Below are 472,661 nucleotides of genomic sequence, written 5' to 3'. Positions count from 1 at the left end.
ATCTCCTTGCAGTCCAAGGGACTCTCAAGAGTCTTTTCCAACACCACAGTTCAAAAGCATCAATTCTTTGGCGCTCAGCTTCACAGTCCAACTCTCACGTCCATACATGACTACTAGAAAAACCATAGCCTTGACTAGACGGACCTTTGTTGGCAAATTAATGTCCCTGCTTAAATGTTTAGGTTGAGGTAATTTAATTTTTATGTAGCTACTTTTTACCAAGTCTATTTTTATTCCTGCTGCTGACTAAAAAAATGCAGTCACAACCTCAAAGGAGGGAGTTGTTTTATTTCGTGGGAATGTTTAGGGCTCCGAGGCTGGGAGGGATCGTCTTAGTTCAGTCAGTTCAGTTCAGTCGCTCAGTCCTGTCGGGCTCTTTGTGATCCCACGGACTGCAGCACGCCAGGCTTCCCTGTCCATCACCATTTCCCGGAGTCCACTGAAACTCATGTTCATTAAGTCGGTGATGCCATCCAAAGAATATAATATAAATCACATCCTCTGTCCTCCCCTTCTCCTCCTGCCTTCAATATTTCCCAGCATCAGGGTCTTTTCTAATGAGTCAGCTCTTCGAATCAGGTAGGAGTTTCAGCTTCAGCATCAGTCCTTCCAATGAATATTCAGGACTGATTTCCTTTAGGATGGACTGGTTGGATCTCCTTGCAGTCTAAGGGACTCTCAAGAGTCTCCAACAGCACAGTTGAAAAGCATCAATTTTTCAACACTCAGGTTTTTTTATGGTTCAACTCTTACATCCATACATGACCATTGGAAAAACCGTAGGTTTGACCAGACGGACCTTTGTTGGCAAAGTAATGTCTCTGAATTTTAATATGCTGTCTAGGTGGGTCATAACTTTTCTTCTCAGTAACTCTGAAAAAACTGCTCCAAGGAGGCAGGGAGGAAATCAGGCTATATACAAGTCTGCAACAAAGGGAGCAGGCGGTCTGAAGGTCAAAGATCAGGTACCAAGTTAAGGAATTTAGCTTTCTATGTGAGGAAAGACGCCAGCCCCTGGGCTCCCTGACTTCCCTCCTTTCTTGTGTACCTCAGCTGTTTGGGGGCTAACCCTGTTTCCTTGTTCACCTTAGGGAGTGGCAGCTGGCTGCTTCTTGCATCCCCCCAGCTCCTCAGCAGTCACCGTGGGGGTGGCAGCGTCTGCTGGATCTCAGTTTTGGGAGCCCTCATTGACATTTGGAAGCCAGAAAACGCTGATGGCTGTGATAGTTCTTGTCGGTTAACATGGCAGGAGATATTTTCATTTCACACTGCCTTCCAGGCAGCTATCCATGTATATTTGTGTATGTGTAAATTTATAGTGTATATTACTCAGATACATACATATATACATAATGAGAAGGCATGGAGTTATATGCCAGTTACGTCTCAAAATTAATTAAAACAAAAAAAGTCCTAGAGAGTTTGTTTTTTGCTCTCTTCTACTACTTTCTAGCTCTAGTTTGGGGAAAACCTGATTTTCTAATGCCTGCCTTTTCTGTAAGTGGTAAGGACCCCAAGTTCTAAAGAGAATATGTTATATGGTGGTGTTTTGTATATTTCTTTCTATCTCTCTTTCTCTTTGTTTTTTACTGTTGTTGTTCAGTCGCTAAATTATGTTCAACCCTGCAACCCCACCCACTGCTACACACCAGGTTTCCCTATCGTTCACTCTCCTGGAGTTGGCTCAGACTCATGTCCATTGAGTCGGTGATGTCATCCAACCATCTTATTCTCTGTCGCCCCTTTCTTCCCCTGACCTCAATCTTTCCCAGCATAAGGGTCTTTTCCAGTGAGGAGGCTTTTCTCGTCAGGTGGCCAGACTATTGGAGATTCAGCTTCAGTATCAGTCCTTCCAGTGAATGTTCAGAGTTGATTTCCTTTAGGATTGACTGGCTTGATCTCCTTGATGTACAAGGGACTCTCAAGAGTGTTTTCCAGCACCACAGTTCGAAAGCATCAATTCTTCGGTGCTCAGCCTTCTTTATGATCCAACTCTCTCATCTGTACATGACTACTGGAAGAACCATAGCTTTGACTATACGGATCTTTATCGGCAAAGTGATGTCTCTGCTTTTGTAAATACACTGTCTAGATTTGTCATAACTTCCCCTTTTTTACTGTGAATGTAGTCAAATAGCCTAAGTCATTTAGTCATTTACTAAAACCCCAAAAGTATACCATATTTTTCTGGCTGGAAAAGTGAAAGTCTCTCAGTCGTGTCCACCTCTTTGGATCCCATGGACTATACAGTCCATGGAATTCTCCAGGCCAGAATACTGGAGTGGGTAGCCTTTCCCTTCTCCAGGGGATCTTCCCAACCCAGGGATCAAAGCCAGATCTCCCACATTTGCTTTTCTCAATGAGACTTCACCTTACACTTTTCATACTTCAAATTTATTTCAAGAATTTGAATGGACCATAAAAACACAACAAGTCTTTAAAAGTTGTAAACCTCTTTAAAAGTTACCAGTTGGGGAACTATAGTACTGTCAAAGCATTTAATAATAGCATTTCTATTGAAGTTCTCAGCTTCAATAGAAAGAATTTATTAGTCAGAGTTTAATTGGATTTTTAAAACTTGGATGGAAACCTCATTTAGTAAAACTATGCCTGATATTCTCAGTCTCTCTTTGCAGAAATATGCAAAGGTTGCATGTGCAGCTTCACTTTGGCCACTGAAGAGAAATACCTTATATAACTGCTTCTCATCAACTGCCTCTTACCTAATCATTGGTATGTTATATAAACCATTCCTGTGATATAGAGATTTTCAATAACCACCATCTTCCCAAAGCAACATTTTGGCTCAAGTATTCATCAATAAATTGAGCTTAAACTCCAAGTCATTTTCCTACGAAACTTAACACACATTCTCCAACATATATTGAACACAATTGAAATTAAAATTAAACCACGGTATTATGAAAGAACACATGGTTCCACCAACATTTCCCTTTGAAAATATTTCAGAGCCTCTGAGAAACTCCACCTTGCCCTGCCCGAATCTCCACTACAAGTTCCCAAGAACCACAGGATCAGGTGTTTTGGTTTAGTTTGAGCCGTAATTCATTTTATTAAGGAAAAGGGCTATTGTTTGAGTAAGCTTATTAACTCTTCATACAGTTTAGCAAACAAAGTCCATGTGGCGAGGAATAACACGCACTCCAAGATGAGTAAGACACAGTCTGGGTTTGAGGAAACTACAGCATAGGAAGGAGGACAAGACAAAAATAACCATAATTATGACAGGCGGTAGATGTGCTAAGTAAATTCAAATAAAAATCATCTTGTAATTGAGAGGAAGAGCAATTCCAAAAATGACTCTATGCTGAGGCAGAAAAGGCATCTGATATCAAGGCAGGGGTTCTCAGCCCCAGCTACACATGACGATCTTTTCAAAACACGCATATCTGGGGACCACCCAGAGCTACTGACACCATCCCCAGCTGGAGAGCTTGCCCTGGCTATGTGTTAAACATACTTCCCAGGTGAATATCATGTGCAGCCAAATATTGATATTGTACCACCCCCACTGTTAGCAGATGTGGAAACTAATGCCTAGAGATTTTAAGTGACTTACCAAAAGCCAGACCATCTAAGTCTAAAATTAGAACATAAAGCTCTTGATTCCCCAGTCAAATCTCCCTTCCATTGCACCACATGCAAGTAAAAAGGATGTCAGCAAAGGCTGCAGACAGCACTGTCACAAAGACAGTGTTTGGCACAGAGATTAAATTATCATTCTCCTTACATATATTTCTGAGAACTATTTCATTTGGGAATTTTAAAAAAATCCTTTTTTTTTTTTGAAGAAAGTTCTTTTTCTTAGAACCTTTTTACTAAAGTGTAGGGAGGGACATTATAGTTTTGCTGACAACTAGCTTGTTTGAAGTTTTATTTCAGGTGTTTTTCAAACTATCTACAGAAGATATGGCTTCCCCGGTGGCTCAGTCAGTGAAGAATCTGCCTGAAGTGCAGAAGACTGGGCTTCCATCCCTGGGTCGGGAAAATCCCCTAGAGAAGGAAATGGCCACCCACTCCAGTGTTCCTGCCTGGGAAATCCCATGGACAGAGGAGCCTGGTGGGCTACAGTCCATGGGGTCACAAGAGTCAGACAGGAATTAGTGACGAAACCACCAGCACAGAAGATAAAATTCTGCTTTACTTTTCCTGTGAAGGACTTGCTGTGAAGATCTTGAATGCCAAACTGTAGCTCTGTACTTAATTCCTTTACTAGTAGAAAGCCATGGAAAGGTTTGGAGCAGGCAGGTGCCAGTTCTTAGACATTAACCTGGAATAGCTGTGAGACCAGCCGATGTAGAACCAGAAACAGGGACACAGAAACCAGTTAAGAGTCAAAGACCTAAAGCCTGTGGGAATGGAAAGGAGGCAGCAGACATAAAATAGGGTGACCGTAGAAGGGTCCACGGAGAAGGCAATGGCACCCCACTCCAGTACTCTCGCCTGGAAGATCCCATGAACGGAGGAGCCTGGTGGGCTGCCGTCCATGGGGTCGCTAGGAGTCCGGCACAACTGAGCAACTTCACTTTCACTTTTTACTTTCATGCATTGGAGAAGGAAATGGCAGCCCACTCCAGTGTTCTTGCCTGGAGAATCCCAGGGATGGGGGGGCCTGGTGGGCTGCCATCTATGGGGTCACACAGAGTCGGACATGACTGAAGCGACTTAGCAGCAGCAGCAGCAGAAGGTTCCAGATTTGCTAGCCTTTGAATCTGGAGTAGACAAAAGAATTGAAAGTCAGGGATAAAACTCAGGAGAGGAACTAGATAAGAGGTGGTAGTGACCGCTGGACCAGGTGTGTTGAGATGCTAGGCTCAGAAGGGAAATGTTGAAAACACGATAGACTGGACCTGGAGATAAACATTAGGGAGTTATCTATGCAGAAGTTACCCCTGAAGCCACAGGAGCAGGGACGAAACAGAGAAACTCCCATAGGAAGAGAAAAAGATGGGTCTGAAAGACAGGCGATGAAGAGTTGTTCTGGAACCCCGGGGGTGGCAAACCTCAAGAACACAAAGACAAACAGCCAGATTCCACAGACTTAGGAGTTAGAACAGAGGAAAGGTCACTGGATTTGACAAACAAGAGCCTCAGTGACCTTCCAGAGAACAATACTCAGTAGGATGGTGGGGATAGAAGCCATTCAAAAGCTACAGACATGTGTGGGCCTTGAAGCAGCGAGTATACACCAGTCTAAAATGTTTGGCAATGAAGGGAAGGCAGGGGATAAAAGAACAGACACAGGGAGGAACAAGAATGACGGAAAGGTTGTTAACTTTTACATTTTTTTTTTTGTTTGTTTCGTTGTTTTGGCCACACTGCATGGCACGTGGGATCTTAGTTCCCCAACCGGGGATTGAGCCCGTACCCGCTTAGGTAGAAGCACAGTGTCCTAACCACTGGACCACAGGGAAGTCCCCTTTTGCTTTTGTTGGTTTCTTGGCCACCTCAAGTTGTCTTACTTGTGGCCCTCAGGCTCAGCAGTTATGATGCTCAGGCCTAGTTGCCCCATGATAGGTTAGATCTTAGTTGCCCAACCCGGGATCAAACCCATGCCCCCTGCATTGCAAGGCAGATTCTTAACCAAGGGACCAACAAGGAAGTCCCACATAATTTTTTTTTAATGAACAAATCTGAGCACTTTTTAAGCATAGGGGACAGAATTGGGGGGTGGGAAGCAGGGGAAGGATGAAAATCCAGGAGGAAGATAACCCAGAGCAGACTGATGTTTCTTAACTAGGAGACAGGGAGGGAGCAATTTTCTTCCCACAAACAAGATAAAAGGAAGATGTGAGATATACAGTTGCAGAGAAATTTGGATGGGAGAACTGGGCAGGGTCACACTTCATACCCTTTCTCCTCCTGGGGAAGGTCACCAGCTGGGGCTGGGCTGGGAGCTGGAGGAGGGACTTTGGGACAATGGTTGTGGGGAAGTAAACCAAGGAGAGAGAAATAGAAAAGCAAAAGGAATCATGTTTTCCAAAATGGTTCAGCTGCCCAGAATCAGGCCTAGAACAGAGGGGTGAGAGGGAAGACAGCAGAGACAACTAGAGGTGGGCCTTTCCAAATGTGGGACATAAAAGGCACTTTGTTGAAGGAGATGATGAGAGGTTCAACTTGCCCAAGGACTGTGGCGGGGGGATGCTGTGCTCTTCTGAAGCAAGTTGTCCAAAATTGGTGAGCTTCCCTCCAAAGAAGTGTTAGAAACTTCAATCTGTTACAAGAACAAAATCTCAGCTGTATTGCAGAAAATGTCAGTTCTATAAACTGCAAACTATCTTCCACTTACTGTACCTGATTATACGTGGTCCCTCAGTGGAAAATCCCTTTTGCAGCAGAAAATGCAAGATCATAATGTTGCCCGATCCATTCTCATGCCATAAATGCCACTGCTTTGTGGAATATACACTCCCCCTGTGACTCCCCCGGATGCCAACCCAACTGCAAACCTGCCTGGGAAAAATCTCTCATGAAACCACAGAGTATGGGTGTTAAGGCATGAGACAGCACACAGCCTGCTTGACTCCTCCTCGTCCTGGCCTGTGCTAGGATGAGTCTGGTCAGATCTGTAGGAATTTATGCTCACAGTAACAAGTTCACCCTACATCTAGATTAAGACATTGTCATAAAACTTCAGCTACTAGATATCCCTATAAAGTGGGCTTCCCAGGTGGCGCTAGTGGTAAAGAACCTGCCAATGCAGGAGCTGCAAGACATGTGAGTTTGATCCCTGGGTTAGGAAGATCCCCTGGAGGTGGGCATGGCAACTCACTCCAGTGTTCTTCCCTGGAGAATCCCATGGACAGAGGAACCTGGCGGGTTACAGTCCTTGGGGTCGCAGAGTGGGACACGAGTGAGCAACTTAGCAGGCATGCACACATCCCTAAAAAGTAGACACTGAATTATTAGAGAATTGTTGAAATTGTATGAAGTCTGTTTAGGAAGTTTGGAGACATCGACTACCTGAAACAACTTCGTCTGTTATTCTCTGGACCCAGACAAGTTTTGTAAGCGGCAACAATATGAGGTTGAAAGAACGTGGACTTTGGAGCCATACAGACCTAAGTTTAAATTCTGCTCAACCTGGAGAGTCCCTTGGACAGCAAGGAGATCAAATCAGTCAATCCTAAAGGAAATCAACCCTGAATATTCATTGGAAGGACCTTTGCTGAAGCTGAAACTCCAGTACTTTGGCCACCTGATATGAAGAGCCAACTCATTGGGAAAGACCCTGAAGTGGAAAGATTGAAGGCAGGAGGAGGAGGTGGCAACTGAGGATGAGGTGGTTGGATGGCATCATCGACTCAGTGGACATGAGTTTGAGCAGACTCTGGGAGATGGTGAAAGACAGGGAAACCTGGGGTGCTGCAGTCCATAGTGTTGCAAAGAGAGGGACATGACTGAGCAACTGAACACAGCTGCCACTTAGCCAGCCTGAGTGCCAGTTTCCTCGTCTGAAAAATATAGGGCAAAATTTCTCTGGAAGTTAACTGAAGATTCACTGAGATAAGAGGGGACTTGTCCTGGCATAATCATAAATGATAAAAAAAATCATATTTTTTTTTTTAGAAAATACGTCTTTATTTCTACTAACCTTTAATTGAAATGTAGCATTAACATCAGTTATCAGCATAGTCAACAAACCACAGAAGTATTAACAGAACTGGTGACTTTGCCAATAATAGAAATCACAGATTTCTTAGGACACATTACAGTCGTTCAGTTCAATTCAATACAGTTCAGTCGCTCGGTCATGTCCAACATTTGGGACCCCATGGACTGCAGCACACCAGGCTTCCCTGTCCATCACCAACTCCCAGAGCTTGCTCAAACTCATGTCCATAGAATCGGTGATGCCATCCAACCATCTCATCCTCTGTCGTCCCCTTCTCCTCCTGCCTTCAGTCTTTCCCAGCATCAGGCTCTTTTCCAATGAGTCAGTTCTTCACATCAGATCGCCAGAGCATTGGACCTTCAGCTTCAACATCAGCCCTTCAAATGAATGTTCAGGACTGATTGACTGGTTTGATCTTCTTGCAGTCCAAGGGACTCTCAAGAGTCTTCTCCAACACCACAGCTCAAAAACATCATTTCATCTGTGCTCAGCTTTCTTTATAGTCCAACTCTCACATCCATCCATGACTCCTGGAAAAACCATAGCTTTCACTAGACGCACCTTGACTAGACGGACCTTTACAGTAGCTATCTCAAAACATGGCTTATCCTCGTCATGATTACAAAAATCATGGTGGCTGCTAGACCTGCCACTAACTTGTTATCTACTGTGTTATTTTGAAAGTAGTTACATGAATATTGTATGTGTGCTCAGTTCTCAGTTGGATTTGCAGATTTTAGAATATTTTGAGGCCTATATTTCAATATAATTGGTCTCCTTATAATCTCATTTATTTTATGCACTTGAAAAATTATTCCAAAGTGACTATCACACACACACACACACACACACACACACACACACACAAGATTGAGACCCTAATTAGCAGAATGTTGCATTTTGTTAATTTCTCAGGACAAAAAGACAAACTTCATGTAAAATAATCTGATTACTAACGTTACAATACAGAGTACAGGGTAGCAAGCAATGCAATTCCCTTGGAAAGGAGGATTGAGAAATACAGGGTGTGTTTTGCAGGTAGATATGATTAGCTGAGCAAGTAGAAAAGAGAAAAAGTGGCAGGAGAAGATGGGAAAGATAGGTGACTCTGCAAGGGATAAGGATGTGTCTCAATTAGGAAACCCTTAAAAAGTGAAAAGCAGATCTGATACCCAGTCAACCTCAAATATGCTTTAAGCCTCATCCCGTGTGAACAACATCAAAGAGGATATTTACTCCATTTATTGTTTCTATAAACAAATTTCTTCCCATTTTTGTGCTGACAAACTGACACGTCCACCACCCCCATCACACACACAGACACAGACACACACACACACACACACAAACTCTCACACACAGGCCAAAAAGCATTCTCATCCAGAGTCTAATCCTTTACTACATGTGTTATTATATCATGATCATGGAATTGAAAATATTCTGCCATTTTGCCAAATGCTAAAATGATAAATCACCTACAAAGTTAGGAATGCCGCCATACTTTTCACTCCTTTCCTTCCAATCATTTCAGAGACCACATAGTCTAAAAATACTTCAAAATATTTGAAAGCACGCATGATGTCATTCAAGTATTTCACAAGTTAATTAGGATGATTCATTCAAATGATTTCATTTGCTTCAAAAACAGTATGTAAATTCAAACTGTGGACCAAAGAGAGTAATCCTTGTGGCAGCTTCAGACCTGAGATGAAAACTATTACATTCACAATATTTTATTACCTACAATGTAGAAGATTTATAGTAGCTATAAATTTAAAATATGCAGGTGAAATGTGAAGAGGGGGCTGATCAGGCAGAAATGTTGTTTTATGGCCAACACCGTGTTATTTGGTTGTTCCATATACGGAGTAAAGCATGAATTATGTAATTAATGAACTCATTGACTGCCAGGATTCATACATTATCTGGAGCTTAAACAGAAGGTATCATCTCTGTATTTTATGTATTTTGACTGTTTGATTCTAATGTATGTAGTAATGGATCCTGAGCACTTCCAATAGCCCTTGGTACCTACAGGTGCTCGAGAACTATGTATTGGATGAATTCACTTTCTTGATTTTTATACTTCAGGATCTTTTCAACCATCATTATTCTCCTTCAATAACCTAACATATGTAAATTTTGTACAAGAACTTAGAATAGTCTGATACTTTTTTTCGTTTCTTTTTCTTTTAGTTTGTAATTTATATATCTTGTGAGGAATTTTAAATGTCAAGTGTTATAAATGAATGCTGATGAAAATCATATCTAACACTTACATTAACTTTTGCATTTAGCAGTCTTTAAAAAGAAAATAAGATGTATCTTCTGAAATTTTTCCAAGACTTGACAGGCTTCGGAACCACGGATACCTTGAAATTATAAGAGAAAATCCTCTGATGTTTTGTACTTTTCTAGAGATATGGTCTAGAGATATGGTCTAGTTGATGGTTTTCATCAACTCTCTAAAGGCATTCCTCACCCACAAAAGGTTAAAGACCACTGTTTTAGACTATACTTTTTAGGCAGCAACAATAATTTGAGTTTTTAGAATTCTCTAATTTTCAAAGCCTTTTACTATCCACTGTCTCATTGTATTCTTATCAATTTTGTCAAGTAAGTATTATCTCCAATGATTGAAGAGAAGACCAGGGGACAAGAAGTTACAGGACTCACTTTTTTGGAAATAAAGCACAGGCTCTCAACATCAATAACCTTTTAACCCAGCCTTTTTCATCTATCTAGCTGGGACCAAGAAAACACACAACTTTCAGATGTTTCTATAAAAGATGTCTGGAGTAAGCCTAAATACCAAGGCCTTCTCTACTCTTAAGATTTTTTTTTCAGAAGTAGTCCTTGATAACAGAATTTATTGGAAGATCACAACTTACTGGCCTCACCACACTTGTGAAATAAGAGTCATCCATCCCAATTATAGGCTTCCCTGGTAGCTCAGCTGGTATAGAATCTACCTGCAATGCAGGAGACCCCAGTTCAATTCCTGCATTGGGAAGATCCGCTGGAGAAGGGAAAGACTACCCACTCCAGTATTCTGGCCTGGAGAATTCCATGGACTGTAGTCCAAGGAGTCCGCAAAGAGCTGGACACAACTGAGCAACTTTCACTTTACATCCCAGTTATGGGGGAAAAGGAAAATAGCATAAGTAACCAACTTGAAGCCAAAGCTGATGGCTTTGGTTTCCGTGATGAACCTGAAAAAAAAGTGTGCTCAAAACAAGTGATTTCTCACCCAACCTTTTAGGACAGATTAGCATCAGCTTCCGAGCACTTTAAGAGCTTTGTCTGTGTTCTCTTGAAGTGTACGCTGGAGGCTGATGGAGTGGGGAAGCAAGCAGGTCAGGCAGTTAGCAGGAGTCCATGCCCCCTGTAGCGCGTGTGGGTACAGGCAAGAAGGTGCTGCCAGGGTTAGGGCACACTCAGTACCACGTTCATCTGACCCTGGGCTACAGTGCTAAGACCACTGCTTGCCACACCTCAGGAAGCTCTAGCAAGATGTCAGCAGCCTGGCTTGAGAGCTGGCTGAATTGTACAACTACCTTGCAGATCGCAAATCCTTCCCCTTTTACATTCTTCGAGAATGTAAACAATTTACAACTCTAGGAGTGAAAAACAGCAAGGGGAGCTTAAAAGGTCCTGAGCCTTTCATCATGAAATTCTATTCATGATGAAAACATTTCCAAAAAGAAGTCAGAGGCAAAATAAGCAGTCTCCCAGTAGAATATGGAGTAGAATAAGCAGTCTCCCAGGCTGTCATAAGAAGACTCGCATGTCGGTGTCCCAGGCAGAAATACATGGCGCACACAAAGGGGAACACTGCAATTCTTCACACAGGTGTGGGCAGAAGAAAACCAACAAGGATGGGAAAGCAACCCTGAGCTGGCAATAATGGGGAGTCATTACCAAATCCTGGAGAGAGAGGAGTTATTGTACGAGGGCCACCTGGCAGGAGCTAGGGAACAAGCCAGAGGGAGTATCCTGACCCCTCCGTCCTCCCTGCAGTCTCTGCCAGGACCTCCCATTGGCCAAACCAAATGGGTGACCATAAGGCGAGGGAGCTGCGGAAGTAGTCCCTACAGGTTGGTCTGCCCCAGGGGCACAGAGCAAGGGAGAACAGTTCTGCAGGGACAAATGGAGGCTCTCCAGCCAACAGAAACTCCAGCAGAACCAAAATAAAAGAATGGACTTCAAAGAATGGAAGCAACAAATGTGCCATCTTGAATCCCTTTGAAAGCAAAGACTATTCCACCCAACGACAATGTATTTTGAGAAAACTTGAATTTTCCTTTTTCTACAGCAGCATGTTTGTATGCCAATAAGAAAGAATTATACTAATCCATTCTGTAGCTGAATTCAGAAAAGATGGATGTCAGAGGTGGTACAGAAACATTCCAGTGAAATAATGAAGCATCATCAAGAAAAGACTCCCTAAAGTGAGAGGAAAGAAGTTTAAGTCCATGAATGGATAGGTTATCTCTCTCACAGTATATCTTTGGAATGAAATGATTTATTACAAAAGGGAAGATTTCTAGACTAGATTTAATGCCGGTCATCCTCATATGTCAAACAATTAAACTATATTTCCACTTATATCCAGCTGGGGGATCTGAGAGACTTCTTTCATGGCTTCGTCATATGGTACAGCTTTGAGTCTGCAGGATTTCCATCACTGAGACCAGGATTAGAGACAAGGAACCTTTTATATTATTAAGCAGGAAAAAATTATGTTAAGCTAGCTCTAATACAGAGATAAGTATATTTTAATAAAGCAGAGAGATTCACAAATGACATGTAGCTTTGTGTTAACACAATATTCCTGAAAGCTTCTCTAATTATAAAGGAAAACCCGTCTCGAATAAAACATTAGCAGTTTAATCCCTAGGTCGCCATGCACAAAGGAAAAACTGACATTGCAGCGGCCTGGAGTTATTGGAACTGAAGCATAACGTTTTTCTTGTGTTGCTGTGCTGGCAGACAATGTCTGTCACTATTAGAAAGAAAGAAAATGAATCTTCAAGAGGAAGATATACTCTCACTCAAGAGCTCAGAAAATAGACCTCCTTTTTTTTTTTTTTTTAAACAAAAACACATTAGCTTTCCATCAGAAAGCCACTCATACTCTATAAAAAACTGCCTGAGTTTATACTGCATTGTGGCATGGGTCAACAATAGAAAGATGCTTTCTTTCCTGGCAATTATTTTCAACAGAAAAAGAAAATTTAAGATGTCCATTTGGAAATGTTTTCTTCAGAGTATAAGACTTAAACTCATACCTTGACAATCAAGGTATTACCAGTACTATTATTTCCATTCTCAAATGAAAGTTTTAAAAAATTATTTTCTGCTATAAAGCACAACAGTGAAATCTTTCATTTGGCTCCTTACCTGTGCAATTCCAAAGCAGTTGAAATGGAAGACTACCGAAATAAACATACCAAAATAATAAAGATGACAGAATCTAATTCCCCATTGGAGCTTTCCATTTGATTTTTTAAAAGTTAGGATGAGAACACCTTGAAATGTAGCTTTTCAAGGCCCTAGGGCTTAGGGCCTTAGTATTGATTTATTTTCCTGAGATTCACAGCCATCATTAACTTCAAAAGAAAACAAAGCTGATGAGTATGGCAGAACATACTAGAAACTCTCCCCAACATCTATTCCTTTGTCCCTCCCAAGGAACAAAATGTCAGTTTCTACCGAAACCGTTACCCAGCTCAAGGCCTTTACTGATTTTCCAAGTCTCCATGATAGGACGATGTGGCCATGTGACTAAGTTTCAGCTCATAATGTAATAATGTTATTTATGTATTTGGTTTTTGTTCAGTCACTCAGTTGTATCTGACTCCTTGCAGCCTTATGGACTGCAGCACGCCAGGCTTCTCTGTCCTTTACCATCTCCTGGAATTTGCTCAGATTCATGTCCATTGAGTCAATGATGCCATTCAACCATCTCATCCTCTGTCACCCCCTTCTCCTCCTGCCCTCAACCTTTACCAGGATCGGGGTCTTTTTCCAGTGAGTCAGGTGGCCAAAGTATTGAAGCTTCAGCTTCAGCATCAGTCCTTTCAGTTCACATTATGTGTGTGTGTGTGTGTTGTGAGGGATTTCATGGAAATTTTCTTAAAAGGTAGGGAATGGGTCATTCTGCTTACCTATCTTCCTTCCTAGGGTATGGATGTGATGGCTGGAGCTCCTGTGGCCGTCCTGAACCATTAGGTGATTTTGAGGATGGTAGAGCAGAAGGTTGGGAGCCTGAAGCCCAGTGATACAGCCTGGAGCCGTTGCACAGGCTATGCATGAACTGGCTTTCCCCAGACACCTTATTCATGGGAAAGATATATCTGTCTTATATAAGCCACTGTTATTTGGGGATTTTCTTTACGTTTTTATTGCCTAACATTCTGCCTTGCTTTTGTGAGAAGAAACCCTATTGAGGAACCAAAAGGATGAAGGGGGAAAGGATCGTTGCAGAAAGTGTTTCATCCTTGGGAGACGCCAAAGATAACTTTCCTGAGTCTCTAAAAATATGACAATCAATGAAGTATCTGCTTCAAAGAAAACTGAATTCATAAACATTACAGGGGAAAAAAAAGTTTCTAACCAGCATATTTTTAATATGACATTTCCAATCTTTAAAATGACTTTTACCAAAATTGAATGTTATGTAGCACAAATTTTGACCGAAAAGATGGTGTAGCACAGTACTCACAAGTCCTGAGGACCTTGATCAGCCCTTAGGTAGTATTTACAAGGAGAATACAGGATAAAGGACAAATGTGTCCCCTCGTCTCTCCCCCAACTCAGGCAAGGTGACCTGCTCAAATGTCACTCTCCCAAACCTCAGCTTCTAAAATTCTAACTCACCCACCCCCTGTCAGTGCCAGCTCCACTGGCACACTCTCTCTCTCTTTAATTTCTCTTCTTACCACCTACTACTATCTAACAAGCCACATACATATGTATATATATTTTTAAATTTATGTATCTTATTAGTTGCCTATTTCCTGTGCCGGAATATAAGCTCCATGAAGGCAGGGATCTTTTTCTGTATTTGTAACCCTTACATGTGGGTGTCCCTGGTGGCTCAGTGGTACAGAATCCACTTGCCATGTAGGAGATGAGGGTTTGATCCCTGGGTTAGGATTAAATCCCCTAGAGAAGAAAATGGCAACCCACCCCTGTATTCTTGCCTGGGAAATCCCATGGACAGAGGAACCTGGCAGGCTACGATCCATGGGTTCACCAGAGTCAGACAGGATTCTAAACCACCAGCAACTCTTATATGTAATAGAGTGCCTGGCCCACAGCATTTACTCAATGAATTTACTCAATAAATATACAATGTGCTGTAAAAGGAAGACTGTGAGAATGAAGCTTCTCTCTGACTGGATTGTGAGTGGACTGTAACCCCTGGGGTGGGCAGGACATCTGGGTTCATATGGCTCCAGCCTAGGGAGGCTTCGGCTGCAGAGACCTTGTGGCCGGTGCGTCTTGTCCCAGAGTAAGCTTCGGGGTGTGTAGCGAAGGCAATCCCCCGGCCATGCACTCAGGAGACCCCATAATGGGGCTCCAGTGTCCCATGGCCACTTGCTGTCTTGAATTATTTCTTATTAATTTTATCTTTGAACTTGTGTTTTGTAAGTGACAGTTCATGGGTCAGTGGAGTATGCATCAGGGAATCAGAGCCTGGGTTCATTCAGCTGCCCACTCCCCTGCTGCAATGCCGTGACCACACCTGCCTTCACTCCGGGAGGGGTCCCGGGCACAGGCATCCAGGTGGGTCACACACACCCTGCGTGCCAAGTCACCAGGCAAGACCCCTGGCAACACTGGGATATTGCATTCACCCCACAAATAACCCCACGACCCAGAGAAAAAGTGAAATTTGCTCAGTCGTGTCCAACTCTTTGCAACCCCAAGGACTATACTGTCCATGGAATTCTCCAGGCCAGAATACTGGAGTGGGTAGCCCCTCCCTTCTCCAGGGGGATCTTCCCAATGCAGGGATTGAACCCAGGTCTCCCGCATTGCAGGCGGATTCTTTACCAGCTGAACCACAAGGGAAGCCTGAGAATACTAGATTGGGTAGCTTACCCCTTCTCCAGTGGATCTTCATGACCCAGGAATTGAACCAGGGTCTCCTGCATTGAAGGTGGATTCTTTACCAACTGAGCTATGAGGCAAGCCCATGACCCAGAGAACATGACATTAAATAGCAAACAAAGAACACCATGACTGATGAAGAAATTTCAGGTGAAGAAAGAAAAGGCTTTTTTTTCTTCCATGTTTGAACAAGGATCCCCATATTTTCATATTACACTGGGCCCCACAAATGATACAGCAAGCCACACTGGGCACAGATGTGAGACGGGCCAAGGAAAAGACTCTGCTCCAGGACAGTCCACGTGTCCTGAGTCCAGGTCCACCTATCCTCGCCACAGGAGCGCCGAGCTTTCCCAGACGCCCTGGAGGCACTGCCCACCCTACCCCACCAATGTCCACCGGGGGATGCTGAGCGCTGGAAACGGAGCCACTAAGCCCTTTCCCAGCCCAGTGTCAAGTCAAGGGGCCCATCCATGCCTCAGGCTTACCTCGATGCTTTTTGAACTAGTCTATGTTGCTGTTCAGTCTGTCAATTGTGTCCGACTCTTTGCGACCCCATGGACTGCAGAACGCCAGGCTTCCCTGTCCATCACCAACTCCCGGAGTTTGCTCAAACTCATGTCCATTGAGTCAATGATGCCGTCCCACCATCTCATCCTCTGTCACCCCTTTCTCCTCCTGCCCTCAGTCTTTCCTATCCTCAGGGTGTTTTCCAGTGAGTAGGCTCTTCATATCAGGTGGCCAAAGTATTGGAAATTCAGCTTCAGCAGCAGTCCTTCCAATGAATAGTCAGGGTTGATTTCCTTCAGAATTGACAAGGCTATGTATGGATATAAATGCTTGGAGGCAGGAGTATGCAGCTAAGTGTAACCAGCTCTCTGGGGATGGGTGCCCTGATTTGTAGTGTTTGCTGATTGTCAGGCTATAAATATTCCCTCCAGGGCCAATTCTGAGCTACCAATATTTGGTAACTAGTTGGCAAAATTCTAGAAAATGAAACAATTGTCTCTCATAAGCAGACAAAAGCAGGCTGCCGCACATTACTGCTTGGAGGGAAGCAGAAAGAGACATCACTGCGATTCCATCCATAATCTGGACCAATAGGAAAAACATCATTCACAGGAAAAACCCCCAAGAGCCTGAAAATGCGAAAAATATGCACCAAGTGATGAGAATAATAAAAATGAAAGCAAAGAGGAGATACACCACTTTTTAAAAATCAGATTGATAAAAATGTTAATTCTTGGAGCTTCCCTGGGGGCTCAGTGGTATAGAATCCGCCTGCCAATGCAAGAGACACGGGTCAGTCCCTGGTCTGGGAAGACCCCCCCATGTCATGGAGCAACTAAGCCTGTGAGCCACAACTGCTGGGCCTGGGCTCCAGAGCCTGGGGGCCCCAACTGCTGAGCCCACCTACCCGAGGGCCCGTGCTCTGAAACAGGAGAAGCCACCGCTCGAGAAGCCCGAGCATGGCAACTGGGGAGTAGCCCCTGCTCGCCACAACTAGAGAAAAATTTTGAGCAGCAATGAAGACCCAGACAGCTAAAAATAAATAAAATTTAAAAAGAAAGATATCAAGTTCCAAAAAAGAAAAAGAGGATGTAATTGCTTTTAAAAAATGTTAATTCTTAAGCTTTGGTGAGAAAATGAAGACCCAGCACAGCCAAAAATAAATAAATTTTAAAATTTTTAAAAAGAAAGATATCAAGTTTCTAAAAAAAAAAAAAAAAGAGGATGTAGTCTCTTTTTTAAAATGTTAATTCTTAAACTTTGGTGAGAAAATGAAGACCCAGCACAGCCAAAAATAAATAAATTTTTAAAAAGAAAGAGACAAGCTTCTAAAAAAAAAAGAGGATGTAACCTCTTTTTTTAAAAAAAATGTTTATTCTTAAGTTTTGGTGAGACTGGCAGAAATGTCATTTTGTTCAGACACTTTGGAGAGCACTTGGATAGTGTTCAGTAAAATTGTAAATGTATGTAAGCCCAGCAGTTCCTCTCAGGGGTAGCTGAGGGCAGTTCCCATGTGGGTACAAGGATGTTCCCCTATAGGATTCTGATCATGAGCTCCAGGATCTGTCCTCCAGCATCAACTGTTAGCACCTCCTGGCTGGCCTTCTTTCAATTTTATCCCTACCTGCTTCTCTACTTCATTTATGGCAATAGAGCAGTAAATCCCAGGCATCATATTATTTCATTCATGAATATTTATATTATCTCTGAAACTTAAAAAACAAAACGAAGAAGAAACCTGAAGTAGGCTTTTGTTGGGTATAGAGAATAACCAAGAAAGGGCAGATAAAAAGGCAAGGGTACTTTTATGAGCCCTCTGGAGTCTGGTTAGTTTAAATGTAATGTTTCAAGCACGTTCCCTGAGGAAATCGTCCCTGTTCCTTACCAGAAGCAGCAGGCTGAAGGGACAGCCTTCTGGGGCTTAGCAGATTTTTGAGGTCAAAAGGAATCTGTACTAGTTAATCAGCTTACTGGATAAAAAAACTAAGGACTCAGATCCACATCGTCCTTACAAACCTCTTCGGACTTCCCTGGTGGCTCAGACGGTAAAGTGTCTGTCTACAATGCAGGAGACCTGGGTTTGATCCCTGGGTCTGGAAGATCCCCTGGAGAAGGAAATGGCAATCCACTCCTGTACTATTGCCTGGAAAATCCCATGGACAGAAGAGTCTGGTAGGCTACAGTCCATGGGGTTGCAAACAGTCAGACACTGAGTGACTTCACTTTCCTTTCCTTTACAAACCTCTAATGCAGGGATCATCAAAAAAGCAAGAGAGTTCCAGAAAAACATCTATTTCTGCTTTATTGACTATGCCAAAGCCTTTGACTGTGTGGATCACAATAAACTGTGGAAAATTCTGAAAGAGATGGGAATACCAGACCACCTGACCTGCCTCTTGAGAAACCTATATTCAGGTCAGGAAGCAACAGTTAGAACTGGACATGGAACAACAGACTGGTTCCAAATAGGAAAAGGAGTATGTCAAGGCTGTACGTTGTCACCCTGCTTATTTAACTTATATGCAGAGTACATCATGAGAAACGCTGGACTGGAGGAAACACAAGCTGGAATCAAGATTGCTGGGAGAAATATCAATAACCTCAGATATGCAGATAACACCACCCTTATGGCAGAAAGTGAAGAGGAACTAAAAAGCCTCTTGATGAAAGTGAAAAAGGAGAGTGAAAAAGTTGGCTTAAAGCTCAACATTTAGAAAACGAAGATCATGGCATCTGGTCCCATCACTTCATGGGAAATAGATGGGGAACAGTGGAAACAGTGTCAAACTTTATTTTGGGGGGCTCCAAAATCACTGCAGATGGTGATTGCAGCCATGAAATTAAAAGACGCTTACTCCTTGGAAGAAAAGTTATGACCAACCTAGATAGCATATTGCAAAGCAGAGACTTTACTTTGCCAACAAAGGTCCATCTAGTCAAGGCTATGGTTTTTCCAGTGGTCATGTATGGATGTGAGAGTTGGACTGTGAAGAAAGCCGAGCACCAAAGAATTGATGCTTTTGAACTGTGGTGTTGGAGAAGACTCTTGAGAGTCTCTTGGACTGCAAGGAGATCCAACCAGTCCATCTTGGAGATCAGCCCTGGGATTTCTTTGGAGGGAATGATGCTGAAGCTGAAACTCCAGTACTTTGGCCCCTCATGCGAGGAGTTGACTCATTGGAAAAGACTCTGATGCTGGGAGGGATTGAGGGCAGGAGGAGAAGGGGACGACAGAGGATGAGATGGCTGGATGGCATCACCGATTCGAGGGACGTGAGTCTGAGTGCGGGAGTTGGTGGTGGACAGGGAGGCCTGGCATGCTGCAATTCATGGGATTGCAGAGTAGGACACGACTGAGTGACTGAACTGAACTGAATGCAGGGAGGGGGTGGTTCGTATCGCTACAGTGGCTCCCTCGAACATTCACTTTATCATCATTATTTAAAAATACGTACCTCACCGCTATATTTAAAATGGATAAACAACAAGGGACTACTGAATAGCACAGGGAACTCTGTTCAATGTTATGTGGCAGCCTGGACTGGAGAAGAGTTTGAGGGAGAGTGGATAGATATGTATATACGGCTGAGTCCCTTCGCTGTTCACCTGAAGCTATCACAGCATTGTTAATCGGCTATACCCAGTACAAAATAAAAAGGTTTTTAAAAAAATATAAATTTACTTTTTTTCTAAAAAAGAAAGTGTCTGATACCCAGTAAATAAAAATAGCAAATGTGTAATTAACCACCTGAGAGATCTTTAAAATGACAGTGGTCTTGCTAAATTCACTCCTAGCTATAAAATTTTGTCTCAATGCAATATTTCATATTGAAAAAACGTCATGCTAGTAGCAACGATTTTTCCAGGTTGTTTACAAACATTAATCAAAATAATTCCCCTTTCCAGTTTGCTGCTTTGGTTTGTGTTTTGTGGAAGGCCTTTCAGAACTTTGTTTTAATCTGAAAATAAATGGACCAGAGATTGAAAACTAGAAAAGGATAAAATATGAAGCACTCTCACATTTTAAGAGACACTGCATGTAACTCTTAGTAAAATGCTCTATATTTATTTTCAGTTAAGTACTGGAAAATTTCCAGAATACAAAAGAGAATATTTTCTCCACGTAGAAGACGGCTTTCTAATTCCTCCACACTACAGGTAATTTCCCTAAACTATTCCCTTACTTACTTTCACTCAGTAAGAATCATTACTCATTAGATTGAAGACTCCCTAGATTTCAAGCAGTAAGCAGCTGGTGGGGAGAGCAGAGCAAAGAAAGTGCAAAAGAACACTGTGATTGTTTTGTTTTGTTTTGTTTTGTCTGATTAGGACATTCTGAAAGCACAGAGATCTGGTTAGCTTTTCAGTTCAGTTCAGTTCAGTTGCTCAGTCGTGTCCGACTCTTCGCGACCCCATGAATCGCAGCACGCCAGGCCTCCCTGTCCATCACCAACTCCCAGAGTTCACTCAGACTCACATCCATCGAGTCAGTGATGCCATCCAGCCAAATCCTCCTCTGTCGTCCCCTTCTCCTCCTGCCTCCAATCCCTCCCAGCATCAGAGTCTTTTCCACTCTGTGCTCTGTGGCAACATACAGGAGTGGGATGGGGTCGGAGGGAGGTTCAAAAGGAGGGGATGTACGCATACCTATGGTTGATTCACGTTCATGTATAGCAGAAACCAACACAACATTGTAAAGCAATTATCCTCCAATTAAAAATAAATTTTTAAAAAAATGCACATTTTTTTCACATCTAATGTTTTTGAATTTAGGATACATGTGTCTTAGCCCTGTGTACTAAGCAAGGTGAGAGTCCCCCAAATTCACGTCCATCCGGAAACTCAGAATGTGACCTTGTTTGGAAATAAAATCTTTGTAGATGCAATCAGTTACAATGAGGTCATCCTGTTTCAGGATGGCCTTAAAGCCCACGTGCCTGCATCCTTACAAGGAGAAGAGAGGACACATCAAAGACAGGGGTGACACAGGGAAGGCCACGTGACAACGGAGGCAGAGATTACAGTGATGTTTACACGCCAAGGAACACCGAGGACTCCCGGCAACCGCTAAAAGCTAGGAAGAGGCGAGAAGGGATCTGCCTATAGAGTTCCTTGCAGCAAGCATGGTCCTGCCAGCGCCTTAGCTTCTATCAGCCTCCAGGACTGCGAGAGAAGACATGCCTGCTGTGCCCAGCCACTCAGAGCGTGGCCATTTGTTTCCAACGCTTAAGGAAACTAATATACCTGCAAAGTCTGCATACTTAGTGCGTGTAAGTACTCGTGCACACACACGACACTCACATAGGTTTGCTTGCTCTTCATTTCTCTTTCTTCATTTATACGGGAAGGAGGGAAGAAAGCAACAGCCTCTGAGCTGCCGGGCGGTGTTGAGAGCCGGCCTCCTGGAACTCCCGCAGCTCCTGGCTGTCGGCACGCATGTGCATGGGGTGGGGGTGGGGGGGCACTACTGGCCTGACCACTCTGCGAAGCTGGCACAGAGAAAGTCCCCTATCGCAGAATGAAAGGACCTACTAGGCAATCATAACATCAGTCTTCACCTACAAGACAAATGGTTGGTGTCCCGGGAAGTTTTCTTAACTTAATTTGTTATCTGCTCTGAACTTGTCAGCGACGGATAAACCTTAGCCTTCCCTGCCCCAGCCGTCTATCAATATATGGCTATCTAGCTTCCACCCCCTTGACTGGGGCAAAAAACTAGAAAAAATAGTTGAATATGTTAAGTATTCTTGGATAAGGGAAGACCTTTCTATGTATGATTTCAAAGCAAGAAAACCACAAAGAAGATTGAGTGCTTTTAGAAAATAAAAATGTTAAATGTATGGGGGAGAAAACCATCAACTAAAGGTCAGATAAACTACGAAGGGGCCAGAGAAGCCAGAGGAGGGGCCACGAGGGTGCCCATAGAGTGTCCATAGCAAGTATGTTGATGACAAGTGGTTGTCCAGTTGGCTTAGGGGTGAAAGGTCAGAGCAGCAGGATTTGGTCCTCAAGTACTTCTTTCTTGGGGCATTCAGATGCCCCCTGACTGAAGGGGAGTGTGCTGAGCAGGCGTGACGGCAGGGTCAAGAAGCTGTAGCTGGAGGAGGAGAAGGAAGTGGGAACACTTCCTTGAAGATTGACAGTCACCAGCCCCAAGTCTAGAGGGACTTCTCTGCTGACGCCTCAGTGTCAGCAGACTTTGTAAACACAGTGAAAGACCAGGTCAGAAAAGGGCATCATCCATCAACTTAAAATTTAGTATCCTTTTAACAAACGAGTTATTTAGCTGTTTTAATGATTGTGGACCTCCCTGGTGGTCCAGTGGTTAAGACTCCACACTTCCACTGCAGGGGATGCGGCTTGGATCCCCAATCGGGGAACTAAGATCCCTCATGCCACACGCCATGGTCAAACACACACACACACATACACACACACGCGCGCGCGCGCGCACACAGATTTATGGTAACTCACTCAGTAGACAAAGTCAAGAGGGTGATCCGCTGAAGCTGATGCAAACCACCAAATCACAACCCTTGTCACTGAGCAGCTTAATCTACACGTAACAGATCATCCTGTCTCTGCGAAATTGCAGGATTTCAGCATTTACAAGCTAGTTCTGACTCCATGGCAACCCATATTACATAGCACAGGGCAGCATCTGGAGATTCTAAACCCTGAGCCTGCGGCCTAAAAGAAAAAGAAGTCTCTGCAGTATTTCAGTGACAGGCTCATTCACTAAAGGAATGAAAATTAAGAATTTAAGTCACAAAGCCTTGATAAATTACCGACTCGACAGCTTTCTTCCATGGTGGCCTAGTGGTAAAGAATCCGCCAGCTAAGGGAGGAGACATGAGTTTAATCTGTGGGTTGGGAAGATCCCCTGGAGCAGGAAATGGCAACCCACTCCAATTTTCTTGCCTGAGAAATCCCATGGACAGAGGAGCCTGGCAGGCAACAGTCCATGAGGTCGCAAAAGAGTCAGACACGACATAGCGACTAAACAACAAGAAATTCTAGAAAAAAGGAGACAAAAGGGAACTGACTCTGCCTTTGGTCTTCATGTTAACCCACAGGAGGGTCTAACCAGTGGTAGAGAAGACGCATCATGACAAGAGTCCCCTGCAGGCTGGTCAACGAACCCAAGTCAGGACCCAGAGGTGTGTCCTGGACCCTTAAGAGAGAAGCTTTCAAAAGGTGTAGAGAAAAGGTGCATGTATCTTCCAGGGTCTGGAAAATTCTGACTGCTCCTACATCAATCTCCTAAAGCATGGTGGGGTCCAGCAGGAACAAGGCCACACTGTGACTTGCAGATGAGAGCTGCTGTCAGGAGGAGGGGGACGGAGGAGGTCAGAGGGGTTTTCTGTGGCCCCACGAGGCTGGGCGCATCCGTCCTCCGTCCTCCACAGGGCAGAGGGAAACCGCAGCAGTCTGACTCCGAGCTGCCAGCTGAAGTTTCTCTACATCGTCTCTCATCCTCTGCCCTGGTTGGCTCCTGCCTTTCCCCTGCAGCCGCTGTTGCTGCCCTCCCACTCTCTGCCATGACTGGATGACTTTGAACTCATGCTTCCCGGATTCCTCCAGGCTGTGGCTGTTGGCTCTTTGAGGCTCCAGCTCCTCTGTTATCACCATTGCGGGTCCAGAGGTCATAGAAGGATTTGCCAAGACTATTACACCTGGCCCCGTATACAGTGGCAGGCAGAGGAGACCGGCGTGCCGAGAGAGAGATGTATATTGCAAAGGTGGCCCACTACCGTGACTGTGTTTTCTGAAGTGTCTGTGACTGTAGAGTTTATCCCCATGGGACTGGCACACTCATCACTCCAGTCCTGTCCATACGTGTGGCTCTGGCTTTCTCAAAAAAGCCCGGCAGCTTCCCTTTTGTCTGCCCAGGGCCCCAACCTTTGGACTTCATCCGGCTCTCTGGATCTGCCCTGATTGTCTCTTGCTAGCTCTCCCAGCTGATGACAAGTTGGGAAGATTGGCTTTCTGCTGTGACATTTCCCCACCATCCTGCCTTTCAGATTGCCTTCCAGGGGACTTCCCTGGTCATCCAGTGGCTAAGACTCTGCACTCCCAATGCAGGAGGCCTGGGTTCTATCCAGTCAGCGAACTAGATTCCACATACCCCAGCTGAGATCTAGCACAGCCAAATAAATAAATAAATACTAAAAAGAAAAGATTGCCTTCCAGGGTTCAGGTGAGCAGCCCACTCAGCCTTGGCTTCTCCAGGAGTACCCCAGCTTCTCTAGGGGGAGAAAATCAAACAAAGCTAATGTTTATTTCTTATAGAAGACCTGGAAAGTACAGAAAGGAATAAAGAAGAATATTAAAATTACCCATATGCACCCAGCCAAGAGAGTTAATCACAGATAACATTTTAAAGAATTTCCAGAAATATGTAATTTAAATTTACCATTATTGAAGTTGTGTATGTGTGTGTACATGTTTAAGTGCATTAAGTGTACATATATATTTACTCACATTTATCTTTTCCCTACATGATTATATATGTGTATACATATGGGTGAACATAACATGCAAATTCTTAGAAAATGTTTTATTAAATAACTATATAAGTTTCTGTTTTATGAATATTCCATAAGTTAGCAATTCACTTCCCTCCTGGACTTTTACGTTGTCTCTGAATGTTGCTACTTGTAGGAAGAAAGAACATCTATGCCCTCTACTGTGTTCTTTTTTTTTTAATATTTTTTAAAAAATGTCAGTGGCTGGAGACTTTATTTCTTTCTATTTATTTTGGCCATGCCGTGGGACCTGTGAGACCTTAGCTTCCCCACCAGGGATTGAACCTGTGTCCCTAGCATCGCTCTCCCATGTCCTTGCCTCAACAACAGAGGGCGCCTCCCTAGAGGTGTCCCTCCTCCCCTAGAACCTCTGCAGGGAGACAGAGCTGCTAGTCCCACTGCCGGGGTTTGACCTTAACCTGGATCAGTGTTTAACTAACGGTCAGGATTATGGAGCCTTCAAAGTGGTCAATTCCTCTCTCACAGCCTGGGTCAAACGTAGGGGGTCATCTTGTCTGGGCTGCCTCACCCCACCCCCTGATGGAAAGACACCAGTAACTGACATTGGTGTAGCAGTTGGGAGAGGGGACATCATGTTGGTTCTACCCTATCTGTCTTCATATTGCACCTGAGCATGCAGAACCCTGCTCTTGGATTTGACAAAGTGAGAAGGAAGAGGCCTTCTTTGCCACAGGTCTAGACAAGGTATTAGCAGAAAGCACTGCTTTGGGGTTATGGGCTAATTGCCTAGAGTAGTTATTTAACAAAATGTGAAATGTATGGAGAGACACACAAGACCCACGAGGCCCCAGGCTGGCAACCCTTCCCAGCCTATCCTTACTCTGGGGTTGGGGAGACTGGGGTGGCGGCAGAGGGAGTCTGCAGAACCAGTTTGGCTCTCTTTGTCATTGCTGTGATGCATCCCATTCCTTCCTCTAGGATGTGGGGACACTTGTCACTCACCAACCTCTCTTCATAGACAGAAAAATCTACACAAGCAAACAAGTGTTGAGCTCTGCTTCAGTTGTGTCTGACTCTTTGCAACCCTATGGACTGTAGTCCACCAGGCTCCTTTGTCCACAGGATTCTCCAGGCAAGAACACTGGAGTGGGTTGCCATGCCCTCCTCCAAGGGATCTTCCCAACCCAGGGATGGAACTTGCGTCTCTTACGTCCCCTGCCTTGGCTGGTGGGTTCTTTACCACTAGCACCACCTGGAAGGCCCCACACAAGCAGATAAGACTACTCATCAATCAACAGCTGAGACTCACTGGACAGAATTTGTCCTAGAAAGGGACTTTGTTTTGATGTCATTGTTGAGGTTGTTTTAATAGCTGGATCAATAAAACACAGAGGAAAGTGCCCTGAAGTGGAGATTCCACGTAATTTTCTGATTACGTGGTCAAGATTGAAGGCAGGAGGAGAAGGGGACGACAGAGGATGAGATGGTTGGATGGCATCACCGACTCAATGGACGTGAGTTTGAGTAACTCCAGGAGTTGGTGATGGACAAGGAGGCCTAGCATGCTGCAGTCCATGGGGTCACAGAGTCAGACATGACTGAGCGACTGAACTGAACTGAGCCCCAGAATTCTGTTCTCAGCAGCAAGATAGTGGAAGTAGCCAAGTGGGCAGAGCTGAGCAGGAGGCCTGGCTCTCAGGTTCAGCTGGACGGAGAGGGCTGGCTGGAAGTGACCAGGAAGCTTTGGGCCAGGACTTCCTGAGCAGGGGCTGTGATGAGTCCCTGTGGCCTTGCCCCAGGACTGAGGCAGCAGGTGAAAGGGTTCTCTCTGTGCTTAAGCCTCATTGAACACTTCTGGGTCCGGTCTGGTACACAGCACATGCTCAAGAATTCTTTCAGTCCCACATTAACTATTCAGACAAGAGAAATTTCTGTACTATGTGTTATTTCCAAGACATTTCATGCAATTTCTATGAGGACTAAGAAAAACGTTTTTTCAATACTGAATGTGAATTTTGAAGCAAGAACATTAAAAATTCTTGGGATAATAGTATTTTTACAACTCAGGGGGCAAACTTCATGTTTTAAAACTCTGCTAGAGGGCGCTCCTGGTGGTTCAGAAGTGAAGAATCTCCCCATGCCGGAGACATGGGTTCGATCCCTGGGTCAGGAAGATCTCACATGCTGTGGCGCAACTAAGTCTGTGTGCCGCAACTATTGAGCTTGTGGTCTGGAGCCCAGGAGCTGTAACTACTAAGCCCACGTGCCCCAGAGCCCATGCTTGGCAAAAAGAGAAGCCTGCAATGAAGGGACCACATGCTGCAATGACAGAGCAGCCTGCACTCACCACAACTAGAGAAAAAGTCCAGGCAGCAACAAAAACCCAGAACAGCAAAAATAAAATAAACATACAATCAGATTATAAGATTCTGGTAGATTTGCCACTTAGGAATGGAGGAAGAATCAGGACATTATTTTATTTAATTCTTCATTAAACAAGCCAAAGATACTGGGAGGACTTCCGGGTTGAAATAGTGGATTGAACACGTGCATCTCACTTCGCTCCCTCCTGAAATCTACAGGGACGAGGTTAAACAAACAAAGACAAAAATAGAAATCCGCAAGGACAGAGAGAACACCAAGCACGGAGAGGAAGACATCAAGCACATTTTGGAAACTGGAAACGAAATGAGCTGGTGGCGACTGATTAGGAGACCCAAGAAAGTCAGGTCCTACGTCAGCGGTGAGGAAAGCTGAAGGCACTGGTCTACAGTGCAGAAACTTGAAAAGACACAGGAGCTGGCAATACCCAGGGCTCCCTTGCACACTCAGGCACAAAACTACTGGTCACCATGAATGAATAGAGTGTGGTACATCAACAATGGAATCGTATTCAGCACTGAAAAGAAACGATCTATCAAGCTGTGAAAAGACACTGAGGAAACTTAAAAGCATATTACTAAGTGGAAGAGGTCAGTCTGACAAGGCCACATACTGTATGGTTCCAACTAATGTGACATCCTGAAAAAAGTGAAACTATGGGAACATTAAAAAGATCACTGGTTGCCCAGCATTGTGGGAGAGGGTAGAAATGAAAATGGGGTACACAGGAGATTGTTATGGCGGTGGAACTACTCTGAATGAGACTATAATGGTGGACATGTGTCTTTTATACATTTGTCCCAATCCATAGAATGCACAGCCCTACCATAAACTATGAACTTTAGTCAATAATAATGTGTCCGTGTTGGTTCATTGATTGTAATAAATGAACCATACAGAGGCAGGGATATTGGTGGGCAGGGGGAGTGTGGATGAGAGGTTTATAGGAAACTGTACTTTTCTTCTCCAATTTTCTAAGAACCCAAGAATGTTCTATACAATAAAAAATGCCATAATGTGTTCTATTTAGGAAATCCATGCCCCACTTGGAATGTTCTCTTCCAATATTTTTATGATTTTAATATTTACATCATAACCCCTCAGGAATTTATTTTGGTTACTAGAAATCAGAATTCAGAGAAGGAAATGGCAACCTACTCCAGTACTCTAGCCTGGAGAATCCCATGGACAGACGAGCCTGGTGGGCTGCAGTCCGTGGGGTTGCTAAGACTTGGACATGACTGAGCGACTTCACTTGCACTTTTCACTTTCATGCATTGGAGAAGGAAATGGCAACCCACTCCAGTGTTCTTGCCTGGAGGATCCCAGGGACAGGGGAGCCTGGTGGCCTACCCTCTATGGAGTCACACAGAGTCGGACATGACTGAAGCAACTTAGCAGCAGCAGCAGAAATCAGAATAGTGATTGCATAAGGGATTCTGTAAGGGAGAGGTGAGGGGGCAGGAAATGAGCTAGAAATGGGCAGGAAGAATTTACTAGGATGATGGTTATATATATACATATAAAATAAATATATATTATATTATATATGATATAAATATATATTATATCATATATAATATAAATATCATAATTTATATTATATTGTATATATTATTAATATATTAAATATATCATAGAATATTATATGAATATGTTATATATGAAATCACATATATATATTATTAAATATATATTATATTATATATTGTATTAAATATATAGACATATATGTTTTTTATACATATTATATATTATACACATAATACATACATATTATAATATATTATATATAATATATGTTATATATAATTATATATTTAATATAATAAAGTATAAATTATATAATATAATATATATTATATTGATATAATATAAAATATATTATATTGATATAATATAAATATAAATGTATATTTAATATATATAATATATTTATATATAAGATATAATATACATAAGATATATAATATATTTATATATGTACAAATATATATAAATATACAATATATTTACATATAAATATATTGTGTTTATATATAATATTTATAAAATATAATAAATATAAAATATGAATTTATGAATATATTTATAAATATATAATATATATTATATATATATTATATATATTTATACATATATATATATCTTACAGGGTGGTGGATATACACCTTTATAAAAGTCTATGAATCTGTACCTTTAAAATCAGTGCATTTTATTTTACATAAATTGTACTTTAAAAATTACATTAAAAAGTTTAACAGGTTTAGAAGATAACACTGAAGAAATTTTCTAGAAAGTCATCAAGTAAAGACACTAAGAAAAAATAGGTCAGAGGACCAGTCCAGGAGGCACCCATCATTACAAATAGTACGAGTTCCTCCAGAAAAAGGAGAACCAAGAAGATAAAGGGGATGGAATTACCAAATAAATAATTTAAGAAAAATTTCTGAAAAGTAGCCTATATATGCATTTCAAATCTTAACTTTCCACTTAACCTCCCTGCTTGAGGATCACCCCTAATGTCAGTACTCAGAAATCTGCCTTATTATAAGTACCACATGGTGCTCCCCTATTGGAGCGCTCATAATTACCTAACAGTCTTCTAAATACTGACATTTCTGCAGCTTCCAATCTTTTGATATTATAAGCAATGTTGCTAATACCACGTGGCTCAGCGGGTAAAGAATCTGCCTGCAATGCAGGAGATACGGGTTCCATCCCTGGGTGGGAAAGATCCCCTAGAGGAGATGGCAGTCTACTCCAGTATCCTTGCCTGAAAAATCCCATGGACAGAGGAGCCTGGTGGGCTAGAGTCCAGAGGTTTGCAGAGGGTCGGGCACGACTGAACAATTAAGAACATACACCTTCATAGTTTCCTACATAGGAGAATATCTCTAGAAAAATTTCTGGAAGTTAATTTGCTCAGTCTAAGGATATACGCACTTTAATTCTAATTGGTTTTGCTAGACTGCCCTGCATAGAGATGGTACAGTCTACAATTCCACCTTGATATGAGTGCCATTTCCCTTAATCCCTTTAATATGCTGTATCAGTGGGCTTTTTCATCTTAGTCTAATGGGAAAAAGCACTACATCCCATTGTATTTTAATTTTCATTTCCCAAATTGAAGCTTTTGAAACATGTTTTTGTGTTTAATATTTGGGAACAACGTGAGCAATAAACTAGGTAATAATGGATCATGATTAAAAGACTGAAATAGCCATGAGTCCATATTGATAAAAATGATTAACTGAATAAGGGGAAGAGAGGTGACAACTCTTCCTTACAGAAGAATCTCAATCAATAAATGTTGAAGGAATGGGAAACTGATAATAGGTGATCACCACTGAAATATCACAACGGGCTTTCCTGGCAGGCCAGTGGGTAAGACTCCATGCTACCAATGCAGGGGGCCTGGGTTTGACCCCTGGTCAGGAAACTAGATCCCACATGCCACAATTAAGAGTTTGCATGCCACAACTAACAGTTAGCATGCTGAAACAAAGATCCGAAGCAGCCAAACAAATAATTAAAAAAAACCAACATCACAGTAATAACTGCTACAGGTAAAATTCACTGATTGATGTTAAAATTAGTGGGTAAAAGTTTAAGAGCAAATAGAATATTTACATAATCTCAAAAATATCTCACTCAAAATAATAACTTCAGAAGGGAAAATCGTAACTTTACAGTGATAAAACAGCAGATACCTCTTCAGCCAAACATTCAAGGTTAATACATTAACACCATGGAGTCCTGATGTTGCACCGAGAAGGTACCTCACTCCTCAGTCTAATCAGGGGAAAATACCAGACAAACCCAAACGGAGGGACATTCTACAAAATATCTAGTCAGTACTCTTTTAAAAGTGTCCAGTTCAGTTCAGATCAGTCACTCAGTCGGGTCCGACTCTTTGCGACCTCATGAATCGCAGCACGCCAGGCCTCCCTGTCCGTCACCAACTCCCAGAGTTTACTCAAACTCATGTCCACTGAGTCGGTAATGCCATCCAACCATCTCATCCTCTGTCGTCCCCTTCTCTTCCCGCCTTCAATCTTTCCCAGCATCAGGGTCTTTTCAAATGAGTCAGTTCTACGCATCAGGTGGCCAAAGTATTGAAGTTTCAGCTTCAACATTAGTCCTTCCAATGAATATTCAGGACTGATTTCCTTTAGGATGGTACTGGTTGGATCTCCTTGTAGTCCAAGCGACTCTCAAGAGTCTTCTCCAACACCGCAGCTCAAAAGCCTCAATTCTTCGGTGCTCAGCTTTCTTTATGGCCCAGCTCTCACATCCATACATGCCCAGGGCATGGAAGACAAGGGAAAGACTGAAGAACTGTCACAGATGGGAAGAAACTAAAGAGACATGACAACTAAACGCAAAGAGGGGTCCTGAATTGGATAAAAAAAAAAAAAGACATTAGTGGAAAAAGTAGTGAAATACAAATAAACTCTGTATTCAGTTAGTACAGAGTACAGTATTGTACTGTACAGGTATGGTATTGTACCAAAGTTAGCTCTTAGTTTTGATAATTGTACTATGGTTATATAAGATGTTAATGTTAGAGAAATCTGGGTGAAGAGTACATGGAAACTGTATTATCTTTTCAACTCTTCTGCAAGACTACAATTATCTCAAAATAAGACTCTGTACTTTTCTAATTAATTTTCTTTCGCCACGCACGCAGCATGTGGGATTTTACTTTCCCTAGGGATTGAACCTGTGTCCCCTACAAAACACAGATCCTTAACCACTGGACTGCCAGGGAATTCTTGAGTTTGTTTTAAAAAGATATTTTTATTCTCTTTACTGTAAACTTTCTGCTCATGTATTGTACATTGATTTTTTAAATTGAATTTTTGTCTGTTACATAAAGATTTGCAGGAATTCTTTCACACATTAGAGGAAATGGACTTTTGTCATACATGCTACAAATGCTTTTTTTCTGTCTTTTGTCTCTGATTTTTGTTTCTGGTAAGTTTTAAGGCCAAAAAATTGTTTCATTTTTACATGGATGCATTGATTAGCTTTTCCTTTATGATTTCTATGTCATATCTAGAAAGATTTTCTCCCCTTGAAAAATGTTCTAATATTTTTATAGTTTTATTTTTTGACATTTAAAATCTTTTCCCTTCTGGAATTTTTTTTTGGCTACCTAATTTTTGCAATATTTTTTACTAAACTCTCCACCTTTTTCTCATTGATTAAAACCCTACCTATATTATGCACATAATCATTCTATATGCTAATTTTTTTTAAGTTCCACAAACTGCTTCTGAGGCTTCTATAAATAAACGTTCAAGAATAGTCTGGAAAATTCAGAGAAGGAAGTATTAGGAGGGCAGAACTAACCTAATCAGGTATTAAACGTATTACAAAACTAGTAATTCTAATAATTTGTTTACCAGGCTGTGAGCTCATTGACTGAAGAGCTGATTCATCTCTGTGCACAGTGCCATCCTGGTGAGAACAGGGACTCTATAAATGTTTGTTGAATGACTAACTGAATGAATGAATGAATGAATGAGAGACATGATTAGGAGAGATGGAAGAAATGATGTTGTCAAGAGCCTCCTCTGTCTCAGGCGCTTTACATGTGTTCTCCTTTTATCTCCCTTTTTTTTTTTTTTTTTTTTGCTGCCAGTCTACTCCTGAGCAAATAGGCTCAGAATTGTTGGGCCAGGATACTCAGCTGGTAATGAAGGGTGAAGCTAAGATTTGGGCTTGATTGATTGCCCACCAAGCTCCCCAGAGCCTTGGAGAGGCCTCACCGGTGGCTTCTGCTAGCCTGGCCCAGGCCTAACGAAAGCCAGGGCCTTAGTTTTGTTTGCGGCTGGGTCCACACCTCTAGGGTCTTCCTCGATGGTTCAATAGTAAAGAATCTGCCTGCAATGCAGGAGACACGGGGGATTTCAGTTCAGCCCCTGCTGGGTGGGGATGATCCCCTGGAGGAGGAAATGGCAACCCACTCCAGTATTCTTGCCTGGAGAATCCCTTGGATGGAGGAGCCTGGCGGGCTACAGTCCATGGGGTCGCACAGAGTCAGACAGGACTGAGCAGGCATGAAGGCAAGCAGGCCCCACCTCCAAAGCTGCTGCCTACTTTGCTGCAGAGTGTGACTTGGGCAAACAGTGCTGACAGGGACCGGATCCTCACCCAGGAGCCTGAGGTCCCAGCTGTCAAGGGGAGTAGCGGCCATGCCCCGGGTGTGTGTGCATGCCAAGTCACTTCAGTCATCTCCAGCTCTTTGCAACACTATGGACTATAGCCCGCCAGGCTCCTCTGTCCATGGGATTCTCCAGGCAAGAATCCTGGAGAGGGTTGCCATGCCCTCCTCCAGGGGATCTTCCCGCCCGGGGGATTGTACCCACATCCCTTACGTCTTTGGCAGGCAGGTTCACTACCACTAGCACCACCTGGGAAGCTCCATGCCCCAAGGGGACCCAGGAATTTCTGTGGCTGCATAGAAACCTCATGGGTCAGTTCTGGGAGTCACAAGACACCAGGTCTCACATGGGCATGGACTGGGGCTCGGCAGGTGGGGTTCTAACCCAAGCCCAACTGCTGTGCACCTCGAGCAAGCCTTTACCCTCTCTGAGCCTCATCTACACTGTGGGGATGTTTTCCTTTATTGAGGTAAAACTTGCAAACTGTTGAGACTTAGAAAACTTATGGTTAGACTTAGAACTTATGGTTACTGGCTGGGGGGCCCTGGGGGGAAGGGATAGTTGGGGAGTTTGGGAGCAACATATACACACTGGTACATTTAAAATGGATAACCAACTAGGATTACGGTATAGCACAGGGAACTCTGCTCAATGTTACATGGCAGCCTGGATGGGAAGGGCGTTTTGAGAAGAATGGATTAGTGTATATATATGGCTGAGTCCCTTTGCTGTCTACCTGAAACTATCACAACATGGTTAATCGGCTATACTCCAATACAAAACAAGAAGTTAAAAAATTTTTACAAACTAGGAAATGCACAGACTTTTCAGCACAGTTCAATGAATTTTGATAAAGTAGAACCAAAACCTGAATCAAGATACAGGACATTTCCATCACTGCAGAGATTTTCTCAGTCAGTTCCTTGACGCTCAACCCCCTAGTGCCTTCTTGGACTTCTTATTAATGGAATCATGTAACATGTACTCTTTTGTGTCTGGATTCTTTCAGCATAACACATTTTCCAGTTTCATCCACGTTGCATGCATCAGCCCTATCGTGAGAACATATCACCCATATACACCCATCTGCCCAACTGTGGACCCCTGCGTTGTTTCTCGGTGGTGATTATGTTGAAGTTTGGGAGGATACATATTTCCTTTTTTGTTGCGTAAACACTCAGGTGATGCAGAAACATGCTGCTCATCCCTCCTGTGAGAGAATACGCTGCTGGGGGCCCAGACAGCCAGACAGATCCCAGCGCTGCCCCTCTGAACCCACCTCCCCAAGCTGCTCCCAGCCAGCAACCAAGCCCAGAAGGAGAGGGGTGATTCGTGTCTGCCCATTCCTGCAGGATGTGGGGCTTCCCCAGGCCCTGGGGTTCAGGGCCTCCCCTTCAGCCTGGCCCAGCCTCTTCTAAAGCTGCACTAAAGTCCGAGGCTTTTCTGAGCTCTTATGGGCTTCACTGTGTCCCCTCAAATCCGTACATTGGAGTCCTGACCCTTGTAACCCAGAATGTGACTGTATTTGGCGACGGGGCCTTTCAAGAGGTGATTAAGTTAAAATAAGGTTATTAACCTGGACTCTAATCCGATCTGCCTGGTACCTTCATAAGAAGAGGAGACTAGGACACAGATGTACACGCACACAGGAAAAACCTGTGCTGCTGCTGCTGCTGCTGTCGCTTCAGTCGTGTCCAACTCTTAGGACAGAGCAAAAAGGGGCCACCTGCAAGCCAAGGAGAAGGGACTCAGAAGGAACCCAGACTGCCAACACACTGAGCGTGGACTTGTAGCCTCCAGAACTGGGAGCAGAGATCTGCTGTTGAGTCCCGGTCTGTGGCATTTGGTCTGGGCAGCCCGAGCGACCAAGATGCCGCCCAACCTTCCTCCTGGCCCCTCTCCGTGCTCAAGGCGGCAGGCTTCCTCCCCCTCATTCTTGCAATAAATTTCTGCAGGTCTGACCCTGCCCTGGGTCTGCTTCTGACACAACCTGCTGGAAGCACCACCCACTTCTGGGGGAGGTCGAGGAGTGAGGCAGAGCCTGGCACAGAGCGGGTCCTTGGCCTGGCAGGGTCAGTGAGGTTCTGGAGCAGCAGGGCTGGGAGGTGGTCCCTGATGCTCCCTTGGAGACTGGAGATGAGGCCAGATCCCTCCTCTGGGGCTGAGGCAGTGCGCCCTGGGGAGGGGAGGAAGGCCCTGATTGGGAGGGGGGGTCTCCTCCCCTCAGCCCAGGATTTGCCCTGGCAGCCAACCAAGAGAAGCAATTCCAGACCGGGGAGGGGCCTTCGGGGGTAGTCTCTGAAACCTGGGGAAACTGAGGCCAGGGTGGTGGCTCTGTGATCTAGGTCGTCAAGCACAGGGGTGCCCCCCCCCATGGGATTCACTGGGCCCAGCCTTGGCTGACATGCGGTCAGAAAGAACACCCCCAGTGGCACTGCCAGCTTGAGTCTGAGGTGGCCTCGTCGGTGTGCTCAGCTCCATGCTCAGCCTCACCCACCGGCCTGGACTCTGAAGGCTGGGGGCCGGGGAGCTTGTCCCCAGGCAGGAAGGGGAGATGGTGGGTGGGTGCCGACCAGCGGGCTCTGCGGGGCTGGCGAGAAAGGGGTAGAAGAAGCTGCCGCCCCTAATGGGGTCCTCAGGGGCCTCGCTCTCAGGGAGGACCAGGCAGGCAGGAGGGGTGAGGTCTGGGGGGCTTCGTGGGAGAGAGGAAGGAAGGGGGAAGGAGGGGAGGGAGGGAGAGGAAAGCTACAGGCTGTAAACCGCTTTCCCACACCTTCGCTTTTTGATCTCCCAGCTGCCCAGTGAAGAAGACAGATAATCATCTCTGGGATGTGTGGTCACAGGGCGTCCCCTCAGGCTGTCAGGCCCCAGCCTCCATCTGGCCTGCTTCCGACCTGGCCTCCATCACACGCACCCCGCCCCCGCCCCCACGTGGGCTCTGTGCACCCCTGTGGGCTTGTGGGGAGCCCCCAGTCCCTACGGCCCACGTTTATCAGCTGGGCTTTGCAACCCTGGGGTCCCGGGCCAGCCCCAGCTTGACAGAGGAGCCCGGAACAACAAGGGCACTGAGACATTTCTGAGCTGGTTTGCCCCCAGCATCCTGCAGCAGCTCCGGGGGACCGTGGTTTCCAGGGCTGTGGCCCAGCGTCCCGCCCCGGCCCCTGGTTCAATCACCCCTCTTGAGTCCCCACTACGTACCACGAGTTCTGCTGGGCCCTAGGAGCCTGTGGAGACCAAGACCTGGGTCCCGCCCACATGGCTCCCCCTATTGGGCAGTTCTATCCAGACAGACTGCCCTGGTTGACCCTTTGAACAACACGGGTTTGAACAGCAAGAGTCCACTTACGTGCAGATTCTTTTCAATAAATAAATTGGCAACTTTTCTGGAGCTGTGCGACTATTTGAAAGAAACGTAGACAAACAGCCTGGCCTAGAAATATTAAAAAATTTAAGATAAAGCTAGGTCATGAATGCATAACATATATGTAGATACTAGTCTATCCTTACATAGGCAGAAGGTAAGTGATAGTTAATAGAAGATCAATACTGTGTTAGTTTTCTTATTATTTTATAGCTTGACTTTTCAAGAATTACCTTCTCCTGCAATGCGCCCCTCTCGTAATTGGAGAAACTGTTTACCAGCCTGTTGTCTCAGACAAGTGGTTTTTTAAAACGCATGTAACAATGTTTCCAATATTATACTACGAGTGTCACTGTCATACTGCATGCTCTAAAAATTCCATAAGTCATTCCTCAGTGTATAGTCGAGGCTACTGCGGACCAATCATATTGCTGTATTTTCATTATCATGCAGGAACTGTTGTACCTCTAAATAAATCTGAATTTCTTTTTCATAGTATCTTTTCATTTTTGATGTCTAGTATTAGTAACATGTGGAATGTCTACCTTGTTTTGTGCATCATAGAAGACAGTTTTGACGTAGGTACTGATCCAGCTTGTAAACAGATGACATAAACTTACAGTGTCAATAAATATACTACAGTGCTGCAAGTGTATTTTCTTTCATGATTTTCTCCATATTTACTTTTCTCTAGCTTACTTTATTGTAAGAATACAATATATAATCCATTGATGGCAGCGGGCATGCATGCTCATTCATGTCTAACTCTTTGAGACCCCATGGACTGTAACCTTTCAGATTCCCTTGTCCATAGAATTTTCTAGAATACTGGAATGCGTTGTCATTTCCTACTCCAGGGGGTCTTTGAGACCCAGGCATCAAATCCAAGTCTCTTGTTTCTCCTGCATTGGCAGGTAGATGCTTTACGATTGCCCCATCTGGGAAGCCCATATAATCCATACAACATACAAAATATATGTTAATTGGCTGTTTATCTTATCAGTAAGATTTCTGATCAGTAGCAGGCTATTAGTTAAATTTGGAAGGAGTCCAAATTTATATGTGGGCTTCCCCGATGGCTCAGCTGGTAAAGCAGGTAAAGAATTGCCTGCAATGCAGGAGACACAGGAGAGGTGGGTTCGATACCTGGGTCAGAAGATCCTCTGGAGAAGGAAATGGCAACCTACTCCAATATTCTTGCCAGAAAAATCCCATGGAGAGAAGCCTGGTGGGCAACAGTCCAAAGGGTCGCAAAGAGTCGGACACGACCGAGCAACTAAGCACAGACAAACACAGTTACATGCGGACTTTTGACTGCGGGGGTGGGAAGGGTCAGTGCCCCTAACACCTGCATTTTTCCAGAGTCGACTGTATTTTAACAGATACTGTCACTGCCTTGAGACAAAGGACCGAGCAGGCTTAGAGCCCCAAGCAGGTGGGAAGGGAACGTTCTGAGGGACGGAATCTTGCAGCCTGTTCCAAGTCCTGCCACCTAGGAGCACTTCTGCAGACAGAAGAGAGGCGCCAGAGGTAGGGACCGGACCTGTCCTCGCCCGCCCTCCTAACCAAGGTTAATAGCAGTCATGTGGCGATGCTGACACCGAGGGTTCCTAAATCTAGAATTAAGGACTAAGAGGAAATGCACGAGCCTATTAAGGGTGTTTGTATTTGGGAAGAATCTAGAAGTGATTTCTATTTCTTCGAATTTTTCTAATTTAATGCATGTGTATTTCTTTTATCATGAAAAAGCTTAAAGCTATACAGTCTCTTAGGTATATGACATTAGAAACATGATTTTCCAACTTTTCTTCTTTTATCTCTATATTCTACCAATGTTTAGCTGATGTAGTTTTTAACCAACTAGTCATACCACATTTGTTTCATTTACTAATATTCTTCAGGAAGTGTTCTTAAACTCCTCGTCTTTTATTTGGCAATCTTTAAAAGCTCCATTTATCAAAATGACACATGTTTATTATTTTAAAAAATAAAGAAACATTCCAAGAAGAATGTGGGAATTGCTCCCAAATTCCAGAGATAACCTCAATGATCATTTTGGCAAATATCTTCGGTTTGAATAAACCCAGTATTTTTAAATTGATTTTATTATTTTTTAGTGACTTATTTTTTAATTGGTTATATAGTCACAAGGTTCAAAACCAAATTTCAAAATATGCAAAAGAAGGTAGGTGTGAAACATAAAAGGTATATCTTTGTTAACAATAGATCTTCCAGAGGGATGGTATGGGGAGGGAGGTGGGAGGGGGGTTCAGGATGGGGAGCACGTGTATACCCGTGGCAGATTCATGTTGATGTATGGCAAAACCAATACAATATTGTAAAGTAATTAGCCTCCAATTCAAATAAATAAATTTATATTAAAAAAACAATAGATCTTGTTACATTTCAGTAAGTAAGTGGATATTTCTGGTTCTTTAGAAAGGTGGGACCATATTCCCCAGCGCGGAATTACCATAATTTATTGAATGCATCCTGACTGAAGGTCATTTTGCTGAAATAGTTTTACCACTCTCTGTGAAAGCCCACAGCAGAAGAAGGGCTCTCTGAAGTAGGCCTTGAAGACTTTGCTTTTATTTTTCTATTTTTTGACTGCACCATGGGGCTTGTGGGATCCCAGTTCCCAGATCAGGAATTGAACCCGTGTTCCCTGCTGTCAAAGTGCAGTGGCCTAACCACTGGATCACCAGGGAAGTCCCAGAGGGTTTTGCTTTTAAACTGACCTGAATGGGAACCTCTCTCAGTCCAATTCAGCCCCCACTTTGCTTCATCAAGTCTGGCCTCCTGCATTTTAATGAAATGCTATCTTTTATAGGACCTTGATATCTGTTTTCCAATGTTTGAGAAATAAGTTGGCAAGAAAGAAAAAGTTCAGGGTCTACACACATCAAAGGTCTTTTCCTCTCCCAATGCCTTGCCTCCCCATGAGGTCATGGCCCTTACCCTGTAAGACCCAGTGATCAGCCCCTCTCACTGGCCTTGCAGACGGTAAGGGACACTTGCATCTTGCAAGTTCATGACAAATGAGATGGGGGAAGAAATCGAGTTGGGCCTGTGTGTGCCTGAAATCATTCAGACATCTAGCACGTTAGTAATGACCTTCCTTGGAACGCTGGCTCCTCTTTTTCAAAAGAGGAATCGTTGGCATGTGATGTCGTAGTTTTGCCCTTTCTTTACCACCACCCACTCCCGGAAGTAGCAATCTCAAGCCTGTTTCCTTGGCTAAATATTTCTTCCTTTCTTCATCAAGGGCACATGTTACCACACACATTTGTATTCGGGGGCTACTCCCATGCCGGGGCTGGATGGATTGCGGTTTGTTGTTGTTGTTCAGTTGCTAAGTTGCGTCTAACTCTTTGCAATCCCGTGGACTGCAGCACACCAGGCTTCCCTGTCCACTATCTCCCCGAGTTTGCTCAAACTCGTGTCCATTGAGTCTGTGATTCCATCTAACCATCTCATCCTCTGTCACCCCCTTCTCGTCCTGCCCTCAATCTTTCCCAGCATCAGGATCTTTTCCAGTGAGGCACCTCTTCAAATCAGGTGGCCAGAGTATTGGAGCTTTAGCTTCAGCATCAGTCCTTCCAATGAATATACAGGATTGATTTCCTTGAGGATTGACTGGTTTGATCTTGCTGTCCAAGGGACTCTCAAGAGTCTTCTCTAACACCACAGTTCAAAAGCATCAATTCTTTGGCACTCAGCCTTCTTTATTATCCAACTCTCACATCCGTACATGACTACCGGAAAAACCATAGCTTTGACTAGACAGACCTTTGTCGGTAAAGTGATGTTTCTGCTTTTTAATATGCTGTCTAGGTCTGTCAGAGCTCTTCTTCCAAGGAGCAAGTGTCTTTTAATTTCATGTCTGCAGTCACCCTTCACAGTGATTTTGGAGCCCAAGGAAATGAAATCTGCCACTATCTCCGTTTCCACCCCCATCATTTTGCCCTGAAGTGATGGGACCGGACTGGGGTTCGGAAAGAGCCAATGAGAACATAAGAATGATGATGTGCACAAAAACTCCTTGAACTTTCTGGAGCTGATAGAAGCACTGAAGGGGCCTTGGATGCCAGACAAGCTCTCTCATGAGGCTGGCAGGGGAGGGGTGCCCTCAAGTCCATGGGCAGGACCAAGGGCAGGGATACAGCTCAGCAACAAGGGCCCGGCCACGGGATAGGAGGCAGCAGCCACACATCCACGCTGCCGACACCAGCGATGTACTCATGACCCCATCATTCACACTTCCCATCCAGGCAGCAGGCGTTTTTCAGAACAGTCTCCTTCAGAGGCGCAAGGAGAAGGACAGTGCGTGGGAGATCCACCCATTTAAGAAGGAACTGGATGCTCAGGGCACACCTTTTAGGAAGGCAGTGAAACAGGACTTGGGGGACACCTGGCCTGGGGAGGGGACAGTGTGCTGCTCTGGGGAAGGTCATTTCCCAGCTTGGATCACCTTGTGTTTCTCAGGGCGGCCCCATGATTTGGACTGAACAACAACAGAGTGGTTAATGACACAGGCTTAGAGCCAAGCTGTCAAGTTCAAGTCCTGACTCCACCCTCCACTTAGAAGTCCTGTAGCCTGAATTCATACCAGTTACCCAATCTCTCAGTTTCCTTAGCTGTACAGAGAGCTAAAGATGGTCTTCCCAGGTGGCTCAGTGGTAAAGAACCCGCCTGCCAATGCAGGAGATGCCAGCAATGCAAGTTTGATCCCTGGGTTGGGAAAAGCCCCTGGAGGAGGGCATGGCAACCCACTCGTTTTCTTGCTTGGGAAATCCCATGGACAGAGGAGCCTGGCAGGCTACAGTCCATGGGACCGAACACACACACACAAAGCCAATAATAGTAGTTGCTGCTTCGGCTGTTCCGAGGGTTAAGTGAGAAAGCCACGTGCAGCCCCCATGCAACTCTTCATAAGGGCTTAACAGATGTTAGCTGTGGTTATCATCCGGAGCACGCACCCGGGACTGGCCAGACCTGTCATCATTACAGCATGGCAGGCTCTGAAGGGGGCACAGATCTCAGGTCAGAGTGCTTTGCAGCCCAGAGTGCCTCACTGTCCCTCCAGATGCAGGATGTCGGAGCTAGAGGGCCTTGGCGGTCAACTGGCCGGGAGATCAGACGAGACTGAAGAGCTTAAAAGGCCAACAGGCCCACATGCTCCCCAGGTGCTCCTGATGGGTGGCCAGGCTCGTGGATTACAAATGCAATCCCCTCCCTTCACAGCCGGGGGACCAAGGAGGCAGGGCAGGGCAGCGGCCGGCCAGTGGCCAGGCTGGGGCTGCGATCCTGTCCTCAGAGTCCCTAGGTCTCTCCTTTCCCGCGAGGGCTCCCAGCAGCCATGAGGCCACATGGGAAAACCAACAGAGAAAGCCTCATGTCTTTGAAGCCTGTTTTTTAAGCCCAGAAGATAGACTAGTGCATTTCCTGTCAATATATTTAAACACAGTATATTGAAAGCGAGGATTTCCCTGGCAGTCCAGTTAAGACTCCATGCTTCCACTGCGGGGGGCATGGGTTCAGTCCTCGGTTGGGCAGGTCCTGCATGCCATATGGTGCCGCCAAATAAAAGATTAAAAGAAAGCAAACTTCACGATGTTCAGTGTACCTGAATCTGAGTGGGAGCCTTCACCTGACTCAGGGAGTGAGGCCCCACTGGTCAGTGGGCTGCATAGAGAACTGTTTAATTTAGAGGACCCTTTCTCTGCTAATCAGAAGGATGTGTGTTCAGCCATCTGTTTAAGAATTCACTCTTTTCAGAGGATAAATATCAGTCTGTCGTTTTGAAAGGGAACATATGGGCGTCAAATGACCACCATTTTCTTTTAATGGCAGACATGTGTTCATGAATATGTAAACGTCCAGAGGTGAGGCTGCAAAACTCCGCTCTCACTGGGCAGGATTTTGCAGAAATAGTTTTTGCAGGAGGACCAGATGGCGTTTGGGCTTCCAGAGACTGAGGGTCAGAGGGGCAGCCTTCACTCCCCTCTCCTCACCCTCCAAGGGCAGCCCAGGGGAGGGGCCTCACTGTCTGACTTCTGTGCTCGCAGGTCTCCCCAGGAGGAGGGCCCAGGGAGACTCACGCAGGCCTCGGTGTGGGCATGTTCCTCACCCATGTTGTTGGTAAGTCACTAAGTCGTGTCTGACTCTTTGCAACCCCATGGACAGCAGCACGTCAGGCTTCCCTGCCCATCACTACTAGCTCCTGGAGTTTGCTTAAATTCATGTCCATTGAGTCAATGATGTCATCCAACCATCTCATCCTCTGTCGTCCCCTTCTTCTCCTGCCCTCAATCTTCCCCAGCATCAGGGTCATTTCCGACGAGTCAGCTCTTGGCGTCAGGCGGCCAAAGTACTGGAGCTTCAGCTCAGCCACATGGGCCTCACTGTCATCACCACGGAGTGTAGATGATGCCACTGGTGAGACATGGATAAAGTGCCCAGACCCTGGCAGACGCTGAGCATGCCATGGGTGACGGTGGCTGTGGGCACCCAGCCCGGACTCCACCCACCATCCTGACCTGGTTTGGGTAGAGATACTGGCTCACTGCCACGCTGTGCTCTGCAGAGGAAATGCAGGGTCGGGCCACACCGCAGAATGGCCAGGGCGCCCTGTCTACCACCCCATCATTACCCACCCAGGAGTTCCCTCCCCTGAGCCTGGACCAAGGTGCCCTGGGCCACTGCGGCCTCAGTGGGCTGCACACATGGGCTGCTTGCTACGAACACCAGGTCTGCTCCTTAGCTCTGCCAGTGGCCCTAGCCCCACTCCGGACCAGTTGGATGAGAGCCCTGGCAGTGGGGCCTGGGTATTACTGATACCCCCCAGGAGATTATACAGTGCCACCAGGGTGGAGAAGCGCTGATACAGTTGATGTGGAAACATATGCTAAGATCATGGCATCTGGTCCCATCACTTGATGGCAAATAGATGGGGAAAAAATGGAAACAGGACAGATTTTATTTCCTTGGGCTCCAAAATCACTGGGGACAGTGACTGCAGCCATGAAATTAAAAGATACTTGCTCCTTGGAAGAAAAGCTATGACAAACCTAGACAGTGTTTTAAAAAGCACAGACATCACTTTGCTGACAAAGGTCTGCAAGGAGTCGGACATGACTGAGTGACTGAACAACAAATATGTAAAACAGATAGCAGTGGGAATTTGCTGTATGACTCAGGGAGCTCAAACAGGGGCTCTGTGACAACCTAGAGGATGGAGTGGAGGTGGGAGGGAGGTGCAAGAGGGAGGGGACATACATATATCTATGGCTGATTCATGTAGATGTACGGCAGAAATCGACTCAATGTTGTAAAACTATTATCTTTCAATTAAAAACAAATATTAAAAAAAAAGTTGATAGTCTGGACTCACAAGTTCAAGGCCAATGGAGTTTAGGTGTGAATTCAGCAGAGCTGTGCCAGCTAGCCCCGTTGCTGCCACAGGGCCAAGTTACCGGCTGTTACACGAAGGTGGGACTTCAAAGCTCAGACCGGCACCGCTACCTGGAGTGGATGAGGTGGGACACTGGCCCAGGTGCCTGTTGGGGTCAGAGGTCGTGCGTAGCCTGGGCTGTGATCCTGGTGTGATCCTGGCACAGGCCCACAGGCTGCCTCTGAAAGGATCTTGGTCCAACAGCACACCCACCCATGGCCCGGGAAGGGCATCCCGCTGGGGGATGGGACCAGCCTCTTTCTGGCAGCGGGAGACCAGCCAGGCAGCAGCCTCACCCTTTCTAGGTCCTTGGCGGTCTGTGAAATGCTAAGGACTGAGGTTTGGTCATTTGAGTAATAACAACAATAGCAACTTCATTACCATCCATTTCCCGAGGGCTGCCTCAGGGTCTGGCTCACCCTACCCACTTCACATGCATTGTGGATGCTCAGTTCTGCAGTCCCGTCCAGCTCTTTGCAGCCCCGTGGACTGTAGCCCGCCAGGCTCCTCTGTCCGGGGAATTCTCCAGGCAAGAATACTGGAGTGGGTTGCCATGCCCTCCTCCAGGGGATCTTCCCAACCCAGGGATCGAACCCTCGTGTTCTGCATTACAAGCAGATTCTTTACCACTGAGCCAGCAGGGAAGCCCATCCCTATTTCATAGATAGAGAAATAAACTTGGTAACTAGCTCGAGGTCTAACCAAGAGTAAGCTTGCTGAGATAGAATTCACACCCTAGTCTGATGGACCCAATTGCCCTCGATCCTTCTGCCAAACCCCCTGCCCCCTGCTCCCCAGGGGGAGCTGAGACTTCCGGGTAGACAAGCCCACTGCCCAGACTTGCGTTTTGGCAGTACGGGTGAAGCTGGGCTTCAGGCTCTTCACATTTCATTCATTCAGTCACTTGAGCAAAGCTCAGTTTGAGAGACTGATAGAGAATTCTGCTTCCAGCCACAAGGCAGGAGCGTTTTCTGCACTGAAAAGAACTAGAAAAACTGGTAAATCTCTTTCTCTTTCTCTCTCCCTCCCTCCTCCCTTCTCTCTCTCCAGGTACATATTCTTCACCAGAGAATTCTCTCAAACAATTTAGGAAAAAGTAACTCCAGTCCTACAAAAAACAAAACACAGCACTCTTTCAGAGAATAGAAATAAATGGAACACTGCCTGACTCATTTGCAGAGCCAACACGACCTTGATTTCAAAACCGGATGAGGACATGACAAGATAGGAAAATTACCAGAGAGTCTCTTTCATGAACGCTGATGCCAAAATCCCTTAGCAAACTAAATCCACTTATATATGAAAAGGATAAGACCTGACAACAATGTTTGCTCTATAAATGATTGTTTTACCATTCAAAAAAAATCAAGATATTTTACTACAGTCTACTAAGCAAGGGGTAAAATCATTTACTTTTGATAATATCTAATAGTCATTCATAGTAATAATAAACTCTTGGAAGACTAGAAAAGAAGGTTATAGAAAGGTCAGAAAACTTCCTCAATCTGATAGAATATCTGCAAAAGAACCTCTTCCTAAATGTGAAATATTGAAAGCCTTCTCCTTTAGATCAGGAATAAGACAGGATGTACTCTATGACTGCTTGTATTTAACATTATATCATTATACTGAGGTACCGGCAAGAGCAAAACATCAAAAGAGGAGTAATTGGTGTGAAGAATGGAAAGGAGGAAATAAGACTGTCATTATTTACAGAAAACATGATTGTATTCATAGAAAGTCAAAGTAACATATAGATAAACTCTTAGAATGAATAAGTGATTAAGGCAGATTGCTGAGCACAAGGTCTGTACGAACAAACACTGGGTTTCGATACACTAATGACAAACCAGTAAAAAGGAAATTTATAAATATTACTATTTGTAATATTATATGTGTTCTTGCACACACCTCTCTACATGTACACACAACACACATTAAATACCTTGGAATCAAACTAAGTGAAAGATATGAGAGATCTCTACACAGAACACAAAGTTTTGAAGGAAATAAATTAAGCCTTAAATAAATGGACAGCCGTAACTGGCTTATGGATTAGAAGACTCAATATTGTTAAGATGTCAGTTCTTCCCAACTGATCTATGGCTGCAACGCAATCAAAACCTCAGGAAGACTATTTGGAGAACGTGGAAACTGACAACCTGATTCTAAAGTCTGTATGGAAATGCGCAGAACCAAGAACGGCCACTCGCAAAACCCAGGGAGTCACACTGCCAGATATCAGCAGTTATAGCAAACCTTTGTCACAAAAAATTGGCCACTAGAACAAAAGAGAATTCAGAAACAGCCCTGGGCTCCATTTATGACAAATGTGGCAATGGGATGCTATGGGGAAAAGGATCATCTTTAATAGCTGGTGCTGAGCCAACTGGATATTCATAGAAAAGAGACAGATTTTGATCCTTAGGTCATAGAACATACAAAAATTTTGACAGTTTATTTATACCATATGCAAAAATAAAAATATGAAATGTAAAATAATAAATCTGCTAGAGAAAAACTCAGCAGAAACTTTTCATGACATTGTAATAGGGAAAGACTTCTTGGGACTTCCCTGGCATCCCAGTGGTTAGGACTCCATGCTTTAATTGCCAAGGGCTTGGTTTTAATCCCTGATCTGAGAACTAAGATTCCATACATCAAATGGTTTCTGACCAAAAAAGAAAAAAAAAAAAAGATTTCTTAAACCAAATGCAAAAACCATAAAGGAAAACAATTGGTAAGTTAGATTAAAATTTTAAATTTCTGTTCAGCCAAAAAACACCTTTAAGAGAGTAAAAAGATAAGTCTTTGAGCTGGGAAAAGAATATCTGTTGGTTACGCATATATGTGTGCGTGCATGCATTTAATACAGACCTCCCAGGTGGCTCAGAGGTAAAGAATCTGCCTGTCAAGCAGGAGACACAGATTCAGTCTCTGGGTGGGGAAGATCTCCTGGAGAAAGAAATGGCAACCCACTCCAGAATTCCTGCCTGGGAAATCCCATGGACACAGGAAACTGGCAGGCTACAGTCATGGGCTCACAAAGAGTCGGATACAACTTAGCAACTAAACAGCAACACATAGCATCCATGCAACATACATACATGTGTATGTACACACACACACACACACACATATTTCAGCACTATGTGAAATCCCTGGAGAAAAAAATGGTAACTCACTCCAGTATTCTTGTCTGGAAAATCCCATAGACAGAGGAGCCTCGCAGGCTATAGTCCATGGGGTCATGAAGACTTGGACACGACTGAGCGACTAAACCACCACTGTGTGGGATACATATGAACCCTTAGACAAATCAAAGAGAAAAAGGCAGACAACATAACAGAAAAATGGGCTCAAACAAGAGCTTCACAAAAGAAATTATTCCAATGGCCAAAAAACAAAGAAAGGTGCTCAACATCACTAATTTGCAGGCAAGTGAGACTTCAGTTAGAAATAATCTCGCCTTGGATAAACCTCATTGACTACGACACTGCTGCTGCTAAGTCGCTTCAGTCATGTCCAACTCTGTGCAACCCCATAGATGGCAGCCCACCAAGCTCTGCCGTCCCTGAGATTCTCTAGGCAAGAACACTGGAGTAGGCTGCCATTTCCTTCTCCAATGCATGAAACTGAAAAGTGAAAGTGAAGTCCCTCAGTTGTGTCCGACTCTTTGCGACCCCATGGACTACAGCCTACCAGACTCCGCCGTCCATGGGATTTTCCAGGCAAGAGTGCCAGAGTAGGGTGCCATTGCCTTCTCCAGACTATGACACTGCCACTGTGCAAAGCTTAGGGACTTTGAACCACAGTGATTGCCACTCACACTAACCACAATGGCTAAGACATTTTAAACTGACCGTTCCAGCCCAGGTGCCTGTTGGGGTCAGAAGCCAGTGGCAGGAGGTGGGTGAGGATGAAGCCCCTGAATTCTCATACCTGCCTGTTGGGAGGTGACAACATGGGGAAAGTGTTGGCTCTATCTACCAAAGCTGAACAATTATGCACCCTATGGCCAGCAATTCACTCAGACCCGTACCCAAAAGAGATATGGACGTAGGTTCACCAAAGCACATGATGAGAATATTCCAACCTGCATCTTTTGCTGCCCCACCCCCAGAAAAGCCTCAAACACTTATCCACAGTCAGACAATCATTTTTGCTGCCCTCAACAACATAGATGACTCACAAACATAATGCTGAGTGAAAAAAGCAGACTCATTTATAAACAGAAAAAATGAATTTATGGTGTGTGTCTTGGCTTGGGCTGCTATACAGAACACCATAGGCTACATGGTCTATAAACAACAGAAGTATATTCTTCATAGTTCTGGAAGCTTATGTCTGAGATCCTCTTCCTGAATGGCAATCTCTTGTGTCTCCTTTTCGAAGGACCCTAATTCCATCATGAAGGTTCCCCCTTATGACCTAAGCTAACCCTGATCACTTCTTAAAGGCCCCACCTCTAAATACCATCCCACTGGGGGTAAGAGTTTCAACATATAAATTCTGAGAGGACATAAACATTCAGTCCATAACAGTAAGTCAGGACCGTTAAGAGTAACACGGCCAGGGGACTTGAAGGGGCATTCTAAGGCATGTTTCTTAAATTGAGGTGTAATTGATCTATCACACTATATGAGTTTCAACTGTTCACCATCATGATTCACTATGTATACATACTGGGAAATGATCACCCCAATATGAGTATTTCTTGACCTTTGTGTTGATTTCACAGTACATTTGCTTTGTGATAATTCAACAACCACACGTTTATAATAGTGTCCTTATTTGTGTATATGTTGTTGTTCAGTTGCTTAGTCGTGTCTGACTCTTTAAGACTCCATGAACTGCAGCACGCCAAGTTTCCCTGTCCTTCAGCATCTCCTGGAGCTTGCTCAAACTCATGTCCATTGAGTGTGTGATACCATCCAACCATTTCATCCTCTGTTGTCCCCTTTGGTTAAAAATGTAGTCAAACAATAGGGAAGGGAAGGGGAAAGAGGGAGGGGGTGGAGAATAGAGAACAAGAGACAGAGGGAGGAGAGAAGAGGCCACAGCCCTCCCCCAAGGAGATGGGGCTGACAATTGGTCCCACCAGGTCTCCAGGAGCCTAGAGCACAATTTCCCAGCATCGGTTGTGGCAAAGCACACTCAGGCTGGATCTGGTGGGGAACAGATGGTGCAAGAAATGTGCCAACGATCTTGCACCATCCCCCTTCTCCTGGGGGCTTGGATGTCACTCAGCCTCACTTGTCACTCTGTGCCCACTCTCCCTGGGTGGGTGGAGAGTTGAGTGCCAAACGCCGGATAAAGAACAGAGATTAATTTGATCCTCCACCTGGGCACCTCTGAGTCGGCAGGCCTAGGGTACTGGCAAATGGGGTGTGTGCCTGAGCTCCAGAGATGTGGCTGGCTGACCTCCACACCTTGATCCAACCTTCCAGTCTGAGCTGGGGCAGGGGAGGGGAGCGTGAGGATCAAGAAAGGGCCGCTGGGATGGCAGCTGCCCGGGAGATGTCCCCGGACCCCTGCCTGGCTTTGACTGGGACACCACAAAGGGCACTGCAGGCTGAGCTGAGGACAGCCAAGCTTCCTGAGCTGGGTGCCAAGCCCCACGGGGGCTCCAGAGTGAATGCTCGTCTGTTCTTTGTTTCCTTCAATCTGGGACAAACCTTGCCCGAGATCATCTCTTCTGGCTGACATTCTGAGTCCGTGAAGGTCTGGGGCAGACGCGGCTGAAGGAGGAGGCAGGAGTCCTGGGCTCTGGTTCTTTCAGGGGCTTTGTGGCTGGGGGCAGGTCACAGGGCCGCCCTTGCCTCAGTTCCCTCTCCATAAGGGCTGAGCGTCCAGTGCTGCCCAGTGTGGTAGCTGCTGATCACGCAGCATGTGGCTGTTTAAATCTAGACTTATATTAGTTAAACTTGAATAAGCTTTAAAACTCAGTCCTTTTATTGTGCCAGCCCACAATGTGGCAAGTGGCTGCCGTATTGAACAGTGGGGGTGTAGAACATTTTCATCATCACAGAAAGTTCTATTGGACAGGGTTGGGTGAGATTGAAGAACCCGCCTGCAATGCAGGAGACTCAGATTTAACCCCCAAGTTGGGAAAATCCCCTGGAGGAGGACATGGCAACCCACTCCAGAATTCTTGCCTGGAGAATCCCCATGGACAGAGGAGCCTTGCGGGCTGCATTCCACAGGGTCACAAAGAGCTGGACCCGGCTGAAGTGACTGAGCACGCTCGGGTGGGGCCAGTGTGTGGCTTCACAACCATTTTTATTACCCAAAGATCACTCTGAAAGTGAAACTTGCTCAGTCGTGTCCGACTCTGCGACCCTGTGGACTTCTCCGTGGAATTCTCCAGGCCAGAATACTGGAGTGGGTAGCCTTTCCTTTCTCCCACCCACGGGATCTTCCCAACCCCGGGATCGAACCCATGTCTCCACATTGCAGGCGGATTCTTTACCAACTGAGCCACCAACGGATAAACTGAGGAAGAGGAAATCAGAGGCTCTCGAGGTTCTTCATATCCCACAGTGGTTCCCAGCCTCTTCCATGGGGCCCATCTGTGCAAAAGCACCCAGCACCAGGGTCTGTAAACCTGTGTGTCAGGTACTGCTATATTTTAAATGGATCACCAACAAGGCCCTACTGTATAACATAGGGAACTCAGCCTAACATTATGTGGCAGGCTGGTTGGGAGGGGAGTTTGGGGGAGAATGGGTTCAGATATATGTATGGTGGAGTCCCTCCATTGTTCACTTGAAGCTATCACAACATTGTTAACCACCTGTTGTTGTTTAGTTGCTAAGTCATGATGGACCCTTTGTGAGCCCATGGACTACAGCCCGCCAGACTCCTCTGTCCATTGGATTTCCCAGACAAGAATACTGGAGTGGGTTGCCCTTTCCTTCTCCAGGGGATCTTCCCAACCCAGGGATCCAACCCGAATCTCCTGCACTGGCAGGCGGTTTCTTTACCACTGGGCCACCAGGGAAGCCTCGTTAATTGGCTATATCCCAATACAAACTAAAAAGTTAAAAAAATAAATAACTGCATGTCTGGGATGAAGCTGTAGTTTGAGACAGGAGCTGCCACAAGGTTATCAGTATTTGCTGCTTCCCAGACTTTGTTCTCTTCACGTCGTATATTCTACCTCACTATCTTCCCCAAAACGCTATGAAAAGGTATTACCATTCATCTCCTTCTACAGTGAGGCTCAGAGAGGTGGAGTAACTCGCCCTAGAGCACATGCTTAAGGAAAACAAATGCCAGGTGATTCCGATTCCAAAGACCACCTCGTAGCGCTGTTTTCAGCTGCCTTCCAGGCCTCGGAGAGGTGGGTAGAAAGCCCCTGAGTTCACGGCAGTGGGTGGGGAGGTGGGATGGGGGTGGTAGTGGAGGTCCCTCCATGGGGGGCTGGGGGCCCCTCCATCACCACCGGGCAGGGAGCGAGTCTGTGCCAAAAGCCTCAGTGCTTCCCTGGGACAGCTGGTGTGCTGAGGGAGGGGGCTCAGGAGAAAAGCCAGGACTGAATGGACGGGGAGTCCTTCCAGCTGGACCAGTGCTGACGGCCTGGACAGGTGGTGGGGAAGCGGGGAGCAAGGGTGCAGTGCAGAGATAGAATCTCTGCTCTGAAAGGGACGGGAAGGTGGGGGCCACGCTGGAAGAGCACCCCTCGGCAGGCGAGGAGGTCCTGGTTACCTGGAGGACCCCATGGGTGTGAGGCACCCCACAGAGGCCAGGCCTGGTCTGTTCACCTTTCTCTCACCCACCCCCAGTGCCTGCCTCACCTTTGGTTTTTCTTTAGCCTGAGGTCACTTTTCATCCAGACATGCTCGTTTCTTCTCATCTATACAGCCTACACGTGAATACATTCAATGCGGAGTTTTTACAAGCCCAGGGTGCAAACAGGCTTTGCCAATTTCCCCCAGCAGGATCACACTGTTAAAGTCAGTGGGGAAAATCACTAGGGATTTGTAGGGCTTGGTGATCCTACAAAGTCTTTAAAATGTCATTTGGATCCTCGAGTTCAGTTTAGAAACTAGGGAACTAGATCCTGCATGCTGCAACTAAGACCTGGCACAGCCAAACAAATAAATATTTAAAAAAGAATAAACAAAAAACTTAAATCTACCAAAATACAAAAGTGTCATTTTGGAAAATTTATAAATGAAGGCAGTAACATTGTAATCATTGTTGATGACCTTCCATATCTTATATATAGAAATATCTTGATAGTTTACCTCAAAGTGAAATCTAAGATTTCAGTGATATTAAATGGCTTTCCTTGCTTCCTGGAACAATATTTGAAGATCAGATTGAGCTTTAGTTTTTGTGCTCAAGAAAAATTATTCTGCTGAGAAGACTTTACAAGTGAACATGATTGATTTTGTGTGGATGGTGTCCATGTAATGCTAGTTAAGAAGATCTAAAATTCTGGCCAAAGATTAGAAGATTTTCTGGATGGCTTAATTTGATACTTACTGGATATATTCAGTTATACTGTGAATTATGCAATAAAAGATGTGAATCAAGTAAATAAACTTTAAATCTCTTTAGAAAGCGTCCTATTTACTACCACATCAAATATATACCAGAAAATGAAGTAATATATCTTAGGAGCTGAGAACATAAAAATTGAAAATCAGAAGAATGTTTGGATCTCAATGAGGTGCTGGAGCTACAAGAGTAGTCTGGAAATTGAATTGAGCCTTCAATATTATCTTTATTAGAAATTATAAAATAGTAGCAGTTAACATTTGGAAACTGAAAATACTTAAAGGGATTTCAGCAAATGATATTTTAACAGAGGTGTGAATACTTTAGTTCTGCAAGAAAGACATATTTTGGTTCTTGAAGCTGATTAAGTATTTGAACATATAAAACTGATAATGGAAACCATGAAAAGCAGCCGAAAGTATCAGAAAAACAAAGAAATATGACATATCTTATGAAACAACAAAGTGGCAATTCCTAGAAAAACCTATTATATTATCTAATGAATTATATGAGAACACATTTGCTGTTCTATGATAAAAGTAAACAAACAGAATGGACTTTGATGTCTTCTATTTGATCCTGAAATTGGGCCAACTGACATTTGCAAAGCTCTGTGGATTCTTGTTTTTTGTTTTTTTAAGCTCTGTGGACTTTAAGTAAACAATAATTAATAAAATTCAGCCACCTTACATCACACTCTAACAAAAAATTTTCAAGACAGTTGATAATAGAGAAACTGGCTATCTAAAAACGTTCCTACCATAAAAGCTAGAAAAATTCCAAATGTAGATGCTTTGGGTTTAGCTGAGAGATATTCCAGTGTGCAGACTGAGTTGTTGATGATAGAAGTGATTCTCTATCCAGACCGTGTATCACTCAACGCTACTGATTTTATGAGAAACCCACTGGAAAAGAAATTTGATGTAATTTCTAAGTCAGACTGTGGCCCAGACAGGGGCGCCGTTTAGCTAGTGATGGCTGTGCTCAACAAAAGATCACACTGAAACTTTCTAAAGATCAAAAAATAATTTGGAAATTATTAGAATAAAGGGGTGAATTATATAAAGGACAACACATACCCTCCCATTTTATATATATGAAATAGCTGTATATTTTAGGTTTTTTTCAAGAATAAAAGAAAATACAGCAATTTTTTATTTCTATATTCATTTTTTTCCATATCAGCCATTGAATATTTTTAATATTCTGCCTGTGAAAGAGTGAAGTAGGAGTTATCATCAGCCCTGTTTTATTTTTATTTCCTCCCAGCTTTTATATTATGTGAACTTTCAGACACACAGAAGAGTAGAAAGAATAGTACAAGGAACACTCATATACTCATCCCCTAGATTCAGCAATTGTTACCCTTTGCCATATTGTCTTTCTCTGTGTATGTGGGTTTTGAGCTCATTTGGGGCTCCCTAGCCTCTTCAGATGGAGAAGGAAATGGCACCCCACTCCAGTACTCTTGCCTGGGAAATCCCATGGATGGAGGAGCCTGGTGGGCTGCAGTCCACGGGGTCACAAAGAGTTGGACACGACTGAGCAACTTCACTTTCACTTTTCACTTTCATGCATTGGAGAAGGTAATGGCAACCCATTCCAGTGTTCTTGCCTGGAGAATCCCTGGGACGGGGGAGCCTGGTGGGCTGCCATCTATGGGGTCGCACAGAGTCAGACACGACTGAAGTGACTTAGCAGCAGCAGTGGCTCAGAAGGTAAAGAATCCGCCTGCAATCCAGGAGACCCAGGTGCAATCCCTTGGTCAGGAAGATCCCCTGAGGAAGGGAATGGCAACCCACTCCAATGTTCCTGCCTGGAGAATTCCATGGACAGAGGAGCCTGGCGGGTTACAATCCACGGGGTCAAAGAGAGTCGGACACAACTGAGCAACTAACACTTTCACTTGAGACATTTGCTTGTGAGCTGCAGACATCATGATTTTTCACCTGTAAACATACAGACTGAATTTCCTAAAACCCAGGAGATTCTCTTACATGACTGTGATATTATTAATGTGTCTAAGAAAACCCACAATAATTTTGTAATATCACCTAACTTAGTCCCTATTTAAATTTCTCCTAATGTATAGTTTTTTGATTTTTTATTTTATATTGGAGTATAGTTGATTTACAATGTTGTGTTAGGAAACTGTCCATCAGTAAATTCTTCATAACAACAGCAGCTGGAAGTTTTACTAGTAACCTCTCCAGAGAATAATCTCTGTCTTCCTGTCTAATTCTTCAGGAACTGGTATATCTATGGGCAGTTTTATTTGGGTCCCTCTCTTTTCATTCAACATTCCAGCGACAAATAGTTATTGACCACCACTCTTTGGCATCATCGACTCAATGGACATAAGGGTGAGCAAACTCCAGAAGAAAGTGAAGGACAGGGAAGGACACTCAATCGCACAATTTAGTGATTGGACAACTCTTTGCCAAGCTCTTCTGGTGCCAGGAATTCTGAGATGCCTCAGTCCTTTTCCTGCCTCTCAGGGCCTCACATCCTACTGGAGAGTCAGACACATGACTTATAACACCATACAATGGGCTGAGTGCTATCCCCAAACATGTGCAAGGCAGTGAACAGAAGTGTGAACAAGGTACTCAGGTTGCACAATCCTCCCAGCTAGGTCCGAAAGGTTTCCTAAAGGTGGCAACATTTGAGCTGGGCCTTAAGCAGTGAGTAGGATTTTGATAGACTGAGAAGATGCAGAACTTTTTAAGGATTCACATTGCACAAAGTTGGTCTCCACTTTCCATCTCACATAAGCCAGGGATGATCCTTGGAGTCACTAGTCATCCCTCAGTACCTGCAGGGGATGTCTTGGTGTCTCCCACCACCCCCCCATACACACCTACACCTGAGGATGCTCAAGTCTCTTATATAAAATGGAGGAGGTGGGTATTTGTACATAACCTACATACATCTTCTCCTGTACTTCAAATCATGACAATATTCCAGTTGAGCTATTTAAAATCCTATAAGATACTGCAATTAAAATGCTGCACTCAACATGTCAGCAAATTTGGAAAACTCAGCAGTGGCCACTGGACTGGAAAAAGCCAGTTTTCATTCCAATCCCAAAGAAGGGCAATGCCAAAGAATGTTCAAACTACAGTTGCGCTCATTTCACATGCTAGGAGGTAATGCTCAAAACCCTTCAAGCTAGGCTTCATTAGTATGTGAACTGAGAAATTCCAGATGTACAAGCTGGGTTTTGAAGAGGCAGAGGAACTAGGGGTCAAATTGCCAACATTCATTGGATCATGGAGAAAACAAGCGGATTCCAGAAAAACATCTACTTCTGTTTCATTGACTATGCCAAAGCCTTTGACTGTGTGGATCTCAAAAAACTGTGGAAAATTCTTCAAGAAATGGGACTTGCCTCCTGAGAAATCTGTATGCAGGTCAAGAAGCAGCACTTAGAACTGGACATGAACGATGGACTGGTTCAAAATTGGGGAAGGAGTACAAAAAGGCTGTATATTGTCATCCCGTTTATTTCACTTACATATAGAGTACATCATGTGAAGTGCCAGGCAGGATGAATTACAAGCTGGACTCAAGATTGCCGAGAGAAATATCAACAACCTTAGATACACAATGATACCACTCTAATGGCTGAAAGTGAAGAGGAATTAGAGTCTCTTAATGAGGTTGAAAGCAGAGTGAAAAAGGCTGACTTTAAATTCAACACTCAAAAATCCAAGATCATGGCATGCAGTGCCATCACTTCAAGGCATATAGAAGGGAAAACAGTGGAAGCGGTGACAAATTTTATTTTCTTGGGCTCCAAAATCATTGTGGATGGTGACAGACAAAAAAAGTTATGACGAATGTAGACAGCATATTAAAAAGCAGAAACATCACCTTGCCGACAAAAGCCTGTATAGTCAAAGCTATAGTTTATCCAGTAGTCATGGGCACATGTGAGAGTTGGATCATAAAGAAGGCTGAGTGCCGAAGAATTGGTGCTTTCGAACTGTGGTTCTGGAGAAGACTCTTGAGAGTCCCTTTAACAGCAAGGAGATCAAACCAGTCAATCCTAAAGGAATTCAACCCTGAATATTCATTGGAAGGACTGTTGCTGAAGTTCCAATACTTTGGCCACTTGATGCAAAGAGCCGACTCCTTGGAAAAAACCTTGATGCTGGGAAAGACTGAAGGCAATAGGAGAAAGGGGCGGCAGAGGATGAGATGGTTAGATAGCATCACCACCTCAATGGACATGAGTTTGAGCAAACTCCGGGAGACAGTGAAGGACAGAGGGGCCTGGTGTACTACAGTCCATGAAGATGTGAAGAGCGGGACATGACTTAGTGACTGAGCAAAAAGTTTACTCACGATACCTAATGCAACGTAAAGATGATGTAAACGGCTGCCAGTGCATGGCAAATTCAAGTGTGGTCTCCTACAGCTTTCTAACAATTGTTTCTCTGATGATTTTCAATCTGAATTTGGTTGAATCCAGAGATGCAAAACCCATAGATATGGAGGGCTGACAGTACTTCTAGAGACTGGTTACTTCTTGTCCCCAAATTTCTCCAACACTCCCTCTGAAACTGTCTGAAAGGTACTGTGGATGATTCACATCTTGGTACAAACAAACCACATCTGTTTATAATCAGTCAAGAAAAATGACTAATGCCCCTGAGCTCTATAAAGCAGTGCCCACAGCTGGTCAGCCACAGCTAATGTCCCAAGCAAGCACATGTTTGCTTTGGAATCAAACACCTCTCAGTCTTGTCTGTATGTGAATTGACTATCAAGCGTCTATACCTTCTAACAGGTAACACAATCTAAGGCTCCCAGCGCAGGTAGCGCACCATACTAAAGAATAACCACAAGCAGGACACATGAACCCTGCAGAGTTTCCTGCAAGATCAAGGAAATCATTCTTACATACGAAGACTCCAAAAATCCACTCTGTAGTGAGCACTTAAGCCTTAGACGAATATTATTAGTAAGTGCTCTAGTTTTGAGTCAGTTTCAATCTCAGAAAGCATTTCTTAAATGCTTCTTGGGTCTCTGGGAAATGGGTTCTGAGCTAAGACAAGTGGAATTGGCTCTGGATTTATTAGGGAAAAAAATCACTGTCAATGCAAAACAAATCATAAATACAGGATTTCACCTGGAAATAAAAGTTGAATGCAGGTAAGTTGGCAGCATCAAGAAGGCTGACCTTACATTGGCCACAAATCTAAAAAAAAAATGAAGTGTGGTGGTGAAGAGTCAAGAATGTCTCCAGAATCACCTCTTGGGTGGCGTGCATGACATAATTCATGTAGCCAATAACCCCACATTTCTGAAGTCTTTTATTAAACCCTTAATGCAGAAATATTAGAAAATGCAGCAAGTGAAGGATGGAAGGCCTGCCATGATCTATGGTCAACACTTGTACTACTTTGGACTATCCTTCTAGATTATTTTCTATCAATAGGAGTATTGCATAAAAACCTTTCCCCCACAAAAACCAGATCATACCTTCAGTACTATTTGGAAACCTGACTTTCTGCATTTATCTAGAAACATTTCCAAGTCAAGAAATCTTTTTGATTTCTACTTTTAGTAGCGGTAGACTATTTCTTCTGTGGGTATACCAAAACTTAACTGTTCCACTATCATTAGCATTAATTTCCAGTTTTTTGCTATTGAAAATGCTGCCATGAACTACCTTTTGCTAAATCTGCATGAACAGAAGGCTACTTCCAAGCACTGCATTCTGGACCATGTGTAGCATATGGCATCCAAGGCACATCTCCCTGTTGATGTACCAAGGCTAGAGGGGCCCCTCCCCCAACCTCCAGGGGTCAGAGCAAGCCCAGAATAGCCCACTGGATGGACACTATGGCCTGACTCTTCTGCCTGACTTAAGACGTCACAAAAATCACTGTAAAAAGAGAAGGCAGCTAAGCTAAATCCCAGGACTTGTCCCAAGTCTGTTTGTCATCAAGTTGAAAAGTAAACATCTTCCATTATTTATTAGCACCACATTTGCAGAAAGTTACCTCAGGCTCCATGTCTAGTGGAATTAAGGTTTGCCGTGGGAAACGATGAAGCAGAACCTTGTTAACAGAGTGAAGATCTTTCAGCGACTGGAGTGAAACCTACAGTCAGGGCAAATCAGACCCAGAACACAGTTAATAACCATCACTTCTTTCTATTGTATCTTAATTTTATATTCCCCAACTCTTTTAACTTCCTTAAAATACAGATTCACAAGAGGGACCATTTAAATGTTTTTATTAAAGCAGTTATAGTTACTGCCCCACTGTGTCTAGAATTTTAAAATATATATCCTTAGGGTTTGAATGTTTGGGGATGAGATTTGTTTTTAAGTTTTGATCTTTCTCCACAAAAGCCAATTACAGCATGTTATTAAGCATTTCCAGACTTCCAAGCAAGTTAAAAGAATCCAGTCTTCTTTTCTCTAAATTAGTTGGAGGAGACTAAAAGGTTACAAGCTACATTCTAAAATCCTACTGAAAACAGACTGTCACCTTGGATGCTGGAATAGATAGTAGCACTAAACTGGAATGGCCCCCACAGAATCCAGAACACACTTGTTAGCCAGCAGACGTTCATTCTAGGTGATTCTGTAATTCCAATGACACTCTAGGAGCCCCAAATCCTACAGCATCTCAGTCGTTAGGTGACTTGGCTGAGGTGCCTCTTTAAACAAGATCAACTGTGTGAAAGATGTCTTTCGGGAACTCAGGTTCAATTTTCTACTCAACTGTTACTCAGTTCTCTTAACTTGATATTCAACACATTCTTAAAATCAACAGAAACCTTTTAGTAAATTGTATTTTTGGATTTCCCCTGAAACCAGCCTGATCAAAAAAAAAAACAACAACAAAACCAAAAGTATGGAGATGAGTTTTCATGCCTTTGAAAAAGACTATATGAAGTCAACTAAGAACGGCCAGAATGAGTAAACTGAGGCAAGACCTTGCCGAGTGTTGAGACAAACATTAAAACAATGGTATACCATGATTAAATAAGTTTTTATTGTCACATTTAACTGCTTTGTCAGATATACATTGTAGGTTTCAGTATGACATAAAAAATAAAAATATTTTCCTGAATGTCAAAATCTGAACAGAGATGGTGATGGCACTTAAAAAAAATAAATTCACACTGGTGCTAAAGCTGCTTAGAAGATAGCTGATAAACACTGGAACACATTTGCAGATAAAGCGGTCTGCAACATTTCAAATCAAATGGCAGTGGTATAAGGCCAACAAAACTGGACAGCAGGAAAATACAGACCCCGTTGAGTAGCTATCTGAAGGATGGCAGTTTGAACGTTTAATTTCCATTCAGACTAAACTTCTTTCCTACAAAATGAAACTACTTTTTCAGAACCTGGATTTTAAGCTTCCTTAACAACTTCCTTAGTCTTACAGGTTGTAACGAGTCCAAAGAAAGGCAGTTATAATCCACGGCATTAGCTTTGTGAGCTGACCCTGCCGTAAATGGGGTAGGGGTGGGGGTCTTGTCATTTCCAAACCAGGAGCCTGTCATGCTCATGAACGTCTGTAGTGGTTTCACACATTCTGGGCAAAACTAGAAAACAAGCAGTAATTAAATAAAAATGTTAAGTGCATCCCCAAGGAAAGTCTCTACATATTCCACAGCTATATGCTGAACGGTTAACTTAAAAAAAAGTATGGTTATTTTGATTGGAAATGAATCTCTATTCAATAACCAAGCTTCCCAAACAGTTTATTAAATGTCTTTCTTCCACAAATAAAACTAACACTAGGATTTGTCAGAAGATCTACACGAATTATCTCCCTTACGTACGAACTTGGCTAAATCCGCTGTGTCTGGAGTCTGTTCCTCATAAAACTCAGGTCTGGAACATAACTCCTTTCTGTTATACTGCTGTGTGTCCTTCATTTAAGACTCCAGAACAGAGACCATAAATGTGGCTAGTGCAACATAGCAGTCACTGGAATTCCCCGAAAGAAAAATAAGTAATTTATTTTATGACGTACTTATTTGGATGATTACTTACTGGTAATTAGTATTTCTACATTTTTTTTTTTAAAAGGCAACCATTTTAAGTGACAATACATATCAGGCTAGTAGAAAAAAGTGGAAACAAAGCCCTCTCTTTTGATCTCACAAAGTCATGCAGACAAAAGAAGGTACAACTGATTTGTTCCAATCTTGTAAATTATCAAAATTTCTTTTCTGGCAAAGATGAATTTGGCTCATCATAGAAAGAAGGTTCTTTGAAGGCTGCTGCTAAACTAGTTTCCCTTTGAAAAAGTAAATTTCAAGGCATGATAGTGCAAGAGGTAAGGTTTTGATTTATAGAACATTTATAGACTAATTGTGCTTAGTCTCTAATTTCCAAATTATTTTAAAGAACAGAAACTACGTTGATAAGTTTATCTTTGCCTAAATTTACCAGTACATCCATGAATCGCACCAGAATTCGGACAATTTGATTATCTTAATGACTCTGTTGTGAGCCCTGCACACTGCGTCCGCAGGTGAGGACCCCCTGCATGCGAGGCTCCTCCAAGGTCTGGGCCCAAAAACTCTTGTCTTGGGGAGTCCAGGGGCCTGAGAAAGCAGTTCTCCCTGCCAGAGGAAGTCCTCAAAAACTCTCTCAATGAGCGATTAAGAAAAACAGTGCTAACTGGAGAGTTTCTTGCGTTCAGTTAAATCTGGGAGGTCTGAGTGTTCCTGGAACCCCCATCAGGGTGTGTCATGGGTCGAGAATCCCTTGAACGTGAGTATTCGCTATTAGGGGGCTCTGTAGGGTCAATCAAATTTTCATAATCACTGTCGTCTGATTCCTCAGCACTGTCTCCAGCTGCTCTGTGGGAAGGAGGGGCGTCTGCTCCACTTCCAGGATATTTCAGTCCAGCACTGGTGGAGGCATAACTGGAGGAGCCCACAGCTTGAGGTCGAGGCATAAAGACGCTGCTTTCCACGCGAGAATGGCTCAGAGTACTTTCTTGATTATTTGGGTGAAGATCAGAATAAGGCGGAGGCGGGTCTGAGGCCTCTGCGTCTCCAAGAGTACTTCGACCTTCCGCTGTGAACCCTGGATAGGGCAGCCGAGGGCTGAAGGGGGGGTCCACATTCTCAGATGGCACCTGCCGGCTTACCATTGCCTGCTGCAGTCCTGGGTGGAGAGAGGAAGGAAACTGTAAGACACCCGTATTGTCACAGCTTTGCATGTTGACCTGATTGTTCTGAAAACGGCAGCAAAGCACTGCAATTGATTATTAGTGTGAATTACTGTACATTTGCACAGTATTTCATCATTTTCAAAAGCCTCAGAACAGCTCTCTCAAGTACTACCGTCATCATTAATATTACCGTCTGTTATGCAGGCAAAGGACCAGAGGTCAGAAAGATCAGGTGACTTCACCAAGAGGACAGCAAGAAGTGGGGGCTCTGATACCCAAACACAGGTCTCTTAACTCCAGATCCAGTGCCACGACCCTCACCTGCTGCTCATTGTGCTCGGAGACCATGGGGACAGAGGATAAAATTGATAGTTGTCCCCACCCTTGGCGGTCATCTGAATGTGAGTTTTTCCTTAATAGACCTCACATCAAAAAACAAAAAAAAAAACTTCTCGACAACTACTTGTCACAATATTCTTAAACATCTCTTTCTCCTTTAAAGTTCAAAGCCCTGGGACTTCCCTGGTGGTCTAGAGGCCAAGATGCTGCGCTCCCAACGCTGGGGGCCGGAGTCCAATCCCTGGTCCGGGAACTAGATCCCACATGCTGCAACTGCGAGTCTGCATGTCACACTGAAGACTGCAGCTCCTGCATGCCACAACAAAGACACAGCCCAACCAAAGAAACAAATGTGGAGAAAAAAAAAAGTTCAGAAAACAATACAACGTTGTAAAAATATTTTTTTAACTAAATTAAAAAAATAGGGACTTCAAAGTCCTGTGTTAGGTACTAGGCCATAACTTTACTGCATTTTTATGGTGGTAAAACTGAAACAGCCACACATCTAAGAGTCCATGGCATTTAAATTGTTTTTAAGTACCTTTAAAAATATTACAAAAATGATTTTTACAAAGTTTAGAAAAGAAAAAAAATGAAAATCACCCACAATTCTATCACCCAGATAAAACTGTTAAAATTTTGATGAAAGCATAAGATTTGGGTTAAAAGACACACACCTTAGGTGTCAGGCACCCCAACTCCTCCAAATTCCAGCTCTATCATCCAGCTTTGTGTGTGTCTTTGTGTGTCCATGTATTTTATCTTATTTATTTCGCTACACTGGGTAGCAGGCAGGCCCTTAGTTCCCCAACCAGGGATGGAATCTGTGCCCCCTGCAAGGGGAAGAGCCAAAGTCTTAACCACTAGTTAAATCTAGTGCATTTCATAAAAAAGAATGAAATAATGCCATTTCCAGCAACATGGATGGATCTACAGATTGTCATACCAAGTGAAGTCAGACAGAGATAAATACCACTGATATTACTTACACATGGAATAAAACAAACAAACAAACAAACAAAACGGTACAAATGACCTTACTCACAAAACAGAAACAGGCTCACAGTCATAGAAAACAAATATGGTTACCAAAGGGTTGGTTGGGAGGATAAATCAGGAGTCTGAAATTACACTACTGTACGTAAGACCAATAAACCACAAGTCCTACTGGATGGCACAGTGAGCTATATTCAACATCTTGTAATAACCTATAATGGAAAAGAATCTGAAAAATAATATATATATACACACACACATCTGAATTACTATGCTGTACTGAAACTAACATGACATTGTAAATCAATTGTATTTCAATAAAAATACTATTTTTAAAAATCTGGTGGTACTACAGCACATATGTCTGTTACCATGCTGGAGTTAATAGATTCTTGGGCCTAATTCTCATTTAACCAGCTGGTTCCTTAGCGTAATGGTATCTGGCCACCCACTGCTATCAAAAACTAGACATTTAAAGTCTTTGCCGAGACCCTGCCCCATGCATCAAATATGATGTTAACAGAATTTTAGGGAGCTCTTTTATGAGGCTCCAGTGAACACAGGACACAGCTCCTATGTCCTAGGCATGCCAGGGTTAACTTGGTAAGAAACATCACATCTACTGTACACAGATCATATCACTTCTTGGGAATTACTCTAACTTGCTTCGGCCTTTCTACCTTTGGTCTTTTTTCTTCCAGTATCAGAGACTTGAGAAGGACACCACAAAAAACAGTACTGCACTTCTGGAAAAGCCTAAGACAAGGGAATGCCCTGTCCAAAGCAGTGTAACTTGGGGCCTGATGAGTGTAGAAGAATGGATGTAATTTATCATATAATTTGAAGTTTAAAACCAGATATTTCCCTGATACTCAGGGGTAAAATGAATAGGAAGCTCACGTCTTTCTTGTTCCTTTTCATTCTTCCTCTGAGTGATCTGTCTTCTTAATTTGTTCACTTCTGCCTGACAAGATTCAACAACTCGCTCACTCTTTTCCACGTCTGCACACACTGCCTGAGGGAAAAATGACAACAAGAACAATTAGTTTCAAATCCAAGCATGAGGCATTTCATAAAGACAGCATCGATTATGACCCTAGGAAAAATCTGTATACTTTATTACGTTAAAAAGCAGACATTTCCCTGAGGTATAGAACAAAATCATGAAGGCCCAAGAGACCAGTATTGCTGTTATTCACTGAACTGCTTTCTTAGTTATGTTAAGACGATTATGCTACTTAGCTTATACATTCTTGAATAGGAATCTTTCCCTTGCTTATTCATCTTTATTTATATGAAAAGGGAAGTTTTAATATCAGTCTAGCATAGGGTTTCCCAGGTGGTGTTACTGGTAAAGGACCTGTCTGCCAATGCAGAAGACCTAAGAGACTCGGGTTCAATCTCTGGTTGGAAAGATCCCCTGGAGGAGGGCACGGCAACCCACTGCAGCATTCCTGCCTGGAGAATCCTATGGACAGAGGAGCCTGGTGGGCTCTAGTCCACAGGGTTACAGAGTCGGATACGACTGAAGCGACTTGGCACAGCACAGTCTAGCATAGGAGGATGAACAAAAGAAAGGACTGAGATGCCTTCAACTTTTATTTATAGCCAACAATTAAGCCTCAGATCACACACAGATTTATTTAGTAAAAATCACCACTAGGAAAAGTTGAAAAACGACTTTGAAACTTATTTTCTTTTTCAACTTTCCCTAGTCAATGTTCTTTAACCATTCACATCAGGGCATGGACGCGATTCGGTGTTTGCAGGGCGGGCCTTAACCAACAGGCAATGAAGTGTCTACTACATGTTACTTTGAAGTCTGTGAGACAGCACCGACAGTCTGCAAAAAACATGGTCATGAATTCAGGACAAAAAGTTGCTTTTCACTGCACGTTCCTTCCATAGCAGAAATACCAGAAATCGCCGGAAAGTGGGCCAGTCACCAGTGAGTGAGGCTGGATTAAGTTCCCTGTGCTGCTCTGGGGACCGTGACCCTGATATGGAGCCTCACACTGGGATCTGCCCACTGCCTGCCTTCCCCTTTGCCCCAGGCTGAACGCAGACTGCTCTCCTCTTTCTCAGTAGCTGCCTGTGCTCTTTCATTCCCTGGACCCTTCCTCCAGGCCTGGGACAGCCTCTTTAGCCCGACCCCTCTTCTTCCTGTCCTCCAAGGCACTTTTGTTCTTAGGGTTTCAGAGCGAATTACCCCTAAGAACACTCTGGGGCTGATGACAAGAACGTGGGAAAGTACTGCTAGCACCTAGCTCAGGATCTGGCTTGCAGGAGATGTTTCCATAGCTATTTGTTGCATGAATGCCTAGGAATGAACAGGCCCCACTGCACCCTCCCACTCAGTGGAGGCGGCTGTGGGCAGAGGAGTGAACTCAAATCAGGAGGCCAAGCTGTCCTGAGTTAACACGGGTGCCTCCGGGTGCGGTCTCTACTTAGAGGCCAAGTGACACGACAGCTGCGTTCTTAGCGACCCTTCCTTAAACTGGGAATACATTTCTCTAGGGAAAACGCTGTCATTAGGAGGTCACAAGTATTTAAAAGAGTGATATTAAAACTGTACTTCAGAGTCTCCATGGCAGGCACATAGTGAGTGAGACAGGCTTTCGTAGACTGGCATGAGTAACTACTCCACACACCTGATATCATTTGGGGACTGATTTTTGGACCACAATTCATTCGTTGGTTGGGAGATTATTAAAAATTAAAGTAGAATTTAAAAAGCACTTGGGCAATATAAATACTGAAAACTAGTAAGTGAATCAGTTACCTGCACTTTTTCCTGAAGCGCATTATAAACCTGATAAATCGCCCTGATGTCTTTCATTACTCCGTCCTTGTCAAAAAAGTCAGTACTAGAAGACAGACAGAAACAAGATTCACAAAGTGATTAGAACTACAGTGAACTGGAAGGCACTTTCCCGTCATTTCTACCTTAATCTATTAATTACTTAAATGCTGCAACCCCAGGGTAACAATGTTTCAGCAACAATGCCCATGTTCCTAGAGTTACAGAAGAGAAAGAAGAGAGAACCCCTGTTGCCAAGACCACTGAAAAATAGTAGTTATTTTTTCCCTCACCCTATACATTTTTCAGAGACCACAGTTAGCTTTCAGAACCTCAGATATACACATAATCTACTCACATTTTTGCATCAGTTGCAAAAAAAGAAAAAAAAATTGTGGCAAGTGATTAAAAAAAATTGATAAAAGTAAATTTTCTTTTCAATAAGCGTTCTGATTTTGATATACAGTAGTGGTAGTCTTGAGAAAGAGAATTGCCTTACTGGATTTTTCAGTGTTAATCATATCAAATGACATCACATTTCTCCAGAAGCACAGTTAGCAAAAGAAAGGAAAAACATTCATTTTACCTTTCAACTTACCCATGTTCTTTAATAACTTTGGCATAACTCTGAGAAGTATTTGGCACTGAAGACACTTTATACTCTTGCTGGCTAGTATTGCCTAGATTGGGAATAGCAAGGGATATCCTTTGATTATACCTGTGGGGGATTGAGAGAGAGACAGAGATCATGTTGAAAGCACTCCTCTACTTAAAGAATGGGTCTTGCCAACAGGAGCTCGAAGTCTCTGCATTGGGAACTAACAGAAGGTCTCACAGAGAACCCGCTTCCACAGACAACCCAGGGTTATGTTAATTAGAAAATTTTTCACTTCCCTTAAAGTAGAATTCAACTGTAAACTCCTGAAGGCAGAGGTTAGGTCTTCTGCATTTCCACAGCAACTGACAAGAGTGCTGAGGTGGTTTTCGGTGCTCAAAAACCTACTGATTAACTGATGAAATCTTAGGAGTGGCTATTTAACAACTAATAATTATTTTTCACCAATGTTGATTTAATTTATTCTACTATAAATGAACTTCTGTATGAACCCTTTCTGTTGTTTACCGACATACCATGATCATATGATCTTTCTTTTTGCTTTAGCAAGTTCCTAATGCAAAACCCACATTAGCCAGTAGGTGGATCAATTTTACAATTTTGTCCTTGAAATCTATGTTTCAAAATTATAATCAGACTTACAGCACAACAGAACTGTATTTGTATATAATGGATTACGCAGAAGCAAATGATGATTTCCAGCTGTTTATTTTTGTAAGAACTGATGCATAATGAATGTCTTGCTAATGCTACTTGACTCAAAAACTATTTTAATTTATATAATTAACTGACAGGAAAATACCTTCTCTATCACAAAGAAAACCAGCTACAGGACAGTTATAAACACTCTTCTTCTTTAAAGATGCTATAAAATGCTTATTTTCAAAGCCACAAATCTCAAGTACTTGTATCAACATCTTTCCTATTTATGTGTGGCTGGTGGGAATGCTTGCTTTACCTTCGATTTGGTCTAAAGAGAACATATTCTAAAGCATGAGTGGAATTGTTGGCGGTGGAGATGAAGCTGAAGAGGAGGAAGACGAGGTCGGGCACCCCGAGGATGCGGGTGAGCTGCTTGTGGATCACCTGCTCTCTGTACGACATCTGCTGCTGTGTGTTTCGCCGGAATCGGTACCACCCGATCACTTTCTGCAACAGACACGGAAGAAAGAAGTGTAAAAGCTGCATGAAATCCCACAAATTTCATTCTGAATGCACCCACACACACACTCATACCAAATTTACGTGCAGTAGCGCGACACTGAAAGCCACGCAACTGCCCCACCAACAGGTGAGTGGATAAATAAAAACGTGGTGTGTGCACACGCTGGACTTCTACTCAGTGACACAAAGGAAGAAACACCGGCATACACAACACACATGAATCCCAAGTGATTCGCTGAGTGAGAGGAGCCAGAACAATAACAACAAAAATTATCATCATCATAATAGCAAAGGCTACAGGATTCTTTTTTTGGGGGGGGCGGGTGGAGCACACCGCACGGCTTGTAGGATCTTAGTGCCCCAACCAGGACCGAACCTGGGCCACAGCGGTAAAAGCACCAAGTCCTAATCACTGGACTGCCAGGGAATTCTCAATCTACGATTCGATGGCATGTAAAATTCTAGGAAACGAAAATGACATAAAGCAGATGAGTGGATGACTGAGGCAGAGGTGAGAAGGAGGGATCAGAAAAGACCATGAGGAGACTTTGGCATGGACAGATATGTTCAGTATCTTATTCTGATGGTGGTTTCATGCATGTATACACATATCAAAACTTATCAAAGTATATGCTTTAAATATATGCTGTTTACTACATGTTAATTATACTTTAATACAACAATTTTAAAAGGTTAGCTTTGTCAGTGCTGACTATACCAGAACTTAAATTGGTATGTGATTTAAACTGACAGGCTCTTTGGAAGAACATTTTCACAATGTGATCTGCTGGATGTATGGAAGATGGAAGGCCTAAGAGACACCTGGGAGCTTGCTGGGCCCAATCCAAACCTGCAGAGCTTCTAAGGGTACAGTCAGAAATCTGAATTTAAGATAAATTCTCAAGTTTTTTCTTATGTATAACTGAAGTTTGAAAACCTCTGTTGTGGAGACACTTTAATTCTTTATAGGAGGAACAATCTTCCGTAGCTTCTTTCTTTAAAACAAACTCTTTGAGTGAAAATCCTGTTTTAAGAAATGAAAGTAATTTAAAGTTGTTACTGTCATATTAAAATTAATGGTAAATTTAGATTATGTTTTGGAAACTTTCACAAAGGAAGGAAGTCAATCAACCTTTACTGTTACAATTATTTTCACTAATTATTACAACAACCCTGAGAGGTGAGTAATGTTTTCTGCACAGAGTTCATATCACATGCAAGGAACTACAGGGAGCAAAGTAACACTGCCTGCTCTTAAGAAGTACTATTGAAAATAAAGCATAATTCTAATTATATTGAAGCAATTAATTCTGGTATACTTTAAATATAAAGAAAACCCAAACACTTCTGTCAATATAAATCTTAGAGTGAAAAGTAGTTTTCCTTTAAAAAAATAAAAACAAAAAGTAAAAAAAAATTATCAACCAGCTAGAGCTACCAGTATCAAAGAACATGGCATATTTTACTCTGAGTCTTGGCACTCTGAATTTAACTTGGGATTAGCTCCTCTGCAGGACTGGGTTACGAGCAGCGGTGAGCACACGGCCGTTCTCATGAAATACCTGCTGATTGAAAAATCAAGCAAGTAGTGACTGGATGGATACTAACACTTTTCATTTACACTGACTCACTTGTTTGATTCCATTTGTACTTTCTGAGAAGCAGGAAGCCTTGTAAATTTATTGTGGATATCAATTTATTCATTTGATATTTGCTAAAAAGATAACCCTCTTCATTCTGATCAATGAGAGATAAGATGCCAAAATAATTCACACTGGTGACAGGTACAATTGTACCTTTTAGAGCTAATAAGCTGGTGGCAAGGCTATCGAGAACCGAGGTTACTGATGCAGAAGAGCACATTTTTGACAGCTATTTTTGGGCCATGATGAAAAACTATGAATGTCTTTCCCTAAAACCTTCTCTCTGCTGAAGCTTCAGACAATATTTCACAAAGACTCTCCTCTCTACTCTCCATGCTAGACATTCACTTACATTTTCTGGAGCCAAAGCAATTATCCCCAATACTGAGCACATTTGTCATCTTTAACTTGTGTTCTTTTTGGCCTTATGATAATATTAAGATGGCAGTTATGTTTATCATTATCTGTTTCAGAGCAGATGCTTTCAGGAAGGCAGAAATCCTCCTCTCACTTGCTTTTTTTGGCCTGAGCCCAAAACCTGAGGGTGGTCAAAACTTTGTAAACATAATATGGCTTCTGCCAGGGCAGTAATTGAGCAGGCAACCAGGTTGCACCTACAGGGGAATTTCTCATATGAGAAAACATTAGCCTCTATCTTAAATCCAACTTTTTTTTTTTTTAATTTAGCAATGTTGTGGAGTTCCTATATTTGAGAGCCACATGTTTTTAGTAAACATTTTTCTATATATTAATGGGTACTGTGACAAAAATCTTTATTAGGTTGTGTATTCTAATGGATTATTTTAGGACTCAAGAAACTTTAAAAATTACTACATACTTATATTATGAGTTCAAATCATTGAACTTTCCTTTGTAGGATTTTTCTTTTTTTTTTTCAGTGGGGGAGCTCCCCTGCTCCACTTCCAGGATTTTAGTTCCTGCACCAGGGACTGAACTCCGGCAGCCCTCAGGGCCCTTGGCAGTGAGAGCACAGAGTCCCAACCACTGGACCACCAAGGAACTCTCAGTTCAGTTTAGTCGCTCAGTCATGTCCAACTCTTTGCAACCCCATGGACTGCAGCACGCCAGGGTTCCCTGTCTATCACCAACTCCCGGAGCTGGCTTAAACTCATGCCCATCGAGTTGGTGATGCTATAAAAATATCACCTCCTCTGTCATCCCCTTCTCCTGTCTCCAATCTTTCCTAGCATTAGGGTCTTTTCCAATAAGTGAGTTTTTCGCATCAGGTGGCCAAAGCACTGGAGCTTTATTTAGCTTCAGCATCAGTCCTTCCAAAGAATATTCAGGACTGATTTCCTTTAGGATTGACTGGTTGGATCTCCTTGCAGTCCAGGGGACTCTCAAGAGTCTTCTCTAACACCACAGTTCAAAAGCACCAATTCTTTGGTGCTCAGCTTGCTTTATGGTCCAGCTCTCACATCCATATACGACTAGGGGAAAAACCACAGCTTTGACTAGATGGACCTTTGTTGCCAAAGTGATGTCTCTGCTTTTAATATGCTGTCAAGGTTCTTCCAAGGAGCAAGCATCTTTTAATTTCATGACTGCAGTCACCATCTGCAGTGATTTTGGAGCTCAAGAAAATATAGTCTGTCACTGTTTCCCCATCTATTTGCCATAAAGGGATAGGACCAGATGCCATGATCTTAGTTTTCTGAATGTTGAGTTTTAGGCCAGCTTTTTTTTACTATACTTTCACTTTCATCACGAGGCTCTTTAGTTTCTCTTCACTTTCTGCCATAAGGGTGGTGTTATCTGCATACGTGAGGTTATTGAGATTTCTCCCGGCAGTCTTGATTCCAGCTTGTGCTTCATCCAGGCCAGCATTTCACATGACGTACTCTGCATATAAGTTAAATAAGCAGGGTGACAATATGCAGCCTTGACATACTCCTTTCCCAATTTGGAACCAGTCTGTTGTTCCATGTCAAGTTCTAACTGCTGCTTCTTGATCTTCATACAGATTTCTCAGGAAGCAAGTAAGGTGGTCTGTTTTTCCCGTCTCGGAGAATTTTTACAGTTTGTTGTGATCCACACAGTCAAAGGCTTTGGTGTAGTCAATAAAGGGGAAGTAGATGTTTTTCTGGAATTCTCTTGCTTTTTCGATGATCCAAAGGATGTTGGCAATTTGATTTCTCGTTCCTCTGCCTTTTCTAAATCCAGCTTGAACATCTGGAAGTTCTTGGCTTACGTACTGTTGAAGCCTAGCTTGGAGAATCTTGAGTATTACTTTGCTAGCATATGAGATGAGTGCAATTGTGCGGTGGTTTGAACATTCTGTGGCATTGCCCTTCTTTGGGATTGGAATGAAAACTGATCTTTTCCAGTCTTGTGGCCATTGCTGAGTTTTCCATATTTGCTGGCATACTCAGTGCAGCACTTTCACAGCATCATCTTTTAGGATTTGAAATAGCTCAACTGGAATTCCATCACCTCCACTAGCTTTGTTTGTAGTGATGCTTCCTAAGGCCCACTTGACTTCGGACTCCAGGATGTCTGGTCTAGGTGAGTGATCACACCATTGTGGTTATCTGGGTCATGAAGATCTTTTTTTGTATAGTTCTGTGTATTCTTGCTACTTTCTTAGTATCTTTTGCTTCTGTTAGGTCCATACTGTTTCTGTCCATACTTTATTGTGTCTATCTTTGTATGAATTGTTCCCTTGGTATCTCTAATTTTCTTGAAGAGATTTCTAGTTTTTCCCATTCTGTTGTTTTCCTCTATCTTTTTGGAAGGCTTTCTTATTTCTCCTTGCTATTCTTTTGAACTCTGCATTCAAATAGGTGTATCTTTTCTTTTCTCCTTTACCTTTAGCTTCCCTTCTTTTCTCAGCTATTTGTAAGACCTTCTCAGACAACCATTTTGCCTTTTTGCATTTCTTTTTCTTGGGGATGGTCTTGATCTCTGCCTCCTGTACAATGTCACGAACCTCTGTCCATAGTTCTTCAGGCACTCTATCAGATCTAATCCCTTGAATCTATTTGTCACTTCCACTGTATAGTCGTAAGGGATTTGATTTAGGTCATACCTGAATGGTGTAGTGGTTTTCCCTACTTTCTTCAATTTAAGTCTGAATTTGGCAATAAGGAGTTCATGATCTGAGCCACAGTCCGTTCCTGGTCTTGTTTTTGCTGACTGTATAGAGCTTCTCCATCTTTGGGTGCAAAGAATATAATCAATCTGATTTCGGTGTTGACTGTCTGGTGATGTCCATGTGTAGAGTCATTTCTTGTGTTGTTGGAAGAGGGTGTTTGCTATGACCAGTGTGTTCTCTTGGTAAAACTCTATTAGCCTTTGCCCTGCTTCATTCTGTACTCCAAGGCCAAGCTTGCCTGTTACTCTAGGTATCTCTTGACTTCCTACTTTTGGATCCCAGTCCCCTATAATGAAAAGGATATCTTTTTTTGGTGTTAGTTCTAGAAGGTCTTATAGGCCATCATAGAACTGCTCAACTTCAGCTTCTTTGGCATAGACTTGGATTACTGTGATATAGAATGGTTTGCCTTGGAAATGAACAGAGATCATTCTGTCATTTTTGAGACTACATCCAAGTATTGCATTTTGGACTCTTTTGTTGACTATGATGGCTACTTCATTTCTTCTAAAGGATTCTTGCCCACAATAGTAGATATAATGGTTATCTGAGTTAAATTCACCCATTCCAGTCCATTTTAGTTCACTGATTTCTTAAATGTTGATGTTTGCCATCTCCTGACCACTTCCAATTTGCCTTGATTTATGGACATAACATTTCAGGTTCCTATGCAATATTGTTCTTTAGAGCTTCAGAGTTTACTTTGATCACCAGTCACATCCACAACTGGGCATTGTTTTTGCTTTGGCTCTGTCTCTTCACTCTTTGGAGTTAGTTCTCCACTGATCTCCAGTGGCATATTGGGCACCTACCAAGCTGGGGAGTTCATCTTTCAGTGTCCTATCTCTTTACCTTTTTATACTTTTCATGGGGTTCTCAAGCCAAGAATACTGAAGTGGTTTGCCTTTCCCTTTTCCAGTGGACCACATTTTGTTAGACCTCTCTGTCAAGGAACCCCCAGGGCTTTTCAATTAAACATTAGTTTTGAAGCCTGCCTAGCAGAGAATCAATTTTTGAAACGTTTCCATTAGCACTTTCTTGAAGAGTTTATGTTAATTAAAAATAATTTTTTATATCATATACTGTTTAAAGTACATATGTATTTTTAAGCCGAACATTTTAAATTTAACTTTGTAGGTACTATTATAACCCCTTTGAGGTGAAGATGTAACTTTGTTCCATTTCTGGGGAAAAATCCCCATACTAGAGTCAACTATATAGCTTTTCAGTCTAAATATTAAGTATCATCTTTTGTTTGGGGGCTAGAAATTTGGATTCTTGAAAAAAAACCTCAAAGAGTTTATATTATGTATAAGGTGTCATAGGAAATACAATGAACATAAAATACAGTCCCTGCCTTTAACAAATTGCATGGGAAATAAAACCTAATTTCCAAGTAAATTGAAGAAACAAATTCCTGTCTTTTAATTGCAAAAGAAAATATAATCGTTAGTTTTAGCACAAAGCTTTAGAAAATCAAAACTGAAGATCAGGTTTTGAGATCTGGGCCCCAGGAAAAGCAAAGATAACTCCAGTTAACAATCTATATTGGTCTTCTGTGCCTCAAAAGACCAAATCTGATTTTATTATTTTTTAAAATACGATATGACTATATTTTAATACATAATTGAAATACAAAATATCATAGTAAATTAGCAAATCCAATTTAAACTCTCCAAATTAATTAGAAAAGTGTCTCTATTTACTACTGAAAATGCTACATGGTAGAGTTCATTTCTTTTTTCCAATTAATTTCAATATAAAATAGAATGTAAAAAACCTTATTATATAAAGTTTCCCCTCCTCAGCAACATCTCTGCTCCCTTTACTCAGAGTAACCACTTCTAGAGGTGGCTGGCTTTCTTCTGGATCTCTTTATACACTCAGACTCTTGTTTTCATAAAAAGCAGGCTCAAATTATTTCACTTAACTTCAAGAACTTTCTAAGTCATTCATGAGAACCTCCCTTATCTTTTTAACGGCTGCTTCATATCCTATGGGCTTCCCCAGTGGTGCAGTAGTAAGGAATCCACCTGCCAATGCAGGAGACACAAGAGGCATGGGTTCAATCCCTGGATCAGGAAGATGCCCTGGAGGAGGAAACGGCAACCCACTCTAATATTCTTGCCTGGCAAATTCCATGGAGAGAAGAACCTGGCAGGCTATAGTCCAGGGGGTGGTCAAGAGTCGGACGTTACTGAGCATGCACAAACTGTCATATTCCATAGTATGGAGGCACCAACATAATTTACTTAATCATTCCTCACTGGTGGACATTTAGATTGCTTTCAAAATTCTCATTATTAAGCAAGGATGCAAGAAACATCTTTGTATGCTGCATTAAAAGGCCAGACTGCTGGGTTTAAATCTTGGCACCAAAATTTGGGCTTATAACCTTAACCAAGATATTTATCCTTAGTTGTCTCAACTGTAAAATGGGGGTGATGATAACAGCCTTATGGGGTGGGTGCAAGGATTAAATGTGTCAGTACCTGGAAAGCGCTTAGTATATGGTCTGGCACAGAGCCAAAGGGTTCAATAACACAAGTTTTCACACCTTTGTGCCTGTTTGTCTGTTTTCTTGGGCCAGATTCCTCGAGATCAAACTCTATATTTAAAATTCTGTTATTGCAAAACTCTCTCCCTAAATGTCTATATCAACTTACATTCCCACCAGCTACAGCTTCCCCACTTCCCACAACATTGCCAACACTGGATATTAGCAATCCTTTTATACTTTTGCCAACTGGATGGAAAACAATAAAAACAACAACAGTATTGTGTGTTCCAATTTGCATTTCCTGATGAGAATGAACATTTTTTCCATTTACTTCTTGACCGTTGGTAGATTTCTTTTTTCTTTTGTAATTTCCTGTTCATATGCTTTCTTTCTTTTTTCCACTTCAAATATTTTTCCTCTATTGAAAAAAAAATGTCCTGGTAATTTAATATATAGAGACTGTTCTAGATAAGTGCTTCAGTAAGAATCTTCATGAAATAAATTTTAGTTTTAGAGAGTATATAGAGCTTCATTTTTTAGAATGTGAAAATAAATGGAATGAAGAGGTAAGGTGGTGGCTGGAGAATGAAGATGCTCCAGATGCCAGAATGTGCGCTTCAGGAAAATCACTGAGAATGGGGGAGTGGGACTGGGACCCCTGGGCTGTGCTCATCCACTTCCCCAAACCCGGGCAGGTGACCGTGTTAAGACTCTCTGCCGACACCATGCCCTTCCTGAGCCTGTCATCATCCACAAAACACTGTCCTTCCCCCAGACCTCCCCCACACTTTCTATGTTTCCTTTCACCTTACCTGCTTCTCTTTCTGCCTGTGCACCAGACAGTGGTTCTGAGAGGGCCCTACACTGGAAAGGCTGCCCACCTACTCTAGCTGCTTCTAAGGCCCTTCTTCGAACACCTGAGATGTCCCACACTGATTATTTTACGCACAGGTAATCTTTTAAAGGCTTTTTTATAATACATGCTTCTAAAAGAATAGCATTTTGTTTTCTCTTTAACAAGCTTTCACTTTCATTGCTACTTTTCCTCCTCACGTGATGTTTTAGTGACTCATCTATTTTTTAGGAATCAATATACCAAGGTAAAAAAGTAAACCCCACACATGGTACAACAGAGTAAATTATGAATGAGACCATCACCCAGACTGCAGCAATAAAACCTTGGCTCATTTTCAATTCTATTCAGACTTGTTTACCATATATATACACAAGCAGAGCATCATATGCATATGTTTACAGAAACAATAAATATATGACCTTTAGGGAAAACATTTATGTTCAATGTGAACAGAACTTGAAAGAGCAACACATCAAAAGATGTTTGACTGTAATCTACATTTTTTAGAGGTATTTTCCCTCATTATAAAATTAATGCATGTGTAGTAAATGTTGGCAAAATTATTTTTTAAATTACCAAATAGGAAAATTAGAACCACCCAAAAGCAACTACTGTCAACTTTCTGGATTATAGTTCATGTTCTTTTTTCTCCTTCTGACTTTTACATAATGGAATCATACTCTAAATATCTAAATTTTGTTTTACGTACTGTAAACATTGTATCATATCTACAGTTTACCTTTAAAATCTACTTAACAGAATTCTTACGTATTAATAACAAATCTCACTGTTTCATTTTACATTCCTTTCTGGTTTTAAGTCTGGGTGGTAAAGACTGATTTCCAAATCAGACTGGGTGACAAACAGAACATACCTTTCTCCGATCTTTAAGAATCCTGTCCAAGCTCTCTTCATTAACTTTGCTTGCATAGTCATAAAAACTGTTTAAGAGGAAAAATATTTTATTAAAATTATCAGTATTTTGACAAAAATATGCTTAGCAACTTGTGTTTATGTGTCACCTAATCCTAAAAGTTGGCAATAAAGCTACAACTGCTTATCTGCAATAAGTATATAATGGCACAGTGGCAAAGAACCCGCCTGTCTACGCAGAAGGTGCAAGAGACGCAGGTTCGATCCCTTGGTCAGGAAGATCCCCTGCAAGAGGAAATAGCAACTCACTCCAGTATTCTTGCCTGGAGAATTCCATGGACAGAGAAGCCTGGCAGGCTACAGTCCATGGAGTTGCAAAGAGTCGGACACGACTGAATGACTGAGCACACACACAATAAGTATATAAAGAAAAAACAACCTAAATGTTTTGCTGATATGAGGTATCTTTTGCATCAAAGATTACTCAAGAGACTGCTACATTCAAAAGGTATTACTTCCATAAGTGGAAATGCTGATACCAAGTAATTACAAAATGTGTGGTTTCAAATGACCGTGACATCTTTTCTTTGTCTCTAAGTGTCAATTATCTATGGGGGAAAAAAGAACAGAGAAGCGCATATTCTGAGAAATGAAGAAGGGAAGTGAATATTTGCTGAATCCTTAATAAGACACTCAGCTGCATGCTTCCTCATGTTAATTCATTTCATTTCTGTCTCACTGCTGGGAGGTAAGTACTAGTTCAGCCCAACAAGTCAACACTTTTTTCCCTCCGTTTTTGTAAATAAAGATACTGAGGTTAGGTGACTTGCCCCAAATTATAGAACTGGTGGATGGAAGAGCTGGAATTTGGATGTAGGTCTGGCCAGCTTCAAACTGAAGGCACTCACCTTTAAAAGAGACCCATCTGACCAGGACCCTGTGAAGGGCATTTCGGGCATAATGATGTGTGACCTTTTCTATCACTGGTCCTGGTTTCGGGAATGCCACACCCCTCCTCCCACCACAAGCCCAGGCCTCACAGGCAGGAAGGAGTTCAAGTTACAGCAAAAACACTGAACTGCAGGTCAGGAGATACCGGCTCCAGCTCTGCGCTGCTCCCTCTGTATGATCGTGGGCAAGTCACTTGAACCTTACTGGCCTCCACTTCTTCTTCTTCTTTTTTTTTGCAAAATAAACAGTTTGGAGCAGACATATGGTTTCCATGGTTTCTTTTTGTCCTAAGAATGATGAGTCTATGGCTTCAGTTATGAGTCTATGGGTCCATGTTCTGGGTATTACTTTACTAACAGTGGTTTAAGGAGCTTCTCAGAAAGACAAGGCAGGGCACACCTAGCAAAGTCTTAGACGGTCAGGGCCAAACAGCAGGACCCTTTCCGATCCAGACCGCGGCTGTGAGGGGACCAGGGCCTGAATCACTCATTGACTGCTGAATCATCAGCAATTGATCTCACTGCTCTGAGATTCTTTTCAGATGAACTGCTGATTCCTTGTTTGCTTCCTGCTCCTCTTCAGTTACATCTAAGTCTAACAGTGAGGTTCTCAGCTATTGTGGGGCTTTGTTCACAGGTAACAATCCTCCGAAATAAGGGGTAAGTGTGTGTGGGACGGGTGGGGATAAGATGCGTGGTGAACACAGTGGAAGTCTCCAGGGGTTCCTGGGTGCAGGGCTGCTGGGGGTTTAGGTCAACTGAGGATGGGAGTGGAGTCAGGGTGAAAGCTGACGTGAACACACGGCAGGAACAACCAGGCACAAGGGGCTGGCAGCATCAAGGCAGGAAGTGCTGGCCCAGAACGCTGAATTGAACTGGAATGGGCAGTAGTGCAAAGAAAGGACTGGCCTAGCTTTTCACAAAGTAGAAGAACAGGGCCTCGGGGAGGTTTAAGAAACACAAGAGTGAAGGTCATCATATCTGTCAACAGGTGGGAGGGTTGGGGGCTCCAGAAGGAGGCAGAGGCCTGGCCTGCAGTTTGGGGAGTAGAAGGCCGGTGGAGGCGGCGTGCTGCTCACTTTCTGCCTCACCTTTGCCTCCATGGGCGTCTCTGTCACTGTCTCCCTTTGAATGTCTCTCCTCCTGTTTCTTTCTTTCTGTCCTTCAGCTGGTCATAACATGCAACTGGTATATATTAACTTAAACCCAAAAAAGTAAGCTTTATGTTCCCTTTCCTTACATTTTAAAGTTGTACATGGAACACTTTTATGCCTCTTACAATATGCTTTTATCTCTATGTGACCCCTGATGAACTGCTTTCTGTATGGTTGTCGAGCCCATGCTAGGAAGGCTGGCAGGAAGGCTTCCATTTCAAACCACGGAGGCCAAGGTTTATATGCCCGCCATTCTCCTTTCCCTAACTTAACACAGTGCCACACACGTGCATCTGGCACCCAGTAAATCAGCGGACTTGGACCCCCTCAGTTACACTTGAAAACACTAAGCCATAGTCATATACAAGTTTGAGTTCATTAGTTTTCAACCAATCAATCTTTTAGTAAGTACGAAAAGCTACAGAGAAGGATGTGGCTTACCTAAAAAGTTTTGAACACGGCTGATGGTTATGGATTTCTGTAATCAGAAAGAGGAAATACATCTCAGTTAATCATGTAAGATACAGACAACTATAAAGTAGCTCAGGATGAAAAAAAAACTTTAAACCAAAATCTCAGACAATAAAGAGTTTTCCTCTCCCAAAGAGTGTGTACACTGGTGAAGGCAGTGTCTCCTTAACACTTAAACTCAGGGACACCCTCTCAGGACAAAGTAAAATGGCAGATGACAGTTCTGGGTCCATCTGTTGGAGTGCGATAAGCACACACCTGAAAGCTTTTATTCAGATCACACAGGTATTGTGTGCTCTTGGTCAATCTTACATTTTTCCAAGAGGAAAAAGGAACCAATGACTGGAAGCATTTAATCGAGGTGGATAAAAGCTGTGAGGATAGCTTGAGGAAAGGAGGGCCTTAACCATTCTGCCATCAGTTAACTCACTAACAATGCAGGACAACTGGGCCAGGTGTTTTGAAGGGGAAGAGTGAAAACTCTGGAAGTTTATTAGCCCTTTCAAAGCTTTTCAGCACAAGGGAAATAGCCATTTATAAGGCAGAGGCAAACAACTTCTGAAAAGATTGCTGTGATTACTGTAGCGAACCATTTCTTCAAGTGCATCAGGGGGCGTGGGGTCTAAGTTGACATACAAGACCATGGGACTAATTAACCACTCAGTTCTATTAACAACATTCTCCTGGCCAGCGACTCATCACCTGCTGCTTATAAAGCCACAGCCACAGAGTTCCAGGCTGCAATTTTAACTCAATCAGAATGAAACCACAAGCCTGAAGGACACTGGCCTGTGCCATTAGCTTTTGTACCAATGTGAGTGCTGCCAAAACTCACAGAAATACCAGTGCTTCCACGGGGAAGAAAAGATTATTTGCCAAGTGCAACTGTCGACACAGTGATGCAAACAGGAAAACCTCATCTAGAAATCCTCTCTTTTTATCACCAAAATGATACAGTATACCATCAGAAGTTATTTCAGAGCTACTGTCAATAAAGTAATTACACTGCAGAACATCTGTAGTAAAAATGTTAACTAGAGTTCAAGGGAAGGGAAAAAAAAAGTCCTCATCTTCTACTTTAAAGGAAAGAATATTTTGTTTAAGAAAATCCCTAGAGTAAATTCTGAACTCTGAAGACACACTCCTGTCATCAATCCAGCCCAACAGACTTCCTTCATGATTTACAACCTGGGTGAGAAGGATCGTGAAGATATGCTCTAGACACCACACTGTTTTTCTACAGGGTCAAAGCTTTCTCCTACAAGATTCTGCAATGCCTAACTAAGCACTCCGTGGAGAAAACAGGGTGATGCTTTCAAACACGATTACGCTGCAGACTGGCATGACGCTGGCACCCGTGACAGCTGCGAGGCAGACTTCTGGAAGCAGGGGAGCCAGGGCAGTCTGGCCTGGGATTCCAGAGTTCTGGAAGCCTCCAGAGCTCATCCGCCTGGTGGCTGCTGCTGCTGCTGCTGCTAAGTTGCCTCAGTCGTGTCCGACTCTGTGCGACCCCATAGATGGCAGCTCACCAGGCTCCCCGGTCCCTGGGATTCTCCAGGCAAGAACACTGGAGTGGGCTGCTATTTCCTTCTCCAATGCGGGAGAGTGAAAAGTGAAAGTGAAGTTGCTCAGTCCTGTCTGACTCTTAGCGACCTCATGGACTGCAGCCCACCAGGCTCCTCCGTCCATGGGATTTTCCAGGCAAGAGTACTGGAGTGGGGTGCCATTGCCTTCTGCGTCAAGTGTGTGAGCACTGCTTTAAAAATGAATGTGTTTAAGATGGGTGCTCCCTCACAGTGTGCCATTTCATATCAAGTCCTCCTTATTGTTCAGTGTCAGGGAAAGGTGTCCGTGCGTGGATTCAGGCATTTTCAACAAATATGAAATTGGGTCAATTTATTATTTTAAAACATGCTGGAGGTTAAACTATCCAGAAAATTTCTTTGTGCTAGTGGTATGGAATACTTCTCCTGGTGCGTTCGTTATCTAATGCTTGGCCCTTTAATCCAGGTTTTTAGGGTCCTGGTTTACATTTTCTAATATTGTTATGTATTTACTTTTAAATGAAAAATACCACCAAAAAAAAAAAAAGAGAGAAGACTACAATGATAACATACATTTAATACTAGCAAATACTGTTTATGAGACCCATGATTGTTTCAACAATAAATTGAATGTAGCTAATAAATTAAACATTGTACAGCAAAAGAGGGTCGTCATCATGGCCCTGTATTACCTGGGGCTCTCTATCTGTTGGCACGTCTCCATATCTGCAATACCATGGGAACTGGTATTTATGAATCAAAGATAAGAGTACACGATGCTGGAGAATTTAAATTACTTTACTATTCTGTTTCCTCAAAGATAAACAGCCAGAGCACTCACGAGAAATGCTACTTTTGTGAGCACGCCAGGCTAGCGCTCTTTCTTGCATGGTGTGCCGTCAGGTCTTCCTGGCAAACCCTCACACACCACATTAGTTTTGAAAACCCAAGTGCAAACAATGAATAATTGCACAGATGGCCAATGAAACCGAATTCTCTATTTTAGGAGTTTTAAAGAGTTAAGCAAGACAAAACACAGAAATCAAACCTCCGTGAAAGAGCATCTACACCACACCATGTCAAATATCAAGTATTCATTTACCAAGTCAATATTGTGGGGAGTGGGTTTCATAGTTTTGGTTCTTTAGGAGACAGCTGTCTCTTGTCTTCCCCAACCCTCACCACCTCAGTCCTCACCCTGGCCCCAGCCCAGGTACTAATGGCAACAAGAACAGGCCAAAATCAATGCTTTGGCCTCAGCATAACCTAACCTTCCAGCAGTATTTTAAACCACAAACCACTCACGTTCACACAGTCTGTATTCTAGATACCCAGAAACAGGCCAGGCTCTCTGCACGTTTTATGCACTCCCTGCCCCGGGATGCCCTGAACAAACCACTTACTGGCCCTAAGTTCACCTCCCTCACGGTGTCATTACTGATTTAACCCAAGAGCAGTGTTTTTTTTTTTTTTTTCCAACTCATGAGACTGTCTTTGTTCCTTTCTGACAGCACTCAGCCTGCATGCTCTGGTATTTCTGTAAACTTGTCTTCCTCTTCTCACAGTACTGGGAGGCAGAGGGGCACTGGACATCCCTCTCACTGCCCAGCACACATCTCCGGCACGTTTTTCAATGATGATTGGCTGCATAAATGCATAAAACAGCCCTTGCTCTGTTTTCAGTATCAGGATACGCTGTTTGGTGATGCGCACCAGGTGCAGTTGAAAATCAGTATGATCCTTATTTATCAAAAGGAGACCGAGCCAGAGAGCCGTGCACCTATAAAACACCTTCATTTTCCCCAGTAAGCGCCCCCAAATAGGCTGTTTGGCTTACTCCTCAGAAAGCTTTGCAGGTCTGACAAATATCTTCTGTAAACAAGTGTAAACATCTTTGCCGGATCCCTCTAGGGAGGACCAGCACAGCACATGCTTTCATTATAGTATGAGGCGATGCTGACCATGGGCACAGCCCAAAGCACACACTCGGGGTTCACCATGGCTGTGAAGAGACATGTGTGCAATTCTACACAGCCATTCACAGGTCAGACCACTTGGGTCAGGGACAGCTTCACAAAATACCTGAACTTACAGACTCGCACTGTGGGTTTACGCTGACTTACAAAGACATTTCATATCATTCCTAGTGAAAATAATTGGCATTGGGATCTGAGTGGCTTTCTATGTACTCTTTAAGTCTATTGTTAGGTTACAATCAGTCAAAGGCCAAAGAACAAAAGAGGGAGCATGTATACAAGAAGAGTATTTCTCAGGCCCGTGACAAGCTCACTTACCGATTACTTGCAGAAACTCTGTGCTGCTGATTTGGGAGTCACTGATGCTGAAGGTTTCCTCTTGCCTTACCTCTCCCAGCAAAAATCCTTCCTGAAAGCAATGGGGGAAGAGAGTTGCAGCTAAAAATAAAAATGATTTTTACTGGAATTAAGAGGAATTGAGAACATTACAGTTTTATAAAAATTTTAACAATAATCCAAATAAACTTGTCACGTAAACTACCATTCCACAAACCAACAGGTATACGACTAAAGTACTTTGTGACACAGCTATTAACTGAATCGTTTGAATAAAGGATTCCATGACAAGATGAGATATTATTTTAATCCCTTCCCCTAAAACCCTGTTTTTCTGAAGTGAAAATAAGTAGAGTGAATTTATCACCTAAATCCCACAAAGTGTAACAAGCAACATCAAAAAAGCTCAGGAAGCAGAAATATTCTAGACTGCTTTCTTGAAACAGCACGTAATTTATTTCATTGTTTTAAAAACTCTGCTAATGACAATAGGGTAAAGAAAGAAGTTAATACAATGCACAACTAACTGCTCCTGTATGGGCTGGCAGGAGAAATTAGGATTCCAGCAAATAAGTTTTTCACTAGGTCAAAGTTTTTCCTTAATAAATGCTGAGATAAATTGATTTCCTCCTTTGAGAACATACACTGTCATCAACGATTCTGGATTACTCAGCACATAACCTACTGCTTGAGCATTTGCTATAGAGTTCAGCACAAGCACCTCTGGAGCATGTTCACTCTAAATGTCAAATACCATCCCTGCAAGTGGTGAACTAACAGGCTATCCCAGACATCCCCTCCCTAGGCATCTAACACGGCTTACTCCTTCCCTCCATTTGGCTCTTCACTCAAACGGCATCTTATCAAAGAGGCCTTCCCTGGAGAGTGGAACAGAATCAAGTCTGCCACACGCTGCTCCCTTTACCCTGCATCCTTTCTCTTCTCATGGTTTTCTTGTGTTTCATATTTACACGTACTAACGAATGCTGCTCCGACTAAAATACGAGCTCCGGTCGAGCCAGGATTCTCTGTTCACCGTGTACTTCAGCACCTCGCTCAGTGCCAAGCACACGAGAGCTGCTCAGCAAAGAGTGGCTGAATACATTTGGTGAAACAATGTCCTTTCTATTGTAGGTTGACTCTTCGAATAAATTTCCTAGTTTAAAAAGTCCCAGTTGGAATCTGTGGGGGTGAGGATGGAGAGATAGAGGCTTTTCAGCATAGCTGAATACACACATAACTCAATACAAAATATTGACTTAGAGGAGTGGAATGTCATAAACATCCCAAATCAGGCTTCGCTGGTGGCTCAGTGGTAAAGAATCCGCCTGCCAATGCAGGAGATGTGGATTCAATCCCTGGTCTAGAAAGATCCCATGTACTGTGGAGCAAGTAAGCCTGTGCGCCATAACCACTGAGCCCGTGCTCCAGAGCCTGGGAGCTGCAACTCCTGAGACCATGGGTCGCAACTACTGAGGCCCAATCACCTAGAGCCCGTGCTCTGCAACGAGAGAAGCCGCTGCAATGAGAAGCCTGTGCACCTCGACTAGAGAGCAGCCCTCGCTCACCACAACTGCAGAAAAGCCTGTGCAGCAATGAAAACACAGTCCAAAAAAAAAAAATATATATATATATATATATATGTGTGTGTGTGTGTACCAGAGAATCCATGACTGCTAGTCTGGAAAGCATGGGCTAAAGAAGCTTGTTTTATCCTCTGAAAGTCTTTCATTATGAGTTCTTACTACAAAACACAAGCTGTGCCTTTGTAACAGATTAGAAAATTTTCTCTTCAATTAAAGTGGAAAATACAACTGAAGATTCCTACACAACTTTAGACTTTAATATCTACAGATTCCTAGTGTTCTATAGCCCAAGGTTGCCAAATTTAGCAAATAAAAATGCAGGATACCCAGTTAACTTTGAATTTCAGATAAATGATGGATAATTTTAATGTAAGAAATGGGATATATTTATACTAAAAAATTATTTACTGTTTATTTAAAATTCAGATTTAACTGGGTGCCCTGTATATTATCTGGCAGGCCTTAGTTTGAAAAAGTCGACAGTGACATCAAAACATTCTAAAGCCAAGCATAACACGGATGTTTATTTATCTATTGGTCTGGATTATCTGAACCACTGTTACTTTATAATAGTAGGCAAACTATAGTGTGTGGGCTAAATCCAGCCTAATGGCAGTTACTGTATGGCCTATAAGCTTAGAATAAGTTTCTACACTTTTAAATTGCTGAAATGAAAGAGAGAATGGGAGCAATATTTCATGATGTGTAAAAAATTATATAAAATTCAGCTTTATGTCCACAAGTAAAGCTTTATTGGAAGCAGTCATTCTAATTTATTTATTGTCTATGGCTCCTTTCTCCCTACCAACCACAGGGCTGAGTAGTTGCTACAGAGGCCACAAGGCTCAGGAAGCCTAAAATAATTACTGTCTGGCCCTTCACAGAAAAAGTTTGCTAACTCCGGCGCTACAGAATGATGAGTGGCTTTAAACTAATTTGCCAGGACAAAACAATATACTACAAAAACAAATTCTTGGTTCTTCAACTTTAAAATATGTCAAACTGAAATTACTTTAAAGTATTCTACATATGTAACTGTGGCAAGGTTAATATAAAAGGTATCCTTGTAGAGTATAAGATACACGTTGCAAACTATTGCCATTGGTAAAAATTTCTATGAAGCCTGGCACCATGCCTAGCATAGTGCAGATACTAAAGAGATATCTCTTGAATCAAGTTAGGAACAATCTAGGTAACATGGCCATCTCACTGTAGACTAAAAAAACCTAAAACTATCCACTTTTCAACAGGTTGCTTACAGTAATTTTGCTTTATACATAAACTGTGATATTACTAGGCACTCCAAGAACTAGAGAGGTTAAGAGACAGGACTGAAACCATATTTAACACTTCCATGGGATACTAGCAGGATCACAAACTACCCGTACAAGGAACTGCATTACATTATTAAAGAGCTGGCTGCAGTAGCAAGGGCCTTAGTGTCTAGAGATAGGAGCTGCCTCTGGAAAAACCCATGTTGTGTATATTTCTGTAGTTGATCTCTACCACTGAACTGAAGCAATGAACAGTACAACACTTAATCCCATCCAATTTACTAATAAAATCACCTCTCTACGAAATCAGTTTTACTGATGGAAGCTAGGATCGCAGACATCAAACCAAACCCAGTTCCCTCTTCTGCAGGGTTCTGCAGTTTTGCTTTGTAATGACAACACCCTCCCTCCCATTACATTTATTTAGTGAACTTAAATAATTCACTACTCAAATCATTTTAACACAATCTCTCAACTTGGTGGGCAAATATGTAAAGACAAAAATTATTTAATGTCATAAAAGAATTTCCATCCAGAAGCCAGGGACATTAAAAATGCACTTCCGATCACTCATACGTAAAGGCCTGTCACTTCCCTATTTTCACTGAGACTAGTTCCCGGGTCTTAGAACATTTGCCAGGGAACTAAACATGCAACAGCAAGGCCAAAGTAGACCCTACGCCGAACACTCCTGGTGACATCTGCATTTTTCATCGAGGCGAAGAAAACACACGCTCGCATCTAACAAGTTAAGACCAGTGACAGCCACGGTTACCCTCGTCGCTCCCCACAACAACCTGTCAGACCAGAGGGCGCGGCTGGGAGTTTCCGCTCCTAGACTAAAGCGGGGGGTCTCTCGGTTCCTTCCCGACCCCGGACACCCCTCATTAGCCTCGAAGCCTGACTCGGGGAAGGGCAGGCGCTGGGTTTCCAGGACTAAGCGACTCCTGCCACTGTCGGCGGCCGGCCGGGAAAGCCCTCCCCACCGGGAGACGGCTGTCCTGGGACGGCGATGCCAGTGGAAGGCACCAAGTGAGGGGACGCCCATCTCGGGGCGGGGGGCGAAGGAGACCCGGGCAGCAAGAGTTCGCCGGCGGCGGGAGCCTCCCGGGTCATCAGTTCCTTCGGCCAACATAGGGGGCGAGGGGCAAAGGATCCCGGCTTCTCCACAGGCGTCGGCCTGAGACCGAGGCCGGAAGCCCTAGCAGCCGCGGCGGGTTGCGGGGAGTGGTGGGGGGCCCAACACCTACGTGGTCCGCGTTGCTGTTGGCGCTGTGGAAACACACAGCGCTGAAGGTGTAGCCCGAAATGGAAGCCGCCATGATGGAAAGCTCCAACTCCCCCATCATGCCCCGCGGCGGGCACGGAGCCTTCCGGCCGGCCAGCCCTTTGGCATGCTGGGAAATGAAGTCTTCGACAGGTGAGGCCAAGGCGCCCGAGAGCCCCGGGAGCAAGGGGCGAGAGGTGCAAGGTTTGCCGGCTTCATCACCGATTCCAGCATTGCATCCTCCGCGTGCAGTCTCGCGCTCTGCGCATCCCAGACACGGCGCCTTCTGTTACAGGTCTTGGTCGTTCCCCAAACAGATTTTTCTCTTTGCACGCGAAAGTTTTTAGCATTAAAAGCCAGCATTTGCCCTGCTCAAGGATAAAGGAGGGAGTTGATTTAGGCACTTGTTCGGTTTGAGTTTGATGCAGAAGTAACATGATGTGACTTCAGTTTCCACCCCTCTGGCTGCAATGTCCAGGACATAGTGGCTCGGGAAGGGCGCCGTCACAGTAGTCCAGACGCTGGGTGCCAGTGGTTTGGGGGTGGTTAGAAGTGAGATGCTGGTGGCAGTGGAGGTGTTAAGAAGCAATTGGGTTCTGGGTACGAAAGAAGACAAATGTAATGAAAAATCCATGGGAAGAAGATAAAATCAGCATAAATAATAAATAACAGTGAAAATGAACTACAACTAACCTCAGGGAAGGAACTAAACTTTCTAATCATTCTTCTTCAATTTGTTCAGTCTTGCGGGTTCAAAACCGAGATTGTAATCTCTCACAGAGCTCCTCCCAGCACTCTTCTTCCAAACTCAGCAAACTGAACTGTTTTCTGACAGCTGCACAGGCCAACAACCTTGGAACATTCTTGATGCTCCCCTTTGATCAGTCAGCACAGTTTTCAAAAACATATCGAGAATCCTACAACTTGCCACCAGCATACCCATCACAGTGGTCCAAGCTATCCCAGATCACTGTAACAGCCTCTGACTCAAAGGGTCTGAACTGGAGGCAGTTTTGCTCCATGGGATAGCAGGCAAAAATGAGACAGTTTTGGATTTTACAACAGATGGGGGCGGTGGGGGGGAGGGAGCCGGGGGTGCCACCTGCATTTAGTGGTGAGAGGTCAAGGAGGCCACTCAATATCCTACAACGCATAGGACAGACCCTCACAACAATTATCCCACCCGAATGTCCACTGTATGAGGATGAAAAAGGCAGCGTGCTCCCACTTCTGCCTTTAACCCTTTCCTGGCCAAGTCTGTTTTCAGTGTATCAGCCAAGACTGTCACACCAAAACTTAAATCTTGTTGCTTCTTGGTTAAATCCCAAACCTTACGATGATCTGGCTCCTTCATTTCTTGCCGCTGTCCCCTTTGTTCACTCTGCTACAGCTACACTAGACTTATTTCTGCTTCCTGGATAACCCTGTCTCATTCTGCCTCGGGGGCTTGGCCCTCACTGTTCTGTTCACCTGGAATGCTCTTCTCCCAGAAAGCTGCAAGTTTACTCCATACTCTCTGCTCTAGATGTGGTGATGTGTGACCCACACATCCCCTTGTAAGACTGATTGAATTATTCTTCCAGGTGCTGACAGCCCTTTCTTGGATTTATCCTTCTTGGAATTCTCATCGTCCAAGGTCAATCCTCTTTTTCTGGGCAAAAAAGCATTCGAGATCTGGTCAGTGTATCCACAGATGAATAAAGGCCCACATCCTTCAATCCAACCTGAAAATTCCAAAGGATCATCCCAGCTTCACAGTGTCCTGTCAGGGGAGAGGGTGTTAGCTGAGGCTCCGTTGTGATGGTACCCCAGCCTGGCTACTTCCTCTGTCCAACCCTGCCTGATTCTCTCTCTTCCCCAATAGGTGGTGATCTTGAGAGCAGTTCCTAATAAATTTCTTCCATGTTCATCTCTGTCTTACAGTCTGCTTCCTTGGAGACACAGCCTGTGGCAAACTCTTTTAGCTTTTCACTCAGTGCTACCCTCTCAGAGAATCCATCCCTTCTGACCCAAACCAAGATCACCTAGAATCTGGCAGTTGTTTTGCCAGTTGGGGAGCATTTGAGAACTCCTGAAAGCACAGTTTCAGAGAAGCTGTAGGTAAGCAGGGTTCCAGCTGCAGGGACTGGCAGAGTCAGAGGGACATAGGCAACCCAAAGTATACTCAGGGCCTCCCTCCTGTCTTGTGTAACTAGCACCTGGCAGGAGGGACTGTGTTCCTTGGCACATTCCAGTTTCTCCCTGGTGATGGGCAGCTCTGCTCTGATCCAGCTTCTCCATCCCCCCACCAAGAACGTTGTCCTGGGAGATCAGAGGTGGTGCCCCACTCAGGACTAAACACGCAGAGTAATCCTGGAGCCAGAGAAGGAACTCTGAATAAATCATGTTTTTTTCCAGGGCTCCATACCAACAACTGTTTATAGCATCCATCACACAGAGCAATCTTAAGTGTTGGCAAGACATCAGATTGAAGAGAGCCTTATCTTTCATGGGCGCTTCTTAATTAGAACCTAAAACCTTTTAAGACCCACTCAATCACATTCAAGCTCACTCTCTCCAGCACTGAGCATCAAGTCTAGAAAAGATCAAAACAACCATTCACTCAGGGCAGCCCTAATTGACTGTGGCATCTGGTAGTTTTATTACTCTGTAATAAGGTTACTTATGCACTTTCTTGAGTTCTTTAATCACTATACACATAGATCCCATCTGTTTTTTTTTTACCGTATTCTACCACCAGCACTTGCCTGAAGATCTTGGAACGTCTTGCGTCACAGGACATGCACATGTGGTCCTAACTGGGATTTCTGTGAGCTGGAAAGGCAACTATTGATGCCGCTCACCTCCAGGGACTTGTTAACGGGCTTCTGTCTGCCAGGTCAACAGAAACGTGGCCTAGGAAACAGGCGTTTTCCTTGGAAGGCAGCCTTGCTAGGAGCCTTTGGGATTCTTGCCAAGGATATAGGACCAGCAGTATTTCATGGCTACTACAGGTGTGCCTCCAGACCTTTGACCCACAGGATCTCTGGCATTATGCTGCAAAATCCCAGCGTCGGTCCCACCAGGAGGTGGCTGAATCTCAGATTCACTGGTTGGGAGCAGTCTCTCCCCAGTGAGGTGCTCCTGCGGAAGCGGAAGCACACAGAGGTTAGGGGTCTTGGAAAGGGCCAGGTGCCTGGTTAGCGGCTGCGCGGCATCCTGAACTTCACTTAGAGCTTTCTTCTCACTTAGCTCTCCTGATACCCGTGGTTGGCCTACTTGGGCGGGCGGGAAGGGGTGGGGGTGGGGGACCCTAGGGCATTCATTTCACCTGGCATAGTCCTTCCTCCACCAGTCAGAAGAGGCCAGAATGCTAATTTTCAAGGCAGGGTGCCAGCCACAAATGGAATTAGCCTTGGGCAGGAAAGCCAAATACTGCGATGGTCCGTCCCACCCATTTCTCAGATCTGCCCACGACGTGGAGAGATGAGGTGATCTGTACACGTGGGTCGCTGAATGGTGTCAGCTTAGTTATCTGGTGTGGCTTCCCCACCGCCGGACTTTTTCCAAAATGCAATGGCTTGAATAGTCTCTCACAAACAGCCGTCCCTATACCTAAGGTGCGCAAACGCTGGGCACCCCGAAGCAGTGGGTGCGTCTGACGCTGGCTGGAGAGAGGGGGGACAGAGGCGAGGCCTAGCCCCCGTGCAGTCTTGGGTTAGGGTCCGAGGCGGCGCCGGTAGGAGAGCAAGACAGCCGACCCCGCGGGGGCCCGGAGCAGTAGAGAGGGTGGCCTCCCGCCTCCTAGAGGCGCCAGCCAGCTCGTCCGCTCTGCCCGCTCCGCGTCTCTATGGCGGCCCCAACGGCCGTCCGGGGCGCCGAGCGCGATGAACGAGGGCGCGGACGACGGCGGCGGCGCCGGAGGCGCGGCGCGGTCCCCAGGGTGCGGCCCCGAAGGGGATGGGTTTGTCCCGTCTGCGCTGGGAACCCGAGAGCAGTGAGTGTGGCGCGGGGCAGGGGAGGGTGAGCGTGGCTGTCTGGCCCGGGCTCCGGGAGGCGGGACGGAGGCATGGAACCCTGACGTGGTGATGGTGGTGGTGGGGGTCCCGGAAGATGGGGAGAGCCTGAGGAGGGCGGGATCGGTGGAAGCCGCAAGGGCCACGTTGGAAGAGAGTCAGGGGGACCTTAGGGACGGACTCCGGAGGGCCGCATGTTGAACAGGCCTTTCAAAGACTTTGACGTCTAAGGGGCCCGTGGGGTGCGGGGCGGGCCTTAGAGGTCCTGGGTGGGCGGTTTTAGGGAGTCTTAAGCTTTTGGGGGTAGGCTTGAGGAGAGGGTGGTGGTGGAGAAGACTGTTGAGAGCCCATTGGACTGCAAGGAGATCCAACCAGTACATCCTGAAGGAGATCAGTCCTGGGTGTTCATTGGAAAGGCTGATGCTGAAGCTGAAACTCCATTACTTTGGCCACCTGATGAGAATAACTGACTCACTGGAAAAGACCCTGATGCTGGGAAAGATTGAAGGCGGGAGGAGAAGGGGACGACAGAGGATGAGATGGTTGGATGGCATCACCGACTGGATGGACATGAGTTTGAGCCACCCCCGGGAATTGGTGATGGACAGGGAGGCCTGGCCTGCTGAGGTTCATGGGGTTGCAAAGAGTCGGACACGACTGAGCGACTGAACTGAACTGAGAAAAGGGAAAGAGCGTGGGTCTGACAAGTAGGGCTGGTGGGCAAGGGCAGGAGGCCGGGCGACAATTGCCTGGCTTAGGGACCTGAGAAGGTTCAGTGGAAGAGGGCAGGGACTTGGAAACTAGGAGGGGTGGGAGTCGGGGATGGTCTAAGGAGGGAGCGAGGAGACACTGGGCATCTTGGGGTAGGAGAAAGCGATCTGACCTAAGCAGACGCTCAGGAACCATTTAGTGGGTTAGTAGATGAATGAATGAGTGACCGTGGGGAAAGGTAAGGATGAGAGGTAACTGGGAGGTAGACCAGGGATTCTAGAGACAGGAGGTAGGAAGAGGCGGCCAACGATGGGGGAGGCGTCCTTAAAAGGACTAAGAGTAAGTTTTAAACTTGAAGCTAACTTTTAAGCGGAGCTTATCTTCAATGAATTCCATTGTGAGTAATCACCTCACTGGTAGAAAATACTCCCATCTCTACATTTGAGACTGAAATGTACTGTAATGACACTGCCTGTACAGTTTTGGACTTGTGTTTGGAACTTAGGGATCCTTGGATGGATACTCCTTTGTATTTTTTAAGCTAAAACATACACCATTTTTATTGTTAGGCATTGTTGTGAGTGCTTTGCATGTATACATTTACTCTCATTCTTTTAACAAGAGGATATTAAGAGATTGAGCTATGTGTACTTATCAACACTAATAATGTTTTAAATTTCTGTCATAACTATCCCGGTAATGTATGAGAAATATACATTGAATTCATAATACAGTTTAATTCAATAATTTGGTTTGCATTTGATTATTTATATAGTTGGGATGCTGTCTATAAGAGAGAACTGCAAACTTTCCAAGAATACGGAGATACAGGAGAAATCTGGTGAGTTAGAGAAAACAGTGGGATTATGATCCAGAAGGTTATGTAGGTGTGTGTGTGTGTGTATCTTTTAAGTGCTTATCCCAGAGAAAGTAAAAATCTTGGGAACCTTGGACTGAGTCTGGCTTAAATGGGTAGATTTAAAGAATCACACTCTTTTCTTTTTTAATGGCCTAGGTATAAATTTGATGACAGTCTTAGGAAATAACCCTGATTCTGTAATTGTCTGTTTTCAATAAGCAATGCAGTTTTGAGCCAGCAACATGTACAAATGTTAATGCTGATGTAGAGAAATGTTGATAAGTAACATATCAACCTTATCCATTCTGTTCTATTCTTGGGGGTGTTTCCTCCTTAATAATAGAGATGAAGACTAAGTTTACAGATAGTATTTCTTACTTTCAAAAAAACCCTTAATTGAGCGTATTGAATAAGCTGTGTAGGTGGGGTATAGCTGTAACCTTTGTTCTCTAGCCCTTGGTAGTTTGACTGGCTGATTCTCTGTTTCTAATAGGTTTGGAGAAGAGAGTATGACTCGACTAATAAGGTGGATGCAGAAACACAAGATTCCATTGGATGCTTCAGTGCTTGATATTGGAACCGGAAATGGTGTTTTCCTGGTTGAACTTGTTGGTACTATTAATATTCATGTGTTAGAGCCAAATTTAAAAATGAAATTAGGAAAAAAAACCTTGCAATTAGGGATGCTCTAATCTAACAGTCTAATCCAGCAGTCTAAAGTAGTAAAGCTGTCATGCCACTTAGTTTGAGAGTCACGTAGCATGAAAGGAGACTGTATGGGTTGTGAGAAAGCACTAAATGAGAAAAACAGGGGATCTGAGTTCTAGTCTTGATCCTTCTTGCTATAGTCTTGACCTTGAACAAGCTCTTTTTTCTTTTCTCAGCTTTAGTTCTTTCTTAAAGATTTTACCTAGGTGATCTCTATGGGTTTCTTCTAGCTCAAAACTCTGGAAATCTGTATGTATTGCAATATAAAAGGAAGATGATTTTTTGCACTTCCAGTAGAACATATCCCTCTTCTCAGGTGAGCACATGGTTTGAAGGGTGTTTTGCGTATGGTTTGCAAAGAGCATTTTGTCCATGGAACTAAGTTTTGGTGCAGGGTCTGCTCCTAGCTAAACTGTCACTGTTATATGCCTGTAGTGCCAAGTGCTATGGACGAAGTGTAAGACAGGCTTCATCTTTGATAGTTTTACTGTTTTAGTTTGTAAGGATATATACATAACAGTCAGATGTATTAAGTGACTGCTACCTGCCAAGCCTTGTGCTGGGCACTGGAAATATGAAAATTTAGACCTTGGTGCTTGAGTTATTCACAGTACAGTATAGACTGACATAGACATAAATAACTGATGCTATAGCTTGATCTGTACAGTAATATATATGCTGAGTGTGGGGAAGGGAGTGATTCAAGGGAGTGATTTGGGGAAGAGGGAAGAGAAAGGGTCTTAGAGGAGCTAATATCCGAGATTGGTGGAAATTGTGTTGAGTGTGAGTAGAGTATAAAGAGGGCGAGAATTTTAAGAAGTGGAAACAGTATTTAAAGGTATGAAGGTTTGAAACAGCATAACATGTTCTGGCCCTCTAAATTTGGTAAATTAGATAATAAAGTGTGTTGTGGGATAGACAGAACAGAGGATTAGATTAAAAGTAGGAGCCATATCATATGCCATGCATAAGAGCTTAGATTTTGCTTTTAGGCTATAGGGAGCCATTCAGATGTTTGAAGCCATGAAATGATTAGAAAAAAATTGTAGTAATTTTTTTTGAAATGTTTGGGTGTCACATATGTACGTTAAAGTGTGCAAACCAAACGAGTATGACTCAGTGCATTATCACAGTGAACAGACCTATCACTCTAATCAAGATGTAGGATATTACAGACCCTAGAAACCCCCCCTGAATTCCCTACTGATCCTCTCAGAGTTATTCCTCCTTCCTCTCTAAAGGTTATCACAGGGGTTTTAACATCATAGATTAATTTGCCTGTTTTGGATATATAAATGCAAGCCTCCAGTGTGTTCTTTCCAGGGTCTTTTGCTCAGCATTCTGTGAGAGTCACTCAGCTTGTTGCTCGTAGCAGTTGATTCATTTTTGCTGCTGTATGTGATTCTTTGTACGATTATATCACAGTGTTACTTATTCATTCTATTGTTTACCTGTAGATTCTTTTGGATTTTAGTAGCTTACATGTAGAGGCTAATGATTTATCCTTTGAGACTGATAGTTTAACTATGGGTTCTTTTACAGACTGAAAGACTAACACATACACACATAGAATTATGCAAACTGTAAATAATGGTAGTTTTAATCTTTCCTTTCCAATCCTTTGTAATTTGCACCCCCCCCCCCCCTTGTTACACTGTTGGGATCTTTGGGAGAATGTTAAAAATTAGTGGTGACAGAAGACACCCTTGTCTTTTTTTGCCCTTTTCAGAGAAAACATTTGGTGTTTCACTGTTAGGTATGATGTATCTTATAAGCTAGTTTTGTAGATAACTCTGTTATCAGACCAAAGTTTCCTCCTATTTCTCCTTTGCTAAGTATGTGTGTGTGTTGTTATTGATTAAATGTTTTTCCTGTATCTATTGAGATAATCATGTGAATTTTTTCCTGTATTCTGTTCATGTTAAATGCGTTTCGAGAATAAACCCAACTGATATATAATAGATCAGTTTGAGAAGGATTTACATCTTTATAATGTTGAGTCTCTGAATCCGTGGACATGATGAATTCGTCCATTTATTTAGTTCTTAATTTTCTCTCAGTAGTACTTTGTTGTTTTTTCTGTAGAGATCTTATATATTTTTCTTTGACTGACTCCTAGTTTTTTTGTTGTTGTAATTGCTATTGTTATGCTTTTAAAATTTCATTTTCTAATAGTTTATTGCTATTATGTATAAGTACAAGAGATTTTTATATTGATCTTGTATCCAGTGATTCACAAACTATTCATTCTAATAGTTTATTGATTCTTTTTTAAAATTAAAAAAATTTAAACTTTTTATTTTATATTGGAGTAAAGTTTCAGGTGTACAGCAAAGTGATTCAGTTATACATATACATGTATGTATTCTTTTTCAAATTCTTTTCGCATTTAGCCTGTTACATATTGAGTAGAGTTCCCATAGGGATACAGTAGGTCCTATAGATTCTTGTGGATTTTCTATAAAGACTGTAATGTCATGTGTAAATAATAGTGGTATTTCTTCTGTTCCATTCTTAATATTTTATTTATTAAAATGCTGTGTACTCTTCAGGTCAGTGTTGAATAGAAATTATGAAGGCAGATGGCCCTCTAACACTGCCTGTTGTAAGAGGAAAGCTTCTAATATTCCACTGTTAAATATGATATTAGCACTAGGCCTTTCTAGATATTCATTGAACTTGATGATGTTCCTTTATATTCTAGATTGTTGAGAGTTTTTAATCTTAATGGAGAGTGTACTTGATCTTTTGTCTTTGATATTCATTGATGTGATCAGATGATTTTTCTTCTTGATTTTGTCTGAATTGAATTGATTGATTTTGGTGGAGGCTCCTCAGTTTTTTTTAAATTGACAATTTTATTGAGATAATTTTAGTGGTTGATTGATTTTAAAACAAACTTCCATTCCTGAAGTAAACCATGTTTGGTCATGGTGTATTATCCTTTCATATAATGTTGGATTTGATTTGGTAGTATTTTACTTAGGAATTATATAGTGTCCTGTTCGTCACTCAGTCATGTCCGACTCTTTGCAACCCCATGGACTGCAGCCCACCAGGCTCCTCTGTACATAGGATTTTCCAGGCAAGGATACAGGAGTGGTTTGCCATTTCCTTCTCCAGCAGATCTTCCCGAGCTAGGGATTGAACCCAGATCTCTTGCACTGCAGGAAGATTGTATATAGCTTTATAAGAGAGATTAACCAGTAATTTTTCTTATTTGGAATTTTAATGTAAGGTTTTTTTTTAATCAAGGTTATGCTCCTCTAAAAAAATGAGATGAGAATTGTCTTTATTTTTTTCAGACGACTTTTGTAAGATTGGCTTTGTTTCTTAGATGTTTGAAAGAATTCATGGTGACATACTGTGGATGCTATCTTGACTAATGTAGCTTTTCAGTGAATCTTAAAGTTGGATAGTGTGATTCTTTCAACTGTATTCTTTTTCAAATGTTGTTTTGTCTGTTCTTGTTCCTTTACATTTCCAAATGAATTTAAGAATTAATTTGTAAACATCTACAAAAGAATCCATGCTGAAAATTTGGTTTAAATTGAGCTGAATCTATTATTTGAGGAGACTCGACATCTTGGAGAAGGAAATGGCAACCCACTCCAGTATTCTTGCCTGGAGAATTCCATGCACAGGGTAGCCTGGTGGGCTACAGTCCATGGGGTTGCAAAGAGTTGGACACAACTGACCAACTAACACACACGACACCTTTATTATCTTGAGTCTTCCAATTCATGAACATGGTATGTCTTTTCATTTATTAGATCTTCCTTGATTTCTTTAATCAGCATTGTTTAGTTTTCAGCATACAGATCTGTACATATTTTTTAGACTTATACCTGTGTATTTGTGTATGTTTGTGTGTGTGTGGAGTATTTAAAATGGTATTGGTTTTTGAAATTCAGTTTCCAGTTGTTTATTGCTAGAAATATGATTGATTTTTGTTTGTTTCCCTTGTGTCCTTTAATCTTGCATTTTATTGGTTCTAGAAGTTTTTTGGTGGATTTTCTGAGATTTTCTATATAGACAGTCATGTTAATTTTGAATAGGGTAAGTTTATTTCATTCTTTGCAATGTGTATGCCTTCTTTTTTTCCTGCCTGCTGACACTACATAGGTCTTCCAGTACACATATAGCCTAAGACTGGTGATGGTGCATTTCTGCCTTGTTCCCATCCTAGGTGGAATGTCTTCTGTTTTCCACCATTAAGTATGTATGTTAGCTGCAGGGTCTTATTAGATACATACTCTTTATCATATTGAAGAAGTTCCTTTGTGTTTCTAGGATGACTGTTGAATTTTGTAAAAAAAAGTAGAATGAAATAATTTTTCTGCATCAATGAATATAATCACGAGGTTTATTTTTTCTTTAGACTATTAATACAGTGGATTGTATTGACTTTCATATATTGAACCAGTGCTGAACTTGTGCAGTATGCTTCATTTGGTCATAATATATAATTCTGTTTCTGTGTTGCTAGACTCAGTTTGTTAACATTGTGTTGAGAACTTTTGCGTCTGCATTCTTGAGGGATATTTGTCTGTAGTTTCCCTCCGTCCTGAAGTGCCCTTATCTGGTTTTTGCTTCAGGGTATCCCTGGCCTTATGAAAAGAACAGAACGCATTGTCTTCTTTTTGAATTGTTACCTCCTGCAAAGAGTTGACTCTTGGGAAAAGACTTTGATGTTGGGAGGGATTGGGGGCAGGAGAAGAAGGGGACAACTGAGGATGAGATGGCTGGATGGCATCACTGACTCGATGGATGCGAGTCTGAGTGAACTCTGGGAGTTGGTGATGGACAGGGAGGCCTGGCGTGCTGTGATTCATGGGGTCACAAAGAGTCGGACACGACTGAGCGACTGAACTGAACTGAACTGAAGATACTGTGAAGCACTTGTGTCTCTTCTTGAGTGTTTGGTAGAATTCACAGTTAAACCATTTAACCTGGAGATTGCTTTACTAAAGGTTTAAAGTATGGATTAAATTTAATAGTCACAGTCCTATTTAGGTTATTTTATTTCATTTGAGAGAGTTTGCATGGTTTGCAGTTTTTGAGGAATTAGTCCGTTTTGAATTTGTGTGTATAGAGTTCTGCATTGTATTCTCATTATCCTTTTAATATCTGTGGGATATATATTGATAGGGCTTTGTTCATTCCTAATATCAGTTACTCTGTCTTCTCTTTTTTCTGTGATGATGGTGCTAGAAATTCATTTTTTCCTGTCTGTTATAAAACTTGGCTTTTTTTCATTGACCTTGTTTTTATGTTTTCAGTTTCAATGAGTTTTGCTATTAATTTTATTATTCTTTCATTCTTTTTGCTTTCAATTTATTCTTGCTTTTTTCTAGCTTCTTAAAGTAGAAGCTTTACATTTTTGATATTAGATTTTCCTTTTCTGATATAAACATTTAATGATATAAATGCTAAAAATTTTCCTATAGGCGCTCCTGCACCCTTCAGACTTTGATATGCTTTATTTTTCTTTTCTTTTCTTTTTCTGGCTGTGCCATGTGTCTTGTGGGATTTTTGTTCCTTGACCAGGGATTGAACCCAAGCCCCTGGCAATAAAAGCACAGAGTCCCTAACCACTGGACCACCAGGGAATTCTCTAATTTCCTCTTTGATCCATGGGTTATTTAGAACTTTGTTCTTTAATTTCCAGTTGTTGGGGATTTTTCTTTTTGTTCAGTCAGTTAAGTTGCTCAGTCGTGTCCGACTCTTTGCGACCTCATGAATCGCAGCACGCCAGGCCTCCCTGTCCATCACCAACTCCCGGAGTTCACTCAAACTCATGTCCATCGAGTCGGTGATGCCATCCAGCCATCTCATCCTCTGTTGTTCCCTTCTCGTCCTGTCCCCAATCCCTCCCAGCATCAGAGTCTTTTCCAATGAGTCAGCTGTTCACATGAGGTGGCCAAAGTGCTGGAGTTTCAGCTTTAGCATCATTCCTTCCAATGAACACCCAGGACTGATCTCCTTTAGGATGGGCTGGTTGGACCTCCTTGCAGTCCAAGGGACTCTCAAGAGTCTTCTCCAACACCACAGTTCAAAAGCATCAATTCTTTGGCGCTCAGCTTTCTTCACAGTCCAACTCTCACATCCATACATGACTACTGGAAAAACCATAGCCTTGACTAGATGGACCTTTGCTGGCAAAGTAATAGCTCTGCTTTTTAATATGTTATCTAGGTTGGTCATCGGATAAGGCAATGGCACCCCACTCCAGTACTCTTGCCTGGAAAATCCCATGGATGGAGGAGCCTGGTGGGCTGCAGTCCATGGGGTTGCTGAGGGTCGGGCACGACTGAGCAACTTCACTTTCACTTTTCACTTTCATGCATTGGAGAAGGAAATGGCAACCCACTCCAGTGTTCTTGCCTGGAGAATCCCAGGGATGGGGGAGCCTGGTGGGCTGCCGTCTATGGGGTCGCACAGAATCAGACACGACCGAAGTGACTTAGCAGCAGCAACAGCGGGTTGGTCATAACTTTGCTTCCAAGGAGTAAGAGTCTTTTAATTTCATGGCTGCAGTCACCATCAGCAGTGATTTTGGAGCCCCCCAAAATAAAGTCTGACACTGTTCCCACTGTTTCCCCATCTATTTCCCATGAACTGATGTGACCAGATGCCATGATCTTCGTTTTCTGAATGTTGAGCTTTAAGCCAACTTTTTCGCTCTCCTCTTTCACTTTCATCAAGAGGCTCTTTAGTTCTTCTTCACTTTCTGCCATAAGGGTGGTGTCATCTGCATATCTGAGGCTATTGATATTTCTCCCAGCAGTCTTGATTCTAGCTTGTGTTTCTTCCAGTCCAGCGTTTCTCATGATGTACTCTGCATAGAAGTTAAATAAGCAGGGTGACAATATACAGCCTTGACGTACTCCTTTTCCTATTTATTAGATTATGTCAGTGAACATACTTTGTATGATTTAAGTTCTTTTAAATGTGTTTTATTATCCAGGATATAATCCATCTTGGTATATGTTTCATATGCACTTGAAAAAAAAATGTATGTTCTGCTGTTACCTGATATAGTGTGTTGACTAGATTTATGGTGTTTGATGGTGGTGGTATTCAATTCTATACCTTTACTGATTTTCTATTATTTCTATTAATTATAGATATAGTAATGTTGAAGTGTCTGTCTGACCAAACTGGTAAATTTGTCTGTGTTAATTTTTATTTCTGTCATTTTTTGCTACATGTGTTTTCAAACTCTGTTCAGAGCATACACACTTAGGATTGTATGTGTGTTTTGATTAATTGACCTGTTTATTACTATATAATGTTCCTCTTTAACATTGGTAGTTTTTACTTTGAATTTTAGTTTTAATGCTAATAATAAAGCTTTTTTCAGCTTAAAAAAAATTGAGATATAATCTGCATACCATAAAATCTACCCCTTTAAAGTGGTTTTCAATATATTCACAAATTTGTGCAACCATCACCACTGTTTTAATTCCTGAAGATTTTCATCACCCCAAGGAGAAGCCCTGTATTCATTATCATTCACTCCTTATTGCCCACTCCTTTTAGTCCTTGGCAACCACTGATCTACATTTTGTCCCTGTGGATTTGTCTGTTCTGGACATTTCGTGTAAATGGAGCCATCAGTCTGTGGTCTTTTGTGTCTGGCTTCTTTCATTTAACATACTATTCTCAAAGTTCATCCATATGGTAGCATGTATCAATACTATATTCCTCTTCTTGCCCAATTAATAGTCTGTTGTATGAATTTACCACATTTTATTTATCTACTTGCCAATTCATGGACACTTAAGTTGCTTCTGTTTTTTTTGGCTATTATGAAAAATGCTGCTGTGAAAATTTGTTTATGTTTTTGTGTGGACATACGTTTTAATTTCTCCTGGGTATATAACCAGGTCCATATGGTTACTCTATATTTAACCTTTTGAGAAATTGCTTGACTGTTTCCACAGTGGCTATATCTTTATACATTTCCACAAGCACTGTATGTGAGTTCTATTTTTTCCATATTCTCACCAGAACTTTTTAGTATGTGTCCTTTTGATTATAGCCATGCTTGTGGGTGTGAAGTTCAACATTTTTATATTAGTTTTTGCGTGATATATCTTTTCCTATTCTTTCGTCTTAACCAGCCTGTGTCATTATATTTGAAGTGAGTTTCTTGTAGCCAGCATATAGTTGGGTCATTTTTTTAAAAATCTTTTCTGAATTTCTGTCCTTTGACTGGTGTATTTGGAACATTTACATTTAGATTTAGGTCTGCCATTTTTATTATTTTTTTCTGTGTTACCTCTGTTTTTCATTCTTCCTTTCTGCTTTCCTGCTTATTTTGGTTAATTTGACCATTTTTTAGTATTCCATTTTAATTAGATATATCTATATAAATGTCTTTGTATAGTTTCTTTAGTGGTTGCTCTAAGGATTTGACTATATCTCTGGCTTTTTTAGTGGTTGCTGTGGGTCGGGAAGATCCCCTGGGGAAAGAAATGGCAACCCATGCCAGTATTCTTGCCTGGGAAGTCCCATGGACAGAGAAGCCTGGCAGGCTACAGTCCATGGGATTGTGAAAGAGTTAGACACGACTTAGTGACTAAACAATATTTAATGTGTTTGGAGCTTTTTTAGTACAGATTATAATATACATTATTTATACAATCTTCTTAGAATCAATGCTTTACCACTTCAAGTGGAATGTAGAAAACCTTACAACATTTGAGTTTTTTAATCTTCCCTCCTTTATGTTGTAGTTTTCTTAAATATTATCGTTATATATGTTGAAAATCCTGTTGGATAATCTTGTAATTATCCTTTGTATTCTCCTTTCAAAGGAGAATAATAGTTAATAGTAGTTGTTAAGTAAGTAAAGATACTTTTGCAGTTTTTTCTTCATTCCTGATCTTCTGAGTGTGTCTGTTTGTTCTGGAATTAATATTGTTTACTTTCTGTCTAAAGAACTTTCTTCAGGGATGATTTTTAGAGTAGCTTTGCTGGCTAGAAGTTTTCTTAGTGTTCCTTCATCTGAGAATATCATTTCACCTTCATTCTTGAGGGATGTTTTTGCTTAATATAGAATTCTGAATTAATTGTTCTTTCCGCACTTAAAAAATGTTGTGTCACTTTTTTCTGACCTCCGTAGCTTGTTTTTTGTTTTTTGTTTTTTTTGACTATTATTAAATTTATTTGGCTGTACTGGGTCTTCGTTGTGGCCCACAGGATCTTTGATCTTCCTTGTGGCGTGCAGGATCTTTCGTTGCTGTGTGTGGGATCTAGTTTCCTGACCAGGGAGATGGAACCCAGGCCTCCTGCATTGGGAGCATGTAGTGTTAGCCACTGGACTACCAGGGAGGTCCCCGAACCTCCACGGTTTTTTATGAAGAATCTGCAGTTGTCTGAATTGTTATGTTGTTGTAAGTAATGCATCATTTTTCTGAATGCTTTCAAGATTTTTTCCATTCTCTTATAGTTTTTAGCAGTTTAATTATGATGTACCATGGCTTAGATTTCTTTCTGCTTATCCTATTTGGAGTTCACTGAGCTTTTTGAATCTAAGAACTTATGTCTTTTGTTAAATTTGGGATATTTTCAGGCTCTATGTGTTCAAAATTTTTTTCCCCTCAATAACATTCTTTCCTTTTGAGAGTCTGTAACTATCAGTTAGGCCGCTTTGTATTTATTGTCCCACAGGTCCCTGAAGCACTGTTCATTTTTTTCCAATTAGTTTTCTGTCTGTGGATGAGATTTGATAACTAGCATTGATGTGTCTTCAAGTTCATTGACTTTTCTTCTGTTATTTCCATTCTGCTGTTGAGTCCACATTTTGCAGTTGGTTGATAGTCTTTAAGGCTCTTTTAAATTCTCTGTGTATTGTTTGTTTATTTAACTTGGTGATTTATTTATTGTAGAAGGTAGTTTATTAATCCCAATGATTTTCCATGGTGTGGACTTTCTAATTGCATCTTTATAGTACCATTTAAACATATTTTCTGTCCCCTGTGTTTTCTGTAGGTTGGGAGTTAGATCCAGAATAAGGGTCAGCAAACTATATAGTTTGAGTCAAATCTAGGATTCCCTGTTTCTATAAGGATTTCTTGGAATACAGCTATATTCATTTATTTACATATTATCTATAGTTGTTTATGTGCTACAGTAGTAGAGTTGAGTAGGTGTGACAGGGACTGTGTGAGTGGCCAAGCCTCAAGTATTTATGCTCTGTTCCTTTAAAGAAAAGGTTTGTTTACCCCTGATCCACAGATTTTTATCAAATTCAGTTTTTAAACAAGTAAATTTAATAGGTGGTTCTGTAATGTTTGGTTTCCTGTATTTTTGTGATGTTAACAGTCATTGCTCACATTTGGTGCTCTTTTCAGTGATTGCCTGCCTGTCTGATGGAGATGTATACGTGTGTGTGTAACACACGCGGTTTTTGCTGGGTGTGTTATTTTGGGTTGGCGTTTCCTTTCACTGTTTCCTGGCTTTCCTTGTTTGGCTTTTGTCAGCTATCGGTCTTACTGTTAGTCTTCAGAAGGTGATCTGTCGTACTGTATCTCCCACCCCACTCCCTACAGGATTTTGAGATTTTTCTGTTTTCTTTCATGAGATATATTATACTATTTGTATATAATATAAATTATATATTGTGTCAGATATATATGATTCTGTATTATCTTTGTTTTTTATCATGCCTTGAGTTTATAGTGCTTCTTGAATCTGTGGCTTCAGATACGTTGTCAGAATTAGGAAATTCTCAGTCATATGTCATTTTCTCTTCTGCCCTATTTTCATTTCCTCCTTTTCTAAGACTATTATATATATTTAGATCTTAACACTCTGTGCCATATCATATCTTTTATTTTCTTTCCTATTGTTAATTTTCCATCCTTCTGTCATTCTGTGCTTAACAGTGGTATTTTCTTCTGACCTTTCTTCCACTTCAGTATTTTTTGTGTTTGTGTCCAGTGTGCCATCAAGCCCACCCTTAAATTTCTTAATTTAATTATTTCATTTAAAAATTTTCTTATTTGTATTGGTTCTTTGTTATAGGTTTCAGTTCTGTTACAGTTCCCGGGATTGTCATTTATTTCAGTGTTTTAAGGATTTGTTTCATTCTTTTTTGTTTTTTGCTTTTGATTGTGGCATGCGGGATCTTAGTTCCCCTACCAGGGCTTCCCCCTGCAGTGGATGTGCAGAGTCTTAACCACTGTACTGATAGGGAAGTTGCATTAAGTATCTGTTTCTGATCATTCTTTTATTTGAGTCTCCTTTGGGCCTTTTCCTAATATAAGTTTTTCCCTCTTAGTCTTTGGTCATTTATTATTCCCTTGAATGTCTGTTTATTTCTCACTGAGTGCCAGAAACTGAATGTGAAAAATGTTGGCGATAGTTTGAGAATGAATGTTCTAGGAACTTAAAATGTCTGTGTATGCTTCTTATACAGTTTAAGGGAAGAGTAAACAAGTGTGGAGAAGCAGGAACTAGTTAGAGTCAATTGACAGAATCATCCTGCATTCTAGGTCTGATAGAGAAGGAAATGAGGGAAACGGGGAGAAAACGAAGCTGTTACACAATGTGGATTGAGATCACTAAAAGGATAGGAGGTTGGCATCAAAGAAGGGATATTAGATTATTTTTTTGATATTAGATCTTAAGACTGAAAATAAAAGTGATCAAAGAGAAAAAAAGTGCTCTGTGGAAAATAATTGTTGGGTTGAGTTTAGACTAGGAATCAGTCACTTAGGGTTGAAAAGTCTAGGTAAGTCTTAAATGACTGGTAAAGAGCAGGAAGAGAATTTCAGGCTACACTTGACTTTGCAACTTCTTTTCTTCTTCAGATTTCCTTTGAAATTGCCTTTAGCCTGAATGGTCTGACAATGTTCAGCACAGTTAGGGCTGAAGACCAGAGGCCATCATGCTTCTGCTCTTAGGCTCCTCACGTTCACACCCTTACATGGGTTAGTGTGGATCGCAGGCTTCGTTTCAAAACTCTTGAGTTCACTGAGCTTTCTTTACCTCTTTGGGGGTATTAATACCTGCCCAGTATACCACAGGTTTTTTGCAAAGGTCTCCTGGAATGTGTGAACTTTTTAAAAAATGAAAAATACTGTACAAATGGAAGGTGGTTAATAATCCCATGGTTGGTGGAGAATTATGTGATTTATAATTGCACTCAAGGAAAAATTTTAAAAGAAAGGACTTATTACATATGTATTTAATTTATTCATGCAACTTAATTGTGTTAAGAAAAATTTATGACAGATTTATGTGTGAATTGGAGCATATCAGCATTGGAAATTAATACTACCTTTTTCTGTTTAGGACAGAAATACACATATATTCTCATTGTCTTTGAGAAAATGAATTTCTTATGAAAAAGAAATAAAATATTATAAAAGCAAATAAATTGTCACATTATATGAATTTAAACTTTTAGTTTCTATTTAGATTCTATAATAAAATTTAAACATGTTATACTATTAGAGGGTATATGTCATTTGATATATTAATGAAACAGTCTGGGTCCTAACAGAACAGTATAACTCATAGGTAAAACAATATTTAAAATTTTAGAAAACTAAAGTATAAAATTATCTGTCTCCAGGCAAAATTTGGTTTCTCTGATGTTACTGGAATTGATTATTCTCCGTCTGCAATACAGCTTTCTCAAAATATTATAGAAAAAGAAGGTTTATCTAACATTAAGTTGAAGGTAACTATTATTTATATTGCTGTCATTGTTATTTTTATTTATAATAAGTTATAAAGTTTAAATGTTTCTGATGTGTATTAATTTGCTGACATCCTTAAACTCATAAATTAAGGATCAATCATAAATAATCCAAAATGATAACTTTTTAAAGTAACAGTATTAAAATTTTCAGTCTAGTCAGTTTGGGGAAGTTATTTTCGCCTCTTCCTCTTGTGTTCAAGTATGTTTATTTTGCCTTTCTGTCTCTCTTTTTTTGCAAATACACATGAATAATAGCTAACTTTGGATTAACCAGATCAAAAATTTGTAAATGCATAAAGTGGTATAATGCCCCAAAGATTACTTATTTTGCCCTCTGATCTGTGAGGAGATGATGACACTTGAATTTACATTTTTATCCGGGCTTCTCTGAACTCCAGAATTATAGAAACGCTGCATATTCTATAGTTCCACTTAGATAGCTAATAGCCTATTAATTAGTCCAAAATGAAACTCTTGGTTTCTCCCTTAGCCTTCTCACTCACTCCCATCCCCATCCCACTCTTTCCTTTTTATTCAATAACCAGGAATTCCCTGGTGGTCCAGTGGTTAGGACTTAATGCTCTCCTGGTTCAGTCGCTGATTGGGAAACTAAGATCTCAAAAGCTGTGAGGTGCTGCTGAAAAAATAATCCTAGAAACAATTTTGTTTCTTTTACCTTTAGAATATTTGAGAAAATGTGTCATTTCTTGATATTTCCACTGTTGCCTCCTAGATCCAAGCCACCGTCAGTTGGCCTCTTAGCCTTCCCATTTCCACTCTTGCCACTGTTGTCCATTACCACAGGGCAGCCAGAGTTATTTTATATATATATATATATATAATTAAATTTATTTTTAATTGAAGGATAATTGCTTTACAATATTGTGTTGGCTTCAGCCAGACATCAGCATGAATCAGCCCTAGGTATACATATGTTCATTGCCTCTTGAACCTCCCTCCCACCTCCCTCCCCATCCCACCACTCTAGGTTGTTACAGAGCCCCAGTTCTGAGTTATTTTTTTAAAATGTAAATCAGCCTCCAAGCACTTGCCCATTGCATTTAGAATGGAATCTGAACCCCTACCCAGCCTTACAGAGCCCCTTGGTTTTTACCCCTTTGCTTCTTTATCACCAGCACTCTAGTCATCCTGACTTACTTTCTGCTCCTGATATGCTTCAGCCTTGTTTTTCTCCAATCTATATTCCTGCTGCTCTCTGCCTAGAATGTTCTTGCCCCAGATCTTAGTTTGTTTGGCTCATTCTCATCATTCTGATCTCTTCTCAAATATCACCTTCTTAAAGAGGTCTTGCCTGACTACTTTTCCAAAACATTTCTCTTCCTAATAACTCACTGTCTTTATTTTTCTCTTCATAGCACTTTATCTGAAATAATTTGGTTATTTATTGTTTGCCTCCTTTTAGAGAATATGAGATATATTCTCATACAGAGATCTTTTGTTTTGTTTGCAGCTATAGTCCCAGGGCCTGAAATGTTCCTACATGTCATAGGTGTCTATGAACTATCTGTTGTATACATGAATACTTTTATACAGGCATTTAGGATAGAAACTTCTCCAGACTTGACTCTTATGAGTGGTAGTCATTATTTTGCCTCAGGTGTAATGATGTGGGATGGGAGTGGGAAAACTATGTTTGAGTGTATGAAAACATACAATACACATTTTAAGATCAAACAATAATGAAGTTTTAGATAATATACCATTTATAATTATTTTGTTTATATAAATAATCAAACTGCTTAATTTTTCAAAGTAGCTTTTCAGAATTAATTTTGTTGGCAAATTATTTTGAATATTTTATGAAGTTGAGGCAGATCACTATTCTAGATGCTTCTGAAGTATCAGTAAGTTATTGAAAATGAATGAGATGAATGATACATGACTTTCAAAATCTGAAATGCATGGTATTTGAAAAGTTAGGTAATTGCAGTTTAAACCATCCTTTAATTTCTTAGGCTTTATACTATTTGTTGTAGTTGCTTTGTAAGCTGCTGAGTCAAGGCAATACAACTTTTGATTTACCATGTTTACTTTAGGTCAGACAACTAGTAATATCAGCTAAAAATCATCACATTTCCAGTGACCTATTTGAATTCCAGATTTTTTTTTGTCGTTTAAAAAAGTATGTCAAATATTCTGCTTTTCAACAGAAATAACTCTTTCATAAACTGGGCTTGTGAGCTCCATTGTGTGCTGGTGTTATTAGGCAGTACACCTGGCTTTGATTTGTTTCCAAATTTGTAGAGATTTGGAATGTCCAGGAAACACTGTCAGTCTTGCTTACTAATCTTAGCTTTAATGATCTTGGAATGAAGCACATAAAAGTTAGCTGTAAAGTTGAAAATATGTTTATTATATGTAAAATGCCATTGTAATTAATTGCTCCTTTTATCTATCACTTTTTACAGATTGTTACTTAAATTCAGTAAAGATTGTGTGTGGATTGTTTCACATAGATGTTGATTTTTAATATAGGTAGAAGACTTTTTGGACCCTTCCACAAAGTTGTCTGGATTTCATATTTGTATTGACAAAGGGACTTTTGATGCCATAAGCCTTAATCCTGACAATGCAATTGAGAAGCGGAAACAGTATGTGGAATCTCTCTCCAGAGTGTTGAAAGTGAAAGGCTTTTTTCTAATAACCTCTTGTAATTGGACCAAGGAAGAGTTGCTGGATGAATTCAGTGAAGGTACATGGCTGTGTGTTGTTTAACTGTGTTCTTGCCTCGTGTTGAATGCACTCAAATAGGTTTTTTTCTTGGTGTTACAGTGTTTTACTTTTGTGTTTGTGGGAGTTGCCTGCTTTTCTTCTTTGTTAATAACCATGGCAGTGCTTTTAACTGTTTATTCAAAGAACAAAGAAGTAATATTGGTTGAGATCCAGAGTCCTTTGTAAAATTTTCCAAGAAATTCTGGCAGTTAAGTACTAAAATTTATGAGCCTGTAAAAATTAAGTTCTTTATTTAAGCTGTATAATCTCTTGTTTAGAGAATCAAAACAAAAACAGCACATATATTGTGCTTCTGAATTCAGTGCACTGATATACCAGTAATTAGTAATAATGGTAATAATGCAGATGGTATTAGTGCTTTTTAAAGTCTTATATGGTGAGAGTTTTAATTCTGTGGATACTAGTGCTCATTTAGGTGTTTAGGATTTCTCTTCTTGTTTCAGTGTATATTCTTTTTTTTTGACATTGCATAGAAGCAAAACATAGGAATTTAGAAGAATTACTGCGTATTAATTCTTGAGGAAATCTCTACTTTTTTGCAAGATTTTGGTGCCAAGACAGGAATGTTTTTTTTCTTCCCCCTCCCGATTAGCAAAGTATAATTAGTACTGTATCTACTAAATGGGAATCTTGTGAGAATCTTTAATCCATACGCAAGTACTTTGAGCTTTGGCAGACTGTTCCTTGCATGGTTGAAGGATTATTTCACCTGTCACTTACTCATGCAGTACACAGGCCTTTCTGGAAAGTACCTTGAGACTCTATAGCTAGATGTTTGCTTGGTTTTTCCTTACACTCCATTTCAGGTTAGTGTTAAGGGTTTTTTTTTAAGGAATGGGAAGAATTTTCAGGATGGAGTATTAATAAGTGACGTGGTTCAGTTTTGAACTTCAGTTGTCGCAAGCTAACCGGAAATGGATCCATAACTATGTCGCATGCGCTTCATCTCAGAGTTTGTTTTCCGTTTGGTAGCGAGGGAATAGGCAGTAGGAGGGAGAACGTGGAACACACGTCCTTCTGTGTGCACTCGATGGCTGGGCAGGTTATATAATGGAAAACTCGATGTGTCTGAAGCTTGAAATGTGAGCTTGAGGCTTCATTACCGCTGCCTCTGGAAAACAAGAATGATGTGATTTATTGTCTTTTATTTCATGTCATTAATTTTATTATCTTCTATGTTAGATTTGTTTCCTTTAGAACTGTTGAGGCCCTGTACCAATAGTCTTTTTTCCTGAAGCTTGACAGTTTTAATAAATGCTCAGCGTTACACTGTGTAGGGCAAGTTCCTTTCCTGGTTTTTAAATACAGGTGTTCTCTTTTACCCTTGAAACCACCAGACAAAAACATATTTGTCTGTCTTTGATAATGAGGAACAGACTTTAGCCTGGTAAAGAGTGCTTAAAAATCTGTCTTTGAGAACCACTAAGTAAATTGTTTAGCTTATGTTCAGTTTCAGAACTTAATGCGGAATTTAAATAAGTGAAATGTTGCCACAGGAAATGTTAAAGAAATAATTATATACACTGGAAACATTTTTCTTCTCTTAGAAAATGGTTTTGGAGTTAGACATAGGGCACTGCCACGCGTCACTGCTGAGGGGCTTCTCACTGGGGTTTAAGATTGGCTTCTGTGCTCCCTTTTGCACAGAATCAAGCTTGCTTCGCTAATTTTTTCAGGTTCTCTGCTTCTTTCCTAATTTGAAATGTAAATGTTCGTAAATCTGTTGAAATGAATTTTTCCTTTATAGCCCTATTATATAAATATTTGGTGGTGGTATTTGTCTTGGTTAAGATTGCTTAATCATTTGCCAGACACTGATATTCTAATTTGATGTCCAAGGAACTTGACTTTCTTACAACTAGGGAATTAAAAAAACCTCGGAAACCTGTCTTACAACAAAAGTAACCCAGATTCATTATGAAAAAATTTGAAAATATCAGTAACCCCAACACATAGGTATATAGATTAAAACAATTAAAATTCATTATCTCTGGTATACAACCACTTTTAACACTTTGATGTATTATCTACTGAAATATAACAGCTTAAATTCTATAGTGTTAGTCCAGGAAGTTAAAAGATTAGTTCTGGAAAATTTACACAGACGGCTCCATTTTCTTTTGAAAATTTTTATTATGAAGTATTTGAAACACAGAATTTCAGAAAACAGATAGGGGCGTGTCCACATGTTTCCACCACAGTGGCTCCATTTTTTAGCATTAAAATGTATTATTTAAAAGGCCTGACCTTCTTTGGGAAAGTTTTCTTATGGTTAGTTGTTTTTTTTTACAGTTAGTTATTAATTAGCATTTTAATATCTAGTTATTTATTAAGATTTGGTGAACTTTGGTTAAGAATATGAACTATGAAGAAAAGTATAAAAAACCAATTAATACAATAGTGTATATCCTTTTAAGCATCTTTTTCTGTTTACAAGAGTTATTTGAACCTTAGCTCAGGCATGGAATGGAAACTTAGAAAATATAGGCATCTCCTTCCCCAAAAGAAAAAAAAGATTCTCCCAAACTGCTACTCCTATCATGAGAGAAAACCATGGTAAACTGCCACCCACTCTTATTTGTCTTATTTTTTTAAAAAAGAATAATAACATTAAATTTCCATTTTGTTTTATAGTTTAGGAGAACACCACATTATCTTATTTTGATCTTCACAAAATCACTGACAGTTAGGTAGGGCAGTGATACCTGTAACCTCCTTGTGTAGAAATTGAGGATTCTGGGTGAGGTAGATTGACCTTAACCTAATAACCTGCCCTCTGGTAAGTGGTGGAGGTGGGACTTGAACCAGAATGTTTGAATCCACGATAAGTGGGGAAAAAAAAGAGTCACCCTGCACTGCTTTGGCAGTTACTATGTCCTTGTCTTCCTAAGTTGGGTTCAGTTTGGGTCTGGATCCTGGGTTCCGAACCGTTTTTTTACTGTTGTAAACTATATCTGACATAGAGTTTGCCACTCAGCCTTTTTCAGCTTGCAGCTCTGTGGCCCTAAGTGCATGCTCATTGTTGTGCAGGCATCACCCCGTCACCCCCATCCCTCTCCAGAACTTTGTCATTTTTATTTCCTCATTATTTAACTTTTCTATGTTAAAGTGCTTTTATATATCTGATATGGATTAATTGAATTATATGTAGAAAGCACTCAAAACAGTGCTTGATGCATGCTAAGACCTCAACACATGATAAGCTGCCTACAACTGGATGGTAAAGGAGGCTGATGGAGCTGCAGGGTTTGCGTGCTTCATGATAATGGTGCATGTGTGCTTAGCCACTCGGTTGTGTTAAAATCTTTGTGACCCCATGGACTGTACCCACCAGGCTTCTCTGTCTGTGAGATTTCCTAGCCAAGAATACTGGAGCGAGTTGCCATTGCCTCCTTCAGGGGATCTTCCCAATCCAGGGATTGAACCCTGGTCTCCTGTATCTCCTGCATTGCAAGCAGATTCTTTACCTGCTGAGCCATTGAGGAAAGCTCTATGCATGAAGGGATGATGAAAAGGAAGTGGAGGAAATGAGGGATGGGTGGAAAGCTTCTTTTCTGCAGTTTAATTTTGTCTGTTGCTTGTTGATTTCAGTGTTTTGGAGTGTATATACATATACACATAGAGTAGAATTGAAAATCATAAAGTGAGCTTTAGTTACAATTCAGTTTGGAATCATGTAGTTTTATGAAAGGTTTGAAGGTACTTTGTTAATACAAACATCCCTTCACTGTGGGAGTCAGTCCCTAATGAAAGTGTTTTAACTTTGGCAGGATTTGAACTTTTCGAAGAGCTGCCCACACCCAAGTTCAGCTTTGGAGGCCGATCTGGAAACAGTGTAGCTGCGTTGGTTTTCCAAAAAACATGAGGCTTTTCACTGGACAGACTCAGTGTCTTTTTAAGAAGCTCTACATCAAAGTAAACCTGACACAGAAATTGCAAGTGCAAGTAAATGTTTAGTAAGTACACAGGATGCACATTTTAAGGAGAAATAATGGGTTGATTAAAAAAAAAATCATGAGCATGTAAGTGGTTGGGTTTTAGAGATCAACCAAGACTAATTTAAAATTTTTCTTTTGTATTTGAGATATAAATATTTCTCTTTCAGATTAAAAAAATAATTCCTGTAACTGCTGAACAGCTAAAACTTTAAAGCAGTAAATGAATTTACGGAAAGCTTGTATCCTTGATTTTTGTACCTCGGTAAAGGTGAATTGAATATAGTTATTTATGAAGATTTGATCAAGCTATTCCAGGGTCAGAATAATAAGCCAAATGACTTTCTTACTTTTTTATTGGACTGTTATAAAACATAGTGTGATATTTTGGGTTGAATGGTGATTTTTTTAAAATGCTTTAATATCTGAGAAAATGTCTCAGCCCTTACATGTGTAATTAAAATCAGATAAATGTATCAGTTGATCAAGAAATACTTACTGAACTTTTTTTTTTGGCTGATGGTTTTTTGTACACTGTGATGGACAAACAGTCGGAGGAAAGACAACTGAGAGACACGGTTAGCTGCTGGCACTGTGTTTGGCTGCATTATCTTACTGAGTCGTTGAATTCCCTCAGTATTTTCTACAGGCACGCATTTCTTATTCCTATTTCTACACATCAGACAGCTAGTACAGGATGGAGCCAGGGCTCCTGTCTGGGTCTGCCTCTAACACCTGTCTCTAGTAGTGTGGTTCCCAGGTCTAAGTCTCTGCTGTTACGGCCTTTACAGTTCATTAGGGGAACCAGGGCTGGTACACGGAAAATTCTGTCAGAGAAGTTGGGCAGTTATTTTTAGTGGCTCTGCAGCTCCTTGTTAGTGACTGTTGGTGGACTGTGAGAATAGTGATTCATCCGTCATTAATTTTCACTGACTCCCTACTTGTCTTACAAGACTTGCTAATCAAGAACTGAATTATGTCATTCTTCTGTCAAAGGTGGTGTAAGTTTTATGTATATATATATATATAAATATATATATATATATATACACACACACACACACACACACATACATACATATCCTCAGGGCTCTAGGGACAAGATGTTCTAGTTAGGCACTGATCAGCAAGAGAAACAGTTTATTTGTGATCGTTTTTTAAAAAATGAGTTTTATTAATCCTCACTGCCATTTTGTCTGTGGGCTGATGTTTTAATATTGGAGTCATAATACATGGTTCTTAAAAAATGATAATAGTTTTTATGATTTGCAGCTTTTGGGTCCTGCTGGGTTATAAAACAAACAGAATTTTTGTTTGTTTAGCAAATGCTTTTCCAGTACTGAACAAGTCTAGCATTACACCCTTTTTCTTTTCATTTTTGTCTGGAGGGAGACAAGGGGAGGAGAAGAGTAGTTTGGTTTAGATCAACATTAATCAATCATTAAGATAACTATCTGCCTTGCACCAGATAACTGAAGACATTTCCATAAACTTTCAACACAAATAACACTTTTGGAAAAGCTTTAATTTTTAACATGAAAAAGTGAGAAATAAAATTTTGTTATTAAAAGTTAAATTTTAATTTTTAAAATATATGTGAAATTAAAATTTAAAATTTTTAATTAGAAAAATTAAGATATATGTGATTTAAACATATAAAATTAATTGTGTTGATGTTATAAACTAGACTCAGGATCTTAAACCATAGAAACAGTGTTATATAATTTATTGAGGTGATCGTCTTTGTTGTTTTCTAGGTTAATATTTCTTGATTTTAAATACCATATTAGTGTGTAGGTACTGTTTTAGAATTCTGAGTTAAGTTTATGCTACTGTGAAGCATCAGTGGAGCAAAACAGGCTTTCTATGAAAACCAGACTAAAGACATTGAGTTTGATTCACTGATAGTTGGAGAGTGCCTTTGTTGAAAAGCTCCTTGAGTCACTATTGTGGGGGTATGTGTGTTCCGTTTGCAGAGATGTAGGACTTTTGGCAGGAGAATCATGGGACTGTTGATAAGGTTAGGAAAGGGGAGTTGTCATCTCTTCTTAGCAGTTTAATCCTGCTGGAAACCAGCCTCTCAGAGATTGAAATCAGGACAAATGGAAGGTCCAAAGATGCTAACAATAAATTATTAATATTTTCAAATAATACCACACTTTCAAAACCAGGCCAGTAAATATCCCCAAGTTATTGAAACAAGTCATAAACACATTATTATCAAACTTAGTTTTGATACGTCATATGGATTTGTGGGTAACTGTGAAGGAAATCATTTCGTTCTAAAAGGGAGCAGTAGGTTATGTAGTGAATGCTGTTTTATCTGGACAAGAAGTTGGAATTGTAATTTTATTTCATCAAAAGACACCCTTATTTTGAGAAAACTTGTTTGAAATGCAAACGAGGTTTCTCTGTGGAGCCTGCACAGAATTGTTGCTTTTCATGATGATGTTATTGCCGCATAACAGTCCACTTCTGTGTGTAGGAAGTGTGTGTGCAAGTCCAAAGGGATTGGAGGCCTCGGTGGGTGAGTTACACCAATTAACAAAAGGAAAGTTTTCAGAACATTTTGTTTTAAGCCAGGTGCACAACTTAGAGTTGCTTTTTGGGCCTAGTGTTTATGTATCTGAGAATCAAACCTGACACTACTCTTGGCAGTTAGACTAAAGCCATTTTAAAATAAGTACAAACTGTCCTTGAATGATTTTTTTCCCTTTATAGTGGCAGTGAGTTTGCCTTTTCTTCATCTGTGATATGTGTGCATTTTTCTGTTTATTTTGGGGGAAGGAGAGAGGTAAACATACATGAAAGACTTTTAGTCTTTATATGAGTAATGTGTTTCAATTCATTTATTTTTAAATTTTCTTGATACTGTAACACATTACCTATATGTTGACTTTCATTCACATTCATCCAGAGTATAATAGAAACCTTAATTTTAAAGAACCCAGATGAGTAATTAGGTTTTATTTGGCTTTGAGATAATTTTTCTTAAACTGATATGCAAAGAAATAGAGTATCCCTGCCAATGTGAATAGGCTTTGATTTATGTTCTCTCAAATAATTTTTATTTATTTATTTGTGTGTGTGTGTGTGTGTGTGTGTGTGTCTGGAAGCCTACAATGAAAAGGTATATATGATTGTGAAAAATGAGTTACTCTCTAGGTCAGCATTCTGCCCCTATGGGGACACTTGGGTTTGATTCCCTGTTGCTAGCACTGTGAGCTGGATAGAAGGCATGTGCTCCAGAGACAGCCTTCTGCTCTGGAGCAAGAGACCAAGCATCTTATGTCCCACTGTAGTAACCTCTGTAGCTAATTGTTGTATGTGGAGGAGGAGGGGTGCCGAGGGTGTTGCTGGGGTCTGAAAGGAGTCTTGTCTAGTGCACTTCACAGGAATGAGGCTGCCTGTGACCTGGAGTCTTGATTGTGGGAGGTGAGGAGTGTGGTAGGTTGAAGGACAGTTGCATCGTGGGGAAAAAATTAGGAAACCCTGTCATTTCTCTTGGCTAGGCAGAAAACAGAGATGTCCTTAAAGAAGGGGGGAACACATGAGCATGTTTTATTAACAGTTAATAGAAGAAAATTAATGCTAATTTATTCTTCATACATACCATGCAATTTGTTAGAAAAGTAAAAGAATAGTTTGCAATTCTTTGGTCAATTGATGGATTCCTATGTTAGGAGCATAGAAATGAAACTCAACATTAAGCAGACAAATACCCAAGCCCACAGGCTACATAAATGCTGAATAAAACCAGCTCTACAATGGAACTCTGAAAAGCGAGGGGTAAGAAGCCTAATGAATGATTGAATATGACCTTAGCAAAATCCCTGGAGTGTTGTTGAAAGATCATTCATTTCCAGCTTAGATGTCAAGATGGGCTCCAGTAACCAGGAAAAAAAAAAAAAAAGAGTTTGAGTCGGTACTTACTGAGTTATAAAAATCTTTACAACACAGTGCATTAGACTAATCATTAAAAGGACTTCTCTAAACTGGATTTTAAGCTGTCACTGTATGGACCTGTGGTTTAGGCCCAGGGAAACCAAATTAAAAAGATAGGAATAATTCTCAAGACTTGAATGTATCACTGTCCTGCTTTTATGGAGTAGAACTTCAAAAACTGGGGCATAGAGGCGGGCAGAATGCACTTTTGTCATGCTGATACCATTGTAAGAAAGACTTTCGACCAAGAGATCAATTGTGCCTTAAAGTATTTCCCAGTTACTTGCCTAGTTTATTGGAGGAAGATATAAAAAAAGAACCTACTTTTTTCATTTTTTAATTCACTTTTTTCATTTTTAAGTGATCCTTCCCAAAGAAGTCATAAATTCTTATATTTATAAATATGTATTTTTATTACTGCATCAGGAAATGGTAAGTATGTTAGCGAGTGAGCTTCATTGTGCATGCTATCCAGAAGCTTTTTAAGAAAAGTGAATCTGACAATATATTTGTTTTCCCAAATACCTAAAAATTTTCACATGAGCCAGCAATTAGCATACTCTGGATATTATCTGAGGAGCTTAGAAATATGAAATGCTCTGGTTGAGTAAGGGGACCAGGAAGTATATTTATCACTCTTCATTAACAGAGATGAAGCAGTGTATCATGATGTGATTGTAGCGGAATGGAAGCGCTGTTGGGGTGGCTGGTGGCTCCCCTGCTCTTGCGTTTCTTGCTGCTTCAGAGTTGAGGGAATAGTCAGGACGAAGAGGCTAAATGTAGAAGAGAGTGGGTGCTGCAAGTTCACATTTTTCTCCCAGCCCCTCCTCTAATATGAAAATGTCAGTCCTTTGTTCCCATCTAATTTTAGTACATCCTGGCTAAAAAAAAAATGTTAGGATGATTTCCAACCGTGGAACTTGGAGGGGCGGGGTGAGAGAGGGGCAGAGTGGAGGAAAGAGCCGTTTACATTCCACATCCCTCTGCCGTTCTGTGACAGCATCTTGCCCCTACTCTGTGGATTTTCGTGATGAAATAAATTTACATGCACTGGAGCAGCACTAATTAGGTTTTCCTTCCATGTCCTCAACAAGAAGTCTCATTGGAGTCTGAATGGGGAAAATCCTAATATGGTATTTAATAAAACATACTGGGTTGAATTAAAGAGCTGTTTGCAAATTTTGGAAGACAGGCCTGAAATTGTGAGTGAAAACTACATGTTGTGTGATTTATAAATAGAGCCTTCGTGAGTCCGTGAAACTGCTTGTATGCTATTTTTTGAATGAGAATAATATTTGTTGATTTTTGAGAATCAGTCATAAGCAAGTCAGAGTTATTTATTCTCTCTGGATTATACTCCACGGTAGATTTCATATATTGAAACTCACATTGGAATAAGCCTGACCTTTCCAAAAGTTTGCTCATTTAGTGAGCTAAGGTTTCCTTGTGAAATCTTTGTATGGTGAGGACGCTACATAGCCAGAATTGAGAGATCATTTTGTTAAGTTGGTTTGATTAATGACTTAATTTGCAAAAAATGCAGTAATCACATTGATTTTTGAACTTGAAATTTGTTTTTGTTTTCATTTTACAATAGCATATAATTTGTCTTTAAAATCTATTAACTAGTAGAATAAATATCAGAAATGAGATTTTTAAAATACTAAATTTTGGGGAGGAAAATGATTGGAACCTAGGCAACTCACTTTCCTTTTCTGGGCTTCAGTTTTTCTTTTTGTGAAAGGGGTATTCAGTACGTGATACTTAAAGTTCCTCTCTACCTCTGTAATAGCTGGGATTGCCATGGACTGGGTGGCTCAAACAACAGAAATGTATTTTTCATAGTCTGAAGACTGGAAATTCCCACATCAAGGTGCCGACAAGGTAGGTTTCATTCTGAGGTCTCTTCTCTTGACTTGTACGCAGCTGCCATCTCCCTGTTATGTTCATGTGTTCTCTTTATGTGTGCTTGTGGGGAGAGAGTGTGTGCAGTGTGCAAACTCCCTGGTGGTTCTTATGAAGCTCTTGAGTGTTTCATCTTGTAAGTGCACTGATCCCAAGGTGAGAGCCCCACCCTCATAACTTCATGCCAGCCGTAATTACTTCCCAAAGGCCCCGCCTCCACATACTGTTCCTTTGGGTGTTAGAGCTTCAGCATAAATTTCTGGGGGACACAAACATTCAGTCCATAATAACTTCTGAAATTGATCTGAGGTTTAGAGAAAACTTAACAAAATAGATTTCCGCTATGTATGGAGAGTTTAAATACTCCATTAGCTAAATACCAGTTTTTAGGTCACTTTATGATTCTTTTAAATCAAAATAGCTATTCATGTATCTGAAAAAATACATGTACATATAATAAAACAGTTGAAGCCATCACATGATTGTTTTTCAGTCTAAAAATGTCTTTATACATTCATTGGTAAACTTAAGATTTCAGTATTGATTGCCCCTGATACATATTTGATAATTCAGTTTGTATTCATTTGACACAGAGATGTTTTATATGAGAAACTCAAAAATTTACATCTAATTTTGTCCTCCTACCTTAATTTTATTATTTTTTAAAACTTTTTTAATTTTTAAAAGTTTAGGCTGTGCTGGGTCTTTGTTGCTTCAAGTGGGCTCTCTTTAGCTGTGGTGAAAGGGCTTCTCATTGCAGATGGTTTCTTTTGTTGCTGAGCATGGCCTCTCGAGTGCAAGGGCTTTGGTAGGTGTGGCCCCTGGGCCCAGTGGTTGCAGCCCTCAGGTTCTAGAGCTCCTTGTGGTGTGCTTAGTCGCTCAGTCGTGTCAGACTCTGCGACCCCATGGACTGTAGCTCACCAGGCTCCTCTTGGATTCTCCAGGCAAGAATACTGGAGTGGGTGGCCACGCCCTCCTCCAGGGGGTCTTTCTAACCCAGGGATCGAGCCTGGGTCTCCCACACTGCAGGCAGATTCTTTTCCTTCTGAGCCACCAGGGAAGCCCCTAGAGCTTGAAGGCTCAGTATTTAATAGTTGTGATATGAGGGCTTAGTTGCCCTGGGGCATGTGGAATCTTCCCAGACCAAGGATTCAACCCCTGCATTGGCAGGCAGACTCCTAACAACTGGACCACCAGGAAATTTCCCCACCTTAATTTTGATAAAGTGATAGATAAATTGATAAAATTATGATAATCTGAAGAATCTCCCTCATTTCATTCTTCCCTATTTCAAACACACACACTGCACACTCAGAGATGACTTTATTTACCACTTGAAAGCCCTGGATTTTTGAGGTTTCTACATTCTCATGCTATACAGAGTGTAGTACATGGGTCTGCCCTTCTATACCTTGTACCTCTTTGAGGTACTGTCAGTCTGTTCTATAACTGCTTATCCCTCTCAGTGAAACTGAACTATTTTAAAAGTACTGGCAAAGTGCCTAGTATATAGTAGATACTTATTTCAAGTTGGTTACCCTTCAGTACATTTGTTTGAAGCAGTTTGATATAGTGGAGAGAGAAGCAGTTGTGTAGACTGTACATAATAGGGTAGTGAATATTAAGTGAGAAAAATGTAAATCATCTTAGCATGATTCCTAGCACACACCAAGGCCAAATAAATATTCTTTTCTCCAAAGAAACCTTCTTCCCATTGGAGCTAATATATTGAATGGTTCAGGATTTTAACTCTCAGTGCCACTGAGTTAATGTATTCAGATCCATCCTAAGGCATTTATATTCCAGGAGTGATGAGATGAGTGAGGAGAGGAGGATAAGAGGTAGACAAGTAAGAGGGAAAGGCTGGAATAGATGGGGGCCTTTCCAGAGTATCTTAAATCATTACTGCATAGCTCCTCCTTCTTCAGTCTCTAGATGGGGCTGGTGCTAAAAGCACCTTTTTATTTAGTAAGAAATGGAGACTGGATATCATAATGCTGGATTTTCATGAAATGCCCTTCATGATGTGTTTCAGCAGATTCTAGGAATTCCCCTCAGGTTTCTGATCATTATCTGTTTCAGAGGTCAGGAGGTAGTAATAAGTATAGGTGTTGTGGGGAAAAGGTTACTGTGGATGCTTCTGAATTGAAAACAAATGGCCACGGATATGGTACATTGTCCTCAGGTTTGAACTCCAAGGCTTTGTTTCCAGTGACCACTAATGCGGGACCAGACCAAGATCCCCCATGTGACCGTGTGTGTGTGTGTGTGTCTGTGTGTACGCGTGTGAGTCTCTCAGTCGCGTCCGGGCTCCTCTGTCCATGGAGTTTCTCCCAGGCAAGAATACTGGAGTGGGTTGCCATTTGCCTCTGCAGGAGATCTTTCCAACCCAACCAGGCCACCTGGAAAGCGGGACTAAGATTTTTATCATTGATTTCCACCTTCCATAATCTAGGTTTGATTTCTTTGATCACTGAATCGTGTTTCTTTGCTGTAAGTTAGCAGACATTCACAATGGCATTTTAAAGTTTGATGTTGGGCAGTACTTTAAGCAGTTTATATGATTTGACCTTGGTTTATATTAGAACTGACAGTATAGTTAGTGAAGTACAGTGAATCAGTTGTTTACGCTAGTGTAGAAAATGCTTCGTTTGCGGATTTATTTACTTAACCTTTTTATTAGTGGTTAAATGAATACCTTAATGCTTAGAGTGCTTAATATTACTATAGAAATGCTGGCCAGAGGAGTGTCACTTTCTCTAGGTAACTAACCTCCCAGAGTTTAAGTCTGAACCGTTTTAGAAGCTCTACAGAGATGAGGTCAATACAATATGATGTATATCATCAGGAGAGAACATAATCAGAGTTTCACTACTTTCAAGTAGGTAAACATCATAGTGGTTGAATATCTTGGTTTGATCAAGGTGTTTTTTGTTTTGTTTCTATGTGAAAATTAAAAGGAGATGTAAAGTAGTATTTAAAATTGCAAGCCAGCTTCTCATTCATATCAGTTCTGTTTCAGGTCAGCTGCAGGGCATGCTAGGACAAAATAGGCAAGGCTGGCTGGCCCTCTTACAACAGTAATGGATAGGGTAAAACAAAACGTCTCTGCTCTCCGTTAATAGAGAAGACTGAGAGCGCTGAGTGAGGAAATTCACAGGCTGGTAGAATACGTGGGGCCAATGTTCTTTTCATACTGTTCCCAGGGATGTTCTTCCATTGGAGCCAGAGACCAAATTTTTTTTTTTCTTGATATTTTAACTCCAAAGGATTCAGTCTTAAGATTGGGTATTTAAACTCTATGAAATCACAAGCTGTATCTTTCAGTTTCCTATATACCTAATGAAAATGAAATTCACTCATTTCATTTTCATGGGTAATAGGCAGGATAGTGGTAGCTTTGGGCATATCACTAGGGATGAGTTAAAAATAGATTTTTCTTGAGGCAGTGACTTATATGACGGGTAGTTGATAGAAAAATTAAGTTAAATTTTGGGCTGAATATCTCATACTAAATCTGAATTCCACTACAGAATATTTGAAGCAAAAAATTGAAATGATTTTCATTTGAAGATGACATAAACATTGAGTGTGCTGTTGAAATGTTTTCTAGATTAAATTCAATGTGTAGCAATATGAAAATACTATAACTTATTTTTAGCTATGATTTTGGTAGAGTGTATTGAGGTAGACTAGGTTATAGGTGACTTAGTGATACTAGTTAGTGTCTGTTTCAGCTAACTTCATAAACAGATCAGAGGAAGGCCAGGAGTTGATTATGCTTTTGAATCTCAGTATTAAAATAGTTTAAGTAGGTTTGGTAAGATTTACATATGTCAGTAACTTTGAATGTAGATTTACTTTGCTATATTTTTACTTATTTACCATGCATAAACTTTTCAGTGTCTGTTTTTTCATGCTTGAGTTTTCTTTTAGCACATAATACTTACAGGTACTATTAATTTTGCAAGGAAAAAGTAATATTAAAATAAGTTTTAACTGTTGCTCTGTTCTTTTTAGCTTCCTTTACTCAGAGCCCTTCCATGCAGTGAGTTGCAAGCGTGACATTTGCTGTGTTTTCAGCACCTGCCAACTTGGAAACCAGGGTTTGTGCTCAGGACTTAGGCTTACAACCCACACTTTGTGGTGCACAATGCCGTCCCAGCTGGCATGCTTCGTGCCTCAATGGTGCTAGACACTCAGTTACAAAGCTGTGCGGATTCACATGCGCTGATTTCAATAGGCAGTCTCCTTCAAGCTGCTTTCAACTCTCATTTTGTATCAAAAGAGTTAGATTGGTATCATTAAATTCACTGCTGTGCTTATTTTTCAATGAAAATAAATTCATTTTATTTAGCTCCTGAATCAAAAAATGACTGTCTTCGAGAACCAAAGTTCCTCTTAAAAAAAGGTGGATGTCTACAGATATGGGAGATAGATTTATGTATCTGCATGAGATTCCAGCCAGGGTTATAACTCATTTTCATCAGTTTTGAAAAGGTTTTAGAACAAAAGATAAAAAGAAGAGAAAGTAAAGAACAGACGGATTAGTGTGTTGTAACATGCTTATGTAGGTAGGGCTGTTAATTGAAGCTGGATCATAGGTATGGGGACGATTATAGAACTTATTTTTCTGAATAAGCTCTAAATAAGAAAATTGCCCCCATAGTAGGCTCAGATTTTTGGCTTCCACTGACAACCAAAAACTTCCCATCATTTTTAAAGCAGTGTATTTTGCTAATAACTTGCTTTCAGTAGCCAGTCTCTGAAAATGTTTCAGGTGGACTTGGTGATGTCTATCTTCCCGTCATCTATTACAAGCGATTTTAAAAGGTTCTGCTTTTATAAAGTTCTTTTCAAGTGTAGAAAAGACAGTGTGAAATGTGAATGACTGGCTTTTAATACAGCACTTGTGACAAAGAAGCTGTGGCTTTGGGAAGCTGAATAAAGGGGTTAATACACATGCATCTGCATACTGCTGTTGGTTCCAACGTATAACATGTCTGATGTCTGTTTCACTCCCATTATTAGTCTAAAAAGAATGTTATTCTCAGAGACAAACCTGTTTACCATCTTTCAGTGGTCACCACTCTTTTTACAATCATAGGTACAGATAAATTTAATGGGAAAAACTGAACAGTATTGACTGCTACTTGCTGAAATGTCAAAAGCTTAGCTCCCTGTTGTTTGAATATCATATTTATCTGGCTCTAAAGACACAAACATAGAACACCCACTAACTATCAAGGACATTTCTGAGTACTTAATCAGAACCCAATCTTTACCCTCCTCTGCACAAATGTGCTTAGGTGAATAATTTTATTAGCTTGTTGATACAAGTTATAGTTGGTTACACCCTTTCTTAGTAAAATACACCCTTATTGTCTCCTGTTGCTTAAGAGCTTTAAACTTGGAAGGGGAGAACCGTCTAGTATAGAAAGCCACTCAGTTTCTATCTCCCCAGCAGTGCTGAGTGGACATGTCATGCATACCACACACACAGGCGTTCCTTCATTTGCAAGTTCTGCTTTGAGGGGAGCCAGGAGAGCCAGTATTGACTGTACTTTTTCCCTGGGCTTCATATGTTGGTCTTGGAGTGAGACTGCATGTAATCCCTACAGCTTATATTTCCCAGCGTGTTCTGTGCCTTAACCAGGTTAGTGTTGGTTGGTGATAATGGAAAAGTTGCAAGTGATCATTTTTGGATTATTTTATGGATTTATTCCTAAATTGGCCCATGAATTTGCATTTAGGTTTCTGGTTGTATTCTAAATCGGGTTTTGATTTGGTTTTGACCTTTAAGGACTGAACAGAGGTAGACAGCTTAGCCCTCCTACCCCCTTCCCCTGACTGCAGCTCACATTGTTTTAAAGCCAGTTTGACTGAGTTTATGTTTACTTCTTTGAATTAAGCAACTCTAATATACAAACTTTTGGGTAGGACTTTTTATAATAAAGGACTGTGTAGTATGGCCCTAAAAAGAGGGGCGTCATATATCTATGTTATAGGACTTTATTACATGATGTGGGAAGGCCCATAGTATGGAAGACTAGTGACACAGGCCTTAATGTATGTATTTTCAGTCCTTAGACATTCAAATTAAGTAAATGAGAAATAGCTATTCATTGGTTAGTAGCACAACCCCTGAAGCAGATAGTTTTTAGTTCTCTACACTTTTAAGAAAGCCTAAAAACCAGAAAAACAGGCTGCTTTAGGTCGGAAAGGAGGCGTTACGGCGAAGGAGCTTGCCATAACCACAATCCTTGGAGTTTTGTGAGACTAAAATCATCCTGAAAGCAACAAGAATAATGGTTGCAGTAATTGTTTCCAGGCTCAGGACCCCTGAATTTTGTTTTTTAAGTTGACCCCATGAACTAGTAATTGCAGGAATAAACTGAATGTTTGCCAGCAGGAGTCACTCTAGGCCTCCTAATAAAAAGTAAATTAAACTATATCCGTAAGGCTCTCAAAGGCTGAGGTGTTTGACACTGCATGCATAAGATGGCATGAGGGCAGTGTCGCAGCATTCTCAAATTATCCCTGTACCTTTCTTTGTTCAATCTAGGAAGACTTGGTTTTTGCTTCTTTCAAAATTGGCCCTTGATAACTTTTCTTAAAGCAGAGTTTATAGGTAAGGATATCGGTACCATAGTCTCCTACATATTAGCTTGGTTTGGCTTTACTGGATGAATTGATTGTATCCCACATCATGTACTTGAATGAATACTCACATCCTTCTCCTGGTTGTGCCTCTCAGTCTTGCAGCAGAAGTCACTGGCGTGAACTGTAGTTGGTGTGAAAGGAGATGTTAACTCGTGGTTTTCTGCAAAAGAATGGGTCCAGTGTGATGGGAAACTGAAATATGTTAGCAATAGCTGTGAAATATAATAGTTTCCCAAGTGCACACAAGCTCAAGAAGTTAATTGTTCATTTATGTTTGATACTGGGATTGAAACATTGGATTAAAACCAATTAAATGTTCCTAGAAGCAACAGAAAAAGTTTCCTGATTTATGAATAGAACCATTGAAATGGCGCAGACACAATCCATGTAAAGTAATGAGGTGTTTTGTTTTTTTGGCAAAGGAGAACACAAAACAGGCATAGGGAGTTCTTTTAAAAAACCTTCTCTTTAAAAACATCTCTTTTTGGACAAGGTCAATAAAATAACATACACCAGTAGGAAGGCCTAATGGGAAATCTAGGGCTTCACTTCACAAGGAAAACAATCCCCCTCCCCCAGGTGAGCGGCACAATGAAAATACTCTGCTTATTCTATCAGGGTTACATTCCTGAACTTAAGTCAACATCCTAAGTTACAGAACTAAACATGCTCTGCTTCTGCTTAGCAACCACAAATCCTTCCTTCACCAGTTGCATATATTTTGGATGTGGCTACCGAAGTACACATTCCTTTATTTCGGTCAGCGCCCCGAGTTAGGAAAGGAGCGCTTTATTTTCCAAAAGCGCGACAGACAACATTCACACGGCTCCCCCCGTCCCCTGCCGCCCAGCACGCCACTGAAGCGATGGTTTCTTTAAAACCTCAAAACACACACACACACACACAACCAAAACACCCCAACAACCCGGAAGCTGGACGTCTGAAGTCCACGCGGCCGGGGTTTTCGTCCAGGCTCGTGCGGGGGCCGGCCCCGGGGTCTCTGGCTCGGGGCCCGGGCGGTGGCAGCGCGGCCGGGGCCCGGGGCCACTTCCCGCGTTCCGGGGCCTCCCAGGCGCGAGCGCGGCGAGCGGCGCGCGGCTCGGCTCGCAGGACGCCCTCTAGCCCCGCCGGCGGCGCGCCGCGACCCCCCCGCCCCACTCCCCGCCCACCGGCGGCTGCGCGCACTGCACCCTCGCCCGCCGCTGCTGCTGCTGCTGCTGCCGCCGCCGCCGCCGCCGCCGCACGCCGCCCGGCTCCTGCACGCCGCCGCCGCGCCGAGCGCCCGGGCCCGCGACGCCGCCGGCAGAGCGCTGGACCCAGCGAAGAGCAGCCGCGGTCGGGCGGCCCCGCGGCGGCGGCGGGCACGGGCGGGCGCGGGCGGCCTGGCCAGGGCCGGTTAAAGGGACGAGTTGCAAACAGTTCAGGAAGTGACAAGTCGATTTCCTCCTCCCCGGGAGCAGCTCCGTACAAAGCGCTCGGCGCCGGCAGGAGAGCGTGCGCGCGGCGGCCGCGCGGCGGGCAGCCCGGACGACTCGGCGAGCGCCGGCGGCGACTGCGCGGGGGCCCGCGGCCGGAGCGTCCCGCCGCGCACAGTAAGCGATCCCGGGCCGGGCGGCGGCGGCGGCGGCGACCGGGAGGCCGGTCCCGAGCGGAGGTCCTGGCTAGTGCGCCCCGGCCGCCGGCGGTAGGGAGCCTGGCTCGCGGGATGCACTGGCCTTAGCACCCCCCCCGCCCCCGCCGCTTTTTTCAGTATTTGTGTGGCTGATTTCCTTTTGGTCCGCCTGCCTGGTTTCGTGTGGGGCCGGGCGGTTTCTCGGGGCGCTGAGTGCCGCCGCTGGTGCATGCGTGAGACTTGTCAGAGCGCAGCCAGGGGAGCGAGCCAGCACGGCCCCTGCGGAAAAGTCTGCGCTTCCCCGGGGCGGGCGCGGGCACTGCTGCGCCCTGGGGTGTTCCCCCGTCTCCACGTCTCAACTTGAGCCCCGGCGAAGGCGCCGGGGATCCGGGCGTCCCCGCGCACCCCGAAGTTCCTGCATCGTTTTGCAGACAACTCTTTTGTTCGTGGAAGTTTGCGTCCGCCACCCCCGGGATGCGAGCGCGCAGCGGCGGGCTTCGCGGCGGCGGGACCGACCGGAGAGGTCACGCTGGGGGTGGGAGAGTACCCTGTCCGCGGTGGGGAAAAGCCCCCGCGGAGGCCGCGGCCGCGGGGACTTGCGGAATGGGGTGGGGGTGGAGGGCCGTGCCGGCGTGGCTTTTGCACATGGCGAGAAGGGCCGTCCGGCACAGGGCACCCTGGCCGAGTCCCATCTTTGCCAGTCCTTGATTTGCAAGCCTGTGGGAGTCGGCTTCCCCGCTCGGGCTTTCTCTTGGTGGGGTGGGCACGAAGAAGGGGAGGGCACCCAGAGTCCGGGGAGGGCCCTGGGTTTGCATTGCCCAAAGTGCCTTCTTGGCCACCGCCGCCCCCCGCCAGCTCCCCATCCCCTCCCGCAGACTTGAGGAACAATACTCGTGGCTCGATACCGGGTGGCGGAGCCCTGGCGACTGTCGAGAGCCGGGTCCCTCGCTCCCGGACGCCCCCTGAAGCCAGGCTCCGTGCATCCGAACGCAGGGCTTCATTCACACGTACTGTACTTCGTACGACGGTGAACAAAGAACAGCTCTTTGCAGCATTTGATGAATGGGATTCTGCCTCCTATAGGCCACACTCCCGAGTCTTCCATACGTTACAGCCTCCGGACTCGGGGGGCGGGGGGTGGGTGTTGGGCGAGTGGCCCCCCGCGCTGGGCTGCGCCCCGGGCTCGGGGACCTGGGCCGGGCGTTTGTGCCGTCGCCTCCGCCAGCTCGCCTTGCCGGAGCCGGTGCAGATGGAGCCAGGCTGACGGTTGTTCAACAGGAACAAATGTTTGTTGAATTGTTGGATGGTGGAGACAAGGGGCTGTTTTCTATTGACTGCTGCAGGAGTTGGAATGGCATTGTTTATTGGCCTGGGAAGCCAGGCAAGCGTCTTGTGCAGCTTACAACATATTAGCAGACTTCCAAATGACATGCTAGCATATGTGTTCCCAGCAGTTCCCACCGGCTGGAGGGAGATCCTTCCTTGATCCAGAATCCTGGACTCTGGGTGATTACAGTAGGACGCTACCAGGTTTGAGGACTTGGAAGGGAATGGAGTTAGTAGACTGGGTGAAACTCACTGTTTCTGCAGTTGGCTAGGTTTTGGTTTCATTTTAATTTATTCACTTAACAGTAACTTGTCTCAGTTACAGTTTTGATACTGAATTGCCGATCTGTAGTTCTTTTTTTCCCTTCCCTCCCATTTTTCTCAGCTAGGGACAGCTAGATAAACTGAAAACAGCTGCTTGTCCCAGTTGATAGGCCCATGTTAGTGGGAGAAGGTTTGGGTCTTAAGTTCAGGCTTGGTAACCCTTGACCCAGTGTCTGTGCTTGGCAAGTGCCGGGATCCTGCCAGCCATGGTCCAGACCGAGGAGCCAGCTCACAGGGTGCTGCTGCAGCCCAGAAAATGAAAGAAAGGCATGGGGCAGGCCTGCTGCTTTCTCCAAATGCTCCCCTCCAGATAACAAGGCAGTTTGATGACCTGTTCCAATAATTCTACCCAAGGACTTCTTTTCCCCTGAGAAGTGATTATTGCAATGCAGTCATTTTAACATAGAAAGCAAGTTTTAAATAAAAGCTTGCAGTATAGCTGCTGCAGAAGTGGGCTTGAACGTCCTCAGGCTAGTGGGACAAGTAGAGCATTCCACTGTTTTGATTGATGATGATGTTTTTAGTCAGTTTCTCCCTCCTATTTTCAGTTCAGGGTAAGTCGCATGTAGCAGTAGTGTTTTTGGAAGTTCATAAAATTCTTGGAGGAAACAGAGCTTTAAGATACCGTATTGTAATCATGGCTGCTGCACTTAATTGGCGTTTTATGGGAGAAAGCCCTGTGGTTACCTCTTAGGCTGTTTCCCACCACGCCTTTTCGCCTTTATTCCCCAGTTGATTTCTTTTCACTTTCGCCCAGCCCCTCCATCTCCCCTGTTCTCTGGGAGCCTAGTGGGCTGGGTGTCCTTTAAATGGGTCCAGGGAGCAGGCGCCTGACCCGTGATGGAAGCTCAGGAAAGGCCAGCCAGCTTTCCTCCCCCTGCGGGAGGCTGGAGAGAAAAGAGCCTTGCGTAAACTCTGGGAGCTGACGGCAGAGGACGCTCCGGAGCAACTTGGTGTACCTTTGCATCACTCTTTGAGAAAGCACACCCTTCTTTACCCACTGCTGGATGCAGCGGGCACTGGAGACTGTGCTTCGGACCCACTGTTGGATTGTTGCGTTGATATTTTACCCAGGCAGTGTGACTTTCTTTTGGATTGCATAAAGTGTGTGGAAAACTTTGTTCTTGTCCTTAAAAAAAAAAAAAAGACTGAAATAAGCAAATACTCAGATCAGCACAACTCCCATCATTACCACCACCACACACCTCTCTGATGTGTAATAAAAGAAACTGCGGGCATAATTTGTTATGCAATACGCTGATAATACAAATTTCGGTTTTCAATGGAAACCAGATGTGGAGGGGCTCTCATTAATTGATCCAGCAAGAGGGACACTTTAATAGATTCACTAGCCCTTGAAAACCCCAGAGGTGATTTTTTTTTTTGGGGGGGGGGTGCGACTTGAGAGGAGAATCCCAAACCCGGGACTTTTTCGAGGTTTTTGCCTCTCAGCTTCTCATCTTGCTGCAGCTGTCCTTTTTGTCAGACTCTTCCTCTCTTGAAAGAACCGGTTTGTTGCCAGCATGAAGCACATGGCTGGGTCTGGCAGGGCTCTGCTTGGCTTAACTCTGCTGGGCTCCACTCTCCTCCTTGCCTGGCCCAGCTGCCGGCCTGCCCTCTACCCTCCACAGCAGAGCCGGGCCGGGGGACTTGGGTGCTGTGAGGAATGCTGACTGGTTTCCCCCAGCTCTTTTCTACAACGTCTGATCATCCAGGGAGAGTTGCTGTTTAAACTTGCCCAACGAACAAACTTTCCGAAATCTCGACTCTCCTTCTCTGATTAATTTCTGTGTTTGTTTCCTGCCTAACTTTATGAGGGTTCTTTCTACACGACTGAGTCACCTTTATTATGGCCCAAGGTCGGGGACTGCACTGTAATAGCTGACCCCATTAACAGTAGTTTCATTGCGTGCCGGGGATGTGAACTTTGGAAACAAACCCAGAGGCTTAGATACGCTGATGTGCCCAGAGACTCGCTCAGAGAATTTTTGTTTTAGCTCAGTTTACATTAACATGATTAATGACCCCAGCCACTGAAAAGTCTATATTCAAAAGCAATTTTACCGTTCCCGAGGGTTCTTCTTACTGCGAAGTAATTTTCTTGGCCAAACAACTTTGTTGTAAGGTAACTTCTTCTTTGATGTTTAATCCAAACCTCCTGTGCACACGGTTTTGGATCAAGGTTTGGGCTTCGAAAATTGCGGGTTGTGGTTTTGGTGGTGCCGGTCTTAACCCTCCCGAACTCTGGTCAGGAGGCACCCGGGTTCTTGTCTCGGGAAAGTTCTCTGAGATCTGGAGCATCAGCAGAGAGGGGAGGAAACCTTCCAGAGGAAACTTGGCTTCGGGGTGTCCTGGAGGAGGGATACAGGAGGCTGGAGCGGAGGACAAGCTTTTTCTTTTTCTTTTCCCCTTTGCAGAGATTGAAGATACTTGAGCGTTTTCAAAAAACAGAGACGTCTTCACTGCAGCTGCCTCCTGCTCCTCCTCCTGCTGCTTTTTCCTCATCTTCTTCTTCTTCCTTTTTTTTTTTTTTTTTGTTAAGTGTGGGTTGATTGAGAGGGGAAATGCTGATGGGTGGGTCTGAAAGCAGCCTTAGGAACCCAAGAAAATAAAAACACATTTGAAGGACTCTGGAAGATTTTGCATTTCAAAGGGTCTACCTTGTAGAATTTCACATCACGTCAGGGAGAAGTGTGACGGGCACCCCGCTTCTTTATGGTTCTCCTCTCCTGCTGCGGGGTGGCGGGGGAGGGGGGGGTTTGATGCACAGGATGCTGCTTTTTGCAGGGGGGAGGGGGACAGCCTGGCCAGACTGTGCAGGAATATCTCACAGCCTCCCCGCCACCCATAGGCAGCTGTAGTCCCTGGAGGGACTTTTTCTACCCAGCTCCCCGCTAAGGAGGTGAAAGCAAATCATGTTGGTAAAAAGCCCCTTTGACCCCAGAACGCAGGAGCAGCCAACTCCTGGCTGTTCTGACTCTCCCACAAAACAAAGAAACAGATTTTCCTCCTGCGATGATATAATGGGGCTCCCAAGATGCAGGCCTGTACAAAACTTGGGTGCAGCGGGATTTAGCTGAAATGGGGGTGGGCTATTTTAGAAATAATAGCAGTGCCCACTGGTTGTGGAGGCTCACCCTTGCCCAGGGGCTTTGCATCCACTGTCTCTCGACTCTCAAAGCAGTCCTGCGGTTACAGCTGAAGAAACTGAGGCTGAGGGAGGCGCCGGGACGCAGCAGCTGGAAGACTGAGCGTCTGGGGACTCTGTTCCATTCTCTCTGGCTCCACAAGCCTGCCCGCTCTCCATACACCATGTTCATAAGATGCGGAGGCACCGAGTTCTGTTTTATCTCAAAGCATAAATTTTGTTTAGTCTTGTTAACACCACAGGGAAACTTAGAAATTTTAACTGCCTCTTTCCATTGCCCCTGTGTTTTCCGCAGTCTTTTTTTTTTTTCTTCCCCCTTTAAAGAAATGATTGAATTCTATTGCTGTATCTGCCATAGGACCAAAGGCAGTGCCTCAGTTGGGAAGACTGAAACGTTTCGCTTTGTCTTTACAAAAGACAGATTCACAGGAAAATATGATTATTCCTAGTGACCTTCTGGGGGAAATGGGAAATAAATCTGGCAGCCCATTAGAAGCATCACCATGTATACAGATCCCATTTTCCCTTCAAAGAGATTGTTTAAAGGATTTCCAGCATTTATCTCCTTTTTTTTTTTTTTTTTTGTTAGCTGAGTGAGATGTTTCAGAGTAAATCATTTTGTGGTACTTGCCACCCCAGGTTTGCACAACATCACGTTCTGTTTACATGCCCAAAGTAATCAAATAACTGAACACAATTGTCCATCCTCCAGCGTGTGGGCACTTGGTATGCCCCAGCTAGGGCTGGGCAGAGGCCCTGTGTTCTGTCTCAGACAGATGGCTCTTTGCAGGTTGATCCTGGTTTGTGTGTGGGAGTGGAGGCGGGGGACGGTGGGGAGGCAGAGTGAGACCCATCTCCAGCAAGGGCTGCCTGGCTGGGTCTTCTGGCCTTTCTGCTCCTCAGGGGTTTGTGGGAGAGGCCTGGGATCTCCATTGACTAAGTGTTTAGCGTCCACAGAGGTGGTCCTCAACCTTGGCTGCATGTTAGAATCACCTGGGGAGGTTTAAAAAAAAAAAAAAAAGTCTGGATGCCCAGACAGCATCTCGGACCAGTTACATCAGAATCTTGGAGAGAAGGGGTGGGACCCAGCGTTGGTATTTTTAAAGCTTCTGAGTTGATTCTGTTGTGCATCTAAGACTGAGGCATGAGGACTAGAATAGACCCTGCGTATGTATACCTCCCTCTCCTTCGTAGGGGATTAGGGGCCTTCCTGTTCAGGAGTGGAATAAACCTATTGGAATTTTCCACTGCTGCCGCCATGTCTCAGCGAAGGAGAATCTGAGAGGTACCCACCCCTGGGCCCAGTGCCTGCTGCAGGCATCATCCAGGTAGTTCCTGTTTCGGCCCAGCCAGGTGTTCGCTGCCCCTCACAGGATTTGGTACAGCCCCTCTGAGCCACCTCCTTTCTGGAGTGAAGAGGGCAGGTTTTATTCAGTCTGTGGTCACGTAGGTCCCGCATTCCTTCTGGAGGTTGGGCACATGTTGTCTGTGTGGGGCTCAGGGGCGGGAGGAAGCAGTTTTGTCCATCGGTGATTCTGAGAGCCGCTGGTCCTTTTCATCTTGGTTTGCAGTGAGTATCATACTGACAGCCACCTAAGGGTACCTGACTGCCGGGAACCTGTCCTTCTACATACTTGAGATCACGTTTTTCGTAGAGTTCCATGTCGGGTGACCAGGGGCTGGGAGAGCAGGAGCTGCCGTGGCCTGCTGATGGAATCTTACAGAAGGTGAATCCCACCGCGAGAGATGCGGTGACTTTTCGCCCAGTCACGTGGGCCGGTGCACAGAGAGACCAGAACCTGTGTCCCCACCCTCCCCCCGCCCCCAGGTCCCCTACTCGAGTGCTGCCTCCTCTCCGGTGAGACTTCGGGACACCGTCTTGCTCGTGAGACAGTGTGCTGTGCAGTCCAGACCCGCAGGCAGCGTGGTCCTCGTCCAGTGATCTTTAGCCTGGTGAAACATGCCCTCCGACACCCTCAGTCGGCTTGGACCGTCCATCCCAGATTTCACTTCCTCCCCGATGTGGGGGCAGCAGGCCTCCCTTCAGTCGTTGAGAGTGCAGGGTTACTAAGTCCGCCACTGTCCACCGGGAAAACTGAGACCCGAGGGGAAGTGCTGAAACCTCAGGCTTGATCAAAAGGCCTTTGGTCGCTTTGGCAAAGGTTTGTCCATCTGCTCTTCTGGGCGCCAGTGGTGGCGCATAAATAAGGGCTCTTTCTCCTTCACGAGGAGTTGGGTTCGGGCCTAATGAGGTGATCGGGCATGGGGGGGTTCTTCCTGCCTTCATTTAGCAGACACTGATTGGACACCTGCCGGGCGTCCCTTGCAGTGCTGGCCGCTTTTCTTCATTCGTTCACCGAGTCCTCAGCACAGCCTGTGGCTGAGGGACTCGCTCCGTCGCTTGCTGAAAATGCCGCTGCTTAGAGAAATGACTTGGCCTCGGGTTTGAAGGACGGTGACCTCCCAGCTCTTCGTGATGGCCTCCATCCTGTCCCCGCCACCAGGCTCCCTCTTGGCCCAGTGGCTGCCCCCGGGGCAGCAGAGATGCGCTTCCTGCCATAAGCAGGGGGCATCGTCTGGGGAGATGGCCCCTGGCGATTAGAGATTGGGCACTGAGCTGCCACCTCTAGGAGGGGCCCAGGTGGCCATGTGCCAGGGCCTGCCGCGGGGCCCAGGGAGCAGGGTCTGTCTAGGCCTGTGTCCCTGCGGTTGGAGCAGTTCCCCCGGGGGGAGGCGGTGGCTCGCCCTGAGAGGCCACCCTCCTTCCTGCCGCCCTCTGGCTCAAGTGCTCTGACGGCCCTGTTGGGAGAGGCCTGCACCTCGCCTGGAATTCCCCTTGCTCTGGCCTTCACATTGGCTTGGAGCCTGGGAGTGCAGGGAGGTCCCGGGTGCCGCCTGCAAGCTGCCTCTCTGCCAGTTTGGAGGTGGAAGGACACAGGTCTCCACGGCCAATCGCCTCTGCACTCAGGATGAGAGGGCGGCGCTGGGGCTGGGGTCGGTGGTTCTGAGACTCCAGGCAGAGTCTGGGATGCAGGGGGCCCTCTGTGGCATGGTCCTGGGGGCCCCTTCCCCCCGAAAGCCCAGGGGCAGTCAGATGATGGGATTCCCCGGGGGAGGGTAGCGGGCCCTCGATGGCTCACTTGCTGGACCTGGTTGGCTTTGTGACCCCTGTGGCCTCGTGTCTCTCCTCTCGCCCGCCCTGCCTCCTAGTGCTTTCAGGGTTGGGTGGGGGCCTGTCCAGGAAGCCCCCCGGTGAAGGGTGTGGTTCTGCCCGTCGGACGTGAGCTGGACTGGGTGGGCAGAAGTTCTGCCAGCCAGAGGACTACAGAGGAACTTGGGCAGGGAGGAAGGGAAACCCAAGGGCAGTTTTCAGCTCTGGCGTCAGTGCCCGGGGTTTGAATCCCAGGTGTGCCCTCTGCTCACTGGTCGCTCTTAGGCAGGACTGCCTTTGCTGCCTGGGTTCCCTCGTCTGGAGTGTGGCCAGGCCAATGGCACCCAGCCCCTGGGTTGGGGGGAAACCTAGGGAAACCACGGTTGGGGGCACTCAGAGCCCAACGGACGTCGTGGTGCAGCTCGTGGCAGGCATGTGCCTCTGGCAGGACCGATGAGGGGAAGGACTGGGGTGACTGTCCCTATGGCCAGTGGGTGACTGAACAAGGGACAGGGCAGTGGGGACTACCTTGGAGCTGGCCCTGGCTGGCCAGGTGAGGCCAGGTCAGGCAGAGCGCCTTTCTCTACGCACAGTCTCCCGTGGTGGGTGTCTTGTGATTTAGGGGGAAGAAAGGTTGAAAGCCCATGTTACGATCTGGTTTGCAGTGTGTCTCTCAGTTAAGATGGGTAAAATCTTTTAAGCTTTTTTGCTTGGGAAACAAAGTCTCCTGTTTACCAAAGGTGATTGAATTTGGTCCTGAGCATGGAACACTGGATGCGTGTCATGGTGTGGCCCCGTTATCTTGGCTCCGCCCTCACCACAGTCTGGGAAGGAATTCTGTGGCCACTTCCTGGCCGCATCCCCCTGAGGACTGAGGGTGGCAGGTCCTTCACTGTCTTTAAGGTTCTTCACAGACTCGCCACCTCTGATGTCTTTATTTTGCCCCCTCCCTTCAACTTGCTGAGCTGCCTTTCATAACTGCCCGTGTCCTCTCGGGTCAGGTTATGTGGCTGGAGCTGGGGCGTTTGCTGGGGCACGTTTCACCGACTCCTGGGGTGTGAGTCCAGTGCCTCCAGAGCCCCTCTATCTTGCCCCTGATGCAGCGGCAATTTCTCCAGCAGCAAGAGCTCAGCTAAGCTCATCAGAGCTTTTCAAATGAGTCCTTGACTGGGATGATGGAAGGGAGTGCGTCCCCTCCCCAGGGATTGGGTAGGCCAGTGGTCCCTGGCGGTCTCCATTCCCCAAGTCTTCTTATTTTCATGTTCATCTTTCTGTTTTTTCGGCCATGCTGAACAGCCTGCGGGATCTTCGTTTCCCGCCCAGGGATTGAACCTGCGATGCCCACAGTGGAAGCATGGCGTCTTAACCCCTGGACTGCCAGGGAAGTCCTCCTGGTGTCTCCCGAGTGTCCCCTCGTCAGCCCCAGCCTGGCTGTCCTGTGGGGCAAGCAGGGTGGATAGTCTTGGCCTGAGAGACTGGTGCTCTGCTTAGGACAGCTTTGGGGAGACCCTTTCCTGGGGAGACCTTCCTGGGGAGACCCTCTCCTTTGGGGAGCTTTGGGGAGACCCATTCCTGCAGGGGTGTGCAGACTATTCACTGAGTCTGGGTAGGTGCCCTGACTCCGGGCTGTTGCTGTTCCTGCCCTCAGTCTGGCTTGGGTGGCTGGGGCCGGCTTTAGAGAGCTCTCCCCGTAGAGGACCCACTAAGGTGGCCGGCCTCAGGTGGCCTCGACACAGACCCTTTTCCTGGACCTCACAAAGCTCAGTGACCGAAGGGCAGTGTGAGGGGGGTGACCAGGACATCCGGGCTGCCTCCGCCCTTGCTGGACGCGACAGAGCCCGTCATCCTGGCCCCGTGTGCCTCTTTGGCTGTATGGCCGCTTCTCTGCTAACCACAGAACACTCTGCGTGCTGGTTCCTCCCTGCCCCCGGCCCCCCTTCCCGGCGCAGTCCCATTCAGTCAGTGGCTAGGAAGCACCTACGGTATGTGTCAGCATCTCTGAAGAATCCCGAGATGAGTGACCCGAATCCCTGCCTTGAGGAACTTGTGGACTTGAGCTGCAGACCATCAGACTGCACTTGTGTTCATGTACTTCCCACCATGCGCCTGGGGCAGTGTAGTGGACGTGTGGGTCCACGGGGCACTGGTGAGCCCCAGTCCCGTGGGAGTCACAGGGGGGTCATTTAAACCGAGCCCAAGGGAGCAGGGCTGAGCAGGAGGCTTGAGGAAGGAGGGGTTTGGGTGGGGGTGGGGAAGGAGGCATTCCAGAGCAGGGAGCACGGAGGCCTGGTGGCTGGAGACCACCCCGTCGTGGTGGAGGACGACCTAGGCTCGAGGGTGGGAAGCATACTGCTGGGCCCACAGCTCAGCCGTGAGTCAGGATGGTGCGGGTGCTGGACGGAGGAGTCCGAACTTTATCCTGGTGGGCTGGGAGCTGGGGGCACTTGCTGATGCTTCTCTCTCTGGGAGGCTTGGTGCTTGGGGAGCAGCACTGTGGAGTGGGGTTGGAGCAGACACCCGGGAGACCACAGAGTGACCCAGGAGAGAAGGCAGGGATGAGGGTCCAAAGAGGTAGCGGTTGGTTAGTCGGACACTCGCTGGAAGCTGGCAAGGAGGCAGCTGGGAGGAGGAGATGGGAACAGCCTGCTCCTTACCAGGGGCCCCCTTCTGGGAAGACTGCTCAGGGGCCCCATCCTTTTGACCTCTGAGTGACCTCCTGGGAGAGCCCAAGACTAGCCCCCTACACAGGGAATTATCACCAAGTGGCACCTACTTGGCTGGAGGCATGTGGTTTGTGTTGATTTTAGTTGCCACTCTTGCTTTCAGTGGGGGCACTTGGGATCCCCAAGACCTTCCAGAGTTCCTTGCCTGCACCTGACTGGAACTAAAGGAATCAAAATGAACAAAGCCTTTTGGCATTGCATGAGCTGGAAAAGTCTGATTCAGGGTACACCTGCTTTTTCTTTTCTTTTCCCCTTAAAGGAGAAGAAAGTAACCACGTTGGTGTGATGGAAAAAAGGAGTGTGGCTGCCCTTTGGGTTCTGCTGTAGCGTGTTCTCGCTGGTGATCTCAAAGGGTGGGGAGTTGCTGACACAAACACGCGAGAATGTTCTGCATGGGTCACCTGGCGCCTGGGACTCCACACCCTCAGATGCCAGCCAGGATTCCAGGCCCTGGTGGCTGTGTGGCACGTGACTTAGGCCCAGAGGACAATAACGAAGGAGAATAGTGAATCTCCAAGGCTGGGCCCTTCAGCAGCCCATCTCGGCTTTCAGGGTGTGTTTTCCAAGCCCTGTGGGAGGTTTTGTACATCAGCATTTAGTCTCGAGGAGAGAAGTTAAGTAAGCTGGCTGCTCTTGTTCATCTGATTGCCAGGGCAGTTAGCAAACTGCCCTCACCTGTTAGAAAAGTAAGAGAGGGGTCAGGCCTGTTGGAGGCTGAAAGGGACCCAGAAGGTGAGCTGCAGAGCAGAGGGGAAGTACCATGCCCATCAGGCACCTGGGCTGCTGGCTGAGGCACGTAGAAGGTGGCCTTTCCGCAGGTGATTGGGTTCTAATTTGCTTAAACGGAAAGTATCAGATTTTTGAACCTTTTGTAAGATTCAGGCATGTTCTCAAGGGGTGCAGAAAAGACCCCAGGACATCTCTGCTCTAGGTCGTGACCCGGGGCGCTCGCCTCAGCCTCGGAAGGGCAGGGCCAGCCTGGCACAGGCTCTGGGTTGGCCCGAAGGCCCCTGGCCTGCTGGTACCCTCCTTGGCTTTGAAATGCGGATGCCCGGCCAGCCCTTTGCCTGCACCTGCTAGAGAAAGAGCAGGCTGGCCGCTTCTGCCTGGGGTCTGGGTGGATCTGTGGACAGACCAGGTGAGGTCATGGGAGGCGGTGGGGTAGACCGTATGGTCTGCAGAGCTCAAGAGGTTTACAGAAAAAAAACAATGAGCTGACCCACCGCCTGTACGGATGGGTCTGTATACCAAACCTGTGCTGTTCAGCTGGTAGCCGCTAGCCATGGGTAGCTGCTTAAAGTTTTTTCCAGCTTTATTGAGGGATAATTGACACAATTATGATTGTTTAAATTTAAAACAGTGGAGTTAAGAAATCAGTTCTTCACCTGCAGTAACCACTCATCACGTGCTCAGTAGCTATGTGCGGTTCCTCACTGTCATGTTGGAAGGTGCATATATAAAACTTAGCCCAGCGGCACAGAACGTTCTGGGGGCAGAAGTGCGCTAGGCCTAGTCTCCCGTGCGTGTGTTAAATTGTGTCTGACTCTTGCAACCCCATGGACTGTATCCTGCCAGGCTCTTCTGTCCATGGGATTCTCCAGGCAAGAATACTGGAGTGGGGTTGCCATTTCCTTCTCCAGGGGATCTTCCCGACCCAGGGATCGAACCTGAGTCTCCCGCGTCTCCTGTGTTGGGAGGTGGATTCTTTACCCCCTTGCCACCCGGGAAGCCCAGACCGTCTCCCAGTGTGTGAGGGAACCGGAAGTATGGAGGAGGCACTCCAGGGAAAGAAGGGACACAGAGTGCAGAGTGAGTTCCTTGACTCGGAGGTGATGGGGAAATGTGTGATGTGACAGGGGGGCCTCGGCCTGGAATGGAGAAGCTGCCCCAAGACCTTCCTTCTCTGTGACTGTGGGCAAGCCCCTTACTGTGCAGACCACAGTGCCCAACTCCAAGTGACCAGTGGCTATGCGAGGACCCCCTCAGCCCTGCCGCTCCAGCCTGTGACCCCAGCTCCTCTACCCCTGGCTCCTGGCTCACCTGGGCCGGTGGCTACATCAGCTCTGCTGTGCCCAGCACTTCCCCCCGCTGGTGTGTGTGTGTGCACACGCCGGTGTACACACACGCTGGGCTGTGTGGAAGTCCACAGAAATCCTCCCTTGCCTGTGCTCCAATCACACTCCGCTCCAGACCACCTGGACCCGGTGGGTCGTATCACTGTTCCTCCTGCGAGGGGCACATTTTTGTTTTGATAGGATGGCCGTGTTTTCCATGGGCAACAGATAAGGAACTACTCTGTTCATTTAGAATGGTGGCCTCTGTGTAGCATGAGGAAGGAAGAGACGTTCCAGGCCCCGCCACTAGCCAGCATCACGTGGCTTTCTCATTACAGTGCCATCAGCTGCAGCGCTGGGGCAGTCTGTTGACTAGCTGTGAGCTGGGCTGAACTGTAACTCTCGTCTTGCTTGGTTCCCACATTCGCTGACTCCCAGTCCCTTTGGAAGCTAGTTAGGGGTAGAGTCCTTCTGAGGTGGGACAGCAAATGTGGGGAGCGTGGATGTGAGCTCTGTATGTGGGGCCCGACTGTGAATGCATTGCTGCTGGAACCGCTTCCCCGCGTTGCTGGACGCTGGTGGACTCTGAAAGTTGAGAGACTCTGCGGGGTTGTTCTCCGCTGAGCTGTCCCGGTCTGGGGTTCACTGCCTTCACGAGATGCTGCATTTTGCCAGGAGTCCGGTCCACTGGTGCCCTTGGGAATGGCTGGGCCTGTCCACGTTGGGTTTCCATGAGTCTAGTCTGCTCGCGTCACCCAGCTTAGTGCCCACTCCCTTTGCGTCAGGATGAAAACATCTCCAAGACGCAAGCCTAAGATATCAGGGGGAGCTTCCCGGACTTTGGGCAAGGGTGCAAAAGGGAGGACACCAGATAAGCCTGGTGAATTCAGCCGCAGAAGAGTTGCATGAAAGAAGTGCTTGGTGAGGAGGAAGTTGGGGTTACGAGGAGATGGAGCAAGAGCTCTGGAAGCCCAGGCCTGATTGCGTCCCCTCCTCTGACGCTCGGCCTCTAGCCAGCCCCTGAGGATGGCCTCCTGGGCCTGCCCTCTAAGGCTGGTGGGGGCCTGAGAGCATTGGCAGATTGGGCCATGCCCGGGATTGCGCACCGCTGGTCTCACCACCCAGAAAGGGGCAGTGTATGTGTCCCCCAGGAACCCTGGTACAGCGCCTGCACCGTGGAAGTGGCTCGTTACTTAGGGAGCTGGTGCTGCGTGAGCACCTGCTGCGTGCCGGCCCTGCACCTGTCTTTTGTCTGATGGTCACCCAGGCAGTTGGCTGTTGGCTAATGAGCCCCACTCCACAGGAGGGGACTGAGCTGCGGGTATGTCCGAGCGCAGGCCCATCCTCACAGGCCAGACCCCAGTTCTCCTGTTCCGAAGCCCATTTCTGCTTCACACCCGGTGCCATCCCCCGTTGGCGACCGTGCCACCATCTGCAAGAGGAGTCTCTTCCTTCTCTGGACAGCACCCCCGCGACCCCCGCCACCACCACTGTCTTATCACGGCCTGTGGGAAGAGGAGTAGGTTGCTCTGTGGGTTGACATTTAAGAAAGCCTGCTTGATGGAGCTGTCCCTCTGAATGTGTGGTTGTGGTACACGAAGGCTTCATTTGTCCCAGGCTGTTTTGAAATCAGAGGCAGGAAACCCCCGTCTCATTTCTGTATCTTGCATAGAGGTCATCAAAACAGGATCCTGTGTTCTGTGCGGGAGTCGTGATCGAGGAAACCAGCCACGTGTAGGCATTGGGGCTCCAGAACCATCTCTTCTATCTGCTGGGTTTACTTGGATTTGTTTAAAGAACTTGGCGTGGAAGCACCCCTTCCCTGATACCCCACTGTGGCAGAGGCTGGAAGGGAGCCCTCCCGGTGACGGTGGGGCAGACCCCGGCCGTCCTCTGCTCCCAGTAAGGCCGCAGCTCACGCACCTCTCTGATCATGTGGGTGGGAAGGCAGGCCTCTGCCGTTAGGGATTGCAAGCGTCATGGTGCTGCCGTGGTGTGCTCTGAATTTCAGACAGTCTGTGCTTTCTAGTCCTTTTTAGGGCTTCCTCTAACTCAGAACCAGCCAGGAGTGATACAGATGGATATGCGTGACGGTGGGGTGCTCAGGGCAAAGCCACTGGGCTTTTCAAACTGAGATGAAGTGCAGTTGTCTGAATGGCCTCGGAGCTTGAGTAAGCGTCCTTTAGAGCAGAGACTGCGCGCCCATGTTCTGGGGGCCAGATGTGGTCCCCTGGCAAAGTTTGTTTGGCTCCCAGGGTGCTCTAGGCACTTCTGCATTTCTTGACAACATTTAAAAACCAAGATTGTACAGAGAAATCTAGATGGTCAGCTTTTTCTGACACATCAGAAGACCTTTAATATAGTATTATCCTTGGTCCTCTTTCCCCCGCCCACAGCCGGGCAAGGGTAGCCAGCCATCCAGCCTCCCGGGGGCTTCCTGCTCAGCATCACAGTTTCTCCCCATCAGGCTTCACCTGTTTCTATTCCCTGCTTGGCTCTGGAAGATGTTTGAGATCGCTGGAGTGGACATGCCGTTCAGAAGGCAGATTTAGGTTTTCTGGTCCCCCGGATTGTATGGTTCAAGGTGCACGGTGGTGGAAATGCCCAAGTGCACAGTCATTCCCTCCGTTACCTGGCTGCTTGTGCCACCTGCAAGGAAACCGACAGAGATGAGCCGGGAAAGTACTCTGTTCATCTCCGTGAGGCTTCCCTCTGGCTGCTCCCATTGAAACTGCCCGCACGACCCCCAGTCAGCTCCGTGAAAAATGACCCTTGACTCTTGGAAGCCAGTCTGCAGCGTGGGGTTCCCTCCAGTTGCCCTGCAGATCGTTTCTGTCCCCCTCCAAACCCCCTACAGTCACACTCAGTTGCTTCACCCAGTTTAATCTTCTTAGTTCAAAAGTGCTCCCATGATTTTAATAGATGATGCAGGATTTTCTTTTTTTAAACAAAGATTTAATCTCTAAATTATCTTGACAGGCAGTCTAGCTGCCATGTATCAAGTAGATAACTTCTGCTGGTGGTCGAGAGAGAAAAACTTTCTCAGGGTAAATGAAAACACGCTTCTCAGAGTCTCTCAGCTTATTCTTTTCGACAGAGACTCAATGAACCAAGTGGAAGCGAAGAGCCTCCAAATGGCAATTTTTTTTTTTCCCCCTAGGAATTGAATTTTTCTTCTCGTATTCCTCCAGGTATTTAGTATCAGTCTCTCCTTTCACTTACTCTTTTTTCTTCAACCCCATTTTTTTTCCTCCTCTTGTGGCAAATATTCTGCCTCCCCATCTGTCTCCTCCTCCCCGCCCAGCCAATCCATTCCATGCCTGTGGGCTTTGTCCAGCCCCTGACCCCCCCAGGGCTGAGACTCCTGAGAAGGACCCCAAAGGCCCTGCCCCCACTGGTGTTCTTGAGAGCATTCTAGGGGCTGCTAGGAGTTCCTTAAGGACAAGCACGCATTGGGTCATCTTCATCTAAGTCCCCAGGTCCTGGCCCAGATGAAGTGCTGGTGGTGGGACCGAGACCTTCCACCCCTTTCTGACCTCATGGACATTTGCATGAGACTCAAACCAGTCCATCCTAAAGGAAATCGACCCTGGATATTCATTGCGAGGACTGATGCTGAAGCTCCAATACTTTGGCCTCTTGATGAGCTACCTCATTGGAAAAGACCCTGATGCTGGGAAAGATTGAAGGCAGGAGGAGAAGGGGATGACAGAGGATGAGATGGTTGGATGGCATCATCGACTCAATGGACATGAGTTTGAGTAAACTCTGAGAGATAGTGAATTTCCCAAGTGATGCTAGTGGTAAAGAATCTACCCCCAATGCAGGAGACCTAAGAGACGTGGGTTCAATCCCTGGGTCAGGAAGATCCCCTGGAGGAGGGCATGGCAACCCACTCCAGTATTCTTGCCTGGAGAATCTGAAGGATGGAGGAGCCTGGCAGGCTACAGACCATAGGGTCACCAGGAGTCTGACATGACCGAAGCGACCTAGCATGCACGCCGGGAGATAGTGAAGGATAGGGAAGCCTGGCGTGCTGCAGTCTTTTAGTGAAGGATAGGGAAGCCTGGCGTGCTGCAGTCTTTGGAGTCAGAGTCAGACATGACTTAGGGACTGAACAACAACTTTGATGGACCCCATTTTTTTCATCTGCAGAAATGTCCTCCCCTCCCAAGTATCCGGGTTCTAAGGAACGAATCAAGTAGAACATTGGTTTTCAAACATTCAAGGAGCATCAGACTCACCTGGAGGGCTTGTTAAAGCCCTGATTGCTGGCCTCTGCTCAGAGAGTCTCTGATTCACTCTGGGTGGGGTGGGGAGTGAAACTTGGCGTTTCTAACAAGTTCCCAGGTGAAGCAACTTGCTGCTTGTCCCGGGACCACGACTTTGAGAACCACTGCACTGGTAACCACGTTGTTGAAAGAGGCTCCAGTGTTCACCCCAGCAAGGGTGTGGTTCCCAGCCAGTGACTCTGATGCCTGCCCTGCTTGCAATTCGGATCCCCTTTTTACTTTGCTGTTCTTTGACGTACACACAAAGCTTTGCATCTTTTTTTTAAAAAAAATTTATCGATTTATTTGGTGGCCAGGTCTTAGTTATGGTGCATGGGGTCTTTTGAGTTTTGGTTTCCCAGGTAGGTTTATTTTACCCTGTCTCATGAAGGAACAGCTGCGCTTGGGCTGAGTTAACATCTGCACGGAGATGCTGGGTAACCTGCCTCATGGGCAGCTCGTTCCCCTCACAACGCGTGTGCTCTGCGCCTGCTTCCCATGACTTTCCAGGCATCAGTCTTGAGGCCGAGGCGCCCTCTGACTCAGGTGTCCTGATATCAGTGTTGTTGTCGGTGGCGGCTGCCTGCCTGTGAAGATGAATTTCACCTCATTTTTGGTTTTCAGTTTTCCTGTGTGAATCTGAAATCACTGCCTGTCTCCCGTCCGTCTTTAGCCTCGGATGGAGTAGCTGGACGCGATGGCAGTCACCAGTCTTGCCTCACTTTGCAGTTTTCCGTGCAGTTTTGTTTTGTAAAGGACTGTCCACTTCCCCCACCTCCCCGCCCCCACTTCCCTTCAAAAACTGGGGGGGACAGTAAAGCAGTCATGGTTTTGAATGAAGTGTCTCTGTGCTGTGTCTGGGACTCACTTCTCACTCCCCCGTCCTCTGCTGTCCCCGGACCCAGTCCCAGCAGCTGAAGCACACGGGCCCTTGTGCTTTTGTGCTTTCATAGGCACGCAAACACGTGGTGAGCGCGTGCTCGGCACATGCCTTGATCACATATTTGTGACTCGGGAGTCCGGGACGGTCGAAACATTCTCACGTGGGGCAGGACGTGGCCGCTCCCCCTCCCCTGGGAGCGAGCACAATTGCCGTATTGTCTGTGGGCGGCTGAGGTAGCCGCGTGGGTCGGAGGCGGGCTGCTGGCGCGCCGGGAGAGCAGAGTAGCTGTTTCACCCTGGGTACCTTCCTGCTGCCATTTTATGGAAGGGGGTGGCGTGGGACGCCCATTCAGGATGCTCTGGCCCTGCTCGGCGGGTGCCCCTCGAGGTTCAGCTGCTGGCCTGGTGTTCCCACCTGCCGAGAGCTGGAGAGGTGGAGCCAGGCAAGGGGTGGGGAGGCCAGTGCGGCTGAGGCCGCCCCTGGATGGCAGAGCCCCCACCCTCCAGGGGCTTGAGAGGGCTGCGGGCTTCAGCCGGACATGTGCCCATTTGGGCAGCATGGGGCTCCTTCTGCTGAAGCGGGAAGGGCCTCACCTGCCCCCAGCTCCTGGAGTCCTGGGTGCGTCAGCAGTCGGCTGCTTCTGGACAGGGCCTCGCCCTGTCTCCGTGAAGCCCGACATTCCTGTCGCCTCTAGGACACCTGCCCAGACCTGGACCTCCCTGTCTGGGGCCGCAGCTCGCTCCTGCCCTGCAGCACGCATCTGCCCTGGCACTCAGTGTTGTCGCTGTTGTTCAGTCGCTAAGTCGTGTCCAACTCTTTGCGAACCTGTGGACTGCAGCACGCCACGCTTTCCTGTCCTTCACCATCTCCCGGAGCCTGCTCAAACTCGTGTCCATTGAGTCAGTAATGCCATCCAACCATCTCATCCTCTGTCGTCCCCTTCTCCTCCAGCCTTCAGTCTTTCCCAGCATCAGGGGCTTTTCCAATGAGTCAGCTCTTGGCATCAGTTGGCCAGAGTATTGTAGCTTCAGCTTCATCATCAGTTCTTCCAATGAATATTCAGGGTTTATTTCCTTTAGGATTGACTGGTTTGATCTTGCAGTCCACGGGACTCTTAGAAGTCTTCTCTAGCACCACAGTTGGAAAGTATCAGTTCTTCGGCACTTAGCCTTCTTTATGGTCCAACTCTCACAACCATACATGACTCCTGGAAAAAAACGTAGCTTTGACTATACGGATCTTTGCCAACAAAGGGATGTCTCCGCTTTTCAGTACACAGTACAGGTTTGTTGTGGCTTCTTCCAAGGTGTGCCTTGTGGTATAACTCTGTGAGCAACGGGTGGTGTGTGAGGGCTTGGCTGGGTCCCTCCGCTTTCCTTTCTCAGACCCTGGCACGGCCAGCCTGGGCAGTGTGGGACAGGGGACGCAGCCCCTGTACCAGGAGGAGGAGGCAGAGTGTGTGTAGGACCTGCCTGTTGAATCAGAGCTCCTCAGAAGCTGCCCTTTGTTCAGGAGCACAGCGTCACGTGCGCATCTGACTTCTCCCCGGCGGTCCTGCCCCTTGGCCCTCCTTGCTCACTGTGCTGGCTGCTGGCCTTCAGGCCTCCAGCTTCTCAGGGGACGCCAGCATTTGGGGGTGCTGCCTCCCCGCCAGCCCTGAGTGCAGTCAGGTGCTTTCTCCTAAAAGCTAAACTTGGGGGGAAAAAAAAACCACAGGGAAGGACCCTGGGCTGAGGTTTTCCTGGGATTGGGTGTGTGAAGGGCTGCCTGCCAACCTGCCGGCTTGCCCAGGGAGCCTCCTGATGGGTATTTGCAAGTTTCCAGGAGGTGAGTGGTATCAGAGAGAGAGATTTTGTTCCGACCACATGCTCTGCTCCTGCTCTGCTGCCGTGGAACAGCTTTGAGCCCAGCCTCTCCATGGACCAAGAGAGCATTCGTGCAATGCTTCGACTTAGTGCCAACAGCCCAATTTTGATAGCTGTGGAGAAACCCCACAAACAAGAGAGGTTTCAATAGCTTTTGGCATCAGGAAAGTCGAGACCCGACTTAATGGAGTGAATGTGGTTTTTGGGTTCAGCAAACATTTCCCTGAGCAGTTGTCCATGCAAGGTCCTGCGACTTGGGACTGTGGTGGGTTCTCACCCTCCTGAGGTTCACAGCCTGTGGGGGAGATGGACACGCTGCCCGTTCATTTCATGCTCCTTTGATCCTCCGTCTGCGGGGTGGGCAAGGCCTTCCTGGAGGGGGAGACACCTGAACTGCGTCTTAAGAGCCGAGGGTCGTGAGCTCAGCTGGAGATGGACAAGGCTAAGAGACGAGCAACCAGAGAGCTCAGCGTGAGCAAAGCTCGGGACACGTGGAACCGTGGGGGTTATTTGGGCAACTACTGGCAGCTGTGTGTGTGTGTGTGTGTGTGATTTTTAAGAACAGACAATATATACACTTGGTCAGACTCAGCTGTGGAAAGGAGCTCTCCCTGCCTCCCTCCCTGTCTCCCTGGAAGAGTTCTTGTTGCCTTCTTGTTTATTCTCCCAGAGATATTCCATGGATGTGCAACCATATATAAATATATACAGACTTTTGATTTTAAACATTTATGTTTTTTTGCATAGGACACACCTTCAAAGTTCAAAACATGCAAAATGGTATTCCTTGAAGAGCCTCCTCCCCACTCTGTTATCAGCCACCCTCTTCCTCTCCCAATGATCCCTCATATTGGTTTTTTTGCATCCTTCTGTATTATGATTACATTTATTTAGTTTTACCCAAATAGGAGCTTGCTGTGTCCACTGTCTTTGCTTTTTCTCTCAGCACTGGACTGGAAAATGGTTTCCTCTTGGTACCTATCAAGTTTTTTGAAAAGCTGCATATTGTCCCTTGCATGGATGTCTGGGCAGCTGTTTATCCTGTCGTTACTGTTAGTTATCTTATCTTCCGTCTTATCTATGGTGAAGATGCATATTTTTTGCACCCGAGCAGGACTAATCTGTAGGGCAGATTAATTTGCCGTCTGAGGCTCAAAGGGGAAGGCTGCCTGGTTGACGGTAGCATGGCACAGACCATGTTTCCCCAAGTTATGTTTTTGCTTTTGTTCCGCTTTGTGGGAGGCAGGTGACTTTTAAATTGGGTTGGGCTGAAAGTTTGGGGGAGAAACTGTTTTATTCTGTTGGTGCCTCCCATATCTGACCCCTCTGAGAAGTGGGACCCACTGTGGGCTTGTGAGTGCCACTGACTCCCAGGTGTGGCCAGACCTGGGGCCCACAGGGCGACTTTGCCAGCCTTGGCTACTGGGGCCTGGTGGGCATGAATGCCACGTCTGGGCATGCTGTGGGCTTTGAGCTTCATGAGCGTCATGGCTCAAGCGAGTGTTCTGTTGGTTTATTAATAACTGATGTGAACGAGAATCTGCTCAGGAAGAAAACCCTTCCCGAAGGGTAAGGCGGGGAGACTCCAGCACGGCTTTGCATGCACCCCATAAAGGTGGTGATGCCCAGGTTTGCACTCCAGAAGGCCCAGTTTCGTGAGTGGGGAGACCCCAGAACAGCTTTGCATGCACCCCATAAAGGTGATGATGCCCAGGTTTGCACTCCGCAAGGCCCAGTTATGTTATCATGTCTTAAGGGTGAGAGGGGGGAAACCCCAGCACGGCTTTGCATGCACCCCATAAAGGTGGTGATGCCCAGGTTTGCACTCCGGAAAGGCCCAGTTATGTTATCATGTCTTAGGGTTGAAGGGGGGAGACCCCAGCACGGCTTTGCATGCACCCCGTAAAGGTGGTGATGCCCAGGTTTGAATGCACCCAGGTATGTTATCATGTCATTTGTCTTTTAAAATGTTCTCCGTCTCTTAGTGCATTTTACTTTCTATTTCACTCATACATCAGTTAATAATATTTACTTCTCTGGACGGAGGGCCTGTGGCTTACATGTGTTTTTGTCTTCAACGCCTGCAGACACCAAGCAGCCACTGGACAAGGGCTTGTAGAGTGAGTGAGCACAGCCCCGTCCCACCCGGCTTCCCGGGAGGACGGCCTGCTGTTAACCGTTCACCCAGCACACCTGAAGCTTGGTTTTGGTGTCAAACGATGACCTCTGTCCAAGGACCTGTTAAATTTCATCCAGTCTCATCTTGTCCTCTCACTCAGTCTGACAACTTCTTTTTTTTCTAAGAAAAAAAAAAAGCTTTATAACTCTGAGCACATTGATAATTTACACTCACCTCCTCGGGGCTTCCTCCTGGCCAAGGAGGCGGGCATTGCCCCTTCCTGCTCTTGGCTGCTTGGCATCTCCTCCAGAGGAGGCTCCTGAGCAGGGCGAGGCCCCTTCTACGTGGGGCGAAGGCCAGCCCGCCCGCTGGTGGGTTTGGGAGGTGCTCCAATGCCTGGCTGTAGAGCTTAGCTGCTGACTTAGTGAAATGCACTTCCTGAGGGTCGGACAAGCCTGCACCACAACCTGGTTCCTCTGGCCCTGATAGGGGACGATGACAGTAACGTGACAATGACAGCAGCCGCGGGCACATCTGCGGGTTTTCAGGAATATTGGGGCATGTCGTGGGCAAATGTGGAACGAACCTGCGTTTCTTCCGGGGCCCGAGCCATTTCTGACAAAGGAGGTGGTCTTCTCACCTCCCGAGGTTGGGTTAAGTCTGTCATGGAGTCGCCCTTAGAGCTGTCTGGATACCCTGGAGGCCCTGCAAGGGTTCCGCAGGGTTTCGGGAATTGGGTTGGCCCCGTTGTTTCCCCTTCAACCCCCTGGAGGGCTGTGCTCGTGAGGCTGGTTGTCACATCCACCCTGGCGCTTAGAGGAAGTGGAGATGGGTTTGCAAATGAGGTGCCCCTCCCTTCCCCTGCCCCACGCCCTGCCGGAAGGTGAAGCAGGAGCCAAGACCCTGAGCTGCTGCTCCTTGCCTTCTGCTCCTGAACCATTCTAAATCATTCAGAACCGAGTCTCTGGGCTTTGCTGTGAGTTCGGACCTCAGCCCTTCTCCCGCCTCCTCTAGAGTCTGGTGTTGCCTGTGCGGACAGGTGGCTGTTGTTTACAGAGTGCCTCTCTCTGCCTCGCGCTGATGTCAGCGTCATCTAGGTGGAGTTGGGCCCACCCTTTGGAAGCCCCCTGGGAGGCACCAGAGGCACGGCTTGGAGAATGTTGACTGTGAGGTGCCCCAAAGTTCAAGGGTACTTGTCGTGACGACGGACCCGGAAGAGTTTCGTCTTGGCCGCCCACGGCGTTCTCGAACGTGCAGTGGCGCCTGCAGCGCGAGGGGCAGAGGGGAGGGCGGAAGCCTCAGGGTAGATCAGTTAGCCTGGCTGATTCATTTCTGCACTAGACCCTGTAACACTGGTGGGTTCAGGAGGGTGAGGCCCCTGGTCCGCAAGATGAGGTCAGGGTGTGACCTCCTGAGCGAGCGGCAGATGGGAGGCCTGGTTCTCATGTCCCTAGCAGTCCTTTACCGTTGCGTCACCTCCCATGTACCGGGGTGACACTTGTGATACTGCGGGGGCCCCTGAGATAGAGAGGGGCTGCCTCCCAGCTGTGGCCCCAGTGCCGGCTGCTGTGGGGGGACTCCGTGCACTCTGCTCGGCGACCAGGCGTTCTGTGAGGGCAAGGCTGGTGTGGCTGGAGCGGGTCAGGACCGCCTCTCCCTGCCCGAGCCGTGCTGGCTTGGAGGTGTGCCTGCAGCCTGGCTGGGGACGGGTCCTCCAGCCCACCAAAAATCCGTAAATATTTTGCCGAGGAAGAGGATATTCCTTTGCAGAAGGTAGGAGACCAAGGTGTGAAAACTGGTGAGTGACTCAACTTCCTGGCCTGCCAAGAAACTTCCTTCATCCCCGAACGTTGTTAATGTCACTGAAAGACACCAGGCGCCCCTGCTGTGCTTAAGGACCAAGCTTGGGAAATGTGCTTGTGCAGGCACCCTGGTTTGCACCCATAGATCCGGAAGGGTGGGGCCAACCCCTCGCCCCAGAACCCAGGCGTCACCGGCCCCCCAGGGAGTATCAGGGTGGCTTCCTGCTCCCCACTCAGCTGTACAGAAGGTCACGGCTCAGGCTTGCGGCGGCAGCGAGTGAGAATTCGGCCTTTGCTGTTGTCCGGGTTTCCCGGGATCTTGAACGCTGGAGGTCGGGTCCGAGCAGGACGGGAAAGGCTGGCCAAGGCCTGGCCGCCAGAGCGTGACTGCAGGGCAGGCATCAGCCCTTCCCGCCCGCCCCCAGCTCATAACACACCTTCAGCTTCCACTCCCCCGGGCTCCCGTTTTCATGATGCAGGGGAGGAAACAGGCTCAGAGAGGCCGCAGGACCTGGTTGAACCACCCAGCTGGGGCTCACTGAGCAGACACGGAGCCCGCGTGGCCCAGGCTTCCAGGCGAGGGAACCAAGACCACGCGGGGGAAGTGAGTTGGCAAATGGGGCTGGGCTAGAGGCCGGGCCAGAGCCCCGGCTCCTGAGCCCCGCCGCCTTCAGGAAGAGGCCACACTGCTTGGGCTCCTCTGTTCTTGTTCCATTTTTTTCTCTTTCTTTTTTTTAACCCCTCCGCTCTTTTGTTTCCTTAACCGTGGTTTGATTACATTCACTGTGCTTGTAAATAGGTCTGAGCGAAGAACAGGTCATGGTCGTCTTAGGCTAAGTGGCTTAACATGCAGTAGCTTATCTCGGGGGCTCCGGCTCTGTCTCCCTGTCCTCTGTTCTCTGCCTCGCCCTGGTCTGGAGGAGAAGGCGGTGTCTAGTCTGTGCTCCCTCAGTAAGTGCTAGTCCTCCCGCCCCTCAGCCTCCCCGCCCAGCCTTCCTTTCCTTCCTTTTGAGTTCGCTCCTCGGACTCTAGTCCATAGGACGCGCTTGCTTGCTCGCTCGCTCTCTCTCTGTCTGTCTGTCTGTCTGTCTGTCTCTCTCTCTCTCTCTCTCGGGTTTGGCGGGTTAGAATGACTCCAGCGGTAGCGAGGATCACGGGAATGCTTATAGGAGACTGGCCTGTCAGTTATTTCTCATGATGAATGAGCTCTTGACAGGTCATGCATGCAGCTGGCTTCAGTTTCAAGAAGCAGCTCAGGCTGTCTCGTTCCCATGTTCAGATTTGTTTTGGCTCCGGGTCTCAACACTTTCATGTCCCTGAATAATGTCCTTCCTCCCCTTCCTCTTGAAATGCTATTTGCTTAAAAAAAAAAAACAAAACAAAAAAACAGCAGATCCCTTTAGCGCTTGTGAGAGTGACTGTGTAAAGTCCCAGAGAACAGAGTCCCAGTTTGGTTCAACAGCTCATTGAACCAAAGCAAGGGTTTCGCTTGCCCTCCATCAAGACAGCCTCATGAGGGAGCCTGGGCCGCTTTGCTCAGCGCAGGGCACCAGGTAGGTCCCTCTCCTGCTGGGTGGCGTGGCCGCTCAACCTTCCCCCAAGACTGGGCCTTTGGCGGCTTTTGACTATCTGGAGGTCTAGCCCAGGGAATGGCAATCACCCTAGTTACTGCAGAAAATACCCCCAAGGACACACCTTACTCTGGGATGAGGGATCAGAGATGGGGTGAGCATGCTATCTCTAAGGACAGCAGATGCTTTATTCTCACAGCTCAGCCCCCCAAGAATCCCGGGCAGCCATGAGTCGGCTGTGTGGTGTAGCCAGGCCGGGCTGCCTCTCTGAGCCGAGTTTCCTCACCTGCCACAGGTGGATGGGAGCCCCCATGAGACTCAGTCATGGATTCAATTATCTGGCCACTGCACCTCCCAGCGAGGTGAGCCTGTTCTATGACCTGGTAGCCAGTTCCCACGAGCTGGAGGAGGGCCCCCTCTGTGCTTGAACTGCGCTCACCTGGGGACCTCAGTCCCCCGGGCCCCTCGTCAGGGGCCCCACTGTGCAGACCTTTCCTTCCTTAACTTCCCACTCAAGGGGGCTGACTTCTTACGGATCACAAAGCTTAGCAAAGTCATAATGTGCGTCCAAGGTGCCACAGCCTGCCCGGGACTAAACCTGGAGTGATTCTGGACCTTGCATCCAGTGCTCGTCCCCCAGCGTGTTACTGACTCCGCGAACAGACACGGATCAGGTTCCTCCTGTCAGAGCCTCTGTTGAGGCCAGAGGAGGCCCACACCCGGACGATATGCCTGGAGGGGAGAGCTCGCCAGAGCGCCCTGGAAATGGACTTGGAGAGAAGGGCAGGGTGGGCTGTGGGAGCCCAGAGAGATGGGGGCCGACGGACTCAGAATCTGATGTAGCGAGGAGCGGCAGCACTGCCCCAGGCCTGGGGGCGCCCTGGCTTCCCTGGAAGGCCCTTCACCTCCTCCTGGCGCCCGGTGTGGCTGCACCTCCCTGCGTTTGGGATGGGGAAGCAGTACCCGTATGCTCTCACCCCCACCTTCCCACCTCCCCACTCCCTGCCTCGGTGGGACCCCTAGTGCCAGTTCCATCGTTAAGCCCAGAAGGTTGAGGTGTGGCCTGGAGCACCTTGGGAAGAGCTTATAGAGAAGGGGTGTCTTGCAAACCCAGCGTCTGTGCTTTGGTATCTGGTCCGTTTGAGAGAGCAAATATTTGTGGGATAATTATGATAAATGTTAACAGATCCTGGAGTTGAAGCCTCGGTGGTTAAGACAGAGACTTTGGAATCCATCAGACGTGGTTGAATCCTTGCTTCACCCTTCACAGCTTGGTGACCCTGGGCCTCAGCTTGTCCCGCTGTAAAATGGGAAAACAGCAGTGCCCGCTTGGAGGGCTGCTCTGAGGACGTGGTAAGCCTGGGGGCCTGACTGCTCTCGTGGCTCAGACAGTAAAAGACTGTCTGCAGTGCGGGAGACGTGGGTCTTCCCTGGGTCAGGAAGATTCCCTGGATGCGGGCATGGCAACCCACTCCAGCATTCTTGCCCGAGGAATCCTACAGAGGAGCCTGGAGGGCTACAGTCCTCGGGGTCGCAAAGAGTCAGGCACGACTGAGTGATTAACATTTTATTCATGGTCTGTTAAAGGTAGACCCCATGTCACCTGTTAATTTCCATAAACACAGACCAGGAAGCTCCTGGGAAGATGGTGGATAAAAGGTTATTTCTTTGCTGTCTGTTGCCTCTGCTGTGGAGTTGCCTTAAATCAGTGGTATTTGGTGTCGAGCGTGTCCTTGGTGTTTAAGTATTGACGTAAGAGGTCTCATCTGTCTCTGTTTTTCTGTCAGCGCATTGCAGGTGGTAAAGGCCTCGCTCTTTGATCGGTCATTTTTCAGTAGGATCTGAAGACTTGGGAACCTAGGCCAAGGGAGTTAGTTTAAGCGTTCCACCAGCGTCTGGGAAACACATTCTCCGGGCATGTCCTCTTATTGAAACTGCAGACTCTTTCCAGTATCAGCTCAGTGTGGGAAAGTATGGGCTCTTGATAAAAGTTCCTAGGCAGCTTTTAAGTTTTTATCCTTAAACTCAGGCGCCTTCGCTTCACAAGCCGCAAGCAAAAGGCCTCCCCAGGCAGATTTAATTCCCTTCTCTTGGCAGAGGTGGACCCTGACTGCGACCACAGGATTCAGTTTCTCCTCTCCACCCTTCCAGGAGTTTGTCACGGGATCTGGCAAAAGGCCGCATGGCCCCCTGAAAGATGCGCTTCCTCAAACGTTCATAAATTAGCTTCCAGAGCCTGCCCACAGATTGCTTCTGTCACACCAGCAGCTGAGAAGTCACCGAAGCTGAGAAGTGCACACAGCCTTCTCCAGGACCTTGCAGAACTGCTGTTTCTCTCCCATTTCCTGTGGCTAACGGGAGGGGGAGGGACACGGAGGCTGAGGGGGAATGACTTGCTCAGGCCATCAGGAAAATCACTGTCAGCGGCCAAGGTTATGTTTAGGTTTTGCTCCGAGTCCTGTGTTTGGGGTGGTGAGATATTCTCCTGCTATAAAACTAAGTTGCACAAGTAGTAAACACAGGATAAGGATATTAAAAGAAGGAAACATTTAATTGGGCGAGTTCCAGTGTGGTCAGTTTCTTTTCAAAGGGTAGCTCTTCAAAACGCATTACAGAAGCGTTTGGTAAACTCCTGTAATCTTCTGAAGAGTCATATAGAATTTGAGAGTTTACAGAACTTTTTGCGTATATAAAGGAATTTGGTGTGCACCGGGCAGGGTTCCCACTCCCCAGAAGCTGAGCGTCTCCAACCACAGTGACATCAGACAGCTGGGCTCCGGGGCTTGCAGAAGGCACATTGCAGGTTGCAAAGCAAAACCAAGAGAGCTGCTTGTTAGGAAAGGCTCGTGTGACAAAGCCAAGTCAGCCCCTGTCTGTGAAGCGTCCTGAGGAGGCAGACCTGGATTCATATCTCGCCATCACCCCTTCTAGGCTGCAGGATCTTGGGCAAATGCTTGATTTATTTTCCTGGAGCCTTAGTCTTCTCATCTGGAAAATGGGAGTCCTGTTAGCAGCAACAGCTGTTCATGGGAATTAGATGAAATGAGTGAGCCTGTCGTTGGTGCCCGGGAAGCTGGAGGCTGGAAGCACAGCTGTGAAGGGGTAGGTCGAGGAGGACCTGGAGCCAGGCTGCCACAGGGCTGGGTCGAGGCCTCTTGTAGACTCCGGGCAGTGTCACTTCGTGCCCGTTGGCCATCGTGGGTGCCCTGGGCAGTGGGCACCACTGTCTGGGGCCTTCTCTGTGCTGCGCTGTTACGTGCTTTTGCTTAACCTAATTCTCCCGGCAGCCCGCAGAGCAAAGGTGTTCTCACTTTGGTTTTAAAGATGAGGAAACTAGTCAGGTGACTTGCAGGGCGATGGCGAGACTTGCCCAGTCCCTTAGCACGGGTCCTTGCCCCACCCTGCACACGTCCTGTATAGGCAGTGGCAGCCATGTGGGCCCCTTAAAAAAAAAATTTTTTTTTTTCATATATCTGTGCAGTGTAATTCACTCATTGGTGTTTGGTGTTATGAGTTTTGATGAATGCGTCGATGGAGTGGGCTTTTTCCATTTAAAAGAGGGACACCAGTGGTTGTCCTGTGGTTGAGGCTTTGCCTTCCCATGCAGGGGTTATGGATTTGATGCCTGGTCGGGGAACAAAGGTCCCATGTGCTTCATGGCCAAAAAAACCCAAAACAGAAGCAATATTACAGCAGATTCAATAAAGGCTTAAAAAAATGGTCCACATCACAAAACAAAGTCGAAATAAAATTTTGACACAAGAAAACATTGCTTTTTCTTGCTTCTTTGATTTTGTATCTCTACGAGATGATGGATGTGTTCACCAAACTTGTGGTCATCATTTTATGATGTATGTAGGTCAGACCGTAATGCTGTACACCTGAAATGTACACAGTGCCGTGTATCAATTTATATCAATAAAATTGGAAGGAAACGTTTTAGTTTGAGATCATTGTAAATGCACATGTAGCTGTAAGAAATCGTAGAAAATGCTGTGTATCATTCACTCAGCTTCCCGCAGCAGTTAACACATTGCAAAACGATAGTGCAAATCACAAACAGGAAGTCGACACGGATGCAGTCGAGATGCAGAACATTTTCATCACCTCGAGGGTCCCCGCCCTTTGCATAAGTGCTTCCTCCTCCCTCTCCCACCTGCCTTCCCTAGCGCCCATCCAGACCCCCAGCAGCAACTAAAGCTAGTCTTCCATTCTGTCTCTTTGTCATTTCAAGACTGTTACATAAATAAGAGTCGGGCAGTAATTAACCTTTGGGGGATTGGGATTGTTCACACAGCATAATTCCCTGGAGATTCATCCAAGTAGGTATCAAAGGTTCGTCCCTTTCCAGTGCCGAGGGGCATCCCACAGCGTGTCTGTCCCGTAGTCTGTTCAGCCAGTCACCCGTTGAAGGACATCTGGGTTGTTTCCTGGTTTTGGCTGTTTTGAATAAAGCTGTTATGAGCATTCATGTGCAGGGCTTTGTGTGAACATAAGCTTTCATTTTTCTGAGTTACGTGCCAAGGAGTGCGCTTGCTAGGTTGTATGGGAGTTGCTCGATGGGGCTTTGAAGGATGCATTTGGGATGGAGAGGCAGGTCAGGTGGGGCTTTGCTGCAGGTGGGCTCCGGTGGGCAGCACAGGCTCGGGAGCTCACCCCTGAATCCCTGGTGGGTTACTTCATCTGTCTGTAAACTGTTATTAGTTACATCTGTCGTGTAACTAGTGAATATAAAGCACCTGGTACACGGTCGGTGCTCAGTAGATAGAAGCCGTTCTCAGTCAGAAGCTGTTCTTAATACGGGCTCAGAGAAGACCGAACAGGCCAGGGTAGGATCTGTGCCCCACAGATGAGCTCAGCAGGTCTTTCCCTTGTCACTTGTGGACTCCGGGGTACTTCCTTCTTACCTCGGGTAGAGCTGGGCACATAGTTGTCCCTTAAAGGTCAAGTTCCTGGCTTCTGCCTGAGAAGTCCCTGGCCCCGTTCTCAGGCTGGGCTCTGAGTCCCTGGACAGGCATTGGCATTCCCCAGTGAGCTTGGCCAGGCCCATGCCACGGATCAAAGGAATCCCAGGGAATTCCACATGGTGCCAGGCTCTGCCGGTCTGGATTTGCCTCACAGGGTCTGAGAATGTGCCCAGATTATTTCAAAAGTTGCTACGATTCAGCCTGGTTCCAAAAACGTGTGAAGCTTTTGGTGTAGTCAAGACACCCTGCTAGGTGTTGCAAAGGAAACAAACAACATGACCGTTTCAACTGATCAACCCCACCAACTCCAGCTCCTTGGGGGCCCTCCCGTGGCTGCGAGATGGAGCCTGGCATCAGCGCCTTTGGTCTGGTGTGACTCTTGTCTTTCCAGACCCTTGTCCCGCTGCTGCCCTTCTCCACATACCCTGTGTGCCTGCCACCGGTGGGCTGACGGCCCCCGCCCCCACCACATGCAGGCCAGGCTGCCTGGCTTCGCTCATGCTTCCCTCTTCCCAGTTGCCTCCTCCCTTCCTCTTGAAGTCTTACCTATTTTCTTTGTGATCAAAAAGGTGTTAATATGCTTACAAGCACTGGATGAAATACACAAACCACGTGCGTGTGCGTGTGTAAGGCTGTACACTCAAAGTATGCCTTCTCCCACTCCAGGACCACGTGGTTGTGGGACCACCCCGTTCTCCTCCCCTTGCTGTTCTCATTTACAGTGAATCTTGGAGAGTGTGTCATGTCGGCACCACTAGAATCACCTCATTAAAACTGCGGTGCAGGTGACGGGGCGTTATTCATTTACACAGTGGCCCTGTGATTTCTCTTACCGGTTGCCTGCTGGTGGCCGTCTGGGTTGTCCCCACTCCCAGCCTCTTCCAGCAGTGCTGTGCGTCACTGGCCCCTGTGCAGAGGTGTCTGTTTAGGACTCAGCCCGGGTCCCCCGCTTCCTCCTGTCTGCCTCTGGTAGCTGTGGTGCCTGTGTTTCCAGCACTGTCTTTCCACAACTCCTGAGGACAGGGCTTGTGCAGGACCTCTCTCCTTCCAGTGCCTGCCGTGCTTACTGACTGCCCTGCTGCTGCTGCTAAGTCGCTTCAGTCGTGTCCAACTCTGTGCGACCCTGTAGATAGCAGCCCATCGGGCTCCCCGTCCCTGGGATTCTCCAGGCAAGAACACTGGAGTGGGTTGCCATTTCCTTCTCCAATGCATGAAAGTGAAAAGTGAAAGTGAAGTTGCTCAGTTGTGTCCGACTCTTAGCGACCCCATGGGCTTCAGCCCACCAGGCTCCTCCGTCCATGGGATTTTCCAGGCAAGGGTACTGGAGTGGGTTGCCATTGCCTTCTCCGACTAACTTCCCTAGTTTCCAGGAGTACATGGTCCTTAGTATTCACCGATCTTGCTGCCCCTGTGTGTTCCAGCCTTCTGTAGGGCTCTGCTGGGAGCAGAGACACGAGAGCCGAGACGCCTGCACCACCACCTCTGTCCGGCTTTGTGCTTGGTACACAGCGGCGGCATCAGATGGGGTAGCTTGTTTCCATGGTGATAAGACTTCCACAGCATCTTTCTTACTGTTTTCACCGCAGGGATCAACCATAATATAGCCAGTCCTCTCTAGATGGAACATTAGCTTTGAAAAGTTTTAGCTTTAAAATTCTGCCTTTTAAAATTTTTTTTGAGAGGACAGATGGTTTGGTGTCCATTGCTGAGAAAAGATCAGGACTCAGCCTCCGCCATGAAACTAGTGGCTGTGGCTACTGTTTAACGAGCAGTTCTTCAAACGAGCTAGGGCTTCTCACCGTGCAAACGGCTTGAATTTGTATTTTCTCATGATGCAGCCATCTTCTGAGGCAATCTGGTGGCAGTCTTCTATGGCAAGAGGAAATCAAGGCTCAGAAAGGAAGTAACTTGGCAAAGGGCACTCAGCACATTTCAAGAGGTGGGATTCTGGCTCAGGTGTGCTCGGCTCAGGACTTGAGCTTATAACCAGTGAACCCTCCTGCCTTGCTAGGAGGAAAGGCCTGGGGAGGGCGGGTCACCCTGGGCCTGGGGTGATGGTTGGCGGCCCCAGAGCTGAATTGATGTTGCACCCGGAGAGAAGTTGGCCGGAGAGAAGTTGGCCGCCATCAGGCCTGGTCTCCGACTCTGAGCTGCACAAAGGGTCCCTTTGAAGGGGGAGTCCAGGGCACCCCTCTGGGCGCTCTCCTGCACACATGCCCCGCCGCCCCTGCTCCCAAGCCAAGTGTCCTGGGGGCTGGCGGGCATTTCTGGCTCAGCTTCCTGGCCAGACTCGGACAAGTGATCTGAAATTCTTTGCTGGGCCAGATGATACCTGGTCAGAACGTGTGTCACTTCTAGATGGATGTGGCTTTGAAACAGGTCTCCCGGTGTGACTTGGGGACCCCGCCGGGCTTCCCTCCTGAACAGTCAACCCTTTGAAAATGTATTGATTTCCCTTCTCCCCTTCCCTGCTTTTGCACTTTGGATGAACCTTGTTTTCGAAGAACAGTAGAAGGTAATTTTCCCATGCTTGCCAGCTGGCCTGTAATTGAGCAATGTCAATAACACCCACTGTAAAGTCTAATCGAAGTAAACAGGAAAATATGATTTATGATCTGGACAGCAAGTAAATACCACGGTGCAATTAATTTTTACACAGAGCAGCAGATTCTAAAACATTTTCCTGCGCTGACCAGTTTGTTTTTAATTACAGATTAGAAGCTACTTTTTATGTATTTATTTTACGATTTTTATTTTTATTTTTTTTAACTTTTTGATGGTGATCTTCAGATTCCGTGGATCTCTGTGACTTTCTCTGAAGGTGTAACCTTCAGAGGGGTGGGATGGAGATAGGATCAGAGGGATTAATTTGCAAGGAGCGATTCTCCCAACGTGGGCTGCAGGCTGTACCTTTTGGGCGTTTGCTTGATGGGAGATGACATTGGGTTGGGGAGATACTCCGGGCTGTGTAGAATGATGATGAGAGAGGGTCCGGAACTGCTGGGAGCTCAGAGGTGTGTGTGCAGGCCTTCCCCCGCCCTCCACCCAGGGATGTGGTGTGTTTTGGCTCTTTCTGAGGAAGGAGACAGGTATGGAGGCGCCTCTGCTGCCCATGTGTTACTGTGGAAATGTGATGCTTCCAAGGACAGGAAGCAACACGTGCCCTCGTAGTTCTTCCAGTAGCTTCTGTCCAGACCTGGGTGGAAAACAGGAGTTACTGCTGGTTGCCCAAGGGCCAGTGGCATGGGCTTCAACTGTGGGCTGGGTGAGCGCCCGACATCAGCTGACCTCGGGCTGTCTGTAGGGTCAGGTCTGCCTAGGAGGTCACAGGGCTTGAGCACACTTTGGGGGTGCAGGCCTGTGACCAGCCAGACCCCGAGATCTGTCTTAAAAAGGTGCCACAGCTGAGCTGAGAGACGCTGCTTTGCCCACCAGGGTGTTGGCTTTAGGGACGCTCCAGGGCCGGCACGGGGACTCCTAGGAAGGCGATTCTGGCCTTCATGTCCCTCCACCCACCCCCACCCCCACCCCCAGAAAGCATCTCAGTTCAGTGGTGAGGCAGTCCCGTTCCCCAGCAGGGTCCCACCTGGAGGGGAGGGGCTGTGTTTCTCAGGCCCCCCGTCTTCCATGGTCCTGAGTCCCTCTGCCTTTGTTTTATCTTTTCAGAGAGCCGACCTCACTCCCCTGTTTCCTGGAGGAGCCCCACCCCAATGGGGAGCAGCCTCTCCTGACGTCATCGCCCGGGAGACGCCCCAGGAAGTCACCTCTGCCCCCCCGTCTGCCCACCTGAAGATGGCTCGTGCCCACCCTGGGCTGGTGCCCAGCGCCTGAGGCCCTTACCATGGTGATGATCCTGAGTCAAAGCCTCGACAAGCAGGGAGCCGACCCCGTGGCCTGCAGGACCTTCAACCCTGAGCCGGTAAGGACCTGGTAGCCTCGTTTGGAGGCCCGATGTCCTGGTGGGGCTATGGGCTGAACAGGCAGGCTTAGCAGACTGAGTCCAGAGGGCCCGCGAGCAGAGCTCTGGGAGATGTGGCTGCAGGGGTGGCGGGCTGTCACCCAGAGCCTGGCTTTGTAGCTGGCCCAGGTGGAGTCCTCTGGAGAGCGGTGAGGGGAGGCCACCCCCTCGACCCTCCTGGTGAATAGTACCAAGCTGCCGCCCCTGCCAGGCCAAGACCCACATCCCTCCTGGCCTCTACCCAGTAAGGTAGGTGGTTTCCAGAAGGTGGGGGGTGGCATCAAAGGGCGGTTGGAATAAGAGCTGCCATCTCAGAGATGTCAGGAGCGGGAGCCAGTGGAGAAGGAGGGTGTGGTTGGGGGCCCGGGTGGTGGGCCCGGGTGGTGGGCCCAGTGCTGGCGGCCCTGCACAAGGTTCTTCTCTGACCAAGAGGGCTGATGAGCTCGAGCAGAGAGGCAGGGAGCCCGGCCTTGTTAGACCAGGAATGGAACGGCCTCCTGGTCCTCCTTCCAGCCCTCCTTCCTCAGAAGCGGGTGGGCTGCCCCTTGCTGAGGAAGCACGAAGCAGTCCCACTTGGGCATGAACACTCTTGCAGTGGTGGGCTTTGCAGGTGGTCCGTCCCCAGGACTCTCTGCCGCTTCTGTGGACAGGGCTTGGGGGCACCCCTCCTGGCACCTTCATAGCCCCCTGTGAGACCCCATGTTAGCACCTCTCGTAGGCTTCCTCCCCTGATACCTCCCCAGCACCCACGCCGAGAGCGGGCAGGTGGGTCTCAGGTCCTTGCAGGAGCTTGTGAAAGTCACCAAGACCCGCGTCCACCCCGCAGGGCTTCACTGGGAACCGTGGGCCGGAGGAACTCCGCAGGATGAGCCGGTGTCTGTCCGTCACCCCTTCCTTTTCCAGTTTGCTTTGGATGTGTCTCTCCGTAGACTTGCTCCCATCATTCCTGCTGCTTCCCCTCTGGTCCCGCCTGCGTCCTCTCTTGCCCGGACTCTCATGGGAACTGGCCCCTGCTTCTGGCTCCTGCAGCCTCTTCCCCAGCAGCAGCAGCTGCAGGAGATGCAGGTCAGAGCGGTCCTCCTCTGCTCAGAGCCTTCCACCAGCTATCCCCAGCTCAGGCTGAGCAACACGCCAGACCCTCACTTGGATGGATGGGGGCTGGCGTACCCTGACCCCCGTGACCACTGGATGCTCTCCGCCACTTTCCCCCGCCTCAGTCTGCACACGCCTCGCTGGCCTACGTGCCTCGGGGCCCGTGCGCTTCCTCTGTGGCCTGGAACACCCACCGTGAGCAGGGTTCCCTCCCTTCTTCCCTCCTTTTCTTGGGCCACTACCCCGCTCCCTTCCCACACGCCCTCTGTCCCCTTTCCCTGGTCTTTTCCCTTCCCGGGCACCACCAGCCTTCCTCACGTTTTGATCTTGTTCCCTGAGTTGACTCCTGCCCCAGAATGTGAGCTTCGCCAGGCAGGGACTTTTGTCTCTTTGGCTTCTTGCTGACCACCCCAGTGCCTGACCCTGGGCACAGTCCGTGGTAGGTGCTCAGGGGACCTTGGCAGAGGAAGGGGACCTTGTTGAGTCCCTTCTCCGGTACTCAGCTTCCTCGCTCAGGGGGTGCAGGTATGAGTTGATTCGTTTTCTGCTCTGGGCACGTGTTTTCCTGGTGAAATGAAAGCACCTCATGTGGAGTAGCTCTGACCAAGATGAGACGGCTCTCAGGGTGCAGGCCTCCTCGAGGTCCCAGGGGACCCCCCATTCCCTCCTCCCTTCCCTCCCCACTCCCCCAGTCTGGTTCCAGCTGTGCTGTTGCTTCAGTCGCTGCTGAACTTGGTTCCATCTGGAGGTGGGCCGGCCTGGGCTTGGCCGTGGAGCTGGTTCCGGGGCCCATGGGCCTGTGGTCAGCTGGGCTGCTCTTCCAAGAGACAGGGCCCGAGCCCCCGCCAAGAAGGAGGGCGGCCTCCCAGCCCCAGCCGGGGAAGGAAAAAAAACTTCTCAGAAAAAGAAAAAGGAGCGACAAGCCAAGGGGAGCAAATGGCCACTGAAGGGGGCCCGGCAGTCGCTTTTGGAGAGGGGCCTCTCCTGTGTCAGCCTGTGGGCGCGTCATGGGCCTGGCCGGTTTCTGCCCTCATGGTGGGGTGGAGGCACAGTGAAGGCGAGGGAGCCAGGGCCTGCGGGGGGGTCTGCCAAGGTGCCCTGCCTCCACGTCCCCGACTAACAGGAAACGGGGCCCAGGGGCAGGAGGGCACAGACGAGCAGGACGCAGGCTTCAGGTGCAGGCCCCGCCCACCACCAAGGCCTTCACACCAACCCCGGCCTGTCTCCTGAGCTGCCACCGGCCTGGACTTCCTTGGGAAGAAGCACGGGCCATAAACAACCAAAGAAAGAACGCCCCCACCCCAGATAAGACCAGCCAAGTAATGACAGCCCCAGAACGTGAGATCAACTGATTAGAATCCGCTCTGCACAGCCAGCCAGGGTGAGAGGAAGATGGGGGGGTTTTAGCTTCAGCTGCTTAAACCGGTCGCATCATCTTTGGGTAAATACCATCAAGATAATGACAGGAAAGAGGGAAAAGCTGTCCTCTTTTGTTTTCTCATCAGACTAAGAAGATACCAGAAGTTGGGGTTTCAGATTTTAAAAAAAAAAGGAATGGTGAATCACCCCCAGGCAGCTTCAGAATTAGGGAAGCGAGAGGCCCTGCAGTGAGGTCAGAGCCTAAAAAAGCTGCAGGTGAACGTGCCCTGGGGGCTTGGAGATGGTGGGAGGGGAGAGACTTGGGCACCTCCCCCCCACCGTAGCCAGGCCCCGACCTGCTTGCTTAGAGGGTCCCCGACGCAGTTTCCTAGTTCTCCTTTTTCTATAAACTAAAACGCTGGTGACAACGTGACCGCCCTACTCCCCAGGGAGGTGAGAAGACAGCAAAGGGACTGAGAGCCCCGGTCTCGCCTACCCCCGCCCCTGGGGTGGGGGGCAGTGCAATGACTCGGTTCCCCTTTCCCCCACTCTGCCCGGTCGCCTTCCTTTCCCCCGTGAGTGGCCCTTCCTCTGAGTGTGCTAACATTAGCTGCTGCCGCTGGAAGGCCGCCCAGACATCTGACCTTGGGGCCAACGTTCCCTGAGCTCCTTCCCGCCCGCCCACGCTCCTGCCGAGGGCCCATGGTCCCTCCTCCCCAGGCAAGCCTCCCGGCCCCCCTCTCTGGAAGCTGGAGACCGGAGGGAGCTTGGGGTGCCCTGCTCCCTGGAGGATGGGGCTGGGGAGCAGTGGGGTTGGGGGTGGACAGAGGCCGGAGGCGGGGGCTCCAGGCCACCTCACTTTCCTCAGCCTGGAGGTATTTCCGGCCACAATAGATACTCGATGTTTTTGGAGCAGGTCCTTGCTTCCACGCTTGTCAGATGAGGACGCCGAGGGCCTTGCCCAGCAGGAGAGTTCAGGGGCCATGTCAGCTGCCCCAGGCACCCAGGCTCTTCCCCTGTCTTGCTCACCCGGAGTCAGCATCAGGCTCGACGGGGCCCCAGCCAGGATCCCAGGCTGGAATCCCAAAGTGCGCGGAGCCTGAGGCTGTCCCAGTCTGCACCCCCACCATCCTGGGCAGCAGAGACCACCCCCCACCCCCATGGCTGACCTGCAGCCTGGGAAGCCGGGGCTCCGCCCTGTGTCCATCAGCCTCCACCCCGGGGCGCCTCTGCCTTCTCAGCTTCTCTTCTTGGCCTGCCTCTGCCTCCCGCTTTCTGCCGCCCAGGGTTTCACCCTGTTCCCTTCCAGAGGCCGGAGCACTGCTCTTGTTAGCCCCCCAACGTGTGAGCGTGGGCCCATCTGCGTTGCTCCAAGGCGGCATCAGCAGAAGGAAGAGTGATGTCATTGCCCTGGTCTGCAGAAGGAAGCCACGAAGACGCGTGGTGATGCCCAGAGAGGAGCTCGGCCGTTTTCTGTCTGAGCTGGCTCCTCATTAAATGATGACCTGAATTGAGTCTTATTTAAGTCAGGGCTTCTCAGTCAGATAGACGGCCCCTGGAACCTCTGTTTGGTCTCCAACTTCTTTCTTTTCTATGGAAGATGTAATTCCAAGCCTTCTCTGCTGATGTAAGGAGTCTTCCAGACACCAGACTGTGCCCTGGTCAGGGCGGGGGTGCTCAGGAACAAAGGTTTTGGAGTAGCAGGAGCAGCCCCAGGAGCAGAGCTCATCGTCCTGGGGACACAGCAAGGGCCCCGGGCGCACACTCGTGTGTGAACCCCGAGTGTCTTGTGAAACCTCAGATGGTGAGAGCTTACCCCCCGCCCCACCCTGGGGGGCCATTCGGGCCTCACCACATCGTTGTCCACAGAGCAATGGGCTCATCAGCATTCGCACAGTGGGTGCAGAGGGCTTCGAGGGGTCGGGGAGGCTGGCTGCAGAACAGCACAAAGCAGTGGGGATAGGCCGGCCCTGGATAACCTGGAGTCCAGGGGGAGCCTCGGTGCTGGGCCCAGGGAGCGTGGCCAGCGGTCGGCGTATGCACGGGGCCCTGGGAAGCGGTGGGTTATGTGATGTCCTGGCCTGCCCACTGCCAGCCCAACCTTGTGGACGGGGTTCAGAAAGCGAGTTGGGGGCCCTGATCTTTCTTTCTTTCTTTCTTTCTTTACTCCAACAGGAGGCAGAAGCCCCAGGGGGAAGTAGTTAGCTCAGGACTTTCAGCCCTTTTCTGACCTTAAAGTTGCCAGCGTCCCGTCAGTCAACGTTTCTCTACTGCTACTTTGATGGGATTTGTCTCCATACAAAACCAGTTTGAAACGAGCATCACATGAGGATGAAGGAAAAGAAAGAGGGGAGAGCTGCATTTTTAGGTGGGACGGGAGGGCAGGGAAACGCCGTTGCCCTCTACATATTTTGGCCAGTTTCCTTGTATCTTTTTAGTGAAGCAGGTTTCACTGACAAAGTATGCTTCCTCGTGGTACTGGAAGCCTCTGCCCAAACACTGCTTTGAGAGGCTGCATGATATCCCTTCAAGTGGTCGAGCCTACTTCCCCCGTTATCCTTCTTGAAGACCCCCATGAGATTGGCCAGGGTTCCTCGGATGTAAGCAGCTGGGGCCACCTCCCGCTGATACAGCAGAAGAGAATCCACTGGCGCGATCGAGAGAGAAACAGGAGAACTGGTGACGAGTCCCCGGAAAGGGCAGGGACAGGCCCGCTGGGAGGATGGTGGAGGCGGGCAGGGGGCTCCCCACCAGGTGGACTGGCCCAGCACCCCTTCGGTCGGGGAGGGCGGGGGACAGAGCCCCGGAGCAGGCATGTCCGGTCAGCCAGGCCTGCCCTGTGCCGTGCAGGGGGCTGGGGTGGGGGTGGGGGTGACATCCCACCAGGACACTGCCCAGTGGGGAGGGGAGGAGTCCCAGTGCAAAATTGGGGTGCTGTCAGCAAAAGAAGGGCGCACGCCACCTGCCATGCCATTTCACACTCAGCGCTGTGGGGGTTGTGCCAGGATGGGACACGGAGCAGGTGTCCCTTGTCAGCTCTCCGTGCGTACGATGGCCAATCCCCCTCACCCAGGGCGCAGAGTCAGAGGCTGTGTGTGGGGGGGTTGTCCCCGACTTTATCTAGCTGATGCTGTCCCCCTCCCCTGCTGAGTTGTGACTTGGCAGGAGGCCAGTGATTTGGGAGGGCAGCGGGTTGCATCCAGGGAGAGTCTGTTTCCATCGGCCCTGCGTTTGCCAGGCACGTGGTAGCAAGGGCAGGCTCGGGCTGACGGCCGGCTGCAGTGGCGGTGTGGCAGAGAAGCTCCGGGGAGCCCGCTGCAGGGTGGGGATGCTGTGGACCGGACCACGGCCTCAGGGAGGCTCAATCTCAGGGGCGAGTGGAGTGTGAGCCCAGAAACAAAGCAAACTGGTGCGCACGGGGTGGCGGAGGGGCAGCTTTTAGCAAGGTCCCGTGGAGAAGAGCGCGGGTGGGCAGGGCGCGTTTCAGCCAGGGAAGGCCGCCAGGGAGGCCACGTGACAGGAACCAGCCGCAGAGCCAAAGGCCCGGGCTGCAGCGAGCCGGACCATCCCCGAGCAGCGTGAGTGAGGCCGGGGTGGACGCGGGCTTGGCTCATGGGTGCCCGGTGGGCAGCAGGGAGCGGGGCACAGCCAGGTTTTATCCAGGTTGTTGTGAGCAGGGCGGCCACGGGGGCTGGGCCCCCTGGTTCTGCGTGGAGGACGGATGGTGCAGGATGAGCCCAGGACCAGGTCAGGGGCTCACCTGGTCCCTTGGTGGACGATGGTGGAGCTCGAGCCGGGCGGCATGGGGAGCCAGAAGCGGTCGTATCACTAGTGCGTGCCCCCCTAGCCTGGCAAGCAGGTCCTCGCTGGGTGAGTGAATGAATGACTGAATGAATGAATTTCGAGGGCCAGGGGCACCCTGCGTGCTAACCCAGTGGCTCCTCTCTGCGGGCCCAGACCCCAGCCTCTCTGGTGCCCACTCGTGGGCCACGTTCCCGGGGGAGGGGAGCCAGGTGCCCCACTTCCTGAAACACGCCTGCTGAGCGAGAGGTCGGTCGGTGGGCAGCCCACCCATGACGGTCCGCGGGCAGCACACCCCTGACTGTCTGTGGGCAGTGTGCCTCCCTCTGCATCCGTAAACCTGGGCCCCTGGTGGCCCCTGCGTGTGCCAGGGTGGTGACACGCGGCTCCCGCCTCTTTGTGCCCTCCAGCTCTCCCTGGCCTGCCCTGCTTCGGGTTTCTGTGGGCCTCCAGCCTGCGCTAGGGCCCTCATCCCTGCCCTTCATGGGGATAACGCTGAGGTGGGGTGGGGCTGTGGTTTCCAGTGGGTGTTGGCTCTGTGATATAAAGGCTCCTGCAGCATCGGGGGCCATCCCCCTCAGCTGGCCAGGCCTGTGGCCTCGGCCAGGCCAGCTTCTCTCTCCCCTGAACCTTCCCTGGGCGCAGGGCCTGTCTGGCTTCCACAAGCCGCGCTGCCCGGAGTCAGGGCTCTGAATGTCGGTCACACCTGCTTTCCACGCAGTGACTCTGGGGTGAGCTGGGCGGGAGGCAGAGGCAGCCCATCTTTAACTTTTTCCAGGTATTTCCCCAGAGGGCTGTCGATTGGGTGGACCCTGGGAGGGATACCTATCCTGAAACCTAAGGATTGTCTTCAATCCAAGGTGGGAGACTGGAGGAGGACAGCCCAGCCTCCCTTTGCACCCCCCACCCCATAAGTTCCTTCAGGACCATCTCTGTTTCCCACAGGAAGCCCGCCCTGACCTTCAGCTCCCAGCGCCCATGGCCTGGCCCAGCTGCCTCCAGTCCTGCTCTCTGTCTGGACTGGTTGTGTGACCTCTAGAAAAACGTGAGCTTCTTTGGGGCCGAGGCCGCGTCCTTCACCTCTGTGTTCCGGGCTGGTCAGGACAGACCCTTGATAACCTGATCAGCGAACGCATTGCTGACCAAGGGCAAAGGTCCCCAGCTCGGGCAAGCTGAGGACAGGGGTGGGGAGCCCCTGCCAGATGCCAGCTCCCCTCTTATCTGGGGGGGCCAGGTGTTTCTCGGCAGCCACACCCTCCCTCCCCATCCAGGCTTGAAAAGAGCCAGGGCCTGCGTCCCCCCCACCCCCGCTCCCCGCTCCTGGGACCAACAGCCAGGCACGCGTCCCTGTCACTTGGGGCTCCACTCAGAAGTGAGAGCCCCTTGTGACCGCTGACCCCTCCAGAGCTGAGAGCTGCTTTCACCGTCGTGCGCTCCACCCCAGCACAAGCCTGCACGTGACTCGTCGCTGGTACATGTTTGCTGAGTGAGTGGATGAGTGAGTGAGTGAAGGAAGGGATGAGAGAGGCCCTTCTTCCTGGGGCCCCGACAGGCATGGACGGTCTCCTCCTCATTGGAGGTCAGACCGGCCTCTTGACCTGGGTCTCAGCTAGCGCACGAAGCCCTGGAACGTTCCAGGCTCAGGTTACTGCGGCGCCGCGAGTGAGTGCCTGGGTGTGGGGTTATTCTGGGGCCCCCCACCCTGGCCTTTCACCCCGTGACCACAGTGAGGCGAGGTGTGGGGTGAGAGGGCAGAGGTGCAGTGTTTACAGGGGACAGGGAAACCCCTGTAGAAATGTGGCACCGGGGAGTTCAGAGGCCGTCGCCGTGTGTTGAGACCAGACGCAACCCGAGTTTCTGTTTCAGTTCTCGAGGGTGTCTCGACGGGCGGCGGGGGGGCGGGGCCCTCCTGGCTGCGAAACAGCTTCTGAGCCAGGGCCACCCTCTCGAGCTTCTTCACAGAGACGGGGAGCTGCTCTCCTTGCGTCCAGGAGGGAGGCCTGGCAGGTGGCAGGTGGGCCTCTGCCCTTTGCTGGAGGCTCGTCCTGTCCCCTAGGGACAGGAAGCGGTCGCCTGCCCTACTCCCCGCCCCGAGCTGCGGGGAGGCTGCTCTCCAGCCCCTCCCGCACCCTGACTCTGCATCACTCACGTGGACGAGTCCCCTAGTGTCAGGAGTCACGGGGCTCCCTTGTGTGTTTTTAAAGCCCGTTAACTTGATGGACTCCATAGCTCACCCGAGGCTCCGGACAAGAGCCCAGACCTAATTATGGGCAGATGTCTCTTTTAGTACTTTTTTTTTTTTCCCCCTCCTTTCCCTGATCTGACATTTCCCACCCCACCCCCGCCCCACGCCACCCCCCCTCCTTTAATTGTGACTTTAGCAAGGGAATCAGTGCAGGGTCATGTGCAGACGTGCTTCTTATGACTTGAAGAGTGATAGCTTTTCTGGTTGTTTGCAGCACACGCCAAAGAAGATGAGTCAAGGACCGACACTTTTCTCTTGTGGAATCATGGGTGAGTAACCAGGTGGCTGCGAACAGTCCTCCTCGAGCGCCTTCCCCCAGGGCCCGAGTCCTCCAGGGGGAGACGCTAGAAGCTCTTTCTGGACGCAGGCACAAGGAGCGGCCTTGGGGACTCTCTTCTGTGTTGTTGGAACTGTCTCGGTCTCAGTGGTGCTGGAGCAGGGCAGGGGCTATGGGGGCTGAGTGAGGGGCTGGGCGCTGGTGCGTGGTTTACAGACGTTATTTCCAGCAGTGGAACTGCGAGTTTGTGTCTGATCATTAAAGTGATCACGTTCATTTCTTTCTTTCTTTTTTTTTTAATTCAGAAAAATGCACCATTAGTGTAAAGTACAAAATAACAGTCTCACACAGCCCCAGCACCCAGCTATAACTACTGTTAATACTTTGGTGTAACTTCTGTCCTTTGCAGTTTTTACATAGCCAAGTCCATGATGAATGTATGATTATTCAAAATTATTTATCAAAACTTGTTTTTGCTTTTTTTTCTGCATACTAATAGTGACCCATCATTTCCCTGCAGCATGAAAACTGCCCATCCCATGCGTTAGAATGAGTCTATAGTATTGTCTTTTAAGGAGGTAGCTCGTTTCTCGGTTGTTGGGTAGGACTGTTCTGTTGATGGTGACTCAGTGTCTGAATCTCGCTCTGCCTTTCGGATTATTCCTTCAGGTGGTTCCCAGGAGTGGAGTAGAAAGGCCAGGGGGGCAGGCACATTTTCATTTTTAAGGCTCTTGCTTTGTGTTTCTGATATGCTTTCCAGAAAGGTTGCCCTGGTGCCCTGTTCCCACGCAAGCGTTAATTACCGTTTTCCATGAGGGGGCCGAAAGGATGACTGTATTGACTGTGTTGATCCCTCTCTGCTCCCGGTGATCGGGCTGCTTCTCCTTGCGCCCTCTCCCCTGGACTCCTGCCCGCTTCCGGGACGTGGCTCCTGATGAGTTTCTATAAGCCGGGCTTCCGTGGCGGGTCCCCTCTTTGGGGTTTCAGGTTTGCCTCCCCAGGACTGCGTTCCGTGTCCGTGGCCTTTTGTCTTGGCCCTTTTCCCTCAGGCACAGCGTTTTCTTCTGCAGGCTCAGTCCCCATAGGTGGGAGGTGGAGGTGGTCCTGGGGGGCCCTCATCACGTGTCGCAGTGAGCGTGGTGCCGTGCCGGGCACCTGAAGTGCAGGGCCCCTCTGGACTCCACAGCTGCTCTAGGTGCCAGGCAGGGGCGCTCCGCTCACTTCTGGGGTGGCACTCCAAGGCCCCTCAGTGGGCAGAGCTGGACCCCGGGGCGGGGGAATGACTGTTTGCTTCTCACTCTCAAGCCACAGCTGTGTGGTAGAGCCCTGGGCCGCCTCCTTGGTGCTTGCCCCCTGGGGAAATGGAACCAGGGAGCTCACCTGGCCTTGGTTTACCCGTGTGACACACTTCTGAGGCCTGTCCCCACCGGAGGCTTGGCTGCATACCTTGGTTGCGGTTAACGGCTCTCAGCAAACCCTCCGCACCCCATCCACGTGGCCCAGAAGCCCGCCTCCTCACCCTCTTCCTGGGCCAGACCGACAGTCGGGCTGCAGCTGGGCTGTCTTCCTCTGTCGTGTCTGGGAAGGGGAGTGAGCGGGGCTCCTGGGCATACCCACCCCTCTGCTGCCCCGCCTCAGGTAGCTCAGAATTGGGCTGGACTGGTGACCCAGATGGTGGAACCCTTGGTCTTTATTTCAAGACCTTAACTGTCAGGCTTCCTCGGCCTTTGCTGTAAGTGCATTGCAATAAGGTAGAGCTCTCGAGGGTTCATGATGGTGGTGCTGGCCCTCACACAATCACTGTGAACTGTTTACCTTTTCCAAGCCTCAGTTTCCTCATCTGTGAAATGGGTGTTGGGACAACACCTGCCTTGCTATGAGGTCTCCGAGACTCTCGGAAGGAGCTTGGCGCAGCGTGAGCGCCGTACTTGACAGGTGGAGAAGGCTGAGCTTAGGTTGAGAATCCTGCTCCTGTGAGAGGCCTCCACACCCCCAGGGACTACCTTGGTTACCTTGGTGGGCGTTGGGTGGGGGGTGGTGCAGGTGCGAGTCACCCTTGTGGGGAAGGTGCTCAGGCCCAGGGAGCAAGGCAGAGGCAAGCAGGGGAGGTCTCTTCCTAGAGTTCCAGCAGAGTCCGTCTGAGCCTGCCGAACCCAGCAGTCTGCCTTCTGCCCGGGGGCCCCGAGGCTACAGGACGACTGGGCTGCTGCCCCTCGAGGCTCTGGTGCGCAGGGCAGCCCCTCAGGAAGGGCTCCCTGGTCCGTGGGCTCTTCACCTCCACAAGGTCTGTGCCCTCCTGCTCTGCCGGCTGGCGCCAGGGCCCTTCCAGGCAGTGAAGGACCATGGGGTCCATGCAGTCACCCCCCCCCACTTCCGTGACTTCTCTCTCTCCCATCTCTTCATCTTTCTGTTGTCCTAAGCCCTTCCTTGATTCGGGAGATCCTGACCCACCTGACAGCACGTGCTACCAGAGCTTTTAGAAAAGTCGGCCCCAGTTCGGTTCAGGGTGCCTTGTTCCGGTCGGTATTTATTGAGTCCCTGCTCCGTGCCAGCGAGTCAGCCCCTGCCCTCGAGGGGGCTTCTGTCTAGTGGAGGAGCAAGGCCAGGGAGCGTGGATTTCCCCTGGATCCGTGTGAAGGGGCCCCTCGGCGTTGTCCTCCTGGGCCTCCCTCTGCAGCCTGCACCTTGTGGGGTCTGTGGGATTTAAGGAGGCGCCAGCTAGCACCCCACCTCCGTCCCTTCCCTGCACTTGCTGCCGTGGGTGTCAGGGGTCCGAGGCCCTCCCGAGGCTGTGTGCTTGTGGAGGCTTCGGCCCGGGACTCACTGTGCGGCCGCGCGCTGTGACACGCACGAGCAGCAGCCGCAAGACTTTATCTCTCCGTATCTGGTTTTCATAGCAAAGAAGACCGCCGGGGGCGGTGGGTTGGGGGAGCGGCCCTCAGTAAAGATGAAGCCTCACAGCGTTATAATCACCAAACCCCCTGCCTGTCTCTCGAGACAGAGGACTCTGGTTCTGGCCCTGATTAGTGGAATTCTCCCATGAGAGCTGGGGACAGCGTGGACCTGGGACTCAGGGCATTTCCCTCTCAAGCCCCCATGCAGGGTTCCTCGCTGGACACGAGGGTGAGCTGGAGGGTTTCGCGAGTGTTCATAAGAAAACCCAGGCAAGTGTGTTTGGTGGGAAGGGCCCGTTGGCTTCCTCTGGAGAAGCTGCCCTTGCCGGGAGCTCAGCCTCCCCTGCACCCACGGAGATAAAATGTGTTACTAATATCAGCGCTCACAACCGTGTTTTGGCTTTTAAATACTTCAGGCTTAGTTATCCTGAACTGGATTGCAGGGCCCTCCCCGCGGGTCTTGTCCCCTCCCTCAAGTTTGGGAGCTTGATACAAAGAAGTAGTTTTGTCCTTTTCCAGCGTGGGGGTGGGGAGACAAAGGCAGCGTGACTGTGGACGGGAGAAGCAGGGTGGAGGGGAGCCAGGCCACGGCTGGCCTGCCCTGCCAGGGCTGAGTGCCTGGCTAGCCTGGGCACCATAGGGCTCCTTCTATAGCAGAGGCGATGGCGTGCCTCTGGGTTTCTCTCCTCACCTCCCAGACCATCCTCAGCATGCCTCCTGGGCTGAACCAGAACTGCTTCTGCAAACAGCTTCTCTGGGGAGAGCCGTGTCTGCCTGGGGAATTGTGTTCCTGACACAGGAAACCTTGGTCAGGTGGCAGCTTCAGGGATGTGGTCCGCCTACCAGTCAGCTGGCCCGACAGGTGAGCCAGCCCCATTCGTGGCTGTGATTGCTCGTGGGTGCACACGGGGGCCTGGCTGCGCCCAAGAGGACCTCCCCGAGCCAGGCTGGGGTGGGACAGTCGCCAGGGAATCCTCGGCCCGTGGCTCCCTCCCCGTGGCTCCTCCACGGTTGGGCCTGGGAGGTGCTTCATCACGCTGACCCAGGGTCATGTGTGGATGGGTCAGATCTCTTTTGGTGAAACAGGGCAAGCAGGTGAGAGGGGCCTCCATTCACCACCCTGGGCTTGGCTCCTTGCACCCCGTTGAGCGAGTTCCGTGTTGCAAGGACTCTGGCCTCTGCCCACTGCTCTCTCTTCAGCCGTCGGATGAGCCAGAGACCGGGAAATCAAGCAACGTGAGCGAGCACGTGCAACCCCGGTTACTTCCGAAAGGCCACTAGAAGGCATGTAAATACAAGTCCATGGATGGGGAACAAAACAATTCAGATGCTTAAAAAAGAAAAAAAAAAAATTGGGTGGAAACCCATAATTACTTTAGGAGTTATGGTAATAAATTATTTATTAATGTAAATTATCTCACAGGCAAAGAACATAGAGGAAACTTGAGCAGAAGGATCATACATTATGTATAAAAAGGAATTGTAAAAATATTATAGCAGCCCTCCTTGTGCCACTGTGGTTCAGGTTTGTCAGCATTTTAATTATAAGCCCTTACTTTCCAAGTTTAATTACTCGCTGTTAAAGTCTGCTCTGTACACAGAAGGCTTGCTCCCAGGGGCACCCCCGTATCAGTTTCTACAGAGTACCCCAGTCGGCTGTGCTGAGCCGTGCGGGAGGAAGAGACTGCACTTTGAGGTCGGGTAGCTTTTGGTCTTTTCACCCTCCTGCCGTTTGTTGCTGAAAGTGGGCTGTGATTGCAGCAAGCGAGGGGAAAAGCCAGCATTTGGAGGTTGAGCATTTCAGGTTTCCAAGAGCACCCGAACACAAGACTGAAACGAAACGAGCCGCAGTGATAATGAAGCCAGAATTTCTGGTCTCTGCCACTTTTTCAGTCTCTCCGAGATAGCCACACTGCACATCATCCTTGGACCCAGGGCCTCCTATAAGAACTGATTATTAGCCCAAATAGGCTAGTACAAAAGTCCATAAAAAGTGCCTAGGACTGACTTTTCAGAACTTAGCTTTTAAGGACGACTCTTATTGACTGTAGGCATTGGTGGGGTTTGCCCATCTCTAAAACGGTGTAAGGTTTGTCCATGCGGAGTGCTTTCAGTCTTTCCTTTCACCACCTACTGGTTTCAGACGTTTCTGATACAAGGTACAGGATGGGATGTAGGTACAAAGTGTAGTTGGCACCTGATGCCCATTGACGGTTGAAAAGGGAGCCTCCCTGGCTGCCTTCTCACCCAGGCTGGCCTGACGTGGTGGGCACGGGCAAGAGAGTCCCAGAGGTGCCAGAGGGCGGGGAACGGCAGCTGCCAGACTGGCCGTGGGCACCCCCCACCCCTACCCAGGCATGGTGCCTCTCCAAGCCGCTTCCACGTGGAGAGACAGTCGTTAGGACATAGCCTGGCCCCGCCGCAGGAGCACGGCCTCAGGACTGCAGACTGCTGAATTGGCGAGTGGCGTGTCCCTAGGCAAGACGCGAGGCCATCCTGTCCTGGAGTTGGTCTCCCCAGCCGTCAGGTGGGGGAGCACTCTGCTGCCCTGCAGGATAAGAGTTGTGCTTAGGGTATGCACTGAGGCTTTCCCTCAACTTCAGCAAGGATCCCACTGAGCCGGGGTGGGGGGGGGGGCGGTGCGGGGGGGCGGTTAGCTAATTAACAATTAATGCGGCTATATTGACAGTTTCCTGAAAAGCTCTTTCAGTGGCCAGTTTCCTGCTCTGTGTCACAGTGCCCAGCTTTGCTGCACATGTGGGTTTGGAGTTGAGTCCCTGGCTGCTGCCCATGGCCCATGCCGTGTGCAAACACACAGCCAGGGTGGGAATCTGAAGGCGATGGATGGAACAGACCGCTCTGTTGATTCGGAGTTTTCGTGGCCCTCATCTTTTTCTCTTTGTTTCATCTTTGGCCCACGCTGTGCGGCATGTGTGGGATCTCGGTTCCCCAAGCAGGAATGGAGCTCTATCTATGACCCCTGCAGGGGAAGCACAAGAGTCTCAACCACTGGGCTGCCCAGGGGACATCCCGCCATGTGAATACCAGCTTTTCCCTACAGATTTCTGGAGGTTGGGGCACAGCAGGAGGTCCATTCAAGGCAGGAAGGGCTGTCACAGGGCCCCAGCCCATGCTTCCGCCTACAGATGGGAGACCAGCCCACGCTCCCAGTGCCCAGTCTGGAGGGGTTTATACCTCTTCACTGCCTGGGGATCCCCACTGGCCCTCTTTCTGTAAGAGAAAGAACCCCCCCACAAGCAGTGGCCACTGTCACGGGCCACCTGCACCTGGCTGGTGACGGCAGGACCCCAGGAACCCCCTGTACCCCCCAGCCTGTCAGACATCTCCCCAGTGCCCTTCCAGCCCGCCTTCCCTGGGTGGGGCCAGGGAGCTTTGTCTCCAGCCATCCTGGCCCCTCGTTCTCCGGCCCTGGGCTGAGGTGCTGGGCATCCTGTGCTGTCCCTGAACCTAAGATGCATGGGCATTCTCTGATTTATTGCAGGTGAAGGTGGGCATTGCCCCAGGCTGAGGCTTGTGCAGGCAAAGCCCAGGAGTCTTTTCCTCCTCGCCCAGCTCTGTGCTGGGTCTCCATCCTGGTGACTCAGGGAAAGAGGTGCTCCCGTAGGCCAGGGGCTCCTGAGTTCATTTAAAAGCACTCGGTGCCTCTGTGGGCTAGCTCATGCCATTGTCCTGTGTGTGTGTTTCCACCTGTGCTCTTTTCATAAGACTGATGCAATAAAGCGGGCTCCAGAAAGACACTGAGTTTCCCACTGAAAGGGTTGATGAGCTTCTCCCCTGCCCTAGATCGGGCAGAGTGCTTGCAGCCCGGAGGCCAAGTTAACACAGCCCCAGCCCCCAGGGCAGGGGAAGGGAGGCTGGTGTCAGCACAAGCAGACAGGTGTGAAATCCGAGAATGAGTCAGCCGGCCCCGATCTGCGCTCTGCCCGAGCGGCTGCAAGAACCTTCCGTATCTTCAGTCTGTGCTTCAGGTGTCTAACCTCTTCTAGAAACCACATTCTGTTGTGGTTATGTCACCATAGAGCGGCCTCCAAACGCGGCATGAAGATACCCAAGGCCGTCTTGTGAACATAATATGAAGGCTTGTAGTCCACTAAGAATCTGGGCGCCCTGGGAATTTCCCTCCAAGTTTAAGGGCAGAAATGGAAACAAGAACATTTGAGGTCACATGCTATTTGTGTTCCTCTGGGTGTTTTCTTCCTCTGAGCTTGGAGATCCGTGCACCCAGCAGCCTCTGCCCTGCCCAGTCAAGGGATTTCGAGACCAAAGCCTGTGAGTGTGTGTGTGCGTTGCTGGGAGCGGGGAGAATCTGAGTTCCTGTCCCCCAGGTGTGGGCGTCAACTTCTTCTGTGCTTCCCAGAAACTTCAGGCTCAGTGGGGGAGCCTCAGCTTGGGAAGGTCCCTTGGAGGTCATTTGGTCAAGTCCGTCTGTGAGGGAGCTAGATGGCTTGTGTGATTTGTGTCTTTGCGTGGTTGGCCCCCACCCTCTGTAGAAAAAGCCCCAGGCGTGTGTATCCTGCACACACACCCACACCCACTCCCGTGTATAAACCTTAAACTTGGGAAGATTGGCCCAGCAGGGAGATGGAGAAACCTGAGCTGCCCCTGAGGGTTGCAAGTCATGGGCCACCGAGAACTTAAGCAGCCGGGGCCACTGTCCTGGGCCCGTACCATGTCCGCTGGGGGCTTGGTGCTCGGACCTTCCCTGAGAAGCCGCAGGCCACGGCATGTCTTGGGGGGGTGGGGGGCCTCCCACTAGTGCCATCACGTGAACAGTCAGCCTCTCAGGCCTTTCCCACTGGCTCTCCATCCAGAACACGCTGTGTAACTCGGGGTCCCCACCCCTGTCCTATGAAAACGGGACCTCAACGTACTCTAAGGGCAAAGTCATCCTTCTCCATAATTCTGCTTTCTGTCGTTGCCCCAAACAAAGCCAGCGTTCAGTGATGTTCTGAACGCAGGCTTGTAGAGACCAGCATGGTCCACCCTGCAGGAGCTTCCTGGTGTGTCTGGATGGTCTGACTGGGCCTCCATGGAGGTGTCTGAGAGACACCCAGGCCCCTGTGCAGCCTGCAGTCTCGAACAGTGGTTCTCAACCACTTCATGTGAAAATAACCCAAGGAGTCTATTAAAAGCAGGTTCCTGCCCCTAGAGATTCTGTGTATCACGGCAGGGACTGGGCCTAGGAATCTGCATTTTAACATCCCCAGCAGATACCCCTCTGGTGCTCCCGAAAGCCCTCTTTGATTACACCCAAGTCCCCGTTCCAGACACACCCCAAGCAGGAGGGCTGGGGCTCAACCACCCGAGTCGCCTCCAGTGTTGTCATCACGGTTGCGCTGCTGTCTCGTGAGCCCGACCTGTACTCACAGGCCCTGTGCGAGGCGGTGGTTCAGTTCTCAGGGTGGCTCTGTGCAGAGGTTACAGTCAGTCTTCTCATTCTGTGGATGAAGAAGCCGAGACTCGGAGGGGTGAAGTCACTTGCAGAGCTGGGGCTCGAACCCAGGTCCACAGCCTTCCCACCACACCGAGTCCTCCAGCTCAGCGGACTCCCCGTGGCCACGGCCATCGTCACTGTTGAAAGAGTTATGGTTGTTTGTGCAGAGACGGTGTTGAATGGAGGGGCGGGGGCGTCTGGCGTCCTCCCCTTGGAGCCTTACCGAGGCCTTCTGTACAACGTGACAGTGTGCCCAGCCCTCAGGGCGGTTTGCCATTAAAAATTAGCTTCTATTCCTGTTTCTTTTGTTTGGTGACCTGACCCAGCAAATCGCCTTCTGTTCCCTGAGCAAAGGGGGAAAACACACGGGCTAAACATAGCCTCGATTGTTTTTACTTTTCTTTATGTTGTACTTCTTGAAGTGATAAAGATAGAAACAACTAAAATATTATCTGCTCCGCAGACAGAACAAGTAGCCACCTGGCTGGTGTTGACATGCAGTAGCAAGAGCTCAGAATTGGGCAGGGTTTTGTGTTTTCACAGGGCCATGGCCACTGCCGGGCCAGCCAGTGTCCCAGTCAGTTCCATACACGACCATCCCTGGCCCCAGTGGGTTGGGGAATTCATGGTACAGCCCAGGTTGGACCTGCTTGGCCAAGGGCAAGGGATACACAGACCACGGTGTGCTGTGTAGCCTTTATCTGCTCTGTATCACCCTTCCCTCCCTCCACCCCGCACCGGCTGAGGTCTGCTGTGTGCCAAGCCCTGTGCTGGGTGCTGGAACGTCAGGCCGGGACCGCCCTCTGGAACTTGTAGGTCAGCAGACGAAACAGACACGTAAACAGATAACGAAGGTTCAGTTACTGCGAGACACGTGACTGAAAGTCTAGGCAAGGCGCTGCAGGTGCCCATAGGCTTGTGTGGGAAGGGGTGGATCTGCAGAGAAGGCGATGTTTGAGTTGGCTCTTCCATGGGGAGTAAGAGGCTGGTGGGAGGATACAGGCAGGAGAATAACATCCCGGGTCGCCTCCCCCTTGGAGGAGGAGCTGCAGATCCATGGTGGTCACGTTGCACCCGCATTTAACCAGTGCACTGAGTTGAGAACGGATTCTGTGAATCCTCCCTACAAGAGACATTGTATGTGTTAAGGTCCTGTAGATAGCATATTAACAAGCAGAGACATTACTTTGCCGACTAAGGTCCGTCTAGTCAAGGCCATGGTTTTTCCTGTGGTCATGTATGGATGTGAGAGTTGGACTGTGAAGAAGGCTGAGCGCCAAAGAATTGATGCTTTTGAACTGTGGTGTTGTAGAAGACTCTTGAGAGTCCCTTGGACTGCAAGGAGATCCAGCCAGTCCATTCTGAAGATCAGCCCTGGGATTTCTTTGGAAGGAATGATGTTAAAGCTGAAACTCTAGTACTTTGGCCACCTGATGCGAAGAGTTGACTCACTGGAAAAGACTCTGATGCTGGGAGGGATTGAGGGCAGGAGGAGAAGGGGACGACAGAGGATGAGATGGCTGGATGGCATCACGGACTCGATGGACGTGAGTCTGAGTGAACTCCGGGAGATGGTGATGGACAGGGAGGCCTGGCGTGCTGCGATTCATGGGGTCGCAAAGAGTCGGACACGACTGAGCGACTGAACTGAACTGAACTGAGAGACTTCCTCTTTAACACAGGAGTAGTTCCTATAGGGGGGTAGGAACGCATTCGAGTTAGCCACCCAACCCCAGTTCCCACTGGGGATTTGAGAGTTAACCTCAAACAAATCACATGGGGGACTTACCTGGTGGTCCAGTGGTTAAGAACCCGCCTTCCAATGCAGGGGACATGGGTTCGATCCCTGGTCGGGGAACTAAGATCCCACGTGCCGTGGGGCAGCTGAGCCCCACGCGCCACGATTGCTGAGCCCGCCCACCACAGTGAAGACCCAGCACTGCCAAAAATAAATAACAAAACAGCAACAACCACAAAAATTGTGTGCACACCCCTCTGTACGTAGATATTAGTCGTGCTCATTCCTGCAGTCGCTCGATTAAGCTGTAGTTTTATGGGCTCTTCAGGGCTGTGGACGTGAAACCAAGAGCCCTCGAGGGCTGTTTCAAGGATTTTCAAGGAATGCCTTGGTATCCCTGATTCCTGTCTGACTTGTGCCGTGACGGGAGGTTTAGCATCTGCAGCATGGGCCTCCTGGGGAGACCACACGCAGACGGAGCCTGGACACCAGGCTGGAGTGTTTGCCACGGGAAGCTGCTGCAAGGGACAGACTGTGAACACGTGGGGGCCTCCGAAAGTTCTCTGGAGAGAGAGAGAGAGAGAGAGAGAGAGAGGGAGGAGATCGGACTGGACTAGGGAGCCCCGAGGAGTCCAGTCAGGAAGCAGCGAGATCACAGGTGGCCACTGCAGAGCCAAGGGCCCTGCTGAGTGAGAGAGACAGAATGTCCATCCCTAACTGGCTCCTCTGCCCTCCCCTTTTCTCATGGTTTCCCAGAGATGGGAAAGTTCCAGGGCGGTGAGGTAAAAAGGGAGCAGAAAGTGGTGTCTTCTGAGGACAGAATCCCTCTCCTTGACTTCCCTGGTCTCCCAGGGCCTGCGAGAGAGACCATTTCTCGCGGGCTCCCGGCTCCTCAAGTCGGGGTTGTGGTGGCGCCGTCTTGGAGCCTTCACCGCCCTTGGTCAGCTCCTTGGTTCCTTGCTTAGCCAGCCACTGGCCCACTGGGCACCTCAGGGCCTTGTCCCGAAAGAGCAGTCCATGGCAAGCATTGTTCGGCAAGGACTTCCTAAAAGACCGAAGGAGCGAACCCAGAGGAGGATGGGGCCCTAGGCCCCAGCCCTCCACATATTTGTCCTTACCAATAACGTAGAAACCCCAAGAAACGAAAAGGAGAAAAATCAACTAGCTCTCTGCCAATTGACTGTGAACATGTGGGCTTGTTTTCCTTTTTATCTTCCCATATAACATGCATGTTTTACTAAAGAGGAGTCACGCTATCTCTATGGTTTTATGTCCTCTTTCTTTATGTCTAGTGTTACATCATTAACATTTCCCCACATCATTAATATTCTTTGAAACCGCTTTTTTCATGTTCCATGTTATTCCTTGATGCTTTATTTAACCACCCCTCTCCCCCATAGGACCTTTTTAGTTGTGTTTATCATTTTGCTATCACTCATGTCATTTTGTGGAGAAGGCGATGGCGCCCCACGCCAGTACTCTTGCCTGGACGATCCCATGGACAGAGGAGCCTGGGGTCGCTACGAGTCAGACGCGACTTCACTTTCACTTTCACGCATTGGAGGAGGAAATGGCAACCCACTCCAGTGTTCTTGCCTGGAGAATCCCAGGGACAGGGGGGCCTGGTGGGCTGCCGTCTGTGGGGTCACACAGAGTCGGACACGACTGATGCGACTTAGCAGCAGCAGCAGCAGCATGTCATTTTGAAGAACATCATCATGTGTAAATCTCCACTTTTTTTTGGAGAATAAGTTTTCTTCTTCTCAATCAGAGATGGTCGTGACTAAGTCATTGTTAGTTTGTATTTGTTTTTTAATTTTACTATTAGTTTACTGAACTTTCAACTGCTGATAAATGTCATATTGAACCTCTTTTGAAAGAATGGTGACTCCTTGAGGAATAGTGTATAATGAAGACCTATTTTGAGCAATGCATGCATCTAAGTCGCTTCAGTTGTGTCCAACTCTTTGTGACCCTGTGGACTACAGCCCTCCAGGCTCCTTTGTCCAGGGACTTCTCCAGGCAAGAATACTGGAGTGAGTTACCATTTCCTTCTCCAGGGGATCTTTCTGACCCAGGGATCGAACCTACTTCTCTTTATGTCTCCTGCATGGGCATGCGGGTTACCACTAGCACCACCTGGGAAGCCCATTTGGAACGAAGTAAATGCTATTTGCAAAAAGGTAAATTTTGGTAAAGCTCTGTCAGGTTGGTTTAAAGAAACACGTATCAAGAGTGGCCACGCACCAGGGCCCAGGCAGATTTCAGAGGTGAGATGAATTGGACAGTTAGCATCAGTCCTGCTTTGTTCCTGGCTGGCCTGACGAGGCAGGTCTCTCTCCTGCATCTCCAACTTCTAAGGACCATGGCCCCCCCCCCCCCCCCGACACATGGGAGCAGCCTCTGGACAACTTATGCATGTCCCCTGCCCCGGGTCCCAGCCCCTCAGGCTCCGAGTCCCATGGCTGCGTAAGGGGCCCTCAAGGAAAGAGCACACGTTGAACCCCTCTGGCTTTCCCTCTGGCTCGTGACGCTCCCCCCACAAGTAGCTGCTGGCCATGACATTTACCATGGGCTCAGTCCCTGCCTCGGGTGTGTCTCTCGGGCCCTTTGAGGAGTGGCCCCTGGTAAAGGAGACGGTCCTCCAGTCCTTGCTGCACTCCCATAGGTGATGTCACAGGTTTCTGAGCGATGGCCCATCTTGTATGACTGGTAGACTCTTTGAGGGCAGGGCCGAGGTGAGATTCCCCTGCGGCTGCCTTAGTGCCACTGTGTAGTGAAGAGAGCAGAGGGCTTTGGGTCGGGCCGGCCTGAGCTTGCATCTCTTCACCTGTTAGCTGTGGCTTTGGGGCCACTACCCCACCTCCCCAAGCCTGGGTCTCCGCATCTGGGCAGCGATGGTAGCCATGCAGGGCACACCGCAGGTCACACCCACCACCCGCGGGGGTTGCATAGTAGTTGACTGCGGTGCTGAGAACCAGCGTGCGTGAAATACCTGCTGACTGTTATTTCAGGTTTTTCTTCTACTGACTGACTGACTCAAACCATACTTTTCTCTGTGTTCACATTTGCAGAGTTTATGAAGATGTGGAGATTAGAGAAAACCAGAAGCATGCTAACATGTTGATTCCCAGCAGCACAGCGTATTTCTTAACTCTACTTTTGTATTATTAACAATGTCAGATTTGTCTTTGAACTCCTCAGATTCTAAGCACAGGGCCTGATTCCATAGCAGAAAAACAACACATAGTTCCTAGCAGGGTTGGCTTGTTTGTCCGTGAGTTCAAAGAGATACCCCTATATGTAGGTTTAAATTGTACGCTTAGGTCTCTTTGCAGCCCAAAACTTGATTCTATGGACTTTAGCAACCTTGTCCTAGATTTTAGCAAGTGAACACAAGCAAAGTCCTCAGTGATTGGCAGCTGTTGTTGTGGTTGGCTGTGGAGCATTTTGGTGGAGGGGATGTAAATCAATAAAATATCCCGTTTCTATTGTCTGCCTTCGTTTTAAAGAGGGAACTCAGGTCAGCTAACCTGGCAGCGCCACCAGTCACTCTGGGGGTCCCGACAAACTAACCTTTGGTCATGGTCTTCCCCCAGGCCGTCGAGTCCCAGCCCCAGAGCAGAGAGCCCTGAGATGGGACGTAGCAGACGCGTTATCCCTGCTCTGCTGCCGGCCAGGGCAGAGGCCGGGCAAGTCAGTTTCGCTTCTAGAGGATGAGAGGCCTTTGGGGTGAACAGTAGTGCTTCAAACTGTCCTGGGCGGCTAGAGCTTCCGCAGTGGCTCAGTGGTGTAGAATCCACCCGCAGTGCAGGAGCCGCAGGAGACATGGGTTCCATCCCTGGATCGGAAAGACCCCTGGAGGAGGGCATGGCAGTGGTCCTCCATATTCTTGCCTGGAGAATCCCAGGGACAGAGGAGCCTGGTGGGCTACAGGTCCATGGAGTCGGATGTGACTGAAGTGACTTAGCACGGGAGGCTGTGCAGTATGTTGGAAAGAAAACCGTGTCAGGAGTCGTGGGGCTGCCCTGCATCTGACTCAGCACCTCGGGACTCACGTCCGTCCCTCTGAGCCTCAGTTTCTCATTTGTAAAGCGAGGCCAGACTGGATGGCTTTTTTAAGGGCCTTTCTGTCTCTAACCTCCTGTTTAAAACGGGTTCTTGGTGAGGCGAGAGAGGACCGGCACGAAGGCCCTTCTCAAAACCCCGTTTCTCTCTTTTTTTGTCATTTCCAAACCAGAAAATGACAGATGGCGAGACCTGGACAGGAAGTGCCCCCTTCAGATCGACCAGCCGAGCGCCAGCATCTGGGAGTGCCTGCCGGACAAGTGCCAGGATGGCGCCCTGTGGCACCGGGAGGCGGCCACCGCCTGCGCGGTCACCAACCTGATCAAAGACCTCAGCCTCAGCGACCACAACGGGCACCCGTCCGCGCCCCCCAGCAAGCGCCAGTGCCGGTCGCTGTCCTTCTCGGATGAGATGGCCAGCTGCCGGACGTCGTGGAGGCCCTTGGGGTCCAAAGTCTGGACGCCGGTGGAGAAGAGACGCTGCTACAGTGGGGGCAGCGTGCAGCGCTACTCCAACGGGTTCAGCACCATGCAGCGGAGTTCCAGCTTCAGCCTCCCATCCCGCGCCAACGCGCTCTCCTCGCCCTACGACTCGGTGGGACTCCACCCGCGGCCCGGTGGCCCGCCCGGCCCGGGGGCGCCGGCCCCGGCCACCTGCGGACAGGCGGACGACCTCTGGGGCCCCGCGGCAAGCCCCGTGGGCGGCGGCCGTCTGGACATGCAGCGCTCCCTGTCCTGCTCGCATGAGCAGTTCTCCTTTGCGGAGTACTGCCCGCCCTCCGCCAGCAGCACCCCTGCCTCGACGCCGGAGCCGGCCAGGCGCTCGGGTGGGCTGGCCCGCAGCCGCTCCCAGCCCTGCGTCCTTAATGACAAGAAGGTGGGCATCAAGCGGCGGCGCCCCGAGGAGGCACAGGAGCAGAGGCCCTCCCTGGATCTTGCCAAGATGGCACAGGTAAGAGCCCCCTCCCTGCCCCGCCCCAAGGAGGCACTGCAGAAGCCAGCAGGGGCGTCTCTGAGCCTCCCCGGCCCCCGGTCCAGCCTGGGCAAGGGCAGGGTGCCCACGTTGAAGAGGCCCAGGAAGCTGGTTCATTCCCTCGTTCTTAAAATCTGATACGGTGAAAAATGAAATCAAGCCCCCCACCCCCCACCCTTAAAGCCATTGCCATTTCAAAGCAGAAGCGCTCTCTCCCGGCGCTAGCAGTGCTGACTGTGAGGAGTAGATAGCCAGGAAGAGGCAGGCGCAGCCTCACAGACGCTGGGGGCCCCCTTCTCAGGGGCCTCCCCCAGGAGCCCCCGTCCCCGCAGCTGCTGTAGGAACCACTCACACAGGCGGGGTTCAGCATTACTCAGATCATGCTGATCCCGAGATCATGGCAGTGAGTGACGGTTTCAGAGGATGAGAGAACAGGGGCAGGGTAGGGGGGTAAGGCACGCACTCTTGTGAGTGAGCTGCCAAAAGCGTGCGTCCAGCAAGAAATGGCGCTCATCCTCGCTCTCCCTGGAGGTACAGCCTCTGGCCATGCTTCCTGTCACTCGCGCATCATCCTCTGTGTCTCAGGGCCCTGGCCGCCCTCCCTCGTGCTTGGCCTCGGGTGTTGGTTTGAGTGAGCTGAACTTGGAGTTAATGTACCATCATCAGAATGGTCTCCAAGCCGGAGAGCTGCCTGCGTTGGTTCTCACTGGGGAGTCCCGAGGGTCAGAGCCCCAGGAGCAGGGCTGGCCCCTTGAGGACAGACGCGCACGGTGGGTTCTGGGTCCAGGGTGTCCTCGGGTGCTCAGGGCCATCTTTTCTAGTCTTATTATCTGAGCTTCAGTGGCGGCTGGGCTTGAGGGAACGGAGACCAGCTTGGCGGTGAGAGATTGGCCTTGCTTATGAGCATGTGGCCACGTCCAAACAGGCAGGCTTGACGTGTCCACTCCTTTCCAGGCGGGCCTCACTGCCTTCCTTCGGTGGCCAGCGCTGCCTTTTCGTCAGGCCTCCTTTCAGCTGAGAATGAAAAATACAGCTTCTGTTGATGGCATTTTCTCCTCTCTCCCTTAGTCCTCCATCCCAACCTACAGATCCCCACCCCCAAAAAGAAGAGAGGCAGGTGTCTGTGGTCCAGAGCCCCCGCCTGGCCCCCAGGTCCGCTCTTTCTGGCCACCTTTGTCCGAGAGCCCAGGCCCTGGCTCTGGACCAGCACGTGGTGCCTGCCTTTCTCTGTGCCCATGGGGTTCACCTGGGGAGGATCCAAAGGGAGGACCCAGCGGGACCCCCGCCCCCAGCCCTCCGATCACCGCTTTCCCTTCCTCCCCATCGCTGCTCCAGGTGAGTCCGAGCTGGTCAGCGATCTAACACGTTCATTCAGGCTGGACAGGCAAGTGGAATTTTCCTTCCTGGAGAAATGTAAATAGGTAAAAATGCTGGAAAGGTGACAGATTCGGGCAAAGAAAATCTTCTGAAGAAAATCCAGAGCCACGAGTTCTGGGTGCGATAAAACGGCTTCAGTTAAATTTTTAATGCTGAGCTTATTTTATTAGCTAATAAGCTAGATAGGTAATAAAAATAAGGTACACGTGTTATTATATTTTACTGGCCACAAGTTGGAATAACACCACGGGCATTGTTGGAGATATTTCCTGCCCTTACTTAGGAGAAACCATTTAAAAATACATTGTTTGGTGGGGCCATGCCCAGATGTATAGATTGCTTCATCGGTTCCAGACAGGCCTCCAAGATCCTGAGGAGGCTGCCCTCTGTCCGCCTGTCTTTCCCCAGCCAAGGCCTGGGGAGGGCAGAGTCCAGGGAAAGCAGAGAAGGGGCCCCTGGGAGGCAGGTGGGCCTGAGGGCTGCAGCCAGAGGCCTGGAGACAGATGGGCCCGAGCTGCTCCCCCACCGAGCCTCTGGACCCAGCCTGCCCTCTTCCCGTGGGGTGGCGCCTGCTTCAACTCCCGCGCTGGATGACTCATGGCCCTGGAAAGTGGGCCTTGCTCCTCCGGGAACCTCAAAAAGCCAGGCCCAGGGCCACGTCTGTGCATCTGAAGAGCCCTTAATGCAGTCTGGAGCATGTAGGACCCCTGTGCCTGATACCCTGTGAGCCGGTGTCACTGGCGCGGGACTTCCTGCCCCCAGACCCTGTCCTCTGTGTGGGGTCCCCGCATCAGTAGCCACCGGGGCGGGCATCCTGTGCCAAGGGTCAGCCCTGCTCCTCACGTCCTGCTCTCATTCCCTCTGCTGGACCTCAGACCCTCTCGTGGGTCTTTGGATCTTGGTTTGTACGTTTGTCTAGCTGGCGGGAGGGGTTCCAGGTGAGCTTCGTCCTCCAGGAGCCCCTGGGACTCGGTCTGCAGGTGCAAAGCGAATGTGCTTTGGTTGGAACTCTGGGATGACGGGCAGCTCTGAGAAGCTGTGGCCCGCCCCCAACCCAGTGGTGCTGACTGGGGCTGAGACCTTCCCCAGGGTCCATGTGTAAGCCCCCAGGGGCACCTCAGAGCCTCTCTAGATTGTCGGTGGAAAAAGGACCAGCGAGAGACCCCGAGAGAGGCAGGCGGGCGGAGAGACCAAATGCTGTGAGGTCCTGGCTTGCCTCATGCCCACAAGGAGCCAGGAAGCCGTGGGTGGGCCCTGCTCTGAGGGGCAGGCTCTCAGCTGGAAGCCTGGGGTGTGAGGGTAGGTGTGTTCTCGGGCCTGGGCACCCCTTCTGGAGTGCAATGTTCCCCTTTAGGTCCTCACTTGGCTGGGCAGGGAACATTGATAAATCAGACAGCCTCAGAGATGGGGCAGAAGGCTGGTGGCCCCAGGAAAAGTGCTTCACATCTCTGTATAGCAGATAAATACCGTGCTGACCCCGCCATCAACGTAGGACTGCTGGGAGGAACAGGAAATCACCTGTGTGCACATGTGTACGTGTGTCGAGCAGATGTGTCCTTGTGCCTGTGTCCGGGTATATGTATGTGTGTAGCTTATGTATGGAGGTCTGCGTATAAGGGTCTCTGTGTGTCTGATTATCTGTTGACGCACCTGTGTGACTCTGTCTACATGTACATCACCCGTGCTCTGGCCCTCCCCGCCCAGGGAGCTGACGGATGCTGACCGTCGTCATGGCAGGGGTCCCAGGGCTCGCTCTGGGCATCTCCAGGGGCAGAAACCGGCCCCGAGGGCGATGTTCTGCAGACTCCCCTCTTCATTCGTCCATCTCTTTCCTTCTGTTTTCGGCACCACCCCCCGCCCACCTCTTCTGTCCTGGCCACTCACTTCTTGTCGATTCCTCTTCTTGCCTCATCCTTGGCTTCTGGAAATGGGAAGGAGGCCTGGCCTGCGTCTGCGTTCTGCTTGCAGTGGGCTCTGCGAGGAGGGCCGGGGGTTGTGAGATGGGGGCGGAATCTGAATCGCCACCTGCCCGAGGAGGCGGGTCGGTGCAAGCATCCTTGTCTCGTGTCTGTCACCCGGGGAACCAGGATGTAGGGGACTGTGGGAGCCCACCGGGCACCCCTGCCCACCCAGCCGGGGTGCGGGCACAGCGGTCCAGCTGGCGGCAATGGTGGCTTGGCTCCCACAGCAGTGGGGTGGGGGTGGGGGCAGGGTGGTTAGCAATTGCTTTCAGATTGTCTTTGCTGCTTCTTTTTTTTTTTACTCTGAATAATTTTTTAACTTTTTATTTTACGTTGGAGTCTTGCGATTAACAGCGTTGTGTTCGTCTCCTGTGCACGGCAAGGTGACTCAGCCATACATATCCACGTGTCTCTGCTGCTTAAAACCTGCATGCCCTGCTCTCAGGCGGGGGAGCTGGTCTCTAGTGGGGGAGGGTGACTGTGGGGAGGAGGCCCTAGGGGGTGGATGATGCAAGGACCTGGCCCCGAAAGGCCGTCTCTCCCTGGAACTGCAACTGCAGCTGCTCCGTCCACAGAGCAAGAGGCTCGGAGGTGGCCGTGTCAGATCTGACCCTTTCCTTGACCTCCCCGAGCCGCTTTCCTCGGGCCCCTGCCGCCTGATGTTGTATATGAAGCCTCAGCCTCCCTTTTGCAAAATGGCAGCGTGTGCCAAGGAGGGCAGGGCCCAGCCTGAACATGTGAGTTGTTTATTAGCGGGACTTTCACTGACAGGATTATTAGCTCCTGCTTTTTTTGAAACCTAGTCTGACCGCCCAGCATTGGTTGACTCCCAGCAAGCCCTGGGCTGCACGTGGCCACTCAGACCTGGATCAGGTATGTGAGTGTGCTCAGTCGTGTCCGACTCTCTGCGACTCCATGGACTGTGGCGTGCCAGGCTCCTCTGTCCATGGGATTCTCCAGGCAAGAATCCGGGAGCGGGGCTGCCATTTAAAAGCAACAGTTAAAGATGAGCCACCAAACGCCGTGCCCTGGGTGGGTGTCACAGGCCCTGCCATGTTTTTTAAGTCCAAGCTGGTCATCTTGAAAGAGCAACAAGTTGTATTTCCCACAGTGCCTCCAACAGAAGGGAGATGCTTGCAAGGAGGGGTCCGAGGGTTGGAACAGAGGTTTGATTGATCGCAGCGGCCCACACACTATGGGCCCACACCTCCCAGCACAGGCCGCTGAACAGGCAGCAACTGTTGTGTTAGCAGATGTTGGAGGGGCCTGTGAAAGCTGGCCAGGGGGCAGTTTGGGGTAAGAAAGAAGCCTGAATTGGAAGCTATGCTGAGAGCCGGGGCCTGCAGACGGGTACAGGGCTGCGTGGGCTCTGACGGGGGAGGGCTTGATGCGTGAAGTCGCTGGAAGGGTCATCTCAGAGGCTCGTCAATAGCTCATGCCGCTCTGCCGGCAGGGTCTCTGGGCGAGGTGGCTGGCCCCCTGCCCCTCTTCTGTGTGCGGTGGGACCGCCTTTCCCGAGGGGTGGCCCTCACCCCACCTGCCGCACTCCCTTCTTGCTCGGGCAGCCTGGCAGCTGCAGGCCAGCTGGGCTTTCTCTTGGCAGGGTCCCTGGGCTCAGGCCGGGTTGCCCAGGCCTTTATGGCCCTCTGTCCCCCTCTGCCAGGGGCGGCCACCTCCTCGGCTCCAGCTTCCTGCCACGTTGCACCCTCAGCACCCTTCCTGACAGCCTGGGGAACCCTGCAGACGGCAGGCAGAGGAATTCAGAGGTGGGTCGCTCTCTACAATGCAGAATGCGGATGGGTGTGAAGATCTTAGAGGAACAGTCATGGGAAGCCCTGGAGTTCCAACTGAGATGAAATGAATGCTAAATAAGAGGAAAGGCCTGGGAATTCCCTGGCAGTCCGGTGGTTAGGACTTGGTGCTTTCTCTGCCGTGGCCCAGGTTCAATCCCTGGTCAGGAAGCTAAGATCCTGCCAGCCGCGTGGCATGGCCAAAATTTTTTTTAAAAAGCCAAGCCAAAACCCACTGTGGATGCATAGGAATGGTTGCTTCTGATGAGGGAACAGGCTGGGTCTGAACAGAGGAAGAGGGCCCTTGAGACCCGGGCTGTCAGAATGACGGATGCCCAGGGTGGCAGCTCCTGCTGTGCCCAGGACAGGCACTCCGGTTGAACTCACAGGCCGTCTAGAATCTCCCCTGCAGCGGTCTTCACAGCCGCTGCTAGTTGATACGCCACCTCTGCCCTTGTCCACCCCTCGCTTGAGAGTCAGGAGAGAGTTGGTGAGTTGCCCAAAGCCACGTGGCTCCCTGGAGGAGGCTGGGAAAGCCGGCTTTGGGGCTCTTCCTGTGGCTCAGTCCACCCCCAGGCGCCCTTCCCCGGTGGCTCACGCTCAAGGGACACAGAGGCCATGGAGGTGAAGCATGAGCTCTGGGGTCGGGGGGGCTTGGCTCCCCATTCCTTCCCTTGTTTGAGCTCTTGGTGCCCTTGGGCAGGTCACCTCTGTAAGCCTCCGTTTTGGTGTCTGGAAAGCGTGGGAATGACCGTTCCGTTTCCCACGGGTTTGGACGGGACTCTGGTGGTGTGGGTCCAGCCAGGGTGATGCTGTAACAGCGGAGCCGCTCCCCGCAGCCTGCCTCCTGGCTCCAGATGAGAGCCGGGCTCGCCACCCCTGGTGCAGGGGTGCTGTGACCCTGCAGCCTAGAACAGGGTGAGGCCAGGGCGGGCGACCAGTTTCAGCTCTCTCTAGTCCTTCTTTCTTCTCCGAAACACCGCAGTCCTTCTTTTCTCTCCAAAAAAACCCAAAAGGGGTTCTCAGAATTTGAGGAAATCCCCTGGATCCCTCCTGTGTCCCCAGGCACAGCCACCAGGTTGCATAAGCAATCTGCTTAAGGTCACTCGGATCAGGGCCGAGTGTTGACACAATAGCTTTGATCTCCCAGGAAAAAGAAAAATAGAAGGAGTTCAACTGGGGACGTGCCAGGGAGGCAGCTTCTAACGCCACTTGGTGATTTTCCATGCTTTAATCAAGAGCCTCGCTGAGCCGAAGGGTGTTGGAGGTGACAAAGCTCTGGGGGGTTCACAGGAGTTGGGGGGAGCCCGCTGCATAAGCCAGGGGCCCAGATGAGCCAGATGAGCTCGGGGTGCCCTCGCCTCACTGGGCCCCACTCTGGTGCCAGGTGCTGAGTTGGCTGCCCCCCCCTCAGGAGGCCAGAGCCTGTGGGCAGGTGGAAAGCACGTTGGAGGACATCTCCCCATCCCGCTTGGTGAGAAACGTCTAGAAAACGTCTCACATGTGGTGCCGGGCGTTTCCCAGGGAGGCTCCTACGTATGGCGGTCCCTGCTCAGTGGCCCGAACCCTGTGTCGGGCAGCAAGTGAACAACCAGGAGCCTGGCGCGGCGTGGCGTCTGCACCCTGTCCAGGTTACTGCACGCGCTGGACCATATCTGGGGCGTTTAAAGGGGCCAGGCTTCTGGGGTGTCCTCTCAGTACCTTGGAATCACATGAGCAGGGCCATAAGCCGTGAGGCAGCCATGCCAGTATGCACACAGGGGCTACTAGCAGAAGTGCGTGTGCAAAGGTTGGAGTCAGGAGGGGGTGGGGAGGAGCCCAGTGCGCCCAGAGCAGGGCCAGGCGGAGCAGGAGGAGCCCAGTGTGCCCGGGGCAGGACTAGGCGGCAGGGGCCCTGAGCACGGGGGACCTTCTTGGCAGGCCCTCTGAAGACGCTTGCCTTTTATTCTGAGTGCAGTGGGGGGAGCCTTAGAGAGTTTTAAGCAGGGGAGTAACAGCCCCCCTCCAGCAGCGTGGACTTAGGGGTGGGGCCGGCTGTTGGCAGGCACGCTAGTATGGACCAATGTGGGCACACACCTCCTTGTAAGGGGCGCAAACATCCCAGAGGTACGGCCAGCAGGCCCAGCCAGGGGGTCGATCTTGCACTAGCGTCCACGTCACCGTGGTCACAGACCTCACTCACAGGGCTGAGCATCCATCACCCTAATCCCCAACGATAACGTTCCTTAAGCTGCTGCGTTCAGAGTTGGCTGGCGGTAAGGCCCTCGTGTTATCCCACCTCGCTTTGCCTGTGATCTTCCCTCAGTACCAGTGATGGGTAGCTGATCCCCGTGATTCACTTTGTTTCCACACGTGTCCTTGGAGCCATCCTGCCCCCGATCCTTTGCGCATCAGGCTCCCTCTGCCATCCCCGGGAGCTCTGTTCCTACCCTTCCCGTCACCCCTGCCTCCAGCCTCCATCTCCTTTGCTGAAGCGTCCCTGCTCTTGTCCACTTGAATCTGGGTCTTCTCTCCTGGACTCGGCTGGGGACTCAGGGCCACAGGAGGTCTTGCCCGCAGCCCTGCAGGCTTGTCCTGCTGGGCCACATCTCAGGGGTGCTGCGTTGGGTCTGTTTACGTTGCCTGGGGCGGCATCTCTGGAAAATGAGAACCTACCCACACAGCCCAGGGAGCCCCGCGCAGCTGGGAAGGATGCAGGGGAAGGGGCCGCTTGACAGAAACCCCGGAAGCAGTCCAGTGTTCCCGTCCTATTCCTGCCTCATCGGGGATGTTGGGGTCACAACCCCCGGGAGGGCGCTCCACGCCCTCGGTGAGCCAGTGGGCCAGCCCCTGGGAGGCCCAGAGACCGGGAAGCAGGGAGCCGTGTCTCTGAGACGGACGTGATTAATTACCAGCCGACGTGCCTGCCGCCTGCCCGTGCCTTCCTCCTGTACAGGCTGCTGGCTTACGTGCGGACTCGGGTCGTATGAAGTTAGGCCCTTTGGTAACACAGTCCTCGGTTGTCCTCAAGCATGGCAGCGACCTAGACTCCCTCAAACATTTTTGTGGAATCAGCTGTCCTGAGTTCCTGCCCTCTTCTTGCAGCCTCAGGCCCCCGTTGAGAACTTCAGAAAGCGAATGCCACGCAAGAGGGCCAGTCCTGCGCTGTGTCCCAGAGCTGGCAGGAACTGGGTTTTGCCTGGACTCGGGAGTGGGTGTTAATTGCCTATTTATGGCGAGAAGATTAACAATGCCTCCTTTGAAAGTTAGGCATAGTAGAACTCTTGGATAATTCCTGCTGGGGAGGGAGAAGGGTGGCTTTTTTTTTCCCCTGCCTTGGAAAACAAAAGGAATAGTTGGTTCCAAAATATAACGAATCACCACGAGCTTCATCTGTGAGCAGCAGCAGTGAGCTCACATCGTCATATGTCACTGAAGGCCACCAGGCCCAGCCCCCTTCCCTGAAACAGTGCAGGGGCCTGTCCTGCGTTTAATCTCTGTTGACTGGGTGGTGGCTCTGGCGGGGGTGGGGGGTGGGGAACGCTGCAGCTGTTTCCTTTCCAGAGCCCTGTGCCTGGGGAATGTGCCAGGCTGCCTGGATTAGCTGGGACCCTCTGCAGGGGACGGAAACCACCCCGTGGGTTGGAGAGTTCAGTGTGGACGATGGTTAGGCAGGTTCCTGAAGACCGAGAAAGGGAGATGCTCCCACGGTGAGGGCCACAGCGGGAGGGGTTGCCCTTGGGAGGGTGGGGCTCGGCAGTGTGGGGTCTGCAGGCCCACCAGGGCTGAGGACAGGGAGGGCCGTGAAGTGGGCTCCGTGAATGTTGGAAAAGCTACAAATTGGAAGCAAGTGCTGTGTGTGGACCAGACGCTCTCGAGGGGTGAGGAGCAGAGGCGGCCGCAGGAAGCAGGCAAAGTGATGCGCCTCCTCCAGCCTCAAGGGCTCTCCCAGCCCGTCCGTGGGCACAGCCTCTGGCGGGGAGGCACAGATGGCAGAGCCCCACCCCCGGTGCAGAGTGCAGAATGGGAGAGGGCCTGGAGCTGACGCTTGGTGCAGGGCGGAGGGGCTCGTCATCCTAGGGCCTGGCCGTGGGCTGACTGTGCAGACCCGGGCAAGCCCTTTGCCCTCGGTACCATCCGGCGTCCTCGGCCAGGGGAGCTAGGGGCCTGCCCCGTTCTCTTTTTCACTCCGCATCACCCTCGTCTGCACTCATAGATGCTTCCCTGGGGAACTGCTGGGCACCTGGCACTCGGGATGAGGTCCAGGGGCGTTTTCTGCAAGACACACACCACTGTCACTTTCGTATCAGCTACTGTCAAGAAAGGGGATGGATAAGACGCAAGCAACTTAGCACAGACTCCCTGGACATGAGTTTGAGCAAACTCCGGGAGACGGTGGAGGACAGAGGAGGCTGATGTGCCACAGTCCGTGGGGTTGCAAAGAGTTGGACGTGACTGAGCGACAACAATAAGCCAGCCCAGAAAAGGCAGGATAATTTCCGATGGCAATGTGTGCTGCCAAGAAACTCGAGCAGGCTGGTGTGGTTTGGAACGCCAGGTGGGAGAGAGGAGGTAGAAGGGGCCACCTCCGGTTGGAGGGATGGGGAGGCCCCCCACCCCGAGGAGGTGACCGGATAGGAGGACACCTTCAGCTCCCTCATCTTCGCCCACCAGCCTGGCTGAGGCCCTGGGGGGCCAGGGCCGCAGTCCTCATCAGACTGGCCTGCATCCATAGCAGGAGTAGGAGGGAGTTCGTCGTTCTGACCCTCCACCACTGCCACCCACCCCCTCCCGGGGTGTGGTCCTTTATCCTCCCAGGAGGCTTCCTCTCCTTCCTCTTCAGGGAAGAAAATTGAGTGTGGGCTGCCTGCTCACTGCCAAGTTGGGAGACCCCTGAGGGGCGCCCTTCAGCCCCCGTGACCCGTGGGCAAGACCTCCCCAAAGGGCCCCTGCCAAGGGTGGGTCCTGCCAGCCCTTGCCAGCCAGGGGCCTGGGTGAGGCTGGGACCCAGGCTAGGCTTTGGGTTCCCTGCAGGTGGGGTGGCCCAGGGCCTCAGGACTTTCTCAGGAAGCATGGCTGTTCCTTGTCTAATCCACTAGGTTCACACGTGGATGGAGGAACCTCGATGTTCTGATGTCATCCCATCTCAACAGACTCATCCTCCCAGCCCTTGGGCAGACAGGCTTTGCATTTCTTTCTTTCTTTTTTTACTTTTGCCCGTACCATGCAGCCAAAAGGGGCAAACTCTCGGAGTTTGCTCCAACTCACGTCTGTCGAGTTGGTGGTAAGTCACTTGCATATTATCCACCCTCTTTCTCGACAGTAGCTGATACGAAAGTGACAGTGGTGTGTGTGGGATCTTAGTTCCCCAACCAGGGATCGAACCCTCGTCCCCTGCATTGGAAACGCAGAGTCTTAACCACTGGACCACCAGGAACGTCCCAGCTTTGCCTTTCTCGAGTTGTGAGTTTTTGGGCTGGAAAACCAGGGCACCGAGGTTTCAGCACCAGGGCCTCCCTTGGAGGCTGTTTCCGCTCTGCCTGATGACTGCAGCGCAGCTGTCACGATCCTTATTGGGATCCAGATCCTTCCTCGGTGCGGGGCTGGAGCACACAGGAGACAGACCCTCTGTTTGCCTCTGCCATGCCCAGGGGAGGTCCATGAGGTCCTCTGACTGTCCATGAGGTACTGCAGGTGGACACATCCCCAGTCTGAAAGTGTCCTCTTAGCGCCCAAAGCAGAGCCTTCGTTACCCGTTCCTGAGATTTGCTGGGGGATCTCTAAGCCCTTGGCCATCGCCACCCCCTCGTCCCCAGAGTGACTCGTCTCCTGGGAGGGGCGGGTGTGGTGGCCAGTCCTGCACTTGCCCCAGCCCCAGGCCTGGCCGGCCTGCCCTCTGACCCCCAGCCAGGCTGTCCTGGACACAGGCCCCTGGTCACTCCTCTCCCGTCCCTCCTGGAGTCTCACTCACCCTCTGAAACGGTGAGCAGGCCTGACGTGGGGAGAAGGGGCCTGAGAAATGGGCCTTCTGTGTCCTGGAAGGGAGGTTCCTGGCAAACCCCTTCCTGAAATGACTTGGCGAACAAGGTGCAAGGTGACCTTGAGGGCTTGCTGTGCTGACGGCCCAGCCAGGCCGGGGCTGTGCTCACACTCATGTGAGGGGCTCTTCTCTCCCCATCACCCCGATCCCTTGTCTGCCCCTTTCTCATGTGGGCATCCCGGGAAGATTCCGAGCCCAGGGCAGGGCCCTCGTGGGCCGCCTGGGTCTTCTCCCGTCACATGTCCCCTCTGGAAGGACAGGTCCCCACTGGGACCCAGGGCCGTGGTCCAGTCTTGCAGACGCTGGGTCCACCTCTGGGCCCGCACACCTTCCCACAACCCCTTGGTAGTTGGGACCAGCTTTAAACAGGCCTAATCCACCTGTAGAAGTTCCATCTCACGTTAATCTGGAATAATCTTGAACAATGGAAGTTTCCAAGAATTGATGGCAGATAGAAATAGGAACAAGTATGCAGGCTGGGGAGCCAGCAACAGAGAAGCCCCTTTTTTGTTGGGTTTAGAACCAGCCCGGGCAGGTGTGGCACAGCGCAGCATGTTGGGGGTAAGCATTTCAGCAGAGGTAGGCTGATTATGCAGCATTAACTGTTTGGTGAGAGGAGGGACATGGCTTCTGAAACGATGTGAGGTTGATTGTGTCACTCAGCAGAGACACCAGAACTTCAGAATGACACATGCAGGGAGCCCGTGAGCAAATACTGTGCCCATGTCCCCCCCAACACCTAGGCCAGTGGGCGGTGGAAGGGTGGGTTCTGGACCTGCAGGGGCATGGCGGGGTAACTCTTGCCAGCTGGGGGGCCCTGGGCATGTCACTGTCCCTCTCTGGGCCTCTGTGACCTCTGCTGTGTACTGTGGGCTTTGAAATTCTGGGGGCACCTGGAGCCGGCCGGGTGCACAGACACCCTCCGGAGGTGTTGGCCCCTGATCAGTGTGGTCACCCCTGTCATCACTGGTATGTCTTTGACTTGTTACTGCTTGTGACCTTGAAGTTTCAACATTAGCTTGATGGGCAGCCCAGAGAAGGAAGCAGCAGGCCGCCAGGAGGCCCGAGAGCGGCCGGGAGTCTGGAGCAGAGGGTGGGGAGGGCAGGTGCTTGTGAGTTACCTGCTGACTCTGGGCAGGTGAGGTAGGAGCAGGTTTGCAGGAGAAACCCACCCATCGAATGTTCTCAAGACAGCCCCGTGAGATCGACACATCTTATCCATTTTAGAGGCTGTAAATGAGTCTCAGCTCCATGCAGTGGAAACAGAATATGAGCCGTTGTTTTAAATTTTTTAATTATTTTAAATTTTAAAATTTCTGATTATTTTAAATTTTCTGGTTATTGTTGTTCAGTCCCTCAGTCGTGTCTGACTCTCTGCCACCCCACGAACTGCAGCACGCCAGGCTTCCCGTCCTTTACCGTCTCCCAGAGTTTGCTCAAGCTCATGTCCTTTGAGTCAGTGATACCATCCAACCATCTCATCCCCTGTTGTCCCCTTCTCCTCCTGCCCTCAGTCTTTCCCAACATCAGGGTCTTTTCCAGTGAATCAGCTCTTCTCATTGGGTGGTCAAAGTATTGGAGCTTCAGCTTCAGCTTCAGCATCAGTCCTTCCAATGAATATTAAGGACTGATTTCCTTTAGGATGGACTGGTTGGATCTCCTTGCAGTCCAAGGGACTCTCAAGAGTCTCCTCCAGCACCACAGTTTGAAAGTATAAATTCTTTGGCACTCAGCCTTCTTTATGATCCAGGTCTCAACTTGCTAGTAGCCGCAGTTAAAAAGAAAAAAAGAATAGGTGAAATTAATAGCATCTTTTATTTAACTCAGTGGATCCAAACAGTGTCATTTCAACATGCAGTCAGTAGAGATCAGTCGTTGGTAGAGATGTGTGCTCGTTTTCAATATATCGAGTTTCCATGTACAGGACGTGTGTTACGGTTACTACACATCCCAGCGGGACTGGCCACACGTCCAATGCCCGGTGGCTCCTCTCATGTGCACTTGGAAGTGGGCCCCCTGGCCCCCCAGCACTCAGGCCGTGGGGTGCGAGAGCAGGTGTGGACCGGCCCAGGGGCAGAGTGTGGTTCCTGAGCAGTCCTGTCCCTGGAGCTTGGCCGCTTCCTGACCACATTCTTCCTAGGAAATTGCATGTATGGTTCTAGTTTGTGCCCCGCTGTGCAGGGCAGACTTATAGGAAGGTGGGGCCTAGGCTTCAGCAGCCTGGGAACATCAGACAGGGCCCCGCCCACCATGGGAACCTTCTGGGCCCTCAGGCTCCAGGTAGCAACAGCCCTGTGAGCTGATTCCAATCGGCATGCATTGACTGGGTGCCATTTCTGTGCAAGGGCCTGGAGCAGGGGCTTAGGGGCTCAGCACGCATAAGACCCCGGCTGCACCTTTAAGGAGCCTGCAGGCTACAGAAGGTTTGGGTGGGAGCAACTCTATCTAGGCAGCCACCTGCAAGCTGGTGAGGTAGTTGTGTCCTCTGGGGGTTTGGGTTCAAGTTCTGGACTCATCTCTTCATTCAGCCACTGCTGACCAAGCTCCTGCTGTGTGTTGGGCCCCTGGAGGCTCCAGGGCTGCAGCAGGAGACGGGGACCCTCCGCCTCAGCCTTCTGGAAGTCATAGCATCAACACTTGATCACGTAGAAACATGGAGACTTTGACTGGCGCTCGTAGCTCTGCCCTCTGTGAAAGTGAAAGTCGCTCAGTCGTGTCTGACTCTTTGTGACCCCATGGACTGTATGGGATTCTCCAGGCCAGGATACTGGAGTGGGTAGCCTTTCCCTTCTCCAGGGGATCTTCCCAACCCAGGGATTGAACCCAGGTCTCCTGCATTGCAGGTGGATTCTTTACCAGCTGAGCCACAAGGGAAGTCCAAGAATACTGGAGTGCGTAGCCCATCCCTTCTCCAGCAGATCTTCCTGACCCAGGAATCGAACCGGGGTCTCCTGCATTGCAGGTGGATTCTTTACCAGCTGAGCTGTGAGGGAAGCCCAGCCCTCTGTGCCTTTGTCTTTTTTTCTGGTTAAATAGGATCCATAGTGGCTGTTATTGGGCTTAAAATGGGACGATGACCACTGTAAGGACCCTACATGGCACCTGATGCACCCTGGAGTGTTCCAGGAATCCAGCAGTCAGGACCAGGGACGCCTGGTGGGTTTGCCGTGATGTGTGCAGGGCTCTCCACTTCTTTGCAGGGGAGCCACGATGCTCCCTGGTGGGCTTAGGCCTGGTACCCAAGCCCCTCCTCAGACCACACCTCTGCTGGAAGGCAGAGCAGAGACAGGGCCCCAATATGTTCCCTTGACCGGAAACTGACTCGTGTGGCTGGAGCTGTGGTTGGGATGGTGCATGGAGCATTGGGACTTTGTTCTGCATGCCGTCAGGAGCCAAGGACAGTTCTGAACAGGACAGTGGCGTTTTGGAGCTGTGTCTGGCTGGGGGTGGGTTTGCAGGGAGCCCCCAGGGCAGACAGAGAAGGATGGTGCCTGTGTATTTAGTGGCCCTCATGGAGATGGGGGCCTGTTGGAGTCCCAGTCATGCAATGTGAACTGCTTTGGGCCTAGGGCCTTTCAGGGAATTCCTTGTCTGGTTCCTCTAGGTCTGAGTGTCCAGGGCCTGGAGGAGACGGGGGAGCCGCTGGCTGAGTTGACCTCTGCAAGGCCACCCTATGAGCGCTTCCTCCTCTTCATTAGGGAAAAAGGAGGGTGACCTAGTGTGTCCTTCAGGAAGCGAACTGAGCCAGAAAGGCCTTCCTTGTCCTCTCAGGAGCTGAGGAGGCCGGAAGCGACCCTCCTGAGCAGTGAGATGATGGGACCTCCTGCCTCAGTTTGGGTCACCTGTCTGGTCAGACTGCTGCCACGCCGTCCCTTCGTGTTGAGACCCGTTTGCCGGAGCCCTGCACCTGTGTGGCCTGAGCCGTACCCTTTGAAGCTTGGGTCCACACGCGAGGATAAGACACACTGCTGACTCTTGCCATGTGCAACAGTGTGTGCACCCTGCCTGTGTTCCCGCGCTCCACGGACCAGCAGGGGGCTTGTGTTCATGTAGTCACGTGGTGTCGTGATTACAGTCCCCAAAAGTGAAGATTGCTGTTTTCATTTTGCAGAATGAAAAACCAACATTCAGAGTGGCAGCCAAGCTCACAAGGTTAGGCGTGGCGGGGCTGTGCGGTCCAGGTTCTCGCACTTATCAGGGAGTCAAGGCAGGGCTCGGGGTGCCAGGCCCATTCCATCATCTCAGGTGTCTGTGGCGAGGTCAGGGCCAGAGACTGGAGCTCGGTGTGAGTCTTCCCTCCTCGGCTGTGAAGGGCCTGTGGCGGGACAGCCTGGCCCTGGGTGCTCCGGTCTCTGCTTGAGGACAGTGCAGTGGCCCAGACTCAGGGGTCAGGCAGGGCCCAGTCTTGGGGCGGCAGCTGGGATCTCACATGACATCTTGAGGGAAGCCTGACCTGGTCCCTGCTGTGCCAGCTGTTAGAGCTGTCTAGACGGTCTAAGGTGACAGTTGTCACCATCCTAGAAGTAGGCTAAAATTGGAATATCACGGAAATCTGAAACTTCAGGTCAAAGTCATGACACTGAGCAAGTGCCTAAGTGGGGACACTATTGGTGGCCTTGATGAAGCCCATGGACCTGCACGAGGAGCCCCAGGCTTTTTTTTCTTTTTGGCTGCACTGCCTGGCATGTGGGATCTTAGTTCCCTGGCCAGGGATCGAACCTGCATCCTCTGCATTGGAAGTGTGATGTGCTAACCACAGGGAAGTCCCAGCCCTAGGCTTCTGAAGAAGTACCTAAGGCTTAGTATGAGAGGCTGGTGTGGGGGAAAAAGACAGCCCCCCCCTCCCTGGACCTTCCCGACTGCCAGGGCCCTCGAGCTACCCTGCAGTGCAGGCTGGTGCCTGTGAGACTCATCCAAAGCCAGCCAGTGGGGAGGAGGGAAGACGCGGGTGGAGTCGGTCCTTGCCCCGCGTCTCAGGATTCTCTGCGGGGCCCCTGTGGAGGCTGGGCCTTCAGGGTAGGGGACCTCCCCTTTGTCCCCAGTCTGCCCGGGTTTCTCTTCTTCCTTGTGGTTACGGATGGGACAGAGGGCGGTTGTGAGCCCCTCTCCGCCTGGGCCTCCCTGACCCTCAGTCTTTGACCCTATGCCAGGGGGTTCTGCAGGGACCACCCTTGTCCCAGAGTGGAACCTCAGGGGATCGGAGGCCCAGTGTCTGTTGAGTCCTGTGTGGGATGTGACTTAATGGTTTATAATAATAGATTTGCTATTCTAACTAGCACTCCGCAGAGAGCACCCCTGGGATGCTGAGGGTTCAGTGGTGCCCCGCAGTTAACGGCCAGTGCTTCCAGGAGTGCTAGCAGCCGTCATCTCCAACCGTGTAGACTCGGGTCAGCAAACTCCTGTTACCCACTTTTGCAAATTGAGTTTGAACGGTGCACAGCCATGCCCGTGGCCTGTGGCTGCTTTCATGTCACAAAAGAGACCACGTGGTTCTCAAAGCCAGCAGGATTCACTGTGTGTCTCTCGCAGAGACTATGAGCAGCCCCTAACGGAGATGACCCCATGCCTCAGTTTCCCCATTTGGAAAGCTCGACCGGCATTTCTTTGGCAGCTTCTCATGAGAGTGGGTTCCCCAGGAGGGCCTGGTGCCGTGATCGCGGCTGTCAGGAATGTGAGGGGTGATGTCAGGCGGTCCGCCCCGACTGTCTCAGGCCCTGCCGGCTACAGACTTGGCCCCTCCACTGGGGATCCCCTGCTGGCCCAGCAGTTAGGACTCTGCACTTCTACTGCTAGAGTCCAGGTTCCATCCCTTGATGGAGAGCTAAGATCCCAAAAGCCACACATGGCTGAAAACACACACACACAACAAAAAACAAGGAGGTGCTTGCAAGGGAGCTGGTTGCTCCTGGCTCACCAGGGCTCTGGTGTCAGGATGAGCCATTCAGTATCTCAGTGCACAAAAGCGTGATACCTTTTTAAGAAAATGAAAAACCGCCTCCTGTCAGCAGCGGCCTGGCTCTGGAGGCGCTGGCTGGGTTGCTGGTCCAGGCCCCCGTGCTCCCATCTCCTCTCCTCCAGGCCACCCTCCTGTCTCTGCCGCCACTCTTGCTTGGAGAGCCTGCGGCCGCGGGGAGGCTGGTTCACTTCCTCCTGCTTTCATCCCCTCCCCCGGCTCTATTCTCATCATCCCTCGAAGAATTTTGGGTGAGGCCGTTCTGCCCAGGCTGGTAGGACGCAACTCAAGATGCAAGGGGTTTTCGTCACTCAGGACAAACCCCTGGAATGTTTGCACTGGCTGGGGACGCAGCAGCCTCCCCGCTGCCAGAGGTGTCCTGTCCCTGAGGCAGATAACCAGCTGGGAAGTTGCTAAAGGATATTAGCTCTGTGGCGACAGAACTTGGCCCAGCGAGGTGGGTCTGGAACAGCATTGTGAAAATAAGGGCGGGAAGGCTGGCTCTGACATTTAAGGGCCTCAGATGGCCGCGGTTTCCATCCTCCTGCCCCCTCCCCCCCCCCCCCCCCCCACAAGCTCAGTCAACAGAGGCCGGCCTGTCCCAGGGCCGCCCCGCGCCTGAGAAATCTGAAGGCGGCCCTCGGAGCCAAGAGGCTGCGGCCGGGGCTGGAGCGCCTTCGGGGACCGGGAATGTGGTCGGAAAGTTCTTAGCACGACCAAGAGCCACTTCCACCACCGCGGCGGCTGGCGTCGGCCCTGCTGTGAAGCCAGCCGGCCGCGAGCAGATGGGGAGAGGGTTTCGGCGTAGGCGCGTGTCTCCCTGAAGAAGCCGCTCCCTGCAGGTCCCCTCATCCCCCAGTTTGTCTGCAGAGGGTACCGTGCAGTTTGCAGTCCGCCGTATCTATGATCGAGAAGCAAGAAGACTGGGGTCGGGGTGGAGTGGGGCTCACGGTTTTTCCCAGGAATTGAGCTTCCCAGACTACAAATTCTGTGAACCTCAGCCCCCTGAGCTGAGCTGCTACTGCATCCGGGATGCTGGGGCACGGTATGTGTGTGGCCAGCAAGTGTAGCCCCCGCCCGGGAGAGACAGACACGTCCGCAGTTAGCCGGCACAAGGCATCTGCTAAACTGAGGTCCCAGGAGCATCCCAGGCTCCTCCTGGGAAGCGCTGGGTGGCAGTAAAGAAATGACTCCATCAGCCTCGCTGTGGGCTGGGCGCCACTCTGGATGCTATGTAAGAGCTCCCTCCCTGCTCATGCCAGCCCGGGATGCTCTTAGCATCACGTCCGGTACTGCCAGGGACCCAGGAGCAGAGACCCGAGGAGTGACTTGCCCCAGGCCACGGAGCCAGCCCCCGCCCTCGGCAGGTGTGGGGTTTGAACCCAGGTGGTTTTGTGGAGAGCGTGTGCTGCTAGTGTGCAGCCCAACTCGGGAGGTGCAGGGAGGGGTCCAAAGGCTGGAGGTTTTCTAGTCAGAGCCAAGCAGCGGGGCGTGGAAGGGGAGGAATGCAGCTCTGGAGTCCTGCCACAGGCGGCCCGTGCCCTCGCCTCCCTGCCCCGCAGCCTCCCAGGAGCGCATGCAAGCACCTTCGTGCTCGTCTCCTGGGTGGGCCCAAGTGGTCTCTTGTCCTGCCAGGCTTGTGCAGGAGGTTTTCTGAGGTCCAGCACTGTTGAACAGGTCTCAGGACTGGGAGCTTCTTCCATCCTGAGCTTGTATCTCCAGGAGGTAGAGGAAGCAGTCGTGTGGAGCCAACCCCTGTGGCCTTGAGAAGCACCATTACTGTGTGATCAGGGCTGGACACAAGGCAGTGGGCAGGAGGGGACCCGCTGACATCTCCTCTGGGGTCAGTGCTCTGGGACCCTAGCAGAGTGACCCTTGGTTCTGGTCCTGAGCCTTCCTGGGGTGGCACATTGTCAGGCAGCACAGAAGATGACCAGGCCTCCCTGCTGGCCCAGTAGGAACCGCCATCTCCAAATATAGTGTTTTCTCTTGCCGACCTGCCCGTCTCCCTTGCCCTCTCTGTGGGTGAGGGTGGTCACTGACCTGGTTCTTCTCAGGCACCTCCAGAGTGCCCACCTAGTCCTGTGGTCTTGAGATTAGTGATTAGAACAGTAGCTGCTTTCAGTGGCCAGGCAGAAAAAGGGGCAGGTGGGAAAGAGCCCTAAAGTCTGCCAGAGAGCCGTGGAGCAGGCTGGCTGTGAGCGAGGCCTTTGGAAGCAGACAGAGCTGGGTGTGGGTCTGGCTGTGGGACCCTGAGCCTCGGTCTCCTCGTCTGTGAAATGGGTGTGGTAACAGGAAGCTCAACGAGATGATGTCTGTCTTGCACTGAGGACGCAGTGGCGCGAAACACTCAGTTCATGTCAGTTAGCAATGTTCCTGTTGGAACGGGGGCAAACAGTTGTATATCCACCCAAGTAATTTTTCCAGATTCGTTATTGTTTCTTCTGGCTACAGAGTTGATGCGTGTATATATGTATGCCGAGTCATGTCAGTCGTGTCCGACGCTGTGCAACCCTACAGACTGTAGCCCACCAGGCTCCCCCATCCATGGGATTCTCCAGGCAAGAATACTGGAGTGGATTGCCATGCCCCCTCCTCCAGAAGATCTTCCCAACCCAGGGATCAAACCCGCGTCTCTAGTTAATATATACATGTAAAAAAAAATTTGCAAGTTGAGAAGGTAAAAAAAAAATTACAGTTTAGAAATGTAAACATACAGAAAGTGAAATTCCTCCAACATCTACATGCAGAGATACGATCTTTGAGTGTCGGGTGTAGATCCTTGCAGCCCTTTTTCTAAACAGCCGTAACACTGAGTGGAGACCCACGAGGCCCCTTCCGGTCCAGGTGTCCATTGATTCCACTGGTTCGCACATTCTGCATGTGCCGTGATGACACGAAGTGAAAATGTGTTCCTTTAAAAGAGAAGTGAAAGGAATAGTACTTACTGAAACAAAATCCACGCGCCTAGTACTGGTTTTTTACTCTATCCAGTAAAAAGCAGACATGGTTTCAAAAGGAAAACTGACCACAAAGTTCTTGGCCCTGGGCAAAACAGAACTGAATTCTTCCTAGGGCTGTGTGATCCAAGCCCTGTGACCAGCGTGTTGATTGTCTCGTACCACACGTCAGTGGTGATGCTGTTCTCCATCTAACATTGCTGAACGCTCTCCACGCTCTCAGACACCATGCCTCGTGTGATTTAATCAGCTCCGTTGTCCATTCCGGGGGCCCACTGTCTTGGCTGCCCTGAGTGCAGCGTGGCCAGCTGGTTTCCAGCCTGTCCAAGCCCAGGAGTCGCTTCCAACGTCAGCCCCGCACCACGGACTTGGAGCCGGCCTGCCGACGGGGCAGGGCCCTGCTGTTGTTTTGGTCTTGCTCCTCGTGAATAGTTTGCACATGAGCCCAGGGAGCTGGTTTGGCTGTGTAACGTCATCTAAGTGAACCATTCCATTCTGGGGCTGCGGTGCCCAGGAACGCCCGTGCCGCAGCCGTGCTCCCGGGACCCCCCGCACCGCCACGCTCGTTTGGGACACACTTCGTGGGGCCTCTGGTGCACCTTCCATGCCGGCCCTGCAAGGTCGGGGCGTGCATTTGATGTGTGAAAACCCCAAAGCGCCGCCTCCCTCGTGTCTGTGTCTCCCCACCCTCGCCTCCACCCAGGGCAGAAGGTGGCCCCCTCCTCCTGGGTTGGTTTTGCTCCCCGTGTAGGACCCACATTCAAGGGGATCTCTGTCACCATCTGTCGGTCCAACTCCTCTCTCTGGGGACCTGCTGTGTTCAGGGCACTGTGCCGGTGCTGCGGAGCTGGAGAAGCAGAAGCAGGACCCCCGTTCCCTTCAGACGGATCCCATGCATTCTGGGCCTGCTGCTGTGTGCTGTGCACCTACTGTGCGCCGGCACTGCTTATGTGGGCAGATGGTCAGCAGGAGCAGAGAGACCACGTCAGAGCCAGTGCTCAAGCCCGGAAGCCTGGGTAGCAGGGCAGAGAGGGCTGGGCAGAGAAGCAGGACGTTGCGGGGTTGGGGGTGGCACGAGTGACCGCCCCCCTTCCCGAGGCTCGCTGTGCTGGCAGGAGCTGTGGGGGGGTGGAGCCCAGGGGCAGGGGCAGGCACTCACGCCTGGCCCAGCCCCAGCTCTGCCAACCAGGCAGTGCCCTAGAGGGTGGTGGCTCATCTCCTGGAGTGGCTGTCTCCCCGAATCCCCTGCTAGGCTTCTCGCCACTCCCCTTTCCCCAGCACCTCTGTCCTGTACGGGCCTCGAAGTGCCCGGGGATAGAATGTCTCGGTGGGGAAAGCTGTCCAGTTTTCCTAAAAAGCTACCCCTGGTTTTCCTATAGACGTCCAAGGCGGGCTGTGACTCTGGGGTTCCTTAGCAGCCCAGCCAGTCTTGGCACAAACCCTGAACTCACATGGAAACACCCTGCTTCAGAATGGGCTGCCTACTGTGTGGGAGGGGGGCGTCGCCTGGGGTGGTCCTGGCTTGTGGCTGGGAGATGGGGGCTGAATGTGTCCTTGAGCTGCTCCTAGCCCTGCCAACCTACACGTGGCAGGACACGGGGACCGGTCTGGCTGGGAGTGTCATACGTGGCGGTGAAGTTATGAATGGGCCACTGGACCAAGGGCTGGGGAAGCAGTCCCGGGCCCCAGAGCTCATCTTCTGTGTCACCGTCAGCGACCAAAAGCCTTCCCAAAAAGCTGAGACTGCTGTGCATCTTGGGCTTCTGTAACCTGGGCATCTGGGGACCTGTGGCTCGTGTCAGCCTTGACTGTTGTCAGACACATCTCTGTGCCCCTTCCTGTCTGTCTGACTTTTAAGAGCAGCCAGGATGACCCTGGTGTGAATCCACTCGCAGGGCTCCTCAGGACAAACATGGGTAGGTGGGTGGGCACAGCGGGCTGCCCTCTGGAGCGGCTGGCCAGCAGACCCAGAATTCAGAGTGGACAGCAGCATGTCAGAGCCGCAGGGAGACTGAGTCACCTGTGGCCCCAGCCACAATGCATGCTCCGCCGGCCCTGACCCTGCCGGTAACCGGGGGCCGCGGGTTCTTGCCGCCCTTTGCAGGCTGGAAAGGAGACCGCTCCTGCACATGGCAGGACGTGGGCTTTCTCCCCCAGCACGTGCGTCACTTGGGGCGGAAGGGGCTCTCGGGGCAGATGAATCAGAGTCTGCCTTCCAGTAACTCACTACTGTTTGTTCTGCTCCAAGTGGAAAATGCGCTCTCACCGCTGCGTTGCCCTGGCCGCCATCCCCACGCCCTTCCCCAGGGACCAGGAGCCTGTCTGTGGGAGCGCCCCTTCCTTCCCACCAATCCCTGCAAGGCCGCGGACCAGACACGCCCCTTTCTCCTCGGAGACCCAGCACCCCTGCGGTCCTTTGGTGGTTCCGCTGTGGAGAGCACATCACTGCCAAGACCCAGGGCTTGGGAGGGCCGGGTACACCAAGGCCTCAGGTCCCTTCCTTCCAAGATCTTTCTCTGAGCACCTTAGCACTGGGTGCTAGGCACAGTGTCTAGCTCCGAGCGTGTTTTTATCTTTGAATGCTTCGTAAATATTTCCTTTGGTCATGATAATGAGCCTTTTGCTTTAGGATCCACACCCCAGAGTTTCCCTTCTTTCCAAATAAGGGAGATGTGGCTAGTGCCTGGGGTCCCAGGGGTTCTTTAGTGGCTCTGAGCACCCATCTCTCCCGAGTCCACAAGGTGACCCAGCAGGCTTCGCTCTGGGATGGGTATTGACGGGAACAGTTAGGAGAGCCTGCCAGGTGGAACCCAGCCCCTGCGGTTCACCAGCCGAGCCTCAGGCCCCACTGCTGGTCAGTGCCAAAAACGCAAGCCGGAGGATCCACCCGGCACCGGCCCTGACCAGATGACGGGTGTTCCAGACCTGCCTGCTGTGATCCCCTCCCTCCCGCCCAGCCCTTGAGAGCCAGACCGCACCTTCCTACGTGTCTCGCCTGTTTCTTCCCCGTGGGTCCCTCTGCGGTGGGCTCTGCTTGTCCCGCTGAGGGGTAGGGAAAGTGAGGCTCGGGTGGTGGGCCTACCCACGGCCACATGGGGGGAGGGGGTGCCCAGGTCCCCTTGGCTGCCGTCTGATGCTGCCACCCCAGTGTCCCCTGACCTAAAACCCATCCCCACCTTGGCTATTGGCTGAGCCGCTCGCGAGTAGACCACTGCTGTGGCTCAGATGGTAAAAGAATCCACCTGCAAGGCAGGAGACCTGGGTTCGATCCCTGGGTGGGGAAGATCCCCTGGAGAAGGGAATGGCAACCCACTCCAGTATTCTTGCCTGGAGAATCCCACAGACAGAGGAGCCTGGTGGGCTACAGTCATGGGGTCGCACCGAGCCGGATACGACTGAGCGACCAGCACCTGAAAGTAGAGGGCAGGGAGGGAGGCCTGGCTGTGGCGATCCTGGCAGCGCCCAGCCGGTTTCGGCTCCATTGATGCCCCTGTTCAGTCGGCCTCGGGGCCTTCTTGCAGCCCCAGCCTTCCTGGCATAGAGGAAGCCCGCCTTCCCAGCTATAGGCCTGCTCTTCCTGAAATCTGGAAGACATCCCTTCCTAGCCTTGAGCATGGGTCTTCATCAGAGAAACTCATCAAAACCTGTGTGAGCCGGAAGAGGCCTCTGCTCCCAAAGCGGGCATAGCAATCATCAACCTAGGTAGTTTCTAGGAGCAAAACAGGACAGCGTGCGTGGGGTATTTGAGGTGCAGACAGGCAGCCCCTGAGGCTCTTTCTAGCTGAGTTCTCTGCAGGGCCCCAGTGGAAGCAGTTGGAAAGTGCCATCCTGGCCTCATTCGCGGGCCTGTGGCAGCGGGTCCCCCCAGGAAGGACGAGCCCTGTCATCCACAGTCCCTTGGAAGCACCGGGCTGGGGGAGCCCATGCTCACCCAGGGCATCCATGCCTGTGTGTGGGCCTTTGAGGGCTGGAAGGAGATGGGAGGGGCCCGGGGATTCGCCCCACGAGTCTCAGCTGGGAAGGGCATGACTCCTTTCAGAGCTGCAACCCTGCCAGACTCCCGCTGTTCCCCGCACGGAAGGACTCGGGTCCCCAAGTTGGGAACCAGAGGGGCCAGGGAGATGCTGCTGCTTCAGCCCTGCACCCTGGTCCTTCCTCGTGGCCGCGTGGACACACAGCACTCTTCCCCACAGCCCCGGACTCCTGGACCCCAGACCTCACCCCCACCTTCAATCCCGTGACTCTGTGGGCAAAGCCACTGAGGCCCCGGGGAGGGGAGCGACTGTTGCCACGGTCACCCAGCAGCTCATCACCAGGGCTGAGAGGCTGGGACCGGAGCCCACGGCAGAGAGGCACCCTGGGATGTGCCCTCTGTCGCCCTGGGCAGGATATGGATGTGCCGTGCCAGTGGCACACCCCCAAGTCCATGTCGTGGCTCAGACCTGCTGAGTAGAAACATCTTGGGAAACTGACGCTCTCCCCCTCTGCAGGGACAAACTGAGCAAGTCTCGGGACCTCGGTGGAAGAGAGGGTTGCAAGTGAAGAACTTAGAGAAAAATTGTTCAACCTTATAAAGAGTTCTCGGAGAAAGCAATGGCACCCCACTCCAGTCCTCTTGCCTGGAAAATCCCATGGACAGAGGAGCCTGGTAGGCAGTGGTCCATGGTGTTGCTAAGAGTTGGACATGACTGAGCGACTTCACTTTCACTTTTCACTTTCATGCATTGGAGAAGGAAATGGCAGCCCACTCCAGTGTTCTTGCCTGGAGAATCCCAGGGACAGAAGAGCCTGGTGGGCTGCCGTCTATGGGGTCTCACAGAGTTGGACACGACTGATGCGACTTAGCAGCAGCAGCAGAAAGAATTCTCATTCTTGCTGTACTTTGAGTCCAGATTGTGCTGGGTTTGAATTCCCTTGGGAGAGGGATCCTGGCGGGGTCGGGCGGGGACCTGCCTTGCCGGGCCTTCAGTCCCTGGAGCTCAGGACAGCACCTGACACATGGTGGGTGCTTCACAGATAAGGAGGAAGAAAGGAACCGGTGAGTGAAGGCCCCCTGGGTTGAGGAATGTTCCCCAGGCTCAGGTCATCCTGATGCAGGGGCTGGCGCAAATGTTCCAGGCTCAGTCGCCAGGGACCGCGTGAGAGTCCAGCGTTGGGGAAGCCAGGGTGCCGTCTGCCAACCTGGGGCCGGAGACCCATGTCCACGTCAGGGCTCACCAGGGTCTCTGTGGCCTCAATTCTCCAGAGCGGTCGGGCCCCGGGGCAGGAAGTCAGCTGAGTGTCTGCACTGCACTGCCCTGCAGAGGAAGCAAAGGGACTGCTGGCCTGGGATGTCCGCCTGGGAGGCCGGCCGAGGAGGCGGTGAAAAAGTGGGGTCTGGGCCCTGGAGCCCGTCGGGGGGCCTGTGGGTCAGGAGCAAGGCTGGGGTGCAGGCAGAAATACCCCTGCACCTCTGCCTGTGGCTATCCTCCTCAGCTCCAGCCCTGCCTGTCCTGCGCGGCTTGGAGGCCAAAGGAGACCCAGAAGGACCCCAGGCCCAACTGTCAGCGCCAGAGGAAATGGAACTCGGGGCTGTGAGCTGGGCTCAGACCTTGACTCCGGGTTGCAGGGTGACCGAGGGCATCAGAGGCTCCTGGCGTGGACTGAAGGCTGGCCTTGATGCCTCTTCCTGTAGTGCAGATGCAGAGCCAGGCCAACAGGGACAAAGGCTTTGCTCGACCTCTCTGCCTCCTTTGCCGCGGCGTTGGCTTTGGGGTTGTTTGAGGCGGGGGTTGGGGGGAGCCCTCGGGGAAGGGAGGGGCGTGCCCCCCAGTGCTCCCAGCCCCCAGAAGGCTCCACAGCCCTTCCTTTCCTGGTGCGCTCACTGCCGAGGGTGGGAGAGGGCTTGGGGTCTGGAGCACATAAGATCCCCTCTGGGACGAGTCCACTCCTTTCAGATAAGCCTCCCCCTCTGAAGACACATGCCAGCGGCTAAGGGAGGTTGGCTTGATAGGGAGATGGGGGACTTTTATTCTGGGGAGAGAGGCTGGAAACTGTTCATCAGCAGAGGAAATGGTTTCTCATCTGGACTCCATCCCTCGGGGAGGGATGAGGCAGACGAGGCGCCGTGCCTGTGGAGGTCCGTGGGTGAGTCCTGGCCTCACCGCTCTCTAGCAAGGTGGCCCCTCTGAGCCTTGGATTCTTCAGTTGGCAAAGAGGGTGCATCACTCACCTCATAGGGTTGGTGTGAGGATATCACGCAAGCCGCAGGGTGTAGAGCATCTCACGCATCCAGCTGCACTGTGGACACTCGGGGGACGGTAGGGGCCGTCGGCAGCATCACCATCCTCGTCGTTCCCTTCGTCACCGCTGGTGTCTCCACCATCCGTATCAGCACCACGGCCACCATCCCCTTCATCACCACTCCCGTATCACTGCGGTCATCATCAGCATAGTCTTCATCATCACCGCCTGTCACCTTCTTGTCACCGCCTCTTCACCACCATCCCTGTCTCCATCACCACCTTCAGCATCACCACCATTGCCTTATCACCACCATCATCACTTTCTTCCTCACCGTCTAGCAGGCAGAGTCCAATCAGAGCCCTTAGAAGATTCAGCCTCGTGCCTGGCTCTCTGAATCGTAGTGGAATGTGCTTTTCTTCATCTCTTGGGTACTGCAGTGACCCAGGCTTCTCTCCCTCTTCAAGATGGCTCTTTCACCTTTGGCCCCTTCCCACTGGGAGAAAGTTCTTCCTTGTCGGGAGAGGTTCCAGGGTTAGTTGCTGTCTTCGTAGGACTTACTCTGGGAGCAGGGCAGAGCCTACAGTATCTTAAAATTATCCTGTACTTAATTATATTACTCAGAATAAGATATTCTGGCTCTATTAGGGAGAAAAGTCGTCTGGTGGATAATTATATCATCTGTGCATGTCACCAAGGCATCGTGTTATGACTTGAGCTCTTAATACTGTAAACACCTCATGTGACTAGAGCTCTCCGTGCACATGGAGGGGCAACTAGGCCAGGAGGAGGGGTCTGGGGGTCAGCCCCACCTCTGTCCTTCACTAGGTGCAGAATTCTGCACAAGCAACTTTTTTGAGCCACAGGGGTATTTTGGTTTTGTTTGGGTTTGTTTTTCCTGAAAAACGGGGCTAACACTAGTGTGCTTTGTGGAGGCATTGTGAGGACCAGAGATGTGCGGCATCGTCTGTGGGACAATTATGCCTCCAGTCCCTGATTGCTCCTTTGGAGCCTGAAGGACTAGGAGGGGTGGGGTGCACACTTCCCAGCACGTGTCAGGACGCACACGGCACCGTGAGACTGTGCTCTGGGGGGCAGCTCCCTGGCGCCCAGTCCTGCCACCTTGCAGCTGGGCGCCTCGTGTGCAGGCGTCCTTCACACACTGGAGCACACACAGACTCGGGGTTGCTCGGGGAGTTTGTTTAGAACTGGCTTTGTCCACATCTGTGCAGTTGTTGGGAGTTTGGCAAGACCGCCTGCTGTGCAGTGGAGAAAAAAGTCGGCTGACTCACACGGAGGCGGGGCCACTTGCGGGCTGCCTCCTGCTTCCTGCCTCAGCCTCTGTGCCTGGGCCCATGTGCCTGGGCCCACATGCCGGGCAGCACCCTCTCCACCCACCCCCTGACTTGGTTGGTCAGGCGGAGGGTCCAAGGGTGCCGAGCCGGTCCCAGAAACAACTCGCAGGCCTCTGTCCAGGTCGGTGTGCTGGAGTCCACTGAGACAACAGCATCTTCCTCTAGGAAAATGGCATGCAGACTTCTAGTCCCCAGGACTGGTTTCTCTGCTCCCAGCTTTGAGGATGAAGAGATGCAGGCGGTGCTAGTTGGCACCCATAATCCTCTGAGCCTGAAGGGACCTCCGTCTAATCGTGTCTGTGCATCTGGGGGTAAAAGGAGGCCCCAGGGAGGCGAGGCCCTTTGCCCAGGGTCACACAGTGAGCCGGCTGCCCCTCCCCGGATTCTGTCACCAGCCCTGGCCCTTCCCCCCCTTGGCACCTTCCCCAGCAGGCCTGCAGCTGCTCCTGCACGTTGGCAGGACGGAGCTCTCCTCTCCCGCTGGCTTCCTCCTGCCTCCCTGGCGCCTCCCCGTGCCTCTCCTGTTGTGGCAGGCGCTTCCCACTGCCTCCAGTGACGCGGCACATTCCTCCAGGGCCTGGGGTGCTGTGCTCTCTTCCCAGGGGAGCTTCCCACGATTGCTAATCCCGGCCAGGCCCTCTGAGCGGCCAGAGGAGCCCCAAGCAGGCCAGGCGGGCGCTTGCACCCGCGTTCTGGTGGCGGGACTGCAGGCAAGCTGCTGAGCCTGTCTCTTGAGTCCGCTTGCTCATCTGCTCAGTGAAGGCAAGAAGGACATCTCAGGACTTGTTGCTGCAGGGGGGTGTAGGTGCGGCCTCTGCTGCTGCTGTTTCCGTGGGTCCTCCCCTCCCGAGCCTCAGGAAGGCCATCATTCTTGAGGTCTCATGGTCATCCTGCCAGGCGAGCTGACCGGAGACACGTGATTGCCATTTCACAGACAGGGCGATGGAGGCTCTGGGGAGAGAAGGTGATGGGGATGGCTTTATGGCAGGCTAGGTATACAGCTCAGCCAGAACCCAGCAGCCTGGCACTCACCCACCCTCCCCCAGGTACCAGCCCTGCTCCCCGCCTTCCTCTCCTCAGAGACTGTGGGCTCATGGCTTCTGGGCATGCAGGTCTGAGGGCAGCCATGCTCATCCATCCCTCTTATACTTGGGGGGTTCCTGCAGAGGCTTCCAGAGCCTTCTGTATTTTTGCTTCTTGGAAGCTTCGGTGCCCCCAGAAAGAGGGCCTTCTCAGGAGGCAGGAAGAGTGCACCGTTTGGCCCGGCAGAGGCAAGCAGTTTTTCAGTATCCGAAGGAGAACCAAGAAGGCAGGAGTCCAGGGGAGGCAGCTGCTCATGGGCACGTTCCGCGAGTTTTCCTGTTGACGCTGCTTTACCCACACCCACTTCCTCTCCAGCCCTCTCCCCGCCCCGATACCCTGCCAGCTGACTGGTGGCCGAGTCCAGCTACCAGCGTGCTCCGTTATTGGTCTCTCTGGTGGTCTGGGCGCTGGTGGGGAACCCTGATCCCAGCACAGTGCCTTCGGAGTCTGAAAGCTCCTCCTCCATGTCTTTCTAGAAGCCTGAGACCCACGCTTCCTTGACTCATCCCAAGTCTGCCCCTCGATGCCCGCAGCCAGGTGCCCAGGTTCTGCTGTGCCCCGCCTGGGACACTGGGCAGGTACCCTCGGTCCACTGCCATGTGTCCGGGCACACACTCATCCTCTTGTAGCTGGCTCAGGACTCAGAACTCAGGACTCAGTCCCTGGTGGGCTCTCAGCTGGCCACTTTCCCTTCCTTCTCTGGCCTGTTCACCCGAAGGGGTACTCACCCTGTTGACCACCCCCGGCCTCAAAATTGACAAATCGGCCTCCAGCTTGAGACTCTGAGGCACTGGGTTGTCAGGGGTGGGGTTAGGATCAGGAGAAATGGCCAAGGCCCAGGGGTGCTGGGGCAGCTGCGTGGAGGGGGCAGCCAGCTGTGGCTTTCCGCCAGCCATTCATTCCCGTTACCAGGGCTCCGAGTCCCCATTTAAAATAATAAAGTCTAGTCTCTCGGGGAAATGGACATTAAATGAGATGGTATTTCAAAGGTGCTTGGTAGAGCGCCCGGGCCCAGCCAGGTGCTCAGCAAACGCTGGCCCGAGGCCTGGCCCCTTCGTCCCTTGCCAGCCTTGGCCTGTCCCAGCTGATTCCTCAGAGGCCAGGCTGGTCTCCTGCTCTGGTGGGGCCTGATGCTGGCCAGGAGATAGACTGTGTCACCCTGTCACAGTCCCTGGGGCTGGTTCCCAGGGCCCAGGGCACCTTGGAGCCCACGGACGGAGCCGCACCTTAGACCCGGAGAGAACCGTGTCTGCGCCTTGGCTCTTTGGATCAGTGCTCATCAGAGGCCCCTCTCCCGTGGTGGGGAAGAGACGTGAGCCGTTCTCCCCAGTACCTGCTTTCAGCCTCCCTGTAACCATAGGAGTCCCCGCTATGACGATTCAGAAAGAAGTCAGGTTCACTTGAGGGGAGTGGGCGCAGACTGGTCTCCCTGAAGCAGGAGGGGGACGTAGGGGAAAGGGATGCAGAGAGTGACTGTGGCCCACCCAGGCTGGAGGGCAGGGGTGTGAGTCCCCGTAAACTCCTGTGTCCACGGTGAGCCCAACCTTGTGCCTTCAGCCCTGAGCCCGGCGTCCCAAAGGCCCCGGGCCTATAGCGGAAGGACCGAGGGAGGAGATGGAGGTGGTGGCATGTCAGTGGGAGAGCCCTGGGCTGGGGCAGCTGTGAGTCCTCGGAGTCCTCCTCCGTGTGGCTGGAGGACCTGTGTGCTTCCTCGCCTCTCCCATCAGGCACTGAAGATCTGGGGATGATGTTTGAACCCTGTTTTGGGGGCCAGAGCAGATTTAGGTCATCTGCCTGGAAGCCGAAGTGGGACTCATTCTTTAAGGCGCCGAGCGGATGCCTCAGAGTAAGAAAGCCAAGCGTCCAAAACAGGGAGAGGTGCCGTGCTTCCCTAGCGCGGCGTGTCCCAGCTCCGGCTGCGTCATCTCTGGGACTGGATGGTTCTCTCGTGGAGGGAAGGGGCTGTCCTGCGCTGGAGAAGCTCTGTCTCTGCCCCACAGGTGCCCGCGGTCTCCCCCCTTCCCTCCGCTCCAGTTGTGACAGTCACCTGGAGGTGACATTGTTCAGGTGAGGCTGCCGACCGCAGTGAAAGAAAAGACCTTGACCTCCCAGGTGGCTGCAGCCCTGGGGGCCCTGGTACACGTTCTAGCTGTGGCCGGGAAATCTGATCCTCTGAACTGGGCAGCGGCAGAGGAGAGGTGCCTTCCCGGTGCCCACTCAGCTCAGGTGCCCTGCAGGGCGGGTGCGGCTGGGTGGCGGGCGTCTAGTTACCGGAAGACACAGGCAGCGCAGGCCTACCCTCCCCGCCGCCCCTGCCCCCAGGATGGGCTTGTCCATTTGTTTTCTCTGTCCCCGGGGAGATGGCCCAGGAGCTGCGAAGGACAGTGACCCTGTCTGATGGCTTCTTGGCCCACGTCTCCTGCTGGCTCCTGGGCGATGCCGGGGTCTCTCCACTCCCCCCCCCGCCCCCCAATCCCCTCCAGGGAGGCCAGGCAAACGGGCACTTGGCCAGACAGCCGCCCGCAGTGTGCGTCGCTGCTTTTCATCAGAAAAGGCGCCTGAGTCCCCTGCCAAAACCTGAGCCATTTTGCCCATTAATCAGGATTTCAAAATTCTCGGGGAGATCTTAGCAACTGCCTGGCACAAGCCCGACTCGATTTACCATCACCTGTCTGCCCTCGGAGCTGGCCCCGTCCACTGCCGCTCCACTGCCGCACCAGGGCCACCCCTGGCCCCAAGCCTTTGGGTTAGAATTAATGTTACTTTTATGCTAATTAACAGTGTACCTTTTTTTTTTTAACTTGAAAGAGAAAAAGGAAGCCAACTGGTGTCCCAGATATCCCCAGATATCTCCAGGTTGAGGCCTGGAGAGGTGAGGCCACCCAGTCCATGTGCGTGGAGGCCTCCGGGAGCCCGGGGCTGGCCCAGCCGCCTCCTCCTGCACTGAGGGCTCCGCTTGGCTCCTTGCAAGGCCACCCTAGGGCTTCCCTGGTGAGACCGGGCCTCCTCCTTGTTCTGGGACTGTCCCCGAGGGCTGACTTCTGCACGCAGATCCCTGCCGCCCCCCACAGCTCCTCTCCTTTTCATTCAGGCAAGAGTGTGAGGGGCCGGCCCCGTGGGTTCTGGAAACGGTGGGAGCCACCCTCGCCCTTCTGGGGACGGATGCTCCGGGCGTGTTGGGTCCTCAGCTGAGGGGCTGCACACTGCATGCCCTCTGTCTCCCAGCCCCTCAACCAGAGGCAGCTCTGGCTAGAAAGGCCGGCCAGACTGCCCTCCTCAGCGCACTCCCCCACCCCCCGCCACCATTCCCATCACCGCTGCTTGCCCTCTTAGGTCACCTTCTCAGGCCTTAGGGGTCTCTCCAGGTGCCCCCTCCCACCCCCACCCCCATCTGGGAAACTGCACCTCCTCCGAGTATCCCTGGGAGGTCGCCCCTGGCCTCCGTCTGTGCCAAAAACCTCTGAGCGGGGCCTCGCTGAGACGTTCCTGGCGGGGAGGACCTCACTCAGCCGCCCGGATACCCGGGTAATTTGGAGAAGGGTTGCTGAATGCCACGCAGGTCAGCTGGAATTAACGCGCATTTCGTTGAGCGAACAGACTTGCCACCCACATCTTCCTCCACTGCTGGGCTGGGAGCTGTCCTGGAACTCTCAAGGGCACTGGAAAGGGAGGGAGGGGAGCAGGGAGGACCCCCTGCCCTACTTCTGGGGGTTCTGATCTTGCTCTCGTGGAGCCAGAGCTCCCTGGTTTGCTGGCGGAACTTCCGAGGGGGTGGTGGTGGGCACTTGGTCGTGTGTGGTTAGTGGTCACAGGGCTGGCTGTCCCCAGGGGCCCCCCGCTGTGCTAGCCCCGAAGTTCTGCAGGGTGGCCTTCATTGTCACTGCTTTCAGCTGAAACAGGCCCAGGGGCAGAGAGGCCAGGCCTCAGATAAACAGCTAGAAGGTGACTAAACCCGGGTCCCTTCTTCCCCTGACGATAGCTGTCTCCATGTCAGTGATCCCAGGCCGGCCAGCTTGCAGGCATCGGGCGTGAATTTACCCCCGAGCAGAGCTGTGCAAGCTGTAGGCCAGCTCAGTCCCACCCACACCAGGTTCGACCCGTCTTCCTGAGCAGATTGGGGCTGGGGGGTTGGGGGTGGTCTCCGGTACATATAGGGAATGCTGGAATGTTCCACAGACCCCAGGGGCCAGGCTCTTCTGGGGGCTGGTGTCCAGGTGGGCCCTACTCCTTCCAGAGGCCCTCTGCCCCTGAGGATGGGGTGATGGTCTGAAGGGGACCCGTCGTCGCAGACTGCCAGCCGCGCCCGGAAGAGTCCAGCATTCACAGTTAGGCCTTGTCTTCCGAGGCCTCACTCCGCCCCAGGAGCAGCCTGGGAGGGACTCTGCTTTTAATTAGCCTAGTTTGGGAATGGCAGCTCTCAAGCCCTGGGAGGCGAATGCAGCCGCCTCGCTTTTGGAACCTGCTGCCAGTGGACACAGTTGTAGCTACAGGAATGAAAACGAGGAAGAGAAAGGCCCATGGGCTTGCGTTTTTAATTGGCACCCCCCTTCACGGCCCCGCGACTGCTCGCCAGCCCCTCCTGGGGCTGTTTGGGCGGCCTGGCCTGGCCTTCGAGTGATGGAGCCTTTCACAGCTTCAGACTGGTTTAAGTGGGCCCGTGTGGGTTCCTGCAGCCCTCGCTGAAAGAGCATGGCACGATCGCCACACTGATAAACCCTGGGAAATTGATCGGCCACCTGCAAGCAGTGAATAGTGATCACCACCGGGAGCCCCGCAAGGCGGCCAGGCCGCCTATGGCCCCAGGGTCCTGCTGGAGAGAAAGGATATTTCTAAAGCTGCAATTATTATTTCCCCCTCCCCCCCCCCAATCACTTGGAAGTTGCTCTCCTGTTTTGAGCTGGGAGAGCGGGGCGCTGGGTTCTGTGCTTCTCGAGCGCTTGACTGCTGGTGGCTCCTCTCCCTCTCGAGGAAGCACAGCTTTCTTTCTCATCAGCCATCAAGGAAGGGACTTTTTTGTGTTTTGTGTGTGTCTTTCTGTCGTTTTTCTTTCTCTGAGATCATCTCAAGCTAACAGTGAGGGGAAAAAAAGGCATATGTGAGCGATTCCGCCTCTGCAGGACCCACAATACCTTCAGGAATGTCCATTTTTCTTGCTTTCACAAAAACACTATGAGGTCTCACTTCGAGGGGACAATGGTGGAGATTAAAGCGGGAGGCAGCGGGAGGGCAAAGGGAAAAGTAAAAAGGCAGTTGGGCCGCCGCTAGGGGACTTTGTGCTGCAGTTGAGGAGGTTTATTCTGGATCCCCCGCACCCTGCTGGGACAGTTTGGAGGGGAGGGGGCAGAATTCTTAGCTCTTATTTAGTTTTGCAGTGAGGCCCCTGTTTTAAGCGCAAAAGAGAAAGAAGGCCGCCCTGGTCCCAGGTTTTCTGTGAGCATACGTTGTGTGTGTGTCTGTGGGGCTGCTGATCTACAGAGCTTCGGGGCCCATGTCCCCTTGCGGGCTTGGTAACCACAGGGCATTGGCCTGGTGGCCGTTATGCAGTGGGGGAGGCCCACGAGCCTCTGTTGGGCTGCCAGGGGGGCCCCCACCCCAGGCCAGTTCTCCTACAGAGAGGACGTGCCAGGCTTTAGGAGGTGGCATCTAGGGCCGTCTGGGCTCTGCCGGGCAGCCCTTCTGTCAAGGCAGAATCTTTTTGGCCCCTCCAGCCCCCCTCAAAGCTGGCCTGCTTTTGCCTCAATGGCCAGGAGTGGCGTTGGCATGAGTGGGGACCCGTCCCCATGTGTTCCCACATATGCAGTTCTGACTCTCACTCCTTCTCATCTGGAGCGCCCCGGCCTGCTTGCCTGGCAGATTGTGAATGAGCCCAGGCAGGGTCAGTGTCCTCAAGACGGAGAAGAATGACCGCTCTGTGCCCTGAGCCCACCCAGCACTACCCCCGGCTGCAGCTGTCATGACCTACTGGTAGGGCCCCCCGAGGTCGTTTTCCCTCCTGGTGTGCAGGGCGCTGTGTGTATGCACTTGAGCACATTGCACACACGTGTGCAGCCTGCACATGCCTATGCCGTTTTGTCGAGAGAGCAGCCTGAGGCTCCCCATCACTGGGTGACCTCAGCAGGCTTCTCAGGCCTCAGTTTCTTCCTCTGTGGCCTGGGAGCCCTGACACTTGCCTGCTGGGGGTTCTGGCAAAACAAGGCAGGTGCCCAGGTCAGGAGTATATGTTATCAGCTGTCGTTTAGGTAATATGTATTCCAGGTGGCGCTCGTGTTGAAGAATCCACCTGCCAGTGCAGGAAACCAAGGAGATGCATGTTCAATCCCTGGGTCAGGACGATCCCCTGGAGAAGGAAATGGCAACCCACTCCTGTATTCTGGCCTGGAAAATCCCATGGACACAGGAGCCTGGTGGGCTACAGTCCATGGGGTCTCAAAGAGTCAGACACACACTTTGCTAATAAGACCCGCCCATCTGCTTGAAAGACAGAGGGTGGAGAAGGGGCCCTCTTCCTGGGTCCACAGGGCAGGGATTCAGCCTGCCGGTGGCCAGCCAGCCCCAGGGCTGCTTTTCTTTGAAGGGCCTGGGGACGTCTCCTGTGGGGATTTGAGAACTTCCTCTCCCAAGGCTCCCCTTTCTGAGAGAACTCAGGCTTCAGTTGATGACCCACAGCGTCTGGCAGCTCCTTTTGGCAGTAGCCACTTGCAGATGGAAAGTTAGGGACTTCCCCATGGGTTCTGTGCTTTTTCCAAGTCATCAGACACTTTTACAAGAGAGAAGTAGGCTCATTTCCTGACTTGGGCTCAGCCGGTGGTGATCTTAAGCTCGAGGCTGGGGCCCAGACCCGGAAGCTGAGGTCTCCTTTGCCCCTCTCTCCCATCTGGCTCTGGGCCTGGCCCCACGTGGGGTCAGCCTGGGCATACCCTCCCTCTCGCCCCTGGCAGGTACTTGGAGGGCACCTCACCTCCCATCGGGGCTCCGTCACAGCTCACTTCAGCTGTCTGGACCAGGACAGACGCAGAGAGGTTCGAGTCGCATTGACTCCGTGATCATCAGTCATTGTTGGCATTGTAGCAGCTTGGAGTGATTGCAAGACGGCGGAGCTGTGTGTGTCTGTGTGTGCGGTGTGCGCACACATGCAGGCGCACGAATTTATATCTAAAGGGGAGAAGCGAGCGAGGGCCAAGCTGGGACCCTCGAAAGATGCCAGGTGCTGTGTGCACCCAGGCGTTGTCTCGGCACTGACTGGTTCCCCCTGTTTCGTCCTCCTTGGTGCTGCCAGCATTTCCCCTGACGCGTCATTCATCACCAGGGCTGACTCCAGGGAAGAGTAACATGCTCACGGCCTTTGCCCTCTCTCCCATCTGGCTCTGGGCCTGGCCCCACGTGGGGTCAGCCTGGGCATACCCTGCCTCTCCCCACTGGCGGGGCTGCTGCCCCGATGGCGTCTGCCCCGTGGAGACCCCAGTCCCTTTCCTGCTGTCTCCTTCCTGCACTCAGGCCTGTGGCCCCAGAGTCAGATGCCGGGGGTTCAGATCCTCCCCACTTGCTCCCTGGGTGGCCTTGGCAATTCCCAAGCCTCCAGGAACAATCGAACCCCCATCTGCATGTCGGGGTTCATGCAGTGGGACAGCCCAGAGAAGCTCAGGGAACAGGCTTAGTGGACATTCGTCCTGTATCCGTCAGAGGCTACACAGCTGCTCGGACATGAGAATGCACCCCCAGAGATGCCCTGACTCTGTTGCTGGGACAAGGCAGTATTCCAGGGACGACGGGTGGAATTTACGGTAGCTCAGCCTTGTGGGTTGACTTTCTTTATGTGAAGGAACGCCTGGATTGGAGAGTGATTTAGGGCTGCTCCAAACCTTGCACATTCCTCGGGGGGCCATCCCGGAGCCCTCGTGGTCATAAGGGTCTTCGGCTGTCGTGGTTGGGAATCTTTACCAAGACTTGCCGGGGGTGCCTGTGGGGTAGAAATCGGGGTGTGTTTCCACTGCCGATTCAGGTATTTCTGGCGGCCGTGAGGTGCAGGGGTGATGGGTAAGGGTGCAGACAGAGCTGGGGCTGAACCTGGCCCAGCATGGGTCCCCTGGATCTCTCCACTTGTGCATGGAGGCGCTGGCCGAGCCGCCTCTTGGGGTTAGATGCTGAGACGATGGAGGGAGAGGTTTGCCCTGTGGGGCCAGGGCGTTCCCCTCAGGTGTGTTCGCTTGGACATCTAGGGCTTCGAGATGCTTTGAAATGCCTGTGCTGAGTTTGCATGTCCCGTCCAACAATGAAACACTGATTAACAAAAGGGAAAAAATAGAAAAGGAAGAAAATAAGCCCGTGGGGAAATTCACAGTTATATTGAGGTGTGTCCCTGGGAAAAGCAAAGAGACAGGGACTCGCCCTGGCCAGCCCTTCCCTAGCCTACGGTCTGGCCTCTAAGGGGGGAGTGTGTTCTGTGGGTTCACCGAGGCCCCGAGCTGGGTCTTCCGCACAGTTGGCGTTGGGCTCCCAAGGGGGTGAGACTGCAGCTCAGCCTGGGGCACTGGGCGGAGCTGGGACTCCAGGGCTTCTGGCTGTGTGCTGGGCTCCCATCCTGGTGCCCAGGCCCCCCCGACACGCCCTGCCCTGCTGCAGTGACGGATATGACTGGAGAGACGTGGCTTACACGGGTGAGAGGACAGGCCATCCCAGGAAAAGTGCCTGGTGGGCAAGAGCCCAGGGTGAGTCTTCCCGTGACCCTTCCCGTAACTAAGTGTCCTGTCTGCCTGTGAGACAAAACCCCCAGGACAGGTGGTCCTCTAGCGGGGCCTCCAGGGGCTCGGGAGCACCAGGGGCCCACACAGCGTCCCTGCCACTCAGCCTGGGCTCTGCGGGAAGGGGCGGCCGGGCCCACAGAGGCGGAATGTGCCCAGGAATGTCCTGCCGTGCCTGCCGCCAGCAGGCATGTCCATGGCCACCTGCCCTGTGCCGGGCACGCTGGGACATGCTGGCCGAGCCCTGCCGGCCACCGCCGGCCCTCTCCCCCGTGGGGCCCCGGTATCCAGGTCGGGCCAGCGTGGCCTCGCGTTTCCCAGCACGCCTGGGAGCTCTGCACTCCCAGATCACTTCCAGGCGGGATGGAGGCGGGTGAACGGCTATCCGTCTGCCATCCCTGCCCAAACCCTGGGGCCAGGGCCAGCCCTCTGCCCCACCCCTGTCCTGGTGCGCCTGGGCACTGCGAAGAGGTGTGGCGGGGGGGTCCTGCTGAGCCAGGCCCTGTGGTGATCTCACTTGAGCCCCATCACTGCCCCACACGGGCAGCTGTATTTCTCCATTTTGCAAACTGGGAAGAGCAACTCAGGTTGCACAAGGAGGACCCCGGGGAATGGCAGTCATCGTGGCCGAGGCGGGAATCTGCCGCACGTGGGTGACCCTTCTGAGCCCTCCACTCAGCCTCCACCCTCGGTCCCTGGCAGGCATCAGGGACCCAGTGAGCAGGCTTGTTCCCTGGCCGAGCACCCCCAGAATGCTGCCCGCCAGCCTGTGGGTGGGGGCAGGGCGGCTCCACTTGGGCTTGGGTGGGGGGGAGGGTGTGTTAGCTGGGAGATGAGGGGGGAGAGAGGTTTCTCCAGCAGAGTGATCCTGAGGTGGGGGGCACCCCCCGGGAGAGCTTAGTGCATCCAGTTGGCCTAAATGGGCAGGGCAGGGACAGCCAGGTTCATGTAAGACCAACGCCGCCCTCGTTGTGGACATGGGCCAAGGACCTCCCCAGGACACGCCCGGTGTGCGACAGGCTGGAGCCAGGGGTCCACACCCTTCGGGGGCATCCTGGACGCCACATAGCCTTTGGGGCTTGCCCGTCGTCTCCTGCCTTCTCCAGGCTGGCGCTGCACCCAGAGCCTGTGTTTGATGCCCCATGTGGGGCTCAGCATCCCTCATAGGCACGGTGCCTCCAGGGGTGGAGGGGAGCCATTGCCCTTGAACCTTGACCTTAGACCTGGTCACAGAGCAAGGGAGTGGGCCTTGTGGCTTGTGACATGGCCAGCTCTGTGGCCCGTGAGGTGGCCCTCTGGATTTGGCCAGGGAACCCCCACCTGATGCCGTTAGAAGTGAAAGTAATCAGACACTGTCTCCTGGCCTTCTGGGACCTCTTCCCAGCAGCCCTGCTGTGCCCGGCTCAGCGACGTGGGCAGGCCAGGGTGCCGAGTGGGCGGGCCGGTCAGCGGGGACAAACCCCCTCCCTGGGGGCCTGCAGCCACCCCATTCCCCGAGCCTGCCCTCGCAGCCTGTTGACATCCATGGGTGCTGAGTTCGCAGCAAATGAATGGTGGTGTCTGGGACCAGCCGGGGTCCTAGCTTCCTGGAGCTGAGGGGTGCTGGGACGACCGTTAGGTGGTCAGCGTAGGCTCTCCTGGCCTCAGGTTTGCCTGGAGTTCAGCCCGACGGTAGCAGGTTTGTTTGGATTTTCCAACATTTGGCCTCAGGAGATGGCCAAGGGAACAGACAGCAGACACAGGGCGTGCGTTTCACTTTCCTCCGTGGCCCTCTGGCCTGGGCCCATCAGCTGGGAGTCAGTGCTGTGCGGCTGTTGCCGTGAAGTCCAGCCTTCCTCCAGGGCCGTTGGTGTCAGTGCAGACACTGCCGGAGCCCGTGATGTGGGGTGGATCCTGCCTATGCAGGTGGCCTCTGCGCCCTGCTCGGACACTGACCTTCTTAAAGTCGGGGGCCAGGGGCCTGGAGCTGCAGAGCTTGGAAGGGGGGCGGAACCACACCAGAGAGGGTGGGAGTGTGAGCCCAGGGAATCCTCTAGGGGTCCTTCCAGCGGGAGGGGTGCGCTTGGTCCAGTCTGTAGAGGGCATGGGGGCGGCTCACTTCTGGAGTTTTCCACGCCGAGGCCTGTTGGAGCAGATAAACCGGCCAGTTGTGTTTCTGCAGGGTTTGCCTGCCTTTCTTTATGATTTATGTTTTATCGTTGAGGAGGAGATCTCAAAGAGCGCCTCCCCTCTCCCCCACCAAACAGAAAGGAAATCCAGCCGAATCAGACACTTTGAACTTAATCTGTGCTTCTCATCTCTTTGCCAGGTGTGGATATACGGTGACAGGTGGCGGCAGGGCGGGGGGTTCCATGTTCACACGCTCCGCAGCTCCGGACCCCTGGCCCACACATCCATCCTCGGCGTGTCTCCTAACCCTCCCTGGGGACCCAGGCTCTCGCAGACCCTGGGGGGCTGCTGCCCTCGGACCACTTCTGGTAGACAAGCAGCTTCTTTCCTGCCCCGGGCGGGGCCGGGCAGCTGCTCTGAATGGCCAGCACTGGCCCACTTGGACAAGGCTGGCACAGGCTAAGACATGGGCCTTGTCCAGGGAAAGCTGGGTTTGGGGCACAAAGCTGCCCCAGCCGCGGCCTGGGGTCACCCACAAAGCCGGGCAGTGTTCTCCCACAGAGCGAGAGGAGCCCCCCAGGCCAGCCCCACTCCAGGCGGGCAGGGAGCCCTAGAAACCTCTAGAACAACGAGATATTTTCCAAGGGGTTCCCCCGGCCTGCGTCTGAGAGCATGCCTACCAGCCCCGGGCAAAGGCCCGCACGGTTGACTGACCACGTGCAGATGGCTGGCACATGTGTGGGCCCTTTGCCACTCAAGGGGCGGCCTTCCTGATGTGTTCCCGCCTTGTGCTTGTGAGAGACTCGGATTTAATTTGGTGATTATTAAGTGTAGGAACCCTGTATGGGGTTTTTTGTTTTTGTTTTTTTTTCCGTCTGCACAAAGTACTGTTTTTTGATAATGCATAAGCCTCATTCCTGCCAATAAGGGAGAAGGAAAGTCAAAAAGAACTTTGGTAGAGAAACATTAAAATGATTTAAGATGGAGATTGTTGCAGCCGTGGGGAGGGTCTTTAAAAAAAAAAAAAAAATCAGAGTGACCGTTTCAGTAAGATTTATTTTGGCCTGTGAGTCATCCTTTTTCTTCATTCCTAATTTAGAGTGTCCCTTCCTCTATAATATAAGCACGCACATATTTTATTTTTTGATGGTATTTTCACATGTTCAGAAATTAAAACAATACACAAGGGAAGTCTTGCTCCCATCCCCCGTGGCCTCAGGTTAACTCCTTGTTTCTTGTGATCTTTCCAGAATTCCTTTATGTAAGTACCAGCAAATAATAACGTTCTTGTTTCATTCTCCTTTCTTGTACGGAAGACAGCAGGCTAACATCTAGCCTTCCGCACCTCGCTGTCTTACATCATAGACCCTGGAAGTGTTTCTGAGTCACAGCCCAGCTGTTGGCTGCCTTTTTCCAGCACAGGAGGGTCTGTTGTGTGGCCCTGCCCCACTTTCTTTTTCCCAGACCCCGGCTGCGGACCCCCGGGGCCGCAAGCAGTCTTCTCAGCATTGCTTGGGCCCTTTCAGGCGTGTGCAGGTGTATCCTCTGTGGGTGCATCCCGCATGCACACTCCTCATCCGGGAGCCTGTTGCCCAGGTGACGCCAAGGCGGCAACGCTCCCCAGGTGGTCCATTTCCCCACCTCGCCCCAACAGATCCTGCTCACACGTGGGTTTTGCCAACCAGAGACGTGAAAAAGTGGTTTCTCCATGTCATTTTAGTTTGCATTCTTCTAGTCAGTCGAACATCTTATAGTTAAAGGTCACTCGTGTGTCCTCCACTGTATTCACGTGCCCTTAAAAGAAAATGGAGGTGTTGCTCTGTTTCTTGATGTACAGTAGTGTGTTATTCGCTTCAGTCATGTCTGACTCTTGGCAAGCCCAGGGACTGTAGCCCACCAGGCTCCTCTGTCCATGGGATTCTCTAGGCAGGAATACTGGAGTGGGTTGCCATTTCCTTCTCCAGGGATCGAACCTGGGTTTCCTGCATTGCAGGCAGATTCTTTCCCATCTGAGCCGCCAGGGAAGCCCCAGTTGTCCATTAGAGTTTGGTTTTTCATGTGCTGCTGCTGCTGCTGCTGCTAAGTTGCTTCAGTCGTGTCCGACTCTGTGCGACCCCATAGGCAGACAGCCCACCAGGCTCCCCCGTCCCTGGGATTCTCCAGGCAAGAACACTGGAGTGGGTTGCCATTTCCTTCTCCAATGCATGAAAGTGAAAAGTGAAAGTGAAGTCGCTGAGTCGTGTCCTATTCTCAGCGACCCCATGGGCTGCAGCCCCCCAGGCTCCTCCATCCGTGGGATTTTCCAGGCAAGAGCACTGGAGTGGGGTGCCATCGCCTTCTCCGTTTGCGTGTGCTGTGAACTGCAAATGTTTGTTTCTGATTTGTTCTTTGTCTTTTGACGTTCTTTAACAGCTTTATTGGGATATAATTCACATTATTCAGTTCACCCATTTAAAGCAAACGATCTTGGTCGTTTTTTGCGTGCTCACAGAACTGTGCAGCCCTCACCACAGTCAGTGTTAGAACAGCTTCCTCACTCCCCGCAAAGAAGCCTCACACCCACTGGCAGTCGCTGTTCACCCTCAGCCACCCACTAATCTGCTTTCTGCTCTTCCTGGATCTGCCTGTTCTGGGTCTTTCATATAAATGGGATCATACAATAACACACCTCTCGTTGACCGGCTTCTTTCCCCGAGCAACGTGGTGACTTCAAAGTTGGTCCCTGCTGCAGCGTGTGTCTGTGCTTTGTTCCTTTTTATAGCCAAAAAATACTCCTACCACATTTTATTTATCCAGCTGCTAATTGATGGGACATTGGGGCGGTTTCCTCTTTTTGGATATTATGAGTAACACCGCTGTGAACATTGATGTGCGCGTTTTTGTACGGGCATATGTTTTCATTTCTCTTGGCTATATACCTGGGGTGCAATTGCTGTGTCCTGTAACTCTGTGTTTTAACATTTTGAGAAGCTGCCAGTCTCTGTTCCAAAGCGAGTACACAATCTTACATTCCCACCAGCGCTTTTGGCTTTTTTTTGACATGTATACTTTTTAAATCAAATTTATTATTTCTTTTATGGCTCCGAAGTTTGGATTTTAGAAAGGCCTTTCTCTCCCAAGACTATAAAAGAATTCTCCTGTATTTCCTTTTAGTGTTTTTATGGTTTTATATTGCAATATTAGGTCTATGTGGAGTTCATCCTGTATATAGTCTGAATATGGAGCCAACCTTTTTTTCTTTTTTAATATGTCTACCCATTGGTCTCAATACCCACTATTGAAAATTCCATCTTTTCCTCTCTGCTTTGAGAGTCCATCTTTAGGACATGCTAACCTGGGGCTATTTCAGAACATTCTCTATTTCATGAGTCTCTGTGTGTCCTCACGAAGTAATATACTCGTAATTATTGAGGCTCTGCAGTACGCTTTAGCATCTGGTAGGACTAGTCTCAGGGTTTTCCTGATAGCTCAGCTGGTAAAGAATCCACCTGCAATGCAGGAGAGGCCTCGGTTGAGTCCCTGGGTCAGCAAGATCCCCCAGAGAAGGGAATGGCAGCCCACTCCAGGATTCTGGCCTGGAGAATCCCATGGACAGAGAAGCCTGGTGAACTACAGTCCATGGGGTTGCAAAGAGTAGGGACACCACTGAGCAGCTAAGCACGGCACAGGATTAGGCTCTCCTAATGCTTCTTCACAGAAGCTTCCTGCTCGTTCTCACCCATTTATTTTTCAGTTAAAAACTTCGAGAATCTGCTTCCTCTGAGATTGGAGACGGGGGTTGAGGACTGCTGTGACGTTGCAGGTGGAGATTGTGTTAGATTTATGAAATAACTTGGGGAGAATTCACACCTTTTTGAGGTCGAGTCTTCCTGTCCACGAGACAGGATGGTACATTTGTTCAAGCCCACTGTTAGGTTCTGTGAAGTTTTCTTCCTATTTCTCTTGCCAATTCTTGCTTTTTTATTCTAGGGATTCATATTTATTCTCACATTTTTATTCCTAGGGATTTTTACCTTTTGTGTAACTGGCAGGTCTTCTTCCAGAATTCTGAAAGCAAGTTTTGGTTAAAAAGGGCAGTGGGTTTGACCATCTGTATTATAGATTCTGTTTCCAAAGCCGAGCCCCCTGACCCCTTGGCCATGCAGTGCTGACCCCTGACCCCTTGGCCATGCAGTGCTGTCCACAGAGAGCCACGCCCCCCTCCCTCAGCCTGAACACAGCGCGGTGGGCGGAGAAGGGACGGGGGAGATCAAGGTTTGCCAAGCGCCTCCTTGGCTTCCTATGTGGTCTCAATGTAATTACCCCTCCAGACAGTTCTGTGACTGTTGTCTTCTGTGCCATCTGGGGCACGTCTCTTCGCTTCTCCCAGCTTCAGTCCACCTAATCTGCAGGTGGGGCTGCTAGGCTGATTGGTAATCTGCTCATTTTCCCAGAAAGCCTCGCCTTTCTCTGGAAGCCACTATCGGAACTGGTGGGACTGCTGCTGCTGCTGCTGCTAAGTCGCGTCAGTTGTGTCCGACTCTGTGCGACCCCATAGATGGCAGCCCACCAGGCTTCCCTGTCCCTGGGACTCTCCAGGCAAGAACACTGGAGTGGGGTGCCATTTCCTTCACCAATGCATGAAAGTGAAAAGTGAAAGTGAAGTCGCTCAGTCGTGTCCAACCCTCAGCGACCCCATGGACTGCAGCCCCCCAGGCTCCTCTGTCCATGGGATTTTCCAGGCAAGAGCACTGGAGTGGGGTGCCATTGCCTTCTCCGACTGGTGGGACTGGTCTCGCTTAATTGTTGTTCACTGCAGCTTCCTGATTATTCTCACCTGCTTTGATTTTCCATTTAAAAACTTGAGAACCAGCCTCTCTTGAGATGAGCGGGGGCGGACGTGGAGCTCCTGGAGCGGGGCTGAGCCGGCCCCAGCGCTCCACGCTCCGGTCGCCCTGTGTGTTGGTGTGGCCACAGGGGGCGCCCAGCAGCTGCAGACAACCCGGGGGCCCACCATCTCCTCTGGGCTCTGGCCCCACCTTCCATGCCCCCGCGTCCCGGGCGGAGGCCGCCCCTGGAGTCCCCACACGTCCCCGCCGCACATTGGCCTCGGGCCCCCCGCCAGTGTCCTGTGTGCTTTGGAAAGATCTCTTGACTTTTGTCAGGCGAAGAATCCTCTCCACACCAAGCTGAGAGCAAGGTGGTTTCACAAGTCCTGTCCTGAGTGTGTGCTGGCCGGAACACACACCGCAGAAACAGAATGTTTCATTTCCCAGTTGTGAGCTGCTTGGCATCAGCATCCACACCTCTGTGCACAGGCAGGCCATCTGCCCCCCGACCCCCACCTCAGGGACCTGGTGTAGAAACAGCCTTTACCACAGTGTGGCGCGAGTGTGGGGGTGCTCCTGTGTGGGCTCCAGACCCTATAGGGCCGGCCACTGCTCAGAGGACACGACCTCTGGTTTGCGCAGACGCACAAGCTGAGCTCCTGGGGGCCAACCCCATGGGGTCCTTCTTCCTATCCCACTAGGCTGCACTCGCACCTTCCGTGACCTGGCCCCCAAGCCAGGCGGTAGGGTGCAGATCAGGGCCATGGGGGCCCAGCAGGGTCCACCAGGTTCAGCCTGGCTCTTGTAGGGACGACACAGACTGGGCTCTAGCGGACGAAGAGGAGCCTGCAGGGCTTGGGTGCTCAGGAGATGTTTTGTGACCTCCGCAGAGAGGAGCCCAGGAAATGACCCAGGAAGGCAGGGCTTCCCAGTAACTGCACCCTCACAGATAGTCCCTGCCCACCCCCGACTGCCTGATTCTAGAGCCCGTGGTCTGGGAAGAACTTTTGAGTGTCCAGGGCTGAATCCACGGTGCTCCCTGGGGCCTCCCTCTCTGGGCTGCATGGCCGGCGTATTCCCGAGGGCAGGAGAGCAGTCCGGGCTCGAGAAGGCTGCCTCTCGTGGGGGTCCCATAGGTGAGCATGACAGGGACAGACTGGGCCCGATTTGCAGGAAGTGGTGCTGGGCTCTGCGTCCTGAGCCTGGAGATGAGATGCTGGGAGCGAGGGGCCGGCCGCGGCCACCACCCTCGGCCACCTCCAGCCAGACCTACCACTTGACCCGTCTTTGAGCTCCCGGGCTTCCTGTAAGTGACAGTCCAGCCTTCATGCAAAATTCAGATTTACCAAAGATGGATTAAAGATAGGCCCCAAGTAAGCCAGTGCCTTTTTTTTTTCTCTCTCTTATCTGAGATAATTTAAAAAACAAAACAAAAACGAAAAACAGCACCACCCCAGGAAACCGCATGCCTCGCCGCCGCCTTGGTCGTCGCTATGCCAGCCTCCAGCGTAAACGAGACCTAGAACATTTCCAGGCCGCTAGCCATCCTCACGGCCTGGTGTTTTCCCAACACTTGGAGATTCTGCTCTGGAGAAGGCGTCTGTTTGGGGAGGAAATGCCCGGACTCTGCCAGCGCCTGAGCCCAGCAGCTCCAGCAGAGGGGCCCCCAAAGCTCCAGGAACCCCAGCCAGGCGGGGACCTGGTCTGGCCAAACTGACCGGCTGGTCGGGCTTGTTGGGATGCCCCCGTTTTCGAGGCGGTTCCCCCAAAATCAGTCACACAAAGCGATCTAGGAAATTAGATGACCAGGAGACACTGACATCAGGAAAAAGCAAACGTGCCAGGCTGGAAGGCCGGTGCGGAAGAGGGAAGTCGGGTGCTGTCACCCTGCTGTCTGAGCAGGGGGAAGGGCCCATGTGCCTTGAGGGACCCAGGTCCTGTCCCAGCACATCACAGAGGATGTTTCACCCTGGCCTGGGGGTGAGGACGCAGGCTGACCCAAGGACAGGGCCCCTCCCCGCGGCTGCTCCTCCCCGGCAGTCCTGACCCATGGGCCTCACGGGCCGCTTTCACGCATCCCTGTTGGGAAGGAACAGCGTTGCGGGTGAGCCGTGGAGAGCAGAGTGCTTTCTTCACCTCCCGTCTGAGGTTGGTTCCATGGAAGCAGGGCTGGAGCACAGAATCTTGTCCCGGAGACCCTGCGGCTCCTGGGAGGAACCTGTAGGAAGTGCAGGAAGCGGCCAGGCCGGCCCCAGCCCAACCCCGAGGAGCACCGTCTTGTGAAGAGCACCTGGGGTTGGACTACCCACTCCCCCCAGCCCGGGGCTGCTCTAGGACCCGCATCAGCCCGTCACTGGCCGGGGGGCTGCCTCGAGAGGATGGGCCCCCGGGGGCTGTGCCAGCCATCACATCGGCACTAGGGAGCGGGCTTCCATAGTCAGGGGGATGCCAGGAGCCCCTCTTCGCATCCCTTTTCTGGTAGGATCCTTGTGATGGCCCAGCGGTCAGGCCGTCAAGGACTGTTCCGTTTCTGAAGCAAACAAGGCGACTCCAGCCTTGGGTCCGGGTTCTCTGACCCCATCCGCTGCTCCTCCCTGGGCCCACGTGTACCATACTCTTGAGGCCTTCCCAGCTCCAGGGGTCCAAGGGCAGGTTGGGGCCCAGAAAACAGGAGTGAGGAAAACAGCCGGTCCTGCTCAGGGCACTGTCTGCTTCAGGCCGCGGCGCCCCCGCGGCCCACCTTGCCCTTGGGCCTGCGCTGCTGCAGGCTGACACAGGGAGCCCCGCCCCTGGGGACAGGATGGAGCTCACGGCCTGAGGCTAGGCAGGGCAGGGGGCAGGAGGCATGCGCAGGGAGAGTCTGTTGAGTTTGGGTGTGTCTCCCAAGGCGGGGTTTGGTTTTCAGCTGGTAGCTCAAGGTGGAGTTTCCTTGAGCTGATGAGGGGCTATTAGCTCTTTGCCCTTTGGCAGGGTGGGCACTTGGGGCTGGGTATGGCTGCAAGTGCCTCGGGGTGCTCTCCCCCACCCAGATCTGGTGGGCCTCTGCCTGAAGTGAGGGCTGCCTGGACTTCCCAGGGGGATACCAGCAAAGATCCGCACAGGAGAAGGGGGCCCTTGCTCCTGACTGCAGAACCTTTGAGAGACCGGCTGGGTGTGTGGGCTGCAAAACGGTTGGATAGACCCTGCAATAGAGCAGATCTGATGGAAGCAGCTGGACTTTCAGGGCCCTACTCCAGAGTCACTCCAGACTCTCGGACTGGGGTGCTGACGAGTGTCTCCAGCCTCTAGCCTGAGGCCACATGGATGGTCCTCTCTGAGTTCTGTTACCTGGGCAGGCCTGTGCCCAAGTAGGCGGCCCAGCCCTGGGGCTAGGGCTGGGCTTCAAGAGAACAGAGCTTGGCGTAAGGGGACTGTCTGTCCCCGAGCAACCACTTCACGCTGGAATGATGTGTTCACACGGTGCTTTGAACTTGTCCTCAGCTTTGCCGCTTTCCCCAGAGGGGCGCCCAGGCCTCCGGCAGGCCCGTGCAACATTCTTCCGTGGGTACTGAGATCTCGGGGAGTGTGAGCTGCCAGGAGAGGCGGGGTGGGACCCGGCCCCCAGAGCCTGGCAGGCGCAGCGCCACGCCCTGGATGTTGGCATAGGACAGGCTCTGCTGGCTTGGAACCTGGGCGGGACACACAACTGCCCCATTGTGACGGCCACATTCCTCCCCGGCAGGTGGGCCATGCCACCGGCTGGGACGCTCGGCAGAGGGGTCTTGGTTTTCACCGTGGCTGCAACAGCTGAGTTTTGAGTCAACAGTGTTTTCAAGGTGACACTGGCTTTGTGGCCAAGGAGGTGCCTTTGAGGACTTTCAGAGGGTGAGGTCAGGGGCATCCTGGGGTTTGCTGTGACAACAGTCACCAACCAAACCTTGTAGCTTCTTGTCCTGCCTCAAAGCAGAAAGGACTCAGTTATTCCAGACAGCCAGAACAGGGGTGGGGGAGGGAGGGTGGTGCCCTCGGCCTACCCCTTGTTGACTGGGGGGGCCATGGCCCAGAGGTTGGAGGGTCTTGTCTGAAGTCGTCAGGCCTGTGTGTGGCAGAACCTAGGACTGTAACAGCAGTCTCTCTGACCTCAGTCCTCTCCCGGGCACACTGGAGGCCGAAGCCACGTCTCAGAAAGGCCCCAGCAAACCGGGGTCCCCAGCACCTTGCTGCTGGCGTAGCCGCTGTGTAACATGATTCGTGCCCAGACGCGCTGTCACAGCTGCTGTGAAGGCAGGCACTCGCTGCCCCCCACCCCCCCACCCCGCACCTTCGTCAGCACCTGGGGTCAGGCTGCTTGGCAGGCAGGATACTCGGGAGGAGTTCCGGAAGACCCCACTCTCATGGTACAGCTCCCAGGAAGCAGGGAGGCCCACTCAGGTCCTGCACACAGAGGGGAGCATCGTGGCCGTTCCCCCAGGGCTGCGAGCCCCAGGGTCTCAGCCTCACCTGGGGCCCATTCGCAGCACACCGGGCTCACACTGGACACCACTGTCTGTAACTGGACTCACACGGCCACTCACCAGCACTCCTTCCACTCCGCCGCATCTGTGGGGCGAGAGACCGTCGCCATGCTGGGGTTTAGATTGGGCTCCCCAGGGCCTCCCTCCTAGGCCTCCCTGCTGAGTCTGGGGTTTGATGCCCCTGCCTGGGCTGGGCCGTCTTTCCTCCCTTCTGTCTCCTACCCAGTTCTCCTCTTGTCCCGGCTCAGGTCTAGGCCCCTCCAGAGGGTGGCCGGGAGGTGGAGAGGCCTCAGGGGCCTCCCAGCTGGGGCTTCTCCCCACCCGGGTTTGTGTTCTGACCCTGGGGACATGAAGGATCTCGGGGGCCATTTTGCACGAGGAGCTGTCTCCCAGCAGCAGAGCAAACGTGCCCAGTGAGGACTTGGGCCCTCCGCGCCCCTAGGCTGGCTCCTGCCGGGGTCAGGGCCAGCATCGCAGGTCTGATGGGGAGCCTGGCTCTTCTCTCCTCGATCCCCCCAGCACCCCCCGACCCCCAGCCTGCCTTCCTCAGTTAATCAAAAGATTCCAGGACAAGCAGGCCCACGAGAATGGGTTCCTCCACAGCACGGGCAGGAACAAGGAGAGTGCGCATGGCAGGCCCCGCCACCTCCCTCCAGAAAGAGTACCTTTTCTGTCCCATTTGCCCAGTCTGCTTCAACAGCTTGTTCACCGTGACAGCCATTGGTTGTCTTTATTTCAAGTGAAAGTGTAGCTCAGTCGTGTCCGACTCTTTGCTACCCCGTGGACTGTAGCCTACCAGGCTCCTTCCTCCATGGGATTCTCCAGGCAAGAATACTGGAGTGGGTTGCTATTTCCTTCTCCAGGGGATCTTTCCGACCCAGGGATCGAACTGGGGTCTCCCACATTGCGGGCAGACGCTTTAACCTCTGTGCCACCAGGGAAGCAGCAACACACAGACACTGCCGTCTGCGAATGGACCAGGGCCCTCGGGGACGGGCAGGCGGTGCTCCCCGCGTTCCCACCTCCCAAAGCCCGGTTCCCCCGCCGCTGCTGCCTCCGATGTCCCTCCCTTTCTGTCTCGTCCCTGGGAAGGGGCTGGGCTGCCTCTGGTCATGTCCGGGCTTCATGCTCAGCCGTGAAAGCAGGCATGTAGCTGGACCCACTTGTGCACAGTACTGGCTGCCCCCTCTTGTGAGCGTGTGGGGTCGTGTCCAAGATGTGGCTGCCACCGGCGGGCCCTAGGCTGCCTCCTCCGGGCCGCCACACGCACAGAGGCAGGGCTTGGCGGGTGCAGAGCTCTTGGCTCTTGCTGGGGCCTCAGATGGCCCTGCGGGACAGGTAGGGACCTCCTCTCACAGAGGAGGCTGCCGAGGCCTAAGCGTGGCTGGGGGCGGGGGGAGGGGGGGGTCTGCCTGCGGCCCCCAGCTGTGAGCCCGGCCCCGCCCCCAGCGGGGCTGAGACACCCACCACCCGAGGGCCTGGGAGTCCAGGGCCCCGTGTGGAACCATGCACCACGTGAACGTCAGCCCCACCCCCCGGCCCATGTTCGTCCCCGCTGCAGCGAGAGGGTGGCATGGCCCCCCGCCGCGTCCCCTCTGCGTGCCAGTGCAGCCTGGCGGCATCTCCCTCTGCGTCAGTGGGCCCACTCCTGCCATGTTCTTCCAACAGCTCAAGAGCCTCCCTCAGCCCGAAAAGACATGCTTTACGGAACCAGCATCACAGGGAATGATGCTGGGTCACTCCCTTCTTTCCACTGCAACGGTGTGACGAGGCACATTTGTGTCGCTGCGTCCAAACTGTTTTCTTGCAACAAAAATCCTAGAGGTGAACCTGCCACTCGGGGTTTGCAGGAAGGCTGTGCGTGAAGGCCTCTGAGCCTGCCCCACACCCTCCCTACTGCACCACCACCACCCCCAGTCCCCCCAGAACTGGATGTTAGGCACTTTGTGCTCTTTGCCCATTTGTAGACAAATAACTGCATTTTGAGACGTCGCTGGTGGCTCAGACGGTAAAGCGTTTGCCTACAATGCAGGAGACCTGGGTTCAATCCCTAGGTTGGGGAGATCCCCTGAGGAAGCCGATGGCACTCCACTCCAGTACTCTTGCCTGGAGAATCCCATGGACGGAGGAGCCTGGTGGGCTACAGCGCATGGGGCCGCAAAGAGTCGGACACAACTGAGCAGCTTCAGTCCCTCACTCAACTACGTTTTGTGTCTCTTGATTAACATGGTGTTCACTGACCAGGGGCAGTTCTTCATGAGCTCACGAACAGCCCCTCTGTCCTTGCCCATATTGGGGAGGGTGTTCCATCACCTGGTGGGTCCACCACCAGGTAGCTCCCCAGGGGTCTTGGCCGGGCTGGGTGGGTCGTTCAGTCCTTGGATTCCACGGGACTGTGACCCTTTGTGACCTGTGTCTGTCTTCCCCACAGAACTGTCAGACCTTCAGCAGTCTCAGCTGCCTGAACACGGGGACAGAGGACCGGAGCGCCCACAGCCCCTTCGCCGTGCACACTGGCACCACCAGGTCCTGGGCCGCCCTGTTCTCGGCCCCCAGCACAGGGGGCAGGACGCCCGCCGGGACCCCGGTCCCCGAGCCTCTGCCCTCCTCCCTGGATGACCCACTGGCCTGCCGGGAGGAGCCGTGCTGCGAGGAGCCAGGCACAGCCTGGCGGGACCGCGGGGCCCGCAGCAGCCCCTGCTCCCTGGATGGCGAGCTGGACATCGAGCAAATAGAGAACAACTGAGGGGCCGCGGGCCCTGGCCGGGGGCGGGGGGTGGGATAGTGCATTCGAATTGAGGGGCCTCCTCCTGCCTACCCCCCCAGGTGCGGCGGCAGGCCCTCCTGGGAGCCCCACCCCTGGGCCTGATCCGAGCTTCCTGGGAGGCGGGTGTCAGGGCCCAGGAGCGAGCCCACCGCCTCCCCAAGATGCTGTCCCGCCCGCAGGGGTCTGGGCTGCCCCCCACTCCCCGCCCTGCAGTACAGCATCTCAGCCTTTCACCAGCGTGGCAGCCACGGTCCACAGAACCGCGGGGGCCGGGATGGAAGCTTCTCGGTCTCGGGCTCTTGCCCCCTTTCACTTGCGGCACATCGATGGGCACAGCACCCCAGCCTTGCCCACTGGGCAGTCTCTCGGCATCTGCGCGGGGCTGTGGTCTCCACCCCCAACTGGGGTTTCCGCCTGAGGTCCGCACGCTGGCGTCACAGGCCTGCCCGCCCTCCTGCTCTCAGGTTTGGGTCGGGGGGGCCAGCCCTGCAGCGCCCTCCTCCCCTCGAGTGTGTATTCCGTGCCTTCTCTCCCAGGTCTCCCGCTCAGGCTCGGGAAGGCAGGGGAGGCTTCCTCGGTCAGTCGTTAACACCAGAACCGTTCGGCCTTAATTCTGGGTGCGGGCGATGGGGCCCTGTGTGCCAGGTGGACTCCCGGGGTCCAGGGAACACCTCGGGGTTGGGGGGGTGCTTGTTAGAGGCCCGTCCAGTTGGTAGACATCTGGGGGCTCCATTGGCCGAGAAGGCGGAGGCGTGAGCCCCTCCCATGGTGTGGAGGTCCCAGCCCCGGGCCCTTTGCTGCTCCAGGGCTGGGGGCTGAAGTCGGCAGGGTCGGCAGCTGGCAGCCGCTGTCCACGACTGCCCTGCCACTGAGCAATGAGCTCAGTAGGCACGGGCGAGTGGAGAGACATCCCCAGAGGAGGGCGGCCTTTTGAAAACATCTTCAGGGACAAGGGCCCTGTGCAGGTGCGCAGACCCAGGCCCTGGGCATGTTCCAGGGCTAGAGGGTGCCTGCCAGCCATTCTGGGCCTGGCCACCTACCAAGCACAGCCTCGTTGGTTGGGGGGATTTAGGGGGGTGCCACCTCCCTGCTACCGCCCCAACCACAAGCACAGAGTGGGGTGCCCACACCCCCTTCCTGGCTCCTGGTGCCCCAGCAGAGACACCCCCCCACCCCGGTCCACAAGGAGCCCCAACCCCTTGAGGCTTCTCTCCCAGACCACTCCTCCCCAGCCCCACTTTGCAGACACGCCCCACGGGGCTCTGGTTCCCCTGGAATCCAGCTTTCGGCGCTCGGCATCTTCTGCAGACAGCAGCAGTGAGGGTCAGCTTATAAGCAGAGTGGCTCCTTTTCCCACAAGGCTAGTCCATCCACGTGTCCCCTGCAGTGCGCTGCCACGCGACAGAGGCACTCCGGGGATCCCTTTGGTCCCACTCACCTTCTGCTGACGGCAGAGCCCTCGGTGCTTGCAGGGGCTGAGGGCACATGGTTCTTTCTCTTTCTGCTGGAGAGAGACCAGGTTTGAGAAAATGTGACTTAAACCTTTACTTTTGGACATTCGAAGTGTGGTGGCTCAAGTTCTCACTTAGAGTTGGCTCTTTGTAAAAATCAGCTGTTTAAGATGCTTGCAGAAAACCCCAATTCCATGACCCGCCACCCCACCCCCCGAGATGATGTCAGAAGCCGCAGGTTACAGAGCATCGCGGGCGTTTGGGCGCTGGACAGGTCCCGCCAAAGGGCACAGCTCCCCTGGGAAGCCAGACCAGGCAGCTCGTTGTCTTTGAGCTGATCCATGGGACCCCGGGGCGTCCAGCAGCAGGTGGATGGACAGGAGAGGACGTTCTGGCACCTCCTAGCCTCAGGGAGCCTGGGTGGGAGGCATGATACCTGACCCACACCGAGAGTGGCCACAGCGGGCGCGCACCCCGGACAGCAGTCCTTCCCCTGGACGCCCTTCCTCCGGGCCAGGAAGGGAGGCACGCAGTGGTGGGTGTCACAGGGCTGTAGTGCGCGTGGCCCCCTCGGACCCTGCCAGCCACCCCCCACCCCTTCTCAGGCCTGGTGGCAGGGAAGGATGAGCTGTGGCCCCACCTGCCCCGTCTCCCTGCAGGCTGCTCCCGGGACCCGTGTGGCAGAAGGGCTCGCAGCCCAGGGCAGGGTTTGGCCCTTCCCAGCCTCCTCAGGCCTCGCTTGGCTGTTCCTGCTCCCAGAGAAGCTCCCCGCCCAAGCCCACGACAGCAGCAAGGAGGGGAGAGGATGACCAGTGACCCCTCAGAGAAAGAGGCAGCTGTGGGGTGGCTTCATGTCCGTCTTCCCATCAAAGAGAGCAGCCCATCTGTCTATAGGAGGTGCCACCTGAGGCCTGTCTCTGCTCTGCTCCCCTGGCACCAGGGCCCCTGGTCTTGAAGGGAGACTCTCTCTGACCACGCCGGGGTGGAGGGGGGCAGGGTGTCCCTAGGGGGGGCAGCAGGCCAGCTGGTGCCTCTCCCCAGCCCTGAACCTCACTTCTGCTGGGACCCTGCCTCATGCAGCCCATGAACTCCTGCCTGTAAGGGGGAACTGAGGAAGTTCAGAGCCAGGAGGGAGGGCTGTGCCAGGCTGTCCACCTGCCCCAGGGGCCAGGAAGGACAAGAGCAGGGTCATGCATTTGAAGGGTGGGGGGCTTCCTGTTGGGGCACCCCCACTAAAGCCGCCAGACTAACAGAGGCCGCTGCCCATGGGGGCTGGGCCGGGCATCAGAGCGGCAGCCTCAGCGTTTACATTACTGCAAACCCTCTTGCCTTACTCGCGGTGGAGGCCAGGGCCAGTGCAGGGCCCACGGGCAGACACGACTCCCAGGCCCCTGGAGAGCTCGTGAGGATTTTCTCTCAGAAAGCCTTACTTTTCAACAAAATTTTTGTAGCAGGAAAAGTTTTTGTGAATTTGTATACGCCGAAAGAAATTTTAAAATGCAAAGTCCACCTCAGAAAGGAAACAAACCCATCATCCACAGGGGGCCCCAGAGCAAGGTCGGGGAGGGGTGGCCTGTGCGTTCCACACTCCAACTGGTGCTGCCCGAGCCTCCAGCCCACGCCCTGGACAGACGCCCCACCACGGGCTCAAGTCTCATGTGCCCTGGCCTGGAGGCGGAGATGACCGTGTCAGATCCCACGGCCTGGGGTGCAAGTGGTCCCCACGCCCCAGCTCTGGGGGCAGCAACCGGCCAGGCCAGCACCTCCATGTAAGCAATGGTTGCTGCCGCTTGCCGCAGCCTCACGGGTGGCCAGACTCCTCCCGCTGGCACTTCTTTAAAGAGAAAAGAAGAGAAAAAGATTTAATTAAAAAAAAAAAATCCCAGACTACAGCAGAGATCTTATACCTAGCTAGAATAGCCCAATCTTCTAGCATAGTCTCCTTGGCAAAGAAATTGTGTCCCAGTGTGGGGGCCCACGTCCCGGGCGCAGGTGCCTGCGGCTCGGCTGTCTCCGGGGTCACGTGCGCTTTCCCAGCAGCACCCGTTGGTGCCCTGGAGCTTCAGGAAGCGTGGTGGCCGGGAAACAGGCCGCATCAGGCCCGGCCCCTGCCCGGGCGAAGCGCTGTGCAGGGACGGCGCTGGGTCTGCCCACCGCCACCCGCCGCAGCCTGCCCTCCACGCAGGCCACGACTGTCTTGCACTAGGGCCGCTCTAGTCTCTCAGGAATCTGCTTGTTACTTTTACTGTGTAAATAAAGCTTCCTGGTTCAGTACCCAGCTGCTGCGCGCTTTCTGTTGGGGGATGGGGGGTGACGGATCAGAGGGTCGTGCCTCTGCTCTGGGCTGGCACAGGCAGAACCTGGGGCCTTTTTGTCCCCTCCAAGCCCCAGGGTCAGATCTGTAAAGTTGGGGGAGAGCTGATGTCTCAGTGCTCTCAAAAGCTTCTGGTGCAGGAGGCTGTGAACAACTGTGATGGGAGGGCTGGCCACGGTCACAGCTGTGATCCGGGGGGCCCCCAGCTCCGGGGCAGTCATTAGAGTGCATGTGTGTTTCGGGCGGAGGACCCCTGTTCCTCACTCCATCCAGGAGCCAGGGACCCCCCCGCCGTAATCCCCAAGTCAGGAGCACCGAGGGACCTGCTTGTCACAGAGCCGTCGTGAGCATGTCAGCTCAGCCCCAGTGGCACCCAGGCCAGGCTGCACAGCCCTGATGCTATAGAGGGCCTGGCCTGAAAGTCCTGCTGGGTGCGGGGCCACCTGCCCACCAGGGTAGCTTGGGAGGCGACACAGGCTGGGCCCTCCCTGCCCCACAGAAGATGCACAGCTCAGATCTGCACCGCTCGTGCTGAGGGGTCAGCAGTGCACACAGCTCAGCCCAGAGTGGGCTCCTGTGCCTGACCCCCAAGTCACAGACCGTTTGCTCACCAAGCTCAGGAGACCACGATGTTTGCAGCCTTGACAAATTTACAGAGGCTTCTGTAATTTCTAAGAAGCCAGGGTTGGCCCACGTCCTCTGACCACAGAGGCTATACCTAGAGATCTATTAGGTCCTAAGGAAGCCCCCCCCCGACCCTGGGAATGAGCCACCAGAACACCCCACCCAGACTGTCCTTGTCTTCTGTTTAGCCGCTCTTCCTTTTTCAAACAGGCCCATGAATGTGCAGTTCATGAAGCAGGTGAGGCGAGGCTGAGGCTGGGGGTGGGAGGAGCCTCATGCCCTCCCCGGCAGCCTTGTTAGTCCCAAGGCCAGGGGCCCAGAGACCCTGCCTCATGCTCCCCATGACTGGCAGAGCAGGCTCCCCTAGAGTGGACCTGGATGGACCTACGATCCTAATAGCTCCTTACCCGCCCACCTCAGGCCACATCCGTGGCAGGGCTCGGGTCTGGTTACAGCACATCCCAGCTCAGCATCCCCTGTGGTGCCTCCCCAGGGGCGGGGGCGGCGGGGGACACCACCTCGAGCACAAGCTCTGGGCCTACTGTTGGGTCCGGCCCCCCCGAGGGCCACCCACGGCCAACAGGGGAGCCATCCGTGGGCCACCAGAACATAGGCTGCCTCTGAGCAGCCTCCTCATGTGCAAACAGGGCTCGTAACATTCCTGGGGCTTAAGTGAGAGAATCAACACCCAAAAAACCCCAGGACCACCCTCCACGTACGGTGCGATCCCAACTGTTCAAACATTTATCTTCACGTGGAGTGGGGTGGAAGGAAACACACCCAAATGTTAACAGCAGTTGGGCTCCGAGAGGCTCTGGTTCCTGTCTGAACTTTTCTGTTGATGTTCCTATAATGACACGTTGCTTTTATTATCTTACGTGTTAATTGCTCAGTTATATCTGACTGTCTGCGACCCCATGGACTGTAGCCCACCAGGCTCCTCTGTCCATGGGATTTCCCATACTGCAGTGGGTTGCCATTTCTGACTCCAGGGGATCTTCCTGACCCAGGGATGGAACTTGGGTCTCCCACATTGCAGGCAGATTCTTTACTGTCTGTTCAGTTCAGTCGCTCAGTCATGTCTGACTCTTTGTGACCCCATGGACTGCAGCACGCCAGGCTTCCCTGTCCATCACCAACTCCCAGAGCTTACTCAAACTCACGTCCATTGAGTCGGTGATGCCATCCAACCATCTCGTCCTCTGTCGTCCCCTTCTCCTCCTGCCCTCAATCTTTCCCAGCATCAGGGTCTTGGACTTCCCTGGTGGCTCAGCTGGTAAAGAATCTGCCCGCAATGCGGGAGACCTGGGTTCAATCCCTGGGTCAGGAAGATCCTCTGGAGAAGGGAATGGCAACCCACTCCAGTATTCTTGCCTGGAGAATCCCATGGACAGAGGAGCCTGGGGTTGCAAAGTCCAGGGGTTGCAAAGAGTTGGGCGGCACTACTGAGTGAGCAACAGCACACACAGAAAGTGGCTGAGGCTCAGGCGGTATATGGCGCCCCCAGAGTAGGGCTGGACCTCAATCCTGAAAGACACTACATCTCCAGGGGGAGGACGCCAGGGTGCCCCTCGCCTGGAAAGTCACAGCCACCGGGTCCACCACAGGCCACCCCCCGTGGAGGGACTGTGGAATGGGCCAGAAAGGGCCTGGGATGCAGAGTCAGACTTTGATTCGAACACCTCAGTTTCCTTACCTGTAAAAGGGGGAGGTGACAGTGTCCACTTCACTGAACCCACAGCTCAGGGCGGGAGGTGGTATGTTCTCTGCCCAAAGCAGGGGTCTGCACCTGCTGTTCCTCTGACACCCTGTGTCCCACTCCTGGGCAGCAGCTTGCAAAGCGGGAACCACCAGTCGCCTTCCTCCAGAGCCCCATTAACCCTGGCTGCAGGCCCCTGCCGAGGACAGCGGGCAAGGGTGGCCCACGAAAAGGGCAAGATGAAAAAAGGGAACAAGCCGAACGGGAGGCTGCCAGCCTGCTCCCTCACAGTCACCCACCGAGCGCCGGTGAATCGCAGCCACCTCGTGCCTGCCTATAGCACCCAGCTCGTTGCCTAAAGAGCTGGGATTAGGGGACCCCCTCCAGGGGCAGGGCATCTGCCTATTTCCCAGCTGATAGGCCACATGCCCTGCCTCCCTCGCAAGCCAACACCACCAGCCTGACCAGTGACCTCTCATTTCCATGAGAAGACCCAGCACCATCTCTCTAACCCTGATTTAACAGGCCAGGGGACTCGGATTCAGGCAGAGCGTTTTATCATCACCTGCCTTTGTCTCATGGGAGTCCTGTCCTGGAGGACTCATGAGCTCTTTTATGAGAAGTCTCCCAAGATCTGTCAGTGGCTTCTGGACGGATTTGGGGAGAAACAGAGCAATCAAGTTATCCGTCCTGCTGACTGATTCTGAAACCTGAAACCTGAGCAGTGGTGAATTCAGAAAGCCTGCAGCTCACCACCCTGAGCGGAGGCCCATGCTTGCCCATCCACTTGGTCCCCATGGGGCCTCAGTGTCCCCCCTCTGCTGAATGAAGGGCTTGAGGCAGGTGAGGTGTCTCGGGGCGCAGGCCCTCTGATGTGTAGGGGTTCAAGTCCAGGGTGGGATCAGGGACAGTCCTCCCAGCCCCCGAGCAGTTAGAGCCTGAGTTACTGCAGGTCATGGCAGAGTTTATTTCACCATTAATTTCCTGGGGGTGACAAGTCTACAGAGTTAAGGCTCCAGCAGGTACCCTCCACCCACAACCTGGCGTCCAGAGGTTCGAGTTCTCACGCTGAAGCACGGCAGAGTGGCCCTGGGAGCCACTGTTTTGGCTCCAGAGGGGATGGGATGGGGAGAGGGGCTGCATGGTTTGGGAGGTGCATGGGTAGTGCTGAGTGCCCACTCTGACACTGGGTGGGGGCTGGAGCCGCCGGGCAGTCCTGAGGAGCCTGGCTCAGCTCTGCCTGCAAGGACAGTGCCCGGGAGACCCCTGCTTCCTCCAGGCGCCTCCCTAAAGCACAGGGACTGTTCACTCAAAGACAGTGGCCAAACGCCTGACTGGACTCAGGCGTTTAAAGGACATGGTGTGAATGGAGAGAGGGTGGGTGTGGGCATTCAACAAGTCTGCCCACCTCTCGACTTCCAGAGGGACAAATAGATGGGATGGGCCATCAGCGGGGATCAAACTCCCCCCAGGAGGCTGGGAGATGTGTCTGGGGAGGGTGAGGGGAGGAGGGGGTCAGTAGAGGGAGACAGAGGAGGAGCTGGTGGCTCAGGGGCCCAGAACTGCCTGGCTGGCACCCTCTTGCCTGCCTGTCCAGGGCCGGGGGCAGCACCCTGGTGGTCTGGGCCCGGGGCAGGGTGGCAGGAGGCGGGGCCCTCCCAGAAGGCCTGTCACTTGTTTGCGTGCTGCAGCAGCAGGTCCACGGCCTCCGCGAGGTTGTCCACGTATCCATCAGCCTTGACTTCCGGATGGTGCTCGTCGCTGGGCCTGGAGGGCAGGATGGTGGGTTAGCCAGTCAGTAATCCCTAGGTGGCCCTCTGAGGTCACTGCCTTCCCAGCTTCCAGCACAGGCCCGACCTCGCCCTCGGGAGAGTTCCAGGCCCTTCTGCGTCCCATCAGGCTGGGCTGGCCTTGGCCGGTGCAGTCCCTGTCCTCCCCATGCCGGAGTCCCGGCCACCCCAACTCAGAAGCACTCAGGCCTCGCTCTGCCCGGACTCTTCCCTGAGCCCCTCCTGCGGGAGCCCCGCGGCAGAGTGGCCGCTGGCACCTGCTCCGTCCATGCCGCCAGCAGAAGCAGCATGCCCCGGACAGCGGGGCCCCGTCCTGCTCCAAGTTCCCCACCCAGACCCTGGGGTGGGTGGGGGGCCCATGTACCCCCCAGAGGCTGCACCACCCAGCAGAGGAAGGCTCCTTGCAAAGATGCTCTCCAGCTGAGATCTGGGGGGCGAGGACGCCCAAACCCTGCATCTGCGCCCTCCTCTATTCCCCGAGGCCCCGCTGGACGCGGAGAACAAGGGCAGTGAGGCCACACGATGAGGGCGGGTGTCCATGGGGCCCCCACACCTCATGCGGGGGCTGCAGGCTGAGCCAGGTTCCCAGCAGAAGTGGGATGGAGAGGGGAACTAACAGGACTGCAGCCTTAGTCCCAGGATGGGGCAGGGGCTCGGGGTGGGCTCCTGGGGACGACTCCCGGAGCCTTGACAGTTGCGGGAGCGGCCTAGAGGGCGAGCTATCACCTGGAGTGTGGGGCCCTGGGGACAGGAAGGCACCCCCCCCCAACACTGCTTGTGGGCTGGAGATTGGAGGCAGGGGCAGGGCGGGGGGCCACCCCGGTGCAGCATCCCACGCGGAGGGGCTGCTGCTGGCATCACCCGAAGGTCTGAGCCAAGCACCCTGGACAAGCACGAGAGCACACCCACCCAGTAGTGGGGCTGCCACCTCGGACGCCCCCTGGGAAGAAATGGCTGAAGTGGGTTCTGACAACATCCTAAAAGTCAGGTTGCCCCTTTGGAAAGTTTTGATAGTGAAAAAGCACTTGACCCTAAAACGGCCATCCTGAGCAAAGGCCATGGAATTAAAAGATGCTTGCTCCTTGGAAGGAAAGTTATGACTAACCTAGACAGCACATTAAAAAGCAGAGACATTACTTTGTCAACAAAGGTCCGTCTAGTCAAAGCTATGGTTTTTCCGGTAGTCATGAATAGATGTGGGAGTTGGACCATAGAGAAAGCTGAGCACCAAAGAATTGATGCTTTTGAACTGTGGTGTTGGAGAAGACTCTTGAAAGTCCCTTGGACTGCAAGGAGATCCAACCAGTCCATCCTAAAGGATGGATATTCTTTGGAAGGAATATTCTGAATATTCTTTGGAAGGACTGACGTTGAAGCTGAAACTCCAATCCTTTGGCCACCTGACGTGAAGAACTGACTCATTGGAAAAGACCTTGATGCTGGGAAAGACTGAAGGCAGGAGGAGAAGGGGAGGACAGAGGATGAGACAGTTGGATGGCATCACCAACTCAATGGACATGAGTTTGAGCAAACTCTGGGAATTGGTAATGGACAGGGAGGCCTGGCATGCTGCAGTCCATGGGGTCACAAAGAGTCAGACACCACTGAGCACCTGAACTGAACTGAGCAAAGGCACCTTTTGCGGGGGCTGGAGGGGGGTGAGTTTGCCACGTGGCTTGTGGGATCCTAGCCTCCCTGACCAGGGATCGAACCTGTGCCCCCTACAGTGGCATCGTGGAGTCCTAACCTCTGGACCGTCAGGGGCGTCCCAAGCACATTCTCTTTCAGCCCGGTGGCCTGGAGGCCTTCTGCCCAGGGCTGCTGAGCCCTGAGAGGGGCAGGGATGTGGGAGCGGGAAGTGTGGATGCTCCTTACGACCGAGGAGGCCCGCCTTTGACTCTGCCCTGTCCCCCTCCCCAGGGCCTCTGCTCACTTGCCCACCCTCTTGTATGGGCTGAGGCCACTTCTCTGCCTGCTGCAGCCCTGCCCCCAGGCACAGCCCTACCCATCCCCCATCCTCTTCTCCTTCCGTCCCCGGGGTGGAAGCAGGTGACAAAACGGGGGATCAGAGAGGCTCAGAGACTTGCTCGAGGTCACACAGCAGGGAGGGCAGACCCAGATCTGACCTGGCTTTTCTGACTCCCGGCCTGATTCTGGGTGCCGGAGCCTCCAGGCGTGTGAGTACACATGTTCCTACCCCTCCAGGAAGGCCCCCGTGGGCAGCGCCTCGTCCAAGCAGAGGCCACCTGCAGGTGCCAAGGCCGGCAGGCATGGGCATCGCTCCTGGTCTTCTCAAGTGTGACAAGCACACAACGACCCTCGCCCTTGCCCGCAGATCAGCAACTCTTTCGTCAGTGGAGGTATTTAAAGGATTATTATTTCGCTCTTGCCAGATCCAAACATCTAGTGAACACGGGAATTTAAGACCCAAATTACCCGGTGTTGGTGCTGAAATCCGTGCTTGTTAACTCAAAAAGTACGTGGCACACACTCTGGACAACGGTGTTGGCACCTATTTGTGAGCCACGAGTCCACTCTAGGCAGGCAACACAACAAAAGGGCATCGGCATGTTCACCAAGAACACGTGCTAGAATGTTCCCGGCGTCTTCGGTCATAATAGAAAAAAAGGTGGAAACTGCCCAAATGTCCATCAACAGGGTAGCACGTGCACACGTCCAAGGGCCCAGGACACCACCACCACCCACAGTGAGCCCCCCTCCCCGGCTGCCAGGCTGCCCCCACAGACATCGTGACGGGTGCAAGAAGCTGGGCTCAAGGAACCCAGGCTTGAGTTGGTTCCCTGTTCGTGTCAAGTTCCGGAGTGGGTAATGCCAGTCTCCTGGGCAGAGGCCAGAAGACGGTTTCCTCTTGGGGGATGGGGTGGCAGTGTTCTAGATCCTGACCCAGGTGGTGATTATGGGGGTGGCTCATGGCAGAAAGAGCATCGTACTGTTCACGTTCCGTGCAGTTGACACGCATGTAAAACACATGTAGGGTCACGCTTGAGGTATTTTTACCTTGAAAGTTTAACTAAAAAGTCGCATATAAACTCACATATTCCATGTGTGCATGCTCAGTTGCTTCAGCCGTGTCCTGACTCTGCGACCCCGTGGACTGTGGCCCGCCAGGCTCCTCTGTCCACGGGGATTCTCCAGGCAAGAATCCTGGAGTGGGCTGTCATTTCCTCCTCCAGGGGATCCTCCCGACCCGGGGATCGAACCCGCGTCTCCTGCACCTCCTGTGCTGGCAGGTGGATTCTCGATCACCTGGGAAGCCCAAACTCACATGTAGAGGCGTCTGTTTCCCATCGTGGCGGTTGTTCTCTATGGCCCATGGATCAAACCGTACCAGCAGTCTGTTTTTGTACAGCACTAGAGCTAAGAATGGTTTCCACATATTTAAAAGTTTGTGAAAAGAAGAGAACGCAGAGCACACGGCCCACAAGCCTCGAGCCGCTGCCACTTGGGCCTCCCCAGCAAAGGCTCGTGGGCCCCCGGCTCTGGCCGTCCGCCCTCCAGGGCCCCTCCCTTCCCATTCCCCCAGGGAGGGGAACTCATGGCCTCCCAGTGGGTCTGGGGTCTCTGCAGACAGCCCTTCCTGCAGGAGGGTCTTCCTCCTTGGAACTCAGGGCTCTCCGCCCAGGCCCTCCTAGGGTGCAGACAACCCCTCCCCTGAACATACTGAGGGATGCCCCCCTTGCTCAGGTCTTTTCGAAGCAGGCGGGTGAGGGACTCCTCTCTGGGCAGCTCCCCCTGAGATGGGAGCGGCCTGGCCCAGGGCGCAGCAAGCTGGGCCCTGAGAGATGGAGACGGAGCTCCTGAACGGGCAGCAGACCCACTGCGACAAACCGCCCCTCTGCCTCGGTTTCCTCATTGGTGGGCTGAGCATAGCACAGCTCTACCCCTCACCCACCTGGTGACCACCAGTGAGCTGGCACACCTCCGAGCGTGGAGTCCCTAGCCTCTGGATGGGGGGTGCTCCCGGGAGGCATGCAGAGACACACATGGCTGGAGGGGGCAGGCCCAGAGGCAGATTCGGCACCAAGATCACGGCCAGTGAGGACTCGGCCAGCTGCTGGCAGCAGGCCAGGCAGGGAGACTGGTGGGGGGCAGACAGATGGCACGAACGGATGGAGACCCATCGGCGTGCGAGGTACAGGGAAGACAGTGAGCTGGGTGAGGGGGGGCAGCATTGCAGGGGGTGCCAGGGGGTGGGGCTGGCAGGGAGGCAGGACCCGAGGGGACATCCCGTCACATGCTCAGCCTGTGTGCGCGAGGCTGCGGCTCTACACCGCGCAGAGGGCAGCCCTGAGGCCCAGCTCACTAATGTGTGGGGGTGCCCAGCCCCCACTCAGGAGGAGGCTGTCAGGGAGGGGGATGTCTTCAGGCCATGCCCGCTCAGGTGCTGACACCCGCTGTGCCCTCTCTGTGTGCCCCTCAAAGTCAGATCCCTGACCTTTCTCTCCAACACGATGGGGTGGGGGTGGCGGGCAGAGCGTCCTCAAAGCAGAGTGCAACCTCTTCCAGCAAACACCCCCCCCCACCGAGTCTTCATCTCCCATCCTCACCGGGGTGGCTGGCCCCAGGACTGCTCACCTCGGACCTTCTCCAGCCCCCAGGCCAGGTTCACTGTCCAGTCGAACCAACTCCACCCCGAGGGGGAACAGATGCCTCCTAATGAGATCCTAGGCAGCCCCACGTGGCATGCAGTACAAGCCGAGATGGGTACGCGGCTAATTATGCTTAATTACATATAATTTGAATTCAAGAATCCATTAAAAGAAAGGATTGCATTAGCAGCCAGCCACTGTTTGCCAACACAGAGAGGAAATCGTGGACTTTCATGTCGTAATTACGTGACGCTGCCGTGGGCCGCGGCTGGCTCTCCCGGGGGCCCCAGTCCAGGCCCGCCCGCCCTGAGGCCCCCGACGCTGCTACGCCTGGCCGAACTGGTGGGGAGAAGACTACAGGCTATGCCCGCTGGTGATCTGTGACCCTTGGGGCCTCAAAGAGGTCACACTACAGAAGCTGAACCAAGAAGCCCAGCAGAGACATGCCCTTTGGCAGTGGGAACAGAAGCAGAGGGTGACGGTCAAAGGGGCTGAGAGACACCCCTGGCCTTTGAGCAGGCCCTGCTCAGGCAGCACTGGATGTGCTGGGGAGGAAGGGGGGAGGTGGGAGGACTGAGAGGGGGGAAGACTAAGGGGGTGAGGACTGAGAGGGGGAGGACTGGGGGAGCTGGGGGGAGGACTGAGAGGGGAGGATTGCGAGGCGGGAGGACTGTGACGGGGAGGACTTCAAGGGCTGAGGACTGGGAGGGGGAGGACTTAGAGGCAGGAGGACTGCGAGGCAGGAGGACTGAGAGGGGGAGGACTGGGAGGTGGAAGGACTGAGGGGTGAGGACTGGGAGGAGGAGGACTTGGAGGGGGAGGACTAGGAGGGGGAGGACTGAGAGGTGGAAGGACTGAGAGGCAGGAGGACTGTGAGGGGGAGGACTTGGAGGGGTGAGGACTGGGAGGGGGAGGACTTGGAGGGGTGAGGACTGGGAGGGGGAGGACTGAGAGGTAGGAGGACTGAGAGACAGGAGGGTTGAGAGGGGAGGACTGGGAGGCAGGAGGACTGGGAGGCGGGAGGACTGGGAGGCAGGAGAACTGAGAGGGGGAGGACTGGGAGGCAGGAGGACTGAGGGGGGAGGACTGGGAGGCAGGAGGACTGAAAGGGGGAGGATTGGGAGGCGGGAGGACTGAGAGGGGGAGGACTAGGAGGCAGGAGGACTGGGAGGTGGGAGGACTGAGGGGGGAGGACTGAGAGGCGGGAGGACTGAGAGGCGGGAGGACTGAGAGGCGGGAGGAGTGAGATAGGAGTAGAGAAGAGACCGACGGGCAGACAGGGACACACGCACCCGGGAAAAGAGGACGAGGAGGGAGGAGAGAGAAAGCGAGTCAGACAGAGAGAAAGAAAACAGAGGGAAAAGGGGGGAGACAGCAGGGGGCAGAGAGACCCTCGGGTGGGGAGCAGAGAGGGACAGGTGGAGGGAGGAAGGTAAGAAAGAGAAACGGAACACGGAAGCGTGGTGGAGCAGACACCAGAGTCCCCGAGTCCCTCTCCCCCCTGGGGGTTTAGGAGAGGCCCCTCTCTGTACCCTGAGGCTCGGCTGGGGCCCCCACGGGGGTCGCAACTGCAGCAGCCCTCCACCTCAACGACCTCCTCCCAAGTGGGGCCGCCCCAGGCCCACGGAGGGCGGGCTCCCTGCTCTCTTCCCAGCCGGCGTCTCTTCACTTCCTGTGGCCTCGGTTTCCTCATCTGTAAGGTGGGCGTGTGGTCCGGCGCATGGGGTCACTGAGAATGAAGCACCTGGCACCTCGCCTGCACCCAGGGGCCCCTTGAGGGGAGGCTGGCTTCAGCAGCTCAGCCTTTGCCCTCTGCCCTCCCCGAGCCCACGGTCCAGTCCCACATTCAAAGTCGTGACCAGGGCTGAGAACGGAAGGACAGGGTGTGGGGTCTGAGGGAATTTGGGAGGGGATATGTAATCCGCCTGGCAATGCAGGAGACGTAAGAGACACGGGTTTGATCCCTGGATCAGGAATATCCCCTAGAGGAGGGCATGGCGACTCATTGCAATATTCTTGCCTGGAGAATCCCATAGACAGAGGAGCCCAGCGGGCTACAGTCTATAGGGTCTCACAGTCGGACACGACTGAAGCGACAGCGTGGCACTGAATGTGGGGATCAAGGAAGCTTCTAGAAGAAGGGGCATTAGGCTAGATCCCGGTCCCTGCCATCCATGTGAGCATGGCCCTCAGGTCATTCTCCGAAGTTGGAAGCAGAGGCAGGTTCCCTGGGTGGCTGTGGGCTGAGGGGAAGTGGGTGCCTCTGCCCTCCCAGGCTCCTGTGTGTGGGCGGTGTCCAGGAGTCTCCGGTTGAGTCCCTCCGGTCCCCCAGCTGGGGACCATGCAGATCCTCTCTCCTCCCCAGCTCCCACCTCTCTCTGGGTAAACTCCCTATTGCCCACATCACAGCCCAGCTCCTCAGCAGAGCAGACAAGTCTGTCCTAACGGGGTGTCCTCTCAGTCGCCCTAAGTCCAGAGCCCACCCCTCTTCAGACAGTCCATGCTCTCCCACACCTCTGTCCACACTATGTCCCAGAAAGGCACGATCGCCAGGTCCTGCTCCACCTGCAAACTCCTACTCATCCTTCAAAGCCTCACCCACCGGCTCCCGTCTCCAACTCTATGCTCCGTAGCAAGCTGCTCTCTTTTCTGAGCACCCAGAACTTGCCCCCCTGCCCCCAACTCTCATACCATGCTGGCTGAGCACCAGCTGACCTGAGCTGCCTAGAAGGAGGGGCCGGGCTTCCTGCCCCGGTGACCACCCACATGGGCCACACAGGCACCCAGGGAGGATCTGCCAACCAGTAAACGAACAAGGCCCCCACCCAGACGGGCACCCCGCCTTCTAGTTATTCCGCCCCTCACGCCCCGTGAGCGAGAGGAGGAGGCAACGGCAGAGGCAGAGAACAAGGCTAATCTGTGTCGGCCTGGACAGCTTCACAGGGCCCATCTTTGTACCGGCCCACCAAACATGGCGGCTGGCCGCCCAGCAGAGGAGCCCAGCAGGCACAGTCGCCACGCCCGCCTCCTCCTCCCTGGTTCCGCTGACCAAGGGGACCTCCCTGTGACATTCTCAAGGACACAGGGCCACCCGCCCCCACCCTCCCCCACCCCCCAGCCCGGTCTGCTCCAGGACAGGGCTGGGCAGAGACCAGAGGCCATGGTGCTGCCCGTACTGGGCGTGGCGTGCGTCCTTGTCTGGATGGTTTTGGAAGCACTGGCCGCACCCCGGGTGGCCAAGGGCTGGGCGCTAGGGCAGGCTGGCCGGTCACGTGGATTCGAGGAACCGGGCCCTGGCTCCAGGGCGAGTGACCCAGCCGAGGCTGACGCCAACTCCGGGCTGTGCTGACGGAGTTGGAAGAAAAGGGCAGAGAGGGCCTTGATTTGTGGGCCGGAGGTGACAAGGCGGAGCCAAGGGTGTCTTTCCAGCTGAGCCGCTGGAGTCCAAGACCCCGGGGGCCTGAACGCCTGTTCCTAAGATGGTACAGGCCAGCGCGTGGCCTCCTGTAGACGCCAGGGGGTGCATGCCGGGACCTGCTTCCAGCTGCCCTCGCCCACTTTCTTCTGAGGGCAGGTGATGAGATCCCCATCACCGGCCATGGTCCAAAGATGGATGGGGCTTCTCGCAGTCCACCTGCTGGCCCAGGATGCTCGCCGTCCAGAGAGCAGTTTGCTAGGACCCAGAGGGGCAAGCCAGTGATCCCCGGCCTGCGCCGGCTGCTGGCAGGTGTGACCTCACGGTGGGGCGGCCCGGGAGGGTGCTCCTGGCCACAGATCTCAGAGGTGGGGTGGGGTGAGCCCAGACCCAGGCTGACACCCCAGGCACCCGGTTTAGTCCTGCTGTGGATGGAGAAACTGAGGCAGGAGCTGGTCTCTGCAGAGCCTGAGCCTGGAGCCTGCCAAGAGCCGCCGAGCCCTCCTTCACATCAGGACTCCGACTCTCCCTGCTTGCAAGGAAGGCACCTCGGAGACGAGGACCCCCGCCCTCCGTCATCCTGCCTGGACGGCTTGTGGGCTCCAGGCGTGGATCCCTGACCTCACTCAGAAACCAGCCCGGGCCTCAGGCGTGTGTGTCAGAGCCCCACCCGCCACACCCTTGGCTTCCCCGGCCTCTGGGTCCCCCACTGCCCGCCCTCCGTCTCCCCTGTTTGGGCCCAGCCTCGGTGGAGCAGAGCAGCCTGGAGCCCCCCTCGCCCCTCCTCCAGCCCCTCGGTCACCCAACCCGCTCATGCAGACGGTGGAGGGGCCCCCTCTGGACACCTTAAAATCACATGGTGGGTAATATACTGAAATAAAAACCCAGGCTTAGACAGTCCTGGCCTCAGGCCCCTCTGAGGACCTCCCGGGGCTCCCTGGCCTGAAGGCAGATGGCGACACACTTCTACTGACTGAGCCTCCCCGAGGTCAGAGCTCTGCTGGAGGGTGGGGGTGGAGGAATGCCCCAGGGGCCTTCTTTCCTGGCAGGTGCCTGGGCCTCCCCTGTCCGTCTGGCTGTCTGCTCCTCTGTAAGGGGCAATGGGGTGGGGTGGGGAGGAAAAGCTTCCCCCAGAGTATCCCCTCCCCATGGAGGCTTTGTGTAAATGACAAAGAGGTGCACCCAGGTGAGCCAGGCCCCTTGGGGACCCAACTGTGGAGCCTGGAGCTGACATCACAGGGGGATGGGCAGGGGCACAGCGGGTTGGCTGCCTCCCCTGACCCTCCCTGCAGCCTCTGCTTGTAGGAGGATCTAAAGATGGGGGAGGGTCCCGGGCCCACCAGCTGGAAGACATCGGCTGTGCGTGTGCACATGTGGGCTGGGGCGGGAGAGGGGCGCGCAGGGGTGCCCCCCAGAGAGAAGAGAGGGTCACACCTGTGTTGAGCACCTTGCAGCCTCGGCCATTTCCCGGACGCCCCCTCTCCTTCAGGCATGTGGCGCCCCAGGGCCCAGAACCCCACTCAGGATGGCTGAGCCCTTCTCCCACTGGGAAGGACCAGGAGTCTCTCCCACCAGGAGGAGGCATTGCTGGACCTGGTGTGTGAACTGAGGCTGCAGAGGAACCTGCCACTGACTCGAGGGCCCACCTCGCCCGCAGGCAGGTTCCAGGATGCAGGCAAAGCTCCCCAGGCTGGGGGCATGAGTGAGCCACAGACACTGCACCACAAGGCCAGGGGGATAGCTGGGCACCGGACCCGCGGCTGCTTTGGGCGGGCTTCGAGGAGCACCTCCCATGTTCCCTGCACGACGGCCCATGATTGGGGGTTGGGGTGGGGGAGCCTGCCCACAGTCACTGGCAGGGAATGGCAGCACTGGGACCTCAATCCTGTGTGTCCGGATTTAAACACAGGCTCTCACTCTAGTGATTCTGCCCTTGGCACACGGGACAGACTGTGCGTCTGGGAATCGCTGATGTGCCGGCTGATCTCCGGCCAGGCCAAGAGGCCCGTGGGCAGGGGTGCACCCCGGCCTCTGGGTTAGCCCCCGGCCGGAGGTGGGCCCCAGGAAGGGTCTGCTACCTTTGACTAACGCCCAGAGGACAGCAGGGTGTTTGTGAGACACCAATGAGGGAAAGAATGGCACGGTCCACCCTGGAGCTGCAGAGCACCACCCTGCCCCCCACCCCTCATGGCAGACCCCAGAACTCCTGAGCTGGGCCTGCGGCGCCCAGTGCCCAGGCCAGGCCTGTTTCACCCAGGAGGAACCAGGCAGAAGGCAGTGGGGGTCCGAGCCGTGGACCCTGGCATCCGCCCTGGGGCCCCTCTGCCCGCAGGAAGGAAATGGGCCTGTTTATGGGTGTTTCAGCCTGGTGGTACCTTTTCAACCAGAACTGACCCGATGCGCTAGCTGTTTCCTGTGAGGTTCTCCCTGCCCAGTGGCTGTGGGCACCTGGCGTGCTGAGAACCGAGTTGGGGCGTGCAGACGTGAGTGGGTGGTGCCGCATGGCCGCCCGCTGGCCCGTTCGCAGACTCGAGAGGCTTCCTCATGCTGACAAACGAGGTCCCCTGACCTCCAACCCTGGCCGGAGCCCCTGCCTCAGCCTTTGCCCGATGCATAAGCACAGCGAGGCCAGAGTCACAAACCGGGGACCCCTGGATGTGTCCGGGTGGGGCCCACGTAAGAGTGTTTCAAGAACAGGAGCTGGCAACTTGACTTCGGTTGAAAATCTGAAAGACTCCTAACCCTGGGCTGGGGATTCCATAGGCAAGGCCAGCGGATACCGCGTGGCAGCCGCTCCCTAGAGTGGGCGAGCGGCTTCTGGTTCACCACACTCCCCACCACTCCCTATCGTCTCCCCATTTTTAGACCAGGCCCAGTCCCCTCCACCACATTTCCTCCCTGCCCGCGGGAGTCTCTGAATTTGCTGCCCTGCCCCAGCATCGCTGGCTTTCCGGGACTCATTTCTCAAGGAACAAGCCACCTCCTCCAGGAAGCCTTCCCTGAAGCCTTGCCCCCGGCCCTCGTCTCAGTTAGGTGCCCCTTCTGTGCTCTGTGGTCAACCTGTGTTGACCCCACTGGAGCACTGGTTACATTCTGCTGCAGTGTCTGGTTGCCTGGGTGACGCTCCCTCCAAATCCTGAGCTCCCTGAGGTCAGGGGCATCCCTATGGTGGCTGTCTGCTGGGAGCTGGCAGAAACAGGAACAATCAGCCAACTGCCTGAGCAGACAAGCAAGGGGCCTCCTTCCTTCTGACCATTGGGAGCTGCATGTCCTCGCCAGGCATCTGGCTCCCTGTGAGCCTGAACTGCCTAGAAACCTGGGCGTGGGGGCCAGTCCGTCCCCAAGGCCATGAGGCAGGAAGGCAGGTGTCTGAGGCTCCGGGCCCGGGAGTCCCGCCCGGCCTCACTGTCCCGCCCCTTCCGTGGGGCACACGCAATCTGGATCCTCACCTTCGTGGGGAGGCTCACTGCCCAGCCCCCGAGCGCCAGGCCATGGAGAGCTCCCTTCTGGAGAAGCGTTCACCAGAATGAACCCTCTCCCACAAACCCAGGCTCTCAGAGGCATAAACGTGTCACCATGAACGCGACACTGCTAGCGGCCAGTGTCACTGAACCCGAAGTGGCAAGCCCCCTGCGCCCACCCAGGCCTGCAGAGCTCTGCGTCTTCACACTAAGCAGGCTCCGACACCCGAGGGCAGGGACCATGCTGCAGGCGTGGGTGCTGGACGCAGAGGCTCACAGAAGCTGGGGGCTGCACTAGTAACCACGAGGGGTCCGAGGTGTCGGGCAGGCGCCCGCCCTGTGCTTCCCCACTCCCGGCAAGCCTAAATCCAGTCTCCTTCACGTGGCCCACGAGGTTGCCCCAGAGCCCACCAGCGACACCTTCCTATAACCCCCCAGCTCGGTGTCCACACACTCACGTTCCCCAGCTGTCCATGTCACTGCCTAGAACATGCTCTCGTGCTCCCTCCTTTTTGTAAAGTCTGACTCAGAAAGAACCGTGCCCCCCCCCCCCGCCACCAAGGTCTCTGGGACCCATCCTACCCCCTTGATGAGTGAATGAACACCCACTCAGCCTCGGAGACACGGGGAATCCACTTGGGACCTTTGAGAGTCATGGGAAGCGCACCCCAAAGAGGGTGGCTCTGTCAACGGAGCAGGCAGAGCTCCTTGGCACGCAGGGAACCCCCAGGGCACCCCAAGTCAGGCTTGAGCAGTTAGCCATCACACACACCCCCTGTGACTCCCACACGTTGTCAAGCAGCGAGTGTGGTTTCTCTCTCCTTTCCTCTTTTCCGGTCCCAGAAGACACATCTCAGGTCTGACCCTAGAGGCCCCCAATTACAACCACACCTGGGCCAGGGCAAGGGAGAGCCGGAGGGTGCCTGCTGGGCTGGTCAGAGGGTGCCTAACCCCGGCTCTGGACTAGGCTGGCCCTGACTGCTGTGTGGCCTTGAGGAAACACTCGGAGCCCCGCATCTCTCGTGAGTGGATCTGGAAAGACCCCCTCCCAGGGCTGTGGGGGAGAGGCAGAGGGAAGATGCTTGGAGGGCAGGGACGGCGGACGCGTGGTCTGGGGGGGTGGCTGGCCAGCAGGCGCTGGATGGGGAGGGTGAAGAGCCCTTGCAGGCTGCTCTAACCCAAGGGGAGGGGCAGAGCCCACAAGGTGGGCGTGAGATGCTCACATCGGGCTTGGTGTCTGGAGAGCCGCAGCCACCTGCGGAGAATGTCCCAAGGACCACGGATCCTGGGGGGGACCCTCCCCAGGGTGCGGCCAGGCCGCAGGGGACAAGCGCCACGTTCCTGCTCGGTGGGGCCGAGGCAGCGCTTGCAGAGACGCTGGGTGACTGTGCCTGGGCACCCTAGGACTCCTTGGGGAGGGAAGGGGGAGCCCCTGGGGGAGGCTGAACCAGCCAGTGCCCCGAAGCCTGCCCTTGGGGCCCTTGTCTCCAAGCTGACAGGATGCTCCGTTCATAATATTGTTCATAATAGTGACAGTCACTGAGGCCCTCTCCCCTGGGGGACTCACACGGGAACGTACGGTGCTGCAGCTGCTGTGGTCTGTGCAGCAACCCAGGAGATAGGCGCTACTGCCCCTATCTTACAGCTGACAAAGTGGAGGCTCAGAGAAGGCAAGTGGCCTGCCTGGGGTCACACAGCAGTGCTGAGAGGGCCCCTCTGCCTTCCTTCCCAACCTGCCGGAAGCACTGTCCGAGCCCCACCAGGAGCCAGGGGGCTGGGCTAGCAGGTGGTGGACAGGGGGCCCACCCTCCGGCAGACGAGACCCTGGCAGCTGTTCAGAGTGTTTTGATAAAAACATGGGGAACACCTGGTGTGTGTTTAGATTAAAACCAGCTGGCCCAGCCCCTATGATGGGCTCTCCGATGGCTGGATCTCCCGGGAGGTCACTCCCTGCCTCCCCAACACATGCCACCCGTCTCCTCCTCTGGAGGCTAGACCGGGCCAGGGAGTCCCCGTGGCCAGCACAGCTGGCCCTCAGCCTGCACCCCCCAGGCCCTGGTTCTCATGAGGCGGTCCTTGATGGAGGGCACCCATACCCCACTCCCCTTGAAAGGTGAGGAAATCGAGATTTGGGATGGGTGAGGAGGAACTTGCCCAGAGCTCATGGAGGAGCAGGGCTCGAACCCAGAAGCCCTGTCCTGTCCGTTAGCTCAGGAGGGAAGTCTCCAAAGGTGATGGGCCAGGCTGAGCCTCCCGGCTGCTGCTCAGGGACCAGCGTGCGGAGCTCTCATTCCATAGAGCGTGCAGTTTCATCAGCTCCATGCCCCACCCCGGGGGCTCACGTGGGACACTTCACCTACTTTGTTGAGTGTGTGCCACTTCAAAGGGTTAAGACTGGAACCTCACAAACCAGGAGGTCCAGCAGCCAAAGGCAGCTCGAGGTGCTCACGAGCATCAGAGCCAGCAGGCTTAGGTGAAATCAGAGCAGGACACCCTGCACGCCCAGAACAGCCAGAGGGGCAGCAGGGAGGGCTGGCAGCACACGAGCAGGGGGCTTCTCTCACCAGCAAGGGACGTGTGAATGGCTGCGGCATCCAGAAAACACTCGGCAGACACAGCATTTCCTAACGCTAAACACACGAATGGGGTGACCCTGGGATTCCACCGTGGGTGCGTGCCTGAGAGAAACGGTCCCGTGGCCACCAAGAGACGTGGACAGGAACGTTCCATCGGCCCTGTGCAGAGCGACCCCGAGCAAGAAACAACCCATGTCCATCAATCGCAGAATGAAGAACTGTGGGCCAATCATACAATGAAACAACATACATCAGTGAGAAAGGCTCCCAAAACGCAGGACAACATGTATGAAACAAAGGGTTGAGTTTTTGGTGTTTTGTTTTTTTTTTTCAATTGTCCCAGGTAGACTAGAAAGACACACAGTGACGTTTAGGACAGTGTCAGAAACTTGAGTTTGAACCAAACAATGTCGGGACTTCCCGGGTGGTCCAGAGGCGAAGATGCCATGCTCCCAATGCAAGGGGCCCAGGTTCAAAACCTGGTCAAGGAACCAGATCCCACATGCTGCAACTATGAGTTCACAAGCCACGCTAAAGATCACGCGTGCCACCAAGTAGGACCGGTGCGGCCATATAAATAGGTAATTTTTAAAAAAAGTACCCTTATCCTCAATGGTGAAAAATTGAAAGCATTTCCCCTAAAGTCAGGAACAAGACAAGGGTGTCCACTTTTACCACTACTATTCAACATAGTTCTGGAAGTTTTGGCCACAGCAATCAGAGCAGAAAAAGAAATAAAAGGAATCCAAATTGGAAAAGAAGAAGTAAAACTCTCACTGTTTGCAGATGACATGATCCTCTACATGGAAAACCCTAAAGACTCCACCAGAAAATTACTAGAGCTAATCAATGAATATAGTAAAGTTGCAGGATATAAAATCAACACACAGAAATCCCTTGCATTCCTATACACGAATAATGAGAAAGTAGAAAAAGAAATTAAGGAAACAATTCCATTCACCATTGCAACGAAAAGAATAAAATACTTAGGAATATATCTACCTAAAGAAACTAAAGACCTATATATAGAAAACTCTAAAACACTGATGAAAGAAATCAAAGAGGACACTAATAGATGGAGAAATATACCATGTTCATGGATTGGAAGAATCAATAAAGTGAAAATGAGTATACTACCCAAAGCAATTTACAAATTCAATGCAATCCCTATCAAGCTACCAGCCATATTTTTCACAGAACTAGAACAAATAATTTCAAGATTTGTATGGAAATACAAAAAACCTCGAATTGCCAAAGCAATCTTGAGAAAGAAGAATGGAACTGGAGGAATCAACTTGCCTGACTTCAGGCTCTACTACAAAGCCACAGTCATCAAAACAGTATGGTACTGGCACAAAGACAGACATATAGATCAATGGAACAAAATAGAAAGCCCAGAGATAAATCCACACACATATGGACACCTTATCTTTGACAAAGGAGGCAAGAATATACAATGGAGTAAAGGCAATCTCTTAAACAAGTGGTGCTGGGAAAACTGGTCAACCACTTGTAAAAGAATGAAACTAGATCACTTTCTAACACCGCACACAAAAATAAACTCAAAATGGATTAAAGATCTAAATGTAAGACCAGAAACTATAAAACTCCTAGATAGAGAACATAGGCAAAACACTCTCAGACATAAATCACAGCAGGATCCTCTATGATCCACCTCCCAGAATTCTGGAAATAGAAGCAAAAATAAACAAATGGGACCTAATTAAAATTAAAAGCTTCTGCACAACAAAGGAAAATATAAGCAAGGTGAAAAGATAGCCTTCTGAATGGGAGACAATAATAGCAAATGAAGCAACTGACAAACAACTAATCTCAAAAATATACAAGCAACTTATGCAGCTCAATTCCAGAAAAATAAACGACCCAATCAAAAAATGGGCCAAAGAACTAAATAGACATTTCTCCAAAGAAGACATATGGATGGCTAACAAACACATGAAAAGATACTCAACATCCCTCATTATTAGAGAAATGCAAATCAAAACCACAATGAGGTACCACTTCACACCAGTCAGAATGGCTGTGATCCAAAAATCTGCAAGCAATAAATGCTGGAGAGGGTGTGGAGAAAAGGGAACCCTCCTACACTGTTGGTGGGAATGCAAACTAGTACAGCCACTATGGAGAACAGTGTGGAGATTCCTTAAAAAATTGCAAATAGAACTACCGTATGACCCAGCAATCCCACTGCTGGGCATACACACCGAGGAAACCAGAATTGAAAGAGACACATGTACCCCAATGTTCATCGCAGCACTGTTTATAATAGCCAGGACATGGAAACAACCTAGATGTCCATCAGCAGATGAATGGATAAGAAAGCTGTGGTACAGATACACAATGGAGTATTACTCAGCCATTAAAAAGAATTCATTTGAATCAGTTCTGATGAGATAGATGAAGCTGGAGCCAATTATACAGAGTGAAGTAAGCCAGAAAGAAAAACACCAATACAGTATACTAACACATATATATGGAATTTAGAAAGATGGCAATGACGACCCTGTATGCAAGACAGGAAAAAAGACACAGATGTGTATAACGGACTTTTGGACTCAGAGGGAGAGGGAGAGGGTGGGATGATTTGGGAGAATGGCATTCTAACATGTATACTATCATGTAAGAATTGAATCGCCAGTCTATGTCTGACGCAGGATACAGCATGCTTGGGGCTGGTGCATGGGGATGACCCACAGATATGTTATGGGGAGGGAGGTGGGAGGGGGGTTCATGTTTGGGAACGCATGTAAGAATTAAAGATTTTAAAATAAAAAAAATAAAAAACTAAAAAAAAAAAAACAAAAACGTACCCTTGAGTTCCCAGGCAGCCAAGGCAAAGAGGGAAATCGAGTTTGCAGAGAAGCAGACGACTGTTCATGAGAGACAACCATTCCAGCAGCAGAGACCAGGAGGGTCTTGGCCCTGCCCATGTGGGGGCTTGCGTGGCCTCAAGCACAGCAGGGACCCAGCAGTGGGTGGGGAGGTGGGGGTCTGCAGGAGCTGAGAAAGGCCTTCTTCCCGGATGAGCGGACCTCTAGCCACCTCCCTCCAAGTGGCTGTTGTGTGGCTCCAAGACTGGCTCAACCTGGTCCCCTGACTTCCCAATGTCCTGTTCAGTAGGTCGCTGGCTTGTTCAGCCAAGGGTTTCCCAAACTAGTCCCACTTGCTCCCGAGTTCCCGCCTGGACACCCCGAGTTCAGAGAAGTCCCTTCTCCTCTTTGGACTTTGGATTCTCCGCTCATAAAACCTGGGGGTTTCAGCTGACCCTCCTGGCTCTCTAGCTCCTTTCTCCCACATGGGGGTGGACAGCCCACCTTAGGGGCTGACAGGCGACCGAGGCAGATGCTGACCTGGGACAGATGAGGTGGGGGGTGGGGGTGAGCAGGCTGGTGCAGCACAGGCAGCTGGGGGCGGTCCCAGGAGCCAAGCGGAGCTTTAGAGCCTGGGGTTCTTCACGGGGCTTCCCTGGTGGCTCTGACGGTAAAGCGTCTGCTTGCTGTGCAGGAGACCCGGGTTCGATCCCTGGGTTGGGAAGACCCCCTGGAGAAGGAAATGCCAACCCATTCTAGTGTTCTTGCCTGGAGAATCCCATGGATGGAGGAGCCCGGTGGGCTACAGTCCATGGGGTCGAAAAGAATCAGACACGACTGAGCGACTTCACTTTCCCTTTTTGCTTTATTAACGAGCTCCATGCATGGATTTTCCTGCTCAGTTCCAACCGTGCACATCGCGGGTCTCGCAGGGCACCTGCAGGGTGGGGTGGCAGTCGCTCCCTCCCTGGGCAGCCTGCTGCGTGCCCTCCCCGTTCACTCGGCCTGCCCGGGGTCCCTGCATGCACGGGATGCCCCTCCAAGCTGGCTAAGGGGGACCCCAGGCCTCACATGCAGGGGACTCGCTCCATCGTGAGGGGACAGCTGGCCCTGTTAAATGAGACCGCAAATGAAACACGGGATGCCGGGTGCCGAGCGCTCATGTGCTGTGCTCTGAGGGCCCCCCGAGTCAATCACCTGTCACCTTCTAACCACAATCAGGAGCCTCCAGCACAAACAGGGCGGAAGAAGGCAAGACTTGCCTCCAGCTCGCTCGGGACCTGCTCCCGGGGTCAGCTGCCCAACCCGTGCCACGGCCTGGTCTCCCCCCGCCCCTGAGCTCGGAGCATGGGCTGCTCTTGTGAAAAGTCGGGGGAAGGAGACCCTCCCGGTCCCAAGGCCGGCAGGGGCCACGGTGGGGAGCACTCCTGTGTGTGCTCCTGGAGGGAGCACTTCGCACAGGGGCCCTGCGTGAGGGTCCACATCTACCGGGGCAGGTGACTTCACCTTGTCCCTGCGAGACCCAGACAGGACACTGCATGCTGGGAGTGGAAGTCAGCGTGGGCTTGGGGTGACGAGGCGGGGTGACGGCCACCACGGACAGACGCCAGGGGCACCAAAAGGGCCAAACCATCCCAGGCAATCATCACGAAACGCTTCCAGGGGCTGCTCGCTGAGATGCACGCACATGTTCACAACAGCTGTCCCCCGTAGAGGGCGGGGAGGTGCCCATGGACGGCAGCCCTGCCTCTGGGACAGGCCCCCGTCCCCCTGTCCCCCTGCATGTGGCAGGCGTGCGGTCTCTCCATTTGTCCTGACGCATCCTTCCTGAGGCACAGACTACGCTACTTAGCCGCCCTCCTCCCCGGGGACGCAAGCGGACAGCCCTCTGTTGGAGGTCACGTGGCTGAAGATGTTAAGATCCATAAAAAGGATTAACGGCTTCAGTCCTGTTCCTGGAAACCTTCCCTAAGAACTTCATCCTTTCCTAAGAACTTCTTCCCCAAGGAACCTCTTACAGAGTCTGGCACGAGGACGGTTTTCAGAAAAAGTGAGCTGAATCGAAGGACAAAAGCTACAGGTACAAGAGGAACCAGTCCAAACCAGTCAAACCGCAGGGGGAGCACTTAAGTCTAGTATGTTCGATCTGCTCCGTAAAATAAGATGCTGCTGTGGACATCGGTCAGGGGAGGGGAGAGGGACGCACACACGTGACCACGGCTACCAAGGGGGCTGGCGGGAACCCAGAGGCAATGAACAGCCATCTGAGCGTGGGGGGATGACGGCTGGGACCGTTCCTCCCAGATCCCTTGGAGGCTGCAGTAAAGCTGTCTTAATAAAGCTTATAATAAGAAAAGCAAATGTTCTAGTTTGGTCTTGCCACTGCTTCACTGGTGGTATTAAGGAGGCTGGATAGTCAAGGGTATGCTCCAGACCAGCCAGATATAATAAGAGGCACGGCGACTCCCCTAGGTCCAGCAACTCACCCCCCATGGGAGGGACAGTCCTGGCCAGCCCTAATCTTGGGGCCAGAGCCGGGCATGGCAAATGCCACCAGCTCTGTAGCTCGTATCCATTGACTGCAGAGGATTTCCAGGTGGGCCGAGGTAACCTTGGGGCCGGAGGTACCTGCAATAGCCAACAAATGCCACTTGGGGCTGGCCTTACCCTGGAGCCTCTGCCCACCTGCCCACAGTGTCAGAGAGGCCTGAACCCACTGCCCTGGGGAGAGGGAGCCCTGGGGGTCCGCCCAGCACATCCTCGGTGGCACCTCCTTGAGGTCCAGCTGGCAAAGACATCACATCTTACACCCTGGAGACGAGGACACAGGAGAGTAAGGGGTTTGCTTCAGGCCACATGACCAGCATGTGGTGGGGCTGGGACTCAGATTCTGCCTCCAACGCTGGCATCTTCCCCATACCCAGTGGATGGAACAGCCCCAAACATGGTAAATCCAACCCCGAGCCCAGGAGCTGGAGGGACTTTAGGGTACAGCCGCTTCATTTCTCAGGTGAAGAAAACTGAGGCCCAGGGTGGGGTGGACCCCGGCTTGAGACAGTCCCTGGGAGGCTGCACTGAGATGGGATGGGCTGCCCTCCCAGAGAGCTAAGCCAGCTCCCCCCGCACTCCGAGCCCCGGGCAGAGGGGGGTCCTGGGCTCCCTTCCTGCCAAGACTCTCACGCACCTGCACTTACAGGGCAGGGGCCGGGCATCAGGGAGTGGGCACCAACGGGGAAACTGAGGCATGGGCTGGCGCAGGCCAGGAGTGAAACAGTGGAGAGCCAGGCGCCCCTTGCCCATGTTGATTTAGCGTCTTCCACCCTGGCCGGGTTCCCCAAAAAAGCTGATGGATGCCACTTATTCATCACAGTCCAGACGGCACCTCGTAAATGGGCGAAGCCGCCCACTAAGGGGGGCCATTCATTCTGGCCCTCGGGGATGCCAGCCTGCCGGGGGTGGTGTGCCCCACACTGGGCCGATTGTGCGGGCAGGGACCCCGTCCAAGCTGCCCCGGCTCCTGGCGGGCCGCCGAGCCCTGGACGGTTCCGAGATGGAACCCTGTTTTCTTCAGATTCATCTCCAGCCCGGGAGGGCGAGGGGCTCCTCCAGAACACTCACTCAACACTGCTCTGATGTCCCTCAGACCCTGGTCCTGCCCCACGATTTACTGGGAAGTCACAAGCCAGCCCCAGTAAGACAGCCCTTTGGCCTGGGAGCTTCCTTTGTGGCTCAGCTGGTAAAGAATCTGCCTGCAATGAGGGAGATCTGGGTTAGATCCCTGGGTTGGGAAGATCCCCTGGAGAAGGGAAAGGCCACCCACTCTAGTATTCTGGCCTGGAGAATTTCATGGACTGTACAGTCCATGGGGTCGCAAAGAGTCGGACACGACTGAGTGACTTCCACTCACTCACTTGGCCTGAGAGCAACTACCACCTGGCTGTGGGCGGGGATGGTGGCAGTCCTCCAGAACTCTGGCTCAGGGATCTTCAAGGGGGTGCTGTCTCCTTTATGGATGGGGTGGGGGTACCTGGCCAAGGGCAGCGGTTTAGGCTCAGGATTGTGAGGCCGCGGTGCTCCCCGGGTATGGGGCAGGCCAGTGACCCGTCTTCTCTTTTAGCCCTCTCAGCCTCGGTTCCCCCTCCAGTGCCCTTGGGGACTTGAGCCTTGGGCTCAGGTGTGAAGGGCTCAGGTGTGCCGGGATGGGATCGCGGGCACGCCGGCCTGGTGCTGAGGGGAAGGAGGGTAACAGGACCCACCTCCCCTGGGCGCCATGTGGCTTGAAGATCCCACGGAAGGCAGGGCCCCGGGTGCCATCTGCCACGCTGCTCCTTCCTGGGCGCCACACTCTGGCCCGGGCCTGGAACCACAGGAACACCATCCCTCACCTGTCCCTCGGCCCAGGTGTTCCTACACAGTCCCAGGGATGGAGGCGCTACGCTATGTTTAACATCTCATGGAGCCCCGCCCCCTCATTCCCCCCTCCCCCAGGTTTCCTCCTTGCCTTACTGTTACATAAACTAAGAATTAACTTGTCCACTGTGTGACCAAGTTATGACCAGCTTAGACAGCATATTAAAAAGCAGAGACATTTCTTTACTAACAAAGGTCCGTCTAGTCAAAGCTATGGTTTTTCCAGTAATCATGTACGGATGTGAGAGTTGGACTATAAAGAAAGCTGAGTGCCAAAGAATTGATGCTTTTGAACTGTAGTGTTGGAGAAGACTCTTGAGAGTCCATTGGACTGCAAGGAGATCCAACCAGTCCATCCTAAAGGAGATCAGTCCTGAGGGTTCATTGGAAGGACTGATGTTGAAGCTGAAGCTCCAATACTTTGGCCACCTGATGTGAAGAACTGACTTCTTGGAAAAGACCCTGATGCTGGGAAAGATTGAAGGCAGGAGAAGGGGACGACAGAGGATGAGATGGTTGGATGGCATTACCGACTCAATGGACATGAGTTTGAACCACCTCCGGGAGTTGGTGATGGACAGGGAGGCCTGGCGTGCTGCAGCCCATGGGGTCGCAAAGAGTCGGACACGACTGAGTGACAGAACTGACTGACTGTGTGACCAGGTGGAGGAAGGGGGTCTTACCTTGTTCCTCAATGAGGTTCTTCAGCAAGAACAACCTGACTTCTTCCTCGGAGCCCGAGGGTGCTGTCAGCCCCCTTTCTAGAGGCCTAACATTGGACAGGAGATGAGAATGCAAGTTTTCAGATCCAGCTGCTTATCAGAATCACCTGGGATGCTTTAGAACAGTGACTATCATGGGTGGGACCCAAGCTGCGGCGTGTAGCTAAAGCAGGACCCAGAGGCAAATCTCTAGCTCTAGAATCCTTACATGGGAGGAAAGCTCTCAAATCCACCATCTAAGCTTCCAGCTTAAGAAGAGCAAGAGAAACCCAAGGCAAGCAGAGGAAGGAAATAATAAAGATCAGAGCAGAAAACAATGAAATTGAAAACAGAAAAACAATAGGGAAAAATCACTGAAACAAAGAGCTAGGTCTTTGAAAAAGGTCAATTAGAAAAGCTACTGCTTGAACCCCAGCCTTCTCCCCAAACCCAGAGAGGGCCCGTTGCTGGTCTGGGGTTGGCGCAGAGGCTGGCTGGTCTAAGCGCCCCCAGTGACTCGAATGGGCGGTGAGGACCACCTTGCTGCCACACGCAGACCACCTGCCCAGCAGTAAGAAAGAGCAGCCTGCCATAAACGCTGCTTCAGTCTCCACCCCTGTAAAACGAAGTGGCAGCACAGTCCCCGCGGCTGGCCATGGCTGGGGCAAGTCTGCTTCCCACCTGAGCTTCTGTCTCCATGCCAGACTCTGTCCTAGACCCGACCTGCTCCGCCTCTGCTGCCCGGAGCGCCGGCTTCCCGGAGGTCCCTGAGCTAGTGTGGTGGCCATCAGGCAGCCGGTCCTCAGGAGCCTTGCCTCCTCCAGTTTCCCTCTGGAGCTGGGATGGACTCCACCCTGCACTCCAGGCCCTGGGCTTGTGAGCGAGGTCCTCCCAGCTTTGCTCCACAATCAGGAACCTCCACCTGGTGCTGCGGTGGCCTAAATGGCCCTTCTCAACTGTGGTGGCCAAATTCACCTCCTCCCATGATTCTGCACAGACCTTCCCTCCCCCAGACTTTTCTCCCAGTAAGCCGATGCCCCACATGGACATTTGCCTGCCAGGACGCTAACAGGATGCCTGCTGACAGGCCCCCTTTAACTAACAAGCCAGGACCCCAGAAGAGTGCTGAACACAACACCCACCTCGACGCCACTTCGCCTCAGTTCATTCAAGCTCCACACCCTCCCTTAGGGGCTTCTGTGTTCCCCGCACAGAGAGCGTGGAGACAGGAATTCCTCACGCCCAGGTCAGGCGGAAATGTCATGAAAGAGCAGTGAACTTGGGCCTTAGGAAAGCTCAGATCTTCTCTTTTTAAAAAAACAAACAAACAAACTTTTCATTTATGTTTGGCTGCAATGGGTCTTTGTGGCTGCCCACGGGCTTTCTGTAGTTGCAGTGTGTGAGGGCTGTTCTTCGATGGGGTGTGTGGGCTTCTCATTGCGGCGGCTTGTCTTATTGCGGAGCACCAGCTCTAGGGTGCGAGGGCTCAATAGTTGCAGTGCCCGGGCTTAGCGGCTCCATGGCACGTGGGCTGTTCCCGGACCAGGTGTCCCCTGCATTGGCAGGTGAATTCTTAACCACTGGACCACCAGGGAAGTCCAGATGGGATCTTTTCTATCCAGAATAGGAATCCCATTTTCTGCAAAGAGGTAGGCAAAGAGCTCAGGTTCACTCTTTGCGACCCCATGGACTGTAGCCCGCCAGGCTCCTCTATCCATGGGATTCTCCAGGCAAGAATACTGGGGAGAGTTGCCATGCGTTCCCCCAGGGGATCTTCCTGATATAGGGATCACATCTCCTCTGGCTCCTGCATTGCAGGCAGGTTCTTTACCGCTGAGCCACTAGGGAAGCCCAGGTGGGTGCCAGTGTTTGCTAAGTACCACGGAGCTTTCGTGGACCCTACAGGGGATAGCCAGCACCACAAACCCATCCTGCCCCTTCAGGTGTGCAGGATTATGACCTGGCCTCTGCTCTACAGACAAGAAAGGGGCTGTTAACCCCTCAGCCCCACAGCAGGTAAGTGGCCGTGGACACACACTGTCCTCCTTTCCAGCCGAGTCATTGGGTGCATCTCGGGGGACAGGCACCCCCCATGCAGATGTGGGGGAGCCCTGGGCAGAGGAGATGGATGCCGCCCCGCCCTCCTACAGCTCCCAGAGCCCGGGGCTAAGGCCCAGTCCTGGCACAGTGGCGAGAGAGAGGGAGCCACCAACCCCATCACGGAGTAGCTGTCTCGGGGAAGGCCTGGATGTGCTCACCGTTGCCAAAGTCCACATCACACCTTGACTCAGGATTCTGGGCCAGGAAAAGTTCCCTTGGCTCTCTAATGGCGCCTTCAGAGCACAAGAAAGACACCCCCCTGCCTGTGTGTGTCCTTCATGCCCTCGCCACCAGGCGAGGCAAGGCCGAGTCGACAGTCTGCATGGCGCCGCCCCTCCTGCTGCGGGGAAGCAGTGGGCGTATAAATATGTAGATGGGTTATTATTTAGGCCCTGGCCACCCATCGGCACCTCAGTTCCCTGGTGGCCCAGGGGCTCTTTCCTTTGCACAGCCCACAGCCAGTGCATGCTCTGTAGCCCCCATCCCCGAAACACTCGGGGTCCACACTCTCCTGGCTCCATTTCATGTGCATTTGGAAGGAGAGGGACACTCGGACAGAGGAAGACGGAGGAAGGGGACGTGCATGAACGAGTCAGCTGTTGGTGCTATTCTTTGGAAAGGATGAAGCTTAACAGCTTGCAAAGCCAGTCAATTGCACATCTATTTTTCTAAGGGAGGAGGGCTGGGATGGAGAGAGCTTTCCTGAAAGGACTTGGCCTTGAAACATTAAGTCAAACAACTGGACTTGGCAGTGGCCAGCTTCTGAGCACCGCCAACCTGGAGAAACTGGCGGCCCAGCACGGCGCGTCAGGGCTGGGAATAATGAACTCATTCCGAGCCGGGCCCAGGGGCTGGAGAGGCCGTGCACGCGGGGCCAGGAGTCAGGGGGGGACCTGCAGATCAGAGGGGCAGCGGCACCAGGGACCCCTGGGTCTGAACCAAGAGCCTGACCTCAGCTCTGTAGCTGTGGACCAAGGCCGCCCAGCAGGGAAGGCCACAGATCTGACCCCACAGATGCGGGTGCGCCAACGGTCTGTCCGGATAGATAGGAAAAGGCATGGTTCTGTGCTATTAACACAGGAAGAAAGTCCCAGTGGATGAAAATTACGGGGGCCAATCCCTAATTGGCAACTAAAGTTCACGGGGTGAGTCCCCCAGCACCGCGGCCTCCTCTGGAGAGCCTCTCACTTGCTTTCACAGTCCAGCTCCTCCGACCTGGGACAAAGGGGTCGTGCAGAGCCTGTGTGGCCACTGCCTACACCTTCTCTAGTCTGCCATCCCTCCTGGGCCCGCGGGATGGAGACTCTGTGGCTGAGTCCACGTCCCAGTTTGGAAGCTGAATTTTAATTTTTGCTGATTAGCCTTTGTTTTTGGAGGTGGATGAGAAGCCAGAATGGTGGACCCAGCATCTGGCAGCTTAGGACCTGAGAAGTGTGCTCTGAGCAAGTGCCGCGGCCACCAAGGAAGTGCTGTCTCTAGACTCTGGGCCGCTTTCCTCAGGAGAAGGTGCCCGCCATCCACAGCCCTCCCACGTGCCCGCGTGCACGGAGCGGCCCGGGTGGCGTCTGGACAGCATTCCTGCACACACCAGCCCGGAGGCGGTAGGGAAACCCCGTGGCGCGGGGACGAGGTCTGGCACAGGACTGCGCGAGGTTCGGGAGAAGCCCTGTGTCCTTGCAGGCGTGGCCCCGGTTTCTCTCTGACAGTTCTGCAGAAGGGGCACCCTGGGATGTTTCAGAGTCCTCATTAGCTGTGCTGCTGGGGAAAGCCTTGATTTATGGCCGCGCCACTGTCTCACAAACAACCGCTGTGCTAGCAACACAGCTGCTCCAGAGAGGGAGCGTCTGGTTTCCCCTAACCTCTGCTCCTGTGACCTCGGCTCCCAAAGAGCAAGGCAACCTGCGGGGCGGGCCCTTGGCGGGGTGGGGGTGGGGGGCGGGTGTCTCCTGACCCCCCTCCCGCAGGCCTCGGTGTGTTCCCCCTCAGAAGGCAGAGTTAGCCCCTGCAACCTGCTGCCCTGGAGGGTCCTGCAAGAACCCACCAATACGGATGTTTCTGTGCAGATATTTATAAAAACTTCTTTTTTGAAAAGCTAAGAAGTCTAGCGTGCTGTGCTCTAGAGAGTAATGCTTCAGGCCGGCTGGGCCGGTGGTCACCCTGGAGGCAAGGCCCTGGCCGACACTCCTGGCCCCTAGCTCCTCTGGGCTGGGAAAGCACCCACAACCCCAACACACGCCTGTCCAGAGGTCCGTGTTTTCTCAGCCTTCGGCGCCCCGCCCACAGAGCACTTGTGGGTGTGGCTTGCTGGGGGGCGGGGCGGTCAGGGTGGGGAGCAGGACTTCCCCTTGAAGGCGGCGTGGGGGGTCTTTGCTCAGCCTGTGAGTTGGAGGTGCCCATCCTTACAGAGCCCAGGGGCCCCGTCCCCACCCCACACCTGTGCTCAGCGGGGCTTTGACTCCGCAAAGTCAATGCCACACCCCGGATCGTCTCAGGGTTTTTTTTTTAAACTCAGGGTGGGTTCCGGCCACTTGAGAAGAAACAGCTAGAGCAAGCGCCCCGGAAGCAGAGTTGGGGGACAGAGGTGATGGCAGAGGGAGGGGCAGAGCAGGGCCCAGTGGGGCTGGGGGGGCACAGCTTGTGCATGGGGCAGGGGGCATGGCCAGGGCGCTGGCTGCGACACATCAGGGTCACCTGGCATCAGGCTCGCAGCGCGGGATGGGGAAGAGACTGGTCGGTAAGGGGGACACAAATATTCAGATCGAATTGGGAGCAGACATGGAATTACGGGAGCGCGTGTGAGAGAAAGATGGTTTGGGCCAAAATGACAGGTCAGGGGTGTCCCTGGCGGGGAGGGGGGAGAGGAATCCCCCTGCCATGATGCGCTGAGTTGGAGCCTCACTCTTCTGTGGGGGTCCATGTCCTGCTGCCTGGGGCCCTGGCCCTCGCCCCGGCTCCCACACACTCTGGACCTACCTCCCCACCCCCGGTGGCTCGAACGCAGGAAGGAAGGACAAGGCGAGGGCTGCCTGGGCGACCGCATAAAGCCACCAAGGCACAGAGGGGGTCGCTTCAGGGCCCTCCGCTCCCAGGCTCGAGGAGAGACAGCGGGCACGGGCAGTCTGCACGCCAGCTCCAGTGAGGCTCCGCCAGGGCTGTGTCCTGGGGGCGCCGTGCATGGGACCAGGGTCAGAGGTCAGGGGCAAAGGTGTGTGGCTGTTTTTCCAGACTTGGATGGTGCAGGAGTCAGAGCCTCGCAGCCTCCTACTAGGCAGCGTGTCTTAGAGCGCTGGGGATCCTTAGCCCTTCCCTCTTCCCTTCTCCACTGTTCCCCCGGAACCCCTCTGCTCCATTCACCACTGGCTGCTCTGTGCTGTGCAGTTTACACACACAGTCTCCTCACTGCATAAGCCGTGCCCACCCATCATCCGTTCTTTTTCCCACGCTACATCAATGCCACACCAATGCTACATCAATGCTGGGAATTCAATCAGCTATGTCTACACTGCTGACAGCAGTTTCACCCCAGAGGGAGTCATGGGACCGCATTTTCTTTAAGAGAACATTAGTTAAGTGGGCTGCACACAACTGTGTGCTGCTCGGGTCTGTATGGACCCACACGTGTCTTTCCAACTCCATGTTCAGTGACATCACATTCAGTTCAGCTCAGTCGTTCAGTCGTGTCCAACTCTCCGTGACCCCATGAATCACAACACGCCAGGCCTCCCTGTCCATCACCAACTCCCAGAGTTCACTCAGACTCGCCTTCATCGATTCAGTGATGCCATCCAGCCAACTCATCCTCTGTCGTCCCCTTCTTCTCCGGCCCCCAATCCCTCCCAGCATCAGGGTCTTTTCCAATGAGTCAACTTTTCGCATCAGGTGGCCAAAGTATTGGAGTTTCAGCCTCAGCATCAGTCCTTCCAATGAATACCCAGGACTGATCTCCTTTAAGATGGCCTGGTTGGATCTCCTTGCAGTCCAGGGACTCTCAAGAGTCTTCTCCAATACCGCAGTTCAAAAGCATCAACTCTTCGGCACTCAGCTTTCTTCACAGTCCAACTTTCATCCACACATGACCACTGGAAAAACCATAGCCTTGACTAGATGGACCTTTGTTGGCAAAGTAATGTCTCTGCTTTTCAGTAAGCTATCTAGGTTGGTCATAACTTTCCTTCCAAGGAGTAAGCATCTTTTAATTTCATGGCTGCAATCACCATCTACAATGATTTTGGAACCCCCCAAAATTAAGTCTGACACTGTTTCCACTGTTTCCCCATCTATTTCCCATGAAGTGATGGGACCAGATGCCATGATCTTAGTTTTCTACATGTTGAGCTTTAAGCCGACTTTTTCACTCTCCTCTTTCACTTTCATCAAGAGAATTTTTAGTTCCTCTTCACTTTCTGCCATAAGGGTGGTGTCATCTACATATCTGAGGTTATTGATATTTCTCCCAGCAATCTTGATTCCAGCTTGTGCTTCTTCCAGCCCAGCGTTTCTCATGATGTACTCTGCATATAAGTTAAATAAGCAGGGTGACAATATACAGCCTTGACATGGCTCAAAATCAGCTGTGATGGGAGTATTTACACTATGGGAAGTGGCAAGCACTACTAATCAGGGCTTTCTCCCACCACTGAAGAGCTAGCTGTCACATGTAAGCAACTAGCTTGAACTTTTAATCCCCCAAATTCCTCATTGTTTAAAACAATTCCACGAGATAATGATTTATATGCTCATCTATAACTAAGCCTGCATGGTAGGGCAATTATTAAGATAACGACAGTAAAACTTCATGACTATTCATCCAGGCAAGGTTTTTTGAGATGAGAAACACTGTAGTTTTTTGAGTCATTTAATTTTGTATTAGCAAGGCAGAGGACCATAGGAGAGCTGTGGCCTCTTTCCCATCTGTGGGCCTCTGTGCAGATCATTTCCTCTGCTGGAAAGCCTTATCCTCATTGCCTGCCAGAGAAGCTGCCCTTTTTGAGACTCAGATCAAACATCACCTCCTCCAAGAAGCCTTCCCGGACTTTCGCAGACATTTCTGGCTGTGCCCTTCACTAGGCAAACTCAGCCCTCAGCATGGAAATGAAAGTGTTACTTGCTCAGTCATGTCCGAGTCTGTGTGACCGCATAGACTCTAGCCTACCAGGCTCCTCTCTCCATGGGATTTTCCAGGCAAGAATACTGGAGTGGGTAGCCTTTCCCTTCTCCAGAGGATCTTCCCAACCCAGGGGTTGAACCCAGGTCTTCCACATTGCAGGCAGATTCTTTACCAGCTGAGCCACAAGGGAAGCCCAAGAGTACTGGAGTGGGTAGCCATGTCCTTCTCTAGGGGATCTTCCTGACCCAGGGATTGAACCGGGGTCTCCTGCATTTCAGGCAGATTCTTTACCATCTGAGCCACCAGAGAAGCCCAGGGAAACTCAGCCCTTGGCAAAGCGGTGTCCCTGAGCCAGACTTTCCATTCTGTTTTGAGACCATGTCTCTCTTCCTCACAAACCTGAGAGAGCCTCCAAGGCAGGGGGCCTGTCTCATTCACATTTATCACTGACCACCATCCACACTGGATCAGGTTGGGAGGGTGAGGGCGATCTCCCTTGACCTACTCCCCTGCCAGGACAGACGGAACTCTGAAGGAACATTTCAGGTCTCTCTTTCCATCAGCCCCACCTCTAGAGGGAGGACTCATTAAGCTCAGTGATTCCCAGCCCATCACCCACCACCTCCTGCATCTCATTTAGACAGAAAGGAAACAAGACGGAGACCCACCCATGACATGTGGAGCAGCTGCGGGGCCAGGTGAGTGGAGTCGGGGGGACTGGCCTGCTGTACTACCTGGGACCTTCAGTTTGTTAGCCTTCTGCTTAAGAAAAATTTACTCCAAAATGCTTGCTGAATAACACATCGAGGGACTTCCCTGGTGATACACTGGTTAAGAATCCGCCTTGCAATGCAGGGGACGAGGGTTTGATCCCTGGTCAGGGAATTAAGATCTCACGTGCCCCGGGGCAACTAAGCCTGTGAGCCACAAAGAGAGAGCCCAAGAGCGGAAGTGAAGATCCTACATACAGAGACTAAGGCCTGATGCAGCCAAACAAATAAGTATTTTAAAAAACACACGTCTGACCAGAATGCAATTTCAATTACAATAGCGTCAAAAAGAGAAAAATACTTAGGAGTAAATGTAACAACAAATGTAAAACTTACACTCTGAAAGCTACAAAATATTGTTAAAGAAATTAAAGTTATAAATAAATGAAAAAATATCCCATGTTCATGGAATGGAAGACTTAACATGGTTAAGATGGTCAAGTCCCCAGAACTACAGACTCAATGCAATCCCTGTCAGATCCCAGTTGACTTCTTTGGAGACACTGATAAGTTGATTCTAAAATTCATACAGAATTGCAAAAGACCTATAATGGCCAAAAACAATCTTGAGAAAGAGAACAAAATAGGATTCACACTTCCCTTTCTCAAAACGTACTACAAGGCAACCGTAAAAAGTCAGTGTGGTACAAGGACGGACACATAGTTCAATGAAATAGAACTGAGAGTCCGGAAATAAAACTGTGTGTGAAGGTTAACTGATTTTCAACAGGGTGCCAAGACCATTTAAAGGGGAAAGAATAATCTTTTCAACAAATAGTGCTGGGACAACTGGATAGCCACACGCAAAAGAATAAAGTGGTACCCTTATCTCACATCACAGGCAAAGATGAACTCAAAATGGCTCAAAGATCTAAATGTAAGAGCTAAAAAAAAAAAAAAAACTTCTAGAAGAAAACACAAGGGTACATCCTCATGGCCTCAGATTTGCCAAAGCATTCTTAGATATGACACAAAAACCAGGAGCAGCAGAAGAAGAAATAGAGAATTTAGACTTTTAAAAACTTTTGTGCTTCAAAGGACATCATCAAGAAAATGCAAAGACAACCCAGAGAATGAGAGAAAATATTTGCAAATTGCATATTTGATAAGGGCCTATACTCTAGAATATCCCACATTGCAGGCAGATTCTTTACCAGCTGAGCCACAAGGGAAGCCCAGGAATACTGGAGTGGGTAGCCTATCCTTTCTCCAGGGGATCTTCCTGACCCAGGAATCGAACCGGAGTCTCCTGCATTGCAGGCGGATTCTTTACCAACTGAGCCACCAGGTAAGCCCGATGAGAGGACAACCCAATTTAAATATGGCAACAGGGATGATAGATATTTTTCCAAGGAAGATACAGGAATGGCCAATAAGAGCATGATGAGATGCCTGACATTATCAGTCATCAGGGAACTGCAAATGAAAACAAGGATGGTACCACTTTACCACCCACTGAGATGGCCAGAGTCTAAAAGTTGAGAATAACAAGTGTAGGCAGGGATGGGAAGTAATCAATGCTCACATGATGCTGGTGAGAATGTAAAACGGTGCAGTTGCTTTGGAAAACAGTCTGGCACTTGCTTAGGTGTTTAAAACTAGTTACCATACGACCCAGCAATTCTACTCCTGGGTGAAAAAAGTGGAAAAAAGCCAGTCAAAAAAGGGCACATATTATGTGGTTTCACTCACGTATTTCCAGAATAGGGAAATCTATATATAGAGAAAGTAGGTTAGGGGCTGCTCAGGGCTGGGAAGATGAGAGGAGGTGGCTTGGTGATAAATAATCTGCCGACGAATGCAGGAGACGTGGGTTTGATCCCTGGGTCAGGAAGACCCCCTGGAGAAAGAAGTGGCTACCCACTCCAGTATTCTTGCCTGGAGAATCCCATGGACAGAGGAGCCTGGCTGTCCATGGAGTCGCAGAGGTGGACACGGCTGAGCAACTGAGCAGGCACACAGCTGATGGCGAGGGCAGTAACTGGTGTCTTTCAGAGAATACGCAAATGCTCTCACACTGACTGACGATGCTGGTGTGTGAATATACTAACATCACTGAACTGTACACTTTAAATGGGTGAACTGCATGGTTGTGGATTATATCTCAATATAGCTGTTTTTATTTTTATTTTTTAAACTTTTTAGCCACATCACGCAACTTGTGGGATCTTAGTTTCCCGGCCAGGTATCGAACCCTGTGCCCCCTGCAGTGGAAGCTTGGAGTCTTAACCACTGGACCATCAGGGAAGTCTCGCAGTACAGCTGTCTTTTAAAAGCCCTATATAGGGGACTTCTTGGCGGTCCAGTGGTTGAGACTTTGTCCTCTCAGTGCAGAACAGTGCAGGGTCTGTATCCTACAAGCCGTGTGATATAGCCTAAAGGAAAAAAAACACAACCACAACACTGAAAACCACATTCAAAGAGAATGATGAAAGCAAATATGGAAAGCTGACATAGGACAGAAGTGGCGTTACAGGTCACTGAGGAAAGGGTGGCCTATTAAAAGAAGGTTCTGGAACAGCTGGCAGTCCACATAGAAAATTAAGCGAAATCTCCCGCCTCACACTGCATACACAGCCAATTCAAGCATATTTAGAATCTGAATGCGCAAAACAAAACTTTAAAAAAAACCTCTGGAGAAAAATGTAGGAGACCGGTTTTCTGACTGGGACCGGGAGGATGTCTTACACAAGATACAAAATGCACAAACCATAACAAGATGAAAATGGCTCCGATTAAGAAATCCGATTATAATTCCATTTCATACTTGTTCAACAAGACACCATAAGCAAGGTGAAAAGACAAAACAAACTAGACGTAAATGTCTGCAATACAGATAACTGACAAAGAAGCAGAAGGTGTGAGAGGTGATTACAGACCGATTTTTAAAAAGACAAGCATTCCATGGTGAAGCACACGAAGGACATGAAGGGTAATTCACAGAAAGGGAGCTCGAATGGTCATTAAACACTGGAAAAGTGCTCAACCACACCAGAAGTACAGGGCGCGCAAATTACATTAAAATAAGGTTTTACTACACCCTCCTCGAGTTGGAAAAGTTTTTCTAAAAAAACAAAACAGAACCTCACAGTATGGAGAATTGGCAACAACGCGGAGAAACAGGGTTCTTTTCCACTGCGGGAGGGCACGCAATTGGGCACGCCTCTTTCGGGGGATCGGTATATCTAATTAGTAACTGTGGCCCGTGCTCCCCGAGTCAGTTCTGCTTTGGGACTAAACTGCCCAATAACAGGAATCACTGCAGTCTGGCTGAAAGAAAGAAAAGATTCCTGGGCCTTAAAAACTCAGACCCGCCAAGGGACAGACCTGGTAATATGTATATTTAACAAGCTCTCCAAGGCGATGCTTACTACCCTGCAAACGCAGGGCGGGGGAGACTGTTCTGAAGAAAGCCTAGCCCATTTCCACAGGAGGCGCGCCAACTCAGCTCACCACAGCGTGATTTATAATCGTGAAAAACACTGGAAACCATCTACACGTCCATCAACGGGAGCCTGGAATACGAATTGTGGGACAGCCATACATTGAAAGTCTCCCACCTAACTCCAGCCTCTTTCCTGGCCAACTCAAAACGCTCATTTCCAGAGGCTGGCCAGGCCTCTAAGTAAATAGGTCCTATGTGCGATTTTCCCCGCCGGTGCCACGCTGTGTGAATGCAGTTGAGGGGAACTGTTAGGAGCTTGGTGCTGGAGGTTCTTGTAGCTTTCCACTGGCTGATTCTTTCCATCGGGAGGTGGGGGGGGGGGGGTTCATGCTCGCCAGCTCCACGGTGGTGGTGGCCTGCCTAGTGAGGGAAGGCAGAGGGCACCCCACACCCCAGTGTGAGAGATGCCCCTGGAAAGAAAGGGTTCTGTGGTCCAGCCTGGGTTAGGGGATGCGGGCTACCCCGCCCTTCTCTGCCAATCACCACGCCTGTCTCCTCACTTCGGGCCCCTGGGAGAGACATGCCTGACAGTCGGGACACTTGGGGAGATGTGCTGAGGCCGTCAGCGTGTTAGCCTAAAGCGGTCCAGCTTGGCCCAGATGACTTGCCCACGGCTCCTTTTCCACATGATCCCCTTTCCTAGAAATCCCTCTGGCCCCTGTTGGGGCCTCAGAGCAGCCAGAGATGGGTGGGACTGAAAATAAGTGATGCAAAGAACTCTTTTTTCCAAAGGCCAAAACCTAAGTGTGTGAGCCAGGAGTGGGTGGCCCTGGCGGCCAGGCTGCCCAGATGGAGTGGGTGGCGGGGGCACTGGGGCGGTGGGCAGGGGCCCAGCTCTCTAGGCGCTGCTCAGACCTGCACTTTCACACACAGCAGAGCGTGAGCTGCCCGTGACCAGTGGCCGTGTCTGGGTCCCCTGGGGCCTGTGCCCCGCTTGGCACCTCGACACAGTTCACAAGAAGGACACAGGAATGTCCTTCCTGAACACAGTCCCTCCTCACTCCTGCCAGGTGGGGGGTTGACACCGTCCTGCCAACTCCTCAGCCCCCCAGAACCCCAGGCCATGCCTTCGGCTCGCCCGTTGGGAGAGGGCCTGGCAGGATGTGGGTGAGGCCCTTGGCCCCCTGCAGCCAGGAGTCCCATGTGGAGATGTGCCCCAGGAACCAGGCAGAGGGCGACGGGGCGGGGTCTGTGGAGGCTTCCTGGGGGTAGCACGTCCAGGGGGCCTGGAAGAGCGATGTTCCTGGACACAAGGCTGTGGGAGGTCGAGTGACCTGGTGTGTCTGTCAATCAGCTCCTGCCCGGAGGCCTGGGGCCGGGGGGCCGGGCGAGGGCTGCTGGAGTAAGGCCTCCAGGCCCCTCAGCTGCCCCGACACGGGCAGCCAGGGCAGGCTCCATCCAGCAACAGCACCGGGGCAGAGACGAGCAGCCTGATCCACTGACTCCTGGGGCACTGTCACTCGGTCGGCCACTTCCCTGGCTGGACCGGTGCTGGGGGGCCCAGGGGCCATGACGGCATGGCCTCATCTCCGGAGCTCAGGCCTCGGGGGGAGACACACATGAACGGGTGACCACGGGAGCAGTTACAGCCGGAGGGGGCCATGGGAGAGGAAGTGCTGACCGCTGAGAAGATGGACAGGAGTGAAGGCGAGTACATGTGTGTGGGTAAGAGTGCACGTGTGGGGGTGTATACATGTGTGTGGGCATGTGTGTAGGTGTGGGGGGGGGGCAAGCGTGCACATGTGTATGGAAGTGTGTGGGCATGTGTGCGTATATACATATGTGTGGGCATGTGTGGGCATGTGCGTGTGTGTGCCTATATGTGGGGCACCTGTGTGCATGTGTGGAGGCGTGTGGGCATGTATGCACGTGGGGGTGTATACCTGTGTGTGGGCATGTGTGTGCATGTGTGGGTGTGTGCGTGGGTGTGCCTGTATGTGGGGCACCTGTGTGCATGTGTGGAGGCGTGTGGGCATGTATGCACGTGGGGTGTATACATGCGTGTGGGCATGTGTGCAGATGTATGTGTGGTGGCATGTGTGTGCATGTGTACAGAGGTGTGTGTGCATGTGTATGTGTGTGCATGTGTGTGGAGGCGTGTGTACATTGCAGGGTATGTACATGTGTGCTGTGTGCATGTGCGTGCCTATATGCAGGGACACCTGTGTGCATGTGTGTGGAGGCGTGTGGGCACATGTGCAGGTGCATGCATGTGAATGTGTATGGGCGTGTGTACGTGTGTGTGGAGGCGTGTGGGCACGTGTGCATTGCAGGGTGTACCTGTGTGTGGGTGTGTGCATGTGCACACCTGCACGTGGGCACCTGTGGGCATGGGCATGTGTGTGTGTGTGTATGAGGTGGGGCAGAGCCCATCACAGCCTCACCGTGAGGGAGGGAGGGAGGGAGAGAGCGGTGACTCCGGCACCAGGTTTCATGGTGGGCAAAGCAGGGCCAGGCAGGGTTCGAAGGCCACCTGGCATTGCCTGAAGAGGGGAGGGCACAGGCAAGCCTGCCTTGGGGCCTCGGGCTCCCTGGAGCCCTGGAAACCAGAGGCGGGCCTCTGGAGAGTGTCAAGAATGACAGCTTATGAACCTAATTAAGTTTCTTTCTTTGGATCAATAAAATTTCCGGTGGGCTCATTCCAGGGCACGCCTTGCTCTGGAGACAAGGTTAGCTGGAGGACGAGGCCACATGGGTAGGCTGCGTGGGAGGGCCCCCCCTCCAGGCCCAGAAGGCTGGGGGGCGCTGGGGCCAGCCGTCTCTGGCTGGCTAGAGCCTGGTGACACCCTGGCCTTGGGCCTCAGGGCGCCCACTCCCACCCTGGGGGCCGGGGCAGCCAGCCTTACTTGGGTGCATCTCCTGGTCAACCACACTGGACAGGCTGGCACGTCTCTGGGCCTTGATTCCCCCTACTGTAAAGTCAGGGTGACAATGCTTCCAACTTCCCGGGAGCAACAAAGAGTCAGCATCAGGCCTACCAACAGCAAGCACGCAAGGGGCACTGTTATTCTTATTCCATTTCCCAGTCGTGACAACGTAAGTAACAGCGCCTGCTCTGTCTCCCCTAGAGGCTGCTGGGCGGGTGGACACGCACCTGAGGGCTCGGGATGATAAACAGTCACCTGGACACTGGCAGATGGAGGCTTGGCCTTGGCCTGGGTTCAGCAGCTCACCTGGGGCACAGGCCAGATGGGGCGCGGGTGGGAGGCAGGGCCTGGGGGATCGTCAGCTGTGCAAGGAGGGTTGGCGGCAGGGCTCCCCCTGGACAGCGCAGACACTAGCTAGGGCGCCCCATCTGGATCAGGCCTTGGGCTGGCGCCCCGCCCTGGAGAGGCTCTCCCTGGTCCTCCAGCCCTGCTCACTCAGGGAGGAGGAAGGTTTGTGTGCGCCTGTGCAGGGGGCCCTGGGAGACCCCTGTGCCCACGTTCCTGGCAGGCCTGGGGGCAGGCTGTGGAGGGGGTTGGCCCACCACCTCAGCCCAAGCATCCCCCTGCTGCCTCACACTTCACACTAGCACTTTACATCCCGCTGGGTTCTTTTTTTTCTTTAAACATATTTCTGGGAAAGCTGTAGTTTTACTTTTGTCCCGCGAGGTTTGTTTTTCTAAAATACGTGTGCACTCTATTAGGCGATAAAATCTCCGCATGAAGTCATCCTCAGCAGCTCATAATCAAAACCCCGGGTGTCCGGAGAACAAAGCGACTGAGAAAGCCAGGACTGAGCCCTGCAGACAAAGTGCAAGTGACGGGGCAGTTGGGAGCCACGTTTTCCTCTGGCTCAGACCTCTGCTTTACGGACCTCTGACGGCTGAGCCTTGCAGCAGACACCCAAGGGCTGCGAGCCTGTCCATGGGCCGGAAGGTCGCCTGGAGTCCTGGCTCTGCCCAGGGCCCTGCCATCCAGGCGGGTCATGGCTTCTGCTCACATGCCCACGGCATCAACAGGATGGAACATTTACTTCTTCTGGGAGAACTGTACTCCCTCATCCACGCACGTGACGGTTTTGGAGGCCGGAGTGCGGACAAAGAAGCCCAGCTCTGTCCCTGACCTCCTCCCCACCCACACACACACAGAGCAGGTGACACGCTGGCAGCGGGTCTAGGGGAAGCTGGTGCAGGAAGAGGAGTGGGCAGAGCGGATCAGGGACGCAGGGGAAAGATGGACCCGAGAGCCGGCACCTTCTTACTCACTTTTCCCACAGAGGCCAACACCTTAACCTTGGCCTTCCAGCCTCCAGAAGTACGAGAAGACACGTGTCTGTTGCATAAGCGCCCTGGTCTGTGTGGCCCGAGCAGACTAACACGTGGTGTCTGAGCAGGGGAAGGGAGGGGCCCACGCAGCGTGTCCCCGGGAGAACGGGGACCATTTTGTAGCATGTCACTCAATTTGTTTTTTAACAGGCCTCCCAGGTGGCCAAGTGGTAAAGAGTCCGCCTGGCAATGCAGGAGACCCAGGAGACATGGGTTTGATCCCTCGATCCGGAAGATCCCCTGGAGAAGGAAATGGCAACCCACTCCAGTATTCTTGCCTAGAGAATCCCGTGGACGGAGGAGCCTGGTGGGATACAGTCCATGGGGGTCGCAAAGAGTCAGACATGACTGAGCAGCCTACTCATGTGCCATACCATTCACTTATTCAAAGTGCAGAAATCAATGGGTTTTGGTGCACTGCATAACTGATTTTTCTAAATTGCGGTAAAACATAGAGAATATAGAACCTGCTACTGTTTTTTTAACGGTACAATCCAGGGGCATTCGTGACATTCACAGTGCTGTGCAATCACGATCACTATCAAGCTCCAATAGGTTCAAAAACAGACAGAAAACTCCCCAGACAGGTGCTCTGTGCCCGCTAAGCAGTAACAGCCCCTGGCAACCACTGTTTGACTTCCTGCCTCTATGAACTTGCCTCTTCCGGATATTTCACACAAGTGGAGACATACAGTAAGTCGTCCTTTTGTGTCTGCTTATTTCACTGAGCGTAGTCTTTAAAGTCCACTCACGTTGTGACGTGTGTCAGGAACGCCTTCCTTTCTGAGGCTGAATAATATTCCACTGTAAAGAAAGACCACATTCCGTTTCTCCATTCACCGGATGGGGGTGTTGGGGTTGTTTCCACCTTTCTGCTACTGTGAAGGACAGCGCTATTAACACTTGTGCATCGGGTCTGTCGTCTTTGCCTTTGGCTCCCTGCTCACTGTGGTACATCTGAGTTTTCCCGTGTTTACAGGGAAGGGCGCCCAGGGCTTCCATTCTCAGCTCCGCATCAGGGGTACGTGCCATCTCACTGCAGGTGACGACCGCCCTGATGATTTGGCTAAGTTGAGTCTACTGGGGTCCACTGTAAAGTCCCCGTTTTCCCTTCTATAACTGTTAAATATTCAGAGAGGGGTAGTTTAAGGCTATGCAAATATTCTGTTCCTGCTTAAATTTCCAAAGGGCTCTCTGTGTGAAAACTGCCAGGCTGGAGATGTCTACTGATGGGCAAGGGCCAGAGGTCACAAGGTTACTGATGCCGGAGCTCGGGAGGGTCGGATGTAGGCCAAGGTTAAAGAAGCATTCCTGGTGGGGTTTGCAGCCACAGGCCCAGGCCAGTCACCTGCAGGGAGACCGGAGGAGAGTGGGTGGTTTCAGTCAGGCCTCCCTGCCACCTGCAGCATCTTTAGACCAGGAGAGAGAGCAGGCCGAGAAGGAACTCTGGTAATGACTGAGTGCTGAGGGCTGAGGGGAGAGTGCGGCCTCGGCCGGCAAAACCTGGGAATCCGTCCTTCGTTCTCCAAGATGACAGGTTGGCGGGGTCACCCTCCGCATCTCTGCCTAAGCCCTCTGCTTGGCTTGCCTCCCATCCCCCTCTCACCCCGGTCCCTACACATCGTCCCTCTCACCCTTCAACCCAGAACTTTCATGGCAAGACTGTTCAAAGCAGTGAAAACGTAGAAACAGCAGTGTCCGTGACTCTGGGAATGATTAGGCATAAAACAGCACGACTGTGTCATACCTGCCTGGCAGCTGCAAAAGAGAAGGTGGCTCCGTACATACTGAGCAGACACCCAGGGCATATTAAGGAGGAAAGCAAGATTACCGAACTTTATACTTAGGGTATAATCCCATTAAAGTAAAAAAAAAAAAAAGTATGTGTTTATATACACATAAAAGAGCTCCAGGGGACCTATGTCAAACTGCAACAGTGACAATTATTTCCCACAGCACGACGATGAGGCAGCATCCAGTGGACATGTTTCCACGGTATTGGAACAGAGTATTTCCGTAACAGCGGGTTCTATTACTGGGTACATTTGGCCACCACCTCTCCGTGGACTTCCTGCAGAGGCCTCCTGGGGGGTCTTGCTGCTTTTGCCCTCCCCTCCCCTGTCATCTCTCAACCCAGCAGCCAGAGGGACCCCTTCCAAGCATGAGGTCAGCCCTGGTCCTCTGTGCACACCCTGAAACGGGCCACCCGGAAGAATAAAAGCAGAAGCCCTGACCCCTCTGATCCCCTCTACCGCTGCACCCCTGGCGCCCAGCACCCCAGTCCCCAGCACCCTGCTTGTAGTCCACAGCCCCTCTGGTCTTCTCATGTAGAATATGACCTGCCTGGTTACCTGCTCCATCGCCCACCCTCCCCTACTAGCAAGCGAGCCCACGTGGCAAAGACTTCGCCTCTCCAGCACTCTGATGGCTCCCGAACGCCCACCCCATGAGAGCTGGTTCAAGGAGTGAACTCAACAGAAAAACCATGAAAACACTTGCATTTATCATAAGTTCTTTGATCTCCCTGATGAGCTGGACTGTGTTACCATCCACACAGCAGCACTATTCACAATAGCTGAAAAGTAGAAATAACTCCAGTGTCCCTTATTTGACGAATGGATAGATAATAGATGGTACATTCACGTGATGAAATGGTATTCAGTGGTGAGAAGGAGTTCAGTTCTCACACACGCTACATACGTGCTCCAGCTGTGTTCGCAGGCTGCCTTGAGCTCCGTGTTCCCATGTGCTCTGGAAACCCTGACTCTCACCTGGCAGGTGTGGCCCCCCTCACCTGCCTATGATTATGAAGAGTGTCAGACACGGGGCTCCCAGTGCCAAGCACACACCCAGCAGAAATAGGTCTCACGGGTGCACACGACACGTAGCAGTGTTCCAGCACCTCATTCCGGTTCCTAACAGCCCCTAGTGCCCACATCATTGCAATGGGAAAAAATAGCAGAAACTGTACTGCAATGAGTGGGCGATCCAGCCTACACACTGTCACAGGAGGATCTCACAAAGTTAGTGCCAAGCAGAAGAAGCCAGGACGTGAGGGAGCACTCCCTGCATGGGTCCATCTCATAAAGTAAAGACATGGGAGTCTGGAAAGGGGTCATCCCAGAGATGGGGGACGGGACAGGAGAAGGCAGGTGGGGGCTTCTGGGGCCGGGAAACATCCTGACTCTTGACCTGGGTGTGGGGGAGTGTTTACTGGATGTATTTCACTCTGTGAATATGTATCAAGCTGTGTGCTTATAACACATGCCCTTTTGTTATTTTCAATGAAGTTAAGGAAATTTTAGGAAGACTCACACAGCATTACCTAAACAGCATAGTAAAAAGCAGAGACATTACTTTGTCAACAAAGGTCCATCTAGTCAAGGCTATGGTTTTTCCAGTAGTCATGTATGGATGTGAGAGTTGGACTATAAAGAAAGCTGAGCGCCTAAGAATTGATGCTTTTGAACTGTGGTGTTGGAGAAGACTCTTTGAGAGTCCCTTGGACTGCAAGGAGATCCAACCAGTCCATCCTAAAGGAAATCAGTCCTGAATATTCATTGGAAGGACTGATGCTGAAGTTGAAACTCCAATACTTTGGCTACCTGATTCGAAGAACTGACTCCTTGGAAAAGACCCTGATGCTGGGAAAGACTGAAGGTGGGAGGAGAAGGGAACAACAGAGGCTGAGATGTTTGGATGGCATACCAACATGATGGACATGAGTTTGGGTAAACTCCGGGAGTTGGTGATGGACAGGGAGGCCTGGCATGCTGCAGTCCATGGGGTCACAGAGTCGGACATGAATGAGCGACTGAACTCAACTCAACAGAACATTATACAGCTACTGAAACCACGTGTTACAGTTGATCATAGGGAGCGGCTGTGTGTGTGTGTGCACGCTTGTGTACACAAGTGTGTGCTGGTGTGTATGAGTATCCACACATGTGGTGCATGTGTGTGCTTGTCCTGGTGTGCACGTGTGACTATGTAGTGCCTGAGTGCATGTGTGTGTGTGCACGGTTATCTATGCACGCATGTGCATGGGCGTGCACACAGACATCTAACTCAGGAGAAGGACGCATCTTCAACCACAGGAGGCTACAATCCACAGCTGGTAAGGCGAGTGGCCGCCTGAGGCTGATCTGGGATGTTAACCAACAGTACCGTCCTAGGTCAGCCAGCGTGCTGCTTTGTGGCCATCTGGGAACATTAAAGGACTCAAAACTGCCCACAGAGGAGCCCATAAAGGACCGTCTCATTAGTAACAGTAATACTAGTTACCACATACTAAAGCAGTGTGAGAGGCCAGGCAGTACTTGTGTTTTCCATTCTATCATTTATGCCCATTCACGAGTGGAGGAGACCAAGGCTGAGGGGACAGCAAGTGTCTGGGCTGGAATCTGAAACCACCGGTGCCTCCGGTCACCCACAAGCATGGGCTCACTCCCTGCTGTGTGCGCTTGCTCTCATTTAAGGAACCTGTATCACGTCCGGCTCTGCCCAGGCCTCTGGACACAGAGCTGACCCAGGCAGGACCCAGCCCACTGTGGGGACAGACCCCAGAACCCTAGCTCCAGCAGAGACTGTGACAAAGGGCTGGGGTGTCCAGAGGGTGGAGGTGCAGGGTCCACATTATCTGGACTCTGAGACCAGGACTGGAGCCCTAGCTCTGAGCTTCCAGGGGTCCCAGGGAACTCCCCCTTTCCCTCCCTGCCCCCCTGTCAGTTCATCTGCCGGATAAGAGAGTGTAGCCTGGGGGCCTCACTCTGAGAACTGAAGTAGGGCTGGTAGCGGTAGCTGAGGTCAGCGCTGCTCCAGGCAAAGTGAGGCTGCCCGGGAGATCCACTGGAAAGGGCTGGGGGGCCAAGATAAACAAACTGTCCCCCAGACAGTGCTGTTGACCCTCAGACCCTTGTAATCCATGGTTGAGGTGAACAGGTCAGCTGCCCATCCACCCCTCACCCCCAACAGCCTCACGGTGACCTGCCCATGATTCTGCTGGGATCCCATGAACTCTGCACAGAGGACCCCAAAAGATAGAGGTGGGCTGGTTAACTGGCTCCAGGCGCCAGGGTAAAGGGATAAATCCTGGTTTGTAGTGTTGCCGATTGTCAATACGTCCACCCTGGTTGATTCAAGCTACTGACGTGTCACGGCTGACTGGGGCTCAGAAGGTCGTGCATGACTGACTCTCACAAGCTAGGTCCCAGGGGGGCCAGCACTTCAAAGGCTTAAGCTACAGTTAACTCTTGGCACCTGCACCAAAGGGCTTAGTGTCAGTTTGGGGAAAACTGACCCCAAAGGGGTCAGTTGGAGGAACGTGGCCCCAGAGCAGTGGCCGGCACCCGAGGTCTCTCAGCTTACTGCCCCTCCCCAGAGGACAAGCAGCAAAGTGTCCCTGGCGGGGCAAGGACACCCCTTCCGAGAGTGGTGTCCTGGGAACCCAGTGATGCTAACCAGACTCTGGGTTAGCAGGAAGGCACCCAGGCGTGCGGAAGGGATATGATACAATGAGTGTCCCATCTCCAGGATTGGGCCCCTAAGAGACACTGGAGAAGGTGCCACCCCCTTCCCCAGGCCAGGCTGGGGAAACACCTGTCTGGGGGCCTCCCCTGCTGAGCGTGGCATGGCGACTGCCCACAACAAACAGGGCACTGCGGCCAAGCCTGGCTCTGCAGACAACCCAGGGGCGGAGCAGGCCACACAGTCCGACACCTAGAGGCCCTCTGAGGACAGCAGGGGTTCTCGCCCCCCCCCCCATGCCTTTGCTTGGTCAGGTTTCTGAAGGTGCAAAGGCCAATTTTCTCCACCACGCACAAACACAGAGGGGCAGCAGTGGTCTTCCAAACTGGCTGGACCCGCTGTAACCCGATCCCTGGGCTGGAGCAGGGAGCTGGCGGCCACAGTCCTGGCTCTGTTTGCCAACCTCTTCAGCTGCTGCCCGGTGACCTTGAGCAAGACCAGATGCCCCCAGGCTTGTGGCCGCACACTGAGACAGTGGGAGCTGGGCTTCCTCCCTGCCTGACAGAACCAGAAGTGCAGAGAACAGACACCAGACAAGACCTTGAAGTCCTTGCATGAAGGTGGCCACCCAGGAAGCAAGGCAACGGGCTGCCTCACTTCTGGGTCAGGCCTTGAAGCACTGGGCCCCCTCATGACGCTGCTCCTAAGGACACTGGGTCAAAAGGAGACTCAGTGGGTGGCTCTTGATTTAAAAATATTTTTAGAAAGAAGTGCAAAACCTGGAAACGCAGCTCAACGGGTCCTGCTCCCCCCAGACTAAACCATCACCCCTTATCTAAATGCACGTCAGCAACGACCTGTAAGTGACTTCTTGGGGATGGTGACCTGCACTGTGAGCCAGCGGCATCTGTGTTCTTCACCGACTTCAGTAAAGGATGCGGCAGAGACTAGACCTTACTTCCTACCCGAGGTCCAAGGACAAACCAACAAAACCCTCTGCCTCAACCAAAAATTATTTCCAAGGGAGGAAAAATGTCCTCTTCCCTCACACTTGCCTCTCAGTGCTGCTGGAAGGGCCGGCTCATTCAGGGGAGCCACGAGCATCTCAGGTGGGCCTCGCCTGTCCCCTAGGGCGCGGTTTGTGCACATCTGAGCAGAAAGTGAAAAAATGAAGCCGCTCAGTCGTGTCTGACTCTTTGTGACCCCATGGACTGTATAGCCTACCAGGTTCCTCTGTCCATGGGATTTTCCAGGCAAGGGTACTGGAGTGGGCTGGCCGTTTCCTTCTCCAGGGGATCTTCCCAACCCAGGGATCGAACCTGAGTCTCCCGCACCGCAGACAGATGCTTTACCGTCTGAGCCACCGAAGCCCTCATCTGAGCAGAGCATGTGTGATGAAGGTATGGAGCTTCCAATACCAAGAAATTCTCCCCCACCAGCTGGGGGTCCTACAGTCCAAGTCAGTTCTCACATTGTCCACCTGGAGAGAGCATCAAGGGCTCAGGCCCACAGACTGTTCCCCACCCAACTTCAGGGGCCAAGGTCCAAGAGCCACCGTGTTTCTGATCTACCTGCTATAAATCAGAGGCCCCCATGATCCCCTCCTCTGGGTCAATTCATTTGCTAGGAGAGCAGCTCTCAGAACTCAGAGAAACATTTACCCATGTGTGTGAGTTTATTTTAAAGGACATTATAAAGGATACGGAGCGAGGTAGGACTCTCCCAGCACCTCCACCTGCTCAGAAGCTTCCAGAAGCCCATCCTTCTGGGTTTCTATGGAGTCTTTATCACGCAGCCACGATTGACTAAGTCATTGGCAGTTGGTGACTTGACCTCAACCCCCAGCACCTCTCCCCTCCACTGGGGTGTTGTGGGGAAATGAAAGTACCAACTCTCTAATCACTGGGTGGGTTCCCCTGGCAACCAGCCCCATCTCAGGGGCTTTCCAAAAGTCACCTCATTAACATAAACTCAGCAGCCTGCTGAAAGGGGTTTGTCATGCATATGAGATACTTCTGGCGCTCTTATCACTTAGGAAATTCCAAAGGTTCTAAGGGGCTCTGCGCCAGAAACAGATGAAGACCAAACATACATTTCTTACTATAAAGTCACAGTATCACAGAACCGGCCGGGGGACATGTTTCGGGGAGGACAGCACCGCTGAGCCGAGACGTGGGCTCCTGGGATGGTCCCCGCCCCCTGCTGCCCGGAGACTGTCTTCTGGTTTTATGGCTTTGTGGGAGAACAGGTGTGTCTGGTCCGTGAGGCCCACCAGCAGCCCCGTGATCCTGGGACACGCCTGTATCAGGCAGGTGCAGGGGAAGCCGGAGCAGTAAAGGGCTCAGAGCAAAGCCCACCCTGCCACCCCCTAACCCTCACCCCCATCTCCCGTCCCTGGAACTCAGAGCTGCTGTCAGATGGCTGTTCAATAACCCAGTGCGCACTACCAGCTCCCTTAGAACGCTTTGCTTCTGCTCGTGTGGTTTCCTTTTTTAATATATAACCTCTTCCATCATAAAAAGTTCATGTAGCCATATCACATGTTTGGAACTCAGAGATAAGAAGAAAACATTATCCATAACTCCAAGTAGAATGCACATACCCACCCCAGACTCAGTAGCCTACATTGCAATCACCCCCTTCCTCATCCATCTCCCACTAGGGAGCCCGGAAGGACCAAGGGAGACCAGTGTTCAGACAGACAGGGAGATAACAGGTGGGTTTCAACTCTAACTCACACCACCATGAGTATCTGGGGACGTGGCGTTCCAGTCTTGTTCCCCCAACAAGCATGCCTACTCCAGAACTGTCATCACTCTGAAACAAGAAAGTTTTGGCATCAGCTCCTATCACTTCAGATTATATCATAGGCATTCTTCTTTGTATGTAGGGTTGCTACATACAAAGGGGTCCCCCACACACACACCATTTCATTGTTTTTGCAGTAAACCTTTTATTCTGAGATAACTATAGGTTCACATGTGGTTTCTCCCAATAATGACATCTTGCAAAAACTATAAGATAATATCAAAACCAAAATATTGACATTCTTACAGTCAAAACACAGGATTTCCATGACCATCAGGATCCCTCATGTTGCCCTTTGTAACCACACCCACCTCCCTCCTGCCCAACACACGTCTTAATCCCTGCCAACCACCAATCTGTTTTATATCACTATAAACTTACTGGGGCTTCCCAGGTGGTGCTAGTGGTAAAGAATCCGCCTGCCAATGCAGGAGATGCAAGAGACGCAGGTTTGATTCCTGGGTCAGGAAAATCTCCTGGAGGAGGAAATGGCAACCCACTCCAGTATTCTGGCCAGGAAAATCCCATGGACATAGAAGCCTGACTATTTTAATAATGCTATACACAAGGGATGAGACAGCACAGAATCTTCCAGGACAGGATTATTCACGGCATCGACAGTGTCTTCTCCTTGCTGAGTAGTATTCTATGAAATGGATATGTAGTTAAATTGTTCACCCACTGATGAGCAACTGAGTTGTTTCTAGTTTGGGGGCTGGAGAAAAACTGCTATGAACGTTCACGGACAGGTTTTTGTGTGAATATCTGTTTTCATTTCTCTGTAATAAATGCCCAGGAGTGCCAGTGCCAAATCATATGCCAGCTGCATGCGTATTTATTTATTTTTGGCCATGCTGCGCAGCCTGCAGGATTTTAGTTCCCCAATTAGGGATCGAACCTGCAGCCTTGGCAGTGAAAACACGGAGTCCTAACCACTGGACTGCCAGGAAATTTCTGATAGTTACACATTTAGATGTTTAAAAACCTGCCAAACTATTTTTCCAATTGGTTGCACCATTTTATGTTGCCACCAGCCATGTCTGAGTGATCAGACTCAGCATCTGTGTCAGCATTAGCTGTTGTCATTATTTTTAATTCCAGCCATTCTGAGAGGTATGTAGTGATAGCCTGTGGTGGGTTCCTGCATTTCCCTAATGACTGGTCACATTGAACATCTTTTTTGAGTTTATTTGCTACTTCATGAAATGTCTGTTCACTTTTTTCCATCTATTTTTTCTCTTTGGGTTGCCTCTATTTCTCTATCCACATGTTCTCAGATTGTTTCCATTGTTCCCCCCACAAGGAGCGAACAAGCCCATCCCATGAACTTTTAATTTTGGCTAAAATTTTCTTTGGTGCTTTTTTATGTCTTCTATTTCTTTGCTGAGCCTGTCTACGTCTTTGTTGAGCTCTTCTACTTTGTCACTTGTTTGCAAATACGCTTGTTGAAGCATTTTTAAAGTAGCTGTTTTAACAACCTTTGTCCTAACATCTGTGTCATCTCATGGCTGGTGTCTGTCGATTGACTTTTCTCATTCAAGTTGAGATTTTCTTGGTTCTGGGTATGACAAGTGATTCTGTATTGCAATTGTGGACATGTGGGGTACGAGACTCTGGATTTCATGTAAATCTTCTCTTTTTAGCTGATTTCTTTGGGAACACAACTCCAGCAGGCGAAGAAGGTAGAGCTGCTGCATTACTGCCAGATGGGGCAGAAGTCCAGGTTCCCAACTTGGTCTCTGTGGACACTGAGGTGTGCGAGGGGTGCTAATCACTGCCGGTTGGAGGTGGGAGGAGTTCCACTCTGGTTGGGAGGAACAGGAATGCCTCACAATTGTTTCCCATGGGGCCTCCATCGACCACATGGAGAGTATTGGGTGGGAGTCACCTTTTTACTGTTGTTGGGGGTAGAATCAAGATTGCTTCCCGTAGGGCCTCCATTGACCAACATGGAGGTCAGGTGGGAGTTGCCTTTTTACTGCTGTTGGGGATAGAATCACCATGGCTTCCCATGGGGCCTCCATCGACCACATGGAGAGTATTGGGTGGGAGTCACCTTATTACTGCTGTTGGGGTTGGAATCAAGATTGCTTCCAGTGGGGCCTCCATTGACTGCATGGACTATGTCGGGTGGGAGTTGCCTTATTACTGCTGTTGGGGGTAGAATCACAGAATCTCCATGTCGTCACCAGGGACACCTCAGCTGAGGAGCCCTCTTTATCACCCACCTCCTGGCTCCCTATCTACTTGGCCTTCTCCGACACCCACCAGCCCCGGGGTAAGAGGTTGGTGACAGCCTCAAGAAGGTGGGAGTCTAGGCTTGTCGCTGGGTCCTCGCCGGCACGGGAGGGAACAGACCACAGTGTACTCTGTGGTATTTGGCTGGTGCAGAGTGGTTACTGACTTCTCGCTGGGCTGCCTAGGAGGACAGGCTTCTGTGGGGGCTTTTTGTCTGTGCCCTTGGCGTTTCTAGGCTGCTGGCTTCTTCAGCTCCAAGTCTGGGATCCACTGCGTCACTCCTCGGGTCCAGAGGTCCCTGGCAGGCCTGCCCTCTTCTCTTCATCTTTTGGAGTCTTTTCATTGTGTTTCACAACTACTGTCTAGGGTTTAGTTGCACTGAGCAGGATGAATATAGAAAGGGTTTCAACTTCATCTTGTCCGAAGCAGAAGTCTCTCCAGGTGCTTTTCATGGTTGAGTTCATATTTTTTTTTTTGCTTCTTGTAACCAGGGTGGGTCTTGGGAGAAGCAGCGGCTGGTGTCTGACAGAAGACCCCTCAGCTCCCTGTCAAATGTCTGCTTTGCAGAAGACCCTGGAGAGCTCTCGAGGGGCTCCTCAGGAGGGTGCTGGGCTCAGCAGCACCTACCGCCAGGACAGGCCCTTCCCTGTCCTCAGTTCTACACCGTGACCATAATCACCAAGCGCCTGTTGGTTGGGGTTGGGGGTCACTCGTGTGGCTACTTGGGCCTTTATTTTACTAGAAGGAAAATGTGAGGCCATGGTGTTCCCTGTGCAAAGCCAACGAGCAGGATATTTTTGGACTTCCTCCTTCCCCGGCTTTAGCTAAACTCCGGCAATCTGGTCTTCTCCCTGCGGCCCATATTGAAAATGCAGACGAGCCTCTCTCAAAGCAGACTAGTAAGGCTGTAAAACTGTACATAAAACACAATTTCAATTATGTTTAAAAATACTTTAAGAAGGAGGGGTCTGGAAGGAAATATGTCATAATGTTAATTGATGTTATTGGTGGATTACAAAAGGATTCTTTTAGAGCTGCTTCTTTCAGATGGCTGATGATTTCCATATTTTCCAATATGAACATATTACACTCATAAAATTAAAAACAAATTTTTAAACCAAAATAAAATGTTTCCCGTGAAAAACCATATAGTGAGTGTATGAAACCATCACTGGCTGTTTGTCTCATCTAGACCTGAGTTTATATCTTCAGACCACGAGTTGTGGTCAAGTCGGGACTCTGAGCCGCTGCACAAGATGCCAGCCAGATCCAGGGCCTGGAAAGCGGAAATGACGCCTCTTCCCTGCACGACCAGAGCTGCTGTCTTGCCAGCCCTGAGGCTTCCGGTTTTGATGGCCCCTGGGGTAGCAACACTCCCAAGAGTCACTGCACAGCTCTGACTGGAGAGAGACCCTATGGAACCTACTCTCCATGGGCCCCAGAGCCAGCGGTACATACTCCACAGACTCCCTCAGGCCCCACAACAGTCAGTGCCACCAAAGGACCAAAACTGCGGGAAACCCAGCACTGCCAAGGCTCGACCTCTCCGCACTACATTCGAGACCAGGCTTGCCGGATGATATCCTCCAGGACGAAGACAAGAGAACTGCTCATTACCCTGCCTGAAATCATCCCCCCCCACAAGGCGGCCTCCAGCCCTGCGACCCCCATCCCAGCCCTGGGTGGGGAGGGGGCCAGTGTACCATCTTCCCCAGCAGATACACCCGTGGCCCCACCGCCAAATCCCCTCTGTGGCCTTGGTGGGTGGCCTTCATTTCGGCAGGCAACTCAGGTCCTGGCTGCCCTGGAAGGGTGTGGGCCCCAGGGAAGCCAGCCAGCCAGCCCCCTGGCCGGGAGCCTGGGACCCACAGGCAGGCGAGTGCCGGAGACTGAACTCCGTCAGAGCCAGCTGGGGCGCATCACCGGCAGGTGCCCTTGGCCCCACCCAGATTCCTCCCGCAGATGGTCAACGCCAGCAGAGAACCAGGGGGTGGTAAGGAACTAACACTTCCCCACTCGGGGACAGACTGGGCACTGTCTAGGGGCGGCCCACCCCCTGGGGCCCTCCCTCTCTCTTTAGGCCTCTCTTCTCTTTGCTGTCCTAGGGTGTGGAAACCTTGCTCCGGGTCCCTCAGCTATCTGGAAACCATCATTAGCTTCCTCTCGCAGAGGCGGGGCCACCTTGGGCCCCAGCGTGCTCAGTAACAGCTGCAGAGAACCCCAGTCGCTGGCCAGTTGGGAGAGCGGGCCAGGCCCAGCCATTGGCTGCCTCTTTATTTATAACTTCTTTTACTTCCAGTGTGAAGGCCCCGCAATTTCAACCGGAAAGGTCGAGAGAAAAATGAACGCCTTGACATTTTTTTCCAAACATCCTCCCAGAGGGCGTTTGGCAAGGGAGCCCGTGGTTTCACTGAGAGCGTGAGAATGTCTGCGGCCCCGCAGAGCCCGCCTTGGAGTGGATCTATTTTTGTTTGCTGAGACATCTGTGCTCTGCGAAAGGCTCGACGCTGGGGACTGGGAAGGAAAGCCAAAACATGTAAATGGGGGCTGAACGCTCTACCGAAATGAAATACGAAGGGGTCGCGAGCCGCTTCGCCATCTTGTCGGGTGGGCGCTGGGGAATCGGTGGCGGAGTGAGGTGTGCTCCCTGTCCGCTAACCGCCAGCTTCCTCCGGCCAGCCTTCCCAGGAGGCTCCGGGTCTGAACTGGGCAAACCCCAAGCCAAGCGCAGCCACCCAAAACTGCCTAGGGATGAACCTGTCCGCCTCCCACCGGTTGGGACCTTGGGCAAGTGGCTTACTCCTCCCGCCCCGCCCACCTCGCCGCGCCCCGCCCCTCGCTCCCGCCCCACCCCGCTCTCCTCGCCCCGCCCACACCCCGCCCCACCCCGCTCTCCTCGCCCCGCCCAAGCCCTCTACCCCAACCCCACCCCCACCCCCGCCCACGCCCCCGCTCACAGCAGCGCAAGCGCAGCACAAGTCTGAGCAGCAAGCAGGCCGCAGCTCCCTGGGGATAGGGAGCCACGGGAGGATGTCCGTTCAGGGAGGACTCGGGCAGCCCTCCAGCCACTCCTTGATTGCAGGCTCAGATTGCAGAAGGGTCACTGTGTCCCCCGGAAAGGCTCTGAGAACACTCCCTGGAAGCCGCGGGGGCAACAGTCCCCCAGGCCAGGTGGCCCAGCAGCTGCAGGGCGGGCCCCGGGGCGGCTGAGGCAGCTGTCTGTCCAGTTGCGGCGTGAGAACGCAGGGACGCGGGGTGCTGGTGTCCTGCAGCCTCTGGCGCCCTCGACTGTCACCCAGAGCCCTTAGGGCACCTATCTCCTGTGACCCCGAAGCGTCAGACGGGACAGTAAGGACAAGGGAAGAAGCAGGTACCAGAGGACAGGCTGCAGGTGCGGATTCCAGGTGTCGGGACACAGGACGGGAGGGGCCCCAGACCACACCCCTCGGCTCCCACTGTGCTTCCCCTCTCCCAGCCCACCCCTCCTTAAACTCCCTGGACTCCCCAAGGTCTTACCAGGTTGTGTCCACCTGCTCCACCACTCAGCCCCAGACCACCACCTGGGCCCTGCCCTGGTCACCCCCAGTCCACTCCTACATAGCTTCCCGACCCAGCCCCCTTTGCCCCCTTCCCTGACTAGCCTGGCCTAGCATCACTGCAACACAGGGGTAACATCTGGCCCCAAATGGCCTCCCCAGCTGAGCAGCTGGGTGATGACAAAACCACACCCCAAGACCGGCACCCTAATCCTCCTCTGAGAAATGGATTTTACAAATGGGCTGTGACTGACTCCAAGGCAGACATCCGGGTTTTACACATTCTTGTCTCTCCAGTTCCTGGGGACACAGAGCCGTGAATACAGAGTAAAGTTCAGTTCAGTCACTCAGTCGTGTCGGACTCTTTGCGACCCCATGGACTCCAGCACACCAGGCCTCCCTGTCCATCACCAACTCCCGGAGTTTTACTTTATGAAGTAAAGTACATGAAGCTATTTGTCAGTTCCAAACACAAACAACGGGCAAGTATACCTGCGCTATGGTTTTCCCAGTAGTCATGTACAGATGTGACAGTTGGACCATAAAGAAGGCTGAGCACCAAAGAACTGATGCTTTCAAACTGTGGTGCTGGAGAAGACTCTTGAGAGCCCCTTGGACAGCAAAGAGATCAAACCATTTAATCCTAAAGGAAATCAACCCTGAATATCCATTGGAAGGACTGATGCTGAAGCTCCAATACTTTGGCCACCAGATGCAAAGAGCCGATTCATTGGAAAAACCCTGATGCTGGGAAAGATTGAAGGCAAAAGGAGAAGGGGGTGGCAGAGGAGGAGATGATTAGATAGCATCACTGACTCAATGGACATGAATTTGAGTAAACTGTGAGAAGCAGTGAAGGACAGGGAAGCCTGGCATGCAGGAGTCCATGGGGTCACAATGGAACCTAAACCCTCCCTGGGTGGAAGCCACCTACGCATCATGTCCCCTGAATCAGACCCTGTTGATGCCTATGATGCCCTACGTGGTCTCTCCAGTCTGATGGGGTCTGACCTGCACTGCACACAGATGAGAAGCAGGTGGGGGAGGCTCTTGCTGTGCACAGACCTCAAAGAGCCTTCACCCAGGACCATGTCGAGAAGAAGTTATAGTCCTGGCTGGGCCACTCCCCAGCTGCACTGACTTAAGTTGTCTTCCTCTCTGAGCCTCAGTTTCCTCATCTGCAAAGTTGGGATAAGGCAGCATTCACCTTATTGCTCAATAAATACTAGTGATTATGATGAGACAGCTGGCAACAAACTCCCACACTCTCCATCACTCAGCTGCAGGATTTCTCTAGTCTTCCTTCTCCCTGCCATGCCTCAGAGCACCCAAGGCGCCGGCTGGCTTTTATCACTCCTGATCTAATCAGCACACTGCTGCCCCCGCAGTGCTGGGACCCCCGCCTCTTTAAGATCAGTTATTCGAGCATTTCATCCTTCCGTCACTTGCCTGACCTTTCACGGCATCAGGAGCAGGGCCTGACTCGGCACCAGAAACATCTGGAAACTACGCGCCCCCCCCCCCCCAGGTGTTAGGCATAGCACTAGGCCCATCATATCCACCCAGAGCTTGTGTGAACCACAGGGCAACCGCAGCGATCCTCATTCTGCAGCCCAGAGAGCGGAGGAGTATTCACAGGTCACAGTGCTTGGAAAGGGCGGGTAGGGATTGCAGCCCTGGTCACTGTGACCCCAAGTGCCTCTCAGCTTTGAGCAGTGGGGATTAAAGTGTCGTTTTCTCAGCTGGGATCCTTACTCACACTGCCTGTCAGTCTCACATGCTGGAAATAAATTTCCCAGAATCTTTTCATCTCAGTATCTGATTGGATAAGAGAAACAAAAAAGAAGCATTTTCTCTAGAGAATAAATGACTCAGACCCTGAGTCCATCTTTGATGAAATGCAGGTTCCTCATTAAAGGAAAGTCTTGGTTTTAAAAATATACAGTAAAAAATAAGAAAGAATATGCAATTTACACAAGGAAAAATACCAGTGTCCAAGGAATATGAAAAAAAAAAAAAACCAAACCTTTAGTCTCCCTAGCAATCAAAGATGGTGCCTTTTTCGTATACCCAGAGAAAACCATGATTCCAAGAGATACATGCCAATTTCCCCAGTGTTTATAGCAGCACTATTCACAATAGCCAGGACAGGGAAGCAACCTAAATTCCCATCAACAGAGGACTGTATAAAGAAGACGTGGGACATATATACAACAGAATATTACTGAGCCATAAAATGGAAAGAAGCTGCCTGCAATGTATGAGACTTGGGTTCAATCCCCGGCTTGGGAAGTTCCCTGGAGAGGGGATAGGCTACCCACTCCAGTATTCTTGGGCTTCCCTGGTGGCTCAGACAGTAAATGAAAAAAAGAATCTGCCTGCAATTTGGGAAACTTAGGTTCGATCCCTGGGTTGAGAAGATCCCCTGGAGAAGGGCGTAGCAACCCACTCCAGTATTCTTGCCTGGAGAATCCCATGGACAGAGAGCCTGGTGGGCTACAGTCCATGGGGTCGCAGGGCTGGACACAACTGAGTGACTAAACACACATAAAAAGGAATGAAATTGTGCCGTTTACAGACATGGATGGAACTAGAGACTCAAACAGAGTGAATTAAGTCAGGAAGAGAAAAACAAATGTTGTATATTAACACATATATGTGGAATCTAGAAAAATAGTACAAATGAATCTATTTGCAAAGCAGAAACAGAGACACAAATGTCTGGACACCAAGAGAGGAAAGGGAGAGGGTGGGATGAATTGGGAGATTGGGATTGACATGTATACACCGCTGTGTATAAAATGGGCTTCCCCGATGGCTCAGCAAGTAAAGAAAGAATCTGCCTGCAGTACAGAAGATGCACGACACACAGGAGATGGGGGTTCGATCCCTGGGCAGGGAAGATCCCCTGGAGGAGGACATGGCAACCCACTCCAGTATTCTTGGCTGGAAAAATCCCATGGACAGAGGAGCCTGACCGGCTACAGTTCATGGGGTCACAAAGAGTTGGACAAGACTGAGCATTCACACACGTATAAAATAGACAACTAATGAGAACCTACTGTATAGTATGGGGGGGGGGAAGAAGGTACAATTTGCTTGTAGGACGCATATTCTTAACCTTAAAAATGCGTTTCAATATACAGTAGGTGCAGACAAATACTATTTAATTCCATTTATACGAGATACCTAGAATCGTCAAATCAGTCAGAAAGTACATTGGTGGATCCAGGGACTGAGGTGGGGTGGCAGGGGGAAGGGGGTTAGTGTTTAATGGGGACAGAGTTTCAGTTTCAGAAGGTGAAAACTTCCAGAGCTGGATGATGGTGAGAGCCGCACAACTGTAACATTTCCATATGGTTAAACAGCATGCTTTATGCTATGTGACTTTTACCACAGTTAAAAAAAAAAGTTAAAAAAGGAGGTGACTTTTCTTCTATCAATGGAGACAATGCTGTTAAATGATGATACAGTTCTCTGGGACTATCTGTTGGCAAGAATGTAAAGTAACAGAGATTGTCCACACTGCAAAGGGGAACACAGCTAGAAGTGGGGAGGAAGAATTCTGCAGTACCACAGCCCTCAGAATTCTGCACATCCTTTGACCCAGCAACGCCATATTCGAGAATCTGTCTTAATGCAAAAAAAAAAAAAAAATCACAAATAAGTGCAAGGCCCTGCTCCGAGAATGCTCCGTGCAGTCCTGGTTACACTAAGGTAGAGGTGGAGACGATGGACTGTCTAGCAACACGGCGAGTCCCCAAGGCGTAGGATCAGCCTTTGACACGGTGACTCAGGAGGGTGGTATGACGCAGCACGGTGCTCTCGAACTGTTCGCTGAAGCGAGGAGTTTCAAAAACAGCACGCGCTCCTAATCTCACTTTTGGGTGGAATACATAGCCCACATCCTCCACACAGAAGGTCTGGAAGGGGGACCCCCACATGTTATCAGAAGTCTCCCCTGGGTTGGGGGTTGACTCAGGATTTCTTTCTTTTTTCACTCCTCAGGTTCTCCTAAACTTGCAGCAGTGAACGTGAGCACAGGTTAGGGAGGTGGGTGGCCTGAGTTTGAATCCCACTCCTGCCACCCCACAGCCTTTGGAGGTGGCGGGGACCGAAGGAGCCAGTGCATGTGAGCAGTAGGTGACCTGCTGTGTGACCTCGGGCTTAACTCATCCATAAGGGGGATAAAACAGCACCCACATCGTGGACTCGGCACTAAGCTCAGAGAGGCAACACCCTGAACAGCTCAGAGCAGGGCTGGCCCCAGGACAGGAGCTCACGAAGGCCCCTGATTTCATCAATCAACCAGAAAAAAAGTACTAATTATTATATTGAATTTTGGAGGGGAAAAAGTGGCTAATGAGCATGAGAGAGACCCCAGGCTGGATCTCCAGTTTCTCATCCTCCTGGAGAGGGTGGCTCCCTCCTCCCTCTGGCCCAGCCAGGGACCACCCACACAGCTCCAGCCCCCCTGCAGCACAGCCCAGGCCTGCCTGCTCCAGTCTACCCTCCACACATGCCCACCCCTCACCCTGTCCCACTAGCCCACCCAGGAGAGCGTGAGCGTCTGGGGCTCCCTTTGGGAGGGAGAGAAGAGGATGATGATGAGAATGGCTCCGTTCAAACCCTGGTCCAAAGCCACCTCCTTACTGGATGAAGTCAGGTCAGTCACTCAAACTCTCTTGAGCCTCAATTACCTCATCCATGAAATGGGCTAAAATGCCAACTGCATCCAGCTGCGGTCACAGTCAATGAATGGTTCTGTGCAGCGCTTAGCCCAGAGTCTGGCACACAGGAGGTGCTTAAGAAATGACAACTGTCACCGGGATTTTCATTCCCTCCCCTGATGTGGGTGTGGCACCCCTGAACCATCACCTAGCCTGGTGGAGACATCCCGGGCACCTGTCTTGGGCACCTGTCTCTCTCACTCCTATCCAGACATTTCTGCCAGATTCACAGTCTCTGGGAAGACACAGGACAGTGTGCAGAAAGGAAGGGAGAAGAGCCAGCGCTGGGGCCAGCAGGTACCCCAGACCCAGACACACATGGTGCAGAAAGCAGAGACGCGGGCCCCGGTCAGAGCCCACCCGGCTCACCCCACTTGCCCTGTGTCCTGCTCTGACCACTGCTGTCAACCACAGTGACGACTACAGGAGCAGCGGCATTCACTGAGCACTTACTGTATACCACGCACTGTGCTAAGGCTGAGCGCCGAAGAATGGATGCTCTTGAACTGTGGTGTTGGAGAAGGCTCTTGAGAGTCCCTTAGACTGCAAGGAGATCCAACCAATCCATCCTAAAGGAGATCAATCCTGAATAGTCATTGGAAGGACTGATACTGAAGCTGAATCTTCAATACTCTGGCCACCTGATGCGAAGAGTCAACTCACTGGAAAAAGACCCTGATGCTGGGAAAGATTGAGGGTGGGAGGAGAAGGGGACGACAGAAGATGAGATGGTTGGATGGCATCACCAACTTAATGGACATGAGTTAGAGCAAGCTCTGGGAGCTGGTGACGGACAGGGAGGCCTGGCTTGCTATAGCCCATGGGGTTGCAAAAAATCGGACACTCCTTAGTGACTAAATAATAATTTAATGCAGTCATCATATCCCAATTATACAAACTGAGTCAAAGTGGTTAAACAACTTCTACCTGGCCAAGGTCATACCAGCTCTAAGTGGCAGAGGCTGCCGGGTCTAATCTGGGTCCCACCACACTCCCTTCTATCTACGCCAGCGTCCCTCCCAAAGGATGCACGTGGCGCTGTCTAAAGGAGCACCTGGTTCCTGGAGGACGGGGCAGCGAGGGCCACAGGACATCCCCGTGCCTCCCAGTGCGCCGCTGCTTTCCTGAGCAGGAAGAGAACAGATTCCAAACAGATTAGCCTGCTGCAATCCTGGCGTGGATGCAGCCTGCTGGGGGCTGCCTCTTATCTCCTGCTCCGGATGGGGTGGGGGCTGGCGGGTGGGCTTCTGTGGGGTTTGCCGAGCTGACAGCACGACGAGGAACCAGGCAACACACAGGAACAGGCGCAGTTCTGGCTCTAGCGTGCAGCTGTGGGACTTTTCCTGGGGTTGGGCCAGGGTGGGGGAGGTGGTGGGGAGAGGGGTGCGGTCTGGAACACGCTGTATTAGAGGGGGGTTCCGTTTTCCTGGACACACACATTTGGAGGCCGCGCACAAGCCACAGATGATCAAGGGCATCTGTATTTCCTGGCTGGCTCCCCACAGCACAGGCCCGGGACGCAGCCCTGGGCTCTGGTTATGCCCCCCTGACCTTTGCACAGCTTCTCCCGCCAATACCACCTGCAGCCTCATACCCGCCCGCCAGGTCCAACTCCTCCTCCCTGGCTGGACTGGACCCCAGGGAGGGCCCATGGAGGCAGAATGCAGGCACAGCCAGACCAGCGCTCAGGGCAGTCTTGACCCCACCCCACCAGGGCAGTGCTCCCCAGGGAGCACACGTGCAGCCTGGCTGCAGGGGGTGGGGCAGGAGGAAAGCCTGCAGGGAGACCCTCCCAACTGTGCGGGGGGCTCAGCACCACCACGGGAAGAGCTGGCGAGAAAGCTCCCCATTCCCGGGAGTCTGGGGGCTTGCCTCGGGTTCAACACGTGGATCTCTCCCTCTCTTTCTGCACGACCTGTGTCGTCAGGCTGCGTCTTATGAAGCCAGAACACAAACTGAGCACTGGGGACAGCTCGGTCCTACAGACCCAGCTCCCCTGGGGCCGCCGTCCTCAGCTCCTCAGCCGGGTGCCTGTTCCAGGGCCTGGGGCGACGGCAGGGCTGACCCCGTCCGGTGAGGTGAGGTGCAGGCCCTTGGTACCTGAGTCCCCCCGCCCCCACCCCGAGGGCGGCACTGAAGAGCCCTAGGAGGCCACTCGGGAGTGCAGGGCCTGGCCTGGTGATCGGCTTGGAAGGCCAGCTTAAAGAGTAGTCCCGTAATGGCAAGGTTTTTCGTAAATGTTAATTACGGTTGCCTTAATTAGCTCCGAACCCACTGATCTATGGATTATATTAGGTTTATAATTATCTTGACAGGCATATGGATTACAACGATGCTCCAATTAAACCCCAAGCGTATGGCATATAAATCAGCAGCGGGGACCTCCTCATTCCCGGGGTCAGCCTATTAAAAGGCGGGAGCGTCAAGGCCCTTACATGGGGCCGGCACTTAACGGGCTCAGGGGCACGGGAAGATGGGAGGGAGCAGGGTGGGGCTGTCCACACAGTCTCTGGTGTTGCCCCCATGGACGGGGCCACATGTCCAGGTGCAGCGAGGCGGGGGCGGCGGGGATGGTGGGGCCTGGCCTGTAGGGCTGAGGGCTGTGCCCAGCTGGGCCGCTCCTCTGTGGGCACCACTGGGGACCCCCTTCTCTTCCCCCAAGGGGATCAAGACACTCATCAGCCCGTTAATTATGACTCAGCCCCTCGGGGCCAGAGAGGCGTTAAATCCTTATCTCTAGGGTGAGCGGGGTGAGTAGTATTAACCCACTTTCCAGGGTGCAGGGTGGGGTGGCTGCAGAGGCTGCTGAGCCTGGGGTGGGGTGGGGTGGGGAGGGAGGGCCCCCTCTTCTGAACCCCACTGACAGCCTCGAGGATGGAGGGGGTGAGCAGGGGGCCAGCAAGGGGAGGTTTGAGCATTCAGCCTGGGGGAGCAGGGAGGTGGGGGGGCAAGGACAGGAAGTGCCTGCGGTGGGTGGAGGGGGGCGGTGGGGCCTCAGGATGACAGGATTGCTCAGTTCAGTTCAGTTTAGGCGCTCAGTCATGTCTGACTCTTTGCAGCCCCATGGGCTGCAGCACACTAGGCCTCCCTGTCCATCACCAACTCCCGGAGTTTACTCAAACTCATGTCCATTGAGTAGGTGATGCCATCCAACCATCTTATCCTCTGTTGTCCCCTTCTCTTCCCGCCTTCAATCTTTCCCAGCATTGGGGCCTTTTCTAACAAGTTGCTCAGGGTCCCTTAGAAAACCCGCTCTTAGGACGCTGGCTCCAAGACTGCAGTGCCCACAGCCCGGCATGCTCCTTGGATGTCCTTTCTGTGTCTCACCAGTGAGCCCAGGCTCTGGGGGGACCAGAGGTGGCAACCCCCTCCTGGGCCGAGCTGTCCTGCCCCCGAGGAGGCCTACAGGGGACCCCATGCTGGAGTGGAGGGGCTGCGGGCCCCTCACAGTGTTTGGGGAGGCACACTGATTGAGACCGCCCACCCTGGCCAAGCACCATAGTAACCATTTGCATGAGTTGTTTTATGACAGGAGATCCTGATAAGGAATATGGAACTAATAAGCTGCCACCAACCGGAAGAGTTCCGAAAAGGTCAAAAGGAGACACTGCATGTCCGTCCACTTCCCAGAATCCCTCTCGCTAGCATCCATCTTGGCTGAGCGATGCATGCGCCACCAGGAAAAACTCCGAATTAGAATGATTGGCCAAAGACCACTCGGAAACTAATCCCATCACCATAAAACCCGAGACTGCGAGCCACGCCGGCAGAGCAGTTGTCCTGGGTCCCCTTACCCTACTGCTCTCCACCCGGGTGCCCTTTCCCAATAAAATCTCTTGCTTTGTCAGCACATGTGTCTCCTCGGACAATTCATTTCCGAGTGTTAGACAGGAGCCCAGTTTTGGGCCCCGGAAGGGGTCCGCCTTTCTGCAACAGCAGCAGTGGACTTACTCCCACGGAGCCCAGCCCAGCCCAGGGGGCCAGGGGCATTAGAACCCCAGAGGCTGCGGCCCTCCTGTCTCCAGGGCCCCCATCCCACCTTGGTTCCCGCCATTCTGACCCCCACTCCCGATCAGGATGCTCCCCATCCACCTGGCCCTCACCTCTCCGTGGTCAGGATGAGGCTCCGCAGGTCTAGGGCAGGGCCAGCTGGGCAGCTGCAAAACCCGCCCTCCCCTCCGCCTGGTCTCGGAGGCAGGAGGGTGTTGAGGCTGGGGAGTTGCAGGGGAGGTTGGGCTGCCTCCTCAGGCACCCTGGAGGCAGGCAGGTGGTGGCGCAGGCAGGCATGACAACGATGACAGCAGACACCATCTCCGGGGGAGACTGGACGTCGTCGGAGGAGGTGGCTCCTGTGGCCCCATCGTAGAGCTGGGTCATGAGACATGGAGGCGCAGCAGGGCTCACACCGGGAACCCGGGACGGCACGGCTCCTCAGTGGTGAACCAGGCTTGTGTGCCAGGCTGTCGGGCTCCGGAAAGGTGCCAGATCCCACCCAGGCCAGCCCTCTGTGGGGAGCAGAGCCGCCCCAGCCGGCTCCAAGCACTGAGGTCACCCTCGAGGCACAGAGCGGGCGGCAGGGCCACGGGCAGGGGCCGTCTCAGGCCTCCGTGGCTGATGGGGCCTCCCCTTGCCCAGGGGTTCCTCACCCACAGCTGGCATTCCAGAACTCTTTCCCAGAACCGGGGCCTAGAGAGCGGAAGCAAGTATTCACCACAATCAGTCGATGTGGGGAGAAGCCAGGCGCGTGCACCTGTGCACACCTGTTCACACCAGCACGGAAGGGCCCGGAGCACACAGGCGCAGTGTGCCTGAGCCGGGCCACCTCCTGCACATGGAACTCACGCCTGTCCTCCCAGCCGCACACGTGGCTAGAAATCTTACGAACATAAGCAGCTGCGCTATCTGAGCACGGATACTACACAGACAGTGGAGACAAGGCCTCTCTCCTGACAGCACAAGAAGGGGTGTGTCATGGGGGGCAATTATCCTCAAGCAAGGGCTCAACCACCAAGACCGGGGTCACCACCAGCCTCCTGCTCCCCGAGCTGCCTGAGGGCAGAGGCCACAAGGCATAGGTCGGGAGAGGGCACAGGAAGGTGTTAACAGGAGACCAGACACCTCATGGTCAGGAAGCCCCCCGTCGCAGCGGGTGTTCAAGCCCAGGTGGCAAGCACGAAGAAGGAGAGGAGTTCGGCCAACTCCTGGGTCTCTGAGGGGCCAGGAGCAGGGCCATCAGCCTCGCACACCAAGATGGGGAAGTCTGGGCCGCCCTGCACGGCCAGCGCTGTCCTTGTGGCCTGCAGTTACCCTGTGGGCGCTTTACAGACACAGCAGGAGTTCGTTTCATCCTCATAACACCTGACAATGTAGGCCGTACCATCCCCACTTACAGACAGAAAAAGCGAGGCTCAGAGAGCTGGTTACTTGTCCCAGAGTGGACGGTCAGTCCACTGACCGAGTCAGGATTCCAATCCGGGCCTTTCGTTTCCAGAGACCCCACCCCTTGAGGCACCCAGAGGCCAGCCTGCCTGGCAGACTGTTGCAGGCACAGACGCGCCCACTCCAGCAAATCACACCGCTGGCCACCATACAAGTCCATGTCCTCTGCCCCAGTTAAGGGGACAGAGTACCACATGGCTTCTTCTATGAATTCTTAAGGCTTTACAAATAAGACTGCACTCAAAAAAGTCTTTTTTTTTTCCCCTTCCCCAGAACTAGGGGATTAGAAACTGAGTTCCTTCCTTTCCCTTAAACTTCTGAATTTAGCAGATAAGATTCATTCATCAAGGGGCTTTCATGTCCATGATGCTGAGAAATTGTTTTGAGGCAAAATCTAATTAGACTAGATTTTCATATTGGAAACACTAGCTCCTGTTCAGGCCTAAATACAATAATCACTATCGCTACTTAAGAGTCAGGAGAAGCCATATGTTTTAAAAATGCACATTTTATTCTAAAATATCCCCCTTCTCTGTTCTTTTCAGGTCAAGGAGGCTTCAAGACCATGACCTTGATGGGTGAGAAGGCCATAGCAGAAAGCCCTGGACTGTGAGGTCAGCTGTCTGTATGGGAGGCAGAAGGGGCCGTGGAATAGTTCTGGGTGGGAGAATGAAGACAGATTTGAACGTCCGGAAGACAACCCCAGCGGCTATTTGAAGAATGGAGTGGGGGTGTCACGGAAGCAGAAAGGCTGTTTTTCTGGCGATCCTAACCCCAATTTTGTCTGAGGCAGTCATGGACGCCCATTCCTAGGCAGAGAATCATGGTTGGCTAAGTCGGCTGTGATGATTTCACTGCCTTTTGCCAGGTACTTCCTCTTTGAGAAGCCCTCATCAGGCACGTTCATGTGACCCAGTTCGCAGTCAGGGAAGGTAGGCACCACTAGGAGAGCCATTTAAAAGGGCCACTCATGGGAGGAGAGCCCACTGGCACTGCCTTGGAGGTGGCCGTGACACCCGGTGCCACAGCAGCTATCTTTCGACCATTAGGTGACAGACAGAATGAAAAGCCAACGTATTAAGCGGGGGTGAATGTACCATGAAACTAATGAGTCTTTGGTTTCATGCCCCTCAACAGCATAGGCATCTTCCAGGCCCTAGAAATATGTTCACACAGTCCTTTTTCTAATAGAAGTCAAATTGACATAACGTGTGAAAGTTGCTCAGTCGTGTCTGACTCTTTGCGACCACATGGACTGTAACCCATGGAATTCGCCAGGCCAGAATACTGGAGTGGGTAGCCTTTCCCTTCTCCGGGGGATCTTCCTAACCCAGGGATCAAACCCAGGTCTCTTGCACTGCAGGCAGATTCTTTACCAGCTGAGCCACAAGGGAAGCCCTTACATAACATAAAATTTACCATTTTAAAGTGTACTTCACTAACTTCTACTGCATTCCCAATATTACACAACCTTCACCACTATCTAATATCAGAACATTTCTGAAAAAAATGTTAAACGTGTCAAGTAGTTTAAGCTAAAAAACCCTAAACATGTCAATTGCCCTTCACCATTCCTGGCTCCCCTGCAGCCCCCTGGCAACCACTAATGTACCTTCTATCTCTACAGACTCGCCTGTTCTGGACATTTCCTACAAGTGGAACCACACAGCATGTGGCTTTCGTGTGTGTGGTTTCTTTCATTCATCATAACACTTCCAAGGCTCATCCTCGTCAAAGCGTGAATCAGTACCTCGTTCTCCTCCACGTGTGAACAGCACCCCACTGCCTGGAGAGAGGCCGCACTCTGCCTGTCCGTTCGTCAGTGGACGGACACCTGGGCTGTTTCCACTTTGGGGATGTTATGAATGACGCTGCTCTGAACCCTCGTGTACACATTCGTGCACACTCATGTACATACGTGTGGACACATGTTTTCAATTCTTTCCAGCCTAGTTTTACATTCATTCATCTACGGTATTCTTTTCCTTAAAACGCCCCTCTCCTCCAAGTTGCCTAAACTTCAGGCCTCAGTCTGGATTTACCCTGATAGTAAGTCTGGTGGATCAAAAAAGATGGATGAGACAGCCCGTGTTGAAGGGCAGTGCCAAACCTGGCTCTGAGGATCTCCAACTGCTTTCTTCAGAAAATAACCATCCCGACGGCTGAAGCCACAGCCAGCTGGTGTCCAGCAGCTGCAGCCACGGTGATCCTGACGGGGACAGGAGGTGACTGCAGGGGGTCAGCGCAGGACACGAGAGACGAAGCCTTTGGGATGACCCTGGACTTCTCTCAGTGACTTGATGAAGTCTTTCACTGTCTTATTATTTAGCTAAGAATATGAGTGAATACTTGCCAGGCACATCCCAGCAGCTGGCAGGGGCCTTTGATACATAATGTGTGAGCGGCTGACCACCACCCTGCCGTGCACAGCACCCGACATGGCTCCAGGCACAGCTGGCAGAAGGTGACCCTCCCCTCCCCGTCTGTTGTCCAAGGTCAGGATAGGATGGTGGTGTAGCAGTCCCACCCGCCCCACCGTGCTCCTACGGACCCCGAGCCCCTCACAGAGTCAGGCACACCCTGGACCTTCCCGATGGCTTGGCTGGGAGGACAGCCTGGCAACCCCGATTCCGGCAGCATCTGCTGAAATGGAACACAGCCTCTCCCCCTCTTCCTGCCTCTTCCTGAAGCTCACTCTGAGCTGCGACAATCAGGGTCCAGAGCTGGACCAAAAAGCTTCTAATGGCAGCAGGCAGCTGCATTTTCTCCACGACTGAACTTTCTACCTCACTCGGAGCAGAACGACGGTGTCAGCCTTACAGACCCAAACTGCCCCGGAAGATTCTGCACTGATTTTCAGAAACATAGGAACATCGAAAACTACAGTTACCTCCAAGTGCACACTTACACACATACTCATGCATTCTTGGAGACACACTCACATATACCCCGCATACACACACACACACCCTCTCACACACATACACATACATGCACACATGCCCTCGCACACATACACATGCACACATGCCCTCTCACACACACACACACACACACGTGTGCACACACACCCTGTTGAGTCTTGCATGCTGCCTGTGGATTTGGGGCCCTCCTCTTGGTTCCCTGGGAGCAGCCGTGAGCTGCTTACATTTCTAGGCTCCACGAAGACCCAGAGACCCCCCTGCCCGTGAACTAAGGACCAGAGCGTCAGGACCAGATGAGTGGCTTGGACACTAAGGGCCTCAGAGTGGGCGGTGGGTGCACTGCCAGGGTCACCGGTGCTGAGCGACAGGGGAGACGCAGGGCTCCCCGCAGAGGCTGAGAAGGCCCCTCAACTCCCCAGGAGAAGAGCTGGAGGCTGACACCAGACCACGAGCCGCCCTAAGCGGTGAGCTGTAATGACGATTGTGGAGGCAGCGGGGCCGCCTGTGGAGCTTCCAACTCGGGCCAGGTGTGACTCGAGCGTGGGAGGAGCATGCTCTCATTCAATCCTGCCACGCCCGTGAAGTCCAGACAGCGTTGCACCCCCACTTCCAGGTGAGGACACAGGTGTATCGGAGAAGGGCCAGGCTCACCTGGAGCGTCGCCCGCCCGAGGGCACCCTGCAGGCCCCAAACGGCGCCGGGCAGGTCTCAAGGGGAGCTGCCAGCAGAGCACCCCAGCTGTGGCCACAGGCGCCACGGGAAGGTCAGGAGGGCAGATGTGCAACACAGGTCTTCGGTGGCTCAGGCTCCAGGCCTGCAGGGCCTTCCGGTTCTGGTTCTGGGGCTGTCATCAGGAGGGGTGTCTCAGCAGAGCCTCTCAGAGGCCCCCGCAGTGATGCTCCTGTTCCCTCCGGGCAGGGGCCAAGTGTGGGCATGGGACGCCCCTGTGCAGATGGCAGCATCTTGCCCGCTCCTCGGGAAGGTGGCACCCCTTCCAGGTGGGAATCCGAGGAGAAGGGGCCACCCTCTCTGCCCTCCAGCATCACAGAGTCTGCTGACTTCTGATCTGATAACATCAGAAGCCCCCGGCCCCAAGCATAGGAAGCCCATGCCACGTGTGCTGAGGGATATGTTCACAGGGGCTCTGGCTGACGGGACCACGATGCCCTTGACCCCACAGGAGGCCCTGTCCCATGTCCACAGTGCTGTCTCGCAAGATGTGTGAAGCTGTCTACCATTGGAGCTGCTGCGTGGAGTCCACTGGGGTGGTCGTGGTCCCCCTTAACAGCTCAGGGGCTGAGCCCCAGGGTTCAGAAGTTCATCCCACTTGGAGCCAAAGGCCACATTCCTGCCAACTAGAGAGCCCTACCCCACTCTCCCCACAAAGCAGCTCAGGATAAAAGTCCACCTGATGGAGTCAGGCTCAGACCTCATCCACCATCTGGGACCAGGGGGCCGTGAGTGTTCATCTTGCCACAGATGTCTCCTGGTCCACGGCACTCGGGCCCGGGCCCGCTGAGGGGGCGTGGAGGCTCTCACACGGCAAGGGCACGCCTGGTGCTCAACAACTTTGCTGCTGCTAAGTCTCTTCAGTCATGTCCGACTCTGTGCGACCCCATAGACAGCAGCCCAACAGACTCCCCCGTCCCTGGGATTCTCCAGGTAAGAACACTGGAGTGGGTTGCCATTTCCTTCTCCAATGCGTGAAAGTGAAAAGTGAAAGTGAAATTGCTCAGTCGTGTCCGACTCTTCGAGACCCCATGGACTGCAGCCTCCCAGGCTCCTCAGTTCATGGGATTTTCCACGCAAGAGTACTAGAGTGGGCTGCCATAGGGGCTTCCTTTTCCAGAAGAAGAATGTAAGTAATTTAACAGATTTCTGCGAGCCTCAAAAGTATCATGTATTTCTGACATGAGGAAAAAATTTTTTTAACATTTTCTTTGACCTTAAAAGTTTGAGGGTTTTTTTCCTTCTAATTTTGAAAGAAATTAAAACACCTTCATGAACCCCTTCAGGTATTCGGGGGGCCCATGTGCTTTGACTCCTGGCTCCAGTTCCTGGGGGTCTAGAGCCCTTCCTGAGCCAGAACCCAGGAGTGAGCTCAAGGGTCAGGAGAGGGGATGAGTGTGCACTCTAAGCCACCAGGCACTCTGACCCACTGGTCTCGGCACCCCACCTATGCAGACCCTCGGGGCTGTTGCGGAAGATGTTCATGTTCCTGCAGCCCTCGGGCCCCAAGAGAAAATGCCACTCCAACTGCCGACGGCGAGTGGAGCACATGGAGCAGGCTGCAAGTGGGGGGCCAGGCCGATGGGGCCTGAGGGGCCTGGTGGAAGGAGCCAGCGTCCCAGGCTCAGAGCCTGTGTGGACAGCTCTCCTCAGGATGCTGCGAGCAACTCCAGACGCCCATGGGCTCCGGATTCTGGTGAAAGGCCCCTCCTGCGGGGGTCCTGGGGGAAGAGGGGGCGGCCACGGCCTGACCTGCACTCCCGGTTCAGGTGGGGACCCCTGTCTCTGGAGGCCCGAGGGCCCAGGCACGCCTGCCCACCCACCCGGAGTGCCTCTGCAGACCCCGCGGACAGTGGTGCTGTGGGGACGCTAGCCCTCCCCGCCAGGGTTCACCCAGGCCTGCGCCCCCCATCATCACACTGATGGGGACACCAACAAAAATGACAACAGCCAGAGCTTGCCACTTGCTCACCACGTGCGGGAAATGTGCTCAGTGCTCTCTGCACAACGCGCCGTTCTGTTCTCCCTCCACAGAAGGGCTGGTGCTCTTCTTAGACCCCTTTTAAAGATACGGAAACTGAGGCCTCAAGTGACTGAACTCAGGCAGGTGGCTCTGACTGGACAGGCTTCACTGCCTCTCCATGGGGGGACTCAGGAAATTAAGGGGGCATTTTAGTTTTAAGGGCTGAAGAACCAGAGGAGACACTTGGGGGGCTCCCGGTACACCTCGGGGGCACCCCACATTTCCTCCAACCATCCAAGATCCAAGTCCCCCCAGAAAGAGGCCCTGAACAACCATCCTGCACTTGAAGTCCGTCTGCGCAAGTGGCAGCAAGAGTACCCCCCGGAACGCACAAGGATGGGCTAAAAATAATCCAATCCCAGTTGTATTTTGAGAAGCAAAGTGCCTTGAACCATCTCGGGAGGGAGCACAGCTTCTCAGAAAGCGCCTCCCTCCTTCACCACGCAGTATTTAAGAGGCGGTGAGAGCCTGCACTGTGAGCAGAACTCGAGTCAGCTAACCCGGGTGACCCGCACCAAGTCAGCAGCCACACTGGGCTTACTCTCCTGCAGGACGGGGTGGGAGGGTCGCACCTGGACAATCAATCCCTGAGGTTTTGTGCGTGCCTCTCAAGAAATGGAAGGTCTGCCTGTAACGTCATCACTGGTCTCCTCAACAGCCAAGTGGCAAATCCCCAGCAGTCACCTGCCCAGTCCAGAGTGAATGTGGGAGGCCTCCGTCTCGGGGGAAGGAGGCCTGTCTGCACCTTCCCGTTGGCCGGAGCAGCAGCCCGCTCTCCCGAAGCGGCTGGGTGCGCGTGGACTGGAGCCTCAGGGCACCAGGCCTCTTCCTTCCTCACCGAGAACACGGATGGGGTGGGCAGAGATGGCAGGCGGGGGCCACGGAGAGTCAGGACCCCAAGTCCTAGAAGGGTCTTTTCCCACCGTGGTGTCCTGGCCACACCTGCCCGCACCGAATCACTGCTCAGTGGTGGGACAAAACCACAAACGCTTATCCAGGCAGCCCCGCAGGCCCTGCTTACGACGCAGCCTGCATCACTCACACCTGGCTGAGACCTCCGACTTGAGTCCCCTTGGCCTTCACTCTACCCAGGGCACTGGGCACAGAGATGGAGGGCCCACGGGAGTGGGAGATGGGGAGCCCGGCCCTTGGGGCAGGCCCTCATGCTAGCCACCTGGCTCTGTGGCCTCAGTTTCCTCATCTGTGAAATGGGGGCAGGGTGGCGAGTGAGCTGTTATCTCTGATGGGAACGGCCTTCAGGTACGTCTCTGGATGGACCAGTGAAAGGGCTCAGGAAGCTCTGGGCTCCCGGCGTCTGATTCAGGCCTGGGGCTGGGCCGGGGTGGGGGTGGGGGAGTTGCAGAACAGGCTCCGAGCACCGGTGCCAACAGCCGTCAACAGGTCCCGGCCTCCCCGCCTCACCCGACTGCCCAGCGGGCTCCAGCAGGCTGGGCACGCCTGCCACCCACTCCCGGCAGCCTGATTCACGCCACCTGGAGCCTCCCACCTGCGTCCCCACTTCTGAACAACAATAAGAAACCCCCGCCACACAGGCAGAGGCCTGACACTCCAACATCTCCCGGGGCCCCGTGACACCCCGGGGACCATGTTCCCATCTCCTGGCACCACGGAGACAGAGAATGCAGGTGGGGAAGCTGAGTCCGGGCGAGCGGGGTGGGGGCTGTGGTCAGGGCTTTGCAGTTAGACATACCTCATTCGACTCCCGGGTCCCACCAGGTTATTAAATGTTTCTGCTGCTCAGAACCCGGAGACGCTATATTTACCTTACAGGCTTGCTATGCAAGGGCCCGGACCACGGTCCGCACCCAGACCCTCACAGCTTAGCCTATCCAACTCCCGGCAGTGGAGGAGGGTGGAGCAGCTTCCAACCCATCAAGGCCCACTGTCCTAAACCAGTCCTCGCCGGACCCGTCTGATTCTCCTGGGCTCAGAGCTGCCGCACAGATTGGCTCTTAAATAACTCAGGTTCCCAACGGTCTCCAGTCAAGTGGGACCCTGGCCTGCTTCCTGCCTTCTTAAGGTCACTGACAAAGTGACCCAGAAGTTTCCCTGCCCTTCTCCCCTCCCCTCCCTTAGCCTCACCAGCCCCGGGCTCAGGGAACCTCAGGCAGATGTCCATGCGAGCTCAGGGACGCACCAGCTGGTCACCTGGAGGCCGGGTCCCTCGGCCGGTGGCCCGAGTGCTCCCCAACCACCCAGGCCTGCAGAGAAGAGCTCAGACACTAGGAGGCGCTCGTGAGCTGCCACCCTGCCCTGGCAAGATCTGTCTGGGGTGGCCTCAGCGGGGCTGGACTGGAGTTTATGTTAAACCATTTCACGTGGAAACACTGAGGTTTCCTCTTTACTGGTGGGTTCCAAAGAAGGCTAACCCCGTCTTCTCCCTCCTGGCTGACGCTGGCCAGAAAGAGACAAGGAATGACACGGACGCGTTGCCGGGATCCTGCCGGGCCCCAGCCACAGCATCCCTGAGACCCATCAGGCCTGGTGGGGCGGAACGGTCAGGAGCGAGCGAGGGACAGGTCTGAGCCCATTCGTCTGCTTCTCAAGCTCCTGCTGCTGCTAAGTTGCTTCAGTCGTGTCCGACTGTGCGACCCCATAGACGGCAGCCCACCAGGCTCCCCCATCCCTGGGATTCTCCAGGCAAGAACACTGGAGTGGGTTGCCATTTCCTTCTCTCAAGCTCCTAAATGCTTTCCAAGCAGAACTTCCACCCCAGCCCAGCAGAATGTGAGGCAGCCCCAACACAGACAAGACAGATGCTCAGGCTGAATTACAGCAGGGTCCGGAAGCCCCTGCAATGGGTCCCCTGAAGGACCAGAGCTGAACTGGGGCTTGCGCCCTGGCCTGAGGACAGACCCTGAGCCCCTGGGCTCTGAGCTCCTTTGGCAGCTGGGAGCAGCTCCTCAAAGTCCTGGCGCCCCCTTCACGCACAGCCGGACTTCACAGCATGCACCCCCGGAGGGCAAAAAACTCCACTGGACTAATCTAGAATGGTCCAGAAAGAAATGGACCGTACTCACAAGGTAACACGGTACATGGTGGAGGATTCAGAGCACTGGCTATGCAATCGACCCCAGGGTTCAAAGATGGGTTCTCATCCGCTCTGTGACCTTAGGTGAGGTCCCGTGTCTGTCCCTGTTACAATTAGGGTTTTCCCAACAACGGTAAGAAGCAGACACATCCACAGTGAGGAAGCTGAGGCACAGAGAGGTTAGGTAACCAGCCCACAGCCACACAGCTGAGCACACGGCAGACATCAGGTCCCAGGGCCTGTGTGCTTAACCACTAGGCTCCAAGGAGCAAGGCACATGAGAAAATACCCAGACCCCATGAAAGTCGTTCAGTTCAATTCAGTCAGTTCAGTTCAGTTCAGTTCAGTTCAGTCACTCAGTCGTGTCCAGCTCTTTGTGACCCCATGGACTGCAGCATGCCAGACTTCCCTGTCCATCACCAACTCCCAAAGTTTACTAAAACTCATGTCCATCAAGTCGGTGATGCCATCCAACCATCTCATCCTCTGTGGTCCCCTTCTCCTCCCGCCTTCAATCTTTCCCAGCATCAGGCTCTTTTCAAATGAGTCAGTTTTGCACCAGGTGGCCAAAGGATTGGAGTTTCAGCTTCAGCATCAGTCTTTCCAATGAATATTTATGTGCAACTATTTGCATGTCCTGACGGCTACTTTCCACAGCTGCATCAGGGAGCTCTTCCCGGCCCTGCATAAGCCAGAGACAAGCTACCGACGATGCCAGAAACCATGAGAAATCTGTCAGGAGCCCGAGAGGGAGGGGACAAGCTCATCACGGCCTCACCTGTACCTGCCCGGCTCACCTGGACCTCACGGCATCCTACAAGAGCAGCAGCAGCATCTGTCTTCACAGACGGGAATGAAGCACAGAGATGCAAAGTAGCCCGTGCAGGGCCACATGCGGGCCAGGTGGTGGCTCAGAGATGTCATTCCCTGCCATAAACCCCAAAACTCACGCCCTTCCGCCAGCCTGTCCCCGTCTGAGCCCTGGGCCAGAGCTGGTCAGGCCGGGAGCTGTGCCCTGGCTTCCTCCCCACTGGGCTGTGGTTTCTGACAAGCCACCATTGCCCCCTCCTGCCAATGGTTGCCTCTACAACCTCACATTTGGGAGATTCTAACAAATGAAAGAAAACCCTCGGGTGCTGTGGTGGAGGAAAAAATCCAGTCCCTGAATGCCCAGCCCCTGAGCACCCAGCCCCTGAGCACCCAGCCCCTGAATATCTAGCCCCCGAGCACCCAGCCCCTGAATATCCAGCCCCTGAGCACCCAGCCCCTGAATATCTAGCCCCTGGGCACCCAGCCCCTGAGCACCCAGCCCCTGAATATCTAGCCCCTGAGCACCCAGCCCCTGAATATCTAGCCCCTGAGCACCCAGCCCCTGAATATCTAGCCCCTGAGCACCCAGCCCCTGCGTGCCCAGCACCCGAGCGCCCAGCACCAGGGCAAAGAGGTGCTACCAGTTTCCCAAGGGGCATCTGCTCCCGAAATACCACAGCCACACTGCAAGGCTCCCTCCTGCAGCCCACCCACCACTCGGTCACGTTCCGGGGCCTTGAAGGGACTCTAGAAGCCCAGCACCTCTGGGCCCCCCGCCCAGGCCCCTGTGTCCTCAGCCCCATGCCCACACCCTGTCACTCAGAGCCAGCAGTCTGGGGAGACCCAAGACAGGACACAGCAGGGCGGATGCTGGCCCTGCTGAGCCTGCATCCTGAGCGCCACCCTCAACCCCAAAGCCCCCTCCCCCGGCACTCTGCGTCTCACAGAGTCCTCCTCGGGCGCCCCCAAGCCCCCAGGACACACACTCCGTGCCCATCACTGGGCTGGGGACCCTCCAGGCTGCTTGGTCTCCCCACACAGTGCTGAGTGAGTGAAGGTGCCTACAAAGCTGAGCTGCCCTCTGGGGGCCCTCTGGATGGTAGGAGATGGCCTGGCAAGGATGAGGCGTGTCTCCCTGCATGTGGGTGTGGGGTGGGGTAGGGTAGAAGCTTGCCCCTCCTCCCCGAGTAGTAAGCCTGGATATAGCCGCCTGCGCCCAAGCATCTGCCGGCTCGCGGCGGCTGGCCCCGTGGCGCACCCTGCTCCACCTGGCTGCCACGCGGTCACGAACGGGAAGAGAGCTGGCACATGGTTGTATTCTTCCCTTCCATATGTAAACTTGTGCAAGCTGTCCACCGCTCCCCACACGGAGGGGAGGCTGGGAGCCCATTTGGGAGAGCACTTGGGGATCTAAGGATGTGGGAGAGCGCTTGGAAATCTGAGGATGTGGGGGTGAATTTTCAAAGCGGTACCTGAACACCCCAGTCAATGACCCCTGTGATTCTACCCAGGGGCGCGGGTCTGGCCGAGCCCGCCCTCGGGAACGCCTGGGCTGTGGGCGGTCAGGCCGGCAGTCTCGGGCGCTCTGTGCTGTGCGACCCGAATTTCACAGACCCACTTCCCCCTGTGCTTGCTGGCTCATCCGGCTCCTTCTGTGCTGAAGGCACTGATGCTACTGCCCTCAAACTTCCATTTTAAAGATGAGAAGACTGAGGCTCAGCTGGGAGGTGGCGGAGCCAGGATTTGAGCCTGGGGTTCTTCTCCGTCTCTGGAGCACGTGATTGCCGCAATGGGGGCGGGAGCAGCCCGGGTGACACCCCTGACACCACATGACTAGGATTTCGTGGGGGCGACAGACAGGCTGGCAACCGGCCCGGGAACACCCTCTCTCCAGCCAGGCGACCCTGGGCGGGTCGGCATCTTCCCCAGAATGCCCGACTTCCCCTGCCCACCTGCGGGGCTAGGGTGAGAACTATGCCACACACACAAAAAAGTCTGGGAAGCTGAAAGGCCTCTCCCAACGGGGAAGATCCTGGTTGCCCAGTTACACAGACCAGGGTGTCTGCCATGCACGAGGCACGCGGGGATGATGAAATTGGCGAAAACCCAGTCCTATCGCTCAAAGAACAGGAAGGGCGAGAGGAGGGAGATGGATGGAGGTCTGGGGTCTTCCTCCCTGGTGGGAAGGCAGCCAGGCGCCCTGGCATGGGAGGGGACATGGGAGGGGCAGAGCCCCTCATGAGGAGAGCGCTGTGGGGCGGTGAGAGGGATGCAGTCCAGCGGGGCCAGGGGTCGGCCAGGTACGGGGCGACAGAACAATTGAGTAAATAGGAATGACAGACACCTGCTTCTTCCTGTCGGGGGACAAAGGTACAGACGTGCAAAGGCACCAGGCTGCGATGGCCTGGCGGGGCTGCAGCGAGATCAGAGGTGTCAGTGTGCACCCGCGGTCTTCTGGGCACAGGTAGGAACAGAGACACGCGTGGTTGGACGTGTGAATTACGCACGTGCACGCACGCATGTTTCCCACCTCTGCCCAAGCAGAGGGTCTGAGAGAAGGGACGCTCGTGCAATAGAACATCCAGTGTCCTGGGCAATCGAACATCCAGTGTCCCGGTCTTTGCTTCTAAATGTCACTTTCCACTCAAAGGCACTGTGGCTCCCGGGAGACACGGCTGACTCTGGCACTGAGGCAGAGACAGAACACGATGACCCCGAAACAGTTTTTCTGCCAGAAAGTAAGAAAGGGCTGGAGAACAGGGGGGTCAAAAGGACACAGAACCAGCTTGAAGAGGCTGTTACTGGCCACACTGGAGACCACTTGAGCATTCAAATGAATTACGATGCTTATAGATTATCACCTAGTGGGTTACACAGGAATCCTTGAGTCCACACAGATAAAAATAAATAAGTGGGGAGAAAAGAACATTCTTCCGTACAATACAGCATAAGTCACAAATGTTAAGAATGAATGATGGACTTACTTGGTGGCCATTACAGTTAGCTCAAGGAGCAACAACAGACATTAAAACTAGTGGACAGGGGCTTCCCTGGTGGCTCAGTGGGGAAGAATCCTCCTGCCAATGCAGGAGACACGGGTTCGATCCCTGGTCTGGGAAGCCTCCATATGCCAACTGAGCCTGTGAACCACGACCGCTGAGCCTGGGCTCTAGAGCCCGGGAGCCCCAACTCTGAGTCCACGAGCCGCAGCTATTGAAGCCCGTGTTCCGCAACCAGAAGCCTGAGCCCCGCGACTGGGGGGCAGCCCCCGCTCCCCACAGCGAGAGGGCAGGTCCTCGCGGCAGTGATGTTCCAGCACAGCCAAAAATTTAAAAAAAAAAAAAATAGTGGATGAAAGCAGAGTGAGGAACAGGATTCTTACTCACAGGGTCTCCCCACGGATAGTTATTCATTACAAAGGGAAGAAAACCCATAACTTTACATAACTGTATGGCAGGCGCCACCTTAATCAGATAGGCTGAAACATCACTGTTGTTGGCAAATGGGCACCGCACGCTTCCTAACGTGACACAGAGACGCACACGGCATCGCTTCTGTGACACTGTGGCCCCAAGTGCGTAACCTGGGTCATATCACGAGGGAGTATCAGACGAGATGACTGTCCTGGGATCTTTAAGACCATCAGTGTCAAGACAGGCGAGGCCTCGGCGCCCCAGATGGGAGTCCAGAGATAGGACTTGCCCCCAGGGCTGCAGCGTCCTCTCTATAAAGGAGGCAATGGAATTACCGGAAGACCTGGGCAGGGTCTGGCTCTGGGAGAAGGGTCCATGGCATTTGTCTTTTCTGGAAATCTCCAAAAAGGATTGGAAATTATCAGGCCATGGGAACTCCAGGTAATCCCCCCAAGGTGAGGGGTATTTGGGGTACAAGAGAAACGGCCTGGAGTGGGGGCCCACATGGACTCCAGCTTGCCACGGGAGCCCCTTGACCTTGAGATGGCCCCTCTGCCACTCAGAGGCCCATACGGAGCTGGGGGAGCCCCCTAAGGCCAGTCCAGGTGGGAGGATCCCAGGAATCCATCATCAGAGAAGGCCTTAAAGATGGCAGGATTTAGGCCAGCAGAGGATGGGCGTGGTGATGGATGGAAGGGAGCCTTCTCCGTGGAGCCCCGGTCTCCCCCGCGAGCTCACAGGGGTGCCGGGGGGTGCCCCTCGCCTGGGAACCCTGGGTTCTCAGGCCCCCTCCCCTGAGCAGCTGCAGGGGAGCTGGAGGAGGAGAAGGGCACGGGAGAGGCTGGTGGGAGAGGCCTGGGATCCCACTGCCAGGGGGGTCTCTCCGCAGCCGGGCCCAGCACCTCCAGGCTCTCCACGAGGGCTGGCAGAGGAGGGGTGAGGGCCCGGGGAGGAGGGGTGGGTGGGCTGCAGGGCCTGAGTGTGCGCGTGCGTGAGCGTGCAGGTGTATACCCTGCCCTCAAAGCCCCCACTTGCCAGCAGCAAGGTGCCCTCTGCTGGCCCCCGCTGAAAGCGGCGAGCGGAAGAAGGGTTAACTGGAGGGCGGGGGTGGGCAGCGAAGCCAGGGGTGGAGGACGGCAGGAGCGGGCAGAGGAGGAGGGGCCCGGGGGGCAGCATCTGGAGGACAGCGCGGGGCCCCCTGCATGCTCCCCCGGGGCCCTCCTAGGGCACAGTGTGGCTTGGAGGCTGCCCCTGGCCACCCTCTTGGGTCTTCTCCACCAGGCCCCTCCCTGCTCTGGGTCAGAGGCATCATCCCAGATGCCAAGGGTAAGGTGGGCTTGGACTGCACACATCAAAGCGGTGGGTGAGGGGCGCCTGGGCCTTCAGTAAGGGGAGCCCTGACCCCGCCTTACGACCCCCTCAGTCCAGGGAAGGCTGAGTCAGGCCCCTTTGCCCGACATACCCTCACCCGTCGCCCCCAGCCTGGGGTCTATAGTCTGCAAGTGCAGATTCAACGGTCCTGGGCGCCCACTCCGTGCTGGGGCGGCTGGGAGCCCACCCTCAGGCGGCCACCCTTCAGGTTCAAATCCGTGTGTGTGTGTGTGTGTGTGTGTGAGTGTGTATGCGTGAGAGAGAGTGTGTGTGTGTGAGTGTGTGCGAGTGTGAGTGTGTGTATGTGTGTGTTGAGTGTGTGAGTGTGTGTGTGTGTGAGCCAGGGTATGGGACCTTGGGGGATGAGGGCTGCTGCGGGGAGGTCACAGACGGCTGCATGTGTATGGTGGCCCAGAGAAGGCACTGATTTCCGTCACGGGGACCAGGGTCCCCACCCTGCCCCTTGCTGGATGAAGGAACTCAGAGGGTGCACACTGTCCCCCCCAACCCATGCTCCATGTCCTGGCACTGGACGCGAAAGCAGAGGAGCCGGAGCACCCACTCCCAGGCCAGGAAGGGAATCTGCCTTGTGAGGAGGCCTGTGTCCACTGACCCAGGGTCCTGTGTGTGAGCAGGGAACCTGGCTGGGCCCTGGGGCTCAGGGCAGAGCCATGCACCGGCTCAGAAACACTTGGGTTGCTTTGTTTTTAAACTAACCAAGTCCCCCTTTCAGGTGGTCTTTCTTCTTAAGAATTCCCCCAATTCACAAACCTATGGGAGGGGGCGCAGATGCACTTTAAAAAACGACTGTTTAAAAAAAAAAAAAAGACTGTTGTTCTGATAAGAATGCTGCACTTCCATTATGAAATATTTAGAAGACACGCGGACTCTTTACCAACTGAGCTATCAGGGAAGCCCTCAGAAGATACCCAAGGATGCAAAGGGCTCCCGCGGTTGGGCTAGAGGTAAAGGACCCGCCTGCCAATGCAGGGGACATGGGAGACTCGGGTTCGATCCCTGGGTTGGGAAGGAAGATCCCCTGGAGGAGGGCACAGCAACCCACTTCAGTATTCTTGCCTGGAGGATCCCGTGGGCCGAGAAGCCTGGCAGGCTACAGTCCATGGGGTCGCAAAGAGTCAGATGTGACTGAATTGACTTAGCATGCACACACACAAGGACGCACAGATAAAACCAAACCCTCTGTAACAAGGAGATGCCTTTCCTTCCCATCTCTGCTGCTCATGCGCCCACACACCTGCATCTATACCTGTGGCTTTAACCCCTGGGCTCCAGCTCTGATGCTAACAGCCCATGACCGAGAGGAAGAAGTCAAAGGCTGGCTGGTGGATCAGGCGTGAATGACAGGCCGGGCTGGGATAACCAAGTCCCAGGGCCCCCCACCTGCCTGGGCGGCAGTTTTCACATCTCCAAGTGGGAGGCGGTAATGCTGCCATCCCAGGGATGGCGGCGGGAGAGTGGGACTGGAAGGACAGAAACATCCCACAGGTGCCCATTTCAGGGCTGCAGACTCAGGGCGAGTGTGTGGCTTTACTGAGCCCCGGGCTCTGGCCCCAGCAGTGCCGTCTGCAGCCGCCCCGGCTTGTCTCCAGGGACAAGCACTCACCCCTCTCCAGGCTGCCCATTCTATTCTGGGACCGCTCTGATACACCTTCAGGGGCAGCCTCCTCTGAGGTTAAACGAGGATCCTTCCAGCGCTTTCCAGAGCTCCAGAGAGAGTGAGCCAGCAGGGCTGTGAGCTGAAGCCCACTGTCAAGTTCTCTATTTGCCTCTCAGCAAGGGCAGCGTGGGAAAGTCTAACATTTTTAGCATAGGGACCATACTTTTCTGGGGAGGTTTTTTTGTTTTTTGCAGGTCTGGTAGTTTTTGAATACTGTGGGTTACAATGGAATATTATAGATACTATATTGAAGATGCTCTGGATTCTGTTTTTTTAAATTTTGGAAATAGAACGGTAGGCAGAAATGAAAAGAAATACAGATTACAATAAAAGAATTTACTCTATCTAAATGCTAACATTGCAAGGACTATTTTAAAAAGTTGGGGGGCAGCATGGAGACCGGGGCTTGCACACCACACAAGCAGGAAAGGAGAGCCTGCAGACAGAGAGAAAGAAAGGAAGGGACTCCCAACTGCGTTGTTTGAGCACACCACGTCATCCACCTGCGTAAAGCAGCAGCACCCCGGGGCGGGTTCCCCAGTGGGCACGCATCATGGTTGACCCGCTCGAGGGAGACCTCAGCGGCTTTCTGGACCAACCCCGTGGTACCACACTGCTCCTGGGGCATCGCTAACCAAAACGCTCATTCACTGGCCCGCTGGACTTCAAAGGCCAGAGGTGGGACCAGCTTCAGGCAGAGCCAGATCCAGATGCTCAAACAACTGGGACTCTCTCTTCCTTTCCTTCCCTCTCTGTCTCCAGGCTCTCCTTTCCTGCTTGTCAGCTTCGCCCTTAGTCCAGGCTTTCCCCTGGAATGACACAGATGGCTACTGGTACTTCTCAGCTTCTATTTCACTGGCGACTTTCCTAGGGGTTCTCGAAAATCCCAGGCCTAGCTCGGATCACATACCCATTGCTGTGGCCAGGAGCTCTACATGCTCCAGACTAACCCAGCCTGAGGCTGCCTGCTGGGCTGACCGCTGGTCCACTGATGTCCCCCAGCTGGCAGCCAGGATGGAGCCCGTGGGACCCAAGGGTGAGGCCCCCGAGCCAGGTACTAACTGGTTCTCCGCAGCTGGGCGGCCGGGCTGTGGCCAGGCAGTAGCTGGCCATCTCCAGTCTCTGTCCCCAGCCTGCAGCCCCACCTAAAGCTACGTGGAGCCCTCTCCCTGGCCGGGAGCGTCTCCCAGAGGCCCGAGGCTCAGGAGCACTCACTCCGCAAGGCAGAGGGTCCCGCCTGGAGCACACGTGCTCCATGATGGGACCAGGGTTGGTGGGCTCCCGACCCCTGGGTCTGCCGGCCAGGCCACCACCCACAACCCTGGCCTCCAAGAGTCTCATGGTGACAACTGTGACTGCTGGAAAGCCAAAGCCCAGGTGCGCTCACTTCCTTCAAATACCACCTGGCCCTAGAAGAAAACTCCATCTCATTCCAAAGAGGAACCAGAGCCTCCTAAGAAGCTTTGAAGTCAGTGGCTGCAAAGTGATGGGAGACAGGGTCAAGGGCCAGGCTCGGGCAGCCGCTGTGTCAGGGCTGAGTCGGACCTGGCGGGTTCCACGCCAGCCTCTGGTTCCACCACCAGATTCTCTGCGCCCCACATCCTCCAGCCTTGTGCAAAGTGGCTGAAATCTGCCTGCCCCCCTCACCCCCAGCTAAGAGAACAGTGACTATGGGGACCCTAGCCCCAGCCCAGCTTCGGTGTGGACGGAGCGCCAGCCCCAGTCGAGGGCCCCTCCCAAGTCCAAAAGGGCAAACCGCTTGTCAAGAACGTTCTGGGCTCATAAAACACCATCCCGCCATGAGTAAATAACAAGTAAGAGGACACCCAGAGCAGGCTCCACGCGGCCGAGTTACTGACACAGCACGACCAGCGTGGGCCCTGCAATGTGACGCCTGCTGTGCAGCATGCAAGGGGCAGCCGTCCAGGGGTCCTCGCTCCGTTCCTGGTGTGTCCCTGGGAGGAGGGGTCAGGTGGGGCTGTCAGGAGGTGTGAAGGGTCAGCGAGATGTCCTGAGCGCCTCCTCCTCCACTGGGGAGACGGCATCTCGCTGCTGGGAAGGACGTCTCTAGCCTGAATTTGTCAAAATAAGGGGACACAGGGCCCGGCTCCCACGGAAGATGAGGCCTGTCCTTAGGAGAGAGGAAGAGAGCCATGGTGCCCGGGGGTGGGGGCGGCAGCTCTCCCAGCCCAGCCCTGCATCACTCAGCCACCGAGCCCTGCCTGCGCCCTGAAGCACGGCTGGGAACGACTCCTGCAGCTCCTGGAATCTGACCTCAAGGTCTCGGTGTTCCCAGGAAGAAAACAGAGGCAGAAGCACCCACCTGGGGGCGGAGCAACCAGGCTCCAGCCCAGCCTCTGCCAAACCTCGCCAGGTGGCCTGGGGCAAGGCTGTAGCCAACTCAGCTGGGAAGGCCCCTGGCAGCGGGGGAGCCTGCAGCCTGATCTCCGGGACTCACTGGAACTGTGAGGACCTGTCATCGAGGGGCCCGGGGCCCCGGGGCAGTCGGGACGGGGCCTTACAGAGCTGGAGGAGCAGCAGCTTCTGGCTTCAGGCTGGAAGGTTCTGCCGGCAGCCCTGGTGCGTCACACATGCCAGGAAGGGGCAAGTAGGGGGAACGCCCGAAAGGCCTTTACCTGCCAGCCGGGTGAGAACCACACCCTGGCTGGGCTGGACTTCCAGGCAGAGCAGGTACGATCAGCAAGCTTTGTGTGGTTTCAGCCACGGCTCTGCTGCCCTGCTGGGCGGGTTGTGTTTGCACGCTGTCTGCCCTGGGAGCTTTGCTGGCTCCAGACACTGGTGTTGCTGGAGGGGGCCCGGCCCCCTTCCTGCAGGCCCTGAGCCTTCCTGCCGGTAACGGTAGAGACAGGCCCTATGAAGCCCTCCTTCCGAGGCTCAGGACCCCGTGACCTCGCCCCACTCTGACACTTCACCCTTTTCTCTTTGGGCCATTGTGCGATACAAGCAGGAAGGAGAGACGAGGACGAAGACGTGGGAGGTCACGGGGAGACCTCCCAGCCATGGGCAAGTCCAAGTCCCATGAGCCCAGCAGTGCCGTGGCTGGACCCACAGCCTCGCACATGCACGTGTGTGTGTGTGTGCGTGCACAACCAAAAGATGCTGGCCTGAGGGGCACCTGCAGGGGGGCTGTCCAGAGGCCACCAGCGCCACCCACTCCAGTCCCAGAGGCCGGACCCCCATTGAGATTCACACTTGCTCAGCCTCCCCATGCGGCCCTTGGCCTCCAGCCAGTGGAGAAGCCACGTGGCCCAGCGTGAGCACCCGGCTCCTCACTCCAGGGTTCTCTGCCACCTGTGCCCTGGGACAAGGCCAGCTTCCACCTGCCTCAATCCCCCAGTGCAGTCAGGGCTGGTCCAGGGCCACCAGCAGGGGACACAGTGCACCCACTCGGGCCACTCAGAGGAGAGGCCCAGCGCACAGTAAGGACGCCTCACTGTCCCCGCCCAGTTCCTGTCTAGTGCAGACATGGGCCACGACGACCTTCAGACCTAGTGTGGCCAGCTCTCAGAGGTGGCCAGAGGGGTGGAGAGCTCCAGGGGGCAGGCGGGGCAACCCTGAGGGGGAAGTTGGGTGCTGCCCCAGGGGGTGGGGAGGTGGGGGGTTGGAGGGTTGGAATGCTGGCCCAGTCCCCAGGGTGCCAAAGTGCCAAGGCTGCTCACTGGCCCCAAGCCAGCTACAGGGCCTGCCGCGAGCAAGTGCCACACAGGCCTCGTGCACCCAGAGTGCCATCTGCAGGGAGAAGGCGGCCGTGCAGGGGCCCCACTGTCCACCAGATAGGCACCCAGACGGGTGCGAGTGGCGAAGCGAGCCAGGACCCTCTAGCAGCCGTGTTGCCAAGAATGAGAACAAGCAGGTGAAATTAACATAAGGCATCAGGACTGCAACACGTGATCGGTATGAAATATTACGAATGGGCCTTTTCACGTTCTTCTCCCACCGAGTCCTTGAATTCTCGTGTATGCCCACTTTTAACCCAGGTTCATCTCCAGGGCTCCCCAGCACCTGAGGCTTGTGGCCACTGCATTAGACAGCAAGACGCTGGAGAGCAGAGATGGCAGAAAATGTGGCTCGAGAAGGAGGCAGCTGGAATACTATCCTGGTTTTGTAAAATATCCAAATGTTACCAGAATATCCGTATGTCATCAATTAGGCTGACTGTTGATCGGTTTCTCTCTCCAGGAGATGAGGCGACAGGGGCCTCAGAAAAGTGCCGACCCCAGTGGTGTGCGGTGGGACACAGCTGCCCCCATGCCCACCTGCCCACTGGTGGGCTTCCTGACCACACATGTGGACCTTCCTCAGGGACTGAGCGACCCAGGGGCACATGTGGGGCCTGGGGCAAAGGCAGGACCTTCTCGGCTACAGAGGCATGGCTTGGGCTGGCCAGAAAGACCCCAACCGCAGCTACATTTAATCCTAGCAGACATGTTTTTCTTCCTAAGAAATCAGAAATAGACCAGTACCAAAAAAAAAAAACACGACATGGTTCTCACTCTTCACCCCGCTCTGAGCCTCAGCATCGTGTTCTCAGCAAGGAGGCCCCACTCCTGCGCCTGTGCTCACAGGAGCTCCTTGGGCCAGACCGGCTCCTGACAGGTGGCACCAGGGACTCGGCAGCACCGTCCAGCAGAGCATCAGGGCGCCAAGTCCTCCTGCTCAGCAACTCGGAGGGAGGGGGACAAAGAACCACGGGGGAGAGAATGTGGACAAGGCTTTGAGTCAGACATAAGCTGGACACAGCCCAGGAGACCCAGGAAATCCTGGAAACCCTCATTTGAGGACGTCAGGGAGAAAGGAGGTCCAAATTTCAAGGCATACTGGGGGTTCAAGGTGGTCCTCTGACACCCTGGGAGGGCCAGAAAGAGGCTGGAAGGGACTTCTTGGCCCCAGACCCCCAGGGACGCTAAGACTTGCTCACTCACCTGGTGTTCCCCCACCTGTCCCAAACCCAAAGGCCCCCTGGGTCTCTCACACAGGAGACGCGCCTCAGAGTGAGGGTCAGACCCTCGAATCGACTCCTCTGACCCGGTCTAAGCAGACTGCTCAGAGCTGATGTGGTCCATCCTCGCCACCCCCACCCCACATCCAAATACCCAAGGCAACCACGTTTTAAGTAAGTCTCTGCAGCAACCACAAAACAGTACTTCCTCTGAATGGTCACAGTCAAAACCACCTAGAGTCAGGCGGGACAACACTCTGATGTCTGAGACGGGCAAGAGAGCCACACTTGGACGCCGCAGGGTACCTCCACACGCAGCAAGGGCCCAGACCCCGACAGGCGCCCGATGGCGACCCACGCGAAGCCAGGCTCACCTCCCAGCAGAGAAGACACTCTGGAGATGGAGGCTCAGCTCCCAGGTGTCCCTGACTCATCCCTGACCACACAAGGGTCAGCTTTAGGCAAGAGAGCCAGACACATGGAGGGAAAGGATGGGTAGTGGCCAGAGGAGTCGTGCGCACAGCAGCTGTACCCTCTGAGCAGAGCGACCCGTCTGCCACGGGGCCAAGGGCACGGGGCCCAGGCTATGCGGGCAGTGGGCTCCGCAGCCGGCCAGAGCCTTCAGTGCGTGGTTTCCGCACGGCACCCTTCTCCAACCCCAGGTCTGAAACTCAGACCCCGTATCAAAAGCTGCTTTCCCTACCTACTTTCTCTGCTACTAACAGGCACCCAGGCCTCTCCAGGGCACAGTTACCAAAAAGTCACCGGATGCCCACAGTCTGCTCTTCCATCTGGAAAGAAGAACGCCCTTTATTTTGGAGACGAAAAACGAAACCCTGGAATCCACGAGGCAGTCAGGCTGACGGAGGCAGGCTCCCACGGGGCACTTACCTGAACTTCCCAGTCCGCACCTGCAGGGCTCTCATCCCATACCGCTGGGCACCGCCCACATCGCCCACGATGTCGTCCCCAATCATGATGGCCTGTCGGGCAGACAGTGAAAGGCGCTGAGAAGCGGTGTCAGGACAGCTTTCTTCCTGCCCTCCCTCATCTTTTCTGACATCGTAAACCTCTTGATTTGATGTTTCAAACCACCATCGTACACATTAAACAAGGTAAGACTGTTGTCATATTGACTAAAAGTCAACCTGCTTGAATATATCTCCCACTGCCTGCCATGGGCTGCAGCTCTGAATGGTACATATTTGCAGAATGTAAAATCAACCAACAGGTATCAAAGTGATACGAGGTGGGCTTCCCTGGCAGCTGAGCGGTAAAGAATCCGCCTGTCAATGCAGGGCACTCAGGTTCAATCCCTGATCTGGGAAGATCCCCCATGCTGAGGAGCAACTAAGCCCGTGAGCCACAGGTACCGAGCCTCGGCTCGAGCACTGGGGAGCCACAGGCACCGAGCCTGGGCTCGAGCGCTGGGAGCCACGGGTACCGAGCCTGGGCTCCAGCGCTGGGGTGCCACGGGTACCGAGCCTGGGCTCGAGCGCTGGGGAGCCACAGGTACTGAGCGGGGGCTCGAGCGCTGGGGAGCCACGGGTACCGAGCCTGGGCTCGATAGCTGGGGAGCCATGGGCACCGAGCCTGGGCTCGAGCGCTGGGGAGCCACGGGCACCGAGCCTGGGCTCGAGCGCTGGGGAGCCACAGGTACTGAGCTGGGGCTCCAGTGCTGGGGAGCCATGGGTACCGAGCCTGGGCTCCAGCGCTGGGGAGCCACAGGTGCTGAAGCTCTAGAGCCCTAGAGCCCGTGCTCGCAATGAGAGAAGCCCCCACAATGAGAAGCCCATGCTCTGCAACCAGAGAGCAGCCCCGGCTCCCCCAACTAGGCAAAAGCCCGCGCAGCAATGAAGACCCAGCACAGCCAGAAATAAACACACAGGTGCCACAGGGACACACGGGGAGTTGACACTGTCTCACCTCTGCTCGAACACAGGCTGGATTTTACCGCCAGCCAAAACCTCTGTAGGGCTTCCCTTGGGGCTCAGCTGGTAAAGAATCCACCTGCAATGCAGGAGACCTGGGTTTGATCCCTGGGTTGGGAAGATCCCCTGAAGGAGGAAAAGACTACCCGCTCCAGTATTCTGGCCTGGAGAATTCCATGGACTTTACAGTCCATGGGATTGCAAAGAGTTGGACACGACTGAGCGACTTTTACTTTCACAAATACTCTGTAACCAGGTTATTTTGTAAAAGCCAAGCGAATTTCTGGCCAGTCTTTGTAGCCCCAAGGGAAAAGCTTTTACTTTCAATGCTGAGTTTACCACTTATAAAAAACAAAAAATTTATACAAACAGAAAGACACACACACACGTGCACGAAACACTCACAGCCTGGGTATCATTTCTAAAAGCAGCCCCTTCCCACCTGAAACAACTCGAAAACTAGACAAACCAGATGTAATCACAGTTTTCAAGACACTGGACATCAAGCAGTGAGGGACAAGTGCTGAGATACAGGAGAGACAGCCCTGTGACTGCCTTCAGGGTTTCCAGACTGTGAGCACAGGGAGGGGGAGTCAGGCAGAGCCCGGACCCCCTGAATTGAGCAGGTGCAGCTCAGAGCTGGGAGACCGAGGCAGGGTATCGGAGAAGAGCAGGCACTGGGAGGACAGGGAGATCTACAGAAGGTCCCCCCTGAAGGATGCAGTGTCGGGCAGACTGCTGGTGAGCACAGGTGAGTGAGGAGACCACCCGAGGCCAGGGGAAGAGTCACACCAAAAATTAAAACAGAGCCGGGACCTCCTGCGGAGTTGGGGAATGGCGCCTGTTCCCACCAATCAGCCTGGAAAGTCAGACTGGAAAATGTTATAATGCACAGGGCACCAGGGAACATTCAGAGAAGTGTCTCGACTCAGCAGTGAGGAATACCCAGCCCTAGGGTAAACCCTGCTCTGTGCTGCCTCCCTAATTTCAAAAGCAAGATCTGGAAGGATCGAACTATTCCCAAGTGACTTGACTATATCCCAGAACAAAGCTCAAAAGTATTTCCCAGGTGGCACTAGCAGTAAAGAGAGGTGGGTTCAATCCCTAGGTGGGGAAGATCCCCTGGGGGAGGGCATGGCAACCCACTCCAGTATTCTGGCCTGGAGCATTCCATGGACAGAGGAGCCTGGTGGGCTTCAGTCCGTGGCATCACAAAGAGTCAGACACGACTGAAACGACTCAGCACCCACACAGAAATGTCCAGCACTCGGAAAGATAAAATTTAATAAAAATGAAACCCATCCATGCAAAGATGACAAAGAATGACACACAATGAAGAGGAAAATCAACCAAAACTGAACTGGAATTGACCCAGATGTAAGAATCAGCAGACAAGGACACTGAAGCAGTTGTTATAACTGTATTCCATATGTTCCCAAATTTAAGCAGAGACAAATATCCAAATCAAGCTTCTAAAAGGGAAAACTACAATGTCTGGAAGGAAACACAAAAACACTTGATGAGATTAAATCCAGGTAAGACAATGAGGAAGAAAAAGATTAATGAACTTGACACAGCAATAGAAACAATCCCAAATGAAACACAGAGAAAAAAAATATATATATATATATTTTTAAGAAAATGACCAAATGACGAAACTTCAAAAGGCCTGGTGTAACTGGAATCCCTGAAAGCAAGATGTTCAGAGAGGAGACGGAAACAATATTTGATGAAATACTGTCTGAAAAATTTCCAAACTCAACAAAAATGATAAATCCACAGCTCCAAGATCCCAATCAATACCAAGCCCAAGAAACATGAAGAAAGTTACATCGAAGCACAACACAGTCAAATTGCTCAAAACCAACGACAAGGAGAAAAACTTAAAAACAGCTGGAAGACTTAGACAGTGAACTTATGGTGGCTGGTGGAAGGACTGGGAAGGGGGATAGAGAGTTTGGGATGAACAGGTGTACACACTGCTATATTTAAAATGGATAACCAACAAGGACACTTAAGAGGCCCAGACCATAGAACTGCTCAACAGTTACCAACCAAGAGTGGGGGACAAGCAGCACAGTCAGCATTCGTGCTGCTGAAACCTTAGCCATCACTGGTAGGTGTCCTTTCAACATATCAACCTGTGCGATGAACGTTACCACTTAAATGGATTCATATTCTTTACGTGAAAGTGAAAGCCGCTCAGTCGTGTCTGACTCTTTGCGACCCCATGGACTATACAGTCCACGGAATTCTCCAGGCCAGGATACTGCAGCGGGTAGCCTTTCCCTTCTCCAGGGGATCTTCCCAACCCAGGGATCAAACCCAGGTCTCCCCGCACCGCCAGCGGATTCTTTGCCAGCTGAGCCACAAGGGAAGCCCAAGAATACTAGAGCGGGTAACCTATCCCTTCTCCAGTGGATCTTCCTGACCCAGGGATCCAACTGGGGTCGATTCTTTACATAAATAAATGTATTTTTAAAGAGGAAAAAGAGCAGCCTCCCTCACTCAACTACCACACTGATTAAAAGCTCCAAAATATTTTCAGGAAACGATTCTGCTAGTGCAAGTCAAGTCTAACACATCAGACACCAAACGCATTCCAGATACGCTCCCAAGTCTGATCAGAAATGTCCTTGGTCGGAGGTCAGACAGCCTGAGGAACTGGGCTCCTGGGGCACAGTGAGTGTCCCGATGTTGACGGGGAGACAGGCTTTGAAACTGACAATTATTCCACAAGTTTGTCTGAAATTCAGATGCTGGGTAGGGCCAACCAGTGAACAAATGCAGAAACCAAAACCAAGAAAAGTAAAAATGATGACCGTGAAGCAGTCACAAACTAGGGGACTCTTACCCATCTGTTTGAACTCTGCCCGTGAGGAATCCAGATGGAATGGCCCTTCCATCTCAGAGTGGTAGGGGCGGAGACAGGGAATACAGAGGCCGGCCCCATGCGGCCAGCAGACTTGTCAGACTGAGCTCAAGGCTCAAATGGGGACACAGAAAGTCGGCCTGAGGTCCCAGCTGTGCGACGGGCTAGCCCTGCAATCTCGTGATCCACTTCAGTCTGTACAATGGGTACAACTAATGTGATATTTAAACAGAAACATGAAAGTTAAGCATCCAGGGCAGTGCCTGGACATAATAAGCTATCTGTACGTGTTTAAAAGGAAAATATATTAGGAAACATTTTATTGAGGAAACTCCTAATCTAGCCCTATAAGAGACAGTCCACAGTCCTCACGACGGGCCTCAGTGCTCCAGGGCCCTTCTGTATCAGGTCCTCTATGGGCCGGGCAGTGGGGATGCAGTGACTTAGAAATACAGTCCCTGCGCTTGTGAAGCTCCCAGTGGAAGGCAGAAGACAGATGTTCATGAGGTAATTTTACATACACTTAGCCAGGACCCGTGATAAAGCGCAGGGAGGAAAAAAAGCAGGATGTGGTCAAGCCTGACTTCGTGGGGCTCGCAGTGGTCAGGGAAGGCTTCCTGGAGGAGGTGAGGTTTTGAGTTTGGATCTGAAGGGAATGAGGTATCAACCAGGCTAGGGGGTATAGGAGGAGGAAAGGTGACAGCCTTTGCCGAAGAAGACACCACACGTGTGTCAACCACAGGTCAATAAACCTGAAGCAAATGTCCTTGGAAGCATCTCCCGAATGGGCCTTCAAATAATGAGGAATCATGAGGCACCTGTAGACAAGGGGACAAAGGCTGAGCGGGTGCCGCCCGGGCGCCAGGGAGGCAGTTTGAGGTGAACACGGCGGTTTCTAACAATTAGCACGGGCTGCCTCAGAGGTACCAGACCCTGGTCACTTAGTCATATTCCAGCAGAGACCAGAGGGATCTCCGTCAGAGAAGCTACTGCAGGACAAGGGCCCCAGGGAGCTTGAGCAGGTGGCTGATGACCACGAGGGCTGAGAATTCCGCTGACTGCTAGGAGCTGCGCCCCCTGCGGAACATATGAGGTACCTGAAATACACTGCATTTTGTCCCAAACTTCACACACCTCTGGGCTTTCCTTCACCCAAACTCATGTTCGCCAACGAGTGTTACACGTACTATTGATGTACGATTTGATCTTAGGTAGAACAGGATGTACATTTTTAATACGACCATTAGTAGTTATTTTTAGAGTAATCTATTTATGGTGATGATTCTGGTTTCCCATTTAGAGTAGGAATCAAAAGTTTCTTTTAGAATACACTTAAGTATATAGAATGAATCAATTTAAAGAAACATTAAGTTAATAATAGTACCGCAGGCAAGTATTCAGATATGGCAAAGCTGGAATTTTTTTTTTTTCCTAGAAAGTGATGCTGGGGAAAACACTGTCAAATCCAAATAGGTTCATTTTCGTGTCTACAAGCTCCCATGCAGTGTGTGGAAATCATCCGTCACCCAAGAAGAAAAAACCAGTGGCAACCCACGTTCCCTGAAGTGGGACCCGCCCCAGAGACGCTGCACACACACGCGAGTCTAAGGGTACCTGCAAAGCCAGGTCACCTGGGCAAACACACAGCTCACCTGGCAGGAGAGGGCTGGGGCAGGGGGGCACCCGGCCTAGGCAGCAGGCTGGCCACAAGCTCCAGTGGGAGATTCTGTGTTGACTTCTCAGGGAGCTGTCCTGACACTGACAGGTCAGCCTCTAAACATCCACTGCAGCTCCAGCTTAGGACCCTGTCCTCCGCTGCCAGGGATCCTGGGGGCCACCCTGCTAAAAGGCTCCTTGGAAATGAAACGGTCTTCCAATTATTAAACGTCATGCCTGGCATCTTTCTCGCTCTGGGGAAAATACAGTTTTGCGCGCGCGCGCACACACACACACACGTGCGCATGCAGCAGAAATTCCTCCCCACTCAGAACAGAGGCTCTGGGCCTTTCTGCATGAGAACGTTTGCGGGTGGGACCCATGGAGGCAGAACCAGGGAAACCTGGGCCATTGGAAGAAGCTCACTGAGGAGCAGCAGCTACAGTTCTGCCTGATAACCCAACGGCTAAGCCCTGGCAGAGCCCAGAGCTGTGGGTGGGCGGAGGGGAGGGGCAGGGTGCAGGACCCCCGGGGTCTGCAGCCGCAGGCGCAGCGAGGCCTGTCTGGGCCAGGTTGTGGGCTCCGCATACCAAACGCGCTCCAGCCCCTGGGGAATCTCACAGATTTACTATCGGTGAAGGGCAATAACCACGCAAGGAGGAGCAATTATTGCCAAATCATTTAGGATTTAAAAAATCATTGGCAAGAAGATAGAGGTCAAGAGGTGCGCTGTCGGGGGAAATAAAAAAACCCTACCTGTCAGGCCTGGATTGCACTTCCTTTCTGACTGCAATATGGTGCAGGGAAGATGGAGACCCACACACCAAGCGGTCGGCTCCCACGGAACAGAGATGCAGGAGCCGGAGGCAGCACCAGAGCCCTTGAGGCAGGTTTTCAGGTCTGGGTGCAAGATGCAGAATTCATTTGTCCTTCTTAAATATCTATCTGCCCACCATATCTATCTGCCCAAATATCTATCTGTCTCCTCTTCCCGCCATCCTAGGTGCCAGGGGAAGAACCCATTCCAACAAGTGGCGATGTTTGGAACACAACTTCCAGTGAATGCCAAAGAGCTTTCCCAAGAAAGTTCATTTCTCATGAAATGTCTAGTGATTCCGAGGCTCTGCCAGGAGGGACACTTCTCCCCACCATGGGGTACCAAGCAGCAGGGCTGGTGGTGAAGCAGCAGTGGACTCAGCCTGCACTTCAGCCCTGTGGGACTCGGACCCCTACTTAGAGCCGCCTCGAGAAAACACCTAGCTCTGGGAGGAGCCCCAGACCCTCAGCCTGCAGGCTCACATCTGGAGGCTGGTCATCGCTGAGGTAGCTCCCCCAGCATCTGACACATTCGTAAGGAATATATCAACACAGCAAAACTCCAGGTCGCTATTTTATATAAAGTAAGAAATAACGACATTGGTGAGGATTTTGGGAAATGAGCACTTGCAAGTACAGCTGGCGAGGAAGCCGAATCGCTGTGGCATTTCTGAAATGGAAATGAACAATGTGCGTCAGGGCATGGCAGCCACACCCCCAGGATTTCTAGGAAAACAATTTAAAATGTACCAAAGGAATACGAGGGTGTTCACGAGGCTTATGTACAAGAGGGAAACTGAAAGCAACCTAAACGTCCAACTCCTGAGGACTGCGAAAGCACGTTATGGTGGCAAGGGGCTGGGAGGACAAACCTGTGCTTAAGAACATTAGGTAGTCACTGTGACAGAATGCTCTGTAGCCACAAAAATTACTTTGTGGAAGTGCCTGAATCTGCACAAAGCAAACTATTCCCAAAGTTACAGGGCAGGGATGGGAATCAGGTTTCAAACAGCAGATGCAGGATTATCCAACTTTGTGTTAAAAACGTGTGTATGCATGCATGCTAAGTTGCTTCAGTCGTGTCTGACTCTTTGCGACCCCATGGACTAGAGGCTCCTCTGTCCATGGGATTCTCCAGGCAAGAATACTACAGTGGGTTGCCATGTCCTTCTCCAGGGGACCTTCCTGACCCAGGGAACGAAACCATGTCCCTTATGTCTTCTGCAATGAGGAGCAGGTTCTGTACCACCAGTGCCAGCTGGGAAGTCAGAAGCCCCCAGAAATGTGTGCACAGACCCCCCCGCCCCCCACAAATTGGAAAGATTAAGCATGATTTGTGTTATTCCAGGTTAGGGGTTGAACATTTTTTTGTTCCCTTGTACTTTCTGAATTTTATCCACCTCCTTTAACAAATATGAGTTACCTCATCATCAGATTTTTTTTATTTTTAATTGTATTTTGAGGCGAAGGAAAGCAAAATCTTTAAAATCTTTAAAAGGCATTAGGGGAGGAAACGTCTTAGGGAAAAGCTGAGACAGGAGGTTTTAAAGGTCCCTTATGTCTGAGAAAAAGCACAAAGGCAGTCCTAGGTCTGGTATTTCCTGGAACCACCCCCCCACCACCACCCAGGGCTGGAGGCAGAGCCAAGTTCAAAGCTGGGCTGCAGCAGCTCAGGCCCTGTCTCTCCCGATGCTCCCACCACCCCAGCAAGTGGTCCCCAAGCTGACACCCAAAGACCACGCACCCAGCTGGTGGGGAGGATGGGCTGGAAGAAGGCTCGGCCAACAAAAGGGAGAAGACGGGCCTTCCATGCAGATGTTCACGCCACACCCACAGGCCTCCCCGCCAAGGGCACAGACTGTCCTTATGGCCCACACTTCGAATGAATGCCCTGAGAACCAGGAAACAAAATGACGCAGCAAAGTCCTTGTCTTATGCCTGGCTCTCTTTGAATAAACCCACAAACCTCGTCCCCATTTTTTTTTTTGGACACGCTGGTCTTGGTTGCGGTATGTGGGATCTAGTTCCCTGACCAGGGATCGAACCTGGGCCCCTGCGTTGGGAGCACAGAGTCTCAACCACTGGGCACCAGGGAAGTCCCCTCGTCCCCACTGTCGATAGGCTGTCCTCAGAGTACTCACCCTTACCACCAGCAATCTTGTCTAGCTTTATTTTCTATATTCTGCCAACAAGACATATTTTAACATTTTATTTCAAAATGGAATATATCACAATACTAAATACACCTTTTCAAAGCTAAGTGTTCTGACATGTTGCTGCCACCACCCTGAAAACTGGGGAGCAGCAGAGACCCAGAGGGACTGGGGGCCTCGGTCCACTCTGCAGAGGAATCCTGGCTCCAACAGCAGCTTTCATGTGACCACCCCACAGTGCCCTGGTTCTCAACTGGGGGCAATTTTGCTCCCCGGCACATCTGGCAACATCTGGGAACATCTGTGGCTTCACAACTGGGGGACGATGGGGGTTGAAAAAAGAAAGTGAAGTTGCTCAGTCGCGTCCAACTCTTTGCAACCGCATGGACTAGAGCCCACCAGGCTCCTCTGTCCATGGGATTTTCCAGGCAAGAATACTAGAGTGGGTTGCCATTTCCTTCTCCAGGGGGTCTTCCCTACCCAGGGATCGAACCCAGGTCTCCCGCATTGTAGGCAGACGCTTTACCGTCTGAGCCACTATGGAAGTTGGGGGACGATGGGGGTTACCCTCACCACAAATAATGATCTGGCCCCAAAATGTCAACAGTGCCAAGGCCGAGAAACCCTGCCTTAACCTTAAGATGGGAACACAAGCACACGATGGGGGACTGGAGTAAGGATTTCACGAAGTACCCGGGAATGTGACAGGTCCCAGGTGTGCCTGGCACATGTGGGGCTCAAGCCTCAGGTTCTTCATCTGTGAAATGGGGGTTCTCAGCTTCCAGGCTGCCAAGCACTGGCTTCTGGGGCTAAGCACTGTGGTCTGAACGGTCTCCATTTCCATTAAACACGCACAGTTTACAGGTGATGGAGTTTCTCAGGATCATGGAAAACTGCCAAAACCTTCGCATCATTTGGGCTTTGGTATGCAGCAATAAAACCACCCACTGACTCAGAAGCCTTCAACTATGAGAATTAGGTATTTCTAGAAGTAACCTTTCAGAGAAGGCAATGACACCCCACTCCAGTACTCTTGCCTGGAAAATCCCATGGACGGAGAAGGCTGGTAGGCTGCAGTCCATGGGGTCGCTAAGAGTCAGACACGACTGAGCGACTTCACTTTCACTTTTCACTTTCATGCATTGGAGAAGGAAATGGCAACCCACTCCAGTATTCTTGCTTGGAGAATCCCAGGGACGGCGGAGCCTGGTGGGCTGCCATCTATGGGGTCGCACAGAGTCGGACACAACTAAAGAGACTTAGCAGCAGCAGCAACAGTAGAAGTAACCCTTAAGGTATGTTATTCTTTGCCTTATTAGCGAATCCCAGAAAGGCCCTGGTTACCTCAAAGAGGCCGGCCTTTCCAATCTATTAGAGTAATCCCGGCAATCTGTTATTTCTAGGCTATCAAGGAAAGGTTAAAACGAAAATTGGATCTGGGGAGTTATGGCCATTCCGAGTGCAGGTGGAAAACTCCTCGGCAGCGAGAAGCGGCTCTGGGCTTGGGAAGAAGCAGTTATCAAGGGAAATGACTGGTGATAACTTTATTGATTAAAGCAGCTTGAAAAATGTAAGGTTTGCCACAGCCTGGCACTTGAGCGGCAAGATAGCCCCTCGCGGGCATTGCTCATTAAAAATAGAGAAGCAGGAGCAGACAATTATTACCCTGTGCATAAGACACAGTTCATTCAAAATGGCCTTGTTTTGAAATACCGCTTTAAAATGCCTACAAATCCTGAGGCTTGAATAACTTAATGGACAATTTAGAAAAAGGGTTGGGGGGGGGTGGTGTTAAGAACATGCCATTGCCCATCAGCTGTCAAGAGGGGGAGACAGAGAGGATGATAACACGGGAGGGAAGATGCAGCTTTGTTATCTGGGCTCAGGGTCACCAGAGAAAACAATTCCCTGGTGACCCAGGCCCACAGAGGCTCACATGCCTGGACAGCCAAGCCAGGAATTCAAACCCCCTAACCCCCACCCCGGTCCCCACGGCCCTGGCATCCGCCAAACGAGAAGTCTGATCAACCTGAACCCTCAAAGGGCCTCGGTGCCTCGTCGGAGGGTGTGGGGAGGGAGGTTTCTCATTCACAATGTGAAAGATGCTGACCGTAAAAGTAACAGGGAAGTGAAGTCGCTCAGTCGTGTCCGACTCTTTGCGACCCCGTGAACTGTAGCCCACCAGGCTCCTCCGTCCGTGGGATTCTCCAGGCAAGAATACTGGAGTGGGTTGCCATTTCCTTCTCCAGGGGATCTTCCCGAGTCTCCTGCATTGCAAGCAGACGCTTTAACCTCTGAGCCAACTGGAAACACCAAACAAATGAACAAAAGGTGAGAGGGAAGGGGATTAACCAAGGTCAGCTCTGCAAAGACAACTGAGACATTATCACATCTTAATACTCGGTTCTTCTGGTCTTAATTTCTAGGCAGTGACAGTCTGCTGTTTTGCTGGTTGGGGGAGGTGGGGGAGACTGCCAACAGATGGCTGTGACCGTAGTGCTGACGTAATTCTAAATACTGATTTTTCTAACTCAAATTACAACAGCAACCTTTCTCCCACTCTACTAAAAAAAAAAAAAAAGGATCTTAAGAATGTATTCTTTCAAATTCCCTATGAGCAGGATACAAATATTATGTAGTTGCTTTTATTTAAGAAATGGAAAGCCAAGCTATGATATTTATAAAAAAGGACTCTGTGACCAGAGATGGGTGGGAAAAGCAGGGAAAGGCCAGAAGCTAGAGGTCCCTGAAAGTATCTTGTTTCATGGATCTGATTTCAGATCCATGTGAATTTTTATGTAACTGTAAAACAAATTTAAATGTTGGAAAGCAAATCCCTTAAAAATTGGAAATACAGTGAGTTCAAGGGTCCTGTTGGTGATACACACACACCCCCAGTGAAATAATGGTGGCTTTAAAAAAACAGTTTGGGGGGACTTCCGGGCGGTCCAGTGGTTTAAGAATCTGCTTTCCAAAGCCGGGGACGTAAGTTGGATCCCTGGTCAGGGAATTAAGGTCCCATGTGCCTCGGGCCCGCAACTACTGAAGCCGGTGCGCGGAGATCCCACACTCCACAACAAGAGAAGCCGCCGCGGCGAGAAGCCCGCACACCGCAACGAGAGGCAGAGGCAGCCTGTAGATGCTCCTGCCGGTCAGGGATGGGATCCTTTAAACACGAGTAACTGCAACGGAGGAGAACGCATCGACTGCGCTTTTACCTATCTATCTATAGTGCTAGAGTTTTAAATCCCCAAGGCACTGGGAGAGTGCTAGCGAGCCAACGCACTCTGAAAGCTCATAAATAATAGCAAAGAAATGGGCATTTGTCTGGAGTTTCCTACATGAATTGTACTTCGTGGGATCAGATGATGGGTGGGGAGTTCCCCTATACAGAAGTCATCCATAGAAAAAGAGAAGCAGGAATTACACAGGATTCAAGCGTCACCGTTTCACAGAACTCAGTGGATACATGGGGTCATGCGCCAATCACTCACAGCTGCTAACACCACAGGAGACGCCTGGGCCCTGGAGGAAGACGCACTGTCCCCCGTAAAGCAGTCGTCGGAAAACCGGAACAGACGCTCAGGAAGCTTCCTGTCTAACCATCAACACACAGGAAACCAGGGCGGCATGAGACAGGACAGGCTGAGGCGCAATCCACAAAACCTGGACTGTGGCGAGCTCTACAGGACCGACGGCCCAGACGCTTCCTCACAACGTTGCAAGGAATCCAAGAGGGAGACAGGGAAGGTGTGGGAGCAGACAGATGAGCAAACACCTGGGAATCACACCAACCAGTCACAGTGCAAGGACCTCATTCAGGTCCTGATTCAAACAAATTGCAAGCGACGCAACAATTATATGACAATCAGGGAAATGTGAATAATGGCTGGACATTTAAAGGTAACAAGGAGTTATTAGTATTACTAACACTTGGATGTCGTAATGACACTATCTGTGTTTTTAAAAGATTTCCTATCCTAGAGACACTTGGAAATATCTGCAGATGAAGTGATGATTTGCATCTGAGGGATGATTCAAAATAAATAGGGGAGAGGAGAGATAAGCGTATAGATTAAATGAGCTGCTGAGTGAAAGAAAGTAAAAGTGTTAGTCACTCAGTCATGTCTGACTCCTTGTGACCCCATGGACTGTAGCCTGCTAGGCTCCTGTGTCCATGGAATTTTCCAGGCAAGAATACTGGAGTGGATAGGCATTCTCTTCTCCAGGGAATCTTCCCGACCCAGGGATCGAACTCGGGCCCCCTGCATTGCAGGCAGATTCTTTACCGTCTAAGCCACCACGGAAGTCTGCAGCTAGTCATCTCCAAAGGGGTCCCAGTCTTCAAATATGGGACAATCTGGGCAAGAAAATGACAGCAGGCATGGATTGTGACTCATGGAATAAAACAGAGATCCTTGAGTCCATGTTGGAGTAAATTAAAAGGCAAGTGGGAGGAAAAGGAAAGCTCTTCCTTACAGTAAATTCTAATGAATAAATATAGAGGAACTACGGAAATGGGAAATCACCCCTTGGCAAACACCATGGTAACAACCGTTACAAGTATGAGCTGTCCATGGATGCTGAAATCAGGAGAGGAAAAGGATGACTTGTAAGAGGATATTCACATGGGACCGAAACACTCCCCCGCCCCAAGCCACTACTGGTCACAAAGGGACATAGCAGCTTTGCAGTGGAGAGCAGGGCACCTCCGATGGGGGTCTAAGTGGCCGCCACCAACAATGGGCAGAGTGCACGCCTGTGCCTCCTGAAGGGACACACCCCCAGGGCCCAGCACTGTGTCTGTGAAACGCATGACCAGGATTAAATATGCCAGAAATGCAAAACCTACACTTAAGTCATGAGGAAACAGCAGGGACATTCTATGAAGAAACTGGCCAGTACTCTTCCAAAGGGCTTTCCAGGTGGCGCTACTGGTAAAGAACCCGCCTGCCAATGCAGGAGACATAAGAGAGGTGGGTTCAGTCCCTGCGTCAGGAGGATCCCCTGGATGAGGGCATGGCAACCCACTCCAGTATTCTTGCCTGGAGAATCTCATGGACAGAGGAGCCTGGTGGGCTACAGTCCAGGGGTCTGCAAAGAGTCAGACACGACTGAAGTGACTTAGCATGCATGCACTCTTCCGAAACTACCAGGGTCCTGAAGGACAAAGACAGACAGGAACTGCTCACAGTAAAGGGGGGTGGGGGGTGGGGGGGGGTGGGGGTATGACACCAATACAGCATATCCAGAAACAGAGGGTCCCTGGGCTAGTCAACATCGGAGTCAAGGTTGATTTCCCCCTTTTATAATCGTCCGGTTCTCGTTAAGGAAGATGTTAGCCTTTGGGGATGCTCTAAGGACACATGGGAATTCTCCGCACTATTTTTGCAACCTCTCTCTGCGTGGGAAATTGCCTCAGAATGAACAGTTAAACACAGTTTTTAAAAGTGCTTATTAGCTGATAATTACTGATGGATACCTGGGGTCTCATTATATTCCTCTCTCAATGTCAACAGATATTTGAAACGTTCCATGAAAGAAAGTTAAAAAGAGACTGGTTTAAAAGACAAGACAACCTTATTTGGATTCAATTCAAAGAAATCTACATAAAAGACATTTCTGAGACAGCCAAGGAAATTTAAATATGAGCTGGTATAGATAATACTAAGGAATTACGACTGATTTTGTTAGGGAGGGGTTTTTTTTCTTTTAGGTAGGGTTTTTTTTTTTCAACATGAAAAAATAAGATAAAAGTTACCAATGTAGCCATTTTAAAGTGTACAAATCAGGGGCATTAAAGTACACTCACAGTGTTGTAAAACCATCACCACCGCTGAGTTCCAGACATTTTTATCACCCCAAAAGGAGACCTCATACGCACTGGCAGTCAGTCCCCATTCCTCCCCACTCCCAGCTCCAGCAGCCACTAGTCTATGAATATTTTGCGTCTCTGTGGGTTTGCCTGTTCTGGATATTGGACTTCCCTGGTGGTTCAGCAGTAAAGAATCTGCCTCCAATGCAGGAGCCCTGGGTTCGATCCCTGGGTCAGGAAGATCCCCTGGAGAAGGGAATGGCAATCCAACTCCAATATTCTTGCCTGAGAAATCCCTCATGGAGAGGAGCCTGGCTTTCTGCAGTCCTCGGGGTTGCAAAGAGTCAGATACAACTTAGCGACTAAACAACAAGTCTGGACACTGCATGTAGTATATAAACATTAAATATATACATTGTGGCCTTTTGTGACTGGCCTCTTTCACTTACCATAATGTTTTCAAGGTTCATCCACGCAGCAGTATTTTTCATTATTTCATTCTTTTACAGCTGATATATTCCACTGGGACAACAGATCACATTTCTTTCACCCATTCATTTGTTGATAAACATGTGCACTATTCCCACCTTTTGGCTACTGTGAACAGTGCTGCTATGAACATTCATGTGTAAGTTTTTGTTTGAACATGGGTTTTCAATTCTTTTGGATATACACCTAGGAGTGGAATTGCTGGGGTCATACAAGAATTCCACATTCAACTTCCCATGGAACTGCTTTCCATAGTGGCTGTATTTCATAGTGGGTTCTCCATTTTACATCTGTACCAGTATTCCTATATTAGGGTTCCAATTTCTCCACATCCTCCCAGTTCAGTTCAGTCACTCAGTTGTGACCAACTCTGCGCACGGACTGCAGCACACCAGGCTTCCCTGTCTATCACCAACTTCCGAAGTTTACTAAAACTCATGTCCATTGAGTTGGTGATACCTTCCAACCATCTCATCCTCTGTCGTCCCCTTCTCCTCCCACCTTCAACCTTTCCTAGCATCAGGGTCTTTTCTAATGAGTCGGTTCTTTGCATCAGGTAGCCAAAGTATTCAGCTTCAGCATCAGTCCTTCCAATGAATATTTAGGATTGATTTCCTTTAGGATTGACTTGACTTGACATCCTCCCAACGCTTGTTATTTTCCTTTTAAAACTATTATGGTTGTCCAAGCGGGTGTGAGGTGGGATCTCACTGTGGTTTTGATTTGCATTTCCTGAATGAGAGATAATGCTGAACACCTTTTTGTGTTTTTTCATCACTGTTAAATGTCTTAATGCATTGTAATCAGGTCAAAAACAACCATCGCTTTTTGAAAGGCATACTATGATCTGAAAGGCTATAACACTAAGTATGGAATTTGCTTTATAATACAGCAGCAAAAAAAAGTAAATTTCCAAAAAGAACAAAAAGGGATAGAAGAAGGGAATACGATATAATCTTTTAAATGTTGCATCTGCATGATAGACAGACGAGGAGAGTCATTATGTCTTTCTGCTTTTGAGCATGTTTGACATTTGCCACAATAAAACAAATTTTAACACTTGTCATGACGAACTGAAGTCATGAAACCAGGTTATTTATTCCTGTCACCTTCACTCACTCAAAACTTGTGTCTTGAATGAGTGAAATAAATTCCTGCTCTACCAGCCTCACAGGTCCCAGTGAGGGACCCCCGAGACCTGTGCTTTCTGACTTTCAGGTGAGGTTTGGGTGCTGGGGTTCCAGACGTCCACAGCTGTGTGCTCTTTTTCTAAGCATTGTGAGAGACCAGCGCTCTAGACTGGAACACGTGTGGAAAATTCCGGTCCAACAGGGAGGAAACAGCAAGGGGACCCTGGGGGCACCAGCCTTGCCATAGGATGCTGACATGGACCCGTGGTGCCCTGTCCAAAACAGACAGCAGGAGCCCCTGGCCACCTGTAGACGCATACCCACTGTTTCTCCAACAACGCTGTCAGGACCCCACCAGCTGGAGGGGACCAGCTCACTCTACCTGGGAAGCAGGGAGGGAAGATGCTAAAATCATAACTGCTTTTTTTTTTTCCTTTGGAGATGTATGTTTGGAAGGCAACATGTGTCAAAAGCAGTTATAATGTGGGACTTCCCTGCTGGTCCAGTGGTTAAGACTCTGCACCCCCAATGCAGGAAGCATGAGTTTGATTCCTGGTCAGAGAACTAAGATCCCGCAGGCCGACCGGTGTGGTCAGAAAAACAAGCTGTAATGTAAAGGTGGCCAGGTGCATGATTTTATTCCTGCATATTCTTTTCATCTTGCTGGACACTGTCTTTCCAATGAAACAGTTTTAGTACACTGACCAGACTTGTCAATTCTGATCCTTCCAAACAAGCAGCAAAAATCTTAGGAAAAGCCACAAGCATTTCTCTTTCTCACTTGTTTAGTCGTGAAGTCCTATCCAACTCTTTGCAACCCTATGGACTGTAGCCCACCAAGCTCCTCTGTCCCTGGGATTTCCCGGGCAAGAATACTGGAGTGGGTTGCCATCTCCTTCTCCAGGGGATCCTCCCAACTCAGGGACTGAACCCTTAGACTGATACTGATTTGATAGGTTGAGAACGTTCAGTGGGCCTCCTTGGCTGTCTTTCCCCATCTTCCCAGTCAGATCAGCCCTCATGCCTGGGGATGGAGGAGGGAGGGGGATACCAGCTTGGCTGCCTGAGTCCCCAGACTCATTTCACGCACCCAGGCTGCCCCCCGGCGAGCACTCTGGCCTCCCCCGACAGCTGCCTCCACGTACATACTTCGTGGGGAGCCGGCTTACCTCGTGGGCTTCCACCCCCATCTCTTGCAGGGCAGACTTGAAAAACTCAGGGGAAGGCTTTCCCACCACCTCAGCTTCGATACCACAGGCATACTGGGGAAGAGAGAAGGACATGGCGTGGGCTGGGGACCAAGGGATGGTAGAGGGGAACCCTGGCCTGGTGAAATCCTCCTCCTGGGCAATCAAAAAGAAAGGCTCCAGTGTGCACCCAGGGGCCTCTAAGGGGCAAGATGACACGGCCCAGAGGCTTGTGAGTGAGCATCACAACCGGGCTGCCCAGGGTGCTGGGGGCACCCCCACCAGGCCCCTGCCACCTGCCCCAGGGCCAGAAGACCTCCGGGGCATTAGGGGCTCTCCTCTGCAGTCCCACTTCTCCTCCCTTCCCCTCCCCCCTCCCCCAGCTCTGTCTCAGGTCCTCCTCCAGCGGATAAAAGGCCCAGGGCCCCAGCCCTCCCACCTGAGTGCAGGTAGGCAGGCGCCTAGGCGGCAGTGACCCGGGGCTGACCTGGGCGGGGAGCCCAGCTGAGCCCAGCCCTGGAAACTGGAGGAGGGGACTGGGAAGGAGTCCAGCTAGCACACACGGAGTCTGAGGTGCTGTAGGAAAGCAGAGTGAGGGACGAGGTGGGTGCACAGGGATCTTAAGGAGCCAAGAACCCGGAGGAGAGGCGCAGAGCATGCCGGGAGGGCCAGCGGGGCAGAGGCCAGGGGTGCGGGGTCGGGGTCCTGGGGGGCGGACGGGGAGCGAGCGACAGGGAGCAGGGGGACGACCAGCGCAGCTGAGGGGCCAAGCTCCAGAGGAGGCGAAGGGCTGGGCCTGAAGCCGCGAACACGGCGTCCGACTTGGAAAACATAAAGGCGCTGGGAACGCCGAGCACCCCATCTTCTCCGGGGAGACCAGGACATCCCGGAAGGCCCTGAGACCGGAAGAGGGTCAGGCGGACCCAGGCAGGTACCTCAAGCGCCTTCATGTAGGGACCGACGTCCAGCATCAGGCCAGAGGTCTCCTTGTAGTAGCGTCTAGAAAAGAGCCAAGGGGAACAGGGTGAGCTGAGCCCAGGGACCTGGGAAGCGCCCAGGGAAAAACTGCCCTGTCCTGGTTCTGGGCCGGCCCGAGAGGGCTGTCACGGGCCAGGGTGAGGGCAGACGCCACGCTGAGAGTGGCCGACGGGGGTCAGCACAACAGAGCCCAGCAGTGGCCAGCACACCGGGGCAGGGCGGGGGGAGATGGAGGAGGGGAGAGATGGGGGCCGGCAGCTCTCAGTCAGAATGGCCCCCTGCTGCCAGCCGCGTGGCGACCCCACCGAAGTGATGAACGGGGAGCCCCAGGGACAGCTGGGTCCAGTTGCTAACACAGAGAAACACAAGTGACCTGTGTTCTGGGAAAGGGCAGCCGGTCCACAGAGCGTGTGGCGAACCCCTAATTGCTAATAATTAACCCCTAATTGCTGCCTGGAGAAGAAAACGCCATTAGTTCCACAGCATCTCCTAGCAGCCGGAGGGTCAGCAGAGGTGCCAGGCCTCCCGGGCGCCAGATGCTTCTGAGACGACAACTGTTTCTTCCCCGTCTCGCTGGAGGCTGAGACGGCTTGGCTCCCAGCAGCGCCTCCCAAGACGGTCTCACCTCCTCCCTCCTGCGAGCGCTGTGCCCAGGCCACACGCAGACCCCTCGGGGCACACGGTGACCAGGCCCAGCTCTCTTGGAGCACAGCTATTTGACTATAAAGTGGGGAGAAGGTGGTTTGCTCTGTGCGGCTCTGAAGAGGTTGCGACCCATCACACCAGTTACCCTTCCCCCTTCCCACGACCGTCGAATCTGGGAGACATGAGACAGCATGCGCGTGACCTAAATGCCCTCGGAGGGAGGCATTCAGGTAATACCCACACACACAGTGGGGTATTACTTAGCCATAAAGAAAGTCATTTGCAGCAGCATGCACGGACCTAGAGATCATCACCCCAAGTAAAGGAAGTCAGATGGAGGGACAAACACCAGGTGATGTCACTTACAGGTGGATCTAAGAGAGTGACAAAACCAAACAGCATGTACGCGGAAAAGCAAAGAGAAGACTAGGGAAGCCTGCTGACTTCAGGGTTCTGACTCGCTTTTAACTGCGGGACTCTGGGTTGCGTACGCCCTCTGGGCCTCAGTTTCCTATTCTGTAAAATGGGTCAAAGGAAGGTCCAGTGCCTACCGCCATGGGCTGCTGTGAGGCTTGCGTAAAACAATTCAGGCAAAGTTCTAATGTGATGCCTGGGGTGAAGAAACCACTTCAAAAATGTAGCTACCCAGAGTGAGATGGGCAATAAGATATGAGCCAGGTAAGAAAGAATGAACGCAGGTCTTTCCAGTTTGTGGGGGCCGGACCCTGTCCTGTGTCTACTGGAAATGGTAGGACCGAGCTCGCTTCCTTCCTCTGGCTCTGCCACACCCAGGGACTCTGCCTGCCCCTCTGGGCCCCACCTGAGGCCTCCAAGGCTGCAAGAGCCTGGCCACCCGCAGCGATCACCTGGCCCCTCAGATGGGAGAAGCGTGCACCCCTTCTGCATCCTCATTGCCTGCCGCAGAAGCTTCCGTACGGATGCAGGCTGGGCTGCAGCCAAACTCTTACCCTCGGCAAGGGCTGGTCCCCTGCCACTGCCTTGGGCCAGGCAGATCAGAGCCCAACTGTTGAAGCCGCGGGGGCCTCTTCCATCACAAGCGGACCCAGTCTCCAAGTCAACCTGGGCCTCTCGGTCAGGGTCCAAGGCTCTGCACACTAGGGGTCGTGCCGGAAGGACATGGCTCGGCTGGGAAGCCACACACATGCAGGAAGATGCCTGGGAGCCAGGAGAGAGCCACCGCTGCTCATGGAGCTGGGACTTGCCAACGATCCCCTTAAGGAAAGTGAAAGCGCCAGTTGTTCAGTCGTGTCTGACTCTTCACGATCGCATGGACTGTAGCCTGCCAGGCTCCTCTGTCCATGGAATTCTCCAGGCAAAAATACTGGAGTGGGTTGCCATTCCCTTCTCCAGGAGATCTTCCCGACCCAGGGACCGAACCCAGGTCTCCTGCATCTGCAGGCAGATTCTTTACTGTCTGAGCCACCAGGGGAGCCCCCCTTTTAAAAGCGTGACCCCCAAAACATAGGCTTAGAGGTTCCTAACTGTCTTGGTCTTAAGTCTGGACTCCAGACATCTGTCCTGCATTTAAACAGGCTCAAAACAGTGTTGGCTTTTATTTTTCCCCAGTTCCACAATAAACTACTTGGGTATGATGATTCCCTCAGCCGGGTCCAGGGTTTGAAGGACTGGCCAAGTAAAGCCAAATGTGGCCAAGAGGCAGAGGAGGGGCCAAGCTCCAGAGAAGCATCAAGCAACCCCCAGACACCGGGTGCTGGGACCTGGGCTCGCTCGGAGGGGGCCGCTGGCATCCGCTAACTCGGTCCCCCAAACATTTAAGATGAAGCTGTCCCGCAGTCCTTTGCAGGGGACACTCTCAGACCCAGGCTGCTCCCCAGGGACTCCCTATCTGGTGGGGAAGCAGACAGATCCACAGACAAATATGAAAGAGCAGGACCTGGGTGACGGCAAGCGGAACCTGGTGTTCTGTACACTCTGCGTGGGGAGGGCCAGGCATGCTGGGGACGGGGCGGTAGGGAGGCGTCCCAGAGGAGGAAGCATCAAAGCTGAGGCCTGAAGGTCAAAGGGGAGGAGTGGAGGGGTCTAGACCCAGGGGCTCTCAGACTTGGTACCTTCCTGAGGACCCCGAGTGCCAGATGCCACCCCAGGCACACAGGAGTCCGTCAGATGCTCAGAGGCACCCCCTCGTCCACCCCCCTTGTCCCCTACACTCCAGGAAATGCACAGCCAGGGTGAGAGAGAAGGGAGCTGGTGTGTGTGGGGGCGGGTGGAGGAGGTGCTGAGGGTGGGGCATGTTGAAGAGAGCCAGGGCACCGAGGACAGAACCGAGGAAAGAATGTAGCCAGCACAGGAGAAGACGACCCAGGCGCCAAAGGAAAAATTATAAAACAAGGACGCTCTGTTGCAACACACGGCTCTGTCTGGAGCTGAGGATGCTAGGAGCCTCTGGCCCAGGACAGGCTCAGCTCCCAGCCGGCTGCAGGAGGCGGGAGCCCTCCCCATGGAAGGGCCTCCCGAGGACCCCCTGATGCCCCGCTTCTGCCCGATGCACCCTCCCCCGAGTCTTCCTTCCAGAGTGACAGGTACTGCACCTTCTTTAGTTTAAATTTCGTCCCGGTGGGAAGAAGAATTGGAACATGCAGCTGAAAAGATCCAATCAAAACCCTCTTCTCTTTGCCACACTGATTTTTGGAACCTAAAGAAAAAAACTGACTTGCATAAATCTAGAAACCTTAATATTTCTTTTTATACTAAATGTGGACTCGCTTTCATAGGGCCAAGAACTTGTCTTTATTTCTTATTCATCCAGGAAAACAAAAAGGCATCTTGAGAAGGCCATCTGTTGGCCCAAAACATTTTTAGGGATACAGTAAACACTAGTACCCAAGTTAATTTTTCTTATTCCCCAAACACAAGAGATTTGATGTGTTTATCTTCTGTTACTGGCATAATAAAAGCCACAGCAGGTCTGGCTTGAACCTGAGTACTCCAGCCACAAAGAAGAAACCGTGGATTCCGGAAAGACAGGGAAAAGCCGGAGAGCCGCAGTCAGATAGATTTTATGCTTTATTCCTCTGCCCTCCCTTCCGATTATTCAGCACAGCCTCCCTTCAAAATGACCACTTGACCTTTCCCACAAGAGCCATTAACCTTCCATAGTCTGTTGCGTAAACAGCTTAATTTTCCGACGGAGGCATGACAGAAGAAATTACAAAGGCAATTCCCACTCTCAGTCCAAACAGATGCCAAATGTAAATCACTCCGTTTCCAGGACGAGGACATTCTGCCCCAGTGAATCCACCACCCTGCCTCCTTGGGGGCACCTCGCGGCCCCACTCAGGTGAAGGACGGCCCCTCATCCCCGGTGACCCTCAGCTGGGTGTGGCAGCAGCTCTTCCTGCGTCCTTGGGCTGTCCCAAGGGGCGACGACCTAAGCCCAGAAGCTGCCGGCTCCTTTCTCTGATTTCTGAGCACCCAACCCATAGCCCCAGTCAGAAACCCCAGCAGCTAGCCACCCCCTCACTAGCTGCTTATTTGGAAAACACATCTTTGCCAACTACTGAATTTGTTATACAAGTACAAAGCTAAAAGAAACTGATTCCATATTTTTTTTTTCTTTTTCAACCATACCTATTTTGACTACTATCCCTGATCTGGAAAAATAACTTTTAATAATTAAAGATAATTTTGAAGACAAAAGTTTTAACGTAAATGAGTAATAACAAAACTTCTTAATCATGCTGTTCGCGAGGAGTTGGTAACTTTAGGGAAGCCTACAGGACCAAGGCGGAATGTGAAAGAGTCAAGCTGGCCAGCTTCTGTGGTTTGCAGTGACCTAAACTGCAGAAGGTAAGACCAGCAAGGAACTGTGGCAGCTAATTTTATATCAACTTGGCTGGGCCAGATATTTGGTCTAATGGTATTCCAGATGCTTCTGAGAAGATGTTTCTTGGATGACATTCACATTTAAATCAGTAGACTCAGTAAAGCAGATTGCCCTCCATAATGTGGTGGGCCTCATCCAATTAGTTGAAGGCCCAACCAAAACAAAGTCTGACCTCTCCAAACAAGAAGGAACCTGCTGGCGGATAACTGTGGCACTCAGATGGCAACTCTTCCCTAAGTCTCCAGCCTGCTGGCCTATGCAGGAAAAACCTAGCCTCCACAATCAATTTCTCTTTACATACCCATCTTCCTCAACCTATGACAGGGTTATGTTCTGATAAATGCATTAGAAGCTGAAAATATCATTAACTCAAAAATGCATTAAAAAATGCATTTAATAAGCCCAGCCTACCTTAAATGTGCTTAGAACACTTATATTAGCCTATAGTTGGGCAGAATCATCTAACACAAAGTCTATTTTATAATAAAGCACTGAATATCTCATGTAATTTATTACTGAAAGTGAAACTCAGAATGGTGGTCTCGGTACAGAATGTTCGTACGTGTACTAGCTGTTGACCCTCGTGATCACGGGGCTGCCTGGGAGCAGCCAGTGCCCAGCGTCTGCCGAGCATCACAAGAGAGGACTGCACTGCATGCGGGAAAGGACCAGAATTGAAAATTCGAAGCACAGTTTTTCTGAACGTGCGTGGCTTTCACACCATAACCAAATCGAAAAATTATCATCTGAACCACTGCTAAGTCAAGAACTGTCTGTGTATACATCACCACACCCTGTTGGTTCTGTTTCTCTGGAGACCACTGACTAACACAGGATACAATTTTTTGCATGATAAACACACTGGAATATTTGCAGCAAGACAAAGGTCCGTCTAGTCAAAGCTATGTTCTTTCCAGTAGTCATGTATGGATGTGAGTGTTGGACCATAAAGAAAGCTGAGCGCCGAAGAATTGATGCTTTCAAACTGTGGTATTGGAGAAGACTCTTGGGAGTCCCTTGGACTGTAAGGAGATCCAACCAGTCCATCCTAAAGGAGATCAGTCCTGAATATTCATTGGAAGGACTGATGCTGATGCTGAAGCTGAAGCTGCAATACTTTGGCCACTTGATGCGAAGAACTGACTCATTAGAAAAGACCCTGATGCTGAGAAAGATTGAAGGCGGGAGGAGAAGGGGACAACAGAGGATGAGATGCTTAGATGGCATCACCAACTCGATGGACATGAGTTTGAGCAAAACTCTGGGAGATAATGAAGGACAAAGAAGCCTGGTGTGCTGTAGAACGTGGGGTTGCAAAGAGCTGGACAGGACTTAGCAAATGAACAACAACCACAAGAGACACGTATCCTCTCCTCTCTTTCTTTAAAACTCTTTCACTTGCCTATTTTAAAAGAAGCACAGCCATGAAGAAATATTTCTCTACCACGAGAAAAGCAACTCTCAGTACAAGATGAACGTCAGCCGACCCTGAAGCCTGGAGATGGGCAGGAGGTCGTGGTGGGGTCTCCGCTGCACCAGAGGTGAGGGACCAGTGGCTCCACCAAGCGGCAGTGCATTTGGGAATGTGGGGCGAGTACCCTCAGATCTTCTGCTTTTTTAAGAGAATCCAGAAATCCAGTTATTTTACGTAAAGTCTTCCAATTTTTAAAACGATCTCAAAAAAGTTTAAGATCTTGTGTGGACCCAATACCTGCTCTAGAATGGAGCTGAAAAGTGACGGAGCACAGGCTCTGGGGGTGCTCCTGGCCGTCCCTGCACTGACTGATGGGGTGACCGTGGCTTAGCTCATCTCCCTGTGCCTTGATATACCCATCTGTAAAATGGCAATGATGCTGCCTACAGCTCACAGTGTTGTGGTCAGAATTAAACATGGTGAGCTATATAGAGTGCTTAGCAATGGCCAGCAGCCAGATAAAAAGTCCCCCTCGTGTCTACCGGAATAGCCACCCCCATTCAGCAGGCAGAGGTAGGAAGTCCCCAGTCATCAGAAGCACCTAAGCTGGGAAAGGCTTCCCCAGAGATGGGCACAGAATTCCTGCCCTGCGTGCAACGCTGGGCTCGGGTTCCACAGCACCCCTGTGACTCTAAAACCCTAGTGCTGCTTCCACGGAGGACAGAATAAACCTGCACTGCTTTCTGGAAAGCAACTTGGCAACATGCACCAAGGACCTCAAAAAATAAACATCGCCCAAAATGCCAGAAAGAGGCTGATCACGGCCTTACTCAGGGAGAAGATCAGAAACAGCCTAGGACAACTACAGGAGAGCCTGTAAAACAATGAACAGGAATGACCTCGCTGCAAAGACGTCTACTTCCCACACGGAAGTGTTAGTCGCTCAGTTACGTCTGCCTCTTTACGACCCCATGGACTGTAGCCCTCTGGGCTCCTCTGTCCACAGGATTCTCCAGGCAAGAGTACTGGAGTGGATTGCCATCCCCTCCTCCAGGGGATCTTCCCGACCCAGGGACTGAACCCGGGGCTCCAGCACTGAGGGGGATTCTTCACCCACTGAGCCACAAGGGAAGCCCTATTGTACGCAAAGTGCTTCACAGAATATTCGGTGAACCACTAAAGCCGCGAGACAGAACCAGGTCGAGTTAGATACTGATGCTGTGAACACACCCACGTGTAATGATTTCTGCACAGAAAACTGCTAGGAAGGACACACGCCAAAATGCTGGCTGCTGTTCCCTCCTGCAGTGGGACTGAAAATGCTGTTTTCCTCTTTTCACTCATCTGTATTCAACAGTTTTTCTTCAATGAAGATGTGTTGTTCTTTGTGATTAAAAAAAGTTAAGAGAAATAATCAGCACAGTGTTTTGAAAGAGACGGTGAGGCCCAGGCTGCAGACTCGGATGACAGAATCACAAGCTGACAGGCTGCTCCTCAACCAGAGATGCGGGGCCCAGACGAGAGCACACAGGCCCTCAAGCCTATTTTCACTGCTCAGGCATCCGTCTCCTTGGCACAACCCATCAGCCCTGTGCTGTGTCCTGTGACAGTAACCGAAACTCAGGACGGCCACCCTGATCTCCAGGGGTCCCGCCCCTGCCCCCGGCCACTCCCAGTCTCGTGGTCACAGGGATGCTTGACCAACCAGCTGAAGACCAGGTCTCTGCTCAAAAATTATCAAAGACGCGGATGCCGAAATGAAGGGAAAAAGCAAGAAAAGGAGAGGGAAGGAAGAAGGAGCCATACTGCGTCCACCCCATGCCCACCCTTCCCAGCTTCTCTGCTGATTCCTTAAGTCAGAGAGGCCCACGGAGCATCACCCCGAGTGGCCGGAAATGACTCCCCCACAGCCGACTTACCCTTTTCCCAGTGAGAAGAGCACAGGGTTTTCCAGCTCCATGAGCACCTGGAAAGCTTTATTCATGTTTTGATAAGAAAAGTCTTCTCCGGCATCTGCAATTACGACACAGTTTGGGTTGGATGTGTCGATCTGATCAAATTCCGAGCGGACTCCTGAAAAAAGGGAGAGAGAAGGGTTCAATCCCTGGGTCGGGAAGATCCCCTGGAGGGCATGGCAATCCACTCCAGTATTCATGCCTGAGAAATCCCATGGACAGAGGAGCCTGGCGGGCTATAGTCCATGGGGTCGCAAAGAGTCGGACACAACCGAACGACTTAAGAATAACAACCACCAACAAAGTCTGCAAGTGACTCTGAGATGCATCAAGAAGATAAAGATGGATAGATGGATGGAGGGATGGGAGATGTATAATGAAGGAAACATGGCAAAATGTCATTGGTGAAGTCAAGGTGAAAGGCAAACAAATGTTCCAAATAAAATTATTTCTGCTTTGCCGTCTGTTTGAAAATCCTCATAGCAAAAAGTTGGGGAGGGGGAGGTGGAATTCATCGACCTGAAAATGATTCAGGGTCTGAAAAGACAGGGACTCCTGTGCAAAGCACAGACACAAGAGAACAGGCAACGAAGGGCATCTGGCTTCCCCCACAGCTTCTCGAGCTCCAACATCAGCCTGTTGGCCTCACTGATGAACGTCGTCTTCAAGGGGAACGCTGAGTTTCCCTTTCATCTCTGGTAGGTCCACCCCCACCCTCTGCCCCTGCCCCGGGGAGGGGAGGATTTTCTCTCTTAAATCTTTCTGTTACTTTAAGGACCTGTTCTAAAGACGCTGGCAAGGATCCCAGATCACAGAGGAAGCATTTCAAGAAAAACAGTTTCTAAAGGCTGGGCATGTCGCCCTCGACTGGTGCCAGAGCTGTGGACTCGGCCTCCAGATCTTCAGGAGCTCTCTCCATTTCTGGGAGTCCCCTACTCCTGTCCCGGGGTAGAAAAGCATGCTTGCCTCTGCCGCAGGTTTGTAAATAACAACGCCAAGCACAGAGGAAGGAAGCAGGAAGGCTCTGTGCAACAACAGAAAAATGTCCTGAATTCTGAAGCATGTACTGTCTCTTCTTTTTAAATATTCAGAAGGTGCCAGGTAATACTGTTCTTTCTTCTTCATTTCAGCAAAACTCCCAGCTGAGGGTCAAAGGGACTTTGTCATTGCCTTCAGACTGATGTTAGCAAGTGAACCTGTGCCATTAGCCAGAGCTTGGGGCTGGTTTTCACAAATATGGTTCCAAAACCTACAGACCTAGCTTTGTATCTGTTCTATTTGTCTGTCTGTCTTTCTCTCTCTCACACACAGACACAGACCCCAGAGGCTAAAATCTTGCCCCCTTGACAATTTCCTGCCACCTTGCTCCATCCTGGATCACAGAAAACAGACCCAGGGTTTTCCTGCCTCCAGGGAGCCATATAGACCCTGCCTCTGACCACCACCCCACCCCACCCCGACTCCCAGGCCCAGGATGATGCCAGGATGGATGGGGCCAGGGTCCCAGCAGGGAGTCCCTGGGTTCCACCCCAAGGCCCACGGGTCTAACAAGGGCCAGGTGCTCCCTCTGTGTCCTCCCCAGCCCCCAGCTGGAGAGGGGGTGCCTTCACCCGCCCTGGGGGCCCAAGGGCGGCCTACCGTCGTGGACAAGCAGGTGTGGCCGCAGGCCTCGCTGCTTCAGGATTAGGCAGGCGGCAGGGGCCGGGGCGGTCACCTCGCTCTCGGAGACATCGAAGCCCAGCCGTTGCAGCAGCCCCACCAGGTCCGCCCGTGACTTCTGCGACTCGTTGGTGCAGAATCTCACCTTCAGCCGGGACCGTTTCAGTCTACAGGGGGGGAGACAGGCCGGGGAGGGGGCTGTCAGCAGGCGGCCCGGCCACCCTGGGAGGGGCCTGGACGGGTGCTTCTTCTCCAGGGAACAGTTCAGAGCAAGCCGGGTCTCCACGGGCCCCTGAGCTGGGCCTCGACAGCCTCGCCAGACCCTGGGGTTTCTGAGCTGGAGAAGACCCTTCTCATCCTCGCCAAGCTCGGCACACCTGAGATGCCCCAAGTTCCCACGTGACCTCTGCTTCTGCCTGGTACACACCGCCTCTTCACACGTGCCAATCCACCCGCCTCCGGGAGCCAATCGACACCTCCCCGCACCACACCACGCCGCTCAGCCTGGTGGAGGTCCCCTCCAAGCGGCCCGGCCACCCCTCCGGGCCCTCCCACCACAGTGAGCATCTCCACTGAGCATCTGAGCTGACCCCTGAGTATCCACATTTCTCCAAAATGAAAAGGCCGGGGACCACGCCTGAGGTGTGCTGTCTCGCCACTGTCACTGAAGACACGTCAGCCAGATGGAGTCATCGGGCGCACGGGTGAGCTAACGGGACAGGAGCCGGGGGTGCCCGCGGTGTCAGCAGCTCCGACAGCCTGTCTGGGCTCACGGGAGGCCCTGCAGCCCCGCTGCACCTGGGCAGGCTCTCTGAAGGCCAAGTCACAAAAGCCGACGCCCAGAGAGAACCCAGGGAAATAACACTGAACCCTTCTGCTGACAGCGACTAAGCACCTACTGACTGGCACACGGACACGCCGCGGTGCCCGCAGGCGGGCTCTCTGACCCCAGAGCCCTCAGTCGGTGCGTGAGGTGGGAGACCGCACACAGGAGGGGCGCTGGGATCAGGACGAGAGGTGATGGGAAGGACCAAAGAGGTGAGGAGACAGGACGGCCAGGCAGCCTGGGCAGGTCAGGAGGCCTCCCTGGGAAGGAGACAGCTCTGGAGCTGAGACTGGAAGGGAGACAAAGGAACAAGGACCCCCAGAAGGAAGGGGGCCTTGCAACAGTCAGTGCTGCGGGCGAGGCCAGGCCCTGAGCAAGGGGGCCAGCGGGCCGGCGACCCGGCCTGGCCCGGAGCACACGGCCCTCCCTGGAGGCACCCCGGGCCGTGGCGAGGGAGCCCTCAGATTTGGCATCTGCTGAGAGCATGTCAGGGGCCATGGAAGTCACCAGGCTGCAAGTCAGGAGGTCCGAGAAACCCTAGGGAAAAGGTGAAGGGTCTGCCCAACGTCCCCTTCTCCGCCCATCTGGGTGACGCTGCCCCGCTCTGTCTCTAGGCTGCTTTTCTTTCTGACGCTAACCCGTATCTCCAATCATCTCATGCTGGCATTTGTTCAGCGTCTCTCTCCCGGACTTGCATGCTCCATGAGGTCAGGAACGAGGTCTGATGGCTGGGCCCACGCAGGCCCCTGACAAGTGTTTGCTGAATGACTGAGTGATGGCAAGTCCAGATGACAGCTGGTGAGAGGCACCCTGTCTTAGGACCATGCCTACTGCTTCCCCTAAGGGTGCCCTGAGCCTGCACCCCCTTCACTGCACCCCATTCGGTGGTGACGACATGCACCCCCACATGACGGTGAGCCTCCAGACCCACCAAGCGCCAGAGCCGACAGGTGAGACCCGGGAAGAAATGTCAGGCCCGACTGACAGCAGGGCGAGCAAACGCAGATGGAGAGGCTGACGATGCCATACAATCAGCAGCCCAGGTGATTCAGTCCTTTCTTAGTATTTGTCTTTCCTAATCAGGGGGTTATGAATTATCAATTACGCTTAGTGGTTAATTGCCCTTCATAAAGACAGCTTTTGTATTTTTAAATTAGGCAGTTAATATATTGTAACTAATAGCATCACCTTGTATATTACAGACAGATCTTCCGCTGATTGGCGCCTGGGATGTGCGATCCGCACCCAAGTTAATGGAGCAGTTGAGGGAAGAAGGCAGCGGGTGCCGGGGGACTAATTATTGCTAATGGATTACGATGTGACCTTCTCAGAACAGTGAGCAATCGGTGTGACGGTGAGATGACAGGACCTCGCAGCTGCTGTTCCAAACACAGCTCCGGTGCCCGTGACACACAGGTAAACAGTAGAACTCACCGCAGACACTGTTCGCCGCCGACACACAACGTACATTTACTGAAGACATGTTGCTTTAAAGTCAAAACTACTCAAATGGAGAAAGTAACATGGAAACCTCTACACTATCATATGCAAAACAGATAGCCAGTGGGAATTTGCTGTATGACCCAGGGAACTCACACCGGGGCTCTGTGACCACCTAGAGGGGTGGGGTGGCATGGGAGGTGGGAGGGAGGTGAAAGCGGGAGGGGCCATATGTACACCTGTGGCTGATTCACGTTGTTGTATGGCAGAAACCAACACAATATTGTACAGTAAGTATCCCTCCAATTAAAAATAAAATAAAACTACTAGTTTTAGGAAAACTACTAGTTTTAGGACTGAATCAGCCCCTGGACAGCGGTGGGAAATGCTCGGGGAAGGCCCCTCACTGCAGGTCTGTCCATTCATGTCCCTGACCACACCCTCTTTTCACTTTCTGGCATGAGTCCCAGGTTGTCTCTTCATTGTTCTTAATTACTAAAAGTAAAGAAAGTATTGGTTGGATGGATGCGTGCATGCTCGGTCCTGTCTGACTCTTTGCAACCCTTCGGACTATAGCCTGCCGGGCTCCTCTGTCCATGGGATTCTCCAGGCAAGAAGACTGGCATGGGTTGTCATTTTCTCCTCCAGGGGATCTTCCCGACCCAGGGATTGAACGGTCATCTCCTGTGTCATCTGCATTGTAGGTGGATTTTTTTACCACTGAACCATCAAGGAAGCCCTAGAGTATTATTCATTATTATTATTAAAAATAATAAAGGATGAATACATTACATTCAGCCTTTCCCTAGGGGTCGGTATCTGTGATCTGATGTCATCCTCACCCCTTGAGGGCAGAGCCCTCTTTGGACACCCTGTGTCCCTCACATGTACTCCCCAGGCCAGGAGCCTGGAGCGCACAAGGCGCTAAGCACCTGCCAAATTGAGTCTGCGAGCTATGGAGACAAGAACCAGGAGCCCGTCCCAGGGATGAGAAAATAGGAGGTCTGGGAGGCAGAGGCCTGAGAAGGTCACATAGCATATAAGCTGTGGTGTCCTGCCCCTCATCTCATAGGCTGACCCCTCGGGAGATAAATGAAGGTTAGGAGAGGACGAAAGGGTGGGGCCGGGACAGGACAGGATCACAGCCAGAGACGACAGTGATCCCTCTGCAACCACAGAGAGGAGGCCACGTCAGGGCACAGTCGAAGGGAGCCACCTAGCAAGCCGGGAAGAGGGCTCCCCCCAAAATCCCACCCTAGGGCACCTCAATCTCGGATGCCCAGACTTCAGGACTAGGGGCAGATAAACCTCTGTCACTCAGCCCTCCAGGCTTGTGGTACTCTGTTCCGGCAGACTAAGACAGCGGAGGAGCCAAAGCCTTTGTGTCTCTTGGAGGGGCCACTGCTTAATATCAGATTCAGCCTTGGAAGGCCTGGAACACACAAACCCAACGTCAGGGGAGCAGGAGCCAGGCGTGGCTTCAGGGTCGCGGCAGAGCCTGCCATGGGCCTCCCAAGGGCAGCGAGCCCCAGAGCCATTGGCATCGGGCTGGGCCCGGCTCCAGGACAGGCCAGGCCATCCCCGTCCCCCAACACCCCAGAACCCTGGGGACAGAGGGCCTACCGCAGGGCCGTGGCGGCCAGAGCGGGGCTCCGGCCGGACGTCCCCTCTGAGACCACAGCCACGTTCTCAGTCCGCTTCCAGACTGCCTCCCGGGACCCCGCCTGGAGTGGGTGGGGACTTGCCCCTACTTCGTGGGCGCACCGGCTCTTTGAACTGACCTTTACCTCCTCCCAGAGGCCAGGACAAGCTCTGAGTGACAGCGTCGCCTGATGCCATTACCGATCATCACATGAGCGGGTCCCTTGCAAATCACCTTGGACCTCACACATCTGCTAGCTGTCGGCATCTGCCAGGGGCGCTCACCCGAAAATAATGGAAACCCTCTCATTGTCGCTCGGGAGCAGGTAGAGTGCTGGGACGATTACTGGACATCCTGGCTGACCTTGGCACAGCTCCACCACCTAGTGCCCTCTGGGCTCACCACAGAGGAGCTGGACAGCGGCAAGGAGGCTGCCCTGGGGAAGGCCCCTCGGAGCTCCGTCCCCAACCCACCCCAGCCACCTCTCACCTTCATCTGACCCCGAAGGCCCGCGAATCACCCTGAGTCTTTGCCGTCACCCATCCCCTCTGGCAAATCCTACACATCCTTCAAGGCCTGGTTTGTATGTCCCTTCCTCCAGGAAGGCCCCCCAGACTTCTGTCCCCTCCCAGGCAGAGTCTGTCCCACTTGGCTTTCACAGCTCTTGAAACACGGCACTGCTTTTCTGTGAGAAGCACTTAAGCGATCCAAATTCTAACGGAACCAAGTCATTCTAGCACCCAGAGAACCTCGGGAGGGCTCACTGCCAATCCTGCCCGTGGGGAGCACTGCTTCAGTGTCTGTTAGGGTTAGGGTTAGGGCTGGAGTTGGGGTTAGGGTTAGGGAAAGCACAGTGGACCCTCGTGAGTCCAGATGGGTAGACAGTAGGAGGGGCCTTTGCTCAGCGACGCAGGGCAACTTGTGCCTTCCTGCAGCCACGGGACAAATGCATATGAAAGTCGCTCTAATCCTGAGCGGGAGGCCAGGAGGTCAAGGAGCGACCTGGAGGTGCTCCAGGGCCTGATGACTAGGGCTGTGGCACCTCCACAGGCTATTTCTTCTCCCTGGAGCTCAGTTTCCTCATCCGGAAGATGGGATGATAACAGCCTCACATGCTGAAGCTCCAGGGAGATCTTCGAGGTGCCAGCTTGGGCCTGGCCCATGGTCAGAGCTCGCTCAGCGTGTGCGGAGAACGTCGGCCAGTAAGTGGCCAGCAGACAGGCTCCCCGATCTCGTTCCCTGCCTCCCCTCCCCGCCCCCATTGCCCAGAGCAGGCAGGGCCCACCCCCACCATGCTCCAGCCACCCCACCACCAAGCAGAGAGGGCCCCGCTGCTGGCAGGCCCTCCCATCCGCTGCTCCTACACCTGGGCCTCCCAGGAGCATGGGCTGGGTCCTACTGACAGGGGTGGGAGGGAAATGGGTCGGGGTCTGGAAGGCTAGGCTAATAGTGACTCCAAACCTTATTCCCACCCCGAGTAGAGGGACCCCTCACAGGATGGTGAAGGAGAGGAGGCCTCAAGCTGGGTGGGCTCCTGGGCGCGTAGGGAAGGCTGCAGGCTGACAGGTCGAACTTGAAGCGACAAACGATGGTAGGGGATGGTGACTTCTCCCGACCACAGAGAAAGCAGGGTCCATGTCCTTTAATTTACGTGCCCCTGGGCTGGTCTTCATGGAACAACAGACTGGTTCCAATCGAGAAAGGAGTACATCAAGGCTGTATATTGTCACTCTGCTTATTTAACTTATATGCAGAGTACATCATGAGAAACAGTGGGCTGGACGAAGTACAAGCTGGAATCAAGATTGCCGAGAGAAATATCAATAACCTCAGATATGGAGATGACACCACCCTTTTGGCAGAAAGCGAAGAACTAAACAGCCTCTTGATGAAAGTGAAAGAGGAGAGTGAAAAAGTTGGTTTAAAGCCCAACATTCAGAAAACGAAGATCGTGGCATCCAGTCCCATCACTTCACAGCAAATAGATGGGGAAACAGTGGAAACGGTGGCTGACTTTGTTTTTTTGGGCTCCAAAATCACTGTGGATGGTGACTGCGGTCATGAAATTAAAAAACGCTTACTCCTTGGAAGGAAAATTATGACCAACCTAGACAGCATATTAAAAAGCAGAGACATTAGTCAACAGAGGTCCGCCTAGTCAAGGCCATGGTATTTCCAGTAGTCATGTATGGATGTGAGAGTTGGACTACAAAGAAAGTTGAGTGCCAAAGAATTGATGCTTTTGAACTGTGGTGTTGGAGAAGACTCTTGAGAGTCCCTTGGACTGCAAGGAGATCCAGCCAGTCCATCCTAAAGGAGATTAGTCCTGGGTGTTCATTGGAAGGACTGATGTTGAAGCTGAAACTCCAATACTTTGGCCACCTGATGCGAAGAGCTGACTCATTGGAAAAGACCCTGATGCTAGGAAAGATTGAAGGCAGGAGAAGAAGGGGATGACAAAGGATGAGATAGTTGGATGGCATCACTGACTCAATGGACATGGGTTTGGGTGGTCTCCAGGAGTTGGTGATGGACAGGGAGGCCTAGCGTTAGTTCATGGGGTCACAAAAAGTCAGACACAACTGAGCAACTGAACTGAACTGAACTGCGCTGGTCTTCACAAGAGCTGTGTGAGGTCCACCAGCCCACCCTGGGCTGAAGTCTCTACCGGGGACCATCTCCACGTCCAGCGGCCTGGAGCACTGACCTGAGACGGGAGAAACACGCCAGGAGGGGTGGAAGGAGGGGACGGGAAGAGCATGTTCCCCACATTCCCGCCTCCCTGACCCACACTGCCTGCTCTGCGCCCCTACCCCAGGGGCCACAACTCAACTCTCCCCCACTACCTGGTGGAAACAATCTCCTCTTTCCATCAAAAATGGCCACAGCTGCAGATAAATGAATCTCTGTAGTTCAGGTTTCCAAGAGAAGGAAAGGACATCTGCAACACCCTGGGGGGGCAGTCATTATGAACTGAAACCCAGGCAGCAGCGCCCAGTGAAGATCCTCAGAGAACAGGAGTCCTGGTTGTCCCATCTCACGGCCTCCAGATCTTTGTTACATGGCGGGGCTCCACGGCAGCGCCAGCCACTGTCTGACGTTGAGATCGGTGGCTACTTCCCTTTTGGAAAGCCACGGAGACAGACGGCACACATTGGGAAAACTGAAACATGCAAAGAGCCTATTTGTTCTAAGGACTCGCTATTTTATCACAGGGTCACGTGGGAGCCCAGGTGCAGAGCAGGGGCAGTCCTGCAGCGAGAAATACCGTCATTAAAAAAAAAAAGAAAGGAAAGGAGGGAGGTAGTGGGGAGAGGGAGAAAGAAAGAGAAAGAATGAGGGAGGGAAGAAGGAAGGAAGAAGGAGGAAAAAAAAGAAAAATCATTCTCGCACACCAAGGGGCAGCCACATTGATTCTGGGAGGAACCCGGCGCAGCTCCCCGTGTGCCCAGATGAACGGGCATCAGCTTGGGGTCAAGGAGCTGCCCTCTAGTTGCAGCACGGACAGAAGGGCTTTTGCCACTTGAGAAGGGGGTCTGGCTTCCCAGCTGAGGTCCTGGGCCAGGCATCCCTGGGCCAGATTCAGGGGTCTGAAATCCCAGCCGTGAAATGGGGTAGCGCCCAGCCTCCCAGCTCTTTGGCGGGGAGGGGCACAGTGGGCCCAAGAGGAGCCCTAGCATGTGCTGACATCACCGGGGCCGTGACACAGGGCTGCCGAAAGCCTCTGCCAGAAGCACCAGCTGGGCCTGCTGCACCTCCTGCTTCTTTCCACCAGAGCAGACCTTTTGGCCAGCCTGCGACAGCCCGCTGCGGGGTCCCGGGAGGTCCCTGCCCACTCTCCATCTGGCCCTCTGCTGGGCACAGTGTGTTGTCAAGAGTGCAGGCAAGAAACAGGAGTCCAAAGGCTGGACGGAGAGAAGAGAGAACGCAGGCGGTGACGCACGCAGGTGTCCCTGGCTGAGCCTCAGGGTGGGCCAGCCAGCCGGCGACCTCAGGGGACAGCGCAGGAGGGGGAGACAGTCAAACAGAAATGTCGGGCAGGCCCAGAGCCAGGGCCCTTGCGAAACGTGGGCACACCTTCCCTGCCCGGGGCCAACCCCCACTGCCATCCAGTGAGTTCTCGCTCTGACTTGCCTGAGCCTCTGAGCTCTGATCAGAGAGTCACACCGAGCGAGCTCACAGCATCGCTTTACTAGTTAGATAAACGAAATTTAGAATCAGATGCGCGGGAACCCACAAACCAGAGGAGACTTGGAGACTGTCCAGCCTAGTGGTTCCTCTCACAGAGTGGGAGACAGAGGCCCAAAGGGACACAAGGCGCTTTTTAAAGGACACGTTTTCAGGAGCCAAGGGGTCTGTGGACCACTCCCCAGCCTTGCAAGGTTAGCTGGCAGTCAGTTCTCCCCTGATGTGGTCACTGGCTGGTCACGGGCTGGGCACTGCAGGGGACAGAGACCAGGTATTCTTGGGGTAAGGGGGCCTCAGCTCGGGAAGCAGACACACCCACAGCACCTCCACCACCCTGTCCCTGTGTGAGACCAAGGCTTATCACTTAACCCTCTCCAACCTCAGTTTCCACTTCTGCAAAATGGGGCACTGGCAGAAGCTACTTGACAGGACTGTTATGAAGCACGTTGCAAATGCTCCGTGAATGATGATGGTGGTAACAAAAACAACCACACCTCTGGCAGGCCCAGGGCTGGGTGCTGGGGACATTCAGGCCCTCAAGGCAGGCAACTGTACAGGAAGCCAGATGCTCAGGGCACCTGGGACAGCAGATGAGCTGGGGCAACTGATAAGAAAGAAGGCATAGTTCAACCAGCGAAGGGAGCCTGGGGGTGGGTGGGTGGGGAACCGAGGCTGGCTGTCCTGCCAGATGTCCCCAGGACATCCAGGACGGACAGCCCCAAGGGCAGTTACAACAGCTTCCAGGAGATGAAACGGACGCACAGAAAGCCTAAAGAACTTGCCGGAGACCACATTACAGCCACAGTGCTGGGCTGGGACTTGGACCCAGGACCCTGCCCGTCAGAGCGAACTCCTACCTTCTGGGGGGCGGGGAGTGCGGCACCTGCCCCAGCAGGGGTGCTGACCCCCCCTCTCTGGGCGGAGCAAGTCCCAGCCCCGCCCTGCTCCACTCAGGCACTGAGTGGGACTGTTCACAAGAAGGAAGCACTTCTGGCTTGTGAAGATTAAACTGTAGACGTTATGCAACAAGCACTGGGCCTGGGAGAGGGCCACTGTGCACTCGCCCCCTCCCGGGCCCCCAGCTCTGAAGTCAGCCCCTGACATCAGCAGCACGGCGGGGCATTCTGGACAAACGCCCCTTGTCCAAGGTCCAGGCTGACTCAGCAGAGCTGTTTCTGGCGTAAATGAACTCAGAACAAGTGGCCTGTCCCCTCTGAGAGCCTCAAGAGCCCCTCCAGCAGGCACTGGGCCACACCTGGGGGATGGGGCGAGGGGACACAGGGAGCCACTTCCAGTTGGCTGTGTCCCTGGGGTCTGATGGAGCGAGGTGGGGGTGGTGCTGACCATCAAGGAAGCCAAGCTTCAGACAAGCCCCCTGGCCCCTCGGGCCCTAAGGCCTGAGGGGTGGGGCCTGACTTTCATAGGGTCACAGGGCTTGTGTGCACATTTGGAAGCAGCGGCCGCGGGTCTGTGAGTCCCGGGTGGCAATTGCTTTATGAGGCTGCTCGGCCAAGGCGGGCCCTGCTTCCTTCCGCTGCCGCGAAAAGGCTGGGCCAAGGGGGCCCCCGCAGCTGTGCTTTAGTGCCCGAGACAGGATGCAGTAAATGCCCCCCTCCCCGCCTTTCACATGCAGATGCCTCCGGGGCTCCCTTTGTGCGGGGCAGCCCCCGCTGTGCCACGCCCTGCCTCTGAATGGCTCCCCTTGGGGAGCCCAACTGCCCAAGGATGGACTCCAATAAAGGGCCTGCTGGGGGGACCCAGGCCAGTTACAGATGTCCCGGGACCACGCCCACCACAAGCCCCGGGGCAGTAATCGGGCCCCACCTGGCCTACCCAGCGGCTCCAGGAGGCCTGGACCTCCTGCTCTTCCATCTGGGACACGACTGGCCCAGAGGACAGGTCCAGAGCCTGGCTTACACGTCACTGGTTCCACGTGGCCGGGCTCCCCAACCTCGGCTCCCATTTCCGCAGCGGTTCAGTCTCTCTCCCTCTGACATTCGCCTTCTGGGTGCTGTTTACGCTGCTCTCCCCAGACTGGACGGTCAGCCTCCCTGGGGGCAGGGACTTCCATCTGCCCCACTCACTGCCCCTGGCCCAGTGCCTCCAGCTGTGTCTCTAGCATGAAAGAATGTGAAAGTGTGGGTCGCTCAGTTGCTCAGTTGTGACCCCGTGGGCTGTCCACTAGGCTCCTCTGTCCGTGGAATTCTCCAGGCAAGAATACTGGAGTGGGTAGCCTTTCCCTTCTCTAGGAGATTTTTCGCGTCCCAGGGATCGAACCTGGGTTTCTTGCATTGCAGGCAGATTCTTTACCATCTGAGTCACCGGGGAAGCCTAGTATAAAGAAAAGTGAGAAGTGAAAGTCGCTCAATCGTGTCTGACTCTTTGAGATCCCATGGACTATACAGTGCATGGAATTCTCCAGGCCAGAATACTGCAGTGGGTAGCCTTTCCCTTCTCCAGGGGATCTTCCCAAGCCAGGGATCAAACCCACGTCTCCCACATTGCAGGCGGATTCTTCACCAGCTGAGCCATCAAAAGCACTTGACAAACATGTGAACGAGAAAATGAACAAGTGCATCTTTGATGAGAAGCCATGAGGTACTGCAGGGAAAACTGGGGCTTGGAGCCGGGTGGACGGGCTTCGGGGGTGCAGAGGAGGCAGTCCCGGTTCAATGACTTTTCCCATTTGTGCCAGTTTCTGAAACTCTCTGAGCCTCAGGCTCTGCTTGGAAACGCACTGGTTGTGAAGGTAGCTTGTGCAATCAAACATCTGCCTGGGACATAGCAGGCCTCCCGACCATCACTGGTGATGCTATTATTGTGGTCCATACTGTCTTAAGAGGACTTCCCCGGTGGCTCAGTGGTAAAGAATCTGCCTGCCAAGGCAGGAGACTTGGGTTCCATCCCATGGCAACCCACTCCAGTATTCTTGCCTGGAGAATCTCATGGACAGAGGAGCCTGGCAGGCTAAAGTCCATAGGGATGCAAAGAGTCGGACACGACTGAGCGATTAAACAACAACAGCATCTTAAAAAGCAAAGCTGATATTCCCCATGTGCTCTGTATCCCCCAAAAGGTGGGGATTTTTTCAAAAGCTGGGGACACCTGTCACCACGGACAGCTAGGAAGAGGAGCGGCGAGTCGCCGCCCCCGTGCCGGGGTTTCTAGAACAGAAGGTGCGGTTTTGGGCACCCATGGCGATAGGGAGCCATCTTGGAGGCAAACACCCCCCAGGGTCCCGGGGACCCCATCATCGCTGCGGCTCTGCTCTCACCCCAGGGACTTCCTCTGAGCTCCCTGCAACTTCAAAGCCAGCCTCGCATATCAAGGAGCCCAGAGAGGGCAGGGTGTGGCTGCAAAACAATTACAAAAAGTGATGCAAGCCCAGGAGTCTCCACCGAGGCCAGCAAGGGAGGGCCCGCCAGCCAGGAGAGCTTATTCCTGGCTCAGCCACTATGAGAGGGCAAGAGTGTCCCAAAGTCTGACATCCCCAGGGACACTCCAGGAGCAGGCAGGTTTTACTGGGGAGGGGATCCACACACACTCGCTGCCAGGAGGGTCTGGACACGGGGCTCCGGCGGCACCCACAGGAGGGCGGGGGCCGCTCCCTTGGGCCTGAATGTGATCAGTTGGCCGTGGGAGGCCTGGGTCTGAGTGGAGGGGCCTAGTCTTTAGAGAGAAAAGGATCTTGAGCCAGAGGGTGCTGCAGTGTGTGTGGGGGGAGCAGGGGGAGCGGTTCTGTGGATGCTGGGCTGCTAAGGGGCTGGTCAGGGGAAAATCCACCCGAAGTCTATGTAACTGGGAGCATGGGGGTAAGGTGAGCAGAGGGGAGAAGGGGCCACACATGTCCCTTGGCAAGGCTCTGGTGGGTGGGGAAGAGTTGTGGGGATGTGGTGTGGTCCTATGCCAGGGAGCCCCAGGGTGGTTCAGATCTCCAGGCCTCCTTCTCCAGCCCCTGGGCGGCATGATGGTCAATCACCGGAAACAATCCCGAGCTCAGTGGGGAAGGCACTTCTCCCCTCTCAGCTGGGATGCATTTGAGGACTATTCGTACAGCCTGCTATTATATGGCTGCTAGACTGATACAGTGTCGCTGCTACCAGAGACACTCCAGTTAGATAAATCAGTTGAATTAAAGCAGACCAAGATGAGACTTCCCTGGTGGCTCAGACGGTAAAGCGTCCGCCTGCAACGTGGGAGACCCGGGTTCGATCCCTGGGTTGGGAAGATCCCCTGGAGAAGGAAATGGCAACCCCCTCCAGTACCCTTGCCTGGAAAATCCCATGAACGGAGGAGCCTGGCAGGCTACAGTCCACGGGGTCACAAAGAGTCAGACACAACTGAGCAACTTCACTTTTCCTTTCCTTTAAGACAAAAGGTGTCCCGAGGGTCTGTCGGGGGGGACACCAGTCCAAACCCTCTGTGGTTAATGGAGCAGGGATCAACCCCCTAGAGTCACACCCGGGGGTGCAGGCAGACTGTGGGACAGCCTGGCGGGGGAGCATCACCCAGGGAGGCTGCTAGAGAGAAGACCCCTGCCCTTTTTCAATACCCGTGTCTCCCTCAAAGGACTCTACGCGCAGGTCCAGCACAGAGGGTAGGAGTGGGGCGGACCTACATTCTCATGGTCCCAGGGCTATCCCAGCGGAGACCTGGTGAGCCCTGGGCCGCAGTGGCTTCAGCTGACCAAGGGAGATAACAGCTGCCTCCCGGCAGCGGGGTATGGAGCGACACGGATACCCAGCACAGAGGAAGTGCTCCCTGAGGGATCCCTAGAGCCACACTGGCCCAGGAAGGGTGCACCCCAGACCCATGCTACTGACTGGAAAGCAAGGGCTCATAATCAGCCCGACCTCCTCCAAGGCCATTGCTGAAGCTACTCTGTGCTTCTCTGCAGAAGGTGGACGGATGGGACTGAGGCTCTGTCCCTATCCTTGACCTCCTTTACGACTCTGGTTTCTAGAAGCAAAAATGACCTTGCGAAGATGCCAAGGACTCACAAACCCATGTGTTTGTAAGGAACGGAGCCACGGGGATGCTCACATATACCACTTTGGGAAATGACCCAACAGCATCTTCTAGTGACGATTATAGGCCTATCTTAGGATCGGCAAGTCCACCCCTGGGTCTGTGCCCAGCAGAAACGCAACCATGCATTCACCAAAGACACGTTCTAGAATGTTTGTGGCAGCGCTACTGAAAATAACTGAAAATGGGTAACTACACACCCCTCAGGAGAAGAGATGAGTATTTTACTTTAATGTAAAGATGCTTTTAAATGGCCCTAAATGTAAAATAATTAAAAGCACATACAACAGGAATTCCTATATGAACGTGGGAAGTGAGATTTACATGGCACACTCCTGGGGTCTATCGTGAGCCAGGCTCTGCGTCAAGAGCCATCATCGCACCTGCCTGCACCCCCCGCTGGCCCCTCTCCATCTCATCAGGTGCTGCAGTCCCAACACCAGAGCCGTTCTTCACTTCATCTTCTCCCTGGACCCCACGATATCCCATACACTGGCTGGTCCCATTGGTCCGGCTCCCCACAATATCCCATACATCCAGTGGGCCAAGGTCCCACTGGTCCTGCTCCCAAAAGGTCTTGTGAGTTCCCCTCCTTCTCTTCCTCTCCACCCACCGGCCCACGCCCCTCCGTGTCTCCCTGGACCACACAAGGATCTCACAGCTGGCGGCTCTCCTGTTTCCTCTGGAGCCCTGCCGTCTGCCCCACTGACAGCTGGTTCTGTGCTTTGCAGACAGAGATCTTCTTAAAAGAGTTGGTGGGAGTGGGGGTAGGGAAATGCGGCATTTTTTCCAGCTTTACTGAGACAAAATTCGGAAAATACTCCTTTTTTGGTATCCTGAACAGGAAAATACATCCACATGGTTCAAAAACATGTAAAAATGTTTATATACCAAGTTAGCCAGGGAAAAGTCTTGTTCCCACGCCTTCCTGCAGCCACCGCAGCTCTTCACACAGTGAAGTTCTTCCCTCCAGCTTCCTTATGCAAACATACTAGCAGGCATACATGCTTACATTTCTACCTTTTCCACCCAAAGGACAGCACAGAGCATGTCCCGTCTACATGGGACGCCTACACGGCAGGGGTGCTCATTCGTTTTTATACAGCACAGAACTTCACTGATAGACTGAGACTGTAACACTCCCCTTGTGATGGACAGTTGAGATGCTTCTAGTCTTTGGCTCTCTCACAGGCACTGCCACAAACGCCCTCCCACCCAGGTCATTTCTCACAGATCAGGCAGATGCTGATAGATAACGCCAAATGCGTCTTCCATAAGCAATGTAAGATAAGAGTCTAGATTTTGGGGCAGAGCTAGAAAGTTCTTCTCCCACTCCAAGATTTCAAAGGGAATCTGCTGTTTTCATTTGGTACTTGTATAAAACTAAACTGTTAGTTGCTCAGTCGTGTCCAACTCTTTGCAACCCCATGGCCTGTAGCCTGCCAGGATCTGAGTGTAGTCTGCCAGGCAAGAATATCAGAATGGGTTGCCATTTCCTTCTCCAGGGTATCGTCCTGACCCAGGGATTAAAGCCGGGTCTCCTGCACTGCAGGCAGATTCTTCACCATCTAAGCCACCAGGGAACCTGGTACTTATATACTTTCACTTTTTATATTTTAATTTCTTTAAAACATAAATCAGATTCCATGACACTCTTGCCTAAAATCTTCGGTGACTTTTCCCTGCACTCAGGATGGAACCCACACAGCTCTGCCCGACTTATAAGGCTGCAGCCAGGCTCTGCCACCCTCCCATCCTCACTCGCCCTTCAGTCCTGTGAAGGGGAACCTGCCACACTCTCCTCCTCAGGTTCTGAAGCCACTGTTCCCCCAGATGGAAGGCACTTCCTCCTTCCCTGCACCATGATGGACCCTCTTACTTTCTGGTTCTGAGATGCCAATGGCAATTACACAGCCCGGGGTCCAGTGGTGCCACCAGCAGTCTTGGCAGTGTCCTCGGTGCATAAGACTAATGGGCAAGATGCCCTCCTACTGTCTAAGCGGATGGTCAGTGCAGTCCACCCGAATCATAATAATTTAAAATTTCTGGTAACCACAATAACAAAGATCAAAAGAAGCAGGTGGAATTATTAAATATATTTTATTTTGGCTAACACATTCAAATTACTATCATTTCAAACACGTAACCAATACAAAATGATATAATGAACTTTTCACATTTTTCTCACTAAGTCTTTTTCTCAATCATATGCAAAGTATATCATGAGAAATGCTGGGCTGGATGAAGCACAAGCTGGAATCAAGATTGCCGGAAGAGATGTCAATAACATCAGATATGCAGATGACCCCACACTTAAGGCAGAAAGTGAAAAAGAACTAAATTTTGATGAGAGTAAAAGAGGAAAGTGAAAAAGTTGGCTTAAAGCTCAACATTTAGAAAACTAAGATCATGGCATCTGGTCTCATCACTTCATGGCAAATAGATGGGGAAACAGTGGAAACAGTGACAGACTTTATTCTGGGGGGCTCCAAAATCACTGCAGATGCTGACTGCAGCCATGAAATTAAAAGACGCTTACTCCTTGGAAGAAAAGTTATGACCAATCTAGAGAACATATTAAAAAGCAGAGACATTACTTTGTCAACAAAGGTCCATCTAGTCAAAGCTATGGTTTTTCTAGTATTCATGGATGTGAGAGTTGGACTATAAAGAAAGCTGAGTGCCAAAGAAATTGATGCTTTTGAACTGTGGTGTTAGAGAAGACTCTTGAGAGTCCCTTGGACTGCAAGGAGATCCAACTAGCCCATCCTAAAGGAAATCAGTCCTGAATATTCATTGGAAGGACTGATGCTGAAGCCGAAACTCCAATACTTTGGCCACCTGATGCGAAGAACTAACTCATTTGAAAAGACCCTGATGCTGGAAAAGATTGAAGGCAGGAGAAGGGGACAACAGAGAAGGAGACGGTTGGATGGCATCACCGACTCGATGGACATGAGTTTGGGTAAACTCCGGGAGTTGGTGATGGACAGGGAGGCCTGGCGTGCTGCAGTCCATGGGGTCGCAAAGAGTCGGACACGACTGAGCGACTGAACTGAACACTAAGTCTTTGAAATCTGCTGTGGACTACACACTTAGCATATCCGAACTCAGACTAGCCCAATTCCAAAGACTCAGCAGCAAGCAGCAAGGGGCTGCCCTGCTGGACAGTGGAGCAACTCTAACCAGCAGAGCCCCACGATCGCCCAGGGGTGCCGGACCCCTGGCGCAACCCGAAATGCCTCAGGGTTCTCCAGGGGCGGGCAAATGGGGTCCTGGGTCCCGGGGGCCGGCCCTCTGCCTGCCCCGCGGGGCGGGGCCAGAGCAGCAGCAGTAGCCCCGCCCCGTCCCCCGCCCACCCCGGGCCGGTGGCCCTCGGGACCCGGCTGAGCTCAGGGCCCGGCGCCCAGCACGGCCCACTCACCTCGCCACCGCCTCCACGGAGCCGGTGATCGCCGCGCCGCCGCCCTCACCACCGTCGTATAAGACGCCCGAGATGTCCAGCAGCACCCCGCGCACGCCGGCCAGCAGCTCGCTCCACGCGGCCATCGCGGCCCGCCCCCGCTGCAGCTCGGGCCCTCGCGTCCCAACCTGCGGCGAACGCTGCCGCCGTGGTGGCCGCGCAAGGGCTCCTGGGAAGTGTAGTCCCAACCACCGCGGGGTGGGGCGGGGCTCGAGAGGCGGGGCGGGGCTGGGGCTGAAGGGACGGGGCGGGGCTAGGGCTGGGGCTGGAGGGGCGGGGCGAGGCGGGGCGAGGCGGGGCGAGCCGCAAAACCAGAGAGACAGGTGCGCTTCTTCCGCACTCCCCTAAATGAGAGCCTTTTGACTGGAGATCCGTAGACAAAGATGAGGAAGAGCGGGAAAACAACCCCCCTGGGAAATAGCCAACCCTCCCCCGCCCCGAGAATTAGAGCAAGGCCATCCACTGCAGTGTTCTTGCTTGGAGAATCCCAGGAACGGTGGAGCCTGGTGGGCTGCCGTCTATGGGGTCGCACAGACTCGGACACGACTGACGCGACTTAGCAGCAGCAGTTGGGACTACAAGGAGGCACCTATATAAAAGTAACAAAAATGAATGAGAACAGGAAAAGATTCTCTTTGGTATTCCCACCCTCTGTCCAGACCGCAGTTCTAAAAGCAACGGCGATACTTGGGTGCTTTGACCGGATAATCCTGGGCCCCTGAGAAACAGTGCTAAGAAAGTGAGCCTAAAGGCCGTGTCTGCGTGTGAGCTGTGATGCCAAAACAAGCTGGAAGACAGGGACTAGAATTGCTCAAGAAGTAAGATGGCTGCTGAAAGAAATACTGTGCCATCAAAAAGAAGGCTACATGCTTGTGTTATAACATTACATGAAAAAAGCAGAATGCAAAACTGAATTTAGGGACTTCCTGGTGGCCCAGTGGTAAAGAATTTGCCTTGCAAGGCGTGGGACACAGGTTCAATCTCTGGTTGGGGAGCTAAGAGTCCCACTTTCTGGGGAGCAACTAATCTCATTTACCACGATGAGGATTTGTGCACCCCCTCTGTGTGTCCTGTGGAAGGATCTTTCATGACACAATGAAGATCTCACATGCTGCAACTAAGATCCAATGCAGCCAAACTAATAATTAATTTAAAAAAAAAAAAAAACACCAAATGCAGACCCCTGCCTGCAAAAATAAGGATGCATAGGAATAAGGCTGAAAAGGAAATGGGAATATTGCAATGTGTTTGCCCAGTGAGATTTTTGGATGAATTTTTACATTCTATTTAATGTTACATCATTTTTGTAGTAAGTAAAAGTTGACAAAAAAGGGGAAGAATTTCCTTGACCACCCCTCTGACCAAGTGTTTAAAGTAAAACTTGAAAGAATTTGACTTATCTTGGCCTGAGTTAGCTTTAAGGTTTCAAAAGAAGATCATTAAAAAAATAAAATAAAATAAAAAAGAATACCATATTCCCCATGCCACTTTGTCTCAGTCTCTGGAGTTACAGAGAGGATGAAGAATTCATCAGAATATTAGAACGCGGACCCAGTTCAGTGAGTTGTGCATGTCATGTTGGTAAGCTTACTGGGGAAACTGCAGTCTGCTGACCTTATTAAAAGATGCTTACTCCTTGGAAGGAAAGTTATGACCAACCTAGATAGCATATTGAAAAGCAGAGATATTGCTTTGCCAACAAAGGTCCGTCTAGTCAAGGCTATGATTTTTCCAGTGGTCATGTGTGGATGTGAGAGTTGGACTGTCAAGAAAGCTGAACACCGAAGAATTGATGCTTTTGAACTGTGGTGCTGGAGAAGACTCTTGAGAGTCCCTTGGACTGCAAGGAGATCCAACCAGTCCATCATAAAGGAGATCAGTCCTGGGTGTTCATTGGAAGGACTGATGCTGAAGCTGAAACTACAATACTTTGGCCACCTGATGCGAAGAACTGACTCACTGGAAAAGACCCTGATGCTGGGAGGGATTGGGGGCAGGAGGAGAAGGGGACGACAGAGGATGAGTTCCGGGAGTTGGTGATGGACAGGGAGGCCTGGCCTGTTGTAATTCATGGGGTCGCAAAGAGTCGGACACGACTGAGCGACTAACTGAACTGAACTGACCTTACAGGAGAAATAGGAATATCCTTTCTGCTCTTTGGGTATTCACATTCTGATTGAGGGAGAAATGAATATGAGACCCTGGGCTTCCCTCATAGATCAGTTGGTAAAGAATCTGCCTGCAATGTAGGAGACCCTGGTTAGATTCCTGGTGTGGGAAGATCTGCTGGAGAAGGGATAGGCTACCCACTCCAGTATTCTTGGGCTTCCCTTGTGGCTCAGCTGATAAAGAATCCGCCTGCAATGCAGGAGACCTGGTTTGGGAAGATCCCCTAGAGAAGGGAATGGCTACCCACTCCAGTATTCTGGCCTGGAGCATTCCATGCACTATACAGTCCATGGGATCCCAGAGAGTTGGACACGACTGAGCAGCTTTCACTTTTACTTTCCACTTTCATGGTTCTTAGTTGCAGACAATATCCACACAGGGCGTTAAGGAGCTTACAGATTTCCAAGGGGACTGGGGAACCAAGCTCAAGCACCACACAACAGAGAGCTATGCAGCTCTGAGAAGTGAACTTGGCTCTTAAGATGACAGGGACTGACAGTACTGCCCCCAAAGAACCAAGCCTATGCACTTTTCCCTCAGCAGAGTCTCTCAGCTCATCTGTTGACTCCATTTCACTTCCACCATATCTGGCTTGGCGGAACCTAGTCCAACCTGCAAGGGAGTCTGGGAAATGTAGTTTTTGCCTTCCTGATTCTGAGGTGCAGGAACTGGATGATCTGGATAATCTACCAGGACCATCATGAGCCATGCATCACCCGCAGGTTGAACTTCAACTCTCTTGGCTCAGTGGATCCCATGGGTACATGTGTGCCAGCATGTGTCTCCTAAGTTGCTTCAGTGCTGTCTGACTCTTGGCAACCCTATGGACTGTAGCCAACCAGGCTTCTCTGTCCATGGGATTCTTCAAGCCAAGAATTCTGGAGAGAGTTACCATGCCCTCTTCCAGGGAATCTTCCTGACCTAGGGATTGAACCCACATCTCTTACTTCTCCTGCACTGGGAGGTGAGGTCTTTAGTGCCATCTGGAAGTCCACCCCTGCCCCACTCCACAGGTGCAAAAGGGTCTAAAGTATGATCTTTTGCCTTTGAGTTAAGACCGGGCAGAGAACAAGAGGGACACTTTTAAGGCTACTGATCAAACGTGTGCCCAGTACCAGTGAGTGACAGACACAGCCAAGAGGATGGACTCTGCAGGCAGTGGAGGGCAGCAGTGGTTTCTGAGCAGCAGGGCAGCCTGAAGCATGACTGGGCTTTAGCTTCATGCCAAATAAAGAGGCAGGAAAAGGGCACTTCTGCCTGTCAGGGTGAGCCCACACAACGTTCCTCTCCCACTGGCTGGGCCTGACCTTGGGCAAATTGCTTTCTGTATCTAAGATTATGGAGACAGAATAATGGCTCCTTGAAGATGCCCATGCCCTACTGCTCAGGACCTGTAGGGAATGTGTTTCCTTACATGGCAAAGGGGACTTTTTAGATGTGATTAAGCCAAAGATCTTAAAATGAGAGATTATCCTAGATGACCCACATGGGCTCAATCTAATCACAAGAGCCTTTGTAAAGGATAGAGGGAGGCAGGAGAAGAGTCAGAGAAGACATGACCACAGAGGTGGAGGTGAGAGAGAGATTTGAAAATGATGCCCTGCTGGGCTCGAATATGAAGGGGCCATGAGCCAAGAAATGCAGGCAGCCTCTGGCAGCTGGAAAAGGTGAAGAAAAGGAGTCTCCCCTACAGGCTTGTTTTTTAAAATATTTTATTTATACTTGCCCTACTCCTACTTCTCAAATATCTGTTTTAACTTTTAATTTTAATTTAACTTTTTTAATGCTTTAACTTTTAATCTGCTTTAACTTTTAATTTTAAAAGTTTAATCAAAAAAGTTTTAAAAAGTTTTAACTTTTTAATTAACTTTTATTATCTGTTCTTTTAACTTTTAACCAACACAATATCGTGTTGGTTTCTGCTGTGTATCAGTGTGAATCAACTGTAAGTATACATGTACCTTCCTCCCACACTGCACCATTTCAGCCCTCTAGCTCATCACAGGGCAGCAAGCTGAGCTTCCCCACTAGCTATCTGTTTCACACATGATACTGTATATATGACAATACCACTCTTAATTCGTCCCACCCTCTCCTTCCCCCCAAACCCCTTGATTTTAGGACAAAACTTGCCCCTAGAACTGTAAGAGAACAAAGTTGTGGTTTCTAAGCCCCTAAATTTGCGGTGATTTGTTCCAGCCATGATAGGGAATGAACACAGGGACCCAAGTCCCTCACCTGAAGGATGACACGTCTGCCCAAAGCAGCAGGTCTCTAAGTGTGGGCTCAGCCTGACCGTGGCCTTTCTTCGGATGTGATTTCTGTTGTTGTTCAGTCACTCAGTCGTGTCCGACTCTGCGACCCCATGGACTGCAACAGGCCAGGCTTCCCTTTCCTTCACTGTCTCCCAGAGTTTGCTCAAACTCATGTCTGGGCATTGGATAAGTTAGAGTTGTTTTCACTGCATATAACAAATACCCACCTGCAGTTGCTCAACCAAATTGAGGTTTTTTTCCTCATAGATCAAGAAGCCAAGCGGAAGGCAGTCCTGGGCAGGTACAGCAGCTCCCAGAATCGTCAGGAAATGGGCTACTTCCACCTTTCTGCTCCACCATCCTCAGCGTATGGCTTCTTCCTCATGCTCTCAAGGTTGCCCCAGGCATCACATCTGCATTTCAGGCAACGGGGAAGGAAAAGGAGAAAGGGCCTGTGACAACTGAGTCTTGGCCTTTATACCAGGAAAAAAAAGCTGTCCCAGAATCCTGACCCAATAGACTCTTGTTTATACAGTTTTGGGCCAAAGCTAGTGAAGTGGCACATTAACCCTCCAGTGTCCAGGGAGGCATATTTCATCCGCAGAGCTTGGCCTCTTACATTTCCAATAACCAGTTTGCAAATCATGTCTGAATTTCAGCTGAAATTCGAATCCTTCCAATCCTCTCTTGGTGAGTAGACGTGTGTATAATCCTTCCAGAGTGGCTTGTATTAACTAGGACTCTTTGGTCGCCAGTGACAGAAACCCAATTTCAAATGGCTTAAGTTGAGGAATCTGTTGGCTCATGTAAACATCTAGTCATTGATGGCTTCAGGTGTGTCTGTTCCAAGGCATGAATGGAGGCATTCTGGGCTCCCTGACTCTCCATTTCCTGACTCTGCCCCTCTCTCTTGCTCCTTGGAAGAAAAGCTATGACCAACATAGACAGCATATTAAAAAGCAGAGACATTACTTTGCTAACAAAGATCCGTCTAGTCAGGGCTATGGTTTTTCCAGTGGTCATGTATGGATGTGAGAGTTGGACCGTGAAGAAGGCTGAGTGCCGAAGAATTGATACCTTTGAACTGTGGTGTTGGAGAAGACTCTTGAGAGTCCCTTGGACTGCAAGGAGATCCAACCAGTCCACCCTAAAGGAAATCAGTCCTGAATATTCATTGGAAGGACTGATGCTGAAGCCGAAACTCCAATACTTTGGCCACCTGATGTGTAGAACTGACTTATTTGAAAAGACCCTGATGCTGGGAAAGATTGAAGGTGGGAGAAGGGGACGACAGAGGGTGAGATGGTTGGATGGCATCACCAATGCAATGGACATGAGTTTGGGTAAACTCCTGGAGTTGGTGATGGACAGGGAGGCCTCGCGTGCTGCAGTCCATGGAGTCGAAAAGAGTCAGACGCGACTGAGTGACTGAACTGAGCTGAACTGAGATACAAACTATTAATACCATATGTAAACTAGATAAACAACAAGGTCCTACTATACAGCACAGGGGATTATATTCAATATCCTATATCACAATGGAAAAGAACATAGAAAGCATGTATATACATATATATCTGATTCACTTTGCAAATTATATTCAATATCCTATAATACATCACAATGGAAAATAATATGAAAACAGTATATGTATACACATATATATGAATCACTTTGCTGTCCACCAGACACTAACACAACATTGTAAATCAGCTATATTTCAATTTTTAAAAAAGACTGAAGGTATGAAATTTGGGCACAGGTGTGGGTGACAGAGGGCTTTGTCCCCTGCCTTGCAGGAGACCACCAAGAATGATCACACATGTCTCCATTCAAGCAGGAAGCAGGTGCTTCGTATATCTGCCAAACCCTACCTTGCCACCACCCCACCCCCCCCGGGTCTGTACGCTGCACAAGCCTCTCTTGTGTCAAGTAGGACGATGACACGTGATGCTCACCATCAAAAAGCCCAGAAAGCGCCTCCTGCGCTGTATCCCTGCTCCTCTGGCCCTGTCCTTCCCCGATTCTCTCCTCATATGTTCTCAGCTTATCACTTGGCATTTCCCCTCCATTCTCTTTCTCCCAGTGACATGTCTTTCCACTTTTCCAGATGTCTAGAGCAATTTGGCTGGCCTGGCAATTCCCTTCTCTTGGGCTACTCCTGGGAATATCTTAAAACATTAGAAAACAGTGCCTGAAAGAGCTTCCAAGACTGGATCCCAAACCTGCACCACCATATCCTCCTAGGCAGTGCTTGGGCTTGGTTACTTCTCAGAGGTCCTCTTCTATATCTCAGATCCTGTGTCACCTTGAGGGAAAGCCATTTGATAAATGTCTGCAATTGGACTTCACCCTGAGGCAGGGATGTGGCTTCCTGTCAGAAAAGAACGTTACTGAACCAGGCTGTAAAAATCTAACAACTACCCTGGTTCAAATCTCAGCTTCTCTACTTCCTAGCTCTGGGGTCACAGCAAAAGTCATCTGAAGCTCTCTAAGCTTGGTTTTCTCTACTGTAAACTGGGAGTATAATAGTGCCCGCTTCGTGGGGTCGTGGCGAGGCTTAAATGAAGTAACTCCAAATAAGCAAAAAGCTTAGCCCAGTGCCTGGGCCAGAGAAAGTGCCCAAGAAAGAAGAGCTATTATTGTGAATGCTTACTGTCTTTCCCAGGACAATACCCTCCTCCCACTGCCTTCTTACCTTCTTTGAAGCTTCCTCACATTTCTGAAATAAAGGAGTTGATTGTTTTTTAAACCTGTTGATTTCCAAAAAGAAACAGTGATTTCTTAAAGCAAAAGATACTGAGTAAACATTTTTATTTTGGTTGCAGTCTGGGGATGGGTGGCTACTCTGAGAGCTTTCACAAATCAAAGCTTTTTTTTTTTCTTTTTTTTTAAGGAACACTTGCTCTGCTTGGCTGTCAGAGTTCAAAGCCCTGGTGGGAAATGGGAAATGCTAGCCTTTAATTGTAAATGAACTCTCCACCACCAACGGCTGTGGAGTCAAGTAAACAAGGAGCAACTGATTCTGCTGCTATGGGTTAGTTTCTTTTTAAAATCCAGCACCTCCCCCTCCCATTTTGCAGCCCGATTTGAGTTGAAGACGTCCGCGGTTCACTTCTCCCCCTTTGTTACCTTACCACGTTGTGCCTTATGAAGCTGTCTCTTTGGCATACTGTCCTACCCCGTGGGCTGGCCCAAACTGCAGGGTTTTACCTAGAGAATTTAAGGTGTATTTTATTTCAGGAACATCAGATTTTATCTCAGATGCTTTGACACAGCTCAAGATTGCTCTCTCTCTGCACATGCTGCAGATCCTTTCCATTGTTAACACTGTTCACGGCTCAGGCGGTAGCTTCTCAAGGCTGTGCTGGAGGTATAGGCCACTTTGTTTGTGGAATCGCTCGGGAAGCTTGGCATCATTGATTTGCATCAGTGCCTCTGGAATAGCCTTTGCCTTCTCCTTAAAGATACTATCTAAACTGTGAAATTCATTAAATAGCCCCAGAAATGGATCAGGTTATTTAACACAACATCCCTAATGGTGCAATATCTCAGCTGTCTGCGCTGATAGTGAACATTGTCTTGGCGAGTGTTATCAGCCCGGGACACCCGCTATGAATATTGATCCTGAGCTTGTTACAGCCATCACTTGCCATCAGGACAGGTCAGGGATGGAACCTACCTAGCATCAAAGCAATTTAAAGACAGCACTCAGGCAGAATTTTAATGCCCACGCTGAAAACACAAATCAACTCCAAGCACAGGGAGAAGGTGGCTTGCTGGAGACCGATGTACTTATTACATAGGAACATCTCGCATATAAATACACGTGTGAGGACGTGAGCAAGTCAACACATCTCCAGATTGTTCCTCTAGGAAGTCTCACAGCCTTTCTGGTCATTTACAAAGCAGGTGGCCAGAAAAACAATTCCCCCAGACACCCCCACCACTCACCAAATTGAAGGATTTAGTCTGTTCTCCGGGTGAGGTGTCTCTTTTCAAGTTGGGTGAGTAAAAAGGAGCATTTTCTGTTCCTGCAATGTTGATGGGAGACACCGTGGTGTTTCTTTTTTTAAAATTTATTCTCAATTTATTTGGCTGTGCCAGGTCTTAGCCATGGCATGGAGGATAGTCAGTCTTCCTTGTGGCATGCAGGACTTTTTAGCTGTGGTATGTGAACTCTCGACTGTGTCATGTGGGATCTAGTTCCCCGACGAGGGGTCAAACCTGGCTCCCCTGCATTGGGAACGCAGAGTCTTAACTGCTGGACCATCAGGGAAATCCCACATCATGGTGTTTCTTGTGGCACCTGTCTCCAGAAGCCAAGTCCTGAATGCAAGAGTTCACAAAACTTCATACAGCACTGAGCACACATGTCAGAAATACAGGAAAAATAAAGGGCAAGGGAAAAAAGGTGACTGAAAAACTGCTAGGAGTTCTTGAAGATTCACAGTCTTACAGCGCATGTCCTTTATGTGTTCTTGACATTCCAATTGGTTGCTTCTCCTTTTGCGTCTCCTTTTCTATATATAACACCTGTGGACCTCAAAGGAAATATGATTCAAATTATTTGAACAAAAATTTTTGGAGATAGTTGATAAAGTAAAAAGAAGATGACTGGATTTAGCCTGCTCTGGCTTCTGCATCTTCCAGGTCCATCTGGTTGAGGACATGGGATGTCCTCTGGAATGCCAGCCCACGTTCCCCTGAAAGTGACTTCAATATTTCTCAGAGGAGAACAGATAAGGACAGGGACCATGCGGAGCCAGAAATGTCCATTCTGGAGGTCCCTTAAAAAGACCTATTTCTAGGTACCATGGAGAACCTAAATATGAAAAAACATAAATGTGAATGGAAAAATGTAAAAGGGGAGTGGGATCAGTGGGGAAGGAGAAAGAAAGAAAAGATTTTTAAAAAAATTTTGTTTTATAAAGTATACTTGATTTCAATATTGAAATGTATTGAAGTATACTTGATTTGGGTCTTCCCTGATGGCTCAGATAATAAAGAATCTGCCTGCAGTGCAGAAGACCTGGGTTCAATCCTTGGGTCAGGAAGATCCCCTAGAGAAGGGAATAGTTACCCACTCCAGTATTCTTGCCTGGGGAATTCCATGGACAGAGGAGCCTGGTGAGCTACAGTCCACGGGGTTGCAAAGAGTCGGACAAGACTGAGTGACTAACACACACACACCCCTGATTTACAATGTGTTAATTTCAGCTGTACAGCCAAGTGATTCACTTATACATGTACCTACATTCTTTTTCATATTCTTTTTCTATTATGGTTTATCACAGGGTATTGGATATAGTTTCCTCTGCTATACAGTAGGATCTTGTTGTTTAAGAAAGATTTTTTTTAAAATCAGGTGAGAAAGAGTTGTCAAAACAAAAACCAAACTACCCTATCGGAGACCTGGAAGGCTCTGTGATTGGCAATCCAGGTTCCTGGGTGCCACGGTTTAGAGCCCTAGCCATCTTTCTTTGGTTTTCCCTAGGCATGCATTCCCTCTGATGGGAGGTGGTCCGCTGGGCTTGGCCAGGGCACTTCCTTCCCTGATTTCCTTTGAAAGCACAATTCATCTCAGCTTTAGGACTGGAGCTAGCTCGAATTCGGCAGGGCTTTAAAGTCCCCAGGGAATACAGTGACCGCCTCTGGGAGGGGCCATGAGCTTTGAATGAGAAAAGCTCCAAGAAGCTGGCCTGTAAGATCTCCTCTTCAATAACAGATGGAATTAGCAGCACCCCCTACCCCCGCCTCCACTGCACTTAGTGGAAGGTTTCTCCTCCCCTTCCTACTCCTACCTGCTCAGACAATCTTAATTGCCAAGTCATTGTTTGAAAACCCCATGGGGCCGGGAAGAAAGGGACAGCAACCTTAGAGGTAGCTCTGGGCTGAGGGGTCGGAGAAGCCTCAGAAATTGCCGCTGAGATAAATACTTAGCGCTCAGACTGTTCCCCAAGCAACAAAAGAAGGGGAATTTAAGAAGGGCGTGGCTGGTGGAAGCTTCCCCAAGGACTGCTGTGCCTCATCCCCATGGGACTTGGTGGGTTAGATGCAAGCCTTTTATCTGTTTTCTGACCATAAGTCCAAACCAGGCAAAACACCTTTTAACCTTTTTCTTCTTGGGACTATTGGGAGGATGGGGGGTCAAAGATGCAACCTGCTTCCCAGAGACGCAACATAACTGTGCAAATGATCAGACCTGTGTCTGTGAAGAACGCCTGAAGGGTATCAGGGGTCGTGCTTGGAGTCTCCAACAGGACAGGGCAGCCACCCGCACCTAGCTCACCTGTCCTCACCAGAGCATCTTGGCTGGGGCTCAGACATCTCTCCAAAACCCCTGCTGCTCCCTGACCTGGCTAGGCTCCAGGGTGGAAGGGAAAGCCTCTGTCACAACCTGGGTTTTGTCCAGTCCACAACCTGGAGGTTCCTAGAGAAATAACAGAACTTACTGCAAAGAATAGTGGTTCAGGAAAGGAGACCCGGGTTCAAATCCAGACTGTCACCAACTAACAGTGGCCCTGGGCAACATAACTTCTCACCTTTGAACCTCATTCTCACCTTTTCTCATCTTAAAACCGGGATAAATAGCCTTGCCAGGCCACGCCCACCGCACAGGGCTTCTCGGAAGATCAAACGAGATCTCGCACGTGGAAGGGCTTTGTAAACTAAACTGTGAGAACATGAAGGCTTTTAAATCCGAGGTGGTCAGGTCCGAGGCGATTACTGTGATGCACTGGCGAGGCAGGCGATGTGCTGAGCGTTGCCTTCGTGTAATCAGTGCTGGACTCAACTGCGTCCCCAACTCAAAGGCGGGTGCCCTGGAGCAAGGGTGCAAATCCAAGCCCGAGTCGGGGTGGGTGTATTGGGAGGATTTTCGGGACGAAATCTTCCTAACTTCCCTCCCTCGCTCACCGGCAGTCCCAGCAGGTTGGGCGGAAGCGCGCTGAGCCCGCGGCGCTGTCCAGGCGGGCGCGCGCACCGAACGCACCTAGGCGCCCCCCTCGCCGAGGCTGGAGGTCCGGGCAAGGCTCGGGGTAGTCTTGGGGGCTCCTGCTAGCGCGCCCTGCACGTGGCGGGGGCCTGGGGTAGCCCAAGTGCCAATCCGCGCGCAACCTCGGGCCGCTCTCTTCCAGCCCCGCCTCCGCGCCCCCCTCCCCAGCTTCTCTTGGCCGCCTCGACCCTCCTACCGGCTGAGAGCTGCTGCCGAGCCACAGCCTAAAGCAAGCCCGAGCACTACCCTCCCCGGACCCCGCGCCGCAGGCCTCTGGGGCATGCTGGCATGGCAGGACGGCGGGGCCAAGGCGGCTCCCTCCCACCACAAGATCTCCTTCTCGGTTCTGGATATCTTGGACCCGCAGAAATTCACCCGCGCTGCGCTTCCAGCCGTGCGTCCGGCTCCCCGGGAAGCCAAGAAAAGTTTGGCAGAGACCGAAGCAAGGAAGGACGCCAGCCGGGACCCGGTTCCGCAGCGAGAGGCTCCTGGTAAGGAAGCGAGGCGGCCTCGGGCCCGGAAAGCCCCAGCTTAGATGCTGCGATGGGCGGGTGGGAGGGACGGCCCGGGATCGGGTGAGTAGACCTTGGCGGCGTCTGCCCCAAAGGGGAGAAGGCACACAGGAAGAGGGCTGAAAACAGCAGAGGAGCAGCGAACGTGTTAGGCGCTCGGCCGCGTCCGACTCTGCGACCCCATGTCTGTAGCCCGCCAGGCTCCTCTGTCCACGGGATTCTCCAGGCAAGAACACTGGAGTGGGTTGCCATGCCCTTCCCCCAGGGGATCTTCCCGACCCAGGGATTGAACCTGGGTCTCCCCCAATGCGGGCAGATTCTCTACGATCTGAGCCACCAGGGAAGCTGCAGGAAGAGGCACATAGGGGCACATCCCCCTGCCCCCCGCCCCCCGCAGCATCCCAGGTTAGAGATTTGCCACTGAAGCCTATCCCTGCTCACCTGCCAAGCGAGTAAGCACCTCAGCTCTGACTGACCGGCAGTGGAAACTAATAGTTCCCCAGCACCCAATTTAGCCAGGCTTATTCACTTATTGGGCATCTAATGCTCCCGCCATGTGCCAGGACCTGGGCTAGAGACTGGGACACAAGTCAGGGAAAACTTCAATACCTGCGAGGTCGACAGCGTCATTAAGGAGGTCGACACCATCATCCCTCCATTCTCTGGGTGAGGGAGCTGAGACTGATGAATCATGTGTCTGAAGTCTTAGCAGGCAGTGAGGTCCGGTGGAGCACAGGGGTCCCTTCTAGCCCTCCAGAGACAACAGCAAAGAATCCACTGCCCACCCGCTCAGTCTCCCTAGACACAATCAATCGTTGACTGGACTGGGGTCAGGGCGGCTTGGGGTGATGGGAGACTGTTTTGTCCTTTCTCTCCAAACCCTTTTTGACTTAACTCCTAACTCTGGAGGACCCTCATGAGGTGTCCAGGAAAGTTTGTGTCTGAAATGAAAGACAAAGGGCAGCAGGACCAGAGCTGGGTGAAGCCTGGGAGGGACTCCAAAGTTCAGGCGCGTAGCGCAGGGAGAGAGGCTTGAAGTCTGGCAGTCTCCTCCCGCCCACCCCACGCCGCCCCCCACCGCTCCCCACCGCTCTCCATCCCCAAGTTTAGAGGTGATGGTCTGGGGCTCTGGGCGCCTCTGGCGGCCGCTCTTGGGCCTGGGCGGCCGGCCGGGTAATTGTTCCGATCGCCTCTCGCAGGGGCCGCTCTCCCCTTGCCCCACCTCTCTGATCGATATTCTATTACTGGAGCCTGCATATCTCCTGCCCGCAGCTTGCAGGTACCGACTTCAAACCCCCTTTCCCTGTCTGATCCTAATATTGTTCGATTAAAACTTACCTTTAATAGATGACATCTATCGATCCAGTCCCGCGCAAATCTGAAACTCTATTAACACGGCAGCAGAGAGAAGATGGGAAAGAGGGAATTTCACTTTAAAAGGGAGGAGAGGGGCGCCTAATAACTTCTTTTTCTAATTGCTAGAGGTTCCAGACCCAAACAGGCGTCTAGGGACGGGGGGGGGGGGGGGGGGGGGGGGGGGAGGAGAGAGCCTGAAACGCACTTGACATCTCGATGTCTTAATGTGTAATACAACGCTCTTATAAGGTTGTCCAATGAGCCCTTTATTTTTTCTTAATGCAGGGTGTCATCCATTGATTCCAAACACACTTCTTGGACACCTACTAGGTCGTAGATGAGTAAAGAGCGAAGAGGCACCGCAACCCTCACTCTCACCTCCCGGGACAGGCTGGGCACTCTGGATGGGGGGCCGTGGGGTGGTGGCAGGGAACGCAAACTCGGAGAGGGGCAGGGCAGGGCCCTGAGTTGGGGAGATTGCCGCCTACTCTGGGGAGGACGAGAAGCAGGGCCGGGGACCAGAACGGGCTGGGTGGTTCCCGTTTTCTGATCACCGTCCCGTTCTCCTCTAGATGCTGCGGGCCGCGGCGCGGGTTTGGCGTCCCCCCTGGAGGGGTCGGAGGCGGAGGAGGCGGAAGAGGAGGACGAGGACATGGAGGATGCGGGGCGGCGGCGCGGGGAGCGGGCTGTGCACCTGCGGGCGGGCCTGACACTCTCCCCCGAGGCCCGGGCCGCGGCGTCGGCGGCGGGGGAGAGCGGCGCGGGCGGCCTCGCGGGCTCCCCTGGCTCCCCGCGGCCCAGGCGCCGGCGCGCGGAGCCCAGCAGCTCCAAGCCGCGGCGCGCGCGCACCGCCTTCACCTACGAGCAGCTGGTGGCTCTGGAGAACAAGTTCCGGGCCACGCGCTACCTGTCCGTGTGCGAGCGCCTGAACCTCGCGCTCTCGCTCAGCCTCACTGAGACGCAGGTCAAAATTTGGTTCCAGAACCGCAGGACCAAGTGGAAGAAGCAGAACCCCGGCGCCGAAGGTGCGGCGCAGGCGGGAGGTGGCGCGCCCCAGCCCGGGACTGCGGCGGCGAGCGGCGGGGCGGGGGGCAGCCCAGGTCCGCCGGGCCCGGGCGCGCATCCTTTCCAGACTTTCCCCTCCTACTCCGCGGCCAACGTCCTCTTCCCGGCCGCCGCTTCCTTCCCGCTGACGGCCGCCGGGGGCTCCTTCGCGCCCTTCCTCGGGCCCTCCTACCTGACCCCTTTCTACGCCCCGCATCTATGAACCCCCGAGCCCCTTGGGCCCCTCTTCGTCTGGACTCACGAGTGATTGGCGTGGACTTGTGGTCCCCACCCTACCGACGGGCGCCGATGCATAGGGACCGCCCCCTCCTGGTGCGCGGGTGTCTGTGCGCCCCTTCCCTGCCGGCTGCCTGGAGGCGCCGCCAGAGGGCAGGGAGAGGCCGCCTGCCAGGTGCGCGCCTTCCCGGAATCCACACGGTCCACTAAGGGGAATCAAGGACCGGCCACGTTTCAGAGTATCCGGAGACGGAAGCCGTCCTTAAATCTCCCCGTTTCTGGACCTCCTCTTCCCGGTGGGTCAGGCTTCATTCAGTTCAAGGGCTCTTTCCGAGGGTCTGGGTGTTCGGAGGCGCGCGACTAGCCCAGCGCCGGTCCGGAGACAGCCAAGACCCGCCCTCCAGCGGCTCACGAGGATGGAATCTGCAAAGATTTTGGCTCCCTCAGAGCCCAGTCGTTTTTGTTTCCCTTTCCAGAGCCGATTGTTTCCCATTTCACCCTTGGTTACCGGCCCCAATGCAGCGATTTCTGCCGAACACTGCGAAAGCTGGAGAGAACTGGATCTGAGCCTTGAGATGGGCCGTTTCTTAAAGGCGTAGCGCTCTACGTTTTTCGATCTTTCATTTAAGATTAGGCCCCGAGAGCAACTCTTATTCCAGACTGTCGCTTCACGGGCTATTCCTGAGAAAATGGGTACCTAACTTTTCGGAGAAGACCAGAAGTTTGTGCTGGTTGATTCAACTGCTTTACAGCTAGACTTGCCTACTAAGGTAGAGCGCAGTTCCCCGCTACTGCAAGTTTTGAGAATAGCTTTGACAAACCATGACTATGGCCCCAAAGGCATAAAAATAACACAGGGACCAGTGGCACAACTGAAATCTTGAGGTCTATACCTGAGACTGCCCATTATGATTTGCAGTGTTTGATATCGTAAAACTTCAGTCTTGGCCAATATGTCTGTCCCAGCAAGTCCGAAGCTCTCAATAGTGATCAAGGAGAGTTCTCTCCTCCAGCATACACGGCAGTTATGAACTGGACTAGTTTTTAAAGCACAGACTCAACATTTTTAGAGCTTCATCTAAGATTCTGACTTGAAAGATATTCTGTTCCACACAGACTGTCCGTGGTGGCATGGTGAACAAGCAAAAGGTTGTTAAGAGCAGTAGAAGAAATAATTATTGGGCATATCATGGAAGCAAAAGGCATATATGTGATGGATTCAACTGCAGGAGCTAAATATAGGGACATGCATTCTAACTGCTGCTTTTATTGTCTCTCTTAAGAATTAGTCCTGTAAAATTCTCTTGCTGGCTTTATCTGGAATACTCTTCAGTTTTTTATGTAATATAATTTGTAGCCCATATTTCCGAAAACCAGACCTCCCCAACTAGGTCATGTATCTTTCACTCTCATCTTTATTGGATTACTTGAGGCTGGGCAATATCTATATGGATACCATATTCCTTGCTATTTCTTGGTAGCCTTTGTCATTAATAAATTTAAGGATCAATGGCTTCTCATAAAATAAAACACATTATTTGGTTTTATGAACATATGAGATTACAACCTTGAAATATCTATTTCTGTTATTATCAAGAATGAGAAAATATACCCCCCTTCTTCCAAAATAAATTGAAGTTTTCACATTCATGTGAATCTCATCAGATTTGAGTGTATGTATTATTTAATTATAATTTATTAATTAGACTCTTTCCCTTCTATGCTAAAGAAGAAATGTGTCCCCAAACAATGCATTAAACTTTCTGAAAGACAAATGGTGCCAGATGAGATTAACAATGCAGTTACTGTAATAGATAATATTGTTTTATTCACTTTACTTGTGATAAACACTCCCTCAGTAACTATTAGTGGGTTTCTCAAAAGCAACATTCCATGTATCAGGAGCAGGCATGCAAAGAAGCCAGATCTGTAACAAAGAAACCGAATTTCTGTAAGACCTGGGAAACATTCCTTTCATCTCAGGTACCAGAAGACTACAGCTGAAGAGAGGGACTGCGGAGGGAGGGGGGAGGCTTGTCTGTTTGTGGAGCAGCATGGAGTGCTGTATTTCCTGACCTTTCTTGTTTCTATGAATTTTAACAGAGTAATGCTTGAAGTGTGTGACTTTGGACATCTGCTGCTTTAAAAGGCCCAGTGAGTTCCCAACCAAATCCTTAAATTCAATCTATTGATGTGTTTGTCTAATAAATTTTGTTTGTAATAATTTCTTTCTAATTATTTCTTGTTGTTTATTAGCAAAGATTTTAAATAATTCTATAACTATCAGAGGTTGTATATCTTCCCATCCTCACCTCTCACCATCTGGCATTCACCAGTAGAGAGTATTTCTCTCCTAAAATGACTTTTTCTAAGCCATCCTTTTCAGATTCTTGCTAGGTAAACACATAGTGCCTCCACTTGTAGGCAGTACACACAAACACATATTTAAGCCCATTTTCATAGTGATAGCAAAGCATCTTTATAGGATATTAATTAGTGGCTGCAAATTAAATTAATACCATATTTCTAGGACATTAGCTTCCTAGCCTGCTTCACAAGTTCTGAATAACCCATAAAGACTCTGGGAGGCAACTTTGCAGATTTGGGCCATCCACTGGTCATAAATTTCAGATGTTAAAAATGAATATTTAAAAACGATCTTATTTACAAATCAGAAACAGACCCATAGACATAGAAAACAAATTTGGTTGCTAAAGGGGGAGGGATAAATTAGGAGCTTGAGATTAGCATATACAAAATACTATATATAAAAAACATAAACAAGGTCCTATTATATAGCACAAAGAACCATATTCAAAATCCTATAATAAACCATTATGGAAAAGAATATGAAAAAGCATATATCTCTCGATATAGCTGAATCACTTTGCTGTACACGAGAGTCTAACACAACATTATAAATCAGCTATACCATTTTAAGTTCCCATGTGAAGCCATGTAGCCAGTTCAGTTCAGTTCAGTCACTCAATCCTGTCAGACTCTTTGCGACCCCATGAACTGCAGCACGCCAGGCCTCCCTGTCCATCACCAACTCCTGGAGTTTACCCAAACTCATGTCCACTGAGTCAGTGATGCCATCTAACCATCTCATCCTCTGTCGTCCCCTTCTCCTCCTGCCTTCAATCTTTCCCAGCATCAGGGTCTTTTCCAATGAGTCAGCTCTTTGCACCAGGTGGCCAAAATATTGGAGTTTCAGCTTCAACATCAATCCTTCCAATGAACACCCAGGACTGATTTCCTTTAGGATGGACTGGCTGGATCTCCTTGCAGTCCAAGGGACTCTCAAGAGTCTTCTCTAACACCACAGTCAAAATCATCAATTCTTTGGTGCTCAACTTTCTTCATAGTCCAAATCTCACATCCATACATGACCACTGGAAAAACCATAGCCTTGACTAGACGGACCTTTGTTGACAAAGTAATGTCTCTGATTTTCAATATGCTGTCTAGGTTGGTCATAACTTTCCCTCCAAGGAGGAATTGTCTTTTAATTTCATGGCTGCAGTCACCATCTGCAGTGATTTTGGAGCCCCCCAAAATAAAGTCTGACACTGTTTCCACTGTTTCCCCATCTATTTGCCATGAAGTGATGGGACCAGATGCCATGATCTTAGTTTTTTGAATGTTGAGCTTTAAGTCAACTTTTTCACTCTCCTCTTTCACTTTCATCAAGAGGCTTTTTAGTTCCTCTTTGCTTTTTGCCCTAAGGGATGGTGTCATCTGCATATCTGAGGTTATTAAATTTTCTCCTGGAAATCTTGATTCCAGCTTGTGCTTCATCCAGTCCAGCATTTCAGTCCACGTAAAAAAATCCAACTTCGGAAGGTAGTTATTTGCTGGGATTCCTCTCGCTGTTGGTTTATAATGTGTAATGCATTTGGAAAAGCAACTATGGTGTGTGTAGCCAGGTGCATCTTCTAAAACAGAACACCTTTGTCATTAGTACCTGGATCGAGACTAGAATACTGTGAACACCCCAGAGCCCCCTTGGGTCACCTTCTCATACCCCTCCCCAAAGGTGACCACTATACTACTTCTAATAGCATGGATTAGTTGTACCTGTTTTTTCCTTTTAAATATATGTAATGAACTATTTTGCATCTGACTTTGTTCAGTATTTTTTTTTCTTTGCTCAATATTACTTGTGAGTTCCATCCATGCTGTGTACAGCTGTAAATTATTTATTCCTATTTCTGTTGACATATTATGATACACACTTTCTACAATTCATCCTTTCTACTTTTTTTGGGGGGCCTCGCTGTGTGGCATATGGGATCTTAGATATGGGAGCAAGTATTGAACACATGTCCCCTGCATTGGGAATGTGGAGTCTTAACCACTGGACCATCAGCGAAGTCCCTAGCCATTTTACTGTTGATAAGTAATCAAATGTTTTTTGGGCCATTTTGATTAAGCAGACTTATACATACCTTTTGAGGCTTCCCTGGTGGCTCAATTGGTAAAGAATCTGCCTGCAGTGTGGGAGACCTGGGTTCAATCCCTGGGTAGGTAAGATTCCCTGGAGAAGGAAATGGCAACCCGCTCCAGTATTCTTGCCTGGGACATCCCATGGACAGAGGAGCCTGGTGGGCTGCAGTCCATGGGGTCACAAAGAGCTGGACACAACTGACTAACACTTCTTCCTTTTTTTCATACCTTTTGGTAAATACATCTTGATATTTCCTTTGGGGATACAGCTAGGTGTGAGGTCTACCTTTAGTAAATACTGCCAATCAGTTTTCCAGTGGTTGTCACAATTCACATTCCCACCTGCAATGAATAAGAGTTCCAGGTGTTTCACATCCTTCCATCACTTAGGATCGACCAATCACCATTTTCGGTCCAGTGATTCCAGAAGGTATGTAGCAGTATCACGTTTGTGCTTCAGTGTTCATTTGCTGATGGGTAATGATGCTGACTCTGTCTCCATATGCCTGTTGGGGATTTGGTATCGCTCTTGGTGACGTGTCTAATCAGCTCTTCTGCTGACTGGTGAGCCCTCCTATTTACTGGTAAAACAAACTGAGTCTTAGGGACTTCCCTAGCAGTCCTGTGGTTAGGACCTCACCTTCTAGTGCAGAGGGTTTGAGTTCAATATCTGATTGGGAGAGTTAAGATCCCACATGCATCATGGCCAAATAACCAAAACATAAAACAAAGGCAGTATTGTAACAATTTCAATAGAGACTTTTAAAATAGTGGTGGTTTAGAGTATACAGAGTATACTGTATAGAGCATACAGTCTTGTGACCCCACAGACTGTAGCCCACCAGGCTCCTCTGTCCATGGGATTTCCTAAGCAAGAACATTGGAGTGGGTTGCCATTTCCTACTCTAGGGGATCTTCGCAACCAAGGAGTCTAACCTGAGTCGTCTGCATTGCAGGCAGATTCTTTACCACTAGGCCACCAGGGAAGTCCTCTTTAAAAATGGTCCACATCAAAAATAAATAAATAAACAAACAAACCGAGGCTTAGAGAGGAGGTGACTTGCCTGAGATCACCCATATTGTCTTAGAAACTGTGACTCACTGAGGTTATGTGACTTGCCCAAGGTCACACAGCTAGTGAGAGAAAAGCAGAGACTGCATTACAGTTATTCAGTTATTAAGCAGGGCCTAATAAAGTGAAAAGGAGTATGTCAAGGCTGTATATTGTCACCCTGCTTATTTAACTTATATGCAGAGTACATCATGAGAAATGCTGGGCTGGAGGAAGCACAAGCTGGAATCAAGATTGCCAGAAGAAATATCAATAACCTCAGATATGCAGATGACACCACCCTTATGGCAGAAAGTGAAGAGGAACTAAAAAGCCTGTTGATGAAAGTGAAAGAGGAGAGTGAAAAAGTTGGCTTAAAGCTCAACATTCAGAAAACAAAGATCATGGCATCTGGTCCCATCACTTCATGGGAAATAGATGGGGAAACAGTGGAAACAGTGTCAGACTTTATTTTGGGGGGCTCCAAAATCACTGCAGATGGTGACTGCAGCCATGAAATTAAAAGACGATGACCAACCTAGATAGCATATTGAAAAGCAGAGACATTACTTTGCCAACAAAGGTCTGTCTAGTCAAGGCTATGATTTTTCCAGTGGTCATGTATGGATGTGAGAGTTGGACTGTGAAGAAAGCTGAGCGCCAAAGAATTGATGCTTTTGAACTGTGGTATTGGCGGAGACTCCCGAGAGTCCCTTGGACTGCAAGGAGATCCAACTAGTCCATTCTAAAGGAGATCAGTCCTGGGTGTTCACTGGAAGGACTGATGCTGAGGCTGAAACTCCAATACTTTGGCCACCTCATGTGAAGAGTTGACTCATTGGAAAAAGACCCTGATGCTGGGAGGGATTGGGGGCAGGAGAAGGGGACGACAGAGGATGAGATGGCTGGATGGCATCACCGACTCGATGGACATGAGTTTGGGTGAACTCCGGGAGTTGGTGATGGACAGGGAGGCCTGGCGTGCTGCAGTTCATGGGGTTGCAAGAGTCGAACGACTGAGCGACTGAACTGAACTGAACTGAATAAAGTGAAGGTGATTTAAATTGTACACGGGGCCATCGAGTATATAAAATATTTGGTAAAAAAAATATTTTTAAATGATATGAGAGCTGTTTGGCGTTACTTTGTAGTTACAGGTCAAGAGTGCAGTCTTGACAGGGTATCTACCCATTGTTCCTCCCTCCTTCCCTCGACTCCTTCCTTCCTGCCGAACCATAAACTGAGCACCCATTCTGGGCCAATGACTGCTCCAGATGATGGGAATTTATTCAGGCAAAGAAGGTTGTCCGCCGAGGGACAGTTAGAGTCAGCGAATTCTCTTTCCTCCGACTACAGTGGTTTCTGGAGTCAAAAGAGGAAGGCCCTTTATTTCCTCTCTCTACCACTTACTAGACTTACTAGCTCTGCCATCTGGGGTTCGTTTCCCGTTTTTTTTTTTTTTTTTGACCACACCCTGAGGCTTCTGGGATCTTAGTTCCCCAGTTCAGTTCAGTCACTCAGTCATGTCCCACTCTTTGAGACCCCGTGGACTGCAGCACACTAGGCCTCCCTGTCCATCACCAACTCCCGGAGTTTACTCAAACTCATGTCCATTGAGTCGGTGACGCCATCCAACCATTTCATCTTCTGTCGTTCCCTTCTCTTCCCACCTTCAATCTTTCCCAGCATCAAGGTCTTTTCCAATGAGTCACTTCTTCCAATCAGGTGGTCACAGTATTGGAGTTTCAGCTTCAGCATCAATCTTTCCAATGAATATTCAGGACTGATTTCCTTTAGAATGGACTGGTTGGCTCTCCTTGCAGTCCAATGGACTCTCAAGAGTCTTTTCCAACACCACAGTTCAAAAGCATCAATTCTTCAGCCCTCAGCTTTTTTAGTCCAACTCTCACATCCATACATGACCACTGGAAAAACCATAGCTTTGACTAGATGGACCTTTGCTGGCAAAGTAATGTCTCTGCTTTTTAATATACTGTCTAGGTTGGTCATAATTTTCCTTACGAGGAGGAAGCATCTTTTAATTTCATGGCGGCAGTCACCATCTGCAGGGATTTTGGAGCCCAAAAAAGAAAGTCTTCCACTTTTTCCCCATCTATTTGCCATGAAGTGATGGGACCAGATGCCATGATCTTAGTTTTCTGAATGTTGAGCTTTAGGCCAACTTTTTCACTCTCCTCTTTCACTTTCATCAACAGGCTCTTGAGTACTTTTTCATTTTCTGCCATACGGGTGGTGTCATCTGCACATCTGAGGTTATTGAGATTTCTCCTGGCAATCTTGATTCTAGCTTGTGCTTCATCCAGTCCAGCATTTCTCATGATGTACTCTGCATATAAGCTAAATAAGCAGGGTGACAATATACAGCCTTGACGTACTCCTTTCCCAATTTGGAACCAGTCTGTTGTTTCATGTCCAGTTCTAACTGTTGCTTCCTGACCTGCATACAGATTTCTCAGGAGGCAGGTCAGGTGGTCTGGTATTCCCATCTCTTTCAGAATTTTCCAGTTTGTTGCGATCCATACAGTCAAAGGCTTTGACATAGTAAATAAAGCATAAGTAGATGTTTTCTGGAACTCTCTTGCTTTTTTGATGACCCAATGGATGCTGACAATTTGATCTCTGGTTCCTCTGCCTTTTCTAAATCCAGCTTGAACATCTGGAAGTTCATGGTTCAGGTACTGTTGAAGCCTGGCTCAGAGAATTTTGAGCATCACTTTGCTAGTGTGTGATATAAGTGCAGTTGTGCGGTAGTTTGAACATTCTTTGACCTTGCCTTTCTTTGGGGCAATGAGAGGGAGTTTCAGGAGGGAGGGGACATACATATACCTATGGGTTATTCATGTTGATATTTGGCAGGAAGCAACACATTTCTGTAAAGCAATTATCTTTCAATTAAAAATAATTAAAAAAAAAGAGTGAGACACGACTTAGTGACTAAACAACAAGAAGTAACTGATGATATTGAGCATCTTTTCAAGTGCACACTGCCATTTGTGTATCTTCGTTGGAGAAATGTCCATTCAAATCCTTTGTTCTTTTTTCTTTTTCTGAAAAGAATGTTTATTACTTATTTACTTGGCTGCATTGGGTCTTAGTTGTTGCAGGCGGGATCTTTAGCTGTGGCATGTGGGATCTAGGTCCCTGATTACGGATTGAACCTGGGCCCTCTGCACTGGGAGCTTGGAGTCTTAGCTGCTGGACCACCTGGGAAGTCCCTCACTTGTTCTTTTTAATACTTTTATTTATTTATGGCTGTGCTGGCTCTTCATTGCTGCTTTCAGGCTTTTTTCTAGTTGAGGTGAGCAGGGGCTACCCTCTATCATTACCCGTGGTGCTGGCGCTTCTCATTGAGGTGGCTTCTCTCATGGTGGAGCACTGGCTCTTGGGTGTGTGGGCTTCAGTAGCTGCAGCGAGAAGACTCAGTTGTTGTGGTTCCCGGGCTCTAGAGCACAGGCTCAATAGTTGTGGCACACAGACTTCGTTGCTCTGTGGCATATGGAATCTTCCCCGACCAGGGTTCGAACCTGTGTCTCCCGCCTTGGCAGACGACTCTTCACGACTGAGTCTCCAGGGAAGCCCCCAGTTTGTTCTTTTTAATTAAGATATTTATCCTTTTGTTGTTGAGTTTCAAGAATTCTTTATGTATTTAAAACACTTTTATCCTTCTCCCTTTATTTACATAGTACATTATAATAAATACATGGTCCAAAGAATAAATACATGGTCCTTTCCTCTGCAAGAACACATACTGGGTACCAGCTGTGTGTCAGGAACTACCCTAAACTCTGGGAATGCAACAGGAAGGCTCTAGCTGGCCGAGGGAGAGAGGAACAGGTGACTGAAAGTCACAGACAGGTATGCATTGGTGCAATAGAGTGTAAAAAGGCCATGACCTTCTTGTCAGCAATTTCTGCACAAAGAAACAGTCTTAGCATTGACGTCATTGGGGATTCAGGCTGGAAATGTCACTAATTTCACCTTTGCCATGCTTGTGCTGTACAGATGTGGTTTGTGTTTTTGAAAGGTCTTCCCAGGCATTTGTAGCTTCTAGAACTCAGCAAAACATGACTAACAGAAGTTAATGATATTACTGAGATAAGTTCAAAGGACCACAGTTATTTGTTTTCCTGAGATGAATCATAACTACTTTTCCCCTATATGACGTTGTTAGGTTCCATCATGGTTTTCTAAAATAAGCTGAAGTAAAATGACCTTCGGTAGTTTAGAGAAATCCATGCTTTCCTGATAGCAAGATTCTATCTGTTGATGGAATATATACCCATGTAATTTGATCTGCAAGCTGACTTCCAATTTTTCTTTCAACTCTACAGGGCAAAAATACTATGTTTGAACATATATGCCCTTCATGGTAGGACAGGTATAAGATGTTTTTTTCTCTCTGTTTCTCGTTAGAAGCTTAAGTATTTAGCAACCACACCTGCAGAAGCATCTGGGTACTTACAGTGAAGTGAAAGTCACTCAGTCGTGTCTGACTCTTTGCAACCCCATGGACTATACAGTCCATGGAATTCTCCAGGCCAGAATACTGGTCTGGGTAGCCTTTCCCTTCTCCAGGAATCCTCCCAACTCAGGGATCAAACCCAGGTCTCCCGCACTGCGGGCGGATTCTTTCCATGGAATTCTCCAGGCCAGAATACTGGAGTGGGTAGCCTTTCCCTTCTCCAGGAATCCTCCCAACCCAGGGATCAAACCCAGGTCTCCCGCACTGCGGGCGGATTCTTTACCAGCTGAGCCACAAGGGAAGCCCAAGAATACTGGAGTGGGTAGCCTAGCCCTTCTTCAGCAGATCTTCCTGACCTAGGAATCGAACCGGGGTCTCCTGCATTGCAGGCGGATTCCCCAACTGAGCTATGAGGGAAGCCCTGGGCACTTGAGGGGGGTACTTAAGTCCAAGGCTGTGTCAGAGTTTACGTAATTCCTCTTTGCTCTCCCTATATCAGGGATGGCAGTGGTGTAACACATCAGATCTTGCCCTCCAGTGCTACATTTCTAGTACAATAGTCTTTCTGATCTTTTGATCTCATATTTTTTCAGAATAAAATTTACTGAGCCTGTACGTCCAATATACATATTTAACTGGTATATGCATTCTGCCCTGGTAACAGATTATTTCCTTTGCAAAATAAAAGGATTTAACAGGATGAGATGAGACTTCCCTGGTGATCCAGTGGCTAAGACTATGCGCTCTCAGCTTGGAGGTCCGGGGTTCAATCCCTGGTCAGGGAATAAGATCCCACCTGCTGCACTGAGCGTTTATATGCTGCAAGTAAAGATCCTGTGTGCTGCAACTAAGGCCTGGAGCAGCCAAATACTAAACAAATAAATTTTTTTTTTAAAAAAAGGATCAAATAAAGATTCTGAGTGTCACAGCTAAAAATATCCCCCGTGCCGAAATGAAGCTAGAAGATCCTGTGTGTGCCACAAATAAGGCCTGGATCAGCCAAATAAATAAATAAATATATTTTTAAATAAAAAATAAAAGGATAAGGTAATGAATATTTGAAAGGATGAGATAATAGAATTAGATAGCATTTATAACATTTTATTCCTGAATATGTGTATTTCATCTTACACCTTCTTTCCACTTTTTGGAAATTAGTATCCTGGCAGACAAGGTGAGTCCTGACATACTGCTTTTCTGCCTGAGTGCCCAGATCCCTTAGTGAACAGGTGAAAGTGAAAAGTGGAAGTGTTAGTTGCTCAGTCGTGTCCGACTTTGTGACCCCGTACTGTAGCCCGCCAGGCTTCTCTGTCCATGGAATTCTTCAGGCAAGAATATTGGAGTGGGTAGCCATTCCCGTATTACTTAGTACCTACTACATTTTGTGCTGTCTCATTATCTACTTGGGGCCTTCTTGGGGACTCAGTGGTAATGAATCTGCCAGCAACGCAAAAGCTGAGCAGATGTGGATTTGATGCCTGGGTCGGGAAGATCCCCTGGAGAAGGGAACGGCAACCCACTCCAGTATTCTTGCCTGGAGAATCCCACAGACAGAGGAACCTGGCAGGCTATATAGTCCATGGGGTTGCAAAGAGTAGGACATGACTGAACCACTTAGCACACACACATTATCTACCTGTTTCATGTGGGAGAGCACTTCCCCCACCCCATCTTCTGCCCCTTTCCATGGCAATTCCTCCTTGTATTTTGTGGATCTTATATTTCTTACATTGGAATATGTTGGTATTCCACCAATTGCTATATGCAGTTACAGTAGCTGGTTCCCAGAGGAAAAGAGCCAGATACAGCTTTGTAACAAAAAGTGAAAGTGAAGTTGCTCAGTTGTGTCCGACTGTTAGCAACCCCATGGACTGCAGCCTTCCAGGCTCCTCCATCCATGGGATTTTCCAGGCAAGAGTACTGGAGTGGGTTGCCATTGCCTTCTCCAGGACAAAACAGAAGCTATTTTGACCTAAGCCATTTTGTCATATAAGCCTGGCCACAATGCTTGTGCTTTAACAGGTCTTAGAAATTAAAGCTTAGTAATTAACTGTTTGTTCCTTGGAAGAAAAACTATGACCAACCTTGATACATATTAAAAAGCAGACACATTACTTTGCCTACAAAGGTCAAAGCTATGGTTTGCCTATATAGTCAAACTATGGTTTTTCCAGTAGTCATGTGTGGATTTGAGAGTCGGCCATAAAGAAGTCTAAGTGCTGAATAATTGATGCCTTTGAACTGTGGTGTTGGAGAAGACTCTTGTAAGTCCCTTGGACAGCAAGGAGGTCAAACCAGTCAATCCTAAAGGAAATCAGTCCTGAATATTCCTTCGAGAGACTGATGCTGAAGCTAAAGCTCCAATAGTTTGGCCACCTGATGGGAAGAGCTGGCTCATTGGAAAAGACCCTGATGCTGGGAAAGATCGAAGGCAGGAGGAGAAGGGAACAACAGAAGATGAGATGGTTGGATGGCATCACTGACTCAATGGACATGAATTTGAGCAAACTCTGGGAGATTGGTGAAGGACAGGGAAGCCTGGAGTGCTGCAGTCCACGGGGTCACAAAGAGTCGGACTCGACTGAGCAACTGAACAACAAGACTCCAGACTGGCTGGAATCTAGGCAATGGTGACGTTGACCTTTTCTGACCTTTATGAGTGTAGTTTGCACTCTGCTGGCCTTTGTTCCAATTCTATGCTGAATTCTCCTCTACTCCAGCCCCTTCGTGAATATGCATACACTACCCAAGTCCCTTCATGAATATGCTTGTTACCCCTAGCTTAAAACTTTCCCAGTTTTGCTGCTGGGGAGACACTGCTTTGGGAAAGGTTCCCCTTGTTCCTCTTTGCTGCAAGTAGTAAGTCCTTTCTTCCAACCTTCAGCTTCAGTAGGTCTTTTGCATGACACCCACCAAGAGGGGACCCAGTTTTCTGGTAGAACTGCTGTTACATGATTAAACTATGTTTTCACTTTTTAAAAAAAAATTTGGCTGCACTGAGTTTTCTTTGCAGCATACGGGCTTCTCTAGTTGCGGTGGGAGGGCTTGGTTGCTCTGTGGTATGCGGGATCTTACTTCCCTAACCAGGATCAAACCTGAGTGCTCTGCATTGCAAGTCAGATTTTTAAAAAATGTAATGAAGTTAATTAAATTTACTTATTTAGCGCACAGGCTTCAGTAGTTGCAGCATATGGGTTCTAGAGCTCGGGCTCAGTAGTTTCCGGACACCAAGTTAGTTGCCCTGAGGCCTGTGGAATCTTTCCAGATCAGGGATTGAACCCTTGTCCTCTACCTTGGCAGGAGGACTCTCATCCACTGTACCAGCAAGGAAGTAGCAAAGCTAATTCTTAACCACTAGACCACCAGGGAATTCCCTGTTTCCACTTTTGAATTAGTCTAATTTTGTTTTACTCTTTCATGTTTGGAGAGTGCTGTTTTTCAACTTTTTTCAGAAGTCTGTATAACAAACTTGACAGAATTTAAAATAATATGAAGGAAAATCTCATCTTACTAAAAAAGCTGTTGGTGATTTTGCATAGTCACAGAAGTCATTTTTCTTCTCAGGAGTTACATGGATACAATCAGTAAAAATCAACAATTTCTAAAAATGATCATGTGCTTGGATGTCACAGCAATGAAAAATTGCTCCGAGTTTTCTTAGTACTCTCAATTTCTGCACCATCTCATTGCAGAGACCGGCACCAGTCCAAGGCACGGACTGAGTGGCCTGCTTCACTCTCCTCTGAGCCCTGGAATTTGAAATCTCAGCCTTGAAACTGGAAATGTAGGCCACTCCTTTGACCCCTTCCTAGGACTTCATCCTACAGATATATTTTCACAAAATGTCAGAAACTAGGTTATCTATTGTGACGTTGTAATAGCAAAAGATTGGAATAATCCACGTGTCCAGCAATATAGGGCCATTAACGCAGCTATAAACAAAAGAATGAGGGCTGCCTCTCCATATTGACACAGATAGAGCTCCAGGGCATGTGAAGAGGCAAGGTACAAAGAGCACATGTAATCTGCTGTCTCAGGTGTTATGAAGTAGTGGAAATAATGACATGTATTTATATTTCCGTCTATTGCAAGAAGAACCACTGGAGGGATAAACACAATGTTAATGTGAAGGGCTGCCCTAGGTGGTGACAAGGGCTAGATGGGCTTGGGCCAGACCAAGACCTCTCAGTGTGTACTGTTTAATTTGCTTTGATTTGTAAATGAAGTAAATGTATTAACTATTTACAAAACAAAAATAAGCTGCTTCAGGGAGAAAATGTCAGAGAGGCAAGTAGTTCTATAAATACTTCATGTAATTTGAAAGTTTCCAAATTTCCTCCTTTGACTAGACGGACCTTTGTTAGCAAGGTAATGTCTCTGCTTTTTAATATGCTGTCTTGGTTGGTCAAAGCTTTTCTTTCAAGGAGCAAGCATGTTTTAATTTCATGGCTGCAGTCACCATCTGCAGTGATTTTGGAGCCTCCTCGAAATAAAGTCTGTCACTGTTTCCATTGTTTCCCCATCTATTTGGTATGAAGTGAAGGGATGAGAAGCCATGATCTTAGTTTTCGGAATATGGTTTTTCCTGTAGTCGGTACGGATGTGAGAGTTGGACTATAAAGAAAGCTGAGCATCTAAGAATTGATGCTTTTGAACTGTGGTGTTGGAGAAGACTCTTGAGAGTCCCTTGGACTGCAGGGAGATCCAACCAGTCTATCAAAAATGAAATCAGTCCTGAATATTCATTGGAAGGACTGATACTGAAACTCCAATACTTTGGCCACCTGATGCCAAGAACTGAGTCATTGGAAAAGGCCGTGATACTGGGAAAGATTGAAGGCAGGAGGAGAAGGGGACAACAGAGGATGAGATGGGTGACTGGCATCACCGACTCAATGGACATGAGTTTGAGTAAACTCTGGGAGTTGGTGATGGACAGGGAGGCCTAGCGTGCTGCAGTCTATGGGGTCGCAGAGTGGGACATGATTGAGCAACTGAACTGAACTGAACTGAAAGTTCCTTCTATTATCAATCTTTGGATTTTTTTTTTTGGCAGTGCTGTGAGGCATGCAGGATCCTAGTTCCCTGACCAGGAATCAAAACTATGTCCCCTGAAATGGAAAAGCAGACTCCTAACCCCTGGACCACCAGGGAATTCCCTCAGTCTTTGGAAATTAAGGGGAGAATCTGACCAGTGGAAAGCTGGGCTACCTACTTCCCTGGATTTATCTCAAGCTTCCTTTAGAAAATGAACACACAAGGGAAGGTATTACCAAGGCTTGTTTATTTACTAGAAGAAGGCCAGTTCAGAGTGAGGTTCATAACTTATAATCACAGTCCAATGGGACTTCACAGACCCCAAGGGGAGGCATAGGGCCAGACTGGGAACAGGTAATTGTAAAAAAGTTTTTTTTACTAAAAGTTAAAATAAAATTTACTTTGGATCCCAGGAGTAAAATATTCTTGCATTTTCAACCAATACTTTTCTAGCCTTCTAAGTGTAATAAACAATTTACTTAGATTTCAGTAGGAATCTGTAGAAGAGGGAAGATTCAAGGCCAGACGATGATCACATTGACTTGGAAAATAACCTTTACTGATCACTGCAAATAAAAACAACAATGCCACCAGGCATTGAGCTGCGGGGTGACTTAGAGGTGACTGGGTGTTTTAGAGCATCACATCTTTTGGTGATCCTCTGGGTAACCCATGTTAACAAGATAGGTAAGTGGGCCCGCAGGGTCTCAGGTTATCCAGGTAAGATCAGTGGAGTCAGGACTGACTTCTGGGTGTTTTGATTTCAAAGCCTGCATCTTAGCCACCATGGTGACCTGGATGCTGGATGCTCTAACACATTTACTAGACCACTGACCACAGTCAGATTCACATCCCTGAAGTCGGGGGTTGCAATTTATTCAATCCCTTGATTCTCTCAGAGCTTTGCACAGCTTTTTTTTTTTTTTTTTTTGTATTGTTGTTTAGTCATATAGTCGCTAAATTGTATTCGACTCTTTTGCAACCCCATGAACTGTAGCCCACCAGGCTCCTCCGTTCATGGGATTTCCCAGGCCTGAATACTGGAGTGGGTTGCCTTGTCCTCCTCCAGGGGATTTTCCCCGACCCAGGGACTGAACCTGAATCTCCTGCATTGAGCCACGTGGGAAGCCCCTTTTTGTGAATTAGAAGGCACTATATAAATAGTTCAAGCTGAATTATTCATAATAATGGGGAGACCAAGTAGTGGAGATCTCTTGGTGCTTTAATCTGTATTTAAATTAATACAGATGGGACTTCCCTGGTGGCCCAGCAGTTAAGAATCTGCCTCACAATGCAAGGAACGTGGGTTCAATCCCTGGTAGGGGAACTAAGGTCGCGCATGCCTTGGGGTAACTAAGCCTGAAAGATGCAACCACTGAACCCATGTGCCTCAACTAGAGAACGTGCATGCCACAAGGGAAAGCCCCACACGACACGGTGAAGATCCAGCACGCCACAACTGAGCTCCTCAGAGCCAAACAAATAAATATTGAAAAAGAGACCAATACAGATATCAGAACACGAAAGTAGTTTGTTCAGTCAGGGAAGTAAGTCAGACTTCAGGTGGCAGGGTAGAGTATAATTTCTCATCCCTAATTTAAAGACTTAATTCATCTTTATCACTAAAATCCTTTTGGAGGAAAATCCAAGTCAAAAGGAAAGAGAAGGACCACATACCACTATTAGGAATGTAACAACCACCAAAAGAGAGTGCGCTGGTGACTCAAACACCAGACTGGCATTGCTGTCTGTGACTTGACTTTCCAATATGTGAACAGCTCTTGGCAGAATACAGAGCAAAACCATGTTTTCAACAAAGATGAAATGATTTTATAGTATATTTTAATATGTTTATTTAATAACATTTAACTTTGACATTTAAAAAGTCTTAAAAATCACATCTAACTTATCAATGTTAGCAGAAAAGTATGAATTATTTTCGACGAATGTATCAGGTTTTCTGGGAGCAATGGGGGTTGTCATTGTTCTTGTTCTCTATAGTCCAACTAACAAGAGTTAAAATTAAAGTTCTCCAAAGAAAAGTAATAACTGTTATCAAGGCTCACACTCAGTTAGCCTTCATGGAATCAATAATAAAAAAAAATCATTGCAAAATACACTGAACCTCTTAGTATCAGAATAGATAAGGATGTAAATATTTAACTAGCACTTGAGGTTTCTATTATTTTTTAATTAATGAGCAGTGTATTTTCCAAATAAATGCTGCTACTAATTCACTACTTATTTTTGTAGTTACTTGTTTCATTACTGATTTTTGTAACTTTTTGGTTCTTGGTTAAAAGTCTTACTTCTGACGAAGTGTCTGAAATACAACACATGACGAGGTGAACACCTAGTTTTCTTGGCTGTCCTATCACCTGCCACCTATGTTGTAACTGGCTTCGGCCCTTTACCTTGGAATCTTGGATTTCTCTGTCCTTTAAAGTGCTAGATTGGATCTTTAAGGCTTTTCAGCTCTAAAATCTAGTATGTACTTATATCTCTAATTCATATATTCAAAATAAAATATTTACTATGTTTCAGTATTGAGACTTGGCTGATTTTTCAGCTCCATGAGTTGAGTCTCTTATAAAATAGTTGCTACTGAACAGGTGTGAATAGCCATCACTTGGCCTGGTTCACCTCCATCCCTCTTCTGGTATTTTCTGTTCTTGTTCCTGATTCAGGCTTAGAGGCACACAGTGTTCTTTATCTGTGGTCACTGACCCCAGAGTCCCTCTCACAGCCTCCTCTCTGGACCCAGCTCTGTTCCAGATCTTGCGCTTCACTTGACTTAAGATGTGGTCTATCACCTTTTCTCCAGCACATAACTTTATAAACTTACCAGGCCCCAGTGACAATCCTTCAGCACTTGGCAAGGTGTTAATGGATCATAATTTTCTTTTTTTTGTACAGATCATGTTTTAACGGCACATTTAAAGTACGATTTTGTTGTCATTTGTTTAACTTGGAATTCTTTTTTTTTTTTTTTTTGTACAACAGTGGTTTGAAGTATTCTTCTTCAACCCAAGCTACTTTGAGGTTTTACTGTTCTAGGAGTGGGGAGGGCTTTGGGCCAGCTAGCCGTTTAGAATCTCAGGATCATAGTCCAATGTCTTATTCTGCCTCTAATTCCTGCCCAGGGGAATAAAGATAAGTTGGAACAAGTGTAGAATACTATTCCTCTTAAAAGCAATGTAGAGATGGGTACTGGAAGGCTCTAAAGGTCCTGCAAGACAAGCTCTACCTTTAAGAATATATAGTCTGGGGACTTCCTTGGTGATGCAGTGGTTAGGACTCTGTGCTTCCATGGTGGGGGGCACAGCTTCTATCCCTGGTTGGGGAACTAAGATCCCAGGTACCGTGTGGCATGGCCAAAATATATATATATATATATATATATATATATATATATATATATCTAGTCTGGTTGGGAAGATATGACATACACAGAGCTAGAGATATACAGTAGTCAAGCAATGAGTGTAGGCAGTTCTACGACAGATGGACAGAGTGCTGAGGGTAAGGGGGACTCTTCTGACTGGGGAGTCAGGAAAGGTATCATATGGAGAAGGATAGAAGCTGTCGTTGGAGTTTTCAGGTGAAATTCAGCTAAGGGGGAGAGAAATGAAGCGACCCTAGTAGGGATATTCTTTTAGCAGAACCAATATTTTAACTGCACTATTTCTGAATCTCTACCTATTGTCCCCAGTTCAGATATATATATATTTTTCACTTGGAGTATAGCTGGTTAAAAATGTAATAGTTTCAGGTGCACAGCAGAGGGAGTCAGCCATTAATATACATGTATCCATTCTCTCCCAAACTCCCCTCCCATCCAGGCTGCCTTGTAACATTGACCAGAGTTGCCTGTGCTATACAGTAGGTCTTTGTTGGTTATCCATTTTAAATACAGCAGTGCCTACATGTCCATCTCAAAATCCCTAACTATTCCTTCCCCTTCCCCTTCCAGCTCAGATTTAAGTTCAGAACATTTACCAGCTGTATCCTTCTTTAACCCTCCTTACTGTTCTGCTTATGTTGCCTCTAACAGACCCCTGCCATCTGGCTGTAAGGAGGTTTACTGTCCTCCAGATATAAATGCCTGCCCCTGCTTAGTGCAGAAGCAGCAGGAGGCATGAGGTAAGCATATTGCCAAGTCTTCTGCTGGAAGGTATCTTTTAGGATGAACATAATCGGGGGAAAATTTTTCTCTTGTTGGGTAAACCTCACCAAATGTTTCCTGAGTCTCATTATGAGACTTTCTCCTTGACTGTCAGCGTGGATTTTCCTCTTCAATCATTTCAAGTCCACATACATGTAGGCTATCCTAATAAACAACAACAACAAACTGGGCAATAGAGGAAGTAACGGAAAGCAGGAGGCAGGCATAATCCATCAGCTACTTCTCTGGTCACAGAATCACTGGGAGTTGCTTGTATAAGAAAATGAAGACTTCTTTCCTTTTTTTGTGTAGTTGCAGCTTTTTCAGATGGCCAGAGTTGCAAGACTTCAGCTCTTGAAGGAGCATTTCCTGAACTTCTCCCTTCTAATTGAGAGGCCCACCTGCTCTTGCCTGATGGGAAAACCTTTGCAGGGTCAGGCACGCAGGCACTCAAGGGACATTTGTTGAGTGAACTAAAGAAATGAATGTAGGTGTTGGATAATGTGATCGGATCAGTCTTATTTTTTTGCTTGCACTGGGTCTTTTTGCTGAGTGGGCTTTTCTCTAGCTGTGGTCAGCAGGGGCTGCTCTCCAGTTGCAGAACACGGGCTTCTCATTGTGGAGGCTTCTCTTGTTGCTAAGCAAGGCCTTCAGGCACTGGGGTTTCAGTAGTTCCAGTATATGGGCTCCTTAGTTGTGGCTCACGGGCTCCAGGGTACAGGCTCAACAGTTGTGGCCCATGCGGCTTTGTCCCTCTGCAGCTGGTGGGCTCTTCTGGGACCAGGAATCAAACCCACGTCCCCTGCATTGGCAGGCCGATTCTTAAGCACTGGACCTCCAGGGAAGTTGTGTGTGTGTGTGTGTGTGTGTGTGAAGTCCTGGGGTCACTCTTTATATCGTTCAGTTTTATGGTTCCCATTTAGTCAATTACTTGAGTCTATGAGTAGTTTTAGAGGCTCAAAAATCTTTCCAATGTATGCTCTGTCCTTACACGCTATATGCTGACTATAAATAAAGTGTATACAAACAGAGCAGCTCTGTTTCTTGTTTGAAAACAAGCTGCTTTCAAATCTAGGTCTCCCAGGGCATATTAAGCTAAAAAAACAAGTGCTAGTTATTTTTCAACTAGCTAGAAAAACCATAAAATATTTCATGCTGTCTGTTCCTGTTTCGTTTTTCTGATAAGAGAGAAGAGATAAGACCCAGACATTCTCAGCAGTTTCTAGCCTATGAAAAGGTTTTAGTTCAAAGGGACCTTAACTGTAAGTCCAAAAGGCATTGCAACACATTTTTGATGTTATTCAGATCTTGGGTGTCGTACCCCCTTCATGAACTGAGCAACACCTGTTCCTACTTGCCAATGTTGAATTGGGGATTCCTGGGCTCTGTAAGTGTTCCCAGAGCTGGGCCTGGCATGACATACCTGCCCAGATTTATGAGGGAGGACCACAGAGAACAGTTCCTCTCTGAATGACCTAACTTCCAAGAGATTGATCACATTTTCAGTGTTAAGAAGTCACATCAAAAATAAGTAAATAAACAAATAAAAGGCAGAGTCCTACTCTCAATGCACTCTAGGGAGGGCACAGCCGTAACAAGGACAGATGGAACCACGAGGACTGAATCCCTTTTTGGTGTCTAGCTCTGGATATCAGCAGACACAGGCTCTGCTGTTTACAGCTTGGCCTCTGTGCCCACACATTTTCCAGCCTTTACCAGATAGCTTTGACTTTTCTTTCTACTCGGCTAAGGTTTAATCTTAGCTAGCTGTCTGTGTTGAATGACTTCCAATTGTCCTCTTGCCCATGTAATCTCCACCCTTCCCCACCCAGCCTGCCTGCCAGGAGGCTGCCCTGCAAGGACTGTCTTCACCCGGCTCCCTAGGTCTCTGGCTTCCTAATGGGCTCAGTCCATGGAAAGCCCTGGAAGGAGATGGGAGGTCAGGATCCTCCTTACCCCAGCTCCCTTCCTAGGAGGTCATTGAAGACCTCTGCCCAGGCAGGTGGCCTTCCCTTTCTTTTAGTCTATGGATCCTGGAAACAGTCCCTTTAGGCCTAAGGTTGACCATGGCCCTTCCTGGTACACTAGCCCCAGGTTACTCCTCTGCCCCTTGTGGTATATGCGTTTACACTTAAAAAGATTCCTTTAACAAATACACCTCAATTTTCCATTTTGGAGTGTGCAACTCGTTTCCAGATGGGACCCTGCCTGATTAGGGCAGTCTAAGGGAACCCAGGCTGAGGTGCAGTCCGATTTCTGGGGGCTCTCTGCAACCGCCCTCAGAGAGGGGTGGCTGGCACGTGGAAGAGGTCTGCCCAAGTGTGGGATAACCCTGGGTAAGCTGCTTTTTCACTCCCAGCTCTGTTTCCCAATATGTAACAAAAATGGTGTAGACTATACCATGGCATGGCCTCTTCCGGTTCTAACATGAGGTGGCCTGCGTGCTCATATCAGACTTTTTGGGACCCCGTGGACTATAGCCCACCACCCTCCTCTGTCCGTGGGATTTCCCAGGCAAGAATACTGGAGTGGGTTGCCATTTTCTTCTCTAGGGATCTTCCCCATCCGGGGATGGGACCTGCATTCTCGCATCTCCCGCATTGGCAGGCATATTCTTTTACCCCCGAGCGTATTACCCTGTGGAGAAAGCAATGGCACCCCACTCCAGTACTCTTGCCTGGAAAATGCCATGGACGGAGGCGCCTGGGAAGCTGCAGTCCACGGGGTCGCTAAGAGTCGTACACGACTGAGCGACTTCACTTTCACTTTTCACTTTCATGCTTTGGAGAAGGAAATGGCAACCCAATTCAGTGTTCTTGCCTGGAGAATCCCAGGGACAGAGGAGCCTGGTGGGCTGCCGTCCCTTGGGTCGCACAGAGTCGGACACAACTGAAGCGACTTAGCAGCAGCAGCAGCAGCAGCAGCAGCAGCAACAGCAGCAGCAGCAGCAGCAGCAGCAGCTATTACCCTGGCCTGTGCATTCCCACTTCTGGGTTTTCTAACGGATTGTGCAGGGCGTCGCAGACAAATTTACAGAGCGTTTTGCCCTAATTTCAATATCTACCAGCAGCCACGAGGAGGGGGCAGTGGGCTTTCCGCTGCAGTGGAGACTTAAGCGCTGCAGCACACCAGAGTTCAAGGGCACGGCGGCCGCAACTCCTGTCCGGGGCCAGTACAGGCGGGCGGCCTCCACACACGGAAGGCTCCGCGAGGCAAAGGCCTGGAAGCGCAAGCCGGGGAAGAACGCAGGTCTGGAGGTCCAGTCCCGCGTTTCACCCCTTCAGATCTTGTTTTCTCGCCAGCAAAGGGAGGGCGGTGAGGGCAATCGATGAAAAGGCACGGATCCAGGCAGGCGCCTGAACTCAGGTAGCGACCATGCCCGCTGCCCGGAATTGCGGGGCGCGGAAGGCGCAGGAGAACGGCTGGAACCCGCGCCCTGTCCGAGTACAGGATGCGCCGCGCCGGGGCTGGGGGCGGGCCCACGGCGATTGGTGGCCAGTCCTTCGCCGCCGGCCAATGGGCGGCAAGGGCGTCTGCGGGGGGCGGGGCAGCAGGCGCATCTTAAGCTCTGTGACGCGTCGCCGTCGCCGCAGCTGATCCTTGGACGCCGCGTGTCCCCGTGCTGGCCTTGGAGGTGCCGCCAGGTATCCGTGCGGGGGGCCGCGGGGCCCGGGCCGGAGCTTGGGAAGGGGTCGGGCGCCCGGGGCCGGGCCGGGGCGGGGCGAGGCGGGCGTGAGCGGCTCGGGTCCCAGGTTGCGGGGAGCTCGCGGAGGGGGCGCGCTGGGCCTCCACCCGGAGGGCAGGCTCCGCCTGCGCAGAGGCTTTGCGCAGCGGGCCCCGGACTCCCCGGGCATCTGGGGCGCGGGGAGGGGGGTGGCCCGGAGAGCCGCCGGCCCGCGCGCAATCCGGGCGGGCAGGGCGCGGCGCATCCCGGCCCAGAGGCAGGAGGACAGAGAGGGAGGCTGTGGATGTGGCACCTCCGCCTGCCAGAGCGGGCGGAGCAGGGCGTGCCGGCGCTCCGCCCCGCCCTCCCCGGCCTGCAGTCCCCCCCAGCCCGCGCCGGCGCCCCAGGGTCCCTGCGCCTCGGCCTGGAGCCTCTCGGGCGCCTTGGGGGTTTCCTGGAGGAGGCCTTTTAGGGCGCCGGCGCGCGGGGCGGGTCGCATTCTGGATACGCGGGACTGCTCGGTAAACCCACGGAGTTTTGCCTACAAGAGTGGGACGCGCCGACTCTTGTTGAGAAGGGATCGGAGCCCACCCGGGCAGCTCTGGGGGCCCCTGTACTACCTGCCCATCTCCTCCCCTCCCATAACCTATCTCCTTTTCTCCTCCAGCCTTTGTTCAAGTAAGTCATCAGGCAGGTAGAGCCTTACCGTAGCGTTCAGGTTAACTACGTGATGTCAAGGGGTTGGGGTCCACCGGACTTTGAGCACGAAGACGTCATCGTTCGGGTTTCTTCGCCGACGGTGCTGAGCATTTAATACATTCTGGTTGAATTGAGTGGGACACCTGTACTCAGTGACCTAGTCTCCTCCCTTTGTTACCGTATCTCTTACCTTCTTGAGGTTCAGTTTTCACCTCTGAAAAGGTGATAAATTAAGGGGGGGAAGGAGAAGTGACTTTGGAATGAAGTGGCTTTAAGAAATTACTTCCTTCTCAGTCTCTTCTTCGGAGTTTTAAGAGTTTCTATAGGGAAACTAGTTCTCTCCATTGGAACCTGGAACTGTTCTTTAGGTATGTAATACGCGCTCTTCATCTTAATCCTCTGGAAACAATGGGCTTCTTTCATTAGAATATCCTGGTTCTGTCTTAAGAAAATCTAGTTCCTGACTGTAACAGCCTGGTGGGAAAGTAAAATCTTTTAGTGAGGTTTAAATAGTAAAGCTTACTGTTTTGGGTTGGCAGTTTTTCATGGTGCTCAAGATTAGTTTTCCATCTGCTTCCCAAAAGACCCAGTATAACTTGGAATGGTAAAACTTCTGAAAAAGACTTTTTTTTTTTTCCCTCAAAGAGGCTGTATTTTTATTTCCACCCATACTCTGCTTTTATTACAGTAACTTGTGGGCATAGTTTACGCCCTTTACTGAGTTCCCGGGGATGGGTGAAATCCACATTTAAAGATAGTGTTGTTGGGGGAGGGAGAGGGTGGGATGATTTGGGAGAATGGCATTGAAACATGTATACTATCATGTAAGAAACAAATCACCAGTCTATGTTCGATACAGGATACAGGATGCATGGGGATGGTGCACGGGGATGATCCAGAGAGATGATATGGGGTGGAAGGTGGGACGGGGGTTCAGGATTGGGAACTCATGTACACCCGTGGCTGATTCATGTCAATGTATGGCAAAACCAATACAGTATTGTAAAGCAAAATAAAAATAAAAATTAAAAAAATAAAATAGTGTGAGTGCTAAAAATAAAAATAATAAAGATAGTGGTGAGTGGATTTTGGAGGTGTGTGGAGGGTGTGACCTAACTGAGCCAGTACATTTTCAGTAGTAACAGCTTAAGGTGTTTGCCAGTGACGCACTTGAGTTGACTCTGAGCCAGATTACGTAAAAAAAACAAAAAAACAAAAACCCAACAAACCCCTAAACTTTTGTTGGCTGAACTTTCCAAAAAGGACTGTATTTGTGAATGGTTGCCTAAAGAAAAGTAAATATTTGACAAAAGTAGTAAAACCAAACTCTTCCCCCAGTGGAATATTTTAATCGGCTTTCTGATGAATTCATGCTGGTTTTTCTTTTAGAATGATCTTTAAAGATAGTACTTCATGCTGCTGCTGCTGCTAAGTCGCTTCAGTCGTGTCTGACTCTGTTCTAACCCATAGACGGCAGCCCACCAGGCTCCCCCGTCCCTGGGATTCTCCAGGCAAGAATGCTAGAGTGGGTTGCCATTTCGTTTTCCTAGAACTCTTCAGAATGCAGCCTTTTATGGAATTCTATTTTAGGTATGTTCTAATGTAGATAGGATGGATTGGATTGGTCTAATAATAGCTTGAAGGACCTTGTTAATTATGTGTTTTACTGAAAATATTCAGTATTAAAGTTTTTGTTGTCAATAACTCTTTGTTCTCTTCTCCAGGAGCCTAGGTTAAATGCACAGCCTGGAGTGAGCTGATCTAATGAAGGGAACTCTTGATGAAAAGATTTTTCTTGATGATGTCATACTAGCCTCCTCTTAGACTCTGCTCCATCTTTTGGTGAAGGTGAAGTCGCTTAGTCATGTCTGATTCTTTGCGACCCTGTGGACTTTACTGTCCATGGGATTCTCCAGGCAAGAATACTGGAGTGGACTGCCATCCTTTAGGAGTTGGTGATTTAACTGTCTGCCTGGAGGGCATTGCTATTTGTCTGTCTTGATTCCCTCTTAAGTCTTAAGTCTGTTTAGGAATGACCTCATTCGTTTGACAGATAAGGAATGCCCGAACCTAGGCTAGGTTCTGGGAATGCAGAGTGAATTTTAAGACATAGTTACTGTCTTTTTAAGGAGTACAGGCATGAAAGGAGTACTGTCTTTTTTAGGTGGACAGGCATGAAAACAAGTGTCTTGAGGTGTTAGAACAACTGTGACAAAAATCTGTGCAGAGGTCCTAGGCATCATAGAAGGTCTGATGTGGTAAATTCAGTAGGGAAGTGTGAAAGGGAGCTAAGATGTATAGTATTTATTCATAGAAACAAGATAAAAATGTTAGTGATTATCACAGAAGTATGGAATTTCAGGTAATTTTCTTGTGTTCCTTATTTTTTATCAATAGAAACAAACTTTTAGAAGAAAAGAGCTCCAGTTTTAAAAAAGAAACCCTGGCACAGTTGACTCTTTTTTTTTTAATGTTGCAGAGATTAACTAATTTCCTTGTTAATTTAAAGCAAGAAGGAACTATTAATAATTGGTCATTTTGTGCTAAGTTCGGTGCTTTAATGTTATCTCATGTAATCCTCAGTAATGGCCTTGAGTGGCTTCAACTTCATTTTGCAAGTGGGGACATTGAAGCTAAAAAAATGGACAAAATCATCCAAATAAAGTTACTCTTAAGAGCCCAAGCTAGAATTTAAGTCCTGATTTTCAACTCTGAGGACCTTATGGTCCACTCTTCTGGTTTTCCAAGCCTTTTTGGAAGAGGAAATTGTTGATGCTGGCTATTTTTAAGCCCATCTTAATTCTCCTCTAATATTTCTTACGTTGTGCCAAGCACAGTAACTTGAACACAGAAGGCTTTTTAATAGAAATGTGCTTAGAGGATCCTAGTACATGTGATGCATTGAACAGCGGGGCTTTTACCAGTTGAATTAAATATTCAGAGTTCATCTTTAAAAACCTTAAGCATGAGTATTAGTAATGTTTTGGATGTTACTGTTAGTAAGTTGTAGTTATGAACTTGGCATGTAAATGGATATTTTGTCCCATTTCTTTTGTGAACGAGCTGAACAAATGACTTGTATAAAAGGAAAATGTTCAGTTTAGATAATTTCAAAGATTCCTTTCTTACAATATTCCTGTTTAGAGAGGAATTCCTGTTTAGTATTTTTTTTAATACCCCTGCCCCCCCACCCTGGCCCCGATACACAGACACACACACCTGGCTTCTCAGGTGGTTCTAGTGGTAAAGAACCTGCCTGGATAATGCAGGAGATGTGAGTTCAATCCCTGGGTTGGGAAGATCCCCAGGAGGAGGGCACGGCAACGCACTTCGGTATTCTTGCCTGGAGAATCCCATGGCCAGAGAAGCCTGGTGGGGCTACAGTCCATGGGATGGCAAAGAGTTGGACATAACTGAAGTGACTTAGCAAGCACCTCTTTTTTTGGGGGGGAGGGGAGGGCCTTCTGCCTCTTTTTGGGGGGCCCTACCCGTGCAGCATGCAGTAATCTTTGTTCCCTGACCAGGGATCGAACCCGTGCCCCCTGCATTGGGAGGACAGAGTCTTAGCCACTGGACCACCAGGGAAGTCCTTATGAATGTAGTTCTTGATCATTAGGAAGCATGGAAAATACAGAACAGTGGAAAGGTAACCATAGTGAACTTCCTTGGGTATATTTTTTGTAGAGTTGAACACCGTATATATGATTGTATTATTTTTTCGCTTAAACATATCATAAAACATCTCCATGTCATTGAAAACTAATTATTTTAAATAGCAATATGCTATTATGTGATTATGTTGAACTGTTCTCATATCGTTGAATGTCTCTTATTAATGAATGTTTCACCACATCCCTGAGTGTTGCTTTAGGATCTGATCTTGAGAGTGAAATTAGTGGTCTGAGAGCACAAACACTTCTAAGGCTTTTATTCTAGTTACAGTTCTTTTCAGAAAGTGTTTCAGTTAAAAGTGTATCTAAGTAGCACTGTGTTTTTTTGTTATTTTGATCAAGACAAAAGTTAACGTGTTGTTCTTAAAAAAAAAAAAAAATTCTTTATTTATCTGGCTGTTAGTTGTAGTCTATGGCTACATGACCAGGGATCAAACCCAGGCCTTCAGCATTGGGAGCACGGTCTTACCACCTGACCACTAGGAAAGTACCTCGTTTTGACTTTTTAGTTGGTCAAACAGCACTAATTCTGAGTCTCTACTCAAGCAATAGAGTTGAAAATCAGTGTTTTAGACTTAGCATTTTGGGGAATTTCTGTCTAGTATAACTAGAATTTTTGCTGTTTTTGCTAATGGCTATCTCCCACGAATGATTCTTATATAATTTTTTTTAATTATTGTTAACACATATTTCTTTGAAATAAGATCTGCTAGAAATTAGGGATCTTTTCCTTCAAAAAAAAAAAGAGAGAGATGCACTTATGCTTATAATTCTGCATTTTATTTCAGGAGTCATTGGACCTTCTGAAGACGTCCCTGGATCTCGGGTTAAAAATCCTTGTTGTAATCTCAGCTGTGGGAGGACAGGCTAGTTGGTGAGTCTTGGCACACAAAGTGCTGGATTTTAGCACATTCCTGAACATACCAGATTTAACAGCTAGTGCCAAGTTGAAAGCAAAGCAAGCCAAGTTCCAAGTATTAGCCTTTGCTAATTGGGCAGCTCCAACTGAATGCTGGAGATTTGCATGGCCTGACTTGTCATTAATAGATTTCTCTTGAAACATGACGTAACTGGTCATTTTTAAAAAGCATAGGCATATTAAGTATGCCTGGCATTGGCAACTTTGCATTAATCTTGAAATGTATCTTTAAAAAGCATGCCCCCCTTCCCTGCCATGATTGCTCTGGATTGTCCCCAGTTTCCTTGTTATTATTCTTAGTTACTTCTACGGCTCAGTCTGTACGTTGCGGCTTGTCATGACTGTTAACGATACAGTTGGCTACAAAGCCAGCTGCAGCACTGGTGGGGTGAGAGCAGCGATGACATTGGAATATATAAATAGATGGTCAGTAAATGTCAATTTGCTCATGATATTTAGGATTTATTACTCAACTTCTCAGCTTGTAGTTTGAGGCGCTTTAGCTCCTTGTTGCTTTTTTCTCCTTCAAACAGTTGCTTTTGTGGTGAAGCTTTTTTGGAGGGGCATTAATTTCACAGAAGCAATCATCTTAGCAGAGTAGACGGTTTCTTTTGGGAGCTCTAACCTTTCCTCTCATACATTGTTTTATTGTGTTTTTGGTCTGTTCCTCTTAATGTAAAAGCTCTGCAAAGGCTATTTGTTAGAAATTGCAAAACTTTTTCCCCCATCTTCGTTTGTGATTATTTTAACCCAGAGATGTTTTGGATAATTGTGGCTAAATAATAGATTTTACTTCTTTTTTTGGTCACCATGAAGCGTGTGGAATCTTAGTTCCTGAAGCAGGGATCAGACCCGTGCCCCCTGAATCCCTGTATTGGTTTTAACCACTGGAGTGTTTTTAACCACTGTACCACCTGGGAAGTGCCTCAGATTTTACCTTTTGTACTTTCTGTCTTTCCTGCATTAAACTTAGAAAGCCCTTCCCTTCCCCTAAGGAATCACTTTTCCACCCTACCGCTATTACTTTTCCTTTAGGATGGTCTCTGCTCCCTTTGTGGAAACCAGATTCTTCCCTAATTTCCTCACTCCTTGCAGGAGGACCAAGCTGGTATGCAAAGTCGTTCTCGGTGCCTCTGTCCCTGCCCCCATGATCTCTAGCCTTCCCGCCCTCCCCGCCCCCCCCTCCCCCCCCCGCAGGGCAGCCAGCATCTCTGATTTGGTTTCTGCCTTTGGTCTCACACCCCCGCATAAATACCTTTCAAATGGTGGCTCAGCTCTTTCTGAGCCTGTGCTGTTCAGCCTTGCCTGACTGCCTCGAGCTTGTCAGGTGGTACAGAAGGGTGTTTGGGGAAAAGTAAAAGCATCTACTTTGCATCGCTCTTCCCTGTTCTCTTGGACTTCTAGCCTCGAGCACTTTGTGATTGTGTGCGTCCTTTGGAGTTTATTTACTTGTGTATCCACTCATTTGCCCTGTTGCTCTTCAAGTTCCCCAAAGGCAGGAGTCAGGTGTTCTCTCTTTTTTTTGTTTTTTCATTTTATTTTTTCAATTAAAAATTTTTTATACAATTTTAAAATGTTGCTTTCCATTTGCAGTTAAGACCTCTGTTCTCTCTTATTTTGCTGATTCTTTGGCGAGCGCTCCAAGTATATAGTTGATGAGTAGACATCCACCCACCCTGCGAAGTGTCTTACTCTTTATGCCTTCTGTTTTCTTTGGACAGGTCGGTGATATTCCCACTTGAGGACATCATGCTTTCCAAACTAGCGCGTTTGCAGACTGTTGCTGGCCTTGGTCGTGGAGTTCATTCTTCAGTGGCTTCTGCTACATCTGTTGCAACTAAAAAAACCGTTCAAGGCCCTCCGTCCTCTGATTACATTTTTGAACGGGAATCTAAATATGGTGCCCACAACTACCATCCTTTACCTGTAGCCCTGGAGAGAGGGAAGGGTATGTTTTCACCCTTTCCACCACCCCCAATTATTTGCTTTACCTTTTTGTAAAACTTGCTATTATATTTTCTCACTGTACATTTTTCCAGAGGCATTTAATTTCTGTACTGCCGGCATGATTAATTCAACATCTCTTGAGTCTCCAGTGCTTGCTGTGTTAGGTGCTGCGGGGAATGCAAGGTCATGATGGACCTGCCAGGAGGAAATGTATAATACACGAGTAAAGTACTATAATATTGTTGTCACTTTTTTTCCCTTTAACTTTTATTTTGGTGTAAAAAGCTGCCACAGTAGCACTAGAATTTCTCTTGTTTCTCTTCACCCAGATTTCCCAAGTCCCTTTTTTTTTTATTGCACTTGCATAATCATCTTTGTCCAGAACACACACGTTTTTTTTCCTTGAACCGTTTGAGAGGAAGTTGCAGACATGCTTCTTTACCCCCAAATGTTTGTGCTTTTTCTGAAACACAAAGACTGCCTTACATGACAAAGTGTAATTCTCAAACTCAGGAAATTCGCGTGGGCACAGCACTGCACTCTAATCGACAGGCCTGATTCAGGTCTCGCTTGTCCTGTGTAGCAGGAGAAAGCGTCAGACCATGGGTTGCCTTTGGTTTTCTAGTCTAATCCAGAATAATTCCTCAGTATTTGGCTTCTTGACCTTGATATTTTTGCAGAGTACAGGCCAAAAATTTTTAGCATGAACCTCCATTTGGGAATGACTGGTAAGGTGTAAAAAAGTTTACTCCCACTTTTAGCATCCGTTAATGATTCTTGTCTGAATAAATGATTACTGATTGTTGCCAAATGGTGATTTAATCCATATTTTGAAATAACAGCCATCATCAAATCGAGCCGAAATTTATTACTTAGCTCTGGGCCAGAAGCTAATACAGTCATTTGCCTATATGTTTTTTTGATTTGGGACCAGTACTGTAATAAATAAAGCTCCTTCTGAACAGATGAAAATCTAGGTTTATATTTTACCAATTTGTAAATCTACAGTAGCAGAGCATGCACTCTAGAATCTGACTGGGTTCAAGTCCTGGTTGCATGCATGCCAGCTTGGGCTAGTTATAATCTAAGCGTCTACTTCTTACCTCTGTAGTGTAAGGATGGTGCTCATAGAGGGTTTTTGATGAGATAAAGGACAAAAGCACCTTTAAGTATGTTAAGTACATGGCAGAAATTAGGTGAGCCCCTAATATATTTTAATATCTATGGTCAGCTTAAAAAAATTGTTATAAAATGTACGTAGCATAAAATTACTGTTTTAACCAGTGTTTAATTCAGTGGCATTGAGTACATTTATAATGTTGTCCAGCTGTCACCATTACCTCGTTCTAGAACATTTTTCATTATCCCCCGAGGAAGCCCCACACATTAAACAGTCACTCCCCATTGCTTCCTCCCCTAGAGCCTGGCAGCTACTCATCTGCTTTTCGTTGCTACAGACTTGCCTATTCTAGATGTTTCATGTAAATGGGGACAGACAATATGTGACCTATTTCACTTAGCCCCATGTTTTAGTGTGAGTTAGTATGTATCGCTATTTATGCTTGAATTAAGTTCTCCATTTTATGGAGATACCATGTGTGTGTCCATTCATCAGCTGATGGACATTTGGGTTATTTCCACCTTTTGGCTATTTCAAATAACACATTTCTGTTTGAACATCTGTCTTCCACTTCTAGGCGTCGGGTTGCAGGGTCATACAGCATTTTATGTTTCATGTTAACTGGTGAGGAACCCCCAAGCTGTTTTCAACAGCTCTTGCACCACTTTACATTCCAACTAGTTACGTATACGAGTTTCAGTTTCTCCACATCCTTGCTAATTCTCATTTTCCTTTTTAAGAAGTGATAGCCATCCCAGTGGTAGTAAGTGCTACCATTGTGGTTTTGGTTTGCATTTTTCTCTAATGACTAACTCAACAAGGTATACAAGCCAATTAGGGCTTCCCTGGTGGCTCAGAGGGTAAAGCGTCTGTCTGCAATGCTGGAGACCCGAGTTCAGTTCCTGGGTCAGGAAGATCCCCTGGAGAAGGAAATGGCAACCCACTCCAGTATTCTTGCCTGGAAAATCCCATGGACTGAGGAGCCTGGTGGGCTACAGACCGTTGGGTCACAAAGAATCAGACACGACTGAGTGACTTCACTTCACTAATGACTAATGATAGCATCATTTCATATGCTTGTTGGTCATTTGAATATCTTGTTTGGAGAAATGTCCATTCAAGTTCTTTGCCTTCTTTTTTTTTTTTTTGGCCGTGTTATGCAGCTTGTGGGATCTTAGTTCCTCCACCAGGGATTGAACCTGGAGCTCTTGGCAGTGAAAGTGTGGAATCTTAACCATGGGACTGCCAGGCAGTTCCATTTGCCGTTTTTTAATTGGCTTGTATACCTTGTTGAGTTGTAGGAGTTCTGGATAGTAGATCCTTCCTAAATAGATGAGTGATTTGGAAGTATTTGTTTTCATTTTGTTGGTTTTTACAGTCAATTAATCGTAATTTTTATGTTTTGTGTAACTTCTTCCTTTAAATTCTAACTTTAGGAATTCTCTGGTGGCCTAGTGATTAGGATTTTGGGCTTCACTGACGTGACCTGGGTTTAATCCCTGGTCAGGGAACTGAGAATGCCACAAGCGTCATGGCATGGCAAAGAAAAAAAAGGAAGAAAAAAAAAATCCAGCCTTAAATGATAAACAGGTTTCCAGGAATAAAGGTTTTACTCTAGAGTTTATAAAATCTTTTCATGTTATTGCTGTTTTTATTAAACGTGTAATTTGATTCTGGACAGATAAAATATAATTCCATATAAACCAAAGTTTATTATGCTTGAGTAAAAATATACCTTAACCACAATTCTCTGTTAACTAGAGGTCCATACATAGGTATTCAGAGGGCTGACTAGCAGTCTTAATCTTTGAAGGTTATATAATTTAGTGATTTTTCTAAAATTATTTTTCTTACGTTTTAGGCATTTACGTATGGGATGTTGAAGGCAGAAAATATTTTGACTTTCTGAGTGCTTACAGTGCTGTCAACCAGGGGCATTGTCATCCAAAGATTGTGGATGCTTTGAAAAGTCAAGTGGACAAGTTGACCTTAACATCTAGGGCTTTCTACAATAACGTGCTTGGTGAATATGAAGAGTATGTTACTAAACTTTTCAACTACCACAAAGTTCTTCCTATGAATACAGGTAAAACATTTTCTTTTTTTTTGGTAAAAATAGCCAAGAAAATCTTCTTGTTTTCTGGTAATTTAAAACATTTTTTAAAACTGATATTTTAAAATGTTCTCTTGGGTAGGAGTGGAGGCTGGAGAGACTGCTTGCAAGCTTGCTCGTAAATGGGGGTATACTGTCAAGGGGATCCCGAAATACAAAGCAAAGATTGTTTTTGCAGGTATGTAAAATTCAGCGTTAACTGCTATGATTGGAACATAAAATTGTTAGTTACTATTTTAACTTATGATGAGATATTGCAAATGTATTTGTCTCATATATGTTATATCAAGGCTTCCCAGGTGGTACTAGTGGTAAAGAACCCGCCTGCTAATGCAAGAGGCCTAAGAGGCGCAGTTTCCCTTCCTGGGTTGGGAAGATCCACCGGAGAAGGAAGTGGCACAGGAGCCTGGTGGGCTACAGTCCAGAGCGTCTCAGAGTCAGACGTGACTGAAGTGACTTAGCCATGCATGATACATTGAATGTTGCATAAGAATTGAGAGATTTCCTTTTCTTGGGTTCATTTCCAAGTATTTCTTGGATGCTCCTATAACTCCCTACCCCTCCCTCCCTAGAGTGAGTGACCATGTGATTTATTTCCCATCTGCTTATCTGATTTTTTCATAGCAGTTTTCTGGTTAATGAGACAGTTTTGCTGATGCAAGCATCATACAAAAATGTTGCAGCAGTTTTGTGAGGTTGCTGAGGTTGGGTTATGTTCATGTAGGGTCACGTCCTAGGTATGATACGAAGTTTGAACCTTAATGTTTCTCAAACACTATGAGATATTATTGTGCCATGTTGTTAAAAGCTGTTGGACGAGCAGGGCTGGCATTGCCCTGATATATTTCTGCGATGGTTAAGAGGAGTGACTCATATACTGAGCAGGGAGACCAACAGTTAATTTAGATTATTGATTTGGTCTGACTTTGGGATAGGTTCTGACTTTTTCTTTTCTAAAACTTTGATTTTAATTTTTCAAAACATATATGGAGAAATTTGTTGCTGCACACGGTTGAGATTCTTTCTTGTGACGGTTGAAATCATGAAAGACTTTGCCTTGTGAACACACGTAGCTAAATTATAAGCCCCATAATACAGTAGAATCTAGGGTTCATCCGATGGCCAGCCAAAGTTGCTGTCTGGGGAGGGGACGGTGACCAATTCCTGTTTCTGAAGAAGAACGTCTCTGCCCAGCTCTCTAATCTGCCATTTTGGAGTCTCATGCCTTTAGTTGTAAGGCAACATAACTGTCTCTTGCAAACAAAAATGGCCTTTCTGGTGACTTTCCTCCTTACAGACCGTGTCCAGTCTCTCTCATGTTAGCACAGGGCGCAAAGATGTTTCTCCCAGGCATTGAGAGAAATCAGTAGGAAGAGACGGAGGACTGTGCCCCAGCTGCAGTCCCGTATTCAACAGGGTAAGCTGCAGGGAGTGAGCCTGCTGAGGCCGATGGCGGAGAGCAAGTAGGCTATTGGCACACTTTGTCTTAAACAAGCCTGGGCAGAATCGATAATGCTGTTGCTTGTGGACAAGTCAAGTAGGGATTACTCATAGCTGAGAGAGGCTCTGCAGGGGTTGTACTGAAGGATGCTATGAAGCCAACTTGGAATAATTCAGTTCAGTTCAGTCTCTTAGTCATGTCTGACTCTTTGCAACCCCATGGACTGCAGCATGCCAGGCCTCTCTGTCCATCATCAACTCCCAGAGTTACTCAAACTCGTGTCCATTGAGTCGGTGATGCCATCCAACTATCTCATCCTTTGTCGTCCCCTTCTCCTCCTGCCCTCAGTCTTTCCCAGCATCAGGGTTTTTTCAAATGCGTCAATTCTTTGCGTTAGGTGGAGTTTCAGCTTCAGCATCAGTCCTTCCGATGAGCACCCAGGACTGATCTCCTTTAGGATGGACTGGTTGCATCTCCTTGCAGTCCAAGGGACTCTCAAGAGTCTTCTCCAACACCACAGTTCAAAAGCATAATTCAGCACTGGGTTAATTGAGTTGCTGCTGGCAGAGGGGGGGTGAGAAGACATTTTTTTTAAAAGCGGGAGAACCTCCAAGCCTCTCTTACTCTAGTTTGTTTCTTTTCTTCCTTGAATTTAATCACATTGAAGTTACCTTGTACATTTGCTTCACTGGTTTCTGTCCTGGTATGTCTTCCCTAATAGCATAGAAGCTCCTTGGGGGCAGGGAGCTTGCCAGCCATCATTCTATCCCCAACACCTAGAGCAGTGCCTGACATTATTAATCAGTCTTCAGATTACTAATGAAACAAATTAATGGGTAAAAATTGTTCCTGAATAAAGGTCAATGTCTGTCTTCTAGTGCATAATAGCTTATAACACTACAAAGGCAAATTGAAAGTTTTCAGACTGCCTGAGGATGTTTTATCCAAATGAAATGTAAAATTCATTCTGTAGAATAGTTAGCCTGTACCATTGGATTTTTAAAAGGAGAAGTACAGATTCTCTATGAAGGATAGTTGTTTTTTTCATGTCACTATCATAAATGTGTCTAGAAAAATTGTCTCTAGAAAAACACGTATTGAATGCTTCGGTTTTTAGGGTTTGGGATTATTGAAAGAAAAGACAAATGTCTCTCCTCAGGGGCTATGCTTTGTATTATAGTTGGGAGACTCAATAGAGCTGTCCAGGAACTAAGATCCCACAAGTATTGAGCACTGTGGCCAGGAAAACAAAAAGCTTTCTGGAGTATTTTTGGGGAATCGTGAAATTAACTTCGGGGGTTTGTTTGAAAAAAATGACTGTTTATTTCTTCTTTCTAGCTGGAAACTTCTGGGGTAGAACATTGTCTGCTATCTCCAGTTCCACTGACCCAACCAGTTATGATGGTTTTGGACCATTTATGCCGGGTTTTGAAATCATTCCATATAATGATCTGCCTGCCCTTGAGGTACTTCACCTAGTATCATGGTCCTTTAGCTCATAGTATATAGAACCTGTATTTGTTCAATGTATGAATTGAAAATAGACATCTGATTGTACCGAGAGTCATACATCTCATAACTTATGTTCCAGGCCGAGATTCACACTGTTCTCTGTAATGATCAATTAGTTTCTAACATGTGGAAACCAGGTTCCATGGCCTAATCCTAACTGCCAACTAACCGTTAGATTTGTCTCCTACATAAATATTAACTTGAGTATTACCTATTAATTACTTTAATAGACAAAATTAGTGAGTTTTCAGCCAGCTTTTTAAAATTATGAAGTGGAAGACTTGTAAAATAAAAAGATACACTTTTAATGTATCTAATGGCGTTTTAAAAGGCCATTTTCACTAGCTTTTATTTGCAGTACATTTGAGTATTATATTAGAAAATACAGGATAGAGTAGCTTAAAGCTGAGGTATTTGGAGCTTTTTAATTGTAATTGTCAGAAAAGTTGTGCTTGGAAGTCAGAATATAAGTTAGTGTGAAAACTTAATTTGCACCCTTACTCTTACGGGAAAACGTGTGTTGTGTGACTTAAGATTTCCAAATAGATTTGAAAGGAAGTTACTAAGAACATACTCATGCTGTTTCCCTAGCGTGCGCTTCAGGACCCAAACGTTGCCGCATTCATGGTGGAACCAATCCAGGGTGAAGCGGGCGTTGTTGTTCCAGATCCAGGCTACCTCGTGGGCGTCCGCGAGCTCTGCACCCAGCACCAGGTCAAAGCTGCCCACTTGCCTGCCTCACTTAGGGTTTGGCCGATAGGATAAGCTCAAAGATTGCATCACCTTTCCACTAGAAGGAGGCTTCATTCTAAGAGCCTCCGAACTTTCTGGGGCTGATAGAACTTTCCAGCAGCAGGCTGCAGAGAAGCTGACTTTACCGGCTGGGCCCTGGTGGACCCTCAGCCCAGCTCCTTCCTCTCTGCCCCAGCAGCCTGTGCTTGGATTCTTCTCAAAGCCTTTGTCGTATCCCTTTGCTCCAGAATTTAAGCTCTACCACTCTTCCACCAAACTAGTAAATATTAATAAGAAGTACATATTAACAAATGGTTGTGAAATAAGCATAGAAATCTGTTCCCAGAGAGTAGTTCTATTCAGAAACCCTCCACAAAACCCTCACTTTGCATACCTGCGCTTCCACTGTGTAGAACAGTGCAGAGTGGGCCTGTGGGGACAGGGTGGCCTGCACTGTTGAAGTCATGTGGGTAATTAAAATGTTTTCACAAATCTGAGGGGATGTCAGAATGACAGATTTGTGCAGGAAAGAGTAAAATAAAGATAAGTATTTCGCTGTGGAAATAATTGACTATTTTCATATGCTATTTTCATCTATGTTATTTTGTTGTTTTCCAATAGGTTCTGTTTATTGCCGATGAAATACAGACAGGCTTAGCCAGAACTGGGAGATGGCTGGCTATCGACCACGAAAATGTCCGACCTGATATTGTCCTTCTAGGAAAGGCACTTTCTGGTGGTTTATACCCTGTAAGTTGAATGCTTAACCACTCTTTGTATTTTCCCTATTCTCATGAATCCCTGAGATATTTTTATATTACCGACTGTGCCTTTCTGAGGGTTTGGTTTTACTTAGTGTGGTTTATAGACATAGGTCACCTGGAATATGTATGATAAAAACATTTCAGAGTTCCATGGTTAACCCCACTTAGTTTAACTGAAGAATTGAGTGTACCTTGGGTTTGCTCTACTGCGTTTATTTTGGATGGAACCATTTTATCTCCAGAGTACTCCTGTAGACGTCTCTGCTTTTTTCTCATAGTTTAGAAACATACTAATTGTTTAAAACCATTGACCGATTAATGCAGAGATTGGAAAAAATTAACGTTTAATTGTTAATCCTTTTCTCGGGTTTGCTGTTCAGAGCCAGCAATTGGTATGGATTAAAGGGCTCTGAATGTGTAATGCAGAGCATTGTTTTCTAAACAGTTAAAGGATTTCACCCTGAGAGTGGAAAGAATTCTAAATTATATCATTGCGGAAATAGCTTTCTTTTAGTTCCAGAACATTACTCTGCAACTGGAATGTGCCCAGCGTGCTTGGAACGTTAGGGCGTTCCTCATTCTGACGTGTGGCTCTTGTTGGTTGAAGCTTCATGTCAAATTTAATATCTGCTTCATAAATCTGTTTCTGTAAGAATAAGAGTGGTTCATCTGAGGAGAGACCTGGTCTGCGCTTAATTCCCTTTGGTCTTCCAGGTGTCCGCAGTGTTGTGTGATGATGAGATAATGCTGACCATTAAGCCAGGGGAACATGGCTCTACGTATGGAGGCAATCCGCTGGGCTGCCGGGTGGCCATCGCGGCGCTGGAGGTAAACCCTGATGGCCGCTCTCAGGAGAGCCAACCAGGCCCTCCGAAGGGGGGTCAGTCCTGAATGTTCATTGGACGGACTGACGTTGAAGCTGAAACTTCAGTACTTGGGCCACCTGATGTGAAGAACTGACTCACTGGAAAAGACCCTGATGCTGGGAAAGATTGAAGGCGGGAGGAGAAGGGGACGACAGCGAATGAGAGGGTTGGATGGCACCACCGACTCAATGAACATGAGTTTGACTGAACTCCGAGAGCTGGTGATGGACAGGGAGGCATGCTGCAGTCCACGGGGTCGCAAAGAGTCAGACGGGACTGAGCAGCTGAACTGAACTATATGGTAGCCAGTATCCTGGAGGTGGTGCTGAAGTGACTTTTAAGTCTAGGCTCATTGGTGTAGTAAGAAATGTTACAAGATTGCAGTGTATTACAGAACATGAAGTACAGAGAAGGACTGCGTGGGCTTCCCAAGTTTGCAGTCTCCCGGGGCTTTGGGCCTGCAGGTCCTGGCCTGTCCACCTAGAGCTCTCCCTCCGTGGCCAGGCTGGCCTGTGAACCTCTGGCTTAGCCCACGTGGTGTCTTATTATTGTCGTTAAAGCGGGGATTTGAACACTTTCAGACTTACTCAAGTGCCTACAAAAGGCATAAAATTATTATGTAATCTCCGAGGATGGACTTTTTAGGAGGGAAAAGAAGCCAAAGGAAATTCTATTGCAGTTAGAAAATGTGTTCAGCCCGTTGATTTATTTGCCTAAGAAGAAAATCTATCAGTTCCGTTAAACACATTTAATCCTCATTTTGCCACAGAATCAGATTAATGATGGGTTTTTGAATAAAGCAAGGCTCTGTCTGAGTGAGTGTCTGTTACGTGATGAGAAATTAAACTGGTATAGGCTTTGAAAAATAGAAGTGAAAGTTAAGTTACTCTGGTCTTTATCTGATCCTCTTCTTCTTTTGCTTATAGTTCACATTCCCCTCCAAAGAGCAACATTAAAAAAGACAGTCTTTAATATATGTGTAATTTCTCTTGAAACATAGGTTTTGGAAGAAGAAAACCTTGCTGAAAATGCAGAGAAAATGGGTATCATCTTGAGAAATGAACTCATGAAGCTGCCTTCTGATGTTGTAACAACTGTAAGAGGAAAAGGATTACTGAATGCTATTGTTATCAGAGAAACCAAAGGTATGGAGACAAAACATTTTACAAGGTACTATTCTTATAGGAAAAGCTCAAAATGCATATGGTATTTTTTCCTCTGTTTGAAACTGGTGGCTGGCCTCCTATCTGCCAAGTTGTTGGCTCTGCCTAATACCCTTTTGGGCTTTCCAAGTAGCGCTAGTGGTAAAGAACCTGTCTGCCAGTGCAGGAGACACAAGAGACAAGGATTCGACCCTGGGTCGGGAAGATCGCCTGGAGGAGGGCGTGGCAACCCACTCCAGTATCTTGCCTGGAGAATTCCATGGACAGAGGAGCCTGGTGGGCTATAGTCTGTGGTGTTGCAAAGCGTCAGCACATGACTGAGGCAACGTAGCACATACGCCTGCAGCACTCTTATAAAATGATTTATGTTAATGGTCCTAGAAATATAGCTGTTTCCTACAAGAAGGCACATTTGACTCATTTCACCTATGTATTCCTTCAAGTCATTTGTTATTCCGCCCTAGGTTATTTATACAGTGCTTGGAGAGTTGAGTTTGTTTTCTGTTAGGAAGACAGCACAGAGCACTTTTCAGTTTCCTCTCCGCTGTCCTTTCCTCCCTCAGTTTTGCAGATCAGTAGAGATAAGTAGGAGCAGCAGTAATAATAGGAATGATAATGGTGGTGTTGGTAATAAAAATAACCCCAGCTGCCACTTAACTGAGCATTTGGTGTTTAACCCATCATTTGTAACCCATAGAGTTCCTGGCTGGATTTTCTTGCCATAACCCTTCCTTTTCAAAGCAATGGTTTTAACCTTGACTGCAATTTAGAATCACCTGGGGAGCTTTTTAACAAATTAATTCAAGCCTAGCCTCACTGCTGGAGAAGGCAATGGCAACCCACTCCAGTACTCTTGCCTGGAAAATCCCATGGGTGGAGGAGCCTGGTAGGCTGCAGTCCATGGGGTCGTGAAGAGTCAGACACGACTGAGCGACTTCACTTTCACTTTTCACTTTCATGCACTGGAGAAGGCAATGGCAACCCACTCCAGTGTTCTTGCCTGGAGAATCCCAGGGACAGAGGAGCCTGGTGGGCTGCCATCTATGGGGTCGCACAGAGTCGGACACGACTGAAGCGACTTAGCAGCAGCAGCAGCCTCACTGCACAGACTCTGATTTGATGGGTCTAGAGCGGGGCTCAGGCACTGATGGTGGCCCCTTTGGTGTTTCTGTTGCAGTCAGGGTTTTGAGGATCCTGAGAGTCTAGTTCTGCCAGCTTAGGAAGCAAATCCAGTTTAGACACGTGCAATGGTCACTGGGTTTGAATGTTGCTTATTCTGTGGCTGTTAGTTATCTGTATCATACCTTACTTCTTTTATGCATTGGTTCCTCATATAATTAATTACATCTGCCTTAGCATGTTTTTTTGCTAGGTCAAAAACCCAGCAGAAACCATATCTGATCATACCATTCAAACCACTGCTGAAAAGTAACTTCATTTTTAAGAGTAAGAGCCAAAAGCAAGCTTGTAACTCAGAGCTGCCTTTCTTGAGTAGGTACTGGGAATTCTGTTTTTGCCAGGCTGCCCCCACCCCTGCAGCTCCTTCTCATTGATCAGCATACCCTTGATGGTTTTTCTTTACTAGATTGTGATGCTTGGAAGGTGTGTCTGCGACTACGAGATAATGGACTTCTGGCCAAGCCAACCCATGGCGACATCATCAGGTTTGCGCCCCCGCTTGTGATCAAGGAGGATGAGATTCTAGAGGCGGTGGAGATCATTAACAAGACCATCCTGTCTTTCTGAGGGTGGCGACAGTTTTCAGTGGCGCCTGGGAGCCAGCTGGAGACATGCAGTTCATAAAGCTCTGAGTTTCTGTGCTTAATGCAGGCATATTTCACTCCTCCATGTCAAAGGCTTTTTTAAGAAATATATATATATATGTTTTTCAGTTCATATATAACAGAATGACTTTTATAGACATGCAGTTTGCTATGTAACCTAACTAAGAGAATGTCCTGGCATCTTCTATTCGATTAAGTGTTTTTGTGCTTGTATTCTTTGTAAGCTGAGGTGCCTTTCTATATAGACAGCCTTTTAATCAAGCCCCTCAGCATAATTTATATACGTTTTAATAATTTCCTTGCTGGTACAAATGTTTGTATTTGAGAAAGTTATATTAGTATTGCCTGGAAGACTTGCTTAACCTCATAAAGTTGAATCATAATCATTGAATTTTAGCAAGGTGAATGATTAAGCTGACACAAGTCAACTCCATATTGGCTGGCACCAAGACGTATTCTGTGAACGTCATTACTTTGAATTAAGAATTAATGTCCAGTATTCCTAGATTATATTTTAAGTGTTCCATATAATTTGTAAAAAGTGTTTGTTTTCAGTGCATCTTTAAAATAAATCTCATGTCTGAAATGTCTATGTTAGGGACCAGTGCGTGGTTACTGCTGTGTTATCAGTTAACCTCACATTTTAAGCTCTCTGAGAATGTTTTTATTTGCTTCGTTTCTTGTGTTCTCTAAGAACATTTCAGTTTGTTTGGTAATCTCTAGAAAAAGAGACATTAGAAAAAGAAAGTTTCTTCCAGTACTCCTTATCTGCTTGCAAAATAACCGCTCTTTCCCATGTGTTTACTAGTACTTGCCATTTTTATTAAAGTATCCTTGCTATGCATGGTATTGTACAACTTTATTTTTTTACCTGTGCAGGGTATTTTGGATGCTTTTTTTACGTCGGTAGTTTTAAGTTTATCTCGTTGTCTTTGAGTTGATCTAAGAAAGAAATGGAAAATTTTATTTGAGCCAAACTGAGAATTATAACCCGGAAACAGCCTCTCAGAAGGCCCCGAGAACTGTTCCTCCCATTAGCAGTCAAAACACAGTTTTGCATGTTTTTGGAGACTTGGTAACGCATTATGGACAGCTTACACAATCGGTTGAGTTACGGGTCATGGGTAATCTTGGCCCTTACAAGATTAAGAAGGAATGTGGGACTTCTGGTGGTTCAGCGACTTAAGACTCTGCCCTTGCACTACAGGGGGCATGGGTTCCAGTAAGCCGAGTGGCATGACCAAAAAAAAAAAAGGAAGGAATGTTGTCTTCAAGGAGCTGTCTTATTGGTGCTGGAAAGTGTTGCTCTTTATGGTTGAGCAGGTATTTCCGCCAACTGGCAGGTTTGGCTGCGGCTAAACTGAGACACACAGTGTACAGTAGAGGGGCGAGAGGAGGCCAGACGGGCAGAGAGAGTCTGCTCCGACTTGTCTTGTCTTGCCACAAAACGTGAATTTTTATTTTCACACTCTCTGACGATAGTATGTTATCTTGAGTGGATATATTATAATTTTGTATCAGAAAACATGAATATTATGTTCACACTCTATGATGACAGTATTTTATCTTAAATGGGTATGTTAGCATTCCGTAGCAGAAAACATTTTGGTTATCTTCAGTTCTTTACTTTTTTGTCTTTTAGAAGTGGAACGTAATTTTAATAGTTTTGTTTAATACATTAGACGTCACTGTGTAAAAATCTAAGGCATACAGCACGATGGTGTGATAATGTGGTCAGTTTTTCACTCTTTAAACTGGTTGTGACCACTTTACATCTTGAGTATGAGTTGCCGCAGTGGAGTAGATCCTTAGGGGTGAGTCGCTGCGTCAAAGGGAACAACTTGTCATCAGTAGTGACACATTGCTCCCTGTACCCCCTCCCTCCCCACCAAAAAGCTAACAAGTCACCTCTTAGCAGCTTGGAAGTTAGTGATCAAATCTGAGCCAGGGGTTACAGGAGCGTCTGCACATACCAATGGCAATACTTACTGTCTGCCTGGGAGGTTCTGGCTTGGACCTGCCTGGCCCCTGCAGTCTATATAAGACATGTAACAAACTGAAGTAGGGGTCCTCCTAAACCAGTCAGAGGCTACTAGTTTTCAACCCTGGTTGGGATGTTAAGACTGGGGTTATTAACGTTGGTGCTGACTTCCCTGGTGGCTGAGACGGTGGCTCGTTGTCTGCCTGCAATGTGGAATGTGGGAGACCTGGGTTTGATCCTTGGGTCTGGAAGATCCCTTGAAGAAGGAAATGGCAACCCACTCCAGTATTCTTGCCTGGAAAATCCCATGGACAGAGGAGCCCTGTAGGCTACAGTCCATGGGGCCCAAAGAGTTGGACAAGACTGAGCAACTTCACTTTCACTTTCCCTGCTTCCAATCAGATCCCCTTGTGCATATCAAAAGCACCAGGGTTTCTCAAGCCTTACCCCAGGCTGGAATCTCTGGGGCTGCACACAGGCCTCAGTAACTTTAAAGGTCCCCAGGTGACTCTGTGCCCTCAGGGCTGAGAACTTACTTTAGGAATCTCACCTAACTGCAGGTTCTGATTCAGTGAGATTCTGCCTCTCCTGCAAGCTCCCAGTAGATGGAGGTGCTGATGCTGCCTTGAGGCATAAGAACATGATCAAGAGTAAGCTGCATTCAGCAGTTCTCACCCATCGGAAAAGGCCTAAAGGCAAGGTGAATTTAACAAAACAACAAACTTCCTGCTGAATTCTTTGAGGGTCTTTAATGGTTTGATGAAGGTTTCCCTGGTGGCTCAGATGGTTAAAGAATCTGCCTGCAATGCAGGAGATCCCTAGTTGGGAAGATCCCCTGGAGGAGGGAATGGCTGCCCACTCCAGTGTTCCTGCCCAGAGAATTCCATGGAAAGAGGAGCCTGGAGGGCTACACAGTCCATGGGGTCTCAAAGAGTCAGATGAGACTGGGCAACTAACACTTTCACTTTCACTTTCATATTGGATTAAGGTCCACCCTAATGACCTCATTTTAACTTGTCACTTTAAAGACTTGATCTCTGAATGCAGTCACATTCTGAGGTTCTAGGGATTAGTTCTTCACCATAGGAGTGTGGGAAAGGGGAAATAATTCAGCTTCAAACCCCAACAATGTAGTGTTCTTTGGATCCTGACCTTTTAGGACACCTCATCTAAATTCGGGCTTCCCTGATAGTTCAGAATCCGCCTGCACATCCTCTGGAGAAGGGATAGGCTACCCACTCCAGTATTCTTGGGCTTTCCTTGTGGCTCAGCTGGTAAAGAATCCGCCTGCAATGTGGGAGACCTGGGTTCGATCCCTGGGTTGGGAAGATCCCCTGGAGAAGGGGAAGGCTACCCACTTTAGTATTCTGGTCTGGAGAATTCCATGGACTGTATAGTCCATGGGGTCACAAAGAGTTGACTTTCACTTTCATCTAAATTAATCATTGCACACACGAACTGAGATTGGGACAAGATGTCTGATTTACCTTGGAAGAAGCAGAATTACAAAGGTGAAATTACAGTGTGTTTCAGGCACTGGGAGTTTAAAGATCCCAGCCTCCTCCCAACAGGAAGGGACCACCATGTGGGGACCACTAGAAGGGTTAGAACTCTGCTTCTCACACTGGCTGCCTATTGAGGTCACCTGGAGTGCTTAAGAATTAATGTCAATGTTCAGGCCCCACCTCAAATCAATTCCATCACAATCTCTGGGGATGAGGCCTAGACATCTGTCTATTAAATGCTCCCCAGTGGAGTCTAGTGTGCAGCCTTTGCAAAATGGGTATTGAATGTGGAGGCATGAGTGATTATTGATTGTAAAGCAGAGTGTCATTCAACTTACCGTGCCAGGCACTGGGACTACGCTAGGGTCTGCTGGTGAAAAAGACGAACATGATCCTTGACCTCATGGGGCTTTTTAGTATGTGTAGTCCAAGATTGTACTGCTCACTGCATTGCAGGCCAACAAATGAGAGACGAGTTGTTGGGCCTGAAATGGTGACATTATTTGGAAAGCCAGCAGACCAAGAAGATGGTGGACTAGAGTCCCAAAGAAGCATCTTGCATCGCCTTCCCTTTTTGTATAAAAGAAGCTAGAATTTGGGGGAGGAACTGAAGAGCCTCTTGATGAAAGTGAAAGGGGAAAGTAAAAAAGCTGGCTTAAAATTCAACATTCGGAAAGCAAAGATCATGGCATCTGGTCCCATCACTTCATGGCAAACAGATGGGAAACAATGGAAAGAATGACAGAGAGGATTTTCTTGGCTCCAAAGTCCCTGCAGATGCTGACGGCAGCCATGAAATTAAAAGACGCTTGCTCCTTGGAAGAAAAGCTATGACCAACCTAGACAGCATATTACAAAGCAGAGACATTACTTTGCCGACAAAGGTCCATCTGACAAGCTATGGTTTTTCCCGTAGTCATGTATGGATGTGAGAGCTGGACCATAAAGAAAGCTGAGCACTGAAGAACTGATGCTTTTGAACTGTGGTGTTGGAGAAGACTCTTGAGAGTCCCTTGGACAGCAAGGAGATCAAACTAGTCAATCCTAAAGGAAATCAGTCCTGAATATTCATCGGAAGGACTGATGCTGAAGCTGAAACTCTAATACTTTGGCTACCTGATGTGTAGAACTGACTCATTTGAAAAGACCCTGATGGTGGGAAAGATTGAAGGTGGGAGGAGAAGGGGACGACAGAGGATGAGACGGTTGGATGGCATCACCCACAGGATGGACATGAGTTTGAGTAAACTCCGGAAGTTGGTGATGGACAGAGAGGCCTGGAGTGCTGTAGTCTATGGGGTTGCAAAGAGTCAGATACGACTGAACAACTGAACTGAACTATACCAAAAGGGGAGGGAGTGTGGTTTGTTGTTGCAAACTTCTTGGTATTGGAATCCTTTGCTCTTGCTGTAAAGCCCCAACAAGACACATGTTGTTCTCTTTTCTACAACTTTTTATCTCTATGAGTGGAAAGTTTTGTCTAAAGTCTGACGTTTAAACTTTTAAAGACCAGAGCCTTGACACTGAGCTATCCTGTATATCTCAGGCTCTAGACAACATTCTTAACTTGCAGCAAAAGCAATAGAATATAGAGTTTAAGGTAAAAGAAACAGATCCAGTGTGGGATCAGACTTGTTCTTCCCTACTACAAGTTCAGGGGTTCAATCCCTGGGTGGGGAAGATCCCCTGGAGTAGAAAATGGTAACCCACTCCAGTATTCTTGCCTGGGAAATCCCACCGACAGAGGAGCCTGGCAGGCTACAGGCCATGGGGTTACAAAAGAGTCGGACACGACTTAGTGACTAAATAACAAGTTACAAGTATAGTTATTTGAAAAATATTATATACCATGTGGAGAGGAGAGGCAGTGGTTCCAAGAAATAACATTTATTAGACAGTATGTGCTAGGTGCTATTCCAAATGTGATAGGTTTCATCACAGGTGCTAACACCCCCATTATTTTACGGATGAGAAAACCAAGGCTTAGAGAGACAAACTTGCCTTGGGTCATTGGAATAGTAAGAGGCGGAGCCCTGGAGTCCTGGGTGGGCTGGACCAGACTTCTGTAGGGAGGCAGGAGATAGTCCAGGTGCCCCCGTGGCTGGGGAGACATGGGCCAGCTCTTCCATTTGGCTCTGGAGAATGGCTGAGAGGCCCCAGGTGTATGGAAAAGCATTTCAATTAGTTTCTAACTTGGGGGATGGATTCTTAAAAATACTAGCAGGAGCCATTTAAATAAAAATAGGTACACAAAAGCAGCTTAGTCCCTTTAGGAAAAACCCTTTAAAATACATTTCCGGCCTTACTCTACTGTTTAGTGTATGTTTAATGGTTCAGAGGAGTTTTATTAGCTCCCAGCCTTTATTTTGATTACCATGGAAATGAGATTTCTCCCCCATGCCTTGGTCTAGTCCCTCAAATCGTTAATGCAATATCAGAGCTAATATGGTTTTTATAATTTGTATCACAATACTTAAGTGCAGAGCATATGGCAGCTAAAGATGAATGGGAGTAAGGCAGAACCTGGCTCAAAGCCTCCTGTTCAGTAGGACTGTTTATGATTCTGGCTCCTGAATAAATGGACCGTGGCTGGCCAGAGTGCCTTCTGATCTTGGTGGCTTTCCCTCCAGACCATCGGGGTACATCTTCCCCTCTGCAGTGGGAAGTGAAGGATGCTAGTAAGTTCTGCTAGTCTCTTCTGTCTTCTTTTTATCACAAAGCACTTTGATTTAGGGGTTTCTAAGGGCCTAAAGGATGGATCCAACCAGTCCATCCTAAAGGAGATCAGTCCTGAATATTCATTGGAAGGATTGTTGTTGAAGCTGAAACTCCAATACTTTGGCCACCTGCTGTGAAGAGCTGACTCATTGGAAAAGACCCTGATGCTGGGAAGGATTGAAGGCAGGAGGAGAAGGGGACGACAGAGGATGAGATGGTTAGATGGCATCACTGACTCAATGAACATGAGCTTGGGTAAACTCCAGGAGCTGGTGAGGGACAGGGAGGCCTGGTGTGCTGCGGTTCATAGGGTCGCAAAGAGTTGGACATGACTGAGCGACTGAACTGAACTGAAGGGCCTAAAGTGAAAGTAAAGGTTGCTCAGTCATGTCTGACTCTTTGCAACCCCATGAATTATACAGTCCATGGAATTCTCCAGGCCACAACACTGGATGGGTAGCCCTTCCCTTCTCCAGGGAATCTTCCCAACCGAGGGACTGAACCCAGGTCTCCCATATTGCAGGCAGATTCTTTACCAGCTGAGCCACAACGGAAGCCCAAGGGTACTGGAGTGGGTAGCCTATCCCTTCTCTAGCGGATCTTCCTGACCCAGGAATTGAACTGGGGTCTCCTGCATTGCAGGTGGGTTCTTTACCAACTGAGCTCTCAGGGAAGCCCACTAAGGGCCTAACTATGTACTTATTCGGAGAAGGCAATGGCAGCCCACTTCAGTACTCTTGCCTGGAAAATCCCATGGATGGAGGAGCCTGGAAGGCTGCAGTCCATGGGGTTGCTAAGTCAGACATGACTGAGCGACTTCACTTTCACTTTCATGCATTGGAGAAGGAAATGGCAACCCACTCCAGCGTTCTTGCCTGGAGGATCCCAGGGACGGGGGAGCCTGGTGGACTGCGGTCTATGGGGTCACACAGAGTCGGACACGACTGAAGTGACTTAGCAATAGCAATAGCAATGTACTTATTAATGATCTGGAACTAATGACTTCTGGGAGTAGTTTATAAATAGTCATGAAAAGAGCACACACAGCCATAGGAGCTCACCTGGTGATCTAGGAGCTCAAACCCGGATGGAAGTGTGCTTCTGCTCTGGAGATTCTAGAATCACGGAGGGAACTTTGCACACCGATCTGTGCTGCAGCACAGAGCCGGGCGATGCGGAGTGGCAGCGACTTGCTGTCGCGCACACAGCAGTCGTGGCTGACCTGGGGCTGAACCTGGTAACGGCTTCCTGGTTCCTGTAACCAGGGGACGGAGGCACAGGTGGGAGCTGTGTTGCCAGAGCTTCCGTTTACCTGCCTGTCCTTCATGAAATGAAGGGGTCAAATGCAGCCAATCTTTCTTACAGAGTGGTCCTGCCTGAGTTGGTGGCTGGAGGTGGGGCCTGGGACTACCCCAGGTGACCTGAACCTTCAACCATTGAGCACTGGGTTCCAGTGCTCCCTCAGACCACCTTGTAGAGCTGAGGTCTGTGCCCTCGAGGCAGATTTCAAACAGGGACAGTCTGACAGCCACCACACTTTGTGCATTCCCAGTAGTCATGTAAGGATGTGAGAGTTGGGCCAGAAAGAAGGCTGAGCACCAAAGAATGGATGCTTTTGAACTCTGGTGTTGAAGAAGACTCTTGAAACTTCCTTGGATAGCAAGGAGATCAATCAGTCCTAAAGGAAATGAACCCTGAATACTCATTGGAAAGACTGATGAAGCTCCAATACTTCGGCCACCTGATGCGAAGATCTGGCTCATGAGAAAGGCCCTGATGCTGGGAAAGACTGATGGCACAATGAGAAGAGGGTGGCAGAAGATGAGATAGTTAGAATGGCATCACTGGCTGAATGGACATGAATCTGAGCAAACTCTGGGAGATAGTGAAAGACAGGGAAGCCTGCAGTCCATGGGGCCTCAAAGAGTCAGATACGACTTAGTGGCTGAACAACAACAACAGTCGCTTCAGTTCAGTTCAGTTCAGTCGCTCAGTTGTGTCCGACTCTTTGTGACCCCATGGACTGCAGCACGCCAGGCTTCCCTGTCCATCACCAACTCCTGCAGTTTACTCAAACTCATGCCCATTGAGTCGGTGCTGCCATCCAACCATCTCATCCTCTGTCTTCCCTTTCTCCTCCCGCCTTCAATCTTCCTCAGCATCAGGATCTTTTCAAATGAGTGGTGGCCAAAGTATTGGAGTTTCAGCTTCAGCTATCCAGTGGGGTCTCAAAGAGTCAGATATGACTTAGTAACTGAACAACAACAACAACAATAGTCACTTAGTTTCCCCCCAAGTCAGTTCCTGGGGCGCAGAGAGGGGACTTCGGGCTCTGGGTGGAGGAAAGGGCTTTGGAGAGGTGTCCCCTCACCTCCAAGATCCAGCGTTCCGGAGTCATCTCATCCTAAGGAGGAGTCGGGTTTGGCGGGATCCGCTCCTGGGCACAGGGCGCCTGGGGACGGCAGGGGGCGCTGTCCGCAAGGCTTTGGTTCCAGGGTCCGCTCTCCGAGCCCGCAGCCGCGCGTGCGCAGTAGCCGGGTGGGGATGGGGGCGTTCCGCAGGCTCCGGAGCCCGGCTTTCGCCTGGAGAGGCGGGTGGTCAACGGACCTCGCGCTGCAGAGCCGGGACCGGACGGGCGGTGCAGAAGGCCCGGGGGGCCGCGGCCAGGCCCGGAGCCTCTCAACCGCGCGCCGAAGGCAGTGAACTTCGGTAAAAGTTGTTTCATTTTTATTAACTGTGCTCCTTGTGGGAAAATTGTAAGCGTAGACACAAATCTCCCACGGTCACTCCCTGCAGAGAGGGGCGCTGCTGCGTGGGGGGCCCGGTTCAGACCTCTCTCGCCTACCCGGGGGTCTCTGTGAATCGCTTGCACCCTTCTGGAGCCGCTGATTTCAGTTCAGTGCAGGCAGAATCAACCCCGGTGCCCGGGATGGGGAGCTCTGAAGAGCATCGTGGCCAGCAGGACCAATGAGGGGCGCTTGTGCGTCCCCGACAGGGAGCGCTGCGACCCCATGGGAAGGGCCTCCCAGACCGTCCTGAAAGCTCCTTGGACGGCTGCGGTTGGAGGGACTTGCAGCCTGAGGTCCTGCAAGGACAGGGGCGTTGGGCTGGAGTCGGGGGAGTGCAGGTAGGGGGAGAAGGGGGAGGGAAGGCGGGTCCTTTGGCTTTGCTGGGCCTCACTGTTCAATGGGGTTACTAATAGTTGCCTTGGTGGTGGTGGGGGGGTGGTGGTGGCGGCTAGGTGTGCAATGAGTGAGGATAACTCTGGCACCTGGTTGCTGAGATCACGACAGTCCTGCCCACCAGTGAGATCGGGCAGCCCTGGATGTGCGAGTACCAAGGGGCAAGGTCAGTGCCTGGGCCCAGAACCGGGCCTCAACTGTGGTCTTCCTGGGGGGTGGTGGTGAGGGGATCAGGGAGGGACGATTTTCCTCCCTACTGCTGGCCGTGGCCAAGCGCTGCCCATTGCCCACCCCCTTGGCTTCTGAGTCCTTAAGCGCTAGTCACCAGCTCTATAACTTCAGTTCAGCGTGGAAATCTCTGCAAGTTGTAGTTTCCTTGTTTAGAAACTGGAAGCTGGCTGCTGGTGAGGGCAGTGTTAGGTCCTTGGTTCTGCCCCACCCCCACCCCCCACCCCCTGCCACCCACCTCGACCTTCTCTGGGAATTTGCAAACTCTGAAGGGTGCTGGGATAACCTGAGACTTGATAAGTGTCCAGGCACCCACCCTGGGCTCTCCTCCGACAGGTATGTGCTGTAGGTCTGGCTGGCACAAGGTTCCTTGGACCTTCCTGGGAACACGTGTCCTGGGGTTTGGTTGTGGACCCCACTGGCCCCTGGCACTGGGAAGGGGAGTGCCAAGGTAGTGGGGTGTGGGGCGGGATCTATCCCAGACTCGTTAACCTGGGAGGCTATGCAGAGAGGGAGGGATTTTAGTAGTTTTGTTTGGGCAGGACCCTGAGCTGATGTTTCCCTTAGAAGGTGTCATTGCTCCTAGATGTAAGGATACCGCTGGACTTGGATAGCCTGGGGGGGTCAGGTCCTAACCTGAGTTCACTTGCCCGAGGTCTGGGTTCTGACCTGGGTTCACTTGCCTGGTGCCTGCCTCTCCCCACAGGTCTTAACTTTGATGAGTGAATAGTTTTAACAATCGCATCTTTCCTTCCCAGTTGAGGGCCAGTTCATACTTGAGTTCCTTCATCCCTATAGCAGCCCTGCAATACTGGAAGTACTCAGACCCACTCCTGGGAGATAGCTCATAGACTCCTCAGGTGGGAAGTGAGGCTTTACCCCATGGAGCCTGGTGCCCAGACAGGCCCGTCCATGCTGGGGGAGCTGAAACTCCAGACCCTATTCACGACAACAGTGACCCTGAGGACTCCAGCCGAGCATCTGGGGCTGTCTGGGTGGGCCTGGGTTCAGCCTGTTCTAGAGGCCGGGGGTCAGGAGTGGCAGTGTCCACCTCTGGCTCCCATGCCCCTCCCTGTCCCTCACTGGGGCCTGGCCCTCTGCGGAGGCTCTGCCTGTTTGCCTTTTAGTATAACCAGGGCTTTCTCCTGCGGTCTGGAGGAAGGTCCACCTCAAGGAGGGGGGCTCTGCATCTTTGGGGGGAGGGCAGATGGGATGTGGGGAGCACTGGGGCGACAGGAGCTGTGCCTGGCCCCACTGGCCAGAACTCGGTCTCCCAGGCCTGAGCTGTTTGTGCTTCTCACCTCCAGAGCGCATCTGGGTCATCACGCCCCCCACAAGCAGCCAGTCCAGGGCCCGTCTGCGACGCCAGACCCTGCCCGTGGCCAGCCACTTTTCCAGAGGAAAGCACGGCCCCACAGGAGGCCCCACCCGCCCCGTCACAGCTTTGAAGGTGGGAGCCAGGAGGCCAACTCGAAATGGCATGGAGGGTAAACAGCTGAGGACCCAGTTTGGCCTGGTCAGGAGGCTGGCCGGCTACAAAGGGACACTGTGAGGGATGCCCGGCTGCAGAAGGGACCCATTCAGTTCCCCCTGAACGGGACTTGCCTGCTAATTAGGTGGGGAGGACCCTAGCAGTGGGTGGGCTGCAGGAAAAGGGTGGGATGGGTAAGCGGGGGGTGACTGACCCTGCTAGGGGAGAGCTGCTGTTTCCGAATAGCTAGAGCTGAAAGTCCAAGCCTGGTCCTGCGCACCCGCCGCCCCAGAACCGTGCGAGGTGCTGTTAAAAATGGGGATGTGCCAGCCCTGTCCCAGACCTCCCTCCTGCATTGGGTGGGGGGGTTGCACCCATCATACCTCTGCTGGTGTTTGTCAGGGAGCAGGCCTTTGGCACGCTGCTGCTGTCTGGGAGGTGGCGCCCCCTACGGCTCTGGGGCGGCTGGTGGGGCTCAGGGCAGGAGAAATCCCACACTTGTTCCTCTACTCAGCGGGCTCTGCAAATATTTCCGTGTTCTCCATATGCTCTGCTGGGAGAGAGGGTGGGAAGCTCTAGTTCTGTCATTTTGTCTCATAGTAGGATGGTGCCGTATTATCCCCACTTCACAGGTGAGAAAACTGAGGCTCCACCAGGCTGATGACTTCCTCAAGGTCACAGCATGTGGGGGCCTGGCTGTGCCCTGTGGTTCTGGCTTCTGGGGGTGGATGGAGGCTGGGAAAGTGATGTTAATTTCAGTGTGCAGGCGGGTTGGAGCCACAGCCCCCATAACCTCTTAATACACTCCATGTGGCCTCACTGCACATGGAACGCATGTCAGGGCCGCCCAGGGCTCTGGGTTGGGGAGGTGAGGAAGACTCTCCTGTAAGTGCTGGTGGACAGCATGAAGACAGGCCTGGGGGGAGGCCCGGGCTTCTGGGGAAAAAGGCCCTCTTCTCTTCCAGGATGCCCACCCACACACACAGCCCACTTCTGTGGTCCATGTGGCAGTGGTGGCACTGAGATTCGTCTCTAGACCCTTCCGGGTGTGTTTGCTGTTCCTGGGACGGCACCGACCTGTTTGCTTAAGGTGGTTTCAGTGACTCTTGGTGGGCATCTGGTGGCTCAGTCGGGGTCACTTTGTGCCCCCTGTCTGTGCTGAGGGCACTCGTTCAGGACTTGTTAGGAGTGGGGTTAATGGATCCCAAAGGTGAGACTACTCAGGGTGTGAGCAGGGGCCTTAACAGAACATTGTAGTCCCACTAGAGGTAGTGAGTCGATCAGACAGGCCCGAGGCGTCCTGAGCAAGGGGGTCCTGGGTGACCCCCTGCCCCACTCTTGGGTCCATGGTATGGTGGTTCAGAGGCCAGGCAGTTTTGGACAGACAGTGGCTGGGGCTCCTGGCTCAGGTGGTCAGGAGAGCACTTGGTCTTTGGTGCTCCCTGACTGCATAGGTACACCCTAAACCCCTGCCTTCCCCCCACCCCGCCCTGCCGGCTCTGTTGCTGATGAGGGTCACTGGGGAGGGAGGCCTGGGGACGCCCCTGCCACAGGCTTCTCATGCTCCTGGGCAGACCCCCGCACAGAGGCCAGGGGCTCAGTGAAGTCCCGTGTGAATTACTCCTTGATCAAGTGGAGCGGAGTGAAAGCGGAGCTGCCGTTCCATTGTTCTCTCCAGGCGCAAAAGAATGTGCTCAGACAGGTAAAAATAACGGGGGAGGTTTGCTTAGCGAGCAGACTGTTCCCAGAGCAATGTGCAACTGGATTGAAAAGCGAGCTGCTGTTTCTTAGGCTGTCCCTTGAAGTCTGAAAGGTTTTTCATTCCAGAGTGTCTGGGGAAGCTGACTTCTGTGTCTGTTCCGCCCACCCACTTCCCAGTTTCGAATGAAGGATCACTGGGAGGATAGAATTGAAGAGAGAATCTGGAAGTAAATGTGACCTCCTTAACTCTAAAGATCTTACTCTTGAAATTACAGACTCTGGATTTCAGTGCTAGAAGACCCTAAGGGGCGCCAGGCGGCTGACACTTGCTCTGGGACACGCAACGGGCTAGTAGCAGGAGCTGAACCTGAACCCAGGTCTTTGGGCTTCCAGCTTCTGGGGTTGGGAATCAGAGCAGAGTGTCCTGGTTTGTGTGGCTTCCTTTTACACCCAGACGCTCATGTACTACCTGACATCTTCCACTCGACATGATGAAACAGGAAAGAAATTGAATTTGTTTTCTATTGCCATGTGACAGATTACCGGATTTGTTAACAAATTTGGCAGATTAAAACACATGCATTGATTATCTGACAATTTCTGTGGGTCTGGAGGCTGGGAAGGCTTAGCTGGGTCCTGTGCTCAGGGTTGAGCAGAATTGCAGTGCTCGGGAAGACTCTCGGGAGTCCGCTGGGACAGTGACTGCATGAATGTTGAGGGTGGGCACGGGGCTGGACGCCGGGGTCTGTGACACCAGGCACAGTAGCTCGAGGCCTTGTGGCCAAGCTCATGGTCAATATAGCAAAGGTGCAACGGGAGTGACCCACAGCTGACTAATACAGGGCCTCTCTGCTGTGGCCTGGGTCCATTCACAGCTGAGTCTTTGGTGGGGACAGTGGGAGGGCCCAGTGTTACTATTTCTGGTCTGATTAACCCTGGTGAGTGAGGTGCTGGGGAAGGCCTTGAGCCTCCTAAGTTTGAATGTTGAGAGGCAATGTTTTACTCCCAAGTGGGGAGTACAATCTAGCCCAGAGACCAGGTGCTGGGGGGTGAAGTTCAAAAGAGGAAAAAATAAGGTAGGTTTTTCAAAGCTCAAAGACCTTGAGCTCGGTCTGTCCTTTATCAGGATCGCAGGGTCTCAGGGTGTTGGCTGACGATACCACGGGCTGGCTTGAGGGGGCTTGCTGCAAGTTCCAGGTGTTGGCTGGGATCAGCCATGTGTGGGACGTGCCTGAGTCAACGCTGTGGCACTCAGCCAGGTGAGTCCTGGGCTGGGCACACCAGGTGGCCAGGTCGGGGTGTGTCATGAGCCTCAGCTAGGTTTAATTTTATGTTGAAAAATTATCAAATAAGATGGTTCTCAAATTTGAGTGTCGTGGAGCAAAGCTATGCTTATTACATAAATAAAAGGATATTCTAGCAGGCAGCTGCTTTATAAGGTCTGCATGTAGTCAGAGGGGCACAGGGTTTTTTTGAAAAAAATCATTTATTTTTAATTGAAGCAATTTAATTGCTTTGCAATCAACATGAATCAGCCATAGGTATACATCTGTCCCCTCCCTCTTGAACCTCCCTCCCACCCCATGCTGCCCCTCTAAGGTGGTCACAGAGCCCCAGTTTGCATTCCCTGAGTCATACAGCAAATTCCCACTGGTTATCTATTTTGCATATGGTAGTATGTATGTTTCCATGGCACACTCTCCATTCATCTCATTCCCTCCCGCCCTCCCCTGAGGTTCACAGTCTGTTCTCTGTGTCTGGGTCTCCATTGCTGCCTTGCAAATAGATCCATCAGTACCGTCTTTCTAGATTCCATGTATATGTGTTGATGTACAATATTTGTTTTTCTCTTCCTGACTCACTTCACTCTGTATAATAGGCTCTCGTTTCATCCACCTCATTAGCACTGACTCAAACGTGTTCCTTTATATGGCCCAGTAATATTCCATTGTGTGTATGTACCACTTCTTCTTTGTCCATTCATCTGTCAGTGGGCATCTAGGCTGCTTCCATGTCCTAGCTATTGTAAATAGAGCTGCAGTAAACAGGGGGGGACATGTGTCTTTTTCAGTTATGGTTTTCTCAGGGTATAGGGCACAGGGTTTTATTACATCTGTTTTATAGATGAGGAAGCTGAGATTCTGAAAAGAGTTTCTGTGAAGGGCCCAGCAGTAACTTCAGAAGGTTCCAGTGGCAGAGGTGGGGCAGTGTCCCCTGGCCTCTCTGGGAACTCAGTGGTCCTCTGTCTTCGGAGCCCCCTGGAGAAACGTGAGTGAAGCCTTCACAACACCTCTGCCCAGTCTGGGTGGGTCCAACGCCTGCATCTTTATAACGGTCTTCCAGATGCCTCTGGGTTGGGCTGAGATCCGTTGGAACATCATTTCGATTATCAGACCCAGAAGTTTGGGTCAGTGATGAGATGCAGACAAGCATCGTCCACTCCCTGAGTAATGGATGATTTCATCCACGGCGGCTGCTGACACACTCGTTTTCCTGGGACTGAATGAGACCGTGCGGCTGTGATTATGTGTTCTGTGACTGACCCACTGCCAACACTGGAAGTTTAGAATCCACAATTCAGCCAACTTTATTGAGTACCTACTGTGGTTGGTGGCTCAGAGGTTAAAGCGTCTGCCTACAATGCGGGAGACCTGGGTTTGACTCCTGGGTCAGGAAGATCCCCTGGAGAAGGAAACGGCAACCCACTCCAGTATTCTTGCCTGGAGAATCCCATGGACGGAGGAGCCTGGTAGGCTACAGTCCACGGGGTTGCAAAGAGTCGGACACGACTGAGCGACTTCACCATCACTGTGAGAGAGGCAGGGAATGCTGAGCCAGGCACCACAGAAAGCAAGCCTCGAGGCCAGGATGCTCCCTTTGGCTCTGCACCATCTGTCTGTTCTGCTTAGAGGTGCCCGGCACGAGTAGAAAGCGGATTAGGCTTCTGGTCTTTTGCAGCACACAGAGAGCGGCGGGCTTGGGGGTTGCTGGGAGGGTGGGGCGTGTGCCGCTGCCGATACTTCTGGCCTCAGTGGGGCTGGTCTTCTCCACGCTTGGGTGCCTGTCCGCTCTGACACCGCTGTGTGACCCGCAGTGTCTTTAGGTCTCTCCATTCTGCATCCATCACAGCCCTCATCCCATGCATGCAAGTACATCCATTAAACAGTCTCCTCAATAGGAAAAGCTTCGATTTCCCCAGGGGCTCTGACGAGTGGCATTACTGGTGTCGATGCCTTTCCCATAGAGCTGGCGGAAGCAGCTCCTGTCTTCCAGCACGAGAGGTGTCTCTTGTTTCTAATGATTTACTGTGCTCACAACATTGATGTTCACAAGCAAATGCATATTTATCCAGGTTCGGAAATCTGCTCCCCCACAGTATGCACACGTGTGAAGGAAAAAACAGAAGAATCAGAGTCTGGCAGGATTTCAGAGGAAGGAGAGAGGCTGGATTCCTTGATTTCCTCTGCACACCTGCCACCTCCCCAGCTGGGCACCTTGAATCAATTTACAGATGACTGCCGAGAAAAGCTTGAGTTGGATTAATTTCAGACATTGATCAGCAATTTCTTTTTCAACCAGAGTTTGTAGGGTGCTTACAGTGCCAGGCACAGTGCCAGGGGTCAGAGGGCAAGAGCTGAGAGGAGACAGATGGCCTCTCAAGGTCAGGGGAAGGGAGAGGCCAAAACAATAAAATTTGTGAAAGTCAGGATGGAAGAGGAGCTAGCTGGAGTATCAGGGAAGGGGCCATGGAGGAGCTGTGATGTCAGGAGAGGAGCACCAAGGATCTAGGGCATCAGGGAGGAGACTAGAGCAGCTGGGGCACGAGGCGGGTGCGTGGGGAAGGTGGCATTTAAATGGGGTCTTGGAGGAACTTCCCCGGTGGTCCAGGGGCCAAGACTCTGCACTTCCAGTGCAGGAGGGGCTGGGTTTGATCCCTGGTTGGGGAATCAGATCCCATATCCTGCAATGAAGATTGAAGATCCTGCGTGCTGCTACTAACACCCGATGCAGCCAAATAAATAAATAAGATATTAAAAAGATAAATGGGACCCTGTAGTCTGTGCAGGAGTGTGCGTGGCCCAGAGGCTTGGTGGCTGGATGTGGGTGCTGCTTCCTGGCCACAGAGCTGGAAGAGCTGATTGGAGGGCACATGGGCTGACAGCGGCCCAGGTCACCCATCTAAGGGGCAAAACGGCATCCCAGAAAATAAACCTGACTGGCAAACGTACACTTGGGTTTGGGAGTTGGAGAGAAGTGAGCAGCTTCTTCTTGCCTCCAAGGCAGAGCCTGGGGGTGCAAAGTCACATGCAATGTCATTTTTATTTTGCACACTGGGTAGGAAGTGTTCGTTCCTTCCCTGCACTCAACAAATAAATGTGAACACATATGCCAAGAATATCAGGACTTCCCTGGTGACTGAGTGGTAAAGAGTCTGCCTAACAGTGCAGGGGACAAGGGTTCAATCCTTGGTCCGGAAAGATCCCACGTGCCCCAGGGCAGCTGAGCCTGAGAGCCCCAACTACCGAGCCCACATGTTACAATGACTGCAGCCCACATGCCCTGGAGCTCCATACCCTCTAACAAGAAAAGCCACCTCATTGAGAAGCCCCTGCAACGCAACTAGAGAGTAACTCTTGCCACAACTAGAGAAACCCCGTGCCCAGCAATGAAGACCCAGAGCAGCCAAAAATTAAATGAAATAATTTTTAAAAAGAGTATCAATCAGAAGGTACTAAAAATCATCAGCCTTCATGGGTACCTTCTGCTCCTCTGGCCCTTAGAGTTGAGCACCTTCTCTGAGCTACAGGAAAACCAAGTCTGGCCTCTGACCAACAGGTGCCCAGCCGCATGTGGCTTTGCATCCATGCGGTGAGGTGGTCCACCACTGCTCTCCCAGGTGGTGATTTGGAGTTAGACTGACCAGGAGAGAAGCTGGAGCAAACCTGTGATGCTCTTGGCTGGTATCTGTCTCCTTGGGCAAGCCCATCGCAATCTGCAAGGCTTTCTCTTCAGTATTCATTCCTTTGAAACAGTCTTTCTGTTGGGCTAGGACTCCTGCCATCCTTGAAAGAGCCAAGAGTTGATCACACACACCTGGATGTTTTTTAAAAACTATTTTTAGCTGCACTGGGCCTTCATTGCTGCTCGGCTCTCCTCCAGCTGCAGTGAGCTGGGAGCTACCCTTCATGCTGTGTGTGGGCTTCTCACTGTTGGGGGGGGGGCGGGCAGGATTCAGTAGCTGCGGCTCGTGGGCTCTTGAGCACAGGCTCAATAGTTGGGGCACACAGGCTTGGCTGCTCCGTGGCATGTGGAATCTTCCCAGACCAGGGCTCAAACCCATGGCCCCCGCACGTGGGGGACATTCTTATCCACTATGCCACCAGGAAAGTCCACCTGGGGTGTTTTGATATTTACAGGGGGTGAGGAGAGAGGGACTCAGCCCATCTCGCCTGCATGAGGATTCTTGTCCACCAGCTCCCTGCCCTGTGACTTCTGCTGACAATGGCAAACCGTCAAGGACAGCAGGGATAGATGACCGAACCTGCTTAGTTTCATGCCCCAGGCATGCCCTCGGTGTCTGAACAGCTGAGAAGTGGCCTTTCTTGGCCACAGAACGTTTCCACTTCTCCAGTGCCAGGCGGGCAGCTTGCATGTGGCTCAGCTCTGCCCTGAGGTCTCCTGGCTGTTATGCCTGTTACCTAAGTGCATCTGCTGTGTGGGCAAAGGAGGGAAAACCTGACTACAGTAGATTTGTTCTGTGCTCATTGAAATTCAATATAGGGGAAAAAAAAGACCCAGGAGGGCTGAAGAATCATCCATAATGCCATCTCTCGGAGGGAACTCCTAGTGATGCGTCAGCATCTTTCCTTAGAGTTTCTGTCTCTACCCTCACATAACTATTCCTTCCCGAATTGTAACATTGTAGGTAGCACAGCCTCTGGAAGGTTTACCTGAAGAGTCCCCTCTGCAGTCTCCCTTAGACATGCAGATATAGAGCAGGCTGGCACCCAGCTGGGCATGAACCTTGAGCCTCCTACAGAGGAGGCATGTAGGGAGCCAGGGACCTCCGGGAGGAGGCTGGGCTCCAAGTCCCCAATCCCAGATGCCCACGATTAGAAGTTAGGGAGAACTGTGGGGCCCCAGTGTGGCCTCAGTCTGGTTTTAGGCTTGGAGTAGGTTCATTATGGACTTCCCTGGTGACTCAGATGGTAAAGAATCTGCCTGCAATGCCAGAGACCCAGGTTCAGTCCTTGGGTTGGGAAGATTTCCTGGAGAAGGGAAGGTCTACCCACTCCAGTATTCTGGCCTGGAGAATTCCATAGACAGAGGATACAGGCCAGGGGGTTGCAAAGAGTTGGACATGACTGAGCGACTAACGCTTTCACTTCCAGTTTCATTATGTCTACGGAAACTCTATCTTGAGGAAAGGGGCATCTAGACTGGGCTCCATGCTGGGGCAGTGTCCCTGGGCCCTCTCTGGTCACTCTTGTCCACCAGAATAGTGCTGCGGTCTTCCAGGTGACCTGAGGTCTCCAAGGGTATGGAATTCCCTTCCCTACGTAGGTCTGGGTTAGTGTGGGCCGGTCAGTAGACGCTAGGCATGAGATAATGAAGGCAGAAGTGAAGAAGCAGCTGTATTCCCGTCCCCTGGGAGACTGGAGCACAAGGCGCCTGGCAGCTCGCAGACGTCACCGCTCACCTCTGGGCTCACCTAGCCCATGACTCCTTCATTCAGCCTCTGCAACTCCCGGGCCCGGGGGGTGTTTAGCTGTGTGATGAAGGGCATCAGAGTGCAGGCCACCCCCATCACCTAAGCTCGTTCTAGCCCATCCTGTAGGTCTGCTCATCCTGTTTTCCCTGACCTTCTCCGCCTCACATCCACTTTCCCTTCTCCATGGCTGACTTCAGGCTGTGGCACCAGATGTAGAATCAACAGCTCCCAGAGACAGTTTACTCAGGTCCCGCAAGTGGGCAATGCCAAATCCTATAATAGGTGTATAATACCTATGTGTACGATATGTATTTATATAAAAACCATGTGATTTTATGATAAATCTTACATTCATGTTTATTATATAATTCTTGTGCCCATTTTAAAGACACAGAAGTAGAGGCCTGGGACTCCACCAGGCCACCATCATGCCTGTGCAATGGCCACTCAGCACTGGGTATAAGGGGCCCACAAACCACTGACAAGGATGCTCTCCTCCTCCTTCCAGGAGTCTCTGGTATCTGCAGGGAAGAAGCAGGAGAGGTAGGGTGCCCCTCACTGCCATCTTCTTACCCGCTCTCCTTTCTCCATTTCCTCAAAACTGTCAGTTCCCTGAGCCAGAGCTGGACCTTGGGCCAATTGCTATGAACACTCAGCAGATTAAGGAGACGGGTGAAGGGGCGCCTTGGAGGAAGAACCGGGAGAAAAGAACTCAGATAGGAAAGGACATCAGGAGGAGAGGTCCTAGAGACTAAAGGGCCCCTCGTGTGGTCTTTGCTCCAAAAGAGGGCGCAGCATTGGTACACTACTTGTTGCTGACCGCTGGGCCCTCTGCAAGCACAAACAGCTCGGCCCAGGAGAGCCTGAGCTGTCTCAGAGAGGGGCGGAGCCGCAGGCATCCCAGAGAGAGGGGGCGGAGCCACGGGCATCCCAGAGAGAGAGGGCGGAGCCGCAGGCATCCCAGAGAGAGAGGGCGGAGCCGCAGGCCTCCCAGAGAGAGAGGGCGGAGCCGCAGGCATCCCAGAGAGAGGGGGCGGAGCCGCAGGCCTCCCAGAGAGAGAGGGCAGAGCCGCAGGCCTCCCAGAGAGAGAGGGCGGAGCCGCGGGCATCCCAGAGAGAGAGGGCGGAGCCGCGGGCATCCCAGAGAGAGGGGGCGGAGCCGCGGGCATCCCAGAGAGAGGGGGCGGAGCCGCGGGCATCCCAGAGAGAGAGGGCGGAGCCACGGGCATCCCAGAGAGAAGGGGCGGAGAGCCACGGGCATCCCAGAGAGAGAGGGCGGAGCCGCGGGCATCCCAGAGAGAGGGGGCGGAGCCGCGGGCATCCCAGAAGGAGGGGGCGGAGCCGCGGGCATCCCAGAGGGAGGGGGCGGAGCCGCGGGCATCCCAGAGGGAGGGGGCGGAGCCGCGGGCATCCCAGAGGGAGGGGGCGGAGCCGCGGGCATGCCAGAGAGAAGGGGGACGAAGTTAAAGGCTCCTACTCCAGTCAGTATTCTTGCCTGGAGAATCCCATGGACGGAGGAGCTTGGTGGGCTACAATCCATGGGTCGCAAAGAGTCGGACACAATTGAGCGACTTCATTTTCAGGGTGGGTCTCTAGGGGGTTCGTGATTGAGAGAAAACACAGGTGTCACCTCTGTAAAGAATCCCTTCAGGGGTTTAGGGGACTGGGAAAGACACTGGCTTCCCACCTCTCAAAAGTGGGTGGGAGCTGGAGCATGTGGAATAATAAAAAAAAGTTCCCTTATACCCAGGTTCACAGGTCTGTAACATCACACGAGATAACGGGTAGAGGGAGAAAGGCTTGGGTCTCACTTTCTGCTAGCTGTTAGCTCATGTGAGCTTGGAAACGGGCACTGTGGCGTCTGTCTTGTTGTAAGAAGTAGCCTCTCAGTTTCCCATTCAGGAGGAAGGGACTGAGCTGTTTCAGGAAGGTGGGCACTAGGGAGGACGAGGAAATCGTTTTGTTGACGTTAACACTAGGAGATGCAGGGTGTTTGCCCCAAATTAAGAAACTCAGGGTGTCACTTGGGGTCAGTCTTCTCCATGTTCCAGGTTAGAGGCAGGGAGGAGCCAGGAATGGGTGCTGGCAGTTCCTGGTCTCGCCAGTAGTGGGTGACAGGGCAGGAGCAAAGGCCATCTGCCTCGGATCTATCCAGAGCTCTCCCCACTTAGAACTGCTGCTGCTGCTGCTGCTAAGTTGCTTCAGTCGTGTCTGACTCTGTGCGACCCCAGAGACAGCAGCCCACCAGGCTCCTCCGTCCATGGGATTTTCCAGGCAGGAGTACTGGAGTGGGGTGCCATCACCTTCTCTGCCACTCAGAACTGCCTGCCTTCAACTGGCCCAGGAAATGGGCTGCCCCCCAAGAGAATACAGGTCTTCAGGCTGCTAAGTCCCACTCTTCTCCACAGCATCTGACTTTTCAGACCCCCTTCCTCCAATGCTGAAGCTGAAACTCCAGGATTTTGGTTATCTGATGTGAACAACTGACTCATTGGAGAAGTCCCTGATGCTGGAAAAGATTGAGGGCAGAAGGAGAAGAGGGCGTCAGAGGATGAGATGGCTGGATGGTATCACCGATGCAATGGACATGAACTTGGGCAAACTTTGGGAGATGGCGAGGGACAGAGAGGCTGGAGGTGCTGCAGTCCCTGGGGTCACAATGAGTTTGACATGACTGGATGACTGAACAACACCTCCACTCACCCAGGGTCCCCCTTCTTCACCAGTGCCTTTAGCATCTCAATATGCCAGCCTTCTTCCTCTCAGGGTCCCTCTTCTGCCACACCAACTGTGGCACCTGGCACAGGCTCCCATTTCCCCACAGACCTCTCATTGAAGAGTTTCATGCTGGGCACTCCAGGAACAGGAGTGACAAGTCCAACTCCCAAATGAAAGTTCCAGAACTGTCCTGAGTCCTTGGGGCCACTGCCCTGGTCTGAGCTTCCTATACCCACCCCCTACCCCACCCCCTTATGACATAGCTGCCAAAATCCCCAAAGGCTCAATGCCTCTGAGTCCTGATGGGAGCTTGTAAGCTCAGCATCCTTAGCACCTGTCTTCCCCTGATCTTGTCCCAGGAATAAACCCATCAGGGCCATCGAATGGACTGTCAGTGCCCAGGCTGCTGCTGTGTTGAGTTGGCGGGTAATTTGCTTCTCCAAGACCCCAGATTAAGAGATGCTCCATTCATGGGACTTCTTGTCCCACACAGGAGCTTTCCTCATAGGTACTGCAACTGTGCTTCATTTAGAAAGAGTCCTTAACGTAGCCAGCCCTGATGATCTTAATGTAATCTGCGTGATGCAGGGTCCAAAGTAATTTAGAATGTGTTTCTGGGAGGATATTTCATGGTGTTACACAGGAAATGTCCAGGAACCAGCAGGGGAATTATTTTCAGGTAGGACTCCCAGCAGGAAGTGACCCCTCCCTCCCAAGAGAGTTTCCTGGCAGAACAGCCTAGGATTTAGAGTCAGACCAACCCAGAGCACATCCCGCCTCCATCCTTTTGAGCTCTGCTGCTTCTGGCAAGTTGGAAACCTTCTCTGAGCCTCAAGTTTCCTCATTTCAAAAACCAAGCAATAAACTTATCTATGCAATAGTGTTGTTATGAAGAAGAAAAGCACAGAGAATGCTTACCAGGGCCACTTGCCCGTGGGGATCAGTGCTGGCCCACTCCCAAAGCCTCCCACCAGAATCCCAGAGCCAGAATGGTTGCAAGCAAAAGCTGAAAGAGGAAAGAGCTGTGTACATGAAATTGCATCAGTCATGGAGCTTGATGGCAATCAGCTGAAGCTAATTCTGCTTATTAAGGCAAAACAAATGCACTGAAGGGTGTGAGCAGCTCACAGGATCTCTGTATGGGTCAGACAACTAGTTTTGGAGGCTGTGCAGTCAGTAAAAATGTTCAGAATCACTCAGCAGGGCTGCCCCTGGGGAGACACCTGAGGCCTCTATGGGAACTGACACCTCCGCGGGCGCTGGTGATCCCAGAGTGAACGAGCTGGCCATTGCTGCTTGAGCCCAACTCTGGAAGCCTCCGTAACGTGTGGGTATCTCTGGTCTCCCCAACCTCCCCAGCATGGTGTCCACACCATGAGTCTCAGAGTCTCAGACTCTGTCACCAGCTCCCGTGGGTACCTAGTGGACAGAACCCTCATCAAATGCCTGTTCCCCTGGCTGCAAAGGAGGCTGGGAAGGCAGGTCTCTGGCATTTCAGCATCTGTAGTGGAACAGACTTCCTCTTTCCTCCAAGCTACAGGAAGTGGGGAAGGGCATACAAAGATGCTGAATGGCCCAAAAGAAATTTATATATGAGTGCAAGTGTTCTAAGTCATTTTAGTCATGTCTGATCTTTGTGGCCCCATGAACTGTAGCCTGCTAGGCTCTTCTGCCTGTGGGGTTCTTCAGGCAAGAACCCACAGGAGTGGGTTGCCATGTCCTCTTTCAGGGGATCTTCCCAACCCAGGGATTTAACCCATGCCTCTTATGTCTCCTGCATTGGCATGCAGGTGGTGGTTGTTTTTTTTTTTTTACCACAGGCATCACCTGGGAAGCCTATATACATACGTGCATATATGCATGTGTATATATGCATGTATGTATATATGTAAGTTTTAATCCTTGTTATCTATAAGTGTGACTTTATCTGAAAATGGAGGACTTTATCTGCAATGAAGGGATAAGGTCTTTACATGTAATTTAGTCACAAGATGAAAACACACTGCCGTATGTGTGTGCATACTAAGTCACTTCAGGCGTGTCTGACTCTGCGACCCCATGGGCTGCACCCACCAGGATCATTTGTCCATAGATTTCCCAGGCAAGAATAGTGGAATGGGTTACCATTTCCTTCTCCAGGGGATCTTCCCTGACCCAGGGATTGAACCTGCGTCTCTCATGTCTCTTGCACTGGCAGGCAGGTTCTTTACTGCTAGTGCCACCTGGGAAACCCCCATTCTTCAAGAAGATGGGCTCTTAATCCAGTATGACTGAAGTTCCTTGGCTTGCAGCTACATCACTGTAATCTCTGCCTCTGTCTTCACGTGACAGGCTTCCCTCTGCGTGACGGCCTTCACGTGTTATTCTCCTCCGGTCTTTGCCTGTCTCTGCATCTCTTCTCCTTATAAGGACTCCAGTCATATTGGATTAAGAGCCCATCTTACAGCAGTATGTTCTCACCTTAACTTGCAACTAAATTACATGCAAAGACCTTACCCCTTCATTGCAAAAACCCCATTTTCAAATAAATTCACATTTATAGATATCAGGGATTAGGACTCCAATTTGTCATTTTGAAAGTGAAAGTGTTAGTTGCTCAGTCATGTCTGACACTTTGGGACCCCATGGACTGCAGCCCGCCAGACTCCTCTGTCCATGGGATTCTCCAGGCGAGAATATTAGAGTGGGTGGCCATTCCCTTCTCCAAGGGATCTTCTTGACCCAGGCAGTGGACCTAGATCTCCTGTATTGCAGGTAGATTCTTCACCATCTGAGCCACCGGGGAAACCCTTTATCATTTTGGGGGACCAGCACTCTATTTGGTTTTCTCTGTATCTTCCCTGTGCTTCCTGGGACCACTTCCAAAATACACCACCTGCACCCAAGTCCTTCTCTCTGGGGTGTCTTTAGGGGTTTAAACCAAGATGGAGGGTAAAGATCTGAAAAGAAAAGAGAAAGGGGTGCCAAGCCCATGGAAGGAGAGAGTTAGGAATAAATGATTTATTGGCCCCAAGATCAAGAAATGAGGTCAGGTTCATTTGACCTCATTCAAGGAGACCTCAGGGAGATGGGGAGGGGTTGAGTAGCAAGCAGAAAGTAACCCTCTTTGTTGGAATTTGGTAAATGCTCTGGCTGGAGCTGGGCCCCATCTGGGGAGGTGGGGGAAAGAGAGGCTGAGGTGGAGTTGGACTTGAGCTTGAGGGCCTGGACCAGGAAGCCAGGACCCTCAGGCTGGGTCCTCTAGTCCAGCCAGCTCTGGCTCTGGCTGGGGAAACTGAGACCCAGAGATGGACAGTAACTCGCCTTGGTCCCTGGCAGGGACTAGAAGGTCCACCTCTGACCCTCCTGTTTTGGCCTCTCTTCCATGGCAGGATAGGTGGCTGGCAGGATGCAGTCAGACAGACCTGTCTGGGCTCTGCTGATCCAGTCCATCTCTGGGACAAGGGTGTAGGAGGGTAGACTCCACGGCCAAGCACTGATGAGCACCTAACTCCAGGCCCATCCCCTGACTGTTTTCTGTTGTGTGGGCAGTTTGGGCAGCGTCTCTGGGGCTCTGCCTTCCCTTGACTGCCATGCATTTTCATTAGTTTTATTAATAAATTATGACCACACCCTTCCTGCCCACAAAGTTGACGAATTATATTAATAGCTCTTAGAAACATCTGCCCAAAACATCCACCCTCCAGCTCCGCTAGGGCCCCTGCTTGGTCAGCAGTGTGCCTTTTCCCAGGGCTGTATTTCAGCCAGAGTCCCACAGCATCCATGAGCAGACAAGGTTACCTGGTGACAAGCAGCGGACACCATCCAAACAGGTCTGATTTTGTTGGGAAACACCTTAGCATCACTCTTTGAAAAGAAAATGTGTTTCAGCTGGGGGCAGCAGGAAGAGACTGGTGCGGTTTAATGTGGTTATACATTTTTCAGCTCCTTTAAAATATTTTTATTTTGCTTTGACCAAAGGAGATACTTGTGTAAAATTTTTAGGGTGCAGAGTCCCAGCTGGAATCACTCCCTTGTGAGTAGAGTATGAGAGCCAGTGTATCAGTTTTTTCTTGCTGCAGTAACAAGTTACTACAAACTCCGAGACTTAACACAAATTTATCTTGCAACTCTGGAGGACAGAAGTCCAAAATCAGTCTCACAGGGCTAATGTCAAGTCGTGGGCACAGCTGCTTCCTCCTGGAGGCTCTGGGGGAGAATTCCAGCCCATGTCTATTTCAGGTTTGCAAGTTTCTCTGCCTGCATTCTCCGTTCTCTGATGGTGACTCTTTCCTCTATTCTGTGTGTTTGTGTGTGTGTGTGTGTGTGTGTGTGTGTGTGTGTGTGTGTTTTCCTGCACTACAGGACATGTGGGATCTTCCCTGACCAGGGATCAAACCAGTGTACCCTGCATTATGAGCCCAGTCTTAACTGGACCACCAAGAAGTCCCTCCTCCTTCTGTTTTCGAAACCCATCACTCTGACCTCTGCTCTCGTCAGTGTTTCCCCGACTCTGACCTTCCCACTTCTCACTTATATGGAGCTTTGTGATTTCAGTGAGCCCGTTGGATAATCCAGAGCAGTCTTCCATCTCCCTGTTAACTAACTGCATCTGTAAAGTCCCCTTTACCATATGAAGTGATATGTTCACCATTCTGGGGACTAGGGTTGAACAATCTTTTCTCTCCCTTGATATTTATTTATTTGGCTGCACCAGGTCTTAGTTGCAGCATGTGGGATCTAGTTCCCCGACCAAGACTCAAACCTGAGCTCTCTGCATTGGAAGTGTGGAGTGTTAGCCACTGGACTACCAGGTAAGTCCCACGAACAATCCTGGGGCTGTTATTTACCCTACCATAATCAGAAAAATGTTTCCATGACCTGGCCACTGCAATCCTACTGACATCCTGTGAAGCAGAAGGAAAGGGAACTGGGGGCCCAGAGGCGAAGTCATTTACTCAGGATTGAGAAGTGAGTGCCAGAGCTGAGAGAGGAAGCAGGGTCTCCCCAATACCAATGCCAACACTATTCCTTGGAGAAGGAAGTGGCAACCCACTCCAGTGTTCTTGACTGGAGAATCCCAGGGATGGGGGAGCCTGGTGGGCTGCCATCTATGGGGTCGCACAGAATCGGACACGACTGAAGTGACTTAGCAGCAGCAGCAGCAGGCATGGAAATAACGGAAGTGTTTATCAACAGATAAATAGATAAAGAAGTTTGACCCTTGAACAATGCAGAGATCAGGAAAGCCTACATCATACTTGAAATTCCATAAATAATGCATAACTTAAACAAAGGTTTAAAAACCAAACCTACATCAAGTTGAAATTCCATATATATATATAACTTAGAATAAGCCCTCCATAAACTTGGTCCTTCCTTATTCAAGATTCTACATACAGATTCAACAACTACAGAGTGTGCAGCACTGTAATATTTACTATCAAAAAAAATTTATGTGTTAAGTGGACCCACACGATTCAAACGCATGCTGTTCAAAGATTAACTGTATATATTAATACAGTGTAATATTAGCCATAAAGTGAAAGTGAAGTTGCTAAAAAAAATAAAACTGTTCCTGCCGGCTCCCAGGAGCTCCCCATCAATAGGCTGTCTGTGTGGAGACCGGGTGTGTGGATTCTGGCTGCAAATGGAACCCATGATGTGGACCTGGCTCCATCGTGCACCTGAGATCACATGGTCAGTTTCTTAATGTCCCTGGCTCTCAGTCTTCTGGGGGAAAATAATGGTTTTTCTATAAAGCACATAGTAAGTGTTGGCTGTATGGTAGCTGGGCTTCCCAAGTGGTGCTGGTGGTAAATAACCTGCCTGCCAATGCAGGAAACATAAGAGACGTGGGTTCTATCCCTGGGTCGAGATGATCCCCTGAAGGAGGGCATGGAAACCCACTCCAGTATTCTTGCCTGGAGAATTCTACAGACGGTGGAGCCTGGCAGGCTACAGTCCATAGGATCACAAAGAGTCAGACACGACTGAAGCGACTTAGCAGGCATATATGCGTGTGGTAGCTATTACTATTATTAATAACAGTAGGGTGGAACCCCAAATCTCAGAGCCTCTGAGGACATACACCAAGATGCCAGGACGCCTCTGGTTTCTGCTTGCTGTGCTCAGAGCCCTGCGCATGCTCCTTCTTCTCTTTGTTCCTCTCTCTTAGCCAAACCCTACTCATCATTCTAAGCCCAACTTAGATATCACCACCTCCAGGAAGCCCTCTTTGACTGTGCCAGGCAGAGTTGGCTGCTCCTTACCCATGTGGACACCACGGTTGCCTCTCAGGAGGGGTGAATCTTGATAAGGAGATGGAAGTCACTCAGTGTTACCCTCTGCAGACATGGATTGGAATTCCAGGCCCATCACTAACCCCAGGATATGTATTCAGGCTATTCTGAACCCGATTCCTTACTTGTGACATGGGGTGGAGGATGACAAGCTTATTTCCCAAGTTGCTATGGGGCCTGAGTGAAACCATTCGTGCGAAGTCTTTCCCTTAGCTTTACACATGTTAAGTTCTCAGTAAATGGTGGCTGCATACAAGTAAAGCACGGAAATCTCACAGTTACCTTGAGACAGAGGGACCCAGGGTACAAATTCTCCCTGCTTTTGGCTGGAATCACATCAGAGTGAGGGCTTAGCTCCTGTATGTTGGACTCTTGTTATGACCGTCTTTGATGAACAAAAATGTAATGTCAGGTCAATTGCTGTGAAGCCCGTGGGCTGATGAAAGCAATGGAGTGGGCTGTGGGAACTCAAGGTATTCCCAGGGTCCTTGGCGCTGTTGGGAGGCAGTGACTCAGGCCGTGCCTCCAGTGCCTTTTGTGTTTACTGGGGCTGCGTTTAAACCCTAGTGGCAGGGGCTTCCCTGGCCGTTCAGTGGTTAAGACTCTGCATTTCCACTGCAGGGAGTGCGGGCTCAATCCCTGGTCAGGGAACCAAGATCCCATGTGCCACTCAGCACGGCCAAAAAGGAACAGAGGAAAATGAACCAGCAAGTAAACATGGGTGGTGATGGGCTTCCCAGACCCCAGGATTCTGGTTACGATGCTGTGAGCCCCATCCCCAGTCTGTGGAGGTGAAGGCCCCTTGCAGGACTGAGTGATGGGATGGGCGAGGGGGGAAACTGCCAGGTAACAAGGTGGGGGGCCAGTCCTGCGCAGGGGGTGAATGGGCCTCAGTTCCCTGGCCTTGGTGCCCATCATTCCAGGACCCTGTGCTGACCGCCTCTTTGCCCTCATTGTCTGGGCAGCTGGCCCATGAGCCAAGTGTTGGCCCGAGGTATCCTGGGGCCATAAACGCCTTGTAAAAGTTGCTGGGAACAAGATACTTTATGTTGGTGGTGACTCCAACCCAGGTCATTAAGTCTGTCCTGATGTGGGGCTGGGGCTTGTGGTGGCCCGACTTGCAGGTTCTGTGTGAGCCCCCTAATTAGGGCCCCTCTGCCACCACCCTGGCCGATCCTGCTGTGGTCCTCCCTGAGTCCTGGTAGGACTTTCAGGCTCCCAGGGCTGGGGTCCAAGGGCTGGGATTTACTTTGTTTTATACCTTCTACTCCTTTTCCTTGCCCTTGGTTTAATGCTCGCCTGTCTCAAAATTCTTAGTCCTTTGGAACAAGGACCTGTAATTCCATTTTGTGCTGAGCCCTGCAAGTTATGTAGCTGCTCCTGCTAAGACAATGCTTTGTGGGCTGCAGGGGACTCTTCAGACGAAAGGCCAGGCTGGCTGGAGGGCAGTCAGGGAGGCACACGGTGGTCTGACCAGTGCTGCCAGAGTGTACATGGGGGCTGCTGACAGTGTAGGGCTCTGGGGGCCACAGTAAGAGCTTTGGCTTCCCTCTTAATGAAATAGGAAAGCACAGGAAGGTTTGAACAGAGAAGTGACGTTATCCAACCTAAAGTACAGAATGGTCAACTTGGCTGCTATGCTGGGAAGAGACTCCAAGGGTAGAACCCAGGGAGGCCATTCAGGAGGCTGGTGAGGAAGCAGGGTAAAGATGCTGGTGACTCAGGTGAGGCTGGGAGCAGTGGTGGTGGGGGAAGGGATGAGATTCCAGATATATTCTTAGGACAGAAACAGCAGGACTTGTGATGGAGTAGATGTCATCTGAGTGATCCAAAGGGAGCTACTGACAACTCCTTCCCTTGTGTCCTTCCTGGCACGTGGCCATTACTCCCCACTCCTTCCCCCATCCTTGAATTAGGGCTGGTTTTGTCGCTTGCTTTGATCAGTAGAGTGGGGGGAAATGATGCTGTGTCTGTTCCTGGCTTTACCTTGAAGAGGCCTGCCAGCTTCTGCTTTTGCTCTATGGGAACCCAGTTGCTGTGCTGTAAGGAGGCTGGAGAAGAAGCCTGTGGACTGCTGGGCCAACAGCTTCCAGACCAGTGAGAAGGACCTTCCTGCACGTTCCAGCCCCAGTTGCATTCTCAGATGACTGTAGCCCTGGGAGGGACTCTAGCCAACATCACATGGGGCAGAAGAACCACTCAGATGAGCCCTGTCTAAGCTCTGGAACAAAAGAATCATGAGAAGACACAGTTCTTTTGGCCCACTCAGTTTGGGGCTGCTTGTTACGCAGCAGTCTCTAACTGACAGAGATGTCTGTTAGACATCCAAGAGGAAATATGGTGAGTAGGCAGCTGGGTACATGAGCCTGAAGTTCAGGAAAGAGATTCAGGCTGGGAAGTGTCATTTCAGGAATTTTTGATACACAGATGACATTAAAGTCCTGAAAAGGGATGAGATTAACAAGATTGAGGGTGGAGGGAGAAGAGACGAGGACAAAAGATTAAGTCCTCAGGTACATGGAGCTTTAAGTGGTCAGGGAGATGGGGAAGGGCTGGCCAAGGGGAGCAAAGGGGAGGCCGCTGGACATGCATGTGCTGGCCATCTCTGGGCACCCAGCCCCTGCCGCCCCCCCCCAACCTCTTACTTTTTTCTGGTGATGGTCTTTCTAACATGACTCCCCTTCCTCCTGTCTCCTGTGAACACAAACTCATTCAGCTGAGAGTGCTAACTGTTCTGGGCTACATCTATTCCTGTCTTCTCTGAGCTGAGGTCCTTGTCATCATCCTTACTCATCCTAGGACTTGCTGAGGATTCTGTATCCTGAGCCCAAGGCAGAGTTCTTGGTCCTCTGTAGGCCCCACCATTGCGGGGAGGAGTCAGGTGCCTCCAGGGAGCTGGTCAGCTTAGTTGTCCCCTATCAGGGCATGCTGGACCTGGCCGCTCGCCAGCAGGGAGACACAGAACTGCCAGGCCTCCAGTTCAGTTCAGTTCAGTCGCTCAGTTGTGTCCGACTCTTTGAGACCCCATGAACCGCAGCAAGTCAGACCTCCCTGTCTATCACCAACTCCCGGAGTTCACCCAAACTCATGTGCATTGAGTCGGTGATGCCATCCAGCCGTCTCATTCTCTGTCATCCCCTTCTCCTGCCCTCAATCTTTCCCAGCATCAGGGTCTTTTCCAATGAGTCAGCTCTTTGCATCAGGTGGCTAAAGTATTGGAGTTTCAGCTTCAACATCAGTCCTTCCAATGAACACCCAGGACTGATCTCCTTTAGGATGGACTGGTTGCATCTCTTTGCAGTCCAAGGAATTCTCAAGAGTCTTCTCCAACACCACAGTTTAAAAACATCAATTCTTTGGGGCTCAACTTTCTTTATAGTCCAACTCTCACATCCATACATGACCACTGGAGGCCCCCAAGCTAGGTAGAAAACAGTCTCCCTTGTCTAAATACACCCTCTTGCCACAGACTGAGCTGTACATAGTTGGGCGTGGGGTACACTGCTGACAGAGCCCAGAATTTTGGCTGAATGTGTGTGGAACCAGGTGATGAACCAAACCATTACAGTATCATGGGGAGCACGGTCTTGATAGAGGGAAGAGCCTGAGAGTGCTGGGGTCCAAGAGAGAGGGAAGACTAGAGGTGAGATGGGCAGAGATGAAGCTGGTGGGCTGGGGGTCAGGCTGAGTGGACATTCAGACCTCATTATCCCCAAGTCCTCATGGTGTTACAACAGGTGAGACCCACATGGCTCAGATTACACCCATGAAAACATTGTTATTATGTTTGCTGTTTGTGGGTAATTAAAAGCAGGGAGTGTTGGTCCATTTTGCAATGAACAAGGAGTTTTTATCCTAAATGGTTTAAATAAAAAGCCCGGCACTTAAAGGGTAAGTTTCATTTACTTCAATGATTCTAAGATGTGCTTAGCTTGCTACATGTTCTGATGAAGTAACTTTGTTTCATAACCAGCTGTGCGCATGAAACATGCTGTGCTGTCAAAGGCCCTGCTCTGGGGGTTGTGACTGTGAGACCGAGTTTGTTGTACCCCTGTGCGATCATTCTTCCTTCCATCCATCATTTATTGTCCTTCCTTCCCACCTTCCCTTCCATCCATCATTCCCTTCCTTCTGCTGTGGATTCATAGGCACTTCCGCAGCACGTGTGCCCTGGGAGGTACACGAGCCCTGTCCCAGGGCCCTCACTGCTCAGACTGTCATCCTGAAAAAGTTAATAATTCCCGGGAAAGGCAAACCAATGCCACCCCTGGCAGTGCCCCCTTCCATGAGGTTCTGGCATTTTGCTGCTTCGGTGGGTGGGGTCCTCTGTCCACCCCTTCCTGTCCAACTGTCCTTGGGACCCCCTGGAATAGAGGATTCTTTTTCCTATTCTCTATGATTATCAGGGCTGACTTCGAATTATCAAGAAAGCACACTCAGCAGTATTCAGACAGCAGCTGAGCCTGGCGGTCACCAGGTCGTTAGCTGAGCCATCTTCCTTGCACTCTGTGGCCTCAGGGATGTCCAGGGCCCACTCTCAGTGTGTACGAGGCTCTTAGAAGACTGTGCTGAGGGTCAGCATGGGCAGAGCCTGGAGTACCCGGCCCCCAGTCCAGAGGCCACTGTCCTGATCTTGGAAGTGAGCTCACCTTCCAGCCTCTGTCTTCTCAGCTGCGTTGGCCAGAGGCTGGAGGGGTGGGTGGCAGGGTCAGAGGGCACAGGCCTCAGAGGCAGGTAGAGAACGCAGGTGTTCCTGGCTGAAGCAGGGCCCTGGGGTCTGAGCCATGGCTGTTGAGGAAAGCCTGGAGGTGCTGGTCTGGGGCTGGTGCGCAGCAGAAGGATGGGAGGGGGTGCCGGGAAGGTCCTGACTTTGAGTAAGACCCACACTTCCTCTGTCCCTCTGTAGACGCCACTCTTGCAGTGGAGAAGGGCCCCCAGCACTGTCCTTGCACAGGCGTGTAGTTCCGACATGCCCCAGAACCAGCTGAGGTCTTGGCTCGCGTTGCGGGTGGCCTGAGCCAGGCTGCACTTGGTTTCATTTGCTTCATTATTTCCCCTTCACCTTCCCTTCTCACTCCTGTTTCCCTCCTCCCAGTAGTACCCACTTCAGTGTGTTTAATTTACATCCTCCCAATCTACTTTCAGTACATTATCTATTTATTTAAATACAAATGGCTCCTTGACATAGAGTGCCATTTTGCATGTGTTTTAAAATCTCCATAAATAGCATTGGCCCATAAATCTTATTGTCTTGCTTACTCTTTTTTGCCAGACATTAAGTTTTTGAGATTGGTCCTTGTTGCCATATGTGTCTGGCTCAGTACTTTGGATGGCCGTGTGGAATTTTCATTATGTGAGTGTATTCATGCTATAGGCTGAATGTTTGTGACCCCACTGACCCCTGCCCTCCCAAAAAAGTGAAGTTGCTCAGTTGTGTCCGATTCTCTGCGACCCCGTGGGCTGTAGCCTATCAGGCTCCTCCATCCGTGGGATTTTCCAGGCAAGAATACTGGAGTGGGTTGCCATTTCCTTCTCCAGGAGATCTTCCCGACCCAGAGACTGAACCTGGGTCTCCCTGATTGTAGGCAGATGCTTTACCGTCTGAGCCACCAGGGAAATCCACAAACCTAGGCTGAATGTTTGTGACTGCCCCTAGCCCCGCCCCCCCTCACCCCGCCACGCCCGCTCAGCTCACATGTTAAAATTCCACCACCCAAGGTGATGGTATTTGGAGGTGGGTCTTGGGGTGGGGGGTGACTTGATCATGAGGGTGGAGCCCTCATGAATGGGATTAGTGCCCTTGCAAAAGGGACCCCAGAGAGCTCCCTCATGCCTCTTGCCATGTGAAGTGACGCCCAGAAAACAGCAGGAGGGGGACTCGGGCTTGACACTGGGTGTGCTGGTACCTCGATCTCAGACTCTCCACCCTCCAGGATGGTGAGAGATAAAAGTCTGTCGTGAAGGAGCTGCCCAGTCTTTGGTGCCCTGTTTTAGCAGCCTGGGCAGCCTGAGACAACCCACACCAGTGCACCCCTTTCCATTCTGGGCGGCAGGCCTCAACCCTCCCTGTGACGGGAACAACACTGTGCCCATCGCCCTTCTCCATATCTCCTGGGGGCTCTGTGGGCATGACTCTGGGACACATACTCAGGAGCCCCACGCCTGTCCCCCTGTCCCAGGCTGCTGTAGAGAGCAGGTACCCGCCGCCTGGCTGGCTGCAATCCTGCAGCAGCAGCCTGGCCTGCCAGCCAGCGGGACCCCTGTTCTGCAAGCTCACAGCTGCCTGTGCTCTCACTGACCTTCTGTTTTCTGAGAATCGGATGGCTGGAGGCGGTGTCTCCTTGTTCCCGCATCTCTGGCAGAGGCCTCCTCGCTTCCTCATCAGATGCCGTCTCCCCGCTGTTAACTGTCTGTTTACAGGCTTGCTCACTTTCCTGAGGGACTGATTCTCTCTCACTCACTGATTTGTAGGAGTTACTTGTATAATTTGCATAATGATTTTTATAAATTTCAGACAGACTTTGAAGAAAAAGTTCTCCCAGCCTGTCACTCATCTGTTCAGTTTGTCTGTGGGTTTTTTAAATATATTCTTTATTAAACAGAAATCTTTAATGTTGATGGAGTTGGATCTGTCATTTCTCATCACGTACTTGGTTCTTTTGGCATCTTGTTTAAGAAACTCTTTCCCACTTTGATACCATTAGGCTTTTTCTCTTTTTTAAAAAGTTAACTTCATATTTCAGTCCTTAAACTATTTGGAATGCGTGTGTGCTCACTCAATCGTGTCTGACTCTTTGGGACCCTACAGACTGTAGCGTGCCAGGCTCCTCTGTCCATGTAATTTTCTGGGCAAGAATCCTGGAGTGGGGTGCCATTTCCTTCTCCAGGGAATCTTCCTGACCCAGGGACTGAACCCACATCTCTTCCATCTCCTGCTTTGGCAGGTGGACACTTTACCACTAGGGCCCCCTGGGAAGCCCTTGGAATATGTATGTGTGTACATATTACATTATGTTAAATTATATTATCATGTGATACTACATTATATATAATATTTTTCATTTGTATATTCTTTTCTTTATGTATAATATGAAGACTTTCCAAATACCATTGATGGCTGCATCTAAAGAGCTTTGGTGAGAATCTGAACTATCTCTGTACTGAGAAGCTGAACTATCTCTAGTTCTAGAGGAAGTGAAGATCCAGGGCAAACACTTTTCTTATACTTTCTTTGTTTCTTACTTCCTGGATGCTAATGTGTCGGCACCGCATGGCAGGTGTTCATCCCATCTCTGCATTTTGAGAAGCAGAATGCTCCAGTAGCTTATCTTTCCTTTGAAGCAGCCTGATTATTTGCTTCTGTGATTCAGTGTAAGGATTTCAAGAATCTTTTCGTGTAGAACTTGCTTCTTTCAAACGCTCTTCCACGCCAGAAAAGTTTGGATTGCATAAGGGCTTAATATGCATTCAGTGTTAAAAATGGGGATTCCCTGGCGGCCCAGTGGTTAAGACTCCAACGCAGTCATGGGTTAACCCCTGGTCTGGGGACTAAGATCTCACATGCTGTGCGTGGTACAGCCAAAAAAAAAAAAAAAATCACAAATGTATGTTTAAATTATAAGACATACCACGATACCCAGACTAATGACTGTTAATTAGGCAACATGAAATTTAGGTGATAAATACAGCCAGTGAGTTAAGTATGGAAGGAATGTTCGACCCGGGGTTCTCTATGTGGAGTATAATCTGTATGTGGTAGGAGCCCAAATCTTCCTCACACATCAGGTTAATATCTCTAGCATCATTTTCCGAAATATTCATCCTTTCCGCTCTGCTGTTCACATCATTTGATGTGGTTCTGAAATCCCTCTCCTGTTTCTTAGATTGTCTCATCTATTCCCTTGCCAGTATCATGTTTTGATTTTTTTTAGCCATTCATGTGTGCTTTTTATTTTTCATATGAATTTTCAGGTCGACCTGTTAAAGTTCCTGGAACTTTCCTAATTGGGTTGTCTGTTAATTTTCAGATGAGTTTGAGTATTGACCTTGGTGCTGCGAACCTGTGCGATACATAATTGGGGCACAACTTCCTAATTTCTCACCTGTTCTTCGGTGGCTTTACTAGATTGAAAATTTTCTCCACAGAGATCTTGTGCAGTCTCTGCTAGGCTAATTCCTAGGTGCTTTCTATTTGTTACTGCTGTGATAAATGCTAATATATTTTTGGCTACATTTTCCCAGTTAGTTTTGGCTGGAACGTAGAAACACTGTTGCTTTTTGCGCAACGATCGTGTATCTGGCAGCAGTACTGCACACTTCCATTCCTTCGTTTCTCATGCGTTTTCACTGTCTTTTGTGGCTATTGATCTAGTCAACTTTTCTGTTTCCTCTTGATCGGATTTTGGCACTTCATATTTTTTCCAGAAATATTTCCATTTAATCTGCTTTAAAGTATTGGCTTGTGGTTGTGAATAATATCCCTTAAGTATTTAATATCAAATATAATATTTGTTATATCTGAGATGTTCCCCATTTTCATTTTATCTTTTGCATATTTGTGTTTTGATCATATTCATCATTTCTGTTTTGCCTCAATGATGTTTCATGTTTCAACTAATCATCTCAATTTTTACTTTTGGCTATACCGTGTGCCTTGTGGGATCTTAGTTCCCCAACCAGTGACTGAACCCAGGCCCCTGCAGTGAATGTGTGGAGTCCTCACTACTGAATCGCCAGGGAATTCCCTGAATATTAAAAAAAATTTTTTTTGCCTGTATTTATTTACTTAGGTCCTTCTTGTTACCTTGAATTGACTGTTGCTCTTTTTCTAGTCCTTTGAGTTACACTCGTGTGTCTTCCCTTTTCCCTTGTTTTCTATTTGATCTATTGAAAGCTTGGACTTATCCTCTAAGAATGATGTTAAAGCCATGATCCATGAATTTTTCCATGGGCTATGCTCATTATTATTTCTATTTGTGGGGGTAGCTTCAGCTAATCAGTATTCTATAATAATGATGGAAATAATAGTAGTGATCATTATTTCCTCTATCCTTGTCAATTTTATTTTAAAAATTAAAAATTGTTATTTCTCTGGCTGCATCAGGTCCTAATTGCTGCACTCAGGCACTTGTGGTATGTGGGCTCTTTCTTGTGGTGAGTGTGGGCTCAGTTGCCCGGTGGCATGTGGGGTATTAGCCCCCATCCAGGGATGGAACCCTCATCCCCTGCATTGGAAGGTGGATTCTTAACCACTGGACCACGAGGGAAGTCCCCATCCTTGTTGATTTCAAAAACAATTAAAAAGGAAAAAAACCTTTTAAACTTTTACAAAAAACTTTTAGACTTTTACAAAAGTTGTCTTCAACTTTTAATTGTTTTAATTTGAAAATGATCTCCCAGAAGGCATGAACAATCTGAAGGTAAGGAAGGCCAGGAGAGGAGGCATGAGGGGGCTATGCATCTCAGGAACCCCGAATCCTGACAATGAAATCACCTCCCTCATTATCTGGTTTGTGGAGGATTTTCTGTCACTTGCAACAGAAAAGCTTCACAGCCTGGGCTTGGGGAGAGGCTGTATGAGCCTGGACGGTCAGGTGGGGCCAGGGCAGCCCAGCAGGTCACGTTCAGGGTCAGGCAGGTGGAGCCTGCAGGGAGGGGGTGGGGCTCAGGGCAGGCCCCTGTGAGCATGAGTCTGGAGGAGACAACCTCCAGAGTGAAACATCCAAGGAGGGCTTGAAAGTGAAAGTGAAAGTTGCTCAGTTGTGTCTGACTCTTTGCGACCCCAAGGACTATACAGTCTATGGAATTCTCCAGGCCAGAATACTGGAGTGGGCCTTTCCCTTCTCCAGGGGATCTTCCCAACCCAGGGATCGGACCCAGGTCTCCTGCATTGCAGGCAGATTCTTTACCAGCTGAGCCACAAGGGGAACTGGAGTGGGTAGCCTATCCCTTCTCCAGCAGGTCTTCCCGACCTAGGAATTGAACCAGGGTCTCCTGCATTGTAGGCAGGCTCCTTCCCAACGGAGCTCTCAGGGAAGCCCAAGGAGAGCTTAAGTATTGGTAAGAATAGCAGAGGCTTCCCGGGTGGCTCAGTGGTGAAGAATCTGCCTGCCAATGCAGGAGACACAGGTTTGATCCCTGATCCAGGAGGATCCTACATACCATGCAGCAATTAATCCTGTGTGCCACAACTACCTAGCCCTTGTTCTAGAGTCTGGGAACCACAACTAGGGAGGCCTATGAGCCCTAGAGTCTGTGTTCTGCAACAAGAGAAGCCACCGCAATGAGGGATCCTTGAACAGCAACTCGAGAGTAGCCCCCGATCGCCGCAGCTAGAGCAAAAACCCACACAGCAGTGAAGAACAGGACAGCCAGTAATAACAGCAAGTAACAACAACAAGGACAGCAGCTAAAATCTCTTAGTGAGGCTAGTTTTGTGTGCCAAGCCCCATCCTAAGGACTTTATACCTGTTACCTTATTCAGGCTTCACAATAGCCCATGTTGTGAGCACTGCTTTTATCCCCAGGTGCACAGCCCAAGCCTACAGCAGTTAAGGAAGTTGCCCAAGGTGATCAGCTGGCCAGGGATAGAGCTGGCATCAAGCCCGGGGGCAGGGCCAGTTGGCCCTGGGACCCTGCTCATAACCACTGTGCTGTCCTGCCTCCTCCGAGAGGGTCTGAGCAGTCTTGACACCTTTGGCAAAGGAGCGGCTCCCCTGCAGCCCCTGTGATGAGCTCAGGCTCCTGGTTGCCTATTCCCTTCCCTTTAGCAGGGGCCTTTACTTTGACTCCTTGCTGAATGGAGGAAACTGGCTGTTTTCTACTTCTTTGGCCTTGAAAGAAGCACGACCAGTGGTCTTGGTTCTTTACATGCAGCATGCTTTTTAGAATCTAACTTGTATCAGAAAGCTTAACCCAGACTGGCTTCAGCAAAACCTGGGCTTCCGTTGGTGCCTGTAACCCAGCTGTGTCAGGAATGGTTTGATCCCAGGCTTGAATGATGTCACCAGGACTTGGGTTCTCTCTCTTCCTCTCTCGGCACTGCTTCCTCCACGTTAGTATATTTTCAGGCAGATTCTTTCCTCATAGGCACAGAATGGGTGCCAAAGCTCCTGGGGCTACATCCTTCCTTATTCATATCTACAGGGAAAGGTTGAGTCTAATTACTTTCTTATGGAAGAAGGGACCTCGTTGTTTTTGATTGGCTTGGATACACATTCCTGAACCATTTATTGAGACTGGGAATTTGCTGATTAGCTTGTAAAAATAAGCCCCACCCCTGGGTCAGAAAACCAGGGGGCATCCTCTGTGGAGCAGGGCCTGTCTCAGCCTGGCTCATTAACGTTCGTACTAAAGACACGTTGTCCGCAGCGCTTTAGTTTACACGTGTGTTTCCGGCGGGTAGGAATTTTAGTTCTGAGTTGGTGCATTTGTTCGTTTTGTTTGCTTATAGCCCTGGTTTTTGCTTCTTTATGTAGCTGCAAAACTCTTTCGAAGCAGGATTTAGGTGGGAGTCCAGCACAGAGCAGATTGGATCAAGACAGGGGAGACGTGTGTCAGGGCTCTGGGCTCTTGCACTTTCCGTCCCCTGTCCTAGGAGGGCCTCAGGCTGCCGTGTCCTCTTGTGTTGGGGCCACTTGTCTGAAGACCATGCCTGTCTCTGGCCTTTCGTTCTGCTCGTTGAAGGGACTGGAGGGGGTTCTCCCAGAAGGAGGCTGAGGATGAGGGGGGACGACTGTGAGAGCAGGGGCTGGAACGGAGCATCCTCCCCACTGAGGGGCCCTGTGCTGGGTGCCCTCCGCTGCCCTTCCCACCTGCTCTGGACCCTCAGGGACTGCCCCAGTGGGTTGCTGGCTTCCAGTTGGTTTCGCCAGTGGGAAGCACCAGCAGGAAATGTGGGAGGGAGGAGAGAGATCTGGGTGGTTATTCCTGGGATCTCTCCCTTAGGGGTCTCTGAGGGTCTTAGCTCCTGTTTGGCAGCCCCTTCCCAATCTCTGTGCTCAGATTCTGGAAGCCACTCCCTCCCTTAATTGTTCAGTAGTTTTGGGTGCTGCACTGGGCTCTGTACATTTGGTCCATGACTTTGCAAATGGTCTTGTTATTAACCTCACACAAGTCACTTGATTTGATGGGCCGGTGGTCTCCTGTCAGACCCCTGACTGATAAAAGATGGCTCATGGTGTCCTGATAGCTGTGGGCACCAAGGCCCCATGCCAGCAGGGTCCTGAGAGGTGGCAAGGCTTTGGGTCACCTCTCACCAGGTGCTTAGCCTTGGCAAAGATGCCCCCTACCCAGCTCTGTCTCATTCAGTATTGGGGACAGGAAAGGTCCCTGCCCCTCCCCTGTGATATACTTGCAACTCAAGGCCTGGGGCCTCCCTGTCTCTTCAGCTCTACAGCCCTTCCTGGGCCTTTGCAGAACCCTCAGGGAACAGAGATAAGGCTGTCAGTAAAAACATAGGACACCCACGTAAATTTGAATTTCAGATAAAAAATGAATAATATTTTAGGATAAGTATATCACAAGTATTACATGGGATAGACTTTTCCTAATTTTTAGGTTATTTATCTGGGCATCCTGTATTTTTATGTGCTAAATCTATCAACCTAGTCTGAGAAAGTGAAAGCGCAAGTCACTCAGTTGTGTCCGACTCTTTGTGACCCTGTGGATTGTACAGTCCCTGGAATTCTCCAGGTCAGAATGCTGGAGTGGGTAGCCTTTCCCTTCTCCAGGGGATCTTCCCAACCCAGGGATCGAAGCCAGGTCTCCCGAGTTGCAGATGGATTCTTTACCAGCTGAGCCGTAAGAGAAGCCCAAGAATACTGGAGTGGGTAGCCTATCCTCGTCTCCAGGGGATCTTCCCAACCCAGGAATCGAACCGGAGTCTGCCGCATTGTGGGCAGATTCTTTACCAACTGAGCTACCAGGGAAGGCCCGTCTGAGAAGGGGCCCTAATATAATGACAAAGTGAATTTGCCATCAGCCCAAGGGTGGGAGCATAGGGCAGGAGCAGAGGGTCAGATTTAATTTGCTTAAAAAAAAGACCAAGTGCTGTTTTTTGGCGCACTGATCAGTGCAGTAAAATCTGTGCTGAGTGCAGGTAGCACAGGGCTGTCTGGTGGGGGTAGGCTGTGGGGAAGTCGCTGTGTCGGCCCAGCTCTCCTCTCCCTTTCCCTTCCAGGGGTGCTTGAGGACATCAGGAGTCACCCCAGCCCCTGCCCCTAGAAGGGCTCCAATAAGTCCCATCTGTGTTTCACCAAAGAAGTCAGACTCTCAATTACTTTATGATATTTGGTCTTATGGTTACTGGAAACTTTTTTCTCCCTGATTTCTGAAGTAACCCGTAGTCATATTAAGAACTGGGAAATACAGAGAAAGATACAGAAGCAATTACGCACCTGGTATCACCCCGCCTTTTTTCATGCCCTTGTGTTACGTGTTCTTGCTGTTGTTGCTCAGTCGTGTCCGACTCTTTGCAACCCCATGGACTGTAGCCCACCAGGCCCCTCTGTCCATTGACTTCTCCAGACAAGAATATGGAGTGGGTTGCTGTTTCCTCTTCCAGGGGATCTTCCCAACCCAGGGATCAAACCCGAGTCCCCTGCATTGCAGGTGGAATCTTTACTGCTGAGCCACCAGGAAAGCCTGTCCTTACATTATATTTCCACATATGTATATATATGTACGTGCTGTATCTTGAAGATAAAGCTTGGACCCTACTCTACATACTGTTTTATCATTTGCTTTTCACTTAATAATAGAAAGAGGTACTTTCCTATTGTCTTTATTAGTAAATGTTCTCCTAGACATTAAGTGTGTGACTCTATCATATTCCACCTTCTTAAAGGGCTGAGCTGTTTTAATTTCATCATCTCAAATTAAATAGTTTAATGATTTTAAATGAAATAATTAAGTGTTTTAAATTTCACTGAATTCAATTATTTTGATTTCCTCGGTCAAATGGAAGGTTTTAGGGCAATTAGCTCATTCATTCATTCATTCATCCCTCCCTGATACTCGTTGTGCGAATGGAGGAACCTGAAGTTGGCAGGGGTAGACCACTCTCCTTCTCCTGGTCTCACCGTGGACGGCTGCTTTCCTGGCCCTCAGGCGGATGTGGCATTTGGTGACCAGCGTCTGCCTCCCCGACTCCTCCCTTCACCCCCTGGAGGTTATTTCAGCCGTGCCTTGCCTTTTGAGCTCTACCCCAGTCATCACCAATAATGAGAGCGAGGAGCCTCATTCTTCTGTGTGTTTTTGGAACGCCAGAACAACTTGACAGTAAAAAAAGTTAATAAAAAGCAGTGCGATGATTCATCTACCACCAGAGTTTACACTTCCAACTTTTATCCCACAGCTGCCTCCCCTGAGAAAATAAAATATGCTTCTAATTAGCTGGGCTCTTAAAGCCAAAGCTGAGCGCTGGGCAGTTTAAGATGAGGAGAGGAGAGAGGCCGTACAGTGTGGGGAGTGAGCTGGGCTCTCCTTGTTTCTGGGCTGAAGAGGCACGTGGGGGCCCGTTACACGGAGGGACTGTGGGCAGGACACTGGCCGTCCTGTCTGCTGACCACTTTCTTGTCAATGTCACAGACTTGATGGAATCATATCATCTTCACGTGACACTGCTGGGGGATACATGGCTTCTTCTAGCTCTCCCCCTCTGCCTGGAGGCCCCATGGTCTAGGCATAGGGAAAGGGTTAGTCACTCAGCGGTGTCCGACACTTTGCGACCCCACGAACTGTAGCCCACCAGGCTCCTCTGTCCGTGGGGTTCTCCAGGCAAGAATACTGGAGTGGGTAGCCATTCCCTTCTCCAGGGGATCTTCCCAACCCAGGGATTGAATCTGGGTTTCCCCCATTGCAGGCAGATTCTGCACCATCTGAGCCACCAGGGAAACCCCTGGTGTAGGGATCCGACCCTTTATCTCAGGGAGTCAGGTTTGAATCTCAGCTCCAAGGATCCTTCACTGAGGACCTGGGGCCTGACTGAGCCTCAGTCTCTGGATCTGAGAAATGGGCATAATAACAGCTATTCCCCCCCCAGAAGGCTGGGGTGAGATTGAAATGACATGTAGTTGCCCTTCTCTTTCTCTGCTGTAGAACAGCACTTCTCTGAGTGAGTCCTTCCTCTTCCAACCTCTGAGCCTTCACCTCTGTCTTTGTCCTCCCCAACCCCCATCCTGTCCTGCCTCTGAGAAGCAGATCCTGAGACCAGGATTGGAGGGAAGTCATGTATCTGGGAGACCATCTCAGACCAAACCAACCAGAGTAGAGACGTGAGTTGGAAGCAGGTTGCACCTGGCAGACTGTGGGAGCCTCAGCGTGAGATATCCCACCCGAGGGGCGAGGGTGCCGGCCTTTACCTGCCCA

At 50.5% G+C, this 472,661-nt stretch overlaps 6 protein-coding genes and 4 long non-coding RNA genes across 28 annotated transcripts; 7 read left to right on the top strand and 3 right to left on the bottom strand.

Moving 5' to 3' along the window:
• The first annotated feature begins 38,080 nt into the window (after positions 1-38,080).
• LOC138427491 (uncharacterized) lies at positions 38,081-45,224 on the top strand. Its single transcript, XR_011252029.1, has 3 exons — positions 38,081-38,202; positions 42,744-42,816; positions 45,179-45,224. It is a non-coding gene; the product is annotated as an uncharacterized lncRNA (long non-coding RNA).
• Positions 45,225-59,630: 14,406 nt separating this feature from the next.
• On the bottom strand, positions 59,631-87,350 carry ABRAXAS2 (abraxas 2, BRISC complex subunit). Its single transcript, XM_069566835.1, has 9 exons — positions 87,241-87,350; positions 83,113-83,203; positions 79,245-79,281; positions 76,701-76,767; positions 67,507-67,697; positions 66,531-66,650; positions 65,915-65,999; positions 64,033-64,147; positions 59,631-61,790 (listed from the first exon to the last, which is right to left on the bottom strand). The coding sequence occupies exons 1-9, from the start codon at positions 87,337-87,339 to the stop codon at positions 61,321-61,323; spliced, it is 1,275 nt and encodes a 424-aa protein (XP_069422936.1). The 5' UTR covers positions 87,340-87,350; the 3' UTR covers positions 59,631-61,320.
• A 3,528-nt stretch (positions 87,351-90,878) lies between these two features.
• On the top strand, positions 90,879-123,757 carry EEF1AKMT2 (EEF1A lysine methyltransferase 2). 7 transcript variants are annotated; one of them, XR_011252017.1, is made up of 9 exons: positions 90,942-91,233; positions 92,739-92,804; positions 93,316-93,434; positions 93,761-93,846; positions 106,123-106,230; positions 108,748-108,964; positions 112,776-112,961; positions 118,678-118,769; positions 122,811-123,757. XR_011252017.1 is itself a non-coding variant. In XM_069566842.1 (7 exons), exons 1-7 carry the CDS (start codon positions 91,124-91,126, stop codon positions 112,868-112,870), a joined length of 801 nt encoding a protein of 266 aa, XP_069422943.1. In that variant the 5' UTR covers positions 90,879-91,123; the 3' UTR covers positions 112,871-113,432. The 7 variants fall into 7 exon arrangements, 3 of the variants coding, with proteins under 3 accessions (XP_069422943.1, XP_069422944.1, XP_069422945.1); XR_011252018.1 differs by lacking the exons at positions 118,678-118,769; positions 122,811-123,757 and adding an exon at positions 113,111-113,432; XR_011252019.1 differs by lacking the exon at positions 93,761-93,846 and having other exon boundaries at positions 91,076-91,233; positions 93,316-93,430.
• Positions 123,758-126,657: 2,900 nt separating this feature from the next.
• On the top strand, positions 126,658-240,488 carry FAM53B (family with sequence similarity 53 member B). Of its 4 annotated transcripts, none has more exons than XM_069566836.1 (5): positions 126,658-127,045; positions 160,936-161,188; positions 169,939-169,993; positions 184,329-185,107; positions 236,428-240,488. In XM_069566836.1, exons 2-5 carry the CDS (start codon positions 161,111-161,113, stop codon positions 236,740-236,742), a joined length of 1,227 nt encoding a protein of 408 aa, XP_069422937.1. In that variant the 5' UTR covers positions 126,658-127,045; positions 160,936-161,110; the 3' UTR covers positions 236,743-240,488. The 4 variants fall into 4 exon arrangements, with proteins under 4 accessions (XP_069422937.1, XP_069422938.1, XP_069422940.1 ...); XM_069566837.1 differs by having other exon boundaries at positions 126,948-127,137; XM_069566839.1 differs by lacking the exons at positions 126,658-127,045; positions 160,936-161,188 and adding an exon at positions 168,425-168,965.
• On the bottom strand, positions 128,412-131,228 carry LOC138427471 (uncharacterized). The gene is made up of 2 exons (XR_011252024.1): positions 130,780-131,228; positions 128,412-129,844 (listed from the first exon to the last, which is right to left on the bottom strand). It is a non-coding gene; the product is annotated as an uncharacterized lncRNA (long non-coding RNA).
• Positions 240,489-243,794: 3,306 nt separating the features above from the next.
• Positions 243,795-372,844, bottom strand: LHPP (phospholysine phosphohistidine inorganic pyrophosphate phosphatase). The gene is made up of 7 exons (XM_069566841.1): positions 372,607-372,844; positions 356,038-356,225; positions 354,364-354,517; positions 346,478-346,541; positions 345,525-345,617; positions 328,385-328,476; positions 243,795-244,618 (listed from the first exon to the last, which is right to left on the bottom strand). The coding sequence occupies exons 1-7, from the start codon at positions 372,729-372,731 to the stop codon at positions 244,522-244,524; spliced, it is 813 nt and encodes a 270-aa protein (XP_069422942.1). The 5' UTR covers positions 372,732-372,844; the 3' UTR covers positions 243,795-244,521.
• LOC138427469 (uncharacterized) lies at positions 356,943-359,128 on the top strand. 2 transcript variants are annotated; one of them, XR_011252022.1, is made up of 4 exons: positions 356,943-357,409; positions 357,499-357,927; positions 358,087-358,300; positions 358,973-359,128. It is a non-coding gene; the product is annotated as an uncharacterized lncRNA (long non-coding RNA). The 2 variants fall into 2 exon arrangements; XR_011252021.1 differs by lacking the exons at positions 356,943-357,409; positions 358,973-359,128 and having other exon boundaries at positions 357,716-357,927; positions 358,087-358,650.
• Positions 372,845-384,346: 11,502 nt separating the features above from the next.
• Positions 384,347-387,201, top strand: NKX1-2 (NK1 homeobox 2). The gene is made up of 2 exons (XM_069567494.1): positions 384,347-384,557; positions 386,507-387,201. Exons 1-2 carry the CDS (start codon positions 384,347-384,349, stop codon positions 387,199-387,201), a joined length of 906 nt encoding a protein of 301 aa, XP_069423595.1.
• Positions 387,202-409,797: 22,596 nt separating this feature from the next.
• Positions 409,798-429,639, top strand: OAT (ornithine aminotransferase). 9 transcript variants are annotated; one of them, XM_069567326.1, is made up of 13 exons: positions 409,940-410,044; positions 412,488-412,611; positions 414,288-414,409; positions 415,223-415,308; positions 417,075-417,301; positions 420,282-420,506; positions 420,616-420,711; positions 423,313-423,440; positions 424,078-424,200; positions 424,840-424,968; positions 425,697-425,810; positions 426,849-426,993; positions 428,597-429,639. In XM_069567326.1, exons 5-13 carry the CDS (start codon positions 417,103-417,105, stop codon positions 428,755-428,757), a joined length of 1,320 nt encoding a protein of 439 aa, XP_069423427.1. In that variant the 5' UTR covers positions 409,940-410,044; positions 412,488-412,611; positions 414,288-414,409; positions 415,223-415,308; positions 417,075-417,102; the 3' UTR covers positions 428,758-429,639. The 9 variants fall into 9 exon arrangements, with proteins under 9 accessions (XP_069423422.1, XP_069423427.1, XP_069423423.1 ...); XM_069567327.1 differs by lacking the exon at positions 409,940-410,044 and adding an exon at positions 412,153-412,353; XM_069567322.1 differs by lacking the exon at positions 414,288-414,409 and having other exon boundaries at positions 409,945-410,044.
• Positions 429,640-442,707: 13,068 nt separating this feature from the next.
• On the top strand, positions 442,708-445,625 carry LOC138427487 (uncharacterized). The gene is made up of 2 exons (XR_011252026.1): positions 442,708-442,840; positions 443,706-445,625. It is a non-coding gene; the product is annotated as an uncharacterized lncRNA (long non-coding RNA).
• Positions 445,626-472,661: the final 27,036 nt, after the last annotated feature.

This window comes from Ovis canadensis, chromosome 22, assembly GCF_042477335.2.
Source record: "Ovis canadensis isolate MfBH-ARS-UI-01 breed Bighorn chromosome 22, ARS-UI_OviCan_v2, whole genome shotgun sequence".
Classification (NCBI taxonomy): domain Eukaryota; kingdom Metazoa; phylum Chordata; class Mammalia; order Artiodactyla; family Bovidae; genus Ovis; species Ovis canadensis.
The sequence above is the reverse complement of the archived record's forward strand: the minus strand, read 5'-3'. Positions and strand labels throughout refer to the sequence as shown.

What these genes read in the sequence shown, in the direction of transcription:
- OAT (XM_069567321.1), top strand. Translation starts at nt 417,103, where the DNA reads ATGCTTTCCAAACTAGCGCGTTTGCAGACTGTTGCTGGCCTTGGTCGT. An exon ending in AGCCCTGGAGAGAGGGAAGG is followed by an intron (nt 417,302 to 420,281) that starts GTATGTTTTCAC and finishes CTTACGTTTTAG; the next exon opens with GCATTTACGTATGGGATGTT. An exon ending in AGTTCTTCCTATGAATACAG is followed by an intron (nt 420,507 to 420,615) that starts GTAAAACATTTT and finishes TCTCTTGGGTAG; the next exon opens with GAGTGGAGGCTGGAGAGACT.
- ABRAXAS2 (XM_069566835.1), bottom strand. Translation starts at nt 87,339, where the DNA reads ATGATGGGGGAGTTGGAGCTTTCCATCATGGCGGCTTCCATTTCGGGC. An exon ending in TTCTTAAAGATCGGAGAAAG is followed by an intron (nt 67,698 to 76,700) that starts GTATGTTCTGTT and finishes TGTCTGTTGCAG; the next exon opens with AAAGTGATCGGGTGGTACCG. An exon ending in CTCTTTAGACCAAATCGAAG is followed by an intron (nt 66,651 to 67,506) that starts GTAAAGCAAGCA and finishes AATCCCCCACAG; the next exon opens with GTATAATCAAAGGATATCCC.
- EEF1AKMT2 (XM_069566842.1), top strand. Translation starts at nt 91,124, where the DNA reads ATGAACGAGGGCGCGGACGACGGCGGCGGCGCCGGAGGCGCGGCGCGG. An exon ending in GAACATATCCCTCTTCTCAG is followed by an intron (nt 93,847 to 106,122) that starts GTGAGCACATGG and finishes ATCTGTCTCCAG; the next exon opens with GCAAAATTTGGTTTCTCTGA. An exon ending in TATCTAACATTAAGTTGAAG is followed by an intron (nt 106,231 to 108,747) that starts GTAACTATTATT and finishes TTTTTAATATAG; the next exon opens with GTAGAAGACTTTTTGGACCC.
- FAM53B (XM_069566836.1), top strand. Translation starts at nt 161,111, where the DNA reads ATGGTGATGATCCTGAGTCAAAGCCTCGACAAGCAGGGAGCCGACCCC. An exon ending in GGACCTTCAACCCTGAGCCG is followed by an intron (nt 161,189 to 169,938) that starts GTAAGGACCTGG and finishes GGTTGTTTGCAG; the next exon opens with CACACGCCAAAGAAGATGAG. An exon ending in TTTCTCTTGTGGAATCATGG is followed by an intron (nt 169,994 to 184,328) that starts GTGAGTAACCAG and finishes TTTCCAAACCAG; the next exon opens with AAAATGACAGATGGCGAGAC.
- NKX1-2 (XM_069567494.1), top strand. Translation starts at nt 384,347, where the DNA reads ATGCTGGCATGGCAGGACGGCGGGGCCAAGGCGGCTCCCTCCCACCAC. An exon ending in TCCGCAGCGAGAGGCTCCTG is followed by an intron (nt 384,558 to 386,506) that starts GTAAGGAAGCGA and finishes GTTCTCCTCTAG; the next exon opens with ATGCTGCGGGCCGCGGCGCG.
- LHPP (XM_069566841.1), bottom strand. Translation starts at nt 372,731, where the DNA reads ATGGCCGCGTGGAGCGAGCTGCTGGCCGGCGTGCGCGGGGTGCTGCTG. An exon ending in TCCGTGGAGGCGGTGGCGAG is followed by an intron (nt 356,226 to 372,606) that starts GTGAGTGGGCCG and finishes CCCCCCCTGTAG; the next exon opens with ACTGAAACGGTCCCGGCTGA. An exon ending in CCTACATGAAGGCGCTTGAG is followed by an intron (nt 345,618 to 346,477) that starts GTACCTGCCTGG and finishes TCTCTTCCCCAG; the next exon opens with TATGCCTGTGGTATCGAAGC.